General features: G+C 48.1%; 19 protein-coding genes and 2 long non-coding RNA genes across 47 annotated transcripts; 8 read left to right on the forward strand and 13 right to left on the reverse strand.

Annotated features, from left to right (window-relative positions):
• Positions 1-9,229: 9,229 nt before the first annotated feature.
• On the reverse strand, positions 9,230-77,103 carry TEDC1 (tubulin epsilon and delta complex 1). The gene is made up of 8 exons (XM_085068393.1): positions 76,893-77,103; positions 75,940-76,018; positions 70,468-70,670; positions 58,521-58,691; positions 52,832-52,930; positions 33,315-33,401; positions 30,092-30,304; positions 9,230-10,476 (listed from the first exon to the last, which is right to left on the reverse strand). The coding sequence occupies exons 1-8, from the start codon at positions 77,061-77,063 to the stop codon at positions 10,120-10,122; spliced, it is 1,380 nt and encodes a 459-aa protein (XP_084924519.1). The 5' UTR covers positions 77,064-77,103; the 3' UTR covers positions 9,230-10,119.
• Positions 77,104-85,195: 8,092 nt separating this feature from the next.
• On the reverse strand, positions 85,196-89,107 carry CRIP1 (cysteine rich protein 1). Its single transcript, XM_085068395.1, has 5 exons — positions 88,972-89,107; positions 86,237-86,331; positions 86,070-86,127; positions 85,896-85,943; positions 85,196-85,549 (listed from the first exon to the last, which is right to left on the reverse strand). Exons 1-4 carry the CDS (start codon positions 89,009-89,011, stop codon positions 85,903-85,905), a joined length of 234 nt encoding a protein of 77 aa, XP_084924521.1. The 5' UTR covers positions 89,012-89,107; the 3' UTR covers positions 85,196-85,549; positions 85,896-85,902.
• A 7,997-nt stretch (positions 89,108-97,104) lies between these two features.
• On the reverse strand, positions 97,105-111,553 carry CRIP2 (cysteine rich protein 2). Its single transcript, XM_085068394.1, has 8 exons — positions 111,400-111,553; positions 102,000-102,094; positions 100,075-100,132; positions 99,463-99,603; positions 99,215-99,283; positions 98,740-98,834; positions 98,406-98,463; positions 97,105-98,234 (listed from the first exon to the last, which is right to left on the reverse strand). Exons 1-8 carry the CDS (start codon positions 111,440-111,442, stop codon positions 98,167-98,169), a joined length of 627 nt encoding a protein of 208 aa, XP_084924520.1. The 5' UTR covers positions 111,443-111,553; the 3' UTR covers positions 97,105-98,166.
• An 8,177-nt stretch (positions 111,554-119,730) lies between these two features.
• MTA1 (metastasis associated 1) lies at positions 119,731-195,672 on the reverse strand. Of its 4 annotated transcripts, XM_085068396.1 has the most exons (21): positions 195,445-195,671; positions 180,468-180,535; positions 178,031-178,124; positions 170,431-170,557; positions 170,203-170,266; positions 165,175-165,292; positions 163,481-163,583; positions 161,336-161,435; positions 159,727-159,915; positions 158,542-158,616; positions 151,920-151,978; positions 145,418-145,533; positions 144,416-144,567; positions 142,586-142,775; positions 142,112-142,201; positions 140,103-140,255; positions 139,232-139,267; positions 133,476-133,487; positions 128,535-128,566; positions 125,529-125,680; positions 119,731-121,429 (listed from the first exon to the last, which is right to left on the reverse strand). In XM_085068396.1, the coding sequence occupies exons 1-21, from the start codon at positions 195,470-195,472 to the stop codon at positions 121,291-121,293; spliced, it is 2,097 nt and encodes a 698-aa protein (XP_084924522.1). In that variant the 5' UTR covers positions 195,473-195,671; the 3' UTR covers positions 119,731-121,290. The 4 variants fall into 4 exon arrangements, with proteins under 4 accessions (XP_084924522.1, XP_084924523.1, XP_084924524.1 ...); XM_085068397.1 differs by lacking the exon at positions 133,476-133,487; XM_085068398.1 differs by lacking the exons at positions 133,476-133,487; positions 139,232-139,267.
• Positions 195,673-203,219: 7,547 nt separating this feature from the next.
• PACS2 (phosphofurin acidic cluster sorting protein 2) lies at positions 203,220-276,704 on the reverse strand. Of its 8 annotated transcripts, none has more exons than XM_085068403.1 (25): positions 276,524-276,704; positions 249,324-249,411; positions 245,999-246,088; positions 241,945-242,070; positions 239,755-239,917; positions 238,665-238,738; positions 237,845-237,901; positions 235,455-235,514; positions 234,041-234,198; positions 232,243-232,333; positions 231,465-231,542; positions 230,629-230,750; positions 230,004-230,139; positions 229,229-229,333; positions 227,631-227,737; positions 226,767-226,921; positions 223,302-223,412; positions 221,467-221,575; positions 219,540-219,572; positions 214,906-214,948; positions 211,397-211,439; positions 210,120-210,255; positions 206,545-206,771; positions 205,143-205,256; positions 203,220-204,198 (listed from the first exon to the last, which is right to left on the reverse strand). In XM_085068403.1, the coding sequence occupies exons 1-25, from the start codon at positions 276,649-276,651 to the stop codon at positions 204,080-204,082; spliced, it is 2,673 nt and encodes an 890-aa protein (XP_084924529.1). In that variant the 5' UTR covers positions 276,652-276,704; the 3' UTR covers positions 203,220-204,079. The 8 variants fall into 8 exon arrangements, with proteins under 8 accessions (XP_084924529.1, XP_084924534.1, XP_084924528.1 ...); XM_085068408.1 differs by having other exon boundaries at positions 230,004-230,136; positions 231,465-231,539; positions 237,821-237,901; XM_085068402.1 differs by having other exon boundaries at positions 231,465-231,539; positions 237,821-237,901.
• Positions 276,705-277,012: 308 nt separating this feature from the next.
• Positions 277,013-284,996, forward strand: SEC22B (SEC22 homolog B, vesicle trafficking protein). Its single transcript, XM_085068409.1, has 5 exons — positions 277,013-277,187; positions 277,441-277,550; positions 281,982-282,142; positions 282,467-282,613; positions 282,974-284,996. Exons 1-5 carry the CDS (start codon positions 277,113-277,115, stop codon positions 283,126-283,128), a joined length of 648 nt encoding a protein of 215 aa, XP_084924535.1. The 5' UTR covers positions 277,013-277,112; the 3' UTR covers positions 283,129-284,996.
• A 6,356-nt stretch (positions 284,997-291,352) lies between these two features.
• Positions 291,353-293,553, reverse strand: LOC146434089 (uncharacterized). Its single transcript, XR_014853835.1, has 2 exons — positions 292,748-293,553; positions 291,353-291,776 (listed from the first exon to the last, which is right to left on the reverse strand). It is a non-coding gene; the product is annotated as an uncharacterized LOC146434089 (long non-coding RNA).
• NOTCH2 (notch receptor 2) lies at positions 292,198-374,942 on the forward strand. The gene is made up of 33 exons (XM_085068410.1): positions 292,198-292,350; positions 301,793-301,874; positions 311,668-311,927; positions 312,601-312,936; positions 318,789-318,911; positions 332,331-332,564; positions 333,382-333,537; positions 334,606-334,794; positions 335,940-336,053; positions 336,865-336,978; positions 340,265-340,498; positions 340,999-341,109; positions 342,769-342,961; positions 344,449-344,594; positions 345,099-345,218; positions 345,329-345,481; positions 348,248-348,476; positions 350,850-351,051; positions 353,540-353,693; positions 354,645-354,829; positions 355,650-355,782; positions 357,917-358,162; positions 360,137-360,249; positions 360,769-361,298; positions 362,035-362,382; positions 362,618-362,760; positions 363,527-363,737; positions 364,353-364,449; positions 364,944-365,112; positions 369,361-369,662; positions 370,007-370,154; positions 370,415-370,512; positions 371,191-374,942. The coding sequence occupies exons 1-33, from the start codon at positions 292,269-292,271 to the stop codon at positions 372,529-372,531; spliced, it is 7,296 nt and encodes a 2,431-aa protein (XP_084924536.1). The 5' UTR covers positions 292,198-292,268; the 3' UTR covers positions 372,532-374,942.
• A 2,918-nt stretch (positions 374,943-377,860) lies between these two features.
• On the forward strand, positions 377,861-379,664 carry REG4 (regenerating family member 4). Of its 2 annotated transcripts, none has more exons than XM_085068435.1 (6): positions 377,861-377,970; positions 378,665-378,740; positions 378,843-378,940; positions 379,022-379,159; positions 379,239-379,344; positions 379,496-379,664. In XM_085068435.1, exons 2-6 carry the CDS (start codon positions 378,677-378,679, stop codon positions 379,567-379,569), a joined length of 480 nt encoding a protein of 159 aa, XP_084924561.1. In that variant the 5' UTR covers positions 377,861-377,970; positions 378,665-378,676; the 3' UTR covers positions 379,570-379,664. The 2 variants fall into 2 exon arrangements, with proteins under 2 accessions (XP_084924561.1, XP_084924563.1); XM_085068437.1 differs by having other exon boundaries at positions 377,886-377,970; positions 378,572-378,740.
• Positions 379,665-380,593: 929 nt separating this feature from the next.
• On the forward strand, positions 380,594-384,055 carry HMGCS2 (3-hydroxy-3-methylglutaryl-CoA synthase 2). The gene is made up of 9 exons (XM_085068427.1): positions 380,594-380,801; positions 381,050-381,489; positions 381,751-381,876; positions 382,140-382,304; positions 382,375-382,543; positions 382,629-382,799; positions 383,306-383,412; positions 383,516-383,641; positions 383,722-384,055. The coding sequence occupies exons 1-9, from the start codon at positions 380,689-380,691 to the stop codon at positions 383,826-383,828; spliced, it is 1,524 nt and encodes a 507-aa protein (XP_084924553.1). The 5' UTR covers positions 380,594-380,688; the 3' UTR covers positions 383,829-384,055.
• Positions 384,056-384,542: 487 nt separating this feature from the next.
• PHGDH (phosphoglycerate dehydrogenase) lies at positions 384,543-388,182 on the reverse strand. The gene is made up of 12 exons (XM_085068426.1): positions 387,893-388,182; positions 387,501-387,652; positions 387,291-387,356; positions 387,157-387,211; positions 386,980-387,078; positions 386,745-386,877; positions 386,517-386,665; positions 386,144-386,296; positions 385,890-386,022; positions 385,537-385,664; positions 385,115-385,343; positions 384,543-384,839 (listed from the first exon to the last, which is right to left on the reverse strand). Exons 1-12 carry the CDS (start codon positions 388,028-388,030, stop codon positions 384,682-384,684), a joined length of 1,593 nt encoding a protein of 530 aa, XP_084924552.1. The 5' UTR covers positions 388,031-388,182; the 3' UTR covers positions 384,543-384,681.
• A 3,165-nt stretch (positions 388,183-391,347) lies between these two features.
• Positions 391,348-427,854, forward strand: PDE4DIP (phosphodiesterase 4D interacting protein). Of its 10 annotated transcripts, XM_085068414.1 has the most exons (44): positions 391,348-391,631; positions 398,340-398,395; positions 398,597-398,775; positions 399,214-399,324; positions 399,753-399,829; positions 400,481-400,604; positions 400,679-400,833; positions 401,113-401,230; positions 407,323-407,433; positions 409,014-409,133; positions 409,370-409,462; positions 409,576-409,791; positions 410,328-410,486; positions 410,862-410,975; positions 411,200-411,337; positions 411,638-411,817; positions 412,060-412,254; positions 412,564-412,707; positions 413,707-413,785; positions 414,295-414,383; positions 414,566-414,682; positions 415,073-415,210; positions 415,535-415,647; positions 416,366-416,493; positions 420,416-420,507; positions 420,630-420,778; positions 420,879-421,194; positions 421,286-421,454; positions 421,589-421,705; positions 421,785-422,259; positions 422,497-422,732; positions 422,955-423,006; positions 423,296-423,513; positions 423,666-423,860; positions 424,396-424,617; positions 424,781-424,912; positions 425,043-425,162; positions 425,253-425,430; positions 425,512-425,636; positions 425,848-425,949; positions 426,130-426,707; positions 426,781-426,919; positions 427,022-427,068; positions 427,299-427,854. In XM_085068414.1, exons 1-44 carry the CDS (start codon positions 391,372-391,374, stop codon positions 427,329-427,331), a joined length of 6,909 nt encoding a protein of 2,302 aa, XP_084924540.1. In that variant the 5' UTR covers positions 391,348-391,371; the 3' UTR covers positions 427,332-427,854. The 10 variants fall into 10 exon arrangements, with proteins under 10 accessions (XP_084924540.1, XP_084924547.1, XP_084924544.1 ...); XM_085068421.1 differs by lacking the exons at positions 391,348-391,631; positions 398,340-398,395; positions 398,597-398,775 and having other exon boundaries at positions 399,045-399,324; XM_085068415.1 differs by lacking the exons at positions 391,348-391,631; positions 398,340-398,395; positions 398,597-398,775; ... (3 more) ...; positions 400,679-400,833; positions 401,113-401,230 and adding an exon at positions 402,427-403,796 and having other exon boundaries at positions 421,586-421,705; positions 425,740-425,949; positions 426,130-426,317; positions 426,564-426,707.
• Positions 427,855-428,057: 203 nt separating this feature from the next.
• Positions 428,058-435,871, reverse strand: PRKAB2 (protein kinase AMP-activated non-catalytic subunit beta 2). 5 transcript variants are annotated; one of them, XM_085068430.1, is made up of 8 exons: positions 435,812-435,871; positions 433,015-433,192; positions 432,619-432,785; positions 431,689-431,782; positions 430,995-431,115; positions 429,694-429,827; positions 429,325-429,393; positions 428,058-428,973 (listed from the first exon to the last, which is right to left on the reverse strand). In XM_085068430.1, exons 2-8 carry the CDS (start codon positions 433,174-433,176, stop codon positions 428,896-428,898), a joined length of 825 nt encoding a protein of 274 aa, XP_084924556.1. In that variant the 5' UTR covers positions 433,177-433,192; positions 435,812-435,871; the 3' UTR covers positions 428,058-428,895. The 5 variants fall into 5 exon arrangements, with proteins under 5 accessions (XP_084924556.1, XP_084924557.1, XP_084924558.1 ...); XM_085068431.1 differs by having other exon boundaries at positions 433,015-433,194; positions 435,817-435,846; XM_085068432.1 differs by lacking the exon at positions 435,812-435,871 and adding an exon at positions 434,120-435,740.
• A 90-nt stretch (positions 435,872-435,961) lies between these two features.
• Positions 435,962-441,242, reverse strand: LOC146434096 (flavin-containing monooxygenase 5-like). The gene is made up of 8 exons (XM_085068438.1): positions 440,534-441,242; positions 439,192-439,380; positions 438,948-439,110; positions 438,374-438,516; positions 437,942-438,141; positions 437,503-437,852; positions 437,026-437,098; positions 435,962-436,941 (listed from the first exon to the last, which is right to left on the reverse strand). Exons 1-8 carry the CDS (start codon positions 440,666-440,668, stop codon positions 436,572-436,574), a joined length of 1,623 nt encoding a protein of 540 aa, XP_084924564.1. The 5' UTR covers positions 440,669-441,242; the 3' UTR covers positions 435,962-436,571.
• Positions 441,243-441,377: 135 nt separating this feature from the next.
• Positions 441,378-446,608, reverse strand: LOC146434097 (flavin-containing monooxygenase 5-like). Of its 3 annotated transcripts, none has more exons than XM_085068424.1 (9): positions 446,459-446,608; positions 444,915-445,072; positions 444,530-444,718; positions 444,286-444,448; positions 443,915-444,057; positions 443,370-443,569; positions 442,741-443,090; positions 442,346-442,418; positions 441,378-442,116 (listed from the first exon to the last, which is right to left on the reverse strand). In XM_085068424.1, the coding sequence occupies exons 2-9, from the start codon at positions 445,044-445,046 to the stop codon at positions 441,771-441,773; spliced, it is 1,596 nt and encodes a 531-aa protein (XP_084924550.1). In that variant the 5' UTR covers positions 445,047-445,072; positions 446,459-446,608; the 3' UTR covers positions 441,378-441,770. The 3 variants fall into 3 exon arrangements, with proteins under 3 accessions (XP_084924550.1, XP_084924548.1, XP_084924551.1); XM_085068422.1 differs by having other exon boundaries at positions 444,915-445,144; positions 446,459-446,597; XM_085068425.1 differs by lacking the exon at positions 446,459-446,608 and adding an exon at positions 445,505-446,325.
• Positions 446,609-446,774: 166 nt separating this feature from the next.
• Positions 446,775-457,990, forward strand: LOC146434098 (protein FAM78B). Its single transcript, XM_085068439.1, has 3 exons — positions 446,775-451,479; positions 451,688-452,239; positions 453,614-457,990. The coding sequence occupies exons 1-3, from the start codon at positions 451,145-451,147 to the stop codon at positions 454,134-454,136; spliced, it is 1,410 nt and encodes a 469-aa protein (XP_084924565.1). The 5' UTR covers positions 446,775-451,144; the 3' UTR covers positions 454,137-457,990.
• LOC146434099 (polyisoprenoid diphosphate/phosphate phosphohydrolase PLPP6-like) lies at positions 448,914-449,408 on the reverse strand. Its single transcript, XM_085067288.1, has 2 exons — positions 449,393-449,408; positions 448,914-449,284 (listed from the first exon to the last, which is right to left on the reverse strand). The coding sequence occupies exons 1-2, from the start codon at positions 449,406-449,408 to the stop codon at positions 448,914-448,916; spliced, it is 387 nt and encodes a 128-aa protein (XP_084923414.1).
• Positions 457,991-459,361: 1,371 nt separating the features above from the next.
• PRDX6 (peroxiredoxin 6) lies at positions 459,362-466,735 on the reverse strand. Its single transcript, XM_085068434.1, has 5 exons — positions 466,599-466,735; positions 465,062-465,218; positions 461,268-461,414; positions 460,560-460,706; positions 459,362-459,981 (listed from the first exon to the last, which is right to left on the reverse strand). Exons 1-5 carry the CDS (start codon positions 466,688-466,690, stop codon positions 459,850-459,852), a joined length of 675 nt encoding a protein of 224 aa, XP_084924560.1. The 5' UTR covers positions 466,691-466,735; the 3' UTR covers positions 459,362-459,849.
• A 34-nt stretch (positions 466,736-466,769) lies between these two features.
• On the forward strand, positions 466,770-480,572 carry TADA1 (transcriptional adaptor 1). The gene is made up of 8 exons (XM_085068428.1): positions 466,770-466,903; positions 467,181-467,272; positions 467,638-467,703; positions 474,260-474,357; positions 476,533-476,742; positions 477,722-477,873; positions 479,006-479,168; positions 480,127-480,572. The coding sequence occupies exons 1-8, from the start codon at positions 466,830-466,832 to the stop codon at positions 480,277-480,279; spliced, it is 1,008 nt and encodes a 335-aa protein (XP_084924554.1). The 5' UTR covers positions 466,770-466,829; the 3' UTR covers positions 480,280-480,572.
• On the reverse strand, positions 480,511-482,948 carry LOC146434102 (uncharacterized). The gene is made up of 2 exons (XR_014853836.1): positions 482,675-482,948; positions 480,511-482,479 (listed from the first exon to the last, which is right to left on the reverse strand). It is a non-coding gene; the product is annotated as an uncharacterized LOC146434102 (long non-coding RNA).
• Positions 482,949-503,530: 20,582 nt separating this feature from the next.
• Positions 503,531-510,477, forward strand: TNFSF4 (TNF superfamily member 4). Its single transcript, XM_085068440.1, has 3 exons — positions 503,531-503,754; positions 508,213-508,255; positions 509,723-510,477. Exons 1-3 carry the CDS (start codon positions 503,557-503,559, stop codon positions 510,082-510,084), a joined length of 603 nt encoding a protein of 200 aa, XP_084924566.1. The 5' UTR covers positions 503,531-503,556; the 3' UTR covers positions 510,085-510,477.
• The last annotated feature ends 16,541 nt before the right edge of the window (positions 510,478-527,018 follow it).

A 527,018-nucleotide genomic window follows, 5' to 3' on the forward strand; every position in this document is an offset into this window, starting at 1 on the left:
TCCCTTCCTTAAGGATATGTGATAGCTTATTGCATCAGCAATTTATAACTCCTGGCTCCCTGCAGCATCCTAACTGTTTATGGCTCTGCATTATTTACTGCCTGACAGTGAAATAAGAAACATTATGACAATTTGAGAAGGAGTTATTCGGGTGCCTCAGATGCAGCACAGAGGCAGTGGCACAGCTCTGATGCATCCAAGCCTCCGTGCCTCTCTCCCTCCCTCCCTGCAGCCGCATCCTCCTCCGAGCCCTCCGGGATGCCGGAGCAGCCTGAGCATCACCACCTTAATGAGTGCAGACTCAGATTTCACCCGCGCCGCTCCAGGAAGCGTTGATTACATCAGGAGGCAGCGCTAGCTGAGCCATTTGTCCCCGTGCCTGAGCCCCCGGTGACATCGAGCCACGGGGGAGGGTAGGTGGTGCGACAGTGCTTGGGAATCATCCCAGAGCGTTCTCGCAGGACTCCACGGCTGCATTTAGCACAGCAGCCCTGCTCAGAGATCCCCATCCATCACCAAATGTCAGGCCCTCCTACAGTGATAAGTTAAGAACAGACTGGCTTTTTTTTTTTTTCCACCGACAGACAGAAAAAAATAGTATTTTTCCTTTTTTTTTTTTTCCCTTCTAGACACCAAAGTGCGCTTTCCCGTGCTGGACACACACACGGCTTTCCCCGTGGGCTGCCAGGGGCTGTGGCTGAGCCCGGGCGGCCACAGCATCAGCTCTTGCTCATTAATGGCTCATTTAGGCTGCCGTCCCCCGCAGCGCCCATTAACACACATGAGAGAGTGCCCGGAGGTGAGAGCTTCACTAATCAAATGTGCTATTAAGATCCTAATCCATTTCATTAGCCCATTCCATTTGACACTCAGTGAGGCTCAGAGATGCTCTGTGTAACGGGGCTGAAGGCACACGGCCTGTCCTGTGGAAAAATAATCCTTTTTATTAGACCCATAATTCCCTTTTATCTCGTATTAGTTTGTTTCTCAAGCTGAAGGGCGCCAGGGATGTGCAGCTCTGGGAGGCAGAGATGCCAGGGATTTTCCCTTCATGTGTGAACGTGTCATCACACTGGGTGTAAGACTGGGAGGGATCAGGGTAGCAGCAATATCCAAAAATAAAAGAGAGAAAAAAATACCTGAAAACCAGGCTACCTGATTATTTGATTGCACATTACTGGACTGTATTATGGAGATGTTATCTACATGGCCCTCCAGCGAATATTTCGGAGACTGAAATGATTAAAAACTTCAGGTCCATCTGAAATAATTTCTAATTTCTGTCTTCCTTTCAACGCCAGCCACGTGAGGTCTCCAAGTTCAGCAGAGAGGCGGGATGGGGAATGAAATCAGATCGTTCAGGAGGCTGGGAAAGCAGCGAGCTGAACCTGCCGGGGGTGTGTCAGGCAGAGAGGCTGACACTGCCTAATCCTCTGCACAAAATCCTGCACAAAATTCTTCCAAACAAATGAACACGATGCTGCGTGACTCTGCCTGGGAGCTCTACACGACCCTGGGGATTTTGTGTGTGGGGAAAAGTCCCAAGGTATCAGATAAAGCAGGTCTTCATTATCAAATAAGCGTCCCTAAATATATGTACTTCCCACACAGAAACACACTTGGAACTGCGTTAAAACTTCATACAATTAAAGAAATATTTTATGAAATAATAACTTAGTGAATATAATATTCATCTTGAGGAGTAGGCTGTGGCAGTTCTTCAGAAATAGCTGAGGAAAATGCCTACATATCACTGAAATGTTCCCACTGAGCAAAGCTGAGATGTTCCAACTGCAGGATAAGCAAGCTCCTACCTGCATGTAGCCTTCTGCCTGGAGTTCCAAGGGTTCTTTGGGGGCAGCCCCATACACCAGCAAGCCTTCCAGTGGCACCAAAACCTCCCTGAGGTCACCCCAGACTGCTGCTGCTGCTCCCCGCCAGGAGAGAGGAAATGCAGGTGGCATCCAGGCTGGGTGGAAGCTTCCTCCTGGCTGGCCCAGGCTGGTAGGGCATTAAAGCACCCCTGGAGCACCCCAAACCATCCTCCCCAGCAGCACACACCTTGGTTCCCATCCCCAAGCAGCGTGGGAGAGGACAGGAGGTACAGCCTGGTGACATCCTCCTCGCTTTTTCTCGCTGGGGTGGCTGCTTGAGATGGGTAAACAGGGACAGGCCCTGTCCCCACAGCCAGAGGTGGCAATGGAAGGGATGAGTGAGCATCTCTTACAGGAGGACTCTGAAGGGGACTTGGGTCCTTTTGATAATTTATTAGCATACAGAGTCCCTGCAGCCAAAACAGCAAAATCCCTGTTCCTTGCTCTGTTCTAACCCACTTCTTTTAAGACAATTTCTGAGCAATTGATGGGAAAAAATACTTTAAAAAGCATCTTTACTCTTAGAAATTCAATGCCATCTGCTCCCTCAGCATTGCCCAGGGCATTTATCTCCCTGAGCAGCCAGAGGATGGGAGCTGGTTCCCACCTGTGCCCACCCCCGGGCTGCCACAGGCACTGCTGTGCTCTGCAGGGTCCCTGGCAGAAAAACAGAGCTCAAAGCCTGGTGCCACATTCCTGTGCTTGGGAAAATGGTGCTGAGAGAAAGGGAAAATGCACAGCACTGCTGGTGGGCAGGGAGCTGCCAGGGGCTCCAGACCCAGCAGTGCTGCCCTCGGCAGGGCAGCCAGGGCCAAGTGCAGCTCTGGTCAGGGCTGGTGTGTGAGAGCAGCAGCAACACAGGATGGAGGCAGCAACGCTGAGCTGCAGCTGGAATAAGGGGGAATGTCACAACAAGATGCTCAGGGCAGGTTCAGCACAGCCTACATTAAATACTCACAGCTTGACTCTGTTAAGCACCATCAGGGCAGCACCGGGAAACTTCTGCCCCAGGTTCCCTCTTGAAGTAGATGGGAGAGAGATTGTTTTTTAATAAGCACCATCATATCCAAGCAAAATTAAGCACAGGCGAGTGAGAAATCCCCGCTGAGCAGTGAGACCATCAATCACTCACATCCCTATCCCCGCTGGCCACAAAGGCTGCAGTGTGGCCGTGGCTGGTGGGCAGCAGTGTGTTCTTGCAGAAAGTGTGTTCTCCAATCCCCTTGGGGCTGGGATGCTCTCCCTGGGAAGTTTCACAGCCTGGTGAGCCTGTCCCTGTCCCTACTGCAGGTCCTGGGGGAGCAGCAGGGCAGCAATCCCTGGCTGGCTGTCCCCATAGGACCCTCACAGGGGTGGCACCTTGAGGTGCCACTGTCCCTCCCCACTGCAGTCCTGCCCTTCCCATCCTGCAGCGCCCCCTTTCCCCACAGCACTTAGAGTCCAAATCATGGCATTTGACTTTCCATCATGACACAAGTTTGTGTTCATCCCCTGCCATCCCCATGCTCAGCCCTGGGTGTGCAGACCCCAAGCATGTCAATGAAAAGCTCTTCTTGACTTAGCAATATGAATTACAGCATGATATAAAGGCCTATTAGAGGCTGATTTCTAGAACAAATGCTGCCCCTGTGGCTAATCAGCAGAATATTTCCTTCATTGAGAGACAAAATTAATATTGCTGTTTGGCAGATGCAATGATGCCAAGCAAATAACTTGCAATTGAGCTATACTGTTATGACGCCTTTGGTTGCTGGCCTTGGCCTCGAGAGGGTAGCAATGAAAATGGGAGAATACAAATGGAAACCTGTAAGAGCCTGAAATAAATGCATGCCCTGAAACTGCAGGGAGCCAGGGATTAATAGGGGATGTCAGCATGCACCATGCAGGCTGGGCACGCTGCCCTGTCCCCTGTGGTGGCACCCAGCAGCTGAGGGGACAGGCACACAGCCGTGGCCAGGACATCTGCCCCAGCCCCCAGGCAGCCTGGGCCCCTGACTGTGGGCTTTACAGTGTATTTTCATTTTTAAAGGGTATTTGTGAAGAGAGAAGACGCTGTGTCAACATCATGAAAGCTGGCATTAATCAAGGGTGAGAGCATGGTCTCCTTGCCAGTGGTTAGCATTAAAAAATACATATTAGCATTTTTAATATTAATCAGTATAAACAAGAAAGATACTTCTATAAAAATTAATTAGAAACCTGCTTTACATAGAGGATGCTAATGAATTAATATCACATCTCAGGGCTGTGCAGCATCCATACAAAGTGAACCTCCTCAGGCTGGTAAGTCAGCCACACCCCACACCACAAGTCAAGGCTCAGATCAGGGGCTAATCCTGCTCCAGGAGTCACAGCCCACCTTGTGCCAGCCACAGGATGAACGGTGCTTCAGAGCTCACCACCAGTCTCAGGATTCTTCCCACTCCCTGCTGAGCCCATGGCAGGAGTGGACTTTTTATGGCATTAATGGTGCAACCTGGATGAGCTAAGTCATTCCAGGGCCTGATGCTGTCGAGGGCTGGGGCTGAGCCAGGGCTAGAGGCAGTGATTGCTGTGCTTACAGAAAACATACAGGCTTTTACTGCTTTCATCCCTCCATGCTCAGGAGATCACAGCAGCAGGGGATTGGGGTCTGGGGGACACTCCAGCTCCCACACCACACTCCATGGCCAACCTGCTTCAACAAGGAGCCTTCACGTAATAGTAACCCAAGAAAACCTCTGTCCCCTGTCTTTCCCCAGCCAAATCCCTCATGCCTTGTCCTCCTGGGACCTGGCTGTCAGCACAGCCCTGGCACCCACTGACTCACAGCCCAGGAAAGCTGCAAGTCCCATGTGGAAGACAAGAAACTGCTAGGCTTAAGCAAAATCCTCTACTTGCCCCCCACCAAGTGCTGGAGCTTTTGCCAGCTGAGCAGCTGGACTGGCAGAAAATAACAGCTTCTTACCTTGGATTTGTATTTGTAATGTAAAGAGTGTTTGGTGGCTCCTGCAAGACGAGCCCAAAGGCCAGCAGAGTCCTGCTGTGCTTCCTCATCCCCCACATCCCACTCCCTGCCGGCACTCCGGTTGTGCTCCACTGAGCCATGAGCTCTTTCCAGAGGATTCGCAGCTCTCTTCCCTGCAGAGCAGCTGTGGGCTGCTGCGAGGCAAAGGAGGTGCCTTGTGAAACAGCCAGGCTGATTTAATAAGGTCAGATGGGAGAAGAAGAGCATTAGCAGGGGCCGAGAGCCTGCTTTGACTCTACCCCAGTACATCCCTTGGTTGCTTGTCTCTGATGCAGGCAGCCATACTCAAATATTTCTCAGCTGTACTTCATGCTAAATTAAAGCAGGAGCTACCAAGAGAGTTTGGCTTCTTCCTGGCCCCACGGCCCGCCCAGGCTGGCTAGAGGCCTCACCCGTCCCTCTCCTCCTGCTGACCCTCTCAGTGTCCAGGGAACCACAGGGGGTTGCTTTTCCAGCTGCTTGCATTCCCTTTGTTCAGGTTCAGTGTCTAGATGGACCTCCACGAGGAGTATTTCTAGGTGAGTAAAGGGCTCTCCAGCCCTTCAGAAGGAAGCAAACCAGCAGGACTGGATGCTGACCCCAAGACTCAGGCTGGGAAATAAGGTGGCACAGTTGACAGGGAAGGTAGCTGCCAGTGACAGCTCCTTGGGTTAGCAGGACACGGCCACCTCACCACTGGGGATGACAGTGTGGCTGGCAGAGCCCTTTGCAGGCACAAATCCCACTGGAGGCAGAAACTGGGGCTGGGACAGACACCCCCAGCCTGGGCCAGGAGCTTGCACGTGAGACTGGAAGCTCACACAAGGCTGCACACCTTTGTCTTCCCTGCCTCCCATTTCAGAGCAGCAGGGGAACAAAACACTTCAAGGATAGGAATAGGGATCTAGCCATGGCCTGAAGGCCATGGTGGGTCTGGAGGGGCTAGGAGGACAAGAATCCTTCCAGCCTAGAGGTGAGACACCAGCCACGAGGGTTTGGGCTGCAAGTCAAGGAGCAGAAGCCCTGGCAGACTGCTCCATATGAGCTGTTGGCTCCAGGAGGCGAAGCGTGAGGGTGAAAGACCCGAGGCTCTCGCTGCAAGAGGCTGAGGGTCAGAAGAGAGGGAGCTGAACCATCAGGCATGTGTTAACTCCCACTGAGCTGCACCATGCTGCCACGCACACACGCTCACACCAACTGCTAGCAGCTCATCCTCCAGCAGGAGCTGGTGGAGGAATCCCACAGGGAACCCAAAACACTCTAGGCTGGAAATCACTACTCGCAGCAGCTCTTATTTTTAAACATAGGTTGCAGCCCTTATTTACCAGCAGGCGCAATGTTGTCGGGAGTGGGGACTGCGGATGCCACGCTTGCCTTTTGCAAAGTGAACCTCCTGTTTTGACTGCAAGCTAAATGATGCTCAGTTATTTGGGGAGGAATATTTCCAGCTACACAGTGTGAGCCAGAGTTATCAGCCAATTAAGTATTTATGGCCAATTCCATTTTCCTAGCAAGATGCTTGGAAAGCAAGCACCAGTTACATCAGAGCAATGGGTTAAACTGTGCCCTTCCACAAACACCTCCTTGCTGGCCTCCCAGAGCCTGCACACGAGTCCTGTAAAAGCTTCTCTTAAGGCTGTGCTTGGAAACAATCCATCACCAGAGAGTGTGGTTTAAACACTGCAGCAGTAACTCAGCTTGTCTTCAGTGTAGCATCAGCAGAGCATGAAGCAAAAGGCCAGGTGCTCCCAGCCTCACAAGGAGGGGTAGCTGTGATGGGAGCTTCATGTGGTCAGGCTGTGCTGTCAGCTGTCACCAGGTGAACATCTGGGACAGCTCTTCACTGCCTGACCCTCGCCAGGTGTATCTGACAACCACATGCAGCATCTGTGACAGGTGCTGATTTAACCCTGCTTTCCTAACGTGGGCCTCGAATATGCTCCTCCCTTTCTTAACATCACTTAGATCCAAACTCCATCCAAACCCAAACTACACCCTTCAGGATGCACCAACAAGAAGAGCTGCTTCAAAAAAAGCAGAAACCAAACCAAACCCTGCTGCCTACCCCAGATGTTTGGACAGCATCACTGCCAGCCTTCCCCCACCATTTGAGTTTAACAAACAGATGGACACAATGTGAGACTCACTCAGCTTCCCCAGATGATACCCACCCCCTCTTCTCTGGTCAACTCCATCAATAATTTTATGGCAGATTCCTGCTTCCACAAGGAAATGTACAACCAGCGTGGTGGTATGGCAAAGAACAAACCCCTTAACAGCTTCTATCTTTGTTTTCAGCCTGTAGTGGGTTGTTTACAACACTCTCCAATTTCTGTGAAGTAATGCTTAACATTTACAGAGCATGCAGGAGCCCATGGATGGCTTGTACTGCTTGAGTCACCCTCCTCCTGTCACAGCATCTGCCACAGAGCCACCAGTCACTTGGATTCTTGGTCACACATCTCCCAGGGCAGCAGTTGCCCCTTCTGCAGCATCCTGGGCTGATGACACAGGGCCAGGCTCCACTGACCAAGAGGGTCACTGCAGCTTTGAAAACTGCCAGGCTCTGATGGGGGCTGAGAAGTCAGCCTAAACAAGGAAAGGAAAATACTTCAAATGCCATGGTAACAGTGTGAGGTGACAAACATCTATTTGCTCCTAGGTTATATCACATTAAGCGTGACTGTGGTCACTCAGTTCACTTTCCTGCCCTCACTGCAGCTGGTGTTAATCCAGGGATATTTTCTTAGGCTTTTAAGTGGTATTTATCATTCATCATCTCCCAGCAGTGGTGGAGAGACAGCTGATGGCTCACCGAGCTCACGAGGACTAGAAAGCTGTATTCAGATGCATTGATATGCCTCAGAAGTTGTGACCAGTCACCAAAGCATGACCTCAGCTCAGCCCCTGTGTGTCCAGCTCCTGGGGAGGCACTGATTTTTAAAAGGAAAACAACCCTCCAAAATTCAATGTGGCAGAGCACCAAGTCCTTATAGCATCTCCTGATTTGTGCACTCTGTGTGGGTGCTGAGAAGAGAGGCAAAGGAAAGAGGAGGATGCAAGTACTGTTTTTAAAACCACTGCCAGCTCAGAACACAGCACTGACCTTCAGCAGGGAACACAGAGTAGCTACTCAGGTTTGAGCTAATTGGTACCTGAAACAAAAGGCAGTGTAAAATTTGTGCCAGAAAATAAAAATGGTACTTGCCTATGCTCTTAGCACGAGGCGTCTGCAGTGTGTGATGACAAGACCAGCATGACAGATGGGAAGGTGAACTTTTCAGCTGCCTCAGCTGCAGCCCTTCTCGATGGACATTCCAAGACAAGCAGCTCCAGCTCCAACTCACTGTCTCACCTGACAGCTCCAGTGCAGCCACTTCACCACCATGACTTGTGCTGTGCAGCTGCCTGCGAGTCACTACGGGCACTTCTGTACATCACACACACATTATACACACACACTGCCATTCTTGACATTCCACCAGAGAAAAAACCACTTCTCCAGGGTCAAGCAGGGGCAAGGGGCTGCCAGTTGCAGTCTCTACTCAAGGGGCCCTTGGCTGAGCACTGAAGCACAGGGCGCTAAGTGTGTGTGGTGACAAAGGGCTGATCCCAGGAAATTAGTCATCCCCTAAGTGACTCCTGTCAGTTTAAATGCACAGCAGGATAATACATCCTGGCATCCTGCATTAAGCCAGCCCTGAAAAGCCACAGCAAGGCATGAGCTAGACCTGCACTTGAATCTGAGGGCTCTTGCCATGTGCAAGAATATTTGCCCACTCTTCTCTGCTGAATATCCCAGAAGAAGAAAAGATCTTCTGAGGGCAATATTTTAAACCTAAATGTGGTGCAGTATGAAAATTTCCTTGTATAAAAGCTAAAGTAGGATATAAAATGCTCAAAGAGAGAGACTGGTGCTGCCCCTCTTGTTAGTTCTGGGATATAGTGCTTTGCTCCCATTCATGAATAATTTTCTGTGAAACCTGTGTCTGAGTAAGTCCTCTTGCACTTTAAATGTCAGCAGCCCTGGAGCCAACAACTGCCCAAAGTTGTACCAGCCTGAAACAGGTACCCTGCACCTACAAGATAGTTTGAAAGCAGAGTGGTGTGGATTGGCTTTTGAAAGCCATGGAGATTCTTCCAGGAGCAGCAGCCTGGGGCCACCTGCCCCAGACACGGATCTCTCCAGTCCCACAGGGGTTTTCTGCTCCAAGAATGTGTGTCACTCCAGTGCCAGCTGCCAGCAGGCACTCTGGTTGTGACAGACAGCCTTGGACAACACACATAAACAGCCCATTCCCAGGGGCTGCTCCCCAAGATGGAGCAAACCCCACTGCTCACAGCAACTCACAAATGAAAAGCAGACCGGTTTCTTTAAATATTATTTATTCCTGAAAGTGTACAACCAGAATATAAAAATATTCCTTGGTGAAAGCAAACCAGAAAAGGGTAGCAAATGAAGGCCAAAGGAAAAGCATTTCAATGTTCCAAGGGAAGAAGCCTCCAGAGACAGAGCTTGGAGACTCCTCAAAGCTTGGAAGTTAAGGTCATATTTCTGTATCACAGAAAATTCCTATAGCAGGTCCGTAAGTTATCTCTCTCATTGTGACTCATAACCTGATGGAATGGGTTTCTAGTTTGTTCTCTTTGAGAACCCAATTACTTCAAGTGCATCACACCAGTAAATGAAATCAGTGCAGTGCTTTATTTATTATTAGGCATTTGTTTTTCTTTATTGTGACTACATTATAGCTGCCACTAATACCCAAAGCAGCTGAATTAAAACAACACACTTTCTCGAATATTTCCAATCTCTCTAAGCCTTGGTATTTTTCACGCTCTCCAATACTTGGATTTTTCTGACTAATGAACTCTTCCAATTGCTGGGAAATATTGAATGCAATTAGTACTTCAATGCACAGCCTCAACGTACACCGTGCCTAGCAGCTGAGCGCTGTAAAAGAGCCCAGTGCTTGGCAGAAGAACTAGAAATCCAGAAGATAAAAGGGAGATTTATGCACACTCCCACCAAGGCCTAATGCAGAATTTAATTGGCAAGGTTAGCAATAAAGGGGCTGCAGAGAGAGCCACTGAGGTTATGGCCCCAGTACAACTCATACAGCAGTAACAAGTTATGATTCCCAGGCTAAAAAATTAGAAATCACATTTGGTTCCTCACCTTGCACTCCCCCATGCCAGGCTGCACAACATGATCAAGCCATTCTATTCCTTTGCTCCTCTCAGACCAGTTTTATCTCTTCAAGGGGAGATACAAATCACTCCCTCCAACCCTTCTGCAATTTTTTCCAGCCTCTGCCGGCACTCCTCCCGCAGCTGCTCCAGCTCTCTCTGCAGGCTGGCCTCTCTCATCTGCAGCTCTCTGATCACCTCTGTAGCACTGACAGCTGAAACAGGCTCCTTGGATACAGACTGACCAAAGCCCATTTTGGTGGCAGGATGTTTGTTTCTCAGCACCAACCTGTATGAACCGTGCATTTCATTTTTCTTTGGAGCATGAAGGGATGAAAGATCTCGCAGTTTTAGTTTAACGCTTTCCTGTATCTTTCTAGCCGTGGCAGAGAACCCCTCCTTCTGCAGTTCTGCTCTTGCCATCACCTGTAGAGGGAAGAAAAAGAACAGGAGGGGAAGAGTATGGTACATTTCTGTGAGACAAATCCTCCCCCCAGGAAACAACACAAAATGTCATGTTTGGACTAGGATGTACCAAAAAGAAGAGCCAACTGTGAGTGTAAACTAAAGCGTGTGGCAGTGAAAACTGAATTAAGCTAACATGTGCCTTCTGTCAGGCTGCAGCTCAGCAACCAGAAAGCTGCCTGTAGTCATTTGTTTGCAGATTCACAGTCCACCAGCCCCTCCAGTGATGACTTGCACACAAGGCTCTGCATGCTGCCCTCTTACTGGGGAGGGGGTGGTTTGGCTTCAGAGCAAAACACATGGAGACCCAGCAGAGTGACCTTCATCCCTGTTGTGCTTTACGCCACCAGGTTGTCATAGCAGATTAATTGCCTTGTGAATAAGAGCATTATTTCAGTTTGCAAATGCTTTCTGCGCTTGGCAATGCTGAAAAGTAGGGGTGACAAGTGTAAGCTAGCAATTCCTTAATTCTCAATTCTCATTATGGGGTAACAATTAGGGAAAGGAAAATAATGGAGCAGAGACAAAGAAGTAGAGGCCAAGACAAAAATGAGTACCAGGCAGCACACTTTCACTAAAGACAGGCCCCAATAAAATAAAAGCTTTTCTTGTGACAGCATCACTGTCTGGATGATAAAAGCAATTGTATATACTGGGATTTCTCCAAAGCATTTGATTTAATGTTCTCTAACAATTTGATTTGAAGAACTTGCAAGATGGTAATTGCCTTGCCAATTTTACTAGTGGATTAAATATGAATTCAGTGACTCATCTCAAAATGCACTTGTCAGTGGGGAAACATCTGTAAAAGAGGCACCCCACTAAGGCCTTCAGGGAAATGGTTTTTTGGCCCAATGGGATTTTCTGTTTCTGCTATGGCAAAAAGCTGCCAAATCAGTCAAAAAGCAGCTAAGTTTCCAAAAAGCAGTGCTGCCTCTGCAACCTGCACAAATCCCAGAGCTCTCCTGAGACTTGTGCATAGTTCTGGAGGTCATGTCTCAAAAAAACACAGGGAAACAGAGAGCAGAATTCACAGGCAGATCACCCAATGACCCACAGCCCAGAAAACAAACCTTAGAATATGAAACTTAGAGAGTTCAAAATACTCCATTCATGGAAACAGATATATAATTTGTTTTAGTTCCTAAAAGGAAGTGGAAAAGAAGGTGGTAAAGATCAGACTTTGCTGACAAAGCCATAAGAAGATCAAATGGATGAAAATTCAAGTTAAGATATTCAGCTTCAGAGTAAGACATTGTTTCCTACTGTGAGGATAATGAACCATGAAATGCTTCACTGCAGCTCCAGGGATGAATCCTTTGGCCAAAGCTCAGCTCAGGTCAAGCTCAGTGCTAATGATACCCCTTCCAGCCTTGAAATTGCTCTGCAACCCCTCCCTTCCCTGCCCGGGGCTGAAGCCGAACAACTCCTTGGGGTTTTAAATCTGCAGATCTGCATTAAGATATCGGTACCTCACACATCAGGGCTTTGACAAGTTCCCTGTAAAGTCAGGGATATTTTGGCAGCTCTCTGAAGCACCAGAGATCAGGCAGAGCTCAAAGCAGCACCAGCTGCAAGGACAAGAGTCCTAAGGTAGAAAAACACCTGCAGCATTTCCCACTGTCAAGCTACAGCTGCTCAGGGTCAGACCAGCTGCTGTCTGTGAGAGAGGAAAAAAAAAATTTCCCCAGAGCAGTGGGGAAGGTTTTATTACAGAAATAAGTTCAGAAGGTTATGACATACAGGGGATCTGTCTACATTCTCTTACAGTGAAACACTGCAGGTGCGAGGGCTGCAGTCACAGTTAAATTTCCCCACTGACACCAACTTTACCAGGGTGTCACTCACTCATCCCACATCTTCCTTCAGAATATCTTCATGAGTTTTGCAGCCAAGTAATTAATCCTCTCCATAGTCTTCTGATGAGTTATTCTCACCCCTCAGCCTCCGCTTAAAGAAGATTAAGAAAATCAATCAAATCAGAAAAGGAGTAAATTTCTCTGAATTTTTACTAACACATTAAAGGCTTTATCGATGCAGAACCATCTGTTAGAGGAGACCTCTGTTGATTAAGGCATTTGAACAGAGAATTGAAGCTGAGAGAAGTCTATCTTTGTCCTTGTCCAAGAACCAGGGGTCCCTCTTTCTCATAATCCCCAAGCAATCCCAGGGACATCTCTTGCTGTTGGCTGTAAGAATAACTGAGGTGCAATTCTCTAATACCACTTTAGAAGGAACAAAACTGAAAAAATAAATTCAATGTTATCTGGTCTCCCCACAGCCAATGAATAAATGGAAAATGATGTTTGCACAAAATGGATTTAACAGTGGAATCCAGGATGGGAAAAATTTCCTGTTAGTTACAAACAACAACATCACTCAGCAAACAGAGCCCACAAAATGTTATTTATTTTTCACATTAAACTCAAGCAGAAGCATAGTAGGGCTGTAGAAAAGCATTCTTAATGAAACATAGGTTTTCATACTCTCCACCAGTCAAAATTGGAGAATTTTATTATCCATTAAACAAGGCACGTGATGGAGGAGCAGAATGCTCCTCTCAGCACTGAGTGCATTGAGTTCTAACTCACAGCAACAGTGGGGATAGGAATTACTATAGGGAAGCAGGAGCAGTTGTAAGGACAAGAACAACAGCCTCACAGTGAGGCAAACAGAAGAGTAACAAAACCTACACCCAAGTATCAAAAGGGTGTTGCACATGCTATCTTCTGTAAAGAGGACCAGCATTTCCTGGGATAACATTAGATAAACTTAAGAGGGGAAATTTTAAAAATTATCAATATTAAATAAGAGAATGAGTTCAGCAAAGCACTATTTATTTCCTATTAGCACAATCTGGAATTGGAAAGCTAACTCCAGTTCTGTTCTTCTTGGAAGGCTCTGCAAACATATGTATGGCCACAAATAGTCTTGTTGCAGTTTATAGATTTCAATTGCTAAAAATCTCTGAGGGTTACCTTCAAGCAATATCCTTTACTCTTCACATCCTGAATGCTTGTGAAAATACACAATAATCTCCTCCTGTATGGTTAATTGATGCTCTTTAACAGCTTGCTGTCTCCCATTAGTCAGCACACAACGATTATTCTACTCTGCAAAACAATCTCAATAGACCACTTTGTATTAAACAAACATATTGTAAAAGATTAGGAGCCTCAGCATTTTGTGCCTGCCCGTTTCTATCCCACTGCTCTGCCTTTCAGCCTCAATCTACCAGCTGGAATTTGAATTCCCAATTAGGTGCATAGTGCTGTCTGAAAACTGCTGCACATCCTCTCCAAATAAATACAACAACATGATAATCATCTTTTCCACTTGTACAGAACCATCCTCATCCCAACGGGACCCAGTGCACTTTGAGGAAATCCACTCCAAACACAGAGGGAATCAGCTGATGAAGAATCAGCATCTTCAAACTGGCATGTATCCTGCTCTGCAGTGGGTTGGGTTCTCCCTTCCAGCTCTTCATCTCACCACATCACCAACTGCTCTTTGGGACAGGACAGTGGCTAAACTGCCCTGAGTGCACCCAAGTGTTTCCCTTTAGGTAACTTCAGTCTTCGAAAGGTATTAGGAACTAAATAATGGGAAAACTGTAATAACTTTCTTGGTCTAAGAAGAAGCCAACAAACTAGTGGAGTTGCAGGGAGCAGTATTGCATCTTGGATCAGACTAGAAAGGGACCAAAGTGACAGCCAGCCTGTGCTGTCCCAAACCTGGCACAGTGCAGAGGGTTGCAGTGTACACAGGCACAGATACTGCTGGAATATACACAGGCAGGAATAGGCAAAGGAATAGGCACTATAATAAAATAGATCTCTTCAAAATTGGCTGGAGGGTGGGCAGAGACAGGTGGCCTCTAGTCCCTGGCATGGTGGAACCTAGCCAGGCAGGACTTCTGTCCAGTATGGAAAGGATTTACCATCTCCCTGGGAATCACTGGGATGCTGTGTTTACAAAAACATTCAGGCTGGTATCTGATTGAGGAAAATGGCCAAGCCAGAACAGAAAAGAATGGGCCCAGTACAGAGTTGGAAAGGGGAACATCCAAAGGGGAGGCACATCCAAAAGCCAGGCTGAGCAGGCAGCTTGGTTAATCCACCATGGTGGATTAACTTCTGCACCAATGCACAGAAGAGGCTTCAAGCCTGCAAACACTTACACACACTATTAACTTCCCCAGCACCTCCTCAGCCCAACCTTCTCTGAAATGTCTTCTAACCAAAGACAGCTGTCCGAATGAAAAGGCTAGCCAGTGCTATCTCAGCTATTTTCAGTCCTGGCAATCCTCTGTCTTTATAAATCTTGTAACAATGGGTTCAGTGGGCAAATCATGGCAAAGGTAATGTGTTGCATATTTCAAGTAAGCTGCCTTCCAGTTTCTTTGCGTGTTCCACTGGTGTGAGGTCAGAACAGCGTTATCCAGATTCACCTCCCCTGGACGTGTGACAGTTTGCCATGTGGACAGCCCCAGTCTTTCTGCTGCCCATCTTGTGAAGCTCTGCTTCCATCACCTGCTTAGATGCCCTACACATTCAGCTCCCTTGATCCCTCCTCAAAGGGGAGACCTTCCAGCCCCTCAGCTCCCTCACATTTACCTGCATTTTTCCAGTAATGAGCTTCCCAGAGCTCTGTGTTTCATTCCATAGGGCTTGGAAACATATCAGAGAGCCTGACCTCACATTTTTAATAACTCACTAATAAAAAGTGCAGCAAAAATTACACACAGATTGGTTCTTTTTTCTGCTAAAAAGCAAGCTGAATGTGAACTTATTCGGAGAGAATTTTACCAACACGCAAGACATCCCAAAGAGATGCTAAGAGATCTAGATAACCACTTCATGTTACTTAAATCATTTCCAGTAATGGCCTAGCAAAAGTGACAATCTTCCAAATGCTGGAAGTCAACATTTCAGCTTGTTAAAGCTTCACATGAAAGCAAATGAATGCTCTGCCTTGCAGTTGCATCCTCAAAGGAAGCCACTAACTAGAGACGGAGATTTAAAAAGCAGCAGCAAGGAAAAGTCCAAATACCTACATCCAGGAAGAGGAGGGGGAATCACAAGAGCATTTCCATTTTATGATTGTATTGTTGCCAGCTTCAAAGAAGGAATAGCAAATCAAATGGCTGGAGTTTCTTTTGAGTGGATGATGAAGACCAGAATCATGTTATTACTTTTAAATCACAATCTCTTCTAGGATTCTTCACAATCGCTTCACAAACTCTTATTCTAGGAGTTTTGCAGAAACAGCTAGAATGGTATTGTTCAGAAAAACACACTGCCCAAACCTAGAAATGGCACATTTTGTGTCTCCAGTCCTATCTGTCCATTCCTCTGCTCATATTTCTCTTTTGAACAGGCACAAGACCCCATATGCATAGAGGATGAAATACAAATTATCCTTGCCAAGCTGTACAGATACTACAAACTGTGATGACTGCCTTTGCCAGAAAACACAATGAGCCTGGGAGCCTGCTTTGTGCTCCCAGACACAAGGAACAAACAGAAAAATCTCATATCTTTTGGGACTGGGGAGTGAAAGGAAATTAGGAAATATAAACAGATACAATATCCAAGCCACCAAGTCATGCTCCTTTGCCATCAGGGCATAATAACCCAACACATTTCATAAACTCTGAAAGCACCAAACAGCATTTGACTTGCAGAATTTTGTACTCCTACAGGATGCTCATTTCTGAGTTTTATTTTAAAGTTACCATGTCCAAGAAGGCCCCTGTGCCTGAGGAGTCGAAAAGGATGAAGAGAAATATTACATGATTGGCAATGTAAGATTAATGAAGGGTCAGACTGCAGAAATAGAAGAGACCTGCCAGGCCAGTCTGTGCACTCATCACCTTGGCTCCAAACAGCTCCCCAGCACATCACATCTCAAGCATGGGTTCACCAGCCTAGAGGAGCTGCCCAGAGCTCTCAATCTCCATGTAAACTGAACAAACCCTAATTCAACAGACAAGCATCAATATTAGATAAAGATCTATAAGTATACATGAAAGTGGGATAAGCACAGAGATACTGGCATTGCTCAGAGGCTGTGGGCATGGGTGCTGTGCAGAAATCCTGACAGCTGGGCACTGGAAACCAGGAATGGCAAATTAATTCTGGTTTAGGAGTTAGGAGCTTTCAGTTTCCAGAGTGGAATTCAAATCAGTCCAGGGGCTGAACTTTACAAGCACTTGTCTTCGATCAGTACAAACACTTTATAAAAGATCATTATTTATACTTTGTGTTGCCTTACAGTTTAGTGGTTTTTCCACTACCACCCCCAAGAAATGCCTTGCAGAACTGCAATCCCAGCTGACAGTCTTTCTGGGATAGAGAAAAGAGGATAAAGAAGGATTTGCAGACTACTTTTAAGAAACTCCTCCTTGTCAGCCCAGAAAAAACAGCACCAAGTACAAAAGAAAAGAGTAAAAGGAAATAATAAGCAAGAGTATCAATAACATAGTGGGAAGAAGAGCAGAGTTCACTCTAAGCACAGCAGAAGTATCTGTACATATTAAAAGAAAGCAGAATATAACCAATATGGTCACAGGGATCCCACAATTCCCACCCACAACCCCTTTGTGTTCCTGTGCAAGGACTTCCTCACTGTACAACATGCATTCTGTACCTTGCTGCACAGAGTTGCACTGTAAAACAGCACCCAAAAAGATTCCCAAGCAGAGTTTGTCTCAAACACCATCAGAGACAGCAGGAACGGAACATGCCAGCACTGTTTCTCCTTGTACAGAACAGAAATCAATAACCCAAGAGGTCTGTGTGACCCCAAAGACATAAAAATAAAGCTTTTTTCACACATAAGTAGGATGAGGGCTTTACCCTTCTTTAACAATAAACAATAATTTGGCTGGGGCACCACTTTCTTTTAACAGAAATGTTTGCTTTTTTTAAACAATGATGGTTAAGGGTATGACAAATGCTTTCCTTCCTTAGCTGTAGACAGTGATCCATTCAGCCTCAGAGGAGCAGAGAAAGGCACTATTTCAAGGGATGCTGTGAATGCATAATTGACGGAAAATCAAATCCTGCAGCTCCTACTGCTGGGAAAAATTAGAGAGCAGGGGGGACAGGACCTTGCAGAGCCCATGAAGTTCAAACATTTGCTGAGAAGGAAAATCAGACCCCCAACCTTCAGAAAATAATCTAAAGGCATTTGCTGCTTATATACAAGAGCCCACAAGTTAAAGCAAAAGCAGTATCTAAAATCAGCTGTTCTGGAAACACTACAACACTGAGTAAGCAGGTGTTTTACTCTAAAAAATACCTTATCCTAATTTCAAATTCATGTCTTATAGTAACTTGCCCAAATGTAATTTCAAGCCTCTAAGAAAGTTACAGAGTTAGTACTGCAGCTCTATAAACCTTGTCTCATTGAATCAAGCTTCTCTGCTGTCAGCTTTCAAGAGTTTTAATTTTCTGCTGCAATTTCTACACACTCAAGACTAACCAGTTTAAAAAGCTAGAAACCATCACTTTCTATTTCAATAGCTGAAGACTTCCCACACTGTCCTGCCTAAATGAGGTTTCTTTCTTCTCGTGAGATCCTTGATTGTACACAAAGAGACTTTAAATAGCCCATTTAATGCCGATGCTCATGCATTCGTGGATTAAAGTCATAATAAACTGTTTGAATAGTCTAATCTATCACAAAGCACAGGCTACAGTCTCTCACCTGGTAATTTCTGCAATGTTCTGCTACATTTTGGTAAACTACAGGGTCTGTTCCAGAAACATACAGTTTTGGGTTTCTAAACACAGACTCCAGCAGATCAAAATACTACCCTATCACTGCACTACCTCAGCAGCGAAATACAATTATGGTTAAAAACACACCCCTTTTCAGCAAGTTCTACCTCAGCCACTGGGTCTGCTTTTACCAACTTTCATCTAAAGTCTAATACCTTCAAAATTCCACTTCTGCCTATGAATTTGCAGAGCATGGTCCAGCTATGAACTTTGCCTTGGTTAAATTACAATTTTCTCACTTCTCTAAAAGCCAGACCAAATGAATTCCTTTATTACCCTTCCTTTAACCCTTCCCAACCTTTCAACCCTTTCCCACCTGTGATGGTGGTATAAGTGGTGCCAACACATTTCATTAAACTGAGTTGTGATCTCTATCTTATCTGTCATTCAATGGCCAGTGGAAGATAGCAACACTTAGTTGCCAATAACCTAACAACTTTTCCATGAACCATTACCCTCTATTTCCTAAGGCTGTAAAATGGAAAGATTTGCATATATCCAAAATCAAACTGACTTGAGGTACATGAATTGATACTTCTTACTAAACCCACCCCCAGAAACAGTAAGAAATTTAAATAATTTCTTTTGGTTTAACAATAATTATAGCAGCTAAAGCAAAATTTCACCATAATAGAATCCCTTATTTTTAACACTCATTATTAGTTCAGCATGAGTAAGTATCTCAGGCCTTTGGAACCGGTGGTGAATAAATGAAAGGGGTGATCCCAAAGTAATATTAATGGGGGCATCATTTGTACCATAAACTATGAAGATATTTTAGAAGGGCTGTAAAGCTGAGCTACAGCAACTGACAGAAGATGTAATTATACAAGCAGCTGCATTCCAAATTTTGCCAGGATCTGCAATTTCCTGCAATTAGAGAGGAATGTATGCATCTCCAATCTTATGCATTTTAAAGCAAGACATCCACTTTCGGAATGCTGGCTCCTGGTGCACCTATAGTCATTCCAAAACAAACTGACAGGGAAGTAAGTCATGGAGAAGATGGCTACCTATCTTACTTATCTAGGAATAGATCTTATAACTAAAAATACAGTTTTAATACCCAGAACATCCATAGCTACATTGGAGGAGAAGAGCTGCCACAGCCTGGCAGGGCACTGCTGCTCCCTGCTTCAGTTAAACATCAGATACTGCAATGCACTTCCTAAGCCTTCAGATCAACACCCACGGTGTTCTCCAATGGAAAGATGGTGAGGAAGCACAGTAATAATGGAAAGTTAGACACTAATTAAACCATTTGACTCAGATAATTTCATAACAAGGGGTGACCTGATCCTGTTGGAACGGATAACATATTTTCCTTGGGTTTGTTTCGTTTGTTTTGGGAGCTTTTTGCTTTGGTTTCTCTTTAAGATAATCCAATGGGTCTGCATTTAAGGCTCATGTCTCTAAATTCATTGATGGGAGTCAGAAAAGTCAATTTAGCTTAAGATAAAGGAAAAGGATACAGGATTAAGAAAAGAGGAGAGAGAACAACATTAATATTTTTCAGGGTCTTTACCAGAAAAATACAAATACCCCTCCAAATATCAATACAAAAGCACACGACTGATAAAAGCATTGCCTGTGTGCTGAGCCTACAAATAACTATGACAACAGGCAAGGGGAAATTAATCCTCTTAGGCCTGAGAGCAGCTGAACTCTGTGAGAGCAGCACAGTGAGCCCGTGTGATGGAGCTGCTCAGGGGCAGGGCTGCACCCAGCTCTCCTCCTGCCATGGAGCTGCACTGGATTCACCCCTGAAGAGATGCACAGAGGCAGCTCCTCCAAGGACAGCCCTTGGGATGGATCCCTAAAGGACATACCTAAGGCAAACAGCTTTTTCAGCTATGCTGAAAGCCTCATGAGATACCTCACTCTTCTAGAAACCTGTAAATATGTATGCTGGCTCCGGGGAGACCTTATCAATCTGAACAACTCCCCAAAAGGAGGTTGTAGCCAGGTGGGCATCAGCCTCTTCTCCCAGGTAACAAGCAATAGGACAAAAGGAAATGGCCTCGAGCTGTGCCAGGGGAGGTCTAGGTTGGATATTAGGAAAAATTTCTGCATAGAAAGGGTTGTCAGACCCTGGAACAGGCTGCCCAGGAAAGTGGCTGAGTCACCATCCCCAACGGATTTAAAAGACATGTAAATGTGGCACTAAGAGACATAGTTTAATGGTGGATTTGGCAGTGCTGGATTTAACTCCATGATCTTAGCAGGCTTTTTCCAATCTAAATGGTTCTGTGATTTCATAATCGTGTTCAGTAATATTTTATGTACTCTCTGTTTCTGATTTTTTGGCATATGTAATTTTCTTCCCAGTGGCTGATTTCTGAGGAGAACAACTGAACTCAAAGGAAAAAACAAATAGTGGCCAAAAATGCAATTATACTCCAGCAGTAACTCTGCAGATCCAGACAAGGACAGATCTTAAAATAATAAATGGTCTTCAAACAAATTTCTGCATCACCTCTGTTCACCTGAAGAGGATGCCAACACAAAAAGAGCAGACATGAAACTTCAGCAAGAACATCCAAGCTGACCATAATTCCTGTCCTGTGGAGCCAGGAGCTCACCTAAACCTCTTTAGTCCCTTCCCAAGAAGATCTGCAAGCCTGCCACTCAGGACAGTCTCTGCTCTGGGGAAGTGGGACAGCTCCAAGCAGGATCATCAAACATGCAGACTCTTTACCAGCAACTACAAGGAGACACAGTCCAGCCTTGTCAAAGTCCCATATGCCACACAATTCTGAATGCACACCACAGGAAATAAGAGAAAACACCCTGTTCTCCAAATTAGAAATCTTCAGCATTTTACAGTAATTTTAAAAGTTTCATTCTACCATTCTAGCCTTTCATAATGCATTTCTTTTTAACTCCAGTTTTATCTCTAGACTTTCCCAAATCCTTGAATTAAATTAGAAGATCACACAAATGAAAGTAGAAATAGGCACATACTGAAAATATACGATAGGAAAACCAGAATATGTCAGTGTAAGTAATTTAGACACTTGCAAAAAGGCTGCAGTGCTACTCTGAAAAAGACCCTGACAACTACAAATTACAAAGGAAGGCAACAGACAAGTATTGCTTTGGATAATAAATTGCTCACTTACTTTTCAATTTGTTCTACCAAACTTTTATCTTGGGCAGTGGAGACAAACACTGATGATAGATCATCTCAGATCTAAGTGGCCTGCAGAGGCTTGGAGGGTCCCACTTTGTTTTTAGAAGACTTTCATCACTGTGCAACACGAAAGTAGCCACTTCAGAAAGAGTGCTGCTTGTGCCCTGTACTTCTCTATATTACCCTGCTTCGAGAGAACAGGATGTGAAATTTGAAATTCAAGCAACAGGGTCCTTGTACAGACAGCCAACAAAAGGAATGTTGATACAAACCACTCCTAAAATACAGAAATAAGAGGAAGGTATTACCACCTAGTCATCCAAATTTTCAGAAAAGGGTTTTTGTTACCCAAGAATTACAAATAAAAAGAAAACAACAACAAAAGAAATCCCATGACTCCCAGGGAGTTTCTTCAACCCCAAACTGTTTTGGTTTTCAGTTAGAAAATACTCCCTTGTCCCTTCCAGGGGCTTTTGCATGAGCATTGCAGAACCTCCCCCAGCACCCAGCCCTGCTGCTCTTCTCCCTGCTTTTGGGGAAGGCAGGAGCAGTGCATCCACAGCAGTAAAGGTCATTCCAGAAACACAGCCTATCCACAACTATGGCACCAGGAAAATTAACTTTAACTCCCAGGTGGAGATTTTCTACAGAAAACATTTTCAGAGTTTCAGTGCAGACATTTTCTAAAGCCACTATTCTTGAAATGCATTCAGCAGTGTCTATTATCTCACAATCTGAGAGTGAGTAGCAGCTGTAGGTGGATGTGAAGCTGCTTGCATGGCCACTGTGACTCTTACAGCAGTTTAAGGTCAGGCCCCACAGCCAGCCTGCAAAGGGAGACAATCAAACAGCTCTTAGGGCTCAGAGGGAGCCAGTAAAATGAAGAAAAACGGTGACTTCTGAGCTCAGAAGCGTATTCAAGCTTTATTTAGGTGCATTGCTAGCTGGAGAGAAGATATGTGACAACACTAAATTACAGATTTACTTTTATGTCAGCTCTCCTACAAGCACAAGGGACAAAGACAGAAACAAGGTGGGTACTTTTTTCTCTTATGATCAAGTACCCTTGATTTCAGGCAGACAACTGAGAGAACAAGGCCAAGGTACCAAGAAAAAAGGAAACAAAGTTAAGCTTTGAATGCAGGAATGCAAAGTGTTTCTAAAAGCACCTCTGTCAACTCACCCAAAAAAAGCCCCAAGCACTGCTGCAAAGCACTCAACGACCCCAACTCCTGCTGGCAGAAGGGGAACCCATCCCCATAGTCTGCTCAGAGCTGCAAACCAAGCCAGGTACCTCCTGGAAGTTACTGTCCCCAAAACTCACTCTGAAAGGTTCAGTAAAACACACTAATAGTGTTTCAGGTAGAGCTATCTAAAATACGGCCTCTGGCTGTGGTGTTTAGCACAGCCTCTCACAGCCAGAATTAGCTATGACCCCAAGGCGCTGCCCTTGAGGAGGACAGAGGTGTTGTAGTGGCTCACCACTTGCAAAAATCCCACAGCCCCAACATCCAACAGCCTTGTGGTTGCTGGTACCTCAAATCCCACCCATCAGCCTCCAAGCTTTTCAAAAGATAAAGGTGGTGCTGGGACCTGTGCTTCCATATCTTGTGCATCTGAGCCCTGCAGACATTCCTAGTCCTCATCCTTGTTTTATTGTGTGCTTTAACTGTGAGAACCTAAGTGCTACACTTATTTCTTTAAAATGCACTAAAACATTTACAGTGGCTACAAAACACATTCTCTCATTGCAATGGGGGTTTTTTACACTTTATCGTTAAATAAAGCTCATCTAAAATTTATTGGAGTATAATTCTCCAGCTGCATTTATTACATCTTTCATTGCCTTGGTCAGTATCCAACACCTTCGTAAATAATGCAAGTAAAATATTAACACTGGTTATTTATTATACTTCAACTTACCCTGACACCTGAGCAAACATTCTGCATTTTGGCAAAGGAAGGGAAAGCAGCATCTTCTGGGAAGTAAGAAAAACTTTCACCCACGCTTACTTCAAACCCCAGAGTTCTGCACACAAAACAGGAGACAGCACTCAAGTTTTTAATGTTCCTCTCATCCCTAAGGAGCTGAAGTCTTTCAGCATACATAATCCCCATGAAAAATGTCAGGCTAGGTAATTTATTTTCAGTTACAGTTTTTGTGTGTCTGAAATCAGTTTGCTGATTTAGCCACTGGTACACAGAGTGCCTCTGTGTCTCACACAGCTCGGCACTCATTCAGCAATCTGCACAGCAAGTTGCATCTGCAAACGAAGAATAAATACTTATCTTTCCAACTCTTTGTATGCTGCAAGCTTAACACTGACTATTCAAGTCTGGCCAGCCTACACAGAGTTCTCAGAAGCAAGCAAGAGTCTTTCAAAAACTCTCCCAGCTCTGCTTCTGTGCAGTAACTTTCCACATACATACCAGCCCTAAACTACGGTTACTGGGGACTTCAGGTCAAATCCAGATTTTAGATCTTGCTGTCAAAAGGAGAACTAGATGCACAGACATGATTCCCTTTCTCCTTCCATCGCAAGAGAGCACACTGCCTTCCATGAACAATCACTTGGATCTCTAAAGGCACTTACCAGAAACAAGCAGCCTCGGATCTCCTGCTAGGAATATTGATGAGTGACAAATAAACCAATGCAAGAAAATATGAGAGCAAAGAGTGACTATAAAGATCAGGATTTACTTCCTACTGTTTGCAGCAGATTCATGTTTTCTAATAGACTAAATCTGCTAAAGCCATGGCAATTCCATCAGCAGCAAATTTAATCCTGCATTTAACTGAATGAAATACACACAAGAGCCAGTAGACTTGTCCCTCCTTGCCATCCTCCTGTCCATGTCCTCCACTGCTCCCTTTGATGGATGTTTTGGTTGATCTCTGTGGGTTTCCTCCTCCTACCCAGGCATCTGGGCCCAGCCAACCATGCACTTCCAAATGCTGCTCTTGTGGTCTTGCTAGTTCTTCAATTTCTTTTCGCATGAGGAGCTCCGCTGACAGCTGCTCAGTGCTCCAGATGGAGGTTTGCAAATACAAAGTGGAACACAGAAGCGTTCTGGGACCAGGAAAGGGAATGTGCTGACTGAGGAAATACACCAGCACTGAACCATTCCCTACCACTCCTCCACTTCCTCCACCCCAGACAGCATGGATAATTAACTGCTTGCTACACTAACATCTTCATATTAGCAAAAAGCCCAGAAAACTAGAATAAACAGCAGCAACAGCAAAGATGAAATGGGAACAGTGTGCTCACCAAAAAAAAAGAAAAAAAAGGCAAAAAAAGCTGGTTTTGACAAGCCTCAGAGAGTTCTCCAGTGAGAACTCAGCTGTCTCTTTGCCACGAATCCCTGGTTTAAGGCAGCAGAAACACAACCCAGTCCTGCACCAGTGCAGGAAGGAACTCAGCGCACCAGGAGCCAGTCCAGCCCCACCAGTGCTCCTCACCATTCCCACAGGCAGAAAGCAACAAGACTTCCTGTTTCTCTATCAGTGGCTACTAGGGACCCACAGCTCCTCATCCCCTCTCTAATCATTATGAGGCATACAGAAAAACTTTGCAAGTACATTTATCTAAGTAGGTAAAATTCAACTTAATCTTGGTAAGAGAAACAAAATAACCCCAACCACAACAAGAAGGATGTAGAACTATGTCCCAGCATCAGCATCTGGAGCTGCTTCCCTACTCCAAATATTGAAGCCTTAAATCAAAATGAATCAAAACCAGTTTAGTCTTTTATAAATATAAGAACCTTAGAAGAAAGATGGCTTTTTGTTAGACTCTACAAGGTCTCTGTCAGTGTGCTGTGATGATTGGCAGTGGCAAAACGTGTAAGTCAATCACAGAACTCAGGATGGGGCGAAAGTGCCTCTGTGTTTCAGTCCCCATCACCTCCATCTGATTGGATGTCCCAGGCCATTCCTGCCACCCTGCACCCTCCCCTGTCCCCAGAAAGAGAAAATGAAACAACCCTGTCCCATACAGCCCCTTCCCAAGGCACTATTGGGCAGCCCTGCATCTTCCCATCCCTATCCATGACACAGGTGCAAGGGTTTGGGAAGGTTAGGTGCTACTGAATGGAGAGGAGCAGATGGATTAGGAGAAAAATACAGAAACACAGATAAAATGTAGGTTTCAGTGCTCTTCCACAGTGATTAAGGAGGTCTGGTATGGGCCAGGGATTACAGTCTCACCTGGGTACTCAGACACACCACTAGCCAAGCCACCAGTATTTCTGGGGAGAGTTCTAGTGTGGAGAGAGTATGTTCTAGCTCAGATTAATGGATCGGAGTCCTTCTGGTCTGTGCCTCAGAGATGTATGCATGAGCAAGCTCCATCCCATCATATTCCCATCTCAAAGGAGTCTGGCTTGTTTTAAATGCAGGAGAACACAGAGGGTCCCAGGATACAATATCCCAAGTTTCAACAAAAGCTCAGAATGGTACAAGCATTTACATGATGAAAAGTGAAATGATTGCCATTTGGAGTCAAATACTCTGCATGCCAGCTTGTGGATACCAAATGTTTTAGCAGACTGAAATCAAATCCTCCCCTCTAATAGAGGAGCAGGTAACAAAATATTCAGAAAGGAGAAAGCAAACAAACAAGTTCTCTTCTGGGATTAGGAGATTTCATCTTTTACAGTTAAGTTTGTTTCTGAGAGGAGAAATGTTCTTAAAGCTTAACCATTTCCCTCCCCTTTTTGATCATTTACAGATCCCCAAAATGTCACCAAAGAAATGATTATTTGCCCAGTACTGCACAGAAAAGAGCAAAGCTAACAAAAAGAAAGCCCCATATTCAGCTCACACCTCTGTCATATGCCTTCTCTCCTCCAAGATACTGAACACATTGCTGCCTAGAGATGGGTATCAGTTAAAATGTCCTATTAATCAGGGTTTCACAAATCACCCAAATCCCACGGCAATATTCAAATGTCTTCTAGTGAATGTCCCAGAAAGGTGAAATGGTTTCAGGGTCATTCCAAGCACATAACCAAAAAACAGCTGGGGGTAGGCAGAAACAAACAAAAGAAAATAAGGAAATTAAAAATGAAACCAAAGGAAATAAGCAAAATGAGGTTCTTAATTTTAAGAGACTTAAGACTGATCGTTTTAACTACCAGAATCACAGTGTGCAGATGATTAAACTTGCAACAAATAGATTCACTGCCCCTGAAAGCACATCCTGAATCTTAAGTAGGTATGTTTAGTGGTGCAAACCAGGTATCGTGGCACAGCAATGACTTTAACACATCTGAAATACCTCTACACAGTCCAAAATAAATAAATAAAAGAGCTGCAGGCTTTCCTAAATGAAAGACACTTCAACAGGTTTTCAAGCCCAATCTACAGTCTTAGAGCAAGTCCAGTAACTTCCTCTAGGTTCAACCATTGTGAAAAGCAAGGAGCATCAGAAGAACAGTAAAAAATGCTTCCTCCTGCCCCATTGTGATACCCCTCTTCATTCTCTCCTCTTCTCATGCAAGGAGCCCAGTAAGGTCCCTTGGAAAGAAAGCCTTTCACAACTTGGGTCATCACTGCATCCCCTCCCTGTTCCTTTCCAGCTCAAACACCTTTTTTTTTATTTAATTTATGAATGGGACTAGCACCGCACATGGCATTCCAGAAACAGATGGGAATATTTTAAGTTTTGCTTTTCTCTGCTTCCCTAACAGTTTTAGAATCCAGTTTACTATTTCTGACCGCTGACCTTTCCACAGAGCTCATTCATATGCCACGACAATCTGAAGAAACACATGTAAAATGATGATGCTCCCTTCAGATGTGTTATCCTGGATTTATTACCACACAGTTCTAGCTGATGCTTTACCACTTCCCTACTCAGCACAAAGACCCTCAGTAATCCTTTGCTGCTGTCCTTCATGTGCTTTTAGGGGTTCAGTCTCCCCTCTCCACGTGGGCACCTCACCTGGGCAGCTCCCAGGGCTGGGAGGCTCCACCAGTGACCACCTCCACAAACCCATCCCAGCCGCCTCCTCCCAGCTTCCAGCTCTGCTGTTTGCTCAAGGGGAAGAGGGAAGACAGTCATGTGGGCAGTTTATTTTTGCTGAGAATCTTTTCAGAGCCTTCATCAAATACCATTTGCAAATGCGATTAAGCAGCATCAATCCAGCCGCCCCTGCCCACATGCTCACTGGTCCCTTCAGAGAGCTCCAGCAGATTTCAGAGTCATGATTCCTCTCCACAGGAACTGCGCTGTCTCTTCCCCAGCATATCACGTTTCATCATGTGCCCTCAATTCTGCTGTTCAGAACAGTTTCTACCCAGTTGCCTGGCACAGACATCAGGCCTACTGGCAACAACAGACACAAACACTCTGTGGATTATCAGGTTCTTTGTGGAGTACAAGGTAGTGGACATAAGAGCTGTAATAAACTGTGCTGTCCCTCAGCTGGGCATGCCTGTAAGAGCCAAGATAATTTCCAGATGTCTCAGTATTGCAAGATACAAAGTCAGTGATAACGACTTCAGCTACTGCTGTATCTTCTCTTTGTTTGATTAAAAAAATAATATAGGAGGGAAGATTTGATAAGCTTATTTCTCCAGGGAAAAGAAGGGGTCAGGAACATACAATTGATAGAGGAGCCTGCATTCAGCAAGCATCCTGGCTGTGGGAAAAAAAGACAGACCACAGCAAGAAAGCATCCCATAAGCAGCAACAATATGCAAAGCAAGGCTTGATATAAAGAGGATTGATGGAGAGTCATCTGACCCCAAGCATTCCAAAAAATGCTGTCATGTAGCATTACAAAACAATTCTGTTTCAGGGCATATGTAAAAGAGAAGGCATTTGTGGTAAACCAGCCTTTTAACAACACACTTAAGATGCACTCCATTTATCATAGTCACAAACTCATATGATGTACAGAGAATCTCGGAAATATTGTAACATGACCAACCATTATTCAAATCCAATCAGTGCATCTATTTCAAAGAAGAAATGATCATTTAAATCTTTTTGGACTTAATCCCCAAATTTAAGTATTAAAAAAAAAAAAAAAATCAGTGTGATATTACATAATACCTAACATCATATTTAACGGCATCTATATCGTTACCTATAGGAGAAGTCAGAGCATATCTCGCTTTAGAAATCACGCACTGGAAATTTTATTTTTAGAATTCAAGGTCTGAGCTGTCCCACAACAGTCATGTCCATTTTGCCCCAGGAACAACCAAATCTGATGATTCTAGAGATCTGCCAAGTCCAGTACCCCATCAGTGACAGTGATCGACAGTAAGTGCCTACAGAAGACAAATGTAAATACATGGATATACTTCCTCAGAATATTCCCCCAGCCTGCAATGATTTGTTCTCCTACTAACTCATAGGGTTGTAATTTGTGTCTGCATATTTTATAGTCTTTGATGGATTTCAACTCCCAAGAATGTGTACAACAGATTTCAAATCCATGTACACTGCTTATATCCACAGTGCCCTGTGGGAAGAAGTTTTGTACTCTGTGTGAAGCAGCAGCTCCTTGTGCCTTCCCTATCCATCTGATCCTAATTAGCTCCTTATGCTTAAGGTGGAAGAAAGCAATTAGCTCTCCACACATTTTTTCCACACCAGACGCCTTTTGAACTCCTGGGCAAATACTTCTTGGTCTGACAACCTGCCATTTTTCATTTTGTCAGCTGATCTACAGTCCCGCCTAACAGCCCAATCTAAAACCACACACTCCCCTCCATCCAGAAAAGAAAAAGGTCAAACACTCTGGGCAAAAAAACCCTCTCCTCAGTTAACGCAAAGTCATGATACAGCAATTTTGTGACTGCTCTGTCTGTCGCAGCTGTTTCTTTCACTTTTTCTCCATCCACAGGTATGGTAAATTCTCTGATAGCCTTCTCTCCACTTGATGCCTGAAAAGAATCACCGGTTTTTTATGCCTGCATCTTCATTGTTCTCCTTGTGCCAGCACACTGATACTCAGATTCACCTTCTCCATCTACATTAACATCTCCTTTATTTATGGCCCACCACCCGCTCCGGGTACTTCCTAGTGTCTCCCCATCCTTATACAGCAAATACCATGCACACTTCCTTCATATCACCTGCTTTCCTCCACAGCCAGCCTCCCACAGCCAGTCTGTTCTTCCATCAAATCTTGTGCTTAGTCTCCTCACTTCACAGGTTTCAAATCCCTCTTATTCCTTCCCCCATCAGACATTTCAGAGACTCCTAATTCAATGAGAGATGACAAGCTCTGGCCTCTTTCCCTTTAAATACTTCTCTTTATTTTCTCACTATAACCATTACTGCTGCTTTCAGCCTGCTGCATCCATCCCCTCTGGGGGCTGCCATGATTTCCTCTTCTCTTTCTCCTTTCTCCTCTCCTCTGCACTGCCTATCCTTTGAAGCCCTCCCTTCCAAGAGAACACTTGTTTTGTTTCAGCACGCTGCCTCTCCGGGACAGATGCCTACTTTGTGTTTGAAAGAGCACTTGGCATGCTGTGGGCATAAACAGACAAGGAACTGCAGATCTGACACCGTGACTGCAGCAAGGTTGACACACAGCAGCGACAGGGAGGCTGCCCTAGGATGGGCCATAGAGAGAGAGAGATGAAAAATGCACAGTCCTAAAAATCTCTAGTGTGATTTTAACACGTTACCTTCTCCCACCATGCAGCCTTTCGCTGAGTTATGAGCTGCTGCAGCTGGTCTTGGAGAGCCATTAGATCTCTGGATAACCTGTCCATTTGCCCAGTGAGGTTGTCAGCCCAGGGGCAGCAGGAGGTCACCTCTGGCAGCCTTCTTTTCTCTACATGAGTGTCCTGGGACTCGCACAGATTTCCCTCTTCAGCCATATTATCCAACACAGTTTCCTAAACAAAAAAACAATCAAAGTTACTTTTCAGCAGGAGCTAAAATGGTTCCCCCCATCCTCCTGGTAAATCATAGCTAGGAATTCACTGCTGCCATCTCAATATACAGTTGCGCCACAATTTCAGAGTTATTTTAAGAGAGAACCCCCTCAGTTCACTATAACATATTTCCAAGTTAACAGAAAACTTATGTTGCTAACCTAGCTTATTTTAGAAAGCACTGCACAGTCAGCTACTCTCCACTGCACTAAAGCATGAAGTAACACTCATGAGATGGAGGTGATCAGCACTGCAGCAGCTCAAGCTATGTCCCTCCTCTCAAATTCTGAGGCTGGATGCACTTCTGCAGCTTTTTGTAACAAAGTGATGAGCAGGAAGGAGGTACATGCTTACACTGTTCAGGAGAGCCCCACTTGCTCTAGCACCCACAGGATCACTTGTGCTTGTGGAAAACTCCTCGAGTTGAGGAACATAAAGAGATCCCTGCTCCAAGCTGGTCAAGAGCTGGCAGCTCTCCTTGACCATGACCATATAGCTGGTTCGATAATTAATTGTGCAACTGCCATCCGAGATAGCGACTGTTATTTCAAATGCTCAAGAAAAAAAAAAAAAAGCATTTAAACAAAACATTCAGAGTCCATCTATACACTCTGCTGCACAGACTGTGCAGAAATACACAGTTTTCAAGCCAGAGTAGCATAGCATAACTAAAGGACCCAGAGTATTAAATATTTATTTCCATACTGTTATCAAGAAGACATTCAATAGGAGAGGTCATAATGGCTTTTAAGGACATAATTTGCATTCAAAATTATCTTTAGCAATTGAAGAAGTCATTTAAGAACACTGGCAGGAAATTCAGCAGTTGAGCAGCATGGTCTATACACGGGCAAGGAAAAACCAAGTGGATAATTACTGGCACAGCAGCAACACTGCTGGATGAGACGTCAGAGAAGCAGAAGTCACCAATGTCACACTGTTAAAGTCAAGCACCGCACAAAGTATAAACACAAGTCTCAGTGACAGAAGAGTGCTGACTGTAATGCTGACATACAGGTGAGGCACTTGAAGTTAAACACAGACAAATGGGAGGGAAAGTCCCACATGAGAGCAGAAACAAACATCAAAAGCTCAAATGAATGGCCTACAAGGAGACATAAAGACATCAAAACTTTTGCTTAGCCTAGAAACAGGGACGGGGAAGGCACTGACAGGCTAGCAGCCTTCACTTATATAAAAGATTGCTATAAAGAGGATGGGAGATTTTATTTTTTCTCCTCTTTCTTTTCTCAGAAGGTAGGTTAAAAACTCTGGCTTAATTCACAGCAAGAGATTCTTAGGCTCATGCAAGAAAAAGCTTCATGAGACAGCTAAGAATGGCATAAGACACCCTGCAAAACCTCCTTTCTAGGCAATGCATTGGCACTGGGAATTGGCACAGAGCAGCACTGAGGGCAGCAGCTCCTGCTAACCCACAGCCCAGCTTATGAGAATGCAGACATGATGAGGACAGTGACAGGATAAAAAACTGCATGGAAATAAAGCAAAGGGTTTGGGGTTTGTTGAGGTTTGGGGGTTCTTCTGTTTATGCCTTACTTTGAAATTCATTAAGTGACAGAATTGTAAAGAAACATTAACATTTGAACAATGTTCTCAGGCACACAGTGTGATTCTTTGAGCTGTCTTGTGCAGGGCCAGGAGATGGACTCAGTGATACTTGTGGATCCCTTCCAACTCAGGATATTCTGTGATCACTGCAGTCATTCCAGTTCCTGCAGTGATGTCATGGTCTCTCATGTTCCTGCCCACCACCATCAGGAAGAGCTGGCAGCAGCTATGCAAGAACCATCCCATCCATCAGATCAGCAATGCAAAACACAAGTTTGGTAGAAAGAGAAAACTACTGTATTTTCAAAGCACATCTCATTCCCATACATCCTACTGCATCCAGGAACAACCACCATCATCAGCGAAACAAAAGAAAAAGGTAAATTGACCATCCAGCACATTGAACAGATCAAAAAGATGTGCTGGTCAGTTGGGTTTTTTCAAATATTTATTTAGGACTTAACTCCAGAGAGCAGGCTAACACTCCCCACCTCTTCAACATGTCAAAGACAAGTGTTTTGGTGGATACACAGAAATAATTGCAGTTATATTATGCCTGTTGGGAGCCAGGCTAGCATTGATGCTTTCAAATAAACCATAAGATAGTAAACATGTAAAGTAAAAACCATTAGAGAACCGAAGGCAATTGGAAATACCCTTCAAGACAGGTGAGGTAATTTCACACTGCCCTTTGCCTTGCTTTTAATGTAGAAGAAAGCACATAGGCAATTAGCAGTCAGCTCACTGATTCTCAAAATTTTGTAAGCTCATACAGCTAATGTGGTGTGCTAAAGAATTATTTCAGCAACAGTGAATGGGCAAAAGTCGTAGAGAGAAGTGAGATGGATGGCATCGTTTGCACTCACTTGAGAAATCCGAAGATGCACAGAGAAAGGCTTATTGATTTTCTTATGATCATTCAACACAGTTCAAGGGGAAATCAGCAATGTCAACACACTATTTGGCTGGGAAAAAATGAAGTTGTTTTCAATATCAGCTGCCTGCAAATTTAGTTGTTCTCAAGACTGCAATAAAGCTTAGAGGCCCTCTTCTGAAAAGCCATTTAATTTACAAAAATGTGCAACTGCTATGTTTAAAAACTATTAAAAAGATGAAGATCAGACCTTTTCATTTGTGTTAACTATATGAAATTCTGCCATGCTGCCCTGCAATCCCTCAATTTATCTGGGTGAATCCTACTGAAGAAAAGAGGAATGAAAAAGAACTATGAAAACATTCCTCACTTTACCAAAGGTTTGGTTGGGTTTTTTTTTCTTTTTTCTCAAGTGTTGTTGAATAGTTGGTTTGCAACATTTAATTTTGTGGGAGTTAAGGGCCTTTGGGAAGTAGTCAACTATGTCAAAGTCAAGAAAGCTGCACCCTTCAAAATCAGTTTGATTACCATCCACTGCCAGTAAACTGGTTCCAGTTGCTTCCACTCCAGAAAGGCTTCCAGCTGCATTGTTTCAGACTCCAGGAGCTGTAACAGCTGCAGAAAAGGAGACAAAGGAAAGGAAATCAGGAGACACTGGTCACTTGAGAACTAAATTAAATGTGTGGTCTGAAGTACAGAAAGAGTGTGAGTAGTACATGGGACAACATTGGGTGGCTTTACAAGTGAAACACCCAGCACCTCTGATTTATCCCTCACCCCAAATGTACCAACTTCATCAGCTTTTCTACATGTAAATGTGAGCTTCCATATTGTTTTGAGGGATCAAAGAGAATAGCTCTAATATATGCTTAGGTGAATGACTAGCTTCAAATCTTCTATGCTTCTTCACTACTAAAATAAGCTGTTTCTCCAAAAGTGTTTTTCCCCATCTATCCCTTCACTCTGAAACAGCATGGAAGAACTCACTCTAAAATGTTACATATTTTATAAACTCTCTGACCTGCTGCATGAGGAATCCCTCCCTTTGCCTGAGAGCACTCAAAGGAGAGATGTTGCATTATAGCTACACAAATTATAATTTTTTCACAAATATATACATGAAACACATGTATGCACACACATATATGGTGAAGGAGACATTCCATGACTAAATAAAAACTCTTGTAAAGAATAGCAAGATGAACAAATTCAGTGTAAATCAGAGTTCACCAGCTTTAAAAATTTTAGTTCTGACCATATATTTGAAATGAACAATTTTAACACCAATCTGACACCAAAGGCAACTTTTTAAGATGACCACAGAGTCTATGGCCCTGAGAATGATAAAGACCAGACCAGTACCAGCTAAATCCACCTTATACAGACAACTATCTTCTGCTAGTTTTGTTTGCTTTAGTTACTTAGTACACAACATAATTTAAGTAACTGCAAAGCATGAGTTGACTTTGCAATTTTATTATGCAGTTATAACTTGAAGATAAAGAAACCAGAGAAAGGAAGCCACTTTGCAAGAGTAACTGCTGGAAATTATAAGCAGTTTGCTCTAAAACACTGCTGGATCCAAAATACAATTATTACACATTTGCTCGCACAACAGACACTTGGCATTCTGCTTAATGACTCTGCTAGTTTCAAGCTCAGCTGGGATATAAAAGGTGGAAGAATGAGTTTCTGTCTCCTTTCTTCTTTTCTCTTTCATAGGTACATCTACAGCACAAATGGCTTACATTATGGAATCTGAGGCTTGCAATAAAACCCAGCCAAAAAGTTGATTAAATATTCAGGCAACAGCAAAGTTACTTGACTTTAAAGTAGCTTTGTAATGTGGTCATGAGCTGTGTGTGATTGCAGTATGAACATGCCTTATTACAGCTAAGGAGGGCTGAAGGTTGGGATGGGGAATTTTTCATTCTGAGCCTTCAGAAAAGAAGTGATTGTCATAAAAACACAGTCATCATTTTTATTCTCACTAGAATGTTAGAAGCGCCATATGCCACTTGCTTTCACAGCACAACTGAAAGGATATGGTTCTGAAGCTTCACCAAACCTCTAAAGGATCTGCTGGAGTTAACTGACCTTAACAACAATCAAAGCTTCCTGAGCAGTCTCTTTATCTCAAACCCTTTGGGATCTTTTGTATTTGAGGGATTTTGTTGCCTTTATTTTTTTTTTAAACTGCTTCATTACTTACACAAAACTTGAACAGCTTGTGTGAAAGCATTCATCTGACTCACCTACTTACAGCATCCTCCCCTTTCACTAAGGTATTAACATGCTCAGAAATGCCAGGCCAGCAACTGTGTGCTAGATTGCTTCAGCCATCAATCAGTAATGGGACGACTACACTCATCCTAGGAGGACAGTTTCCAGCCTGGCTGGAATACACCATGGCAGCCTCAGGCAAGCCTGCAATAGCCAACATTTGAGTTTCTACCCTGAGGGACTTCAGGCACTGCTGCTGAATGCTAACATCCCCTGCCATCCTTTGTATGGGCCTTGCAAGGCTTTGATGTTATTGTAGCATGGAGAATAAAGCAGAACACAATAAAAAATAATGTACTACAAATACCCTTGAGATATCTTAGCAAAAACCATAAAAACAAATAAACATGGTTGGGAAGGGAGAATGGATTGTATGTCTGCATGCCTCGAATTTGGTCACAAGGACAGTCTCCATGTGACCCAGGAGAGACAGGAATGACCATTTCTGTCAGGCAGCTTCCTTCCCCCAGCCTCATCCTTTGCACAAGCTTCTCGTGAGCATTTCTTGTTCTTTAACAAACTCTGGTTTTTGTGACTTTGAGCTGACAGTAATATATGTTTTCTTAGGTCACTCATCAGAGCCACACCAGAGCTGGTACTTCAGAAACCAAAGCCCAAATTGTACCTCTGCATTTTCCCCCAGCACAGTACCTTTTCTTGTTCATTTAGTACCAACCAGAGTTCACACATATGCCGTGAGCAGCTGCACTTCTGCTGCTACATGAACCTCTCAAAATGTAAAACAAATTCACACGCTGCAACTAAAGTCGCCCATTTTCAGTGAACTAAGGACCCAGATACTGTCACGCCTCCTAATGAAATGCAAAGACTGAAGTCTGCAGGAGTGCATCAATTTTGTCTCATGAACAAAGTGAAGCAGCAAGTCAAAAAGGTGCCCCACGTGGGTATCTAAGAGATACTTAAGGATAATGCCTGGAAATTGTGTTACCCTCTACACAAAATTAAGACAACAAAATTCATTTCCTTCATTCTTCTGGAAGAAGTTATTGCTGTAAAATATTTACACTGAGAGAAAAAGTAATGACAAATTCAAATTGCTAATCTCTGTGGAGAGGCAATTCCATAATGAACGCTGGGAGCAAACGTTTTGCAGTAACAACTTCTTTAAGCCACTGCAAAGAAACCACCCCTGGTGCAAGCAACAGCTTTGCTATAGAGGGTAAACTGTGCCTCACGGAGCTGCCTCAGAGCGGGCTGCCAGGAAACCTCAGTGTGATGCAGAAAAATGCCAGCTCTGTAAAGAGCATGCATCACTTCCTCTGGCACATGGCTGTGAACTCCAAAGGCAAACATCCAGCATCCAACGCACATCACAGACCTCAGGAAACTGTGGGAGCTTCAGCTGCAAAAGTCCGAGGTGACAAGATGACCTAGGTGGTTTTGGATACCTCCCTGGAGATATTCAAAAGCCACCTGGACAGAGCCCTGAGTAACCTGCTCCTGGGGACCCTCCTTGGGCAGAGAAGTTGGACCAGGTGGCCTCCAGTGATCCCTTCCAACCCTACCCATTCTGTGATACTCAACAGGAGGTTAAAGTTGAAACTTCCTCAGTATCCACAAGAATACCTCGCATGTTGTTTAAACATACTTGTAATTACTTCTTCTGTTGAGATATTAATCTTTTTCATATTATTTACCACCATATTACAAAAATCATTAGTGCCTGTAGACTGTTACAGAAATCAATATTTAATAAATTTGCAGCATAATGCACCCTTTTCACAGGCTCAGTTCCAGAGAGCTCCCCGCAACAGGTATTTAATCTCCGATGCCCACAGCTCATAATTCAACTACCATAGCACTGGCAAAAGTATTTTTAATCAAAAATTGCTCTGCCTAAATGTTCAGAAAATCATTTTATTGTTAGGCAGACAAAAAATGATCTTTCAGCAATAAATTCTGTTTCTTGGCTCAGAGACAAAACATTGCTAATTCATCACCATTCATACATGTCTGTGGACAGAAAACTTGCATTGGACTCCTAAGCCCTGCAAACCTCACTCCAAATGCCAACAGCTCTGGAAAATTACTCGAGGCTTGAGACAGGGCTGGCTTCGTAGGAAAGCTGATATGGGGAAACTATTGAGACTATTCAGTAATTGTTTTTGTTTAACAGGAAATGGCTTTATTCAGTGTGCATTTGGGTAATCAGAATTCTGGTTCTGAATATCTAACAACCACAGGAGAGAAGCTAAGTGGAGAAGTTCATTCAAAAAAAATGCAAGGAAAAGGGGTAAATATTCATGAAAGTTACACAATTTATTCTACCAGAAGTAAACCATAACTGGGATTAAGGTTTTAGAGACCTAATCAAGCATCAGATGAAACAAATAAAATTCATCACATCTTCTCCTCTACCAATAAAGAAGTCCCTTAACTGAAAAAACATGCAAACCTTGAAAAATGAGAGCCTCTCAGCAGGCAGGCTGTTAGATGGATGAAATTTGGTTTAAAATGGCACACAAAGCCCAAATTGCACTTTGGCAGGGCTAAATTTTGAGATTCCCTCCACCAAAAAAAGCCAGAGAAAATCTCAGCATCACAAACATCATCTCAGGCTGGGACAAACAAACAACACTGTGGGTGGACACACTCAGCACTCCAAGTTTTGATTCCACATTGTGTTTTTTCCCAGAAGCAAAGCTGGTTTAAGACATTGCCACACATCCCTTGAAGGCTAAAACAAAAATAAATAGGACTGAAAACTAGAAAGTCACGCTGGAGTAATGTGAAATACAAGCAGCTGAAGAGCAAAAACCAACAGGACAATAAGCAGCCTCTAGCAACAAGGCAAATAAAGACCTACCCTAATTTCTCTGCCTGTGAAATATCACTGAGAGCCAAGACAGAGTAGGAGAAGCACTGCAGCCCAACCATCACAAGGAAGATGGATCTGAATGGCTCTTGGAGGACAGAAGTGGATGAGAATTTCTTCCAGCACCTCATAGGGACCTTGACTGACACCCTAGCAGGGATAGGAAAAGACCTGTGGCTCCAGAAACAGGTATTGCTGTGTATGCTGAGCATCACCTCTTCTGGAATTGTTGGGGGCTTTTTGTGCTTTAAGGGAAAGCAGTACTTGGATCTTTTGCAGAAGACACAACACATAAAATACAAACCACAGCAGCTTTGGGTGCAAGAGTATAATGCCAGATGCTTGGATATGTGCAAAATCTCCAACACCTAAACCAAAATATGTGACTTTTCCACCCACCAATGCCACTTTTATACCACCACAGCTCAAACTCCAATTGAGCTTTCTCCGTTTTACACTGCTGAGAGCAGGAAATCAAACCACTAGTTAAAAACTTAAATGACAAAGATCATCATTATAAAACATAATTGCTATTTGTAGAGGGTTCAGAAAACAGCTGTTTAAAATGCAACTGAAAGAAAATTTAATTTAAAACAAACAGAATGAAGCATTTGGCAGATAAAAATTGTATTACAGCTTTCACATTGATAGGCAATGAACTGGGATGTATTAATGACATTCATTTGCAGAGGAATGGGTCAATGAATGGATTGCTTGGCATTTTCCCTATGGAAATGGTATCTATTAAAACACAGAAAAAATATCAGGAAAAAGAGGACTGAAGTTTTATACTTCAACAGCCAAGATCAATATATATAAGAATGAAAGAGGTACACACTGTCTTCCCCTAGGTACCAATGATTTTAGGTGCCTAACCTGGCCTGCCTGAAGAGGCAAATTTTCAGGCAGCACCAAGTGCCTTCAGCTCAGTTCAAGCACATCCAGTAGGTCCTAAAAATCACAATTTACTTTAGAGAAATCTCAGCTAGAGGATTTCAAAGAAAAGCATCAAATTGTATCACAGTACTGCCTGACAGCTGTTATTATTGTACTGCCAACCAAAACCCCTATGCAGCTGATGTCAAAAAAAGACCATTATTCTTCTGCTTTTATTCAGACTGTTTCTGTATACAGAACAAAGCATTATCCATACTCCCTTTCTTCCTTTCCTCCCCCCCATATACTTGCCCATTTTCCTGTATTTTTAACAGGCCACAGAAACACACACAGAATTCAACAAGAACAACCAGTTTCTAATTCATTTAGCTGTTCTGAATTGAGAATTGACTCCACACTTCCGAAGAGCTCCAATATCCTGGATTCTGTGTTTGCACACAGGGTGTTACTACACCAAGAAGAAGTGCTGGTTATAGGAGGAGCATCCCTGTGGTGCATCACCTGCTCTGCCTACAGACCTGGAAGGACTAGGTGGTCCTTAACCCAGGACTGGGTGAGCAGTGACATCCAGACTTCCCCAGCTGTGCTTCAAGGGACAGCACAGAGCTGCACACTTCACCTGCACTATCAGGAAACCTCCAGATGGACATCATGATCAGGACTGGCTTGTACAGCACCCACAGCAACACAAACACAACCTCTAAGCACCAATATCAATGTTAGATAAAACTGAGCTCTCACCCAAAGACAGAAAAAGAAACAAAGAAGAATGGCCTCTGCCATCAGAGACCCAACAACACACAGAATTATCTGACATGCTCATCTTAGTTAAACAATTAATTAAAAAATTTATTCAATATGTGAATTAGTCTAAGCTTGCCAGCTTGATATGAGTACAGTTTCTCCCAGCCTAGCTCTTTGACAAGCTATGATAGACTATTTGTACATGCAGGTATTTTCACACATTTTAAAATGTACTACTGACTAGAGATACTACTAATTTAAAGTCCAATAGTTTCTCATGTCACTTAATTTCTCTTGCTAGTCTCTTTCACACTCCTTTAAATTAAACAACAAACATTTAAAAAGAACCACAAATCCAAAATCTCTTGCAAAACATGAGTAACGGCTGATTTTACAACTCTATTTCCTTGGCTATTTAAAAAAACAAAAATACCTGCCAGTAGAGCTGAGTTAACATTATGGGCCAATTGCACACAAAGTTTAATTTTACAAGGCTATAAAAACATCTCTACCAGTCTCCTCACAATCTGAGTTGCATTCTCACATCCAGGAAAACAGTACAATTCAGTTCAGCTTTCCAGCAACAGTTTAGTTGTGGCCAAAGCTATTGCAATATATTAATTTAACTGCAGTCTGCTGCTTTAACTGGCATGAGGCTGGAGAACGCAGTGGTCCTGTCTTGCTTGACTTTCTGGATGGGTTAAATATATTTTTGATACAGAGGTGAATGCAGAACAACACGAGGTCCCAGTTAGGGATCGCAAGATCATCATAGTTCTGGGACACTTCAGGATCAGCCTTCTTCAATAGCCATATTTTGGCACAAGAGAAGAGTGAAAGAGAAGCCTGGGGTCCCTTTTCTGTCAGAAGCTGATAACTGATTTCTTTTTGCCACGAAAACAACAACAGAGAAGACTCCACAAGCAGCTCTGCCTTTTCTAGTGGCTACTGTTAGCTTCAAGGCACAATTCAAAGATGAGTCAGAAGTTTTAAAGCTCCTCACCCGAACTCTTTTTCCTTTAATCTGTTCCTTCAGGGTCCAAAACCCTAGTTAAGATCCACTAGGCTGCACCAACAAATTCTTTCTGACTCCATCACCAAAACCTATCAGCAAGTAAGCCACTCTCACTCTGAGGTCTTCTCTAACAAAAGTTAAGAGGCAGCATAGCATGACCAGAGGATTTTGATGTGGATAGAAGACACACCTCTCACCCCACCAGCCTCAGCTGGTAAGTGGCAATTCCATCTTCAGCTTAAAGGCACCAGATATGATGCTGGTAAAACCTTTGCTGTAGCAGTGTATGGACCACAGTGCCTGTCTGTCCTCTCTGTGCTGACCCAAAGAATCACTTGAGCTGGACAGCTTGCTCCCCCCACTGGGGTTGCTAGCACTTCCACGAAGAAAAAAGAAAAAAAAGAAAAAAAAAGAAAAAAAAGAAAAAAAGAAAAAAAAAAAGAAGAAAAAAGAAAAAAAAAAAAGAAAAAAAAGAAAAAAAAAGAAAAAAAAAGAAAAGAAAGAAAAGAAAAATCAAATGCCAGCTGATGACAAAATACCTCAGCCTTGTCTCTCCAGCTTATTAATTCCAGCTGCATTGTCTCAGGTGGAATTATATTATAGTATATCACTGTCATTGTCACTGTCACAGCATTCAAATTATGTTAAGTATGGCATAAAACAAGCAAAAGCAGAAAAGCAGCAGTGAAGCTCAGTATCATTCTATCAGATCTGCCACTGGCAATCCCAACCAAGTGTTCATATCAGTGCAGCATGTATATACTGTGTTTCAGAGACACCTTCCTTTCTTATGGTGTAGGAGACTAACATATTGCTGCTACATAGTCCAACAATTTATGGAGTCCATGATAAACCACTGCATCATTTTTCAAGGTCCAAGAACTCTATAAGCTTGGTCAGTAAAATGTACTAAGCAATAACTCATCCCCAAAAAAATGGTGATGGCAACTACAGGACTGCAGCTCTATTAACTCCTTTTCTTTTTTGTATGGATAAGTTTAGCTGAAAGCAATATTAGTGACAAATTGCAGCCTGGGGAAATTTTCAGATCAAGGTAATAATGCTATGAGGTAGAATGATTTGCTTTAGTGTTGCTATATAATGCTGCCAGTTCCCTCCAACTGGACACTAACTGCAGCCAGAGGCCACCTTGCTTAAAAAAATATCTAAAGAAATATTTTAGCACTAAAACTGTCTGGAGTAATAAAAAAAACAGAACATCCTTCCCAAGAAGGGGCACTGGGAAAGTGAAATCAGGTAGAAAGTTCAACAACTAAATGATTCATGGCTCGTGATAAGTTAGTGCCTGTGAGCTGAAGGAGCTGGTCTCATGCTAACACTGCTGAACCATGTAGGTGGGAAGGAACCTCTGGAGGTCTCTGATCCAATCTCCTGCTCAAAGCAAGGTGCCCAGGGCTCTGCCCAGCAAGTCCTGAACACCAACAACACAGGTGTTACCCCTTCTCCAGGAGCTGGTTCCAGAGTTTGATCGATTCATGCCAGTTTTTTCCTGTTTTAGCCAGCCAGAATTTCTCATGTTCCAACTTGTGCCTGCTACCCCTTCTCCTGTTCCAGTGCACCTCTGAGAAGGGCTTGGTCCATGCTCCAGCTCTGACCACTCAGGGGCTTTACTGGGCTTGCTCCTGGTATGCCACTGTCCTGTGCTGGGACAAGGACACCAAGCACTCAGTCTCACGAGCACTGGGCAGAGGGGCAGGATCCTCCCTTTGCTCTCACAGCATTCCAGCTCACAGTACCTGGGATGCAGTCAGCCTTTGTTCCTGGGCACACTGCTAACTCCTGGGCAAATTACTGCCCGCCTGAGTCCCCAGGGATTGTTGAAGACTACTGGACCAAGGGCTGATCCCAGAAGGACAACACTAAAAGCCAATTTGAGCTCAGTGGCCCAAACAATTTTCCACTTGTGCCACTGCTCACTTGTCCCGCCCACCTTTAACCAACTTGGCTATGAGGATGTCAGGATTTTCCTTTAGTCATACACAGGCAGGTAGGCACAGAGAATGTGCCTGTGTTTTTCTCAAAGCTTTTTAATTACATGTCTCTGCCTCCTCCTGGGATGGAATACTCCACACTGCTTTGAAAGAGAACCAGCAGCAGGATCTGAGGAGACTGCGGAGGTGGAAAGTGCCTGTCCCAGAGCAGGTGGAACTGAACCAGCTGGGAACAGCAGGTATCAGAGGAGCAGAAACCATCTGATGCCATAGCCAGTTGCAGGGAAGGAGAATTGTTTTGATCATATCCACCTTTTGAGATTTAAAGCAGTTTAGCTCCTGCAGAGGCTTCTTTCTTTCTACAGCATGAGGAAGAGTCAATCATACATTTCCAACCTCTCTAAATTAACTCTCCTGCGGGTATCCTTTCTCCTGTCATCAAGCCTAAACTTCCACTCTGACCTCTGTCTTCTTCCTAGCTCTGGATAATGCCTGTCCATTTTCCAGACAGGACCTGGCAGCCAAGTCCCACTGCTCCTCGAGGGTAAGTAAAACCTCCAGCAGCAGCACAACAGAGATTAACAGGGAAGTTAGGAGAGGAATTCTTCACCCAAGACAATTGGTCCACTGCCTGCCCCAACTGAGGCAGTCCCCAAGAGGAGACCACAAAAAGTATTCACAAGCAAGTCATTTATATTGAACTTTTTTCAGCCTTCCCTTCTAAAATTGACTTGAATCTGCCTTAGAAAGTCCAATATACATTATCTCGCACAATTTGACTGCTCTTGCTTCCACAGTGCACAGCAGGCCAGAGATTTCCACTTTCTTAAGAAGGATCAGGAACTTGGCTACAAGCAGACACTGTCTAAAAGCTGCTTTGAAGCCATTTGACCTCTGTAATTCTTCCTGATTTTACAGGCATGACAAGGGTTGAATCTGTTCTGCCTCATTTTTGCAAATGAGTACCCAGATCCACTGTTTCCAAGAGGTTTTAATAACTCCTACAGCAAACCATGTTTTATGTGATAAATGTCAGGAAATGAACTGAAAACCATTTGCCTACAGCATTTCGGAAGGAATGTGACATGGCAGCCTACCCTCTCCTCCTGTAAAGTGAATCATTAAAAAGGCAGGAATAACATTCTTTGTTCCTGCCATGTAGCACAGGGTGGGCAGCACATGCTGTCACTGACAGCTCCTTTGCTTTCTTAGCACTTATTCTTGCCTTGTGAGGAAATGTGAGAAAGAAAAATTCTATCTGAATTGCCCAGGGTTTTTCTGATTTCTGTTTTAAATCATTTTCTCAGTAGCCACTCTCATACTCTACAGGAAATACGTAACAACCACCAAATCACCCCCTTTTTAAGACAGCATCCACTGCTGCCCCAGTAGGTGCAAGGAGGGGTTCTCATTTCCACAGTCAGAAGGAACAAAATCTATCTGAGCTTTTTCCAATTCCAACAACCTTCAAAGTACCAAGCTTCAAACCAACAGGGCCTTCTCCCAGAAAAACGATTATAAAAATCAGTATTCTGAATTTTAAAGGTGATCAAAGCAGTCCCAATAAGAAGACCACAACACTTAAATGTATTGTGTTGAGCATCCTCACACACATATAAATGTAAGTTTCCAGCAGAGCTCATCCTCCCTGGATGCTCTGAAACTCTGCCTATCCCAGCATAGCAATTTTGCTGTGCCCAGCACCACAGCTGCCACTCTGCTCCTGACATTACACCACCAGAACACCAAACTAGAGACAGCTAGAGAGAAAGAATAAACCTTTCAACCAACATAATCCACAGAGGTTTAAAGCCAGTTCATGCTCTGTAATTATGCTTAGCAATGCCAGGGCACCACAGAGAAAGCAGCAGTCCAGAAGTCTCTCACAGGGTCACAATGTCAGCTCAGAAAACAATCACCAAAACACTCCTGACCCTACTCATCACAGAGCAGCATCAAGGGTATATTTCATTTTAGCCTGAAGGTGACCTTCATATTAAACCCATCCTTACAACCTCCACTCCTTCTGTGAACAATCACCACCACAATTCGAGTACTTTGGATCATTCAGCTCCCTCAAGCTTTCTTGTGTGAGCCTCCAGGCCTCCTGCATTTAGGTGCTGGAGCCCCATATATAATGCAGTACATCATCAGATCTGCTCTCCCCTGCAATATTAATGCCAGCTCCCATGTTATTTTTCACCAACCTGACTACCATGCATGTAAAATGTCTAAAGTAACTGCGGTTGGAAGAGCAACACAAAACATTAAGTCATTTAACAGGGGGGAAAAAGCATTGCCTTTCCCTGGCAGTGTTGCTCAGAGCACATGGCAGTAAGCGTGTTTTACACCTCTAATGCACAACCCAGCAGGATAAATGCTAAAGATGGAAACTGCAGCATTCAAAGTTTAAAAGTGCCAGAATTCAAGCTGCCTGAACAACACTAATTTGACCCTCCCGTGTGTATAAGGTCTGGAATTATGCAACCAAAATGTTTCCCTTCATAGTCTGTCCCACCAAGGGCACAGATTGGTTTTGGTGTTCACTCTACATGCTATTCCTTCTCCTTTTAAATGGCATATTATTGTGTTTGCTCTTCACAGGGAAGCCATAGCCTTATTTGTCACACGTCATTCAAGTCCCATTCTAAAGGCAGAAGTTTTATTTTGAAGATAAACAAGTTATCTTCCCTAATGACCCATGTGAGATGAGATAATAGCATTGCTGTCGTGCTGCAAATGGGAAATGAAAACAAAGAGATGTAAGTAAAACGCTTCCATTGCTTTTGGATGCCTTAACTGAGACTTCCAAGACGTGATTTTCAGGAAATTTAAAAGTTATTACAAAGCACTTCATGGATACATCTATCAAGCATAGCTCATCAACTTGTAGGGATGGTTTAGGTAGTTGTCACAGAATTCCTGAGCCAGCACAGCCATGGGACAGTGCAAAGCAGCTCCAGTGGGACAAGCCAGGCAGCTGGGCCAGGGTGCAATAGCTCACACCACTCTATACAGACTGCAAGGACCTACTACACAGCTGGGGCTCAAGGCAACATCACTGGGTGATGCTGCCTGCACTGCTGAAAGCCCTGAGGGGCTCTGTGCAGAGCTCTCACCAGGTTCAGCAGCAGCTGGGAACACTCAACGTTCCCAGAAATCAGACCTCTGAGAAGCAAACTGGGCACACAAAAAAAGGGAACACCCCATGCACAGCCCACCGTGGAAAGCTTAGTTTAAGTAACTTACCCTGAGTAACTTGAGAATCCAAAGGCACAGAAGTCTGGCAGCACTCCAGGACAAAGAAAAACTGCCTCAGCTACTAAGCTTTCCTTCTTCTTCCCATGGTTCTCCCACCCTTCTTCACCTTTGTCAACCACTTTCTTCACCACAGCTGTGATCCACAAACAAGACACACTGCTCTCTGAAAGACACACTGGTTCCTAATAAACATACCTTACACTGCAACATTGTGCTGCCCTTTAGGCTATTAGTAACTTTAATGTTTTTAGAAGGATACTTTGAAAATTCCTCCTGCAGCATCAGGAAGTTGTCCACTTAGATCATCACTGGAGGGAGATGACATTTCCTGCAATCCTCAGAATCCCACAAGGAGCTCAAGTGACTCAAGTCTTTTGACAGATTCTTCCCCATTCACAGCTCCCTGTCCTAATTTTCCTCTCCAACCTTGACCTTCCTGTCTGTATCAGCCCCTTGTGCCTCAATCAGTTTCTTTTCACCCATACAATCTGAATTCTTTCACATCAGAGCTACCTTGCTTCCTCAGTACCCTCATTCAGGCCTCTTGTCCACGGGTCTCCCCTAGCTCCTGACTTCACTGAACAAGTGGCAGAACAAAAAGGTTCATCATTATCCATCCTATCCCTTTCCAGAGTCCTGCTTCAGCTCCCAGTCTGCAGCTCCTAACACGGTCCATGTTCCCAGTGTTCTTCAATGAATAATGCTGGAATGGTTTAGTAAAAGCAAGTTAAAATCAGAAAGAGAGGAAAATACATTAAAAGGGCAAAGCATTTGCTATTTTTATTCCAAGTGCTGTGGTGAGCATAATTATGCAAATTCAAAAAACTTGTTATAATTGACCTTTTCAAAACATGTGTGTCCATGAGCCTAACATACAATTCTTTGGTGAACCTTGAAATTTATTAAAGGTCAGGAGCTCTAGAACTTAATTTCATTTCATCATTAAAGAACTTACTTAACATGCAGCCATCACCAATCATCAAGGAAAAACAAACTTGCTTACAAACAGGTAAAAATTTTGATGCATTGGACTAGAAACATCTGTAGATGTAAAAGAAAATTTTAAAAAAACATTCTTCTTACAGAACCTATCGGTTTAGTTGTTCTGAAAATTTAACAATGCCAAAATCCAAAAATTCTAGTCATCTGAAGCCCTGAAAGCAGCTCTGGTAAATGGTCAGGAGTCACTACCGACTCAAACTAAGTTAATTCTGGCAGTGTGTAGAGTTAGTGTAAAATCTCATTGCATTTAGATTCTCCAGGGCTTGGCTGTCTTTTCTGTGCTATTGCTCCAAGAACTGTCAGATCTTTGTGCTCCTTTGGGGAAGATTGTTCTCCACCTTTACAATCTCATTTGCAGAAACACAGTTTCTCCCTACTTTGAAAACTGGTGCTTTCTACGAAGAGCTCACACAGCCCCTGGCACAACTCCTGGTAAAATGAGACTACATGAAGATTTCTGTGACATCAGGGTGGGCCAAGGAGGGATTTTGAACAGAACATGCACAAAAAGAAAACCAAAACAGAAAACCCCCATGTTTTCACAAACACTCACATGCCCCAGTGCAGTAACTCTTATGCTGTATTATTTTTTATGCAGGATCTACTTGAGACATTTCAAGTATTTTTCTTCTTCCAGGAAAGTAAAACACGATGACAAATAGGCAAAGCTGCCCTTAATTAGAACAGTAGGTACAACACAAAATACAGATCCTGTTCCACAGCAGAAATGACAGAACTGTGGCTTTTATACCAAGGGAATGAAACGATAAACATATAAAAAGCAGAGGGCCAGATCAAACAGAATAAGTTGCCAGAGCACCAGGGAACATTATGAAACTATCATCACTTATACCAATGAAGGCAGTTTGTCCTTGAAGCTCAAGGTCATTTTTTCACTAAATAACAAATCTTTTTTCTGGAATTTACATGCAGAACAAGCCTTTGTTTCCCGACTTAAATCTTCTACCCAGCAGCATCACAGACTATAGGATGAATGTCATTTTTTTCCATTGGTATCTACACTCTGAGAAGTGTGTTGCTCCAACTGCTTCTTGTACAACAGATGGAAAGACATCATAAAATATCAAATGGCTCCCTAACAAGCTCTTTGAAATTCAAATAAGGTTACATATCCTTCACCTCACCATAGAAGCCAACAACAGGCTTGATTACAGAAATACTAGCACAGGTCTGTGTCAAATCAATAATGTGACACTGTGTCAAGCTTATCAGAGGGGTTTAACTGTTTATTTTCATTTAGCGCCTGCCTGCAGCATCTGTCACCACCAGGAACATTCCAGGAAGTCCCAAACAACCAACACAAGGACACCAAATATAGCCTGGGACACAGCAGCTGGATATATCCTATCATATATATCCTGTCATAGTTATTCCATTTTCATCCTCAAGAGGGTGAACAACCTGGGATCCATTTCTGGAGATGATGCAGTAGTACAGCAATTATTCAGCAGCCAGACAAATAACTTGTATTAGCTAACAGACCTCACTTTTGCAGCTCTACCCCCTCACACATTCCAGGAGGTGGTGCTGTCCCTTGGATGCACCGAAACCACTAGTTTCTCCTTGCAGGTAAAAACTTCAGCAGATCAGGGGCATTTTATGCAAGTGCATGAGCCCACATGTGCATGCACAGGATGCCAACTGAAGCCTCAAATTTAATGCAAAGTAAGTGGTAAATGCACATTCAACATTTCTGAAAATTCCAAGTCTATCAGCTCTTAATGTTTCCAATTTGAATGCACTTGTTCTGGAAAGAACAGCAGCTCTTTAGTGCTTTGCATGAATTCAAACCATGGGCTATTACTCACAGAGAATAAACCTGTTGTGTCACCCATCTGTAACAGCCATCTGGGACAGATGTTTTAAATGGAAACTGCCACAAGATTTAGGGTTCACTATCAACTTACCTTACAGCTTGATAAGTTATCCTTTGAATGACCCAATAAGAAATTATGGATCCCACCTGACTGAAGGAAGCAATACAGATGCTTTACTTTGGTGTCCTTCCCTGATACATGAACAGTCCAGAAAGCAGATCAGTGCTATGCCTGTACCATCCTATCCCATCCCACCAAATCCCTGCTACTTGGAGAGCTACAGCTCACTTGGATATTTTATGGGCATGGAATTGACCATATATTATGTATGCAAAAGTCAGACAGACTATTTGTTTGCTCCTATTTCCTTGCTACCAAGAACCTCTGTTTCTTAAGCCAAATAAATCACCTTTAAAATGTGTTAATGATCAACAAACATAAACATTCTTCATAAATTTCTGAAATAAAATTATTAGCTATTCACATCCAAGTTCCATAAATTTCATTGCATGTCCATCTGGCAGACAGCTGCATTATTTATTTGCTGTCACACTCAGTAAATTGATTTACTGGCATTTAAAGGTGTCATCTTTACTCATTACAATTTCAATGATCACTCCAGCACTGCACCAATGACCTGAGTTTCAACTTTTAATCTCTACTAAGATTGAATTCCACATACAAAGCAGTGTATGAGGACACAGAAGAAACTGAAGGACTAAGGTGCTTTTAAAGTTCCTTGATCTCTATATGGTAACAATTTGATGAGAAAGTTAATTTAATGACTCAAGTGCAGCATACACTTTTTTGAGCCCAAGGTAAACTTCAGAACTGGCAACACTGCTGTGTAGAATTAACATAAGTGGACCTGATAGACAAGAAAGAGGAATGAGGCTGCATCTTTGGCAAAGATTACTGCCCTGAAAATTTGGGGCAGATGTTGCTTACCCTCAGCCACATCTCTTCTGCATGGTCTCCCAAGTATGCTTCCCAACTATTTTAGCTGCAGTGCCAGGGACCAGAACTCCACTTCTGCCCTGGAGATATTTCAGGGTGGCAAATAGCAGCAGCCCCCACCTCACCCCATTTAAAAATAGAGCAGTGCCCATTAGCTTGGAAAATGCATGAAAACACAAGACACTCAAGATGCTCTAGACTATTTTCTAGGACACTCTAAGTGGTAAGTGTGAGAGATTTTTTTCAGAAAAGACACAAGGACCCCCACCAAGCTCCCTGCAGCTGTCCCCAATTTGTGTGCTTCAGCACAGCCTCAAGAAAACAGCTCTAGAACCATTCCCACTGAGGCACTTCTGTACTTCCACTGGAAACTGAATTCCAGCTGAAATAACACCACCTCCCCTTCACTGACACCCCCAGGCAGCACAGGAACTAAACACAGCAGTTTACAGCAGTAACCTGCAGCTCACAGCCACACACATATATATAACCACAGCCAAACCACAGGAAAAGTTGGAATTTTGATCATGCCTCGCTAGAGAAAAACATAATTAAAACCATTAGGTTTGGAAAACTTCCAGCCCTATGAATCTGACAAAGACATTTATGATGATAGAAGAATAATAATGTCCAGTAAAATCCCTGTACATAAAAGCACTAAAAGTGTTTTATAGTCAAAAATCCAAGGAAAGAACATTTTAAATAAGTTAACATGCATCTTCTATAGAAAAAGAGCAGCGTGACTTTTACATTTCATAAAGTGAAGCTTGACTTCACAGCTATCTGTATCCCATCACACTTTCCCTGTCAGACTAAACATCTCTTGTTTTGCTGCAAGTAGAGCAACTTATCTCGCAGGGTATTTTTGATGAAAATGAACTCGAAGTTTAAACAAGAAGAACCCAAGTCCTTTCTGTGAGAGCTCATTTTCGACGCTTCGATCCACTTTGCATTGCTATGCTTTGAAGGATGCCTGAGACGAGAAGGAATTCATAACACCATCCACTAAGAGGGGTGCATTACAGTAAAGCATATTGACATGCTTGCTCTTTTTATTGATCCACGCGGCAGGCTCTTACTTGAGGTAACATTAAGAGAAATGTCTCATTTACTTGAAAAGAAAAAAATAGTTTCACAGTTTTTGGAGAAAGCATTTGGCAGAGTGCTGCCATCTGCACCAATATTTGAAAACCAAGCTATTCAAATATGCATAATTTACTTAATCTTAGCAAGATATTTGAAAATTAGAGGCCTTTTATTACATTTTCCAAAGCAGCATCACTTTGCATATTGAGTATTATAACCATCTGGAAAAGTGACACTCAAAACAATGCCTTTTCAAGTCCATACCACCTTGTTGTATCAGGCTTGTCATACACACTGAGCATACGACTTCCAGAAGCTGCTTTTGAAAAATACGGGTAAGAGGAGACAAAATCTACAAAGAATATTCAAATGGTAGCCATAAAAATTATAAGGCTATCAAAAAACGTGTATATTCAAGTGCTGTGATGATTTCCTGCAATTTCTCCTGTTGGTTTAGAATCAGGCACAAGAGAGCAGCTTAAAACTCCTTTCTTGAATAGGTTTGAGAGCTTTAAGAGGTTAAGAATTTCACAGCTCATTACAGTGACAAATAATTCCAATTTTGGATCAGTCCAAGCAGTAAGCAACATAAGAAAGGAATTTCCAACACACATATGCACTGGAGCTGGAGCCTGTTTAGGATTGCACCTGTCAGAGCCCCAAAACTGGAGACAGACTGTGGCCACTCATAGTTTATTTAAAGAAAACATCTTCTGTCACCCTGCCTCTCAGTCATCACCCTGGTTTTGTTTCATGTATTTGCCGTTTAAGCCTGGGAAAGGTGGAATGAGGACTTCGTTGATTTTAATTAAACAACACAGCTGCCCACTAAACTTTCTTGACTACAGCACTCTACCTAACCACAATGCTTTACACTACAAAAAGATTCTTTCCATTTTCTCCTGAGCCTCCCCTGAACAGAACACCTGGAGCAGGCATCCAGGAAAGGGAGCAGAATGCAAGAAAAAACTCCTGGAATGATTCATTAACAAAGTAGTCAAAGCCAAATACCAAGAGTATCATTAAGCTGTGTTGTAAGAGATCAGTGATATACTCAGGGTAAGGCTTTGGGAAAAAGGTAGTTACAACATCCTTCTGCACAGCCTGGAAGTTTCTAATTCCAGCCTGCCAGACCTTTACAGACATTTGCTAAGATCTGGAAGACTACACACTTCAGAACAATGTGCTGCTGTGTGTTTTGAGCTGCTGAGCAAACCACAGGAGGAGGACTGCAAAACAGAAGGGAAAAGGAAATCTCAAGCTGACTCGAAGACATTTGTTCCAGATAAACAACAGTTTTCCAAGAAAATGTTCTAAACAGATGAATCTTACCAAGAGGCTGGATATGAACTGCTCATCCAAGAAATGCTCAGCAATGAAAGATTAACGTGCACTTTACTTTAGGGGCTTTGAACATAAAACTATCCTCCCACCTTCAAATCTACTTTCCTGAATTTCTTTGTGTGCAATATTTACAATGCCCACTTTCATTCTTAAGCAAGCAGCAGAAAGAATACCTTCTCAGAACAAACAGGTCTGGACAGACTGCAGAAATTTGGCAAATATTGATTTTGTTAGGGATGAGCTTGAAATTTCCATTTGCTTCAGTTTCACACAGAATGAACTTCTATAAACTGATTTTTTAAAACAAATGTATTATACTGTATTAAAAGAAGTGAATTAAACTACTTCAAGTAATGAACTGAAACATCTATGATAATTGAGTAATTGAGAGCAGCAGGAATTTATCCTTCCAGGTAAAACAGTACACTGGGGAAAATGATGTTGTCCTAAGAGGTTCTGTCTTGCTCAGGCAAGATGACAGGCAGACGTTGTGCCTGGCTGGCCCAGATGTGGTTAATGGATACAACAGCAAGTCAGCCAACTTACCTAGAGTGTTTTATTCTAGAAGCCTTTTCTCCAGCGGCACTTTCAGTCAGATATCTTCCCACTCCTTGTCTATCAGGTTTTATAAAACTCAGCCTAATACCTTTGGGTTTATGTTCTATCAAACCAAATTCGGTGAATACAAATAAGGGAAGAAACTGAAAATTCAATATACAAGTCCTTATTTCTGCTGGAAACTAAGTTAAAAAAATGTTACAAGGAACACAGTCTTCATAATGTTTGTGTAAAGCATACTGAGCATCCCAAAATTATAGGAGAAGCATTACCTGCTTGTAGTTCTCTGGTTGTCTAGCAAGATCTGTTTCTGTGACAGAAAAATGTCCGAGCCTCTGGTCCATGTGGGAGCCACTTGTGAATAAATGGATCTGGAGCAGATTAGTTTAAAATATATTTGTCAGTGCAAGGACCAGATTATTAACAACATCATTAACTACCATCCAACAGCTGTGGGGATTGGAATGGTGATACGAACCAGTGGCTGCAAACTCATTCCCAGTGGATATGTACAAGTGGAACTACTACTACCAGTACAACAGCTCTTTTTAAAACAGCCAGAGTGGAAAGGATGAACCTGCACCACAATCATCTCACAAAATGGTCCCTCTGGTAGTGTTACCAGAACCACATGCAGGAATTGCAAGCACTGCTGCCACAGTAAAACTGAAAGACTTCTCTTTTCATCCTGTCCTAAAGTCTTTTTTCCTCACAATACACGTGCTCTTGTGCATAACATGAAAGGAGAAACCACTTAGACTGCAGAAGTCTTACCAGAGCTAAAGTATACCCTCAGAATAATTTTTGTTTCTTTCTTTAAAGTAGAAAATGCTACCTAGTTACAGTAAGGTTCTCTTTTGCTGCTCTACACTGTTGGCTTTTGCTTACCAAGACCTTGTCCCAGCTGCACTGGTGATAGTATCATCAATTACTTGATGAAGAAGCTTCCCAAGTTAGTCAAGGGAACAATAAAAACCAATTCCTCCTATTCAGAGCTGATCCCTTTGTTACTGTAATAACTGCAGCTGCCAAACAAGATAGCAGTGCACATTTGTCAGACAATCACTCATATTTCATTAATATTTCTGCCAGAAGACAGAGAATGTTTCCTGCTTTTCTTCCTTTATTCTAATATGAGCTTTATCACACACTTGGGTATTGACAACTATTTTAAAGTTGACAGGCACTGGGTAATTATCAACCCTTCCGTGAAACTTCAGAATATTTTAGCGTTCCTTTCCCAAAACTCACTGCTGGTGACAACCATCTGTCACATGTGCAGAGCTATGCGGGTTTAAAAATAAAAGAGCACCTCCCCACACAATGTTCTTCCTTTCCACTTGCCACTCCTCTCCCTGCTGCATTCTTGCGTAACTCTGGTTGCCAAACCTTTGGGCCCCCAGCACCAGCAGTGAATTTCAGCCCCTTTTCCAAAGGATGTGGCAGCAGCATCCCTGGCTGCAGCCCAGAACTAATACACTAAAGCTGTAACAGCAGAGGAATAAGGGGTTCCCCTGAGACCAGACTAGATGGATAGTGGAATAATCCACTATTTGTATTTTTGCTATCTCTTGCTGATAACCAGGACACACTGAAGATAAAACGAGGCTTACATAGGGAAACAGCACAGGGGTAAAAGCAGCAGGTGACAGGGTGAGAGGCAGAACATGCATAGCTGTTGCTTCTTGGCACTGGAATACCCCAAGGTGGAGGCAGCTCTGATTTAACCTTACACCAACCTTTGCAAGAGAGCACAAGCACAGCCCCCCACACTTAGCACAACTTCTGGGGAGCTTGCAGTACCAATTCCCAAACGCCCTTGAGCTCAGACAAGCTGGTCTCCCTGCAGGGTGTCTAATTCACCTACAAGAAGATGAAAAGGGGGCTTGCTCAGAGCTCACACACATTTGCATGAGAGGGAAAAAAATTCTACTGCATTAAAGAATGTGCTTCTGAGATCTAATGGCAAATTCACCTTAGGAAAAAAAAGCAAAGATTTTCAAATCAAATAGACAAAAAATATATAAATAAACAACGTAGCAATTCCCAGAGCAACATGGTAGATTTTTCATGTCAAGATACAAATGCATCTAACAATTGCAGTTTAGCTCACACATAAATTACTGACAATGAGGTAATTACCCAGCACCAGTCCCTGCCCTCTATTATTCAGAGATCAAGACTTTGTCCTTGTCCCTTTATTCTTACCACATCAAATATATGGATACAACCCATCCAATCCACTGCACTACATCTTATTTTACATTGTTTATCTTGGAGGGGGCACAAGAAACCACTCCATTCACAGGTGCTAATTCCCAATGCTGCTCCTCATTCTTACTGACAGAATGCAACTCCTGCTCTTCATTTCCAAGTATATTACAACCATTATTGTTGCTTTACCATCATCTGATAAGTCCAATTATGTTAAACTCTTCTTCTGTCATCAAGAATTCCATTTAATATCATTTTATTCTTTCTAGCCCATATACACAGCCCATAATCAGATATTCATCTGCTTAAAAAGAAGTTCATCTCTGAACCTGATCTAACCCCCCATTACTTCAGGATGGAAGACAGCTGAAAATACCCCCAGGAAATCCATCAGTTTTGCAGAAACTCACCTATTTCACTATTTCTTATAACATATTGACTGTGGCACAGTGCATTTAACGGAGCCCCCAGAAATGCCAGTTTTAACTTCTACAGGTTCCTACCTGTTTTGTTGAATCTATGCAAGGCTTCTCACTCACATTTTTTAAGGCAAAGTGGTAACTCAAAGACTAAATAAAAACAACTGCTGTCTCCTATGAATTCAAGAGGGATCAAAACCAGGGCAGACAGATATTCTTCTGGCACTTGACAGAAAGAGGAAGAAACAGAATAGAAGGAACCAAGAGACGTGCCTTAACACAGTCATTTATCCTCCACGTTTCCATATATTTGAAGGCATATCAGGTAAATATGTACCACTGAGAATTTCGAGGGAATTATAACAGTATTACTACATTACACTTTCAAAGAGAGCCAACCTGTCCATGTTGAGAAGCCATTATAATGTTTTTCAACAGCTCATAGCCTCAGGCTGCAAAATTCTTTAGAAACAGAGAGGTTAAGATTTCCCTCAGGAAGTCTTCCTCCTACAGCAGGACATGTGTGCTTCTGTAAGCTTCAACATGCCTTCTGGGAGCTGAAGTCACTGAAAAGCAGCTCATCAGAACAGCTAGCAAAGAGGAGCAGCCAGGCAGGCCAACCAACAAGCAATTCCCAGCACAGAACCAGCTGTAGCTCCAGGGAGGCTTCCCTCTCTTGGGTACTGCAGAACTTCATCCCATCAACCTTAGGTGGCTGCTGGCAGGACAGAGTAGACAGAGGACACAGCAATATCCATACTAAAAAATACAGAGCGGAAGAGCAGTCATCTCCTGAATAAGAACATATTTTCCAACTATGTTGTGCTTTTCTCAGAAAGGCCCAAATAGAGAAAATGGTATTTCAGAGCCTGTGTGAGTCACAGAATGAAATCTGTAGAAGTTGCCACGAGTTGGCAAAAATTATAGCTCCTGATCAGCAGTAAATAAGATTGTTCCTCAGATGAGACACATAACCTGGTCAGTTATTAAACAGAGCGAGTAAAAGCCGTAATTATAATTTTGTAGAGAAAGCCCTCTGTAAATCTGTCAGCATAATTAAAAAACATAACACTCATTAGCCTTTTGCATACCGTGTTTATGGTTTATTAGAGAAAAGCAGCAGCTCATATAGAGGTCATACTGGGTCAGTTCAGTCTTCTAACAAATAGAATAGTTTAAAAGTTTTGAAAGTAATGCAGTAGTAAAAGCAATTTCTCTAGAAAGAGTCAGGAAATATCAATTATTGTTTATACAGCTGTTAAATTGTGTAAGTATGTTATATTTTGTGTTACCATAAATGCTAACATTAATGTGCACTGTAATGAAGTCCTTCCAAAGTCACATTTACCTTTCTATTCTCCTGCTTTTAATTCAGACTAAAATATAAATCAGAGCACTGCATTTTATTACAGCTCTGAACAGAACTCCCACAGCTGCACACATAATATCAGTGTGGGTTCACATATGGAGGGAGTTGGGCTTGGTTCCGTCCTCCTTTGTGTACCCCCATGGTGGCAGCCCTGACTGTGAGAATCATCACCAGCACCACTGCTGCTTTCAGTTTAGTCCAGTGATGACTGTTGGAGAAGACAGCAATGGCAGCTTTGGGAAACTAGATGAACAGAGAAACATTCTCCCTCCTGCTTATTCGTCCACATTTGGGAAATTGTGATCCAGGGACCTGCAGCATAACTAACCTGTCTCTTACATTTGTCTAACTGTCCTAACTTCTGCAAAGATTGTGCCTTAAACAGCCACAGAGGGGAAAAAAAAGTCCAAGTTTATGTCAAAGTACAACTTCCACAAGAGGGTCATCATCTCTCATCGTCCCTGTCAAGAAACTTAGCATGTTGCCCAATCAGCACATCTCTTCATTACTTCAGTGCCTCATTTGGGCCGTTGAGAATATCTCTGTTTGTACTCCAGCTCCCAGGTTTGACCTGCTCTTAATTCTTCCTTGGCCTCATTAACTGCGAGCTGAGGCACTGGGAGCTGCCTAATGATTTGTTACTGTCAAGTCCCACATAAATCAGAGCACTGATGATGAGTTATGGAGGCATTTGCCTCACCTACTAGAAAAACCAGCATACCTTAATGAGAGGTAGTTTATCAGGGGGAGAAGATGCCAATCATTTCATTTGAGATTCACCCCTCCCAATCCCATCACAATCTGTAATCACAGTGCAAAAAGCCTAGGACTGCACCTGCACTTAGAGGGAATTGCTACCTTTGTTCCCAGATCAGGGAAGCACATCAGCAGTGGTCAATGAGAAGCAAAAGGTTGTTTTAGATGCTGCACACACAGCACCTGATCCTTCTTCCCTTGGGCTGTCAATCAGACACCTTCCCTAGCAATCAATTCATGGAAAGAACAAAATGTAACCTCATTATAGTTTTCAGCACTGCTCTGTCAGACAGAGGATTAAAACCAAGAAGGCATCGTCATTCAAAGGTGAAGATGATTCTGACAACTTTCTGATGTGTACTTTGAGAAGAAATTTCCCCAACCCATTTATAGTCTCAAAAAAGGGTTTTCTGTGAAGGTTTTGAGTACAGTAATAGCTGTGAGTACAGTAATAGCTGGCTCCCTTTAAGTTATTCAGAGTCATATAAATGGAGAAAGGGAACCTAGGGAAAACAATACTTAGTAACTTCTAGGACTATCTCTGAAACTAGTTTTTTTAATTTGTCTCTGCAGTCACCATCACTGTCAGCTTTGGAACTGAAGGCTGGCTCCACCCTAAACAGACATAATGCTCCCAGATATCCGTGACTAGACAGGCATCTAAACATTCATAAATGGGAACAAAACTGGAATCTTAGCAGCGTAGAGACTGTTACTGATTCCTGATTTAAAAGCAGGGAGATTTTGGGTTCTGCTGAGATGTCCCCTAGTACTTTGGAAAGAGATTTTGCATTTTATTTTGCTCTTACTTTCAATATTTATGCTTAACATTTTGAATTCACATTTCCAGTGAACTTATAGTTCTGCATCACTACTTCTTGTCTGGGGAACCAGAATGCTCTGTCTTGTTTCTACCAGGCATTTTCTGAGAAAAACAGGAGCCTATGGTTGCAGAAGTGACAAATGTGCTAACCTGCAAAAGAGACTTTTATACAATTACAACCTTACAAACACTGTACATACTACATTTTCTCACGGTTCTGCAGCACTGGGGAAAGACTGAGGTGCTTATATTCAGAGTAATTCACTCTTATCTACAGAAAATGCAGAACTAGCAAACAAGAATAATTTGTACATTTAGCTCTAGCTGACAAGGCTTTTAAATAATAAACTATGTCATAGTGAGTTAGAAGAATCATTTACCTTGTGCAAAAGTTTGCATTGCTCTTGGTGCTGAGCGTGCAAACTCCTCCACTGGAACCTCAGCCTCCCATTTAACCACTGCAGGTATCGAACATCGACTCTGTCTTCCAGCCCACCTTCAGGTGCTGCTTCAGTTGTAGCTTCCTGGCTGTTGGGTACATTATCTTCACACTGAAAGCAGAAAAGGAATTCCAAATTGGTTTTAATTCGTTTCAACATTTTCAAGTCATTCAGTAGTGAACTTACAAGATATATAGGCCAAAGAGGAAGAAAATTGTCCCAAAAGGAAGTCAATTCCATAAATACAGAGAAATTAGAACACAGGACTGGGAATAGCCTAAACAAGTAGAGAAGTGTGGAATAAATATTAGCTTCTCAGCTGTGATGTGGTGAGCTGTCTCCTCTCTCATCTTTCATTTTCTGTACCCAGGAAGACACAGTGTTCCTGAGACAGCAAGCATGTTCTTTACCCAGATGGAAAAAATCATATTTTGACTAGATTCTAATATGTCAAAGAACATAAAAAACAGATTTAGCTCCTGCAGCATCTTCCTGAGAACCTATTTTGTAAATCAATAACTTATATAGGGACAAAATTGTGGGCCTGTGCTTACCCAGCTATTTTCTTTTCTCCATCCAACATTTCCCATCTGGCAGAACAGAGGAAAAGAAAAAATCATGCAGCTGGCAATGGCCACGACTCCACAGAGGCACTCCCAGCTACAGTTGTATCATCTGTCTTGTTTGTTTTGTCTTTTTCTAGAGTAATTTGGAAGGAAGAAGGGAGAAGCAAAGAGCTTCCATTTGTTCATCTTGTCTCACTTTCCTTCTGCTGCAGATAAAAAAAACCAACAACCAACACCTTCATTTTCTGGATGAAATTTCTGCAGCCCATTTCTGTCATATCCCTTTCCCGCCGAACACGGGGAATTCCACCTCCCCCAGCCCCTTGCACAAAGAGATCATTCACACGTACAGACAGATCTCTCCGTTTTCAGCTAAGACTTCTGCAGATTGCAAATTAAAAGGGGAAGAAGCCATGGGCAGTTTTACTTCTGATGCTAGTCACACAATTTAAAGTAAGGCTTTCTATTTCATGGAACCAATAGAAATTACATACAATAAACACAACCCATCATTCCCAACGTTTTTACTACATGTCATAAGAAGTAGAAATAACATGGAACTGCAAAGACCTGGTTATTCAGAATGAATGTTTGCCATTCTGAAAGGAAGTGTCCCCCAGTTCTTAGACACTCTTAGACTTAGTCTCTCTAAGACATTCCTTTAAAGTGGAAATTTTAAAAACCTACTTGAAACATGACTGTTTTCAAGAAAACACTTAGGCAGATATTTGGACCCATAGACCTTGATGGTATTTAAACATACGTGCTTCCCCGCTTCACAGATTTCCACATTCAATAAAATCTTAAAATGATTCTGTTGGCAGGCAAAGCTTGAATGCAGTTCCAATTTGGATCTTAAACTAACAATGCAAACTGTAAAATTAAGAGAGTTTAATCTTGCCTTAAATGCAGATTTCAACAGAAGTGTGTCTACAACCATGATCAAATAACCCCCTAACACTTGTTTTAACCTAAATATCACCAGTTGACAGGGCCTTTATTACAATGAGTGTTCCTATTATTTATAAGCACAAAAATGCTGTTCTGGTCACACACCAAAATGTATCAGCACTACAGGATTACTCCTTTTGCTCTGTGGCTCAGATAAACATGTGCTATAAATCACAGAGGTGCAGGGCTGGTAAAGGGCTTCTCCTTTTAAAGACACAGATTCATCTTTAACAGGAAAAAAAAAAAAAAGAGACAGTATCTGCTTTGTGCCAACTGCAATGACCCTCTTTTTCCTCTGCTCCTTCATCTCCAGGCTCCTGAACCAAGGCACTGTGTCCTAGGACACTGCAGTTCAAGCTAAGTACCTCCACAGTTCAGACTGTTTTGCCCCAAACAGGGTGGTTTCTGGACCATGAGACCATACAGATATGATTACCAAGCTGCCCATTAGCATAAGCCACACAATTGGAAATCAGTCACTACAGCAGAGAAAACACACGTGTAAAGAACATTAAAACACATATGCAGCCAGAAAGCCACAAGACTGAAGATAGACTTGGGAATCCCAGATTAAAATCTGCATTGTCCATAATTTACACTTCTACTCCAACTTCCCTGGTTAGAGGTTTTGGAACAGCACAAATATTGCTCTCCTGGGGATTTATTTTAGGAAGGAATGGCATTAGACTCGATTGCTTTGGCAGTACAGTGACAAACACCATGCAGAGCTAATTTTATTGTAGCAACCTGCCTTATTAATATTAAAATAAGGAAGCCAGCCAATGCATTTTTAACAGGATCTCTCCATTATTTATTTCACAAACTGCACAAAAAATTTACTTTTGCTATGAAATACTTAGCCCAGCATAAAGTAAACAAGGTAAAAAAAAAAAGGTCTTGCATATTATACTGTGACCTCAATTTCCAGTCCCATCTTTACAATCTAACACTATTTACCGCTCTCCCAGTGGGTGAAAAATCACTAAAACACCAGCCCAAGCTACAGGCTTTGCTTCAAACATCACTGTGAATTTATCTAATCTATGCAGCAATGCAGGTACACACCTACATTCACTCTGAGATACAGAAGTGCGTATTTTTTATTCCAGTTCAGAAAGAGAGCAGCCAAGGCAACTACCCAGAGACCTCAATGGCCTTTCCACACTTGGAATGCTCCATGCCAGCTCTGGAAGAGATCATTCCATAGCCACTTACCAGAAGAGCATTTTGTTTGCAAGCTGTTTGCTGCAATTAATGTTTCTCTTTAATTCCGTTTCAGAGAAGGGATGTGCTTGGATCAGCTACAGGAACGGTGCCACAGGCTTGCAGTACAAAAGCCACACGAACAAATATCAAAACTCATCATCATGTTGAGTTTTCTCCCCATTACTGGTGATACCTGAGCTGGTCTTGTCAAACTGGGTGATGTGGACCTGCCAGAGCACCCATGATCAGTGTAACTTAAGCAGATTAATTAAGTAGGAGATAGAATGGAGCCTCTTATTTCCCCTCTCACCATAACTGACCCCAAATGAGCTTTGCATCCTAAAAGCTCAAGGTACTGCTGTTAGAAAATCTCACTATACACTTATTGGCAAGACTCACAAAAGCAAGCACAAGTCTGATCAAAGTGACAAGCATGTATTTACACGAGCTCTCTCCAAGCCAATTTCTGAATTATCACCCTGCCCACACTTGAGCAGAACCAGCTCTCCTGGGGTAAAAGATCCAGGAAAAATAAACAGCAAAGACTCATAACAAATACACATTCCAGGGCACCACCCATCACCACCCCAACTAAGGTTGCTCACGAACAACAAGACCTTCCCCAGGCTCATATATACACCTCTGGCTTAGTCAGAGCTAAACATGGTTTATGCCCCAAAAGCATGTATTTAATAATTTTTGCAAGGCAGCCTGGAATTCAGCCTTTAACACTTGAGTTTTGCCCTAAACATTCCATCCCAGGCTATTTCAAGTTACACTATAAAAAAAGGTGCCAGATCATTCCCAAAAAGTGTGAGTGGACTTGTGGTTAGACAATGCAGCAAGTGCATAAAAAAACCCAACACTGCCAAAGTCCTCCTGGCAGAATTGTTCTGAGCAGACAAGTCAGAGTCATGAAATACAGTGAACTGAAAAAAGCCATCAGATATAAAAGTACTCAGAGGAAAAGAATAAGGGGTGGGAGAAAGGAGGGTGTGCAAAAAGACATGGTGATATATCAACATTCAGTCACATTCCATACATCTGAGGAAACAACTCGCATGCAATGTGCTTAGAGAGAAATTAAAGATTAAGAAGTTTCAATTTCTACAGCAGAAATGAAGCTCTTCCTTTTGGTTTGAAATACAAAGCAATCCCATGTTATCAGAAATCAGAGAGCAGGTGTACCAACAGCGGATGGAGATAAATTAAACAAGTACTTCATCATATAAATTCTTTATCAAAGAACAACACAGGCATCAGTGTGTTTGCAGACATGTGAGAAGGGAGCATTTTTTGCACTGCTTGCTCCATTTGAGGATTTTAGTGACCTGGTATGGAGTTGATCTTGCTCTGTTCATACACTTTGAATTACACAAACTCCAAAAACTGATTTAATGCAAAATTTCTCACAGATCTGGCAATATGCCATAAGCAGGACTGCAAAGGAAATTTTCTGCTGTGCAACTTCATCTAGACTTTCTGTACTATTCCTACTGATACAGCAATCTTTAACGCTTATAAATTCTCACCTTAATAAATTTACTATGCCCTGTACAGACAATGGAAAAGGCCTGTGCTGCTTGCACTGCTGTAAAACAAGGCAATGGCAGGGCTGGCTCCCCCAGAGATGCTCTTTTCTGACTACAAGCTGCCACCTGTCGGTCCAGGACAGACTCCAACCACCTCCAGCTCATCCCCAGCAAACTGTGGCTTTCCCAGGCATCTTCCAAATCCCTCCAAGCACCAGCTCTCTGCTTCCACATCTGGACAACCAGCAAACAATTTGCTGCTCACACTACCCATGGAGAAACAAGCCTGCTAGAACATGGGTAAGATGTTTAACCCATGGATACAGGCACTAGGTCAACTCCCTGACACTAATCCTTGAGCAGAGCAAAACAAAGCAACTGCCAGCTGAGGTTTCCAATACACATTCCCAGCCCACTCCTCACCTGCACTGGAGTTACTCTGCGGCTAGACAGAAAATATTTACTCAGTTACTACTCCAATCTTAACCAGACTTAAGCACAGAGACTGGTATCACAAAGGTGGGTAGGAGCATATTTAGATCCTCACTGCAGGGCTCAGGAAAGGCAAAGCAATCACATAAATCAAGCCAATAAAGTGCTTCTGTAGCTTTTACCGAGCGCTCGTTCCAAACCGCTCATAATTCAGACAATGGTTTTGATGTGACATAACATATGTTAACTTCTGTAATTACACATCTTTAAACAGAGCATAATTTTTTTTAAAAATTAAACACCATAGCCAGAAATAACAGTATCAGACATGCTTTCTTAATTAATACAGCCATATATCTATCTGTAGGAGGGGAAAATGTGAAAAGGAACAATCTGAACAGACAAATGAGAAAGGGACAGCACTATTTTCATTAATAGCACTATAAACAACACTAATTGGATTTCCTCCTAGACAAGGCAGGATCCAGATTAGATTTATGCAGGGAAAGATAGATGGTGCAAAAACCCACTCCCACATGGTGCACATACCAATTAAATCTCCAGATATTTGCATAGAAGAATAAGTTTTCCACAAACATAAGTGCTCACCACATCGAAGTAATGCTCATATTGCATTCAGCAATTAAAATAAAGAAGTGATGTCCTGTGTTTCCACAAGGCCTTTTAGCTTTTAAATTTCAATGCCTTTTGTAAAAATTACTACTCACAACAGCACTCCCAAGAGCTTACTCTTGGCAAAGAGTGAAAAAGAGAAGGTGCTGAGGGAAGACAGCAAATGTGAACACAGCTCTTACCCATGCCTGCCTTGTTCAAACAAGCCTATCTGGCAGTAGCCAGAGGCCTGAGGCACTAGAGCAAGTGAGTCCTTTATCCCATCCCTCCTCACTCATTTGGGAGGTTATTTAAGAGCTCTGCAATACAGCAAAAGCACTATGCCTTTAAAAGAGCTCAGCAGCGCTGCCTAATCTTTGGAGCTGCAAGGTTTTGAAAGAACATTAAAATCCCAATGCTCACTGCATTATATATTCAGACAAAACATGGAAACTAAATATACTAAGACCAGCACGTGACAGGGTAGCCCTTAACTTGGAGAGCACTGCGTTCTGCAGGGCTCATGAAAGGCAATACACAGATAATGCCTTGCAGTCCTTTTCCTCTGCCTGCAGCTGCAGTTCCCCTTGCCCATATCCATTTGCTCCACTGAGGCAAGCAGGGGCAGCCCCTGAAGAGAGAAAGGTGCAGCTCCCTACAGCCACAGCAGACCTGGAGATAGAGGAAAAGAGGGGAAACAGCACCTGCCCTCCAGGAGAGAGGAGGCAGAGCTCTGCCATGGGTAGGAGCCTGCCATGCCCCTCTTTGTATGCTCCTTAAGGAGAAGTCCTCCTGAGGGAAAAGTGCTTTATTTGAAAGGATTCTCCCTTGTGAGCTAAACCCAAGTCACTTACAGTGGAACACCAAAAGCAGAGGATGTTCACATTTAAATCAAAAGGCTGCAAAGATAATCAGGACACAAAAAAGTACTGGCTGCTCCCTGTCACTGGAGGGCAGAAGAGGCACTCACACATCTTAAAATCCCTGTTTCCCAGCTGCCAAGGAAGCAGCTCCCTATGCTGAATTTCAGCACAGTACCAGTATAACCATACTAAACCTTCCTACTAGCACACCAGTCCTCATCATCTTCTCCTCACACAGCTCAAGTGACTTCCATGCCTGTTGCTGAACCCCATCCAGAACACATCAGCTGTAATGTCAGGTTCAAGAAATTCTGCATTTATGTGAAGTTCAGACATTACCAGAGACACAGCAGATTCAATAAATTATAAGCCTTTCTGATCAGTTCAGACTTGTCTTTTAGAGTGTTTTACTTTGACATGCTGTCTGGGGGAAAAAAAACCCACTTCTTAATTGTGCATTCACTCTGTCAAGCAAAGATAAATGTTGGTAACTACACATCTTCCAGTGCAGCACAGTAAGAAGGCTCCATGACAAGTTCAAAGTATGCTACAACAGACTTGTCAGCCACACTGAGGTGAGGGAAATTCTGCAGGAGAAACTTCAGGGATCCTGCGCCCTCTGTTCAGGTTTCACAGATGGCTTTTAGAAAAAGTGTTCCTTAGCAGCTACTGAATCCAGCAGAAAAAGGGCAAAAACATAAATGGCGAGAGTTACTAGGAAGACAGGAGGACAAAGAGAATAGAAGTGTAAGCTCAGGGAATAAGGGAGGGAAATCAAAAAATGAAAGCTGACAGACTAATAAAGCCCATAAAGATCTGGCAAGTAATTACGCTTCTGAGTCAGAATCAATAAGGTTAATAAAATTCCCTCCTCTGTCCTCACTGGAATAGATGAAGACGTGGAAAAAAATGCAGAAAACTTATTTTCACTGAAACTAGTGCCAAAGGTTTCCTGGTTTCCTGCTGGGGGAGACATCAAGCTCGGCTGCTATGATAATGCTTTCCTCTAATGACGTGGTTTATGGAACAGCAGTGACTGTCAAGTTTGCTGTAAAAGAAAGGCATTTCAACAACAACATCAGACCAAGCATAAGCCTTACACTATACTGGAAATAGCCAGTGAGCCAAACTAGACCATGACAAACAAAAGATTAATCAAATTGCAAACCCAAGAGTCAGAAGGCATGTTTAGCTTCATTTTTGCCCACCAGAAGTAATTAAATTGAGTTCACTTTGGCATGCTGGAGACACATGGCATGAATTCCAAGTACAAGAGACATAATAGCTCTATTTGTTGATTACTATAAATTCACAAAAGGGGAGGGGCATCCAACTTCACTCAGAGGGCCAGAAGCAGACAGAGGGAATTAGTGGAAACAAGAACCAGTGTTTGTACAACATCTCCTGATGATCATGAGGGATATATCATCACTACACCCATTGAAAAAGCTCAACAGCCTCCACACATAATTAAATTACAGGGCACACAGATTAATTTCAGCTGTAGAAATAAAAGTAGTACAGGCAGCATTCTTCCCTGGAAACAGAAAGAACACAAGCTCACAGAGTACTGCTAATACCTGCCCAAACCATCACAGATTTGGAGAAAGTTGGGATGGTATCACCAAAATTTAAAAAGCAAGGTAAATACAAATTGGTCAAATACTGAATGTGCTAAAAAGGCAAGTTTATATCAATTATCTGCTTCTCAGAGAGAATGAGAACTCCCCAGGTGTGCGTGACAAGCTCAGTGAAGGAGAGGGTTTCACCTACAGGTTTTCAGCTGTGTCTTGTAGACTAGGATTTGTTATGTGTGAATAGGAATCAATGAATGGCACTTGAGAATAATCTGCCTGTACATGATCACCAAAGCAACAGAAGACATTGAGACAGACATCACAACAGTGCATATCTGAGACGGAAATCCACAAGAGGTGTCAAAAGCCTTTGAAAACCATGTTCATCAATTACTGGCCCAGTGCTTTAAAGCAATTAACAGGCAAGAATTCCCAAGCAGACACTTCAGTAAATTGATGTGAACCTCCAATTCAGATTGTACTTAAGTCTTTATAGATTTAACAGAGTTAGTGATTACTTCTTCTAAAGAGTTGGCCCATGCAAGGTTTGAACTTTGACTTACTGCCTTTGAGTCACCAACCTGCTGACAGATAAGCACAGTAAATTCAGAGAACGAACTTGCACTACTGCAGCCCAACTCTAGAGTCTGACATGGATCATCAATCCTCTCCTCCTTCTCCTGCTCCTCCTGCACAGCAACACAGTTTGCTCCTTTAACTTGTCTCCCCTGCCTGTTCATAAGCTTCATATGCTGGAAGAGAGCCGTGGGTGGAAGGCTAGAGCAGCATCCTTCAGTCCTGCTCACTGAGGCAACCTGCCACAGGCACCAGGATCCTGGCTCAGGAGAGACTGCAGCACTGCCCTTCCAAAAAATACCAGCTGGAGGCTACCAGATGAGGTGCCCTGAAGGAATCTCTTACCTAACACACAAAAGCAGTCAACCCACAGAACCACCCCAGGCTACTAATTATGCCTGTCCTTACCAACAACTACCTCATGATGAGTTTTTATTACATTAGCCACTCTAAGCACTGCCTCTTACAACCTTTCATCATCTCCAAGTTTATAATTTCAGGAATCATTTAACTTTTGATTCTGAGGTTGTAAGTGCATGTAAAAATAAGCCTGTGGAAGCTTTTCCCAGCTCAGGATCAAAAGATTAAGAATTCCATACAGAGCTTGAGCTCCTTGTCCATCATGTGTCATGAATACCCTTGTACCTCTGAAACTCCTTTAGAGCTGATGGAAGTGTTCAATTTGCAAGGAAAGAAAACCATGTTGCTAAGGAACTGCAAAGGAAAAAAAGGCCAGAGTGTGGTAATCTGAAATGAAATTAATTAATTTAATTGGCCCTTGATATGTTGGGTATTTGGCACATTATCAGCAATTTAGCAAGCTTTAGGCTTTGTTTCAAACTCAGGCTGAAAGAATAGTCAGAACATGATTGCACACTTAATTTAGGGATTAGCTCCATTGTCTCTTCTCACACAACAGACCCAGTTCATTTTTGTGGATTTCAGAAAAAATTTTAAAAGCAAGCCACACGAATATCAGTTTGAACTACAGCAATGCCTACAGTTACTGAGACTCCTTTTCTTTTAAATGAAGACAAAGGGTAAGGATTCTCTCCAAACTTACTCTTATTCGTAGATCAACAGATGTACTTTTCCAGCAAGCACTGGCTTTCATGCTTTGCTCTTTTTGGCAGAGATCTCAGCTGTGCACAGAACCAAATACAAGTTCATGGATTTTTGTTTTGCGACATTTTCACTTCAGGAAATATTTTCAATTGTTTATAATCATTAAAGATTCCATACAGTGGAAGATTTTTCAAGTTCTCAACTGAGAATTTCACTTCAGTTGTTTTAAAGAGCATTTCCTTTTGTTTCTTCCATTTTTGTTGAGACAAATACTTCTCTAGTAAGTTTTTTTTCTCTTCTTTTACCCTTTTGCTTCCATGTACTTAGAAGAGAGTTAAGACTGCAGAGACAATATCTCTGGTGTGTTTACACTAGATTTGTTACACATCTTCCAACACTTAAGATGAAGTATCATAAATGCCTGGTATTTAACATTCCCAGAGTCAAAACTCCAGTACCTCAATTGTTCAAGCTGTACTTTAGCTTACAAGATGCCAAGTAGCAAAGTTACAACCTCACCTTCCCCCTCTCTTACTAACGTTTTGGAGTTATATTGCTGAACACTGGCTGATGAACAGGCTTTGCCACATGGCTGTCTCACAAAGTAACAACAGCCATCAAATAACAATATCTAACAACAACAAAACTGTAACACTTTTATGAAACAAAAAACAGGCTTTATAAGTGGTTTATAAGGAGCTCATTTACTGACTGTAATGAGGTGTGTGACCCACCTACCTCCTCACCCCTATTACCTCCTTGCATCCTTTGCCAGTGCATTCCTAGATCTTCATTTGGTTGGCTCTTAAGGGTTGGATTTATTGGTTTTGCAATGCCTAGTTGATCAAACAAAAGATAGGACCTCTCCCTCAAAATTCCATTTGTTCTAACTTTCTTGTGATGGAGAATCACAAAACCCAATAGTTTTTCTGTAACTACATTCTTTTTTATTCCTTGTAAATATCTATTTTTATTGCTAGAGGAACACCATACAAGAAATGTTTCCATTAATACAATGAGCTTTATATACACAACCTAAAATTCAGCTTCCAGTTTACATAATTTTTGCCTGGTCCATTGAAAAAAAAATTTCAGACTCTTAAGCCTTTCTAAACACTGTTTTGGGCAGTTATTGAATAAAAACATTTAATATGCATTCCATGCTTTTTGAGAAACCTAAGTACAGCAGGTGTGAACTGCAGTGAAAGACACACCAGTACGTGTGGCCATAAGAGATAACATTGTATAACCACAGTTCTTTCATTCCTTTTTGGGAAATGCAAAACTTAAAGCCTTCAGAGAAAACTACATAGGTGCTGCCCCACATCCTGAATTCATATCACATTTCACTCATCACTCTTTTGTAACAGAAATTGGGGACACAAAAAAAACCTGCTACTAAAGATGAAAAACAAGAAAAAGGTAGAAGAGAAGTTTAAAGTAAAAAGTTCTCCAGCAGTATGCTCTTTCTGAAATCTCAAGGCACCCTTCACATAAGTGGATGGCACTGCCACTCACAGCACAGCCTCTTATGCTCCCTCTTCTGTGCAGCAAATAATTGTAGTGTACCAAGAGTAGTCCCTTTCCTCAAAATACTGCTTATAATGTTGTTACAAAGAGGATCCTTTCCTTTGAACTGTTTTCCATTTGTACAAGTGTTTTCCTTCTGAAGATACTGTTTTTATATTGCAGCTTTCCAAACATTCACTCTCCTGCTTTGCTGTCCCCTAAAAAGGCTCCAAAAAACCAGGCAGCCTACAGCCTAGGGGAAAAACATGTATCAGTTCATGAAGGACTACAAGGCCTTAGACATCACAAGATTATCAGCAGGTAGAATTCCCGACCTACAATGTCCTCTGCCAAAAATATTACAAAATTCTGTGAGGCTGTCATTTTGTACCAGACTGACCAGTAATTAGTGTCTGACTAGATGATGGTTACTTCAGAACAGACTTTCTATATACTTTCATTGATGGAAAAAACAGCATCCTCCACTGTGCTCTCAGAGGTTACAAGGTCATTAGTTACCTCAAGAGCAGTAGCTGTCATTTGAGACCTTGCTGCTTGTAAAAAGTATTATTTGCCTTACCCTTCCTTGCTCTACCCAGTGCCAACACAGCAGTATTCACTGCTAACCTGTTTCCCTGCCCTGCAGAACCATTCATGGTACAGTCTGGGAGTTCAAAACCCAGAAGCAGAAAGACTGAAGAAATAAACTTACTTGCACTCCTCCACAGTGGTCTCACCTACACTGGAAATAGAAACCAGGGAATTCAGGCGGGGGGGGGAGTTTGATAAAGAACCCAGATGACCTGCACACAGAAAGCTTAGAGAAGGGAAAGAAAACACATTCCAGATGCTGCCCCCTGTAAGCCTTTTTTAAAGCTGAAGTCATTTATTTGTCAAGGTACCAAGGTAGCACCCATCCCACACTGGTGATAACACAGCTGCTGACACAGACCATTACTCACGGACAGGGTAAGGTGCAAGGACACAACCATGCTCACCGTGCACACAGAGGTTTCATCCCCAGTCTTCACTCTGTTCCGAGCCAGCAGCTGCTCCAAGAGGCCAAGTCTGTGCAGCAGCCAGGAAAATGCCAGCAGCAGCTCCCGACTTCCTGCGGAGCCATCAGCAGGGAGCTGATGGAGCTCTGGCCTGGCATAGCCATGGTACCACAGTGCTGACTTCACAAACCTAACCTGGGTATCTGAAAAGAACAAAACAATTGAGAATAACACACTGCACGCAATGCATTTATCCATTCAGTTCCTGAAACTGCTGCCTCGTCTGAGGGTAATGCTTTTAATCCAGCCTCATGAAGACTGTGGGGACTTAGTCTTTGTCAACAACTGGCGAAGGACAGGAGGTAAAGGGTAAAAGCCTTCTTTATGCTGCCCCATTCTGATTAAAGAACTACTGCTCAGGGAAAATAAGCAATTCAAAGTTGAGATCAAGACCAGTAATGGCCTCTTGGAAGTCAACAAAGGTAACTAGCCATCCCCACTACAACAGGACTCCAATTCACCTATTCATTTTTTATGAGTCACCAAGCATGCTATGAATTAGTAAACACTCTGAATCACTTTACTCCTGAACTAAACTGGAATTTAGAGATAGGAGTTTCACAGCCTGCTGCAAATCTCTGAGCACCAGTGAGCAGAGATAATGCAGCCCAACACATGGGCTATTAAATTCTCAGGAATGCTCTGATCCATATTCCTTCACACCAGCAAATGTTACCTGACAGCTACAAGACAGGCTCTGCAGGACTGTAAAATACTAAGGAAACACACAGAAAGTTATTAAAAGCAGTTCTGCCCAGGAAGCCTTGGCTGTGTACTAAGTCAAAAATAGAATAAAGAACATAATTAGGGGGACAATGAAAACAACACACACTGGCTAAGAACCAACAGTTTTAAAAGGAAGAAAACTGCTCAAAAACTTTCTGGAGTTCTCCAAAGGCAACAAGAAGCAAGTAATTAAGGAAGATTCAACAAATGCAAGACATTTAGATATCCTAGTGGGATTCAGCTAGCACAAAGAAACTAAGGCACTGCAGAGGAGGGAGAGGAAAAGCCCTTGAATCAATGACAAGTGCCCAGCAGACGAGAGCCAGAGTGTAGGAACAAATAGTGGTTTCACATGAGGGCTCTGTGCTAAACAGCTGCTGTTCAAACAACTCAAAATGACATTTAGACAATGTGACAGTGACAGAAAACTTGGTGCTGGTGTGATACTAGTAGTAAAGAATGCAGGCAGATCATGAAGGACTGCAGAACCTTGAGCCCATGCTTTAAAACGACAGATAAAAGTATTTTTAGAAAAAATGAAAAATTACGCACACAAAGAAAGAAATGTTCCTAACTTTACTGACATTAAGAATGGGCCTGGAACTGATCAGTGGTCTCAGGAACCTAATCTTAGACGATAAAGTTTTTAATGACAGTATCACAATTGGCTCTGACAGGCATCCAAAAGCAAACTCAATGTGAGAAACCTAGAAAGGACAATAAACAGAACACAAATACCTACGATGACTCTTCTTTCTTCACTCCCATAAAAGCTGCAGAAGATTTGAAAAGAAATAAAGAGAAAGGATGAGTACAATAAGTACAGAACAGCTGCATTGTAAATACTGGTGAAGTAGGCCAAGATGATCAAGAATGGATATGACAAAACTCTTCAAAATCATGAGTGCTGTGCAATGGGTGAGGAGTGGATAATTTGTTTGCACAACATTCAATACAAGAACTGTGAGCCACCAAAATTAGCAAGCATGTGAGTCAAAACAAGATAAAGGAGATGCTCTTCATACACGTAGCAAAGTTCTGAAATTGCTCACTGTGGGACACTATGGACTCTTAGAGTCACACAGGCTCAAGGAGGAACTGGATTGACAGGAGTTCATGGAAATTTATGAAACACAAATATATCCTCTCTGGATTGGAAAGTCAGATGTAAATTACTAGAGGCTGAAGGAATATTCCCTCACCCTGTGAAAGCATCCCTCTAGATTTGCTCTTTCCTTTCCTCTGGGCATTCACTTTGACATCTGTCACAGCTGAGTGGAGCTACAGCAATCTACAGTTTGATGCAGTTTAGCCATTCTTACAAAGCAAAAGACCTAAATCACTCCATTTGCTCTTTCCACAGAAACTGTTAATCAAACAAGCAGCTTCCCTTCCCCATGTTAGGGTGGCAGAAATGCCAATGGCTTACTAAAAATCTTGCTGTAGATGTGCACTCCAATCCCTAATGCACAAGAGGAGCACAGAGATATTACAGATTTTATTTTGATCACTCCTGAGCATTCTTACATGAGCAGGGTTTTCATGTTGTCCTTTCCCTTTTTGTGTGCATTTGTCAAGAAAGGAACTGCCATAACATGTAAAGGCAGAAATACTCCAAAAGGAAGGATGATCAGTACATGCTTTCCTCCTTTTTCAAAGCAAACAAGCATCACATGCTGCCATCTGCAGTTCAAGGAGCTCCTCAAAAAATCACATATCAAAGTGGAGGAAAGGAGAGCAAGTCAGGTGTTTTTCTTCTTTTATCACCATTTCCCTGCTCTGATATATCACTCAGGCCAGATCCACCAAAACAATTCACCACCTGAATTTCTGTGTTGCTCTGATCCTTTATCTCCCCCTGTTTCATGTCTCCCTCTGCAACACACTGCCCTCACAAGAAAGGGTACAACTAGTGTGTCAGGCAGGAATTGGGAGTGAGCAGTCAAAGCATGGATCTGGATATGGGGCTCTTCCCATGACCTTAGAGAAGTCACTTAGCTTTCCTCATCTCTACAGTGCTCCACTTAAAAGGCAACAGTGATAAATGGCAGTAAAGGTTATTCAAGTACCCAGGACCAAGATGGATTCCTCCATAATGTGCAACCAAGAGAGAAGAAAAAACATCACTCAGTAGCAGATAACACCAGTCACTCAGTCACCTCTTTAAATTTCATTAGGATTAGGCAATTTATAGGCAAAGACTCACACAGGCCTTCCAATTAATCCCCTTCTCCACAGACATTATGAAAGTATATTTAGCAAGTAAGACCACCAAGCTGGGGATGAACCTCAGGGCTCAGCTCACTTAAGACTATACTCCAGCTGTGCTCTTTCACTATGAGTCCTGACAAATATTTCCAGTGATTTACAAGATCATATTCCAATAAGGGCTGTGCACTAGCCTGGCAGGCTAAAATGGAAAGGAACTATAAACTAAGTACAAGAGCAGACACAGATACATTACTTCATGCACTCAGGCAAGAAACACCTGCATAGGTAGTGGTATTATGGAAAAATACTACTTCAGGACAACTTTTTCTGCTACATTTGTCAAACAAACAAAAATATATTGCAGCTCCAGACCTCTCTCCTGTACTATAAAAACTGAACAGCAATTCCAGAAAACAAATGTTTCCTCCAACTATCCAAATGCATATTGCACTGCTACCTGGTGTGGCTGTCAGGTTGTTAACCACGTTCATCAGCCTCTATGAGGAAAGAGCAGCATGAAACCATTAATCACGACTTCATCAGCAAGGTTATGCTTGGGAGTACTATCACACAGCTTACTCTGACTCTCCACTCTCCAGAGACCCACTGTTATAACATGCTTAAGAGGCTGGAGTTTACTGTAAGTAAGTTTACACAAAGTTTACCTTAAGTGCTTTTCACTGTGTGAAGAAAAAATTCTCCCAAAACAAGAACCCAAGAGCCAGTTGCAGAATTTTATAACCACTGACTGGCAGGCTTCAGTGGAATTCCTGAACCAGCCAAAGATCAATGTTTCCTTTGGAAAAATAAAGGATACAAGTCCACTGGAGAATGGCTTCTCTTTTCCAGAAAGCTGTTTCTAAGCAGACAGTAACCCTTATAGCAAAAGACTCTTCACAGCCTTCCTCTGGGATCTGGCAACTGCTGCTCTCCTCATTTTAACCAAGGTAATTAAGAGGTTGTGCAAAAAGAGCAAAGAAAAGGAAAGCTTGATCTGTGAACTAATGCACTAGACTTGGATTAGAGGAATCTGTTTCAATTCTCTATTGTACAACAGGATCCTGTACAAACCTGAAAAAGTTATTTAGTGCCTATGCCCAAGGCTTTGTTCATTTGCATTAAATACACAAGAGACCAGAGCTGGGGCAGAGAAGAAAAGCAGTAAAATATTGATTGTGTTCACAGCAGACAACTCATTCACTTGCCAAGCAAAAGTAATTAGTGTCATTTGAAAAACAGTACAGCTCTCCAGCCTGAATTTCAGCTTTAATCACCAAGTTGTGACTAAAGAGGTTTCTTAAAAATCAGCCAAGCAATTCTGAGCAGAACTACATATTGCAGCCTCACAATATAACAGTGATGGCTGTGCTTGCTCTCTCTAGAGCCAGCAACCTGCCACGTGCACTTGGAAATTCTGACCCCAAATGCTACAGGCAATTAGTATGGGAGCAGCCAGGATCCAATAAGGTTGCACATGTGCAGGGCCACATCCACAGTGCTGCAGGAGACACTCAATAAATAGACTTGCCATGCAGAGCAGATTGTGGATGAGTGGAAAAATAAAAACAGCCAAATGAAAAATAGCAGTCCTGTGAGTAACAGGACTTCCTGCTGAGCTACCAGCAAAACTATGCTGGTTTTGCTCCACGTTCCACAGTGCTTAACCTTTTTTAATTCCATTTACAGAGGCATCAGACTCCCAGCTATTCAGGGGCTTAAACACTGTTGTTTAGGGTGTTTAGCTTTCAAAGGCAGAAGTGAATTTTAAGTGGTTTTGGTCTGAGGAGACCTTGATTCATCATAATACAACTCTCATACAAGGAAAAGGCCCTAGATAGACATATTTCAAGAGAGAGGACAGGGAGTAGTGTTGTACTTGGAATAACATACATTTAAGAAGTAAATAGTCTTCTGTTATTGTGAGAATCTAATCTGCATTCAGCTGCTCTGGAGCAGTGGCCCTAAAGACATTCACAGTCCCCCTAAAATAATCACACACGCTCTAGGTCTTGCTTTGTCTAGAACTTCTATCCAAAACACTGCCTTTATGGCTCACATGTTGTAATTCATGGCTCTAACACAGGACTGGATAGAAAAGTACCAACAGAATCATGCGTGGAATGGGAAAAGAAGGAATCAAAGGAAAACCAAATCTACTTCTGCAACTATGTCTGCAGACAGTGAGAATGCATAACATCACTGCAGAGATGTACCTGCAATAAAATATCAAAGGGATGCAAGAGCCTGTGGAACATCCCAGTTTCCAGGACAAAGCAAATCAAAGAGGAGTAAACCTGCCTCACAGTACATTTACTCATCACTACACCTGACGCTCAGTACATTGGTGGCACAGGTATTGAAAATGGAGCACTCATGACAGGGAGCAAGGAGCCAAAAGTGCTACAAAACCAGTCCCAGGGATTACCCTTCCCTAGGATAAATGGAAATCACAGTCAGCCAGACTGACCAGGTTACCTATGGCATCAGACTCTGTCCACCTGCCTCCATGGATTTGTTTCAGAAGCACATAGAGCAGCCTCCAGAAATCCAGGCTCTGCAAAAGAGAGGGACAGAGGGGGAGATCAGCAGGCAAAGTATCTGCCATATTATTTAGCCTTAATTAGGCAATTAAGCCAGTATCAGAACATTATACATGGAGCAGCACACCTGCATCCAGTCAACACCGCCTGATCAGGCAGGTTCATGTATCACCTGTCTCACAAACACAGACCCTGCAGAGCTGCACTCAGAAACAAAAGGGCTACTGCTGGCTCTACAGCAAGACCCAGCACTCCTACTCTAAGACACACGTGTAAAGAAGCACAGCTCCCAAAATCTGCTCTGACACAACCCCATATGGCACAACTCACCCGCAGTCAAACAAACACTTGAACACACTGGTAAGATCTGACCATGATAGTGTCAGGAGCTCACAAACAAGAGGCAGCACAGAATGAGCTAGAACTGGGAATCATTTCTTGGCCACACAAGGACAGCATGCTGACAAACTCAATGATTCTTACAGCTGGAATTTCAGTCAACACTCATAAAATCCTTAAAATAGCTGAGAAAGGGTGGTACCCTGTGTGCGATCTGGAGGCCTCGGAGGCAAAGCAGCAAGACCCAAGCTGGGGTACAGCTGAGGGCAGCAAACCTCAGGTGACACTGAGAAGGTGCTCCAGACCAGGGTGACATACCAAGCTCTAAGTTCAAACCACAGTAAGGTAAAGCCCTTCCCAGAGCAGCGAGCTCGCTGCGAGTTCCCCAACAGGTGTCAGCTGGGAGCACACGGAAGGTGCCTGTCCCAGGGCTCAATCCCCCTCATCCGGACGCTGTCCCCGGGCCCACCCCGCTCGGGTGTCCCTGTGCCCCGCAGGACGCGGCCGAGCAGCGGGCGGGGGTCTGCGGGCAGCGCTGCCGGCGCTCACCGCCTGCGGCCGGTCGAACCTGGCGCGGCGCAGGGTGTCGGGGGCGGGCCGGGCGCGGGGCGGCAGGGCCCTGCACAGCGCCCCGACGGCGGCGGGCAGCGCCCGGGCCTGCTCCCGGCCCCGCTCCTGACCCCGCTGCTCCCGGTGCGGCTCCCGCTGCCGCCCCGGCATCTTCCCGCCGCTTCCCAACGCTGCCCGCCCTCCGCGGGAGCGCCCTTCCGCCCCGCCCGCCCGCCGCAGCGCCCCCTGGCCGCCGGGAGGAAGCAGGGCGGGCACTGCAGCGCTGTCCCCGTGTGTCCCCCTCGATCCCCATGTGTCCCCCCGGATCCCCCTGGATCCCCCTCGATCCCCATGTGTCCGCCTGGATCCCCATGTGTCCCCCTGGATCCCCGTGTGTCCCCCCGGATCCCCATGTGTCCCCCCGGATCCCCGTGTGTCCCCCCGGATCCCCATGTGTCCCCCCGGATCCCCGTGTGTCCCCCCGGATCCCCGTGTGTCCCCCTGGATCCCCATGTGTCCCCCTGGATCCCCATGTGCCCCCCTGGATCCCCCTGGATCCCCCCGGGTCTCCCGGACCACGGATGGTCCCGTGGTTTATTCGGCCTGCGCGCGTGGCTGCGAGCAGAGAACACTCCTGGCCTCCCCTGGGCAGTGATCCGCAGTTGAGCGGGACGCGCCACACATGTCACCTCCCACTGCTCACACGTGCCCTGAGCCATGGACGCGCCTCCTGCCCCGGCAAAAAATACCCGAGCAAGCCCTGCGAGCTTCCCCCTCTCCTCCTGGTGGAAAAAGCTATTGCAAAGTCCGGCTTCTGCTCTTCCAAAAACACAGCTCCACTGAACAGGGAGTCGCTCCTCGGACGATGGGAGAGCACGGGGTTTGGAAGCAGTAGGTTTGCAGATATTCCTGCCTGCCTTTTGCTCAGGGGGGTGTGATGCGGCCAGCTCAGATCCCCAGGCATACAACCTCTTAAATGAGGCAATCCCAGGGATTAATCCTTGGGGGAATATGGGGGACAGACGGATCTGTTTTCTGGGAGAAGCCTGAGTTCTTGAGAGAAGTCCTCGCATGGCCAGGATTTACAGAACCTGGCGTAGAGATGGATTCATGCTGTGGATTTAGAGGGAGCACAACTGGTCTGTGCCAGCCATACCAGTCTGCTCCGCCAGCACTGCGGGGATTCTGCCTGTGCCTGGACATGAGACCTGCTGGAAACCCCCACTGATGGTTTCTTGGCCAGTTCCCCAGTTCATAGCCGATTTAATGTGCTCACTATGGTTCTAGTGTGATGCCTTTACATTTTTCACCAGTATCTGAACAACATGAAACAACATGTGAAATTCCTTCCCGCTACAGAACAGCCTCTTGCAGCCAAATGGTTGCTTGCAATGAGGAGAGAAATCACAGTGGTCCAAAGAGACCTCCAGCCAACATGAACTGTGTTTGCACTTTTTCCCTCTGGTTGCTCCTCTCCTGCCTCCCAACCCTGTGCTGGGGAGTGCAGACCTTTCCAATGCTGAGCGCTGCTTTAGAGCTCTCCCAGTCCTGTGGCAGCTGCTCCAGCCAGCCCTCAAAGGACCCCTGGGTGTGAGTTATCCAGGCTTAAGGATTTTTAAAATATCTTCTCTAGCAGCTGTTGTCTCACATCCTCCTTTCTTAATGGCCTGGAAAGCATTTTCCTTATTCCGCATCCAGTTCTAACTCAGCAATCTGTATCCACATCTTTGCTCTCCTTCCTAACAGGTTTGGCGTCTCCACATGGTTCCTTGCCTTTGGTTTCCAACAGCCCATAAAGTCGGTTTTAATTGCCCAGAGCCTTATCGAACCTGGACAACCCTCTGCTGTCTTTGGCATCCTTCTTGGCTTTCCATACCTTGCTGCTATCGGGCTCTGTCTGGTCCTTCCATGACACATTGCTTGTCTATTTTCCCATCCCTGCTGCAGTCTCCAGGCAGGAGGACCTTCAGCTGGAGCCAATTTCCTGTGTTTTCTTGACCACTCCATAAACCCTGCTCGAAGCTATCCCTGTCCCCACACACATTCCTCTGTCTAGGCCTTTCCTCCCCAGGGCAGCTGCCGAGACAAGGACTCTCCTGCATCACCCGGTGCACGCACAGTGAGCGGTTCTGCCCATCACCCCTCCTCTGGGCTCCTGTCCCCCAGCCAGCACACCAACCCCCAGGCCAGCCAACATCACCACTCAGCATGGGAGCAGCAGCTGGGATCCACACCATCCCAGCACGCTGAGAGTCCCTGTACCACCTCTCCATCCCGCCAGCCAAACCAGCCCCGTGGCACCCCAGCACAGGGCTGGCTGCCCTCCTGGCCAGTGTCCCCTTGTCCCTCGCCCCATGGCTCCTCCAGCACGCAGCCCCGTGGGCGCAGCTGACACAGGACGCCTGGCGCTGTGGAGGGCTGGCACTCGGCCATGGGCAAGCTGGACGCCAGGCAGATCATTCCAGCCCCTCTGGCTCGGCACAGCACAGCACAGTGGGTTCTCAGTCCTGGTGTGTGAGGCCCCACTTATCTGCTCTGCCGGCTGCCTGGGCGGTTTTCCCAGGGTGGGAGAAGCCGGTGGGAAGGCGATGGTTTCCTGCTGCAGAGATGGACCATGTGCTGTGGACAGACGAAGGAGGTGATGGCATGACAGCGGCCAGTGTGCTGTCCCAGCAGGGATGGTGATGGCACCCCACTGGCCGCAAAGCCCCTGCCCTGCTGCATCCAGGCCACCCTCACCTCCCCCATCCCAAGCACCAGCCCCATGAGGACTGGCAGATGGAAACAAGCAATGGCTGGCTGACATCAGCACACAACCCTGATGTCATCGTGGAGATTGGAAGCCTCCAGGATCCTGTCTATGGAAGGGGAAGCAGGGCAGAGCTGGTTCATCGACTGCTCCCCTGGTATCCCAGGCACTGAGGCAGATTCAGGGCGAGCGTGGCAGTGGGGACCACAATGGGAAGGGAAAGTCCAGACATGTGCTGAGAGGCCAGGGATGCTTTCCCAGGGAGAGGCCACTGGACTTTGCCCTCTCTGGGCTCTCATAGTGCCCCACAGCCACCCATTTTCAGCACAATGTGTCAGCTGCGGTCATTTCCGCACCGGGTGACTCAGTGGGGCCAAGGGTGCCTGTTTGCACCCGTGCCATGGCAACTCGCCACCACACACGGCCCTGCTGTGTGCAGGGCTGCCAGAGATGATGACGGCAGCCCAGTCCCATTGCCTCATGCCGATTGTATGCGATAGCAGCCATCCCTGCCCGCTCCGGCGGCAGCACAGCTTCCTGATGTCACCTCATCCCCGCTCTGCCAAGGGGAAGGTGTGAGCTCTCCTCCTGGAAAAACAGCTCCTTTGGTCTTTTGGGCTTTGTTTTTTTTCTTAATGCTTTTATCCCCGTGAAGGCGCGGGCGGGAGCCAGCCTGTCTCCTGGGCAGGCCCCCAGGCCAGGCATCAGTGCTTCCCACGCTCCCCCGCCAGCTCGGGTGGCCAGAGTTCCTCACTCCTCTCCTTCCCCTCTCCTTCCCGCAGTGCTGAGCAGCCATCAGGGCAGAGCACAGCTTCCCTCCCTGCCTGCTTGAGGGAGGCCTTGGGTGGCCAGAGCATTTCACACCCTGAGCAGGTCAGGCAGGCTGCACAAGTTTGTATTTCAAACATTTCCAGCTCCTTCCCCATGCCCTCCCAGCTCTTTTATACATACTCTCCCTTGCCTGGCTGGGACATCGGGTTAACCAGAGTGGGAAAAGGCATGGCCTGGCAGCATGGCCATGATGCTGGCAGAAAGGAGCCAAGCAAGCACAGGGGCTGTGAACACAGATTGCCTGCATAGATGGGCAGCAGCAATGCTGTAAGGACTCCACGAATGCTCTAGTGCAGGTTTTCCTGGACACAGTCAGTCTGCAACAGGCCTGTGTGTGGGCTGGAGCGCCAAAATTGAAGGTCAGCTCCCAGCAGTTGGATGCTTAAGATAGGCGTTGGTGCTTCAGGCCCTCTGATGCCTGGCCTGATGGCTTTCAGTATGAATTGGGAAGGATTTGAAAAAAGATCTGAGATCTCAGCAACTCTGTTCTCATGAGTTTCACCCTTTTTACTTTAATAGCCAAGCTGACATTCCTCTGCACAGAGGGAAACTCCCTCTGACCTCTACCCCCAGGGCCTTTAATACAAGACTCACCAAAAGAAGACAGAAGCTTCAGTGGGAAGTTCTTGCACCCTTCCCACCTGGAAACTCTCCCTGTTTCGTTGAAAACAAGAAGCATGAAAGTAAAATTCAGCTCTAGGTGTCTGATGTCAACTTTTCTGCTTGCACTCCTCGCTTGGGAAAGCCACCCAGGATGTGGCAAACATCCCCAGGGCTTTCTGCACCCAGCTCCTCTCCAGCACTGGATCACCAGCAACAGGAATGGGGTGAGGGTAGAACAGCCTGTGCCCTCTTCTCCTTGCTCCCTAGCAAGACCTCAGTTCCCAATACCTCAGTTCATGGTCCTGTTCACCTCTCATTACACCCCTGGTTGTCATACCCAGAGTCCCTCTGCCTTCCTTATCTCCAGTGTTTGCTGGAGATGTTGTTCCCCATGGGCAACAAGGTTTGTCCCTCCCTTTTCACCTCTGCAGAGCTGTTTCCGTTGATGAGATGGGGGAATCCCCAGCCCACAGCTTTGCAGAGCTGGCACGGGAAGTCCCATCTCACCACACCATTGCACAGAGCTTCTGCTGCCTGACATCAGCTGCATGCTCCTTCTTACCACACTGTCTGGATAAGCAGGCAGATTTCTGAGGTATTAGGAGATGGGCAAACACTTTTTTGACCTAAAAGATATCAGAGCTCTTTGGGCTTAACACAAATCAGCCTTAAAAATACCCAAAGCAGTGGTGCACTGGATACCAGCCAGGTGCAGATTGGCTTCATCCTCATGAGCCCTGCACAGCAAAGAGTAGGAACCCTATACTGCCACAGCCCCTGTGCCACTCATCCCCAGCCCTGCCTTCACCCCAGCTGTCCCTGAAGGGACACAACTTTATTTAAAAAAACACATTGCAGGGAAACAAACCGGTGCCACCCACAGCAGGTGCCTGACCACATCCATGCTGAGCCAGATCCTGCATGGATGAGGCACAAAACCACCTCAAGGGAAATGCCAGAAGTGTCACATCAATGTCCCCATCAGTACTGGCAGGAGAGGGCGAGTGGCCCTGTTGTTGTCCCAGAAATGTGGCATTGAAGCAGGCACCCAGCGTGTGTGAGTCTGGATGTGACCTGAAGCCTGTGACCACACTGGCAGGACACAGCTCTGTCCAGGGGCCGAGCCTGCTGCCTTCTCTAAGGATGACCCTAAGGAGCACCCTGCTTAGGCTTCCAGCCTAAGCCATCCCCTTTGCCAGCTGCAGGCACAGGGACACATCTGTGCTCTGCTTCAGATTATGGTCTGTCAATCTGTGCTGAGAGAAGGACGCAGGGTCAGATGACCAAACTGGCCCCTCCTGCCTGCACTGTGCCCCCATTGGGGCTGAAGCAACATCCATACCTCTTATAGATCAGCTGAAGGGCCCCCAGCCCCCTTTCTGCTCCCCTCTCCTTTTCTCTTCTCTACAGAAAGCCACAAAGCCAGGATGGGGAGCAGCAGCGGTTAAGTTTCTAGACCAGTCCTGTATTCTGTCTTTGCCAAAACCTCTTCTGCTTCCCTACCCTGGGCGTTGGGGCTCGCCCACACCCAGCTGCCAGAGGAACTGGTGATGTTGTTTGTTTTTTTGTCACAGTGATGAAGTGTTTATAGCAACTATCACTCCACAACCCACGGACTGATCTCAGTTTATGAAACAATGGCAGAGAAAGCACAGCCCCTTCCTCCAGGGTCACCACCGGTGGCGTTTCAGGTCAGCAGAGCCAGGGAGCTTTGTGTTGGCCATAACCAGACTGTAACACCAAACAACTTGCTGTTCCAGACAGGCATCTCAGGGCTGGGGCCATGTCCTGACCCTATTGCAATGGCAGCAATGTCCCTGTGACTGCTGGCTGGTGACCAGGCAGGACAAGGGGGCTACCAGCCACCTCCCCAGTGTCTGCTCTCTGCCTTGAGCAGTGGAAGCAGCTGGTAGGGCACACTGAGGTGTCATCCCTCAGTTGCTCTGCCAGAAAGCTGGGGTTTGCCCTGAGCATCCTGCTCATCCTGCTGCAGGAGCTGCACAGCCAGGGCATCACCACACTGGGAGGGAAGGACCTGTCCCCACTTGTCCCAAGCTCCCGCCAAGGCTCAGAACCAAGAGCATCACAGGTGAGATGCACTGGCAACCACACTGCTGCCTGTCTATGCAGTCACACTCCAGGCCACAGAGATTTACTGCTCCAATGAAGAAAAGATTGTGTCTGCTGACAGCCCACCTCCCTGGCGCGCTGGCCGCTGCTGAGCCTCTCTGAGCATCCAGGCGAGGCCTGGCTCGGGCGTGGATTTCCTATCCAAATGAGATACAGCTGTTTCTGCTTCCTCTCCAGAGACCAAAGCAAGTTTTTAAAAAATCAATTTATCATATATTTTCTTTGACCAAGGCTCCTTGCGGATGTGACCTGTGCCTGAACTGCCCAACCTCACAGCATCGAGGCTGGATCAGGCAGAGTGTGGCTTGTACAAGCTCAGCTCTTGGAGAGTAGTATCCCAACAGCAAATCCTGGGGCTAAAAGCCATCTCAGTGGGAGCTCTTACTGCAGGGCAAGCAGAAAAACAGGACACTAAGAAGGAGATTTGGGAATCAATACCCTAAGGCATGTCTCCAGACCTTGCTTGAGTGACCCCTATTTTTTAGCATACATATACATACCCCTGTGCAGCACAGAGTGGGGCAGCTGCAGGATCAGGCTTAGCTGCAGCTGCACAGACCTGGCAGAGCTCTGTTCCTACATCCTTCCATGCACCCAGGGCAGGGAGAGATGTCCCCAGCCACCACGAGTACACTGCAAATCCATGGTCAGGGACAGAAGCAAATAGCAGTCCTGGGCAGCACACACGGCAAACAGCAGAACATTTCCTCCCATCCCAGCTGCAGCCACTGCCAATGGAAAGGGCTGGCTTTTGAAGGGTGGATCACCCCAACAATCTCCCTGTGCAGCCCTTTCTTTTCCTTACCTCTCACTGGTTCCCTCCTCATGCCTGCTGGCCCGGCTCCTTGCACTTGGAATAAGCTGCTTCTGAAATTTTAGTGCAGGGCCCAGGTGGGAAGGACCCTGAGCCCAATACACAGGTCCTTTTCCCAGCTGGACACACTTATGCAAATCCAGAGGATGACAAGGCTTGTGTTTGCCATTACTTTAAATGCTTGAGGGAAAACACTATCTCACTGGCACGCTGAAGGCTGCTGAGATAATATCACTAGTTTGCTTTGAAGCTTAGTTGGCAGGAGAAAGCCATGTCCCAGTGCCCCAGAGATGGGCTGAGTGCCAGCGGCCGTGCAGAGTAGGACCGGATGTGGATGGCCAGGAGCCACAGGTCCATGGGTGCTGGCACCCTCGGGAGGCTGCTGGCACCCCCGGGAGGCTGCTGGCACCCTCGGGAGGCTGCTGGCAAGGGCAGCAGTGGGAGCAGGAGGGCCCTACAAGCCCTGGCTGGCTGGGAAGTCTGGTGACAGCCGAACAGCAATAGCAGGGGTTTGCCTTTGACACAGACGCCTGTGTTTGTTGTGCTATCGGGGTGGGAGGTGAGGCAGCGCCTTGTAATGTCAGGCAAGTTTTAATTGGAAGTTTTAAGATGCTTATCAGATCAGGCTGCTTCTGACACCAAGGATTTTGACACTGGACATGTATCTCTGACCCCTGAGGGTTTTGGCCAAGTCCCAGGAAGGCTGACATGACAGTAAAATGCAGAGCAGTCTCTAAGGAAATGCATGCATAAACTGTAGACAAAAATATCCCAGTGGGTGATGAGATATCTCTGAATATGTAAATAGGGTGGTTCAGGTTAGGGAAAGACATGGTTAAGAAACCATTTTAGAAAGACCCCTCAAGCTGACATCTTGGACATCTGCCAGTGCTCTTGTGAGCCAGCTCTTGCTTTCTAACATCACACCTCTGCCTCTGCCTCAGCAGTAACCTCCTGCATCACTTGGCCATTTCGTGTGGCTGCTCAGAGCAAAAGCAGCAATTTCCAGGTTATGCTGATATGACAGTCAATCCCCTCCCAGCAAGACACCTCTCTGCCCCAGCTGAGGGCACATGGGGCCATCACACAGTGTGGGGCTCAATCCAAAGGCCACAGGGGCCTGAAGCAAGCGGCAAGCAAGTCCCATAGGAGCCCCGTTACAGAGAGCACAGCTGCTACAGGAAGGAAGCATCTTTTCATTTATTAAAGACTGAAAATACAACTGAGGGCCCGGCCACAAAAGCTGGATGCCCGAAGCAGAGCTAGGTTTTGGCTGGAAGGGTGCGGTCTCCTTTCCAGGCAGCCTTCAGCAATACCAGCCAAATTTCCTACCCAGCAGGGCAACCCAACGTCCCCAGCCTGGCAGCACTCCATCTGGAGCAGAGCCTCTCTCCACACCAGCCCAGCCTTGGTTACTTATTGCTTTGAATGTGCTAGTCTAGTACAGGGTGAATTAAAAACAAAAATGCATGTCTGTTGCGGTGTGTTTGTGCTGTCTTCAGGTTGTGCTGGGAACCCTGGACATCAGACCTGGAGAGGGATGGAAGAGAGGAGTGGATGAAGTCAGGCTGGGCTGAGAGCAGAGATATCCCAGGAACAACAGCACTCCAGGACAGATCCTGTCTTTGCCAACAGGCCACAAAGCAAAAGCTTTTGGCATCCGCTGCCGGAGCTAAGCAGGCACTGACAGTCAGCTGGGGCTGTGGAGAGGAGCAGCTGGCACCCAGCTCCTGAGCCCCGGTGCAAGGGCTGGGAGTCACAGCTAGCCCAGAGAGATGCTGTGGCATGCCTGCCTTCCCCGCTGGCCTGAGGGAGGACAGCCCCAGCCAGCCCACGGAGCCGGAGGCAAGAGGGGAGCTCCGAGGGAAGGACCAACCTGAGGTTTATTTGAACGTGTGGCTCTCAGCTCCTCCCCGGCCAAACCCTGGAAGAGACAGAGCAGGGTCAGCTTTGCCATGGGAGGGTGAGCACACCGAGGGCTTCAACTCACTGAGAGATGGGAGCCCCGAGTCCCCTCACTCCCTCCACAGCCCAGCCACAGCCAGCCTACCTTTGGGCCCGAACAAGGCAGCGTAGCAGGGGTGGTTGCAGTAGGGTTTGCCATCGTGCTGCGGGGAGAGAGAAAAAGCATCAGCCCCGAACACCCTTCAGCTCCACCTCTGCCCACCCCAGCCCTCAGCTGCAGGGGACAGGGACCTCCTGGGCAGCAAACCTCACCTCTGCATGGCCTCCAGACGTCAGGGTCTTGTTACACTTCTCACATCTCAAGCAGGGCCGGTGCCAGTCCTTCCCCAGAGAAGTCACCTTCTCGGCTGCCATGGAAAGGAGGTGGGTTAGTTGAGGCAGTGAACAGGCACAAGTCAATTTTGTCAGATTGCTTTCCTTGTCATCAACCCTATGGAGGACATTTTTGAGCATTTTCTCAGGTCTAGCTGTCCAGAACACAATGCCATACGCATCCAGGAACACGGATCGAAACAGCAGTGCCACGCCCAGGGTGAACATTGCTGCATCCATGACAATGGACTGACTTCTACCCCATCTTCCAAAGATCTGAGCACCTCCCTCCTTCCAACATCAGCCTGCAAGGGAATTAATTTCTCCCCAGTGAGCTGGAGCCCAAGAAATCACTAGAGTTGGCAGGCACAGAGGGGGATGCTGGCAAGGACCGGAGAGGCAAAGCCATCACCACACCCTGCCAACACAAACCAGTCCCCTCCAGCCACAGCTCCAACTCTGCTGGCACCATGGCAAACCAGAGCGGTGTTGGAGCTTGGCTGGGGTTCAGGTGGCCGTGGGAGGGACAACATCCTGGAGCCAGGACATGTTTACGGAGAGAGGGGGGAACACAGGGTGGCTTTTAATTGCGGCACAGCGGGGGAGGAGGGTATTTTCTGCAGACATGTGTGCTCTTCATAATGGCAGCCGAACTCCTGAGAATTTGTTAAGTGATTAAACAGAGTTGTCCAAGGGAATTGTGTTAGAGCCAGCTCTGAGCACTGTCCTCATGCCTGCAAATGGGACCAAGCCAGTGTGGGTAGTGCATGCCCTGGGGAGCCCTTGGCAGTCTGAAGCAGCTCTTCTTTGGAGTCCAAATATGCCCACAACAGGCTGTGCAAGGAGCAAGCTGGTGGCTGCAGAGGTGGGAGCGGGGGCAGTGCCCAAATGTCACAAGGCAGCGCTGCTGCCATTCCCCAGTGGCACAAAGGGCCTCCTGTGCCTGCAGCCTGGCAGGGGCCATAGTGTCCTCCCCCTGGGCACCCTTAGGAGCCCAAGCCTGGCCCATGGCAGGACCCTCCTATCACAGAGTTTCTGGAAGGAGCACAGCCTCCCCACCTCTTGCACGTGCATTTGCACCAACACTTGGGCAGGAGCTCTGCTCAGGCTCACTGTAGCACTCAGCCATGAAGGCAAAACTGCAAACTGCATCCCTAGTCCTCTCAGCATCATCTCCTCCTCACCCTGCTCTCTACAGACACGATTTGGCCCAAAGCAGCCTGAGGCACGCCCAAGCAGGACCGCCAGGCTCCAAAAGCCTCAGAGTGCCCAGTAGAAAGGCTTGCTCTGCCTCTTCTGCCAGCATTTTGGATAATCTCCAGGCACAGAAATCAGGCATCAAGCTTGGTCCTCTGACAGCTTTTGAACCTTCCTCGGCCTCTGCATCAACAGAGGCATTTCGTAATAAGAGCAAGCGTGATAAGTGCAAGGTCAAACCTCTCCTTGGTCAAACGGTCCCATCCCAGCTCCTCCACAGCCACGCCTGCGGGCACGGCTAACCCAGCTCACCCCAACTGGGATTAATAAAGAACCAAAGGAAAGACAGACACTGACACCAGCACGTTGCAGGCTTCTCTTATCAAGCCACACGTGTGAATGAGGCACCCCAGGACCTTGAGTCGCAGGAGGAAGCCACAAATTGTATTGTACCAAACCCCCATCTCAAAGCCTGGCTGCAAGCGGCGAGTTCAAGGCAAAGCGACATTTCCCAACCACAGGAACCACATCCCCAGCAGCTCTCTGGGCAGCGCCCACACCAACCCCAGCCTAGGGTGGCCATTGCTAAAGGACACGGAGCAGCTCCTGTGGTTGAGCCTCCAGCTCCTTGGCAGAGCACAAATAGTTGGGGCACATGCACAAGCAGAGCAGAAATAAAGCAGTGAAAGAAGTCAGTGATGGCACCTGGGCTCCAGGTCCCTCATCTCGAGTAAATCAGAAAGCATGGACCACGTATAAGGTACTCCCAGCAAACCACCTCGAGTTCAGCTACACCAAAGAACTGGGGAGGTCTGGCAGACAAACCTGCCCATTCCAGCAGCTGTTGGCAGAGTGACAAGCTCAAACCCCACAAATGCCCTCAGACAGGATAGCAAGACCATGGCACCAGAAGGAGCAGGAGCTTCGGGGCCCCAGTTTGGAGGGAAGATATCTGCGGCAACAAACAGCAGCCCAACAAGGCTCACACCTAGCCTGCAACAGCAGTTTAAAAATAACACCCCAGAGGTGTCATCCTGCTGCGCTAAACCGCACAGAACAACGTGTGGGCAGCCCTCTGACCCAGGAACTTCCCCAAGGGCAGGGTTTGCCATTGGAAAAGGTGTTTGCTCACTACCCAGGATTTCAGAGCAGCGAGCTGCACCAGCTGGGCCTTTGGGCTCCAAGAGGCTCAGGGCTGCGGGCTGTGCTGAGAAGGAAGTGGGGCTGAGTGCAGCCCGCGCTCTGCAGCCAGGCACCTCCCTGGGTGGTGGATCTATAGGATCACCCACCCGGGGCACCCCACAGCGCAGGGGGGAGCAGTCTTAGGACACCCCAAGAATCTGCAGAGATGGGGTGCGCAATACGGGAGCAATGAGAAGCCGGGGTGCCCGGGGGACCCGCAGCCCGGCGAGGACCAGCATTGACGCCCACAGGTCCCCCGCGGTGGGGGCGGCTGGGGAGGCGCAGGAAGCCCTTACCGAAGTAGACCTCCTTCTGGCAGCGGGGACACTTGGGCATGTTGTCGGCTTGGCTGGGCTCGGGACGCCGCTCGCACCGGCTGTGGGATGCTCCACACCGGCCCGCCGAAGTTACTGCCCGTCCGCCCCGCCCCGCCCCGCCCAGCGCCGCCCAGATGTGCGCTCCGCCCCACCCAGATGTGCACCCCGCCCGCAGCTGGAGCAGCCCGCCCGGGGCGCGGCCCGGAGGGCTCCCGAGACGGGATCCTGCACCCCTTCCAGCCCTACACCCCCTGCACCCCTTGCCCCCTGCAGCCCCTCCACCTGCACCCCTCACACCCTTTGCAGCCCCACATCCCTTGCATCCCAACCTCCACTGCCCCCCACACAGCCCACACCCTGCAGCCCTGCCCCTCTGCACCCCAGCTCCCTGCCCTCGCTTGTGCTGTGTGGGTGGCTCTGAGGTGGGCTAGAGGTGTGATTGGCATCTGTCAATTAACCACACTCCCAGATAAAGATTCACGGGGTGCTGACCACCTGGGCTCACCACCTCTGACACAGACATGTTTTCTCCCAAGGGAATGTAAAAGTCGACCCTCAGGCAGGGTCTCCTGCCCGTGGGGAAGTTTGGGGTGCGAGATGAAGCAGGAAGGAGCTTCAGGACTCTAACCCCCCTCTTGCAGGACATTGGGAATGGCGTGGGTGAGGAACATGGCTCCACTCACTGTGGAGAGCCGGCCCATCTGTGTCACTGACTTTGTCATTTTATTAGGAGGGAGGACTTGTTGTTCCTTTGTGCTTGGCTGTGAAGGAAATGAAAAGCCTATCCAAAGGTCTGTTTTGTATGAAACAATCCTCCCCAGGGCACGTTGCTGTGCTGGAAAAGGTCATGAGGGCTTGTGAAACGCAGCGCCAGGATGCCGAGGGACTGCCTCCTGAAATGCGAGGCATCCCTTGCCGGCACAAACAGGGCCCTGCTGACACCGGATCCCACCCGTGGGTGCAGGAGGAGAGGCGGCAAGCTGTGCCCAGAGGCGAAGTTCATGTTCAGCTGGGACTGCTTTACGACCCTGCCTGGCTCCAGCACCCTCCCTTCTCAGCACAATCCCCCTGCTGCTGCTCCCTGCTGCTGCCAGTGGTCCTGGTCTCACCCCACAGTTGGGAGCACCCCCGGGATCCTGCCCCAAGGGCAGCGCTGGGCTCAGCAGGGTGGGCAGCACCCACACTGGCAGGACATCACCAGGATCTGCTCCCGACTAAGGCGTGAGTCATGCTGAGATGCTGAGACAGTGTCTTACAGTATGGGAGGAGAGACTGTCCTGCAAGGGCCTCCACCCTGCCTCCTCCCCATTCTTCCTGCCCTGAGGCACCAACACATGCAGACACCACATTTCAGCCACATCACATCTCCCTATACTGAGATGCAGCACTTGCTGAGTGCCCAGCTGGGTTACCCAGCCAGGACCCCTTCCCTACACCACGAGGGGTGCAGCTGGCATGTCCACGTGGCATCTGGCACGTCCTCTACCCTCTCTAGTGGCCCAACTGCCCCTCCCACACAGTGCCAGGCTGCTTTGGGGCCACCGACTGGCTCGGACAGACGCCTTCAGCTGCACTCCCTTTTAAGGCAGGTTTTGTGCCAGCCAGCAGCTGAAAACTGCCCTCCTGCAAGTCTCCTCCAGCTGGCCAGCCCTGCGGCCAGTCCCCATGGACCACTCAGCCCAGCTCCTCCTGTGGTAGGAATGCTGCCACCCCAGCTGGGGCAGCAGGTGGCCCTGCATGGCACCGCACACCGAGTGACTCCTCGATTATCCCAGCTGGCCCTGCTGGGCTACCAAAATCCACAGACCTCGGGCTACGCCCAGCCTGCTTCACAAGGAGTGAGCCAAAGCATGCTGTTGGTGTGCCCTGCAAATCTACACGAATTCCAGCGAGCCAGTGTCAAGGGGAAGGCTGCTGTGAGACACAGACCTGTATTCCACACTCCATGGGAGCCTGGGGTCACCATGGCTGTGACCCCACTCCTGTCCCCCTGTCAACAGGCATGCACAGAGCTGGGGCAGTGCAGCAAAGCCATCTGGCAGAGGGCCTCGGCGGAGAGGCAGGAAGGGCTGCAGGCACTCCCAGAGCACGGCAGCATCTCGGGAGCCCACGGGATGCAGCCTCCTGCTCATTTTACAGGCAGTGAGTCCATAAACACTTGGAACTCCGGTGTGCAAAACCCATCAGCACTCTGTGATGGAGAAATACACTGAGGCCCCGCTGGCCTGTGCTGGAGGGAGCTGGCTGGAAACACTGCAGCAGGATAACATTTGGGGCCGCTGCTCCTTCTGCCCCCCAGGACCCAAAACTGAGCTGCAACTCTGTGTGAGCCTTCTTGGAATGGTGGTGAGCAGCAGCCAGCTCATCCCTGATTCACCTTCATTCATTGGGGTGCTGCCCACAGTGCCATGCCCACACACACAGACAAGGTCATCCAGTGGGCAGCTCCAGTGCTGGGCAGAGACAGCGCCAGGGAGCAGCAGGAGAAGGGCAGGGGTGGTATTTTCTGCAAACCCGTGTCCCACCCAAAGCATCATTTCAAATCAAGGTTCACAGCCTGACAGGGAAACAACCCAGCCAGCGCCAAGGGAGAGCAGCCTCTTCAGCAAGCCACAGCTTTATCTTATCTGAAGACCTTGTTCCAGCTAATTTAACCATTAGACTGAGCATGCCTCAGCTGTCAATGCCCTCTGATAGGAATCTGTGGGTGAGGCTCTATCCTGAAGCATCAGGCGCCAGCGCTCCCCGATGGCATGGCAACAGACCTCATCAGACCTCGGAAAACCTGGGCTGTCCCGTTTGTTTGTTTGGGTGGTGTTGTTATGGCCAGGGTTATCCCCTCCCTTGGCAAGAGCCAGCACCAGCTCCCCAGCTCCATCTGTGTCCTATTCTGTGCAAGGTCCTTGCAGCCCCCATGAGTTTTGGGCTCCTGGGGCAGGGTTGCAAGGCAAGAGCTCCTGGGTGTGCCAGAGCTGCCTGCCCAAACATCGCCCTCGAGCATCTTGGCCTCTGGTGACTGCTGCAGTAACGATTGGAAAAGCCACTGGCATTTTTGCAGGCAGGGCGGTGACATAAGCCGATTTGGGTTTGTTTTGCTAACACAGCAAGAAAAAAACAGCTATTTCCATGGAGCAGACCAGCCCATCTGCCCGGGCAGCAGCTCCAGGCTCCCCCTCCTGTCCCCCCTTGCCGGAGTGGGGCAGGGGCTCCCACAGCTCTCACAGCCCCCCAGCGCACTTGTACAAAGGGGAGACGATGCACCAGTGAGGGCATGACCTAGGGGACAGTGGCACTCCTGTCCTGCATTGTCCCAGCACTCTCACAACTGCTAGTCCTGCAAAACCTCCCTCCCTGGCCATATTTCAGCCAGCACTTGTACAAGTCAAAGGCCCTCTCAGCCTAAAACTATTTGTCTTGAAATATGCGCTACACAGCCCAGCACGGAACTCTAATTTGACAAGAAAATTATAGGACGGCTTAAAACAAGCCCAGCAGAAGCTGGGGGGAGCTGCCAGGCGCGTGATCCCATCACAAAGCGCCGTGAAGCTGCTCGGTGTGCCCTGCTCAGGGGCTGGAAGGCTCTCCCCCCACTCGCCTTCCATCACCTCCGGATTTGCACGTGGCTAATCCCATTACCAGACAGACAGGAAAACAACAGCACGAAGGCGGCTGTCAGGGCAAATTACACCCTAAGGAAAACCTCTGGGATACGTCTTCATAAAGCTGACAGGCGACCGCTGGCTGGGGGTAATTGTGAACAGGACAGCAGTGGGAAAGGCTTCCCAGGAGTGTGGGGCGTGGAGAAGGGGCTTGGAAAGGGACACTCTGGGGGTTTCTGGCACACCCACCAGCACACTGTCCCATGTGCTGTAAAGCCCCGAATGGTTTGAGCCTGTAAAACACAGTCACTGCCACGCCAAAATCTGTGCTCAGTGCCCTCGGGGACACAGTGCACAGTCGTCCTGCCGCGGGCACGGGCAATCACATGGCTGCTTCCAGCTGAAACTGTAAAAACGCTTCCCAGCCGGTTCAGGCAGCTGGCTGCCCCCAGAGCCCCTTGTCAGGTCAGCTCTCACCCTCCGAGCCAGGGCGTGCATTATCATCACGAGGTTAATGTTACACTGCACGAGCAATAAACACGGAGCTCAGGCCAGCTCCCGGCTCAGCGGCATGGAGCACGCAGGGCTGCCCACGTGGGGACACAGCGGGGACACGGCTGGGACTTCCATCCGTGGGACAAAAGGGTGTGGCAGCCCTCGTCCACTTTTCCAGCCCCGCCAAGACATGGAAAATCTCCTCCAATTTCAGCCAGGCTCCCCCAGTCTCCCTGAGTGTAGTCTGGCCAAAGCCTCCGCTACCATCTGCTCTTTTCTGCAAGCTTTCCATTAGCGGCAGCCCAAGGAAACCTCCTGGATGAATCCTGCTGGGGGAGGATTTGGTACATTTTCCTGGCATGGCCTGGCTGTTTCTATTGTGGCTATCAAACGGAGCTGGGATTGTCAAGGAAGCAACGCCTGCTGCTCTGGAAAGCTGCCCAGTGCCCGGGAGGCATTGCTTCTGCCTGCCAGGGAGATGCACATGGGTGCTGGAGCCTGGCACAGGGAGTGGACGCTACTCAGGGGCTACTCACAGGGGATCTGTGCCAGGGATCACCTCCCCAGCCACCCTGGCAGCGCTGCTTGCCCTGGGGCTGGGTCCAGGCTGTTGACGCCACACCTTTTATTCCTGGTTAAAAATTCACTGGAGGTGAGGCAAAGGGGTGCAGAAGTGTTTGCTCTCTCTCAGTGCACTGCTCAGCGTGGTCATGCCGTGGCAGCAGAGCAGGAAGGTGAAAAGGATATGACTGCTGTGTTCTGAAATACCCAGGTACAACTGAGAGCCAGGAGAGAGAAGAGGAGGAGGAGGAGTCACAGGTTTACACAGCCATTAGCAACCTGCACACCTCCATCCCATCAGCACAGGTATTCCTCCCCCAGCAATCTGCCCCAGGGCTCGAGGTGCCCCTTGAGCTCCCCAGGATGGTCTCCAATGGCTCACTCCACCTGGAAACACAAAGCTCTGCATGCTTGGGTGTTCCCCTGTGGATGCCCCCAAGAGGAACCAAGCAGGGGAACCAACACCATCCTCACCAGTGTCACAGCCAGAGCAGCTCTCCCTGCATGACAGCCCAGGGCTCTGCATGGCAGGGAGATTTACAGCCCAAATCCTCCTCTGCTTGGTTTTGTGCCATACCTTCTTCTTCATCCCTGCTTCCTCTCCTACACCCTCTCCTGTATTTACACCCGGTTCTTTAGCCTCCTGCTGGGACCAAGCCAAAGCTCAGCCAAGCCAGAAAAAGCCCCAGTGCTGACTTCAGGGAGTATCTGAGCCCGCTCTTGGCCCTTGTGGAAACAAGCTGTGCTTACTGGGTCACTTTTAATATCCCATCCTAAATCACATCTTCCAGCACTTCATCCCTTTTGGCTCCTGTTTATTGACTTCCCAGCAAAGGCTTTAAATCTGTCTAGCTTCACTGCCCAGCTGTGCTGCTCTGGCCTTCATCACAGCCATCCTGTCCTGCCATCTCCCTGCATTTCAGGACCCCTCCACACTATGATGGTTGCATCTCCCTTCCCTGCATGGACTGGTTCAGATGTACCCAGGGCTGCCTTCATGATTCCTACCCTTGCCGTCCTTTCCTGGGGTTTTCCACATGTGCAACCTGCTGTGCTCTCTGGGATCAGCCTTTGTGCACTCACCATCCCTTTTCTTGGTCACAAAGAACAGCACAAGCTGTGCAGCCCCATTTCTGGTGGCACAGGCACCCTCAGCCTTCTGTGGAGAAGCACCACTAGGTGACAATCCTGCTCCTCCTGCAGCCTGGGGACACCCGGGCTGGCACCCATCACCCGGGCTGCCCTCAGAATAGTTTGACCAGCTGGTGAGTTCCCTGCTGAGCTCTGCTGGCTCCCAGGAAACCTGGGAGCCAGCAAGTGAAATGGCCCAGGACATATTCACAGGGCTTGGGGGATTTCCAAGCAAAGCTGCATCCACTTTGTTCTCTATTTTCCTCTGTACCCTGGAGAGCATGTCTGTAATCACCAGAGCCCTCCGACTTTTTTATCCCACTAGCAAGTCCAAGCTGAAAAAAGTAAAATATTTTACATCCCTGAGGGGAAAGATGTTTTCCAAGCCTCAAGTAAAGGAGCACTTTCAGCTCACATAAGCCTCCCAAAAATAAATACAAAAATGTACCAAGGATTAGAGGCCAGATCTGCCTTCTCTGCTCGAGCAAAGTGTCATTTCTGCTGTGTCTGTGCCCTGGTCCCCACATTGGCCCATCAGCACAGGAATGGCCCCAGCCCCTCAGTACTCGCACAGATATTCCCACACAGAGTCCCAAAAAAGTATCCCAAAGACCTGCTACAGCCTTCAGGTTCCTGGTCTTAGCACCCACCTTGGGGGTGCCAGCTGTACTTGGGGGACATCTTTTGTCACAAGGGGTGCCTAGCACCTCCCCTGTGAGGGTGAAGGGACATTGCCCACCCAGAGCCTGAGCAGCCAGATTGTGTCCTTTGGGGTAGCAGGATGCTGTGATATTTGCAGGCTTCCCAGCATTTGTGCAGCAGAGCTGAATTTTGTCTATTTTTAATTTCATTGCATTCCTTCAGTAGAACTCTCACGGGGAAAAGAAAATGTAAGGAAAGAGGAAAAAAAAAAAAGAAAGGGAAAGGAGTTGAGAGGAGAAAGCCAGCCAGGGGTGGAGAATCAACCTATGCAGAGAAGCTCCCTGCTGCAGGGAATTGCCATGGGCTAGCAAAGAGCCTGGCATATTATGCTCGTTAATTAATGATGGGAAATAAGAGTTGCAAGGGGAGATGGATTCATGCCAAGGGCTTTGCTGGCAGCTGTTCTGGGTCCCTCATGAGCCATAGGAACACCCCCACCCCAGCACCACTGCTGCTTCATGGGGCAAACTTGGCAAATTTTGGCTGTGAGGGCCCAGCTCCCTGCATTGGGTCAGGGGAGGAGCCAGCAGAGCGAGACCACTCTGATTTACACCACAGCCTTGTCCCTAAAGCATCCGAGGGGTCAAGTCTCTATAGAAACCCCACCAAAACATGAACACACACAGCCCATTCCCCGACCCAGCAACTGCACTGCCGAGCCCTCTGTGCCTGGGAAAAGGCTCCATGCTGCTGGGATTGCTGCCAGGAGGGAAAAACCACTGCTCTGCTGGATGCCTGAGCCCGGGAATGCCACTGCAGCCACAGGCTCCCTGTTCTGCAGTTGTTGTGCTGCATTTCCCGGCTGTGCCAAGGTGAGGAGCAAGGCCGGGGGCTGGGGCTGGCAACAAACCCCCTTCACCTGCATGGCAATGGAGCAGCTCCAAACCGGGGCTGCTCCAGGAATGCAACACCCTGCAGGGGCCACCAGGTCCCTATTTTCCCCAGCAGACAGGGCCAGTGGGATGCCTAGGTCCCCAGGGGGGCACAGCCAGCAGGCAGCCCAACGGGGCTCTTGCAGGGACGTGACAGAAGGGACAAGCCAGAGCAGCGGTTCCCAGAGCTGGTGTTTGCCTTGGCAGCCCCAGGCTCCCTGCCTCACTCTCCAGACACCCAGCTCCTAGGGGGAATAGCTGGATGTCTAAAACCAGGCCTGGCAGCAGGGCTGGTATCTGGCTGGGGACATGGCAGCTCCCAGGGGTTGAGGGTGAGAGGTGGCCAATGCATTCCTGCCCCACTGCTGCCAGGCTGAGCTTTCTCACTGGTGGCCCCATTTGGGCATAGCACCTGCTCAGCAAGCCCAGGCTGGGGGGAGCAGTGTCACCTGCTCTGTAACTGCTCTCTGTTAGCTTTCCACCCTCCAAAGTAGGGAAGGACCCCATCCCAACCCACCCCATCCCATCTTCAGCGCCAGCACAGCTGCCTACAAGCCTGTTGTACTCACAGCCCTGGGAAGAGCCATGGTTTGTGCTGCACCAGGAGGAGCTTGGGCTGGGGCAGCTCAGGCTCAGCTGGAGTTGCCCAGTCTGGCCCCAGGAGGAGCCAGCTGGGATATGACCACACTGTCCTGGGACTGGAGGGATACAGGAATCCCCTGCCTCCACCCGGAGCTGAGCTGCACAACACATCTCTCAAAACCTTTATTGTCAGCAAATAACAAATATCAGCCCCGTGGCAGCACAGGGAGCCTGGACAGAGAGGGTTGCTGGCACCCAGGGCCCACTGCCCCAGCAGGTCCCCTGCACCAGCCCCCTCCCTGTTCTCCTGGGCAGCAGCAGGGCTGGGCGTGCACAGGGGGATGGGTGAGATGGGGGGCTCGTGTCATTCTCCAAAGCAAGGAGCACATTTACAACTGCTTATAAATAAACAACAACAACAACAACAAAAAACCTCTGGCTCTGGGAAGCAGGGGGAGGTCTGCTGCCCAAGCCGCCAGCCCAATGCGCTCTGCTCTCCAGAGGTGGGGGAAGCCCCCTCCACCGGGGCTGTAGCTGCCAGGTGCCCCCCAGCACAGGCTCTGCCTCCGGGGGGATCAGGCTGGGGAGGGCACTAACCTAAACCAGCCCGCAGAGCAGGTTGGGGCACCTGCCTGGGTGCACCTTCAGGGATTCCAGGAGGGGGATGTTAAGGAGGTGCCAGACCTAACAGGGAACAGCTGTGGGATCCAGGGAGAGGGAGCCAGAGTAAGGAGCCTGGAAAGGGCCAGCAGAAGGGCAGTGCTGCCAGGTGTCACAAAACCCCAGCGGCTGGTGAGGAAAAGGGCTGGGCACCCTGACTCACAGCCACCATCCCCAAGCACTGAGGTACAGCACCCTCCCCTGGTGGGACTCCTGCCACCACCTTCCTCCCATCCTCAGCCCCTTGGGTGCTACCCACCGTCCCCTGCACACAGTGACATCCCCACACCTAGCCTGCTGCCTCCCACACTCGGGGGGCTGGTGGAAGGGCTGGGGAGGGCAGAGCGCATTGGGAACCACCCAAGATACCTTCTACCTTTGCCTTTAAACACTGAAGCTTATATTAGAGACTATGATATATAACCCAGGGGCAGGGCTGTCCTGCCCGGAGTAGAGACAGCAGAGAGGGCACAGCTCCGTGGCCAGCCTGGTGAGGGTCTGCCCCGGCTGGGAGCAGGAGGTTAGTACAGGAGGGGCACAGAGCGTGCGGGCAGGCGGGTGGGGGATGCTGTCTAGGGCTGGTTCTTCGCCTCAGGGTCTTTGTCATAGATGTAGCTTCCCACAGCTCCGGTGTTGACACCTGCATGGGGTGAGAAACAGGAGGGTGAGGAAGGTGGCATGCTCCAGGGAGATGTCCCCTCTGGGTGGTGGCATGAGCACTGAGAGTGACAGCCCACACAGGGCCCCTGGACTGCGTCTCCACCCAGGGGAGATGGATTCATGCCAAGGGCTTTTGCCCCCAGGCACTCACCCTTTGGCCCGAAGAGGATCCCGTAGCAGGGCTTGTGGCAGTACGGCTGTCCATCGTGCTGTGCGGGGCAGAGAGAGAAACCTGTCACCTGGGGTGGGGGCCAGGGAAAATCCACTGCCCAGGACATGTCCACCTGGCTGGACACATCTCTCGCTCTGCTTGTCCCCTGCAGACACCCCAGCACTTCCCCAGGCTGAGGGGCTGCTCCTCCCAGCCTGGCCCTCCTGCAGAGGAGGGTCTGTCTGCCCATCAGGATGGCTTGGAACAACTCAGCCATGCCCCACTGGCATCCCCAGGTGGGCGGGCCAGGGTTCTAATGCTGGGACAGCCTTACCTCGGCATGGCCCCCGGGGGTCAGTGTCTTGCTGCAGCGCTCACAGCGTAGGCAGGGACGGTGCCAGTCCTTCCCCAGCGAAGTCACCTTCTCAGCTGGAGGGGGACAAGGAGGGAAGGTCATACCAGCCCCCTGCAACATGCTGAGGGGAAGCATTCTCCGTGGGGACATCACCCCTGCATGCAAAACCCTGCGAGAACCCTGTGCACCCCAGCCTCCCACATCTGGAGCTAACAGCAGGGGACAGGAATGCCATAAAGCCCTGCACCCAGGAGTATATCCAAGAGGACACATCCCTGAAGGTCCCTCAGGCAGAGGGATCTCTGTACCCACAACCCCCTCTCCAATCCAAACCCCGCTCCCAGCCTCTCTGCATGCCCCAGGGTTTGTGCATGGAGCCCAGCCCTGTGGGACCATGCCACCCCGAGGCCATGCCACCCCGAGGCAAGCACCCACTGCCTGCTCGCCACCTTACCAAAGTAGACTCTCTTGCCACAGCGTGGGCACATGTTGGGCTCCCCAGTGAAGGTGGTGACACTGGAGGCTGGAAGAAAAGAGGACATTAGCATGGGAAGCGGGAGGACATCTCAGCCAGGACACCCCTGGGTGGGGTGGACCTCACACACAAACCCTGCACCCCACACCATCACCAAATGTGGTGGCTCTGGACTGGCTGTCTAGCACAGCAAAGAGCCAGGCTGCCCATCCTGCCCTGCCCCTCACCTTTGCTGGGTCCCTTGGGAGGTGCAGCATTCACCTTCCTCTCCTCCACCTTCACCGGGTGCTCGATGGGTCCTGGAGCAGTCTGGCCCTCGATCTGTGGCTTGTCATAGATGTATGACCCAGCACCACCGATGTTCACCCCTGCACAGGGGCACAGAGAGGCTGTGGTGCCCTGGGAGCACTCGGGGTCTCCATCATTCCCCCAGCCCCATCTCCCACCTCCACCAGCCCGGCTGAGCCAAGGGCCACTGCTGCGCTTCAGCCCTGGCTTGCTCTCTCCTGACTAAGGCTTTCTCCAGCCACATCTGGGATAGGAGAATGACTCCACCTTCTGTCTGAAAGGGAATTTGTTTTCTTCAAATATAAAAAAAAAAAAGGGCAGCTGTCAGAATGGATCCGTTCCTCCCTCGCTCCCTCATTCCCTCCCTCCCTCAAGCAGCTCTTCTCTCCCTCTGCACAAGCAGACAGCAGGGCTGGGACTGCAATTTACTGGCTTGATGCTCAGCCCATGCTAGTCTGGCTTCTGGGATGCTGTTGGGTCCCCCAGTGGGCATGAGGGGACCTGGCCCCTGCTGGGCACAGCTGCACAGGCACAGGGGTGCACAGACATACCTTTGGGGCCAAACAGTGTGGCGTAACAGGGCTTGTGGCAGAAGGGCTTCCCATCGTGCTGGGGAGAGAGAGCAGTGTTAGGATACTGAGCAGTGACCACAGTTCCCTCACTGGTGTTCAGGGACCACCGTGGATGTGCTTATACCCTAAAATGCATGCAGCTGTGGGTCTGCAGTGACAGCCTAACCCAACCTGAGCACTCAGGGGTTTTGCCTGCATCAACCACCCAGGCTGTTCTGCACACGCCGTGCCCTGGGGCTGGAGCAGCAGCACTTGCAGAAGCTCAGCCAAGAGGCTCCTCCATGCTCCAGCCACGTGGCACCGGACCCGGCAAGGCATCACCTCACCCCTCAGCATCCTGTGCACAGCCAGGCCATTCTCGGGTGCTCAGAGCACCGTGGGAGCCCTGAGCTTCGCCTTTCCCTCGCCTTGGCCCGAGATCAGAGGCCCTGCGTGGGCGCTGGTCCCAGCCCAGCTGCTATCGACCCCACTATCGTCTGGGGTGATTATCACAGGAAGGCATGAGGCAGGAGATAAGCCCCGGAACTCCCCACAGCCGTTTCTCATGGGCCAGCTGGAACAGAGTCCAAGAGAAAAGAAAGAGTGTTTGTGGCTGGAGCAGGGGGCCAGCAGGGCTGCCACACACACTGCCCTGCCTAGAAAACGCACTGGGATGCTGTTCTCAGGCAGGATCCCACCCCATCGGCCTCTCGGCTCCACTCAGCATCTCAGCCCTGCTTCTGCTCCGTGCTCCTGCCCTCCATCCCCTCTGCTGCAGGGTGGCAGCACAGCAGAGGTGCTGTGCCAAAGGCGAGGGCCGGCACAGGCAGGGGTAAGGCTGGGGGAGTGAGAAGGCTGTGGGCTGGCCAAAGGCAGCTGCAAAATATTGCAAGGCATAAATATGAGTGTGTTCACAGCGTTACCATGCCAGAGGGGAGGGTAAACATTTAACTGGTCTCCCCGTGACACCTTTCCAACCTAGCCGCCTCAAAAGGAGGGAGAAAAAGCAGGGAAGGGCCAAATCTGCTGTCGGCACAGTCAGTGGGGCTTGGCTGCCATCCCCTATGGGAGCAGAATGCAGCCTTATATGGAGAAGCAGCGAATCTGGGCTTAACCCGGCCTGAAGCACAGATCCACCCGCGCAGCCCCAACCTTCCCAGCAGGACAGGCCCCTCTTCCCCACTTCCCACAGCGGCTGGGGGTGACCAACACAGCTGTCCCTGCTGCTCCTCAGCTGTGCCGCCTGCTAAAGCCAAGCTAAGGAGCTGGTGACACTGTGGAATGACAGGTGCTGCACAAAGCCAGGGCAGCGGGTGTCACACTGGGACATTGCACAGGAAAAATGCAGTTGCTCCCCAGTCTGAGCACCTGCCACCACCGGCATGGCACCTTCACAGTCCCAAGTGCTGGGTAGTGGCAGTGGCATCACACTGCAGCACCAAGCCCCAGGGCACAGAGAGCACCAGCGCCGAGCTCTCATTGCCATGGCAACCTAGGCATTCTGCCATTCTTGATGTTTTTAACCACAGGTCAGTGCAGGCTCTCAGCACCCACACAGTTCGACCAAACAATGTCCAAACAAGTCTGCCAAGTGCACGGAGCTTCAAGTGCTTACCAGGGCACGCCAAGCCCCACCACAGCGTCCTGGGAGCCCAGAGTGACAGTGACAGCACACGTGGTGCCAGCACCACTCTGTGGCTTGCCTAGGGCTGTGCACAAGAGTGCCATGAGTTGCTGCAGCAGCATTGGAAGCCACAGGGTGTTCTCCTGGGCTTGTATGCCACAGGGACAGCACCTCCACATGGCACCAGATATCTGCCCCAGCCCTGTTCCTGGGATTCCCATCCCTGGGGTGATAGAGAACCCCACCAGGCCCCTCTGCATGCCAGCACAGCTCCCATCCTGCTCACCCCGGCAGCTCTTACCTCAGCATGCCCACCCGGGGTCAGGGTCTTGTTGCAGCGCTCGCACTTCAGGCAGAACTTGTGCCAGTCCTTGCCCAGGGAGGAAACCTTCTCAGCTGCAGGGACATGAGAGAGAGGTGAGCCACTGCCCAGCACCTGCTAAAGCCCCTGGGGAAGCCAGGCTGTGGGAACCACGGGGGGATGCACCCAAGGGGGGCTACTCACATTAACCATGCTACAGGGACCAGAGTCCACTCTGTTACAGCCTAGAGGGTCCCTGCAGCCCTGTGGGACATGGAGAAAGACCCCCCAGTCTCTGACCCCTTTTAGCACTGCACCAGCTAACAAGAATATTAACCTCATCCCAGCTGAAAGCAGGACACCACCCAGCTGCATCCCACAGCCGCCTTTTCCCACAAGCCAGTCCAGCAACGGTAGCATTTTCTTTCCTACTCCCCGTGTCTATTTTTACCCGCCACGTTACCCGGAATGACTTCACTCCCATTCAAATATTTGGCGTTTCCATGCCCACCCCACCCGTTCAGTCACACTCCCCCCACGCACACCCAGCCCCTCCCCGAGGAGCCTCAGGCTCAGCTCCAGAGATGCTCCCGGTGCTGTTCCCAGCAGGATGGGATGACAGACAGCCTCCACTGTCACCCAGGATGGACATTTGGCCCTGGAAAACACCTGTCCCTAGGGCGTGTGGGTTGTCCCCCCAGCCCCCAGCCCGGGAACAGGCACGACGTGCAGATGGGTGCACAGCCATGAACCTGAGGAGCAACTCACTGCTGGCAGTGGAAACGGTTTCAAAGCATCAGTGGGCAAATTCAGGGAAGGCAAATGCTTTGAGTCTGGTTGTATGAACACAAATACAATCCCTCCATCTGGCCCTGAGCTGTAGGTCTTCAGGAGCACCCTGGGAGGCAGCACAGGCTGCCAGTGCTCAGCTTCCATCCCCAGCCTTGCACCATCCCTTCTCCCTCCCAGCTCCTGGGTGGCTGAGAGCTGCCTTGTGCCCCCCATGGATTCCTGCTGGCCCTCCCTCTGCCCTGCACATGTGCAGAGACAGCTGGAAAACAGTGTGAGCCCGTTAAAGCCACCGTAAAACTAAATCAGGAGAGCCAAATAAAATATTTAACAAGCAAATAAAAGCGCAACTGGAGCCGGCCCCACTCCACGAGAAGACCTCCTCCGAGTTGTCGGGTTTCCCCCCGAGGACCTCAGCAAATGTCACCTGTTTGCATCCAGGCAATACAGGGGTCAAGAGCTCCCCAAAGGGCAGGTCCTCTGGCTTCCAGAGCCACCCTCCTCCCAAGGCAAACAGCTGTGTCCGGGGCATGCCACAGGGCCAAGATAAACTGAAACAATGCCATCACCACCCAAAAATTCAACCCCAGTGCAAAGCAGGATGGCCGGTGGCTGGAAGGGCAGCGCAAGGGGCAGAGCCAGAGCCATTGCACCAGGGTGCAGAGGAGATTCCTGAGAGTATCCCCAAGCAAGCACGTGGAAGATGGACTTAGGGGACTGGCATCAGGTGGAAGAAACTCCAAATCCACCTCCCGGTGATGCCACACAGGCTGTTGAACAAAACCCAGGCAAGAGCAGACAGCAGGGTGAAGGGATGCCCTACCACAGCCAGGGGTCTCTGCCTGCCTGCCCCAAGCTGCCAGGGCAAATCCCTGCTGGCTTCAAGCCCAGGGGCTCAGGAGCACCCATGTCTCCCTCCCCAGCCCCTCACAGAAGGCAGCACACGAGGAAAGGGCCAGGGCCAGACCCGCCCTTCTTTTCCTCTGCAGCCCTCCTGTGTCTCTGGGAGCAAAGAACCAGCTGCACGGTAAACAGTCCCCAGGCCCCCAGAGCCCAGGGATTCCCCAAAAGCAAAGGGAATACAGAGGTCCCAGCACCCCAGTGCTCTGGGGCATTGCAGGAGCCCTGCATCCTCCCGGCAGGAGCGGTGAGAGGGGTGACCGGGGAGAGAAACGGAGCGTGATGGGCTGCAAGCCGAGCCAGGGGCTCAGGGCCAAAGAAACACTCGGCTTTGTCACAGTGGATGCACAGCCAGGCCAGGCTGTGCTCCGGCTGCGTCACCGCCAGCTCCCCCCGCTGCCCCGACCCAGCGCCGGCATGGCTACAAAGCAAGGAGGAAGCTCCCGGCGGATGTTTTCCAGAGGCCATTGCAATCATAGCTGGCCACAGCCCACACCAGCTCCTTCCTGCTCCCGCGACACAAGATGCTCCCCCATGTCCCCCCCTCCATAGTACTTCAGCCGATGGAAATCCTGGCTCCTCCCTGATCCCCTGCCAGTGCATCCCTGGGCCACGCAGAGCAAGAGGGATCTCGCTGGCACACGCAATCCGTGGCAGGGGATGGCGCAGGAGGGAGGAGGCAGCCCGGTGCACCCGCAGCACAGGGACAGCCCGGGAACCACGGGGGCTGCCCCTCGCCTCCAGATGGAAATGCCGCGCAGAGGCTGGGCAGGCATCCTCTGGCTGCAAACAAGGATTCCCGGGGGATGCATCCGGGACCGACACAGCCGGGATGGCTTTCCTAAAGGCATTGTTTGCACCGAGCAGAGGAAGCAGCTTGGAGCCACCCCAGCCCATTTCCAGGGCAGCAGCCTGCAGCCGCACCATCCCATAAATCACTGCGGAGGGAAAGAACCAGCGCCCAGATTTCCTGTCACTCGGCCACAGCTGCTCCGCTATTGCATCAGCTCCAGAGGAAAAGTCTCTGGCCACATCCTCCTGCTGCTGGGGGAGCCCTGCTCCTCGCCCCCGCAATCCCAGGGGTCACCCCACCATCGGCACGGCAAGAACAGCCTGGGGCACAGCAGTGTCCAGCTCTGTGCAGGGAGCATGGGGTGACACAGGGCTCCAGTGCAGACATGTCACTGCGCCCAGCCTCTGCCACCAAGTGCCATCCTCTCTGCATCACACTGAGCACACGCACATCCTTGCTGAATCCCAATTTAGGCACTCAGCCCTCAAGCCAGCCGAATTTAAACCAGCTGTGCAGCACCTCTGGAAGGGCAGAGTTCAGGGTACTTGACTGCAGCAATTTGGCCTCTTCCACACGCGTGCGACTCGGGGGGGTTTACCAGCACAGCGTTTGCCTGCTCATGGATAATAAACCTCTCCCAGGGGAAACACCTCCAAGGAGAGGTGGAGGCACAGCCAGGTATGTGCCTGGCTGCAGGAATAGCTGCGAGGGGGATTTGCTGTGGGCAGGAGACGCAGCCCGCACTGCCGAGGGACAGCACCAGAGCTGGAGAAAACCAGAGGCCGGGAGCAGGCGAGCAGCCGAGGGGGCAGTCAAGGCAGACCGATCCCATGGCTCCACAGCAGCCCCGCCCCAGAGACGACGCGGCTCAGCCCTTAATTACCCGCCGTGCCCAGACAAAGCAGCTGGCTCGGGCCAGAGGTGCGCGCATCTTCTCAGGATGGGAAGAGAGCATCCCTCCTCCCAGTTTCTGTGCCGCCGGCCGCGCCGAGCCAGCTCCAGGCCCTCGCACAGGTATTTCCACAGCCTGACGTCAGTGCTGCTCCCAGGCGGAGGCTTATTCAGCAAAAGGAACTGTAGCTGCAGCTGCATCTTTGCAAAGCGCTGGGCTGTGCCCCATCTATCCTACCACAGCCCTGGGAGGGCACGGGGAAGGGCTGACAAAGCCCAGTCTGGCAGAAAGGATGCCAAATACCCCCAGGGATCCAGCGACAGGCATCCCTGGCAGAGAGGGATGCTGTCAGACTGACTGTAGATGCACTTCAAAGCAGTTGCAGACACAAAGGAATGAAGAGAGAAAAGTGCAAGGGAAGGAGCTTGGGAAATGGCTGGAAACAGAGCCAAGAGCCATGAGCCAGCAGCCTCATCCCCTACCCAGTTCCTCACAAAGAGGCCGAGAGATGGAAAAGGTGGAAGGACAGCTTGAGGATTTCCTGCCATGCCATGCCAGCCCATATCCCAGCCATGCTGCCCTGCTAAGGGTCTGTGCTGCCTTCCCATGTTCCTCATCCCATCCCCACCCCTGTCCTCCTCAGGCACAGCCAGGCAGCTCCTCTCCCCATGCCACAGCCAGTGCTGACGGTTACACCGCACCCTGATTTGTGGCCAAATATATATATTTAGCTTCTCTGCAGCAAGGCAAGGCAGCCCTCCAGCCCAGCCACTCGCTTGCTGGGCTCCCTCCAAGAGTGCAACAAAGCCAGCTCAGTACGGCCTTGCTGTGGAGGAACAAGGAATATCCCAGGCAGGGTCTCCCACTTCCAGCCAAGGGGAGAGGCAAGGTCTTCCCCGGGATCTGAGCCACTCGGGTGCAAGTGAAGGTTGCTTGATTTCCAGGCACAGCCCTAATGCACAGCATGGCTCCTGCCCACCCTGCTGCTCCCTGCCTCTCCTCTGACAGAGCCTCACCTACTGCAGGCACTTCCCTGTCCACGAGCCTCCAGTCTCCCACTCTGGTTTGCAGGGCCAGGGCAGCCTGCAGCAAGCCCCTTCCCATTTTCCACAGGGCTTCATCGAGCAGCATCTGCAAGGGATGCATTTGAGGTCGGGCAGCTCAGCTGTGTCTGTGCTGGGAGAGGATCAGCAGTGTTTCCAGCCAGGCACTGGGTTCAGCCAGGGCTGAGCCCAAGGAATCAGCTGCTTTTGAGCCTGCATGGCAGGTAGGACCCCGAGGGATGCAGGGGATGCAGCCCTCACTGCCAAGAGGCACCAGAAAATCCCAGTCCAGCCTGCAGCCCTCCCCTCATCCAGCACACAGGCAGGGGCAGAGTGGCCAGTGAGAGCTGGGCACAGGCAGGCACACAAGCAAACCTCTCCCTGGCTAGTTGCTGGTTCAGAGCACAGTGTTCCTTCTGCACTCTGAAATGTCATCTCTGGCAGGCACTGCCAGGAGAATAAGACAGTTTCCTGGCCCATTTCAGCAAGAGCAGGATTCTGGGATATGCTGAACAGCCAAGCCTGTCAAAGTGCCCTCCTGCCCCATGGCTCCTCACCTCCCCACCCTGCTGGCCCCCCACAGCTCCAAGCAGGGTTCAGCCCAGGGCTGTAGGCAACACAGCATGAGCAGAGACAGCAGCGAGAGAGGATGCTCAGGACGTCCCTTGGGGCCACAGCACTGTGCACAGCAGGGTGGAGGGAGAGCTCTCCCCATCCTCATGCCAGGACCTATCCCCCACCATCCCCTCCCTGGTGGAAGCAGGGCCCTTGGCAGGAGCAATGAACACCACCATCCCACCACAAACACAAGTGGCACCATGGCTCATGCTCCAGGCTCCACATTTGATTGCAACACGGCAGTGACAGATTTTCCATTACTTGCTTGGGCGTTCCTACTCCACCTGTCCTTGTCTTTCCTTTCCAGTCCCGTCCCCTCACCTCTCCCCATCCCTGTGCTCCTGCCAGGGACAGGGAGGGAGGATGGGAACACGAGGATCTCTGTCTGCCTAGAAGTTGGGACACGGGTGCAGGACTATAATCCAGACGCCAAACTGAGTCACCCAGGACCAACCCCAGGTTTGCAGAGAGCTGCCTGCAAGCTCCAAGCCCGCAGCACCCCCAGCCCCAGGAGCAGAGCTGCTCCCCACAGCTGGCCATGCCAGCCCAGCACTGGCAGGAGCCCCAGCACAGCCCAGGACACGCGAGCGAGGGGACCCAGCCCTCGCACCGCCCTGTTCCACACTCCCACAGATCATTTTCTGTAGCCCGTGCTGTTTTCCTGAGGGAAAAACTAATGCTAATCAGCCTGTTCTTCAGCTTCCCACAGAGGCATCCTTCCCCCCAGCAGGGCCCTGCTCACGGGGCAGGGAAGTGGAGCATCCTTAGCTACCATTCTGCAAGGTCCGCACACACTGCGAGACCTGGGAGCCGGCAGTTCCCAGGAAGCCCAGCCCAATCCATGCTGGAAAGTCGGCACGGACGTGCCGGCGCTACACCGGCTGCACTAGCAGAGCCGCTTCCTTTGTTAGGGACGGCTGTAATGGAAATCAAGCCCTCCTGCCTCTCCTGCCCCACCGTCTCCCTGCCTGGAGCCAAGGACAGCGGTTACTTATTAATTCCAGAGTGGCTTCTGCAGCTTGAATTTCGCCGGGCTGACCCGCCGGGGCTGTGCTGTGCAGGCAGAGCTTCCCACATCTGGCTGCACCCCCTGTCCTGCTGTGCCCCAGTGTGACCACAGGGTCAGGCATCTGCTGTGGCCCTCCTTGCTCCCCAGCTGGATGTGTCCATGCCCTCAGTGCCCCTCTGGAATTCCACCAGCAAACTAACCCTGGAGAGCAGCTTTAAGCCTGGGAGGGCTACTGAGTGACTCCCACCTGCTTTTAGGATGCCCCTTTGCAAACAAATGGAGCAGCAGCCTCCCGCCAGCCCTCACACTGCCCAGCACATGGAATGAGCTCCCCAAAAGCCATGCGCTGCTGGATCCCACTGCACGTGTGCTTGCTGCATCCCTGGGGCTCGTGGCTGCCTCGTGCTTGGGATGGGAAAACAGGAAACCCCCTGCTGCCACAGTCCCCCACAGCTCTGGGAAGAAAGGATGGGAGGCGGAAAGGCTTGGCCAGAGCTCCCGGTGACCCTGCAAAACTCATTTAAGGCTTAGCAATGCAAAAAGGAGCTGGGGAATTGTGTGGCTGTTTGGCTGCAGGAGACTCTGGTCCGTCCGGAGCTTCCTGCCAGAATTGATAACCCAGCCCCAGCCGCAGCCCCAGCTCGCTGCCACCTGCCAGCGCGGGATGGGAGCTGGCCCCGCACCCACCGGCTGCTCCTCCGGTTAAACATTCACTTCATCCAGCCAACTTCCCAAAGCGGGAAAGTTAGCCCCGACCGTTCCTGGAAACAATGTCACAGACCTCAACCTCTCTTAAAAAAAAAAAATAGAAAAAAAGCCAAAGAACTATTTTTATATTTCCCCGTGCTTTTTAAAGGAAAAAAGCTCATTCTGTAGCTCAGGAAACGCCCACATCCTCCTGACTGCGCAGGGAGGAGCCCACTGGATTTTTCCAGGGAGCATGAAGCAACAGGCATGCTGGAAATGAGTTTTCCATCGGTACCCAGGACCGGGCAGGCAGTGCGCGGGGCCGGGAACAGGACCCGGCGGCATTTCTCACACATGACCCGCGGCTGCAATCCCAGGCATTCGAGCGGCCAGAGCTGCCAGCGTTCATTCAGCACGGGCAGGGAGGCTCCCGAACAAGCGGGGCTTTATGAATCACCTCCCCGCTAAGCTTCGGGCCAGCCGAGGAATTCAGGAGCGACACCAAACCCCGGGCGCGGTGCTCCCATGGCCTTCCCACCAAACCACGCGGCCCATCGGGAGGAAAGCCCGGGATCCTCATCCCGGAAAGACGGCTCAGAGTTTGCATGTAGCTTTTATGCGCTGAATAAACGGACTCAGGTTTATTCTGCCAGAGCCAGGGCGGTTCCTCAAGGAAAGCTCAAGGCATCAAACAGAGACATGCTCCAGCCTATCTCAGCTCTCAGCACAGAGAAGTTTTTGGCTTGCTCCCGTTTCAACTCATCCCCCGACGCCCCCAAGTCTCTCTCAGGGGCAGCAGGGGCGGCAATCCCTGCGGGAAGGTGTGGGATGGGGGCTGGCACTCCCCCGCTGCCAGGCACCTGCCTCCTCCCTCCCTGTAGGGCAGGGTGTCCCCACACGGGGCAGGACCTGGGAGCCACGGAGCAGCAGAGACGGGGACAGGGACCGCTGCACCCACAGAAACCCTCTTGGGGACAGCGCTGGGGCATGGGGTACAGCCCTGTTCCCCCCAAACCCCATCCTCAGGAGACCCACGAGTCCCGCAGCACATGGGGAGAGAAAAAGAGCACAGACACTGCTGGGGGCTGGTGCTTCTCCTCCTGGCACAGCCTGGCCTCCTCCTCCGGCAAGGCAGGGGTCCCTGAGCCCAGCCCAGACCCCCCACGCAGGGCGGGCTCATCCCTGGAGCCAGAGGAGAAACTCTGACCCCGGGTCAGTGCCCAGCTGGCTGGGCAGGCACTATTTTCTGCTTAAAAAGGAAAAGATTCACACAAAGGAGCACATCCAAGGGGCCAAGCCCTTCCCACCCACACACAAATAGGTTTATTTAAAGGAGGAAGACAGCAAATTCCTATTTCCCTGTGTTTACTTGGAGATGGCCGGAAAAGAATGAAAGCACCGATGCCTCCAACGCTCAGACATCATTAGGACCCTTTGGTATTTCTCCGCCAAACAAACACACCGAGGCAACAGGGGCTGGACCCCGGAGCAGCGGGGGGGAGATGGGCAGGGAGGGGTGCAGGGAGGCAGTGCCAGGCCAGCTGGACGCCGTGGTCAGCAGGTCCCCGGAGGCAGCTCGGGCTGAATGCTGGATCCATCCCCAGAGCCAGCCTGAGCGCACAGCGCAGTCCCAAGGGCGCTCACCCAGGGCTCAGGGCACTGCCCCATGGGGGAAGCGGGCCGGGGCAGCTCCTCGGGGAGCGTCAGGCAGGCTCCAAGGCCAAGGATCAGCCCTGCTCCCACCTCCACCAGCCCCGGCTCTCTGCAAGCCGGGCGGCGGCGCTCAGCCCTGCTGCCTGACAGGACACAGGCCAGCCCCGCTTCCCAGAGATCCTGACCCGCCACAACCCCAAGCAGGGCCCTCGGAGACCTGCAGGGACTCGCTGCTGCCCTAACCCAGCCCAGGCGTGCCGAGATGGACCTCCGTGCCCAGCAGCTGCCTTTGAAAAAGTCCCGTAGAAACCCCAAACCCTTCATTAGCCGGGAACAGCCCGCTGAGGGCTGGCTATGAGGCGAGACAGGGAGGGGTGAATGGCACACCTGAGGCAGGTTTGCAGGGAATCAAAGAAACCAGCTGGGAGAAGGTTTTGTTTGCACCTGCCTCTGCCAACTTCCCCGCCCCAAGGGTTCCTCCGAATCCTGGGAGCCCCCTGCCCAGCTCCGGCCACATCGGGTGGGCTGGGTTGCCCTGACCCAAGCCAGCGGGTACCTGGGGACAGAAGCCACCCCGCTCCCAGCACCCCAGGCTGAGGGTACGTATCCCAACCAGGGCTCCTCACCGCTTGCTTCCCCTCCTCAGGCCGGGAAGCCCGGGATCACCCACACCCTGCGTGTCCCCTGCCCAGGGCCAGCCGGCAGCAGCCCCCAGCACGGCCCGGGAGTGCGGGGCAGAACAGAGGGGCCGCGAGCACTACGGGGGACTCGGGGGAGAAGGAGCTGCTGCCGGGAAGCTCTCCGGGTGAGCCCCGCCGGGAGCTGCGGCGGAGCGGGGACAGGGGGGACACATCCCGGCGGGGCAAAGAGAGGAGGAGGCGGGGATGCACCGGGGCTCATGGAAAGGGAGGGCTGGGATGAGCGCTGGCTCTGGGCTGGGGGACAGGTTTGAGGTTCAAGGGATGCGTCTCGGGGCGGGAAAGGGGAAAGGGGCCGGACCCCGGGGATGCGCTCACCGAAGTACACGGTCTTGTCGCACTTGGGGCACTTGGATGCCATGGCGGGAGAGCGGAGCCGAGGCGAGCCGTGCTGTGCCGAGCCGTGCTGTGATGTGCCGCGCCGTGCGCCCCGCTCCGCCCGGCCCCCGCCCACCGCCGCCCGGGGGGAGCCGGGGCGGGGCTGCCCGCCGAGCGTCGGCCCGGCCCGGCACGGCCGGGCTCGGCACGGCCGGGCTCGGTACGGCACGGCACGGCACGGCACGGCACGGTACGGCTCGGCTGAGCCCAGCGCAGCAGGTGCCCGGTCCCGGAGGTGGAGAGAACACCTCCTGCCCTGTCCCCCATCCCCAAAGACCAAAGTCGGGACGCGAGTGCTCCCGCCTTCCCTTGCCTGGGAAAAACCCTCCATAATAAACAGGTTGTAGTTGAGCGACGCGACTTGTGGGTTTTTAGCTGCCCCAAAGGCACCGGCCGGGAGTTCCCTGGCGGAGTGGGGCCAGCAGCCGCCCCCGGGGCATCAGCGGGGGCTGGGGATCCCGGGCCAGCCGCCGCAGAGGGGCTCGGCATCTCCCACCGCCCGCGGGAGCGCGCAGCTCGTCCCCGCGCCAGCCCCGCTCCCTGCCCGGCTCCAGCGCCCGCATCCCCCGGCTCCCGGCGCCATTCCGCTCCGTTGCCATGGAAACTCCCATCTCAAAAACCCCTCCGGCTGCAAGGGGATGCTCAGGGAGCCGTGAACCCGCGGCGAGGATACTCAGGGAGCCGCGGTGCCGTGGCGAGGCAGGCGAGCCCCACGGTGGGGTGCAGACCCCCTGCGCCCGGGGGATCCCCTCGGTGCCCCCCGGCAGGACCCTGCCCCGCGGCGGGACTGTGGTGGGCGCAGGGCAGGGGGTGTGCAGGGGTGGTGACAGCGGGGACAGGGCCCGTGGCTGGGGAGCTGCGCCCTGCACCGCCACCCCGCTGACTGGGGCCGGGTGTTGGTAAACAGGACATCTGCCGCTCCGCAAGCGCAGCCTTGCATTATTCATCAGCCGGCAGCCTGGCTCTGCTCCGCCGCCATTGTCACAGAATTCCTTTCTCTGCCGGCAGCTGGTGCAGCTGCCGAGCGCCCGCCTGGCCCCCGGAGCAAGGGCAGCTTTGGGATGGGAACCCGGGGCTGCGCCGTGGGACAAAGTGACCCGGCCGGCGAGTGCAGTGTGCCGGAGGGGCCGGGGATGCTCGACAGAGGGCTTCTCCATCTCCGTGCACCCTGCTGGGCTAGAAGGCCCAGGCATCCCTGTCACTCCTCGCCCAGCTGCTGTCACAACAATGTGTGGCTTTGTGGCCGGCGGGGTCCCCGCGCAGGGCCAGGTGGCAGTGGTGCCTCCGGGGCGCCTGAGCTCCACACAACCCTGGGGAGGGGAGGCTCAGCTCTGCATGTCCCACCGTGGAGCCAGCGGGTCCCCGCAGCCACCAGGGCAGGGCTGGAGCAGGGGATTTGTGGAGCTATTGATTTCTGGAAGAGCAGCTGCCTGCACCAGCACAGCCCCACGGCACTCGTGTGGGTCCCTCTGTGGTACCCGCTGTGTCTACAGCCCTCAGGCACCCCATGGCAGCAGGCAGGTGCCAGAACAGCACCAGCAGCATCCCTGTGCCTGCAGCAGCTCTTGTCTCACACACTGAGGGACATCCTGAAAAGGCCTTGCTGTCTAAATCCTCCACATCCATAGGAAATCTTGGCTGGTGCCCAGCCCTGGGGGCTGAGGGGTGCACGAGAAGGAGGAAGAAGTCTGCATCCACCCAACAGTGTGTTTGGGGTGGCCACAGGAGAAAGCCTGGGTCCTGCCAAGCTGCAGAACCAACACCCAGACGGGCTCTTGCCAGCCAAGGGCTTTTCACACAGAGAGGCTGGGGGGAATTAAATCACCTAAAGGTGTGAATCCCTGCCTGCAAATGCGCTAAATCCCAAGCGGATATGCTAGTTCAGGAGCAAAGTGGCTTTAGCTGGTCGTGTCTTAAGCTTCCCCGATTTAGGCTGGGCATGCTCCTGTGCTGAGGCTGTCCTGGCACCTCGGGGACAGGTGACTTGGATTGCACAGGCTGAGCAAGCAGGGATGGCCAAGCTTCTGTGGGGACAGCATGCCCAGTGCTAGGCAGGGGTCAGCCTGCTGCCAGGGGGACATAGGATGAGGGCAGGGGGGTGGTGGCACATGAGGGACAACCTGACCTCGCTGTGCCTCTCCCCAGACAGCACATTATTACCCAGGCTGGGGAGTAATTTCCACCAAAGGATGCATTTTCCATCAGAAGTTTGTGGGTGCCATCCCTGCCCAAGGGCTGAGCTGGAGTTTCCCTGGCAGTGGGTGACAAAGCCGCCTTTCAGCAGCCAGGGGAGGTTCCTGGCATGGGCCATACCCCCTGCAGCAGTGCCCGGGGGTGTCCTGACCGAGGGGACCGTGTGCCCAGCCCTCGTGGCCGTGGCGGGAGGTGACCCATTTTACACCAATGGCACCAGCGCTGTGCAGCCTCAGGATTTCCTGCGCTGCTGAGGGCAGCTGCTCCCTGGCCCAGCACGCATCGCCCTGGGAGGCACTGGCACTGGATCTGTGCTGATCTGGCCGTGCCCTCAGTTACCCACTTCGGGGGCACAAGGGGCCTCTCCTCTACAGAGCTCCCTCCACGATAAAGTGGGGGCTTTTAACCCAGCCGCTTCCCTCAGGGATGCTGCAGGGAGCAGAGCAGGAGCCACATCCCTGCAGCATCCTCATTTCCAGCTGGAGCTGAGTCTGGAGCCAGCCCACATCCTAAAGCAGGTGCCTGTAGCCCTTCCCCGGGCAGCAGCAACTGCCCCAGGACCCAGCAGGGGCTGTGAGACACGGGGGGCATCTTGCTGAGTATGCTGGGCTGGGCCTGGCCCTGGAGCAGGGATTGCCTCCACCGGGAGTCTGCAAAAGGTGCGAGGCTGGGACCTCTGCCTAGGGCAGGTCAACCAGAGAGCTTTGCTCAGAGATTAAGGGAAAGCAAGGAATAAATAAGGAATAACTCCCTCCAGGCTGCCTCTCCTTTGGCTCACCTCTCTCCCCCTCCCCGTGCCGACTCCCCTCAGCTCTTTCTTCTTCATTCAGATACAAATACCACAAAAACTCATGGACCCAGACAGAGCTGCTGCTACGGGGAGCTGGGGTTGGAAAGCTTTCCTCTGCTCTCATGTTTTCTGGCACCTAGGATCCCTTGGATATGTTACAGGGCAAGAAGAAGCTAGGGAAAAAGAAAATTTAAAAGGTTACAAGAAAAACCCTTGCTGCTGGCTTGGTGTGCCCAGAGAACAGTGATCCATACATGGTCTGTAGAGCCTTGGCTGGTGCACCATGTGCACCCACATGCCCAGGGCCCTCTGTCCCCCATGACAGGGTCACCCCAGGGTGACAAACTGCAGCTTTCTCTTTTTTTCACCCCTGAAGCTCCTGCAGCCCCAGACACACAGCCAGGAGCTGGTGGCTACAAATGGCTGCTGCCCTTGACAAGGAACAGCCACTGCCCACGGGCCACCCCAGCTATACCCAGTTTTGCCTCAGTTCCTTGCATTAGGCAGGAGTTTCACAGAAAAAGTGGTTGGGCTTCCCTTCAGGGACTGGGAGCAGTTCCCTGTGATGGGATGCAACAGAAAGAGCCTTTCACAAAACCTGGCAAAACACTTTAGTTTTTATTTCATTTATTCTCCCCAGCCCTCCTGGATATGCAGCGCCTGCCAGCCTGGATCTGGCTGTCCTACATGCCAAACTGGGGCTGCACGGGAGGGTGAGCAGGGCAGCACCCTGTCTGGAAAAGGGGAAAACTGTCCCCACCACAAGGAGCCTGAGGCTGGCTGGGGTGGGGAAGCAGCCACGCAGAGAAGGGACAATCCACACATGCAGGGTGCCCAGCCTTGCTGCCGAAGGGTGGCCACAGGATCAGCACACGGCTCTGAAGGGGCGCACAGGGCTTAGGAAGGATTAGCAAGAGACGGGAAGATGGAGGAGCAGAGGACAAGCATGCCGAGGGCTGGCAGGAGCTGGGTCTTGTCAGGCAGCACATGCCACTGACCAGGGCTCGGCACGTCAGCGCCCGGCCCCGGCGCCCAGCATCTGCAGCTCCAGCCACCCACTTGTCGCTCCTCTCCTTTAAAAGGCATCCGAGGCCCTGCCGTTATCAGGCAGAGCTGATAGGGCTGTCACGCCTGCAATAAACAGGTTTACAGATATCCCACTTGTCCTTGCCATCTGGAATGGATGTCCCCATTGTCCCTGCGACCCTTTCCCAAGGGGCTGTGGCTGCCAGCCTGCCCAGGGCCAGTGAGAATCCCAGCAGGATCCAGGCAGATGCGAGGATGCAGACACTTGGTGTGAACCTCCATAGAGCAGGTGTGGTGCCAGCGTGCAGGGGGGTCACAGCGCCTGGAAGGCAGTGCTCTAACCAAAAAAAGGCAGGAAACCAGCTGGAGAGACCTGAGCACAGCACTCAGAGCCATGGTGTGATCGTAGTGGGGAGGCTGTGCAGACAGTGGCCAAGGGTGGGGGTAGCTGGCACCAGTGGCTCTCCCCCAGCTTTTCAGGGAAAGAAAGGGTGTCCCAGGGAACAGGCTGTGCTTAAACAGACTTCAGTGGCAAAGTTCAGCTTAGGGCAGTTTGTCATTAAGCCCTCCCAGTGCCATGGCCCTCCCCGGACATGCTGTGGCCAGAGGTCAGGCTGGCCATGGTGCACCCTGGCTCTGGTTGGCTCTGGCATAGCAGCAAGAAAAGTGAGCCCAGAACTGCCCAGCTTTCATGTGTCTGTGCCCTACGTGCAGAGCACCTCCAGGACATCATCCTCAGTGAGCCCCTGGCATAGGGAAGGGGCTGGACACATAATTCAGCACCTCATGAGTGCTGTAATGTCCCCACGGCACCATCTTCTCCTTCAGCATCACCCACTCCCTAGGATGCATTTGGCCCCAGTTCCCACCAGACATTACGGGCATCTTCCTGGGCTGCAGGGAAACCACACATCCAGCTTGGCTCCTCATCCACACGCTCCCCTCCTTCATGTCCTGCCTGGGGGCAGCCAAGGCGCAGGCAGGGGGAACAAACTCGCTCCTGCTCAGATGGAAAAATCTCTGAACGAGCGTGACTTGGCTGAAACCTTCCGGCCAGGACCTGTAAATCTGCTCCCTGTGACGCTGCCAGCATCCCACAGAGCACTGGATCCAGGTGGAGAGTCCCCTTGCAGGAGGGAAGGGAGGAAGCTGTCTGCAGAAAGATGCTGAATTTATGTTATTCATTCTCGTTCCAGGAATGTGGTGAATGAACTCGCAAAGCCCAGGGCAGGAATCAAATGTGCTTCAACCCTGACCTGGCCTGACTTTCTTCCAAGCTGAAGAAGAGGTGGAGACAAGCCCCAGCCCCACAACACATCTGAATTTACTGTGTGTCTTTTCTTGAGGCAGCTTTCCTCCTCCTGCACGGGTGAAACATGATCATCAGAGACTGAGTCTTCCACCAGGTCTCAAAGCTGGTCAAGCAGGGCAAAACCCTTCTGTCAGTCCCCAGGAAGGGAAGCAAGGGCAGCAGTGACAGGGGAAAAAGGGCCACCCCAGCCTCCTCCCTTGGGAAAGGCAATAAACACCTTCATATTCTGAAGATGGGGATCACTGCAGATCCCATCCCTGCTGGCTCTTGCAGGTTCACCTTGAAAGGCACTGACTAAAAAGTACATTTACAGGAAAAACCCTAAACCCTCTCTCACCAGCTAGAGAGACCTGTCATGCCTGGACTTGCCTTTCTGCAGTGATTGTTCCTCTCTCCCTCTAATGCTGCTGCCAAAGCTTATTTGGGTTAATGGTGTTCTTAGGTCTGTGCCCTCTTGATAGATTAAGAAATATAGAAAAGATTCAAGGTGCAGTTTCTGTAACAAATTCCTTCCCTGTCCTCACAGTCAAAATCTGCCAGATTTTATTTGTGCTCTTCCCAGAAATCCCCCAGGCTGGCACACCTCCCATGCCACTCCTCACCCCATGCCCCCCTGTGAACAGGCAGGTGCCCCCTCCTCCCCTGGCAGTGGGAAGCAGCTCCACCATGATGCAATCCCACCATCCCAAAGAGCCTTTCCAGCTTCCCAAGGTCTGGCTTGTGTAACACTTGCATGGAGAGCCAGAGCCCGCAGCAGAGCTGGCACCAGCTCCAAATTTCCATTTCAAAAGAAAATTTCAGCGTGTATTTTGCTTTACAACTCTCCAGTAGTGTCCCGGTTACAGCCCTCCTCCCACAGCAGGAATGCCAGGTTCAGAATTGTTAGTTTTGGTCATTTTTTCCCACTGTTTCAACGGTGCTGTTACAGTCAGGGCACTGCCTTCATGCTACAGCAGCAAAAGCAGAGATCACAGGGAGCTGCTACTGACAAGCTGGTCAAATGCAAAACGCAACGTAAAAAAACCCAACCCAAAATACCAAAGTTAACTTTAGAACAAAAAAATTTAATCTGTAACAAAAGCATTTTGGCATAAAGCATTGCAGGAATGTTTGGATTTCTGTTTTGTTTTTAAAATACTTTCCTGAGCAGCTTCCTGCTTCTTTTTAAGCCTGCAAAATTGTAGGCATGGCACTGAGTCTGGAGGTCAGCACGCTCCATCCACGTGAGCACAGCCTTCTCCAGGGATGGCAGCTGAGCCTGTGACATGTCTGCTCCCACGTCTGCAAGGCAGAAAGGCAAGGATTGGGATGCCAGGGACACATGGCTGAGGGAAAATACCCAAATGCATGTAGCAAAACTTATTATGTCCTGATAGGCCTGGCCTGCTTTGGGGTGGCGAGCACTTCCCCAACTCCAGGCTCTGCTCCCCCTCTGCAATCTCATGGATTCTTCAGGAGGTGGGAAGCAGGGGGAGGAAGGGACATGGAAAATGGGACATTGCTGCAGCTGTATGGATGTTGTATTTTGCCACGGCTCTAGAGCAGGAGGGTGAATAACCAAAGGCAATTCCTGCAGCAACAGCACAGGAATGTGAACACAGAGGTCAGCACAGGAGAGGCTTAGTGACAGCAGCAGCTTAAGAGAGTGACCCCTCAGGCTTGGAGAGGTCAGTGGTGGGACCTACCACTCCCTGCACTTCCCAAGAGCCAGCATTTTCCTTCGGTTGCTAAAGGGATCTTTCCAGCTCCTCCTCCCAAGCTGCTACAAACATAAGCCAGTGAAACACACGGCAGTGGAGTCTGCTACTGCACGCCAAAAAACAGCATCTCTGTTGAAGGACACGCAAGGGTCCTTCAAAGTTAGGGCAGCACAGGACATGCTCTCTCTCCTCGCCTGGACCCGTTCCCAGAGCAACCTCTGGAGCCGCTCCAAGAAAGCTTTTAAGTTGTTGGAAACCGCAGGGCTGGCACCCCCAAGTGGTTCCTGAGCTCTCGGTGCAGGCGGAGCAGCCTCTCACCAGGCTCATCCATGGCTCATCCATCCACCGGGATATCCACAGCACAGCAGCAGCTCCGGCACTCGGGGCTGTCCGAGCTCCCCCAGGCACAGCAGAGCCCTCTGCTACTGCAGGGCTGCAGCCAACTCAGACATGGAGTTTTCAGAAGTGACATGTTCAGATTTCCTTTTGCTACAGGAAGGAATCCCTATGAGAGCTTTCCCTCGTGGAGAAAAGTGTTACAAAACCCTCCTGCAGCCAGTGTTTTCTATGTACAGAGGGTTAATCCTAAAGCTGGTGACAAACTGCCAATGGTCACTGGTGCTGTCCTGCAGTGCTGCCTGCAGCCTGAGGGCTTTTGTGCCCTTTTTGAGCAGCACATCCTTCAGGAATGGCTGTCCTGTCCCGTTTTTAAGTTATGGACAGGACACCCTGATGTGTAGCACAGGATACACTTAGATCTGCCAGGGTGCACAGCTTCTCACAGCCACGCAGTAAATCCTACCACTCCTGAGCAGCAAACAAGACCAAACACTGAGCCCATACTGCTCATTCCAGAGGACAGAGCAATGCAGAACTAAGAACTGCCCACGGGTTGGGCTGCTCACCCCCAGGGATGTCCCTCTGCCACACACCAGAGGCATGCCCAGAGCAGCAGGACCAGGAGCTGCTGCGGACAAAAGGCTCATTCAGAGGCATGGCCCTGCATCTGCTGCTGCATTTCAGAGGAGGAGGGAGACGCCTCTGAAGTGCTGGAAATGTTCAAACTGCACAGGAGGGGAATCAAACCAGGAGTGACTCTGAGTCTTGCCCTGTACAACAGCAGTGTTGGCACAGGGACACTGCAGAGCAGAGCACAGCCCTGGGGTGGGAAGGAAGATGCAGAGCTGTGTGCCTCAGGCACACGGAACCCGAGCAAGGGCGACTGTTTCAGAAGAGACAAAAAGCAGATGTTTCACAAAAGCTCACTTTCCAGGTTTATTAAGTAAAGTTAACTGAATTGTTTTCATTTTGTGGGGATTCCTTTCCGTCTAACCCGGTGGGTTAGCAGAGTTGCACAGAATCACGGTTGGACTGTGATAACCCAAATACAACTTTGGCTCATCTCACCGCTGACACATATGGAATGACTTGGGGGTTATTACATGCTGTGTCTGCTTGAGGCAGGTACATGTACAGATCAGCACAAGTTGCAAATGATAGTTTACATCCTTTCAAAACCGAGCAGGGCATCCAGCAAATGCACTGCCATGAGAAGACATATGAAAAAGAAATGATACAGACTTGCAAATACGTAAGAAGTTCAAGAGATGCAAGAAACCTCAAACACAAGAAATGTCAAGGGGGGAAAAAAACACTTAAATTCAGACACAATGTGTTCAAATGAAAACCCAGCTGTAATTTAAAGTCCCTTCAAAATGGGAAACATACAGTAACGCAATTAAAGAGAAACCAGGTCTCATCCTGGGAAACATGTGTCCAAAAGCACTGATGCACAAACAGGTTCAGAGTTCTAAGCAAAATGTCCCTGGGCATTGGTGTACTTGACTCTTGGAGCCAGAGCAAAGCAATTCATTACACTTGCTGGGCCTACTGCTGGCTCTTGGTGGCCTAACAGCACGTAGGATCCCAGATGTCACAGAGAAGGCAGCACGCAAACTGCTGGTTACTGGGAGAAATGCCACAGGCCACATCTCCCAGAGAGCAACTAGAGTAAGGACACCTAATTCTGGCAGCCTGGCTCCACTGCACACAACGTTAGTGTAATGTTCTGCAAGGTTCTTCAGTTCTTAGCTCACTCCTTTCTCAGCCTGAGTTGGTCTGTCTTGTGCATGAGCACAACTGGCTGTGCGAAATGATCCAAAAAACAGAAGGGACAGGACCAAAGAAAACTGGCTGAACCTGGGGCTGGCTTTCAGCTCCTATTTTCAAATATCAGTTAAAGATTGGAAATTTATCTACAAAAGAAATAATATAAATGAAATAAAAAAATGGCACCGTCCACAAAATTAAAAAAAAAGAGAAAAGAAAAATCATACAACACAGCCTCATAAAAATGGCTTTGCAACAAGAGCTCAGTCACAAAATGAAGGGTTCTAGCTCTTCGTACATCAGAAGAGGAAACAAAGCTAAAAAGCACTAGTCCACATTCTCTTAATAAGTTAAACTTACTTTCCCTCCCCCTTCTACAAAAGGGGTAGAAGCAAAAGGGAAAAGAGGCTACTAAAAATTAAAAAAAAAAAAGGAAAATAAAACAAAAGGAAAAAATAAAAAGAAAAAAAAGAAAGGAGAGAAGGAGAGAGTGCGAGAGAGAGAGAGAGCAGTCTGTGGTCAGAGGCTCAGAGCAGGGCTGAGTTCCTTTTAAGGGTTTAAAAGATGCAAAACAGTTCCTCAAAAGTTCCCTCTCTTCAACAGTTAGTTCAATGCTGTAGCCATGGAAACTCAAGTAGATACTGGAGGAGAGACTCTTCGGGCAGATCCGCCGCCATGCGGAGAGCGCTGCTCGGCGAGCGTTAATCCTCGATGATTATGGGCTCATCATTCATGGGCTGGCGGAGCTGCACGGCCTGCATGGGCCGCAGGATAATAGGCTTGTAAGGGCGTCTGGCGGCTCGCTTGGCTTCGGAGGAGGAAAGCAGCTTGCGGATTTTCCTGCAGACAGCAAGGAAGAAAGACACGGATTACAGAGGCACCGGAGGTTTCGCCATCGCTCCTAGGGAAACCAGGCCCCAGCTAATGAGGCAGGCTGACAGTTCCTTCTGCAACGTCTGCCCTGGGAAATTTACATTTCCTGATTTATAAACCCCTCTATGAAGAGGACTCTCTGCTCCAGACTCCTTGCCCTGCAGAGCAGAAGGCATTTTGGTGCAGCCTTGTAGGACCAGGGTCTCCTGCTGTGAATAGAACACGTGAAATAGGACAGCCAGTTTCCACACTGCTGATTTATTCTGAATTTATTTGGATCAGTTGGACGTCCTACAGGCAGCTCTGTGGGAATTTACAAAGCCAAGTCAAACCAAACCCCTTCTGACAATGCTGATCACTGCCCACTCTGTCACTCCCAGCCCCAAGCAGGTGCCCACAGCTGCCTCTGCAAGGAGAACCCATCACCCATGGAGCTGCACTCAAGGCTGACTGTGCAGGGGAGCTCTGTGATAGCCACTAACCAATGAAACAATGCTGGAGCCTTTCCCCCATGCTGGGAACACCAACAGGGTGTTTCCCCCTCTTATTTCTCCCAGCTGTGTGTGCCCAACCCAGAAATGGGCAATAGTCACATCTTGTATTTGGTTAAGGATTTCCCTATATGTATAAGGCTGGCAACAAGTCTTATCAGATGCAGGAAGCTGTTTTCCATATGTAGAGACAGCAAGAGAGAGAGAGAGAAGGGAGAGAAAGACACACCAAACTTTTAAAATCACCAAAATAAGTTAGACAGAGACAATACTGAATGACTGCTTGTTTCTTTTTGTCAATACCAGGCTTACAGATAAAGGCAGTATCTTTAAAAAACCCATCCAAACCCAAAAATCCACTAACAATGAGAAATGCACTGTGTAATTAAAATGAGGCAGCATTACCTTCCCTCACGGGCTCCTGACAGAACAAGGTTTACCATGAGAGACAAGAGAGGAAGGGCTTTACAGCCCACATCTCAGCCAATTATCCCCAATTTTGGTTAGGGAACACTGCTGGGGCCAAAACCTCCCTTTGTTGGTTGTGTTGGTTGTTGAGGTTCTTTTGGCTAGTTGGTGTGGTTTATCTGTTACTGGGAGAGAGACCTTCTCACTGGGCTGATGCCTATCACTGTGCTATGACTTCTGTCTTCAAGATGTGATGGTTGCTAAAGAAAGTGGTTAAAATACCTCCCCTCTCCTCAAAAGCTTATTCTTAGCATCGCCAGAACTGACAAACCATCAACTTCAGCTGAAGATTTTGAATCAGCTCTTGTCAGATTTGGTCATCTCTTACTTGCTTTTTTTGCCCACTGAGCAGGGCAAGCTGCAGCATGACACACAGACACATCTTTTGTTTGCCCAGTGTCCCCATTTCTCCAGCACCTTCTAAAGCTGAAAGGCCGCAGAGTGAGGAGAGGTGAAAACAAGATGGCAAAGTGGAGGGGGGGAGAAAAAAAAAATAAAAAATCATGATATAATGACTTTTCCGAGATGTTTGGCTGCAGTTGATCCACTCTTAGCCAGCAGAGCTCCATGCAGCACCCGTGTGTGCTCAATTAGCCACACTGCCATCAGAAACACGTCCTCCAGTATTCTAGATTCTGATCAGGTCACTCGCTGCCTCCGCTTGCATGAGCTATAAATGCCAAGCTCCTTACTGGAAGCCTTCAATTCAAAAACTTATTCCTTTCATTCGACCAACTTTTCAAACTGCTCCCTCAGAGCTGTACAGTTTTCCAGCAGCATTCTCAAGAGAGCTACACAAAAAGGGGGAGGGGGAGCATGTAAAACTTCAGTAAAACCTACTTGCTGTGACTGAAAACACAGCCTGGCCCTCAGCTGGAGGATGATATGCAGATATTGCAGCTAGATTGATTGCTACGGAGCCAACACAAAGCTCAAATTGTTTCAGAGCTCACAAACAAGTCTCACATTCCTGACACTGGAATGCAGCAGATGGTTCAGGGAAAAGTTAGAGGTGAAATGCCCGACAGAAAACCCGTGCCGCTGACAATGCTCTATCACTCAGGCTTCCCTGCTCTTCACAGGCTGCCAAAAATCTCCTTTCACCACTCATCAGTCAGCTAAGCAGCATGGCTGTCAGACAAAGAAGCCTGGGTATTTTTTTTCTTTCCTTTCTTTCTCTATTTTTAAATGGAAGTGATAAGATCTTACAGAGCTGATGTCTATCACTGAACCATGATTTTCATTAGAGATGTGCTGGTTGCTGTGGGACTGATCTTTCCTGCCCCAGTCAGTGGTTCTGTATGAGCAGAAGATTCTTTACAGTAAATTGGTGTCACAACCAGCACCACACTTGATGAATATTGCCACAGTTCTGTAGAGGTCAAAGGGCAGGACCTTGTACTGACACACTGTCACCATGCACCTGCCATTTTTCACGTGGCTTGGATGGTGAAGATGTCAAGAAGAGCTTCCCAGATGCAGGATTATGAAACAAGCCTTGAGCATCTAAGGAGTGAATTAGAGACTGTATTCACCGAGTCCACAATGGTATCTGACTCTGAGAGCTGTAACAGGATCCCAGTACCTCTTTAGCAGAGCAACAGCAGTAATAAGAAAACTGCTTCCCCAGAAAATTTATTCCTTCTCTCACTTTATTTTCAATTATATATGGAATTCCACTACTTTCTTTCACAGCATCTTGAAGACACAGAAAGGAGAAAGGAAAGACATGGCAAAGGTATGAGCAAAGGTGAAATGCACAGGTGCGTTGAAAGTGTCCATAGGAACAAGTCTGACAGGGAAATTGACTTCATGTTTCTAACAAGGTGTTTCCTGCACTGAAATCTGATCATCCAATAGATTAGTGGTTAGTAACTTGAATGTTACTAGTCTCAGCTTTTCTGAGACAAAGCCCATCTTTGATGGGCTAGGACCACAGAATAGTTACTTGACACTTGAAATGCTTTGCAGGCTAAGGAGAAGGTTGGGGATGTCAGGCCTCTTGACTATGAACTTCATGCTCAACAAATGAAGACTCAGAATAGTGCCAAATTTAGTAGTACCAGAAGAGACAAAGCACTAAAACTCTTGACTCAGTCACTTGAGTTCAGTTATCCAGTAATTCCCAGGCCCATCTCTGCAAGTGGAGGGAAAGGTAAGTGCTTCTCTGCTGCTGGGGCACTGAGAGTGCAAGTGTTGATAACTTCAGGCTTCAGACCAAGACAGAAGCCAGACGGCACCTCTGCTGTCAGAGAGGGCTGGAAAGCAGGGCTGCAGCTTTGCTCTGACCTTCCTCAAGGTTACCCAGGAGGGAGGCATCAAGTTCTTGGGAGGAAACCACACAAGCCAATTTCTCTGCCTTCTCACCACACCCAGAAGCAACCCTCCTGTCCTAAGATCTTTGCCTTAGGGATCAGGTCACATAGTTTCTACCACTCTGTCAGCAGTTTGTAAACAGTTTGAAGTGAAACTCACACAAGGAAAGTTTCTTTTACTATTTTTATCCTGTAGGCAGACCAACAAGAAGGATTAGGACTAGCAGAAGCAGTACCAGCAAAGGAGGCAGATGGACACTGCAAGGCTAATCTCACCACTACTGGTGGCAAACATAAACCACTGAAAAAATGAGTCAATTCAGCCCATGGAAACCTTGTCACTTGGAGGTTTCAGCACCCAGACACACATGGAGATGTTCTGAGGGGTAATACAAGAGAGTTCAGTATGCAAGAGGCTGTGCAGAGCTGTGTGTATAGGAGGCTCTGCTACACAGTGAGCCAGGAGGCCCCAGTCCTGTCCCACTCCAATGGGACCTCCAAGGGCAGAGATAGGTCTGAACCAGGTGAACGTCCCACCTCAGTCTTCCTTCCGTTTGTGCCAATCTCTTACAGCAGCTGCTCTGGAAGAAGAAGAATTTGCTTTCTCTGGAATATAAGTGCATGATTAGGTATTTCCCACCTTTTACCCACCTCAGCACTGGTCGTGGTCTCTGCGTTCTGTTTGTAGCAACAGATCTGTAGACAAGATCCCTCTCTAACCACACCACCAGCTGAAGCACCCGCAAACCAAAAGACCTCCCCTTAAATCCTCTGAAAGACCATGGTTCCTACCTGGTTTCTTCAGTGGCCATGTAAAAAACATCATCTGGTGCATCAATCCAGTTCATCCTCCTCCTTTTCACTGGAGGCATGGATCCACCACGAATTAATCGGACTTTTGTTGGGTATGATTTCCCATTGAGCAGCAAGTTTCGGCTTGGTCCCTAACGTGATACATAAAACAGCACAGTTATGGACTGCAACAAACCTGCAGCAAACAAGTGCTAAGCACTCAGAGGAAAAGAGAATTAAAGTTTTCATATGGCTTACTGAGAGTTTATGGTAAATACCTCCCCCTCTAGCCCAGGACTGAACACAGAATTCATATATAAGCAATTGTTCACAAGCAGTACAAAGTCAGGCACCTTCAATATGCAATAGGACAGCCATACTCCAGCGACAGGACAAATAATAAATGGAAGGCATTACCAATAATCTGTTGCTTGTGTCTGAAAGATGACATCAAGTTCAAAAGATTGAGCATCAGGCTTAGATTTCAGCTACTACCATAAATCTAGAGCAACTCTATTGATTTCAGAGAAGGAAATCTAGCTACAGAGCAAATCAAATACAAAAATAAGAATTTACAGTTATTCTGGAGTACCAAACTTACCCGTAACTTTTTTGTTCTAGGGAAGTTAATATTTAATGAGGGTAGTATAGAATCAAATATCTTGTTGAAAACAAATCCAGTACTACAAAGCTTAGCAACTTTCATGATAAAATCCTTTTAGTATTGAACACCACACATTTCCCATAACAACACATTTGCTTTGCGAATCAACACAGGCATCATTTTCCAGACTCACAGTAACCCCCTTACACTCAGCTGGAAAAACATGAGCTGTTATTAAGAGAGGTGCAGATGAAAGGGAGCAATGTGTTAAGCTTCTCAAATGCTGTCCTTGATCACTGAAGTCCAGTTGTGCTGCCCCTCTTCCTGATGATCAGCACATTGAGAAATCCCACTGAAATCAGTAACACTGAACAGCTGGGAAAGATGCAAAATGAAGGCCCAGAAATTTCATATGCATAAATTAAAGCTGGTCAGAAAACACCCTGGTATAAATTCAATTCTGGTATTTCACAGGCCATTGTCCAAGGTCAGACCATCTCTCCAGGTGCACCAAGGCTTCCCCTTTTGCCCATGGAATGGAAAACTGAACATGTACATGAGAGATGTCTGCCCTGGGAGATCCACCTCAAAAGCAATGGTGGGGACATGAGGCCTTCAAATTCTTAAGTGTCAGGTCATTGCAATAGCTCAACCAAATTTTAACACCTTGATTCAGAAAGGGAAGACTTCAGTCTGAAAACCAAGGGGAAAAAACCCCACCAAAACCTTGTGTCTATCTCATTTTGTATCTGAGCAGAAAACAAAAAATGGTAATGACTTTTTTTTTGACCAGCCTTAATCAACTGCTCTAGCAAGATCTGCTTCCTGCAGAACATCAGGGCTTTAGAGCTAAACAAACAAAACCCCACCTTTTAAAATCCTAAGTTCTTTAAAACTGTTGCATACAAGTGCAATAACAATTCCATTTCTTTGTTACCCAGCTCCATGTTATACAAGACAACTTCAGCACAACAGCAGACCACTGAAATACTTCAACAATTGCTTTTAGATTTGACATTTGTTAAGGAAAAGGTTTCAGATAAAAGCTCTTGTGATGGCTTTTTTTTTACGCCCTCCAGGTTTCTCCAAGAAAATACTACCTTCATTAAGGTTGCAAAGGGTATTTTCTCCCTATGTGCAAGATACACAGGAGAACAACTCCAGAAAAAATTCTTGGAAATACCTAGAAAGGGCACCCTGTGCTTCCAGGTTGCCTCTTCTCTACCTGCATGGTGAAATCTATTCCAAATGGTACATCCTGAAATAAGGACCTTTACTTTATCATTCACACTTGATCAGGCAACCCAAAATCAAGGCAGTTCTGGGGGTTTCACCCTAAAACACCTAAAAAGTAGTAAGTCATCACAGATTTCTCCCAGTGCTCTGAGCTGGTTTATTCAGCAGACACAAACAATTAGCCAGTCTCCTCAGTGAGACAAAATGAAGCTGAATTCATGGAGGAATACAATTTACCACTTTGGATCAAGGCACAAACCAGAGGAATGCTTTGTTATTACAAGCAGCCTAGCATGGCCAAGTTCTAGCCTCCCCTCAGGCCACTGCACACTAGCCCAGAACGCTGTCAGGTTTAATAATGCCTGTGATCACTGTTCAGTGACCATCAGTCACACCTGCTGCTGACTGACCTGTGTCACAGGGACCCTGCTGACATTAATGCATTGTGGCACTTCAGCTAATGAGGCAAGCTCCGCTTGATCAACATCACAAGATCATTTCTGGTGGGGGGAAAAATGTATGTTTGAAGTTGTTTCCCATAAGCCACGTGCCAATGAGGGGAAGGGATGCACAGTCTTTGCACTGGCCCTTCACAATTTAGTGAGAAAGCATTTTGCCAGAGACACATAAATCAGACTGGCTATTTGCTTCTGTCCTTTGATTAAACTCAGTACAATAGATGAAAGGCTAGAAATAACTTTTACTCAAAAAAAACCCCAAAAAACCGTAAAATACAAGCATTCTCAGCAGGTAACTTGCACACCAACTTCCTAAAAAATAATAAAAAAGAACTGTTTTCCAAACAAACCCTTCCATCATTTAAACCTTTCTCCTTCAGGGAAACACATTCCACCTAGAAACACATCCCAGAACTTTGCTGTAAGCAGCCACTCAGTTTCTGCATGAACAGAAACAAAATGTTCCATCCAAAACAGGATCTCATTTATAGATACATAGATAGATTTGAGGTTTAAATTGTATTTAACCACTTAGATGATTCATGTGCCCCAAAATAATTTTTTTTAACTTTTTAGTGAATTGGGAAGTATGACCAGCGGCAAACAGCAAAGGTGGAAGTGAAGCACTACGGTTTAATGGGGTGCTCTATCTAGTGTGGGTTAATAATTCTTCTTTTCCCTGTTTTGGTTAAATGAACATTCTCTTACCATTTGTCTGGTTTGTCCGTGGTTAGGCAGACCTAACAAACAGGAAAGAGAATAGAGCTGGTAAGACCATTGCTTTTCCAAGACAGAAAAAAGTACAAAATCAAAACACACGCAACTATGATTGCAACTGTGTTGTTTTGCTAAGCCTGCAGTTGTCTACTGAACTGACTTCTGCTCTCCTAGAAAGGTGACTGAGAAAAGCTTCCTTGACAACATGGTTTGAAGAGCAGAGGCCCCAAGTTACAGACATGTTCCATTCACCCAACCTCTTCTACATTTACTCAAACCTTGCTTCAAACTACCACTAGCAGCACACCTCCCCTTTCAGATCCGAGGTTTTCCGCACATCTGGGGAAAAATCTGACGTTCTCTTTTAGTCTGAAGAATTTACTGACGTCAAGAAGGAGAAAGTGGAAGGCATTATTCACTGTCAACACAGCAACAAACTGAATCTTTCTTATCCTCCTTGGGTCCCCTGGGAACTCCTCAGCTCAGACGTCAGCTACAAGCTGTTAGCAAACAGAATGTATCTGCTGAACCTGCCACAAGTAAACACCTCCTCAGGCACAGAGCACAGCCACTGCAGCTATCACACAGAGCCCTTTCCCAGCCACAAAGACAGCACCAGGCACCACACCTCTGTGTGACCAGGTGCTATCAGCTACCCCTCACACTGCCCTCAACTGTACTGTGCATACACAGGACCCTGCAGGACACAAAGCTCCTGGGATCTGAGGGAAAGTAGCGTTGCTATAAGGCAGCACGGCCTGGCAGAGCCAATAAAGCTTTTTGTTAGCACCGTTTGGTTTTCCAAGATGTTCCCAGAAAACACCATTTCATTAACATCCATGCACCAAACCACCTTCCTCAGCCCCTTCTGGCTGAGAACCAAAATGTCAGTGCATCAAATCCCACAGGTACTACAGGACAGGCATCAGCAAATGCTGCTGCTGGCTGCAGAAGGTGTCAGTATGAATTCTGCTTTCACATTCACTGAGTCTTTGAACCTTCCCATTGCTAGTGAGTTAGCTGTGATGAAGGAGAAAAACTTTTTGAAAAAGAATCCAGCAAAAATGAACTTTCACAGCTCATGGTCTGTATTCCAGCAGGTTCCTGAAGATTCTCATTGGTAAAACAAAACACACTGTACTTGCATCAAGTATGACAGGAAACACAGGGCACAATACAGTATACGGAGTGAGGAAGGCGGAACAGAGGACATTTTCTGAGCATTGATTATCACAATACCACATGAGACTCAACAGCTGATATCAAGTGTATTTTCCATCCTGTGTAGATATTATGCTGTTGGATGTAGATGCTGTTAGCGACTTCAAGTGGGAAGACACGTGGTTTCAGTTTTTGCCACATTTTTGTGCCTAAGTATCCACAGAGATGAAGAAATAGCTGCCATAAAGATTTCCATCAAATCTGTAGCACAGATGTACCAGGCACCAAGTAAGAAGCCCAGTTACAACCTCTGGATGTTGACAAAGGCAGTGCAGGCACCAGATAATCATTTGTTTTTACATGGGAGCAGCTATTGCATCCAAAACACAGCTGTGAGCAGCTGTTTGGGATGGATGGACAAAGGGCTCCACAGATGCTGGGAAACAGCACAGCCAGCAGGATGCAACCAGAATAGGTCAGCTTCAGAGCTATGCTCCAGCACTTATTACTTTCTTCCCTCTTCCATAACTAGAAGATAATGTTTTCTCCATTCACAGAAACTCTGAGAGATGTAAATCAACTGACGCCAGTCCCTGGAATGAAGCCACACACTTTCTCTTAACCACACTCCAGATCAGTTCTTTTCTTGTACTAAGAACACCCCTGATGCCAGAAAAGACTGTCCTGATATGTGGCTGCTGCTGCTGCAATGACTATTGTTGGATGTACGACAGACAGTAAACAGTGCTATTCCCAAGCACCAGAATTAAACCAGAATATTCCACGGTGAGAAGTTGAGAGACGCAAACTGCGCAAAGGCTGAGCAGAACTGCTGCTTGCCCTGAGCCCCAAAGTTTCAGAACCCTCATGCAGTGCTAACAACAGGGACACACCTCACTCCCAAACTGCCATTTCTAGGATTAAGCTGCCCCTGACAACTTTTTGCTCCAGTAAAACAGGACACAAAACAAAGCTACAGTTTCAACACAATTTATACCCTTGCTTCCACAGCAATAAGGTATCAATTAGCATATTAATATTAGTGAATTAATCCATGAATTTTCACTTTAGTCACACTTCAGTAACTGGAGTGTGAAGGAATGAAAACAGGCACTAAAACGACCTTATTCAGTTCGCAATTAAAAAAAATCACAGTAAAAGCATATGCAGCCAAAGCACTGCTATTAAATCAGCAACTTTTATGCACAATTGTCACCAAAGAGAGGCAGAGAGACAGCACAACATCTGTAACCCATTGCAGAACAGCTGGCAAGTCAACAGGAAGCATCTGTACTCGAAACAATGGATTCTCACCCAAAAGTTTTTGGTGGCTTCTGTGTGAGAGGTGAAGCCTGTGAGACAGGCACCTCTAAGAACTAAACCAATCCTGTCTTGGTGAATGGTGGGACAGGCAGGGAAGCCACGTCAGACTCACACTTGCCCCACGTGCCTTGATCCATTCTCACAGATCAAGGTTTGAGAGATGTCTCCCTCCCCATGCATCCACAAGCAGGTTAAAAATAAGACAGCATAAGAATTTAAATAAGGAGCAAAATACAACCGTTCTGGCAGCTCCTCTCCAGAAAAAAAAAAAAAAAAAATCTGACTATATTTTATGGAGGAAGTTCTAGAGAAGACACAGGGTAGAAAGTGTGATTATCCTTTTGATGATATCTAAGGTCCAATTGCTTGAATTTACACAGCTCCATATCAGAAACAACACTGACACAAAAATAAACAATAAAAAGAAGTGTTTTCAGAATTGACCAAACCTTTAAAACCACAAAGTGTAAAGGTCTAGAGTGACAAATCTAAGTAGGTCTTCTATGCTTTTGCAGCCAAAGAACTTGAAATATACTCTGAAAACGCCAGATTAAATGTTAAGGGCTTTTTTTCCATAGCACTGGAAAGAATCCAAATCCAACTCTCTTGCCATCCAATTCCTCCTGCCAGTCTCCTCTATACACTGAAATAAAGAGGAAGCCCCAGAAGATAAAATGAAGACAAAGTCAATTGAAGGTACAGCTGCAGAGAATCATAAATGTCTTTTGCCACAGACAATTGTACACCTTACTGAAATGGCAATGAAACACCTGATGACTGCACAGAGATTAACTGGCACCCTCAGGGCATGTCTCTGCTCCCCACAGCTCAGTGCCAAGGACCTCGGAACTGTTCCTCAAGCTAAACACAATCACAGAGATTTTGGCTGAAAACCAGTCCAGCAGGTTACTATGCCCTAACGATCCCTTCATTCCTGAAGTTTCAAAGCTCCAGGTGAACACACTTTCTCCCAAAGAAGCACAGGTGGGGAAGGACGACCACAAACAGCAACACGAGTCTGTTACTGCTGCTACTTTGTAGCTTTGTTTTATCTTTGGAGGATGGGGAAACCACCTTGCAGTCAACCAACCTGTTCCTTTTCCAACCATCTCATGTCATTTGAATCTCATGCTTTTGGATTTGTTAAAAAAAAAAAAAAAGTGAGAATGCCTAAACTTCCAGCAGCAATACACCACCACCCCAAGAGTATGCTGTGGGAGTAGGGGATAGCTGGCACCCAAAAATACAGAGTGGAAGGGAGAATCTAATTTCCCAATGGAAAGCAAACCAGCCCATCTGGTCCCACTGGAAGCCTGACTCCAGACATGCTCTTAGCTGATCCAGTCCCATCCCCTGCGACTCAGCATCTCTATGGCAGCCTTCCAAAATTACTCCCACTGCTCCAATTCTGTCTGCTGTTTTGCCAACACCACACAACACACAACTGCCATGTGGAGAAGCACGAGAACCTAAACCCTCAGCAACGAGCCCAACACAGGCTGGAGCACAGGAATATTCCATGAAATTACTACAGCAAGCTTCAAGAAGCTGCTGAAGCATGGAGAACTTTCTGCTTGGTTAGAAACCTCCCAGTGCTTTTCCATACCTGAACATACACATTGCTGCTGTGTATTTACAGCACATTCACAGATTGACACAAGTCTGTACAGAACTGACTCTCATACCAAGGAGGAAGAGTAGCTCAGCTTCCAGCCTGGACACAACTCAGAGTGGCTAAACTTATATTTACTCAAAAGTTACTAACTCCAATCTTACAGCATATCCACCACACACACACAAAAAAAGAGTCCTTCATCAAGCAATTAGTCACAGATGCCATTTGGTTTTTACTTTGTTTACCCACAAGAAGTATCACGCAGAACATGTAATATGCAGTAATATTCAGAAGCACATCTTCAGTCACAATAAATGCAGAGAATTTCATGCACTCTTTCACAACCAGTGACTTTACTACTGCTTTCTAAAATGCATATACTCTTCATATGTATTTCTCTTTTCCAAAAGTAATCCTCCTCCTGGGATTCCATCCATCCTTCCCAGCAGTAACAAAAATACCAACAGTACCACATTTGTGAGCAAGCTAGAAAAAAAATATAAAAATTCATGCATGAACGAGGCTTGATGAACAAGGATTTCACTTCCAAGTTACTGATTCACTTGAAGCAGTCTCAGTGTGTTGATATATACACACATACACCTTTTTGCCAGCTTGCAAGAACACTTTAGCACTCCTCCCTCTCTTAAAACTACCAAGAGTGTGTTATCACTGTGAGTGTCCACCTTCTAACACTCAGATGCTACAAACTTTCAGAAATGTAAGTGCAACAAGCAGAACAGAGCATCAACTTTACCAAACACCACCTAGACTAACATTTTCTTAAAATTCTGTTGTACGTAAAAACAATGTTAAAATTGCAATTTACTTACCTAAGTAAGTTCCTACCAAGATTGGCAAAGGAAAAGGAAAGAAAAGATTTAAGGTTAAAAAAGGGAAAGATTCACATAGTTCAGAATACAGTAGCTCAGCCCCATGCAACAAATAGAGAAACACAGACTGGTTTTGTTGTAATGAAACACAGAATTGCCTACAGTTATCTGTTGGACAGATAAAACCAAGACAACATTAAACACACAGTAACTCCAAATGAGAGATTCTGCAAAGAGCAGCTTTAATTTCGGATGTGTAAGTATTGGTCTGTTACCCATCTCCTCCCACCAACCCTTGCACATTAACCTCACTGGATTTGGACAGCACTTCCTAAAATGCTTGGTCTAGCATTACACTCACTGTCACCACAACCCCTCACAGATGATGTGCCTGCAGTGACATCCAACTGCAGAGAGCCAGTAGCTATCCTTGGACAAGTACATTGAAAAGGGAGAGCTGCTCTCTGTCTTGGGGTTGAGTGAATCAATGCTATCCAACCCATATCCCAAAAAGAGCATCATGGTAGATTCTGCCTGGCTGTAACACACTAAGTGGTTAAAAAAACAAGAGGAAACAAAACTGTGCACCTCACTGCTTTAGGATTTGCTGATCCAAGCTATCCAAAGTAGAAAGCATCTAATTATTCACTGTTCTTAACATCAGGAGTATTATACATTATATGCATATATGTGCATGCGTGTGTGCGTATATATATATATGTATATATTATGTATGAATCATATGTGTCACACACGTAGACTCCACTCAATTACAAATTCAGGCTTTGTACTATCCAGGGCATTTGCAATTCTGCTCTGTTATACATTAATTTCCTCTCACATTAATTACACCTGCTCTCTACCATTGCCTTGGGATATGTACTCTCCTCTCAATCAGCATTTGCATCTTACTCCATGCCATCACTCCTATATGAAATGGTTTTCACTAGCTGATCCACAGAGCTTGATACCCATCTGTTGATTTTATTTTCAGATCTTTCTTCATAGCACCAAAAGAATCTAATGACAGTATCAAGGCTAAACTGAAAGCAAGTGAAAATTGTTTCACTTAGCATCTGAATACAAAAGCCCACGTGAACTTCTCAAAAATACTCAGTACTTTTGGCATATAATCTTAAAGCAAGGAAGCTGCACAGGCCCATGGTTCTTGGGCTCTCCTAAAAGCATTTCAAGCAACACAACATTCTTCCCAGCTGTGCTGCAGCTGGCACTGAACATTTCCTCTCTTGTCACTACTCAGCATTACTGGGGTCTAGATTTCAATAGCTAAAGCCAGGACTTTTCCCCAGCACCCCACCATTTATTAAAGGACCAATACACCCTGCTGTTTACAGTAATTCCTGGATGGACAGATTTCCACTGGCTGGTTATCCTTGATTTTGGAAAGACAGCTGGGGTCACTGCTTATAAAGGCAGAATTTTAATGCAACTTATGCATACATGTAAGTCCACATTTTCTGCAAGTCTAGGTCAGCAAGAAAAAGACTTTTTTGTAAATGTATGTACATAATATTGAGATAATTTTGGTCCCCTACATAGCTGATGTTAGAGAACTTCCCTATTGCCCCACCTTGATAGCTAGTTTTGTTCAAGAACAGTATTTCTTTCCACTGTCATGCTCATCTCTTGATAACTGAACTAAGGCAATGCCAGGCTGATGAATGCTTCCACTTCTGGTTCATTCATGTTTCCAAAAAAAGATGTGAGAAACAATGAACCAGAACACATTCAATTAGACTGACATTCCATTTGGGTTTAGAAATCCCCAGTAGCAGAAGCAAAGAAGCAAGGTATTCCAACAGTTAATTAACCTCACTCAAAAATCTGCAGCTTGTTTCCAGCCAAAGTTCTCTACTGTAGCTTCTGGCTACTGCAGCTCATTATTCCACTCCCAGCTAGACTAAAAAACCCTCTATTATTATACTTCTGCTGCTCCTGTCAGCAGAGACAAACATCTACAACTTCCACTTTGATAAAAGCATTTTCCATTATACAGTGTGTTTTCCAGGCCCTTCACTGTTTTCATGGCTCTTCTATAAACCCTCTCCAATTTTCAGCATTCGATCCACTACCATGTTATCAATGCAAGTTTGTTGCTGGGAAAAGCCTTCCCTTTATTGCAGCTACTCATTCCATGTTCTCCCTCTTTCTGCCAATTTTAGAGTGCGTGTGATGACCCTGAAAAACAAATTTCATTAGATGAAAGCTAGCATGGTGTAAAAGAGAGGGGAGAAAAATAAAAATCTAACAATGCTCCCTCCCTTCCCCCAGCAGGAATTTGCACAGACAAGTATCACACAGATCCCACACTGCATGGCTGTAAGGAATCAAGTAAACAGGTTCCTGCACATAAAACATTCCCTCTCTCTCTCCCCCTCTCTCTCTAGAGGAAGTTTCATGGCAAAGATTGTCAGTCAAGCTCCAGAACATTAATAAAAAAGCAATAAACTAATAATTTTTAAACATCTCACTGTATCTGACAGCTTATGAGACTCCATGTACTTTTCGTGCTCCAAAAATAGGATTCTGCAGCAATTTGTCCATGCTAATTTAATGTTGAAAGAGAGCTGGGAAGGGTACTGTATGCCTAATGATGCCTTCAACATGATATAAAGAGGAGGAAAACAAAATAGATGAAAGAACTACAACCTTCTTGTAAATAAAGTGGAGGCAGAGAGGACATGAGATTAAGACTATTTTCCTGTTCTCAGAATTCAGGCACCAGTCAAAACTCAAGATGTCTGGCTAGACAAATCATATTCAGAGCTTGAAAAAGTTCAGGTCTCAAGGGTTAAGCAGAGATGAGTCAGAAAAAGAAAATTTAAAATTACTTAGCTAGAGTTACAGCAGCAAGAGAAAAAAACCCCAACAAATAAACAACAAAGTTCCAAAGGAAAAATCTGAACTATTCCTTGAAGTTCAGCAATTGCCATGTATAAACATGTAACTTAATGCTTTACATATACAAAAATACAAGCTGCTACTTGGCTCTTTCCCTACAAATAAACCTCTTGATCATATATTGCTTTACAACCTGGCCTTGAGGAAAGCCTCACAAACTCAGCACATGTCATCAGCTCAGCCATAATTTCCAGTGCTCAGACTTCCCCCCTGTGTTTGGAAGTAATGGCCCAACACCAAAGGGCTTTTATCACCAGCAAAGAGACTTCAGCTACAGCCCACCATAACAGTATCCACTGTCCTCTGTCACAGACTTTGACAAGGTGACCTGCCCAAACCCTAAGATGTCTTCCAGGTGCCACCAGCACAACACATCAGCAGGAAGCAGAAAAACCCCATGATAATATATACAATCTTGCAGTAGGTTAACATGTCTTTGGAAACTATTTAAACACAGGTGGACAAAATGTCTTGGACAAATGCACACAAATTTGTGTAGAAAGAGTATTTTCAGTGCAGATGTCTTAACACCATCTTTTTTGTGCTGTACACTCCCCTGCAGTGACCTACACCAGTCAGTATGTCCAGAGGAGATAAGAGACATACAAATCACAAAAAACACCCACAATTTCCCCTAATATGTATGTAAATGCAGAATCTGACCAGTTACAACAATTGAGGCTTACTCTCATCAATCTTTTTCTACTATTTTAGGTCAGCTATAATCCAGAAATCAGTTATTCTGGATAGATGGGTTTATTTCAATCCTTTTATACTCTCTCACTGCCATTCAACTCTTCTTCACAGCATTTCAACTTGTGCCCTTCCTGCCAGCAGCCCCCCCAGATACTAACCCTGTATGACTCTATCCAAAGCCAAGGAGAAGCCTCAGCACCACAATCCCAGTTCTGGCAAGGCACAGAAGACCAGTGCTATCCATGCCCACAGCCAGGAAGGTTTACCAGTTCACACTGGAGGCAACTGGGAACCTGTGCTAAGAAGCACTATGACACAAACTGGCACCAGGACAGAAAGAGATCCACCAAACTTCCACCATCTGTTTTCCCTGTGCCCAGCAGATCTTGATCCAAGTTCTTTAAATGTTGTTTCCTTGCAGGTGGTTCCCTTCCCTCCTGGTCCTGGCAAAGCTTCCAGCAAACCAGGGTCAGGAAATACTCTAGATGCAAAATTGCAGCATGGCAAACATTTTCCATTCAACAAATAAATCTCAACCAACAGGTTTAAGCTGAACTGCTCACAAGAATATCCAGTTAACACTCACTACCCCAGCAGGTAAACAGATTCTGGGACTGAGTTGTACTCTGCTACCTAGCAGTTACAGGAACAAGTACTACTGCAAGTACTTCAGTGGCTGGCTGAGAACAGACCAAGCAGGTAAAGCAGCAGGTGCTTGGGAAGATCTGGACCCTGTACAGCTCCACACATCTGCTTCAGAGAAACACATACTCTGATGAGCCTGAACAGGTACTTCTCCAAAATCATCTTTTTGCAAACTGTTCCAGCAACAATTATGACTGAAATGTCAAAGCAAATATGCATCCCAGCAGACAGATCTTAGAACACTGAAACAGGAATTCTCCATTTCCAGAAAATCGTGGTGGGTTACCAAGCCCTGTGCTCTTTGCAGAAAGAGCCTTGAGGAGAGAAGGATCCATTCTTGTACTTCCTCCTTTGGGCCACAACGTCTCTGAGCTTCCCAAGTGTGTCATTTGCTTAGGAGGACATTTAGCAGGGAGCAGCAGGCATGCCAACAAGCAGGTAGTCACTAGGAGCTGTGGAAATTCAGTGAGCTACTCTGCATCCACATCCCTCATTAATGGACAAAGCTTCTGAGGAAGCCAAACTGATAAAGGCAGTGGGATTTTGTAATTCTTCCCAAAAGACAAGTTACAAAGCACATGAAAACTCAGCAACAGAGTATCAAGGAATAAATTCCCAAAGAGAGCAAGACAGTAGAACAACCACTGTCCTAACTCCTGTATTCTCCACATGCACTGGTATTTGCATGCATGTAAATATTGGTAAAAGCCATCCACTGCCTCAGCCATGAAACACAAAGATTAACATCAGGGCATGCAGTGTTGGCCAGTTCATGGCAACATGTAAGCTTTTGTGTTTGCCTGTGTCATAATAACTTTTTGTGGTTTCTTGTCTCCTGACGATTCAAAATTAGTCTGTTCTACTGAATTTGGTGAAGTGACATCATATACACACTTCCTGCATTATCACAAATGAAAACTTCTGAGGTCTATTCAGTACTTAGAACAGATTAATTTTTAACCAGTGGAAATTTTGAACATCATTTTCTACTGCCAGCAGAGTACATGCAGACAGTCTCTCACCAGTGAGACTGTCCACTCACTGGAAAATACAGAGGCTTGAACTTGGGACTTGATGTAAACACTGTCTTCTACTTCTTTTGGTCCAAGTGAATTCAAAGCAGTTCAAGACATGAAACTTTGCTTTCTTAAAAGTCAAACAGTGAAGCAACACCTGTTTTCAAACCAACCATCAAAGCTTCTTGCAGTTTCACAGAACTGCTAGAAGACTGTCCTGTCAACTTGAGGAATTAGGAATCAATCCTGAACACAAGACTTCATGTCTTCAGTATGGTTGTATGACTTGTTGCCTGCATGTGAAAAGTCTGAAAGGTGAGCAGCAAAACCATGGGTGGAAGTGGTTACCCAAGGGACACTTAGACATCAACACAGAAGGTGCACACAGACTCATTAGCCACAAAGCACAGACAAGCCAGCAGATGAAACTAAAAATCACTCTCCTAGCATAAGCTGAGCGCAGCTTCAAGGTCTTACCCCTGCTAGGCATCAACAGGCGCTTCTTCATGTTGCCTGATAGAGCACAAGTGAACAGAAAAGAGAAAAACATCACATCAGCAACCTGAACAGCAGCAGTTTTAAAAGTTCTTAATGTTAAAACACAATCAGATATCAAATGTTTGTAACTGTATTTCACATAAGCTACATATAAAGTTAAAATGAAAGGTAAAAAATGAGAAAGACTCTCTGGATTTCCCTCCCTGCTGAGAGTCACCATTACACCAACTGCTCATTCCCCCTGTTAAGGAGAGCTACCCTCTACGTTCTCACTCCCCTTAAGACCATATCAACAGACCCTCTTCTCCTCATCTGAGATAGAGACTGCACTTTCTCTTCCCTGACACTCTCAGGCAAGTGTGCCAGACATTCTTCAGACAGAGACAGAGTCCACACCAGGAACATCCTGCTTCTATCTCCCACTTCAAACACCTTTTCCTTGCCTTCTGTTCTGGAGAAGGTGAAGCCCAAGCACAGAGGTGGTCAGTAACAGGGCCAGCAAGGGAAACATCACTCAAAAAGTCTATTAGGGTACTCTTCACACTACTAATTTAAAAACTGAAGGGAAGTTTCTCCTTCACTATCCCATTTGTGAGGTTGGCCAAGCCAGGCAGAGTTCCACTAGCACAGTGACTTTATGTGCACCTCCCAGGCAGTGCACATCATGTGTCTCACCCAAGAGGAGAAATGGGACAGGTGACTTTAACAAAAGTTAAAAATAACCTCCCTCAAGAATAAGATACTTGGAATTTATATAAAGGATTATGAGTTTACATAATCTCCTTGTATTCCGAAAGGACAGAAGAAAAAGCCTATAGAGACAATATCAATTTTGTGGAAATATATTTACCATCCATTCCATTGTGTTGTTCATAACTTCTTTTTCCCAGGATAGTTGGAGACCCATTATTAATGACAGGTGTAAACTTAGCAGGAGTCAGATTGTTGAGAGAACTGGACAAGCTCTTTGCAGGATCTGGTTTTGGAGGACATGGATGAGACTCTGTTGGAAAACAGCAAAGTAGTATTTTTTTATTACCAAAGATACTGGAATTATAAATCTGAAAACAACCTGCAAACTTCCAAGGTGACCAAGGACACTTCCTCTTATATACAAACTATCTCAGTCAATACTTTTGACTGCAGATTGCTATTGATATAAGGCATTTCCATATATTTGGGAATTCACTGCTACTGAACACGTTAAAATCATTATCATAGCATTATCCTAAAACAAGATTTGATAATAAAAGCACTTTGTATCTATTTCCATAACACTGTTCTCCAACAATTTGGGGTGATTTTTGCGATGTTGTATACTAAAACCCAACTTTTGCCAGTCATGCAACATCCCTAAACTCTGGGGAAATTACAGTTTTGCCAGTTTGACAGAAATGTTCATAAAAAATACGATTTCTAAAATGGTAAAAAAAGTGAAGATTCAAAGACCCATTATAAAGAACACATCTGAATTCAAGCTTCAGGCCAAGGCAGAGATCTAGCATACACTCTTCAACTAAAATGACTTTGAGAAAGTTACTAGGAACAGCAAATGGGAGCTTCAACTGAGTCTTTCTCTCACAAACCCAACAGCAGAGTAATGTATAAATTCAAGCCCACTAACAACCACCAAAAAACCCTTTTGCCAGTCCATCAGCCTCCCTCCATTCCATCACTCTCTTCTCCCAGCTCAGTAATCCAGACACAGTGCAAGGAAAACTCAAAATCTACTGCTACATTCTGTACAATTATTGAAATAAGGATTTTTTTCAAGAGCAAACTTCTCCCTTTATTTGCTCTCTTTAGTTGCACTCTATGTATCCAAAGGTTTCTCAGTCTGTGTATCCCATTAGTACACAGCAGAAACACAACACTCAACAGAGAAGCAGTAAATATTTAATATACCCTCAGCCTTACAATATTTCATCAACAAAAACGTTCAAAGAAACCTAAAATCAACTCCAGTGTTGCTTATCTAAATAAAAAGGCAATCAACTTCCTTGCTAAGCTGGAAGTCTTCAAAGTGTCCCTGTCCAAGAATTTCCTGAGGCCAGACTCACCTATGGCTACTGGAACAACCCGAGGGATATCTGCAGGGCAACTGGGAACACTGGGAAAGAGGATTTGGCATTTGTCTGGAGTCAGCATTGGGAGGTCACATAGCATCTCTTTGGATGCTTCAAGCACCTAAAATTTACACCAAAGTCCTGGATGGAGCTACTCAGTACTGCCCCACAGATCAGCTCATGAGGCACAAGTTCTCAAGAAAATTGTAATTAAAAAAAAATAATTAAAAAAACCACCAAAAAAGAGAAGAAAGTAAAAACGAATGTATAATCCCCTTGTCTAGCTTCAGCACAGAACACAGCAACTGATTCATAAGATGTGGGACAGAGTGCTGTCCTAAACCCAAGAGGATTCCCAGAGGACCCAACTGTGCAAACTGCATTCAGAAAGCCCAAAAATAGAAAAAGTGAACAATCAGAGGTTTCCAAAACATCATATTAATGTCACCATTAGCAGATGGTAACTTGTCCCCACATACATCAGAAGCCACAGCAAACACATCCCTCCTTTCACTTGAAAAAGTTTCTGATACAGCTTCAGGAGTCCTGAGCGGACTGCAGAGATGCTGGGTCTGTCAGATTAAGTAGAAGTAAAAAGGATGAGTTAATGGGATGGTTTTCATGTTTTGTTTTGTGGGGTGGGGTTTTTTGTGTTTTGTTTGTTTGGTTTTAATCCAAAATGAGCACTTCAATCTAGAACCAAATGGAAAAACCAAATGGTCAGCAGAGTGGCTAGGAGGGTGTTTCCTGTGCTTGGGGGGTTTTGCATTTGGTGATTTGGGGTTTTTAATACCTAAATACCGGAGTACTGCTTCTAAAGGCTTTCGAACCACTTGCTTTAATAGCAATGGGTTTTCTGATGCCTCAGGTAAACGTGCTGTGCCTGTAAAACACAGAAAAATAATTAGAGGGTAAAGACATTTAGCTATTATAGCAAAACCTAGTGAATAACTCCAGTGTCCTGGAAGAGTTTTCCTGTTAAGAGGAATTTTACAGGTGGCAAGCATATCTTGGCAACAGGACACAAACACAGGAGAATGCTCCACGTAATAGCAAATACAAATGTTTTAAAATTAACAACTCCTGAACTTTCAAAGTGATTTGCCCAGCCTGCAATCACTTAGAAGGCTCTGCAAGTACAGCTAGATTTTGTGAAGGCACTAGCTACGTGCAAGAGACCATCTCAACAAGTTGCAATTCAAAACTTTATAGGACAGGAGTCTCAAAGGGCTCCTTGTCAAGGAGATCCCAGCTGCAGCACACTCACATTCTGCTTTGATTGCTGCACTGTTAATGGCCAGATAGGGGTGTCTTGCAGCGTGCCAAGGGCGCAAGATATCTCGACATAAACGTCTGGCAATTCTGGTCAGTTTTGTTGTATGGAGATAGAAAGCTTGTCGTGTCTTCATAGCAAACTTGGGACTCCCACTGTTTCGTACTGGCACACCATGAGGACTCTAAAGGGAAAGAAAAGTGAGAAAGTAATTATTTCTTCTGAAAAAGTAATTATTAGAAAGCATGGTTCTAAAGAAGAGAAGATTACGTAAAATCACTTTCAACTACTGATTCTCAGATGTAAAAACAGAAATGGTATTACAGGTGAATTCCAGCTATTCCCCATTTCCCAAATCTTACTCAAAATACCTCAGGATAAAATAAGCATAAACCTTTTCCCTTCACAGAGATGTATTTATTTCTGTGCTGTCCCAAGTTTTAAGGGATCCAAAAGCCAGACAGGAAGAAGTTAGCTGGTGCTATCACATGATTTAGTGCTTACAGACTCAACAGAAAGACTCTCCAATTTTGGGTGTTTAGGGTTGCTCCAGATGTACAATGCAAACTCTTTATAACAAAGCATGTTTCAAAAGGACAGGAAAATCAGGAAGAGCTGTATGACAAAAATATACACCACAAACTCCCTTTCCAAAGCAAATGTATGGCATGCAGGAATGATTTTGGCTCAAAGCCGCAAGTATTTGTTTTAATTCTTACTCTGAACTCAACAAATGCACTCATAGATGTCAAATATTCATTGTATATAATAACGAATACTACTGGAAGACATTTATCATCTACAGAGAACCAAAGCAGTTATCTTCTTTATGAAAAGCAACTAAGTTAACCAATGAAATAATGCAAGCAGTATCTTGTTATCTCGAACCCACCCAGAGCTGGAAAACAGGAAGAAATGTCAGTTTGGGGAGGACAAGGCTTTCCCTTCTCTGACTATTTACATACTTTTAATTAACAAACAAGAGGTATAAGGCTGATAAAACCTGGCAGTTATCTCAACAATTAGGAGGCTTCAGAGGGCAAACAGAAGCCTGGAAAGGATAAAGGTTAAACAAAAGAAACGGAAAGGGAATTATAGCAAAGAATAAGAGACAGGAAAGAAGTTATAAAAGTTCAGTGTGCACTGTCTTTCTGTCCATGTGATAGAATTACTTTTTCCAACTAGCTTTATGTCTGATGCCTCCAGATTGAACTCTCACCAAATTCAGGAAAAATCTGAGAATTTTGGTTTTCAAATAAAACAGAAGCAGCTCATACAATGCTTACTCAAACCTATCCAAAAAAAAAGGATTATTAAAAAAATATAGGATTAAGTCGAAAAACAAGACAAAAAAAATCTCTAAAAGGCCACTAGCTATTTGGGGTATATCTAATTTTGACTATGCCTTGGGAAAGTAAATAGGTTTCAGGAAATAATTAATTCTTTTGGAGAGAAAAAAACAGTGCTGTTTCCCCTACAGCAAAAAATCATGGAAACCAAATAGCAGAAACACTGGCTGGCATTTTAGTCTCTCCCATCTCCACTAAGTCATTCCATGCACTGGATGGCTGGTTTGCTAAACAAATGATGGGGTTTCTTGGTTTTTTTTTTCCTCAGGGTAGTACTTGGCAACAAATTACTTCTAGCCGAGGTTAACGCACCAAATTCTGGTTGACACGAAATACCAGACCCAAGGACAACAATGGAGGCTGAAGGCATTCTTTTGGTGGTTAAATATTTAAGACCAGTGAGCAGGCAGTTAGGTATCATGACACTCAGCTTTCCAGGCAGAGGCACCAGTCTGCCTTGTGGATGGATACCCACCAAATTATTGCGGTTTGGTCCGGGTCTCTCCCCATCTAACCGTGTTGGCATTTTCAAGCCACCGTATTTCTTCCAGTAGGTCCAACAGGATGCACAGAGGCGACACTGCATGTTAGGGGGACCCCAAGAATACCACTGGTAAGACTGGGTGGCTAGAGATAACAAAGGTGGAAATTATATATATCCTTACACAGGATCACTTTTCAGATCTTATTCTCTTTAGCAGCAGCACAAAAGAAAACACCCCCCACACACACAGAGCAAAGCTCAAACAGACTTTAAAAAACTGATGACGGCTTTACTGTCATCACCACTGTTAAATATACTTGTGATTTCAGCAGACTTAATTACATTAATTAAGCTAAAGCCCTTTTTAAAATGTGAACAGAAAAAAAACAGTTATTAGGATGGGAAAATTTCCTGCCAATGAAACCGAAGGCTCTCTTTTTGCAAGACTGCTAGACAATTTCTGCAAAGCATGGGAGAGAGGGAAGATTGTCTTCAGGAACTTCCCACACATTAGTTTTACAACTAAAGAACGTACAGAGTCTGTGACTTGACTTCTCATGCAGTCCTACATTCCAGCATCTCTAAAGGCTCCCCATAAAGGAGCACAATCATTAGATCTCAGTATATTAATATCAGGAAGCAGATAAAATAAAGTGGTGTGACATATTGCAAAATCTACTAAAAAATGATGAAAAAAACTGTCAAATTCACACCTTGGTAACGTAAATATTCACTCAATAGTTACCTGCAATTATGTAGAACATTTACCAACTCCCCCTTTAGTACTTCATAATTCTATTTACAAATGTAACACCAGTAGTTAAAAAAAAACCCAAAACAAAACACTAAACAAAAACAACCTCAAAACAAACCTTTGCTCAGATGCTGCTCTACCCAATTCTGTCCCCCCACCCCCAGCACAAGACAGCTTTTGCTTTAACATTTCCATCACAGCAGTCACTCTGCACACACAGCTGCCATTCTGGCACTTACTGTAACAGCTCTCACAGGCCCGTCCTGCTCCTGCGTTCTGTGCCTGGACTCCAGTACCATTTACCACTCCTGGTTTGACATTATTTACATTGATCTGGTTGGGGTTTGGCTTGTTACTAAAGAAACAAAGCAGAAAGAATTACAAGTGTTAATTGAGGCATGTAACTTTTTATTTGACTTTTCAAAGTATGGCCCAGAATGCTTGAAGATTCAAATTTCATTCAGCAATGGCTTCTAGAACCAGCTGTAATTACCAGCAATCTGACTTTTACAAACACACTGTCTCCAATAATATTTTAAAAATACTGATAATGAAAATAACTATAATGATAGTTGGATGCCATTTACAAGACTTCAAAACCTTTTAAAAAACAATAAACCAGGCCACATAGGTATCTTATTCACTATCCCAGATATTTGAATCTAGGTAAAAATAGATCTCATCTATAGGTCCTCAGCATGAGAGATATTTTATTTAAATCTCCAAAAAGAACGCTGGGGGCTGGAGCAGGAGCAGTAGGCAGAGAGAGGGCAACCTCTGCTTTATTAATGGAAATATAACCCTAGACTGCAGGCACAAATATTTCCATGTTGTCTCACTGCAACGGTTTGCATCATGCGGCCACATTTCACATAACTACACCCAACATGTAACAACATCCAGGTCACCTCAGCTCATCCCTATGCCCTCTTTAAAATGATGGTTCCGGAATAGACCTAAAAAAAAGCTACTGGCAGGAGCTGAGAATGGAAGGGCAAACAAAACCTTGGCATGGAGAGCAGTATGGAGCAGCAGAAAATCTCTGCAGAGGAAGAAGTGTCTGAGGGGGAAAATGAGGCCTTCAAAAAATCCTTAGCATGGGAGGGAGGGAGGAGGACAGAGTATTGCTATTGCAGGGACAGGACTGGGGACTGCAGCAAAGTAGAAAAAGTCATACATGAAGTTTCACACAATGAAACACGGAGTTTATCAAACATGCAAGGACTCCCGGGTGCTGTTAAGAGTTCACATTATAGAAGCAACAAAGGGCAGGCAGGCTTTGGAGCCAACTGCTGAACATAAACCCAAATTGCAGTGCTGATTACATTCCTATAATATTCTCTTACCTGAAGACTGAAGGCAGTGGGCATATTCCTTTTATTTCCAACTAACAAACTCATTATTTGGAAGCAGAAATATCTTAAAATGGCTTTCTGCAAACACCTTTTCTTACACATCAGTTGCACACTGACACAGGAGTATCAGTGATTTCAGTGACCCAAAATATTTGCCATGTTCCACCCTGGCTAGTGCTGCAAAAACAGCATTGTGGGAATAGAGCCAAATTAACTCCCTTCGAATGGGGCACCAGCATCAGGTTTCATGTTCTCAGCAATGATCCCTGAAAGATCCCTGAAAGCAAAGGAGTTCCAAGTGACAGAATTCTGAAAACAACTGGAAAGCTGATGCTGCCCTGGAAGCCAGAAATCATCCTTCGTATCTGAAAATGTCAAATCAGGTCCTGAGATACAGAGCTCAGTAAAGCTCCATTTTGACAGAGACAAACTAGGTTTTGCTGTAAATGAACTACAGGAACCACAGAGAGGTTGCATAAGGAGGCAAGAGTGTTTGTCCAGTCCAGGAAAAGCTTTTGATAGTTTTCACTGTAAAATTCAGAGCCTTTCTGCAGCAGAGAAAGCTTAGAAGGCCAAGAGGCACAGAAATACTGTAAGTAGTTTGTTCCTACAGTGCACTGAGCAACATTCACAGTCCAAAAGAGATAGGAAAAAAAGACATTTAGAATAATTCACAAGCCTGAATTTGTTTTCATCTCTTTCTGCTTATTAATTTTCCCAGCCCTTATGAAGATTAAAGTGTTTCAGGGTGCTTATCAGAAAGGCACCAAGTTCTGACCCCACAGATGGCAGGAGATCTGCAGGCACATTTAACAAAGGGGCAGTTGAAAGAGGGAACATTCACGCTCCTCTGCTCTGGGACGTCACTATAGTAACCTGCTGCAAAAGAACTTTTGCCAATGATTCACGAGCAAACTCCATGTGCAAACACTACCAAGACGCTGCAAAACAAACAGCCTTCACAGATGCACACTGCTGCAAGCGGCGTTGCTCCACAGAGAAAAAGACAGAAGTAAAGAAAACTAAGGCCTTATGGCTCAACATCAGGCCTGTTGCTTCCCTTCTACACCTTGGGATTTATCCTCCAAAAAGGCAGAAAAGTAGTCCAAAATCCATCAGTAAAGCCCAACAAAGCACATCCAAAGAACCAGGACCAGAAAGAAGGGTGATAGCCTAACTGCATTATCCTCTCTAAAACCATTATCAAGCTTGTATTTAAACACAAGGGGAAAGGATGCACTGGTGAAAGCTGATCACCAAAGTACACTGATCAGCAGGACTAACATGCTGGAGTTGTGGCCAACTCCAGGATTCTGCAGCACTACAATTAATGAAGCTGCAACAAGCACCAAAGAGTGCCCTGCTCCACAGCTAAGGTCAAGTTTCACAGTGGCAGAAACAGAAAAATTCAAGCAGATAATGTTTTCATCATATAAGAAGCAAAAAGCTCTTAATTGTTGATGATATGTTAATTAAACTTGTTTGATATCACCAAAGCCTGCTAGAGCTATTAACGAGAGAATCATATGAGTAACTGGATGAATCATTAGGCAATTAATGAAGCTGAAGCTGAAGATGCAAATAAGGTAGTGAGAATACTGATGGTGAAGCAAACTGTCATTTTCAGTTCTTGTATCAGGAATGGAAGTCTCTTAAAGGCATTTCAGTAGTGAATAAGCAGACAGTTATACTAGAACAAGGACTATGAAGTGCAGATTTCTGGGCTGTATTCTTCAAGAATATCAAGAAGGTATGTCTCAGCTGAAGACAAGGAGGCAATAACGTACATGCAGATAGAAGGCACTGGCAGCCTGTCAACATGGACTGAAAGCCCCTGCACAAAAAATGCCAATCTGAAGATAATCCTGATCCCCACAGAAGACTGATATTCCTTCAGTTGATGAGTAGGTAGCATTTGACCCACAGCATGGTGGTAAAAATTTTGTTATTAGAAATAATTATAAACTTAATATCATCCAGTGAATGTTTCCTGTTATTGAAGAAACCCCATGTGCTGGATGCAACGGAACAATTAAGAAATAAAGCCTCAGAAATAAAACGATTTTACATCCTTTGTAAGGTACACTTATGCCATTTACCTCCAGGCATCTAATGGAAGTGTCTGGATCCAGGCAACAGAGGTGAGCTTTCCTCACAGCTCTCCAGGCTCCTGTAAATACCCACTCCTAAGAACAGGTCTAATGACCATTAAACAATGCTTTTTGAAAAGGAGCAGCTTTCTCCAACAAAATGCTGGAGATTGCCATTTTAACTAGCACAGCTACAGAAGGAAGAGCAGCGTCACACCTTGAAGTTTTCCATGTTGCCATGGACCTCTGCACAATGAAATGGGGAAGAAAAATAGTCTTGCTCCTCAAGCACAGGACAACCAAGAAACACACAAAGGCATTATCTTCAGCTTGTTAAGCAGCTGCCCCTTGCAGTGATTCAAAGCTCTGACCTATTCCTCCTGTTTCCCTATTGGATTCACAAAAGAGGCACAGTAGGGAGAACAGTATTTTCCTGCTTCACATGCTTTGAGAGGCAGCATTTGCAGCTTGTCAAAGTGCTTTGAGAGTCTCAGATAAAATACTGTAAATAGAACGTATTCATTAACACACACAGATGCAGAGTTAAAATTTACATTTTTCACCAATACATTTTGGAGACTGGAAATTGTATGGAGTGGTTCATTCTTCCCTTTCTGTTCTTTCTGGTGATAGTAGTGATACCTTTCTGGTATCACTTAGATCAAAGCAAATGAGACAAAAACCACACAAAACTGGATGTCTCAGCCTTCCTGACTGCAGATGTCCTAATCCCAAAAAGCACAAGCTACACAACTAGACCTTCATTTAACAGAAGCAAATAACTGGCACATATGATGCCTGTAAGATTTGTAAAACCAGAGTATGACTTCCATAACAGCCTGAAGAGTAGGTTTGGGTACACACTAGAAGGAGAAAGAGTCTGAGACTACACCTGCATGAAGAAAGATCTCCAAGCACTGCATTCACATTAGAGGATGGCAGAATGAAGCATGTGAGAATGTGGAGTCTCTTTGTGCATTCAGGCTTCTGTTGCTGCTTCAACACCACTCCCACTGACAGAGACAGTGCTACAGAAAACAACTGAAACATTTGTTTCTCAGTTATTTCCTGAGTTTAACTGATTTTACACTTTTTCCTTTCACCAGGAAAGTACATCAGTGCTTTTCAGCCAAAGGGCTGCATTTCAAAGCCATATTTATAGACATTAGGTTCTGTCAAGTCAACTACAAATGTCTGTCCCAAAACCAGGGTTATTCTTGGAAGAGGTACAGAAATATTTGTTCAGTCTAGGTCAGAAGTATTTTCCCAGGATGTTGTTTTAGAGGACTTGATAACCTCACATCAATTACCTGTATGACTCTCCGTGTTTCAGCTACCTGTGTTAATAAATTTCGGGCACAGTCTCAAGCTAAAAAATATCAGCTCTAAAGCTTCACATAGAGTTGTTATTTTCCACTGTGTAACATGTATGTGACCTTTGAAGACAGCTCCTATTCTTTTTCTTATTATTTTCCTCCTCTCTGCTCGATTTTCCTATTAACATTGGAGAAACAAACAAGAGCCCTATCAATGGAAGACAGCCAGAGACAAAAAAGAGATAAAAATGTTTGAGCCTGATATTCTCCAGGGTCTCTCACTGCCAACAATTTTACACCAGTTACTGTTAAAATGGGTTTCAGTCCATCAGCTGATACGCTTCTGCATAGGTCTTGTGACAGCCTAAATCAAGTAATTTATTTTTGAGGTGACAAGTGGATCATTATGGCTCAAGCCTAGAAACAGGAATGGGCTCAGTAACACGATAAGGACAAATCAATAACATTGATATTTAGATCTCTACACCGTGTATTGCTATTACAAGCCAAGAATATCATCTTCTTCTAGGTCACAAGATAATGTAGATGCCATGCAGTCCCTATATGCCAGACCTTGTACTCAAACCTGAGTAGAGCTAATCCAAAAGGCTTAGAAATATTTAATTGCTGCCACATTTGGAGGTATTAATAGCAAGAAAACAGCAGAAGCATTCATGTGGGATTAAGTAAGTCATGTAATTGCTACTTTTCCTGATACGCACGAAAGGATATTGAAGGAGGAGGAAAATGTATCCTCCATTTTATCAATTAAACAATATGTAAGTTAAGGTGTAACATTCATAAAATGAACTGCGACTGGAAATCAGAGCCAAAGACAAGAAAAGCAGCCACACGGGCAGACAGGTCTTTTCCTGAAGCAGGGAGGGAAGCTGCTTATTTGGTTGTGTGCTCTAGATAGGAACAAGAATTACCTTGCCGAGGGATAAGATGCCACTCCAGGCAGCCATTATCAAATGAGCACTGCAACCTTCCAAACACAAAGCCCTACCTCCACACAATATAATCCAAGAGCAACAGCAGGACTACCAGGCTTTCTCATCCGCAATATCCTTTTGCATCTGCAGTCTAAATTACTCTGCCTTTTGCTTTATGAGCTTATCACATTGTGAATTCATGTTTAATTTGATGTCCAGTGTCCCCCTGCAGAGTAACATCATCCACAAAAAGCAATATTGTTGAAAAATTGTGTGACAAGAAATCTATTTGGCTTCACTCTGAATATTACACCTCATTTTTAGTAAATTCACCTGAGAGGTATTGACATATTTCAAATCAAAAAAGAAATCATGGATCCTCTATTTTCAGAAGAAATAAGGGGCTGACTTGCAAGCTAAATATATAAAAATTAGTTCTAAAATAATAGAACAGATGGTAGAGGTTCATAAATATTTAAAAGGAGACAGCACAAAAGAGCAAAGGAGTTATTGGGGATAATACACAGGGGAACATATCCAGGAGTGAAAGTTGAAAAGTGGAAGGAAAGGGTAGTCTAGAAGTTCTGCATTATAACAGTTATTGACTGGGCTATGCAGAGGAGATGCAGTAGAAGACACATTTTACTAAGAATTTTGTTTTACAATACACGTACACATATAAATACTTACAAATTATTTTTACTATATAATGATATATACCTTTATTAGGAAACAAACATGCACTGGTAATCCACTGCTGAGAAAATTTGAAAAAACAGACACGTTTCTGAGCAGTTAATTAGCTCCCCTTTTGTTCGCAACCATGCTGACCTGCCAGCAAGTCCCCAACTCCCAGTCCATATAAAAATAAAAACCAGAAGATAAGGAACAGTCACTTCAGGATGGGAACATTATACAGGATGAAGGAAATGAGCAACATGACAGCACAACATCCTAACCAGGAAATAATAATATTGGTAGGCTGTGGAAGCTGTTACACCAGTCCCTCTACAATGAGACAGAAAACAAAATAAGACATACTTACTAGTTGGGTATATACACTTGTTTTAGCTTGCTTTCTGCTTCTGCTGCTTTCAATCGTTTCTTTAAATTGAAAAAAGAAAAAACCAAACAGTTAGAATAAAAAGAAAATAAGAGCCATCTTACCTGAGTCAAGTAGTAAACCCGTAAGGACTTCAGCAGTTATTTATTGAGCAGCTACAACTAAATCTTCCAACAAGAAAATATCCGCTGAAGACAATTGTGGGCATCAAATGACTACATACACAGCTTTTCAAAAAAGTCAAAGAAATGCCAAGCTACTAATAATGAGAACAAACTTTCCATTCCCATTGACTTCAATGCAAATTCCTTTCTTCAAAGTTTTTATTTCCCCTGCAGAAGATAATCTGACATACCAGTGTTGATTCTCCTTGATAACATTCACCAATTGGACAGTAACAGGTGTAGCAATGCAACCTCTCCATCACAGTTCCTCAACAGCTACAACAATTCAAAGTTTCAAGTAAGACTTTCGTGTTGATCCCCCTAAATTCTGAAGGCTCAGTGACATGGGAGATTTTTCTTTAGACATTAAAAAGGTCAAGAACTCCTTTTATAACTCAAACCTTCACCACTTAAGAGAGACACTCTGAGATTCAAGTTTTCTCTTTATTACATTTGCAAAATAAATTTAGGGTGAGCCTCTGGAGGTCTCTAGTTCAACCCCCTGCTCAAAGCTGTCTGCACAAAGCCATGACAATGTTTTCCAGACAAACCAGCAGCATGGGGATATTCCAGACAAACAGGTTAGCTTAACATTTTCTATGCAGCAGCCTCAAGGCACAGTCTAGGAAAATAATTGCAAAGCTGAAGTCAGTATCTTCATAGAAGCAGGAACCACCAGAAAACATAATAAAATTGATGAGTGTGTCACTGACGAGCTGGACAAACAAAAATTCTTTTTACAGAGATATCACAGACACACATAGAAGCAACAAAGTAAATGTTCCTGTAAGCATAAAGCTTTTAACATGACAGTTTTAAACAACAATTTTCCCTATGACAGTCTGACAGTTCCTCACCAAAGCTCTCTAGACTCCTAAAGAATTCCCCTCTTCCCTTTTCCTGCAAATAACAGCCAACCTATCTTAGAAACCAAAGAATGAGGTTGTCAGACAACAGAGCAATGAGAAAAGAGAACCTCTGGAAGTTATTCTGGGACTATGGGTGCACCCTCAGAGAGCTGCACTCCTGGCTGACTCCCTTCTGCTGGAGTGGGTCAGTTTCCCAGATTGCTTCTGTTAAATCTCACCTAGGACAAGAACTGCTGCCTGAAAACTGGCCTTAAGAAAACCCAAATGGATTGTGGAGACAATCATTATCAATCCTACAGATCTGCAGGAATCACTAATACACATTTTGCTGGCAATCGGAGATGGAACTGAAGAGGCTCTCCCTCTGAATAGAAACTACATGTTCAAATGGAATGTTTTCAAGCCAGCCTACCAGAGCACCTTTATGTAAGAAACAAAAGCACCCAAAGAGGGGCCTCAAGAAGTGCTGTAATAATGGTTCTCCAAACAGCGTAAGAAATCCTCCTCTATCTTCCAGAGAGACACTACACAAAAAAATCATCCTTTAACAAAATGCATGCTCAGTTGTCCTCCTGTTCAGGAACTGGAGCCTGTTCCACAAACAGCCTCATCTGAAAAAGAAGACTTCATGCTCCAGGCAGAGACTGCCATGGGCATTTACACCAGCAGATGAACAGCCATAGTGCTCATAGTCTTCTGAGGAAATACATGGAAATCCAACACCAGATACACTGCTTGATGACCAGTACAAGAATCCAATTTCCTTGAGACTGGAAATTCAGGAAACTTACACTGGTAGAGACCTGTTGTGTTTGGTTTTTTTTAATTTCTAGATTGTGAGAGAAAAAAGCTGCAGTTTTCTTGAAGAACATCTCCCAAAGGGACTATGTTATGACAGTTCATTATGTTATGACAGTTCTGGAAATCTATGAATGCAAGAGCTTCATCCAAGCACAAAGCATTATGAGCAACTGAAACATTCTACTGTGCACAAGGTAAAGTCATTTGCCTTGGGGACATGGCTAATTTAGAGTATTAAGCAGCATTTTAGTGAACAGGTGATGAATATTTACCTCATCCCACAGATTTCCTTTGTGACTGATGAGCATGGTGTGAGCCCTGAGCTAACAAGTGCCATAAGTCACCTGGACTTCACCACACCCTCCTCTCCCCTACAGCTGCCAGGGAACCAGCACAGCACATCCCTACTACAAACAGCATACCAGGCAAATTGAGGGTTTCCAGAAGGCACCACAATGTCCTGGCTAAGAAGAGGCTTTGCACTAAGTACCTGCGGCTGTGGGCAATCAATAGATCAGACATGATGAGTTTCCTATTTCCTGACAGTGACTGATCCCAGAAAGTACAAAAGAAAGGTGCCTGAAACATAGCCATGCACAATTTCAGAATAATCCCTTCCCTGAGAGAGTGCTTTGCTAGGTCCTTTGCCAGTTATTAATTGATCTGTGCCTGAAGTATATTTATGCTATAAATTCTTAATGCTGTCTGATGTAGTTATGAATGTCCTCACCCCCAAGAAAAACCCAGAACATTTGTAACTTTTTCTAGTAGTCTAGCCTAAAAAAATCTTTCCTCTGAGCTATTTATATGCACAGTTCTTAAGTATATCCTCTTATTTACCTCATCATATTCTCCTCATCTATAAAAGGAAGATCAACTTCTTACCAACTTATTACCAACTTGTTTATCCCACAGGGACCAAGGGATTACAGTACTAAGCACTGAACATTCAAGTTGGTGCAAACATCTGTCTTTTATATATCCTCTCCCAGATCTGACATCCCATCCACTGAGCTTGAAAGAGTCTTATAATAGGTGACATACCAGAGCAAATGTTTGTGGTCATTTTCTAGAGTGTGAACATTTATCAAGGAAATGACAGAAGAAATCCAGAAACATGGTGGATATTTCAACATCCACAACACAAGAGCTGGGTTGGTGGACAGCACAGGGATGCCTCAAACATCCTCAAATAAGGATTTAAGCCTTTATTAGTTTATGATAGGGAATGTAAATTACACCTCCTGGATTCAGAGGAGAACTTACACACTGCTTGTTCTTTTTCAAACCTCTGAACATGCAAGTGTTGAATGTACAGCAGAGGTCAGGAAGGTGGGACAAGAGAGGGAATTAGTCTGTGATGCATTTAGGAGAAATGCTCCCAGGTGCTTGTGCTCCAGCAACACATCTCAGAATGGATGGGTTGTACCTATGGTCTCTGGCAGTTCTGGCAAGAAAGTGACTGAGTTCCATATCACCATAAGTTTAATAAGAGGTGTTTGGGGATAAAACATCCTGCATATGTGGAAAAACCTTTCATTGATGTTATTTCTACACTTCAGCACACAGGACTTTATGAAGGCTGGCACATTAAGACATCACTCACAGCTCTGGACTAGGTACAAAGCAGGCTTGCTTCCCTTAAGAAAGATGTTTTCTATCTGCATCAAGACTGACCCAGAGATCCCTACCTCATGCAGTCAAATATAAGGGCACTTCCACTTTCCCCAGCTTGTTCTCACCATGCAGACCTTAAAAACCAATTTCGCTGTCTATTCCTCCTATACTTTTCTAATGGCACTTCCACATAAGAAATAGAACAGTAAAAATTCATAGCATTTGATCTTCCTCTTTAAGTTACCTGCTCCTCAGACAGAAATAAAACCAGAAAAAGTAAATGAAAGCCTCCAACTCTCAGAAAGAATGTGACTAATTCAAGCAGTCATCTGCTACCGTCATGTCCCGAGCTTGTCTCAACCTTTGGAAAATTTAATGTTTTAAAGTTTTTAGGCCTTCCCATCACAATAAGCACAACAGTAGAAGCACTTAGGCTTTAAAAAAATCACCCTGGAATTCACAACTAAGTAAGAATTCAACCTCTACACCAAATGAAAATGTAGGCATAGCCAAACACATCAACTCAAAGCTCTCAAATCACCAGGGGAAGCCAACAAAAAGCAGTTAATCGGTCAAAGCCATTTCAAAGTTTTCTGAAGCAGAAATATACGATTTTTGTGTACTGACACACGCAATCTGTCCCAAGAAAATAATGTATTCAAAGGACAACCAGGATACTGAATTTCCCTCATTTTCCTTCGTGACAACTCTGAAAGGGTGTCATTGACAGGACAGCTCTTGGGATCACTGTAGACAGGCATTCAGAAGCCTACATGAAGCCACTACATGAAGTCACCTGTGGTGACATTGTAGCAAAACTATTCCTTCCAGCAGTTCTGCTCCGGGAGAGTCAGTCCTTCTCAAGACAGTTGAACTCCTAGTTATGCTGGTAATGTTCAAAAGCATGGTATGGCTAAAGTCACATAAAAATTACTGGATAAGAAATCCAAGTGCATGCTCCAAAAGAAGTCAATTTGCACACATCTCCATCTCAGTGTCCTTGTTCACAAGACAAGGAAGTGCTGCATTACGCCTTTTGATCTTAGGTACACCAAGCACAAGCACAAGTTATTTACTCAGTTCTCAGAATGGACCTTCTGCTGAAGGCAACTCAAAATGTCCCTTCCTCAATGGCAAGAAACAGATTCTGATTCAAGATTATGGCAGTGTTTTCTCATGCCAAGGAAATGTCAAGGGAAATACAGAAGGATGTAAACAGCTCCCAGCTAACGGTTGCTTCTTCATCCAAGCAGGCAATTGGCTGGTGATAAAAATCTTCATATTGTAATTCACAGAAATAGACAATTTAAATGTACTTTTAATGTTCATTCAGCCAAATAATTTAGAAGAATAAACAAGTTAATATTTTTATAAAACACTACAACATACAGACTTGGAATATAATTTAATCATCATGGAATACACACTGTGCATATCCTTACTTGGGATACTTTCAATGTCTTATGTACAAAAATGCTGTCAGCCTCAGAACCATTTTGTGGTATTAGACCAAGGGAAGAGCCTGCATAGAACAAACACTACAAAGAAACAGATGGAAAAAGTGGCAACAGATGTACTTTGCCAAAGACTTTGCACTCATCAAGTAAAACATAAATCTAATACACCATTATTTCAACTACAACTTCCTATGCGTTCTCTTTGTGGTTACACATAGATAGCTCTCTCAAGCTTTTTATAAATGTTTCATGGTATTATTTGCTTGTACAAGCTGGGAATTTGAGATGAGGTCTTCAGCTTAGTTCAGACCTAATTGATGTGGTATCTCTGCACTGCAACTCCTACCTGTTCAGCTTATACTGTCTCCTAAGTGCAGAGTCTCTAATTGGAAGTTTTCCCCAAATCCCACTCCCTGGTAAACTCCTGGGCAGCACATGTAAGGTACAGCATAACCATGAGAGAAAACTCAATGCACAGGAATAGAACAAAACAGTACAAGGAACTGTAGGCTTGCTGTGTTTTTTAATTGCTGCAAGAACAAATAATCAAAGCCTTCACAAAACTATCTCCTCTGCAATTCTACCTATGTGAGAACAAACTTTAGGAAAACGGAGAAAGTAATGGGGAAGGAAAGCCCAAGAGCACTATTCTTCCCCACCATGCCAGCTTCCATCGCCATCCCACATTCCTACCACCCATTTCTGTCCCAGAAATTTCAGTCAAAGAATGAACTTATGGAAAGAATGTAATAAGGATGTCATTAATATTTTTATTAAAACATAACTGAAGCAAAAAAGAGTTTTCATTTCTTCTGGGGGTGCCTCTGTAATTTCAACAGTGTCCTGACCAGAAAGAAAATGGTAAAAATCATTACAGCACATGCCTAACATTGGTCAATGCCTCAGGCACCTAGTCTTTACCCCAGGCTGAATTACCAAGGAAACAAGGCAGGACATTTTCACAATTCCACTTTTTCTAATATTTCAAATAGATACCTCAGCTAAGGACTGATAATGAAAAACCCATTCTAAATTTCTCCCTTCTTTTACTTAGTTTTCCTGTTAAATATTGTAAGTAGTTTTCAGCAACTGATACTCTGCAAGCCTTTGCATGCTGCTTGCATTATGTTTGCTTTATTTCAGGGACCAACCAGCCTTCGTATTTAAACAAGCAGACATAAAAATGATTGTAAACACAATCAACAAAGTTGATTCTCAAGTATAACAAGTCTGGGATTTGAAGCCAGTGACACTTCCCAGGTAAACACTTCACTCACAGAGCTTACATGGGGCAGCCTTGTCCATCTGCCATCCAAGTCATGGGCAGGCAGTGATAGGGAATCAGGCTGGGGCCCCTTGTACAGAAACTGCCCCCCAAAAAGTCACTGAAGTTAATGCTGGCCTTGAACTCCAGTCTGCACTGCCTTCCTTCTTCTGCTGAATTCTAAACCAGACATTAGAAAGCTCTGAGCTAACAGGGTAGCAGCAACCAAGAAAAGAATGCACTCTTGACAATGTTGTTTGTATCTACAGAAGGGCTGATGAGTTTAGTGATGAGAGATTGTTCTGATCATAACAGAACCCACCTATTGGAAAGGCTGAACCCCAAGAGGGGGAATAGAGAAACAAAGCTTGGTTTCACAGGCAAGAAAAACACATTCTGTTAGAATGAAAGAGATGATTCCAACTCTCTTACCTGCTGAACGTATCTGTCTGTAGTTTTCCACATATAGTAATATTCTATAATGCTTGTTAAGGACTTCCATGGGAGCTACGGACAAAGGAAAAGCAGCATTTATTGAAGGGAGCTGGCACACAGCCTCATTGGAATTCACAGGACTATTCTGACTGGCAGTTTGCAGCAATCTTGCAACTACTAACCCTCCCCAAAAATCAGTCAATGTCGGAATCTACAGAGAGAATTTGATGCACATGGGACCCATATTAAATTAAATTCCCTTTCAAAAAGGGAGCTTTCAGTGTAAAAGTGTGACAGGTCACAGGTAAATCTTCATGCTGAATTGGTAAACCATTCAGGAAGGTACAAGGTGGAAGGGAGCCTATAGGCTCAGACGCTCTGCTTAAGCAGCAGACACTCAAGCAAGAGTCCCAGTATCACAGCTCTGATATGCTTGGGTTCAATGGAACTGGCCCATTAAAAAAAAAAAACAACCAAAAACAACCAAACCAAAACAAACTACTACCAGAATTGTGCCCTGACAGCTCTGTTCTCTGCATGAGAAGCATGAGGATTTCAGCAGGACCACAGAGAGTGTTGCTGTTTCCAAGCCCCTCTAAAAGATTAGAGCACAGGACAAACAACACTGAAACTACTTGTTTTGTTCCAGAGAACTTGAACAGCAACACAGTGAAACTTGGCTCTCCTTACAGTGCTCCATTCAATCTGCAGGCTGAGCACCTAGGGTGGAGCTTTGGCCAAACTACAGGACACTTCCCTTAAATGCCCACAATTCCTTTTGAAAACTTTCAGAAGGCCCTTTCTGAAACCACACTGTAAAGGTGACTACATTTTCATGTTTCAGAAAGCCCAATACTTATTCTCCTTCAAACACAAATTAATCTAGAGCAGCTCGGCTGTCACAACACTTTCCTACATCCTCCCTCGGCTGTAGTGGAACAGATGATTCTAAATTAATGTTTCTAAAGGAAAAGCGATCATCTGTGATTTGAAATTCTGACTGTACACCAGGCTGTCACCAGTATGAGGTCTGCCTTTCTCCACTTCACAGCAAGGCACATGCTCCAGTTCAAAGCCCCCTTGTTTGACACAATGAAAAACACAGTTCAGACAAGCTGCAAACCAGCTCTGTCACCGATCGGAGCCATTCGCCATGGGTGTCTGATCATTTTATATACTTACAAAATCTTGCTGAATGTCAGTGAAATCTTTTCCATATTTTTCTAGTGCTTCCTCGAAGAGGTTTGCCTCTGAAGCAGACCACTCCTCCATCTCATCTCTGCACAGGACTGGCCCACCTTGTGGCACAAGTGCGGAGATTGCCTTGGAAATGTCGTAGACATTTTTGTGCAAAGTGTCCATAGCATGGAACTAGGGGGTTGCAAAGGACAGAGAGAAATGTAAGGACAAGTATCTGGGGGGAAAAGTGTTTCACAGTGAAACAGCAGTAACAAATTCTGCACTGAGATTTGAAGGTGCAGTATTCTATATCTAACACAAAATCAGTAAAAACTTGTTCCAACCTCACACGGACTGTAGTTGTTGGCATACAAACCTAACATTCACTAATAGTGAGGTTGGTGATACAAGCCCTTGTGTATCAGTAATTCCTATCAGCTCCTCACCAGCACCACCACTACAGCCCTACTGATAAGGATACGCACAGGACAGATCCACTCCCACCAGGACTGAGCAACCACCCACAGATGGGGTATGGTGATAGAGGTTCAAGGGCGTTTCCTCATAGACTTAACCATGCACTTTGTCAAATAATCCACAAAAATTTCATATACGAAAAACAAGAGCAGCAACACATGCATACAATTTCCCCCCAAAGGGCAGAAACCTCAAAAAAGATTCAAGTTAAGTCACACATCACTGCTGAGTAGGAAAAAAGAATGACTCTCAGGGGCAATTACTCCTCAGAAAGCTGAGCCACGGCTGTCTGCAACTTGTGATTTACAAGGGCTGAGAACACGCTGCGAGGGAGGAATTCCTATTAGTAAATGAAAGCTTGGCTTTATTTCCCCATTTCTGCAGTTTTAATCGGGATGTTATTTGCCTTTCATCATACCAGTTTTGTGCACGTGCATAATTAATCTACACCGTTCTAGACTAGAATTTGTTCTACATATAAGTTTACATTACTCCAGTTACGAGGTGAGGCTTTGATAACAGTTCTCTGGAGACTTCATCAATTCTATTCAAATTTTCATTAAATTTTCTGTAGCATAAAAGTTCAAGTTTTTTCCCTTTCCTCGACCTACTCAGCAACATTTTATGATTATAAAATGTTAACAATATCACTACTCTTCAGGTACTCTAATATGGAGCTCATCAAAGAGACCAACATCAACTGACATTTCTTATCTGACCACAAGCTTTTCCCTCAGGCATCCTTGGTCAATCTTGCTCAAGGATGCCAGCGACAGTCTGATGTTGGGGAAGTGATGAGGAATGGCAAAGCAGACAATAATTTGCATTCTTCTTAAGAGAGCTACTGAGCCCATGCAAGGGATGGGCTGTCAAGCATGTCAACAGAATATTTTAATAAAACTAAGCAAAGAAATTATCTCATAGTATTATCCATGATGGATCATAAGAGGCACAAGGCCAGAAAAAGTTACTTCATCTGTAACTAAAGGATTCCTTTGCAAAGACAGGGTCTGCTTCACAGCGAGCCACAATTACAATCCATCTGCCCCTCTCTCTTTGCCAACTGTTAATGCTGAGGTGCGTATTTTGCATCTCTCACAAACTTAAGGTCCTCCAAAAAAAAAAAAAATCTTACCAGTGTGATGTCCCTGGAGGCTGCTGCAGCACTCATGTGCAAACTTGGCTGTCTGACAGAACTACTGCAATCCAGGGCTCGGGCAAATGTACCAACAGACCTGAAAGAAATTAAACACAGCATTAAGTTTGCATGCAAACCCAGCATAAATATAAACACCCAGCCAACACTCTGAGATGAGCAGACTCCATTTTCCAGTTGCAAGATTACACGATTTGGTGTTCATTCTGAGCCAGAGGCCGTTCTCTTCAAATGTGGTTTGTTATTATGAACATTTTACTCTACTTCAGATGACTGAAGAGGCTTAGGCATGGGGGAGGAAACAGAGAAAGACTCAAGGGTCACCAACATGGAGTTTTGAGCTACTCTCTTATCCCTTATCTCCCAACAGACTTGAGCTGCAACAAGAACAGAGCACAAGCAAGTTTTATGAATCACAATAGTCTCTTCTACAATGGTAAGGGCAGTGCTGCATTGTCAAAAGATACAGAGACAGATGCTAAGACCAGGCAGGAAAAAATGCAGTAAGGCAAGCATTTTTCCAAAAGTTTCAATAGAATAAAAATAAAAATTAAAAACAATATTCATTTTACAACTTAACATTGTATAATATATACCATGAAGCCTGCACAAGAACACAGCAGTTCTCAAATACTTCACAACACCAGTCATTTCTGCATGTGAGAGCACAATCCCCATGCTCTTCATTTTATTCATAAAGAATTCAGTTGGAAAAATCTGCAACAAACACTGGTTCTCAAAATTCCTACTCCCCTGCCTGCTTGCCACACCACATGGGTGAAACACTTGTGCTGCTGCGCAGTGAACTGGAGCCGAACTCCTCTGAGCAACTACAGCAACAAAGACAGGCGGGTTGGGTTTTTCCTCCTCCACTCAGATCACTTCCCCAAACTAGCTGAGAGCACAGAGGAGCACACTACTGCCAAGCAGTGCAGGAGTAGGAAAGGTAAATGTTTAAGCAGTAGTTGTCAAACATCTAATTTTGGCCAAAATCCAAACCAGCCTCCCCCATCCAAGTGTCTGTGGCAATTCACACCTCGCCCTCTTCCCAGCCTCCCAGTCACCATCCCCATTCTGCTTTACAACTCCCCCGTGCCCAGCTTTAGCTGAATTGATACTTTTGTGTGTGTGTGTGTGAACTAATTATAAACTGGAACGCTTTGCTGATTTTGAACAGAAGCAATTCTTGTACTCATCTCTGCAGTGATTCTCATTACAGCCTGCACCTTGCAGCAGCTGTATGGGCAAACCCAGTGGGCAGCACTGAACTGCCAAAAAGCACCACTAAAACCAGCTCTGCCACCAGAAGCCTACACAAGGTGGAAAATCCCATCACAAACAGTTCCACAGACACTACAAACCAACCTACACAAAAACCGAAGAGGGGAAAGGTTAAAAAAAAAAAAAAAGGCAGACAGAACCAAGGTTCATCTATAAAGGCACCACTTAAAACACACAGAATTTTGGAGAGTGTTACCTGTTTATTTTTTCCCCCAAATTATTCAATCACAAATTGCTATGAGAGCCTAAAATTCAATACAGGCTTCTCTTTACAGAAATGCATACCAATGAATTAGCTCAAGAACCTTTTACAAAGGAAAAGCTGATCAACCAAGATTGCTTTGAGCTTAAATAAAAACACCATCAGTACAGATTTCCAGGATTTTACTTTATTGTGCCTACACCTTTTGGAATCTAAGCACTAGAAAGCATCTTCACTGCATCACAAGCATTTACCAGAATTCTTAGCAAGTCATTAATGGATGTTAAAATGTCACTGGTTTTGAAAAAGGCAGTAAATGGACAGAGCAAAGAACTGCCAAGAATTTAATTCACTAAGTCTTCTGCATGCTGACCAAAGTATTTGAAAAACCTCACCAATTACAGGATCACTTTTACATGCAACTTGCTTTGCTTTTACGAAACGAAGTTGTAAATCTGACAAGCTGTTCCTAAAGTCATGCTGTTCCCAGGAAGGCATGTAAAATGTCCCTCATTTCAAAATGGAGCAAGTGAATCAATCAACCAAAACCAGCATTCATGCTAATAAAGCAAAAAGAACATAAAGTGCTTAGAAGAGTTACTAACATTTACATCTTCAAAGGAGAAGTAAAATGTTCTTACCGTGCTACCACCAGGAACTGGTCTATCTGCTTGTCTACTAGTGGGTTAAAGGCTTCCCAAACTTTTGTTTCAAGTTTTGACTGATCTCTTCCATCATCCTCACCTAGTTGAAAAACAAACCAGAAATATTTAATATGGCTCTTTTAAAATAAAAGTACTTTCCAGATTTTCTTTTATCTCACAATATCACTGTTAGCCCATTTCAGTTATTCTACCTGACAGGTCACTGCAAAAATTTCATTCATTTATTTGTATGTGACAATTTTAGCTTGACAGATACAGCAACACAGCTCATCTGAATTGGGCAATCAGATTTTCACAAACTAGTGTCAAAGGATATGTCATGGGAAACAGAGTACATCTTTCTCCAAACTAGACAGTTTCTTTCTCCAGCTCATCACTTTTCATCCTTTATCTTGCAGCAGTTCCAGGAAGACAGACACACTCCCACCTGCTCTGAGCAGGCAAAGAGGAGCTGGTTCAACCCACATCAGCTGCTTTCCAGGGGGCAAGTCATAGCATCAGACACTTTATTTTCCTGAGTCTATACAAACCAGAATGCCCTGGTAAAATACAGGAGCTACTGAGACTTTTTCTTCCTTCTCCTTCCTTTAAAACATCTGGCAATTATCCTTCTCTGAAGCCCTATGTTGGCCCACTGAGGGAACAGGATGCCTTTCAGATTAGTTCATCCTCACTTAGGAGACTTGCCCAGCAGTTGAATAAATACCGGTTTCACAGACAAATCAAACAAGAGTCCTGACCCATTTGTTTGCCTGTCCTAACATGAGACTAACAGTGTCAGCAGAGCTTCTAAGCAAAGACAGAAGCATCTCATTGCTTCCACATCTTGGCCCATCCATCGTGGTTAGGGTCTTTCCAACATAGGTCACAACCCTCACTCTCTTTAGGAGAAGCTTATGGATAGATCTTTCCCTTCGCATTACATAGGGCTCAGCAAAGAAAAGAACTATTAGATGCCAACGCTCCCCCCATTCCTCTCAGTTTTTCCACCCACTTTTGCATCTATAGGGTAGTGCAGAGGCAAATCTGAAGTTAGTTACTATCTGACAACTATTACTGGTTCCTGCTACTTCTCCCTCTTCCTCAGCCCAGTGCCCTCACTGTCCCACTGCTCCATGACACAGTGGGGGCAGGCTGAGGTCTCAACACACACTCCAGCCAGCCAATTCTCCCTCCTGCCTGTTCTGCAGGTGAGAAGTCTAGGCTGGCAGCCAACACTGGGATGGGGAGAGGGCTCCGGGGAAAAGGCACCCGGCAATAATGGGCAAATTGATGAGGGCAGACAGCATTTAATTGGCAGTAATTTGGGAGGGGTTCTTATAGGGAAGTGAGGCTTGATTAAAAACACAAAAGGCTTAACAGACGTGATGGAAATTTGTGTTTCCCATGGAAATTCTGAAATCTCTTAATAAAAAGAGTGCAAGCTCCGAGAGAGCCCATTAATTCAATTTATTTCAACAACTTTTATGATTTGGACAAATGCCCACTTAAAGACCTGTTTGAAAGAGAACTAATTGCCTTCAGCGGGCAACAGCCTCAACAAATCCAGCCATCACTGTACACATGGCCTGGCAGTGGAAACCACCTCCCACACCTAGGCAGGCCTCACACAGAGAAGTGGCCACATTCAATGTGAACTCTTGATGATTTAAATAAATTACAGAAATTACCCTCTTTTAGTAAGTCGGTTATATCTGCCTGGTATCTGTTTCCAACTCGAATCTCTCCTTTATCAGCGAGCAGGGTCTTTTGTTGAGGATCATACACTAGTGAATAAAAGAAGAAATCCTAAAAAATAAAACAAGAGCAAAAAGGTAAAGAGTGTTATTGGCTTTTACTTTCAGCTTTGCAACCATACCACCAAGTTTTTACAGTTTAAGTGTGGCTTTACTACCTACATATAGATTTTAAAATTGGGTGAACAAACAATAAATGAATAACCAGTTTTAAAACCCCATTTAAATGTTTCTCAGTCTGACAATGTCTCTCTCACACTGGAAGACCCAAAGCTGGACACAAAACTGCAAGTGGTCTCACAAGTGATGAAGTGAGGGGATGAATCCCTTCCCTCCATCTGCTGGCTACACTCCTGCCAATATAGACCAGGATATCTTCAGCTTTCCTTGTCACAGGGATGAGCTGCTGACCAACTTCTTGCCTGCCACCATCTAAGCTTAAATCACCATGTTTCTTCCTGCTTTTTATTGGGAGAGGGGCAGCAGATGTGGCAGCAGCATTAATTAGCTGCAGGTGGCAATCCATTAATTTGTTGCTTTTGTTCAAGTAGATGTGGAAAAGGCTAAAATAGCTGCTTGGCTTCCGGTACCTGGGTGTGTAAAATTAAAACAAGAAGGCATTCCAGAATGAGAATGTTCTGCCAGGGAAGGGAAAGAAAACAGCCAAAATTTTAACTACTTAAAACTGCATAGTTTAAGTAATTAAACTTTTCTGCATGGATAAGTACTTAGCTATAGCTATTGAGTGAGACACTGGAGATCAGGTATGCTCCATCAAAGTTTAGTGTGCAGTATTGGGCAGGATTAGACCTCTGGTAGGACTTGGAATAACAGATCTTTTGTAACCTCTATCCACAGCAACATGGTCACCAGGAAAGAGAATTGTGTTTGAACAGAAACAGGATGTGCAGTGTGCCATTTTCCACATCTCAGGTTTCTGGCTCATTTTCCCTCTCCCCTTATTTCTGTGGCACTAGCAGGCACCCTGTTTAAATACATCTCATTTTATGTTCACCTCATTTTTCCCTTTCCCTATATTTGTATGTGTCAACAGCATGCAACAAAAATTAGGACAAAACCAGTATGAGTTTCAAGCCCTGTTCAGCTTTATGAAGAGGTGGCAAAGGAAAAGAGAGTCTCCCAATCTGTCATACAAAGCCCCAGAAAAAGAATTGCTGTGAGTTTCCACAGTAACATGGCAAGAAGTCTGGAAGAGAACTGAACTTCAACTGGAAAGGTTGTCTGTAGTTGGGTTTGGGGTGGGGGGGATTTGATTGCATCCTAAGCAAATGATAGTTTTGAAAAAATTCCTACTCCCACAGGCACCAGGGTCAAGTTACATCAACCTACGGACAGAAGGCAGCTTCAGAGTACGTGAACACTCATTTATTTTACAGCTATGTAAAGAAATCTGAGTCTCCTGCTCCCTGACACACTCAAAGCTGAAGATATTGCAGTATTTTGAGAACGTATCATTGTGGAAATAAGATGTAGGAAAAGCTTTTGTCTCGCATGCTTCCATGTTATAAATACAGTGCTTAATTTGTTCCAGCTCCAAAATACCTGACTGCAGGACAAAGTATATGCAGTGCAACATTAATGCTTTTCAGGCATGTTGCCCAGCAAATACGCAACACATTGTAGTGTAACAACACAGTGGGCCCCAAAGAAGACCAATTCCACAGGCAATTGCTTTCATCTTTCTTAGCCAGGGAAAGTCATACATTGTGGAGGGGTTTTCTCCCATGATATCTGACTGTTAGATGCCCTATTGCTTCTCTTTTATTGGTTATCACTATGAATTTTCTCTACAAAAATCTCTGTTAGTCTCAGGTCATCCTTTTATGTCTTGTCCAATTTTGTCTCAAATCAATCATGTTGAACAAAAGAATGAAAAGCCTCTGCTCTCTTCTCCTCATAGAGAGCCTCCTCAACAGAGAAAAGATGGAAGTCTAGGGGCCTAAAAGTGAATACAACAGAGACTGCAACCCCATAGGTAATTGAATACCACTACCATCTTCCCTCACAGATATGAGATTCATTCTTGGAAACTGAGTGGGATTGCCGAAAACATTAATAAATGTCAGCTTAGTGCAAATGCAAACTAAGAAACAAACCAGATCCTTGTGTACTCTAAAGCATGTGTGAACTCTTGACCACCACTATGTGATGAGAACCATTTTTCACAAGGGTTTCACAAGAGTGATGTTCATAACAAAATAACGTTGCTCTTCAAAATCCTCCATGCTCATTTGTGCTGTCAAAACTGTGTATGCTGGCTTTGCAGCAGTCAAGAAAGAAAAGGCTTTTCTCTTTTAATTTCAGATCCCAGAAAACACCCAACACATTCAGAAAAGATTACCATGACCTGCCAAGAGTTAAAATGGAATCATGACTTTCTGCTTCTCTCAACTGTTAGACAGACACATATGCTCAGAGCTTCCCTACCCAAGCCCCTAAGCTACCCATAACTATAGCCAAGAACCAAAGTCACCAAGAAACTGGAAAAAGAAAACAGGCTCAGAGTGAAAGTACACTACAAAAATAATGGTTACTTCATTGCAGCTTGCAAACTTACTTTCATGTATTTGATATATTTTAACTAGAGAACATTTTATTTTTAGGGGGCTACCAAAAGGAATAGATATGCCAGACATCTGCTCAGCAGGCAAATTCACACAAGCCTCTGGATATATCCAGGCAGAGCAGTAAAATAGATGGTACATATAAAATAGTTTCCTGCAGAATAGGGAAATCTAGTGCTTTTGCCATAATTGGCTATGCCCTTCTCTTGATCTCCATGGGAATTAAGTGTCTATAGAAAATTCAGGTTTTCCAGTTGCTTTTTTCCCCCTCTCTTTCTTCCTATTCCTCACTCCTGCTACAAACCCAATTTTACCAGGAACAGTAAAAAAGTAAGTGCTGGTTCCCTTCAGCCCGCTTTCCAAATGTAACAAGGCAATCTTCCTGAGGAAGATGACAGAGAGAGGGTGGAGGAGGAGAACAAAGATAACAAAAATGTAATTTTGCTATGCTTACTATCTCCCTAAAAATTTCTGTCTGGATGTTTAACCTGCTTCAAGGCAGACAGCCTTGGGCTGAAAGCCTACTTTTACTGATCATAACATTTAAGAAATCAAATACCAGATTCCCTAGAACTTCTTAGGCTTTACTGACAGATGCCATGTTAGAGAAAAAAAAGGAACAACTCTGAAACATTTTGAAGGCAAAGGACGGTTTAAGAATAGGAGGCACGAAAGAAGGAACAGTTCAGAACAATACCATCCAGTGTTAGGAACTCACTGGACAACAACTATCTCCTTTTCTTAATCTCTTTACCCTGCACCCAAGCACATTTGTATTCCTGAGCTTTTAATTTCTTTACCATCTGTCCAAGTTAGTTTGCAACACAGCAAAATGCCACACTAAGTGACAGGACACATTCAGGGAACTCTCTCATTCTGTGAAATCTCTAAGTGCCTGCTCAGTTTTAAAAATAACCCACATCACTCATCTTGCATTTTGAAAGTTCAAAAGGATGAAAAAAAAAATTTCTCTTTCTGTGCCTACATCTGCAACTGAGCATGGCATGATTAGAGGAAGACAGCTCCCTTCAGCACACCTACCTGTAACACCAGTAATAACAGAAATGTGTTGGGAGCAACTGAGAACAAACACTACTCAAAAGATGGGTACTAAACAATCTGAAATAAATTCAGTTTGATTAACTTTTGCTTTCAAACTGGCATATCCTAGGCTGCTAGCTGGTTACAAGCACTGCTGAATACCACGTCCCTTGTTTGATGCTCTGCCATTTGGCAGCCTTCAGCAGACCCGACATTTTTTGGTTTCACATTCCAAAGAGAAACTCAACTATTTAATCCCTTGCTTTGTTTAAAATTCTCTTAAACTAAAGTATCAGATTAAAACTAATCTTATGCTTAAATAAATACTGAAGAAAGCTACAAAAGCATTTAAAGAGAAAAGCCAGCTATGAGAAAGACTACAGCATGCTCCTTACAGAAAATGGCCTGTTTTCCCCTTGTTTCTTAAGAGCCAGTAATGGCCATCATCCTACTGTTTTTAATTACAAGATTTCCTCTCTTGTGTAACATTTTAATGTTTTCAAATGCAAATTATTTGCTTGCAGATGTATTCAAATAATATTATCCTGAAATTCTTTGCTAATCTCCCCAGTAAATCTCTCAGATTGACAGATTCCAAGATTGTCTAACCCAGCCAGCAGCCAGAGGTCCAGCCACAATTAAAGGTATATAAATACAACTTCTAAAAAATACAATAGTAATTTTTCTAAAATCGCAAAATACCTGAAGAAGTATTTGTATTCTGAATGGTGATTAACACTGCAAGACAATTCATTTTCAAGTATTTGTTCTGAGATACTTTTAAAGAGACAGACTGGGTAAATTTCTGTCAGATGTCACCTGACAAGCAGTTTTTTCAAGGATTTAAGTGTCTGTGGTGGCATATGAAGGACTCCAGATAAGCATTTTGAACAGTGAACTCAAAGAACAGGGAACTAAGCTCCTCAAAAATCCGAGGCAAGATTAAGCTTAAAGCATATTAACATAAATCTGTATGATTTCAGGATAAAGTGAACATAGAGAAGCACAGCTTGCTGGCTTGCTCCCTCCTCTACAGTTCCTGCATCTCCCAGGGCATCAGCCTCCAGGTTTGAACTCTCAGCCTTGCCACACTGATGAGCAAGTTAGGTTCTCTTTACAGAAGGAGAGGCAGCTTACTGTCACACAGGGATGTAAACACAATGTCTGGCCCTCGATCCACAAAGTTTTATGCACAATGAAAACTGTATGGAGCCTAAAGCTTCCCACTGTTGATGCCCAGTACACCCTCTTTTTAGAAAACTTGCCAATAGGCACCGAAGGTAAATTGTGCCAGAATAAACTGTTCAAGCTTTACAATGCACAAAATGGTTCCTACCTCCCGTTCCAGGTACGATTTAAGGGATTCTGTCTCATTTAACAGAGTAACGCTGCATTTGCCTCTAAAAAAAGAGAAACACGTCTTATGAAAAAAACATCTTAAATGCTCATGTGATTCACAAGATGGTGTTACTGAAGCTGTATAAAGAACTTGATCTTACATTGAAGAGTACTTGAAAACAATGTTACATGATTTTTGAATAAAATTGAAGAAAACAGTCATTACCTAATGTGTGTGGCTGGCAGAGATTCCAGCTGTCGTGAGAGGAACAACTCACGATGTCGGAGCTGATGCTTCTGTTTCTCTGGTAAATCAACCATTTCTGGATTTTCCATCTCTTCTTCCATTTCTCCTAGTCATAAAGACACAAAGCTGATCAGGAACAGGGCAAGTATTTACTTTGAGCAAGTCAGAATGACCTGCTCCAAAACCTTTGCTAAATAGTAAACATTAATCAGATTAAATGTAACTTCAGCTGAATCCTCACATTTCAGCCAACTGAACAATTACATAATTAGTACACATCCTTGAAATGATGCCTGTGAAGAATTTTATTTATTCACCACTGGGATCATATTGTCTCAGGCACACACAGGTCACACCAAGCTGAAAGTCACACAAATCTGGTACCAACAGAGAAGTTCTGGAGAGAGAGAGCTGATTTTGGAGACCATTAGTGCATCAAATTCATCAGGTAGAAGCTGACATATGATGAGTGAGGAAGTCAAAGTGAAGTCATTCCTCTTTGCCACACATCAGTTATCTTAAACCCTACTCCTCTTTCAGGACATCACACTGTCCCATCCCAGCTTCAACAGTTTCTGCAGGAAATGCCCACTGGAAAGGGCAGTTTATTTAATTAGTGTTCTTCTGTACTCTCCTCACCCCAACCACAGCCAACAGTTCCCAGCCACAAGATGAACTGGAATGTAACCATGTGCCTTAGGCCAGGCTTGCCACCCGCCCTGCCCTACCCTTCCACACCACACACATCCAACTGCAACACTCCTGCATTTCAACAGTCAGGATCCACCATCTCTGCCCTGGAGCTATGCAGTCTCCATCCAACCAGTTCTCAAACATACACCAAAGTAAATATGTGAAATCACACCCACACCAATACACAACTGATCCCAAACACTCCAAGCATCTTTCTTTTCTTTGTTGTGTTCATTAACAAGTATCCTGCCAGTTATGCCAGTTAAAGCTGTAAAAGGCGAAATACTCAGAGAAAAAAACCTCCAAGTACCTTCCATGATGAATGACTAAGAAAGAAGAGATCAGACTTTTCCTTCTCTAAGAAATTAATGCAGTTGCTTGTATTTTGCAAAACCACAGGAAAAGTTTCCCAGACTGTAGTAGAATGAGCTGTAAAGCCTCATGCATGAATTGTAAAACTCTAATTTTACAGCAGCATTACTCTCAAAGAGCAGACTTATGCCTGCAGCTTAATTCAACAGTTGTTGCCAAAAAACATTTCTAGGCAGAAACACATACAGGCACAGTTATGATTTATATACCCTTAAGATTAGTTAACTAAAATCCCCCTACTTACCCCCAAAAAAAAGCAAACAGAAAGGAGAGATCTCCATTTTATAAAACACTAAAATTGCATTTAGTTCTAAATAGGTCACCATTATGTCAAAGGCGGTGACAAAAAATTATGTACACTTCAGGTTCCCCACAATTGATCACCTTTTTACCGCCCTGAAAAAAAGACCTGCAGTTTATTTGCCCGTCAGGTAGGCTGCTCCAGCAAGGAAGGAAAAAAAGAGCAGCATAATTAAACCAGACTGCAACATACAATAGCTGCTACACCACATGAGCTGTTAACCATACAGCAGCATGCACTTAGGCTTTAATATTTTCCCGGGAACTAGAACACCAAATTTACATTTGTTGCACAGTTTCATGGGTCTGCAATTTATTTACTGAAGTGGATTCTGTTTTAGTTGAAAATTAATATTGGGACTGTTATTCTACACTGTAAATACACCAGCAGCAATCCACAAACAAGTCAGCAAGTTCCAAGCTCATGTGCCTGAAAACTGAAGGATGCACAAATGAAAAGGGAATTCATGCCTGCACTTACAGTAGCTTTTGGAAATGACAGCAGTGCACCATGTAATGCTGGGAAAATACTACAAGGAGCAACCTAAAATACTTAGTACCTTCAGTATATTTGATAGCCTTACAGCTTTCAGAAATTACATTTTTCTAAAAAGTATGTCAACCCCTATGTGCCAATCAAATCTACAGACAAAATGAAAGCACACAGCACAACCAAGCTAATTCCAGGGACTGCATCCCTTCAGGTAGGCTTGCCTTCCAAGTACTGTTTTATTTATGTGTCCAGCTTTTGTAATAAAATAAAGAGGGTGGAGAGCACACATGTTCTTATGGCTGCTCTGCTACAAACAGCCTTTCAAAACTAAAAAGCACAATACATTTCTTCTTAAAAACAGACAGACATTTATACAGGTAACAAACAACTCCCCCACGCACAGCGGTAAAACTGTCATAGCTCCCCCAGACAGAGGTAGGAACATTCCAAGAAATAACAAACAAACAAATCTACATGAGCATCATCCCTCCTCTTTCACAGCCATGATTTAGCACTGAAAAAAAATGAACCTGACAAATTCATTTGGAACCAAGGGAAGGAGTGGACTGGATCCAGGACAGGAACCTTTCTGCCTCACTGAGGTCAGGCAAAAGCTGCTTGGACAAAAACTAGCCAGTACCACCTCACACAGAAGCTAAAGTCAGACTATAAACCACAAAAAAGGCTGTCCCAGCCCCAGCTCCAGGACAAGTCTGTCTGACACATCTGCATTTCACCTTCCTACAGCTCACCCACTAACACTCTTGACTGAAGCAGACTCCGCCCTACAGAATGGTGGCCTCTGACAAAAAAAAGAACCATGGTCTTTAAAAAATAGCAACATGTATTTATAAAATATCCAAGAAACCTTTTCGAAAAGATTTGCCTGCATTTTTTACAGTACTGTGGAATAAGTAATGTGGGAACACAGGAGGTGCAGTATATTGGGACTTCAGTGCTCTCATAAAGCCTTACTTCAAAATTAATCTCTCTACTTGATAGATGTGCTTGTGCAGATTTGAAACTAAACATTTAATCTTAATACAAACAGTAATATATCAGCTATGCGGCAGTAGCCAGTGGAATGCTGCAAGAAGTGCATTAGATTAAGTATTATTTGATATTTAATGGCAGAATCATTAATAGCACATTAACAAAGCTTGAAGATGACTTATACTGGGAACAAGAGATAGGCAGATTGGGCACAAACAGCAAGACTCATGTGAAAGCTAACATATATGGGGAAAATAATTAGAAAGAGTAAACTTTGAGTTGGCAGGAGAAACCCAAGAGGTAGTAATTGTAATTTAAAATGACTGGGTGTGTGAGATGTGAAATTAAACATCAATATTTGCTAGACACTAGGAAGAATAGCAATTTGCTGTAGATTAGATTGGGCTCTCTAGAGCATCAAAAGCAGAAAGTACCAGCCCTTTCTCTGCATTATGGGTGTCATACAAGTAGCTACATGACAGAATTCAGAAATGCACGAAGGTAAACAAGACACCGAAATTAGGTTTAGAGAGCACACAAGGTTTACCAGCTTGGTAAACAGTCTGCAGCAACAGAAGAAATAGTTAGCATGGCTATAACTAACAAAAATAATGCAAAGAATAAAGAAAGTAAAGTGGAACCAAATCATTGGGAAACACAGTAAAGCCAGTGTTAGTGACCTGCACAACAGCTCCTGCAGCAGCAAAGGAAGCTGCAACTCTCGCTGCTTTAACAGCTCAACTAAGGACCTTGGAGTCCTTATTCTAGAAACGCTGCATTTGAATAAATTAACAATACAACACCAGGTTCCTTCTTTCAGGTTCAGTTCCAAATTGTTTGTATGAAGCTGCAGCCTTATTATTTTTTCTCTACCAAAAACCAGATTGATTTGTAGCTATAGAAAATATGGTCAAAGTTTAAACAGATAGAAATCCTTATACCTTGACACTTCAGAAGGAGTTTGCCACATTATCAAGACATCGCACTAGGATCTCTGCCACAAATTTCTGGTGGTCATCTTTTGTAGCCATGGCCACCATTACAGGTATCAAACAGACACTATTTTGGACACTTGTATCTTCCCTCAGTGCACCACTCCCAAAGAGAAAAACCACAGTGGCCTCCTCTCAGCAACAACTGAGCCAAAGTGTCATTAGTGGATATATGAAATCAACTCCTCTTAAATCGGCATGTGTGATGTTGGGAGAAAATGGAGAAGGGGCATAAAATGGAAGAAGCAAAAAGAGCTAATGTGTGAAACTATTATCAAATTTCATTTAGATTGGTATTATCTAAAATGTGGAAAAAAAAAAAAAAGAATAAAATTCTCAATAAATTCCCTACCTGTTCAGGCACACAGGTATCATGCAACCATTTATTTTCAGAAGCTCTGGCACTTCCAAAAACAAGCTGCTATGTGTGCCTGGCATCCAGAGAGCACCTGCTGAAAACCAACCATCAATCTGCCAATCCAGCCAGCACTAACTAGTCAGTTCCCCAGCCAGGACCAACTGGTCACTCCTTGCTGGAAATATTTACTTAATTACAAAAAACTGTGTAAGACATTATATAAAACAAATACATAGTGGCAGCATCCAACAGTAAGTTGAGGAGTAAAGTATCTTCCCCATTTCTCTTCCATCAAGTCCTGTCTGCAATCTTGTTTTCAAAGTCTCTGGGCAAGAACTTTAAACAGTTTCCTACTGGTGAAGCAATTTCATTTCAGAAACAGTTGGAGAAATTCCCTAGAATAATTTGTGAGGTGATTAAAGAGGTTTATGAATAAAAAGCACTAACAATGTATGGAAGACATCATAAGGCTGAAAGATTTATAGGACAGCCCAGACAAGCTTTAAATCATATGACAAAAACAGTAAGATCACAGATCAAATCCAAGAATCAGGTTATATACATCAGGTACTAATTTACAATCACCAACTAGAGAATAAGGTGCTTCCAACCCATTTCTCTGTATACAGATCTACGAGAAAAGATAACATTTCAGACTTGCCTGTTTCAGATATCTGATGGATCATCCATACTAAAGTGGCTTCTTATTTAATTTTTAAAACATCAAAACATTAATTTCACAATTACAACTTTTTCCTTCCTTTATTGGAAGAGTAAAAAATATTACAAAATATCCATATCATTTTTCCATTCATATCCTGGCTGTATCTCCCCATTACTGCGCTCTCTCACTGCACTGATCTCAACAGTAGGTCTGAAATAAAGGCATCTTAAACAGAAGACTGTGTGAATCCAGAAATGTCTGCAGTCAGAAAGCTCCATTAATCAGCTGAACAAAGGCAGTTAAAAGATCAGCGATGCAGATACGTACATCTACTGCAAATGCATCAAAATGAGGCAACAGGAGACTTTAGGGAAATGAACTCAAAGTCAGTGACAGTGTGGAATATCTGTACCAAAATCTTAGCATGTACAAAATTTAATTTTATTCTATCATGCAGGATGTTGGGGTTTTTTTTTCAGAGTAAAGAACTAATGGCTATCCAAAAAGCTTAATTTTACTCTGTTCTCCCTTCTTATGAAGAACGGAAACCACAGAGCAGCATATCTATCTAAATAAATGGAAGTCATTCAGTAGCAATTTTATTCTGCACCAGAAAGAAACATACTGGAGAAAATGTTAGTTACTAATGAAATTTACCCTAAGAGGCAGACTCAGTTGTCTCTGGTTGCTCCATTAATAGGATTGCTATAGAAGAATTTTCCCATCTTTCAAACAACACATGAACAATGAATTATTTGTTTGCATTTTTAAAACCCTCTCAGATTTCTTATCACAAAGAGAAATCAGCATTTGCAGGTTCAAGGAGCATTTATGTGGATTCAAATATTTTTCATTTTCAGTCTCAGACATGTTTCTGTGAACCCCTCCTACCTGCTTCCTTTAGTAAACCTAGTGAAGCGAGACACAGAGGAAGGAATCAATAGTCATGTTGTTTATGGTGAAGCTCCTATTAAGCTTCAGGATTCTCAGATAAAATGAATACTGCTGCACTGAAAAGATCTCAAAAAAGCTTGGCCTGCCATCACAATTCTGTAACACAGCCAACTCTCCTCTCAATGCCATATGACCTTTGTTTAAAGTATGGTTGCAATGCAGGGATTATTTGGACAGACTCAAATCTACAGCAGAAAACACTCAAATTTATCAATAAGGGACTGGTTTTGCTGCATCTTTTCCCCAGTGGCACTAGAGCAGTGAGAACACAGCAAGCCATTATATTCACTGCTAAAACTGAGTATCTGATTTAATCAATCCCCAGATCATTCTATTGATACACACACCAAGAAGCACATTAAAAGACAGTGATGCTTGCCAGCTAAATCATAGTTCTGACATGCCCGTATCTGATTGCTTCTCTCTCATTTATGTATGTGCCCTGAATTACAAGGATTCATATGTCTGTCCGTGCTTTTTGCTAAATTTTAAGCAATCCAAACAGCTACATCTCACAAACTCCACTGTTTACATGGGAAAATGGTTCAGTTACTCTACCTGCTTTGTCTCTTTTTCCATTTCAAAGTGTCTGTTTTGGTAACTGTTTTGTTAGTATTGTGTCCATCACCTTGCAAGGATGGGACAAGAGGGATGTTGAACTGGCAGAGGAAGGTGGAATAAACCTAAATCTAATCCTCACTGGCAACTGGAATGGAGTCAAACAGGCTGGAAATACCTCGGATAAAGTGCCCAATGTCATGCAATAGCTTGCTCTATTTTAAAACTGTTTCTGTGGCTGAAATAAGATGGTGACACCAAATTTTTGTTTGGAAATAAGCTTTCACCTCTACTCAGCCAGGTGTCTCTGACTGCCCTGGGAGAGGAGCACACACCAACACAAGCTAACATATTCTGTAAAATAATAGTAATATTTTTTTTTAATCAAGAAATTAGTTATACAATGCATACACACAAGGGAGACTGATATAAGATAGCGTGAGCAACCTGCTGCATTTTAGGACAGTTTAGGTTTATGCTTTTTTTAATCAAAACAAAGACAATACCCAAAACAAAGTCCTAATTTTAAAGTCTCCTCTCAGCATCAACAATTCTTTTCCCAACAAAAGGACTTTAAATATTCAAAATAGTGATAGCAGATTCTCAGATTCTCTGGTTTTAAAGTGTATTTACTGAGCATGTTCAGACAAAAGCTGTGTCACTACAAGAGATATTATTATTAGTATTGAAATTCAAAGAGAAATCCTGTTAGTCAGGTTTCAAGCTGGCTATGTTTCAAGTTGCTTTCCTATGATCAGTCTATTTGATTTACTCAAATAATGTTTGAGGGTTTTTTTAACACACAAACCAAACAATTCATGAGAAGTAATATTAGACATGGAGAACACTTTCTCTCACCCCAAAAATTAAAAAATTCATTTGTGTGGAGCAAATAAGATGTCTTTACTCAGCCCGAACTGAAAACTTCTGTCTTCAGAATCCCCACCATAATCAAACCATACACAGAGGAGATATTAAAAGGTTTAAGGAAAGGGGAAAATTAAAAAAAAAATAAAGTAAAAAGCAGGGGTCAGGTAGAAAGACAGAGGAAAGTCAGCCAAACAAGTAATGCAAATTACTAAAGATGACTATAGAAAAAACACATTTAAGCATAGTAACATTGCTACTTAAAATATCAAAGGTGTACCCAAGTTTGACAATTTAGTGCAGAAGCAATTTCATTTGAACACAAACCAGCTTACTTGCATGTTTGTCTGCCAATACAATAAGTGTGCTTGAGATGTCTCTTCTCCTGTAGAAACACACCACCTTTGCTTCCACATTTCCATTGGCAGTCTGAAACAGGGAACAAAAGAAAAAACTGACCACTAATCAAGAGCAGAACTGTACACTCTGAACTAGGAACTTCATAAATAATTTGGAATTTTGCACAAGAGCTACACAGCGTCTACTTTTAGCACCTCCAGCTGCACACCTTATCTAACACACCAACTCCAGCATCATCCATTCCAGGGTAGGGAAATTCCAGGCAGTTAGGCCCTGCCCTCTTAATTGTTTCTGAGGAATCACCATTTTTAAGTCACAGATGTTTCAAGGGGTGAGAAAAACACACTTACCTGCAATTGCAACATATTAACAAACCACTTTGCTACTTTTGAGGTGGTGCCTATATTAAGTGGAAGTTAAATGCGTCTTTCAAATCCTAATTAAAAAAATGTGAAATATAACAACAGGATTCAGATCTAGGCTGTTCTCCAAACTCTGCAGGACAGTAGGAAGGCAAGAAAGAACCCAGCCATTATTACTTTTGCAAAAGAAATTACAAAGATTCTCTTTCTCTGACAGCACTGGTGAGCTAAATAATGACCAACACACAAAAAAAATCATTACAAAAGGAGAATCAGAGCTGCACAAGGCAATAAACTCTATTCCAGCGACAACATACAAAAGAAGTCTGAATTTTTGAAAGATTATTTACTTAAAACTCTTAGAATGAGATAGGTGATCAATTATTTGTAAGATGGCATCTGTCAGTGCAACTGGCTTTTTACAAACTCTAGGGAAATAAACCTCCTGGTTTTTAACAGCCCCGGCCAATTTACTATCTCCAAAATAAATCAAACAATGCAGAAGTAACTTAAGAGTTGTATCCTATTACTGAAGACTCCTTGAAAACCATAATGATGGCACAGTTTCAGGAAATAGAAGACTAAGATACAAATTCCCTGCTAGCAAGTCTCCAAAAAAGGGTAGTGAACCAGCACTGTGTTCACAAGGAAACAGAAAAAAAAATTATGTACATGCTTGTTTCTAAAATGTCAATGAAGGAAAAGTTCCAAATTTTATCATACCACATTTCCTAACATATTTTTTTTAAAAAATCAGACATCACACACCTGCACAAATATTTCCCTTACAGACCAATTTTTTTGGTACAGTCTCAGAATTTCTACCCTTTTCTGTTAAATAATTCAGAACTTTTAAATTTTGAGGAACTAAAATACAAAGGCAGGAGCCATCTTGTTCAAACATGGACAGCTTAAATGTAAATTTATCTGATTTATTTAATTGCTCAAATTTCATTTATACTTAGTAAAAAAGGAAATGAAAGATCTGGGATTTATTTCAACCTGAAAGACCCATTTTTAAAGTGCAGGTCAGAGAAATCACAGCTCAAGCAAGAGCTGCTCCAAGATGGGAGATCCAGGCTGAAAGTTCATCTTTTTTTAAAGGTGAGGAGAAGCATGATAAGGAAGAATAAGAGGGGAAAACACTTTCCAGGAAAGTGATCAACAAATCTGCACCCTGTAATGGATAGAATACAGACAGTGATACCTCATGGATATGGGTCCACTGGGAACATTTTAAGAACTCTCTCATGTTTCTTTAAGGCAAGAAAGATGAGTTATTTCTGCAAGAGACCTCCACTAAACACATGGGGTTACAAGGATATCCTAGCATTCAGCTTCTTTACTTGTCATGAAATTGGCTAAAGAAAACTACCTGATATTAATCAGTTAATGTACGTACAAATCCAAACCAGCACTGTTACATTCCTTCTGTATGGGCTGCAATAATGTTGGTATTAAACCTGACAACGTGGCATGTTTACAGTACAGCTAATTGCTGCAGAACGGTTTTCTCCCCTCAACTAGGTCAAATTTCAGCGCTGAGAACTTCAGCTGGTTTCCCACATAGAAGCCATCATGGTTCCCTTTTCGATCCATTGAAAGGAAATTTGGCAGATGAAAGAGTACGCTGGCCCAAAGGACAACCAGCAAAGACTTAAGTCTGAGCAAACAGATAATAGCTGCAAACCTTTCTCTTGAGCAAGAGTCTCCCCCAAGAAAGATCAAATTAAAGCTCTGCATGCTCTAGGCAAACTATTATACTTCCTTTATATCCCAAGATCCTGGCATGGAATTGAAGAAATACAAGAAACCTCCTGCCCTAAAGGTGGGCATAATCATCTTGAGAACGACATGCCATTGATACTCAGTCCTTTCACACCAAAGGAGAACAAAAGATCTTAAAGCATTCCAGAAAATTATCAGAGAACAAATGTATTTTAAGCTTCTAATTACCAGAGAACTGCTAAAGAATTGTTTTGATTTTAATCAAATCAAGCAGATCATAAATTCAATTAACTTCAAAGACTTGATGGAAAAAAAGGTTTACCTTATTGAGCTCTTCTATTCTTCGTATCAAATAGGGGTTACTTGAAGAATTTTCGAAGTAGACATAATCTGACAAAAAGAAAAAAGACTTTAAAATATGAACTGCTAAAAATCGAATCAAAACCTTTATCAGCCTGGAAAGCAAAGCATGTGATCTTCCTTCTCTCTCTGATCAGATTATTTCCACTTAGACCACACTGTTGTCTTTACTTGCTTCCTCTTCTTATCAAAATCCAGCCACTTCTCACCAGCAATATGTGATCTTTCCCTTCCCCTCCAGTTTGCAAGTATGGCTCATTTACTTAGAATACAAATGGCTTCATTCTCTCTCTCATCCTTTTCTCTGCTTCCTGATCTTTTACCCTTATGTGATCCTAGAATGCCCTCAACAAAACTTCATATAGCTGTCCGGACTGGTCATTAATACTTGTATTTTCAAGCAGGATAAACATTTAAAGCTATAAGAAAAACCCAAGTTCTTTACCAAAAGTAGTGCCTTCAAAAAAATCACAGAAACACCCATGAGTGCCATGTAAATTATTTGGTATTACTGAGCTCCAAGCTTAAGCACTCCTTAAGAAAACAGATGCTCCGGAGTTCTGAATGGACTGGCCTTTCTCTCCCAGTACTCCAGAAGCCAAGCCCTACGCCTGAACTGAGGCAAAGAGGGGGCTGAATCCACCTCCCCGCTGAGAAGGTGCTGACCTTGCATACAGATCTGACAACAATTCCTTCCAGGACTATCTAAGACAATTTCCCTCCAGATTTCCCAGCTCATTTGTGTTTGGTGCAAAACACCCGTAGCCCCCGGGCACGCCTCCGGTGATCTTTTACAATGCTTACATTAGCCTGATGCGCCAGCATGAATGGGTGTTTAGCAGTGCTTGCCCTCTGTAAACAGGGACAGCTACTGAGGCTGCTAGCCTCCACCTCTCTGAAATCCTTGTTAGAAGGGCTGCCGGAAGCACAGATACTGTTCCCCTCTCCCCAGCCCAGAGGAAGGAAGACATCCCCGCAAATGTCTCTGCTCCTGAAAAACTGTAGCAGGAGAGTTAATGAGTCCCTTTTTTATCTGCGGAGTGACCAGAGAGACGCCAGAGCATTTACTGGTCACAGCTGGCGTAACACTACTCGAGCTCCAGACATGGATTTTTTCAGACTGCTGCTTACAGCCCCTCTTATCCATAGTCTCCCTGGATTTACAGACCCACCTACTTGCTGAATGGAACACAAGAGCACAGCAGTGACCACCGGGCAAAAGACCCAAAGGAAGCTGCTGCTTGCACTAGCTGAGAACAACTGAAGTGTCCTCTGGCCCCTTCAGCGGGGCTGGGCTGCCTTAGGAGAGATTCACTAATCAGGAATCCCAGGGGTTACACTCCCCAGAGCGACGATTCTTAACAAAACTATTTTCCAAGCTCTGGTCTTTTAAAAAAATGTGTTGTCAAGACACCTTGACATTGAAGTCCCAACATGGTCTTGTTGAAGCGACAAGCAAAGAGTTTCAATGCCAATACTCAGCATGAGTCTTGGGTTACCCACTCAGAGAGTGTAACCAGGGCTAAGAAAGTGCTGAAATAGCCCACCCAGTTTTTTGTATTTTTGTGCATTTTGTGCTCCAGACCTCTCAAACTGATCATCAGCCATCTTCACACACACTAACACACATCTGAGTGACTCCAAAGCTTTCTTCCCGACTGCAACAGTCATTGCTCTTGAATATCATATCCCTGCAGGCTTTAAACTTGTGAAAAGATCCCAAGTGAGGAACACAGTTTGGTCATCTGGTTTCTAGAAAACTTTGGGGGTTTGTAACAGAAATGGTTAAAACACCCAATTAACTAGACCCTGAATTTCCATTCCCAAACACCAGCTCTGTGCAGCTCATCAAACAGGAAACAACAGGCTCAACATTACTATGACCAACTCTACCAGAAGTCACAAAACCAAACAGCTATTTGGCAGATTCAGCAATAACAACTGCTGACTGAAATAACAATGGTGGGCATTAAGCAATTCACTGATCAGCAGAGTAAAGAGAAATGATTTCTCCCACAGTAGAACCACCCATGCCCACAAGGGCACTGCAGTGGAGGATGTTGAAGCTTTGAGGTGCCTCCAAGCTCACTGGACACCTCTCACTAGAAGATATCAACGTGTGAAGAAAGGATGACTTCTTTCCCTCCACCCCTCCAAAAACTCCTAGGATGACCAGCTACTCCTCACTACAGGTATTTTGGCAGAGGTAGATGCAAAAAATACTACTCTTGCAAACACCATGCCTGAAAATTAAAAATTAAAACTAAAGGAAATGTCAATCTGTCTTGAAAATACAACCTGGTCTATAATCCCATGGGTTCAGGTGGCTGCTACAAATGTTCAGGGTTCACATAATTTCTAATCAGCTTTTTTGTGTGCATGTACATGCATATATTCTCAGAGACACGTTTTATACCTCAAGTGATCATTAACTCAATTTTTCACGTAACTGCAGTTTATTGATTGTAAAATCTGGCATGGATTTAAAGAAAGCTTATCACAGTTGAATGGTTTACCAAAGAATAACTCACAGTGGTATCCAACAGTACTGAATAATAAAATCCCCCATCACTGTCTCAGTCAGCAGCAGGAGCATCCCCAGACCCACAATGTGTGACCAGCAACTGCAAACCAAGCTCACAGGAACCATCAGGTTCTGCACACTGCTGGCAGAACCAAACCTGTCCCTTGGGATGCGTCAAGAGCTGACACATGACAGTGCAGAGGTGTATTCTTAGGCCAGTGCTTGATGACTTCATCACATCAAATCCACAGCCCAGTACATCTCATCCATGTTTTAGACTAATCCCACAAGTATGTTAAGCATTTCACCAGTAGCTATGCAACTAATGGAGACCTATTTCCCATTGCTCAAATTACCTGGAAAAGGGCTTCTTCCTCTCTGCAAGTAATGCAGAGCACACTGCAAATCACGTAACAGAGTAACGCAGATCAGAGGAAAGTATTTGCATTTTTCATAGAGATTTTAAATACTAGAACTAAAACTAAAATGCTATCCCGTACAGAAAGTTGTTTGGACTCCTGCTCCACATGTACAACATGGAAATTTCAAGTTCAACAAACCACTCTCCAAACTGATGCTTGGACTGGTGAGAACCAGAACTGCTCCATAAGCAACAAAGCCCACGAAGGCTGGTTTCCTGCACAGGAGGCTTAAAGGAGACACACCACTGGGCCCTACACCCCAGAACACTGCCTTTCTCTTTGAGTAGCTCTTCCACTTCTATCTCCAGCTTTCTCCCATGCCATGAAAGTGCACCCTTTCTCATACTGCCTACCCATCTAATAAGAAACCCACCTTGCTTTCAGGGTAGTACCTACAATCGCAGATGCATGTGCACACACAATAACCAACCTTCCACAGACTCCCAACCATCCAGTTGTCAATGGGAAACATTCTGTATGTGCACAACTGCCATGGTCCCAGCACCCTGGGCTGAAAGAATGGATGGGGAAGGAGACAAAATTAGCAAATCTCTAGACAACAGGGAGATACGCATCTCAACTTCTACTAAGAACAGGAAGGAAGAGTTTGCTAAAACAAAAAATAAGGTCTAGGGACAGAAAAGTAGAGCCTGATAGCAAACAAAACAAGTCAGACCCTTCGAACATAACTATCTATCCTTGCTGATTTATTTGCTTTCCTACTTACAAAATCTAAGAAAATGACTAGTCTAAAACTGCTCTGCATCCCACAAGCATGACATGCCCTCTTACCACCACAAAAAGCACATGAAGGCAACCCCTCACCACCCAACTGCCTGAAGAGAGTTTCAATCCCACACCTTCACAACAGCTGGCAGCTTCAGCTCACCATCCCCAAATTAATCAGCCGTGCATCTACACCATGATCACAATTAATGGAATCACTCATGCACATTACAGTTATCTGATCAGGCTACAACAATGACTGAGGAGTGTAGAAATACCAGAAGACAGTAAAGACCATCACACAGATCACCACCTTCTGACAAACTCAAAATGTAGTTCTTCCTCTTGCCTGTGTCGTTACACAGCAGAAGTATATATTAAAATCTATGCCAAAAAAAGCCTTTATATTCCTTTTTCTGAAAAAGCACAACTTGCTAGAAAGCAATGAAGCATTACACAGGTACTGACTGAACTACTAGAACACACAGACAGAAGCACACTTCCAACAGTACAGCAGCTAAAACCAGAATGACAACCTACAGACCACAGAAGATGGAAATTTTCCATAAAGGCAGTAAAATAATTGTTCTCAATTAGCAATTAACATAACAGAATTCCTTTTTGCTCTTGTATGCTTTTAAGACATTACTGCAAAAGAGGTTCCGCTTCTGCCTTCTTCATGTCAGCTGTTGCTTATGTCTACATCAGTCCATGGAAAAGAAAATCAGGAGGGGGTACAGCAAAATAAATAACACACATTGTCTAGAGGTCATATATTTATAAGATTAGACATGTCTGAGCTACCTAATAACCTTATGGGCTTTTAGGTGATCAAGTTGCAAAAATGCCCAAAAGTATTTTTATCCTTCCCAACGCACACTTGCCTTTCAAGTTGCAAGTGCTTTATGAAGGCTGATCTCACTGAATACTCCCTACCTTACCCCCCAAAATCTTACACAGCTAGTACTGTACCAGCCTACAGGTGTACTCAGGAAATGAGGGAGGCTGGAGCCTTCCTCTTGCCATGCCCACAACCACAGCTGGGTAGAATGCGCATTTTCAAGCATGTGATAAAGAAGTAACCTCACAGTTGTAAATATTTCCCCTCCCCAATCCACAAAGCTGCTGCCCTGAATTAAAGATAAGCACCAAGAGAGTGCATAAACTTATGATGACCTGCTTACTGTATGACTTCTTTTACACAGAATATGTGTCTTCTCATACTCTGTGCTCTCCAATTCAACTTTGGGCCAGTTTCCTTCAGTAAGCTCCAATTTTCAAATTATTCACCACCTTTGTCCCTAAACTGTGAATCATTTTACATTTTTGATAACATAGTCCTTCTTGGTGTGAAAGAGGAGACGGGAGAGGCAACACTACTTTCAGCCTACAAGTCCTACAATCTCACCTGGCAGAGCCCAGGTCCTATTGCCTTCAAATAAACAGCAACACTCACAGCAGCAATCACCCAATAAAATGTTTAGTTACAGAGCAGACAGAGTTTCAACAGCAAAAGCCTCACCAGCACAGTATTTTCATTACCAGAAAGGCAAAACTGAAACAGTTCTTTTTATTGCTAAAAGAAGTATGGGGTCTAATACATCTGGCAATATACACAAACCAGGTACTTACAAATTAATGTCTTTCATGGATCAGCAAAGGTATTGAATATATATTGTCAGCACAAGCTCAATTTGTAGTTACAGGACAGCAATTTTTGTGGCTACTGCATGCACTGGATGCAGCAAGCTAAGGATGAGGCAGCACATGCTATGGGCAACATCACCACGACCACTCAACTCCTTAAAAAAGGTGTGGAAATGCCAAGCACACAAGCCTCTGAAATGCTTATAAGCCAACTAGTGAGGGACATGGCAAAAGCAAACATCATCTCCTGCAGAAATCTCCCCTCCATACAGTTAACAGCAAACCATCACTAAACTTAGTGAGGATAAGTTGAAGTACCCCAGTTAAATCAAGCCAGCTTTGCTCTTGTTTCTTGAGTAAGCATTATCTACATACTCACATAATAAACAAAATGTTCATGTTATATTTTCTTCCAAATGCGCAGGACTACAAAGGGACAGCCAATGTTACTTGGCTGATTTGAGATGTAACCTGTGTATCACTTTTTCTGACAGGCCTCCAAAAATCCAGTTTCAGTATTACCCAAACCATAACTCAAAGGAGAAGCAATTCATGGCAAGGTAACAGGACTACAGACTATGCACAGACCTATAAAAAAGTTGATACAGTTGTTTATCCACACCAGCTCTTATAGCAAGAGTTATTACAGCAACAACAACAAAACCCCACCAAAACACCAACATTCTGAAGGACCTGTAATAGTTACAAACAAAAACTCAAGTATCTTCCATACAGAAATCTACTCAAGGTAAGACATAATCTACCTTTCTGAAGTAAAAAGAAAAATAAATTCCAAGTTAATGACATGCAATTTGCTTGGACAAACTGTCAACTGCTTGATCCAGTTTAAACGCTGAAACATTATGGTATTTGCAACTTCCCAGAGGTCTTCTGTTCTTTGTTTTCTATCATGTCAAGGGAGGGGGCAAGAAAAATTCCTGTCCAGTCATCTCATATCATTTTTTGCCTGATTCTTAGTGAAACAAGGTTTATGCAATTCCATTATCCATGCATTAGTTCTTCCCTATTAACTCCTGAACCTTTTGTTCAGACATTTCACAGAGGGACAGAGGTCTCAAAGATAATTAAGTTCTGATCATTGTTCCCTATTTTAAAGACACAGATACAAAAACTACAAGAGAAAGTGAGAAAGGTAAGACATAGATATGAAATGGTTCCTGTTTCAGAAACAATTAATAGACTAGGTTTTAAAGCAAATCACTGGAGATTCCACAGTGTTTGGAGGAATTATCAAAAGCCTTACTTTTTTATGCACCTCTCAACACCTCTGTTGTCAATGCTGCTCAAGGCAGGTCCTGGGCTCAATTAACTTCTCATCTGATTCACGATGGCCAGGTGTGCCCCCAAATATTTACCCTCTCTGCCAGAGAAGAAGGCAGGTATTCTGCCTCACAGCAGTAGCCTGAAGATCTCAGCTCTGCATGAGGCCCAAAGATCATAGAGATGGTACCTTTCCCAGTAAAAGTGTAAAATTCCAAAGTAGGGGGAACAGAAGAAGGGGAAGAACCACTTCATAGAAGAAAACCCACAACTTTTAGATTGTCAATATCCTTATTTCTGTTCCTCACAGCACTGTTGGCTGTTTTCACTTGCAGACATCTCTGGAAAAAAACAAAGGAGAGGAGTCTGCTGGTACTTTTGACAGAGGCTATGTGTGTCAGCTGTACTTCATGGGTCACTCTTAGATAAGAACTGTGCCACAGTGAAGTAACTGCTACTAGGGATGCCACCTTAAAGGAGATAAAAAGTCTGTACAAACAAGACTTGAAAAGAAACTGTGCGAGAATCCTGGAAAGAAAATTAAGCTTCCAAAGCACTAGCCTGAGGACAAAGAAGCAATTCTGCTGTTAGAAATCAATTATATGGCAGTTCAAGAAAACCAATTTCAATTAATCCACTCCCAATATTCCAGCTATAACTAAGGCACATTTGCATGTGGCACTGACACTTTAGGTTCACTGAGTCAACTCCCTCCAGCTTCCTGCAGGACAAACATACACTAAAAATTCCTGGAGAACCACTTTTTTTATTCTGTGTTCTACTGGAGATATCTAACCATGATTTGAAGGGCTCTGGACACAAAGCCTGTTCTGCATTGCCTCTTCTGCCACTTCAGTTCCCAAGAATGTAGCCAAACAAACATTTTCTGCAGCAGCAAAGTTGTGAGCCTATGTAATTTCAGCTGCATCCAGTGCCATTCTTTGTGCGTCAATGCCATGGAAATAGTTCAGGCTTAAAAAAAGCAAAACTTTTCCCCAAAGGTGTGTTGTAAGGGAAGACCAGGATGGTCTAATTTACAGAGGAGTCAGAGAAACACTTGAGCAGACAGAGAAACTAGTAAGAGAGTTCTTGAAATCATGGGGGAGTATTTGGAGAGGGTAGGGGGAATGGAAGAGGAGTATCCTCAAACTACACCCTAACAACAATCGCCATCTGTAGCAGCCAAGAAAACAGCCTGTTCCGTTGTAATTCTCATTGCTAAGAACAGATAAGAAAAACATTCTTTTCCAAAAGATATTTAGGCAGCAAAGATGACAAAAAATTAGCATTGTGTTCCCTACAGGAATCTCAAAAGTTGCAAAACAAGAACCTCTGTAGTACTCAAGACACCAAGTTTGGCATCACCCTCAAGAAACAAACAAACTAAAAAAGGTTGTGTTTGTTGTTTGGCTTTGCTTGTGTTTAAGAGCAAGGCTGAACTTCAATTTGTCAATGTGAATTAACTGCTTAGGCCATAGCATGACAATATATTAAGTCCAGAGGTAGGGGTTTCAGTGCCAGATCAGAAACATGGCTTCACAATGTAAAACACGGACAAAGTGTAAACTCCTGCCAGCGTTTCTGCAGATGTTTCTTCAAACAAGAGTGCCAGTGAAGCTGATTCATCCCCCGCCCTCTCATACCACCCCCTCAAGTTGTGACAGCCTCTCCTCAGATGGCAGGAGGCCTTGCACGTGGTAAACCCAGTTAGGAACTCACACAGGTCAAAAAACTCTCTCCAACCAAACCAATTCCCTGACCTGCTCTGCCGCACAGCCACGCCAAGCTGTGTAAGCCCAGCAAAGGAAGCAAGGGGAGGACTAACAATCGCTTAAATGGACACCCCACCAAAAGAAACATCTTAAATCAACACTATCTAAAGAAACATCCACAGAAACTGTCTCACTTGGCTGGTTCAAATTTGCTCAGATGTTGACAACTTAACTCTGTAAGGACAAGCCCTGTGCTAAATCAGGAATCATCTGTTCACGCCACACTAACTTTATGCTTGGTCAAGTATCATCTGTCCTCCTACATCTTGCATGAAAGCATAAAGTCCCCAAATTAAGCAGAGCACATCATGTGCAATTTAACAGAAACATTACCATGGGCCACATCTGACATGGATCATGATCTGGCAATGCACAGAACCAGAGCCATGAAAGCCCAGGCACCATGAAGACTCAACAGCTTGCAAGTAACACATGTGTAAAAGACTGGAGAAGCCCAAATCTTTCCTCCACTTGCAAACTCACTTTAAAGCTACCAACTAACCTCTTTGCTTTGCTTCACTGATCAATGTCAAGTAAAAACGATCTCAGAAACACTCCTCCTTCCTAAAGGTGGTCTGGAAGAGAAGAACTTGTGCATGGCTTCTTCTGGGCTGGGCTACAGCTCAAAAGTTTGACCAGCATTTTGCAGGTCCTTCCAAACCTAGTTTTACAAGAGGGGACAAGGAACCATTCCAGACCTTCAAAGATATTCTGACTCGTAGCCTCTTTGTATACTGGATTTATGGCGGTGAGCTCCAAAGACCTAGAACCACAATATCATACAAGAGCACCTTTCCCAACAGTTTCCAATTATCCAAACCTCATGGGAAACTGAGACAAAGCAGGTGCAGGGCTTGGTCACTTACCTGCTTGGGGATTTAAAAAAAAATAATGTGCTTAGAAAGCAACAAGACAGAGTGTAAAAAACACCTTACTTGATGCAGAAGTAACACTGACTTCCCAGGTTACTCACTGCCAGCAGATGCCCAGAACTACCAAAAGCCAACTTCCAACAGTTCATGCCTTTGCTATCAAGCAATCCCAAACCGCTCAGGTGTATTTTATAAGTCAAAAACAGTAACAGCAACCACTTTATTCTCTTTTCATCCTACTGGGGAGACACTATGCACTCTATTTACTTAAAGTCAGGATGCTTAACATCAAAAGTTGCTTGAAAAACAGCTAGATGCAAGTGAAAGGAACATCTTTAACGTTCATCAAAATCTCACTAGATAAACAAGTTTTGAGTTTTAAGAGTCCTCTTTTCACAATTTCTTATCAAGCGTCTTTTACTCACCATCACTGAAAGGCAAAACATGCAAGACTGAAAGGCCCTGAGGGCTGTCAAGGAGCAAAATGGGCAGCGCCGAGGAATGACTCGGCCACTCCCCAGACCTACAGCAGTGTCGCCTGACCCAGCCCTCCCAGAAGGCTGCCCTGGCACAGCCTCCCACCCACCAGCCCAGGAACTAACTGAACTCACCAACCCAGCAGCAACCTGTTTCCATTTCTCTGCTGACTTTCCAACAGGCCAGTGACACCAACCTGGCCAAAGGGGCAGCCAAGAAAAATGAGAAGAGGCAGGAGGTGAGCATCACCCTGCTGGGACAAGGTGGGGGAAGCTGGCTTCCCCTCTTTGGCAGAAACAAGCTTAGTCCTTTCACTCCATTGTGCCAGCTGCAAATGGTTTGCAGCTATTATAAATCCACAGAGTTGCCACAGCTCTTGTCCCCAAACACACCTAAGCTGGCTGACAACACTCTCCTCCACGCAGCATTTCCCAATAAAAGGCTAACAAATGCTGAAGCAGACTGATATGGGAGAGAGGGGGAAGGGAAGGGAAGGAAAGGAAGACTGCAAAACATGCAAGATAAACTTGTGTAACTAGAAACAATGAAAGGAAAACACGAAGAAACCCAGTGCCTAGCGGTTGCTGAAAGGTGATAAGCTAGAAGCTGTCCTAAATTTATTAGGGCAAATGACCGCAGAAGCCTATTAGTAATTTGCAAGAATAAACACTCATTTTTATCTTAACAGGTTATTTAACACCTTTCTCCATTAAACCCATTCTCAGCTCAGGTTACCTGCAAAGTTAAAAAACAAAAAGACAGCAAACACAACCAAAACAAGGATATTGCACAGTAAGCCCTCCTGCCACCCAAAACATACACACACTGACAACAAAGCAAGGGGACAGGAGAAGGTTTGCAAGTAATCCTGTAGTTAAATGATCTGAATTTGCTCCAGATTTGGACTCAGCAACATGTTCTATGCAAGCTTCCTTAATAGCTCTCAGTTCTTTACCAGGAAAGCTCAGACAATTATTATTGACATTATTGTGATGTCAAGAGGACTGATGCACCATCCCTGCTCTCTCAGCTCTCCAGCAGCAGTACGGAAGTGAAGAGCTGTAGGCTGCCACAAGAGCCTGGATGCCAAGTGGCAGTATGGAACAGGATGGGAGCAGGTCAAACCAAGTCCCCAGACACGTATTAATAGCACCCTACAGTAACAGAGATGATGTGACATTGTCATTCTTAAAAACTTTGGGAACTATGCTGAAATACGACTGCAGTGCAGGCAGACACACCAACACCAGCTATAAAGTAATGAATAGCACCAAGTAAATTCTGGCGCTTCAGCCTCCAGCACACTGGAACAAAGCTGCTGTGAGCCTCAGGTGCTCACATCAGGCACTGTGGGTCATCATTTCCCTCACTTTAAAGTTGATAGACGCAGCAAGTGCTTCTGTGCCTGACTGACTTGAGATCAGATCTCCCAATGCCAATTAAACACACCTTAAATGTACCATAGACTCAAAAGCAGTGATAATGTTGTAGCCAAGCATTCTCCCAAACAAAAGGGTAACTTGAGAAAGTCAAAAACACATAAAAGACTCCATCTAAAAGCATAAACTGACATTCGTCTCAGGAAAAGTGTTGTCTTTGGTAGTTTTTCCTCCATCCTTTCTATCACTTCTTTCCCCATCCCCTTGTTCCCTGCCCTCCCACTGAGCCCATTCAGCTGTTCACACAGTCCCACAGTGAACCAGATTGGGTAGCTGATGCAAGATTAAAAATAATCCAGGAAAAAACAAAAAGTGAGGAGGAGGGAGGTGGAAAAAATTAAGTTCCTTAAATCAGTGCAAATGGAAACGCAAAAAATCATTGTTTCACTGCACCAAGGGAATGCCATAGGGGCACAAACCTGCAGTGGGGCTCATTCAACTGCCACCACTAAAGGAATACTTGTCGCACTAGAGTTAAGCTCTCCTGGAGAAGGCGGAGACAGAATAGCTGTTGGAAAGTCTCTTGATACCAAGATGACCTGTTCTCTTCCAGGCAGCTGACACAGCACTCTCCTGAAAGCGGAGCCTGGCACCAGCTAGAACAATGAACATCTCTCTCCCACGTGCATTTTTTCATTAGAGGCCCCAAATTCCAGCTCAGAGGTCCCAAGCTTCTCCGATCTGGTGTTTATCCAACATTCCCATACGGTCTGTGATCATGCAGGCTGCCAGTCCTCTCCATGAGGAGGCAAACCAGCCTACCATGACTCCTTCCAAGTGAAAACAGTCCACTTTCTTCATGCTGCCAGTTGTTTCATGGCTGTACAGCAGCTGTTATAAAAATCTTCACTTCTGCTACACTGGAGCCAGGCAATTCCAAGATTTCCTTCTGGCCAACGACTAAGATCCCCCATTTCATTTTGGAATTTGATACCCCAGCATTCTTCCCCACACATTTCCAAAGTTTCACGTTCCCCTGAACTGTGCTAGCTCGTAACAGTCCCATTTGTATTGGAAACCAACTCCCTCCCCACCAGAAACCTACCAGGAGAAACTTGTCAGGATCCAGGAGAACCAGTTGCTTTCTCCAAACAACTGGATGCCACCAGTCAACTTATCCACAGAGCCTGACAATCGTTCAAGGGGCAGCTCCTAAGCACCCCAGCACGGTCACTCTGCTAACCAATACAAAGGGGAAGACTTCAGCCCCCACAGTGCAAGCTCCTCAGCTCCTCTACCAAGGAACACACGAAGAGAACAACACACTTCATGTCCTCTTGTCAACCCACCAGTGGCTTCTGAAAACAAAAATTCATGGTATTTCATGACCAGGCCTAAAGCAGTGACCAAGTGACCATCCTTTCTGAGTGAACATACACTTCCAGGAGCAGTATTGATCTGCAGTGAGCAAGCTGCTTTTGGCAGCTGTTAGGTCTGGAGTTCACCCAGTGCATCCGGTCGTCACAAGTGTAATAAGAGATTATCTGCTGAGTGTTTGTCTTCCAGTGGGAAGTGTATGAAATGACTATGCACAAATCCCATTCCGGATTTAATCCTGCCCTGGAGTTCACACACAACTTCAGTGCACAAAACCATTAGTGGGAGATAGCAGCACCAGAGGTCAGAAACAATTCGATAACACACACTCCTGGGTTCAGGCTGAACAGAGCTCTCACATAGAAACAGCTGCATCCATCCATATGTTGATCTCAGTAATACATCAAATCAAGACTTCATCCATATAGACCATAACGGAGCACTGTAACCTTGGCTATCAGCCAGCTGCCTTGCCCTCTGCCCAGAAAGGCTATGGAGCAAATCCTGGGCACTGTTTCCAAGTGCAGGAAGGACAAAAAGGTAACTGAGAGCAGCCAAGACTGATATTCCAAAGGCAAATCATGCGTGACCAACATGCCTCCCCCATATGGGACAAGAAGACTGGCTCTGTGGCTGAGGGGAGAGCAGAGGGTTGTTGGACACCTTGACTTCATGTCAAAGGCCATGCTAAGTCTCCTACAGCATCCTTCAAACAAAAACGCTTGGAAAACTGGATGATAAAGGCAGGAGGAAAACTGTAACATCACGTTTAAAGGATCACAATCAGCAGTTACAACCATCACTGGGCTACTGGTTACTAAAGGCATCCCTCAAGGACCAGCCAGCCCTGCTTAGTAAACAGGGATAGGATGAGGAATAATGGGAAAAGGGACACCAGCTGGAGCAGGAGAAAAAATCCATCCAGGCACATGAAAACAAGTATTTTCTATAAGCATGGTCAAACACCGGACAGGGCCCAAAGTAAGGGTGGCACCACCATTCTTAGAGCCTGGGATGGACACAGCCCTGAGCACCCTCATCTACCAGGACATCTTCTAGCAGGAGGTCAATCTAGAGACCTCCAGAGGCGCTTTCCCACCTTCTGTGGGATGCACAGTACAGATTTAGCCATACAAAATGCGAAGAAATGAGATTCCCCACAAGACTTGGCCATTCAGTGCTGAACAAAAATTTCCAGGAAACAATTCCCTTCACAAATCATGCCAGGGTGAATTTCCACAACCTCATCTTGCCTATCATCCTACTCTCAGCATCTCCAAACCAGCATAATGCTACATGCACTCTATCAGCTTGGGGCAACCCAAGACACAAAGCTGGGACTGCCAGAAATCACCTCTTATAACTCTACGAAACCAGGTGCAACCAGAGAAAAGGTACGAACATGACAAAGAAGCAGCATTTTCAGGGCAAAAAATAAGGGTAGACCAGAACAGCAGAAAGAACAGAAAGTAGTTATTGATGGAGAGCAGCCAGACAGGATGGCTTGGCCACCTTTGCTATATTTTTTTCTCTTGTTTACTTTACTTCGGTTTTGCAGAACTCCACAAGAAACAGGGCATTTTGAAAAGAAGGGAACTCCACAAAAACACCTTCCTGTAGAGCCCATAGTCCTGAGGAGAAAGAAGCTCCACAGAACAGCTTTTATGAAGGAAAATGGCCGAGCACAAATTCGTGCCAGACCACCCTCAGTTTATATTCCATAAAACACAGTCCCAAACCCCACTGCCTCTCCTTTCTCTTCACGTGAGCCAAAACAAAGGACAATCAGACAGGAGCGCAACCCTGAATAGAAGACTAATGGGAAAGCACACAACAAAACAGCAAGAGTGGAAGGGGAGGCCAAGATCTGCAGGACGTGCCTCACACCAGCCCCCTGGTCTGCCAGCAGCCTGTGCTCATCTTTGTGCGCCTTATCGCGGCAACTCGTCCTGGCTCCCCACCCCGACAACCTCGCATGACCCCCCATCGGAGCAGCCTCTCCACGCCGGGCCCCATCCCGGGGCCTGGCCCCACGGCTGCTCTGCTCCAGCCCCGCTCCCCCATCCCGCCGTGCCCCAGTGCCGGCTCTGCCCCAGCCCCCGAGCCCGCACCGCCCCGAAGCTCGCATGCCCCATCTCCCCGCACCCTCGTGCCCCGCACGGCCCCACGCGGCTGTTCCCCCTCACCACAGCCATCCCGCTGCGCCCACCGCCCCGGCTCACCCAGCCCCGGGCACGGCGCCCCGGCTCGCCCCGCGACGGGCCCCGCAGCCCTTCACCCCGTCTAACCCCACGCCGGGCCTCCCGTCCCCGGGCAGCCCCCAGGCCCCTGCCCCGCGCCCGCGGCCCCCTCCCCGGCTGCCCCGGCCCCCGCCCGCCCCGCCCCGGGCCTGCCCCGCCGGGCCCCGAGCGCCGGCCGCACGCGGGAGGCAGCGCGGGGCGGCGGGCCGGGGCCGCTCTTACCTCCGACCCGGTACATGTTGGCGGCCATGCCCGCGACCGGGCCGGGCGCGGGCCGCTCCCGCCGCCTCCGCCTCCAGGTGCCGGATCCGCTGGAAAATGGAGGCTGGAGCGGGCGGCGGGGGAGGGGAGCGGGGGAATTAAAGGGGCCGCGCCGGCGGACGGGGAGGGAGCGAGGCGGAGGGCGGGGCGGCGGCCCGGCGGAGGGGGCCCGGCGGCGGCGGCGGCGGCGGCGGGAGGGAAGGAGGGGAACGAGCCAGAGCCGCCCGCCCGCGGCGTGTGAGGGCGGCGCTCCGGCCTGCGAGGGGAGGGACGGGACGGCAGCGAGCGGGGCTGGGGCGGCACGGCCTCCTCACACACACACTGAGGGAGAGTGCTGTACACACGCAGACACACGCACAGACTGCCTGCACACACACACACTGTACACAAACACACACAGAGCACTTCTGCTCACACACACAGCGCGCCCACACAGCCTCTCCTCGCACACACGCGAAGCCTCCCCTCACACACTGACCGCCTGTAAACACACACTGACCGCCTGTACACACACACAACACCCCTATCCTCACACAACCCTCCTCACCCAGCCCTCTGCTCCCCACACACCGGCCCTGACCCGGCCTGGGCAGCCCTACACACACACACACCCCAGACTGTCCATGTACAGCCTGACACACACAAACACCAGACTGTCCTCGTGTACAGCCTCACACACACACAAACACCAGACTGTCCTCATGTACAGCCTCACACACACACACAAACACCAGACTGTCCTCATGTACAGCCTCACACACACACACAAACACCAGACTGTCCATGTACAGCCTCACACAACACAAACACCAGACTGTCCTCATGTACAGCCTCACACACACACACAAACACCAGACTGTCCTCATGTACAGCCTCACACACACACACAAACACCAGACTGTCCATGTACAGCCTCACACAACACAAACACCAGACTGTCCTCATGTACAGCCTCACACACACACAAACACCAGACTGTCCTCATGTACAGCCTCACACACACACACAAACACCAGACTGTCCATGTACAGCCTCACACAACACAAACACCAGACTGTCCTCATGTACAGCCTCACACACACACACAAACACCAGACTGTCCTCATGTACAGCCTCACACAACACAAACACCAGACTGTCCTCTTGTACAGCCTCACACACACACATACACACACACAAACACCAGACTGTCCTCACGTACAGCCTCACACAACACAAACACCAGACTGTCCTCATGTACAGCCTCACACACACACACAAACACCACCTGCGCTCACACACATGTGCCTGTGCACAGAGCTTCCCTCACACATGCCTCTGCCTGTACTTGCACAGCCTTCCTCATAGCACCCTGCCTGTAACCACAGCCACACACACACACCTGCCTGTACTCACAACCCTTTTCATGCATGTGCGCCTGCATTCACACACAGCCTCCAGCACGTACAGGCAGCACCTGTGGGTTTGGACAACCTTCACGCTGCCTGTCCTCACACACACACGGAGTGTTGCTCACGCATATATCACAGGCCATCCACACCCTGGGCAGCACAGAGCTAGCAAGTCACCTGCTGTTGCCCAAACCAGGGGACAGCCCAGGACCTCTCTGCACACTCAGACAGGTCAGGATGGTAAAAAAATATCTGTCATTAAACACTTTGCTGGAGCAAGTGGCTGATGGTGCAAACAGTTGTACCTTTACCAGGGCTGGGTAGAGCTGCTGCCTGTACTCTCAACACTGCTTCTCATAAAGTCCCGAAACACACATTAGAATGCCCAAAACATTGACATATGCCAAAATACATATATTTTTCAGAAAGAACAGGACTCTTGTTAAAGTGTGCTTTGTGTGTTAGGGTTTTTTTCCCTATAACACCAAATCTCTGACAGTCCTCAGATCCCAGGAGGGCACAGGGCTCTGCTTTCATGTTTCCAGTGTGCGCGAGGAGCACGGCTGAGTGAGGAAAACACTTCTGGGGGTGAAAATCGGTCAGCCAAAAAAGGTCAGTGCACCGGGGATCACCACCGCGATATTTCCTCCTTCCCGAGCCATCCAGGGAAGCGTGTGCCGGCACAGGCGCCGGGCACACCGCGGGACACGAGGGCTGCCTCTCCCCAGGCTGCTGCTGCAACCGTTCTGCCGAGCTGAAAATAATCCGGTAGGACACAGAAAAATTACCCAGAACAAATATTTACAAATCGCATCACAGCACAGTCGGTAGTTGCACATGAAGGAGCGGATGGTCACATGGCGTTGACTGCTTTTTCCAGATGTTAAATCGTGTTTCAAACGACAGCAACAAAAACGTGTCGGAACTTCCCTGCTGTTCCTCTTCCAGGTTAAGCAACAGCTGTGGTCAGGGCCAGGGCGTTGTGCAGTGGGAGGGAGGTGTGCCAGAGCTGGCAGACACAGCCTGGGTAGGAGTGAGCTCTTGCAATGCCCCATCTCCCACCACTAACCCCATTCCCATGGGTGCCACCATGCAAACCCAGACCTCCCAGAAGGCTTTTGGTGCAGGGCATCACTTGTGTCTGACACCTCTCCCGTGGCAGTGAGGGTGCACATTGTCTGAGCAAGGCCCAGACCTGCAAAAGAAGGATGCCAGTGCTTTAAAAGCGCGGTCCTAGGATGCCTGGCAGAAATTGGTCTGTCCCAGTGCATGTGGCCGAGGGAGGCATTCAACGTGGTGCACCTCAGCCCTGAGCCATTCATGCTTCATGGGGCCCTCATTTCCTCCTCCTCTCTTCCAGGCAACAGGAGAGTGCCCCGAGGGCACTTAGCTTGGTGCACTCCCTGCTGATGTGGGGCTGCCTCTGCTTCCCCCACCAGCACACCAGCCTTCCCACCACCCCAGTCCCCTCCACTTGCAGCCTTCTTCATGCTGAGACAAGTTCCTCCATGAGCTCCAAAAGGTGAGGCTCAGGATGTGCCTCTTTGATGCAGCCAGGCCTTCAGTGCAAGTTTACAGCTCAACCTGTGCAGACAACACACAGCCTTCACATTTGTCTCCCTCAGCTCTCCCATGGTGCCCTCCCATTTCACCCCCAGCCAGACACTCTCCATTCCTTTTGGTGCTGTTTCTGCACTTGAGAGTCCTGAATTTGCCCTCTCCTGAGCTACCCAGCTTCCTCCTGCCTGGAATGATCCAATGCCTGCTCTGTGCCACCATGTATGGGTCTTATGCCCCCTCTTCCAGCAAAGAGCTCAGGCCATAAATGTGCCTGCCTCTGGCCAGGCCACACAGAGGATCTGGGATAGCCACCGAGATCTCTGTGCTTCGAGAGCAGCCTGGCCCACTGTGAGGGGCTCTCTTCACCCCAGCTCTGCTCCACCAGCAGCCATCCCTCTACTCTTCATCCTCGGGTCAGGAGAGCACAAGGATGCAGGCTTGGTATTCCCAATCCTGCCTCCTTCCTGGATCCTAGGGACTACGGCCATAGGCCCATTTCACAAAAGTTCTTCACCTTCCTGCCTCAAAACAACTGCTAAGCTCTCCTTTTTCCTTCATCTCTCCACCTTCCAACTCCCCAGCACCAAGCCCAGGTGCATGGAATCCCACATATCCCTGTTCCACAGTGTTCCCAGGAGCACACAGCTTCAGGCTACCACAGGTTCAGTCTTTCCACCCAAGATGCCCCAGCAGTAGCCCAAAACCACTATGTCCATCCAATGCAGCTCCCAGATCAGAAACAGGCACCAGACTTGGCCCTTTCTTGCTTTGCAGAGGTGAGGACTGAGTGCCAGAGAGGGCTGTTGCATCCAGGAGAGCTGCAGGAGCTGAGTAGGTCCTTCTGAGAAAGGAAGTGGCCGAGGCAGTGGAGAGAACAAAACCTACAGGAGGGCTCGACGCTGGGAAGGACGTGCCAATCCACCAGCTCTGCCCTGGAAGTGGCAGCTGGATAAATAACACAAGAGAACCCCCACGGCAGAAAGCCATGCTGCTGTTTCCTGCTGGAGACAACTGCCCCAGTCATGCCAGAGCAGCCCCTGCTGAGAGACGACTCAGGGGACGGGTGTGTGCTTTCATGTCCAGTTTTATTAGTGTTGCATTAGTACCATAAAATAGTTGACGAGGTCGAGCACGTTGCAGTTTGTTCCAAAAAAAAGGCTATTTACATTTAATCTGTCTTCATAAAAAACAACCCTAGAACCCAAACAATACAACAATGAAACAGATGGACAACTCGGGAATCTACAAAGTGGTAACGTCCCCTCGCACGCTGCGGTCCAGACAAGCCTGGTGGCACGCAGCCCCGGAATTCAGGCGCTTCCCCACGGCTGGGGCACGTCCGCAGCTGGGCAGACGACACTCCAGCCACTGTCCAGCCAAGACTCCAACCAGCAGCTGACTGGATGTGGCCCCAGAACAGTGCTCTTCCTTAAGGAAACCAGTGACCTGCTGCTTTGCAAGTTGGCACGTCCCCTTCTGCCCCAGTCTGCCTCAAAGCACCAGAGTGATCCTTCCTGCAGGAGCCAGCCCTGCCAGGAACATCTCCCACGAGAACACCCCTGAAGAGGCTCCAGGAAAGCTCCAGGAGATGCTGCTGCTCATTTCTGGCCTTCTCCTGCCAGGTTAAGCCCAGAGGGAGTGTCACACTAAAATGCCACTATTCAACTGTCTGCCAAGATCAAGACCTCCCCCGAATGAAGTGGACAGAGACACTGCATCCAACCTAACTTCAAGAAAGCTCCAGGGTCCCCAGCCCTTCACAGCTGCATGGCAGGACTGTCTTAATCCCAGTTTCCCAATCCCTCAAGCACAGCAAGAAGCAGGAAAAGACCACTGGTTCCTACTGCCTATTGCCATGATTTTCTTCTTAACCTTGGAGATGCCAGGTGCAATGTCCTCTGCCCTGGCTCTCCAGTGCTCCTGCCAGCACACACTGCTGGTGAGAAACACAACAGGGCCTTTGTTGCAGTCACAGGTTAAGCACAGGGCAGTGTGGTTCCTGGCTGAGTTTGATGATGGAAAGCAAACAGGCACATCTCCTCAGCCCCAGAAACCTCCCAGCCACCTACCACTGCCCTCTCTGCAGGATACAGCCACAAGCTTTATCTTGTGTTCTAATTAAAGCAGCAAAACACAGCCAAAGAGACCATAGCTCTCCCCAAACTCATGTGTAATTAAGGAGGACTCTGCAGTTACCAGTGCGATGTAAACGGTGACAATTGAACTGGATGGGAACTGCAGCACTGAGCTAAAACAGGCACACGAGATGTCCCTGACGTCACCAGCGCCACAGGAGAGCCAGCTCTGATTGAGCACTGGCAGGGCTGAAGCCCAGCCTTTGTCTCCAGGAAACTCAAGCCAAAGGGCCAGGAAGCACTCAAGGTGCAACACGATGCCACGAAACCCTTCCATCTTTCATTTGCTCTCCAGAGCTGCTAAACTAGGTCAGCGGCACACAGCTCAGCGTGGAGCCAGCCTGCTGCTCCCCAGAGCTCACCTCCGAGCCAGGCAGGGCCCTTGTTCAACAGCAGCTGGAGAAGAAACCAGATGCTCTGAGAAGCCACAGCCAGAGGGGCAGGAGAGACTAGCTCTGTGGGGAGCTCCTGGGGGGAGCTCTGGGACACAGAGAAAGGGATGCACCACCACCTTCAAACCACCTCCTGGATGGAGATCCACTCAGATGCTGCTTGCCCCAGTCCCTGCCTTTGTTGTCAAATCACACAGATCCAAAGCAAGCCTGACTTGGGAGGTAGCTCCACTGTGTTTCTTCATTTGAGATGTACCTTCCCTGCCCAAACTCTCCAGACCTGAACACAGAGTGGTGCTGTGTCTGCTCTAAGCCATCCTTCTGCACACACTGACATGGCCACAACCACCCAACTCCACAGGCTGGCACAGCTCTGCAGGCACGAGAGCACTGCTGCCCCAAAAGCTTTTCCTAATCCCACAGTAAGGATCCCTCAGGTCAGTGGAGCTCACTCCCAGCAAGGTCCCTCCAGAAAATGCTGGGGAAGCTGGGAGCCCTGAGATCACTCATGTCACCAGGTCTAAAGCCCCTTCCCAGAACAGTCTGAGCCATGTGCTTTGGCACTCATTTTCCTTAGAGACAGAAACCTGTTTCTCCTCCAGACAGGGAAACAAATAGCTGCACAAAGTGGCTCCACAGGAGAAACAACAGAGGCACAACAACCTGATCAGAGCTGTGCCACCAAATTTGCATGCCAGCCCTTGCCTCCAGGGCCAGGAAAAAACACAGCCACCCCTTGGGCATACAAGGGGTGCCATGGCTGGACTCCCTCTGGGATAACAAGGCTGAGAAGTCAGGATGTTTTCTTGCACGGAAGACGCGTATCAGAGCAACAACAGCTTTCCACAGGGGAGAAATCAAGCCCTCAGGTGTACAGAGAGCTTCCCAATGAATTTGCTTGTATAAAGTTAGAACAAAACACAAACCAACATGAAATGCAACAAGCAGAAGTGTTTCTCTCACACATACACACACACACACACACAGTACAGCAGGGCAACACACATTTGATAGGCAGGACTCTGCAAACCCTGTCCTAGCTACCAGGTTTTTTCTTTACAGTAGGTTGAAATACAAAGAGGAGCACAGTGATGGTTCTCCCCTCATCCCCCAGTAAACAAAGTTATTGCAGTTGGTCAGTCCACTCTACCTCTGCAGCATCACTGAGAGCTGCCCAGGCTGCACATGGCTCTCAACGCTGGAACCCAGCCCAATCACCCTTGTCGCAGCAGCGCGAGACTCAAGGAAGGACTCACACACTGACTAATTTCCTTCACAAAGCTTTTTTTTCGATGCAACAGCCTCGATAAAGATGTGAAGTGCTTATACACCCTCTCCCTCCCACGCTGCCGCTGCTAGGCAACGCTATACAGTCCCAGAGCATCAGCTCAGGTCACCCAAAAACGCGTCAACTGAGGGGCACAACATCCCAACTATAGCACAGCTTCTGCCACAGCCATGGGCCAACACACAGCAGGCAGGAAGCAACGAGTATTGCAGCTAGGCAGTGTGTCCTGCCCACCAGCATGCCACCAAGCCTGGGACAGTGTCCTCCTCCTCCCCTGTGTGGTTTGAAGGAAATACCCAGTCCCCGACCACACAGGTTGCCCTTGTGCTGGAAAAGGGTTTCACGACATCAGTTGGTGAAGCAGCCCCAGCTGCAACAGGCACTAGATACAGCTCTCACCTCAGAACCTCTCTGCTAGCAGAGCACACCACCACTGCCTACCCAACAGAACCCAGGTGGTCCCTATGCAGAGCAGGACCTGCCACACAGCACAAAGTGGGTTCCCCAAGCCTTTAAAAACCCAAGGGTAAGGGATCAGGTTTAAAAAAAAAAAAAGTTCAAAAGCATCACTGCCCTCAGAAAGTGCCTTCTGGAAATGCTCACAGAGCCTGGCCTGCCCGCAAGGGAGGGACCCAAAAGGACCTATCAGAAATTTTAGTCCCTTACCCTGAAATGCCAGAGATGTCTGCTCTTCCACATGACAACACTCTGCTCCCCCTGCCCCACCTGACAGAGCAGCCCATGCCACCTCAGGTGTGCAGTTTGACAGATAGGCAGGAAGGCAGCTGGACACACAGAGTGCCTGGCTGGCTCCCAGTCCAGCCACTACAGTGATGCATCACTCCACAGACAACGGCTCACCTTCTTGGGTTTGGTTTTTTTTGGCAAATTAATTTTTTTTCCTGGTATTTTTTGTTTTCATCTTTTTTTAGAAAGCATTAAAAAAAATCTGCAGCTGTTAAAAAAAATCCTTTCCCTTTCGAGGCTGGACGAGGTTTTATTGACAGGTAAATAATTGGTGTGAGTATGTAAATAGCAGCGACCCCACTGATGTGGTGCCCCACAGCAGCACAGCCAGCTGGGGGATATGGTGACTGGCTCGGTTTGGTCATTGTCACAGACCTGGGACATGGGAGTTTCCTTACACTTAGTGTTTCCCTAATTCCTGTTCCTGCCCAACCCTCCTCAGGCATCGCTTCAGCACGAACACCTGCCTGTGCCCGTGGCAGGCTCCATGCTCTGAAGGGGATCTCCTCTCCAGATCTCCCTAACTCTGCAAGTGGCTTGTTTTCCAAACTCGACAGCTGAACTCCCTCCAGACCCGCTGATCTCTCATCCTTTGGCAGCAGGAAGAAAAACTGGCCATCCTTTTTTCCTAGAAGTACAGAGGGAGGGGGCCAAATGCACCGTAACACACATGATCTTCTGCAAAATCCATTTGAGCTGATCCATGGCTCCCCCAGCCCACTCACACCAATGAGGTCTCAGGTTAATAAGCAGTGCAGTTACTCAGCTATCTGCTCGTAAGTGGTAGGTGTTCTTGGGCAGGTTGCCTGCTCCTGCCAACTCCCCCACGACTTCACGTTGTCAGCACATCTATATTTAAGACTGGTTTGTTTGGTGGTTTTTTTGCCTTTGTTTAAAGGGGATTCCTTCCCTTGTAGTAAACTTAAGAGTTAATAGAAAAAAGTAATTCAAAAGTAATCCAAGCACATCTGTAATTAATTCTGCAGGAGAGGGCAGAGCGACGCGAGTCAGAGTTGGCACGCAGTTCCTGGCTCCTGGTGTGCAGTCCCCGGGATGGGCGGAAGGTCCCTGCGCCCAGCACAGCTAGAAGTTAGATTTGGAGTGTCCAAATATGCAGATGGGAAAGTGCTTGACATGAGAGGACCACTGTGCTGCCAGCTGAAAGAACTTGACGTCGTTCCACTCCACCCCATCGATCAGGACTGCAGGGGAGGGTAAAAAGAGAGAAGAGTTAGAAAATACTGAGGGGAAGTGGCCAACCTGAGGCAGCTTTGCCAGAAATCTCCCTGCAGTCAGCAGAGGGAGGCCTGGCCATGCTGTGCTCTGCCCAACCACCCCACCCAGCTGCACACACCGGGGAAGAAGGCTCAGGAGCACACCAGGTTTAGGGAGAACAGCTCAGATTGTTGTTCCAGCATTGCTCACTGACACCAGAGCTCCCCAGACTGCTGATTTCAGTGTCACCTGATCTGACTTCTCAGATTTCCTAAGCACACTTCATTTTCTTTTTTGGGCAAATGCACTCTTACAGAGATGGACATCAGTCTCTCCTCACTGGCACTCTAACCAGGAGATCCATGTCTTCTAAAGAGGTGACACATACCCTTTGAGCACCCTCATGCTCACCAGTCTCACAGGGACCAGGCCAGGATTAAGGAGGTGACCCAAACAGAACCCTCTGCTGGGGATTATCAACTGAATAGGCTACAAGGATATTTTTGATACTGGATGCCCAGCTCGGCTGACAGGCACCTGAAGTCTGTCTACAAGGGCATATATGGCTTCTGCTGTGGTATGAGCATGTGCCAGCATCCTGCCCAGGGAGGCAGCCACATTGTCACCACCCAGCACCAACCAACACCTGCAACAACTGTGCAGGAGAATGACAGGGACGGGAATGGAGACCTGTGCAAACCTTGCCCTCATCCAGAGCACAGACTCAGAGCTAACTAAAGGAGGGTTTTCCCGCATCCCAGACCTATTAAAGCATTGCCCCATGCTGGACCAAGCCCATTCCCCAGGAGCATCCCTACCACACTGGTTCCAGGGCACGGGGTAGGACACCAGGTCAGCCCTTTGCCTGGAGGACAATCACAGCATGTGAGCCTTGCCCCAGCACTCCAAGGGATGCAAGCATTGCACTTACCACGCAGCATATTCTGCTGATGTTTTGCTGTGCAAATCAACCTGCTGATACCTTCAATACACTGGCTCTTTGACTCAACCTCCTTGTCCTTTGTTTTCTTGGGCAAAAACATCACTGGAAGAAAATCAAACCAGCACACGGTGAATCTATGCCACTCACAGGAGCTGCACTGACACTTGTTTTGAGTTCTTGCATCCGAACATTCATGTCTGAAAATTCTTATGCCTAAGACCCTCCCTTTTTGGCAGGAGTCTGTCAGTGCTGAGCACCATCACTGATACACATGAGCATCTTAGCCCTAAGTGTATCTATGTGAAGCATTGCCAGCTCAAAACCCTGACCCCAAAGGGCACTTAGGGTACCTTCAGGGTAACGCCTGCTCTGTTGGGACACCATGTAGGGAAAACATCTGCATCTGCAGTGCTAGGTCTGCTGCACTGACTGTGGCCCAGCACAGGCTGGGCTGCACAGACACCTGGACAGCAGGAGGGACTACAAACTGGGGCAGCTGGTAGAGAGGAAAGGCATAAGGAGAGCTAAAAAAGGGTCCAGTTCCCCAAGAACCTTGCCAGTGCATGAGCAAAGATGTACAAACTGGCTCCACAAAAGCTGGTAGTGTTGAACTCATCTGCAGGCTAGGCCAACCCCAGGGAAGAATGTTTGGAGTCTCAGGATTGCTTCTCCCAACAGCATGACACAAAGGGTGTCACCAGGGGTGGCAGCTCCAGTACCAGCAGTGTCACAGCTGTGCTGGCCTGGGAGTGACCTGGCCACAGGTCCTGCAGTACAGAAGGCTCTGTCAGCCTTCTCTCAAATCCCCCAAAACCCTTGCTTCCACCTGGAGTGACTCCCAGAGGATGGCAGAGGATGTTGTGCAGGACAACTACTGGCAGCCAAAGTGCAGAACTGTCTTGCTGCTCCCTTGAAAATACTTTGCTGGAGAGCTGTTTACAATTTCTAAAATGTTTCACATTACCAAGGTCAAATGCCATCTTGTTCATTTGTTTTACGAAAATAAACTCAAAGCCGCAACTTTAGGGGGAGAAGAAGAGAATTTCTCTTCTACTTCCTTTTGATCCACAAAATACTTTGTACAAAAGCATAAAAATTATGAAATTATAGAATTGTTTAGCTGCTAGTCTAATGCTGCCAACTGGACCACTAAACCCTGTCCACAAGTGCCACATCTACATATCTTTTAAGTACCTCCAGGGATGTAGGGATGTGTGACTTCACCACTGCCCCTTTTTACCTCACGAAGAAGACCCTATCACCTTATACAGTCACTCCTCATCTACACAGTCGAATTTTGGGGATAAAAATAGGACTGAGGTGCTGTAATCCAACCCTGACAAGTCAGGCAGCACTGGAGCAGCATGACAGGGACAGCAGGACACCTTACCTTTCTTGTTCTTTTCTTTTGTGACCACAGTCATGGACATGGTTGGTGCGGTGGCAATCTCGCCGCTGGCTGGTAACCTGCTGACCTGGAGGGACCGGAAAGTGCATTTCAGTGTGTTTTTGGTAGTGGAAGGGTCCTTCTTCTCCGGGTCTCTCTTTCTGTCCACGGCTGGAGCTGCAATCCAGTAATCCACCTGCAAGCCCATCAGCTCAGCACCGAGGCCCTGGCTGGAAAACAAGAGAAGGAGGTAATTTCTGCACACCTCTCAGCAGAGTTTTGTCAGAGTGGCTGCCATTCCTGGTCAGAGGATAAACACCTGGCTCTTTGGGAAATCAGGCAGGGACATTTCATAGTGAGACTGAGCAATTACAGAAACCCACAAAGTCAGCCCTGAGAGATGCAGCCCAGTCCCATTGCACAGCTTGGCAGCACACAGCCTCAGTGAGCTGAGACAAGCTGACCTGACCTGCTGCACAGCCACAAGAGCAAGCAGTGGGAAAGGGAGCACACAGGCACTTTCCTAAGAGGATGCAGAGTTCCATGACACAGCAGCAAAGGCAAGGCCTGATGTGGCCCAGATTACTTCATCTTTGAGTGGGGTAGAGAGGCTGTAAGCACCTTGCTGCTGCCTCCTGAGCGCTGATGAGTGACTCTGTCCAGGCACAGCACTGGCAAAACCAACTCTCAACTGGGGTGAGAAAAGACTTGGCACGTCCCTGAACATCAGGCACTCAGTTTCCTGTCTCCCTGACTTGCTTCCATCTCCTGTGCTCATGAGTTCTTCCTGCTACCAGCTGCTTCCCTTCCAGCTCAGATGCTCCACCAGGTCAAAGAGCACCTCTGCTCACCCCAGCTCCCTGTAACAGAGTTGGCATAGGGCAATTGCCTCTCTCCAAGCCTTCCCACTTGCTGGGGAATTCCACTGTTGGAAAAATGTTCTGCCAGCCCTGTGGTATTTGCTAAACAGCAGCAGATTTCAGGATATGATCTCTTGTTGAAAAACCCTGTGCATCATGTGGTAGCAGTTGTGCATCACCAAAACATGCTGCCAGCCTTTCTTGAGCCAGAAAAGGGAAGATGAGCAGCTTGGGAAATCCCAGCCCTTTCCTGCCCCTGCCTCTCACTGCTAACCCCGAGGGGAGCAGGGGTTCATCGTTCAGCAGACCTACAAGTGACAGTCTATACTTCTTCCTACACAGTGACAATCAGTGTTGAATAATACACAAGTACTAGACAAAAACCTAAATTTATCTACCAGTCTCTGTCCCCAGTTTGAGAAATGGCAGTCTTTACGGAAGATAAATCTGTGATCTTCAATGAAATATGCATCCCTCTGCACCACCTGTCTAATAAGAAACTCTCAAGGTAAAACAAGGACATCCCATCATTAGAGTCCTCTCAGCCAATCATTTCCCTTTTTTTGCATTTATTCAGCTAAAAGCCAGACTGCAAAGCAGAGTTCATATTTGATCACCAAAACCAGGTTTTTGGTTCTCAGGGCAATATTCAGAAGTGAGGTTCTTTAAGGATGATGTTTTAGAGATGCTGCTTTGAGTTTTAAGGCTCCTTTGCATCACATTTCTCAAGTCAGTCATAAAGACAAAGCATCCTTATGTTTACTAGGCCCAGGCATGACTTTATGTTCCACTCCCAGTTAAACACACGGCTTAATCATTCAGTCTGGGTCACCCTCCACCAGCTGTGCTGTCACTTACAGATCAGGGGAGATGGAACCATGTTGAACCTACACTTCCTCATTTCTTGATGACTTTACCACACAGTGTGAAACAAAAAAGTACCAGATTCCTAGAGCTGGGTTGTCAACTTCAAATTTACCACATCCATGGCTCACAACTTTAATACCCTATGCTCCTGGGGGCACCAGTTCCCAAACCACTTCCACCTTTGGAAAGCCCATACACAAAGCTCACACACAAGAATTCAGCTCTGCTCCCCAGAGCCTGCACAGCCCTCAGCTCTCTGCACTGCCAGACAGCTGCTGCTGCTGCAACAGCCTGGGGCACACGGGGCTCTCCTGCTATCAAACCACAGGGACACACCAGGAGGGGCCTGGGGAACTGGACCCCCTGGCACAGGTGAATGGCCATTAACAGCTTCCAGTGCTGGGCACCTAAACTGGGACTTCCACATCTTAATTTCCTCTTGTTAAAAGGGAATTCTTAAGCCAGTTTAAGAAGTCAGAGGTTAAATGTCCCTGCAGGGCACTCTGGGGTGGGCACAAAAGGTCCCCATTCTGTCTCCAACAGGGACAGTAGGGGATGCTACTCAGGGAGAGCACATGAGCCCAGCCTCAGAACATGCCTTTAGACTTCCCCAGCCTGATAATCACAGGATTAGGGATGCTAGAGGGACATCCCTGAAACATCCCTTAGTATCCATTACTGAATCTGCTGCCCATGAATTTGTCTGACCCTCTTTGATCTGCTGATGCTGCTGCCACAGAAGCAGCAGAGGCAGACATGGTCCCTTCCTTTCTCCCTCTTAACTGACCTCTTGCAGTGTCACTGTGTGTCCCCAGGTCTTGTGTCACAGGCCTCAGAGAATCCCAGAATTGTTAGGGTTGAAAGAGACCTCTAGAGATGATCCTGTCCAACCCCCCTGGCAAGGCTGGGTCACCTGGGGCAGGTGACACAGGAACACCTCCAGGTGGGTTTGGAATGTCTCCACAGAGGGAGACTCCACAACCTCCCTGGGCACCTGTTCCATTGCTCTGCCACCCTCAAGAAACCCAAAACTCCCTGACTTTGCAAAACTTGAGTGGCTTATCTTTCCTCCCCTCTCCTAAACTGCAGAGTCCAAATGCTTCTAGCTTCCCCTTCTCACAAGACTGCTACTATGTTCCCTTAAAGGTTCAGGGGAGTTAACAAAATCAAGGAGAACTTCACCAACTGCTTCTGAGTGCACCAGAGCTGCACACAAAGCATTAGACAGCTACACCAATGGTTTGTGCAGCAACAAAATGAAGAGTCCTGGCCTGGGGAAGTCTTACTGGCAATTTTCTAAGGGTTTCCTCTCTTCATGCCTAAAATTTTCAGCTAAACCAGGGCTTAATATTACCTACAGGTGCAGTCTTCTTGCTGTTCAGATGTGCTTTCAGGTACACACATGAATGGAAACTGCAGTTCCACCATGTCACCTTGCAACTGCCAGCTTTACCCTCACAGAGAAAGTCATCAGCTCCTTCAAAAGTCACTCTGACCTTACACTCACTTGGCCATTACAAACATAGGAATCAGGAGGGATTAGCCTGGCACCCACATGTATTAGTCAGTGATTTTTTTTTGAATACGTATCTTCCCAAGAGAATCCTGCCCTTGAGACATGCAGTCTTCCTACTATGTGTAAAATCCCCCCTGCCCTCCCCAGCTCCTTGTCAGTCCTAGTAAGGACACACTCACTCCAGAGGCAAAAGAAGTGAAGGGGAGAGGTGACAACTCCAAATGTTTGCTGGGGATGAAGAAAGAACTATGGGTTTTCCTCTGAAGGAGTTCTCTGCCATGTGTATGTCAGATAAGCCAGCCAAGGGAGCTGTAAGGAGACAAAACATGTTTTACCTTGGGGATGAGAAGCTGCCTGTAACAGACGGTGAGGAAGGGGGTGTGGGGGAGGCTTCTTTCACAGCAGGAGACACAGAAGGTGGGGTGGAAGAAAGGACAACGGAGCTTGAGGGAGCTGCATCATCAGAGTCACCTGAAAAAAAGGAAGTCAGACTGTTTGTCTGGGTTTGTCTCACAGCACAGGGCACTGGGATACAGCTCAATCTCCTTGCCCATGCTCCTCCTGCACAGGTTTTGTTCAGATTCAACCCAGAGGTCAGCTGGCCCATCAGTTCTGACTGCCTCCATGCTTCTGAGGGACTTTACATGTCTGGGTACGAGGCAGGTACAAGGGTTTGCTCTCCTAGGGTTTGCTCCCAGTTGATTTTGAGCCTCCTGCACAGTCACAGCCCAGCCTACTGATCTCTGATGGGGAATCTCCCCCTGCAACCACTGCAGGGCAGCACCACTCTTGCAATCCAGCACCTCTGGGCTGATCACAGGGATCTCCCCATTCCATCTGCCTCCACCCTCCATAACCAAGGTTTCATCCCCTTCACGTTGGCCCTTTAGGATGGTGGGAGCACTGTGGCAGCAAGGAGTGACCCACAGAAGGTCTGCCTCCATGCACAAACCTATGAGTAATGCAGGCCACAAGAATCTGGGTTTGACAGTGAAGCAATACAAGAAACTATCCCAACACAAGGAAAGCAATATTCCTGTGCATATGAAGGAGGAAAAAATAAGTTGACATTCACAAAATAGCACTACCCCATGTCTGTGTATGTAAGCAGACAGCATAATGTATATCAGCGTTGTACTCCCCCATTAAAAAATAAATGGGTCTAAAATTTTGCCCATCCTAAAGTTCCCAGGCGCTGAGATCAATTTTATTCAGCACTTGAGCCCAGTGTAGGGAGAAAGGCATGAACTTCTGACCAACTGCCTCCCCAATTTGAAGCAGGAACCTCAAACAACTGTACCAGTGAATCCACCCCACTGACACCACGCATTAGAAAAATGGTGTTTGCACAAATGTTAGACTAGAGCTCCCCCGGATGAAGGTGTGGGAACTTCACCTGGCCTAAAGCTCCTTGCAACAAAAAGTAACAAGAAAAAGGGCCTGTCCCAAGAGAGAGGGCTCTCCTTCTGCAGACAAACCACTGGGAGCTAATGAAATACAATTCCACCTCACAGAACTCCAAGGCATCAGCAATGGACAAGTCTGTTCAGCCTGTGAAGTCAGGCTCCCACCTGCTGTATGACAGAGAAAGCACACACAACACATTCCTTACCTGACGTTGCAGAAGATTGTTCCACTATTCCAACCTTCACCACCTAAAGGGGGCAAAACAAAAGAGCTCTATGAAACAAGAGCCCCCTGAACTTCAGCAACCCAAGCCCCACAATTAAGCTCATCTCTGCAGTCTCCACAGCACTGTCCCTGCAGTCACAGTAGTTAAGGAATCTTCTAAGAGCCAGACAGGTCCTGGCAATGTCCAGCCAAGCTGTGCCAGCTCACAGCCCTTCCCTGTCCTACACAAAGGACAGCAGAGACCCTATGGAGCTGTGACAGACCTGTCCAGCTCTGAACAATCCCTCAGCCCCAAGCTACGGCAACTTCAGGGCCTGTGGCACCTGTGGGAGGAGAAAGGGTCATAAATATCCCTTCAGCAGGCTTTGATACATCTGTTAATTACAGACACATTGCTTCCATGGCTCAAGAGCAGCCACTTCCAGGGTGCAGCATAGCTGGGCTTTGTTAGGAAACCACAGAAGCAACAAAGTATAGTTTCTGATCAGAGTTTTCTATTCTCTAAACAAGGGAAGTGTCCAACAAAGAAGACAGAGCTCCTAGCAAAGCCTCTAGAGGCAGATATGGACAAACCACCACATGGATGGGTCAGAATGATCCAAATCACACTGTAATAAGGGTACAAATGTGGCCAACCAGCAGCTAGTACATTAAGATTAATGATAAATGTCACTGGCAATAATTTGTGGAACAGAACATGCTGCAAACAAACTCCCAAGAACACACTATGCCTAGAAAGATAAACTGGCCCTTGGTGATATAAAAGCAGAGACCTTCTGTGGTGATAATCTGCTATGGTACACAGGGATCATTACTCTTCACACTGCAGAGAAGAGACCCTTTTTAAGGTCCTTAAGAAACTTGTATCCAGGGCTAATGTCTACCCTACACAAATGCTGACAAATGGGAAAGAGCTGCAAAGGGAGCTCAGATCAATAAAACCTGCTTTAGAATGAGAAATGATGTCACACAGACTGTGTAGTTTGAAAATAGAAGGTCATTAAGTTCAGACACAACCATGTCTGGACCACATCTCTAGGGAAGCACATTTCTGTAATACAGGATCCAGAAAAAAAAAAAAAGTTAATTATTGGAAGCAAAACACTGAAGAATTTGGAGGGCAGGGAGAGGTATTCTCAAAAGCAGATCTTGGAGAGTTGTCAGGTTCTCTGGTGGATTCTCACTTAGATCCAGTCTTGGAAAAGCAATCATGAATTCAGCAGTGTGTGCACAGGCCCCCTGAGAGGTCACTGGCTTGGGAGAAGGAGGCTGCAGCTCAGTTTGGCCAGTCTCCATCCAAAGGGCAACAAATCAGGCTCTGGAGTGCAGCAGCCATTTGGGCTGTATGTGCTAAATGCCAAGAGGATGTTTCACAGACTGTCACTGGCTGTGAACAAGAGTTAGGGGAGGGACAAGCAACACAGAGAACTGCCTACAGCCACCTTGATCTGCAAGCCAGACAGGAAATCTCTTCTGGCCTTTTCCTCCTTGTTGGCTGACTGAAGATGCTCAAGTTCAGACACATGGGAGGAACACAAGGTTAAACACTTTCACTTCCCTCCACTCGGGGAGGTGCCTGAGACCACTGCAGTTCCAACAGACATCCATCCAGTAACACTGCAGGAGCCAGGCCCCCCTTCCCTGCAGGAAGAGGCACATCCTGTTAACTCTCCTGGCAACTGGCTGTCAGCACAACACAGCCTGACCCTGGTTTTTGTGCCCGTCTCGCCCCTCATGAAGCTCCACTCCCACCACTTTGAGCCCAGCTGAGCAGCACAGCACTGCCCTGCTCATTTCTGGGTCAAAGATTGCACAATCCAGCTGCAGGATGTCAGGTTTTGCACCCCAAAAAGCACAAGAGCGCAGCCAACATCAAGGGTTACAAACCGAGAAGTTGCTGCCTCCCACTCTTCCTCAGCCAACAGCTCTGAGCAGGCTCCAGCTGAGGGAAAAAGCCTCAATGCACATGTCCAGCCTCAGACTTTGTGAGACACCTGCTACTGGCCTTTCAGCCTCTTCAGATGTGTTTCATGGGGAATTACTGTGTCAGGAATGTTTGGAATCAAGAGCAAGCAGCACTGATTTGACCCTCATAACCAGCTGACATAGGAAGTCAGTCTGTGCTTTGAAAGGAAGTTTTTTGGGGGGTTGGCAATGTTATGTACACAACAAAGCCATTCACTCTTCCACCACTTTCAGACAATCAAATCCAGGCTGGAAAAGCAGTACCAATATCAGGACAACAATAATTTTAGAGCAACTGGATAAATACACTGAGCCCATTAGCTTGCACATAACACAGAACTAATCAGTCCCAAAGAAAAGCTTCGCAGAGCTCAACAACAGTCTGGGATGTTTCAAGTCCTCTGTGCTCTTCATGTTACTGGGAAAGGTGAAACAGCTGTTTTGTAAGAACAGTTCATCATTAGAAATTGCAGTTCATGGGACATACAAGTTCCCAGCAAAGCTCATCAGCAGGGAACAAATTAGGTAGATGTGTCTGTCCACTTTTGCAGAAGGCATCTCTTCTTCAACAAACAAAAGTAGATTGTCATCTCAGGAATACTGCAGAGAGAGACTCTCACTAGGAGGAGACACTAGAGTGAAAGCAGGGTCAGCCTGAGGGCGAGAGACTAAGCTCTTTAAATGCCTTGGGATTTCAGATTAGCTCTGACGAACCCTGGGACACAAAGGGGACATGCACATGTCAGCTTCACACAGAGCAGACACAGCAAGGCCAGCATGCAAGAGAGAAGCTACAAGACAGCAGCACCAACTGGGAAGAGGACATCCAAGAGCTGAAGAGCAGCCAAGGGATTTCTTCTGGCCACAGGTCAATGACTTACACCTAAAATTTAATGAACTGGAGAGCACGATCAAATAAGGGGAGGGAAGCTAGAAAAGGCAAAGAACACAGTGCACAAAAAACACTGACAGAAGAACAAACATGGCCCTGTCCAGATACTCTACACTTGGTACCTCAGATGGAACACTTAAAGACAAGGACAGGAGGAAAAAACAGGAACTACTATCCCAAATACATGTTCATGTAATAAAAATGCACTAAGTAGCTCTGCCCCAGACTCAGCTTTAACAGTGGTATAAATCATATCCCTGCCTGAGTGTACTCTCCATTTCTCACAAATAGATGGGATACTAAGAGGATGGGAGATCATTTGTGACAAGCACACAGCGGACTGACACTGGAACAGCAAACTTGGCCAAAACAATCAACCAGGGCAATGCTGGGCACAGCATCCCAGTGATCAGGTTTCCAGGGACACATCACATCCCTGTAGTTTGTTGAGGTACCTTAGAGGTTTGCTTACAGGCAGCTGCATCCAGCCATCAGATTGTATTGAAATATCCCATGATAACGTGCCTTAGAACACCCAGTGGCTTCTGCTCTGCTCCAGAGACCTGGTAAGTTTGGGTTAACACTTGTGAACATATTCTAGCTTGAGACAGCATAACCACAATAACACTCACCCCGACAAAGGGAATGAACTTCTGCGAAGATTCTTCATCGGGGCTAAAGGCAAAGAGAAGAGAGTTGTTAGCAGCTTGCTTCCACCCCGGGCGCCATACTCACTCCATACGTTGCATTCCAGCATGCAGCAGGGACGGACAGGATGCAAGCGCCAGTCCAATGCTCCTCTCAAGGCCCCCTGCCAGCACTAAGCCTGCCAGGGCAGGGAGGAGCACACAGCCTATGGCACGTCTCTGAGGGGGAGAAAAGGCTCTTCCTCCCTCCCTCACGCTCCACAGAGAAACATGCTTGAATGGCATGGCAGTCATCACAGACACACGGCCTCCTACTGCGAGGAAATGGATCTGGGCCACCACAACACGGAGAACTGGGAGTTACTTACTAGTACCTGAGGCGCTCTGCACGCACGGCCTCCAGGCGTCCCCCCCGTGGAGCCATGTGCCACAGCTTGCACATCCCGGCACCGCTAAAGCAGTGGCCCTGCCGCGGGGTTACAAGCCGTGACACGTGGTTATTGGTAAAGCACCAGCAAGGACGTGCTCTCACACTCACACACACACACTCATATGCAGCTGCTGCGAGCTTGCAGCCCTTCCACGGGCACCAGGGCACACACCAACAGCTAAACCAAGCTGACCGGAAGGCACGTCGTGTCCCAGAAACAGCTGACAGCCCGACACAGGTTTGGAAAGCCCCTCTTGCTCTGGGCCCTGCCCAGGGTGCAGAACGCAAAGGGTGGAGAAGAGCCAGCAATGAAGGCCACAGTCAAACCTAGCAGGAGTCAGGGGGAGACTTGACAAAGACAAGAGGAGGAAGGCAGGCTAGAAGGGCCTCCAGAGCCACTGCTCCCTTCCACGGCAACAGAGATTTGAGATGGACCCACAGGGCGAGGAGAAGACCACAGGAGCACATCCACATGTTTGGAGGAACTACAGTTCAGCACAGGGAAGTGACTGCACAGGCAAGACACACATTTCTCAGTGACTGAGCACAGGAAACAGGTAGGAAGCAGACAAACACTGAGACTTCTCATGTTTCTCTTCCTGTGCATCCCTCAGTGCTCAGAAAAAAAACATCCAGCATTGCCTTTATCCAGAATTTAGCTGGGAGTAGCACAAATACTGCAGGTATTTCTGCGCTGTTTCCAGCACTGATCAGAAATGCACCAAATGCACAAAGGTTGTTAATCACTGTGTGATCAGCACAGGTTGGGACAATTTCCTCTAAGCCCCATGGAAAGAATGACATAAAACTGCAGTGAACATGACTCCACCAGAGCTCCCTCGTGGTCCGAAGTAGAACATGGTTTTGCAAACAGCCTCTCGTTTTGGCTCAGTTCTGCTTATCCATCCTCAAGGCAAAGCCAGGGCCTTTGCTCCCTTCCTACCTCACACCCTCTGGCACTGCACCTTCATTGTTCTCCCAAAGCACAGGACAAAGTGACCAAGTCCTTGATTCCACGTTGGAAGGCAAAAAGGTCACATCTTTGCAAACACAGCTGCAGGTCCCAGCAAACCTGGTTACATCTCCTACAAACATGACATTCCCAGCTCCAGTTTTGCAAAGGGAAATGAGAAAACCACACAGCTGTTGGGAGAGGCACCAAACAGAGGCTCAGCTCTCTTCTCATTCCTTTAGCTCCATGGGCTTGGAAGTCAGCAGAAAGTAAGTCCCACTGACCAAGCGAGGGAAGCACAAAAGTCACCTAGTCATCTCTCAGCTACTGGATGGCTTTGCTCCAAGCTCTGAAAAAACAAACCATGGCCAACTCCAGCAGAAAACTCATTCTCGTTCCCCTGGGAGCTCTGACTCCCTCTGCTGAGAGCTCAGGGGCAATTCTGAAATAAATCATTTGCTTCAGTCACCATTCATTACAGCTCACAACGATGCACAGGCTGTTCCTGAAGCAATCCAGCTGGATTTCAGCTTGGCTAGCCTAGTCCTGTCACATGTCCTCTTGGGAACACTGGTCTTGCACATGTGTCTCTGAAAATGAAGCTTATCAAAACAGCTGTTCTTCATGTGGATGATAGAAAAGATGAGATGACCGTGTTTGTTCTTAATTTCCTCCTTCATGCTCTTCCCAATTTTTGTTCTTCAAGATCCCAAGATCCCAAAACATTAATTTAGAATCCTTTCACCTAGGTAACAGCTGCTTTGATTCCTCCTCCTACCACAGCCCTGCAACTAAAATCTTCCATCTCTGGAAAGGCAGCTTCTCCTTATTACCTCAGCTGAACAGATTCCCAGGCTGCAGAGGGTTAACCCCACATACCCAAGGTTTGATTTTACCCACAGGGCGTCTGAAGGCCCTGGAACCAACCTCAGCTGTAATTTAAAGCCAGATCTGGCCCCAGTTTGTGATTTTTAGCAGTTATTGATGTGTCATGTCTCTAACAAGGAGGGTCATAGGCACTACCTTTATTCCAGGCCAGTCCTGAAAGGGGGCAAGAGAAAAGAGAGGACTTTTATCACCGAAGGACTAGCAGGCCTCTGCGCCATTTCAGGCCAGGCACCACCACCACCAACTCTTTACTCATCTATGATATGAAATCTGTCCTGCTCACTGGGCAACTCCAGCTGTCTACTGGCTAACACTGTCCTGGTTCCACCAGGGTCAAACCAAAAGAGGGATAAAGCAACTCCAGGTCCCCACGATACATCAGATGAATCTCCTCTCAGCCTCCTCAAAATCCTCCTGTCCAGCATTCTTCACATTCCTACAATGGGCTGGACAGAATCAACAGGACATCCATAATTTCTTGAGCCTTGCCTCTCCTCTGCTGCACTCCTGTTGCATTTCCAGCAGCTGTCCAAGGAGATTCCTGCAGAAATCAGCCAGATAACACAGGCTCTGCTGAGCCAGAGGAGGGACCAGGCCCATCTTTGCCAGCCGTGTCCATCTTCAGCAGCTACTGCAGGGTGTGTTTGAGGAGAAGCACTCAGAGCAATGACCTGGACTCTGCTCAGCCCTGCAGGGCCTCTGAGACACACAGCAGGCAGAAAGCAGTGTTATCTCTGCTTCCTACTGCCCAGGAGCCTTCCAATCCAAGGGAACTGGGAGCAAGAGCTGGGAAGCACTCTCAAAAGCTTTTGGTAAACACATAACCAGGCAGTTAGTGATCTAGCCCTTGCCCTAACAAGAGAGCAATGCTTCCATTTCCAACAGCCAGGCTGCTCCCCACATTCATGCAAGGGCTATTCAGAAGCCACGTGGCATGAGCTGTGCTGGGCACTGAATTACAGTGGGTGACACCAGCCCAGAACTGACCAGCAGTCCAGCTGCACTGGGAATGAGTGTCTGCTGAATCTCAGACTTCAAATACCACAGGGTTTCTTTCAAGAAAACAATGCAGAGAGGTATCAATGACATGCCCCTCCTAGTGAGAGGCCCACCCCTGTCCCCATGGTCTCAGCTCCCCAGATGTTGCTTGACTTGCATTGCTCCTTCCCAAGTCAGTAACCAGGACTTCTCCCAGAGCTCACAGATAGTCACCCAGTGTAACTCAGAGGAGCTGCAATGGCACTTAATTTCCTTCTTGAATCCCTCTCCTCATTTCCTGCCCCCCTGCTTTCAGGTAAGGTCAGCAGATGCTCCAGAAGACCAGGACAAAGCTTTGGCACCATTGCAGTCCATCACAGGCAGAACATGCGCCAACCTTTGCCATGACAAACAGAACAAGGGCACAGGGAGAGAGCGGGGTAAGTCAGAATAGGGACAGCTGGCAAGAAAGTTATAAAGCAGCTCATCACATACAGCTACATCCTAGAGACTGGCTTGGCTTTCCTTGGACCACTAGGGCTTGTTTAACAGAGCAAATGCCAGGATTCTGGGAGATTTCTATTGCAATGAATTTGTAGGTGGTGCTGCTTGTTTCTACCTGGACCACTGCCTTGAAAGCTGGCCTTGGAGAAGCCATTCACCTCTGGCCTCAAGGGAGAAGGAGTTGCAGTAACTTTGTGTGCTGAGTGCAAAATAAACAATGCCCAATAATCATATGATTCAAAGCAGGGGACCCTGCAGAGCAAGGTGGGGGTCTTGGAGGCAGCTCAGAGAGCACAGCTCCACTGCTAGCATACATCTGTCTTCTCTTTCTTGAGCTCAGAGAAGTCCCATACCTTTGGGATAGCCTGCCCTGAGCAACTAGTCCTCAAGTTTTTGATTACAGGGAGATTTGCTGGTATGCACTTTGACACTGCACAGCTAAACCCCACCCTGGGCCCCTGAGTGCCACCTAGAGCACACCAGTTCCAACAGACGGAAACTGAAAAGTCTTTTCTCAGTCCTGATCCTTCTGGGGCTGCACTGTATCTTCTGACAGCTAGGGAAAATGGAAGAAAACCTACCACCTTCTCCATGTTGTACTGCTCAAAGCTACTCTCTCAACAACTCCTTCATTCCCATTCAGTCTACATCCTGGGAACCCAGATGTGTGGTCCAAAGGCACAGCAGTCACTTTCAACTATGCATTCTGCCAGCAGATGCCATAGTTTCAAAGCAGCGAGCAGAAGTCAACCTAAAGCACAAACTGTGCATCCCAGACCCGCAGGAACTGTTAAACAAGGCACAGAAGACCAGTTCACTGGGAAAAGAGATAGGAGGTGGGAGAAGGAACCTAAAAGGAACTGATACCTTATGGTAAAATCAAAATGAAAGCTCTTTTTCCTTTTCAGGAAGCAACCAAAGAAAAAGATAAATGTGTTATTATACTTACAACAGAGTGATGCATTCATTTAGATAGTGCTAATGGAGACACAATTTCTGTGTTGTTTTTCACAATACCCTCCCTAAGCTGCTGCCAGTGACAGATACCCCCATTCCTAAAGGAAAGCACACAGGAGACAACCGCCCATGTTCCATTAGAGAGCCTGTTCCTCTGACTTGCTCATGGGGTACTGACTCCTCCCCTTGCTCATGGGGTACTGACTTGAAAGCAGAAGTTATTTTGAGGCAGACACACAAATACTGAGAGATTGTAGGTTATGTCAGAGTCTGACTATGGGTCTCAGCAATCTCCCTTCCCAATAACCTCCTAACTTAAAACTATTGACAGCTGCAGGCATGCCACTAGGGTCCAAAGGGTGTAAAACCCAAATGGATCAGACCAGCTTGGTAAAGTGGTTCTGCACACTGCTGGCAGGGGTAGGGGCAGGGGCTGCTCAACTACATTTCAGATGTTTTCCAAAAAAGTGCTGAATTTACCTTTCTGGACACATCAGAAAGTCAAAATGTTTAAATGTGTGTTAATTGACAAAAATGAAGCTGTAATAGAAGGGGGAGGCAGTGGAAAGCAGTGCAGAACCCAGCACCTGAAGGGTGCAGAGAAAGAACCAGGCAGCCTCAGAAGGAATTCACCCTGCACTGGGGTGTCTAATCTCCCTGCTGGAAACTAAGGTAAGCCTTCATACAAAAAACAAAATGGAAAACTGAAGGCAAGAGCTTCAAGTACTCTGTAGCTCTTTAAACTTCATCCTTATTATCATGTTAACTTTACAGAAGTTCACAAATACATGAAGAGACTAGACCAGCCTCTTTTACTGGACTAGTCAGTCTGGAAATACAGGAAAAACATGTAGAATGGGCAAAATTTCACTGAATCATTTCTGCACAGTAATGTGAGAGCAGACACAGGAACAGAAAAGCAATATACAATGAGAATTTCCAAAAAGTGGGGGAAAAAGTGACTCTATCCACACTTTTAGTTTCTCCCAATTCTTAGGCAAAGGAGATACCAATGAGGGATGTTAACAGACAAAAAATGAAAAATCAAACAGAAGTAATTAACAATTAATAACATCCATGCCTCATAGGGAGTTGTGAGTCCCTAAATGAGAAAACTCACACGAGAAAAGCATTTGTCCTACTGGATATGAGTTGGAATCTATTTTTCTCCTCTATCCCTTATAACAATGCTTCTCTACCCTTCAGTGACAGTTACTCTTCTTCCCAGACGATGGCCACAGGAAGCCTCCACAAACTCCTGAATCTTGTTTTCAGGCCCCAATCCTTCCTCCTACAGGCTGCTTATCTCTTAAGAAAAGTTGAAATAAAACCCGGTGAATGTCAGCCCTCCTCAGCAGGAGTTCTGGTAGCTTGCAACTGCCAATCAACAAGGATTCTGTCTCTCCTCCAAGAAGCTCTGCTATTTACACTCAAAAAAGAAAGGGGTTTAGTTCCTCAACCACCAATGCAAAAAGGTCAGGTCTCATGGAAGATACTTTGTGGGAGAATGCCAAGGTCCAGTCTTACACATCTCAGGTTTCTGCAGCTAGAGATCTCTGAAACTTAAACGCACAGAATCTGTCCATCCCCCATCCTGCTTAGCCCCCACTTCCCCAAACCTCTCATATCTTCAAAAGAAAAATAATCCCTGCACTTCAAGTAACCCTGCTGCTGTAGATTCACTAAGTGGGACTCATCACTGAGTGCAGGCTACTGTGAGGCTCCTGAGGGTTTTGCCATTTGGAGTGGTTTTCAGACTGCTGGCATGACATGAGAAATCCACTTTGCTTTGAACCAGCTGCTCGTCCTGGGAGCCAGCAGGACGTGGGAGACATACCTTTTCTGTTTGTACGTCAGCATGGCTTCAGCAATGGGCAGCTGGTGTGCACAGTTTGCCCCTGCTATGTACTGCGTTATCCGGGACACGACATCAGGTGCTTCCGAAACTGCAGGAGAACAGAGGGAAAAGCATTTAAGTGACTTCTTAGACACTGCCAGCACTCTCCTCCATTTGCTGATGGTGCCCAGACAGCTGCCTTTGAACTGCATCTTGCGCAGGAAGCTCTGCCTACCCCAGAGCACAGTAAAGCTGAATCTGTACACAGCATTTCTGACTGAAGTGTCTTGGGTCTTCTAGATTTGTTAAAAGCCTTTCTTTGTACTTGCTCAGAGTCAGCTTTAGACTTTTTCAAACCTTGACTGCAGGTATCTGCTGAAGAAAGTGCCTGGCCATCTCTCCCAAGTGAGCTGCTCTGCTCACACCAGCACTGAGCTTCTAATGAACTCATGGCCTTACTGAGTTAATGAAAAAGACTGAGAGACACACAAAAATAGGAAGAGCACAAATATCACATGTATTTGTGAGATTGTGGTTGATTACTCTTTGTATTTGAAGAGTGAACTGGTAAGAGCTATGATTCTCTGACAGATCTTGTGCCATTGTGGGGTTTCTGTGCAGTTGCCACCACATAGACAAAAATGCAGAATGTACAAAGTCTGGACTGTACAAAAATGAGGTGGAATTTTCCTCATAGCATACAGCATATAACCAAGGAACAGATATGGCTCTTGGGCTGGATTTCCATAGCTAATGAAGTATTCCTAATTCAGACACAAAAATCAAGTCTGTATTGATATTTTTCTGCATGTTCAAGTGCAACAAGGAATTCAAGGAAACCAGTTCTTCCATGAATCTAGGATTAAGGTAAAGCATAGGTTAGCTGGCAAACTAGGAGATTTCTAGTCCAGCCTCCAGCTTCAAATAGGGCTAACTTCACTTTCAAAACAGGCTGCCCAGGGCCTTGTCCAGCTGGAAAAAGCTCTGAACAATTACCCATGAAGAGGTCTCTCTCCTTCTCTCATGGTTAGAGAACTTCCAGAAGCATCCTAGGAGTTTCAGGAACTCTGCAATTCCAACAGGGAGAACCACACTGCAACCTCCCCACACTCATGGTTCTCCACAAACTCCAGAACTTTCCCCTTCTAGTGAAATTTCTGTATGGGCAATGCTGCCCATGACACATCAAATCTCAGGCCTTCACATAGCCCTAAATGTTGTAAATCCTCCTTTCTCCTGTTTCTTTCCGTTCTTGAAGAAATGGAGGAAAAAACTGCAAGCATTAATATTTTAAACAAATCAGTCCTTCAACATGAAGTAAGGTTTTAACCTGGCCTAGAACAAACCCAGATCAGAACAGGAACTTGTCGGTCTGACCTAGGGCAGCTCCCACTTGTTACCACACCGGTGAAGAACAAAATTCTTCTTTAATGAGAATGTTTTCAAGTCTGCTGGCACAATCCTTCTCAGACACAACTAACAGAAGTTAATCTTCCCAGCACTTCCAGTTTTCCAAAGGTTTCAGGCTGCATAGTTCCTGAAGGAAAGCAATGTACTGAACTTGGTAGCAAAACCTGCACATCAAAGAACAAAGCTGAGAGCTAGGTAAGAACAGCATGACTCAGAGGCAGCTAGTTAGTGCCTCTGGGAGCACTAACTGTTTGCAAACCACCATGTGCGGGACTTAAAAAGGTCAGCATCTGAAATGGGAATGTGGTAGAGCGAGGAGAAAAGAGGAACAAAAACACTTGTCTGCTTCCTCTTGTATTTACTTGACCTTTGCTAAAATTACTCATTCAAGCTTTTCATCCCACACAGGCCAGACAGTGTCTTACCAGTGGTCTGTGCTTCAAGTTTGTTGAACAGATCTCTCCAGGCTAGATCTTGGAAGAAGTTGTTGTACCTATGATCTACAGACCCCAGATACTTGGCCACTGGATGAGAGCCTAAGAAAGAAAGGAAAACATGACAGTTGTGCTTTCCAGCACTGAACACAAGTGGGGTTTTGATGTGCAAGGAATTAAACTCCAAAATCAAAACCACACTAGACACCCCAGAAGTAAACTTCTTCAGCTATAACCAAGTCATTTAGTCCAGCTTATCTCTACAAGAGCATGCAAATAGACTTTCCAGCACAGATTGCTCCAACACAGTGATATCTTTCACTTGACACTTTCCCCCTTACAAATTAAATTTTAAAAGGCCAAAGAAAACAAGACTGGGAAACTGCTGAGGAAATAAATTATTTGGAAGGCACAAAGGCCCCACAGCTCTCCATGTCAGCCTCTCAGTTTTGCAAGCAGCTTTCCCAAACAGCCCTTCCTGCCCACAGGCTGCACCACAGCCAGGCCACCTCTGCAAAGACGGGCCAGACCCTTTCCTCCAAACGCCATTTGCACCCTACAGCTGTTTTGCAATTTGAGAAGTGGCAATTGCCCCCAACCAGGACAAACAACCCAGGGAGGCTTGTTTAGTCTGTGGAGAAGGGCTATAAGCTCAATAAATACGCTGCAATTTGAGACAGAAAACAGAGCCCAAGCACTACAAGTACCCAGTGAGTACTGGCATATGCAGTATTTCACGCTTGCTCTAGCTGAGCCCTGTGGCTCAGCTCCTCTACGAGCATGGAAAAACCTCTTTGCAAAAGCTTTGTATTATCAGGCTCCAGACTGCAGGCCTGGATGGAGATGTGATTTCACACTTACACTGAACAGGATAGGGAAGGTGTTCAAGTGACAAACTCTGCCCTGGGAGGTGGTAAAAATTTGCCTGCTTTAATTTTAGGCCACCTGTGTCCCCCAAACAGACAATCCCCTCTTGCAACTACCTCTCCAGTTTCTGAACACAGGAGAAAAGGTCTGCCAGGATCACTTCCCAGTCAACACCTGTAGAAGACTCGTGCTGAGCATGACTGCCATTTAGAGTCAGCCATGAAGTAGCCTCATAGTTCCTCTTAATCACATTATTTTCATCCTTCCTGCACACCAAATTCTCACATCAAGCCACACTTCCAGAGGCTGCAACAGTTGAGGCACCAGCTGGTAACTGGAAACCAGACAAATTCTTTCAAGAAGACCCCAGTTGCTTAACTGTACTCACCATGGTCTAGGAAAGCTCATGGGGAAAAAAAAAACCCAACAAAACCACTGTCTCAGTCCTCCAAACCCCCAAGCTAATTTCCAGACTTCAAAGAAAGGTTAAAGCAGGAGCTCCTTCTGAGCTCCCCTCAGTGTCATCAGAGACTGGGGCCTAAGCTCTTCCCCTGCCCCTCCTGATCATGGCTACTTTCACAGCCATCATTTCTTCTGCAGTGGAGTTTTAAACAGTGCACACAGCACAGCTCTGCACCATGTCCTGGAGGAGCTTTCCCACATGCTGGGAAAACACATTGCACATGGCAGATACCATTGGAAACAAGTACAAAACAGGAAGTCTCCCAAGAAGTTCTACCCATAGGAGCTATATAAAATGTTAAAATCCCACAAGTAGCCAAAATAACCCCAAATATTGTGTTCTCTCCTTTTCAGTTGTTTATACAAAGTTTTAGATATCAAAAGAGCCTTTCTGAAAAGAGCCATAGAATAGCATGAAGCAGGACTCAATCTCCCAGTACATATGTTAACAGACACTAAGCATCTCTGATTGCTAATAAGCCACTGAAGGTTGACTCTTCTGTCATTGGAATCTGCAGTTGTAGACTCAAAAAGTAAAACCACCTAGGAAAAAATTCCATCATCCCTAGTTGAAAGCTATTTCTACAGGTAGAGAGACTTTTCCTTTAAGACATTTATGGCAGCATGGTCACCATTCTGTCTTTGGTGCTTTTTCAATTGTCAGAAGTGAGAGGTTGCTCCTCAATCACTTTAATGAACTGCCAGAGAGCTGGCCAGAAATAAGCACTTGATCCGATCAGGAAATACAGCAGACTTCTATGGAAAAGGTCCTGTTAGAGAAGTTTCTATATTTAAAGTAGATTTAAAAAGCATTCACAGTTCTGAAACATTTCATAATCAAAGTCCTTTTTAAATTTTTTCTTTAATTTTTCCTTTTTTAATTTTTTTGTTTTTGATTACAAAAGAAAGTTTTAAGATTAAAAAAAAAAAACCAACCCAAACGCACATGAGAAGAATCTTGTGTTTCACTTTCAAAGAAAGAGTATTTTCAGATCATTAAAAACTGCAGGACAGAAAACTCTTCTTCTGAGGCCAGGAGACAGTCAGCAAGTGAGTACTAAAGTCTCAGACACAGACTTTCTCTCATTCAAAGCACACTGAACCTTGAAGAAATTATTTTTTTGTTTTTGCTCCCTAAAGGGCTCTCTCTTCTATTCTTGCCAACCACTTTGAAAACTAAATGCCTTTTCTTATGGAAGGATCCAGCTCTTTTCCTCTGCCTTTTTTATTTGACTTTTGCAAATGCCACCACTGAACGGATAGCCTAACCCCACTCTGCATGGTGCTGACCAGCAGCTTTTGATTCCTACAGGAACTGCCATCAGCTGATCCCAAACCCAGAAAATTGGAAAATACTGGCAAAAAGCGTCATGTTGCTTATATCACTTAAATGCTTTGTCCACATACGCTAAACCCTGGACCACACTAGCACTGCCCAGAGCGTCAGTGACTTCCCAGCTTCCCAGACCTTGGTACTACAACATTCCTCGTGCTTCTGACTACAACAATACCCCTGATGTTGTTATCAGTCTGTTCTACTTCCTTCACCACAAGCAATCCAAGCTGGGTAACTTTCCAGCCAGGCAGGCTTGTTGAACTGCTGAAGGACAGAGATAAGGTCTTGGAAAAGTGAGGGAAAAACCTGAGGAGACCAGCATGTAAGGGAAAGGTCAAAAGATGCATGTAATTTGAATTATTTAAATTCTCAGCAGTTTCAGAGCCTTTAAAATTTTTTCAACCCCTCCTCTATTAGCATTTTCTGAGTCAGGCCTGGTGAGGCCAGAACAGTTATTGCTTTGGGAAACATGGTGCCCACTGAATTTAACATTTCAGACATGGAAAGGGCTTCTAGAACAATATTCTGTGCATAAGAGTCTCTCTGTATGGGAAGGAAGTACTTAACCCCTTGCTTCAAACAAAAGGTTTACAAGCAGACTTTGGCATCAGGAACTTACAGATGAAATTCACTCACACAAGAGCAGTAACACCAGCATTTCACAATAATAGGATTTATCTCATTTAACAGCCATACACCTACAGCCAAATCTCCAGAAAGGCTTCTCCTCAGGGAACACAGCAGATTTCGCCCATTCCCCTTTCTAGGAAGAAACACCATTCCTTATTTACCTAGAGGGATGATCAGAAATCTCATGTAGCCGAGCCAGTCGGGGGTTTTGTGAGACAGCTGCTCTACAAAGAGCCTCAACACAGCACTGAGGTAATTCTGGGCTCCTGCCACTGCAATTTTAATTGGGTTTGGAGGCTGCGAATTGCAGTTACAGCTAGACAGAAAAAGAGGAAACATATTTGTAATTGTGCTTTCAACCACATGTTTCAGAACAAGCAGAAAAAACAAAACCTGGTTAATAATAATTATAGCAGAAGAGTGTTTGTTCAATACACAAGGCAATTTTGCAATGATTCCCAGCAGCTTAAAACATTATTAATAAAATACAACATTCTTCAGTTATTTCTTCATTGGTCTCCTTGCTCCTTCTTTTGCATTCTAAAGGGCTGGGCTCAACTACCTAGGTTAGGATGTACCTGCTAACTGCTGGGTCAGGGAACACACTCAGGTACCCACAGCCCTCAGCAGGGGAGTGCCTTCAGGAACTGAGGAATCACTTGGGGGAGAGCAAGAACCGGGAATTATTTGGAAGGGAGAGCAAGAACTGTTTAAAACCCCCTTATTTGTTCTACATGCTTTACTGGTGTATGCATCTGACCTTGGAGTCAGCCTCCAAAGCACCATCTTTTATAACCACTGGTGCTGGTGACTTTTAGTCCCACGCACATGGCAGAACAGCAGCACCCTGCAGGGCTGGTGAGTGCTGAAGTGCCACACAATTCTGACTTCAGGAGAGTAGACTAGGAGAAGTATTGAAAGGGAGAAGTTTCAGGCAATAGTTGAGAATAAACTCCCTGAGCCCTGGAGCACAGGAGCCGAGAGGTTTTTATAGCTGAGACAACACAAGCAAGGTGAGAACTTACTATCTCTGTATCCTGGAGACAATTGTGCTGAAAGCTGCCTGAATATCAGCAGAGGAACATGTGCAGACCACTGGCAAGGTGTGCTTTTGCAGGACATCTGAAAGGTACTGAGGGGAGAACAGAACATTTTATAGTCCTTTTTCTGGTACAGTTTGTCACAAGAAGAAAATGTGCCTCCCCCAACCTCCTTGGTATTCTGATATCCAAACCTGTGCACACTCCCTGTGTCTGATTTGTACACGATATGGCTATTTCACAAATGCCTCCTCCTTGCACAGCAGCCAAAGGAAAGCTCTCTCTAGAAAAACGGCAACATCTTCCTGACAGACACAACACCATACCCCAAACATGGCAATGACAACTCTAGAACAGCACGGTTTTTACAGCCACAGAGGGCAGGGCAGCAGCAGACCACCATTCATCTATCAGACAGCACAGGGAAAGAGCAGATCCTGCCTACCTGCCTGCTTCTGGAACTGCAGTTGCATCTCTCTGATTTCAAAAGGACTTAAACGCAGTGTTCTGTCCACCCTTGAACACTGAAAAGAGGGAAGGATGCTACCACACGCATGCTCCTCATGAGGGACTGTTTCCCCTCCATGCAGCTAATGGGGAACACCACCCAACTCAGGTACACAAGGACATAATTATGGCACTCAGTAATTATGTCACACTTACAATTTCTGCACTACAATCTATACACTCCAGTCCACATCCTATCACATGCTCTGATACTGCAGGCACAAGCTGCCAGAACCACTGAAAGATGGTTCAACATCTTCTGTCCATATCTAGAAAGCATTTCTCTGTCTTCCAAGTTTAGAAAAAGTGGAACCAGTAGCTCAGCTGGTATTTTTGCTTTCTCACACATTGAGACCCTAGTTCTTCCAGAAGCAGAAAGCCAAACCAGAAAATATAACTCCATGAGCCTGGCACAAGTTCTCCAGGCAACAGCCACCCAGCACATGTTCATTGGTCCTCTTCCATACATATTTTATCGCTTTCTCAAAATAAGGTTCCAAAAGGAAGAAAATTTGTTCCAAACCCGTAACAAGCCACTCCATTCTGCCAGCAAAAGAATGTATTGCTCAGGGCTGTTCTTAACTATCACTCAGGAAGGATGGGGTGATTCCTGCAGTTAGCAATCACAAGCACATGTACATGGCTACAGAGCTGACCTGAAATATTTTCTCCTGTGCTCACCACCCATGGCCAGAAATCTCTGGCTAAAACAGCAAGAGGTCAGACCTCCCTGCTTCCTTTGTCCCAGTCTACCACAGTTTAGAAGGAGGTTTTTGCATGCAAGGGTTTAGCCATTCCCAGTGTGCTGCTAGCCACAAGGAACAGCACTGCTTGGAAAACACCTCTGTGGAAAGACTCAGGTGGCAAAGCTTCACAAGATGCCCAGGTCTCTTGGCCAGATGAAATCCAACCTGTGGCACTGAACACTCAGTATGCTGCCAGCCCCCACGCACCACCGCCACTCTTACAACCAAGCAGCAGAACCTACTTGGTTAGTGCAGAGCTCAAGGCCTGTCCATTCCTGAGGAGGAACAGCACAGGAGAACTGTGCTCCAGGTAACACCTCCTGCCTTTACCTGGCCTTGCCAGTCAGATGTATTGACAAGAATAATGTTTTCTGGCAGCTGGTCATCGGAAACAAGGATGTGATTTAGTTGATCGTACACTGTTTTCCTGGGGATCTGGAAATAAAGACACAGAGAAGAGAACAGTAGGAGATGTCAGCTCTAACCATCAAGCCACCAGCTCCAGTTCTTGCAATTGATGAGGTGGGTGTGCATGCTGGCCAGTCACCCCATCAGCAAAGGTACACTGGGCTGCTGGGACTGACACTCAGCAGTTTCTTCAGTGTTAGCCACCCTGGAGTTGTTTGGTGGCCATTACTCTTTCTGCCATGTACTTACACTTACATCACTTGATACCAACTAACAGTAGCCCAAGAATTTGAGATTAATAAAAGCCAGGAGCAATCTCCTTCAAGGAGGGAAATAAGCGAGCCCCACAGCTCACAAAAGCATGGCACATATGCTGTGCACAAGTTAGTCCCTAGCAATCTGCCTTATTTCAAAGGAGTAATTCCTCAACACATCCCTATTCATTTCTCATTCTAACAATCTGTGCCAGTGTTTTCATTTTATGGCTGACTGACAAAGCTACAAGCTGGCAAACCCCAGTAGACTGAATGGAAGATACAATTTTAGCCAAGACATAAATTCCTTCCTTCCTGAAGCTGCGAGCCCCAGTTTCTTCCCAGCAGCTACAGAGCTTGGACCAGAGGAAAAGGACCACAGGAGACAGTTGGAGAAGAGGAAAAACTCTGAGTGGCTGGAGAGACAGCAATGTTATTCACACCTGTAAGTGGTGCCGGGTGTCTGGAGAACGCTCATTGTCCAGGCTGTTTGCTCTCTCGTTCTGCGGCCTCACCGGCTGCCTCTCCTTCAGGGATGTGCTTCTGCCACGGCGTCCTGTCTGCTTCCCTTCAGACCTGCTGGAGAGATGTGCTTACATTCCCAGAGCTGGCACATATCCGAGTGAGACACAGCCCCCAAATCCCAGATCACCCAGTCTAGCAACCTCAGTAACGTCAGCAAAGCACTGGGGAATTCTGCACGTAGATCTGAGCTAGCTTGTGACCTGCTGATTCTGCTTCTGACAGTGCAGAGCACACGGTTCAGCACATTCCCAGGAGTCCCAGGAAGACTTCCACAGCCCATGCTAACACCCACACTACCTCTGCTATTGCTACACCAGCATAATAAGATCCAACCCTGCAAACTGCAGTCACACCTCTCAAAGCAGCCCAGAAATACCTCTGAGTGTTCATTTATCAAGTGCTCAAGACCCATTGCTTAAGTGGCCAAACACAAGGAAGGTGTCCTTGCAGTTAGCGCCTTAAGGCCACCCTGACCAAATCCTAGCACGCTGTCCATGACTTCCTGAGCAGCCCTGCAGCAGGCACAGCACTGTCCCCCTGTACCTGGTGGATGGGATGATGAGGGACTCTGTCTTCGTGATCTTCCCGCTGGGTGGGAGTTTTTCCACAAACACATCTGGAGTGGGGAGCTCAGCCTCCTGGACCTCAGCTTGCTGGTTAGACTCCTGCAAAAACACAGGAACAGAGTTACCAGGAACAAGCCCTCCCCTTTGTCTCACCCTGGCAGTGTGGCTCTGGCTGGGGCACACTGAGCCTTCTCCTTCCAGACATGCTCCTCACTGCCCAAAGGGAGAAGCCAATAGTGGTTGTCTGGGGCTACCAATTCCCAGCTCTGCCTCACAAGGGAGCTGGAGGTAGAAAGGTGTTCAGATATGCTGTTTGGAACAGGCACTCTCTCAGCTCAAAGCCAGGGATATGCCTCCTCATGCAATGCAGATTAATTTAGCATACTCAAATAAGCTAGCTGAGAGAGAAAGACATAGGAGAAATGTTACCCATGTTCCCAGCAGAGCAACTTGAGCTTTGGGACTTATACCCCAGGACCAGCTTGATTTCTGCCAATTCAGCTTGAAGTAATACTTCTGTCTGATAAAACAGAACAGCCTTGAGCATCCTTTACAAACTTTGGGCCAGCCTTCCTCAGGCTGCTTGAACAGAAGGTCAAATAGAGCATTTCAGTTGCAAAAGGCTGAAAGACAAGAACCTCCAGCTAAGGTCAGGAGGAGAACTCAGTGCTGTCTTTACTGCAGCTGATGTTACCCATGAAGTTGTATTGCATGTGCAGCTATATGGACAGAGAGAGGCATGCCACAGCATGTAGCTCACAGCTGACACCCAAACTGACAGAAGGAAAGTCAACAAGTGCATTTTCAACTTACATAAGGGGCAGTGTCAGAAACACTGTCGCCTGCATGTTTGGTTCCAAGACTCTTTGTCCTTTCAGGCACTTCTACCTGCTTGAGAGAAGAAAAAACCGCAGGAGATTCAGGACCAGCACAGTTTGCAGCCACACTCTGTGTGTCAGGCTGTTCAGAAGACATGCTCCTCCATTTAAACATCACTCAGCTCTGCAGGATGGCCAGCAGTGCTTCCTGGTTACACCAGGACTGTAGACATTAGTGTGGGATGTAGCAAAGCTGGTGCACAACACACAGCAGAGCCAATGAAGTGCCCTGGAATGAGACTGACACTTTATGCCCATCCATGAGGGGATGGAAAAGGGGTTGAGCTGCTCTTGACCATTTGCTCCCAGCCACCAGGAAAAGTATCCCAACAACAATAAAGAAAAGCTTCCTCCTCAGAGTGCTGAGAAGTCCCTAAAAGTCTCAGATAACATCTCCCACCCTGGCAGTAATTGCAGGCACATAGGAATCTGAAGCTATTCATACCATCAGCAAGTATTCAAAAGGTAACCTGAAGATGCACCCTTGAATTAATACAATATTTGCATAAAAAAAGAAAACAAAACAAAAACCCCAAACGAGCCAAAAAACCCCAACCCCCAAAAAATCCAAATGTGTTTTCTTAGCAGAAAACTTGTATCTCTGCATTCAATTGTTTGGAGGAGGTCAGAGAAGGTGCTTTAATTTCCACATGCAAACAGAGCCAGTGCAGGTCTGTTACGCGCAGATAGGCAACACTTGAAATGTCACTTACAGGGCTTGGTGGCTCTCTCTGGCTCCTGATGCTGTGGATGCTACCGATTTCTGTCTGAGAGCTGGAGTGTGACAGTCCTTCAAAATAAGGTCTGAATAAGAAAAGCAAAACCAGTTTCTTATTATCAAAAAACAGTGACAGGGCAAGTCTACCACATTCGCAGCAAAGCAATGTGACAGTTCTCAGAGGATCTTACTAGTCCCAAATGGTTCCAGTAAAACAGACTACTTTTGAAAGGAGAGGAAGGTGCCCAGGACAGTAAAAGAAGCCAGAAAGTCAAGGGATCCCTGGATCTAGCTCTTGAATGAAATACAGCAAGTAGAATTACTACTTCCCCTTACCACCCAACTCTTTGCTCCTGGGTAAGTGATTCTTGTTGCTAATATGCATTTTATTTCTAGCTTGCATCTGTATTCGGCTGCCAGCCCTAGGCTCCAATTACACATTTGCTCAGTAAGATAAGGTAACAGACACACAATCAGATTGTGCTTCCACTCAAAAGGCAGCTCATCACATCAGGCTACAAGACTCAATTACAATGTAAGGAACTGATTCCTTTGTTGTTGCAGGAAAAACCTGCCTACAAGTCATCAGCATTTATCACATCTTCTTCAAGATATGAACACAAGAACTGGACACAGGAAACTACAGTGTCTCCCCAGGACCAGACACATTAAGTTCTTATTCCAGCAATCACATATCCCAGAACAGTTAGCTCCTCAGCTCCAGGGAAGAGGATATGAACTCTCAGCATGTACAGTAAAACATTTTGTCTTGTTTCAAAGCAGCTGCTTACCACAACACATCTATTCTGAAATTCCTTCAAGGTAGGGCCTACCAACTGATGATCTTTTGGGTAAGTGCCAAACACCTTTACAAGCCACCAGCTCCATCATTTACCACTGCTGCCCCAGTCTGTTCTAGACATCTTCTGGCTGACTGATGGGGAACAGGTCACTCCAGACTCAGAATCTATTCTTAGCCCAACGAGGTTATTCAACATTAATGAGGACATTATGACACCTGGCAATCACCCAGCATTTAGCAGATGCTGTGCTGGCCAACTGCTGTGGTCAGTGCCACAACTCTTTGATTCAGAGCCATCACACACTGAGGGCCTGAGCATGCAACCACACACCAGTCAGAAGCACGAGTGCAGCTCAAACAGTCTCACGTATTCAGTCATTACTGAGCAGGGATGTGACACAGCTCTGTTAGCTCAGGGCTCTGCATTTGCTTGAGAGCCTGCAGTGCTGGGACTGACCCACACATCGCTGTCCACATGAGCCTTTTAAGAACAGGCTTGAGCGTCTCTACATGTGCTGTAGTCAATGCCTTTGGGCCATGAGGACATCATTTGTTTCCTGCAGCTCTGCTTCCTTAATCCCTGCAAAGACTCTCTTCCCACATAGGGTATTAGTTCAAGAAAGGTCTTTCCAGAAAGACAGTGTGCCCTGTTCATCCCTGCCTCTACTTCTGCCTCAGCACACATATTCTTCCTGTTTCCACTATCTCTTCAAAACACTGTGTACAGTTCAATTCTCTGCCTGCCACCAATTCCCTCCTCTGTGCTCAGATGGGAGGGCAGCTGAACATCTGCAAAGGGAACAAGGAAGAAGTGAGACTGAAGGGAAACTGGACCCCGCACACACTACCCCTAAATCACAAGCCATCATTCCCATTCTAACACCACTATGTCAAGAGGGGAAAAAGCCAGCATGGAAGGGTGGGAATAAAACCAGCATCTGACACTGTACACAGTATCTCTCTGGCCCAGCATCAGCTGCCTCACACTTACTTTAATTTTGGCTTTGGAGTGCTCAGGACACTGTCATCATCCTCCATTTCCGGCCCACTGTCACTGGGATTGTCTATATCCAGTGTGTCATACAGAAGGTCCAAATCCTCCTCCACCTCTGGAACGTGCTCTGCCGGGTCCTGCTCTGAATCCAGAACCTACACAGGACAAAAACAGGTATCACTGACTCTGCTAGGAGCCAGAGTCATTCCACATTACCTGTGCTCCCCCCAGGACTGCACTACACCACTCCTGGGAGTAAGATTCTATTCCTGGTGCTAGGGTACTATATCCAGCAGGAACATGAAGTATATGAGAAATGCTTGTCTTGGATCAAGCCTGTCAGTGCCTGGTTAAGCAGGTGTTACATTCTGGACTAGGCATCCACGAGCAAGCCATTTAACCATTGGTTATGTCCATTATTCAACCCTAACCTATAAACAAAGCTTTTAAAAAGGCTCCAAAGGCCTCCCAGTTTTCTTATAACCAGTACAAATTCCACTATTCCCAAAAGTGTAACCTGTCTTGAGTTTTACTGAAAAAGCTGCCCTGACACCTCCTGATTTGATACCCAAAAATGTCCACAGGAGGCGCCTGAAACCTGGAGGAGGATTCGCTGCCACCCACAAGGCAAGGAGAACAAATACCTCACACTGAACTTGTGTGGGTTGCTTTGGATATACCCCAGAGCAAGCAGGAGCCGTGCCCAGTCCAGAGCTTGCTTTTGGAGTGGCAACTCCAGAAAAGCAGCAGCTCGGCTGTCTGAGCCCTCAGCTGACTCTGCTGAGCTAACTTGGGAAGAACAGCAAAGCTACCAGGACTGTTTGGAAGAGTAAGGAAGCACAAGGAGTTACTCACTCTTTCCCACAAGCCACAGAATCAGCACACAGCCATGCAGCCAAACGAGATATTAACTGTTTTTGTATTAGATATTTAATGTTACACAGGTTTCTTGGGTTATGGATCTGTTTCATCCTTTTCAGCCCTGACCGAGCAGCTGACTCTTGTGAATCTGAGTTCCCTATCCAAGTTTTTCATGTCTTGCCTGGCTGTTCTAGTAAGATGATCAAACAGGCTGGGATTTAACTTCACAAGAAATATACACCAATGGACTATTTGCCTTTGAAAGGGTCAAAATTTCAAAGCAATCTGCAAAACTAATGGGTATGCACATGGCTGCCAAAATCTGCTTTTGATAAAACTTCATCTAGAAAATGTTTGCTGACATTTAGAAGTTGGCCCTCAAGCCTCCCTGCAAGGCCAGGGTGTAAGGAAAGGTCACATCCACTGTGGACTTGAAAACAAAATGAAGGGAACAAGAGGAAGCAAGAGAGTGTTCATGAAGACTAAAGCAAGATGCACTGAGCAGAGGGCAACACATAAGACAGGAAGATTTACAGAACAAATTACTCACCTCATCAGACACTTTAAACCTCTTCAGCAACGCCACAACCTTCTGCTTGAAGTTTTGTTGCTGCAAGTTAAAGACACTTTTACATAAGTAAAGCATTAAGTGAGCTGTTTTCTCCCAGTCTGCACGAAGCCCAGATACATCTGACACTGGTGCTACACTGCTGTTTCAAATCAAACAACACCTGGCACCACAGACCATATTGCTGCTGTTCTGACACTGAAACCAGCTTTTCCACACCTATGATAATTTCTTTCCTGCATTACTACAAACTGTAAAGTAGATAGGTAGGTCCCAGTCCACTGAGCACTGTAAATCTTTTGAAAGATGGCACACCACTTTTGGTTGGTAAACACACTGGATAAAAAACTTTTTCTGACCAGATCACCTCCTGTACCTTTGCTTTATATTTCTAGAAAACACCTGACAATCAACTTTTCTGATTCTTAACAAGGATGAGCCAACACAAACAACTATCCATGACCCCAAGAACAAATATGGTTTTTACCATCAAAGCCTAGAGGGTTTTTGCAGGAGCTTGCATGGCAGATTCATTTATTTCACTAGCAGCACTGCATAAAAGTTATGGCACTTATCCTCAGCACTTGCCCCATCACACAAGTGTTTCCTAAGTCATACTCCCAGATCCTGGACACAGCAGGAACCAAGTCCAAAACAACACAAGGCAAACTGCTCCACTTCCTGGTGTCTGCTTACCCCCAAGAGCTCCCCTTTTTGCAGGATCGAAGAGCTGAGGTTTGCCAGGAGCTGCCCAGCCCTTCTCTGCCTGTCACTGACAAATCTGATACGCACACTCTCAAGAAGACAAGACGGGCCCACGTTTTAGTGCTGGTACAGAGCCTTTGAGGTGATATCCCTGTGCCAGGAGGAAAGGGAGAAGGAAATGGCTAGCACCAGGCCACTCTTAGATGAAGAAAGTTGCTCATTTGCTGGCTCTCCTGTACCTCATGTGAGCTCTTTCAAGTCAAGCCGCCTGCTCCCAACTCTGGCCTCACACACTTCACATAGACCCCAAACTGCACACTTTATCTCTGAACTCATATCCTGCAGCTGCAGCCACCTTCTAGACAGCTGAAGTTTAGGTGAACTAAATCCATCACACTCTCCCAAGACAGCCCTGTTTTTGTACCCAGTGCATCCCTGAGGCTGAGATGCTCTCACAATAGTGAAAGTTCTCCTCTAGCTCAAGGTGTGAAGCAAAACCATTCATCACAACACCTTGGACCAGCTCAGCAGTCCATGGAGGGGGGACACTCAGCATGCACTAGCTAAGGTGACAAAGCAAGAGCTGTTCGCTGGCCTGAATGGTTTGACAGAGAGGAGATTTGTTTTGGAGCTGGGCTGATGTTTACTTAACTGGCAGCACCAAAACCAGTTTTGCACCAGCTGCACACGCTGGAGATTCAGCATCAGTTCAGAGGTCAGGGTTAGAAGGACATCCCTATTATGAGCTTGTTGCTAAATTATAAAGTAGTGGATTTTGTCCTGGCTGGTCAATGACACTTCAAAACAATACTAAGGACACTAAGGATATGCACTAGCACACTCCTGGTCTGATAGAAAGCATCTTTATAGTGACAGATTCAGGTCAAAACAGGGTTTATTTCAGACCTCTACAAAACACGCGTTTTAGAAACAGCCTTAGAAGCGGTTCAAGGATCTCCAACTTACTCCTAAGACCAAAACAAAACCTAGCCCATCCTAGTGATTCTGAGTTATTGTCATCACAGACATGCATAAACACTTGTGCAAGCAGAAAGCTGCATCACGGTGTGGTTAAGCACAAGTCCCTGCTCCACACAAGTGCAGCTTTGCAGGCACACTCATGCTTGTGTAAGACAGTGGATAGCCACATGCATCTTTCTAAAACTTCTGCATATGTAATATCCAGCTACTTCTTTTGCCTCAGCACCACATGCACCGCCTGAGGTTTATCAAGCTCCCACCCCTGACTAAGCTACTTCATTCTGAAACCTTTCCACTGGCCTCTGCCATGCAGAGCACAAATAGGAGAGCTTTCCTTCACTTGGAGCTACTTTCAGGACTTACATGACCGTGGATCCTGCACTGGCCTCTTCATGGGGGTGGAATTTCATCCACTGGCATGATTTTTGGAGTTCCTTAACCTTGCAGCCAAAGGACACCCAAGACAGCACATGCACGCAGCTGGGATGGTCCCACTGCCTGAACTGGCTGCTTTTGCTAGCTCTTCACATGGGGCATGCTGTGACCATGCCCTCAAGCTCCATGCTGGGCCAGCATGTCTAGTGCTGCTGCTCCCACAAGCCACATGCACTGCACATCCTGGCCAAACCCCATCAGTGTTAGTAAAACTAATTTCCACCGACCCTGGTTATGGACGTCGTTCTTACTATCGATCTCCGCTGCTTCTTGGGCTTCCCCAGCTCGTACTCATCATCATCCAAATCCTGAACAGAAAGAGGATTCCTGTGTTACCTTTGTGATTCTGCGACACATGAGCATTTAAGTGCTAAAAATGTTCTTTCTATGGAGATGAACCTGCTGCTCTGTCTTCCAGGCATCCAGCATTTACCTTAATTGCAGTTATGATGGCAGAGGGAAAAGGAAGTGAAACAGGTCTGCAGGGACAGGAATAACAGCTTGGAAAAGCAAAACAGCCCTAGTTCTACATTCAAGGAACAAGGACAGTCACAGCCCCACATTTTGGTGGGTTCCTCTCTCAGTACCCTCTGTGAGGTAAAAGGCAGGTGATGCCAGAGTCTGAAGGCAAATAAGACCCAAACTCAAAAGCATCTCATATCTAGTCAGGGGACTCTCCATAAGGACCTATTGTGCAAAAGGTATTAAAGACTGAAGACTGCCTCAGACCCCACTGGCTCTTTAATTACAGCTGGGGATCCAGTTGGGCTCTTTGAATCCAATGAGCATGATAGAAGCAATCAAACAATGCCCTGACCATTAAGCAGAGACAGACAAGGATGCCAATGTTTTTTCAGGGAGCTCAAGTCCAAACACGTGAACAGATAAATCACAGCATGGTAGAAGAAATGGGTTACTGTGCAAGCCTCCTCCACTGCAGCTGAACACATGGTAACAGTCTCGCACTGGCGTGATTTAGATACAGAAATAGGCTTTTAGTTTTAAGCACAAGCTGAGAGTGTACATGCTCCACCGAGCCCTCACAGTGAGAAGCCATGCCCTACACAGTACCTGGCCCTGTACAGCATCATCACTGGCTTCCTGTTCAGAAGAGAAGCTCTCGTACTCTTCCTCGGAATAGTTGTCTGAAAGGGAAGGAAAGAGGGGAGAGATCCTGTGAAACTCCTTCAAGGTCACGCGCAATCTCATCTCAGGAGCAGAAAAGGCTAACTAAGTCACAAATCAAGAAAGGAGGCACACAAGGAGAAGATCAACTAGCACACATCTATCTGTGCTAGAACCACTGAGATGGGAACTGTCTGGAGGAAAGGAATGAGGAGAAACACACCCAGTAAGAAGGAAGGACCAGCACACAAGGCTCCTCTGCCTTTCACCTTGCAAAGAACCACCTGGTAGACTGCAGCAAGCGAAGAGGTTTCTCCACAAGGCAAATTACTTTCCCCCCTAACATGGGCATAGCTGACTCAAAGGGGCAAGTAGAAGGTGACAGAGTCTAAATCCCTTATAGTAATGACACTTCAGGACAGCTGCCTGGCACCAGGCAACAAACCACACAAACACCTACATGCACTACGTTCAGCGGGTCACTCTTGCAGCAGTGAGCAGAAGGCTGGTACCACATAAAAACATCATCACAATAAGAACCCAGTGACTTCCCTACACAGTCCACAACATCATGGATTTACCCATTAAGCCAGGCCATCATCCACAGTAAAACATCTTGCAGGTTTTTCAGGTCTCATCTAAAGTTTATGAAACTTATTGCAGAATACTCAAAGGAAAAAGAAGATGGAAAAGTAGCTTAAATGTGGATCTCCTGAATACAACACTGATAGCCAGGTGAGCAGCTACAGGTTCTCAACACACGCACCAGTAATGCTGGGAGAGCACTAGTGAGAACACAGCCAGCCCTCAGTGGATGGCTCAGGTGTGCTGTGGCATGCAGGAGAAGCTTTGGCAACTCAGTCCCCCACTCCTGTCACAGCAACACATTTGCAAAGTGGACTTTCTTTGTGCTGATCAGTTATAGACACAGTAACTTGTGCAAACCAATCCCAGGAAACATCTAAGCTCAGATGGGGTTTAACTCCAGGTTGTTCAGGAAGACACTGGTCCTCAGAGAATGTGGTTTTACTCTTACCTGTAGACTTGCTTTTCTGGCTGGCCTGCATAGTGCTGTCTTCATGGTCAATTGGCTGACTTGACAAGGAGAAGATCAAGATTTCTGCAACCTTCACTGGAGCTTCTTTGATGTTGCTGAAAAGGCTCAGAACCTGGCCATCTTCTGTAGGGTGCTGCATGACCTGGGACAAAAATTAAGCAGTATAAATTTGCATTTAAATGTATTTAAACTCGCATCATTTGCATACTACAAGGGTTATTTATGTTAATAGGATTACTCTACATTTCCAAGACCTTGTAACCACAGGAGCCACTTGCAGGCAATACACAAGGCTAGTTGAGATTTTATCTGACTACTAATGGAAGTGATGGAAGGAAAGAAAACATTCTGAGCTTAACAGTTGATTACCTCATCCTTGAAGTAGAATACTTGACTACCTCATCACTATGTATTTGCTTCCCTGGCACAGCACTGCTTTGAATTATCAAGTTACCCACCTTCTGAACACCCAATGAAGGAACTTAATTTTGTCTTAAAGCCCAGCAAAAGGGCCAGTAAAAGCAAAAATTCTTGGTGAGATACAGATGTAAAGTGCTTCCTAAAGCAACAATCCCTGCTCCAGAGAGCTGACACACGAATCTCAGAGGAACTGCTCACCACCCTGGGATAATGAAGCAGCAGGTCATGAAAAACAAGCCAATAGTGGAGGCAGAAGGACATCTTGGTGAAGACTTCTCCTTCCTTTGCCACTCACTGCTCAGAAGTTTCACCCCAGAATCTTGTGTTCTGCTCACCAGAGAGAGCAAGCACATCCCAACACCTGCACATCAGCTTTCCAACACACACCAGGCTGCTTCGTCAGCTCCTCACACAGATCTCAACAGACCTGAGCTGATGAGGAACACATGTCCCCCTGCTCTGAAACTGCTCAGACTCTCAACTTCAATTCACTGCTTTGTTTCAATAGCTAAGAGAACTTCTTATATTTTTTTTTAAGAAATGAGTCAGTGCAGTTTAGGGGTCATCATCCTATAAACTGCAAAGGGGAGGGGGAGGCTTGTAAAATTTGTTTTCCTGAAGGCTTCAATTTCATAAATATTCCAGATGAGCTGGAGAGCAACTATTTCCTAACATGGTGAACCTTTGAACATTTTTGACCTTCTAACCCCAGTCAGCTGACATTACAAACAGACATAAGAAAAACCACATGGAGCAGCAGCAAATGCCCAACACTTAGAAGTTCACCGATGACTCTAATTAATGGGCCCACATGTTTTCTGCCTTACAGCAGTATTTACTTTCTAGTTCTCCAACAAATCAAACAGTACGGGAAAAATGTTAGCTGCAACACCACACATTTGGCCAATTCAAACAAGGAGTTCACCATTCACTGCAAGACTGAGGGAAGTTGAACTCATACATGAGAAGTAGTCTATAGAGTAAATTATTTAATATAGTAATAACTCACCACAACATAACACTAGCTTACTTTGGATAAAAGTAATTTGTTGATAGAATGCAGTCTGATGAAAACTACTGGTGTTAAGCTGAACTTGCTACTGCTAAGCCCATTTCTAAACACCCAGAAACTGAAACAGCAGAGATTAAACAGGGCATGAAATAACAAAGCATGGAGCTATGCCATTCAGAAAGCCTTAGTGAATAATTTATCCATACTTGACTCCAGCATTAATTTTATCATTTACTTCTCATGAATAGAGCTCCACCTAAATTACTAACAGCCATGAAATAACAATGGCAAAGGGTTTTTTCAAGCACAATGAGAGAAATTACTTAATCCTGAACTCTCATACTGTGGCACTGAGAAGGACAGTAAACATTGTTTTAAATTTAGCAAGGTTTCTCAGGGTTGAAAGCTTTGCCCAAGTGACTCTGTCTTGTTCTGCACTTTTGATCTGGACCACCTAACTGTAGTAAAGCCACAAAACAGTAACAAAACCCTCAAAAGGTCACAAGCTAGCCTCATGAAAGCTTTAGCTCTTTAGATACAAGGCAGAAAACTGTCAATATTATTACTCAGTAATAAAAACTGGTTAAAATATTGCCTGGTGAATATTGATTACAGCTATTAAGACAGCTATTTGAAATCCTGCCAGGTACTTCTCAATGAGGAAAGTGACAACAATGGGTTTGAAGAGAAGGGAAAATGTTCACGTGTGTCAACAGACCATGTGAAGAGCAGCTCACCTCAGCCATGTTGATGCACCCCACAGCCAGGGTCTTGTAGCCTAAAATGGTTCGGTTCTTGTACCGCTTCCGCCGCTGCAGCATGATCTGAAGCTTGTTGCCTTCTCTCTTCAAGAAGTGAGGGTACTGAGGTGGGAAACACAATGGAAAAGTTTGTTTTGTTTCCTGGCAGTATCTCCCAAGCTTCATGGATAACCACCATTCCTAAGGAATAACCCCAGGGCTTTTCTAAGTGCCTACAGCTCACTCACACTCAGTGAGCAATCCTTCATTATCCCACAGAAGACTTCAGCTCTGCCCAAACAGACAAGCACTCCAAAAACACAATCCAGTGACACAGAGGAGCTGTTCAGTTTGGGAAAAGCTAGTTCCAAGGAAATGAGCAGCCTCCAGGAGACACTTTCCCCAACAGCCAAACAGAAGCTGCCCAGAACTGAAGCCTGAGGTGCCACCCGGGGCATGGGCTGACCTGCACAAACAGTGGGCAGGGACAGACACAGACCCCAGACCCCACACTCTTGGCAGGACACTGCCTTCCCTCCAGCACAAGGACACTTCTCAAGTGGCTGTATTTTAAGTAATTAAGTCAAGAAAAAAACCTGTCCTACTCCCAGGTTATGTTGCAAAGACATAAATAAATCCTCCCAAGACATGTTCCCTATAAGAAAATACATTTGTTTATACATCTCCCCCCAAAAAAATCCTCAGGAACACAAGGCTGTGAAGTCAAGCAGAGACTATTAGGGAAAGAGCAGTGCTAACTATAACTGTAATGGAGAGGCCATGAAAAGGAAGAAAAGTCTTCAAGAAAAGATGAAGCAGCCACCTGACAAGTCTCATCCCAACAGGAGAGGAGACTGGGACACATGCTCCAAATATACAACATACATAGTACCAAATAACCTGCAGATAGGAGAACCTGATTGCAAGGATCTCAAAGAGGACATTCCCAATTGAAGAATGCTTCTCTGGCAGGCAAGAACTACTTCGTTTTTTTCCTTGGGACATTATGAAAATTAACTTCCTGCCCATCAAAACACTTGATAAATACAAATTCCAAACACCACCAGAAACCCCTGAGATATTAATTTGCAGTCCAGAGCAAGCCTGACTGCTCTGCAGGGAGCTGGGAGCAGTGGTCACACAAACAAGAATACTAATTAGCTGATTGGTCTGCAAGGGCAAAATCTACTGCTCATTGCCCAAGGAAGAGGTGCTGCAGAGAGGAACAACAATCCACACAACGAAAAGACAACCTCAAAACACAGAGACTGTGACTCTACAGGTGTGCAACATCCCTAAAGAAGGATGGAAGAAAGTTATTAGAGAGAACAGATAGAAGGGGCTCAAAAAGCCAGAGGCACCTTTCACATTCAAATTTACCATTTCCTCGCTTCCAGAGCCGTTCCACATGTTGGAAGGGCAGCAGGGAAGAGGGACTCCTTGCTCTCAGCTCAAAGCATGTGGCCACATCAAGGCTGCTTAAGCACAAACCTAGAACTGAAGTCCCAAGTCACGTTTGGTCCCAGGCCAGCTCAATTTGAATGTGTTCTGTTTTCAAGGACTAAACTGAACAGCTCAAGTCCACACATGTGCAAGTTTCTGTTTTTCTAAGGTGTACTGCCTGGCAACCTCTGATGAGCATTCACAGAGGCGGTAAAAGAAGGCTACAGAGAGACTCAGGACACTCAGCTCCTCTATTAAAAACATGGCCCTTCAAAAGAAAAGATGAGCCACTTGCATAGCACAGTCCCTCTTTTTTAACACCAGCCATGACTTATCAACTCTACAGAATTTCTGCAACCCAAACTTTTCAGTAATCGTCAGCAATGACAGAGATTGGAGAGGAAAACAGTTTGACTCAAAACATTTGAAAACTTTTAGAGGGAGCACCAAACATCTCAAGGCACCTCTGAGAGGTGAGAAAACACCAGAACAGCGAGAGTCAGGGCAAGACTTTTTCTGAAGCCCTAGTGATGTAATCTCTCCCATCTGGAAAGGTTTATTAAAGAGAGGAATTAAGTGCAGAGCTCTTAATTAATGCCAGAGAGCTGCGATGTTGTGCTTGGAATATGTGGGGAATTTCCCTTGATTCTGTGAAACCCACAGAATTGTGACTTAGGAGAAGGAGACATTCCAGCAGTAAAGGTGATGGTAGCTCACCTGCCAGAAAGGCTGCTGCTGGTCCAGCCCTAGCTAGGAGGGGAAGCAGGACAGGACACACCACTAACTCCAGTCTTACTCAGCTGCGTAACAGAGCAGCAGGAAACTCCTCCCTGCAGTTTGAGCAGAGGCCTGCCAGACACGAGGGGCTGCTTGCTGTTATACCAGCCAGTACAGCACCTCTAGCTCAGCTCTGACACAGAAACACTCAGAGGACAAGAATGTCACCTAGGAGAAGGAGCTGAGCAGGTAATGACTGTGAAGACAAAAGGGGCTGCAAACCCAGGCAGTAGCCCAGAGCAAGGCATAGGGTGTCAAGAGCTGGCACTGGAATATGCAGGCACTAACTGCTGCAAGACAACAAAGCCTTCTTCTGTGACACCCACATGCTTTTACTTTGTGGCCCATCACCACTCTCAAATATATCCCAGGCACTAAATTCAGACTGCATCTGAATTTAACTACAGTTGTTAGCTAGAAGGAGCTTTCAGCCATTGTCCAATTAAGTAGCAGTAAAAGTTGCCATAAAAATTCTGCTGTGATGTTACAAGAATGGTTCCTAGGCCTTACTGCATCCAAGACCACCAATCCTCCCCGCAGTCAGAGACCAGCAGCACATCTCTGCTTTAAGCTCACTCACCTCTGCTGAAGGCTCAGTGTCATGCACACTCCTCTCCCCTGCTCTGGCTCAATTCCCAGCTCCGTCAGGGGAAAAGAGTTAAAGGCAGCGCTCTGCACCCTGCTGCAGCATTGCTCTGAGCAATGAAACTTTTGATGCTCAGAGCATCAAATTTTTTCTGAGCCCCAGAAAAAAAAAAATTCCACCATATTCCCAAATAATTTCAAAAAGATCTGCAGATTTGCTCCTTGCTGACACAGGACTGGCAGAGGAGACCTGTCCAGGAAGCTTGGTTACAGCTCTGCTCCCAACCAAGGGAAAGCTGCAGCCGCAGCGTCCAGGTGTACATATTCCTGGCATGCAGCTTGGTTATTTCTGTTCTCAAAAGAGGGGATGCAATGCTGCATTAGGACTGAAGCAAAAGCATCAGCTATCTATTTATCTGCTTGAGTAGCTGCAGGGTTATCATCCATCTGCAATGAAATCTTACCTGCTTCAGCTTCTGCATAGGTCTGAGTAACAAACACTCTCATATCATCACTTAAGCCTTTCTCCTTACCAGATCAAAGTCCTGAAGTCCAGATCTAACCAACAGTCACAAAACAAAGATAATCCAGATATGAAAGCTTCTGAGTGTCTGTCTGGCTCTGCTCTATGCATGCAGGATCCTCTCTCTCACTTTCAGCTGCCCCTATTTACCTTATTTCCCTGCTCAGGAGGTAACACAAGGGCAGCAGGTTTGAAGAAAAGAGGAACCAAAAAAAAAAAAAAAAAGCAGTTGTTCCAATTCACAGCTATTCCCGTGACTCTATAGCCAGGAGTAACTATAAGCACACTGCTCCTGCTTCCCCAAATGGTGCCTCCCTCAGCAACTCCAAATCAGAGGCTCACCTGACTCATTCCTACTACTGCCTTCTGTCAGCCTGACACTCCACACCACCCCCATGGCTGCCATCCTCCACTGCCTATTCAGAAAGAAGGCAACAAAAGGCAAAAAAGAGCCAACTTGCTCTGCGTCTGCTCTTGCCACAGCCATAACTTGACGGGGACAGACTGCAAAGTCTTCATGTTCCAGGATGCACAAGAAGGAACATTGTGAACCAGCACCCTGCTCCAGACCCTCAGTGCTGAGAGGCAATTCAGACAAGTGCAATTTAGACAAGCTGTGTTGTTGCACTCGAGGACAGGCAGAGAACCTTCATCTCAGAGCCACCATGCATCCCTGCTGCCTGCAAAGCAGCAAGTCCAGCAAGCACACACGTCCCAGCCTACCTGCAGCGAGAAGGTCAGCTCCAGCTCCGTCTCCACATGTCCACTCGGGGGCAATACAATCTCGTGAGACCGCAGGATGCGCTTGGAGCCCTGCATTAAAACAAAGTCCAGCGGGTGAATTCCCCAGAAGCCAGCCCTCACATCCCATCGCAGCCCTATTTACTGCAAACCAGGAAACGTTGTCAGGGACTACCACAGAGAAGTGAACGGATGGGTCTGACCTTGTACTTCTGTGAAATATTAATGAGATGAAAGGGAGATATTTGACTAATAAAGATTTGGGCATATTTACTGTCCCTAACTGCAACAATGAAGCTTTTGTTCTGCCAAACCCTAGCATTGAAAAGCTGTGAGTCAACCCCCACCCCTGGAGTTGAAGTCTCGTATTTTCACTTCAGCCAATAGGTACAAGGCTCTTCATCTCCTGGGTCTGGAAGCTGCAGCATCATGCTTAAATCTCTGGCGTTAGCCATGACAGACCGGGCTTTTCTTTTTGTGCACACACCCCTCCCCGGGGAAAACAGAGACTTCAACCTGTTTAAACAATTGCCAGTAGCTGGGGATATTAAAGAAAAAATTCACTAAGCATCTCAGTGGAGTCTGGAGATTTAATGGAGTCTGGAGGGCAACTCCAAATCAACCCTGTGTGTGGGCTGCCTTATGCTAACAGAGTTACCAGGCTATTTACTGTGTGAGCATTTCATTTCAGGGAATGTTTGAAGAAAAATAGCAGGAAAACATGACAGACTGCTGCCTAGAAAACCCTTCTGCATTGTTCAAACACTGTGGCAAGTTTCAGAGGTCTCTGGCTCAATGTTCTGCTGAGGCTGCAGATCGGCTTTGTCCAGACGGGCTGATCTCCCAGAAGCACAGAACTGTAGCTCTCGAAAAAGCAGCATCTGGGAAATCAGAGACAGACTGGGGGGGTAAACACCTCCAAGCAACTTCCAAAGGGAAATGTGGTCTGCTCCTATCAGCCTCAAAGAGCATCATGAGATGAGACAGCAGCAGAGCCTCGTTTACATCCCCTCCTCCCCAAACACATGGCTCAGGCAGCCAGAGCAAATGCTGTGATCTGCAGCAGTGCCTCAGCTCCTGCACAGCACCAGCTCCTCTCTGGAAACACCGAGGTGCCTGAGCTCCAGCAGATCAGACAACAGAGCAGAGCCAGGCACCCAAGGGCTGCCCCCAGGACAAGCAGCACAAGTGCAACTGAAGCACAGCCAGCCTGGCCGCTGGCAACAGCAGCAGCTGCTCCATTTGTGCAAAGCTCCTAATAGCAGCAATCTTGCTTTGCTGGTTATGCAACCAAAATCTAATGAAAGACCAAATATAGTTGCTTTTAAAAGACTGCAGCAGATAAACAGAGCAACGGCTCGGGAAATACAGCTGACAACTCTTTGAACATCGCTGCTCACGAGGCTGCAAGGAGACACGGGAAATGCAGGTAAGATGCTCTCATTAGGTCTGAATTCAGTCATCCCCTCTGGAAGGATTCTGGTGTTTGACACCTCTCGTGCAATTCCCCACACAAAGACAGTCGTTTGACAGAGATCACATATTTGATGATCCAGTACCACCAACCTTAAACAATAGCCATGTCAGAAACCTGAGTTCTGGCAAATGAACCATCCCTGAAAGAGCTTGTCAAGCAAGCTGCATTTATACCTGCAAGCTATAAATGGACTTTTAATAGCAGGGCTTTGAACCCCGCTGTGTCTGACAGCTGCAGTGCTACTGACCCACCGTTAAACAGCACATCCCAAAGAAATATGGGTGCAGAGCCAGCACAAGGGACACCCAAGGTGAGACACTCTGGCATAACAGTTATTCCAGCCACTGTCACCTCTAGGTCAACTGGACAGGACAAAATAAGGATAGCCTGGTGATACAAGCTGCAGCTTGGGACTTGGCAGATGCATGTCCCAAACAAGGCAAGTCCTTCTGCCTTCCAGTTCCTCAGGGATCAGCCCTGGTGTGGAGAGGACTGCTCAGGTTCCAGTGTCTGAATTACTGCAGCAAGGCAGATCACAACACATACCCAAAACGGGACATGAAACTCCACAGGTCAAAACTCCCTTTGGATTTGCACGTCTGGGGCAAGCTTTCACCTATAGAAAGTGTAAGCAGCCAGCAGTAATCTGGACAGGAAAAACGGTTTTGCTCTCATAGAAGCTACTGAATTCTTCAATCCAAGTCTGGTGCTCTCTGGGCATAGATCATTCACTGACAAGCCTCAGGTCCTTGCAGTGATGCATTAATCATCTAGGAATACAAACATATGGAAAGCTTTCAGCCTTGATAAGCAGTATCTGACAGCCTGGAAACCCACAGCAGTGCTTCTTCTGAGGTTCCCATAAATCCAGGTGTGTGAAGCAATTCCCTGCCTTTCTGCTCCCTGCTGTGGGTGCATGAACCCCCTCCAACACAGAGGGACAGATTTTAACCTCAGCTGGATGATTCAAAGATGAGAGATACCAATTAAATCCTCAGCTATGTGGTTTTCTACCACAGACCCTTCCTGATTTCACCTTCCAAACCAGACTTGGTGTGTTTTGACACAGCCAGCTCTCTGCAGGGGTTTGCCTAGTTCTTCATTTGAAAAGCAGCAGCTTTTCAGCACAGTTAATGTTCTACTTATAGGTCTGCTAGGCTTTTACTCGTTGAGCACTTTAGCATTTGCAGTGAAGGGAGCACATGAGCCCAACTGATGCTGTGACGCACTGTGGAACCGAGTCCCCTTCCTTCCCAGCCCGCCTCCAGGCAGTGTGACCTACATGGAGGCACCTAATTAAATGGCACAAACATCTGCTGTAAAGTGGGTTATTTACCTAGGATGACAACGGTATTTTAGGAAAAGCAATTAGTCTGCACAGGCACTCTACAAATTCACGGACAAGTTTGGCTACAGACTCAATAGCAAAGCTGCCCACCAGCAGAGTAAGGCCCAGGCTCCAGATCCCCCCCGAACCAGGACCTAGTTAGCAAGATGTTCAGCCCCAAAGTGTTAAATAGAGAGCCAGGCTTGGATTTAGTGCCAGCTCAGGAAGAAAAGGTGACATATAATCTGTAAAGAGCATTTCTACATGCCGATAAGCTCATGCTGAGCCATCAGTGAACAATATTCTTTGTTTACAACAGTGAAATGAGGTAAGAACATGGGGGAAGGGTCAGAATAGACTCTGCATAGATCCAGAATGCCCTGATGGACTTGGGAAGAAATCTGTGGATGCAACAGACCCTTATGTGGAGGTAAAGCTCAGTTTGGGCACCTGCCAGCATTTTTAGTCAAACAACACAATTCTTAGAACTGAGCAGCAATTACCTGCATTTTGACAGCAATGACCCCAGAAATAAGCTCCTTATCCAATTCCTTTAAGACTACCAGTTTCTTTAATGTCAAGCTGCACAACCTGCAAACAGGAACAGAAGAGAAACAGTTACAATCACGCCTGGAAAAGAAAAAGTTCTGAACAGCTTTTACACACAGCAGTATCCCAGTTTGAGTGTGAACAGGCTCCAGACACAAGCCACATGCTGAAACAGACAAAGACAGCAGAAATATGAGGCTTCTCTGGCTTCTCAGACTGAATTTCTCCAACTTTTCATAAATACAAGGAGGTGGACAGTATCTGTATCGGTCTCTGATACAGACCCATGGCAACATGAGAGCTCCACACAGCAGTGGCCTCCACTGACCACAGCCTGGGAACCATTGCTCCGAGTCAGAAGCTTCAGGGTCAGAGGAATTAAATTCCAGCAATGTGAAAGCATAGGGTCAATCTAATTTTAAACTTGTCTACAAGGCTTTCCCAGATTGTTGGCTTTTTTAGTTTCAGACTCCTGGCTCTCAAAGATCTTGCTCCCACCTCATCTTGTCAACCCACACATTCTTCTCCTCACCCCCAAACAAAAGTGCTAGCAAGTAGCTCAGGCATCTCTAATGGGAAATGGGGGGGAAAAAAGGAAAAAGAAAGAAGGAGAGGACTCAAGTGGTGCCCTCTGGCCCTCGTGTTCACATGCCACACATATGCAAGTAAATCACATTCTTCACCCAGGCAATACTACATTGTTCTGGTTAAAGCTGTTTGCACTTCTGCCTTCCAGCACAGGGAGCTTGGGAGCAGATGAAATTCAGACTCTGTTACTGAGTTAAGGCTCTGAAGTAACGGGACCATGGTATCAGCACTGTCACAGTTTCACAGAAGTTACCACCAGCTGGGGGAATTCAGAAGTCTTACCCATAAACTAACCTCAGGGAAAGATAAACCTGAAGCCAAGACGGTTGAGTTTGAGGATAGCAGAGGCCAGAGAAAGTTGTTGGGCGGGCTCTAGTGACTAGACATCATCTGTCACACTGGCCAGGAGCCAGCATTGCCTTTGTGTCAGGTCCTTACTCCATGGCACGGGCATCTCTGGCCTCTGACACGGAATGTTAGCAGACATCAGCACTGCTCTTCTCAAACCCACTGCTGAGCTCTTTCTCCCAGATCAAGCATAACATCAGGGCTGCTCATGAAGGGGTGAAGTCCAGCAGTAGATGGGAAGGAAAGAGGAGCTGATTCTAGGTTTTGGTGCATGCCCAAGCAGCACTGGCACAAGTGCCACTGATTGAAGCCTGCACATGAACTACAGTACTTCACACTGGTGCCAGCTGCCCAAAAATTCAGCACTGCAAGGGTGACCTGAACCTCCACCACCTTCTCCACCGTGGTGGAAAGCTGAAACACTGCTTTGCTGCAATACCTGAAGGCAGACAGGATCAGCCTGGGTGCAAAACAGCAGGAGAGATGCAGCTAAACACTCTTCCCAACCGGAGTGGTGGTAGATTTTGAAGCAACTACTTCCTGCCTCATCCTGAAACACCAGTGGTTCTGACTGAACTCTGGTCTCTCACACAGGGCCAGCAACAGGGAAGAGGTCAGTCTGAGTTCTTATGGTCTGCACTCCAGCACCTCTCCAAACATGTCCTTGCCAGCCTCTTCCTCACCCCAGCCCATGCCATGTGTTCTCCCTGCTCATTTGCAAAGCACTTGTTCCCGCTAAAACCCCTAAAAATCAAGATAAAGAGAGAACTACAAGCTGTCCCCATTGCAGATCTTTGCATCACGAGACAGCCCAGCCAGAAATGCTGCAGAAATCACAAAGAAAGTGATAAAACCAGGCCTGCATGGGCCTCTGTCCCCCTCTGTCACACCAGCAGCAGCCATGTGCACTGGGAGTCAGGTGAAGCTGCATCCCTCAACCTGGAGCACAGGAGAGGGTGTTGGCTTTTCCTCTGCATCCTGAATTAAACAGCAAGCACAGACACACGTGGCTGCTGCCGTGAAGCAGCCGGGCCAGGATCTGGAGGAAGGAGGCTGTGAAGCAGTTTGTTTTCTTTGTAACGCTGTAGCTGGAGGACAATTGTGCTCAGCTTGCCAAAACCCACAGAGCTCTGGCCAGTCAGGTGCTGAGAGCAGAGGTAGGACAACACACTGGCATTGTCTCAGCTGACAGGCAAGGAACAAAGACCTTTTCTCTCCAGCCCCGAGCTCGAGGATGGAAAAGGTACAGGAAGAAACAATGGTGTTCTCAGCACACACAGTAGAGCACAAGGAGGGCATTCTGTTCTCCGCTGGGCATTCCTTCAATTCATCATTTATGAGCTTTGATCAAACCCTGTGGAGCACTTGCTTCTTGGGGAAAAAAAATTAAAAAAAATTAAAAGCCTCCTTTACAGTGATCAGAAAAACAAAAGCAGTTAAAACAGACATGGGACACATCTGCTTTCTTTATCCCCCATTGCTGGGCTGCTGGTACTAAAAGGCACTTCACACAAAAAAACAATGAAATGTTTATCCTCTCCATCAGTGGGGGGGGTGGAGTGTGTGGGGGATAGATCAAAATCAGCTTAAATCCCATCAAATCACTCTTACCCACAACACACTGTTTCAGTATAAGTTTGCAGCTTACAAATCAAAGCAGTCTTCAGAATATGTGGCAGAAAGGGGCCATACCTAACTCAAATCATCATGAAAAGGAGTATGCCAAGTGTGTCCCTGTCACCAGCATGAGGATCCTGAACTACTCATGCACACAGGTACAGCAAGGATTTGTGTGCCTTAACTGCCTCTGATAACAGCAGCACCTCCTACCCTGCACTTATCTCTTGCCAAGGTTTTACTGGACTTCCATCAAGTCTCAGGGGTCAGAACAGGGACTGGTCTCACAAACCACTTCTATCAACAAGCCTGGTGAGGTTAAACACTGGTAAGTGAAACAGAATAGACATGGGGGGATCTGGATATATATGGAAAAAAAAAAAACCAAGGCTACATTTGGAAGATTCTAATACATACAGATATAGAAGATTCTAATACATATGGATACAACCTCTACGAACACAGAGAAAATAACCTAGCATGCACACATAAGGGGAACAGAGGAAGCCTCAAGTCTGGAGCTGAAAGAGCCTGAAGTATTTTGAAACCCTGGGACTGCAATACAAGAGGTACAGAGAGAAACCCTGTCTTTGAATGCTTGTTTCAGTAGTAACCAACAGTTGCACAAGGGGAATTAAGATAGCAAAAGCACTTAGCTGAAGCAGACTTCTTAAGTAAGGAGAAGGAAAATCTGAGAGCCAATATTTCCACCCTTTACTGAAGGTTCATAGTAGATGTCCCTGCTAGGAGCACAGCTGGGTCCCAAACAGCAGCAGGAGCTTGTATCCCCTCTGGTTACTCATGTGCCCCCACAGCAAGCAGGCACAAGGTACTTTCCTGATCCTGTTGTCAGGTTAACAAATCATGAGGCAGCTTAATGCTACAATAAAACTCCATCTTTTTACATCACTGCTGCAAGAACACGGTTTTAAAGAGGACATCTGGACCTGACCCAACGGTTTGAACTCGCCCTGCTAATGCAAGTTGTGCAGAGTAGCTTCATCACAAGCCCTTTGCTTAAGGAGGCAGCTCTCTGCAAAGAACGTAACATTCTGGTAACTGAGACGCAGCAAACGTGTCCAGAACAACCAAATAAGTGTCGCATTCTTTACTCACTGGATATTTTGCTTTTGCATCCCTCTGAGTAGAAAGATCAGGAAAATAAACGCCCTCCAAGTAACAGTCTGCACTGCTGAATTAAATGTCTGTTTCTCCACAGGGAGCACAGTAATTGCACCGAGACCTCGTTCACACAGAGACAGTCGAATCAACAGGAAGGAAAAATTAAAAATTAAAGACCTGCATTTTAATTAAAGCCCATAGAAGTAGAGAATAATAACAGGATGCGTCCACAGTTATAGGGGACTCCAAGTCCAAGAGGGGAGCTGGGGTGGGAAGACTGTAGTACACAGATACCCTTCGTCCAGGTTAAAAGCTGTGAAGAACTGTTCCTAGAGAAAGTGTTTCATGCCAGGAGCACTCTCCTCCAAGGTCTGAAAACCTCAATCAGCCAATGGCTGTAAGAAAGGAATCAGTTTCCATTTGGCCACTGGACAGCTTCACCTCATCCAAGTTATCTCAGCATTTCAGGACAGCAAGCAGCCTCCTACCTCGGTGCTTTCAGTGTCCACGTTGAGTGCTTTGCTCCGATCTGACACTTTACACCCACATCAGTCCCAAAATAAATCTCAAGCCTCTCGAAGGAGGAGTGGAGGGAGACACCCACCTACACATGCTTGCCCAGACAAACAGAGCCATTCTGCACATAGCTACAGGGGTATCTATGCAGGAGAGGCCGGAGCCAAGAGCCCTGCAAAGCATTTTTGGGAGACAGCTGCTTCAGGAAGGTATGAATGGCTGCAGCGCATCAAGAGCCGACTGCACCAGCAGCTTCTTACAGCTGCTCAGGAAGAAAAGAACAGCACACAGATGAACTTGTGGCTGCACTTCCATGCCCAAGGCAGGGCTCTCTATTGGCCTAGGAGTTAGCCTGGGGAGAAAGCAGGGCAGAAATGCTGTCCTCTGATGCCACTGATACATCAGATATGGGCCTCTGGGCAAGGGCAGCAGCGGTAGGAGCCTCAGGAAGATGCTTCCTCGCTCTCCAAAGCTTAATGAGACAACTCCCTCAAAGCGATCCACCTTGGTTGCATTATCAGAGAAGCTCCAAGACAAGGTGAAATAAAAAAAGGAGGCAGAGGTCAAGCACCCCAGTTTCTGTCATGCCAGAAACACAACCTGAGTAACCTGCAAAGAAACCTAATAGTCCTTCATTCACACTTCCCACTAAGGTAACCTTTCGTCAGCTATTCTGGCTACAGATATATTTGAGTAACGTTTAAGCAGTCAGGATACAATTGTAAAGCTAATATTTTAATTGTTCTTGTTCTCAAGGGTCTTGAAATCCTCCTCCCAGCATTAATACAGAGAATTAAGCTCTTAAGATTCTGGAGACTAAGATCCATAGAAATGCTGGAGCAAGCAGGTCTTGTGCAGCCACGTAAGAGGACAGCAGCTTATTTTTTATACAACAGGCTCTACCTAGGACCTCACAAGGACACACATGTGCAGCCAAACACTGTCCTTTTATAGCTGAAATACTGTCCTGCTCACTTCAGACATATTACAAATATGCCCACTCCAAACAGAGCAAGTAAAAGGGGGTGGGCGTGCTAAAATTTTGCAGATCTGCATAATTTCTACAAGATCCTAGAACTCAGCATGGGCACATTTGCTACTTGAAGTTACTATGACCAAATAGTATAGCACATCTGAGCTTAGATACTCTAATCCAACATATCAATTGGAAATTGCTGAGATGTCTTCCTTCAGTAGGTGAAGAAATTGCTGGCTGGCTCTAGGGGACTCACTAAGGGCACAAAGGGATCAGGATCCCCACAAGACAAATAACCCTGACTCACAGAGCAGAGTTTACACATTCCATTGGCACTTCTCATTTCTTAGTGCTTCGGTAATCTGGGAAGGAAAGGGCACTACTGAGACACAGAGATGCTGGTGAAATGCACAGGTGTTAAAGCTAATCCACAGCTCCACACACTCCTCAGGTAGCCAAGCAAGATTTCTTGTGGCAGTTGTGCCAAACACCATGTTCTGACTACCTGGCCAAGAGGTGATGTATTCCATCACACCTGCAGGATATCAGCCTGTCTGACACCAACTGCTCACCTCCAGGTAACATGCTCTGAACTGTGCTACTCACAGAAAGAACAGCAGCTTTCTCTCCCTTTAAGAAATCATCTCAGCAAGAGCAGGGGTAGCTCTTCACATACCTGTTGGCCTCAGTCATATGTCAGCTCCTGCACACATTGTTATATATTGGTTTCTTACTCTTCAATTTGATGACTTCAAATCCCTTTATAGGGTGGCTTAAAGGAGGAAAAAAACCCAACCACTGACAAAGCAGGGATTACGTCTGTTTCTCAGACAAGCTATGGAGTATAAAGGAGTCAGGCAACTTCACCTCTGTGTTCACACCATGCTGCCTGCAAAGCCAAGCAGAGGCACAAATATAGGTAAATACACCTCTCCTGGCTTGCCTCTTCCAAACCCAGCATCCAGAACAACATGACTGCACAGCATCCTGATACCAAAGTGAGAATCAGTGAAAGTGCTTATGCTACTGGTGAATTAGGTTTGAGCAATGTTTTCAAAGTTTTGAGGCAGTAGGAAGGTGCTTTACTAGTGTTAAAGAATAAAGTCAGAAAATAATGAAAAGCTGATTCATGATTAAGACTCCTTTGACAGACATCAGGATTGCATCTTCTACATCACTGATGACACAAACACATTTGATATTTGTTATATTAATTTAGTAGTAGCTGGAGCAGCCAGAGGCACTACCAAGGAACAAGATGGAGGCAGACCAGGCATAGCCACATCCATCTGACCAAAGCCTGGTGGTAGATGTGGGTCTAACCAGCTTGCGGGACACACCCATGGATTGCAGTAGAGCCCAGAAAGCCTCGCAGCAGCACTGAAATGCCGGTCTCCCATTTGAACACCTAATGGTTGCAGGTAAAACACCACTTTTACATTTCTGTAGCTAGGGCTTCATTTCTCAGCTAGTCAGCAACAAAGCAAAGGCACAACCCACTAAGTTTACGTGAGCCAGCCAGGGTGGAGGGCAGCTCCCACCACACGCCTCACACATTGGCAAAGAAACATACACAAATGAGCAAATGAATCACGCCCTAAACCAAAAGGAGACTGGGAGGAAGAATGCAAAAAAACAAATCAGGGGGCGGGGGATGGAGAGGAGAGACCTTCACAGCTGGAACAAATCCAGCAGCCCTCCACTCCCTGGCTCACCCTTGTATGCCTTCCTTATGCAACCTGCCTTCTGGCTGGCCCCCTGCCCCAGACAGTAGTGCCTGTCACACAGCAGGCTGATCATCAGGATTGGCTATTCCAGGCATGCTTCAGGAATACTCCCTGCCTGCTAGGAGCCTTTCCCATCTGCCCCTGAGTCCTCCAGGACTAGCAGGAGCTGCATGAAGTAGCCAGCAGAGGAGAAGGGCCATCAGAGCTAAAGGCTTCCTGCTATGCCCAATTTGCCTCAAGGCATGGGGCAGCACATCTGCCCTGGTTTGTAGCAGCATCCCCCTTCCAAGCTGACAGTGCTGCAGCTGGCTGCAAGAACAAAGCCAGCGCCCAGCCTTCCAGCACACACCCAAGGAAATGCTCCCTGTGGCAGCCAGCTCTGTTACAGGCACCATCAGCAGGATGAAAGGGTTAAAGAAAGTGCCTCAGGGCACATGTTTTCTCCAGCAAGGCCGTGCCCGGATAACCCTCACTCTCTTCCCTGTCATCTCCTCTACCGCATCCACACCTCAATCCTGAGCACAGCATCCCCAACCACAGCAGCAGCAGCAGGTTGGGAGCTGTAACATCTCCACAGCAACTGGGGCTGTCACAGCCCACACGTCACCAACTTCTCCGCATCCCTGCAACAAATGAGACCTGCTCCTCCGACAGACTGCTTGTTCCTGCTCACTCCCTCCGGAGCAGTCTGATGGCAAATCTTCCTTTACTACTGCATCAAGAATGCTGTTCTACAAACAACCACTGCCCCAGCAGCTCCCCTCCCCAGCCCAGCGAGGGGATGGAGTGCAGGCAGATTCACAGGAAGTCCTGCACCAGTCAGTGTGGTTTAGTATTTAGTATTTTCCTTTCCATAGCAGAAAGCACAGGTCTGCAAGTACTCTCGCACTCAACTACTTTCAAAATGCCTGGTGCTATTCAGCTTTTTGTTCCCATTGTTGAACAGCCTGCAGAAACAGCCCACTGTGCTCTGCACACTCCTGTTCCCCACCTGGTACCCAGCGGAGACAGCACAGTCCCAGCCACAGCACACTGTCCCCAAGGCCAGCAAATCTTTAGAAGATAAGGACTCCGTCTCAAATATTCTGATCTTCCCCTTTGTCTGCAAATCAGCCATCAAGAGGAAAAAACTATGCCAAGAAGAGCCTGGACTTCAGGCCCAAGTCCGAAGAGCTTGTAAGGAAGGCTCAGTTCTGCTCGGGTTACCTGTCACTGTGATCTCTTCAGCATAAGAAATCAGGACTAGGAAGCCTCCAGCTAGGAAAGCAGTCAAGGAAAAACAGATGGCTTCTTGGTGTACCCAAAGCTGAACTTGCTCTCAGGGCATGAACAGAGTGCCATCTCTCTGCCTTATTTCTCTTCACTTCGAATAGCTCCCACGACATCACCTGACACAGAAGCAAGCCGAACAGCCTGTCACCCCAGAGACCAGACTGGCTCACACCATGGGTCACATCAAATTACTTCTCACTCAGCCATCCAAGAACAATTCCTAGTTCACTAGCAAATCAGGCACATGGCCCTCCCACTCAAAGCCAAGATCCTGATGGCATGTAATTCTTAAGACTTGGTGCTTCCTTGGCAGGCAACCCCATTACACCATTCCAAAAAACCAGACTGTTTGAAAGCTGTTGTGGGAGGTTGGGTTTTTTTTAAATTAATTTTGGGGGTGGGTTTTATGGTTTTGAACTTGCTTTTCCCTTGCTGACCCATCTGGACCCAATGCAGCAGCAAAGCCAGGGCAGGTGGCCCATTCCTAACCACTTTCTGTAACCTTGATTTAAACCAGCTGCATCAAGCGATGCAGTGAAGTGATACCAGTGAAGAGGGTTTTGTTTGTGAGGTATGCCTTGTGGCCCAACATACACAAGCTGGGAGAACCACACAGGCATAATTTAGACCCCAAAATGCTGTTTGCTTTATTACTGAGAACTCAGTGTCCTGTAAAAGTAAAGGCAGAGCAGCTAGCAGCAGTGAAAAACATTGTGAACTTTGATGGTACGTTTGGTATTAGACAGCACAGCAATCAAATATGCAAAGCATGTTGCTGGCGGGCTTGCTTTCAGGCTAGGAGAACACTTCACAGATCCCAATACCATTCCCATTGCACCAAGTCTGCCCAAGCCTGCCATTCTGGCCTTTTTCTCGACAGGCATGTGCAGCCAGCCACCCCAACACCTCTCAGAGCTGATGGTCTGCACTGTTCCCTTAAGTGCCCCATGTTTAATGCCAGCTCCTTTCTCCCCTGACTCCAGAGATGAATGGTATGACAATCAAAGAAATATCAAAATTGGTGACCCAAGTTTGAAACGTAATTATTTTGCACAATTCTCACTGTGCCTCAAATACAGAAGAACTATTTAGCACCCCAAAGTGTGGTTTCTCTCCAGCATACAAAAATACAGAACTAACAACTTGAACTACAGGGAAGGAGGCAGAAAAAGGAAAACTGAAACTCTAACCCCCAATGTATTCAACTGCAGGTCAGAAGGAAGGTTAGGAGAAACACCAGCTCCACGAAGAGCAGTTTCTCCAGCTGTACCACTCTGTAACTCACAGCACTTGAGCTGTGTGCTCTGACCTCTGAGCCCCACAGCTCTGGCTCACCTGTGCACAGGTGCTTTCACCATGGGACCCCAATGCTGGCAACCTATTTGCTCTCTGGCCACAGCTCAAAGGATGTTCCCAAATCAAACACATTAAAACAGTTATAAAAGGAAGGTGGTTCTTTCCCAGAAGCGTTTATTTGAACAGTGCTGGTTTTTACAAGGCAACAACACACAGCTGACAAAGCAGCCTCCATCAGCACTAAATATAATTCACAAAGAACTCTGAATCCTGCCACAAAAGCTGGGCAACTCTATTCAGCATTAAACTTGCTGGAAACATTTATGAACAGACTTCAAACTGCAACAAAATACTGAAGGTAAAGCAGCCGAAAGGTACTGTCCCTTGCAGATTTGTCTTCCCAGAAAGGAAGGGGCAAACTGAGGAGCTTTCCAATATTAACAGTGGTCAAAAATGGTTTGAAAATGTCACAGCATCCAGCACTCCTTGCAAGGAGTTGCCTCTGATTGAAGCCGCATAGTGCTTCAGCACATATCGCTTGCATTTCTTCCATCACATATTCTGGGCAGCACTTGCTCATTTGCACACTGTCTGCTGGAGTGCTCAGAAGAGCACAGATAAGCTGGGAAGGAAATCACCAGAGAACAGAAACAAGGGATCTAGTGAGATTCTAAAAGCTAAATAGCTGAACGCATTACCCCAGCTGATGCAAGAATGAGATGGCTGAAGTGAAACTACCAGCACTACTGCCAGAGATGGAACTTCAGCAGTAACCAGAAGCAGTATTTTAACTTCCAAAACCAGCTGAACTGGACTGAAAAGGCTTACAGAGAGTGCAGTGCCCAGCCTGCTGCCAAGCATAACATGAGCTCTCCAACTACAGCCCTGAAAACGGCAGAACCCACCAAAAGTGCACTAATGAGCAGAAACGGGGATCTCTTGTAGTCTTTGAAGCTGACCGGTGGAGGTGACCTGACACTGAAGCAGCAGCAGGTTTTGCATTGGCAAAGACTGCATGAAACATCTTCCCCCAGCCCTGAGGAGATGCCTGAGTGGGAAGGCATCTGCATCACCAGGCCAACCTTATGGCCTGGGGAACAGCCAGGACAGGCACTTCCAAGACCTTACAGAGAGGTCTGCAAACAGTTCGGGTTTTCAGAGCACTTCTGATCCCCTCTCAATAAGAGCAGCTTCATTTAGGGAAAATCCCAGTCTCCAGGTGATCTCAAAATGTCTCTCAACAAAACTTGACAAATGCCTTCCCCCACAGTATGTCTCTTTACATCTAAATATACTCTGTATGCTCTAGTTTAAAGAATCACTGCTGAAAAAGAAAGCACTTGTTTGGAAATAACTCAGTGCAAGGTTTTCTGTTTATTTTCTTCCCTGTAAAAACCCCTTCTGACTGAGATTTCTCTGCATTTCTCATGAAAAAAGGAGAAAATCTAGCAACTCAGACTTTGCTTACCCTTTTTTTCTGAAAGCTACCATCACCTTTAAGTTTATCAAGGAAAAAATCACCACAATTTTTACTAAAGGAGTATGTAAGAATCCCAGTGCCAAACGCAGTGGCAGGTAGAATACAGTGGCTCGCTCCAGAAAAGCATTTGCATTTCCTTAATACTCTAAACCAGCTGTGGGAAGTTGAGCTGGCAAGCAGAGATTCAATATTATTTAGAGATTACAGTTCTTCAGCATCATTGCTGGTGATATTTCATTCGTGAAAGCAATAAGGGAGCAGCAAAGCACACCAAGTGCCTGAACTTGCTAGTTCAATTTGCCAAGAATATTTATTAAAATATCAGTGTGACCTGTGTAAGCCAGCAAAACAGCGAGCTTTGACAGACACAGGGTGCTCCACAGATGCTCAGAACTTGTTCCAGACTCTGGTAGGATTTTTTTTAATGTTGAATACAAGCAATAAAACAAAAAGTAATTTATAACAATCACCATCCATTCAGTCCCCAGAACCTTTCATCAGGCCTACGAGTTCCCACTGAAACTGGATTTATCAAGATAAACTGTAGATGCTCTACAAAATAAGCAGACTGAGGTAAATGAGGCATGAACAAGCGGAGTTTGAATGAGAGGCTGCTCTTCCCCAGCAGGATATTAAGGTGCACTGCTGGGAGGGATTACCCAGCAGCCCATCCAGGAAAAAGAGTGTTACTCCATTTATGAACAAGATCACACCACCAGGTCATTCATGGAGACCAAACTCCACAGCCAGACCAGTCTCAGCTCCCTGAAACATTCTCTTCTAATGCCTTTGCTGATGCAATCAGCTAACACTAACATGACAGTGACGCTAAAAGCAAGGAATAGATATCTGCATCATTCTGTGGTCAGTGCTCCTGCTCACGGATGAGGCATGGCACATTTGAAACGAGGTACACATACTCAGGCTGTCAAAGAGTGTTTCTGTCACAGAAACAGCTGAGGATCATCAGTGGGAATGAGACAAGGCCAAGTACCACAATATAAGGATGAGATTTATCCTTAATTTTTTGCTGTCCTCACTCAGAGGACCAAACTCAACTTCTGATTTTTACCACATGACTACAGCTAATACCAAGCACATCAATCTCTGCATCAGAGCATCATACAATAAACATATTTATGTGCATTATATGTTTCCTACACAATTCTGGTGAGCCCAAGCTCTCCAGAGTGTCACTGTAGACTTTCTACCACTGTCAGGGCATTTACTTTGAGCTTTCATTTCCACCACTGTGAAGCAAAGGTCTGCTCACAGCCAGCACCTTGAAACTGGCTCAAGGGAAACGCTGGAGCCAAGGCAGTAGTACAGCTCTTCACTAAGAGATTGTGTGTTATATGTGTTAAGTAATCATACATAAATGTTCATGTAACTACGAAGTGCTAAGCCGTTCTCAGTTTTCACACCTGAATCAGCAAGAACACTGCAGACACAGATGACCCCCCATGACTGACATTTACTGGGGTCCTCTGTTTGCACATGCAGCACCTCAAACACAGATTAGCTTCTACTCAGAACAGCTCCTCTTGGAGAGCTGGTTCAAATTCACTCACAGGAGAAAAGCCCAAAGCTACTCATGCAATAGCTTGGAAAATGTGGCGATAAATTTGGAACCAAGATAGGCCCAGGAGACTCAGCAGGAGCAGCAGCAGTCTGCTGGCAGAGGACAGAGAACAGAGAAACAAAAGCTAGAGAAGGAACCTCAATTAGCTGTTCAAGAGTCAGGAACTGTGGGAGACAAGATGGAATGTCAAATTTCCAGAGATTAGAGAACTGTATATATTAAACTACACCAAATTCTGCCACTAAACTGATTCAAGCCTTCTGAGATGTCCTTTCAACTTATCAATAAACAGATGCTGGATCTTGGTATGGCTGAGATTCAGGCAGCCCCACACCAAATCCTGGCAGCACTGGGCCATTGTGATTGTAACAGGATACTGCATGCCTGCAGCTTCCACTGGCTGGGCTTTGTCACACACCAGGAAAAGTAAGGAATCACAAAAGCATCTGATGGATCCAAAGAGTTGCAAAAATTCTCTGTTCAGTGGGAAGGCAGAGGAAAGCTGCAGCACACAAGACTGGATATGATGCTTCAAATGGCAACAAAACTTTTTTCTAACTCTATTGTCCTTTATTGTACTCCATTTGTCTTATAATTTCCACAATACAGTGTGGGGAGAGCAAAGGAAAACTCAGCTATGTCTCCTTTTCTCAGGGACATATCCAATATATTCCCCCAGTGAAGATCTCCCCTGCTCCAGATACTTCCTATCTGCACTCAAAAGTAGCAAGTGGTCAACACATTCTCAGATCTTGATAGAAATCAAAGTCAAGCGTTTTCAACAAAATCCTCTTTGTTACTGCACTCTGATGGCTACTGAAACTGCCAACCTGTTCAGAGAGATGCTTTAACGATGAAGCATCATTTAAAAATGCATTTGCAGCTGTGCATATTTCACTTCAATCACACAATTGTGAATTATACCTCAGCAAGCCCTTGAAGAAAAGAGGTGGGCTGTCAGGGGGATGTGAAGGGGGAGAGAAAAGAAAGGAATTTCTACCAAACAAAAGAGCTCCAAGAAACTGATACAACTTTGCTGGAAGCTATTCCCAGCCCACTCAACATTTTTTACTGTATACAGACATACCAGAATCCAAACAAGGGGCATTTTTCCCAGCTAAAATACAAACCATCAGCAAATCCGACCACCACCAGAGAGAAATACAACAACCTAGTGGATTCAAAGCAAAGCAGAGTGAAATAATCTTAGAACTGTGCAAAACCAAGAGCTAGCTTTGAGAGCTCACCGTGGTGGCAACCTCACACAAGCACCAGCACACTGCCTGGCAAAGCAAGAGTCCTGTTTGCTCTACTGACAAGAGTTGTTTAATTAAGATAAAAGTACACAAGATACAAAGCACCTTTCCCTGCCTCGCCTGAAGACCTGTGAAGAACCGAACAACTTTACCAATGATCATCAGGTAGTTTTACTGTCCATTCTGCATTGCTGTTGGGAGTTCAGAGCCACAACAAAGGCCTGTGGCAATGCTGAGAGAGGCCAGGGCAGAAGTGAACCCACACTGAGGCATTCACTTGAGGCAGCATGTGGCTGGGACATTGGTGGGGTCGGGCTAAACCTACCCACAACCCAGGTCAGGACCAAATCCTGTGCTCAGTCACCTGGGTGCAACTGCTTTTTTGATTCAGAGATCCTCTTGATCACAAGTGCTGTGCAAAGGTGGAGACAGCAGGAATGAGGCTACTGGAACCTGGAAAAGCAATGGTGCCAAGCAAACCTAAGCATGCAAACCCAGACAATGCAGGTGCATTGTTCCAAATGCAGCACCATCAGAACGTGTGAGGAGAGCTGAGCACTTTGCACTCCACAAATGAAAAGAAAGGGACCAGCAGCAGAAAGCTGGCCTTGAATGCAGGTGCAGCAGGAACACAAACAGCCGCTGGGACATTTAGGTTATGATCCTGGAACAAGGAAACAATTGAATGAACAATAAAAGCTTATTATAAAGGCTTTTTTAAAGATACCCAGCAAGACCTGCCATTTAGGTGTCAGAAAAACAGGAGCATGCTGACTGAAGGTTGAAATGAGAAAATCCTTCTCTGAAATCCCTCCTCCCTGGAAAAAGCTCCATGTGCTTGCTTGAACTAAGCACTGGCCAGGCTTCTGATCCTCAGGCACATCCCCAGGTGTCAAGGGCAAGAAGCCACCAGTGTTGTCTCAGTGGACAGCTTTACACTTGAGCTGCTGAATGCTATATGTTGGGAGGAAAAATCCTCCGATCTGCTCTAGTATCTGCAAGTGGCTGTCTCAGATCCTCACTGGGACTGAACATGAACAGGCAAAGCTTATCCAAGTACCTGGAGACACTCGAAGTCTATTTGTGAAGCAAGGACAAAGCCTACACAATGGTCTTCAACTCTATTAAGCAAAATAAAGCAGAATCCTGGCAGAAAGAAGATACAGATCCTTCCAGCTTGAAAGAAATCGGAGCACCTTAAGTTCTGGCACACTCTCAGGCACAGCAGAGGGAAGAGGTAGAAGAGCAAATAAAAGGGAGTTCAGCCCCTAGCAAGCCACTAGCAACATGAAATATATATGATCCAGTTCTCGCAGTTCTCAGCTTTCCTTGCAAATCCTTCATTTTGAGGCAGTGGGTGCAACTTGATCAGGAAAGCAGCATATCATCTTTCTACCACTTAGAAAGCATGCAGGTATATTTTCATTAAAGAGGTCGTTTTGGAAGGATCCTTTTGATGCTGAAAACTGCCCATCTGAGAGGAAGAAGTCACAGAGGAAAGGCTGCAGGACAGCCCCAAGAAACTCAGGGCAGACCCTGCAAACTGTAAAGCAGCAGGCAGATGGAAGAGCGGAAATAGGAGGAGAGCAGGATTAGAAGTGCTATAGATTTATGATAAGTGATGCTCTAACAATAGCTTTCTTTTAAGAAGGAAGCTCCTCCTGCTGTAGTTAATCTAGTTAGTCCGCCCATACTTTATGCAATGGGGAAGGACTGCGTACAGGACAGGCAACTCCTCAGTCAAGTAAAACCACCCATTTAAAAACTCATACAATACCTGCCCAGTAACAATCCCTCCCCAAGCCAGAGGGGAAAGAGTTGCTCCCCTCAGCAGCTGTCAGGGGCTGTTCAGTGGACCTGTTCTAGCCTTTACATGTCCTAGGAAGGTCTTTTTCAGCCATGTTTTCCATTTTCATAATTTCTCCCCACCCTGAAAGGTCATGCAGATGAAAACATCAATTTAACTAATGCCAGATGGAAGACAAGTTAAGCCATATGAATCTCTGTTGATTATATAATTACCTTCATTTCTTGCAGAAACATGGAAATGCTTACAGTCTCTGGCAGATTATTTTGTACATAAACAAACATTTCCAGGCTGTTTGTACTTTAAAGAAATTAAGTCCACATGGTTTTGACCAACTTCTCCATTACCACGTGGCACATGCATGAAAAAAAAAAGCCTGAATTTGAAACTACACCAGGAGGTTGCAGACACCCATCTTCCCCCAGAGCCCAAAAATAATACTTTTTAAATGGGTTAATCAACTCACAGTTATAGATTTACTCGATAGAAACTTAAGATGATTTGCACTCAGTGTTAAATACACCAAATTATTTTCTGCAGACCTCAAGGTCATTTAATTTACCTCTAATGAGCCCCAACACATCAGCAAGGAAAAGAGCCCTGAAATGTTCAGGCTCATTTGCTCCTGAGCCAGAGCAGTATGGCAGTGGGCAGCGCCAACAACAAACACATCAAACCATGTGCCAGAACCTCCACAGGTGACTTAGGCAAAATCTACAGGGAAATTTCATGTGTACAGGTAACGGCAGCACTGAGAAACCACAACAGATGCGGCTCTGCAAGTCTCACTCACTATAAAGCCAGAAGCAATTAAAGATCCAGAGCACGGATGCCAATTTCTGAATGGCGCTGGTTGTATTTGTAGGTGTCCCATTAGAAGCCAGGAGAACATGTTTAAATTTGCATAAGAATCGGTGTGAAAGATTCAGTTACATCCCCAGCAATCTCCAGTAGCTTTGGTTACACTGTCAATTACTCGAGTTAGAAAGCGTCTATTTGACAATCTCATTGCAAAGAGCCCAGCTCCCAAAACCTTCTTCCCACCAGAGACTTCGCCCTAGAGCCAAAAAAAAAAAAGGAAAGACCACCTCCACTCCAACCATCTCTTCACCCTGACCTGCTCTTCAGCTCTGACAACAGCAGCCCTGAGCTGGAAAACACACACAAGCCTGTGGACCACCCAGGGTTTACAGCACAGAGCTAAAACACCAGCCTTTAAACAAGAGGCTGGGCTTCTCCTCCCACAGTCATTCAAAGTAATTTCCTTGGCCCAAAGAGAAACTCCACTAAATTAGAAACGTGGTGCAGAACTGATCCAATTGAACACAACTCACTTCCTCATCTCTGACCCTCAATAAACCTCCACCCCGATGACCCACTTTACCATGTGAACTCTAAAATGCTTGCACTGGCACAAGGCAGAAGATGCTGGCAAGCAGCAGTCGAAGTGGGTGGTTTACAAAAAGCCACCGGACACATCAGCCTCAGTGGAGGAGGTAAAAACCACCTCTAACCTTACCTGGAGGGTGTCAGGACAGTACAAAAGCTCTGTATGCATCAGAGAGAGCTCTTCAGTGAGTGAGCTGGTGGAGCCTTTCTGTAACTGGCAGAGCTGGTAAATGCTTGTGTCTTACACCCCAAAATACCCATCCACAGATGCAACAGTAAGAAGACAGCCCTGATGCTGGCTCCCCACAGCTGGGACACAGGCACTACAATTGCTCTGCTGAGAAGGGCAACATCCCTGTCTCTGTTGCAAGTCACCGCGATCGCACGGTTGAGGCAGCACTGAAATCATGACACACACAACCAGGTGAAGACTGCACACATATCTGAGGAGCTGGGGAGTTTTCAGGGCTGTCCTGAGATTAGACCCCATAATACAGACACCCATTTTCAGCACAGCCCCTCCAGAGGCAGTCAAATCGAGCTCCAGCACAGCCTCCAGCTGAAGTGTGCAATCCCTGAAGAAACTCAAGACTGAGTGACCTCAAACGATCCTGCTATATTTGTAAAATTGTGTGTGAGATGTCCTCCAACAACCCTATGACTTTCATGGAAATTATACCACCATACCAGCTCCCTAAAAAAGAAAGGAATCAGTGTCTCCAGTGCATAAAATGGGGTTGCTTTCTGAAGACCTGGGCCCACAATCCCAAAGCCAAACGCATCCAAAGAGAAGCCATGTCTCCAGCTGGTCCAACAGAACCTTACAAGCTGCTCATAAATTGACATTTCAAGCTGGTACAAAGCTCCCCAGACTCTCACTTCTGTGATTTCAGGATGTACTGCAGAACTGCTAAGAGGGCAGCAAACTGCAGTAGAAAAAAGACGGTGCTCCTCCATGGCTGGCACTCAGCAGCTGCCAGGACAGCTACGAAATATGGTGGTGCACCACCAGGAAAGAGTCGTGTACTAAATGGAAAGGAAGGCTGGCTGGGAATGGCCCCAGACATCCTTATGGTGAAACTGCACCCATACATAAATTAATGGGAGGCCACACTGCTGTGTGAAAGGGCAGCCTTGTCCACCTCACTGTGTGTTCCCACTTCTGATCTAAGACACCTGCTCATGGTTTGTTTGTTTGTTTTGGGTTTTTTTGCAGGTGGGCTGAGCACCGCAAATTGTCTCTCATTCCCAAAGCAGCAGAATGTCTGTGCAGGTTCCTCTGACAGAACACCCTGGTAAGCAGCTGCAAGAAAGGGAACTGCACTGGCATGAAAATCCTACATAAGCTCTTTCATGACAAGTCAGTGCCAAGCTACGATCTCATCGCTTTAATGAGAGCACCCAACAGACCAACGTGCTCCGAAGGCACAGGCACCATCAGCTCCGCACGAATGATGCGCGCCAGCCCCCGCAGCTGTTCCCTCGGGCCGACAGCCGCTTCATGCTCCCACAGAGGACAAGCCTAGCTGGCCATACGAGCGTGTCACCAGCCTGCCCCAACAGCACGGTCATAGCATGGGGTAGCACAGCTGGGGGCCTCAGCAGAGAATTCCCCAGTGCCACCCAGAGCAGCAGGAGCCAGGACACGCACGGGATGGCTCACAGGATGCGGCAGACGTGATACTCGTGGATCTTTGCCTGGTTCTCGGAAGCTGGGGTGTATCCACATTAACCACGTTCCCTGGGCAGACTGTCCTCTCAGCAGAAAGGGGATACAGACTCATATGGACTATATATAGATAAGGCTTCCTAGGAATCTCCCGATGGGGGTTATTCTCTGCTCTATATCTAGATCTGGCCTGGTGCCTGTTGGGAAACACGTACCAGACAAGCGCATGTGCAAACTGCGGCTCATTTTGGCCATAAATGAGAGCTCCGCACTAAAAACCCCCGAAACACAGGCCAGAACCACATTATGAGTTCATGGTTTTCCTGTCTCCATTTGCAGCCTTCTATGTGTTTCCCTGCAGAGGTAAAGACCCCTTTAGAAATCTCTCTCCTGCACATATTTACTTACCAGCAGCGAGGAGCACCTCCAAGCCCTTGCACAGCAACGGCTTTGGAAAAATAAAAAGAGCAGGGAAAGATTTTTGAACAATTGAACACATCAGAGCAAAGGGATCTGAAGAAAGCAGACAGTGTCTTTCTTCAGAAGATTTTAAACAGCAAAATAAAGTGCTTTGAGCAGTGAGCATGTTTCACTTCACTCTGCACACACAGGCATACACTTCATGCCCTGTTCCTTTACAGCCTCATGCCTTCAAACCTCCACCTCTCCCCACCAACACACAAATAATAAAAAAGTCACCCTGGATCACCAGGTTTGTTCCTTTTTTTTCTTTTTAGAACAAAACCAACTACCTCCCTGAGGTCTAGAAGGATCTGCAAGCTATGTAGGTTTTGGTTAAACACCAGCATTCCCCCTTGGCTATTCCCTTTCACTTTCTTCCTACAGGCTGCAGGGCAACTAACAGCCAAAAAGGCAAACAAGCAGGAGAGGGAAGTTGGGCTATCATTAGACCAAACTAGAGCTTCGGGAGGGAGGTCTCACATGTTAGAGCACTGGGGGAAAGTGGCTAAACTGCCATTTCCCAACAACAGCAAAGTGATCAAATTTATTTAGTAGTTTGGATGAACCACAGCAAGAAACAGGACAAATTAATCAAAGCCTCACAGGGCCCAGGTGCTGTTCCTTGCCCAAATGACACACGCCATCCTTGGGGGCATTTTCCAGCCCATTCAAACACTGAAGAGACAAACAGTTAACTCTCCAAACCAGTACAAAGGCTATGGATGAGGAGCACACTTCACATAACATCAAAGCCGATATTTTATGCTAATCCATCTGCTTACAGGAGAACAAATGCTATTTTCCTTGACAACTCTTCTGAAATCAGATCTGAGCAACCATGCACATTTCAAAGCCTTTTGAAATATCAGTAAACCAAACACTCTTACTTTCAGGAACAGCAGCTCAGTCAAGTGACTTCCACAAAGCATACAGCCCCCAAGAGCTGCATCCAAAACACAGGTGCTGCCATACATACCCTGAGCCAGGTGAGGCTCTCAGTTTTACTTTTGCTGTCAGTTTTACTTTTGCCGCACACTTTAAAAATTAGATTGCTTCCCCATTTGAGCAGGGGAGGCATTTGAGCTCCTGATCAAAAATAGTTATTGCCCTGCAAGTAAGTGTGCTGGAAGGCAGCCTGGCCTGCAGACTCCCAGCTGCTAGACAAGCAGGAACAAGCAGGCCACCTCAAAAGAAAGGCACAGCTTGTGACAAGCGACACAGCCACAAAAAGCACTGTGGGAAAGGCTGAAGTGGTTCTAGACGAGGAAACGTGTTCCAGACTCTAGCTCGCAACAAGAGAGCCCATGCATCTGTTTTTCCAAACAAAAGGAGCTCGTCTCCTCCCCTGGAGACCCTCCAGTACAGCTGCACCAACCCAAGGACAGAGTCTACATGTGTGGTAGCCCCTCGTTTTTGAGGGATCCCTTCTCCAGGGATGGTGGCTGCAGCAAGCACAGCACGCCCATCAGAGCTCTCCAGGCAATCCATTATTTTAAACAAATGAGTGATTAGCAAGGATCCACTCTCTCCTTGTGAAGCTGGCTGCATGCCCTGCAAGCCTCCACATCACTGTACAGTATCATAATCCAATTAAACCTCACCATGAGAGAAGCTTCACGCTATCACATTCAATTAGCCAGTTAAGCCTCTTATCATCTGCACGTTAGGATCCATTCGCACTGAAACTCCCCCAGCAGTGATTGGGCATCCTTCAGCCAAGCAAGGACACACAGATGTCACATCTGGAGCCACACAAGGACCATGCAGCTTAGGAAATTCATACTGCTGGCTTATAGGGAGGTAGAAACACAGGAAAAATAAAACACAGTGACCAGTTCCTGCCCACTCACTGTTACATGCTGAGGTGACTCGCTCCCCCTTATTCTCCTGCTCCCTGACTTCCCATGGAAATGGGTCAATTCTGAAGAAGCTCGAGGGGCCCAGAAGAATTTCAATGGAAAGGCAAAGGCTAATAGAGGACCTGGCAATATAGAGACATCTGGCAGCCAGCCACCAATTCCATAGGAAATACCCTCCCTAGAAGGTCACCATAACGGTGGCAAAATTTGGCCCAAAAGAATTGGAAAAAGCTGCCAAGATGTGACGCAAATAAAGCCAGTGAGCAGGCCAGCTTCCTGCGTGAGGCCAAAACACGGAGCGCTCTTGGAAAAAAGAAAGATTAAGGGTTGCAAGGAACATAATGGCCTCTTGTAACAGCTGAGTTGTTGCTTTTCTTTTCTTGGCAGAAAAGAGGGATGTTTTGTTGCTGGTTGATTAATCTATTATGCAAATCATTTCATAGCTAATTTGATACAGCCACAAGCTTGCCACAGAAACTGTCCGCCTGCTCAGAGCTGATGAAAGGTGGAGCATCAATGGCTCCATTCGACAAGAGCTTTTATTTCCTGGACAAGCAGCTGCAGGGTCACCTCCTGCCAAGCAGGGCTGCAGGAGCACAGGCCAGACCTGCCAGGGGACATGAGGCAAAGGTCCTTTGGGCACCCTCACTTGGTGGAAGGCAAGGAAAGAGGCCTTTCAAGAGAGTCTATCCTTCCACTCCCAACGTCCTTCTTCACTGGGTGTGCACAAAGCATCCAGGTGAAAACCATGGAAAATCCTATCCAGAAACTTTAGCTAGCAGCTTTGAGATTTTAAGATCTGTTTCAGAGCTGTTCTTGACATGCACAAGCTTCACCTTAAAAGATGACTCAAAAGAGGTCTAACTGGAAGTGTAAATCCAACAAACCACTCAGCCTCTAGACAGAACCCTTCCACAGAATAATACAAGAATTCAAATTACATTCAATAACTGCTGTGATAGGATTTACATGTGGAACACTTAGAGATCACTTGGTTTTGACCTCTTCCCCAAAGAATAAAGAGGAGAAATAGAATCTTGTAGCTCCAAGAAGAAGGGCTGGTTCTGGCCACTGCACTTTACTCCAAGCAATTTATCTCCATTGCTCAGCTATGGATGTTTTTCCTCATGCATCTCACACATTCAGCCATCACCTTAGTGATATTTTTAAAGCCTGTCCTGTGCCCTCATTTGTATTCAATTTCCTTCCGAGGTAAAATGTTAGGCATTTCATGCTATTCAAACAAAGTCAAAACAAAGCCTCCAAATAAGCACTTCTGAAATGTACCTAGTCATCTGAGTAATTAGACATTTTCCTAGTTCCAACAGTACTGAAAATCTATTGTCAGCTCCCAATGAATGCACCGGCAGTTATCCTAACCAACAAGAGTTCTCTCCTTAATGTTAGCATACCCACAGAATAGAAAGTTAAGATACATTTAAATTAACATCTCTCCCTACTTGAATTAATCGGTGTTTTTAATTATGTAGCATCACTTGATCATAATTATTACTGTAGCAAGTAGTTCACCTTTCTTTGACGATATGATGCACAGTTGCCATTGCTCAAGCCAGGTCAGAACATGCTCTCACTGGCCAAGAGAAGTTCCCATTCCCAGTGAAGGGATGCATCCTTCACACCAAGGGACAAAGTGTTTCTCCTCTGAATCGATTTATGGCAAATCCTCATGGAGAAGAGTCAGCTGTGGCCTTCACACAGGTCACAAGCCCCTCGACAGTTTGCTAGTAGAGGGAATTATCATGTAGGGGTGCAAACCTGCAGATTGCTGGAGTGGCTCCATGCCCCAGCAGTCCTCACTGAGTCCCTCCTGGTCACACATCTGTGGTGCTGTCACCTTTACATGCTCACAGAGCCCTCTGCAAACCACTGCAACTCATTAGCCTACAGGAAGCAGACAGACAGATAGGTCAGAGGAAGAAGATGGGAGTTGGCAGACAGAGAAGAGCACACAGCCTGCGGCATGAGCGAACTGTTAGGATCCACTCAGCTGCTGTGAATCTGAAATCTCAGCCCCATCAGTTTCCATTGCCCCTGGGGATGTCCGTACCAGGGCTGGTGTGAATGTGAATGTTCGAGCACTGCACGGCCATGCCACAGCACTGAGCAGTCACATCCCTGCACCACCAACCTCCTGGGAGCCCAGGGGATGTGTGTGGATCCCCTTCGGGTTTCCTCACCCAGCAGGCAAGCTACAGAGGTGACCCAACATACAAAATGCTCAGGCAGTGCCAAGTCAACAACCCCAGATCCCCAGCACTGTCTTTTCACAGGTCTGTTCCACAGGCTTCTTCCTTCATACCCCCAAGGGACACTGGGTCACAACTGCTCCACATCCAGGCTGGTCTCAATCCACCAAACTTCACTTTACATGTAGTTCAAAGCTTAGCAGGAACTTTTACAAGTTTGTGTCAATTAAGGCACTAGCCTGAAACAAAACCTGCTCTGAATGGCAACACTGGCTATTGCCTTCTCTTGCCCCAGCAGACCCTTCCACCAAAACTTTCCCCCCCAAGACCACTCTTCCTCTGGACAACCTCCCCATGGTGCCATCTCATGAGGCTCCTTCAAGGTGGGACAGTAGTGCATCCTGTTGTTCACACCCACAGGCTCACCAGAAGACTGGAAAGTAAAAAAAACCAACACCAAAATCCACAGAACAATTCTTACTTCCACTTTCTCAGTGTGAGGAAAATGAGAGGAAAAGCTGTTGATTCTCTTGCTGTCATGCAGCAAGAAAATCACTCCCAGTGTTTACAGGTGGTAGAGAGAACTTTATGTAACGTAACCTTACTCAAAGGGAGGTCTTTCAGTGCACAGAAGAAAGACACAGCAGGACAAGGTAGGCATCTCTCCCTTCTGGTATGCAATGGATACGCCCTGATAGTGAGACATTTTGAGTCACATTTCTGGGATGACTAAAAGAAAGTAGTTGCATTTCAGAGGCACTATGGTCAAAGCTCCCAGGAGCGACATGTGCTGAAGAATAAATCAGAAAATCATTTCTGCAGATGGCAGAAGAGTAAGGGAGGGCAGAATAAATGCAAAACACCACCTCACCTCGTGTTTCATGCCAAGCACACAACTACAGAACAACACCATGGCTCTTCATCATTATTCCTCCTTAAGTTTAGACACAGCCTTTTCACACAAGGAAACTCCATGGATGCACCAAGGCACCCTTCCAGATTTTGCTGACACCCCACCCAAGCTGAATGGACTTTCAGTAAATCACCCACCAGAGTGTGTTGAAGGGCAGTGCTTCTGAGATCCCCCTCCCACAGTCCACCTCTGAGCCATCATCTGGGAAGCATACACACATCCACACGAGGCCCTCCACCTCAACACCCACCCACACAATTTAGAGCAATGAGGGCACAGACCACTCCAGGCACTGCTTCCACCCAGCCCCTCCTGCTCCAGCTTACTGTAAGAGAAACACCTTAGAAATAGGATAAAATTTATTGAACCAAAAGGGGAAGGAAGCAACATTCCCTCCCCAAGCACACACTCTTCACGAATCTTCTGACTTTGTGCCAAGTTCAAACCTATTCTCTGCAAGGAAAGCCTGTCCTGCCAACAGAAGGGAACTTGTAAGTGGTGGAAATTGCAGAAGAGACCAAGGCAGCTCCAGTGTTTGACCACACACCAAGGCCCACTTTGCTCCACATCCGCCTCACGTCCCAACAGACATCTGCTTGGACAACAAGCTCATTTGGGATATAGTTTCCCACGCAGAAGTTTTCACACCCGTATCTCCCCCTTTAAGATAAAGACTCTTAAATGTCATTGTGCCATAAAATCATTACAGTATGGACTCAAAGCGCAGGGGCAGTGGCATAACTTAAAGATTTTCAAACTCCTGCCTTCTGACACAAAGGTCTGTTGCAAAGCCTGTAATGAAATGCAAAGCATGGTGATAAATGATTCAGAACAGCAGCATTGATTGGGGACTGCTGCAGAATTTGGTGTTGGCCCAGCACACACCTCAAAGATCAACACCTCCACAGAACCTGCAACCTCAGCTGCTCCTGACCTCACTTTGGGTTAACAAAATCCACCTGGCACCCACAGTACAACTGCAGATCTGCCACATGCTGCAGCCTGTACACAGCCCTTGCACATGTGCTCAGCCTATATGGGGGACTCCATGTCCAGCAGAAAACTCCACATCTCTGGAAAGACTGGCTCCCTTGGCTGGCAGCAGCAGATGCAGCAGCTGGATGTCTACTTATTCCCCTGGGCTCTAGGGAAAAAGGGCACCCTGGAACGGCAAGCAAAGGTGATGGCAACAACAGGGCTGAGAGCAGAGGAACCCATCACTACACACAAACTGCCTCAACCAAAAGCTTTGTTCCTAGAAGGTCCCAAATGCCCCAGTTCTTCCATCAATGCCTCAGGGCAGGCAATCTGAACATTTTCATCATCCCTCGCTTTGTGGCTTGCTCAGTACCTCCACTTTTTCCTCTCAAACCCCAGTTCTGCCCCACCTGCCCAGACAACCACATGTGCTTTGCATTCCACAGATTCCTCCAGGCACCTCAACCAGCTGCCTCCAGTCTGCTGCCCACCACAATTTCAGCACCCAGGACCCACCCTAATTGCCATCCTGTGCACCCCACCCCCTACCACATCAAGGCAGGGTCAGTGTTCTTACACTGCATTTTCTGGTCATCTACAGATTTGGAAACAAGCAGGCTATGTTGTGAGCTCGTTTGCAGATCTGCAAGTATCAGCATAAATGATAATGCAGAACGAAAAGTCCTTGACAGCAACGGACATTTGGGCTTTTATTTGTTTAACAGCCACTGTTACAAGGTTGGATGAGATGGAAACCCAACTGCCTTCCTGTAGTAAAGGGTGAATGGAGAGAATTGTTTTCACATCAGTGCTATGAGAGGCCTCTGTGTCCTCTGCACAGCAGGGACAATGCCAATCGCACTGGAACCACAGAATGGTTTGGATTGGAAGGAACCTTAAAGACCATTTAAGTCCAGCCTCCTGCCAGCAGCAGGGACACTTTCTTACCTAGTGCAAAAACTAAAAAGCACCAACTGCTCCTCCAGCTATTCCCATCCAAACAACAACTTCCACAGCAAAGGGACTCCTTGAAGACGGGCACATTCCCCCGGGTGCCAATACCTTTTCAAGATCTCCCGTTGCAGAAAAGAAAGGCTGAACGAGCCACAAGCTGACAAAGTTGCTGCCCGAGGCGCTGCTAGCACAGATAAGCTGTTATAAACCGAGATTACCTGCAATTGCAGGACTCAGGTTTGCTTTTACCCCTCTATCTTCCTGCCCACGATGTCAAACCACTACGACTGTGGGCAGTGTTTATGCCGAGATAGTTACTCGTCCCTGCAATAGAGGGGCATGGCCACCGAGTCCAACCTGCTGTCTGGATGGCGCAGAAGACAGAGGGATTTGGGGGGTTTGTAAAGCTTGCAAAGCTTTACGTTCCTGCCAGGTCAGCCTGATGACTCTGTTCCCGTTATGCTCGCTTAAAACAAAACAAAAAAAAGAGAAAGAGAAGCGCTTCAGAGATTTGTCTCCGGCACGTTTAAATCCTCATAAGCATTCTCTTTTGAGTCAGGCTTGAAAAGCGCAGAATTTATAAAAACTAAGAGGAATGCCTCCCATGCGGGGTAAAAACATCGCAGGCAAGGAGCACGGCCGCGTGTTTACACACACCAGAGGCGGGGAAACAGCCGAGACGGGGAGAGGGCGAGAAACCAGCGCTGGAGACAGCGATGCCCCCCGAGCCCATCCCTGAGCGGCACTTCCCAGGAAAGACAGCGTTCAAAGAACACCCCGGGGATGGCGAGGCTCGGGGGGAGCCCCAAAAGCCTGCCACCAGCACACAGCCCACGCCAGGGGTTTGGGGATGTGTGGGGACACTCGCGGTGAAGGTGACCCCCTCACACAGCTGACACACACGGCAGCAGTCCCCCGCCCTTTGTAGGGTCGGGGTGTCTGCACCTCCACCCATCCCAAAACACACTGAATGGGCAGGAGGAGCGTGCCCGGCACTGCGGTGGCGGTGAGGGGTGGGAAGGGACCCCGAAATTGCGGGAAGCACCGCACAGGTGATGGGGAAGAGGGCTGAGGAAGGCGCCGCGAAGCTCCGGGGAAGAAGGGGGTGGGGTCCGCGCCCTCGCCCACCCCGTTACCTGGGGACGCAGCTGGGGCTGGAACCGTCGATTTCCCAGGTGGCGAAGAGGTTCATAGGCACGGGCCGCCCCAGGGCCCCGGTGCCGCTGGGGAAGCTGAGGCGGCCCCGCTCTGCCGCCGCCGCCATGGCTGTGCCCGCCGGCCTGGCGCGCGCCCACCGGGCCGCCGCCACCGCCCCGCCCCGCCCCGCCCGCGGGGGGCGCGTCACAGGGGGCGGGGCCAAAAGGCCTAGGGGGCGGAGCTCTGCGGTGGGCGGGATGAAAGGCGCGGCTACTGCCGGGGGCGTGGTCTGATAGTGGGCGGTGCCTATGGGGCGTGGCCATACAGGGGTGGGCGGGTTTAGTGGGCGTGATCAACTCTGAAGGGGCGTGTCCACCCCGAGGGGCGTGGCTGTCCTGAGGGAGCGTGCCCGTGCCGGGGGCGTGGTCACCGCGGAGGGGGCGTGGCCTAGCTTTGGCGCAGGCGCGCCCGGTGCAGCCGCGCTTGCCCCGCGCAGGCGGAAGTGGCGGTGGCGCGGCGGCGGCGGACCGGAAGCGGCGGTGGCAGTTTCCGGGCGGCTCCGTGGCAGGGCGGGCGGCGGGCGCGACCATGGTGCTGCTGACGATGATCGCCCGCGTGGCGGACGGGCTCCCCCTGGCCGCCTCCATGCAAGAGGACGAGCAGGTGGGGCCGGCGGGGCGCGGGCGGGGAGGGGCCGGTGTGTCGGTGGGGAGCGGGCGGGGGGCGAACCAGTGGGACCGCGCAGTCCCTTCCCACAGCCGGGCGGCTCTGGCACACGCGTTCCCGTCCCGGTGGCGGAGGGGGGGAGAGGGAGAACCGCCCGGTACCCTTGGGCTGGTCCCGGCAGCCGCGGAGCTCCCGCGGTGTTTCCCCGGTTCGCCCCGATAGCCCGTTCTCTCCCTGCCTGCCTCCTCAGTCAGGCCGCGACCTGCAGCAGTACCAGAGCCAGGCGAAGCAGCTCTTCCGCAAGCTGAACGAGCAGTCCCCGACGAGATGCACCCTGGAGGCAGGAGCCATGGCTTTCCAGTGAGTACTGGGGGCTGTGGGGGATTCGGGCTCCTCTGCCCTGGGAGTCGGTGAGGGCTCTTCTGAGTCACGGTGAGCGCTTGTTAGAGGCTGGGCTGCCTGGAGGAGGTGGCCTGTGAGCCCTGCTGGAAGAGGACAGGGTGTGAGTTGTCACTGCTTGGCACAGGTGTGTGGCATTTGATTTTCAGCCAGGCTCCTAGTTCTGCCTTTGCTGAAGACAATACAGGTGCTGTTCCCTTTCACTGTTCTGTTTCCCTTTCACGTTTTTCTGTTTGTTTGCACTCTCTATGATACTTTCACTGCATCTTCTGGACCTCTCCCGTGTCTTGTTTTTAAAGAGATATGTCCTTGGTAAAGCCAGTCTGTCAGTACCACTGTGAGCTCCTCCTGCACAGGATTGTCCTCCCTGTGTCCCATGAGAGTCCAGATTTTCATGCATTAGAAGCTCACGGAGCATGTCTGAATATTTTTATTATTATTGTCTTAATATCTGACAGACTTCCCTCTCTCATCTTATAGATTCAATCTTATTGTTGCTCGATTAGTTGGTGTGTTTAGTTAATTTCTAAACTGTTTGGGAACTCTTGGCTTAAAAGCACTTCTGGCACTCTCCTGTAGTACACCTGCAAGGGAGCTTGGATATGAAATAAGCAAAGCTTACAGAGGTATTACTGTTTATTATTGATTATTGTTGCTTAATCAGTAGCAGGGGAGGTGGGCAGGCAGGTGAACAGAGGGAGAATTGACAGTCACTGAAAGGCAGGAAAGCTTGTTTGAGAAAGGAAATGCTTCTTTCTGTGACATGTCATTACCTGGCAGAATAATACTTGAGAACTTAGTCAAGATCCTGTCAGGAATCAGAATTGTGCCATGACAGGAATAATTGTTAGAAGTCTCAAAGATCAGGTGCTAGGTGAGGTCTCCAAGCAGGGTTGTGCAGTTTTGGCAGGAATGTGCCCAGATCCCCACACATAGCACCACTTCTGCCATGCCATCAGCAGCAGGATCCCTCTCATTTCCAGGAGATTCTGGATGACTGGGTGTGTGTTTATGGCTGGGTGAGGGGGTGGTGGCCTTTGAATGCAGGGCAAGGTTGGCTTTAGGTCTCTGCTCCAATAACAGGAGCCCTTTAGCAAATCTTCCACCCTATCCCATTCTTTAGAAAATATGGGAATGGGAGTTTTTTGAAAGGGCAATCTTTGGCAAAAGCCATGAGGTTTTGGGGCATACTTTTCTTGTGGTTGTCTTACATATGGTAACTGTGGCAAGATTCGTAAAAATCTCTTGTCTGGGCTTCTGGTTGCCTTTGATAAGGAGTTACAGTTGTCAGAGGACAGCACTGATTGGCCTGGCCATCCCTATCTCCTCCTGGATTTGAATGTCGTTGCCAGAGTTAACTGCTAAGTGCTGCTCTTCATCTTGTTTTTTCTACAGGTTGAAACTTCATAGAATTAAAACACTTTCTCGTTTTTAAGTATTTCCCTGGCACAGCATGGGTGTAGCTCTGACTGGCAGTGAAGACTTGGGAAAGAGCCTGTGTAGCTCCTAGTAAATCCCTTCTTGAGTTACTTCCATGATGCAAGCACAGCGATGTCTGGGAAGGTGAAAACACTTGCCCAGGAAATCAAAGCCTCCTAATGGTGGCTGCAATGTCACCAGTTCTGACAAGGAGGCAGGGCTTGGGCAGGCCCCTGTTTTGACAGCTGTCATAAAGGAACAGCTGGGTTACCTGGTTGGCAGACTGGCAGGAAAACTGGAATGTTTCTCCTTCTGGGTTGAGTTTGTCCCTAGACAGGTTCTGCTGGCCACTGACAGCTGCTGCTGCTGCAGAGTGCTCGCTGCTGCCTCCTTTGAGGCGGGACATCACAGCAGGACCTGTGGGAAAAGAATACTTTCGGGTCAGAAAACTTCCTGTACAGGAAGGAGAGGTATCGGGGGAATTTGAGATTTAGTCTAAAATAACGCTGACCGATGACCACACTGCTCATTAACGCAGCACACCCAGTTTTTCTGCCAAATCAGAGCTCTGACTGCTGAGGGCAGCACAAACCAGGACAGAGCATTTCGTGGTGGGAGTTAGTGTGGCCAAAGGTATTGCTGAACTTGCTGAAGTGATGTTGGACGTCTTTAGCTTCATCAGTTCAGAGCAGAGCCTAGCCTTGCTGAAACATGAAGCTTAAATTATGGCCACTGAGGTGATTTCTCTCAAATGCAATGCCCAGGCTCCAGCTCCAAAAGCTGTGTCACCCCTTCAGCTGCAGCACTGGGGGGAAGCTGTGCAGGTACAGAACACTGATAGCATCTGCTGTGCTGTCAGTAAGCAGGTGACCTTTGCCTGATGAATGGCTGGAGTGGCTCTTACCTGTCATTTAAAAGCAACCCTTGGCCTTTGCCACTGTTACTAGGATAAAGCTTTTCTCTCTCAAAACGTCCAAGATAATTTTAGGAAACCTATTGGCTGTGCTCAGTGTGCAGAGTTAACAGTGGAAAATTGCCATGTCTGCCTCTCATGTGAGGACTTGCAGGCAGGTGCTGTGCTGAAGCTTGGAGGTGCACACAAAGTGTAAAACTGAGAAGTCCAGCTGTGCAGGAGCTCTGGTCTGAAGTTGACAAAATTGTCTGAATCTGGGGCAGAGTGAGGTGAGCTCGCTCTCTGTGGTGCTGACAAACCAACTCAAAATCCAGCAGTGAATATCACATCAGGGAGAAGCAAGTGTGAAATGCAGCTGAAGAGCTCCAGGCAGGACCAGCTGGCCCAGGCAGAAATAAACAGACCTGTGCTGATAGGATGTGTTCCTCAGAGTGCTCTCATCTGCAGACTGCCACTCCAGCTATGCTATCAGAATTCCCTTCTGACATTGATTTTCCTTATTTCAAAAGACTGTTCAAGTCTTGCTGGTGGTAGCAGTGGCTAAATCAAGCTCCAGGTGGTGATCTATAGCAACCACAATGTGTCAAGCAGGTCTCCAGGGGTAAGGGAAGAGCAGAAGCTTGATGTAGTGTGGGATTAGTCTCAGCACTGATGCAGTCCAAGCTGAGAAACATAAAAAAGAACAAAGGCCATGAGCACATGGGGACAAGCTGTGGAATGGATTATGGAGTTTCTTACTTCTGGTTAGGGTAAATCAGTTGTTGATTGAAGGCTGCCAGCGTTTCACACCCAGACTGCCCAGAGGGAGGAGAAATGGATACTCCCTAGCCCAGGAGCAAGTTGAGGATAGCCAATTCAGAGGACATGGCCCCGTTGTGGTATCTGGAAAAAGAGTGGGAAGAAGTTGTTTTGTAAGCCTGGTGTGTCTATTAACAAAATTTTAAGCTGCTTATTTTACTATGGTGCCCTCAGGACTGGATCATTTCTTTAATACACTGCTAATCTTCCTGCTAACTAGACTAATGCTTAATGGCATTATGCAGAAAGTCAAAGGAAGGTAACCTAAAAGCAGCATTCACACTCCACCCTGAAGAATATAGATAAACATTCAAAAGTGTTTACAGGGCTATTTACTGTCTCCACCCCCTTGGTTTTGGTGGGAGTATTGTAGCCATTCTTTTTATATTGGCTAAGTGAGGAGGAGAATTCAGTTGGAAATGTGCAGCAGCAGACAGACCTAGTGAAGCCTAAATATTCTCAAGGTTGGTGGTGGGATGAGAAGAGGACCCCTATGCCCTCAGCTACAGGGCAAACCACACAGCATTACACAGCAGCAGGTGTCACTGTGTGCTTTAGAGCTGCTAAAGGACCGGTGGCACAGTCACACCTACCCATGGCAAGGTCAATAAGGTCACCAGAACCCATCTAGCACCAATACTCCTCCCCAGTTTCCTTTGAGGTGCTGCATGTGCATAGCAGCACCCCACCAACAGGCTGGTGTTGGTGGAGGAAGGGGATACCCAGCCCTCCAAAATGGAAAGGGGCAGCTGGCAGTCACTGGGTGGCTTCCTAAGACCAGATTCCTGTGCATGTCCTCATCTCAGTGCCTCAACTTCCCATTTGTGGGCTTCAGGTACTTGGCTGTGCTGCCAGTTAGAGACATGTTGGCCATCTTCCCCTCTAGTGTGCTGGCAAACTTTCTTATGCCCTCCTTCTCCTGACATAGGGTGTTCTCCCCTTTGTACTCCAAAATTATAATTCTTTTATTGCCGATATTTTGTTAAGCTAGTGGTATTCTCAGGCCAGCTTTTATTCAACTGAAGTCAAAGCCCAGGACTATTGGCATGGGTGTAGGGTCTGAGGCTACAAGGAAATTTATTTTGGCTAAAGAAAAAATAAGCCATTGCTTTGCAGAAAGGTTTACACTTGATCCAGACATAGAAAATGGGAAGTTCTAGTACCCAGTTCTCATTGCCTCATAGGAATAAAGGTATGCAAGGTGGTGTTTGATAGGATAGGTTCAGAACCGGTTGATTAAGCTTTGTCTGATGTTCTTTCAGCTACATCATTGAGAAAGGTGTGTGTTACCTGGTGCTGTGTGAAGCTGGATTCCCCAAGAAACTGGCCTTTGCATACCTGGAAGACTTGCACTCAGAGTTTGATGAGCAGCATGGCAAGAAGGTTCCTACAGTCTCCAGGCCCTATTCCTTCATTGAATTTGGTGAGGTCCCTCTCCCTGTGGCTAGTTAGGAAACTTCTTGCTGGGGGGGGAGCAGCAGCCACAGGATTCTCTGCAGCTTGTCCTATGGAATTGACAGTTCAAACTCTTCTTGGCACCAGAGACATGGGTGTTTTGGAATAGAGAAGTGGTAGGGAAATGGTACATGTCCTTAGATTCAGATTTTCTGCTTTTAGTCGCTTGGCCTCGCTCCAGTGAATATTTGCATGTAGTCTTCTGGCTGTCTCAGCAATGCTCCCACTCCTTCAGCAGCCAGGCTGCTCTGTGTTAGGTGAGACTGCCCCTGATAGCCCTGTCTCTTTCCAGATACCTACATCCAGAAAACCAAGAAGCTCTACATTGACAGCCGGGCGAGGAGGAACCTGGGCTCCATTAACACAGAGCTGCAAGATGTGCAGAGGATTATGGTGGCCAACATTGAGGAGGTCTTACAGCGAGGAGAGGCACTGTCAGGTACTGGGAGTGGCCAATGTTTGGCACACAGTTCTTTGTCTACTCCATCATCTGGGTGGGCAGAGCATCCTGGAGGGAAAGGACTGAGAAAAGCAGTGAACCTGGTGGGTGTTTGAGATGGATCAGTTGCATTTGGAAGCACCTGGCAGGTGCTGGTGCTTCTCTGGGGAGAGACCAGCACTTCACCAGTTTGGGTGGCTCTCATCCCAGCAGGACAAGCACTGGAGCACTGCAGAGAGGCACAGGCCATGCCACTGTGTGAAACCGCTGCACTTCCAGCTGAAACTTGTACACTTAATGTAACATTTGGGGAACATTCAGATAATCCTGCCTAACTGCTCTCCCCTTTCCCTTTAACAGCTCTTGATTCCAAGGCCAACAACTTGTCCAGTTTATCCAAGAAGTACCGCCAGGACGCCAAGTACCTGAACATGCGTTCCACGTACGCCAAGCTGGCGGCCGTAGCTGTGTTTTTCATCATGCTGATTGTCTATGTGAGGTTCTGGTGGCTGTGAGCTGGCTCGGTCATGGAAGAGGGAAAGCCAGTAGCCTGGCAGGTGGATGTGTGCAGGACACTGTTCATGGGGGATGTGCATTAGAATCCACACAGGACCATCACCTTGACAGGAGTGTCCTGAAGTTGTTAGGTGACACCTGGCTACTTCATCTCTTAGTGGAGCCTAACAATAGGTGTGAAGGCTTGTTGACTGCAGGCTTTTCCTCTGAGGCTGTTTGCACTAGGATACTGCAGAGTTTGGCCTCCCAAGGTTCTTCCCCCTCCTGGGGCACTCTGGGAACAGTCAATCAGTGCTGTTTAGCATAATCACATTGTACGTCCTCCTGTTGAGTAGCTCTAGTGGGAACTGGACTCTAATGAACATTCCTTGTGTTGGTAATGTTTGCTTTTTTAGAATCTGGGTCTGCAGTTACTTCTTTCCTTTTCAAGACTCCCCTGTTTGAAGGCAAATATTTCACTGTACATAAACCAGCTTTCACCTCTGTCAGAATACCTGTTGAGTGTTCTGTGTCTGACATCCTGGCTTGTTACACTTTAAATTGCTTTAGGGAGAAATGGATGTTAAACTATGCCTTAAAATACATTCTGTCCAGTACTAGGAGGGGCAGTGGAAGGCTTCTGTATTAACTGGTTCCTGCAAAATTAAACTCCAGGTTTCTAAGTGTCCACTTTCCCTCCCCTGACAGTTGTGTGTGACAGTATGTTTCCACATGAACAGGGTGTGTAATTCAATGCTGTTGGAACGGGCACAGTGCAAACTATGTCAGCACTCTATTTTTCCCTTCTAGCTGCAGATTCACTACATTATTTCCTTCCTTTTTATAGCTGTGCTTTCCTTCGAAATGTGTCAAAACTGCCAGCATTTCATCTCTGGGATCCTTGTTTTCTTTCTCCCTTATTCCCTCACCCAAAACAACCAAAAAACCAAAATTCTGAATGTTGTTGTGAAGAAAAGGCAGTGTTTCTTTAAAGAACACTTTAACTTTACATGAAGGATTAGGATATCTTTAAAACCGTGGAATCCTTTAGAAACACCACCTCTTTTCCCGTGGTCACCTTCTCCCTACCTCACTTGGGAAGCTGAAACTGTAGGTGAAAAAAAACTCATTATGGGGCAATAGCATAGAGCTTCTTCTTTGTTGTGGGCCAATCTATATATCACCAGTGTAATGTGATTTTTTTAAATTTTTTTTTTGGTCCACCTGTGCTAAGAATAACATTTTAGCAGTCAGCTTTTGGTTTTATTTAAAAAAAAAATGAGAGAGAGAAAAAAGAAACCCCACAGCTCAGGCACTCTGCTGCACTCAAGTGTCTGCCATTTGGTAGAGGAAGCAGGTGGTGTCACAGAAGGAAGTTTCAGGACTTCCCAGCACCTTTGACAAGCACATAACCTTGTGTAATTCTGGATGTATAAACTGTGACCTGGAAGTGTTTCCTGCCACTGGGTGGGAAACGCAGCTGTTGTCCTCTCTGGGAATACTCCCCACCTTGGCACCTTGTTGGACTGGCAGAGAAGCAGTCAGCACTCGTCCACTGATAAACCCAGCAAATCTGAGCTGCCATATAGTCTAAAGTAATCAGGTTTCTGCATGATGCCTCCAAATGTTACTTTGTAGATTGCTTTATTATAATTATTATCATTATTTTAAGTCCTTTTAAGTGGTGTCCCTAACAGGTGAATGTCCCAGTGATGTAGGTCTGTGTAATGTAGGTGCTGGAAGGTCTCACCGTTCAGACACCGACCGTCCGTGGATTGTTGTGATTGAGGGGGTGATGTTTCTGCAGCACAGGGTAGCTCGGGGAGCAGCTGCCTCCTGCAGCCCCAGTGTCAGCAGTGAAATAAATGCTTCTGAAAAATCCCCTCTACAGCGTGGAGTGTCCTGTGTCTCGTTCCTGTGGCCTTGGGGGATTTGTTCCTTCCTTCCAGGGACACAAGAGGGTAAGGACCCCGTAGATGAAGCCAGCTGGGATAAGGTCTCCCTTTTGGATGCAAAACTAGTTGAAAGACATGATCTTAACCATTTTCTGGTGGAGAAGCTGTACTTTGCGTACAGCAGGGGTCTTCCTTGCTGGCACATCTCTGCCTGTTGACAGGCAGCCTCCTCAACGTGGGCAGTATTTTATGGGGCAGTGCTGTTCATGGGGGGCAGACGAGAAGCAGGACAAACTGGGAATGAGCTGGGTGTGTATCCACCAAGGGCTGTGTCTGTGAACAGGGCACGGAGCTGCGAACGCCACTTGCCTAGAGGGAATAGGAGTCCTCTCTCCCGCAGGCCAGCGCGGGGCTCCAGGGGACACCTCACAAGCAATTTCCTCGCTGCTTTCAAAACACGGACTCTCCTTTCGTTCTTCCAAGAAGGGAGAGGTGAGGACAGCGGCCCAGAGTCGGTCCTGAGGCTCTGCCTGCAGATGGCAGTGCCTGCGCGGAGCTGCGGCACGGTGCGGGGCTGGGGACACAAAGGGGGCTCCTCCTCAGGGCACCCCCAGCTCCTTGCGATGCCCTTGCTTCCAGAGAGATCCGCAGGCCCCCGTGAAGCCGGGGATGTGCTTGCAAGGGCTCCAGGACTGTGTCACACCAGGCTGTGCTGCCTGGCCTCGTCACATCGCGCAGCGACTGAGCTGGATGGAGACACTTCCCGCAGGGCGTTTGCTTGTTCACCTCCTCACCAGCACTCTTTCCGTTTTCATTTCTGCTTCTGAGCTGTCCCTCTGCTTCCAGAGGCTCTGGAACAGCCTTTTCTTGCTGGGTTCTCCATCTGGGCATCACCCCAGTTCCTGCACCTCACCCTGGCAGAGGCAAGGGGTTTTGTCCCATGCCAGGCGCATGTGGAGCAGAAGGGAAGCGGGACCTGGGAGCAGTGCAAACTCCTGGCACCTCTGTAACACCTGAGCCCCTGCTCTGGGTGCTTTAGAGAGCAGAGCTGAGCTCTCCCTTCTCCACAGTGTGCCCATTGCCACTGGGAAACCTTTGGAACGGGTTACAGGCAGAGCACAAAAGAAAAGATGATGGTGCAGAGTGCCCCAGGAGCTGCTCTGCTCATCATGTGAGCACAGAGGGGAAAAGCTGTCAGTTTTGGCTGTGCTTGCTGCTGACACTGCTCAGCTCAGGTCTGGGCACCCCTGGGTGCTGTTGGGGACAGTGCCTGCTGGAGGGAACAAGGGCTGTGTACATGGCAGTGTACCCCACTGCCCACTGCAGGGCTGTGCAGGGTGCTTTACACTGCTGGGCACGCCAGTGTTGGGTGACAGGGCTTTTCTCCCTGAGTGAAGCAGCAAGAGCAGACAGGCAGAGCTGGTTCTGAGATGCTGCCAGACCTGCATGGGTGGGGCACGGCACTGTGGAGAGGAAGAGTGCAGCAGGATGGCAAAAGCTGGCTGGGTGCTCTAGCCACCATGCCAAATATAAACCAGGTCTCACCTGGCACAGACTGTGACCACTTTCTGCACTGTCACCACTCTGGGAGCAGCAGGGTTTTGGTTTCTGTGTCAACTTGGGCACCAGCTGCTTCCTCTGCTTTGAAGCAGCTCCTCACACTTGCAAACCCCTCTTTTGAGTAGGTTTTGTGAAAAGCCCAGTTTCAGCATCTTTCCCTCTGGGACCCCAGGGCAGTTAGGCCACAGATGGTTTCTGGAAGCTGTTTTGCCGTGGGTGAATGTCCCAGTCGTGTGGAGAGGTGTGCTTGCAGCACCTTCCTGGGGCACTCAACACCAGTGAAGTGCTTGGACAGCAATGGCCAGGATGGCAGGGCTTGAAGTTCAACCTTTGAGCTCCCTAGTCCTGGTTCTCTTCCCCTAGGTGGCCAATGTGAGGCCACAGCAGCTCTGGAGGACTCCGAATTCCACCCGGGCCAGGGAGGGATGTCCCACAGGGCTAGGCTGAGGGAGGGGATCGGGAAGTCCTCTCTGCCCCTCACATTTCACTCTGCTGTGTTGCCTCAATGTGACCTTTTGGAAAGGAGGATGTCGATTTTCTGCCACCCGAAAATGAAGGCTTTTCTGAGGGCAGGGTTCTGGGTTGGCAGCTGGCCAGAGACAGCTGACTGTGGGACCAACCCTCCTCCACGGGCCTGAGTCAGCGCCACATCCTGCCCCAGAGCAGCCCTGAACTGTGCCATCTCCCAGTCTCTGGTGATGAAGCTGTGCTGGTCCTGAGCACTTAGCAAGCCCCAGGGCAGGACTTGAGGCACTTGCCTAGCCCCTGACCCCCTCCTCACTCTGTCCCTGTTGGTCACTCCAGATCTGAGCTCTTTGGGGGTTGCTGAGGATCCTGCACTGGGGAGAGGTGGGGTTTGACTTCTCCACTGCAGATACCCTGGCTGCACTTCCTGGAAAGCTTCTGACCTGTCTGCCTAGATGTATTCCTGGCTCTGCTTTCCCTGAAGCAGCCATGCCACTGCCCCTCCCCAGCCTATGCCCCTTCTCCCCTGTCTTGTGCAACATTTGGGTCCCCCGCAAGGGTGCCCCGGGTTTGCCCACAGCACTGAGCCTCGCACAGCTTCACATGGCTGCTCCCAGCTGGCTGCATTCATGTCTGAGCTCAGAAAGCCACCAGAGGGGATAAAGCAGAAGTTGGGGAGTCCCTGCTGCCCGTTCCTACCCCAGCAGGGCTGTTGGACCCTGCCACAGTGCTTTCTTGGAGCTCACAGCTGAGCCCAGTGTGATTTCAAATGATGCCTCAGAAAACCCCTTGTGGTTGAGCCCCAGCACTCTGCAGAGAGATGATAAACCTATTTCCTCTGTTGTTGCCTTTTTTTTTCCTTTTCATCCCCTCTGCAGCCCCCCAACTCTGCAGGTGCTCCACAGCCACCCCAGCACACTGCTTCCCTGGCATGCTGCCCATGCTCACTGGAAATGGGATTCCACAGCCCCATTGCAGCACAGCACCCAGAACAAAAGTGCACCCTCCCTGTCGGCCGCAACTGGGGTGCCCCCAAATTGGCAGCAGAGACAGGATTTGCATAGAAGAGCAGAACAAAATGTGCTTGCTGGAACCACAGTGGCCCCAAACACTATGCACTGGGACCTGCAGAGGTCCTTCCCTATGGTGATCAAGCCTGGAGAACCTGAGGTGCGTGTCTCCTCAGGATCTTTCCTGGAGTTTCATGTGCTCCCCTTCACAGCCATGAGCCCCTTGCATCTTGCCCCTGGCATCCACCTTGGGAGAGGAGGGGACTCTTGAGGTGAGAAGGGACTGGGTGGCCTCTGGCACAGCTTGGCCACACAGAGCAGCGCAAGGCTCCCGCCTGGTGACAGGAGGGACATAACAGAATGGCTGGGGACTGAGGCTGGGCTTTGGGTCCCACAGGAACAGGAAACCCCGATCCTGTTTTCCTTTGCCCCTACATGCATGGGGACCACAGCTGTTAGAGGCTATGCCTTCATAGCCATGCCACAGCAAGAGGTACCCAGAGGGGTGACTTGCATGGGCCATGTTTGCACTGGGAGAGGAGAAGGATTTGCCTGCTGCAAATCACTGCTGTAGCTACCTAGAGGCTGCTGATCAAGAGGGAGAGTTACAAATCCCTATTTATTCATCAAGTCCTGGGTACAGACACAAAAAAGGAAACCAAATGATCGTGGTGAGCAGCTGCCCCTTCCTTGAGCCACAGCCATACCATTTTGCCAGCTGTCATTACAGCACTGGCTGTGACCTGGAAAGTGACCACAAATCAGTAGATTCTTGTTCCATTGCATGCCCAGAGCCAGGGGCATTTCAGTAGCTTAATGGCCACTCTGTATGTCAGAGCAACTTTGGTGAAAGCTACGCAACTCCATCTGCAATTTAAATACTCCAGGGGCTGCTGAGAGCAGGCAGCTGCGGGTAAGGCAGAGGGTACAAATTCCCCTGGCGATTAAGCAGCAGAGGCGGAACAGGGAGCCCAGTGCATTCCTGCAGGGCTTGATGTAGGAATGCTTTTGCACTTCTCTGTTTCTTTTTAAGATGTGGCTGGCTGGCAGGTAAGGTAATCATGGCATAAGCCAAGTCATGTGGATGTTAAGAGTTTGCAGATGAGCCACAGGACAAGCTATTTGCAGCACAAGCACAAGGCTGCCAGCCCTGAGGATTTTGTTGGAAGCCTCTCTCCCTCCTGCTTTTCTTTAACCTCTTGGCTGCTGACAACTTGTAACTATGAAATACCCTCAGCTCCCATTTTAATGGGCTTCCAGCTTTTTCGTTCACAAAAGAGAAAGCTGGGACGTAAGCATGTCTGTCCTAAGGACCCCCAGATCAAGGTCACATAAAGAGGCAACATTTATCTGGGATAACATGTAAAACACTGGGATGTAAGACAGGCATTGATTGGGGTATGGGCTGAGCTGAGGTCTGAATGCCTCAGAATGCCTGAACCACCATCAATGTCACTGAAAAGTTGCTGCAGGAAATCACCATTTATTCTGAGCGAGCTAATACAAAGCTGTTGAAATCAGCAGTTCCTCCAAGGTGCGGGACAGAGAAGTGCCACGGTCCACACTGACCAGGTACAAACACACAAAAAACAACCCAGAATGTTCAAGTGCATTTTGCCTTCTGTGAGGAGAGCAGGAGAGAGCACTGCAGAGCACTGCAGAGCCCCCAGCACATCTGCCTAGCAGCATTCCCTGGCTGCAAAGATGTGAGGCATCCGGGGTGTGGGGAGATGGTGTCCCTACAGACTCCCTCTCTGACAAATGTGCGAGGAGGCACTGTGGAGCAGAAAACAGAATCATGGCGGGGTGAGACTCTGAGTGGAGCTGCAGAGAAGGCCTGATCTCCCTGCCTTTGTCAGACAAAGTGCCAGGATTTTCCTAATTGCTGGGACCGTTTAACTAGCTCTGCCGTGGATATGGAGCCTGTTCAGCTCTCCTAATCCCTCAGCTGGCATCTCTTCCAGTGCCAGAGCACACCCAGCCCTGTGCCAGGCACCCTGCCCGCCTTTCCTCACCACCCTGGGCAGCTGGGGCTTGGCTCCTGCACCTGTGTGAGACACTCCGTGGGCAAAGAGAGGCAAGGCATGGTCAGAAACCAGATGGCAACTGCAAGAAACCTTACCAGAGCTCTCCAGTTCCAGTGTTGGCCGCTGGTCTTCTCTGGGTGGGAAACTGGGGGTGAGGTTGTGTGTGGTAGGGCTGCGTGTAGACAGAGTAATGCTGAAACATATTTTTAACTCCTCTGTAAAGGATTTATTGCCTAATGACAGGCTCATGAGGTTGATGGGGAGCTAATTGAGGAACTTCGGTGTGGGGACACAGTGGTGCACCTGTCCCTGTCCCCTTTCTGCTCTGCTCTGTGCATTCCCTCCAGGCACAAGCAACTCAGCTTTTGCCAGGACAGCTGTGAGCAGCTTGGCCCTCAACTTCCTAGCAGCAAAATCCACTCTGTCCATCCGGATTCAGTCACTCCCAGCCTCTATCATATAGAGGACCCACTGCAGGCTGCTCTCACCCCTTTTATCTGCCCAGCAGAGCTGCCATGGGATGCTCTCTGCCATGAGTGGCTGAGTCCATGTGCATCCACAAAGGCAGGGTCAGAGTGGAAAGAGCAACCAGCAGGCTCCCCAGACCTGCAGGAGGGAAGTGACACCTTCCCTCTTCCCGGCTGAATTCTGGTGAGCCTCAGCTGCCAGCTGGAGCAACTTGCTCCCAAGAGCTGTGCCAAGGAGGCGGTGGATCTTGTGCTGAGGCTCAGAGCCTTGTGCTCAGGCCAAGTGAAACAAAGTGGAGGATGAGCTGCTTCAAGGTCAGGGGTGATAAGTAACGCTCAACACTGAGGGGAGCTGGAAATGGCAGGTCTTGGTGAAACACCAGAATTCCTCCTGAATTTGCCTTCAGGAGAGCATCCCCAAGCCCTTTTTGTTGTAGTCACATTCCCTGTTTGTCCCTCCTCAAGCTCCAAGCTTGGCTTTGTCATCATTTTAACTGCTGGTCAGTTCCACCAGTTCCATAATTTTATATGCAGGAAGTTTTGGGGGATACTGGGAGTCTGGCCTCCACCTCAGCAGGTGAGGAGCTTCAGGGAGGGCAGTGTGCCAGGAGCAATCCCATGGAATGGCCATCATGGCTGTGAGGCACAACCATCTGCCCATGAGCAGTTGTTGGAGAGGTGATGGGAAGCTCTGGAAGTTGTGCAGGATGGTGAGGGACTTGTCACCAGGATGGCACTGGAATACCTGCAAAAATCATAATGGGGTTAGGGCACTGACTGTCCAGCCCCACGCTTGGGAGGAACTCCGGGATCTGGAGAATTACAGGGGGAAAACAGTGAGGTTTATTCATTGCGCCCCTCTCCCCCAGACCCGGTACAATCCTGCCTTCACGGGCCAGGCTGCCGTGTCAGCACTGCACACAAAGGGCCCTCAGTCCTCGGGAGTCTGAGCCACGGCAGAAGGATTTTTAACGCTTTAAATGATAGCTGAGGACTGGGAGGGATCTCGAGGCTGAATCCAGCTGCTGTCCTCCTGAGACCTCTTCCGTGGGAACTCAGGTCTCCTCCCGGGCTTTTGCAGCAGGAGCAGCTGTGGGGGTGAGCCATGGGGCAGTGAGCTCGTCCGTCTGCTCCAGAAGCTCCCCTGCTCTCGGGTGAGCCTCGGTGGCCGAGGCAGGTTTTGGATTTCCCTTCCCGATGGGAACACACCAGATCCCTGCCCAGCAGCTGCCTGCACCCCACACCTGAGTGAAGGGCAGGGCAGCGTGTGAGGCGGACAGCCCCACTATTCTCCGCCGTGGGTACTTTGCCACCGCCGCCACCACCCCGCAGGGGCACCGCAACATGTCCTGCTGCCCTCACCCTCCGTTCCCCCACCCTTGCTGCCATCCTCTCCCATCCCCACTGCCTCCCATCATCCCTCATCCCCACGGTCCAGCCCACTGTGTCCCCATCCCCACTCCCCCATCGGGCCCCATCCGGCCCCGTTCCCCGTTCCCCGTTCCCCGTTCCCCGTTCCCCGTTCCCCGTTCCCCGTTCCCCGTTCCCCGTTCCCGCCCCATCCCCGCCCCTCAGTCCCCGCGGCGCGGGCGCCCCCTGGCGGCAGCGGCGGCGGGGCGGGGCGCGGCACGGAGCGGCGGAGGAAGCGGGGGCGTTGCGCGCGGCCGTGTCCCTCCGCGCGGGGCGAGCGCCCAGATCCCTCCGCCGAGCCCGTGGCGGCGGGAGCGGCCGTGGCCATGGCCCGCGGAGCGGGGCCCGCGCTCGCCGCGCTCCTCGCCCTGGTGCTGGCCGTGCTCCGCCGCGCCGAGCCCGCCGCCGGTGAGTGCCGGGATGCAGCGGGGGGGCCGCGGCGGGGCGCCGAGTGAGGGGCGGCGCGGGGGTGACCGGCCGCTCTCTCCCGGCGGCCGCGTCGCCCGCCCCGCGCTGCCGCCGGGGAAGGGCACCCTCGGCCGGGTGACATCGCGCGGGGGGCCCGGGGCCGGCGGCGCTTTGTGCGAGCGGCCCCCGAGCCGGGCGGGCGCGGTGCCGGCGGGGGCGGCGGGCTGAGCCCCGTGGGAACGGCGCTCCCTCGGGAGCCGCTGCCCCGGGGGAGCCGCGGAGCCGCCCCTGGCCGGCCGTGCGCGGCGGCGATGGATGCGCTGCTCCCGGGGAGCTGCAGGCTCGGGGCTTCACAACGGGGGAGAAAAGGGTTTGCGGCGCCCGGCGCTTCGCATACCTGCGCAGCCAGCCTTTGTTGGGGACATTCCTGCACACAGAGAGGGAATCTCTGCGTGTCCTCCTCCTTCTAATCAGTGCAGGCGCGATGAAGCCATGTGTGCACATCTGAGGGAAGTGCCGCTTTTTGTCACTGTTCCCCTGGCACGCTGGCGTGTGCGTTATGCTTGAAGCTGGTCTGGAGCACTGGTTCATAGCCATAGCTGGTGGGTTCTGGTGGAAATCTCATGGCACTTCCAGCAGCTCCTGCTCCCGGGAGTGAAGCTTGGGCAGCCTTCCACCACGCTAAAGCTGTCGAGGACCAGCAGTCATTGATTACTTGCGTGCCTTCTCATTCCTTCTTTTTACTCTTGAGAGGCCAGATTGCTCTTCAGATGACTTGAGAACAGTGTAGCGATGGGAGAAAGTGTTAGTGGAACTTATTTAGGGATGAGCGAGCAAGACGCTGATAACTTCATTCGTTTTGTTGATCAGTATGGTTTTGGAGTGCAAATTGTTGTATGCCGAGTTTCAACCACTTCTTGCTGGTTTGGATACAGAGTAGTTGGCTCAAGTCAATCGATCTGTTTTGACTTTGAAATGGTCAGTATTTGTGTCCTGGGAGAAATGTTTTTGGGGTTTTTTTCCCCAGTAATCCCCCGTGCAAGCTGATTTTGTTTTGCTAATATGTTGCAAGAAGATGGTTGGAGTTAAAAAAAGCTATTTCACAAATATGTTTTGGCCAGGTTTGTTCAAAAAGAAAATTAAAGGGTCTTTTGAGTCTAGGTGTCTTAGAAATATGCTTTCTTGTTAGCATAGAGCTGTGGTGCATAGTAGTACTGTTATTTCTGGAAATGGCTTACACAGGCCAGTAAGGCGGCAAAATACTAATTTTGCAAAGACTAAATGTCGTATCCACTTAGCAAAACTGTACTTTCATACCAGCAACTTAGCAGTTTATTGCTGGCCCTTTCCCTGAGGGGCTGAGAGGAGAAGCAGCTGTGGCATCACCTGTTATCAGTTGCTGGGGTATGGACATCTGAGGTGGTTGAGGTCCTCCCATGCTGCCGAAATTTTTTGCCTTTGTGGGTGAAATCTCTTCCTGGTGCTGAACAAAGGCTGGTTGGCAGATACGACAAATCCAGGCTGAAAGTGACTCCTGTTGTTCGTGAGATACTGACCTGCATCTGGTTCCTGGGAGTGGGAGCTGCGGCTTGAATTAATGGGAAAGGGAAAGATGAAGTCACCGAAAGGGTATTTTCAGGTGCATATTCAACTGGCTTGATGCTCTTGTGCAAGAGAGGGCAGGTACCTGATGTCAGCCCTCTTGGTCAATAAAAAGGAGGCTCCTGGATGCACGGAGCGCTATGCTTTGGACTACTCAGCCTTGTCTCATCATGCAAGCCCCATGGTGTAGCAACTGGCTTTTCCAGTTTGGTTTTGCAAAGGGCTGCAGTTGAAGGTGCAGTAAGCTGGGGTGGGGCAGCAACACCTGCGCTTTTGGTGAGGATACTCACCTGATAATTGCTGTGAACCATTCAGTTCTCTTCTGATCAGGCTGAGGGATCCCGGCTGTTAAGCCCACCCTAATTATCCCCTGTCCTTAACTCTGGTGCTCTGCTTCTCACCAGGCTGTTGCTGCATGCCAGACCGTGTTTCCAACAGGTTACAATCCGTTTTTAATCGGTGCTGTGCTGGTGTGGACTGCAGTTTGACGTCTTTAGTATTCACACAGTGAAATTCGGAGGACTTCAGATAACGCTGACTGTGCTGGTCTGCTTGATATGGATTTGCTTATGGGAGAGCAAGTTTGACTTGATTTTCTGAAGGTGTTACAGTCTATCAAATTTGTTCTTATCAAAGATGCTGATTTGGACTTTCAAAAGGGAGCGTTATGAGAATCTGGCTAACTCGCATCACTTCCTGCAGGGCATCACTTAGTCAGATTAGAAATACGTGAAGATCCTCCTGCTCCTGTTCTCAGGACTTGAATCCTTGGGAAAGGACTCACGCCTCTGGTGGCATTTGGCATTCGAATCTCTTTCAGTGGATGGGTTGGGTTTTTGTCAGCTTCCACAGCTACCTCCCTCCCTTTTTTTAATTTGCTGCTGTTGCAATAAGTGGGTGATTCCCTTCAATAGGCTCTGGTCCTGTTCGTGTTCTCCCATTTTCAAAATTGGTATCTGTCCCATGAGAGGGTATGGGTGGTGGGATTTTGAATCCTGGACAAGGAGTAGGTGGAAAAGTGGTGTCAGAACTCTAGCAGCCTGTTTCTTCTGGGCTCAAGAATCTATCTTAGCATCGAAACCAAGCAGTCGCAATTTGTAGCTCCAGATGTAACATAATTTCCTTGAAGTTTTTACTCTTGGCTGATGATGTTTAAGTGGAGCATTGATACAGTTATTATTAATTCTCACCCCTCCTTTGGGACACCTTAGGGAAATGTCACAATGTTGTGGAAAAAGGAGCTTTCCTAAGCATCTGTGTTAAAAAGTCCTTTTGCGGACTTTTTATATTCTCAGTTTCTCCGAATTCGCTTTGAAATCATCTTGCCAACAGAAGTCAAGGGCTTGTCTAGGAGAAACACTGCTTATATCATTCTAAGCAGGGTCATCTGAGATCTGCAGAAATAATCGTTCGTTCTGTTTAGAAAATAGTCTGTTCCTAGGGCACATGTCCTTTTTTTAGACCGCCATGGGGATGAAAAAAGAGCTTTGTATCTCAAAATGGCACGGGCGTCTGCTGTTTGTTCCATGCAGCAAGTCTTCCTCTCGTCTCTCTGACATCACCCGGGACGGCTGCGGAAGCGCTGCTCGGCACAAGCAGTGGGATAACATTTCTGCACGGGCAGACATGCTTAACGTTCAAATTAATAAAGATTTAGTGCTGCAGAATGACGGAAGACTTGGGAGAAGAGGCGAGCATGGCTCCTGCCTGCCAGATTGCCATGGAAACACCAATACCTCTTCAGCTCTTTAATTGCCTTCCCTACATTTTTTTGTTGAAAACTTTTTTTCCCCCCTAAGTGCTTTATGTTGCGGTTCTGGATTTTAGGCATTTTGGCTTTGTTCGGAAAACTGAAAATGGGGGAAGGCAGAGAACAGTAGCTGTGTGGGGAGATGGAGAATATGGCGACTGACAACCTTTCAAACTGTTTTACAAGTTCATCCTGAATTCCGTATCTATCATAATGTGAGCTTTTATCGATAGCTTTTCCGCAGCAGCAGTGTCACATGAACTGTAGCTGCATCTGATATAAATATCAGTGTTCCTGCAGCTTCCTGGGTTTAAGATTCTGACAATGAAAGACTTTGACTCTACCTGTGAATCTGCAGGATGGTTCCCAGTTCTCTTCTTAGGATGGTCAGTAGTTTTTGCTGGCCCTGGATGTAGGAAGAGAAATTTGTACCAGTTGATGGCAGAGCATGGAGTTCTGCATGTAGTCAGATTTGCTGTTGCTATCCTCAAATTAAAAAAAAAATAAAGATGAACTATTAAAGCAGAATTTCTTCATGTTTACAGGCTTGTTCTTCTGAAATCCACTTAAATATTTTCTTTTCAATTTTTTTGCACTTGTCTAGAAACATTAGTGAGGGAAACCACTTTAGATATTAGTGTTTTCTCTCCCAAAAGGTATAGGGTGTTGGTTGAGTGCCTTCACACTGCTCTGAGCTCTGCTTAGCTTCTCAGGTGATGAGTCTTGCATTATCCAATTGATTTCAGGCTTTTGTGTGTAAAAACAGTGGAGATGTCTTAATCTGATTAAAGCAATTCACTTTACAGATTATTTCCATGCCCTGTAGACAAGCTTTGTCCTTAACTACTACGCTCTGTGTATGAAGTACAAACTGGTCAGCTTGTTTAAATTCCCCAAATGTTAATGGTTTCTAAATCTGAGCTGAGTATAAGGCAAGGCTTTCCTGCTTTTTCACAGTAAGGATTTTTACCAGTTTGCTTCCTTCCCCTTCATGTGCCTGCCATAGGATGATCTGTTCTTCAGGAAAAAAAAATAAAAGAAAAAGCTCTTTTCCTATTTTCAGCTAGCTGGTATTTACTAGTGGGTTCTTGCCTGGTATATAATCTCACTGGAACTGTAATCTCTTGAGGTTAGTGAATAGCGTAATTAGTCCTTTGTGGTTTTCCTCCAAAATTTGGTTATCTTTGGGTATTCTCTCCATATGTACAGTGCTGCTTACTCCTGGCTAGCTCTTTCAGCAGTTGTTTGTGTGGTGTGCAGTGCTGCTGTGGAAGCGTTTTGTCCCTTTCTGCACATCGAGGACCTTCCTCCAGAATGTACCTCATGTTTCAGCATTAACTGGTTTTTTTCACGCTCTGTTTTTCCTGAAGGGAATCAGCAGCTGTCTTTCTCTCCCTTGGAATTTGAGACCCCCTTGATTTGTTGTGTAACTGGTGTTTCTGGCCATGCTGTTGGTCGTCCTCCTCAGAGCTGATCCACCTCTGACAAGCAACCCTAAGCATGGGATTTTCCATGCATCTTGTGTTGCTGTTGTTTGAGGGTTCAAATCGTTTTTCCTCCTCTCTCTTAATATGTAGTTGAAATGACAGACTGGTTCTCATCAATCTCAATTGATATGGAAAATTCACTGACTGCATAAAGGTTATTGAAATCTATTTTGTCCTTAAGTTTTCTTTCTAGGCTTAAATGCATTTTTAGCTTGACTTTTCTTCTGTGTTCAAGTTGTTTTCCACCCACTCCCACAAGAGAGCTTTTGAACCTGTGGACAAGCTTTAACCACAGAGGACAAAGGTCTTGCTTCTGATACTGAGTTTCTATGCACTTAACAAAAAACTTATGGACAGAAAGAGGAGAGAGAGACACAGCATCCTCCCAAGGAGAAAGCTGTACCAGAAGCTCAGCTGTGTTCTCTGCCAGGACATATTTACTTATTTAAAGTAAAACTTTTGGTCAGAGCCTGCACTTTCTGTGATGCAGGATAATCGACCACAAAGCTACAGGAAATCAGCTTTATAACATTTCTTTCTCACAGCATTAATTGTTTTGGTATTTTTCTTTTCTATTTCTGCTTGACTTTTTCTGAACTTGTGGGCAAGGAGTTTATTGGCATTACTTTCCTTTTTGTAGTTACAAAAAAGTCCTTTCAGACTTGCTCTGGTTATGGCTCTGTTTCCCTATAACAAAGTTCTCTTAAAAGCTGAACTCTGACACTTATAGCTTCTGATCTTAATCCTACACTGTTTCTTTTAATTTTCTAGCCCGTAGAATATTTGAATTTATAGTGTGCAGATGAAGTGTGGAAACCAAATCACAGCGTCCAGATCATCTTGGCATTGTAAAGAACAATGAGGCAGAAACAAAACTTTTCTTTTCCCCCTAGATTTACTTTAACTGTCTCTTTAGCCATACAGAAAAATTAAATCTGGGCTGAATTGTGCTCCAGTTGTGAGCTTTGGATTTGGTTGTTGAAAATCACAGCATTCCCTATAGTGTATCTTGTGCTTATTTTACAGCAGTGGATATCTGGTTTTCCCTCTGGCCTTGAAAATAGTCTTGGTAGGATGTTAAATGTCGGGTTAGAGTTTGCATCTCAATGCAGGCATGTGCAAGGGTTCGTGTGGACTCCAGGCTGGGAAGTATCACCTATAGTGTTCATCTTGCCTGCACTCAATAGTCCTTTTGTGAGAAGTCCTTCAAACTTGGCTACAGTGACTGCTAGAAATTGGGAACTCCCTTCTAAAGTGGTGGTCTTGCCCACACCATGAGAAGCCAGTCTTTTGAAAACCATGGGGTGTCTTCCCAATGTTCCTGTAATATGCCTATTAATGATGAGTCTAACCCACCTTCTGGTAGTCTCGGTTTTACTAGGCTATGGCAAGCCCAGAAAACCACCCAACAATTCACCATTTCTGTTTGTGTAAAACACAGAAGAAAACTGTCAAAAGCGGCTGTCAAAGCCTTGACAGTGTGCTGATGCTGTCTATATATGGCTTCTAGAAAAGTGGCTTTATCTTTTCAAGGCAAGGCTGCCTTCTCTCATGCTGTACACACCAGAGTATTTCCAGTTAACACAGTGTGTGTAGTAAAACCAACTTTTTATGCTGGTTGAGATAGAAGGTAGTTTTTGGTACTTTTAACTCTTGATCACAACACGGTACAGTAGCAGAGAAGTAGTTTTTGAAGTGAGTTATGTTGAAATGATTTGGTTTTGCATGTGTTGTGAAATTATGAAAGATATAGTGAAATACAGGAAGACAGTGCTTTGTGCACAGAAATGCTAATTTTACTGTGAGAACTGTAGTCTTCTATTTCCCTTGTGATTTCTTTTTTTTTCCAAGAGAAGTCACATGACTCTTTAATACTTATTTTAATATAAATATGGTTACATTTACATTCACTTCAGCTTTAGTTGCATTTCAAAGTATTTTTATTCGGCCTTTATTAGTTTAAAGCTGAAAAAGTACAAAGTATTTTTCTATTTGTTTTCTTAGCTTCTTTCACTTCTGAATTACTATACACAAAATATGTATTTAAAAGTTTATTGTCCCATTGTCTCTGTGAAAGAGCTGTAAAGGCTGGTAGTAGTTTAATGAACTGCTAAACGGCAGTTCAAGGTGGGAATAATTTGTCAAAAACCTGAGGAAAATTAATCATTACTTTGCTAAAGCCTCTGTGTCGTGTCTGTATTTGGCCTAGCAGACAAACTAGAATGCCTGATTGGGATCCTTTCTGTGACCCTGAAAGCTGTCAGCCTCTTGTTCCCCTCCATGTGGTTGTGCTAGAAGGTTTTTTTGGCCAAGTGCTGGTTAAGCTTTTACTATGTGGGTTACAAAATCAACTGGCTGCTCAGCTCTCACTGGGGACGCAGGTACTCGACGAGATTACAAAATTGTGTTTGAAAGCACGAGCACAAAAGAAATAATCCTCTGAGTATTTGCTTCACTGGCTTGATTGGTGTGAAAAGAATGAAAATTCGAGGTAGTGAGACGAAAATACCAAGCCTGCTTCTCCTCCTGGCTCTGAAATGTGGCACGACTCACTTTAACCCTCCTCCATTCCCCTGGAGTAGCCTGGGTGGTGGGAGTCGTAGGAATCCTGACACTTCGCCTTGGACACAGTGCAGTTTCTCTTGGACATGGTGTAACCGAGCCCTGCTAACTAGAGCTAATCTGTGCTGTGAAAACAAGCTGCTGCAGTGTTAGACAGCAGCAGATGAAGTTTGGAGTCAAAGCCATGTGGATGTTGCGGTTAAATGGGATAGAAATTGTCAGACAGGTGCAAGTCAGCCTAAGTGTTTCTGCCCGCTGTGGGGGGAATGCCTGCAAAATCCGTGTTAATATTTCTGTCGCTTAGTAACCCTGACCTCAGGGGTTATCTGAAAGGGGCTCAGAGTGGAATTTTGTTCATTTCCTGAGAGCTCTGCAGAAGCAGCGCCATCCAAGTGCCCCTTTTTCAGAAATCGAGTTAACAGCAACAAGCATACTTGTATTGTGGGAAACACTGATAATTTTCCCGGGAAACTGGGTTTAATTTAACTGTATTCTCTGTAGGGATTGCAAGCGTGAAACGTTCCTATAGTGTCTCATAGTGCGTGTGACCTGTTTATGTGCTCCAGGCTTATTGAGAAATAACACTTCAAGCCCTGGACAGCAGAACTGGAGTCTGTTCCAAGTTGTCCAATTGCTGGTCTGAATTTGGGCTGGTTGCAAGGAGAGCTAAGTGGGACTGCTGTGTTAACTCTTCTGTTCCTGAGTCCTGTTCCTTAGTCACCAGCATATCAATTTTAGTGGCATTTTGGACCAGATGCCCCTTGCTGAGTTTGTATTGAAAATTTAATACCACCTGAGGAAAGGAAAACCATCCTTAAAAAACAACAAGGGGAAGTCAACCCTACAGCAGTTGGCTCACAAGTGGGTTGTTTAGATGATTGGATATTATTGATGCCTCTAAGTGCCTTTAATTAAGATTGGTTATATACTTTCCCAAATGCAGTAAGGTGGTGGAAAGGCGGTCTGTAAAGGCATGGAATTGTGTGAGTTTGGGGCCAGGAGACAGAACTGGAGGCTGGGAAGAGGTTGTGACTTCTTGGTATGTGGATAAGTTTAGGATAGGACCCAGATGGTCTGGTTCTGTGAACTTTATCCCCTAGTCTGGTGCTATTCAAACGGCAGGCTGTGGTCTAGGTGGATGGCTAAATTTTTGTGGTTCCAAAATGCCCTCTGCTCCTGCAGAGGTTTCCATAGTTGCCACCTTTCTGGTCACTGGAAACAGCCACTGGGTGCTGCTTCAGGTCCCTGAGAAGGGAAGAGCACTTGGGAGAGCTGGAGGTTCCATCAGAACAGACCTCACTATAGCTTCCAGTAGTCTTGGATAAAATTGACTGGCCCTGACCTGTATCATACCTATGACTTTTTAAAAACATAGTAGTGAAAATGTCAAGTTTGAATTACAGAACATCTCCTCATCAGAAATACCAAATTCTTTGCTGACAGTTGTGTGCAGCTCTGATGTTTTCCACTTACTTTCAAACATGATCCTGTCTGAAATCAGAGTGCCACAACAGTATGTGTTGCGGCAAATTCTGGATTGCTGGTGACATTCAGCAGGTCAGGTCATGAGGGACAGATACCCCTGTTTCAGTGATGGGTGTCCCTAGAGATAGTTAAAAAGAAAGAAAGAATTTCAGACAAAATATTCTGGAAGAAGGCTTAGAAGTTGCTGCTTTGTATTTCAGAGAATTTCAGTCCAGAATTGTGATCAGGAAGTAGTAACTGAGGACACTTAACCCAAAGTACGCAGGTGCTGACATGAATGTCTTTGGAGCTTGCTGAAATTACTGCACACTTTGCTTTGAAAACCTACCTTAAAGAAATTCTGGAAAGATTTGGTTGCCTGATGAACAAATCTGTATTTGATTCTTCATTCAGTCTGACTCTTTTGATGCTGCCAGAGATGAAATTAAACTATGTGATAGTGTCTTTGTTTTTGTTCCAGTCCTATAAAAATTTCATTCCCCCAAATACGCTAATGAAGCTTTGACTTGACATGTATTGTGGCTACAGGTTTGATGGTTGTTTTCTTTTCTTTCAGCTCTGCAGTGTATGGATGAGTCCAAGCCATGTGTTAATGAGGGAAAGTGCATTCCATATCAAAATGGTACAGGATACTGCAAGTAAGTTGGTTTAATTTCTAATCAATTTAATTACTGATTTTCTTTCATTCAGGACCCTAGCCAGAAAAGAAATGTGAATTTTAAAGATTTTTTTACTGGCTTCTTTTAGTGTAACAGTTTTAGCGCAGTTGGTATTTCATTATAATGCATTAGTTCTTGTGTGCTAGCTTTTTGTAATGTCAGAAATCTGGAATTTTTGTTCAGTATTTGGGTTTGGATCTTGTCAGTTGGATTTCTTTGTACTAGGTTGGGAACTGAGGCCGAACCAATCATAGAGGTAAACTCTATACGTTGTTTCCAGACCCACAAGCTAAGTTGAAACTTGCTCTCCATCTTACAGCTCGCCTTACTTTATAGAGCTCCAGCCTCAATTTGAATATTTTTGAGGTTTTTCAGAACTATTTTGCACTCTGAAGCGTGCCAATTCCCTTCTATTGCTTGAGAGCAAATAATACCTGTGAGTTGCCAAAACACACTAACAACTCCCCCAACCAAACATCCACATTTGTGTTCATCATGTAAATTGATTTTGGTAAATGTTTATACCCATCTTCAATGGTGCCTTCACTTTGTTGCTGCATGGGAAGCTCATCAGCACGAGCTTTGGCAGGGTGTGTATTATCTGGAGAATATCACATCTATTTAAATGCAGTTCACCTTTCAAACTGCAGTACTTATATATATATTTTTTAATGAAGTGATATTTTGCCAAAAGATGTGTCCTCTTGGTTTGGCTGGGTTAATTTACTACGTCTGCAGTAAGCAGATTATTTTCTAAAGGTTATTTACTTCATCAGTTCAAGTTATGTCATATTCTAGCATGCTAAAACATTATCTTAATGCCAGCATTCTTTAAATATTAGTGAACTTTCTCTTGTTTTAGCTTGGCTAACACACAGCTCTGCTCTTCACACTTCTCCACACTTCCATTTTCCCTAACCACAACCTTTAGTTCTCTATTAATGTGGTACATAAAGCTTGATGTGCTTAAATTGCACCTGTGGCACACAAAGGGGAAATCATAATCTAATTTGAGGTTCTTCTCAGGTTCAAATCAATACCTGATGTGCAGAAATGCCACAGAAAAAGCAAATATGTAACTTGTTATTCCCTGTAGGTTTCTTTTAAAATTTCAAACTCTTACTGCTTTCTAATATTTTCCTTTCAATGCCTATGGATGTCAACTTAAATGAGCTGCCCTTCTGAAAAGAGAGCTGGAACTTTCCTGCTTTTCACTTGTATTCTAAGATAGAAACAAGAAATAGGTGTCTTTTGTAGGTCTTTCTGATGGGTACTTAAGCATGTTAGTGTGGAGCCAAAGTATGTAGGTCACAATGAAGGTAATAAACAAGACAGTTATTAATATTGATGCTGCTTCTATCTTCCTAAGGATGTTTTCTCCAGCTTGCATGTTCTTCTTAATCATGTCTTTATGATTGTTTTTTACAGCCTAAGTTGGTTCATCTGATTAACTTTTGTTCACTATTTGTAGTGCAGTCCAGATCTTGACACATTTCCCTTATTACAATGGCAGCTTTGACCACATTTTTTTAGCACACAGTTATTTATAATTCTAATGTTGCCTTCCTCCTTTTTGTGCAAAGTGTTCTTGCAGGTTTTAAGCCAACCCCTCCTTCAAGAAACAGCTCAGTTCCTTTGCAGGTGCCCTAGTAATTGGAAAGGCTAACAGAGAGCTGTATACAGAGATTAGTATGTGTCTGGTTTTTAGTTCTGGCTCAAGAACCCTTTTTTGCAGAAAGGAAGGAAAAAAGTAGCAAAACCCACCTCGATTGTGGAGGTGGCGTTCCTTCTCTACCTTTAGCGAGCTGATTCTTAGCATCCTGTTTTGGTTTTAACTTTTTTTTTTCTTTCCTGCACTATGAGGAACTCTGAATAGGGGAACTTTCTATCCGGTTTAGTAACCTAAATGACTTTCTGAATTTTTGATGGCTATAAGAGTAAAAATGTTTTGCTCAGGGAACTGAATTTATTACTAAAGCAAGTGGCTTGGCTTCTGGGTCTGCAGGATCTCTCAGTGATTAGCAGCATCTCCACCCCTTCCACTTTTTTCAAGTTATCTGCAGTACTTCCTCTGCTGGGCAATAAGTTATTATAGCAGGCTCTCTTCCTCTTTCTGTATCTCCTCTTGGCTGAGTTGTTTGTTGTAGTGTGTGGTCAGGCCATCCAGTCAGTCTTGCTGTCTCCTAAGAATTGAGCGAACTGCTGAGGGAGAACCTGCATCAGCAATAACCAAATGTGATAAGATATGAGTAAGCACTGATAACAAAACACCTAGTCTAGATATTTGTCCCAGCAGTGGATGGCAGCATATTGCTGAAGCAGCTTTCTTTGTCTGAAAATCCTGTAGCATCTACTCCATTAAAAGAGAAAGCCTGTTTTCTGCTAAGAAACCTTTAGGATGGTGTATCTGGCACCTGTTATGGGAACAGGGATTGTGACCCTTGTAAGGAAGCCGGGGTTGGAGCTTTATCAGATTGCTCTTGTGAGCGCCCTTTAAGTAGCTCTGTTCCCCTGGTGACGCTGCTGGCCCACGGCTGTCATTCTGTGGCACTGCTCGATAGAGTTACTGACCTCCTCTGACCTTGATTTTATATTTAGAAAATTACACATTCCTGTGTTTGCATCTTCCAAAGCCAGACTTTTTTTGTGTGAGAGCTCTTTCTACGCTCATTCAGCGACTCTCATGGTGAGGGCGTAGTCCTTATTCTAAAGAATATGTCTGTATCTGCAGCAGCAGCGAGAGGGACCTGTCCTTCCAAGCTTTCTAGGTCCTGCTTTGACAAAAGGCAATTTCATTTTGGAGTTCGGCTTCCCTCTGTACTGTTATGGGTTTTTTGTTGTTGTGATGGGTGGGGTTTTTTCCACAAAACATCTCCAGGCAGCCTTTTACACATACACATTGAAGTGTCAAGCGTGAAGGAGCCTTCTTGCATCCTCTCATATCCAAAGAGAAGCAGGATAACAGTTCCTTGTTGCTTAATGCTGATTGTGAGCATCACAGCAAAGCAATTTCTTGTCTTCCCTGCTGCTGGATGAGTGGGAAGCAGTAGTAGGAAGAGTCTATGGGAGAGTGCTGTGACTTTGCAGCATTTTCTGGAGTTGCAGCAGGCTGGGGAGGAAGGTGTGGGTCCAGGGAGCTGTTTCAAGGACAATCAGAGCAGAGATTTTGGCATCGCTGCCTGCTGTTTTCTGAGCACAAGGACCTGCTCTGCTGCAGGTGGATGTAGGATTGGGCAGTGCCTCTGTGCTTGGAATGGGGCAGGGCCCTGGAGCAGAGAGCCTCTTAACTGATTTCCCCATGTCCCACAGCTGTGGCCTCTCCCAACTTCCCGCCCCGGTGGCAGGGAGCAGAAGCAAGAGTGTGCCAGGGAGAGAAGCAGAAGTGGGTGCTGCAAAGTTTAGGGAGGAAACTGGGCCTTGCTACTTCTTGTGCTTGGCAGGCTTTGACGATTGAATTTTTGACCTCAGGACTGTTGCAATTTGTGTATCCAGAAGGGATAGCTGTAAGTCTGTGAAACCAAGTACTGCTTTAACACTAAGGTCTTTTGTTAGCCCTGATGGTGTAAAAAACCTCAGAGCTGTGCTTAGTCAAATGGGGACACTGGAGTGCCAAAAGGACAGTGTCTTTCAGCTTATCCTTTCATGCCCCAAGCTGTCAGGGTTTGTACAGCTTTGTGTGCCTCTGTCTCTTCAGTGAGAAACGTTTTTCTCACAGTGTGCTGAAGTTTGTGCACCTTTTACATTGTATGATACAGTTTTTGCCTCTTATGTGTAGACTGGCAACAGGAGGACCTCAAAAAAATGCTAAACTCAAAGGAGCAATAGCATGACAGTAAGGGGCTTCTATCCCAGTTCTAGCTGCCAATAACTTCAACTCCCTTGCAAGGTTTTTGACCTACATTTCCTTCCAGATGGACCTTCATAAATGAATTTTAACTTGGATTTAAGAGGACTTCTGGGGCTGAATGCAGGATCTCAGGCTGCAGAACTGCTTCTGAGACTGCAGCTGATATCTGCTTAGGATCTGTCTCAAGAGACTAATCACTCCTAGACCAGTGAATGGGGAATACCCATAGGAGACCTTGTAGCAGGATGAGGTCTGAGAGTTTTCCAGAAGAGGCTAAATGCAGAAGTTGAAAAGTTGTCCCTTTCTGAGAATGGTCTGCCCTTTTCTGTTTCCTTCTGTCTCCTTTCAGAAGTTAAAGGAGACCCTTGAGACCAGGGTAGAGGAAAAAGGGGAGAGTACACATGCTGATAGCTTAGATTCTGGGAACGGAGTCGTTATTTTTCAGTCAGAATTTTCTATTGTGAGTTACTTGTGCAGACCAAAAACTCTTCAGAGCCAAAAAAAGCTGAACTAAACTTTGCCTGTTCACACTCTAGCTGCTGTTGCTCCTTGGAGCACTGTGGAGTGCTTCTCTGTAGAGGCATTTTCTGCAGACTAGGAACAATAGCTTGTGTGCTGCTTTAAAGGCAGGGCAGGGAGGCCGTCCCATCCCATCGTTTGCATTCAAAGTATGACGCATAAATGGGCGCCTTGAGACATGGGAAGGAGCGTTTGTAAAGCTAACCAGAGAATCCTGTTCTCCCTCCTGAGAGGAGGTGTAGGTGTGGGAGTCAGAACCCGGGAGCCAGAGGGAAGTCTGGTTAAAATCTGTAACAAAATAGTTGAGACCCTTCTCACGTTAGTCATCCGACTGCATTTTTTTTCCCTCTCCGTTGAAGCATCTTCCAATCAAAGTGGAGGGAGTGTTGGGTTGAAGGGGGGAGAAGCAGAACGACGAGGAAATTCTTCCCTTCGCTTTTTAAATTAAAACCATCTGCTTTCTTCTGTGCATCTCCAGATGATATCATGGGCCTGAGTAGAAAACTCCCATGAAAATCAAACATCTGGAAGTCTGGTTAAAATTGTCTATAAGGTGCATTTGAAGAGACTGTCTTGTGAATGTGCCCAGGCAAATATAGTGCAGCAGATGAGGAAGTTTTTCCAACAGACCAGACATACTTTCCAGAAGGCTATTGAAAGCAGGAGAGGGCTAAGATTTGGAAGGTAACTTCAATGTAGCTTTGTGGCAGAAGAGCCAAAACCACAGCTTTTGTCAGTCTTCTACTTTGATTTGCAGCATTAGGTTGCTGGACTGAATGCAGCTCTCTGTACTTACGGATACTTCAAATTTGGATAAATACCTTCGTTTTGTTTTTACGTCTCTTGTTTAGCTCCATGAGAGCCTGAGCTAAGGCAAATGCAGACTGGAGCTGAAAAGGAGGAGGGGAAAAAAAAAGAGGCTGAGCTCTAAAGTATTTGTGCTGGAAAGTAGCCCAGAGAGAGTAAAGGAGAAGCTTTAATTAGAAGCAGCTGCATAGCTGATGCAGCCCACAGGACATTTTCCCGTTTCAAACTCTCTAGCTTTCAGAAATCACGATTTGAATTAAGTTGTATGTGAAATTTGTTCTTAAAAGATTAAATTCCTGCTGAAGTAGGTTAAGAGACCTCATGTGCTTCCAGAAAGTGCCAGAACAAACTTCATCTTCCTGTTTCTTTTTCTGAGTGTTAGATGGAAAACTGAGGAGAAACGGTGGCTTTTATTTGGAAAAGATTTGGTTTCCTGTTCTGAGCATGTCATTTGGAGCTGACACAGGCTGCTACAATTTTAAGCTGCTCTGTAGACAAGTGGGTTTTTTTTCTTCTCCTAAAGAGAACTTGAAAGAGTAGGTTGGGATGAGAGCAGAGCAAGGGTGGTGGGAAGCTGGAGTTGCTTTGAGTTTAATCATATCCTTTAAAAAAGTCTGGACTTAGACTGCATGTTTTCAGTGTTTGCCTCTATTTTTAGAGAAACAATGTGGTGCCCAACATGAATTGGGAGCAAATACTTGCAGTTTTGTCTACACCAACATTTAGAACTAAATTACTAGTATTTGTGCCTAGAAATGTTGATGACAGGAGACATGGTTGAAAATCTGGACTGTAGGTTTTTTGTTCTTTAACATTCAAAAAGGATTGCATTGAATTGCTGGAGAGGAAAATTGCCTAACTCTGTGACCAAGCACTTCTCCAGGAGGAGAACAAAATGATGGGTACAAGGGCCATGTATACCTGACCTACCATCTTTCCACAGGCAGGCATGTTCCTTCTTCCAAATACAAAGAGCTGAAGTAAAAAGAGCTTTTGGTGTTCTTTGTTGGAGCGCTCTCTCATGTTTTTCTGATTAGCCTCAGAAGATACCAGAACAAGCCTGGTCTTGGAGCACTCCTCAACTTCGTACCAGAACATTTGTGTACAAAATGCTGGGCCATTTGTGGGTGATGGTTGTCTCAGAGCACACATCTCAGCTTTCCTTTTAATTCATACCAGCAATACTCTTAATCGGTGTTTGGGCTCCCTTCTCCCTCATGTCTAGGGGCAACAGTTAAATGCACTTTCCAGTATCCCTGAGCATTGGGGGGTTGTAGAGAAGACATATTTTGGGGGTTTGTTTACTTGTGTACAAAACATGAAATGTTCTTCTAGACTTTCTGGTTTGCTTTACAGCCTTTCAATGAAAAAGCAATTTAGGATTTAACTTTTAGGTGCGTTTTGGTTTATTTTATAGTTGCTGGTGGAGTGGGTGGTGGTGGAGGAGCTCTTGTTTGCCTGATGAGATGGCCTAGGTGTGGTTCTGTGAAGTTCTGGTTTGTTGCTCTTTCTTTCATGGTAAAGAGAACTACAAGTGCATGTCCTGTGCCTGCAGCTGTTAGTCCGAGGAGCTTGGTTCACTGCTGCCTGGTGGTGATGAAACCAGGAAAATTCCCCAAAACCAACTCTTGTAAGGCTTCTGGGACTGAAGTTCAGGTTGTCTTTACACAACCATCAGCTGCACAGAGATGTCCAGAGACATGATTTAACTGTGGTTGCCCAGACGGTCTCTGAGCAGAGCCAGTGCACCGTGTGCAGGCTTGAATGCCGTGGGAGTTGAGCAGTGCTCCAGCTCCTGGCACAGCTGTCTTTGCTGGGTGCCAGATTTCGATGTGATCCAGCTCCTACAAAGCTGTGCTGTAGCCCGCTGGCGTTTGGACTGATTTCCAACCTGAAGCGAGGAGAGATTTTGGATGTTAAAGGGAACCTATAGCACTGTGGGGTTTAGGCCCAGAATGCCCCAAGACTGCCTCTCATGTGATGTGGCTGCAGCTCATGCTGACCCACAGCCTTCGGCTGTTACACCGAGGATGGCACAGGAGGCAGAGGATATTCTGCATTGGTATTGTCTCAGAACTTGCTTTCTGTAACTTTATTAATTCTGCCTTGCCGTGCAAAATCTCTTCTTTCATGTCTGTTCTTGGGTATGAAGTTAAAAGCATTAAGGTACGGTGAAAGGAGCCTAATTTGGGTGTGGGCAATGGTAAATTACAATTATGCACATATGACTTTCCTGCTTTAGACATATGGCTAAAGCTAGTTAATAAATTTTAACATGAGAAAAAACAGTTGTGGTCATCTAGTAATGACCCCTTGCATAACTTGGATAATAACCTCTCTGAAAGCTTTGTTTGAACTAGCGTGCATACTCTCCCTGAAACAGCCAATCCTGGTGTTCTTTTAAACAAGCATGAGTGATGGAGAAATTCCACTGCAACCTTAAATGCGTTGTCCCAGTCGTTTCTCTCTGCTGCTGAGAGACTGTGTCTGAAAATAAAGATACTATCCTATTTCTAATCTGAATTTGTCTAGCTTAAACGTTTAAATGTTTAGTTCTGTTATCCCTGTGTCCTCTAGATTGGGAATTATTGTTAAATATGCATTTCATAGTGGAAACTTTGAGCTTTTGATTAACTGTCTTATTCCCTTTTCCCTTTGCTAAATAGACTGAGCCACCTGAGCTTTCCGTCGTGGCCAGAGTTTTCTATTAATCATTACTGTTGGCTTCTTTGAATTAATTTCAGCTCTTCTCTCTTAAAGAGCAAGCACCAGAACTGGTGTAATGATTGTACTAAGCATTCATCAGGTGTAGCATAATCTGATTTGTTCCTATTTGATATTTGCTGTTTGTACATGTAATGTATTCCTGGCCAAACTGTCACACTAGGAATTCACATGTATCTGACTGTTAGGAAACCCCCAGAGCAAGTATGTCATTCACAGCTCAGTCTTGTGGTTTTGGGGGATGCTGTATATGTTTTGCTTCTAGAAGTATGAATTTGCAGTGCTAAAGTGCATCTTGTATACTGACTGCATATTGTATTACTGCTCTCTATCAAGAACTTGTCTTCTCTCTTACCTACATGTTTGACAAGCATTGATGTTTTCCGTTGTTAATCATCAATAGATGTGTTGAATAGGATAGGAACAAAGGCAGATTCCTGTAGGATTCTGTTTAAAACACAGCTTCGTGACCATTCTTTGATTTTTAGAGCCTATCTAGTTAGATGTGGGGTTTTGTCGTGGTGGGGATTCTTTTCTGGTGGTGGTTGTTGTTGTTTATATGTTTTCAAGTGTGTTTTTCTGTCCGATCTACATATACTTTTACGTGCATCAAGGAAAATGCACTCTCTACTGTTACATTCCTATTTGAGGACTACAGACTTTGCTATTTCTTGCATTTGGAATATGTTCCCGTAGATTTGAATAACTCATTGATTAAATAATTACAGCTATCCTGATCTGGAGCAAAGCACATCTAATGTTCACCTCTGATTTTTTATTTTTTTACAAAGAAATACATGTTCTCTTGGGCTGTATCTTGGGTTGCTCACCAGTTAAAGCAGGCAGCTGTGCACTACAGAAAGAGCTGTTAGTGGACAGTCCTGTGTGTTAGATGTTATTTTTATCTAGCATGTACCCTTGCAGCTTTCTGCTACCTGATAGAAGCAAATGGAACTGGGGAGGGACACAGAGGTGGGCTTTGCAGGCCTGCTTGCCTGGATCCTCTATCTCTGGAAGTTAAATGGAAAATCCGTAGTACAAAGGCCAGTTAAAAGATGGATTATAGCTGACAAGCATAGTCAGAGTGTATTGACATAAGTTTAGGTTAGAGAGAAGTAACTGCAATTATTCTGCAGTTGGAGATCTTTGTATAAAATATTGCCCTGGTTGTAGATAGTGTGTGTGTACTCTTTTTTCTGTGGGAGACAGAGGAACAATGACCTTGTCGTTAGGGTGCTAGCCAGGGGCGTGGGAGACCTGACTGCAGTGCTTGTGTTGCTATTTGAGTGCAGGCTTCAGCGAGTCCCAGTCCCAGATGCACTTATCAGCATGAGGATAACAGTATATTCCTGTCTCACGGGAGCGTTGTGCAGAAAGATCTGCTACAGATCTTCAGGTCCCCAGACGCTGCATTTGTACAATGTTTATAAATATTTTTGGAAGATGGATAATACCTGGTGTTAATACCTTATTAAACTGCTTGATTTACTTCTAAAAAAGGATGCTCGTTAGAATGGGAGTAGGTGCAAGGAATTGTTACTCAGTAGTTCTTTAATGCTTAGGTTTTTATTGAAGTTTTGAAGGGAAGTGCAAGAACATGCTCCTGCATTTGATGCAACTCTGATTGAGTGTGGTATTTATTTTGTAATGAGAAATTTCACAATTTGAACTTGGGTTTTCAGTGGTCTCATTTGAGACAGTCCCAGAGGAAGTCCCTGTTACATGTGTGACATCAGCCTTTAGGTTTGTTAGTGTTACCATCAATTACAGCAAACTTCAAGACTTTCTGTGGTCATGGGACTTCATTCCTGGAATCTTCCCAGAACAGCAAGGCTTCAGGTGGGACTGCTGCAATTAATTCTTTCTCTGTTGCAGGTGTCGAGAAGGCTTTCTTGGAGACTACTGTCAGTACAGAAACCCCTGTGAAAGCAATACCTGTAAGAACGGGGGAACTTGTGAAGCTGCATCCCTGATAGGAAAACCAACCTGCAAGTGTGCTCCAGGATTCACGGGGGAGGAATGTCAGTATTCAGAATCTCACCTCTGTTACGTGTCCCAGCCCTGCCTGAACGGAGGAACTTGTCACCCCCACGGCCAGGACACGTACGAGTGTGTCTGTCCTCCAGGTTTCACAGGTGGGCTTCTGCTTTTGTACCTCCTCCTTTGGGAATTGCTTCACCCTGGAATGTTCTGGGGCACTTGTAATATGCTCGCAAATTTTCTAGCTCCAGCACAGGAAATGAGAGGAAGTCTAAATGACTTCATGACCAAAAAAAGCAAAGGGGAATAGGGAATCAAACTCCCTACCCTTTACACGTAAGCAGAAAAATATTTGTATCTTGTGGGGTTGTCCACATGGGAAAACTGAATGCAGAAACTACTCTGGAATGGCTGTTACACTTTGAATTCAGAGTCTAGTTTCTAGAAAAAAAAAAAGAAGCAAATTCGGCCAGCAAAATCTTTCTGTGGGAAAACTGTATTTTGATGCCTGAGGAGAAGTATGGAAATTAATTCCTTTCCCTCTTGAAGGGGAGGTAGAGGAAGAGTGACTGGTAGTGTGTGTGGTATGACTTCAGGTCATGGGTTATTTTTATAAATCACAACATTCTATATCTTGCTGCTACCTGGTAAATGACTTCACACCGTAACCACAAATTTATTTTCATTTCAAATACAGTATGGTAAAGTGCAGACATGAGTTTTCCCGTAATAATGTAAAGATTTAATGCACTAATGTTGAGATAGCCTGAAAGGAATACCATTTCCTAAAGAAATAACTTTTTGTTAATCTGTCTTGATTTCCTACAGGAAAGGAATGCCAGTGGATTGATGCCTGCACATCTCAACCATGTGCCAATGGAAGCACATGCACTGTGTCTGGAAATAAGTTCTCCTGCACCTGCCTGTCTGGCTACACCGGCCAGAAGTGTGAGATAGATGTGAATGAATGTGCCACACCAGGCCTGTGCCAGCATGGTGGCACCTGTGTCAATTTGCCCGGTTCCTACCGATGCCAGTGCAAGCCGGGTTACACAGGACACCGCTGCGAGAGCGTCTATGTGCCCTGCTCCCCGTCACCCTGCATGAACGGGGGGACCTGCCACCAAACCAGTGACTTCACTTTCGAGTGCAACTGCCTGCCAGGTAATGCTTCAAAGAGCGTGGCTTTGTAGTCCTGTCACTGCACTCCTGTCAGTGTTCTTCCGAAAGCTTCTGTTGGAGTTTCTGTGGGATATATGGCTGCAATGTCAGGTGGAAGGGAGAAACCTCAGCAAGGTGGGAAGCTCTGTAAGATGTTAATTTCTGAGTGCTGGGATTTCATGATACAGGAGGGAAGAAAATGAAGAAGGTTAGAAATGACAAATTTCTTTGGAATCTAATTAGAGTCAGAGAATCAAATAGGTAAAAACTGTGAAGTAGATTCAGGGAGATTAGGGTGGTATCTCATAATGCCTATTTGGAATGTGAGATTCTATGAACATAAGCATCTACAAATACGTAGTTTTGTGTCAGTAATGGCCTCAGTTAACTGCAGCGTTTGAATGAAGAACAAACATTTGTCTTTCTCCTTCTCCATTTGTACCCCTAAGACACACTAAGTTCTATTCTCCTGTTTTTTCCTTCTCCAGTTCCTCCAAATCTAACAAGATATCAGTTCCAACTTACCACACCCTTTTTGTCTCCAGCTAGATTTTGATTGCTTATTTTCTGATGCTGTCAGCTGCCCTGAGTTCATGCACAGCAGGGGTGACGTACTAGCTCAGGATCAGGGGTTACACTGGTTTTGTGTCAAGCTGTACTCCAGTCACCAAGGCACCCACCTCTTCATGTGACCATGTGTCACCTGGTTGGGGTGGTGGTCTCATCCTATTATCCTCCCCATCCACTTGTCATCCTTGACCACAGGGCAGTACTAGTTGTCTTTGCATATCAGGATATTTTTAGGTTGATTTTTTTTTTTTTTTAATGGTAATTCAACTCCATGGGAAACGGATTGTTTGGAAATGATTTTGACTAGACTTCCTACTTGAGCGTATTGCAGTTTGGCACACACAGACTTGGTGTGTGGTAATCTAGAAAAGCAAACTCGCTTCCCTTAAGCATGTCTCTGTTGTTATTTATGTGAAAGATGTAGCTGCCCTGTACTGCTTAGGATGAATATAGAGCAGCTGTGTTCTCATGAGGATCATCTGGAGTCACCGGTCTGTGTGGAAAGGGCATTTAGAACTTGTGAAAAATGTTCTCTTTTTGGAGACCTTTCTCTTGAGGTGTTTGCTCAAATGACCTTAAATGTACATTGCCAACCTTATTGTCTGCACAACGACTCTCTGGATTGTCTGAGCAAGCATGTGACTTTGAAGAATTTAGCAAAGTCAGGCTTAAAATAGAAGGATGGATCATCTTTATTTTTGAGAGCAATTATTCTAACTATGCTCGAAGGGAGAGTGCTTTGAAAGAGTCTTTGAAAATGCAGTATCTTAACTAACAGTTGCCCTGGAGGAATTTATTGCTTTCCTCCAGTTGCCCTGGAGGAATTTATTTTTAAAATAAAATTATAAACCAAATATCTCTGGATTAACAGTCTTGACCAGAAATTCAAGATTTTCTTAAAAGTCAGATCTGTTTAGCCAGTTCAAGGACCTTAAGCCTCATTCAGGAGCAGTGTGGTGGGGGGAAGAAGAGAGGAAGATGAAGTTGGAAGGACATGATCCTGTAAAGCTGACAAGACAGTTTGCTTTAGTGATTCTCTTACAGGGGCACGAGACTGAGTAGGAGCAGATTTTCCCTTAGACAAGTGTGTGGGCTGGCTGAAACATGGTCAGGAAATGAAAATAAGATTACTATAGTAACAGTTACATACCTACACTCCTCACACGTTTTGGATTATTAGCTGTCTTTTTTGACTTACACAGCATGTATAGTGGGGGTGGGTTAATGTGGCTCTGAGAGCCTTTACTTGTCTATTTCCTGTATTTGTTTAAGTTGGCTATGCTGTGTTGCTAGCTTGATTTTTAAAACTAGTAATTTTAAAAACAGCGAAAAAGGGCGCTATTGGAGAGGCCCAAATGCTTACATGAAACTCTCTGATAAAGACAGGGCACCCAGCCATTTTTTCCCCCTTAGCTCAGAGCATGCAGAACAAAATTTCTGAAGAGTTGGAAAAGGTTCTGTCTGGGAAGGAAAGGTCAACAGAAAGAGAAGAGAAATGCTGGCCTGTCACGCTTAGGGAGGATGTGAACAAGGCCTGCGCCTCTGGAAGAGAGTGCCAAGATTATGGACTAGAAATTCCTCTTTAGACTCTCTCTCTGAATTGGAGCAATGCCGATGATACTGTGACTATAAATGGAATTGCTCTGGCCCTTCTGGACTGCCTTAAGATGCTCCCACCGCTCAGCATTGTGGCCACAGAGGCAGGAGGCAGTTACATCTTGAACTGCTGGAGTGGTTTTGATAGGGTTTTGTACCTTGTGACCTGTAAAACTACTTTGAAGAAACTGTGCCCAAGCAGCAATTTAGGCACAATTAGGCTACTCCTGCACTGGCCCTAAAATGGGTTCTTGTTTCCTGTAGATATTTCCTTCTTAGCTTTTCAACGAGTTTAATCTTTTTGTAAATAAAGATCGGTGAGAATGAGAGCTTAAAAAGGTAGGAAAACCTAGAACCTGGAGCTGTATGTCACAGCAGCTTTTTCTACTGACACATGAGTACTGTTTATATACAGTGTAGTCCAGCTGCTATTTGAAATTCCCAGGTTCCCATGTCACTAGTGGATGTACACAAACAAATCTACATTAGGTAATACATGATGTCATGTATGTTAAGTCAGCATTTGGTGGCAAGCATCAAGTGAAGTTATATATATGCACCGTTGGTATTGCATCTGTCTGGAAGGTAACTTCATTTTTTATCCGTTTAGCGTAATCATTTTTCCTCTGGGCTTTGTTGAGATAGGTAGAAACAGGATTGTAGACAAGTGAGCATGTTAGGTCAATCATAACAGTGTAGTAGTAAAAAAAATATTTCCTTGAAGGAGACATAACCTGAAGCATTAGCAACTCCTTTGAATATAAGAATGAGCTCGTAGTTATAAATATTTGACAAAAAAGGACTTCATTTGGCAACTAACCTTTAATGGAATGTTAAACAAGTCAATAGAGGAAGTTCTTAGCTGGGAAAGTGATTATTCATTGTTATCCATCAAAATAATTACCCATTAACTAAGATAAGGACCCTAGGGAATTCCAAGGGCTTGTTCAGGAAACGATCTGTCAGGCTGGAGCAAGCTGTTTATGAGAGCTGGAACACTTCCTGGGAAGAGGAAGTAACCTCACGCCGGTTCCTGGCGGGGCGTCACGCTGTGCGGTGAGCACCACGAGTGGGGACTAACACACGGAACTTCTGTGATGGGAAGGCTCTGCTTGCTGGCATTTGGAGATGAGCACCTTCCTGTGGGCTCTGAGGTTCTCCGTGGCAGCAGCTTTGGGGTTCCAGGTGGAGTGGGTGCCCCTCTGCACCAGATGAGTAGCCCAGTTGCTATCTGGAGTAGCCCAGCTTAGTTTTAGTCCTCTACATGCTTAATTTCCTGTCAGCAGGTCCCAAGTCTGGAAATAACCTGACATTTTTCAGGCACCGTTTCCTGTCACCGTTACTAATAGGCTCTGTAGAAAGCCTGAGGTAGAATTTATAGGTTGAAATAAGGCTAAAGGACTAAGATTTGGAGGGAATTGGGTCTCATGCTCTGGAATGGGGTGGAGATTTCAGATGACATAGGAATAAAGTTATCTGCTTGTGTCAGTTTGTGTACTAGGAGAGGAACAACATGCTGTTAGCAGTGGGAACACTTTTCCCCTTGAGGTTCTCATTCCTCAGTTTGATGTGCTTGGAGATACGGAGCAAAAGTCAGGATATGCATTGCAAACTGCTCTCGTGCAGGGAGAAAGCACCGGACAACATGTGAGTCCCAGCACAGGGGGGAACAGGAAGCAGTGTCAGGTGTCCAAATACATCAAAACAGTGAGCTCTGTGGCTTTCTGGAAAAGAGTCAGGTTATGTAACTGCAAAATTAGATCCTAGGACCCAGCTAGGGAAAAGCTTATTTATCTCAGAGCAGCTCTTTGGTGGTATAACTAGTTAAAATGTGCAAATAAAGAACGGCTTGGTGAGATTTTAGTATTGGGGTGACTTCCATGCTTTATTCTCAAAATAATTGGGCCACTTTAAAATTGTGTGTAGTACAGTGAGATAGTTTAAATGCCTCCTGTCAGAAATTTGTTTACTAGAAACTAGGGCTGGTCTTCATATTGTCCAAACTGAAGGGATAAGAACTTAAACCTTTTTTCTTTGTGGTTGTGGGTGTATTTCCATGCTGATCACGTGCTGGCCTGAGTGCAACCTGTGGTCAGTGGGATGATTCTTCTCAAGTTGAAACACAAGCTGATAGGACACCCCTGTGTTTTACAGCTGAGCCTTTGCTCACGCTTGGTAGCTTTACAGAGTTTTAAACATAGGGATCTGATGTGAATTGTTTTCCCTGGTAGTTGTTCCTCAGCAGCTTTTGCCAGGAAGGTGCTGCTGTAATGATTAGATTTCTGGCCAAGCATGTTGTATTTCCTCTTTGTTTTAAGCTTCCCTACTGCCATGAAATTTCTAGGATCCTGGGTGGAGGTTGGAAGGGCTTTGAAAGGACAGAGAGTAATATTGAAGGTCTTTTAGTTTTGGTTTGGTTGTTTTTGGGTTTTTCTTAGTGTTGAGTCTGTTGTTCCTTGCTGGTAGATGCTAATGCACTTGATACAGCTTGGCACTTCCCAGCACTTCTGACTCTAACCTGTAGAGCTAGAGAAATTCAAGAGATGGGAATGCACATGAATCACCTCCAGTCTCTTGAGAGCAGCAGTAGTCTGGAGAAGCTGCCTCAGAGCTTTGTAGTCTGTCTCATCTGCCACACAGCATGATCTGCGTTGGACCAGATGTTGCTTAGAGGGTCTGTGTGACTTGACACAGATGTTATGGAAGCGTCTGGAACAGGGCATCAAAAGCAGAGGGGTTAAAGCATAATTTTGGATGAGAGAACTGTGTCATGTTAATGTTGCATTCCAAAGCAGTGAAGAGGCAGAGCTGGTGTTTTAAATTAACATGTGTGTTCTGGAATCATTTACTTCATCCACATTAGCATGCATCCACTTGTGCTTTGATAAATAGCTCTCTCATCCAGCAGAAATAGCAGGTTTATTTAATGAAGCGTGAAATAAATCAGCAGGGGAAATCAAGGGGAAGACACATCATTGACAGCTCCCCTCCCTAATGCCCCACTTCTTCTTTGAAAAGGAGAGGGAGCTCTAGGAAGGATATTTTGTCAGTGTGGCTATGTTCATTAGGAGCCTAAATTTTCATTTGGGAACAGTATCTAATTTCTTCTGCTTTTCAGGCAGGGCTTAGTGTGTAAGCATCACTTGGGTGGTGGCTGATTTGTTGATTGACTGAGGTCTAACACTGAAGAGAGCCAGATCAGGACTTCAGAAGCTCATTTTTAAGGCATGAAGGGTCTTTCTTTGACGTAGCCAAGGCAGACTGCGCTGAGGTATGCACAAAGTGAACGCCAGCACTTTTTTTGTCATGGGAAAAATGTGTCCTGGCTGATGCTTGGTGGGCAGTGACAAGCTTATCTCATGGTAGACTAAATGTCTTGGTCTTCACTTTGTTTGCTTTGAATGACAGTGCTCCTTAGTCACTTAAAGAGAAAATCCTCATGTCTTTTGGGTTGTGAAAACATAGTTGGCCATCTACCCACGGTAGAAGTGTTTTAACTCTGTCACCTGACCCACATGCTATTAGCAAAAGCATTCAACAAAGTCGTGCTACACGGACGTTCATCAGGATTAGGTTAACAGGGCAAATGTATAAGAAAAAGAAAGGAGAGGAAGCTGCATGAGGGGTGAATGCTCTTCAAAAGAGGTTGGAAGCCCATTTCAGTCTGCTCTTGTTTCTGCTTTGTCCAGGTTTCGAGGGAACCGTCTGTGGACACAACGTGGACGACTGCCCGAATCACAAGTGCCTGAACGGGGGTGTTTGTGTGGATGGGGTGAACACCTACAACTGCCGCTGCCCGCCCCAGTGGACAGGTATGTCCTGTGGGGACAAACACAGGGATTGTGGCCCTCACCCCGTGCCCATGGCTGCCATCAGGGGCAGACATCAGTGCAGCACTTAAAACAAAGCTGGTGGCATCTAAACCACTACAACGAAGGGCAATTTCCCCAGGAGTTGCACTTCTCGTGTGGATATACTTTGTAAATGGATATATGTTTTCCAAAAGTACAAAACATGGCTTTACTTTTGCAGCTGTGTGCACATGGCAGGGCTTTGCTGATACCTTTAGGGGTATTTCTAAGATGGGTTAATGATCGTGTTGATTATAGTAATGCTGCTGAGGAACAGGGCAAATCTGAAAGGAGGCATAGGTGGGGGAAAAAGGAGGGAAGAGAAGTGTATGTATGGGAAGCTTATGGTTTTACTGCTGTTATTTTCCTGCTTGACTTATTTTTATCTAGAGTTCTCTAACTAGCAAAGCTACTTTTGCTTCATAAATGACTATGTTTTTATTCTGAGTCTGAAGGGAAAAAAAGTGTGACTTTCTTGAAAGTGTTACGCACAATATAAGGAAGCAGCTTACAGGAAACTCAGTGTCATATTTAGTTGCAAAATGTCTCCATACCTCAAAAATAAACAAATACCTCCGGTTATGGGGTGAATTTTTTTGAGTCATACTAGTCTTTCTTAGCTGGCACACTTTTTCAGTTGAGTATGGTTTTGCCCTTCTTTGAAGATCGTAGATTAAAAAAATTCTTAAAACACCAGCTTTTAAAAAAGGTTTTTTTCCTCAGAGACCATGCGTTTTCATTGTAAACAGTTCGTCATTAACTGCAAAGGAGGCTGGCAGTTAAGAACCCTCATTAACTTAACTTCATTTCGGTATATATCATTTTTTTAAAACCACATAAGAGTGAAATGCACCACAGCTTGCATAGCTCTTTGAAACTAGGTGTAAATAGGAGAAAATGAGTTGTCCCCTCCATGAACAAGTGTCCTTGCTTCTGTATTGCTTCTCCATGTCCTTAAAGCATGCAGAAAGTGAAACCTGTAAAGGAAAGCATGATAGCTTGGGTGTGGAGACAACAAACCCCAAGTGACCCCTAAAGTCTCACTCCATGCTACAGAAATTATAATTGTTTTTCTGATTTCTAGCATCTGTCACTAGCAAATTGATCTCAGGCTTATTCCCAAGCATAGAGCATATAATGATCGTGAGTGTACAATCTCCAAGGGATTATTTTGGCATCATAAATTTAGCTTGTCTTACAGGATTTGGGTGGATGTCTGCTGTCAGCTGAGGATGACTTCTGCAACTCACCTGCAAGAGATCTTGGTGGCCATAGGCTGTGATTCTGTTTAGCTTTGTGGTAGATTGTCTCCCTGATCAACCACTGAAACTCTTTCCAATGCAGTTGTGGTGATTCCCTCTCTGAACCTCTTATGGGCTCTGAATAGCATTGGGAAAAGTTGTCAGACCTGTGCTGTGGCCTTTCTTGTGCCATCTTTCTCCTGTGTGGATGGTCTTTCCAGAAAACCTTGTGTGTGTGAAGGATGCTTCCTTCCAGTGAAACCCTGGGAAGAGAGAGGAACTCTCCAAGCGTTAGGTTCCCATGGCTTTCTAACACAATTTAATGGAAAAGGCTTTCTGAGAATTTCCTTTGTTTATGGTGCAGCTGAGGTTATCAGTGCAGCAGTGGTTTTAGGTGATGGCTTCTCAAGGCCGTTGTCTTTCTAGGCTTAGGTCAGTGTGGAAATAAAAATGATCTCACAGTTTAGGAAACAGCAGCTTGGCTGCTTGAACAATGAAGGTTAGAACCTCTATGGACCTGAACTGTCTTGTCTGAAATGCACAGTGCCAGTTTCTATGACTCTTTTCTGTCACCTCAGCGGCATTTTCATGAAAGAAGCTTCTTTTTCTGAATGGACTTCAATCCCTTTCCTGCATCTTCAATTAGAGACTAAGGAGGTGAAGAAAACAATACACATCTAGCTTGGAGACATGAGGGGTAACCCTGAAGCAGGGCATGAAACAGGGAGAGTGGATAGAGGACTTCTGGAATAGTTTGGAGAGAAAGATGACATTTTTTCAAGGTTACACTGCAGTTGATCCTGACAGGAGTAAACAATAAAACATTAGTTATTCAGCAATAAGGAAATGCATAAGTGCAGGTCATCCTTTACTCAAAAGGGGTTAATTCCATTTTAAATCATCTCTAAGGTAAGTGAAGAGGGGAGAGCTGAGGAGGCAACTCTTTTGGAGTCTGTCCTAATAAATGTTACAGCCCAACAGTCTCAAACCGTGAGAATGAGCACTTAAGGAAAAGAAAAGCTTCCAATGAAACCATGAGGTTAGAGGACATTGTGTACTGCTTAAAAAAAAAAAAAGGGAGGGGGCCCAAATATGCATGTCTGTAAGGAAAAATCAGCCAAAAATGAAAGGATGTTAAACTTTCTAAAAATACCTGACAGCATAGATGTGCAGTCTTCATAACAGTCTCTGCTTTCAAATACTTGTCAACCATTCCTGGGGAAGATTGAGTTTGTCTGCAGTTTTAGTCTCTATTTAATCTTTGTGCTGTGGGTGATGCTCTCTCATGTTTGTTAACATAGCTAGTGCTTCACGGCACAGAGAAACCAGTCCCATTCCTTGCTAGAAAAATCAAGAAGCTGTACTGCATCTGACCAAGAAAAGTTTTGTGTAAAGTAATATTGAAGCAACCTTTACTGAAACAGAATCTGTCCCGGTTCCTTTTGGTAACCATCTGCCTCTAGTAATTCCCTGACAGGTGGTAGGCTGGCCTACATAACTATGCATTTTTTTAAGAAATACTCTTTTTTTCTGTTTGCTCCCACCTTTTGTGACACTGTTTGCTTTCAGTCTTATTTCTTGCTCCTCAAACAGAGCTCACTACTCCTTTTCTATTGAAGTGCCTGCCTTCTCATTCTCATTTTGCTGTTTTTTCCGGAAAGATAAAATCTTGTCTTTTGAAAACAATGACGTGAAATTCCTGCTGTCTCTGGTGTTTTTGTCACCTACAAAGTTCTCATATTTCATATAGTCACAGTGATTATCAATCTCATAAATTTGCAACTGGCAAGACAGTCTTGGGTGTGTTTGGGTGAAACTGCCCCAGATCTTTCCTGTTGCTGAATGTTAACTGATTGTTGGTTTGTTTAAAGATGACTTTATCTTGTCCCAGGATACGGCCTTTGTTAGAACCAGTGTTTGTTGAGTCCTTTCAAAGCACAGTGTTGCCTATGTGTAATGAAACTCCACCTTTCCAAATAGTCCTGGGTGCTTTTGTGAAAGTGTGAAGTCTATTCCTCTGTGCATGACAGGCTAGAGAATTTGGTGTGAGTGTGATTTGAGTCACGGTTAGCCAAAAATCCTGGCTAATGTCAGGCTAAAATGCCGTGTGAAGACTGTTTTATGCTGCTGTTCTGTGGTGCGAGGAGGAGAGTCTTTACCTTCCCTCCCTGCTCCCAGCCCCTCTTCCCTTTCCCTTGAGCTGGTTCTGGGATTTGTTGGAGTGTGTGCCACTTTAACTCACTAATCTAGTAAAAAATCCTGTCCAGCTGCTTTTTTTTCCCCTTTGCTTGCCTTTTTTCTTTTTTTTTTTTTTTTTTTTTTTTCCCCTGCGATCAGGAATTAAAATTCACAGAGCAGTCTCATGGTGTGTGGATGCAGAGGAAGTGATGGCAGTCTAGGGCTGAAAGTCATATGAAAGGTTAGGATGTCCTTCCACACACACAGGGAAGCCATCTGAGAAGTTAAAGGATATTCAGTCATTCCAGCTACAATTCATCTAAAGAAGCAAAGTTTGGTTTAAAATGCACCAGTTGATTCTGTTGATCTAACCTGTGCAGATTTGGGTCAAGAAAGGTGACTTGAGAATTGTGTATCTAAGTGATTACCAATATAAAATGCTGTAAATACTTATGTTTTTCTTGGCTGAGAAGGACTCCTTCTCCCCTGGAAAGTCTGTAGCGTTGCAGCGGCTCACCATGAGTCTGTGTTTGTCCCAAATCCTGTTTCAGGAGCAGCGCACAGCAGAGATTAAGATTTGTATCCTCCATGGAGCTAAGCACAGTTTGCTCCTGAAGTGCTGCATCAGAAGCTGTGGGATGAGTCTCTGGATTTGGGGGACACTGTGCCCACTCTCAAGTGGGTTTTGGAAGACCTACATTATAGCCCTTCAGTTGCAGGCTTGGCCTGCTTGCTCCCTTTCATTATTTCTACCCCTGTGGCTGGGAAGGCGAGACTCCCATGGCAGTTGTATTTATTTAGGCTTTGTTTTCCCCTGAAAAGAGGGCTCCAGTGAACTGTATATTTTAAAATCTAGGCGACCTTTGTCTCTAAGGGAAGCACAGTGTGCTAACAGCAGACTCCACCAAACAGCTCCAGCACTGGGAGCTAGCTTAAGCAGCAAATGTTTGTCTTGAGCAGAAAAGCTCTTCAGGCAGCAGGGCTGTGCTTTTTAATTAAAATAGCTGTTAGCTTGGTCATATGCTCTTAAACACTAGCACAAGGGTTACTTTTTCTGCAGAGCTTTAGGCAGGAATTTTCAAAGTGGGGAGTTAAGGATTCGATTCCTATTTAATTAGAGTAGTATTTGCTCCCTACCTTGGTTTTCTTTGAAAATCCCAGTCTTAAACTCTGGGCAGATGTGACTTTTCTTTGCTAAGAAGGGGGATAAACATCAAAAGGCTAATATTTAACATTTTTATGCAAGATTATATGCTCCATTATTTTGCTTTTTGAAACTTTCTTGGCCAAATATGACTTTCCTCAGCTTCTGTGTCACCAAAGCATACAGTGACAAGTCATGTTAGCTTAGTGTTCAAAAAAATGCTGCCTTCTTGGAGTACCTTGAGGCTCAAAATGTAGAGGAACTAACTCTGACAATACGTGACATAGATCGTAAATATTGAACATGCCAGTCTCATAAATCATTAAAAATACATCCTTACTGTTTTCCAGAGGGTGATGATGGTTGTGACAGGAAGCCCTGTTGGGGCTGTTCTTTTTTGCCGCTCCTGGTTGCGTGATCCCAGATGACGTCCCAAGACCTTTGTGTTAGCTCAGGGAGGCTGGGTCACGCTCCCATGAGAAGTGCAGTCATCTTCCCCAGCAATGTAGCTGTGATCAGCTTTCTGGTGCTTTTCCAGGCTTTATTAAAAAGCATAGTGGCCTCTTTGGTACTGGCTGAGATATGTCTATGCCAAGCTTGACAAGTTGGCTGGTGTCACTGCAGTGGTGTCTCCAAGAGACAGCTCTGAAAGAGGCCAAGAGGGATTATGATTCGTTTTCTTCCGTCATGTTTGAACTGGCAGATACAAAGGGAGCAGGGAGCACGTGGCAGCCTCCAGCACTGGCAGTTCTAAGTTTGAGTGTACAAATGATTTGAAGTGTTGGACACAGACTTTATCCTGTGTGTTGTTTGTTTCTCTTGTGGCACTTGATCTCCGTGTCGTGCAGAGCAGGTGCATTTCAGAGGCATTAAAAGTTACACCCTTAGTCCTTTATCCGGTATGGATTCTGGAACACCTACCACAACCTCCTGTTTGCTTGGTGCTGCTTTTCATTTCCCAACTGCAAGCCTTGGGTGGGAGGTAGCAGTAATAAAACACCTGAGGTGTTAACCGCTGAGCTGATCCGATGACAGAATGACAGCATGCAATTCAGACCACGCTGCCGTCTCTTCCCTCATGCCTTTGGTGTCTTTCCAGGTCGGGAAATACTCTTTGCAGTCCAGTATGCCAAATGATCTCTTATGGAGATGTCCTTAAGTTTTCAGTACATCTTTCATGTGCTTGGCACTAAAACTAGATAGGCCAGACCCCTCTGGTGAGGCTGGGTTGGTGGATATGTACTGTGAGACCAGACTAATAGGTAACAGTTGTTTCTTCTCCAGCTGACTTGTTTCTGGCAGTTTCTGTCCCTTCCCTTGTACTTAAAATGAGGTGATTTGTCTTTGGGTAATTACTGAAGATGGGTTGCTGAGATAGCTTGAGAATATGAAGCTTTCATTGTAAGTTTTGGCTCCAGCTGTTAAATTTTTTTGCCTTGCAGATCTTTTCACTTGTTAGGTATTTCTCTGCTTCACTGGGTTTTCCAGAGGTAAAAAGAAGGACAGAGCAGAGTAGCTTGGTGATGTGTATGTCCTGTGGGTTACTTCTCTGTCCTGCTGCTGTGCCCAGTCATTTCACCTGCCACCACCATATTAAACCAGGCTGTCATTAGTGCGTCAATTTTAATGAATTTTTAATTAGTCGTGTTCTGATCATTTGTATTACTACCTCTGAAGAGCTCAGTCAGGACTGCCCTCTCTACCCAGTAGGCTGTGGGGAGTGATTTAGGGCAGTATTTAATGGATCAGGCTGTGCATAAGTCTCTTAAAGCCCAGAGTTTTGTATTTGGGGGTTGTAAAATCCCTTGTAAAAGCCCATTAGTTCCACTGCATGCTTCCCAGTGTGGTTATGAAATTAAACTCTTTTCTCCACCATATTAGCCTAAAATAAACACAGATGTTTACTCTGCTCATTACAATTGTAGATTCATCACCAATTGTTCAAATTCTATATTAAGCTCTTAAATTTTATGAGATCTTTGATAGTATTTGACATCTATTTGAGATCTAATAAAAACAAAACCAAAAACCCAGCACCTGAGGTTTGGGAATGGCTGCTACTGCTTTGCTGCTCTGGAAGAGAGAGGCTGTGAGATCATGGGGAAGCAGCACATTTTTGAGAACTGTGATCCTTCTTCTTTAGAAGACTCCTGCAAAGGAAAAAATAGTTGGCTTCAGTAATTTTTTTTCTGGGGAAACTACTGTAGTACTTAAGCAGGGAAGACCTTTACTAAACACACACAGCATCTATGGCAGGTGCAAACATTGTAGTCCATGGAATTTTGTGTGTGCCTGAAGCCATCCTTCACTTCACTACTTTCATACTGAGCTGAAAGTATCAGTCTTATTAATTGGATTGTCTGCAGGGAGCTGTAGAGATGGCTTTGTCAAAGGGTCTAGAATTTGGATGCAATCTGGGCATCACACTTGGGATCCCTTTTGGTATTGCATGTTTATTGCTCTGGACATTTTACAAAGGTGTTGTATAAAGGTGTCTGTATAAAGATGTTGCCACTTTCAGGGAAGTTTGAAGTTCTCTGCTTTGAGATACCTAGTGTCAATAAAGTAAATTATATAAACAATCAAATATTTTCTTTTGTGGACTTTGCCATGTGCTGTATCTTCCCTGCAATAACTGATGTATTACACTCCCTTTGTGGATAGCAATTGCTTTATAAGTCTCCTAGGAAATTCTTCTCTGCATTGATCTGTCAGACTACAAACTGTGCCTCTTTTTTATTCAGAGGTGGTGGCTTCAGTACTGCAAAATCATTGCAGTACTGAATGTATTCCTGACTGTATTCCTGACTGAGGCTGCGCCATCGCCATTGCACAACAATAAGTGTTTGGATTAGTTATTGTTCCTTGCAGTCAAATGTCTGCTCAGTGATGTTTATTTTGTTGATTAAAGCTGTGATTGAGCAGAGGTCCCCACTGAGCTCCTCTAGGGAAGCTGATGTTTCCTCAAGGAGTGCCTAACCCAAACCTTCTGCAGCAAGTCTGTTTGCCTTTGTATTTTGCTTGGCGTTTGTGCATTGAGCCTCGCCTGCTGTTGCACTGCCCAGCAACCTCACTTGGTTCAATCTGTCTGAAATCCCTGGCTTCCTCTTGGAAAATATAAATGTTATTTTGTTAAAGCTACCACTGCCTACTGTTTCATTGCCTTCTAGGTCATTAATTAGATGCTCCGGTGCCTGTGCGTGTTAAATGTTGCCAAACTATTTCAAGGAGTATGGATCGTTCTGTGGGTTAAAGATGAAAATGAATGCTTTTACAAATACACAATTCAAAACCATAGGAGCTAAAGTATTTTTCATAGATACCATTTTCCTAGAAGACTCAATGGTTCTGTGCATTTTTCCCTTTCCAGTTTCTGAGGAGACTCACACAGGAGCATGAGGAAACTAACCTTTGAGCTGATGGATGACTATGTGTTGGGTTGCACTGTCAATGCAGACATTTTTCTTGTGTTACAAGACAGAACTGGACAGAGGAATGTCCTTCCCAAGCCAGATGCAGTCTGCCAGCTGGCATCCTGAATATACACAGTGTGGTTATAGGGAAGAAGAAACTGCATGGCCCTTTGCTGTGTGGCACTGGTGACCTTCTGCCATGATTAGATTTGGTCATTTATACAAACAGTGTTCCTTATCTCTTAGCCCCTTCTTGAGTCTTGATAAGATGCTGTTCACTTTCTCGCTTAGTAGTCCTTTGAAACTTGGATTAAAAATGCAAACAGTTCTAATGAGCCATGCTTTCTTGATCTACAGTGGGTTCTTTCTTGATCTACAGTGGGTATTCAAAACCCACACAGTAATCTTTGGAATACTTTGTGAATTAAACTACTCTTTCAGAGAGTTTCTGTCTAGATCTGGTTTCTAGTTCACAGGTAGCCCTTTCATGAGAGCTAATGAGCTCCTCCTGTGTGCTGGAGTGTTAGTCTGAGATAAGTGACAAACTTCTTGAGCTACTGAGTGGATGAGGGCATAAAAGCTTCTTGAAACCTGATGGTCCTCTTCCAGTGAGTCTCTTAAGACCCCGAGGACCGATTTGTGACTCTCACCAAGTTACCTTTCTGTTGTTGTTGAGCAGCTAGCAGAGTAAGGAAGTTAGTTTTTAGTGGTAAGAAGGAAAAAACCTTTATTGTTTTGATTTCATCATATATATAGAGTTTTCAAAAGTCACCCAGATTGGTCAGTTAAAAACCTCCCCCTAGGCCTGATTGGCCAGGTTTGCACCATCCAAGTCTTGGGACACTGTTTTTGATAACATCTAAACTTTATCTTTATTTATAAAACACAAAAGGATTTCTCATGGGAAAGACCTGTGCTAGCCACACCTTTCTAGTATCACTACAGTTGTAAGATATTCTGACTTCCAGTTCAGTCTGAGCCCAGTGCTGGGGTGGTTGTGATTTTGAGAGAAATGCGACATTGCTGTCTCCTCCCAGTTCAGTTTTCAAGGAATTTTTTTTTTTTTTTTTCCCCCCCCAAGACACAGGAAAGTATTTGCACCCTTTGCCCTACCAAATATTTTTAGTGATTAAAGTGTATTAGATCTGCTCTCAGGAGCTTTGTACTCTGGTACTCCAGCTGTGCATCAGCAGATTTTCCTACTGGAGAGCTGCTAAGAGGCCAAGAAAATTTTCTTCTTTATGGAAAGCCTGTTCTGCCAAAGATGAAGACCTCTGATTGAACTGTTCAAAGGTCCTGCATTCAGCTGCAGAATCAATGCAGTTGGAATTGAGGTTTATGCAAGCCCTCTATTGTTTAGTAGGATCAGCTTTTGGAGATGTCTGGCGCTGCTTTCCAGGGTGACTGTTTCAGTGACTTGTTTGTTCAAGCTGATGCTCCTCACTTTCAGTGTAAGATTGTTCTATGTGCTGCCTTACCTGTATAAATCAGGCTTTATTTTCTTTCTGGCATAAAGAAGGAGAAGGGCTGACTGTTTCATCAATGAGATCTGGTACAACTACTTGAGGGAGGACTTGAACCCTGTGCCTGATTAAAGAGAAGCTCCTGGAGTTCCTTGCAGTTTGTGAGGCACTGAATATGGGAGCAATCAAAGCAGCAAACATGTCTGACTTATTCCATATGGCTTTTCTGAGGGGAAATATGCAGGAAGTAACTTAGTTTCATAGTGGGCAAAAAGTACTAAGAGTTGAAGGCTGTTCCCTTTTTCTACTTCTGGTTTTCAATTTTGAAATACCACATGGACTAGCTGTTTACTTAGTACAAGGTCACTTAGAACCTGAGTCGGCATTTTACTGATTTCCTAGGCTCTGCAAATATCAAGGTCAGGCTAGGTTTTTATTACCTTCTTGGAGTAAATTGTTTCCTTTCTTGTTGTCTTTTAAGTATGTTTCTACATTTCCATTAAAATATTGTGCAGTTAGTGTAGTCACATTTGCCTTCACTAATTCAGCCTTCATTTACTATATTTCTTTTAGAAATGTAATTGAAACTAGCAAGAGCATTGCAAAAGACATACCTACAGAAACTTTGCAGCTAGATGAATTAACATTCAGTAGTTGTGGCATTCTGAAGTCACTTGGGTTATGGGGATGTGTGCTACACTGTGCAGTTTGTACAATCCATAATGGACTTTGCTCTTGGAAGTTGAATCTCAGTTCTGTGAATGAAAGACTTGATTCTTCCTAAAACTCTTAACAAGCAGAAAATAAGCTTACCAACTACATGGCAACAAATAATTATTTTTTCTTTTGTTACAATTAAGTGAAAACAGCATCCCATAAGTAAACTGTTTCAGAGAGCTTTTGTCTTATTTGATTTTAAATCTAGCTAACCTTCAATTAAGAACAAGGTCTTTTCATTAAAATACTCAATAGTAAAATGCAATAGCTAATTGTTCCTTTATGCCTCTTAATATATTTAATTTCCTTTGTTTTTGAAACAAACTGCATTAAGCTGGAACTCTGATTCATGTTCATAATTCAAACACAAATACAATTGTGATCTGGTAGCTGCAAAAGGAGGATTAGAAGTCAGAGAAGATGAGTGAGGATCAGATTCAAGAAGCTCAAATGTGCTGTTTTTAAAATACAGCTGAATTGCTTGAAAAAGTTTAAGCTCTGCTTTTTTCTTGTGAAGACATTGATGGACCTTTTAAAAGTGTTTTAATTTAGGGCTGCAGAAATATGGAATAGCCTAGGACATAGGGTTATTGCAGGGGTATCAGTGATGTCATTTTGTGCTGTTCTTTCTAGAAGCTGAAATAAGTACTAGTAAAAAAACCCCAACTAAATAAAGTCCCAAGTGATGATATTAATAGTAACACCTGAAATGAGAAGTCAGAACCAAACCCTGGTAGTTTATATGAGGGAGTAGTTTGCCCATCTTTGCTTAAAAAAAACCTCACAACAACAAAAAACCCCAAAAGTGAAAAAAAGCAAATTAAAAACATGTACCCCCACACTCAAATCGCCCTCCCCAAAAGTCCACAAAATGTTATATTTCAGGAGTTCCGTTCAGCCAGTCAAAAGGCAAATGAGTTTTTTTAAGAGGCATCGCATTGAGGAGTGATGTGGCTGAAAACCTCTTCACGCTTTGGTGGCAGCGGTTCAGACTGGCTGAGCCAAAAGGATGTCCTTTGATCTGGGCTGGGCCCCCTCCAAGAAAAGAAGGAAAATCACTTCTATAATAAGCAAATAACGTCTTGATTATTTTTTCTTGAAGGAAGTAGATTGTGTTGAGCTGCGAGATACGCCTGACTGCTCAGAACCAGCCCCCGCTCACTGACTCTTTTCAGGGTGGCCACTGATAAGCCAACACTGAAAGCTCCTGAACAAACCACTAGTGTGACAAATGCATGGTTTGTTTGTTCACAGTGCACAGAGGTGTTTTACAGATAACAATAGCCAGGGTTCGATTTCACCCCGACTGTTTCACTAAGCAAGTTGGGAATTGAAGATTAATTCTGAAAACTCAACTCTGTTGGAATTATTACTGCTGTCAAAATTTTACTGTGGTTTTTCAAGTGATAAAATTCTTCTTTTGAAGTAGTCCTACCAGAGAATGGAACATATGCACAGAACACAGTTGTGCAACTTATTTCTTTTCCACTAAGTGAAAAAAGAATACAGGTCTCACAGGATCAAAGATTTATCTAAGGACTTTGAAAACAGAAGGAATCATAAGTATGGTAGATGGAGAGGGTTAAATTTGGACATTTTTGGATTCCTGCTCATGATAAATGTTTCAGTTTGGTGTATTGGAGGAGGGTGTGTCTGTACTCTGGCATCATTATTTCTGTGCCATTAATAAACAAGGTGACTTACCAACATCTAATAAGTATTTTTAATTTGGCAGGCCTGAATAAACTGGAGCCCAGGTGCATTGGCAGAGAAGATCTGTTTCTTGCTCTTGATTTTTTATTCTTGGAATAGAAGGGGAATTCCATGCAAATTACGTGTGCAGCAGGCAGAGTAGCCAGAGAAATTAGAGAATCTTGTGGTAGCAGCATATTTACTAAAGAGCCTTGACCCAAATAACTGCTCCTGGAACATAATGAGAGAAGAGATGGTGTCAGCTGGGGAAGAGGGGAAGGTCACATCAAACAATCAAACAATCCCTTTCTGATAAAGGGACATCTTCTGGTGCTGTGTGCGTCCTGTCAGCGTTTTAGAAAGGGTGGCAAAAGCAAGTTAGCAAGCAGTGTAGAAAAATACAAAAAACAAAAGGCAAGTTCTCAGTGCTTAGAGGGTTTTTAATGTAACTGAAAGGGGAGAAATAGTTTATCAAGAAGATGATTGTGGACTGTGACCAGTATTATGTGGTTGCACATGTGTACCCAAATGCCAGCCTGGGAAGAAATGAGCTGGTTGTCATTAAATTCTATCTGTTCAGGAAGCTCAAAATGACTTGAAACTTCAGCTAAGCAATTTTGGTTTAAAAGTAAACTATGTAACTTTAATCACGAAGATGAATAACTGTTGAAGCAAAATATTATTGCAAGCGGTAGGTCCTCCAGATTTTGATGTCACAGCAAGATGGATTTCAGCAAAAAAATGCTTTAGTAAGTGTGAATTGCAGAGCTTTTATAGATGTGACTGTGAAGTTTAGTATCCCTTGAAAATTATTTCATACTTACTGGTCCTTTGGTCCTTTTCCTTGAATCTCCCTGAGAGTGTACATATGTTTTCTTCTAATATTTCTAGTCATAAGAACATTTTTAGAATATTTCTTTTGTTTCTGAAAAAAGAGAAAACCCCTCAACAACCACGAAACCCCCAAGTAGTTATGGTTGTCTACTATACCTGGGGCAAGGAAAATGAGTATTTCAGGTAGAAGATTCCCAAGAATTCTATTCTTCCTCATCAAGTAATCTTCATTGCATAATTATATAGGAAAGAATTAAGTTCTCCTGACAACAGTTTCCTTGCTGCTGGCCTGTTGACGCTACATTGGCCAAGATTTTCTTGTCATGCCATCTTCTCTCTTAGTCACTCTGGCTGCCCTGCAGGCAGCCCTTCATTCTTCTTGCTTCTCACCTCCTTGCAGTTGTATCTTCATACACTGCAGGCTGCCTTGCTGGCTCTTACTCTGTGCCTTTTTAAAGTCATTCTTTTTAAAGTCATTTGCAGTCTAGCTCCTGCTTTGGGGTCATTTAGGGATGGTAGCTGTCTTTGCCTGATTTGATGACAATGTTGTGGAAGTTCTGGCACTTGAGTGTGCTGGAATTAAGAAGTGGCAATCAAGCTGAGCTACAGCATTCCCTTTGGTTATGTTGTCTGTGCAAGAACCTCCTTGAGTCTGAGCGCGTGAAGTGTTATTAAACCTGTTTGTTTCTGTGCACCAGGCCAGTTTTGCACTGAGGATGTGGATGAATGCCAGCTGCAGCCCAATGCCTGCCAGAATGGGGGCACCTGCACCAACCACAACGGGGGCTATGCCTGTGTGTGTGTCAATGGCTGGAGTGGGGATGACTGCAGCAAGAACATTGATGACTGCTTCACTGCCTCCTGTGCCAACGGCTCCACCTGCATCGACAGAGTGGCTTCTTTCTCCTGCATTTGTCCAGAGGGAAAGGCAGGTAAGGGCAGAAAACTTGCATAAGTCTGGCACTGAGTGGAAGGTGTTTCCTGGAGTTTATGCACTTGTTTAAAGTGGGGGGTTTATTTTACACACTTTGCCACCAAACCAGGAAGGAAAAACAGAAAAGTGCTGTCCGTGACCTGTTAAACCCCTGTAGCTTAGGACAAAGAAGAATTTGTATCAGGCTGAAAGACAAACTTATTACAGTTTAGATTGCAAGGAAAGCAGAGCTTTTTCTAGCCCTTAGCAGAATCTGTATTTGCCTGAGAAGTTGCACATGAGTGTGACTTGCTCTGTGCCACTTAAAATAATTGTATGAGTCTAAAAGCAAATTCAGGTATTTGTGTGTGTGTGAGAGAGGATCTGGGTATCCTCAGTGGTATGGTGGAAAATTTTCTGGTTTAGGTTAGGTAAAAGTGTATCTCCTAACTACATGGAAATAAAAGTAATCTGCATATCTGAATTAAAGCAAGCTTCATGTGCACCTTCTCATCTGTCAGAAAAATTATCATGCTGGTTTGAGAGAAGAGTTAGTTAACTGTGACAAGGAAGGATGGAGTAAAATGGTCAGCCATTTTACTGCTTAAGAAGTGCTGAAGACATCTCTAAAGTAACAGAAGTTGTATTCAAATATAACATTCTATAACTGTGTGTGATTAATTTCCCCATGGTGGTTTATAGGCTGAAGCCTGTAAGATACTGCTCAGGTTTCTAGGTGTGGGACTCTCTATTTGAAATATCAGAACATGGCATTAGTGTGAAATACAGTCTGACTGCTACATCTCTCTTTTCTAATAAACTCTTGGATGCTTTAGGTCTCCTGTGCCACTTGGATGATGCCTGTGTTAGCAATCCGTGCCAGAAAGGTGCTCTGTGTGACACCAACCCTGTGAATGGAAACTACATCTGCACCTGCCCTCAAGGCCATAAGGGAGCAGACTGCACTGAGGATGTGGATGAATGTGCAATGGGTGAGTTTCTGTTTGCTCTCTGTGAGTGCAAGAATACACATTTTGTCATAGCTCCACATAAATGAGACTCCTTTCCCGCTCTCCCCCTTCCATTTCAGTGTCTTTAGATGCATTTTAAACCTTGTGTGAGACCTGGGGCAAAGGGCTGAGCCTGAATAGTTGTCCATGTTTGAACTAGGATATGAAAAGCAGTGAGATGCTTAACCATTCTTCCTTGTGTAAGAGAGCTTTAGCATTGTGTGGGGAGTGCATGCAAACAGATGTGATAATTAAGCTGTCCCTTAAAACTGCAGGGTACAATGAAAGCACCGCAGTTCATGTGGGAGCTGTTGCAGCTACGGCCTCGGTAGAAATATATCAAGGCTGTTTGACAGCCAGAATATGGCTGGATCTTTTGAGTGCCTTCCAAGAGTAGTGACCACGTGGGCTTTTAAAGCTGTAGTTCTCTGATAGCATGCTGTTGTGTTGTTTTGGGGATTAACTGGACTCTTACAGACTTACTTACAGTTTTGTGAGTGCTCGTTCATGCTTCTAGAGTGTGATGCGTGAAGGCAATGCCTAACCAGCACTCATGGAAGGGTTGGAAAGAAGCATTTCATTGATTTTTGTTCCTCAGTCTGCCTTGGACAAGAGAGCTGTTCCTTTTTGAAAGTACACAAAGGACAAGTTTGGTTGTTTTGTGGCTGTGGCGGCATCTTGTCAGCCTCAGGAATGAAGTAAATGTAAAATATGATCTGGAAATAAGGCCTTGAAAGCATCATTAGTTCTCTAAGCCTTGCTAGTTGATACCCTTCTCTTAAGAACTGACATTAGTAATACAGAGCAGAATTGCTCCTTTGGTCCCTGGTAGTGACAGCAATCCTCCTTTTTGCCTCTGACAGGCGAGTAACTGCCACATATTCCCTTCAGCAGCCTTTCCCCAGAAGGATGAACAGTTTTTCCCCAATATTACTTGCCAGAAAGGAATGCCCACTGGAAAAGACCATGACTAATAAAGAATGCTGTGGCTTTCCTGCTCTGAGGAGAGGTTTTAACACACACAGACACACGTATATACTTTTCTTGCAGCAAACAGCAATCCGTGTGAGCACGCCGGGAAATGCGTCAACACAGAGGGCTCTTTCCACTGTGAGTGTTTGAAGGGCTACACAGGACCTCGCTGTGAGATGGACATCAATGAGTGCCACTCAAATCCGTGCCAAAACGATGCCACCTGCCTGGATAAAATCGGAGGATTCACGTGTCTCTGTATGCCAGGTGAGGGGAGCTTCTGACAAAAATGGGGCTTCCAGCAAAGGAAGAAAGCAGAAGGCAGAGCTTGGGGAGGGCTGCCAGCTCTGCTGAGGTGGAACACAAAGCCACAAAGGGTGAGGCTAAATGGTGAGAGAGAGCCTGCTGTGGTGGCACCAGCCAGGAGGACTTGGCATTTGCGTGTGGGAGGGAGAAAGCAATTAGAGGATTGAGAAAGAAACCAATCTCTACATCAGCAAAGGAAGTTAGCTTTCTGAGCTGAGTTTGTGTGAACATATTGGTTACTATACCTGGTAAAGTGCATGTGCAGAGTCTTCCCTTTGTGAAAGCAAAGCAGGTGCAACCTTTAAAAGAGTGACTATTTTCAGGTATGCAAATGATGATTTTGAGTAATGGTGTTTGGGGTTCTTCTTTGCTTAAAATACCCCAAACAATGCAAGCTCCCATTGACCTGAGGAAATAACTGTAAAGTCACGTGATTGAAATTGTGCTTGTAAAATTTGTATTGCCAACGTAACCAATGACTAATGTTAGTCTTCTATTTTGCACTCTAATAGAAAGTGGTGAAAAAAGAAAAGGATGCAAGTTGCCAGTTGCACAGACTTATAAAGTACAAATAAAGAATTGTGATGCCTGCAGATAATCATCTGATACCATGACAACTGCAATGAATTTTTATTTATATAGTATTTATTAATCTATAATCTGTTTTGAAAGGTTGTACTCTAGTTCCAAGTATTTCACCCTTCTTAATGTTTTTTTTGTACTCTGCCATTAGCTAAAAGCGCTTGAGCTAAAACCATATGCTGTTTGTATACCTTTTACCTTATATTGATATAAAGAAATATATTATTGATAAATATAGATATATTGGTGTTATTAATATCTTTCAAAGTAATGAACATAACCCCTTCTCAAATGGAAGAAAACATTAGATGTAAATTCAGCATAGACTTCTGCTGTACATTCAACATCCCTTTTTAACCTCTGGTGTGTATTCTTTCCTCGTAGTTTCTGTCCAGACTGCAAACTTGCAATGAAATTCTGTTTAGACTTTCAGCACTGGTTTAAGAGGCAGTTACACTTCCAAGGGCACTGTCTAAGGCCTTCAGTCACTTCTTCATATATATATATATATTTTTTTTTAACAGGTTTTAAAGGTGTTCACTGTGAAGAAGATATTGATGAGTGTCTAAGTAATCCCTGTGTGAACAATGGAGTGTGTCTTGATAAAGTCAACCGCTTCTTGTGTGTCTGTCCTCCCGGTGAGTTTTTATTTCTGGAAGTTTTTCCTGCTTCACCCTACCAAGAATTGCACAGATGTTGTGGGTGATACGTTTCTGTTGTGAGTTTGTTGTTCTTAGGGCAGCACCTATTTGAGTTAGTAAGTTGCAATCACTATTAAATAAGAATACTCCTGTACTGGTTGCAATAATATTGTGCTTGTAGCTGGGTAAGCATTGAGAAACATACAGCTGGACACCTCATCTAAAAGGGTAGTTGGCAACACGAGCTTCTGTTATTGTGGAAATTATACTGAGATTCTCAACATATTTTAAAGATCAGACCCTCTGCATGCTTTTTGTCTTTTTCTGAGGTTTTTAGGTAGAAGCTGCTTTTGCATCAGTATAGTTTATGCTGCTTGCATGAGGAGGGATTGGGCTCCACTTAGAAAAGGAAAAATGCTCTAGTGATGTATTCACTGTTTTATTTTTAGCTACTTGCTTCGATTGTCTCAAAGTTTTTTATTGGTGGGCTCTCAGTTTTACAGGCAGGCATACTGTCCAGTGGTGGACACCACTTGTGCTCCATCTGCTTTATTTTTGTTTGACTTGGCTATCTCAGTTTCCAAGCTGAGTATCCTTTGACCTGGAAGACAGAACCTTTGGCTGGTGGTTTGGATGAGGAACCAGTCCACCCAGGGCGTGGTGTGTGTGCTTAATGATGCCACTGAATGTAGATTTGCTGAGCTTGTATTTGGGTGGGTTTGAGGATTCGCTAATAGACAATTCCTGACAGTGCAGCTGTCCAGATGAACTACTTGAAGTGACTTTTGGATTTCCCTCTGCCTTTCAGGGTTCAGTGGTGCTGTGTGCCAGATTGACATAGACGACTGCTCCAGCACGCCGTGTCTCAATGGAGCCAAATGTATTGACCACCCCAATGGCTACGAGTGCCAGTGTGCCACAGGTCAGTCTTGTGTTCAGAGCCCCTGGATAGAGATAACATGTAACCTAAATACATGAAAGGGTGGTCAAAAAGGTGTCAGTGTTCTTTCTTTCTTTCTCTGAAATGCTGCTTGTTTGTTGCGAAGCTTTGTCCACTCCTTTGTGCACGGCACAGTATTTAAGTAGAGAAAGCCTTTCACTTGTGACAGTGAAGCTCACAACTGATGGGAGTTCTGGCTTCCCCCTTTCAACCTCATCTTCACCTTCCCAGAAGATGACAGCTTCTTCTGTATAAAGTATGGAATCCACGTATGAAAAACATCAGCTTGAAGGCTCTTACCTGTGGCTTACCTTTCTTTCTCCCAAGTCAGATTAAATATTGTGTACATTTGCAGAACATGAACAGAGCAGTGCCACTGTGCATTCTGATTTGTGTTACATCAGGCTATTTTATGTCAAAAGGCTAAGACTGAAATGCAGTAACAGTTGTGGAAGAAATACCACAGTATTTAACAGTAGTTAAAATGATTTGTGAGGTATCACACAAATTTTGATAGAGCTGTGGTTGGAACTCAGGTGGGTTTTTTTAATGCCTGGTGAATTACATGTTTACAAACATCAGGTTTAATTATAGGATTTTCTTCAGACCTCCAGGGGTGATGTAGATATGTTTTTATCTTCATTTTTACATCTGGTCAAATAAGAGGGTTCAGGGCTGTTATATTCTAATTCTCAGTAAGGAGCTACTCTTGGTTGCTTTCAGCTAATGGTGCCTGACACACTACTCATGACATAGATTCCAAGGTTGAAATGCCTTGGCTTTAGCTCTTCCATTAGGGAAGAAGCTGAAGAGTTCCTGGAGCTACCTTTGTCCCAGAAGTGTGCAGTTAGGGTGGTTGGATTTATGTGCAACTTTTCTCATTTTGAATCATTCCAATAATCAAAATTTTAAGACAAATTTGACTTCATTAATCTTTTCTGCACTGCACAGAATGCAGCAGAAATTAGCCTGAAAATAGCCTGTTTTTCACACACATGGTCTCCACCACCATTCCCAAAGTTACTGAAGAGGCATTGAATTTGGAAGAATCCAAACTTGGGAGAAGGAGAATGCAGTAGTTCTGACCAGGAGAGGAATTGCTGTGGTCAGAATTTTCCTTTTGATTACTTCATGTGACAAATTAAGCAGACACTTGCAAAAAGAAGTAAAAGCTCAAATCTTCTCCAAACTTGGAAACTGTCTTAGAAAGTCTTTCTCAAGCTGGTGTGTGTTCTGGTTGCTTTCATTCACTGAGAGTGTAGAGCTTACCAGGCCTAGGAGGGTTTTGGGTTGTGTAGGGGAGAACAATGTGGAGAGCTGTGCCTTGAAAAGCAGGTTCTGAATTTGGCACTAAAACTGCATAAATCACTGCAGTACAGAAATTCTAGGTTTCCCACCTGAGGAGGGAAGACAGCTGCTTCCATGGAGGCAAATGATGTGTGGAGCATTTTCAGGCTGAAAATAACCAAATGCATGTTACTGAAACAGCAGTTCTTGGTAAAATCCTTGGTTAAATCTTTGAAAATGGAAGAGGGACTCTGTATTAGGGCTTTTTTCAACCCTGTCTGAGGGGTTCTCATGTTCTATATTCAGATGTTTTTTTCCTAGTCTAACCCTTATCTGCAAAGAGGGAAATCATGTTTTGGTGACATATGTTCAGTTAAGAGATCCAGAAATATACTTGATCTATAAGTGGCTCAGTTGAGCTACAACAGCAGGCAAGGTAATGACTTTCAAACAAATGTATGCTAAGTATTATATTTGATATTGACAGCCTTCTATAAGACTGAAATGTGGAATTCTTCATGGGGGCAGGTCAGTTACTGGACAACCATGTTTGAGTGTGTTCTTGCTGTATTAATCTCATTTTACGAGCGATGTGTTCCCGGAATGGTAATCGCCGCCTGCCAACGTGATTGAAAACTGCAAAATGTTTGGCCGAATGCTGTACAGATAGCTCTATTTACTGCTTGCTTTTTGTCTTTTCTTTCCCTTCTGGCATTATTCCACTTCTCCTTCCCAGTGGTAGATCATGGCTTTTCTTTTCTTGAGTTGTTTCAGGTCTTTCCTCTTTCATTTGTCTCTGCCCTCTTTTTTTTTTCCCCCCCTGCCACCATTTGTCCCCTTATCGGTTTGGTTTTCCTCTTTCCCTAACACCTTTTTATATCCATCTCTCTAACTAGCTTCCCTTCCCTCTCCCCACCCACTTCCACACCCATTCATCCAAGCATACGTTCGCAGAACTTGGAAATGTTAGCCGTCACCTGGTATGTTTGACCACAGAAATAACCACAAACCTGTATGAAAAATGGGGAGCCTCTTATCCACTTATAATACTCAGGTGAGAACCACTCTTCAGCTGTTGAAATTCCCTGCAGCTTGGTTTGTATCTGTCTCCAGTTGGTGTCTTGAAATTTGAAGTTCTACCTTCCTAATCATCAGCTGCTGGAAGGCAGCGTGAGCTGTTGCTCCAAAACCTGAGCTCTGAAAACCATTTACTTGAAATTGTCCCTGTCTCATATAGCTCTACTCCATCACGGAAGGCAGGGCTCTTGAGGAAGTTGTTTGCTGCTCTTAGCTTCCTGAACTGTTGTTTTAGCCCTTTTTGTGAATAGATTCTGTCCTTCTGTGTTGCTCAGGATGTTTCCCAGCTGAAGCAGAATGAAACAGGCCAATTGCGGTTTGTTTCATTGCTCCTAACCAAGAGGTTGCATGCAGTCTTCGATAAATTTGCAGTTGGTGCTTGATTGCAGTTACTGAAGGGTTTCCCAATGAGAGAGGCAAGAAACTTTCTAATAAGCAGAGCTGCGGAAGCTTTGACATGAGTCAAGGGAGTTCCCTTGGGAAGGTTTCAGCAGCATCTTCACAGTTATTTCTCCTTCTAACAAGGTCAGGCTCCCTCTGTCCTCCTGTTATTGTGTAGAGGAAATAATGGCAGGAGTGTGCCTTTGGATAGTTTATACTGATGCAAGTAAATATTTCTCACAGAAGTTTACATGTTTCCTCTCATGGCTACTGTTCCAAATAAACTGAAAGTGACTACTTCCAGTGCCAGGGTTCTCCATGCATGATGTCCTTCTGTAATGCTGTGAGCAGTGCAGAGTGTTGTTTTCCAGGGCTGGAAGTGCAGTTGAGGTGCCCAGTTACCCTTTGTGCTCTCTGCCACTTTGCTGATTCTTGATACAATTCTTTCTATACCTGCCTTGTATTCACTGCATCATCCTACCAGTGAACTTCTTTTTTACTCCTGCTCATCGTTTTCCCTCAGGTTTTACTGGCCTTCTGTGTGAGGAGAATATCAACAACTGTGATCCTGATCCATGCCACCACGGGGAATGCCAAGATGGGATAGATTCATACACATGCATCTGTAATCCTGGCTACATGGGTGCCATATGCAGCGAGCAGATAGATGAGTGCCACAGCAATCCTTGTCTCCATCAAGGGCGCTGCATCGATTTGGTCAATGGCTACCAGTGCAACTGTTTGCTGGGCACTTCAGGTACAGGAAACATGAGTGCAAGGCTTGGATTCAAGCAGAATTCAAGCATTTAGTTATTTCTAATGTGTGTTAAATTTGAGACATTTTATGGTATGAGAGTGTCATTTTCACATTACTTTTCCTTGCTGAACTTTGGTGTGTTTGTTTGGATTGTCTAACCTTCACTGGTACTGCATCTGATCTTGGGAGAATTTGCTTCCTCTTCACTCCAAAAAAATTCAGGCATGCAGAAAAATTAAGCATAGTGTTGAAAAAGGTTTATTCCTTTGTTTAAACATTAAGTACAAGTTCAGGATGCTATTCAGTCAGCACCTGGTGACTCAGGTGACATTCCTTGGTGTTGCAGTGCTTCTGCATCATCACCTGTTTGAGTTGCCCCCAATGTGACTTCGAGGCAGGTGGGATTCTTAATTTGGCTATACTGGGGAAATAGTTTTGTTGCCTTCTTTGTAAGATTTACCCTCCCCTTATTTCTCTAACTCCTTTTTTTTTTATTCCAGGAGTAAACTGTGAAAATAACTTCGATGACTGTGCCAGTAACCCGTGCATTCACGGGGACTGTATTGATGGCATTAATCGCTACAACTGTGCCTGCAAACCTGGATTTACAGGTAAGGTCAGCTACCCAAGAGCTTTGAATTGTTTTGAAGATAGTTATCCAAGTAGCCAGGGAAGCTGTTCTTTGCATACTGACTGCAAGGGATTCAGTTGGTATCTTGGTAAATCCTTCTAATCTTTGGATCTCAGCATCTTACATTACAGCAAGTTCTACCAAGCAGAAAAATGGCCTAATCTGTGCTGTGAAATGCCATTCCTATTAGGTAATTAAGTCCAATTCATGGTTCTTGGTTTTATAACAAATAAACCCATGTGACTTCAGTTTATTATTTACAGCCTCTTTTCAGGGGCAGAGAGGTTGTGGACAATATAGAGAGGTGTTTGATTAGACACTACCTTGGGCTTTGACCATGAACAGTTTTTTCTATTTCTGTGAAATCAAAGCATTAACTTGGTATTCCCATGAGTTGCTTCCCACTCTGAAGTCTCCAGATGAATGACCTGATTTTTTCAGTACTTCTTTTTCATAGCATGGTCTGTTTTGTTTTCTTTTTAAACTATAAAATTTCTCTGGTACAGTAAGAGTAGGGCTGAAAAAAGAAGTGGTTAGATACTTCTGGATCCATGTCTAGATCTGTAAGTCAACATCGGGACTATTTCTGATGACTAAAGCACATTTCACCACTGTTTATCATGGACTTTGTGTTTTGAGCCATGTAGGGTAATCTAAAATAATTGTTGTGAGGCAGTTGGTACTGTTTATAGCAGTTTTCTCATCACGTTTGTTACTGTTTACTACTGAATGATTTTAATTAAAATAGATCTGAAATGCATTAGAAAGAGCACTAAAAGGTTTCATGTGTCTTGAGCTTTTCTCTTGGTGTCTCTCTAAACTTCTGATGCTCCTTCCTTCCTTCTTATGGCTCTGGCATGGTGATAGTCTTTAATCCCCAGAAGATGATGAGGGATGATTCTGATCACTCATGCCTTCCACTGTTCTTTGTTGTTGCCATACCATATTTGTTATCCTGCTGGATTTCATACTGTTATGCTGTTAAAGTAATTCAGTAATATGATGACTTGGCATATTCCAGTCTTCAAGGAGCTGGCTTGCATGGGGTCTTGTTACTTTGTCATTTCCTTATGTTAAAAGTGCTTTCAACTTACTGCATCATTCGCTCTGTTTAGCTTTCCAGCCTCACAAGACCTTTTGGTCACTACTTCAAGGATGTTGCAGTCGTAATCAGAGGCAGGCAAAACAGGAAACGGTGTTTTTTAGAGCCCCTTTTGCGCAATAAACCACAAGAACTGTATTTACTGCAGACATTTGGGCAGTATTGGTTGTTCAAAGGGTAGGTACTTCAAAGCAGAGGAGCAGGGCTATGACAAGTGGAGCTCAAGAGGTTTGTTGCAAGCATGATACAGCTGAGTGATTTTTGCTTTCCTAATCATTATTAACCGGTGATTTTTTAGTGGAGATTCTTGAATGGTTTGTAAATACTTGTTGAGTGGAAGTGCTGTTTTCCAGGCACAGGAAAGTGCTGCATCTTTCAGAAGTGCTTTTCTTGGCTTGAGTTAAAGCATGGAGGCATGTGAGCTCCATGCTGTTGCATTGGCTTCCCTGAGCTGTGTCTCAGTGTGTGTTCTTGCAGACATGCAAAGCAAACACTCTTAAGGAATGCTACTCAGTAAGCATTGTTTTTTTTCTCTAGGCCCACGTTGTAATGCGGACATCGATGAATGCACATCCAGCCCTTGCCACAATGGTGGGACATGTATAAACGAGGTGAATGGCTTTCGGTGTGTGTGTCCTGAGGGTTTCCACCATCCCCACTGCCAGTCCCAGGCAGATGGCTGCCTCAGTAACCCCTGTGTGCATGGCAACTGCACTCACATTGCTACTGGGTAAGTACTCATTAAACCTACCTGCTGCCTTCTATGTTACTGTTTCTTGCTTTGTCCGGACTTCCAACTTCTGATTTTTCTCTAATTTCTCAGGTTAGGATCCAAGCTTATTGTCACATAATCACAGTTGGGTGTAGACCTTCATTCACCAGCTGCAGCCTGGTGTGGTGTTTCAGCATAGGTGTTTCTGTCGTGCCTTGTGCTGTTTGCTGGTTTTGCATGGGCATGTAGTGCAGGGTGCACTGCCACCATCTAGAGGGAGGGTTTGGTGATTCTAGTGAGTTCAGTGAATGCAATTAAAGGAATGGTTCCAAATTAAAGCTGTGGGAAGCAGCAGCTATCTGTTCCATCAAACCCTAAAGCATTGAGCACGGGGACTATCTTTATTGGCTAGTGCTGTTCATCCTAACCAAACACTGTATCAAGGAACAGGCTGACAACTTTTGCACTAGGGATGGATATTTGACTCAGAACACTTTGTCCAAGACTGAGATTTTATCAGCTTTACTCATATTGTTATGTGTCTGAAAGAAGAAAGGAAAGCTCTCTCTGGCTAGTTTGATGGCAGTAGTTACTTCTGAATCTTCCCATCCAGGAAGACCAAATGCTAGTTTTTGGGAGCTTTAAATCAGACTTCTTTTTGGTAATGGTAAGTCTGGTGATGTTTTGTTTGTGAAAATTCTCAACTATACATGGAATAGCCTCCCAAATATGTGCTGCATCCTGGGATACATTGTCAGCACTTGGGCAAGGAAGTGATTTACTGCTGTGGGTAGCTCTGTAGGGCAGGATGCAGCACTTTCCCTGGATCTGGCAGGAAGGCTGCCTTTATTGCTAATTCAGCCTCTGTGTAAGCTTGGAAAACAGATTTTTATTCAACTTGTCTGTCATCCGCCACCTGCATTCACATTTATACCCACGCACACCTCACACTGTGCCAGGTAAAAGAAGCTGTGTTTGCAGGACAGGGAGAGAGGGCAGCGTGTTCTGTGTGGCCTGAATCCAGGGTGATTCACCAATTCGTTGGTTCTACGTCATATGGGTGGAGTGTGCTCTACTTCAGATTTTGAAACGTGATGGAGAAGATTGCTTCTGCTCCCAGCCAGCTGTTTTCATTTGAAACCACTATTTGGTATTAAATCAGTCTAGTTATCTTTGGACCCTATTGTTCCCCTCCACTTTTTTTAATCTTCCTTTTTTTTTTTTCTGTCTTTGTTTGAATATGTTGAGATGGTCTTATCAAAGCAGAAACATGTTGCTGGTTGACTGAACACTTTGTGAAAACTGTAACAAGAGAAGTGTGGTTTTAAGGGCGGGTTTATTTTCAGTATTTTCAAAACTATACAGCTGGGTAAGCAATGTAAAGTAACTTAGGGCTCTTCTAAAGAGAGTTCTTCTGATTTTCTCTCCAAAACTAACTTGCAGGAGAAACTGGTAGAGGAGTTACTTCAGAATGCTCTAAAATTACTGCTGTTTTGCCTTTCAAGGTACAAGTGTGTCTGTGACCCAGGCTGGGTAGGAGATTACTGTTCAACAGAAGGGAATGAATGTAAATCAAATCCGTGCCAGAATGGAGGAACTTGTGAGGATCTGTTGAATGGATACAGATGTACCTGTAGGAAAGGATTCAAAGGTGAAAATTCAGAGAAAAGTTTGTTATCTTTTTCCTTTTATTTCATTGCATCTTTAGTGTCATTTCTTTTCATTGACCTTCGTGGAAATAGTAATCAAGATAGGAAATGCCATGGTTGTATGAAGTTAAATTACAGTCAGTTCCTGTAGCGATGACACAGTGATAAAATACTTAGTAAGACCTTGTCTAAGCCTTGTTTGGACTCATTAAGAAATGTCCTGCTGGAAGCTTAGCTTAATTTTCTTTGTAAATTATGAAATTTGCATAAATGCACTGGAAATTGGGGGAGCATTAAAGTCAAAATGACCATGGCTGCTTCTACACTGAGCCCATGGGGAGTCCTCTGCTCTCCTTTTCCTTCTGCTGAGATTTTTCAAAATGTGGCAGTGCTGTCCACTGCTATGTGGAATAATTATGTGAGTTACAACCTCTTTGTTTATTCTTCCAAGAAGCCCCAAGCTCTTAATGGCATATTCTTCTGTTTTTTCCCATTCTGCTTTCCAGGTGTGAACTGCCAGGTAGTGGTTTCTCCTTGTTCCCCTAATCCTTGTGAGAACTCGGGAATTTGCCAAGAATCTCCTGACTCTGAAGGCTACACCTGCCAATGTGCCCCTGGCTGGGAAGGTAACGTGGATGAGGAACATGCTGTGCTTTCAGTGCTGAGCAGTGCTGGCACTGAGCCTCTTGGCCACTGCTTTATGAGGGGTCTCACTCCTGGACTCTCCATGTTTCAGGGGAGAGATGTACAGTGGATATTGATGAGTGTCTGTCCAAGCCCTGCAAAAACCATGCTCTGTGCCACAACATCCAGGGCAGTTACCTGTGTGAATGTCGGCCTGGCTTCACTGGAGGGGACTGTGACAGTAACATCGATGACTGCCTTTCAAGTGGGTATCAGCACATTGCTCTGTGTTTTCCAGCTCTATCTAAAAATAATTTTGCTGACTGCTGTTTGACGGATTCTGAAAGGTCTTTTATGATCTCTTGCCAAAAGAGAAGAAAACCCAAACTTTAGCTTTGTAGTGTTTGAGGCAGTCAAAATCCATCATGTTTGGCTGCTGGAAATGGACTGCAGTGTCCTAACTGATTACAGTTGTTGTTCCCAGATCCTTAACTTAAAAAGGTCCTGAGAGTTTACATACGTTATTAAGAAGCACTGTTAAATGCAGAATTATATTTGCCTGAAATTTTAATACATCAAGTTAAAGTGCCACTGCAGGGCTTACCTGTATTTCAACGTTAAGTTTGATTGAGGTGTGGTGGGAATCTGAGGTACATGAAATGTCTCTGTCTGACATTAATATTCTGGGAACAGTGGGTCCTGTTGCAGTTCCAGTTAATCCATATTTGAAAACAAATTAAGCAGCAGGAAGGCCCTGTGCTGGAATGGGTATCAGTTGCAGGAGGGGAGCCCACACACTGATGAGTACTGAAACAGCTCAAATTGCAAGAAAACAAGTATTAATTTCATGTCCTTAACACTGCTGTTTACAAGGGAAACCAAATACATAGTAGCTTCTTTTTCTTACTGGGCATATTCTATATCATCATCAGATAAAATCAGAGTCTCCTGAGAAATGTCACGTGTTCAAAAGTTCATCTGTTACTATTTGAAAAGTGCTTTATCGAACCTTGGAGAAGTTCACAATGTTGTAATTTGTAGATTGGCTGGGTCTTTAAAAAATCCCAACCAAACCAAATGAACAAAAAAAACCCCGAAACAACCACTCCAAAACAAAAAACCCCCAATCCCCTAGTTTTTTTACTATCAGCTTAAAACCAAATGGAGTTTTGAAGACTTTAAGTGTGAGCTTAGCAAGTTGTGTTTTGCATTGGAAAAAAACATGTAAATTCATGATTGCTGTAGAGAAGGATCCAAACAAGTCTATTAGTGAAAGTTGCCGTGGGAGCCCCCAGAGCAGCACTGCTCAAAGAACTTCTGAGATGTCTGGCTCAGCCTGAGCTTTTGATTCCTTCTTTCTGAGCAAACAGGTACAGTACAAAAAGTGTCACGGTGCAGTGACCCAGAGCTTTGCTTACTGAAGCCAACAAAATTATTGCCTGTCCTGTTAGTTTTTATGTGGGTGTCTGAAGATAAAAATGTTTTCCAAGTGTTCATCTTTCTTGAACAGCTGGGACATCTCTCTCTCTCCTCCTAAGTGTTCTGAGAGCTGTGAGATTCACCCCGTGTTGTCTTAGGCAGCACACCCATGAGGCTGAAGAAGCATTTCACATTACTGCTACAGCTGATTTCATTTAGCATAACAAAAACCTTCCATGCCTTGAGCCAAATGTCTTTAATCTATGAAGCAAACAAACCCTCCAACAACAGGAACTTATTGAAAAGTTGATATGCGAGTCTCCTTTTTCTGTCACTAAATGTGTGGCACAGAGAATTAACGCACAGCTTTTGGCTTCACTCATACATGGCTGACTGCCACAGACACAACATTTTATAGCTGCCAGGGGTCTTGCTTTGAATGTGCTTTTTCTCTGCAGTAGTCAAATGACCTTAAATGGATGCAGGTGTGTCTCATAACACAAATTTTTATCATGTGAGCATATTTTTCAGTCAATGAATGAACTTTAACTGCCTTTCACATTTCTTCATTTTCCAGTGAACATAATGATCTTGTACTTAGGATGAACTGCAAATTTTGGTGGAGTCTATTTGCATTTTCAAGTTCATATTTTAGTAGTACTTAAAGATAGACATAAATCTGAAAAAAGGCTTGGTTAACCTATTTTTCAACCCCCTTGCTTTCTCCCTTTTTCCTCCCCCCTCCCAGTTTCCCTCTCTGCCTTCATATATTAGGCTTTTGCTCTGTGGAATGCAGAGTAGAAAAGGAATCTGGCTTCAGGAATGTGGGTCTTAAATACAAAAGTGGAAGGAGCAAAGCAGGAAGAAATTACTGAATGGCAGAAATCTTTCTGGCAGATTGGTGCTTGTGAAAGTAGAAGGAATACAGTAATAGGGGGTGGCTTAGACCAAAAAGCAGTGGTATATGAGTAGCAAGAGCATGGCAGGGATAAAGAAAATACCAAGAAATGCAGTGACTGAGGAGAATCCAAGGTGGTGTATGAGTTTGTGAGCTTTTCTGTCAGCCTTTCTCCAATCAGTCTTTGATACTGGGAAAAATGTCAAGTGCTCAGTAATGCGTAAGTGCTCATATATGTGCTAATATACACATACACATTTGATTTGACTGGACTGCTTTCATGCTGAGAATTAAGCACACAAGTTCTCTCTTGTGTTAAGCAGTGTCTGGAAAAGAGAAAATGTTCTGAGCTCTCTTATGAATAAAACTTGGTGTGGAAGAAAAACAGTTGCTGTGCTGGTTTTATTGTATCAGTAAGTATCTGTCAAAAAAGCAGAGTTGGAATTTTAAACCAAGAGGCTTTGGGTTTTGGTTGAACAAATTCCAGCAGAGAAACCTTTACGCCTTGAAGGTTGGCCTTGATCCAGACTTTGTGAATTCATTATTGATAATGCTTTGCAGTTACCTGTTCTATAAAGTGGCTCAGAAAAACTTGTCAGTAGTCTGTCACACTCTGGGCTGTGAGTTAACTTTTTTTCCCCTAAAAGCAACTCCTGTAGGCCTGGCCCTTCACTATTACCCATTTTAACACTCACTGTGATGCTTCTGTCTTAGATCCCTGCCAGAACGGAGCTTCGTGCGTGGATGGGATAAACTCCTTCTCGTGCATCTGCCTGCCTGGATTCCATGGAGATAAATGTCAAACAGACACCAATGAGTGTCTGAGTGAGCCGTGCAGGAATGGGGGCACTTGCACCCACTATGTCAACAGCTACACCTGCAAGTGCCCGCCGGGCTTTGAGGGAACCAACTGCGAGAACAACATCGACGAGTGCACTGAGAGGTGAGCTGCCTTCATGCACTGAGTGCTCCTCCCTGCAAGCCAGGTCTGCTCAGAAGCAGTTTTTCACCAGGGGGATTCTGTTTCCCTGCCGTTTGTCACAGACATACTTGTGATTCTTGCTAGGAAAGCTTTTCAGACAGTTGCCAGGTCTCCAGTTTCTTCTAACATTCTTCTAACAACTAGTTAGGAACTTAGTTCCGTTATAGGATGAATGTGATGGTGTTTAATAAAAGTTAAAACAGTTAGAGGTGCTAACTTATTAAAATATAAATAATATTTTTATGAATTGGGAAATAACTGGTTATGAATGGTTACTCTGTTGCAAAATACAAAAGCTGCAAAAATGGAAGTGATGGCCAACAGTTAGAAAGGCAGCAAAAATAAATTAGTCCTAAGCTGAGTTATTGACAACAAAGAATATGAAGAAGCAACCAGGAGAAACATTAAATCCACTAAATTCTCTACCAGAAAGATTTAATCATCAGAGACATTTTAATGCTCACAAACTGGATGTCGTTTAGCAGTGTTGAGATAAAACCTGAGGTCATTCTAAAAGGGGAGGTGTAGAACTGAGTTAAAATGCTCAGCAGCTGGTCCTTATATAAATGGTTCATGTGGTAGTTTTAAAAGGTCTTTGAGAGCTAAACATGTGATTCCATCATCTGCCTGCATATTTATTTTAAGCTTCGTTAGGATTAATGTGAGTAACTTCAGATCCTCAAGTGGGAAACAATTTCTAACAATTTCTTTAAAACCTGAAGTGGTTAAAAGGATAATTAAAAAGTAGTCTGTTCTAGTCTAGTTACCAGAGACAAATTATGCAAAACTCCTGGTTTTCTCATGTACTTCTGTACAAATAGAAAAGGTCTTTCCTACCTTTTATAAAATTGCATTTGTGGGGGAGGAGGTATTTTAATATCTTTTTCTTGAGAACAGGATTGTGTCACTGATGAGGGTGTGTTTAATTTGCACAACAGTTGTTTGAATCGCGTAAAGTATGCTGGGTGTTTCAGAAGAACTCCTGGCTCTTCCTTGAGGTTCATCCTGGTTTTGTTTTTGTTATCAGTCAGGATAGAAACCAGTCTTGCAGGTATGAATTAAGGATGTAGCAATTTTCAACGCTCTGCCAAGCTAAACCAGTCACACCTTGTCAACCAAAATTACTGAGCTGTGCTTAAGAGCAGCATGGTGGTTGGCTAATTTGAATTTGGTTCAAATGATTCTTCCGTGTGTTGTGTGAGAAGCTGCCTATGAGAGAGTGCCCTCACCTTTTGGTACCTGGTTTCAGTAAAACACACCAAGTGATTGGCAGTTCCTCTGTCTTCCCTGCATTGCCATGAGTGTAAACAGCAGTTAGTGCTTGCTGTAAAACAGAATTCAGCCCCCAAGACAGAGGAGCTTCTCTGATAAGTAGGTTAATGTTTGATAAGTAGGTTAATGTTGACATCTCTACCGTAATCACAGTCAGAATTTAGATATTTAAAACTTGCTTCCTTGCACTGTGAGTTAAGGGAGGTGAGTCAGTGGCTTCTCTCATGGAAATACCCTTTGACAGTGCACAAAGCAGATAACAGGCACAAATTTGGTTTGTGTACTTTATCAAACTGATTATCTCAAGTCTGATCTAAGGTTGTTCTTAGAGGAGCAGGAATTCTTTTACAAGGAAAACTGAGTCAATTTTGCATGAAGCATCAATTCTAACTTTCCCAGTCACTTCTCCCTAGGACACCTAATCTGGCAGAATTTCTTATGATCAGAAGATTGGGGGGGAAGGGGATAATTCCTTTGATCTGAATTCTGCCAGGGCATGTATGAGTAGTTTTACAAATCAGGACTTAAGATTCTCATGAGAAGAGAAGGAAGGGATTTAGCAATACCAATACTTTCACATAATTTCAGTGAGGAGCATGCTTGTGTTTTGCATGTTGTATGAACTTTTCCTTGGGAAACCGTACCTCTGACTCCTTTGAAGATTTTTAAAAAGGCAAATTTGTTTTGTTTCTCATAATTTGTAATACAATTGTAATTTGTAATAAAATTTATCAGTTTGAGCAGGCCACACGAGGTACTGTTTGCGGTCACATTGAAGCTGGGAAGATTTCATTAAATAAGTTACATCCATCACTAATGACTCATTAAAATCCTGCTTTACTTTCTTGGCCTGCTGAGGTAAAAGACAGTGAGCTGGAGGGTGATCTGGAATGCCCTAGGATTGCTGTTTTCTGATTTATGGTTCTTTAGCAGGAAGTTAGCAGTGGTCAGAAGACGCTGTTATCTGGTTTTCTGCCTTATTTCAGTCATGTTTATGTGCTCTTTTGTCTGTGACCTAATTGCATTTTGTCTCAGCTTACTTTTCTCCCCCCTCTCTTGCAGCTCCTGTTTCAATGGAGGCACTTGTGTGGATGGCATCAATTCCTTCACCTGCCAGTGTCCATTGGGGTTTACAGGATCCTTCTGCCTCACAGAAATCAATGAGTGTGATTCCCATCCTTGCCTGAACAGGGGCACCTGTGTGGACAGCCTGGGCACATACAGGTGTATATGCCCCTTGGGCTACACTGGCAAGAACTGCAAGGTGGGTGACTTTTTGTGACCTGTCCTGCACTGTTGCTTGAGCTGTCCAACAGCAAAAATGACTGGGAGAGATGTGAGGTGCCAAACGTGGCTGAGCTCTTGTTCCCTCAGTCCTGGTGAGAGGTGGTTGGCCCATCAGTGCCTCTGTTCAAAACTGGAAATCATAGAATGGGCTGAAAGAGACCTTAAAGATTATCTAGTTCCAACCCCTGTCTATTAGCAAGGAGGAGAAAAGTGTCTGGTTATTTATGAGAACAGGTGTCACTGGAACTTTCTAGATTAGTTTTCCTGAACGAAAACCAGCTGTTAGCCTTGAAAATGGCTGTATTTCATACAGTGCATAAAATTGTCATGACTGAAGACAGTCCTGTGCTAAAAAATAAACCAAACAGCAAACAAGCACAAAACAAAAAGCGAAGAATCAGTGTGATTAACAGGACTTAGCTTTAACTGGTTCATTTTTTACAGGGAGGTAAATTTTAATCGGGGTTGATTGTAGATTTTTTTTTCATGAGAAGCCAGGAAAATGTTCTGGTGCAGTAAATGACATGCTTGTCCTGTTCACAACCTCAGTAAAAATCTCTAGCCTTACTTGCACACTGAAGTTCAGGCAGTTTACAGTTTTACACAGGAGCTGCAAACCCTGTATACTGTAAATGACTGACTAGTACCTATTAAAAGCTCTAACTTGGCGTAGCACAATGGAAACAGAATGCTGTTTTTCAAATCAGAGTTCTTTCTTATGATTCTGTTCTTATCAAAACAGCAAGAATGATTTGAGACTATTTCTACGTTTGGAGTGGTAAACACTATATTGGCTTCCTTCACCAGCAGTCTTGAGTGCTGCCATTTAAAAAATAGGTGAATTTCTTAAATTGCTGGAAAACACTACAGTTGTTTAGGAATTTTGCAGCTTTCTTTCGTGCCAACATGTCTTTGTAAAGCGGTGGGTGTTGGAAAGAAGCATTTTAGTGGCAGTGGGGGAGGTGCTTTTTCAGAAGTATGTTGCTAGACATTAAATTGTCAGGTCTGCTTCTAGGTATTGCTAATGGAGGAAGTGAATGCAAAGTAATGAAGTGATAGAAAAAAGCAACCCCTCTGCTACCCTAATTATGCATTCTGGGCACACCACTTAAACCTCATTGGGAGAATTAGCATGGAGAGTGATCGTGAAGTACTGTGAAGTTCAGTAGTTCCTCTTCTGTTATGTTTGCTTTGTTTTTACTGGAGAAAAGGATTAATGTTCCTTTCCCCAAACTAAACTTTGTGGATTCTCAGAAAGTCTGCTTTATGTTCAGAGAAGCTTGGTTGTAATGTATTACCCATTTTATAAAGAACCAGAACTTTCTAAATTTATAAGTACTACTCAAAGCTGTATTGGAGAGATTTATAGATTACAGCTACACTGTAGTTCTTGTCTTAGTGGTAAACTGGCTTGACCTAATTAGCAAAGCTAAATAAGCAGCACAAAATCAGACAATGATTCATAAGTTTTAGAATTTGCATGTAAAACAGTCAGCTACTCATTACAAATGCAGAAGCAAGAGGCTCAGTGTTTTTTCTTCTTCACGCTCAACTACATGTGATAAAACTTAATTCCAAGTTTCCTTTTGGTTGCTTGTGAAAGCAGATTTTTTTTTACTTTAATCTTTGTGAGGAGACAGTTTGCATCTGAAAAGCAGAATTTTCTGCAATTGAAATTGCATTTTACAGCCAAAATTCAGTGCTACTCACTTTAAAAACTTTGCCCTTCTCTCAAGTCAGCTTGAAATCAATCAAATAGCTGCATTAATTTGAAGATGAATTGCTTAAAAAGGAAATTATGGTTAGTGGTTGGCTTCTGTTACATCAGACAGAGTTATTTTGGGTCTTCACTTTCATATGATGATTTACTGAGTTTTATACTCTTTGTTTTTATATGAGGAATCAAGAAAAGCAATATACTTTAGCCCATCTTCAGTTCATAAAACTTGTGGGGTTTCAGTTGAATCTCAGAAGACACAGAAACTCAGAGAAGGCATACTAGAGCAAATGGGGCCAAAAGCAGGTATGGTGAGGTAATGATAGAAAGGAAAAGCATGGATCAAAATGTGGAACACATCTGTCATCCTCAAAAAGCAGTGAAGATGGGAGGAGTTAGGGAGAATAGCTGGAAGCCTCCTGCTAATGTGCAAGTAGAAAGCTGGTCTGAGATAAAACCAGATTTTCTGAAACAAAGCCAGCCAAAGATCCACCTCTATGGTAAGGTGTGAGGATATTGAAATAATGCTGCCATCTGGGGTTTGCTCCTCTGTACATTTGCACTTTCCCTAGGCACATGAGACTGTCAGTAAAGTACCTGGCTTAGACTCGGGAAGTACTGTCCTGCTCTTTCCAGTGCCACACAGACCCAGTATTAGAGCTCCCTTTCTCTGCATCTTGAACTTGTTCTCTGATAGTGGTTCCTACTGCATTGGCCATATTTTCATCTGGGTTTTTTTTGTCTGCAGTCACTTATGGATCTGTGCAGCAAGTCTCCATGTAAGAACAAAGGCACATGTGTGCAGACTCTGGCCCAGACCCGCTGTGTCTGTCCCCCTGGCTGGACTGGTGCTTACTGTGATGTGCCCAACGTCTCATGTCAAGTGGCAGCTTCACAAAGAGGTAAATCAGCATCCTCTGGGCTTTAACTGAAAACATTTCCCCATGCATCTCCTTCCCCCCTGCACATGTGGACACAGCATGCATTGGAAATCCCAAAGGGCTTTGCCTCTCGGTGGTTGATCACAGTCACTTCTCAAGTAAAATACTCTCTACAAGGATGCATTTGGGAGTCAAGGCTTTCTTGATTCTCCCTGTCACAAAAATATCACAAGGGAAGAATTAAATATTTTATGAGATCTCGGAGTTCCAGTAATACTGTTTTACATGGACTGCCTTTTTGGAAAATGCATCAGCTCTTTCTGCTAAATCCCAGGCAGGGCATGTTTAAGACATGTTGTCCTTGTGCAAGAAAGGCATCTTATAACTCACGGTAAGTATTTTTGTAGAGAATACTTATTACTTAGTTCATTATTTAGCTTTACAAGTTATACCATGGCCCCTCAAAGTAATACTTTTCTACTTCAGATAATGTATATGTAAAAGATTTGGGTTGTAAGTGAATTTTCTCCAGGAACATGGCATGTAGCCCAGTCAGAGGGACAGTGTCATGCCATTTTTTGTTCAGGAAATCTGAACAAGCGGATTCAAGTGTCAAAGGAGAAAGGTATCAAGCTCCCATACTTTTTGGGGACATTCTATGTACAATCATTGAACCTTTGTACAGCAGCAATAGTACTTCAGATGTGTATTCACCAGCCAGTGATAATGTAATACAGCAGTACACATACTTCATAACAGTGTTGAATCCAATGGTCCAAACAGGACAGAGAAGTGACTTCATTTGGAAGCCAGTTTTTGTTCTGATGCACTCTAATTTAAGGAGCAACTCTTCAATTTTTAGTTTTCAATTTTTCAATTTGTTGGGCCTAGCCATTTTCATTCGTGGCTGAGCTACCAGCACTGGCAGCAAGTGTGTTTCATGTGTTTGCTCACTTGATTTAACTCTTTCAGGAGTCCCAGTGGACCAGCTGTGCCAGCACTCTGGTCACTGCCTCAACGTTGGGAACACCCACCACTGCCAGTGCCAGGTGGGTTACACGGGCAGTTACTGCGAGGTGCAGCTGGATGAGTGTGACTCCAGCCCCTGCCAGAACGGAGCTACCTGCCGGGACCACCTGGGTGGATACCAGTGTGAGGTAATGCTGGGGGCTTGCTGGGAAGAGGCCTGAGTATTTAGGGCATCCTGGTACTAAGGAATCAAATCAGAAACACATGCAAGAGTACCTTCAAAGAGGGCATGAAAGCAACCTGCACCTGGAAGGAATTTTTAGTTTGGCTGTAGTAGAAACAGTGCTCTTGTTAAGACTGAATTAAGAGGTGTGATTGGAAGGAGATGTGGCTGATGGGCATTTGAACTCTGTGTCATTGGAGAGGGGGTTCTTATCTGGAAAGGCTTTTTGCCTGAGGTGTGGTTTATATTAAAATATTTGTAAAATGCATTAAAGGAATATTGTATTTTCCCTGTTGGATGGGCAAAGTATCCCTTGCCTCTCAGGGTGGGAAATGCCTTCCCATTGCTTTCTGTTTCCTACCGCAGATGCAGAGAACAGTGTAGGCCATGAGGTTATGATATTTCAGCCATCTGAAGCTTTTCAGAATAGTAGAACACCTCAGAAACCTGTGCCCAGAGTGAAAGGATGAGTTTTATGTAAAGCTTAAGCCAAAACTACTAAGCCAATCTCAGTGCTAGAAGGTGTAAGGATTTGATCTGCTCTGTTTTTTGCAGCAATCAAATCAGTTGAATTCAAACTTGCAGTGTGCTGTTGAGTATCACACGGTCGAGTTGTGTGCTTAAGCTGCTGGCTGTGCAGCCCTTGAAATCACTTACAGTTGTTCAGCTACAAAGCCAGTCCTAATCTGCCCCATTGAGGGCTCCTCTCCTCTGTGTTAGCTTTTCTCAGATGTCTGCTAATGTATCTGTTAGGAGAGTATTCACACTTACTTCTTTCCTGGCAGTGTGTGGCTGGATACCAGGGTGTCAACTGCGAATATGAAGTGGATGAGTGCCAGTTCCAGCCCTGCCAGAACGGAGGGACATGTATCGACCTCGTCAATCATTTCAAGTGCTCCTGCCCACCAGGAACTCGGGGTATGAAGCTCAGCAATTAAGTGAATGTTACAAGAGGGAATTTTCCTTTCTGACTACTGGTTTCATGAGACACAGTCTAAAGGGAATGCACTGTGTTCTTTGAAGAATGTTCCCAAAGTACACTGAATCCCTTGAGATACATATTTTCTCTTTAAAAATAAATGCTGCTTTTTTCCCCCCTTTTAATTTTTTTCTTTTAAAGGAATAGGTCGTGGCAGTGTCCCTTGGGAATGTGTGAGCTGTCTTTGGCAGTGTGGATGCACAAGATTACTGTTAAGGTCTCTCCCAAACCCATCTGTTTCGATATAGTAAATCCAAGGTTTCTTTTTGGCTAAGGTGCTATGAAACAAGTAGGAAACTTTCTTCATTCTTGCATAATTTCCAATGTCCTTTACTTGCCGAAATTTTTGCCCTTCATTGTTCTCTGTCCTGGAGTCGTTTGTGGAAAAGAAGTTGAGTGACTCTAGGCTACCTTAAACTATTTCAGCAAATTCGAGCTCTTTTATTAAAAGCTCCTTAGGAAAAAAAAAGTGGTCCACAGTTTATATCAGTGGTTTTCAGTAAGTATGATTCCACAGCCTGTTTATTGCCATGCTTCTTGAAACCTAGCCTTCCCTGTTATATCTGACCTATGACCCTGGCTTCTACCTTTGAAAATATTCTGGATTTCATATTTTAACCCATCAGTGAATGCTTTCTCACTTGATGTTCTTTTTTTAAGCTTATTTCTCAAGTCAGTTAAAAATTTCAAATTCCTCTGAACTTTTTCTTTCTGAATTGTCATCTCAATGTAGGCAAAATCTTCAGATATGTGTCAGATACAGCTAAAGTCTTGGTTCATAAAGTAAATTTAAATACAGTTATAAAATATTTTCCTCCTGCCCGTGCATATTACTAGTTCATTTTAGTGTGGCTGTCAGCTCATCTCCCCAGTCTGGATAAGAGTTTATTCCATTGTAAATCATTGCACTAGCAATTCTTCATGTGTTGTTCTTCATATTATTCTTCAATTTTAAAAAATCCCAAAATTAGGACAAAAAAAAAGCAAAAAGAAAGCAACAGAACAAACAAACAAAAAAGCAACCAAACAACAACAACAAAAAAAACTGCTAACCAAAACAAAACTAGAAATAAACTTGCTTTTTAGGTCTCTACATCAAAGAATGTATTTATGTACCAGTGTCTGCATTGCCAGAATTTCTGTGTTGCACTCAATCCCTCCTGTGAGAGGTTCTGAGTGTACTGCTTTTAATCCTTCAGTCTTTCTTTGTTGAAATTAATTACTTTTTGGTTGTGACAGATTTATTTTTTTGGTAAATGAAAGGAACTGGAGGAGATTGATACAATTTTTTAAGATAGTAAAACTTCACTTTTGTCCCTGGCCCAGCTTGAAATTAGTGCTTTACTGATGCCAGTATAAGCATCCTCCTCCTTTAGGTGAATGGTTTTACTTGCTGTGGTTGGAACAGCAGTAATAACTGACAAAAATACTTGCTCAGCTTCCCCTGTCTGTCCCCTTGTGTCTACTACACTGTGCAGTAAGACAGAACCAGTGCCAGTCCTTGTCCCTTGAAATCCCATAGGGAGAGGAAGAAATTGCCCTCCCTGGCTGGTGATGGGGATTTGCTATAGGTCCCCAGAAGCCAGGCTGCAGGAATCAGTGTTTTATCAGAGCTGCTTCTCTGTGGGTTTGCTGTTGCTTGTTTTAATGCTGTTGCTCCAAATGCTCTTTGCCCAGTTCCAGGGTTGCCTGAAGTGCAGGGCCTGGTGGCAGCTCACAGCCTTTCAAGGACAGCACGGGGCTCTGCTCAGTCTCAGGGCTAAATTAAGCGCGTCTTTTTTGGGCTTGGTTTGGTTTTGTGTTTTCAATTATGCCATTAAATTAAGTCAAGTATGAAAGCTGCTAAATACCAGTATGGCCTAGCGTTGAGGACAGTCTGGATGTAAAACACATGTACCCTAAGCCTGCTCTGAAGCTGGCTGTCTGCAGAGGGTATGGAATGTGTTAAGCTGGGATCTCTACCTGCTTATTTCAGGGACTGTGTGTGACATGGCCTTAAAACTTGATGAGCAGTGTAGGAAAGGCAGCCATGATACTGTATCCTCAAGTTGTCACTTTTCTCTGTGTTTGCAGGCCGTTTCTGTGAGGAGAATGTTGATGACTGCATTTCAGACTCAGGAGTTCCCCGCTGCTTCAACGGAGGGCAATGCATTGACCAGATTGGAGGCTACAGCTGCCTCTGCCCTCAAGGCTTTGCAGGAGAGCGATGCGAGGGGGATATCAACGAGTGTCTCTCCAATCCTTGCAACCCTCGTGGGAGCCTGGACTGTGTCCAGCTGACAAATGATTACAGGTGCATCTGCCGCAGTGCTTTTACTGGTAAGTAGTCAAAAACATGCTTCCAATTTCAGGGCAGTATCTTGAGAAATGGTAGTACTTTCCCTTGCTGGCAGTCATGTTATCTAGTCACTTCCCTTTACAATGTCTGATTGCTTCCCTACAACATCTCAATTTTTAATCCACTCTTTCTTTTAAATCTTCTAAGAAATTGGCTTCCAGAGCTGTCTCAGACAAAGGAATCTCCTGAGACACTTGGCTTCCAGGACTTTCCTTCCTTTCCCTGTGGTACTTTTCTCTCCTTCATAATTTCACATTTCTAATATTGGAAGTGCAACAGTTCATGTGTCAGTTTCTCCATGACTTTTCTTTTTGCAAAGCAGCATATGCATTTTCTCTATAAATCAGTGTCATGGGATCACAATTAGCTTTTGGCCTCCTTTTCTACTCCTCGCTGCCTTTCCTCCTTCCATTGGTGATGTGGTCAGGATGGAGTATTCTATTCATAGACAGGCTGTACATTCCTAGCTTGGTGATCCTTCCACAGTCCAACTATGAATCACAACTTTGCAAGAATTTCACACTGTGCAGGCTTATGTCTCACTCTCTCTAGATCTCTTCTTTGTTAATATTGCTGCTATTCTGCTTTCCTGCCTCCCACTGGGCTTAAGTTTGGTCTAATAGTCTCCAGATGTGTCTTAAATTTCAGCTTTCCATTTTCCATGTCAGTTTAACTTCTTATGCATTCAGTTTTCCTCCATTAAAACCTTCACTTTCCCTGCTTACCACTGACCTTTCCTGCATGCTTTACCAATAGATCTTACTCTTATTTTTTCTTAAAATTTTATGATGCTGTGATTTTCCACTAAATTTGTGACTTTCAGATGTAAAGAAATCACGAAGACATACATTTGAAGAATTCATTTAGTAGTTTTTGAATGCATTACTTAGACTGCCAAAAGGAGTTCCTAAAAGAGTGATGTATGAGGGAAGTGGAGCTGATGGGATGCTGGTGCAGGCCATCAGATGGGTTTATTTTAAGCCTGTCTGTTAATGTTGCTTTTATGAATTATATCTCATGTGGCTTCTGACTCTCATGGAAGGGTTGCTGGAACTTACGGTGTGGGGAGTGCAGGCCTGCTGCACCCCAGGAGGAGCAGGAAAAGCTGCTGTGTCTCAGACATCAAATCTGTCTGGAAATGTTAGGCACAGAGGGGGAGCATGCTTCGTCCTCTAGCTGTCTGTCTTCTGCACATTCCACCCTGACCCTTCTGCCTGGGAGGGGACGGGGTGGCTTTGCTGTGGTCTGTGACTGGTAGGATGCCAGGACTCTGTGGGCCATCCTGCCCTGTCTGCTCCTGTCTACAAAGTCTTGGCTGCACATGTCTGGAGACTTCTATTAATGTTTTCCTAGGGGGTCCAAGTCATGCTTAGGTCATCCCCATCTTTTAGAAGTCTGGTGTCAGTTTGACTCTGGGAGCTGCTGCAGAGCTGGTCAGTGCAATAAGACCTCTGTCTGGTTGATAGGTCTGAGGAGACTCTGCTTAGTTCTCCTGTTCACTCGTGGTGGATCTGGTCCTGAGGGCTGTTCATTCATGTTACAGTGTGATTTGCCCTTGGCCTCATTGAGCATCTCCCAAAAAGTAAAGAAGCCTTAAGAACCCCCAAACTGGTGTGGTACATACTTTCAGCCTCTGTGCCTGGCTGACTTGGAGGTCACAGCAGCAAATTCTGTCTTTGTGCTGTGTTGTGTGTGTTCTTGAGGAGGCAGACAGGGTCAGCTGTCTCCAAATACACCTTGTGAGTTCTGGGTTTGTGCCTTCCTCTTTCACTGCTTAGCCAGCTACGTGGAGACCACATGTTATCCAAAGAGATGCTCCCTACTTTTTTGGAGGGGAAAGTCTCACTGGGAGCACTCATCTCGCTGCCTATTCATGGGAGTGTTTAGCTTTGTGGTGGCTTTTTGGAGTGAACGCTCTCATTTCTCTGCTCTCTTCTCCCTGTGCCTCCACCCAGGTCGTCACTGTGAGAGTGTGATAGATGTGTGTCCCCGGAAGCCCTGTCAGAACGGCGGTACCTGTGCTGTCGCCAGCAATATGCCTGATGGCTTCATCTGCCAGTGTCCTCCGGTAAGCACTGTGGTCTCACACTGCATTGCCTGCCTCAGCTCCAGAGTTCTCTGGCTGGACTCTCACTTGTTCGCTGTAGGTGAAGATTGGACACTCTTTACCCACATTCCTTAGTTTATCTACTTAGCAGGGAAACCCAGGGCTTTCAGGTGCCCAAGAAGAGTCATGCTGCCTGTGATTGCCCCAAACAAGTATGTTCTTGAAGTACCATAATTGGCATTTCTGTCCCAAACCTAGTATTAAATTCCAGCATTTTTTTTGCAATCCTGTGTTTTCTATCCTTGCTGCAAGATTCCCCTTGTTTATGGCTCTTCTACGTTTTTTCAAAACGTAGTAGAGCCTTGTAATTTCCTAGTTTATCCATGACGTTAGGTCCAGAAAGTCATGGTTCCTGCAATGAGGCTAGAGGAGTTACAGGAAAGAAAGGATTTGCACATGACACCTTTCCTCCAGCCCTCAGAGTGTTGAAGAATGAGTTTGAGAGACTGATTGTTTTGCCTTTTTTCCCCACACCTGCAGGGTTATTCTGGAGCAAAATGTGAGTTCAGCAGCCACAGTACTTGTGGACAAGTGAAATGCAAGAAGGGGGAGCAGTGCATCCAAACATCTTCTGGTCCACGGTGCTATTGCCCCAAGCTGTCTGTGGGAGAGGAATGCCAGACAAACCCGGGTTGTGCCAGTGCCCCCTGCCAGAATGGAGGCAGCTGCCACCCTCATTCTCAGCCTCCTTACTATTACTGTCAGTGCCCTGTTCACACCCAGGGCAGCCACTGTGAACAGCCCGTGACTTTCAGCCCGGAGCCCCGAGGGTGTTTGGATTCCCAGTGTGCAGAAAAAGCCAGGGATGGCTATTGTGATGAAGACTGTAACACTCATGCGTGCCAGTGGGATGGAGGCGACTGCTCCCTGACAATGGAGGATCCTTGGGCCAACTGCTCCTCCTCACTGCGCTGCTGGATGCTTTTCAATGGACAGTGTGACGAGTTCTGCAACACACCCGAGTGCCTGTTTGACAACTTTGAGTGTCAGCAAAATAGCAGGACATGCAAGTAAGGCTCGATGCTGAGAACATTTCCTCTGTGTGACTAGCATAGCTCCTGCCTGCTGCTCCCTTCTCTTCTATTGTTTCTCTTGCTGTCCTTGCTGAAAGCTTGGCGGCAAGGAGTTTCTGCTGCTTTGTGTACTTTTTGTCTGGTTTTGGAATTTGTGTGCTGTGCACTATGTCGATAACCTGAACAATGGTAATGTGCTAACCTGCTTGATGGATGTGCCCTGCTTTCCCTGGAAATGTAAATAAGAGGCATTTCACCTTGTGCTAGATTTTAACAGTACTGCCTGCTATCCTGAATTTCTCTCCATACCAGCAATACCAGTGTTTCCATCCCAGCTGTGTTTGCTACCTCTGAATGTGTTTTCTAGCTTGTTTGTAGTGGCACTTCTTTCTCTTCAGTTTTTTGTGACAAATGCTACAGCTTTGCAGTGATGATTCTCCCTTGATGAGGCAGGAGGTGTTGGAGATCTCAGTAAACAGAATAAGCAGTTCTCTTACAGTGTTACCAGAATGGGTAACCGTGGGTTCTTGGAGTGTTCTGTGCTTCCTACTTTCATTTTCCCCGGCTGCAAGCTTATCCTGGGGTTGTGTTTCTTCTCCTCATATCCTGATTATGAGTGTCACTTTACCTCAAATGATGATGAGGAGTGCAAGACCTGGGCCCCTAGACTGCAGGTGTGCTGTGCAGAGTGTGTCAGTCCTGTGTGCTGCCTGTAACCCTCTCCCTGCTGCAGGTATGACAAGTACTGTGCAGATCACTACGCAGACGGGCGCTGTGACCAGGGCTGCAACAGCGAGGAGTGTGGCTGGGACGGCCTGGACTGCGCTGGGGACAAAGCTGAGAAGCTGGCAGAAGGCACCCTGATCATCGTGGTCCTGATGCCTCCTGACGAGCTGCTGGAGGATGTCCGCAGCTTCCTGCGCACTCTGGGAACGCTCCTGCACACCAACCTGAGAATTAAGCTGGACTCCCAGGGGAACCCCATGGTATTCCCATATTATGGAGAGAAATCGGCAGCGCGGAGCCGGCGGTCGCTTGTGGTCATTCGCAAGCACAGAGAACTGGAGCAAGAGGTCATTGGGTGAGTGGATCACTTTGTGTCCCTCTGGCTGGTAACTCTTGCTTGTAGATTTGTGGGGCATTCTAGACTTTCTGTGGCTGTAGTCTGTTTTTCAAATGGGGAAATGTAACACTATTGAAACTGCCCAATTCAGTGTTGTGGTAGAAAGATTAATATAAAAGATTTCAGTTCAACCTAGTTCTTTGGCAGAAGTTTCTGTCACTGACTTCTGTGCCCTCTTACTGTGTCTCTGCAGCACCAGAGTGTTCCTGGAGATTGACAACCGCCAGTGTGCAGAGGATTCAGAGCAATGTTTTCACAACACAGAAGCTGCTGCAGCTCTCTTAGCTGCTCAGGCCATCAAGGGCATGTTGCCCTATCCCTTCGTGTCTGTCCAAAGTGAGTAATTGTGGAGGAAAAATTGCTTATGGAGGAAGGTGGTCGTCATATTTGCAAAATACTTGCTCAGATTACTAATCATCATCTTCACTCACTGTTCAGTATGGTTTCTGGGAGTTAACTTGTTTGTCCCCAGTTATAGGAGTGTTTGTGCAATGTACTCTGAGGAGACATCTGGTTAGTAAGGCAGCATTTAATTTAGAGCCCAGTCATTTTAATACTTGTAGAATCAGTAATCTCTCATCCTGCAGCACTGCAGTGGTGATGTCTGCACTGAAATCATTCATGTGCTCTAAGCCACAAATTCAATGAATAAGGAGCCATTTAGAGAGAAAAGCTGGGAGGCATTCATCAGTCTGCCAGATGTTTTCTTCTCTGGTAATATGTAACCCCTTCAATTTCTGCTCCCCTCTCCTGCAGTCTGGGACCTGGCTGCAGCCTCATACTAGGCTGGCATTATTGCTTTTCCTAGTTGGGTCATGCTTGTATCTTTACAAAGATCAGCTATATGCTAGGTGAGGGTAGCTGGAGGAAGGAGCAAGATCTTCAGTTCAGCAGTCATAAACTCTAAAAAATATTTTGAGAAACCAGACCAAGGGAAGTAAAAAGAAGTGATATGTTCTTACAGCAGTCTCAGTAGAGCTTAAACTCTGTGTAGAGACAATATGCTCCCTGTGGGAAAGACTGTGGGGAAAAAAGAGTCTGTAGATTGAAGATTGTTGTCTCTATTTTTTTAATCACACTGTATTTTAACTGGAATTTTTAGGTGAACCTTTGTTGCCACCAAAGACCCAGCTGCTTTACCTGCTTGCTGTGGCAGCTTTGATCATCCTGATAATCCTTCTCTTGGGGGTGATGATGGCAAAGCGTAAGCGCAAACATGGTTCTCTGTGGCTCCCAGAGGGGTTTATCCTGCGCAGGGATCCCAGTAACCATAAACGCAGAGAGCCTGTTGGGGAAGATGCTGTTGGACTCAAGTAAGTTTGCATTTAGGCCACTGACATTCTGTTCATTAGTGGCTTAGAGGATTTTGGGAATGTGGCTGATACATGTTTCATCAAAGGCACTTAACTCCGTAGAGAAAGCTTCTTTTTAAGCTAGAGCTTCTTAAACTGTTCCTCTAAATTCTAATATATCTGTTTTGGACAGAAGAATTTTAATTAACTGCAACACATAAAATGCCAGCAAGGAATCTGATCTCCTTGTTTTGTTTGGTTTTGTGACACTTAGCAGTATAGATCAGCAGCCAGATAATGTTTGCCTGATTTTCTGCTGGAATAGGTGAGACATTTTTGTGTTCATAGGTGACAACAAACTTTTAATACCTCTAGCTCAATGCATCAAAGACATGACTCAGAGATAACGGAAAATTTCAAGAGTTCTGTGCAGGTTTCCACTGAACTAAACAACTTTGCAGTTCTAAGTGCATTTAATGCCACTGTTGGCTGCCTAAGATTTGTAATTTCTCAGTTGCTCTGTTTGCAAGCTACCAAACTTAAAAGCACCCTACTGTTAGTCTCTGCACAGTAGTACAAGTAGCAGTAGTACCATCTGCTCAGCCTGCAAAGTGATGTGTTCTCCCTGTTTGCCAGAAATCTGTCAGTCCAGATACCAGAGGGTAACCTGGCCGATTCTGGGACAACGGAGCACTGGGCAGGTGATGGTGGACCTCAGCCAAAGAGAGCTAAGGTAAGGAGCTCCAAGACTTAAATACCATCTGAAACTGCTGGTGAGTTCAACATCTGCATTAACTTCCCTTGCTTAAAACCTCCCCTGGCCTAGGGATTTGTAATACATAACTAATGGTATCTGAGGAGCAAATCCTCAGGCTAACACTGCCACCACAGGTTGGTGGAGAAAGTAGGTACCTTCTGTTCCAGTGTCCCCTCCCTGCTTCAGCAAAAGGGACAAGAAGGTTAATGTAATGTCTTGCAGTTCAGGCCTGATAATGTATGGTGGGAGTATGAAAGCTGAGAATGCCAAGCAGAGGTATATAGAGACCATCATTAGCTTAAAATGGAAACTGGAACGCAATGGTGAGAAAACAAACAAAAACTAAAATACCATTAAAAAACCCACCCAAAACCCAAGAAACCTCATAAAATCTAAGAAAACCCCAAAAACTTTGTGTCTTTGGCCACTTGATGGGTATTTTGAAGCAACTGCTTGTTTCCTGTGCCCAGGCTGAGGACCAGGCCTTGCTGCCAGAAGGTGATGAGCCGATAGACCAGCGCCAGTGGACACAACAGCACCTGGAGGCAGCAGATGTCTGTGGGAGCACCTCACTTGCCCTCACACCCCCTCAGGCAGATCAGGAAGTGGATGTTCTGGATGTCAATGTCAGAGGGCCAGGTCAGTACTCTGAGTGTCCTTGTGTCCTGCCAGCCACCCACCAACCTCACCTGTCTCCAAGGGCTGGGGCTGCTAACGTTAGAAATTAAATGAAGTATGCAGGACCAGTAGAAATATTATGGTGCTCAAGAAAAGCTCAGTGTGCACTCCAGGAAAGAAAGCTGGAGAGATTAGATCATGGTCTGCACATGGAATGTCATGTAACCAGGAGAAAAAGAATTCACTTAGCGAACACTTGTAAAATCTCATTTATAACAGTGTGTGCCTAAGCAATATTATCAGAAATTTTGAATGCATAATTGTGCTTCTCCAGCTGCATCACTGTAGAGGTTTGCACCAGGCTTTTCTAAGGACCAACTTAGCAGGTTTTATACCTGAGGTGTTGTCAGTTGTGGAAGCAAGGATAGCCTTTTCCTGAATAAGATGACCTTTTGGCACACAGTATACCCTCATTAGCAGTGAGTGAGGTGTCTGTCCTGGAACAGAGCAGCAATGCAGCAAGATTGTTCATGAATGTTTTTATTCTGTGATTTGTATCTTCAGCTTATGATGATCAACTCACTGAATTCGTAACAGAACTGTGAACTTTGAAGGTTTCTTTAACATGCAGACAGGCTTGCTGTGTCTCAGTCCCAAATGACTAGATGCCCTGGGAACCCTCTCCTGCTTTTTATGAGTGAAGCACTAAGGCTGTATAAGCTGGTAAAGACCTGGGTGGGTCATCTGGTAATAACTGATCCCAGGGTTCTGAGAAGACACAGTTGACCAAGAACTTTGTTCTGGTTGGAAGAGCTGCAAGCATGGCTCTTGTTCATACGCAGAGAGGTGATGCTGATCATATTGCTGCAATTCCTTTTTTTAATTTAGTTTTGTGGGAATATTTCCATGCAATTTAAGGATGACTGGACCCATTCTCTCAGTTCCTTTCTATTGTCTTTTCTGCTCATTGACCCATTAGCTCTCCTAAATGCAGAGGGAAGGAGGGATTTTTGTGTAATGAGTGTGAGAACATAAACCATCAGTTTCTGCCAAATTTAAGCTTTTCTTTATTTCCCCCATTGAAACTTCTAGTTGTGTGGCAGGGTAAAAGCTTTCCAAGCGCAGGCAATAATGTTCTTAAGACTCCAGACTGCTTATTTTTATGTTCACCCAAAGCTTTGTCCAACAATAGCAATGAAATAATACTGACCTGTGAGTTGTTTTCCTGTCATCCAGATATAATTGAGAAGCTTGCAGCAAGCTGCTCGACATTATTTCTCTCTGTGGCATCAGAAGCAAGCAGCTGTCAGGGCAGAAATAATTTTAAAAGTCTGAGAGATGTTGGAATAATGGGTTAGTAAGGTGGGGTAGGATTGCTCACAATTAGTGGGGCTCTTTCTCTGCCCTCGCCACCCTCACTTTTGTAGGCAGAGGGAAAAAATGGACCTTTCTAAGAGGTGGTTCCCTTCTGTCCCAGGAAGTCTCCTGAACTGATGGTTCACACCTCAGTAATGCTTTGCTGCCCCTAATTACAAAGGGCGTTCAGGCTGATTGATTTGAGTGCAGGTGTCTGGGCTGGAGCCATCTGAAGCTGGGTGAGTTGGATCCTGACTGCAGGTGCAGGTAGAACAGTAGAGATCTTTCCTAGAGAGAGAAGAGATGCCTTGGTGTACCAAGGGTTTGTTCCTCTTTTAACCTAGCACCTTCTGCAGTCTCTCAGCTCCAGTGTCCTACAGAAGTATTGCCTAGAGATTTTGCCTGTGGGTTCCTTACATCCCAGCTTTCAGTACTTTGTGCCTGTATGAGACCTTCAGGTGTACCTGTCTGGTGAGCTCCTGACTTTACCATCTCACTCTTGAGTTTTACATGTACTCAGAGGCTTGTCTTACTGAAAGACAGCAAACAGAAGAGTTTTTATAAAATGCTGCCACCACCTTTGTCTCCCCATGCTGTTCTTTTTCTGTGTCCCCCAGAGCAGTGAGGACATTCTTTTCACTGGAGTTATTGTGAGTGTGTAACCAGGGTAATGCAATTATAGGCATAACTGGTAACACCACCTATAATTAAAATTGATGAACTGTCCCTATTATATGCCCCTCTTTTTTTTTGAGTTACTAAAACTTCAGTGGTTTAGACTGGAATTTTCCATGCTGGGTGTCTGCCTCCAGCTGGATGCTTTTGGGTTCTTTTCCAGCTCTTTGAGAGAACAAGCTGGAAGGAGGAAAAAAGACATTGTGTCCACAGCTTTTTTTTCTCTAGTAGTCCATCAAGCACTTAATTGTGACTGTCTAGCTGGATGTGCTTTTGCTGGCCTCATAAAACCAGCCGTGTGTGGCCAGCTTGCAAAGCTCTGAAAAGAGCTGCACGTACCTGAGAAACTTTGTGGAGGGTGGCAGCCAATTATTCCAAGGATTTAATGCTGTACTATAGCTGTGTCCCTGTGGAGCAGCTAGGCATGATCATGCAGGACAACTGCAGTGATTGAGCAAGCCAGACCTATCCTGCGAGTGGCTTTTCCCAGAGCTGTGGTGCTGGAGAAAAGGAAAGCTCCTTTCTGTGCTCTGTCTCTCTGCTCTTTGTGTTGTGGCAGTACGGAGGAGACCACAGCCTGACTGGAATATTGAGGAGTGTTCATTTGGGACAAGGGAGCAGAGCCAGCAGTGGGAGGGAGAAGCACAAAGGGAGGTATAGCCTTGGAGAACAGGCGAGAGGGTCTATAGACAGGACTGGGTTTTGGAACTGAACCCAGGCCCATACGTCAACGCTGTGCTGCCGTCCAACAAATCCTGGGAAAGGAGCCGGCTGGAAGGCAGTGTGTCCTGTGGTGGTGAGCCACTAGGAGGAGCGTGCATGCTGCTGGAGCTGAGCAGAGCCTGCTGCTCGCTGTGCCCTGCATGGAACCGTAGATTTGTAGAAAGTTTTGGGACTGTCCTAAAGCAGAGAGCCAGGAAGGCTCAGTGATCAGAAGGTGGGAAATGGGAGCAGGGCATTAGAGCTCTGTGTGGTCCCTTCAGTAGGAGATACCACCTTGTTTATGTGCACAGAACCCCAGTATGGCTTTGTGCAGTGCTCTGTGATTGAGAGCTGTGCAGGCAGAGAAGCTGTTGGCTGTCCCTTGCTTGCCCATGGGATAAATCAGGTACTTGCTGAAAAGATTGTCTTGTATTTCTGCTTGTGAGCTCCAGTGGAGCGATTAGCACAGTGTGGTTCACTTCTGCTGCTGAGTCCCTCTTACTCTCCAGGTGCCTCTGATGGGTGTGGAGTAAAGCAGTAAAATCAGTAAGGAGGCATCAATGTCAACAGCTACAGTCTTTGGGTTTTAGCAAATATCCTAGAATATTCAGAGGCTGCTGAAACTGAAGCACTTGGCATTTTTATGGGTTGCTGAAAATATGGAGAGCTGTTTTCAGTTTTAATTATCCTGCATCAAGGAGGGTATTAACAAGAGTGAAGAATCAGCAGCATGAGGAGGTATTCCTGCACTGCCCTCTCTGATCAGCAGAGAGGAAGATTCATCCAAGGGAGCTAAGTTAAATTAGAGGTTTGGAGGAGCCTTTCTCCTTCCACTGACAGTGCAGGGATCCTGGTTGGACAAATGTGATTTTTAGCCTTTGTTGATATCCCATCAGTGTGAGCCCATCACTGGAGACCTGAGGAGAGTAAGACCAGTATCTCCTAAAGTACTCAAACTGTGTGAGACTATTCATCCTGGGACGTTTGTCAGCTCTGAGTGCTTGACTGTCACAACTTCAGGGTCATGATGACCTTGCTGTGAAACAGATATGAAAGCTTTTGTTTGCATTTCACTTCAGGGTAGTATCTACAAAATGTCACCAATAATCAGCAGCTGATTGTCCGATAATTTTTCTTTCAACTGTTTCTTTTCCCCAGGGATGTGATTAGAACATCTACATGAACAGTTATACTTAGTTGTCCGGTGACTTTGTTCTTTATAGCCCTTGCTTCTCCTTTGGAATTCAGCTAGCCCTTACTTTTTGTGGAAGTTTTCCACTTGAGCAGCAAAGTTTTTTTTGTCTTACAATGATCTTAGTCTTTAGAGGAGTATCTTACATTCTGTTGGGGTTGCAGTAGGTACTCAAGTCCTGCTTGGAAGGAAAAGAACTTGCTGACTCTGTTGGCCTTTAAGAAAAGAGGTCTGGGTTAAAGCAACTGGAGAGACTAGCTGTAGGTGCTCAAGGGAGGATTGTGGGAGGGTTTCCCTGCCTTTGCTGTCACTGCCAGGTTACTATATCACCATCTCCCCTGCAGATGGATGTACTCCACTGATGTTGGCATCTCTGCGTGCGGGTGGCTCTGACATCAGCGAGGATGACGAGGATGGAGAAGACTCCTCAGCAAACATAATCACAGATTTGATCTACCAAGGTGCCAACCTGCAGGCACAGACAGACCGCACTGGGGAGATGGCCCTGCACCTGGCAGCCCGGTACTCCAGAGCTGACGCTGCCAAGCGGCTCCTGGATGCCGGGGCAGATGCCAACGCTCGGGACAACATGGGACGCACCCCGCTGCACGCAGCCGTGGCTGCTGATGCCCAGGGAGTCTTCCAGGTATGGCATTGGAGAAGTCTGTGCCCTGTATTTGTATGAGCCTGCCCAAGCTGTGCTCTGTTCACTCACAGCCCTGCTCTCGTGCCTTCCACAGTGTGGTGGCCAGGCCAGAGCTATTTTACATCTGGTTTCCTTGGGTATTCATAGATTGAAGAACTCAGCATGCATAAATCATCTGGCATGTATTTATTTGGTCTGTTTGTCACTGTCACCTGTTTTCTGGGTCCTTGCATTTCAGTGCACAGGCTGCTTTGTCATTGTAAAATTTTTGTTGAGATTCTGCCAAATCCTCAGTTTTGGTCTGTAGTGGCATTGAAAAAAATCTGTCTTCCCTTGTTGTGCAGATCCTGATCCGTAACAGAGTGACAGACTTGGATGCTCGGATGAATGATGGGACAACCCCATTAATTCTGGCTGCACGTCTGGCTGTGGAAGGGATGGTGGCCGAGCTCATTAATTGCCAGGCTGATGTGAACGCTGTGGATGACCATGGTAATGTGAACATGATGTTCCAGGCTGGGCAAATATTTGCCATGGTGTGAGCAGGGAGGGGGTGGGCTGCTTCTCTCCCAGGGTGGGGGATGCTCATGAATTCCGTAGCTAAATCACATTCTGGGGTCTCCTGTGGAGTCCTCCAATGGAAACAAACTACAGACTGCTGCACAGTGGCTTGGTTAGACAATCCTGGAGGAGAAGCAAAATAGCAAAATTCCTCCTTGGTTTGTTACTGAAGTTGTTGGGTTTCCCTGCAGGTAAATCTGCTCTTCACTGGGCTGCTGCTGTCAACAACGTGGAAGCAACACTAGTACTGCTGAAAAATGGAGCCAACAGAGACATGCAGGATAACAAGGTATGGTGTGGGGGTGCTCAGCAAGCCTGTGCTTCCTAACTCAAAGCATCTCTTTGCTGTTGGTAGTGAACTAAGTTCAGATTTTCTAAACTTGGTGAGAGAAAGATATCTGGCAGCCCAGCAGCAGTCAGGTCCTGACACATTTCCAGGGATCTCAGTGCAGGGTGGTTAATGGCAGACAAGCCCCTGTTTGACAGACTGTCTGCACTGTGCAGATGTTCTGTAGTTTCACTGTTAGCTTTTGCTGTGTCTTAGTCCTCGATTTCTCTCCTCTGCCTAAAGTTTCTTTTTTGGATTGGTATATATTGCTCAGTAGATTCTAGAGCTACCAACAAGCTGCAGTTCCTTACTGGGCTGTTTTAGCCTTTTGTACCTTTCCCTCATAGAGGACAAGGGGAGAAAGGTACTAGGTGCTTTCACTGTTCCTCCAAGGATCCATGGCAGAACGGTGCTCTTCCTGGTGGGATAGTGGAGTCTGTGCTCCACTGCTGTGTATGAAATTATCTGTAATCTTCCTTTTCCAGTGGGCACCTCTCAGGGTGGGCGACTCTTGGTGACTGTTAGTGTGACACTGCATTAAGCAGTGCTTCCCAGGCTGCCACACCATAAGGCATTGTGAGCTGTAAGTCAGTCCCCCCATGCTGAAGCTGCTAAAATATTTACTCTCTGTGTTTCCAGGAGGAGACTCCCCTCTTCCTTGCTGCTCGGGAAGGCAGTTTTGAAGCAGCAAAAATCTTGCTGGACCATTTTGCCAACCGAGACATCACAGACCACATGGACCGGCTGCCCCGGGACGTGGCCCAGGACCGGATGCACCACGACATCGTGCAGCTCCTCAATGAGTACAACGTGGCCCACAGCCCTGCTGGGCATCCTGGGGCCATGCTGAACTCTGCCCTCTCCCCAGTCATCTGTGGCCCCAACAGGTCCTTCCTCAACCTGAAACACGCTTCGTTAAGCAAGAAGTCACGAAAACCGAATGCCAAAGGCATGCCCACCAACCTCACCAAAGATGCAAAGAGGAGAAGGAAGAAGTCCCTCAGCGAGGGCAAAGGGCAGTTTTCAGAGAGCTCAGTGACCCTGTCACCGGTGGATTCCCTGGAATCGCCCCACGCTTTTGCATCTGAACCAACCTCGTCTCCCGTGATGCCATCGCCGGGGGTGCTGCACTCGTCGCCCAGCTCGCTGCTGACCGCTCCATCGGTGCAGGCTGCGCACACCATGTCCTTCTCCAACCTCCATGAGATGCAGCCCTTGGGACGTGGATCCAGCACGGTGCTCCCATCTGTCAGCCAGCTGCTCTCACAGCACAGAACCACCCCTCCCAACAGTGGGCTCGGCAGGCTCCGGCCAGGCAACGTCTCCACCGAGTGGATGAACCGCATGGAGGTGAACGAGTCCCAGTACAACGAGATGTTTGGCATGGTGCCCCAGGTGATGCATTCCCACCCCAGTGTTTCCCAGCAGAGTGGCTTGGTTCAAGCAGACGCCAAGCACTTGGGGGTGTCCAGGGAGTCTTTGCCCCCCATCATGACTTTCCAGCTGGTTCCCAAGGGCAGCATAAACCAGCAAGCACTGCCACAGCAGGCCCAGTCAAACTGTGCTCAGAACATGGCTGGCCCTCTTAGCTCCATGTACCAGATCCCAGATCTAGCCCAGCTACCCAGCGCCTCGTTCTCCATGGCTGCCATCCCTCAGCAGGATGGGCAGGTGGCTCAGACGGTCCTCCCAGCCTACCACCAGTTCCAGACCTCGATGGGCAAGTACCCCACGCCTCCCTCCCAGCACAGCTGCTACTCCTCGGCCACAGAACGGACTCCTAGCCACAACCGGCACTTACAAGGGGAGCACCCGTACCTGACTCCATCGCCCGAATCTCCAGACCAGTGGTCAAGCTCTTCCCCACACTCTGCCTCTGACTGGTCTGATGTGGCAACCAGTCCCAGTAACAACCAGCGTGGGCCAGCAGCCGCTCACATGACGGAGCAGCAGCGGAACAACATGCAGGTGTACGCCTGAAGGCTGCCCGAGGTGCAGCCCGACTAAAGCGGACTCCAGAACTCATGAAGGTCTTCCAGGATGGAAATGAAGAACCATTTTAGTATCCAAGAGTCTTAATGAGCCCAGGATGTTCTTTCGTTGGAGGGACTGTGGTCGCTGTAGACTTGTATGCTTTTATGCTAAACAGAGAACTGTAGAAGCTGGTGATGGAGAAGACCAGCTGGGTCACCTCTAACCAACTCCCACGCACCTTGGATGTGACTGCTGTCTGCACTGGATTCTCCAGTCTGCTTTTAAATATGTTCCACCGTTGCTTTGGGGAGACAGCTCTTCAGCTTAACACATCTTGTGGTCATTTCTCCAGAAATTTAGCCAAAACCAGCTTTGTATCCTTATTTTGTTACTCCTTCTGTTACCCACGTAACCTCTCTCTGAAGCACCTTCTACTAGTTCTCCTCGAGTTCAAGTTGCCTTGTCTTGACACAGCTCAGAGCTGCACCCACATTCCCAGACCCCTCCTTCCCTCGTCCACTCTTGCTCAGCAAGCGAGCCGGACCTCCCAAAATACCTGCAGGTCAAGTGACACCTCCTGTCACGCAGCTTCACCCTCTCCTCTTCAAGAGTCTTTGTCTTATACAGACCCACTAACACCCCTTAGCTTTCTCACTGCCTGCTCCCCGGGTATTATGAGATTATATATACATATAGTCTTTTTAGGTTGTTTGTTTTGTTATTTTCCCTCCCAAAAACGCTGGTCTGACCTGGTCTTCCCACCACGGTGGCCTGTGGGCACATCTCTCCAGTGTTGTGTGTCTCTTCCCTGAGACACCCCTGACCATTTTGACACACTACCTTCCCTGTGCCCCCATCCTGCCAGGAGTATCCATGGCTGCCTTCGTGGGCTCCCATGCCAGAAGAGATGCACTGCAACTGGTACAGGCGTTTTGGGAAGCTCTTGGGATGAGCAGGAGTGTTTCAAAAACTGGTAACACAAGCTCCCAGCGTTCTTGCACAGTAATCCCCTCCCCTCCATCCAAGGGTGGCTGTGTGTCCTGTCCTCCAGATACCATATGCTGCCTTTTTATGGTATTATCAAGAAGTGTCAAACATGTGGTTACATGTTTGCAGTGTGTGTCCTTCTGCGTCAGGAACGATATCCAGCCCTTCGAAAATGAAAAGTGTCCCTTTTGCTCCAGCCCTGGGTCGGAGCTGCCTTGTCTTCCCCTCCCAGTGCATGGAGGCTGCAGCACTGACTGCTAAGCAGGCTTCCAGCAGCAGGAGCGGCGTGCCAGAAGCCAGGAGCCAGGCTCTGGCAGCAGACCAAATAGCTCCGAAACCATTGCCTCCTGCAGTTTGATTCACAGGTTTGGGGTTGTCCTCTGCTCTCAGCTTCAGCCTGTGGAGAGATTTCCCAGCCGAGGTGCCCCACATGCTCTGTGGGAGAGTAGAGCTGTTCGTACTGCTGCCCCCCGATAGTTTTGGAGTTGTGGAAGCCAGCTGTCGCTGACCTTAGACAAACAGCCGCTCTTTCTGCTTTGTCCGCAAGAGTAGCGCCTCTCTGAAGGGCTCCAGACCAGCCAGCAGCCGAAGTGAACATTTGTGGGGATGGTTTGCTCCTACCTCTTCAGGGGAACGCTGCAGACACGTCTTCCAAAGAGCTCGGGGCTGTCGGCTGCTGCCAAAGGACTGAAGGCTGCTCCCCTCCGAGTGGGCCATCCAACACCCTACCATGTACAGTATTGTCTCTGGTGTTTCTTTCCATTCTAATCAAGAGTCCAAGTTGCCTTTTTTTTTTCTTTTTCCTAATTCCACTCAATGGTACATGAAGGCAGGGCCTCAGGAGGAGCTGGTTCCCGGGGCCACCGTTTTGGGCTGAAGTTTTTAATTGTGTGTGAAGTTACTGCTTTTCACGGTGCACACAGCATTCTCCGGCATGCTCACTGCAGCGTGGCCTCTGCAGGTTAGCTGCAGCCGACTCAGACCTCCAGGCAGGGGCCTGCAGCCTCCTGGGGGTCTGTCCAGGTACACCTTTCACTGCAAATAATGAAGTGTTGCTACATCGATGCTAAAGAAACAAAGGGCTGTTGCTCGTTAGCCCCAAATAACCAAGTGCCTTTTTATATATGTGGCTACCTTTTACAAGATGAGTGCTTTCTGTGGAATGAAGCCGGTTCCGTGCCTGGCCTGTTAATATGATGGCCCTCTGCCTTTCTCTATTTTTTTTTAACTACTTGTAAAGATAATATCTCCTTAAGGTGGTATTTTATCTCGTAAGCTGTAGAGTAACCATTCACACAGCAGCATTTTCCTATATTAATAATGGAAAATATTTGCTTATTTTTACATTTTTTATAAAAGTCTTTTATGAAAATAGTTGCTGCCAAATGTATAAGCAATTTTTATCCCCAGAATAAAAAGTATGTGCCCAGTGTCCGTGTGCTGCTGTTTTCATTTGTTTTCCTGGCTACCTTGGCCCACTGGATTATAAAAGAATCAGGAGTGCTCTGTTTCAGCAGCACATGAACCCCACCTCTTAGCTCCACCCAAGGGAGCTGGAAGCAGCCTGGTGTGGGTGTAGCAGATGGATTTTGGGTCTCTTGGTTAGCTGAGAAAGGGCAGTAACCAGCAGCCAAGCAGCTGGGAAGGATGGGGAGGGACTGGGATGGGCTCTTAGCCACTTTGGCTACAAGCTCTTGCTTGCCTGTGGGAGCCAGAGAAGGGCTGGGGCAATTCTGTGGCTTTTAGCACGTGTGGGTTAGGGCAGTGGTCAGTGAAGCTGTGGATTCACTGCATCTCTCAGGTCCTGCTTGCTTCCCTCAGCTGTTTCCTGTCCTTCCAGCAGAGAAGAGGACCCTCATCCCTGGAGCTGCCTCCCTGCCTTTGGCTCAGCTGATGTATAGAATCCTTAAGGTTGCAGCAGCCCCCTAAGAGCAAGTCCAACCTTTAACCCATCACTGCTGTGTTCACCACTAAACCATGTCCCCAAATGCCACATACAGATGTTTTTTGAACATTCCAGGGATGGTAGCTCCACCACTTTCTAGGCAGCTTGAGCCAATGTCTGACTGCCCTTTCACTGACAAAATATTACTTCATATCCAATCTAAACCACCTCCCCATGTGCAACTTGAAGCCATTTGCTCTCATCCTGTTGTTTCTTACCTGGGAAAAGAGACAAACCCCCACCTGTCCACAGCCTCCTTTTGGGTCGTAGAGAGTGATAAAGTCCCCCCTGAGCCTCCCTTTCTCCAGACTAAGAGCATGAAGATGTGTGATTCTCCAGCCTGTGAAACAGAGAATCAGAACTCCTCTGTTTCAGACTTGAAAAGTTTGACTTGAGCAATCAGAGAAGAAACTGCCCATGGCTGCTGTGCTGTATTTGGAGCACAGAGATGCCACTGAAGCCTCAGGCTCCACTGGTGCTCACCTGGCTGTTTCCCAGCTCTCACTGTGGACTCGGATGGAACCAATAGCTGAATTACGATGCTGAGCTGGAGTAAAGCTGCTGGGGGCATTTTAAGGGTTTGATATTCAAACAGTGCAGCTCCTGTGTCTCCTGGTAGAGCCAGCTGGGCAAGTCCAAACCTCCAGCAGGCATTCATCCGTGTTCCCCACACCTTGCACATCTGTGCCAAAGTTTAGCGAGCTCTGCTGAGCCCCTGGCACAGCTGCATCGAGTTTACTGGTGCTCAGGCTGAGACTTGAAGCTGTGTCTCCTCGGGATGGCTCATGCCTCTTCCCCAGCTCGGGATGGCCAGGGGCTTGTGGAAACTTGTTGTTGCATCCAAATGTGCCTAAATGAACCATCCAAGCACGGAGCTGCGGCATCCCTTATCTAATTGAGTAGTGGAGGAGCCTCAGGCTCGTTTGGGGAGCTTTTTCAGAGTTTTTCATTAATCAAGGGTGGAGTCCTGTTTTCTGGGGAATTGCTGTGTTTACAGGGTTCCCCCATTGATCTGGGCAGGTTGTTTCTTTCAGAACTGATAGCAGGCAGCAGCTGTGTTTGAACACGAGGAGGTTTTACCCCTTGGATCCCGGAGGGTGCCTAGCAAGCACCAGCAGCTGCTCTATCCCGGTTGTGTGGGTGAATGAGATGGATCTGATCCTCCTCCCTCCCGGGGGCAGAAGCCAGACCTGCCTCTGCATGCCGGCATGGAGCTGCTCCCTGTGGGTGTAGCAGCCTTCACCGGCTGCATGTTTCAGCAATTACGGCCGCAGTGAAGATCCCATGGGACATCCCTGGGGTGTACATGGCTTGAAACAGACGGCCAGCTCTGCATGTGGGGGAAGCAGGGCTCAGCCCTGGCCCTGGATCCTCTGCAGGTAGCTGCTCCCTGGGTCGCACTGATGCTGGTGAGCACCAAGATATAAATGGCAGCTCCTCTCCTCCCCACTGGCCTCCACCAAGGGTTTTGGGCAAGGAGAGCCTGGCATGGGCCGGAGCTGGCAGCGTTGCAGGAGCCACGGGACAGGCGGCAGGATGAGGTCTCAAAGCCACTTTGGTCCATCAGGAACCAGCAAAGTGACACTCTAGAGCAGCATGGTGGCAGCAGGAGGGTGGAGAACTCCAGCTGCCTCCCGCAGGTGCAGATGGCACCCCGGAGCGAGGAGCAAAGACCATGGCAGAGAAGGCTGTGCCAGACCTTGCAAAGGGCTGCAGGGGCCAGGGGCTCATCTTCGGCTCCCTGCCGGCAGCAGCCTCCCCGGGCCGGGGCTGCAGGGACAGCGGGGGGCTGCTGCTGCCGGGCCTGCCCCTTCCTTCGAAGGGACACGGAGTGACGAAGCCCTGCGTCACTGCCTGAGGGCTGGGCACCCTCCCCGCTATCTGATGGCACCGCCAGCCCCCGGCTGCAGGCTGTTCCCACATCCCGGCGTCCCGCATCCTGCTCGCAAACATCCCCCGGCAGTTCAAACAAGGGCGGTGTGTGGGTGACGCATGGCACAGCCAGGCAGGGCGCGGGGCCCGGCCGGGTGCCATCCCTCAGTTGGGAGCACGGGCAGTGCCAGGGGGTCGGAGCCACGGCCCGGCCGCTGGCCGCAGGGATGCTCTGGCGGGGTCAGGGGGATCACCGCCGGGGCTCATCCCCGCCAGCCCCCGGGCGATCCAGGGCAAGCCCAGCGGGCATCCCTGCCATGTGCCAGGCTGTTCTTCGCTGGAAGATTATATCTGTATCGCGGGAGCAATTAATGATAATTGCAAGGGGTTTATTGACCAACTAGGACAGGTTCTTCCTGTGTGTTTTTGGAGAAATGTCAAATGCAAACAGAGATCTGGGCACTTTTCCAGCAAAGTGGGGGGGCAGAGGGGGGTCAGCAGTAAGATTTTTATGGTGAGAATCACCTGAGTTGGGCAAACACAGATGCTGGTGAGCACCAGGCTATAAAGGGCAGGTCTTCTCCTCTCCTCTCCCCGTGACCCACGCCAAGCCGCTATTCCTCACCGTCTCCGGACAGCAGGTGAGGAAGAGGACCCTCACCAGGCACCTGGGGCCTGGGGATGCTCAGAGCTGGCTGGCGGGCGAGCAGGAGCTGGTCCCTCTCCCTGGCAGCCCCCGGGGGAGCTGAGCTCTGCCCTCGCTGGAGGGGGCAGGCTGCGATGATGCATTTTTCAGCCCTGCGTTGACTTTTGTCGCTGCTTCTTTGAGGGGAAGACGAGCTGAGTCCGCGAATCGGTCCCAGCGCCCAGGGATTAGCCCAGATAAAGGGGAACTGCGCTGATGTGGCCGATTTGCCTCCGCAGCCTGGGCAGCGCTACGAGCTCGGGGCGTGAAAACACCGCCGTGCACGTAGTCCTGGCAGCCCCAGCGGCCCCGGCTCTCCCTGTGCCACTGCCAGGGTCCCCTGACCCCGTCCGTGACAGCACTGTCCCCATGTCCCCAGAGAGCAGCTTGGCTCTCCCAGGTGCCTCCTGCCGAGGCTGGGACTGGTGTGGCCAGGATGACCTGCTGCCGGTGTGGGCTGGGGACCCCGAGCCATGCCTGGGGCGTGGGGTGCAGGCATGGGGCAGTGACCTGTGCCGGGGAGCAGAGAGGGAGGCACAGCCTGTCATCTCCTCCAGGAGGCTCAAAGGGACCAGGATCAGCCCACAGCAGGGCCGGGTGGTATCCCCTGTCCCCAAGGGACCCTGTGTGACCCTGCCGAGCCTTTACAGGGAGCAAGGAGGATGGTGGCAGCGGCCAGACTCGCCGTGCTGCTGCTGGGCTGCGTGGGGCTCCTGCAGCCCGTGGGTGAGTGCCACGCCTCGGGGGCAGCTGCGGGGCCAGCAGCCAGCCATGCTCCTCTGCAGGCAGCCCTGCCGGCTGTCCCTCACCCCTGCTCTCCCTAAACAGCTGGCAGGTACATCAACTACTGTCCCAATGGCTGGTACTACTACAAGCTCAGCTGCTTCAAGTACTTCCAGGGCTCTCTCACCTGGGACGAGGCTGAGGTAAGCCCACCGGGGTACGCAGGTGGACAGAGACCTGCCCATGTCCCTGAGGCGCCCTGGCACTGACAGCTCTCCCCGCAGAGGCAGTGCCAGGCCGTCCACGAAGGAGCCCACCTGGCCTGGGTAGAGGAGGCCCGTGAGGCAGTGACCCTCGGGAGAGCCATCTCCTACTACCAGCGAGTGCAGCCCGTCTGGATTGGACTCCAGCAGAGTAAAGAGGTGAGGTGTGGGCCGCAGGGGTGATGGGGGGCTGGGGAACAGCGGGGCCATGCCTCTGAACGCCCCTCTCCCTGCACAGAGCCAGGCCTGGCAGTGGACAAGTGGGAATGACTACAGTGTCGCCAGTGGGATGCCTGGGAACGGAGCCCGAGGGGGGAGCTGCGCCGTGCTGACCCACCACAGCGGTGAGTGCTCCCTGCGCCCGCCTCCGGTGCCCGGGCTTCGCCGGCATTCCCTCCTCCTCCAGCTCCCATCCCCTCGGAGGGCTGCGGTGGGCACAGCCGGTGCCCATCCTCACCGTGCCCCCTGCCAACGCCCTGCCCGTCTCTCCCGCAGGCTTCTCTCTGTGGTCCAGCGCAGACTGCTCCCAGAAACATCCCTACGTCTGCAAGTTCTACCCCTTGCACTGAGCACAGCCCCCGCCCCGGCGATGTCCCTCCCGTGCCACCTCTGCTCCCCTCCCCACAATTCTTTTAAATACATCTATAAAAAAGGAAGCATGCAAGTGCTGTGTGAGCTTGGTGCTGGTGCAAAGCCCTGGGCTGGTCGGGGAGAGGGAGAGACAGGCTCTGCCACGGCTCCCCGAACTTCCCAGTGCTGGCAGAGCTGCTCGGGGATGAGTTCCCAGGAGCTGCGGGGCAGTGGCTCTCCTGGCTGAGCACTCGTGTTTGCTCATACCAGCCCTCGGGTGCCAAATACAACAGGTGTCCCTGTGGAGCAGGTGGGGGGACAGGAGTGTCCCCAGGGTGCACACATGGAGGCCTAGGGCACCGTGGAGCCACCACCCGAGCTGTGGGTGGGGATGGGAGCTGTCCTGGGCGTGCAGGCACGGGGACGGGTGGTTCCCCCTGTGCAGACAGCCCCACAAGCATCTGGGGGCTGCAACACTGCCCCATGGTCATGCTGACTGCAGCGCTGGGACCAAAGGTCTCGTTTGTGTCACTGTTCTGTTGCCACAGGCATCACGTGGCTGTTCGCTGTGCTGCTTTGAAGATGGCTCTGCCCCCACCCAGCTCTTGGGATTTTTACCCCCCAGAGCCGCGGCACGTGTCAGACGTGGACTGCGTCCCGGGCAGCACGGACGGTGCCGGCACACAGCCTGGCCGCCCTCTGCTCCCTGCCCAGGACCGCGGGGACAGCCGGGGAGGCCACAGCGCCGCGCTCACCGCGCAGTGACCGCAGCCGTGCCGGGGAGCCTGGCACCGGAGCTGCCCCTGCCCCAGGGCACGGGCACTCGGGGCTGCGGGACAGCCCGGCCCGCTGCCCAGCCCCGGCTCCCGCTCCGTGCTCCCAGGCTTTGGGGCGCAAGACAGACATCTCTCAAGCTCCCCCCTCCGAAGCTCTGCTCCCCCTTGTCGTGTTGGCTGGAGCTCGGTGACCTTTGAGCGCCAGGGTCCGGCAGGCTGATAAAGGCTGGGAGGGCTGTGCCGAGCTGCCCACGCAGTTTATAAAAGCAGTACGCAAGGCCCATCCCGCTGTCCCTCTGTCCAGCCGGCCGTCCCTTCGTCCGTGCAGCGGCCGGGGCGAAGATGCTGCGCTTGGTGGGGCGTGCTGCACGCTGCTGGGGGGCGAGGTGGGCACCGCTGGGGCCAGACAGGGCACCCCAGGGTGCCCAGCATCCCACGGCTTGGCAGAGGGCATGGTGAGCATCCACACGGATCACAGGGGGCTGGAGACATAGCCAGGGTAGGGGTGGGGAGCTGCCTGAGCTCTTAGACCTTGCTGGGGAAGGGTAGCCTCTCCCTCCTTCCCGCAGCACTGCCAGGCGCAGGGAACTAACAGGGATTTGGGGTGCTCCCACTTTGGGCTGCTCGTTGGTGGCATCTCCCCAGGGCCACCCTCTGTCCCCAAGGCTGCCACAGGATTGTCGCCACTCCCTCTGTCCCACAGCCTCTCCAGTGCCGCCGGGACAGGTGCCTGGCCCAAGGATGTGGGCATCCTGGCCCTGGAGGTGTATTTCCCTGCCCAGTACGTGGATCAGGAGGAGCTAGAGCAGTTTGATGGCGTGGAGGCCGGCAAGTACACGCGGGGCTTGGGCCAGAAGCAGATGGGCTTCTGTGCTGCCCACGAGGACATCAACTCCCTGTGCCTGACGGTGGTGCAGCGGCTGGTGGAGCGCGGGCGCCTCTCCTGGGACGCCATCGGCCGCCTGGAGGTGGGCACCGAGACCGTCATCGACAAATCCAAGGCTGTCAAGACGGTCCTCATGCAACTTTTCCATGACTCGGGCAACACTGACGTGGAGGGCATCGACACCACCAATGCCTGCTACGGGGGCACAGCCTCGCTCTTCAATGCTGCCGCCTGGGTGGAGTCCAGTGCCTGGGATGGTGAGTGCAGGCAGGGGCCGTACTGTGGGGCTGGACGCTGGGTGGGTGCCATGGGATAGGGGAAGGGGGCAGGAGGTGGCTTGAAACTCGAAGTTGCTCCCACTTCAAAGGGAGCCACTGCCCCTCCAGGATCTCCATCACCCCAGTTACTTGCCCATCTTGGTGTGACACCTGGCAGCACAGAAATGGGAATACACAAGGGCCACAGGATGATGGCTTCCACCCACTGATGGCCCTGCCAGTCCCTCTGTCCTCTCTCAGGTCGCTATGCTGTGGTGGTGTGTGGGGACATTGCCGTCTATGCCACTGGGAACGCACGGCCCACGGGAGGTGCCGGTGCCATCGCCATGCTGGTGGGACCCAACGCCCCGCTGGTGCTGGAGAGAGGTCAGTGTCATGAGACCCTGGCAACGGGGAACTGATGGATGCCATTCCTGGGGGCCACACATCCACATCCCAGCCCTGGGCAGAGCTGCTCAACTCCAGCAGCGCTAGCTCTGCCAGATCCTGCTGGATATGCCGGGATCCAGGCTAGCCACATCCCTGTGGGCACCATGGAGTGACCAGGGATGCTGCTGGATTCAGGGTGTTTGCCATGGGGCTGGGACCTCCTGATACTCCCTGACTGTGGGCTCTCCCCATACCCCCAGGCCTGCGTGGAACCCACATGGAGCACGCCTACGACTTCTACAAACCAAACCTGTCCTCTGAGTACCCGGTGGTGGATGGGCATCTCTCCATCCAGTGCTACCTGCGGGCTCTGGACCGCTGCTACGCCGTGTACCGACGGAAGGCAGAGGCCCAGTGGAAGCAGGGTAAGTGGCAGCACCCCCAAGGTGCCCATCTCATCCCCCTGGATGCTGATGGCCCCATGCTGTCTCCCAGCTGGCATCCAGAGGCCCTTCACCCTTGATGACTTCAAGTACATCATCTTCCACTCACCCTTCTGCAAGCTGGTGCAGAAATCTGTAGGGCGGCTGCTGCTGAACGACTTCTTGGCCTCCCCCAACCCCGACACAGCCTCTGGCCTCTACAAGGGGCTGCAGTCCTTCCGGTGAGTCCCTGTGCCATGTTCCCCATCCCTCAGCCCAGCCAGGGATGTGCTGCTCTGGGGTTCAAGCTGGTCTCTCTCTGGGCAGCGGTGTGAAGCTGGAGGACACCTACACCAGCAAGGAGGTGGAGAAGGCGTTCCAGACAGCCAGCCAGGACATCTTCAACCAGAAGACCAAGCCCTCCTTGCTCCTCTCTTCCCGCAATGGCAACATGTACACACCATCCATGTATGGCTGCCTGGCCTCCCTCCTGTCACAGTGAGTCCCCCAAAATGCTGGCTTGGGAAGAGGGAGGAGGTCATTTTGGGGAAGGCACTCCCTGGCTGGAGAGAGGGGCAGAACTCATCTCCCAGCACTCCTCTCCCCCTGCCTCAACAGGGACCTGGTGCTTTCACTGCACACAACCCCCAGTGTGGATGCATCCTGCTCCACGCCATCTCTCTGCCAGTCTTTTCATCCCAGCTTGCTGGAGCTGGGCCAGTGCATAAAGCCCTTCTGTCATCAGCAGGAGGATGAAAACCCCTGTTGTCATGCCCAGTAGAATGAGTGATCCCATGGGAAAGGAGTCATGGGAACAGACAGGCTCTGGGGGGAACAAAAGCCTTGCCGTGGGCCTCCCTGGCACCACCTCACTCCAGGGCCACATTCCTCTGGAAATGTGGTCCAGAGGCTCAAGGATCTGCCTGCCTGCAAATGAGGCAGCCCCCAACAGCTGCATCCCCATTTCCCCCTCACACCAAATCTCCTGTAACCTCTCACTGCAGGTGCTCTGCACGGGATCTGGCTGGCTCCCGGATCGGTGCCTTCTCCTATGGCTCGGGACTGGCCGCCAGCATGTTCTCCTTCCGTGTCTCGCAGGATGCAGCTCCAGGTGAGCCCCAGGGCAGAGAGGGGCTGGGAAGGGAGGGCAGCGTGGAGCTGTGGGTTCAGGGCTGCCAGCAGTGCCATCTCACACATGGGGTGCCCCTTGCCAGGCTCGCCCCTGGACAAGCTGGTGTCCAGCCTGGCTGACCTGCCCGCTCGGCTGGACTCCCGCAAGCGCGTGGCCCCGAAGGACTTCGCCGAGATCATGAAGAGACGGGAGGAAACCCATCACTTGGGTGAGTGGGGTTGGGGGGATGTGACCCTGCCCTGTTGGGACCCCACAACACCCCTGAGCATCACTGACCTCTCCCTGCAGCTGACCACGCTCCCCACGGCTCCCAGGCGGATCTCTTCCCCGGAACCTGGTACCTGACACGGGTGGATTCCAAGTACCGCCGTGAATATGCCAGGAAGCCCATCTAGAGTGGGATTACCTGAGTGCTGAGCCCTGAGGAGGGGGATGCTCTCTTTTCCACTGTCATCCCTGTTTATCCCCACATATGGGGCTTGCTTCTGTGGGAAATTTTACTTTGGATGGCTGGGGAGTGGCCAGTGGCGACTCGGGCCCCAGAGCTGTTGGAGATGGCGGCATCTTCTGCAAATGCCTGGGCAGTGCAAGGGAATAAAGGTGTGGATGGGAGGGGGCAGCAGCCCGGCTCTGGCTCCTAGTCTTGAATTGTCTCCTCCCGCCCCAGGTTCCTTCCTCTTAACAACTGTCCATCTGGATCGCAGCCGCTCATGGGATTTATTCCATGGCCACCTGCCCAGTTAGACATGTGGCTCAGTACCCCCCATTTCCCCAGGATGGGAGCGTGCCCTGATGGTTTGGGGGAGCCAAGTAAGCCCCAGCCTCCCAGACTCCAGTTTGGGGGTGGTAAGATGGCATTTTCCCCATAATGTCATTGAATTGAAACATCCTCATGGCAAAACCCATGGGCAGGAGGGCACAGGCAATGCAGGGACTCATGGGAGGAGCAGCACTGCTCTCTGGGCCATGTCCCAGCACTGGACTGTGGCCAGACAGGACCTCGGCAGCCACAGAGACCTTTGCACCCTTCAGCAAACAGCAGCAGGGGCAGGAGGGAGGGGGTTTGGGGTGGAGGACAAAGGACCACACAGACAAGACACCACACACTCTCTCCTTCCAGACTCTTTATTGAGTGTAGGGCCACCCCAAACCCAGTGTGGAGGTCAGGGATGGCCATGTGCGATGCTTCCCCAGCTGGGGGAGGGTCCAGGTGCTGCAGCCCTGGGGAGAGTCCTTGGCAGTCAGGATCTACAGCAAGTGGAGCTGGAAGACTTCCGTGACATGTGGCTTCAGCTCGCTGAGGTTGGACAGTGGGGCTGAGAGCCCCACAACACTCCACTGCTCCCCTGCCACCGTGCTGGAGCTGTGGTAGGACAGGAGCTGGCTCCCCACCTTGCTCAGCAGCCCTGGAGAGGAGGACAGGAATTAGGGACCACAGGCTGCCCCACTGCCCCAGCACCCAGCGGGGAGCTGAGCCTCTGCTCAGCCCAATACCCTCAAAGGTCCACAATGCCATTTCTTCCCCCACCACAAGTCCTTTGCTCAACATCACACAACCCCCGGCCCAAACCTCCCATCCCTCTTTCCAGGCGACATCTGCTGCAGCTGAGGCTCTGCTCTAGGTCAGATGCAGAGATTCCCCAGGGTGTCCCTGCAGCTCGGGGCTGGCACAGGGACTCACCGGTCAGTGTGGCTAGAGCACTGGCATCAGAGGCTTTGGCTCTGTAGATGAGGAGTGGGCCAGACAGTGGGGCTGGCTGCCTGAAGGTGGCCCCGTTGATCTCCCGAAGGACCGGAGTGCTGCCCTGCACCGTCCCTGTCACTTGGTGTGGGGTGCCCTGCAGGGACACCTGCACCAGACCAGTGCTGCTGTCGGTCTCGGGAGCCACATCAATGTGGGTGGTTGTGACCTGCCAGAGAGACACGGCCACTCAGTGTCCAGGCACTGAGTGTGGCAGAGGGTGGGGAAGGAATGTCCTTGGAGGCACCCTAGGGAGCACCCAGCCTGAGTGCTGCACCAGCAGCCCTGTAGGGTGTCCCTAGGCTCATGCTGCTTGGGGAAGGTGCACCAGGCTGAGGTGCAGAGCCCAGCTGCCCACATACCTTCAGCCCAGCCTCCTGGGCCAGCAGTGTGGCGTTCACCAGGGTGACCTCCTTCTGTGTCCCTCCAGCCAGCAAGCCCACAGCCACAGCAGGCGTCAGGTAGCTTCCAGCCTCCTTCAGGGGTGTCCCTGGGGTGCAGGGAGGAGGGTGTATGGGCCAGCAGCAGAGAAGTCAGGCCTGCACTGGAGTGGCCAGCCTGGGGCTTGGTCCTTCCACCCACCCAGTCCATCCACCCACCCAATCCATCCACTCATCCATCCCTGCACATCCCTGGGCTCCAATTGCACTGTCAACCACCTTCCTGTTTATCTTTTCTCCTGCCTGCCCGTTGTGGTCCCCACACCCAGGCTCACCTAGGGTGCAGACCTGCATGCTGCCCTGCACTTGCTTGCCCACTGCACACAGCACCGTGCCCAGGGCCCTGGCCAGGGCGATCCAGGGCTTGGTCTGGGGTGCGAAAGCCTTGCTGAGAGCTTGCCCATTGACCTGCATGAGAGAGAGGTGAGAGCGTGCCAGGGATCACACATGGAGCGTTGCTCCCAGTGCACCCATGTGTTACAGCTGGGGGAACTGAGGCCCAGAGGGCAGGTGCTGCAGAGGAACTCACTACGCCAGTCAGCCCCTTCCCCGTGGCCATGTCCACGATCTGCATGGCGATTTCCTTGCCGCAGCGGCTCTGTGCCTCCCGTGTGCTGGCGCCCAGGTGCGGGCAGGAGATGACGTTCGGGTGGTTCACCAGGTCACGGTCCTTTGGGGGCTCCTGCAGACACAGGTCCATCCTGCCATCAGCTCCCAGCACCCCCTGGGAGCTCAGAGCAGGGGGCGTTTACCCCACCTCCTTTGCAAGGAGGGAAGCTGAGAAGGGCTGTCCATGGCCCCAGCCCCATAGGGTTTGCCAGGCTGCCCTGCCTTGGGTTGGGCAAAGTTAAGGTGATGCTGAGACAATGCCAGGCTCGGGGAGTCCCCACAGCCCCACTCACCTGTGTGAAGACATCGAGGGCAGCCCCACCGCACTGCCCCGACTGCAGCGCCCGCAGCAACGCGCCCTCGTCCACAATGCCACCGCGGGCACAGTTCACCACCTGCACGCCCCGGCGGCACTTGGCAAAGGTGCTGTCATTCAGGAGTCCTGCAGAAGAAGGGCTGTGAGCAGCAGGGGTCTGCCCCAGCTCTCCCCAAACCTCTCTGTGCCGCTGCCCACTCCATACCCGTGGTGGAGGGCAGCAGCGGCGTGTGCACTGTGATGAAGTCGCAGCGGGGCCAGATCTGCTCCAGTGGCAACTGCTCCACGCCAAAGGTGGCTGAGACTTCGGGGGTAATGATGGGGTCATAGCCTATGGTCTGAGGCAGAGAGAGCACTCACTCCTGCAGCCTGGCAAGGTGGCTCTGGCCAGGTCAGGGAGTTGCAAGCTCCCCATCACTCCTCCCTCCCTATCTGCTTACCTTCATGCCAAAAGCCTGCATGCGGGTGGCCACCTCCCTGCCGATGCGTCCCAGCCCCAGCACAGCCAGCGTCTTCCCGTTCAGCTCCATGCCCATGTACTGAGGAGCACAGGGAGAGTGAGTGAGCACACCCCACGCAGGCACCCACCACCCAGAGGTGCTTCACCTGTCTCCTACCTTCTTACGGTCCCATTTGCCCTCCTTCATGGAGGCAGCTGCCTGTGGGATCTGCCTAAAAAGGAGGCTGTGGTCAGCGTGGGGCAGGGAGCTGTAGGGCACACGTCTGTGTCCACATCCTGCCTTGTGCTCACCTGGCCAAGCACAGGATCATCCCACAGGTGAGCTCGGCGGCACTGAGGCTGTTCCCAGTGGGTGTGCTGGGGATGGAGAATGGTGTCACTGGTGTGTGTCCCCCGGGCTGACAGGGGTCTGTGCCCCGTGAGGATGGAGATACACAGGGTGGTGCCTCCCCTGCCTCCCCAGGATCACAGACAGAGATGTCCCCACACTCCTGCTCTTACTTCATGACCAGGACGCCCTTTCTGGTGGCTGCCTCTACGTCCACATTGTCCACGCCAGTGCCAGCTCTGCCCACCACCTGCAGCCTCTCTGCTGCCTCCAGCACCTCGGCCGTGACTTTGGTGGCCGAGCGGACGATGAGCCCATCGCAGTCCTAAGAGGTGACACACAGGGTGAGTGGGACCGGGGCCGGGGCCGTGTGGGTCCCGCGATGGGGACAGCCCCTGCTGGGGTCCGGGATCCGCCGTGCGAAACCGGCCGGGCTCTTGCATCAGACGGGAGGCGGGGACCAGTCGAGGGGGTCCGCTGGCACCCGAGAGCGCCAGCCCGCAGCCGCGCCCACCCACCCATTCACTCGCCCACCCACCCAGGCGTGGGTGCAGCCCTGCCTCACCCGGATCTCCCGCAGCAGCTCCTCCTTGCTCAGCCCGGGCTTCTCCAGCACCCGGAGCCCGGCGGCCTGCAGGATCTCCCGGCAGCAGGGGTCCAGGCTGTCGCTGATCAGCACTTTCTGCAGCTTGCCCAGTGCCATGGCGGCAGCGGGCCCGACGGGACGGGGCTGGACGGGACGGGACGGGGCTGCCGGCTCTCTCCGCACGCCGCCGAGAGGCTGCTACTGCCTCTCTGCCGGGCTAAAAAAACTGCGAGCGGTGCACGTTTTTCGGGCTCATTGGGTCCCGTCTCCATAATCCCACCTCCTTCCCTTCCCCTCCCCGCCCCAGCCCGCCCGGTTCCCCCTCATCCCCCCCGCCCCCGGGGGGAGGGAGGGAGGAGGCGGGGGTTGCGGGGCCAGGGCTGTGCCGAGCCCCCCAGCGGCCCCAGAGCAAGGGAGGGGGGTGCCCCGCCGGGACCCCGTGAGTCCGGGAGCCACGAAACCTGAGGGACTGCGGGACAGCGTGTCCCGACCCTGCACACCGCGCCCGTGCCTCAGTTTCCCTGTCCCGCATATCACAGCTCAGGAAGGCAGCAGGGGGACGGCAGTGGCAGCCACCATGGTGCGGGTGGCTCCCCACAAAGCTGGGGGTGCCGCTGGCAGGGAGCAGCCCGGCCCGAGCCCATGATGAGCCCAGTCATGCCCTGCCCAGATCGCCCAGGAATGGGGGTTCCTCAGACCCCACAGCTCAGAAGTGAGGCAGTGCCACGGTCCCTGCCCACCCCCGACTTCATGCCCACTGTTGAGCAATGCCCCTGATAAGGGGCTGGGGACACGGGGCCAGCCCTGGCCACTGGCTCCCAATGACGTGGGGTGCATGGGAGCCACCCCGCAAACGCCCTCCATGGCGCAAGAGCACGTGCCTGCTTCCAGTGACCTCGCATGGGAAGTGCTGGCCCTGAGACACGATGGCGAGGGGTCCGTGAGACAGGGCACGGCCCAGCATGTGGATGGCAAGGGATGCAGGGCATCCATGCGGCCAGCCCTTCACAGGGCACCTGGACCAGACACACCCCAGATGCTGCCCATGGGGAGCAGGGTCTGGCCCTTTCCTCCACCGCTTTCCGTGCACTGGGGGTGGGCAGAACCGACCCAGGGCTCCCAAGCAGAGTCATAATAGGATTGGGCCTTTCCTCAGGCTCTGCGTGCCCCAGGCAGCAGGTCTGGGCCAAACTGCCAGTGTGATACCTGGGTGGCCCTGGATGCTGTTAAACCTAGCAGAGCCCAAGTGATGGCCCTGTGTGTCCCAGCAGGCAGGAGGTGGCTGGAATAGGATGCCTGTCCTCGCCACAGGCAGCACAGCTGAGGTGGGAGAGCCCAGCACTACGTACACCCTGGAGCAATGTACAGCCTGGCACCACCTACAGCCCGTGCTGCTCTGCAGCCACAGCCAGAAAACAACCGTGACGCCAGAGCGGGGAAAGTCCAGGGCGGCCAGCACGGGGTGAGAGATGCGGTCAAGGGCAGCGGCTGGTGAAATCTGCAGCAGTCTCGAAATGGCCCCTCGGCAGAGAACTGTGACCCGGGAACAGGGACAGGACCCCCTGTCCACAGCCTCACGAATGGGCTGGGGGCACCCCCACTGCGGGACTTGCTGTGGGTGGATAAGTCCCGCTGTCCCGCGGCCCTTGGCACAGCAGGGCGCCAGCCCCGGCCTCTGTTTTAGCCATTAGCACCTTGCTCAAGGTGCCCGGAGGACACATCAGGACCTGGCATCCCGGCGCCCTGCTCCCCGTGCCGGCACCGCCCGGGCTTGCCCAGCGCCTCCGTGGCTCCTCTCCCACGCTGTGGCATGTTTGTGCGGAGGACACGCGTGGCCAAGCCATGGCTGCCCGTGGCAGCGCATTTGCCGCTTTCCCCGGCCAGCTGGTGCCCTCTCCTGGGGATTGTGGCCAGAGGCACAGCCCCACGGCACCTCGACCCTCGCCGGGCGCTTTCTGGGACACTGGGGGTGCTGGCAATGCCAGCAGGCATGTCTCCCCACTCCTTGACCTCCAAGGGAGCCAGATGGATGCGACCCAAATGTTGGAGGGGACCCAAAGCTGCCAGGGCCAGCGGGATGCGTGCAGGGGTACTCAGGCTGTGGTGGCTAATGAGTCACAACCGGGATGGAATGTGGGAGTTATGCAGGCACAGCACCTCTCTGCTGACCCTATTTGTAACAGGTGTTGCGTTTAGAGTAAGAAATTTGGCACAGAATAAACCCACCTGTGTTCCAGCTGGTGTTCCCAGATCAGAGGGCTGGGGACAGCTGAGCTTAATTTCTGAGTATAGCCAATTTGGCACTAGAGGTGCGGTCGTGTTCAATAAGAAATTCCACGAGTACAGCTTCACAAATAGTGCAGTTTATTAATTTAACGCTATAGGTTTGGTAATGTTCCATAAGAACCTGCAAGATCACAGATTCATGAATTGTGCAGTTTCTCGAAGAAGCAGAAATACAGATACAGAATTGCTGTTCATAAATGCACCAGTTTCAATAGAGCTCTAACAATAACAATAACGTCGTGTTAACCAGGCTAATGATAATAACAATTGTATGCAGAAACTCACCACGAAGGTGTCCCCACTCAGGAGGAGGGAGAGGGGAGTATCTCATTGACTGTCTCCAAGGTATTTTTGGGTCTTCCCCCTAATCAGGTAAAATTTCTACCCGCCTGATATACAGCCCAAACTTCTCCCCGTGCTCCTATATTATGTAGAGCACGACCTAAGTGGTGAGAATGGAGCTATATGCATGGTACCATGCACTATTAAACTTATTAGCATATGCAGGGTGTATGTTAATTATTAAATGGCTCTTAATCAGAAAAAAGTTACTTTTTTGGCCACTGTGTCCTCCAAATTTCTGGTCATATGACTTTGTTCCATTTGTCAGAGCCAAAGTAGAACCATCCCATCACTGACTGGGAAGTCATGGACAATTAGAGAGCAAGTGAGGGTGCTGTGGGGTTGGAACGGTACCTGGGGACTCATGGGGCTCTGGGATGGCAAAGGAGATTGAGGGTGTCAGGTTGGGATGGAGGCATCGAAGGGGATGACAAGGACAACTCGGCAGGTAATTGGGATGTCAGGATGGATGGTTGGGGTGCCATGGGGGATCTTGGTTAACTGGGTGTCTTTTGGGGAGACTGTGAAGTTGGAGGAAGGATTGAGGGAGAGAAAGGGATCATGGATTGTTTCTGGGGGACTGAAGTGTGAGGAAAGATTGGGGCTGAGTCCAGAGGGACTGGGTGGAGTGGGGGGGTGGCTGTGTCAGCCGGGACAGGATGTCTGCTGGGCGGGGGGGCCTGGGGAGATTAAGGATGGATGGAGAGAGGGATCAGGGAGAGGGCAGATAGAGGGAGCGGGGAAGGAAAGATGCGGGGTCAGAGGGAGGGAGGGAAAGAGGGAAGGATGCGAGATGAGAAGGAGGAAGGGAGGGATTTTGGGAAGCAGGGATGGATGAAGGATGGAGGCAGGGAGAAGGAGGAGGAGGAGGGGAAGCAGAGGCGGGCGGAGCCGGCCGGTGCCGCAGAGCCGCCTCCCCGGCGCACGCTGGGCCGGCTCGGCAGCGCCTGCGGGGACCCGGCGGCCCGGCCCGGTGCCCCCGCTGGCCGGCCCGGTGCTGGCTAGCCCGGTGCCGCCGGTGCGTGGCCCGGTGCCGCCCGGCCCGGCGCGGCGGAGCCCGGCGGGGCAGGATGCGAGCCCCGCGGCGGAGGTGAGGAGCGCGTCCGTGCGCGCGTGTGACATCCGCGGGCGCGCGTGTCCGCGGTGATGCCGGTCGGGATGTCCGCGTGTCCCGGGAACGCGGGGATGCCTGTGCTCGGGACATCGCCGGGGCTGCGTGTGCCCACGCCGGGCTGTGGTGGTGCCGCGGCCGGCTGAGGCCCAGGTAACCCTCGGCATCGGTGCCGCCGGGATGCGGCTGAGATGCGGCCGGGACCGGAGTGTGCTCCCTCGGGGCTGTGCAGGGCCCGACACCCCTGTCCCAAGCCCTATTCCCTTGGGCCGTGGGTGTCCCTTCCTGCTGCTGGGGTCGCATGGGTTTGGGCTGGTGATGGGGCTTTGGGACCCTGCACCAGGCTAGCCCACGAGCACTCGGGAACCACTGGTGTGTGTGAAAGGGACAGGGGTCCCTTGCCCAGCACCAGGGGCACACTGGTGTTTGCTGCCCTGTGCCACGGGGGACTTGTGGGTCTCAGGGCAGTGTGTGTGTGCCAAATGAGAGGGCAGGAGCTGTAGGATCCTGGGCTGGTGCCTGCACTGTCACTAAGCTCTCCTCGGTGCACTGGGCATGTGATATTTGCTGGGAGGTGCTGGGCTAAGCATGGCCCTGAAGGAAGGGGTTCAGGGTGCTGCTGGTGGTGCAGAGAGTTTGGCTTGCCCCATCTCCCCAGCCCCGTTTGCATCCTCCCTGCTCTTGCCCTGGCTCTGCCCATCCCCGATCCCTCCCCGAGCTGCTGGCCAGACCGTTTGCCCCGGCACCTCTCCAGAGCTGCTGGGCCTCGGGAGCCGTGCCGGCTGCCACGCCTGCGGTGCAGCGCCGGGAGCCGCCTCGCCGGCAGCGCGGGTAACGCCAGCCCCCAGCCCCCCCCGTCCTGCTGTGCTCAATGGGGACCTTGTTGCCGTGCCCCGTGTGCAGGTCGGTGGGTGGCCGTGCCGTGCCCTCTGTGCTGTGCTCACACACTCAGGCAGCCTCCGTGTTCGTGGACGGCTGTCCCCGCTCCACCTCCTCCGTGGTGGCACTCCGCCTCCGCTGAGACATTTGTGCCAACGAGTCAGCAGGGAGCTGGGATGTGCCACGCTCGGCATCTGAGCTGCCACACTGTCCCTGGCCTTGCCTGGCCCTTGCCACAACTTTTCTGCCAGCCTGGAGTCCCTGGCACACAGAGTGGCTGTGGCTGAGCACGGCGCTGAGGCCTGCCATCCATCTCGCCATCCATCCCTCTGTCCATCTGTCTCCCCGCGGAAGGTGATCCAGCAGCAGAAGGAGGTGAGTTGCTGTTGCTGGGTTCTGTAGTGCCCGCTGCTTTGGGGATGCTTTCCCCCAGGATGCTTTCCCCATGGGCAGCAGCCACTGTCACGCAGCCCATGCGCCACAGCCCTGGCTGCCACCCCTGCCTTCTCCCCTCTCCCCGACGGCACCCCGGGGTGCCAGTGCCAGCAAGTGGCTGCAGTGGCCCTGGTGTGATGCCATGGAGATGCTGTGAGTCAGTGTGTGCTCTGAGTCAGGGCCGCGTGGTGCCCCTCGTGCTAGGGCTTGGAGGTACGTGGGGGTGGCAGTGCTGCCCGGTGAGTGGGCAGTGCTGCCCGGTGAGTGGGCAGTGCTGCCCGGTGAGTGGGGGGCCCCAGGGCTGTGCCCCCCTCGTTCCATGCTGTGCCAGCAGCTCTGCTCCGTGCTCCAGGGTGGCATAGTCAGCATGAAAAGGCTCTTGTCCTCCTGCAGCCCCAGAAGCACTGCAGTGGCCTCCCCTTCACAGCAAACAAATTCCCAGTGTTGGGCACAGGGATGGGGAGGGGGGAGCCCCCCTCAGCCCAGCCAGCCATGGCTGTGGCAGAGCCCTGGGCTCCTGCTGGCCCAGCATTTCCAAGGCCAGGCATGGGGCTGCCACTCTGGCTGTGTGGGGGTGCTGGCCAGGCAGCTGGACTTTGGGAAAAAGGGTGCTCTGCTCATTCACCCCAGAGCCTGCACGCAGGCACTGCATTGGGCTGGCCCTGCCTCAGGGTGGCCCCGAGCAGTAATATTTTGTTTCCCAGGCCTAAGGTTATTTTTGGGTTGTTAATACCATTGCCACTGTCCCAGTCTGAAGCATTGTAACCAGCACAGCATGGCCTGGTATCAGTCAGTTGGATATTCCCCCGAATATTCTCTCTCTGTCCTTTCCTTTGTTCTTTCCTTATCTGTTCTGCTTGTGTCACCACCCCACCAGGGACAAGCCCATCTCTAGATCGGAATATCTTGTTCCAGTGTCATTGAAAGAGTGGCAGCTTATGTCTAGAGTTCTCTCTGGCTCTTCCAGCCCCTTTTGACACAGATTAGAATGGGAACTGTGTCCACTGAACCTCCATTCCCCATGGAGAGGGTTGTTCAAATATATGGGACCAAGCTCTTGGAACAACCTGAGTTCTCGTATTAATAATTCCAAAGTTCCCAGAGCTTGCTGCCACTCCTTTATGTTAGGTAGATTCTGCCCATGTTCTGTTTTCTTCAGGGTTTGTGGGAGAATAGAAGTGGCTTCTTTAATCCAAGACTCCCAGGAATTTAACCTCTTGCTTCGGCTCCTGATGCTGGGATGTAGGACTGCCCAAAGGCTCCTATTTTTCATTATGGGCACAACCACCAGAGGGTATTCTCCAACCAAATTGATTAGAGGGATGGAGCACCTCTGTGAGGGAATTTGAGAGAATTCTGTCTAGGAGACAATTTGCTATGCTCAGCCTGGCAAAGAGAAGGCTTCAGGGTGACCTAATTGTGGCCCTCCAGTACCTGAAGGGAGCCCACAAGAAAGATGGAGAGAGACTATTTTACAAGAGCATGTAGTGACAGGACCAGGGGAATGGCTTCAAACTGACAGAGGGTAGGTTTGGATTGGATGGTAGGAAAAAATTCTTTACTGTGGGGGTGGTGAGGCACTGCCCAGGTTGCCCAGAGAAGCTGTGGATACCCCATCCCTGGAAGTGTTCAAGGTCAGGCTTGATGGGGTGCTGAGCAATCTGGGATAGTGGAAGGGAGGGAGGTTGCATGGCAGGGAGGTTGGAATGAGATGATCTTTAAGATTCCTTCCAAACCAGGCCATTCTGGGATGATTCTATGATGATTATGATGATGATATTATTGATTACTGATGTATTGTAACCTTTGGTGGGGCACGACTGTGACTAAGACTTTATCAGGACTTTATGAGCAATAGTGAGATGGTGTTATATTAGTTATATATAACTATATATATCGTTAGGTGGGTCAGCCTATTAAAAATATGCTGTACTCCCAGGTGAAGGTGAATCAAGCCTTGTTGTGTTCCTGGAGTGGAATCACAAACCCATATCTTTTACATTCAGGGTTGCCATCCATGAATGGGATAGTCCCTGAAGTTGAGTTACCAGTTCCTCGATATTTGGCACAGCACTGGTTAAAGGCTCAGTATTGGCATTAGTGGCATTTCTCTTTTCTTCAAATCTGTGCCCACCCTGTCTATGTGCCAGTAATCAACAATTAACTGCCACCTTTGTTCCTGTTTTTGGACTAGCCAAACTGGTGAATTATATAAGGTGAAGGTTTGGTGAATTATATGGGGAGTGGGCTTTGATTTGTCTTTTTTCCAAATCAGTTGTAATTTCAGGAGTTCAGTTTTGTGCTGCAGCAGAAATATAGTATCATGGTACATTAGTAGCTTTTGAATGAGGGAGTGTAAGTGCTGTGTGGGGTGAATGCACTGTAGTATCTGGATTTCTTTTAGGGTCAGGGTTGAAGGGGAGGACCAAACACTGCTCTGCATCAGCTGCCATGTTTGGCTGCTCAGAACATTGGAACCCAAAATGTTTTCATTGTGATCTTTTACTGCAAAGTGAGGGGAGGACATTTGCTTATCGCCTGGGAGCCATAAATTAGCCTTGGTGGTTTGGCACATAGCACTTGCTCCATTCACTCCAGTGATTTTAACTCTGTTCAGTTTTTGAGTGTCCTGCTGTGTTAAGACTGGAATTTGTGTTCCCTTATCTATTAGAAATGTTATTAATGTCTGAGGAGGCCCACCTGGAATCAGAATTAGGGGCTGTTATTATGTATGCATTGATAGGATTCCACCTGCTGAATTTCAGTCCAGCCTGGCTTATGGCCACAGCACTTTTCAAACTGAATCAGATTGAATGGGATTGATTTTCAGGTATGATTTCCGTCTCCTTCCCAAGGCTCAGCTGTTTCTTCTGTTTCTATAATGCATCTAGCTTCATGCTCAGGGGGATTTGAAGGAGACAAAGAATCATATTTCCCCAGTTTTCTGTCACTGGGGTTACTCCATATGTTTCTATTCTGTTCCTCAAGGAATATGATTAGTTTTCTAATCTGTATGATGTCAGGGGGATTGGGAGTTTGCATAAGCATCATCTCTGCTTTTTCTTCCAATTTTTATTTTTCTCTCCTTCTCTTCCTCTAAATGCTTCTGCAGTTGCTTTTCCTTATTTTCAGCCATAGCCAAATGCATTTAAAATTACTCCTTTTCTGATTTCAAAGCAGTGTATTCTATGTCTGCCTTTTTATTTTCAGAGAGGGGGCTCTGATTTTCTTTTGCACACAAGATCAGTGAGTCCCCAGTGCTGCAACAGTAATTACTTTATTCTTGTTTTTCCAATATTTTTGGGCCCATTCTGTCCCCTTTCAGGATGGTGCACACTTGTGTTAACCCAAGTAATACTAATACTAATATGCAGAAACTTATCAAGAAGGCGTCCCTGGCTTGGGACAAGGTAGAGGAGAGTAGCCTTTTGATGTCTCCAAGGTATTTTTGGGTCTTCTTCCTAGCTATGTGAAATTTTGGCCCTCCTTATATATAGCCTGATCTTATCCCCCTACTCCTATATTACATATGGAATGATCTAAGTGGAGAGGTGAGTAAGAGAGTCATATGTATGGTAGCATGTATTTCATTAAGCTTATTAGCCTAGTGGTGAGTGTGTTTGACTGTTTAAAAAATCCTTAATCAGGAAAAAGTTGCTTTTTTGGTCATGGTGTGCTTCGAAGTTCCAATCATAGGACTTTGTTTCGTTGTGTGCAGTTTGTCAGAGCCAAAGCAGGACACTCCCACCTCACAGGACGTCCTTCTTTGTCCAACTCATCCTTTCTTGATGTCAACTATGCAAATTTCCATGTGAAAAGTTAACATGGAGGGTACACAGTATATGTAGGCTGTAGATAGTAAGCCTTAGCCTTTGCTTGGCTCCTTGGTCATCACCACAGAGCATCCCCAGGATTTGTAGCTCCTTGGTTATTGTACTGTCTCTATGGTATTCTGCCTCAGGGTATTGTGTCTTCTTGGACATCAGGTGTTTGGCTGTGATCCCTCTTTGTTTGTTGTGTCTCTGGGTATTACACCTCTGGGTGCAATGCCTAGGATGTTATGTCACTGGTTAATGTGCCTTTTTGGGTATTTTGCCTCCAGGGATGTCTTGCCTTAGGATATCACGCCACTGGGTATTGTGCTTCCTTAAGTGTTGTGCATCCTTGTGCATCTTCTGTCTGGGTATCCTGGCTCCTTGGATGTTTTGTCTCTGGGTATCCTCAAAGACTGGGTACTGGTTCTCCTGGGGGAGTCATGCCTCCAGAGGTCATGCCTCCTTGGATATTGTGCCTCTGGAAATTGGATCTCCTCAGGCCTCACACTTCTGGTTATGGAAACTCAGGTGCCTCTGGGTTCCACACCTCTGTGCAAGATGCCCGTGGGCACTGCACCTCTGGGTGCTGTGCCTCCAGGTGTCACACCTCTGGGTGCTTTGTCTCTGGGTATCATGCTGGCTGTGGTGCCTGGCAGAGCACACAGCCATGCCTGACCAGTGCTGGTGTGTTTAAAGCCATCATGCCTCAGTTTACCTCCATGACTGGTTGTTGCTGCAGGGACTGTGGAACCTTGCGTCTGCCTCCCCTGCTCCCTGCCAGGCTGGCAGCGCTGTGTCCCCTGCTGCAAGGTGCTGGTGTGGTGTGCAAGGCTCTGGGGACATGGTCCAGGGCCCCTGCCATGGCTTGTGCCACGGGAACATGCTGTCCCTGCTCAGCTGTTGGGGCTCAGCCTGGTGCATATGGGCAGGGCACTGTGCCCACACTGGTGCCGGGGCGAGTGCCCACCTCCCTGCTCATGGGACCCCACCAAAAAGCTGTCAGGCTGAGATTAGAAAAGAAACATTCTGATGTCTTTAAAAGGAAAAAAAATCCCAACAATCCAGGGGTTTTTTATTTGTTGGGGTTTCTCTTTCTCTCTTTCTTTTGAATCATGAAATGACTCACACTTCTGAGCTGAAAATAAACCCGATTACGGCTGCAGTGGGGAGCTGCTGAGCCATGAGAGCACAGAGGCACAGGGTGCCTCAGAGAGCAGCCAGGGCCAGCCCTGCCTCGTGCCCCAGACCCTCTCCCGGGGGCTGTGAGGGTCTGCTGTGGGGGCTCAGGTGGCCCTGACAGGGCTGCTAATGGAGCTAAAGTGCTGCTGAGGGGACACTGCCATCTGCACAGCCCCCAGGGCCTCGTGTCTTTGCACTCAGAGCCGCTGCCCGGCGGCTGTGGGAACACACACGTGCGTCCCCACGTGTGCACAGACACCCGTGGGCCCCCCCGCCACCCTCCCCGGTCCCTGTGGCACAGCGCAGGGTGGTACAGGGGGGTCCTAGGGGCTGGACCCCCGATGCCATGCGTGACACAGCCGTGTGCTGCTCTCCGCAGGGACCCCTGCAGCAGCGACGTGCCAGACGCGGTCCCCGGAGCCAGACATATGGCGGGTAAGGCACCCCGAGAGCCCCCCGTACCCTGCATGCCCCGTTCCCGTGCCCCACCGAGGGGGATGCACCGGTGCATCGCCCCAGGCATGGCCAGTGGCTTTTTGGGCCCCGAGGCGTCCCCATGCCTCTCCTCGGAAGCAGACAAAGTGTAGAGCAGCCACTGTGCTCGTCTGACTGCTGCTCGCCCTTGCTCCCTGCCAGCTTCCCAGGACGGGCTGTGGGGTGAAGGCGATGAGGACTCTGTGCCAGCCGAGCCCAGGGGGTGCAGTGTCCCTCCGGGCAGCCAGCCCCAGCCTGGCCCCTTGGTGCAAACGTGTCTCCTCCGGGATCTGGAGATGGGTCCCCTCGCCCAGACACAGACCCTGCGGGACTTTGAGCAGGTGAGACCGCGGGGACCCCCAACGGCACGGCCAGGACCCTCGCGGCACTGTAGGGCGCTTGCAGGATTCCTGCCGGGTCCCTCGGGCACAGCGGCGGGGTGTGGAGGCAGGAGGGGCCGCGGGGCAGGTGGTGGCGGCAAAGGGAGAAGGGGCTGAGCCCGGCCGGGCGCCACGCTCCCCTCACCGCCCTCAGGGCTGCGGCGCGTGGGGGCCGCCGGGGCTCGGGTTTCACCACCCGCTGTCCCCGCTCCAGCGATTCCTCAAATAGCTCTGGGAGGCGAAAAAAAAAGAGGAAAGGGAGAGCAGCGGGGCCAGCGACGGGAGCTGCGGGCGGGCAGGGAGCCTAGGCTGTGTCCCGGCGGCGCCATGTGAGGGGTGCCGGGATGCCCGCCCCATGGAGCGCAGGCCATGGCTAACGGGTACCGCACGCTCTCCCAGCACCTCAATGACCTCAAAAAGGAGAATTTCAGCCTCAAGCTCCGCATCTACTTTCTGGAGGAGCGCGTCCAGCAGAAGGGCGAGGACAGCCGGGATGATGTGTACCGGCGGGTGAGTGACTGTGGGGGACAAGGGGGAGGAGGTTTCCTCTCTTTTCTGGGAGGGAATGGGGTCAGGGGAGTGCAGCCGGGGGGGATGCCGGGGAGGGCATCGGGCACGGGGGCTGGGGGAGCTGCTGTGTGGGAGTTTGCCCCTGGTTTCCTTTGACAGGAGCAGGGAGAGGGTTGGGGAGGGCGTCCCCAGGCTGGTGGGGTGCCCGGGGTGCGTGACAGTGCAGGTTTGGGAGCAGACGGAGTGGGTACATTGTATCCCAGCGCCGACAGGTTAAAATACCACCCGTGCCACTGACAGGAGCACCTGAAGCCCTGCTATGGGTTGGGGGTCCCCCATGCCACTTGTGCTTCATTCCCGTGGGCAGTGGGGCTGGGGGGTCCAGGCAAGCAGGAGGACATCCTACCCACCTCCTTCCTGCTCCATAGAACATTGAGCTGAAGGTGGAGGTGGAGAGCCTGAAGCGGGAGCTGCGGGAGAAGCAACAAGCCCTGGACAACACATGGTGAGTGGGGCTGGCCAAGCCCCTCACCCCAGGGCAGACATGGTGCCCACATGCCATCTGCGGTGGCTCTGTGGGTATGGGGACGGGGGGTGTCTGCCTGCACCCTGCCCAGAGCGGGCAGTGGCGGGGCCTGCAGTGGGGCTGGAGGGGTTTGCAATGGGGCTGGGCACCCTCAGGGCTCCTCTTACAGCCCCGGCGCCAGCCAAAAATAAAGGACAGCACCTGTTTGGTGGGGGAGGGCAGCGCCGTGCCCAGGGGCTATGGCATGGGTGTCTCACCGTGGGGCACCGGTGGCAGGGGGGCCAGTGGCACAACAGGTGGGGAGCCCCTGGTTTTGGGAGTGTGTGGGAAGTGCTCTGGTGGGTCAGAGTCTAAATATGACCTGATGCTGCCAGAGGAGCCATGACCCCAGGGCAGCAGTGCTGGGAGCGTGCAGGACATGGGGGGAGCCGGGCTGGGGCCACCTGGGGTGGTACAGATCACCCAGCCCAGTTGGTTTGGGGAGGGGGCTTCCACAAAGGCTGTGCCATGCCGTGCCATTCCATGCTGCACACCGCCAAGCCGCACCATGCCGTGCCAGGCCATGCCATGCCATGCCATGGAAGATGCCATGCCATAGCAGGCTGTGCCATGCCGTGCCGTGCCTGGCAGGGTGGCCGCAGAGAACCAGACGACCCGCAGCCAGGCCGCGCTCCAGCAGCAGTATGAGGAGCGGCAGCGGGAGTCGGAGCACGTCTACGAGCTCCTGGAGAACAAGATCCAGCTCCTGCAGGAAGTGAGTCAAGGGATGGTGGGGGCCAGGGAGGAGCTGGGGGCCAGTGCCTGGGGGCTCACCCTGCTGCCATGCAGGAGGCCAGGCTGGCACGGAGCGAGGCCGAGCAGGCCACGGCGCTGGCCAGAGCTGAGGCGGAGAGATGCCGGGAGCTGACAGAGAAGCTGAAGGAAGCTGGGAGGACAAAGCAAGAAGATACGAGCGACAATGGCTGCAGCGCCACGGCCCAGAGGTAGGTGTCCAGGACCTGTCCCCTCTATGTTGCCAGCCTGTGCCCTGTGGCCATCTTGGGGATTACTAAGGGACTTGTGCTGTGCACAACTGAGGGGCCATGCATATCTAGTGCGGTGCAGGGGTCGCCACGTGGGAGGAGAGCTGGGCTGTGGGGAAGGGGGAGCAGTCCTGAGGCTGCTCTGCTTTGCCCCAGAGACTGACCTCTGCCAGCTGTCCCCAGTGTCATCCCAGGGCCAACCCAGTCCCTAAGCATCCCATGCTCTTTTGTCCCTCTCAGGAGGATCGAAGAGCTGACCCAAGAGCTGGCTGCCAGAAACCAGCTCGTGGAAATGCTGTCAGCAGAGAAGCACGACCTGCAGCAGCGCCTGGAGGGCTCCCTGGTCATGGACGGACAGGTTGGTGGGCAAAGGTGGGGGGACCCCAGCCCAGCCTTCCAGGGAGGAGCATGTCTACCCAAGGCTTGGCTGGTCATTGTCATCCTGTCGTCTTCTGGGGCTGTGGCCAGGGCTGTGCCATGTTCAGCCTGGCAGCATCAGGTGACTGCTGTGGAGCTGGGAGGAACAGGAGGGCCCAGAGGACATGGTGTGAGTTGTCAGGGGACAGGCCACCAGCCTGTGAAGTCCTTCTGTGGGTGTTGGTGCTGCTTGTACCCGTCTACCATTTAAATCCCAAGTCTTAAAATACTCCCGGCAGCCTGGCATGGTGCCAGGCAGGATTTCGGGCTGTGAGAGATCAGAGCGGCATGTTCCTGGCAGCTGCACAGCTCTGGCCGTGCTGCATGTTGGTGGCATGGCGCTGTCCTCAGCAGCCATGGGCCATCAGTGTGTGTGCTGCCTGTGCGGTGGTCCTGCGGGCACCGTGGTGTTTGCCTGTCGGGTAGCATGGGCTGCTGTGCGGGTGCTGGTGGCACTGCGCTGCGGGGACATGCCCACCCACACTGCCTGCCGAGGCTGGGCACTGGGGCAAGCTGGCAGTGGGACTTGGCACTGGGGTAGGGAGCTGGCACGGGGACAGGCATTGCCATTGGGACGGGGATATGGCACTGCGGTGAAGATCCGGCACTAGGACGAGGATCCGGCACTGCGACTGGCACAGGCACTGGGGTGGGGACCTGGCACTGGGACAGGCACTGGCATGGGAGCCAAGCACTCGTGTGTGTGTGTGTGTGTGTGTGTTCGGGCTCTGGCATCGAGACAGGCCCCCTGCGCTGTCGCGTCGCGATCGATCGCTGTCATTATCGCTGTCTCTGTCGCGCCCCGCGGCGCTGCCCGTGTGTCCGGGCGTGGTGCAGCTCGCCTCTGCACATGCGCAATACGGACGTGGCGACTACATATCCCGGCAGGCGCCGCAAGCACTGCGCATGCGCGGGAGGCTGGGCTCCGCCGCCATCTTGAAATCTGAGCCAGAAGCCGGGCGCTGCCGTGGCAGGAGCATCATCGGCTCGGGGCGGTGGGGCCGGGGCGGGAGGGGCAGGGGCAGCCCGCGGTGAGGGGCGCCCCGGGACGTGGGATGTGAGCAGAGAGGGGGAAGCATCGGGGGGTCGAGCCGTGAGGCGAGGAAGCAGCATCGGAGGGGCGGGGGAACCAGCCAGGGGAAGGGGCCAGCCCAGGTGTGGCTGTGAGGATGTGAAGGAGGTGGTGTAGGGTGGGATGTTTTTGTTGCATCAAGAGTTCCGGCGTGTCACCACCCTAAAAAGAGGGGATTGGTGCGGTGAGACGTGCCGGTGAGCTCGGGTTGAGAGAGATGTGCTGACCTCGGGAAGGTCTCCTGAGAGCCCCCGGGAGTAGGTTTGGATGCCGGGAGGGAGGGAGGATGAAGGAAAACTGCCGGATTTGCGGCCGGGAGCTCTGTGGCAACCAGCGGCGATGGATCTTCCACACGGCGGCCAAGCTGAATCTCCAGGTGCTGCTCTCCCACGTCCTGGGCAGGGAGCTGTGCCGGGATGGCAGGTCCGAGTTCGCTTGCAGCAAGTGTGCCTTCATGCTGGACCGCATCTACAGGTTCGACACGGTCATCGCCCGCATCGAAGCCCTCTCCATCGAGCGCCTGCAGAAGCTGCTGCTGGAGAAGGACCGTCTCAAGTTCTGCATTGCAAGCATGTACCGCAGGAACAACGACGACTCCAGCACGGAGGACAGGGCTGGGGATGGGACTGTGGATCTTTCCAACCTGCCTGATGCACGGTACGCTGCCCTCCTTCAGGAGGACTTCACTTACTCTGGGTTTGAATATTGGATGGATCAAGAAGAGCATGGCCTGGAGCCGCACAGCTGCCATGGCTCCGAGGGAGCAGGGAGCCGCCCGCGGCGCTGCCGGGGCTGTGCTGCCCTGCGTGTGGCCGATGCTGACTATGAAGCCATCTGCAAAGTGCCCCGAAAGGTGGCCAGGAGCATCTCCTGCGGGCTTTCCAGCCGCTGGTCAGCCAGCATGGGCAACGAGGAGTCATCTGTGTGTGATGTGGCTGAGTCCACCAGCTCCAGGGTGGCTGTGGATGGGGACAGCATGGAGGAAGGCACGCCGGCATCCTCTGTCGAGTCCCTGGACACCACCGTGGAGACGAGCCCTCTGCAGCAGAAGGATGAAGATGCAGATAAAGGGGTGAAAGGGAATGGGAAATGTGACGATTTCTCGGATGACCGCATGACCCCAAGCTCTTCACTGAGCGGGAACAGGCTGGAGCTGGCCCTCAATTTGATTAAGACTTTGGACTACAAACCCCTTCAGAGCCCCCGAGGCAGCCGACTACCTATTCCTGTGAAGTCCAGCTTGCCCCCTGCCAAGCTCAGCCGTGATTTGGCAGATGGCAGTGCTTCTGCTGGCTTAGCATGTGCTAGCTCTGCCTTCTTGAACACAGACAGAAAATCGTTTTCCAGAGCTCCTTTGGGCCTTCCCCTGGAAATTTCTGAGCTGCAGGAGCTGTGGGATGACCTCTGTGAGGATTATATGCCGCTGCGGGTACAGGTAGAGGTCATGGTGCTGCAATTCCATTGAGCATTGTCCTCGTGGTCCAGTGCTGAGCCCACTGGGGATTCTTCTGTACTGAGATAATGCAGACAGCCACGTGTGGCTGAACCAGGGCTAAGAATAGGCAGCTCGGTCCTTTTTGGGTGTGCTGCCTCTCTCCTCAGTCATTCTCTTGTCTCCCGTTTCCTCCTGGTGTTCTGGGAAATTAACCTGCCCCCCCTCCATCAGCCCTCCCTGACAGTGCAGCCTGCTAGGTGTGTCTAAGCTCTTTGTCATTTTCCTGCTGAGGAAACACCAGTTTTCGCTTAATCTCGATCTTTAAGAAGTCGGTGTGGCTTCTATCCACAACTAAAGGGAGTATTTTAAGCTTCTGGGCATGAGTTTTCCAGCAAATATGTTTTCTTTGTGCCTGAGTAATGGTTGGAGTGTGAGGAGCACCTGCCTCTGCAGGTCAGGCCTCCGATCTGCTGAGCGTGCAGTGCAGAGCCGCCCAGGCATCTGTGGCGTGTGCCCTGAGGAAAAGGTGTTTTCCTTGCAGGTGGATTTGTGCCAGAGGATGACTTTAGGGCTGGTATTCAAGATAATTGGTTTATTTTCTGATCCTTTGAAAAGATCTATCAATTACTGGCAGGTGTTGCTGAGAGGTGATGAAAGCTCCTGCTTTTGGGATGCTGTTCTCTGCCTTGAAAGCAGTCCTAGCTCCAGGTTGCCTCTGTTTTGCTGGCTTTAATGAAATGTTCTTTAGTATACAGTCAAAAAGCTGAACTTGTAACTTCTTTACCACTTTCCGTAATGAATAGAAGGTCTCAGTCAGCTTCAATTCAGGAATATCCATGTCAGCGTAATTGCATTCCCATTAGCAGCCTTAGTGCTGCCTAATGCTGTAGGTAGCCCTGGGGGATTAGAAAAATGCTCTTTTATTACTATGGCAACTGTGGCAGGGCTGAATTGCTCTTCCTCTTTAGCCTGCGCTGCTTGCTGCCCCATCTGCTCGGGCGTTTCCCGGAGCTGTGTGCTTTTTTCCATAAAAGCCTGATCAAGAAACGATGCTAGGGAGGAACGTAGGAAAACTAGTTTTCATCTGGAGCTCAAAGGCGTTGCGCTGGCAGCCAGCAGCTGAGGATGCGAACCAGGGCATCCTGTCATTTGCTGCTGATTTTCACTGCTAGGCATGTATTTGCAGGATTAAAAGAGGCTTTCTCTGAACAACGTGGCACAGTCGGCGTGGCCAGTTTACAGGTTGGCTTTGGGTCACACATGGCCGTCCTCGTCTGGGAGCTGTGTTTTGAGGAGTTTCTCCAGCCTCTGCCATCCAACTGTCCCTGCCAGGAATTTATCCTGCAGGATTTTTTACTGCTGGTTCCTTGCCGTGACAGCAGCAGCTTCAGCGCAGGGTCTGGCTGAAGGGGGAAGGGCTTAATCCTTCGGATGGCTTTAAGAGCATAAAGGGAAGGCAGATGCAGCTGGTAGGCTAAATAGTTCTTGTAGAAATGACTTTTCTTTCTCTGTGTAAAAGAACACTCTTACTAAAAGTCAAGTGCTGCTGCTGTCCAGCAATTCCTGTGAATAAATGTGAAAGGAATATCTAGGATATATAGGACCACAGTTTTCTTACTGCTTTTGGAAAACTACAGTTCTTCAAATTTACAGAGCAGTCTGGTGTTGAGGCATGTGATCTTCTAGGTATTGCCTTCCTGGGCATTTTGTTGAACCAACAATTTCTGCCCTTCCCCAGCACAGCCCCAGGAAAGTGGCACCATGCTTTTGTGAGACACTCCTGCAGCTGCCTGTGGTGCTGTGCTGGCAGCAAGGGAAGTGGTGCACTACTGACAGCCAGGCTCTTACCCCCTGTGCTGGGCAGAGCTGAGCTTGGCAGGCTCAAATAGTGCCTTGATTATTATTTTTTAAAGAAGTGTTCTGTTGGGGTCAGCATGTGCTGGCACTGTTGGGGTCAGCATGTGCTGGCACTGCTGGGGCTGTGCTGAGGAGAGGTTGTCAGTAAAATGCTGGTGTGGGAGAAGCTGCTGTGGAACTCTGCTCCCGACATGGCTGCAGGGAGGCATGAGGGAGGCAGCTTGGACTTTGGACTCTGGAGCTGGCTCTGCCTTTACCCTCCCTGCTTTTAGCTCTTTCCAGATTTTCTGCCTTTTTCTGGTTGTTTGTTTTTTTTTTTTTCCTTTTTTAAATGTGAAGATTGAGGAAATGTGTTTTCCTTTCTTTTCTCTCTGTTTTAATCAACTTTATTTCAAAAGAGCTGCTGTGACAGATTCCAGCAGCTCTCCCTGTCTCATCCAAAGCCTTCTGGCATAGAAAAATTTGTAATCACTACGAATGTAAGTTTTCACTAAAATCCTAACAAAATATCAGGGTAAAGGGAAGTGTTCTGTCTGCTAGAGGCAGTGCACAGACCTGAGGGAGCTTCCCTCCACTGCCTGGCTTTCCTACAGACAGTGTTTCTATGGCTGCTGAAGAGGATTCAGTCTGACAGAGCTAATCAGAGCTGACTGTTCTCGCTGTGCTGCACTGCCTGGAGCTGCTGCTCTAGTGTGTGCTCCAAAAAGCCCTGCCATATTTCCATGGCCTGTGCTGCATCCCTGCAGCCCTTTCCAGGGCTCCCACCTAGAGCAGGCACCAGTGGAGCTGGTCTCATGTTGCTGATGATATTCAGGAATACTGAAGGAGTACTGTGAGGGCTGGGCAGAGTGGCTGGGATGGAGTGCTGCCCTAAGGAGTTAACTCACTGGGCGGGAGAGGGTGAAATTGTAAGGAGGGATGACAAGGGATTAGTGTGTGCTCAGCCAGCCGGGTCTGGCAGGCCACGTGTCACAAAATAGGCTGTTTACATTCCCAATAAATGGGTATGTGTCATGAAAAAAAACAAATCTCAGCTGTGGCACTGAATTCGTTCCTGTGTGAGGAGCTGCAGGGAATTGTACATGGTGTGGATGCTGAAGCACGGGGAGTTGTGAAGGAAAGCCCAGAAAATCACAAGTGGAAGGGTTTAGAGCAGGGCGTGACTGCTAGGTCGTGGCAGGAGGGGAGCTGGTGGGAAGGACTGAAGGTTCTGGGCTTGAAGAACAGAAGCTTGGTAGAACATAGGAACCAGTTCAGTGCTGGTTTTGAAGCTTTTTTAAAATGCCAGCAGGGCACATGGGAAGGAGAGCGAGTTTCAGGGATATGGCTTGGGTATGGGGAGAAGATCCATCATCAGCCCACAGACAGTGGTTAGAATGAAACAAGCTGCTGGGTTTGTGGCACAGGAGTGAGGAGAGTCAGGGAGCTCAATCAGAGCCTTGGGGCACCAAGGGCACTTCTGGCAGATCAGGTAGAGAGCTGCCAGGTCCCATCCTGCCTCCCAGGTGAAGGGAGACATGGGCAGAATAATGTATCAGAGCCAGTTAGAAAAGCTCGTGGGGGTGTTCAAACCCATGCTGCAGGGTCTGTGAGGGCCAACATCTGAATAGAAGAAGCCTGTGCAAGAGTTGAGCCATTCTCTCATTTTTTATTATTTGTCTCCTTTCAGAATTTGCAGGATGAACGTCAGCAGCCGGCTCCAGCAGCAGGGGAGCACGTGTCCGATGTGCGTGCTGCAGAGCTGCAGGGCAAAATCCAGCACTTTGAAGCTGCCAACAAGGTATTTCTTCATGAACAGCACATCCAGTGCCTAGTGAGTCTGATGTAATTAGTGTCAGAGGGTGCCTCCTGGCCTGGCTGGAGGCTGGTACCTGTGCTTCTCTCCCAGCAAGGGTGTGTGCTGGCGTGTGAGTCTCAGTGCTGTTGTCTGCCAGCTTGAATTAAAAGCATTTACATTTTTATTCTGCAGCTGGGCTGTGTAGATTTTCCATATTTATTTTTGCAAATCATTATTTTGAAAGAACTTTCCTCTTGCCTGGTGAGCTTTCCAAGAGCTGGTGAAGGAGAGATGCACAGGGCTGTTTCCCTGTCTTTTGGATTTGCATGGGCTAAGCCTGGTGCAGGAGAGAAGGGATTGAAGACTGCCTTCTTTTTTCAAGCAGCAAGGGAGATCAGTGTAGTGGGAGTCCTGGTTTCATTTCAGTTTAAATATTTGGAAAAGAAGCATGTATCTGAGTTCTCTTGAGGCAGATCAATATTAACACATGTTGAGAGGGGTATATGTTCTTCATTATGCTCTTGAATTCTAAGGTAAATTGTACCCTCTGGAAAAAGGGGTTAAATGTGGGGAAAAAAAATCAGGATGGGCTATTTATTTAAATCTGGGGACAGCCATAAGGTGTTGGACTGCTTGGACTGAAAAGCTTGAAGGAAATAGAGACCCAAGGCCTAGTAAATGCAGTTAGAAGTGTTTAAACAGGTTAGGGGGAGTGTCTCCTGGAGAAGAGATAACAGGACAGGTGTGTAAACTAATGAGCAACGAGGAAGTTACATGGCAGCAGCAGCTCCTTAAGAATTTGAGACTTAAGTAAATTCATAGGAAGAGGTGTATCATCCAACTCCGAGAATGCCAACAGGTAGCATGTTTAAAAATGCTAATAAGCACTTGTTTAACTGCACAACATGTGCTGTGTCATGAACATTATGGTGAAAGCAGCAAAGTGTCTTGGAACTGTTTGAGTGGGTGGTAGTCTCTTTAGGGTGAGAGTGTCAAAGGCAAAAATTTCTCAGGTTGTACACCAGCCACCGAGACCAGTGAGAGGTTTGTTCCCCTTTGCTTTGCAGCTGTTGGTACCCTGGCACTGGCTGGGCTCTGTTGTCCTGAAGCCAGAACTTAATGCTGAATAAGCCACTGATTTGATCAGTGAATGTGTGTCTTCTCCATGCTGATATTTTTCCTACTGATTTTCAGGGATTTTTGGGCTGAAGCAGCCCCTTTCCTTTCAAAGAAACAGAAACAAATAATAGAAACTGGGAGGGAGGGCTGCTGGGCCTTCTGTAGTAGAAGACTCTTCTGTAGTATGTGGGAGGCAGTATGATCTGTGAACCCAAGCCTGAAACTTCTGCCCTGCACCTGAGGGAGCAGAAGCACTGCAATAAGTCTTGTGAAGGACCTTTGTGTTTACTCACCGGTCTCCACCCAGCTCCAACAGTGTTTACAGACTCTAGAGGGAGCCATGCTGATCTTGATGTGGTGAACAGCAGGGCTGTATGGAGTAAGAAGTGGAGCGGAACACCTGAAGGGTGTTCACATAGAGCATTAGGCAGGATTAAACAAACCCAACCTATTTCTGTCTTCAGTTGTTACAGGAAAAGCTGAATGAATTGAATTTTGAATTAAAATCTGTCCAAGAAACATCGCAGAGGCAAGATCGTACAATCCAGAGTCTGAATGAGGCCCTGAAGAGCAAAGAGAGTAAGGTAATAGTCTTGGGTGGGCAGGTGGTGCTCACTGAAACAGGGAACTGTGCTGGCCTTGTGGGCAGTGGCTGAAAAGGAATGCTTGAGCCATTGCTTGGCATCCTGCATCTCAGTAAATTATTTCTTGCAAAGCTCTTTCATGTGGTGTTGAGGTGTCATAATCCAGGCTGGAGGTTTGGGAGGGGAGAGTTTGTGCTTGGTTTGCCACTGACTGGGCTTCTTGTGCTTGGACTCAGGCAGAAGAGCTGTACCACATCATTGAAGGTCAGAATGAGACGATGGCCAAGCTGCGGGACATGTTACACAGAAACCATCTGGGACAGCTACAGGTATGTCCTGTAAAGCCTCGAATACATAGGGTTTCATTCTGCAGGGATCCTGCTTTTTAAATCCCTCATGTGAAGAGAATCTCTGAGTTTCTGTGAACCCTGTTTTTTGGTAGGTGTCAGACAGCCCGCTGTCACCCCAGGAGCAGCAAATGTCACCACTCGATCTCCAGAACTTGCTTTTCTGCACCAAGCTGGAGGTGCAGAAACTGAAGAGAGCTCAGCGCCAGAAAGAGCATCAACTGGCTGAAGCCAAGAGAGCAACCCAGCTTCTGGAGACCACAGTCCATGAAGAAGAGCAGCAGAAAGAGGCAACCTGGAAACACAACCAGGTATGACAAGAACTTAGCCTGGAAGTTTCTGGGTTTACACAACTAAGAAGCACTGATGTAGTCAACACTCTGCTCTCATTCATCATTTTTGCTGGCGGCAGACTGAGCACACCTGCCTAACCACTTGTCACACGTGGCAGGGAAGATTCTCCAGCCTCCTCAGTGTCACAGCTGAGGATTTAGAATCGGCAAAGACCCTTGATAGTGGGTGTGTTGTCACTTGTACATCTTTGGCTGGTGCAAATGTCCCATCTCTTTTTGTGATGTTCATGTCCCCTGCTGCACAGGTTAGCTGTGATTGACTAAAACTCTGCCTCTGGCCAGAGCAAGGGGTTTAGATGGATGGATACCCTGGGAAATGAAATAAATTCAAACTTCAACACCACAGAAGAGTGTTTTGAGATGTGAAAGTTGTAGCATTGCAGAGCGTTTTTAGCTGCTCCCACAGCTTTGCTGGCCTTGGCTTCTTCAGACTGGCCTGCTGTTTATGGGTGTGTTGAGGACTGAATTCCAAGGTATATGCTTTTCCCTTGCAGGAGCTGCGTGCTGTGGTACAACAGCTGCAGGCAGAGCTGCAGGACAAGGCTCAGCAGCTCCAGACTTTGGAGTGGGAGAAAAGCCGTGAGCTGCAGGCCCAGGAGCAGAGAGTTCAGCGTTTGACTCAGCAGCTGGCTCGCAAGGAGCAGCTTCTGCAGGTGAGATGCAGAAAGAACTGAGTTGAGCATAATTAACTGGGTCCCCTACTCCTCCTTTGGTATTTGGCCATGCAAAAGTCTGTCTGTAGCTTTCATGAATGCCCTTTGAAGAAGGGAAAGAAAGAGAGGCTTCTGGGCCCCCAAGATGAGGAATAAGGCCACAGGTATCTGAATGCCTCAGCCCACAGCAATGCCTGGTGAGCCCTGGCAGGTGCTAGTCAGTCAGCCCCAGGTGCTGGGACTACCACCCTTTAATATGAAGGGTAGAGCAAGCATAGGGTGGAGGTATGTATCCCTGATTCTCCTGTGCTGCTCTCAGGGGTGGGGGAGGTTTCTATAATGTCAGTTGTACTAGGGTGTGTGTGTGATCTCTAGGAATCCAGGGAGCTTCTGCAATGTCAGCAAAGCTTGGAGAAGAGCCCTGCAGCCATGAATGCCATGTTGGAGAAACTGCAGCAGCGTGTCAGTGACAGGGATGCTGCTCTAGAGGTGAGCACATATTGTAGGCAATGTTTCAGTTGTCCCTGAGGCTCATTCATTGGGTTACCATCAGCTCCAGGCTGACCCCAGGGATGACCATATCTTCTACATGCTTTTCATGGCTCAGCCTTCCAGAGGAGTCCTCTGGAAGGGAGAGCTGAAGTCGCCCACACAGGGAGTGGTAGCTGCAGAGCCCTATTACCCCATTCTGAACGATCTCCCCTCTCACACAGCGAGCAGTCGATGAGAAGTTCTGTGCCCTGGAGAAGAAGGAGCAAGAGCTGCAACAGCTCCATCTCTCAATCCGGGAGCGTGGCAGTGACCTGGAAAGGCTGCGCAATGTCCTCTCCAGCAACGAGGCCACCATTCACGTGAGTGCTTGAGCCTGGACCTGCAGAGTCCAGCATGGCTGTGGAGACATGGTGTTAGACCTTCCTGTGAATGCTCTGCTGGTTGCTGGACAGAGTGTCTGCAGGTGCTGGGCTTCCTCTGGCCTTGTGTGCAGGGCAAGTTCCTGGGTCACTCTGGTTTCTGGGCTGGGTGTAGAGGACACCTGGAGCAAATGGGTGAATCTGTGTGACTCTGCTAGCAGTAGAGACTGGTATTTCCAGTTTTGCTTAATTCAGGATTGTCTCTGTCTGTGGTTGATCTGCTTCTGTTGTGGTCCTCAGAGCCTGGAGAGCCTCCTGAAAGCCAAAACCTTGGAACTGGAGCAGGTCTCAGCAACCTGCCAAAACCTCCGCTGGCTCAAAGAGGAGATTGAAGCCAAATCTTGCAGCAGGCAGAAGGAGCAGGAGGGCATCATCCAGCAGCTGCAGACCTGCCTGCATGACAGGAACAAGGAAGTGGAGGTAAGGCCTTAGCTTGGCTTCTTGTGCCTTCAGCCAGTTTGTCTGTAGAGAGCGTGGTCCCAAACCAGAGCCTCACCTGATGCTGTGCTCAGTGTTTGGAGGCTGGCTGGTTTTGGCACCTGTACATACCTGTGCCTGCTGACCCTGCTCTCTCAGCTACACCCAAGCTGAAGAACTGTTAGTCCATGAACAATTTCCAGTGTGATGGTAGCAGTCTCTGTCCTTTCCTCCCCCTTGTTCAGGAGCTTACAGCAACTCTGTTGTGCAAGCTGGGCCCCGGGCAGAGTGAGGTAGCAGAGGAGCTGTGTTTGCGCCTCCAGCACAAGGAGAAGATGCTGCAGGATCTCCTCAGTGACCGGAACCATCAAACCATGGAGCATGATGCTGAAATTCGGGAGCTGCTGCAGGCTCTGAGCACCAAGGAGCAGCAGAGCAGAGTGAGTTGTGTGCAGTGCCACAGTGGGAGGCTGAGGTGGGTTGCCCTGTCTTTTGTTAAGCAAAAAGAAGCTCCTGAATGGGCTGAGAGACATGGAGGAGTCTGTTCTTCTGTAGGTGAGAGGCTGGCGAGTAGAGATGGGAGGGCTGCAATGGAGTGGGTATGAGTGGCCAGGCTGGTTTGCAGAGCACTTTGAGTCTCAAGTGACAGATAAATACCAGAGATTGTTTCCCTTAGTCTCTAAGGAAGAAGAGGGACTGGGATCCTAGCTCTGGTCGTGGCCCTATCCCTAATTTTCCCCCTCAATCAGGCGGCTGCAGAGAAGATGGCGCAGGCTTTGGCTGAAAGGAGCTGCGAGCTACAATTCCTGCGCCAGCACACGTTGGGGAAGGAACCTGTTGGGACCCAGTCAGCTGGTGCCAGGCCATTGAAGCAGGACAAACAACCCATGCAAGTAAGAATCATTCACTATGTTTCTCTGCCTGTGGCCTCGGGGCTCCAGAAAGAACTGATTGCCACAGAAGGAAATAGGAGAGAGAAGAGCACCATAGAGAAAATGATAGAAATGAAAGTGGGATTAGGGAAAAGACTTCCTATAGGAGGAGAAGAAATGGAGGAGCAGGAATGCTGCCTGAATGTTCCGATCTTGATTTCACCAGCCTTTGTCACTCAGTGTCTCTTTTTGTTTTGATGGAGCAGTAATTGAATCCCTGGGGCACGTGAGAGTATGAAAGACATCCACCCTTTGACCTTCCAGCATTGACCCACTCCTTCCTTGGGCTGGGCTGCCTTGCTGTATTGTAATCCCCTCCTTGACACTGTCACATTCTAGAGGGGACAAGAGAGCTAAATTTAGGTCCCACTAATTCTTGGCAGAGCCTGCTGGCTGTTTGCTGTCTCTTCCACAATTGGAGTGGGTATTTTTAAAGCAGCTGTGCTAAAACCCCCTTTGAGGCTGAACACAACTCTAAGGCTGCATATGCCATGGCTCCAAGTTGAGCAGCTGTTAATGGTTTATTGGTGATCTGACACGTTGAATGTTTTTAAGCAGCTGTAAACAGATTTCTATTCCCAGGATCAGTGAGCTCTAGAGACTTCCAGGGATATGTTTTCCTTCCTGCATGGTCCCTTTGGGCCACATTTGAGATAAAGATGAGTCTCAGTTGAAGGATTGGCTTGCTGCAGTTGAGTGAAACCTGTTTAATCTTTACTGTGAAGACCCTTGCTGCCAGCAGCTTCCCAATGCCAAATAAAACAAATGCCCTGTTGCCCACACATACAATTTCTGGGTGCAATTCACTTGTTCCTGCTATCTGACTAGATCTCCTTCATTGTTTTTTCACAATTTAGAGGTGTCAATAGAACAGCCAGCAGCTTTGCTGCAGTCCTGGAATTCTGGGGATGCTGCATGTTTCCCATGAAAATGCAAATCTGCAGACTTTTATGTTTTCAGGAAATACTGCAAAGACCTTGTGGAGCTACAGTCGTTGCTGGATCCTCACAGGGGGGCAGCAGCTGCACAACCGAGGGAGGTGAGTATGGGGACAGCTTCTTTTGAGGTCCCCAAACATTACCAGGGCTTTCTGCTATGGGGGAAACATGATTACATAAAACTGGAAGAGTAGAGAGCTTTGAATTAGAGTATTTTGTGCCTCTCTGGGTGATGTCTGAGTAAGGGAGTAAGGAAAAGAGAGGCTGCTGTTGGGATTGAAGTGAGGTGTTTCTACTCAAGATCTGGTGCTGTGCAGTGGAGAGTTTTTGACTTTGTTTCAGGCTGAGCTGTGACAAGTGTAATGGTTTTGGTTTTGCCTTGGGACCAGGACACTTGAACTTTGCCAGGGGTGGGACAGCAGGCCTGTTATGTTGCTGTTGCTTTAGGCTGCTGTTGAAAGATCAAGCAGGGAAGAAGAGTATTTACTAAGAGACAATGTGATGAGGAGCACAAGCATCGGGGCCCTGTCTTGCAAAAGAGAGATTGTGTGTGATCCTGGGGTCTGAACTGGCACATGGTGTTCCTGCAATAACCAAGCTGTCTTTGCAGTTACAATGTCAGCAGCAGAACTGGAGAAGGATCTTGTCAATGCCAAAGAAGAGCTGGAGCTAATGGCGAAGAAAGAAAGGGAAAGCAGGGTGAGCTTGTGATGGAGCCTGTGCTGATCTCCCTTGCCTTCAGGAGACCTTAGGGCTGCCCCTCACTGGAGGCTTTGGACCTCACTGTTGTGAGGGCATCCACAGTGAGAGAAATGGGGCAGCAGCTTGGAGCGGGGTGTTGGCTTTCAGAAGTCTCTGATGGGCTTCTCTTCCCTCTGCAGCGGGAGCTCACTGCTCTCCAGTCTGTCGTGGCCACACAGGAGGAAGAGCTGCAGGTGCAGGCCTCAGATATTGAGTCCTTGACCAGAACCATCCAGATCAAAGAGGACCTCATCAAGGTGAGATACTGTGCTAGGCTGGGTCAGTTCCACCTGGGAAGGCTGCAGAGGAGTCTCTTTTTCCCACACATCCTCAGAGCAGTGTGGCTGGCTGGCAGTGTGACAGAGCCTACAGCTCTCTGTGTTCCTTTGGCCAGAAGGCCCCACTTGTTGTTATTTGGTGTTTTGCTCTTTGTGTACCAGATTGTGTCCCTTCTTAGTTCTTACTGCAGGCTGTGGTCTGTGCCTAACCTGCTCTCAGTGCTTTGGCATTTTTTCTTAGGAGACCTGGATCTTTCCAAACACTGGAAACTTTTGGCAGTTGCATTCCAGGGAGGTTTGCGAAGGTCCAGCTGTCTTTGTTACTGATCCCTTCCTCACTGGGCTCTCCTGCTGTTTGTTGGTTTTCAGGATCTGCAGATGCAGCTGGTGGATCCTGAAGAAATTCCAGCCGTGGAAAGGCTGACACAAGAAGTGCTGGTGCTTCGGGAGAAAGTGGCCGTAGCAGAGTCACGAGGACAGGAGGCTACTGGAAACAGAAGGCAGCAGGTAGTGTGCCAGTGGGGCAAGCTTGGTTGTGTTTGTACCTCTGCTGGAGCTCAGTTATGAGGCCTTCTTTTCAGCCTTTGGATTTGCTGAGATGTGCTTGTTCTTGGAAGCTGGCTGTGTGATTGTGGGAATACGGAGGAGAGGATCAGTTCCCTTTACCACTCGTCCAAAGGGCAGAGTCTTTTGGGAGTCCAGGGGTGACATGGATCACCTTGGACACAAGCAAGAGAGGAAAGGAAACCCCAGTTTCTCAGCGACAACCAGATGCCTCCTTTGATTTGTGTGTTTTTGAAGTGCTGCATCTTGCCTCTTCTCTCCAAACAGTTGTTACTGATGCTGGAAGGGCTGGTGGCTGAGAGGAATCGGTTAAATGAGGCTCTCCAGGCAGAGAGGCAGCTCTATGGCAGCCTGGTGAAGTTTCACACACACCCAGACAGGTAAGTGAGGCTGTCTTGGCTCTGTGCTGCCATGCTCTGCTGCCAGGGCAGGCGTGGGTGATCCAGTGGGGCAATCCCTGAAGCAGGGGTCATTCTGCAAGTCTGAGAGCTTTCAGTGGGGAAAGAGGGAGTCTGGGCAAAGGATCAGCCAAATGCTTCTTTGAGAGTCCAAGTTTTAGGCTGCCTTTTTGCCTTGAAGAGGCTGCAATGACTAGCTTTAAATGGTCCCTAAACTCGCGCCATTGCCATGGGATTTCCATCTCTGTTCCCTGGCTTATCCCTTCCCGGCTCAGTTTCCCACCCACACTTGGCCACCTTTCAGAGACTGCTGTCAAATTCCCAACCAACTGTTGGGTTGATAAGGATCTCTCTAGGTGCTTATCCAGGCAGTTGCCTGTCCCCTACATTAATCCCCTGCCCTTCACAGGGCTGCAGCCTCTGGGATATTTGAGCTACCTGATAGCAAGGGAGCACATAAGTGGAGTGCTTGGGAAAGTACTGAAGAACAGCTGTGACTCCGAGGCCCCTGCCATGGGCTGGGGCCTTTTTTGGGGGTGGCTGTGCTCGGGGGAGGTTCAAGGTGAGGCAGGAGGTAGCTGAGCTGCCTGGGGAGCACAGGGGGCTGTGCCTGGAGTCGGTGTCCCTGATGGGCCGGTTTGGTGTGCGCTGGCTGCAGCCTGTCTAACCTTCTTCCCTTCTGTGCCGCGTGTCTGCTTAGCGCTGCGAGAGACCACGCTCTGCAGGTGCAGCTGGAAGGGGTCCATGAGCTCCGTGGACAGCTGGAAGAAGCTCTTGGAAGAAGCTTGGAGTGTTTGAGCAGGCTGGAGACACAGGGCGCCATAGGAGGTGGGGAACAGGAGCGTGTGAGAGTCCTACCCCAGCATGCCTTCTGAGCACTGGCGCTCGCCCGCCTGCCACGGAAACGGTTCACTAACCTGTCTCACTGACTCTAAGCTTTGGTACTTAGTGATGGTACGATAGAACTGGTGCAGGGCTTTTTTTTTTTTTTTTGTTTTATTTTTGAGCTGCTTTGGAAACGGCGATCAGTGCAATCCACCTGTGTCTCGTGTATGTTCCTGTCTGACCCACCCTGGTGGCCACTGATGTATTTGCACATTCAAACCATTCCATTTTAGTTATTTCCCTCTATCTCCCTTCTCTTCCCACCACCATGGGCCAAATAAAGATTCCCTATTTCTGAAGGAAACACCAGATGTTTTCTGTCATCTCCCAAGTGCATGAGTGTGAGTTTTTGTATTCCCTTACCATTTTTCTTACCCAGTGACATCTGCCTCTGGGGTTGATGGTGGCTGGCCCAAAGGGAGACAGTGTATATGGAAAAGTGTGTTCCAGAGATGGAGAATTCAAGACCTGGTGACACTTGCCTGGGCCTTTTACACAAGACTTGAGTGTAGAACCAGCAATTCAGTTTATGTTTAAACCAAATCCTACTCCAGTGTTGATGGTTTTACTGACTGGCTTTTTTCCCCCTAATTGTGAGTTGTTTCAATCTAGCTTCTGAGTGTCTTCATGGGAGAGCTTCCTCCTCTTTCTGGCAGATAGTTTGGTGGGACTGAGACCTGTCCCTGCTCCCAGAGTCTGGGCTGGGTCTGCTCCCTCACACATACATGCACATATCCCTTACATGCTCCATGTGCCCCTTGGGCCATGGATAGGGAGGACCCTATTTCTGAGATGCTGGGGACTGTCCCTCCTTGGCACCAGGCCCACTTCCACCTCCTCTGGGAGTGTGGGAGCTGCTGCGACAGCTGAGAAACAGTAGCAACAGCCTTCCACTGACCAGGGCTTCCCCAGCACAGGGGGCTGTGGATCTGCTATCTTGTACTCAGTCACTTCCCAAAGTGGCTGGAGCAAATTTTGCACCTCTGAGCATATATTTCTGCTTGCTGGAGAGGCTGAACTAGGAGCAGGCAGAGCAGAAGAGCTCCATCATGCTGGGCTGCGCACCTGGATCTGTGACTGCTCTGCTGCACATCTCCTTGTGACTGCTTCAGATGGCACCGCCTGTCCCATGCCTGGTGCTGCACTGAGGGCTTCTCCTCCCTGTGCCACACAGGGGTGGGAGGCAGCAGAGCTCTCCCTTTGCCTGCAGCAGGTCAGCACTGCCCCTCTGGGTCAGCACTCAGCTGCGTGGTGACCGCAGCAGTTCCCCTGTGGCCTGAAGGGACACAGCTGGGAGCTGCTGGGCAGCTCTGGATTTGGTTAGCTTTTCCTTTCTTGTGTTTCATCTCATTCCCTTCCTCTCACTTCTCTGTGTAGCACCATCTTCTCTTCATCTTTTGCTTCTCACTTTGTAGGAGCCTTTGTCTCCCTGTTCTTACCTTTCCATCTTCACTCTGCCATCCTGGCACTGATGCCTAGCTGGCCCCCCGGTCCCTTGGGTGCCATGGAGCCCAGTACTGAGCTCCGATGCATTGGCATGGCCTCAGTGAAGTCTTGGCTGGTGCTCAGGCAGCTCCCTTCTCCACCTGTGTCAGTGTTTTGCTGTAGCTCTGTCCCTGCCTCTCTTAGTGTCACTGCTGTGAACTGCCGCCTAGGGGCACTGTTATCCTAGGCTCAGATGCCTCACCTTTTCTGGTCTGTTCTTTAAGGCCTCTTCTCATCCTTGATATTCCTGGCTTCTTGTTCCCTCCTGGATGACCAGCCTGAACATTCCCTGCCTGAGTTCACCCTCTGTCAACCTCTGCAGTGCTTTGTGCTGTCTCAGCTCTTTGTGGAAGTCACTCCTTCCTCTCTGAACTTCCCCAAGGGCCTTGCTCCCTTTCCCTTGTTCCTAACAGTGTGAAGGCTCCTGTGCAGCCATTTTACCTGGGTGTCCTGTGTTTGTGGGCCATGCGCAATTTGCAAGCATGTAACTAACTCACTATGCTTTCAGGCTGGGCTGAAAGCCAGAGGAGTCTGTGGGAAAGTAGTGCTGTGGTTGCATCTCTTGTCTCCTGTGCTGGTGGCACGCAGAGCTGAGCAGCCTGGTGTGCTCCTGCTCTGATGAAGGGTCTAAGCACACGGTGACCACCAGCCTGGGCACAGCTGCCCTGCGTGCACACGTCTCTACTCCCCCAGCACTAGCTTCCTGCCCTTGCCCTGTTTTGGGTTTGTTTTTTTTCCCCTGAGAATTGCACTCTCTTTTAGTCCTCAGCCCTGGAGCACTGGGAGCCATGTGGGGCTGTGGGCGCTGGTGAAAAGGAGGATGCTGTGCCCTGGCACTAGAGCTGGTTCTCCCCTGTTCCCAGAGCAGCTGTGCAGGTTCTGTGCCAGCCTGCTGTGATCCCTCAGCCACGGTGACCCACCTTGAGAGCCATGTGACCCTCAGCTCCCCAGCAAAGCCTGTGGCTGACAGTCTGCATCCCCTCACCCTTGGGGGCCCCACAGGCACTGCTGTTACCCTGGCTGCTTCAGCAACCAGCAGGCTGTGTCCCTGGGGGCTCCTAGGGCTCTGCTTTGACTGTGCTGAGTGCCACCTACAGGAGCTGCTGCTTCCCTGGGGTGCTGCTGCCACTTCCAGCTGTCACTGCGTTTTGCCTCCAGAACAGCACTTCTCTGTGATGGCTGTCCTTGCACCCTGGGACACAGCTACTTCAGAGGACAGGCTGCACCATGCAGGGTGATGTCTGCCCAGGTTCAACAGTGAGGAGCCCCGCGTTTTTTCAGCCTCAAGACAGTTGCTTGTCACACGTGGGTCTCCTGAGTGTGTCCCCATCTAAGAGCACAGTGCCCTGTGCAAATGCCTGCCTGCAAGGCATGTTCCTGGCTGGTCCTTAGCTACTCTTCCTGAGAGCCAGGTGCTTCCCTGCTGGCTTGCCCTTCACCAGTGGTGCTTGGCATCTCTCCTGACAGTGTTTCTCTGTGTTCCCCTGCTCTGTGTGCTGCCTTGCCTGGCAGCTCCAGATTTGATGGTGATGGATTTGGCCACAGGCAAAGCTGTTACCTCTGCTCTGGTGCTCAGGCAGCTGTGAAACCTGGCCCTGCACAGCCCCAGGGGATGGTCTCAGGCCCTAAGTGCCTCTTTCCCTCAGGAGAAGGGGGATTGGGGATACACCTATCTCTCAGCTGCCCTGGGTTCAAGCCCTCCCCCAGGGTTTGGCACCGAGGGGTCTGTAGAGCTGTGTGCAAGCAGAAAAGCATGACCCCAGCTCAGCCCAAGCCCCCCGTGCACTGTGGTATGGGACTCAAGTGTCCCTTTACCTCTGCAAAGCCAGCACAGGGCGCTGGCACAGGAGCCCCAGGCCATGCCTGGCAGCAGGGCTTGTGCACTGTGGGCTGGGTGGCTGCTCCTGAGCTGCCCCTGCCTGGGTAGACATTCGTTGGGTGTGCACCCCAATCTTCCTGCCAGCTCAGGGCAGTGCGAGCGACCTGACCAGGCTTGTGCTACTGCTGCTGTCTGTGGCTTGTAAAGTGGCTGCAGGGTGGGTGGTGCATGTGCCTGTGTGTCAGGGCAGCAAGCACAAGTGGTGAGAAGGCAGACGTGGATGGGGTAGGTGCCATTGCTGTGTTCCCATCCCAGGGGCTGTCCCCTCCCACAGGGTGCTGGGCTGGGGCTCCAGTATGCAGGGAACGGGTGGCAGGACCCAGGGACAGCAGGGAAACCTCAGTCCAGCTGGGAGTGTCCCAGCACCAGGTGTGTATGAGAGCAGACACCTGCCCTGGGGCTGTCCCCAGTGACTGTGGGTATCACCAGGGAGGAGGGGACAGAGGCAGTGCTGCCAGTGCCACTGCTCTGAGCGTGTTGTTGTGCTGTGCTGTCCCCTAGGTCAGGCCGCAGGTACAGACACCGATGATGCCAACACCAATTTCACCGACAGCATGAAGGAGGAGGCAGCCCGTGGCTTGGCAACCCAGCAGGTGAGTCAGGGCAGCGCGACGCCGGGAACAGGGGCTGGCAGAGCTGGGCACTGTGCCACCGCCAAACTGCATCCTGGCCCCTTCGGAACCGTCCCTGTCACCTTCTGTCTTTGTCCCCCTAGAGCAACCTCCGAGCCCGCAAGGAAAATGGGGGCACTGAAAGGAGCACTGCGCCCACCGTGCCAGAACGGGAGCTGCGGGCTGAGGAGGAGCTGCGGGAGCTGAAGGCGCAGCTGGAGGAAGCCGGCTTCTCCTCTGTCTCCCACATCAGGCAAGAGCTCTGGGTCCCTGGAGCCAGGCGTGGCAGTGGCTCGGGGGTACACCCTGCATCCCGGCCTCTGCCTGTCCTTTACTGTGCCTTGTGCCCCCAGGAAGGCGATGCTGAGCCTGTGCCTGGAAAACGCGGAGCTGAAGGAGCGGATGGGTGAAGCCACGTCGCTGCTGGAGAGCGGGGAGCAGGAGGAGCCCGGGCTGGGCAGCCCCCTGGCCCCTGAGCCCCGCAGGCTGCAGCGGAAGAGCCGCAGTTCCCTTGGAGACCGCCCTGCCGGAGGCGGCGGGGATGGCATGGGGCTCCCGGCAGAGAGGGGAACAGTGCCTACCAAACGCCCAGCGCTGGAGGCTCGATCCCAGGATGACATGCCCAAGAGACCCTGCCCTGGCAGCCCGGGTGGAGGGGACGGGAGACATGTAAGTGCACAGGGAACCAGGATGGGGGTGGAGATAGTGGTAGGGATGAGGGTGGAAATCGGGAGCTGACAGCCCATCTTCCCTCTGGCAGGTGGAGGGCTCGGTTCCTGGTGAAGGCTGGCCAGGGCTGGGGGCAGAGCTGCGCTCCCAGGTGGCACAGGGCCAAAAGCAGTGCCAGGAGCTGCAGGACAAACTTGCTGCCTCGGAGGCCACAGTGAGGGCACAAGCTGAGCAGCTGGAGAAGTACCACGTCCTGCTCCGTGAGTTAAAACCCAGGGTGGGATGGGGGAGGGGTGTGTTCTGAGCCTTGTCTGCCCTGTGCACTGCACTGTGCACGGGGCAGGAGTGCTGAATGCTGCCCGAGGGGACCTGAGCTGATGGTGCTGCCCAGCAGGTGAACCTCAGACCCAGCAGCTCAGCAAGCAAGTGCAGGTGGACATCCAGGACCTGGGCTATGAGACCTGTGGGCGAAGTGAGACCGAGGCTGACCGTGATGAGACCACCAGCCCTGGTAAGGAGAGTCAGGGTTCCAGGGATCACTGTGCTTTGCCCGCCTGGTATGGAGAAATGACACACTGTTCTCTCTGCAGAGTGCGAGGAGCCAGATGTATTCAGTGAGACCAGCCTGGGTGAGGAATTGGGGTCCCTGTGCCAGCCAGGGATGTCCAGAGCAGGCAAGACTGCCCAGAAAACCATGGCCTTGGAGGATGTGGGAGCCCTCCACCGGCACATTCAGGACCTCAAGGCCCAGCTGCTCAATGCCAACAAGGTGATCCAGAGCCTGCAGCGCCGTGCCCGCTCCATCTCCGTCACCAGCGGCTACACCTCGGGTGCTGAGCGGCCCACACCAGGTCCCAAGGCCTTGGCATCCCCAGCCCACAGCCTCACGGATGAGGATGAGGGCTGGCAGTCGGATGGCCATGGCACGCTCTGCCCGCCTGCCCTGCGGGCACACCGCGACCTGCAGAGCCTGGTGCACCGCGTCGCCCTGCTCGAGGCACAGCTGCCCGCAGCGAAGCATGGAGGCACTCTGCCCAAGGAGCTGCAGTCTGCCACTTGGCCAGGGTATGGCCCTGGGGATTGGGACCAGATGGGGAGCTATGAGGGTCTCCAGGAGTTGCCCAAGGGTGGTGGCTCCTTGTTGCAAGGTTTCCCTGCTGGCAGGTTCCTGGGGTGTTTGCACTGTGGGGTAGGGCCCCAGCAGTGGATGGTGCGGAGACTCCCTCCATGGCACCTTGTCCCTGCTGTGCCCTCACAGAGTCTGGCTGCCCTGTGAGCGCCCTGCTTGCTCATGTCTCCTAGGAAATACAACTCACTGATCCAGGCCCAGGCTCGGGAGCTGTCCCACCTGCGGCAGATGCTGCGGGAGGGCCGTGGGGTGAGCCGCAGCCTGGCCCAGCACCTGCGGGATGCCCTGCGGTCCTTTGAGGACCTCCTTCGTGGCACTGACATTGACTACTACCTGGGCCAGGGCTTTCGGGAGCAGCTGGCCCAGGGCAGGCAGCTGGCCGAGAGGCTCAGTGACAAGCTGGGCACCAGTAAGTACCTTTATGGGGACAGCGGGGCTGGATATTGTGGGTGTGTGATGGGTCGGGAAGGGATGCTTTGATGGGTGAGGAGCAGTAGACACTGAGACATCATGTGCTGTGTGGAATACCTGCTTTGAGCTGGGCTGTCCTGTCCTGCTATGGCTCTGTCTGGGACCAGGCATCCTGGGGCATGGAGACACTGACTGGCTCTTTTCTGGCTTGGATTTTCAGGAGATCGACAACATGTGGAGGATAAAACCAGTCATGAACTCCTGGCACAGAGGTACCTGTTGCCAGGGAGGGTTTGTGGAACCTGCTTGGCATGAGCACCCTGAGGTCTATCAGTGCTCTTGGGGTGGAGGCCCAGGGTGCCCTTGCGGCCTCTGCTTAAGGGGGATGTCCTGGGACTGCCTCTGCTGTGGGGATGGGGAGCCCCATGGGCACTCCATGTCTCTGAGCAGCCTTGCATCACGAGTGGGATGGGATGTGGTATGTGGGATGTTTTGAAGGAAAAGGCTGTGGGATGGAGGTCACCCTGACCTGCCAGCCCTGGTGATGGGCCACCTCCTCAGGCTCAGCCGGGAGCTCCAAGAGAAGGAGAAGGTGATTGAGAGCCTGGAGGTGAAGCTGCAGGAGCGCTCTGAGTCCCCGGGTAGCAGCTGCCCACCCTCGGAGTCATCCCACTCTGCCAGCAGCTCATCCTTCACCTCTGAGGGGCTGGAGCCCTGCTCTGATGGGGATGCAGCCAGCGAGTACAGTCAGTGCCATGAGGAGCCCATTCAACACTCAGGTACTGCACAGTGACAACTGTAGTGCCTCTGGACACAGGGACTTGACTTCTCGGGGTGTGCCAGGGTCCCCAGTGCCCCAGGGAGGAGGGCTCTCTGCCAGGCTGGGCCAGAGCCACTGTAACATCTCTCTCCATCTCTCTCCTGTCTCTAGGCCTTCACTTTGACTCCTTGTCCAAACCTGTTAGTGCCCCCCTGCCTTCCCTGGCCCCCGGGCTGTCCCACTTCCTGCCTGCTGGGGCTCCCCCTCCCGCAGCTCCGCCACTCCTGGGCTGCTGCGGGAATTCCGTCTGCTCCCTGGCTGAGGCACAGCAGGAACTGCAGGTGCTCCGGAGGCAACTGGGAGAAAGTGAGCACGCTGCCTCTTGGCTTGGGTTTGGTCCTGCCTGCCCTGCATGCTGTGCTGTGATGCATCACTCCCCACCCACTCTGACCTGCATGTCCTGCCCTGGATCTTCTCCTTCTTCTCGGGGCTGTGACTTTAAGGTTGGGTCCCACTAGTCTGGCTGAGGGACAAGGGGAACATATGGCTCTCATGTAGAGAGGACCTGGTGGGTTGGATGGACCCATCCAGAGACAGCACTAGTCCTTGGTGTGGACACTGGCATATCCTAGGTCCTCTAGGAAAAGGCTGATTTGTGAAGTTGTTGTGTAGGAGTGGGGCTGAGACCCTCCACCTTGTGTCACATAATCATCAAGTCCTGAGAGAGCCTCTGTTCTTCAGGGAGAATAGGTTTGATAGGGGCAGGAGGTCAGTGATAGGCGACACTGGGCTGCACGGTTGGGCAGAGCAAGAAGGAGACAAAAAGTAGACGAAGGGCATGTGTTGTCTTGTTCTTCCTCCCTGCTCACTGTCCTTCTCCTCCTCCCCACTGTGTGTGCAGGTGTGACACTGCCCATGGCACCAGCAAAGCCCACAGTCCCCCTGGGCCCCTTTGGAGAGGGCAGCAAAGCCCCAGCATCGTTCTGCCGACACAGTGCTCTGCAGGGCTTGGCTGGGCTCCCTGGGGCCACCAACACCCGCGCCCTCTGGGATGTGCCCCCACCTGGCCACCTGCTCTATGGGGCCCTGCCACTGGGATACCCCTCCAGCCAGAAGCTAACAGGTATGCTCTGTGTTGGAGAGCGCAGGGGCATCTCCCACCTGCATGTGGGGGAACTGGGAGATCAGGCACCACAACAACCGTGGGACAGGGCTCGGGTATGGGGATGGCAAGAGGCAGGTGGCACAGCCTTTCCTTTCCTGAGCTGTGTCCCTGGCTGTGTCAGGGGCTGACCTGCTGGAGGAACACTTGGTGGAGATCCGCAATCTGCGCCAGCGCCTGGAGGAGTCCATCTGCACCAACGACCGGCTCCGGGAGCAGCTGGAGCGCCGCCTGGCCTCCACCGGCAAGGCCAGTGGTATGGTGCTGCATGGGGCTAGGGCTGCCAGGGGGTCAGGCCTCTGCATGCCCCACTGTGTGGAGAGGGTGCTCACCCTGTGCACAATGGGGCACTGGGGGGAGAGACTCAGCACTGGTTCCCTCCACAGGATTGCCCAGCGATGTCTATGCCCAGACACCAGAGCTGGGGCTGCAGCTGAGCAGGGAGAACCAGGCTCTGCACGAGGAAAACCGGACCCTGCGGCTCCAACGTGACCACCTCTCCCAAGGTAGGGCTGGGCCACCAGCATCCTGGATCTGAGCTCCAGAGGGCACTGGCTGAGTGGGGTGGTGGTGACACCTTCACACTCTGTCCCCAGAGCTCGCTCGGGTGCAGGAGGCGCTCCTCGCTGCCTGCTCCCGGGCACGGGAGGCTGAAGCAGAGCTGGGCCAGAGGTGTGGGAAGCAGCAGAGGCTGGCGGAGGAGCTCACCGAGTGCCAAGAGAGCGTCCGGCAGCTCCGGGATGAGCGGCGCTCTCTGCAAGAGGACAACAATAGGTAAGGCTTGGAGCATTGTGGCCTCAGAGCCACAGGACTGGGTGGCATGACCGGCACCGGACCCATGTGTCACCTCTGCAGGCTGCAGCACTCAGTGACGCTCCTGCAGCAGCAGAGTGAGGAGCAGCGCCTGCTCCTGCAGACCCTACGCGCTGAGCTGCACGTCTACGAGAGCCTCCCTGGCCCCTCTGCTGAGACACGAGCAGGTATGGGACCCACGCACTGCATCCCTGCCCAGCTCTTGCTCTTGGGGTGCCTGGCCCCTCTGCAAGCCTTGGGTGGCCCCAAACGTTTCTCCTGTGGTAGCAGGTGGCACAAAGTGGCCCTGCTGGCAGGCAGAGAGGGAGGGCAGGACCCCAGCAGCCCCAGGCACAGAGGCACACCTATCTACAGGGGCTCAGATGTTTCTTGTTCCAGGCTGCTTCCCATCTCCTCCAGTGCGGGATGTTGGCACTAACTCAGCAGCTCCCCTCTTCTCCCCACTGCGCTCTGACACGTCGGTGGTCCGACGGATGGACGGTGGGTACCAGAGCCTGCCACCACGCAGGCCTCAGGGGCTGCTGAAACCTGACAAACTCGTGGCAGCACTCTGGCTGAGCAAGACTGGAGAGCTCAGGGCAGTCAAGTGCCTGGGATGGGACAGGGTGGGCCACTAGGGGCGCAGGCGGTGGTCCTCACCTAGCCCTGCTTGTTCCACAGAGCCATGTGGGGCAGACACACTGGTGAGGAGGAGCGAGGGACTGACGGGGGCTCATGTTGTCGGCCGCCTGGACACGTACCAAGCCCTGGAGCACCACATCGTGGAGGGAAAGGCCTTGGCCCGAGAGCTGATGTGTCTCACGCGCCCAGCACTCGGGCTGCCCAACTGCCCGCTCCCAGGAAAGGAGGTAAAGAGTGGGCAGGATGGGGCTGGCAGCAGCTGGGGGTCAGACCCTCTGTGCACCGTGCCTAACGTAGCTCCGGAACCCAGAATGAGCCCTGAGGCCTGCAGGGCTGGCAGGAGGCAGGGAGCCTCCAGCCCAGGGAATGCTGCCGGCACTGCCCTGCTGCGCTGGGCTGAGCACGGCGAGTCCCCGGGTGCAGCGGGATGGGGGTGCCCCAGCAGCACCTGCTCCCGCACCCTTCTCCCGCAGGCCCTGGGATGGACAGGCACAGGGCAGGGGCACCTGTGGGGCAGCGCCAGCACCCTGCACGGCATCCTGGAGGAGTGCGTGTCTCTCCTCACTGCCTTCTGGAGCACTGTGCTGCCTGTGAGCCCTGCCCAGCAGCAGGGCAAGGTGAGCAGGGGCTGGGGGCCGGCAGGGCACAGCGGCCGGGTGCTCACGGCTCATCACACTCCTCTGCTGCCAGGAGCAGGTGCTGCAGGGTGAGATCGCAGCGCTGCGGGCTCGGCTCTCCGAGAGGGAGGATGCTCTGCAGAGCACGGCCAAGCGGCTCCGCAGCACAGCCCAGCTCAAGGACAGCATGGAGCAGTTCATCGTCAGCCAGTGTACGTGGCCCAGGTGGCACAGCCAAGATGGCTTGGCCCCCATGTGCCTGATGTGGTTCCACAGCACAGGGACCTCACTGACCCCAACTCTCTCCCCTGCAGTGACCAGGACCCACAATGTGCTGCGCAAGGCCAGGACAAACCTGGAGGTGAGTTTGCCCTGATGGCCAGTGGGGTGGCTGTCCCTGTCCTGACACCCTGGGGATGGACACAGATGTCACACACCCTGTGGTGGCTGTCGTGGGGTGTTGAGGGCCAGCTGGGTGAAGCGTGTGGGGGACACAGGGACACATTTTCCTTGTCTGTCCTCAGCCTGTATATCCATGTCCCCAGGGCACAGCAGTGCTCTCCCTGATTGCCACGTGTGGTCTCTTGCCAGGTGAAGGCCCAGCAGGCCCTGCCTGTCGCGTGAGCCCCCTGCAGGGCAAGGAGTGACGGCCCTGCATGGAACAGCCTGCTGGCTGCTGAGCCGTGCTGTGCCAGAGGGCTGGAGCAGACCCTGTCCCTGCTACTCTGAGGGCTGGGGTGGACAGGGGTCTGGGTTGTCCAGTGCTACACAGTTAGTAGGTTTGGGCTGCTGTGGTGGTTGCATGCCCTCCAACAGCCTTTGCTTGGCATGGCAGCAGCAGCTGCTGGCTTGGGCTTTGTCTGTCCCATGCTTCAGCACTCGCTCCCTTCCAGCCTCAGTGCCCAGAGCAGGGTGACACAGCCCTCCACGCTGAGCACCCCTGGCCTTGGGACCTGGACCCCTCTGTAACCCTGCTGAGTCCCTGTCCCTGCTTGTGGATGTATGTACATGTATATAGACAGAGGTATTGGAACTGCATTTTGGGGACTCCCGGGCATGTCGGGGCCCCAGCGCAGGAGGAAGATGTAAGAAATGCCATATCATGTTCAGTGGCTGAAGAGCCCCCAATAAAGGTTTTCTTTGGGTTGTGGTGTTTCTGGCATGCCTGTCTCTGCTGCTCCCCCTCCCCAGATTACCTGCAGCACAGGGTTCCAAAGGTACAGGCTGTCCTCAGGAGGGTGGCTCTGTGCCCCACCCCAACAACCCAAGGGCAGCTCTGTGCCGCACTGGGCACTCCCTTTCCTCCTCTCACTGTTCTAGAGCCCTTCTCCAACACCAGGCAAACAGCACTGAGAACAATAAATACTGTAATAAATAGAGAACCCCCCGTCCCATGGCACTGCTGCGGCAGCAGATGGTGCAGCCGTGGTCCTGGAGCGCCTGCCCAGATCTGCTCTTCCCAGGCCTCTCCAGTGTGGGCATGTTCCAGTGCCCCTCAGGCTGTGACAAAATCAGCCCTGTCCCACGGAAACACCTGCTATTGGGGACAGGGCGTTGCAGTCCTTGACAGTGCTCTCCCAGCAGCAGGTAAGAATGGCTGTGTCCAGCTGTACCGTCCATCTTGCTGGCTCAATGCGGAACCTGGCAGAGGGCTGGGGCTGTAGAGTTCTCTTCAGAGCAGGGGGGCAGCTCCACAGCCAGGGCTGCAGGACAGGAGGCAGGTGGCAGGCTGGGGTGTCACAGAGCCCCTAGCAAAAAAGGTGGCCCCAGACACTCATCACCAGGACAGCAGCGCAACCTTCAGAATACAATGTGTTCCTGGAGCCTGGACTGGGTGCAGTGCCAGGACCACCTCGAGGCCCTCCCAGGCTAGAGAAGACAGGCAGGGTGAAGCCCTTTCCGTGTTGGGTGTGAGGAGAGGCTGTTCTGGTGAGCAGCAAAGTGGTCCCAGAGACTCACAGAAGCCAAGGGAAGCTGCAGATGGGCGGAAACCAAGGGCTAAATCAAACCACGCCAGTAGGATGGGACAGTGTCACAGGCCCCAGTGGCCCTGAGCTTGTTCCCGGGGCCTGTGTCCCTGCCAGGTTCGAGGCTGGAGCGAGTGGCCAGTTGTCACACAGTCCTGTGGCCCAGTGTGCAGACAAAGCGGCGTTTCGTGTCCTGTGTGGGGAGTGCGTGAGGCCCTGACTCAGATGGGCTTGTACAGCAGCGTGGTGACATACTTCTTCTTGTAGCGGTGCGTGGCACTGAGCACCATCACGCCGTCCTGTGAGAGGCACAGCGTCAGCATGTGGGGCTGGGGCACCCTGGGGCTCAGGGAGCTGCCCCAGCCTGTTCCTGCTGTCCCCAGTCCCACAGCCAGTCCAATACACGTGATAGGGCAGCAGGGCAAGGGTTGGATTCATGCTCAGCTCCACCACAGTGCAGGGAGGCAGCTGAAGGAATTGTCAGGAAGCTACACCCTCCACCCCTGTAGGTGCCACACTTCACCGGGCAGCCAAGTCCCATCTCCACCCCCTAGCTGTTCAGGTTCTGCTCCCTGCAGGTGCTGCAGGCTCCTGGGAGCCACAGCAGCTCCCACTCCCTCACCGCACAGCCTCGTGGGACCTGCGCTTACCTTGATGGAGAGCGCGTAGAGGTGATTGAGCATGACGTGGTTGGGCTCAGGCAGCAGTGCTGGATCACACTAGGAGGAGAGGAGTGTCACAGGGGAACAGCAGAGCCCTGATCCCCCAGCCCCTGCCAGCACAGGGAGCTGCTGTCTCAGGCAGCTTGAGCTGCCACTGTCTCTGGCTGTTCTGAACAGGAGCAGAGCTCAGCTAAGCACCAGGAGGCCAAATCAGTGTGGTAAATGGGAAAAGTGATGCTTTTCCTAGGAAATGCCAAGGGCCAGACCCCAGCCAAGGGGAGACTGGGCTCCCTGCAGACAGGACTCCCTTTCCGACCCCAGTGTGGCTCTCTCTGTGGGCAGTATGCTGGTACACACCGAGATATTGGTGTCCTTGTTGAGGATGACCTGGAGGAGGTGAGGTGGGAGGATGGGTGGGGATTTGAAGCGCTCCTCAGGCCGGTATACGTACATCTCTTGGCCATAAGGTCCAGGTGGGGAGCTGGATAAATCTAGAGAGAAGACAAAGGAAGAGACATGGAATGACTGAAGCAGGATGGGCAAGCACAGAGCAGCTCCTAAGAAGCTGAGAAGAACTCAGCAAGGTCTTTCAAGCACAAACATCCTTCACAAGCCATGGGCAGGTATACATTCTGTAGCAACTGCTCAGTCTTTTCACAGAAGAAAAGGCAGCCAGGCGAGCCCACGGCAATTCCAAGCAGGGCTGTAAGCTGGTACATGCACCAACACAACACAAGCACCCCGTGTAACCCATGACAAAACCCCTGCACACAGCTCTCGGCACAGCCAGGTGCCTGTCTCTGCAGGAAGCAGCTGGTTTGCTCCAGAGCTGTGCCCTCGGCAGCAGGGGCACAGGGAGCAGGCTGCCCGCATGCAGGTGCTGCCTGATGAGGAGGTCCAGGGAAGGCAAATAAGAGCTCCAGAATGAGCAGCTGTTCACACATGGAAGGGATCTCAGGAGCTTGTGGTGACTTGAAGCCCGACTGGCAGCATCTCCCAGCTACACTGGATCTGAACATTTTGGAACAGCTAGCACCCAGAAGGGCTCCACCTCCTTGAGCTGCTGCTGCTTGCTGGCTTCTCTCCAGCGAAGTGTCTCTTGCCTGGGCTGGGAAAGGACATGGAACTGAGCTGTATCTGAGATGGGGCTGTACCAGGGACGACTGAGCTTCCTGCCAGCATTTCACACTGAGCCAGCACCGCCGGTGCCTGTGTGGTAACCTAACCTGGTGCTGTAACACAAGCAGACAGGGAGGTTTGCAATGTGCTAGCACTGGTACAAATTACCTTGGCGTGAAAACCAGGAGTAGCTGCTGAAAATAAACTGGATCCTAGCTTGTACCCCAGATCAGATGACTTACAGTTGATCAGACAGAAAGGGCTGATGTTCCTGGCATTCCCCAGTCCGAAATGGCTCCTTCAGCCATGCACAGGCAGCAGTTCTGCTCTGGGATGGTGCTAGCACAGAACAAATTACACCAACACAGCCCCTCCAGAGGGACAAGGCCTCAGCTGTGGGCTGCTGAGGATATGCTGCCCAACACTACTCATCCCCACACCTCTGGCCACAGGGGGGTCTGTGCACCCCAGAGCCACGAGTCTCAGAGCAGAGGAGGTGGAAAGCAGCACATGCAAAGCTGTAATGCCACAAAACTCACCCCGACCTGAGGTTTCTGAGCTCTCCAAGGAATCCACCTTCAATGCATCGAACACCTCGAAGTCAGACTTCTTGACATGGATGAGGTTGTTTATCGTCCCCATCTGGCTGGTAACCACAGGCTGGAAAGAACTGGGGTGAGAATCTTCCTATGTTCACCTGCAACTAAGGCACATTCAATGCCTCCTAGATCCTCCCAGGCCAAGCTGTCTTTGCTGCAACACTACCTCAGAGCACAGGTGGCCAGTGTTCCTCTCTGTGCTACACTGGTTGATTTCTGCTGTTGATGCTGGGAGGATTTTCCTTTATCCCAGGCTTCTACATCACCTCCTATTTCCATCCTCCATCCTGCTATATGCCAACGAATAGGTGTGTTCTCCTTGCCCTGCTGCTAATGCATGATTCAGTTTGGAGGAGAACCTGTAGTGTTGACCTCACGGACCATCCTTCCACGTGGCCAATCCTCAAGTGCGACTTAAGGGCCTTCTGGCATTTCCCTGCCCTTTCCCAATACTTCCCCATAAAGCATGACTAAGTCCAGAGGAACCAGGCTCTGAAATGACTCAGGGGATGGAGGTGTGCCTTTTGTTTCAGCAGACAGTCTCCACTCTTCCTGTTACCCCTCTGCTGCAGTTACATCCTGTCTAGCTCCCTGAAGAAGACAAGATCTGCAGGGATAAAGCTTTGAGCATTACCTCAGACGGATCATGGACCCACTGGCCATCCACAAAAAATTTGTACTGGTGCTCTCCTTCTGGGAGGTCCAGGATAGCAACAAAGTCATTGTGGCTGTGCAGAGAGAACAGATATGCAACAGCATCACCCTGTTGACGCTCTGAATGCTGCTGTTTCACAGGGTCCCAGGAACCAGCAGTGCCCAGCCCCTCTACCCCAACACCTTCATGCAGGGTTAGGCTTGCTCATCATCAGCAACCCCAGGCATGGCCACAACAGGCACAAGCATTCCAAGTACCAGCATGACTCAAACCCCTAGCAACCCAACTGCAAGTGGCAGTCCAGCCCTCCACGACCAGAGAAAGTGGACGGACAGACACCCTGTGCAAGACAGGCTGGGAAGAATGCGTGGGCAAAGCTCCTGTCCTGTGCCGGCACAATAGGACAGGAGAAAGTGGGACAGCTCTGTTTGTCAAGCCTGCAATTAAGACAAACTCATTCCAGATGAATTGCGAGGATTATGCCCAGCATCCTACACAAGCTACCATGTAAGTCACACATGTTGCAAAACAGCAAGGACATCATCAGGGCAGGACATATGAGGGACAAACACCCACTGGCAGCAGTACAACTAGGCATAGGGTAATGCTGCAGCCAAGAGAAGAGCTGACAGCTTCCAGAGGACTGCTGAATACCTGGGTAGGGCTCTGCTGCCAGGACTGGCTGTTGCATGACATCCAGCTGGGAAAGCAAAGTGGCTCATTCTATCCTGTCCCTGTTTCACAACTTCCCACTGTCCCTGCAGCACCACTCAGGGAAGGAGCTAGCTGTGTATTTGTGCTCAGACCCACAGCTTGGGTGAATGGAGAACAGCCAAGCGAGCAAAGGGAACAGACCAACATAGAGAAGGGAAAAGTGGACCCTGCACTGGAGCAGAGGAGACTGGCCACCTCTTGATGAGTGGGATCTTGGTGCTCCAGTTGTTGAAGGATCCAGAGATGAAGACCTCTTTGCCTCCATCAGCCCAGCGTATGACAGTTGGACGAGCCTGCTGCGATGGTTTCACTGACTCCTCCAGATCTGGCTGCCACGACACAAACTCCTTGTCCCCAGGAATCTGGGCAAAGAAAACCAGAGCCTGACTGAAACACAGAGACAACTGTGAACACATCCACTTCCCCCTGGCCTCTATCAGCCCACCTGCACATCCCAAACAGGAGCAATACAGAGTTCCTCCAGTCTCCCAGCTCCCCAGAGACCCCTCACGTGGCTGGGAACACAGCCCCACACAGCCAGTGAGCCAAAGCTCCAGAGGGCAGGCAGGGAAGGGAGTGGCCAGCCCCTACCTTGGAGTCATGTGAGCTGAAAACGCTGGGATCATCAGTGCTGCCCACCATGATCTTGTGCGGGTGCTCCTTGGCAGGGTGGGAGGCACCGGAGCCATCCGAGCGGTGGGATTTGGAGCCATGGCGCTCCCCAGACACCCGTTCGCTGGTGGTGTTCCCCATGGCAGCTCAGCAGCCCCTGGGAGGGAGAGAGAGCAACACTCTGCCTCTGCCCATGGGCTCTGGCAGCAAGGAAAGGGGTAAAGGAGCTGGTTTCCCATGTTCTTTGCCAACGGAGATGAACAGCAATCCTAAAAAAGGCCCCAAGTTCATTCCCACTACCAAGTTTGGGAGCTGAATGGGAATTCAACAAACAAGACAGCTTGACCTAATTATAGCCATATTCTTAAGAACCATCACTCTTGTTAAGCTGGTAATTCTTAGACTCCAAAACCATTACCAGTTCACCTGTGTCCCACATCAGCCCTTGGCAGCCAGCAGAGCAGAGCTGATGGGAAAAATAAAGCCAATCTTTATTGGCAAATCAACTGCCTGGTGTTAACAGAGCCTCTTTCACAGTCCCACAGTCAGGCTGTACAGACAAACCCCCTACATCCAGCAAGAAAACAGCCAGGGAGTGAAAATAGCAGCTGTTTTACAGTTTCCAACAAGTCTCCAAGAGCTCCCAGGCAGAAGAGCAGAGCCTTGTGCTTGCAAAGGCGACAGGGAGCATTTAAAGCGTCCGAGTGGAATCGCCCAGCCTGGAGCTTGTCCAAGGAGTAGGGCTAATGCTGTGGTGTCTGCAAAAAGATCAGCTCTCAGCAGCATTCACTTATGATTCACCAGGCAAGTCACCGTGTCAGCTGCAGCACAGCACAGCAAGGAGGTCCATTTGTTGTGATTTAGCCAGCGTCTGCCTGGCTGTCTGGAGGCACTCAGTGAGGGCAGGGCAGCCCCAGCCACCTCAGTGTCCCTCTGCAGCTGGAGATGGGCCACCATCCCCAAACTCACCCAGCTCAGAGAAAGCAAAACAGGAGAACTGACCAAGTCATGAACAACTACACGCCTCTCAGGACAAACAACAAAGCAACTGCAAGCTAGACAGGACCCTTAAGGTCTTACTCACTTTCCAGAAGGCAAGATGGATTGGGGCTCTTGCCCACCTCCAGGCTTATTTTGCGGCTTTCAGCTTACCATGCCTCTTCAGGGCAAGCAAGGGGACAGCCAGCCTTGCTTCATGTGCTCACTTGTGACATTTGGAGGTTTGTTTAAAAGATCAAGTTATATGAAGGGTGCCAAGCAAGGCTGCCAGCCAAAGTCAGGCTTTAGAATATTATGGAGCAATTACCACAGCATTTCTTAAATCCTGAGGGCTAAAGGGCAGCTCAAGTGGGCAGCTAAGCCATACCCCCACCCCCTTCAGTGCAGATCAAGTACACCTGAAGATCCAGGTCAGATGAGTTGCACCTCTTGCTCTGACATCTTCCCCCTCTGCTCTGAGGAGGTTCAGACAGCTCCTCACAAAAACTGCCCCTGTGCCACCAGATCTGCTGTTGACAAGTTTGCTCCCCAGTATCTACACTAAGGCTCCCTTACTTCTTGCCTACAGGGAGGAAGGTAGGAAAGGCTGAATAACCCTTGTGTTAGGAGAAACCTGAGAGATACATGCAGGCATTAACAGATTCCTTCTCTAAAAGGAGTCCAGTCCCTCTGTCCCTTACAAGTTGCCCTCTCCAAACACTTCCTGACGCTTATCCCAAGCAGTGGCTCCTTTCTGGCGTGTGCCATCTACAGCCCCTGCATCACACACAGGGGCACCCTGCCTGTGCCGGGACAGGTCTTTGTGCACAGCCTGCAATACCTGGCTTTGCTGAATTACCTTCTACAGCTCAAACCCTCCCGCATCCAGACCAACCCTTGTAGCACAGGGGACGGTGTGACACAGGTACGTCCAAGTCACGGATGGAAATACTTCCCACACCAGAGCCCCAGCAAAACCCACAACACCTCAGCACATCCACTCCCCGTCTGGCAGCGAGCCCCTGCCAGCCGCAGCCTGCAGCAAGGTGTGTGCCTGCCTGCCTGCCCCAGCCCCAGTGCCCTTCGGTTCCAGCCAGCCCCACCTACCCAGGAAAATGACAAGTGAATTATACCCATTCCCCGCGGGATGTGCCGCGCTTGCTGCTTCTCCCACCCGGCCAGTGACCGCGCTGGGAAGCCCTGGCAGGCAGCCCGAGGGGGTTTATGCAGGAGGGACAGGGTGTCTGTCCAGCAGCACCGGGAAGCACTGGCAGGCACTCTCAGGGGGTTTTTGAGGGAGGGATGGGGTCTAACATCCCGCCAGGCTGACACCGCCTGGGGCTGGTGTGGCCCGGGGAATCCCGATCCGCCCGGGCTCTCCCTCCTTCGGAGACGGGAACCAGAGCTCAGCCCTGAGGCTGCCGTAAGGCTAAGGGGATGAGCTGGGATCCCGGGGGCGGAAAATCTCGCTCCGAGCAGGCAGGGCTGGGGCTCGGGCTCTGCTCGGCGGGGGCGGCGGCGGGGCTGTCACGGCGGGCTCGGCGCACGGCCACCCGCGGGTCTGCCGCGGCCCGGGGGAGGAGCGCGACACACCGGCAGGGGCCGGGCCCTCCCGAGGGGCTGCCACACGGGCTGCACCGCCGCGGCTCCGGGACACCGCTACACCGCGGGGACGCGCGGCCATGCCTCACCCACCGCCTCCCGCGGCGGCGCCAAGGGAGCCGCCACTCTCACACCCACCCGCCCACCCGCGCCACCCGCCCCGCCGCCCGCGGGCCCGGGCCCGGCCCGACCCCACCTGCCGCCGCCGCCGCCGCCGCCCCGCTCTCCGCCTCCGTCCAAGATGGCGCCACCCCCCGCCGGCCGCTGCGGGGCGCTCTGGCCCGCCCCCGCCGCGCTCCGCGGCCGCGCCCCGCCCCCGACCCGCGGCCCCGCCGCCGGGCACCCGCCATGTTTGCTGAGGGCGGCCCGGCCCGCTGCCGCCAATGGCGCGCTCGGGGGCCGTGCCGCTTCACCCGCCGGCGGCCATGTCTGTTCCGGGCAGGGCTGGGCCGGGCGCGGCGGGGTGCCAGAGGCCGGGGTGCTGCCTGGGGGCACGGCAGGCCCTCAGGATGGACCCCACAGACTGCCGCAGCCAGGCACTGAGTTCCCTGGTCCCCGCGGCACGGGGCTGAGCTTTATTGCGCTTTCCTGAGGCGCCCCGGTTGGTCACGGTCCCAGTTTCCCCACCACCTCTGTGACCTAACCCGCAGAGTCTGTGGAGCTGCCAGGCCAGGATTTAGAGAAAGGGAGTGATCCCTGTCCTCAGAGCAGTGCATGACCAGACTTAGTGGTACCACAGCAGGAAGGCGTGTCAGACCAGGCTGCACCGTCAAGGAACGACTCCCTCTGTGCTCTGTCATACCTAGAGAGACAACAGACACAAGCCCGAGGGAAAAGTAGAAGATTGCCGGGAAGAGCCGCTGTCTCGTTCACTTGAGGCTAAAAAGAGAGCAAGACATAGATGAGGGTGGCCACAATCATGCCGATGAGGTTGCTGGGAGGACCCGCTGTTGCCTTCACATGAGGCGAAGAAGAGAGTGAGCCATATAGGCAAGGGTGGCCACAATCATGCTGATGGTGAGGAGCACCGTGAGGATGTGAGACATGGTGCTGGAGCGGGCAGGCTGGCCGCTGGCCCGGCTCTGCAGAGCCCTGATGACACGCTGCCGCTGGGTGAGGATGGCCTTTCTGGCACCGTCCCACACGCCTGGGCCCCGCAGCCGGTACTGGTACGGTGTGCAGGGACCAAAGAGCACCTCCAGCGCCAGCCTGGGGTCCGTGAGGAACAAGGTGAGCAGGTTGGGCTTGACCCCCAGCTGGCAGGCGAGCTCGTCCATGTAGGGAATATAATCCACCTGGATGGTGTGCCGCTGGCTCTTCACGTACCTGTGGGCAGGGAGGGAGGGCAGGCAGGTTTGACACGGGGGCATGGGGTAAGGATGCCAGGGTGGTGCTGTGCAGGGGCCTTACCGCTTAGCCATTCTCTCCTTGGTTTGTGTGATTTCAGCCAGCATGTTGGTGCGTGGTGGCAGGTCTCGCAGCCCTGGGTGAGAGGAGGACGTAGATGGAGGGAGGGCTGTGCTCATGCCACAGTCTGGATGGCTCTGCAGCCCAGCCTGGCCTCTGTTTGCATGTGGGGCTTTTGGGATGTGCCACACCACATCAGGAGCAAAGTGGGGGACATGGGCAAAGAAAGTAATTGCAGGAAAGGAAAGGGAGAAGGTGGTTCTGCAGACAACAGGACCAGTTAGTGGCCCCCCGAAGAGAAGAGCACTGCAAGAGCCATTAAAAAATGCAACACTGGGTTTTGTCCTCATGAAGGAGCAAAAGGAGGAGAAAAAAGTGAGTGTGGGGAGGCAGTGTATGGGGGGATGCCATCAGCCTAACAACTTAGTCTTGGTGTGGCTGGGGGAGCCCAGCTGCATCCCCCAAACTGCCTGACCTTACCCTTGAACACGTGGGTGGCCCAGCGACACTGGAGCTCGGAGATGGGCATGATGGCACCCAGGGGCTGGATGAGGCCAATGAAAGCCAGTGTTGGCTTCTCCAGGTCAGGGGGGAACACAAATTTGTAGAGGGAGATCTGGTTGTTCACCACCTTCACGCAGTCCTCAAGGAATGGGAAGGAGAAGCTGTATCCTGTGGCAAAGACCACAGCATCGATGTCTTCCCTGGTGCCATCCTCAAAGATGGCAGATGTCTCTGTGAACTCCTGGATGTTCGGCTTCATCCGCACCCTGCCTGAAATGATGCGGTTGGGCAGGTCATCGTTCACGGTTGGGTGCTGGTCTAGGACCCTGGAAGGCACAGACAGACCTCATTCAGGCCCTGGCAGGGGGATGGACATTGCAGGAGCAGGTACCTGCGGTGCTGCTGGGGCACTCACCGGTGCTTGGGCTTTAGGCCATAGAGTTTGTGGTCAAAGCGGGTGTTCAGCTTCCTCTCCACGAGAAAACTGAGGACATTGGAAGGCAGCAGGTTCTGAATGAGCTGTCCGAAGCGACTGAGGTAGCTGAAGTCAGCAGGGTACCCGTTGTCCGCCACCCGGAACAGCACCCAGGACCCACGCCTGGTGCTGAGGAAAACCTGGGAGAAAGGAGAAGAGAGGTGGTGGCATGGCAGCATCCTCAGACTAGACTGGCCCCTGCCATGCTACAGGGACAGGGAAGCCAGCACAGCTGCTGGGACCACAATAGCCACCCCTATAGAGAGATGTGGTGCTTGTGGCCAGGTGCTGGAGGGAAGGGAGCCCATGGGGGGTGGTGGGGGATGATTGGTGTCCTCTGGGGTCCCATCCCTGTTGGCTCTTCCAGCAAACCTGCTTGGCTACGTGGCTCAGCTCCACTGCGATATCGATGCCTGAATTCCCGATGCCAACCACGACCACCCGCTTTCCCAAAAAGGACTGTGGAGTCTTGTAGTCCCGGCTGTGCAGGTACCAGCCCCCAAACTTTTCCAGCCCTGGAAGAGAGAAGGAAGCTGTGCTGGGTTGCGATGTGGGGCAGGAGGGCGGCTGCCCCCTGTTCAGACTGGCGGTGTGTTTTGGGAACAGGCTGGGACCAGTGTGACCAACAGGTGCTATGCTCCAGCCTGTTCCCCAGCCAAAGAGATTCTCCACAGCTGAAAGCTTTCCAGGCATTTTCCCATGGCACCCAGACGAGGAGACCACCACCAGTGCCGAGCCCTCCAGCCTTGGTGAGGAGCTGGAGAGCCCAGCAGGTGCTTGACCAGCAACATCAAGAGGGAGCCTGTCCCAGGTAGGAGAGGCACACTGGCAGTGGTGACATCTGCCAGTGGGGTACTTTGGGTACTCATGCAATCCCATCCGGTGTGTTAAACTGCAAAGGCATTTAGGGATGTCAGGGAGCAGGCAAACAGCCCACAGGCAGTACCTGGGAAGGAATTGAGCGGGAGATGTGCGTCGGTGTGGTGCCCACTGCACACCAGCACGGCGTCGAAGACAGCCGTCTCCTTCTTCCCCTCACTCTCTGTCACCACCTCCCACTGCCCACTGCTGGCAAAGTCAGGGCGCTTGGACACACGGCACACACTTGTCTGGGCACAGGGAGAGCAGTGTCAGGCACCCTGTGCCTCCCGTTCCTGCTGCCACCGCCCCCTCGGGACCCCAGCTCTCACCCTGAAGCGGATGTGGCGGAGCAGGTCGAAGTGCTGGGCATACATGCGGAAGTACTCCATGATCTTGGAATTGTGCATATAGTTGGGGAAGTCCTCGGGGATGGGGTAGTCGCTGAAGCACATCATCTCCTTGGAGGTGTTGATGATGACAGAGGGGTAGATGCTGGCACGGCCGTCCTCAGGGTGCTCCTGTGGGAGTAGGGCACAGCTCAGTGCTGCAGGACTGCAGGGGTCAGGAACTGCAGGGCTGCCTGCCTGCCCTGCCTGGCACCTCCCCTGTGGGTACAGGATTAAGCCACAGGTGGTTGTAGCACCCATCCTGCACCTAGCACTCTCCTGTGGCTGAGACCCTTCCACCCCAAAAAATGGAAGAGATAGTGCTGGGTTGACAGGGGTCAAGCATTGGCGACAATGGGTTGTGGTGGTCTTGTGTCTCAGTTTCCCTGCTTCCACTCCTTGTCCCTATGAGTTAGCACATTCCCAAAGCTCCTGTGGTGCTGTTGCCCTGACTCCCACATCAGGAATCCCTGGTTGTGGAGCCAGCTCTGGTACTTCCTGCTGAGTGGCTGCTTCTGCTCATCAGGTCTGTGCCTCAGCAGCCAGATGCTGCTTCTCTGGTTCTGCTCCACCAGCCCTGTTCTTGACCCATCACAGGCAGAACGAGCGGGCTGTGACCGATCCACCCCAAACCCCACTCTGAGGAGTCATGCATGTCCCCCCAGGCTCTACTACCCACAAATCAGAGCTTGGTGGGAACACTGGTCATCTTGTTGGTGGGTCCATGGGAGAAAAGTCAGCCGCCTCATGAGGTGGGGGCAGAAACAAGCTCCAGGATTGACCCAAGGCAGGGAGAGCCAAGGCACGGAAAAGGCACTCGTGTCTCTGCGTGGGTGAGTGGCACAGAAGCAGGGAGAGGAGCAATCATGATTCCAGGAAAGGGCTGGGCAGGACAAAGACTGGGATAAACAGTGGCGTCAGGTAGGACTAGATAGGTAGGAAAGGGCTGGGAGCAACCAAGAGCAAAAGAGCAGAGGAAGGGATGGATGAGACTGGGAAGGGAGGGATGGGAAAGGGGAAGTCTGAGCCGGGGGAGAAAGCCATGAAATGAAGTCCTTGGGGAGGCTTCATCCAGCTGCTGGTGAGCAGGAGATGGGTCCAATGTGCCTGGAACACTAGTTGGCACCATGCTGCCAAAGCAGTTTTACTTTCCTGTGGTTTTCCTTGGAAACCTGCCTGCTGCACGCATGTAAAGCAGGGGAGTGGTGTGTCGTTATCTGCCAAGGACTGATTCCAATCCGATCCGTGCTGCTGCCGTGGGGCAGGCTGGCTGCGTGGGACTTACCTCAAAGCGCCAGAGTCCCCCGATGTCCTTGCTCCTCTCAAAGCAGGTGGGCTCCAACCCCTCATCCAGGCAGCATTTCAGGGCGCACAGGCCAGAGGCACCGGCACCGATGATGGCTACTCTCCGGGCAGGCATGTCCTACGGTGTGGTGGTGGCGGGGATGCTGGAGAAGCCGTGGCCAGGAGCAAAACGCACTGACGGAGGATTGCGGAGCCTGGCGGGTCACACCCGGGAGGATGCCTGGTGCTGCTCAGTTTAGGGGTGACTGTGCCTGTGCTTCCTGTGGGCGGCCGAGGTCAGCTGGGGTGTCACAAGATCTGTTTCTTCTAGACATGATCTACAGGTTTCCCCCACCGCCTTACCACACCTCCTGCCTTCGTCTGCCCTCTGCAAGAGGTGCATTAAGTTCTGTAAGCAGTTAATGATGCTGACATTGCCCCAGGACTTCCTGGGCAGGGCAGAGGCTATGTGGCTATGTGGCTATGCTTCAGAATTCAGCAGGTTGTGGCGTGGAAAACAAACCTAGGGGGATGATCAGGGGGCCTGGCATGACAAGCCCAGGTGTGTGGTGGCCAGGACCCCCATCCTTTACCACAGCTCACCCAGCCACCTTCCAGAGGGGCTGTGTGCAGGTGACAAGGGTGGCACTGAGCCGTCCTGCTGTGACTGCTGGGACTTGCTCCGGTGGCACACACCCTGAGAGAGGCTGTCTTGCTGTGGAGCACGTGTGTGCATCAGCCCGTGCTGTAGTGGGCCGGTGCTACGAGGTCGATCTCAAACGCGTGAGCATGCGCAAAGCACACGAAGGTGTCAGTGATGGTGTCAGTAACAGGACAGACACATGGCTGTTTAATGCATTTATTCAGTTAGAAAGTGTGCTGTGCCTGTGCTGCTTAGCTCTGCTGGGTGTGGCAGCATTGGCATGGCTGGGTTACAGGGCACAGAAAAGCCCGGAGCACTGGCTGAGAGGGACTGGATTTGAGCCTGCAGTGAGCAGGTTTCCTCCTCTGTCCCTGATGGCACTCTCCATGGGGAGGTGCAGAGCAGGAGCCCAAGCACTATTCTGGCAGCTAGGGAGGCTCTGTGCATCCCGAGCTCATGGTGTAGTCACAGTGAGGCTGTGCCAGGCAGGAGGAAGGTTTCTGCCACCACTGGGGTGCACAGGCTGCCAAGGGGCAGAGGTGGCCAGCCAGCCCCAGCACATTGCAAAGCCTCCCTTCCTGTGCTTGCAGGGCACTTACAGGTAAGCAAAAACAGCGGCCAGGATGGCCACAGCCCCAACCAGCTTGAGTATGAGCGGCACGGTGTGGGTTGAGGTGCTCTCTTCCACATGCCGTGTCTGCAGGGGCTTGAGGATGCGCTGATGCTGGGTGAGGATGGCCTCCCTGGCACCATCCCACGCGCCTGGGCCCCGCAGCCGGTACTGGTACGGTGTGCAGGGACCAAAGAGCACCTCCATCGCCAGCTTGGGGTCCGTGAGGAACAAGGTGAGCAGGTTGGGCTTGACCCCCAGCTGGCAGGCGAGCTCGTCCATGTAGGGAATATAATCCACCTGGATGGTGTGCCGCTGGCTCTTCACGTACCTGTGGGCAGGGAGGGAGGGCAGGTCGGTGGCTGGAAGCTGAGCCAGCAAATACCCCGCATACCAGGAAGGTGGTATGGGACAAACTGGATTGTGGGTAGTATGGCAAACAACATCCTTGCCCTCTGCTGGCACAGAAAAATGTGCCAGGATGTATCCAGGGGCCAGGATGGATGCCCATAAGCAGCTGTGCCCAAGGCAGCCCCTCAGTGCTTCCGCAGGGATCTTACCGCTTTGCCATCACTTCTTTCTTCTGCTCGATGTCAGCCTCCATGTCGTGCTGTGAGGGCAGCTTGTTCAGCCCTGGGGAGGATGAGACACAGGCAGCCACTATGGTGCTGCCCTTGCCTGGGTGCTATGCCTCTGCCAGCACCACCACGGCATGTGGTCTGGCACCTGAGGCATGTCTGAGCTCCTTGGGATGGGAAGATGCAGTCTGTGGAGCTCAGGGTATGGGTGTCCCTGTGCCTCTCAGACAAGAGGCCCTCTCAGCATGACAGCTGCAAGGCAGCCATGCCATCACCATGGCCAGGACGGCACAACAAGCTGCCGCCTCCCTGACATGGCTGGGCACCATTTGCCCTCACTCCAGGCTGCATCCACAGGGTAGGTTTGCCTCACTTACCCTTGAAGACACGGGTGGCCCAGCGACACTGGAGCTCGGAGATGGGCATGATGGCACCCAGGGGCTGGATGAGGCCAATGAAAGCCAGTGTCGTTTTCTCCAGGTCAGGGGGGAACACGTATTTGTAGAGGGAGATCTGGTTGTTCACCACCTTCACGCAGTCCTCAAGGAATGGGAAGGAGAAGCTGTATCCTGTGGCAAAGACCACAGCATCGATGTCTTCCCTGGTGCCATCCTCAAAGATGGCAGATGTCTCTGTGAACTCCCGGATGTTTGGCTTCACCTGCACCCTGCCTGAAATGATGCGGTTGGGCAGCTCATCATTGATGGTCGGATGCTGGTGAAGGACCCTGGAAGGTACATGGAGCCATTAGGGCACTCGGAAGGAAGTGTTTCTGCTCCATGTTCTGCTCTACCAGCTGCTCCCTGCTCTGGGAATGCTCATTCACAGGGATGCTCAGCAGGTGCCTCTGCACTGGTGTCTCCAAGAGTCCTTGGAAGGGGCATTGCCTGGGCACAATGAAATTATTAACCCAGCCCAAGCACAAGGAGCATGGATTGGTTGAGCAGGGCTGGACACAGTGGGAGGCAGAAGGTCCCTTCTGGGCAGGGGCAATGTTTGCTGATACCTGTGCTTTGGCTTCAGGCCATAGCGTGCGTGGTCAAACCTAGCATTCAGCTTATTCTCCATGTAGTCACATGCCATGGATGTGGTGAGCAGCTTCTGCAGGAATGTCTTCAGGCGGGTGGTCAAGATGGTGTCGATAGGGTAGCCCTGATCTCCAACCCGGTTGAGGACCCATGCACCCCGCCGTGTGCTGAGGAAGACCTAGACAAGGAAGAAGGATCAATTGCGGAAGGCAGTGATGGTTCTCGGGTGGCTGCTCTGGGGGGGGACATGTCCTTGCCCTGGGATCACTCCACTTTGTGCTGCCCAAGCACTGGGAAAAGACCTGGAGGGCAGAGTGAGCTGATAATTGGCATCTTGCAGGGGAGTGGGACCATGTCTCAGTTGCCTGGCAGCTGGGATTGGCAGGTGCCAGCATTGCCAAACACAGTGAGTGCTGGGATAGAGCAGCAGTTGTGCAAGTGCCTTGGTCCTGGTGTCCTTTTGGAACTGACAGTGACCCACAGGGGCTGGCCTGCCCGCCATGACCCCAGTCTTGCTGCTCACCTGCTGGGCTGTTTGGCTGATTTCCACAGCCAGGTCTGACCCCGAATTCCCGATCCCGATGACAACAACCCTCTTGTTTGTGAAAGCCTGAGCATCCTTGTAGTCTCGGCTGTGGAGGTACCAGCCCTTGAATTTCTCAATTCCTGTGAGGAGGGAGGAGGGATGCTCAGCTTCCTGGTGCCAGGTTGGAGGATCACCCGCCTAAAGACTGGAGATGCTCCCTTGCCCCACCAAACCACTCCTGGGGAGCACAGGAGTGCTCTGGGAATCAAAGCAAGGCAGGGAAATGCTGGGGCCAGGAGGGAAAGCAGCAGGGGGAATGGGGACTGGCATGGACTGGTGTCTCCTCATACCAGTGTGCAGGACAGTACCTGGGAAGGAATTGAGCGGGAGATGTGCGTCGGTGTGGTGCCCACTGCACACCAGCACGGCGTCAAAGACAGCCGTCTCCTTCTTCCCCTCACTCTCCGTCACCACCTCCCACTGCCCACTGCTGGCAAAGTCAGGGCGCTTGGACACACGGCACACGCTGGTCTGGGCACAGGGAGAGCAGTGTCAGGCACCCTGTGCCTCCTGTTTCTGCTGCCACCACCCCCTCGGGACCCCAGCTCTCACCCTGAAGTGGATGTGGCGGAGCAGGTCGAAGTGCTGGGCATACATGCGGAAGTACTCCATGATCTTGGAGTTGTGCATGAAGTTGGGGAAGTCCTCGGGGATGGGGTAGTCGCTGTAGCACATCATCTCCTTGGAGGTGTTGATGATGACAGAGCGGTAGATGCTGGCACGGCCATCTTCAGGTTGCTCCTGTGGGAGTGGGGCACGGCTCAGTGCTAGCCGGGGGAATGATGGGGAAGGATGGCTGGCTCCTTTACATGGAGCCCCTGCCCTCAGTCTTACCCAGAGGATCCCACTGTGGCTGGCTGCCACCCCACCAGCCACCACTGAACCCTGAGGGTCACCGTACTGACCCCCAGCAGGAGACGTGGCCAGCAGGGTTTACCTCAAACCTCCAGAGGCCTCCGATGTCGCCGGTCCTCTCGAAGCAGACGGGCTCCAGCCCCTCCTGCAGGCAGGCTTTGATGGCGCACAGCCCGCTGGGGCCCCCTCCGATGATGGCCACCTTCTTTGCCATGCTGCGCTCCACCACCGGGTCTCTGCCTGGGGACAGCGTCGGACAGGGGGGCTGAGTGGCCAAGGGTGCAGCTGTGCAAAACTTTGACCCTGGTGCACCTAAGAGGTCCCGAAAGAGGCAGCCCTTCAAAAGTTTGTTTGGGGTTACAAAGCAACTGCTGTCCCCTGCCAAGTGGGAACCTGGCCAGTGTTGGGTTTGGCACTGTTGTGGTGTTGCCTCTGGATGCTGTGAAGAGAAGTCCTACCGAGTGTCAGGGAGCCTCAAAATCTCCCTGCCCATGCCAAGTCCCGCGTTGGAAGTGCCCTAGCGTGCCGTGCCCTGCTGTGGGGACCGACGGCTCCCACCCAAGTGCTGACAGCCCCTCTGCCTGCCCTTTGCCCTCTCCCTTCCCCGGGGAGATTCCTGTTGTGCTGTCCCGATGGTCGCTGCCAGCGGCTCGGGGGACACCCTTAACCGACCTGCGGCCGTGGACTGAGCAGCCCAGGGAAGGCTGGTGGCAGGCAGGGAGCCGAACGAAGGTCTCTGCCGCGATGGCCCGACTCGTGACGCCGGACCGTGGCCTGGCTTTATGGTGCGCGGCGTCCGGGAGCGAGGCCTCCCCCTCCGTCACTCCTCCCACGGGGCGAGGGAAAGGAAGGCAGAACTCGTCTGGCTCCCGGCCGCCTGCCTGGCTGTTCCGGCAGCGCTGTCGCCGCAGCCTGGGACGGCGGCGTAAGGAGTCGTTCCAGGCGCTGCGTGGGGACGCGAACACACAGCTGATCCTTGTGGTTGCGTGCTTGGTAAACAAACGCCGCCCTGGACTTTTTACCGTGGGATTATCTGGATCAGCCCAACCTCGGTTATCGTGGTACTCGGGGACACACACGGCTCTGGCTGCTCCAGTGGCAGTCGGCACTGTATTGCCCACATTCCCTGTGCCCCTGGGCTGGGCATGTCAGCACAGCGACCCGATAGCCACGGCACACTCTTGGGTTAGTGGAGTCCTGGGGCCAGTGGAACCCCAGTGTGAGGAGCATCACGACGTTGGGGTGTCACTGGTGCAAGTGTGGTGAGACCAGTAAGGAAAAGGTTGTCTCTGACAACAGGAGGCACAGACCAGGGGGATCCAGACCTCACTGCTGGCTCCTGGCACACTCGCAGCCAGACAGCCCCGAGGACTGCAGGGGAAATTTGTTCTCCCATGTCCAGGGAACTCTGCCATAGAGCTGAGCAAGGCACAGGGCTACAGAGGGGTCACTCTCTGCAGCTGAAATGGTTTTAACCTAAAACTCATAGTATGTTTGCAGTAAGCTTAATAAAGCTCATTCTGTCCCTCACTGTTGGCAAGGGCTGATCTCTGCCTGGGGCAAAGCCTGTGAGCTGCCAACCCACACTCTGCGCCTGCCTGTCGAAAAGCATCATAAGTATCTTACCAGGCAAGGAATCAGCACGGGGACGGTGAGGTGACGGCACTGGCAGTGCTATTCTCCCTGCTCCGCTGTCAGCTGGCTTCTGGCTCTTTTGCAAGCTCTGCGCAGACTGACCAAGGCTGACAGGTACAGGGGATCTCTCTGAACTCTCAACCACTCTGCCGTGCTTTAAAACCTCTGTGCAGGTTGCCTCTGAATTTGCCCTTCTCCCTACAGGAGGCTGCATTGCCCTGGACTTTACCCCCATGAACCTGGACTCATAGCTTGGACAAACTGTGCTGCGCGGAATCAGGATCAGGCCATATTTTCGTCAAGGCCAGCTGGTTGGTATCTGTAGGAAAGTCAGAGTTCCCCATACCTGTCAAGTACCCAGGATGTAGAGTGTGGGCAGCAATGTCTGCTGTACAGTGTCTGCTCTGGGCTTCCACAATGGGCAGAAACGCCATGGGACAAGTGGAGCAGAAAGCTCCTCTGTCCTATGAGGGGATTGGCACCCATGCTTGGAGGAGCAATGACAAGTGACAAGCACAGAAGGAGACCAAAGGTCTCTCTGGTAGATCTGGAGAGAAGCAGAAAAGAGGTGAGAGGGTGGCCAGGCAGCCTGTGACCCAGCAGGGCTGTGCAGTGGTGATGGTGGGTGCCAAGAGCAACTTTTGGCACACACATGTATGTGTGAGCTGCAGATGCACACATTTGCTGCTGTAACCTCCATGATGTAGAGAAGAAGACCACAACAACTCTAAGAACAGACTCTAAGCACAGACAAAAAACACTGTGTTTTGGAAAAGGTAGAGCAAAGATGTTTTGGCACAGCTCAATAAGCCCTGACCACCCCAAACTCTGCCCACAGTGGAGTGTGCCACCTGCCTGTGCTCGTGCAGCCACCACAGGGCTGGCCTCTGCCTTGGGACAGGAGGGCAGGCCGGGGTGTCCGGGTGCTGCCGTGGATATGCCGGACTGGCCCAGACAGCTGCCAGGCACGCAGTGCAACCCAGGGGATTACTCTTTTGGTCACTGAAGTACCAGCCTGGACCTGGCAGCTTCACTGACTCACCCTCTCAGTGGGTCAGGTCTCAGCTCCAGGGGAACCCTGTCACATCAAGCACTTTCATGTCAGCCCCTGTACAAATGACAGTCACTGACAAGGTGCTTGTACCAGCAGCCATTAGGCTACTCCTGCAGATTCCACACGGGATAACAGCACACTTAAACACTGCCTGCTCTTAATACAACTTAATTGGTGCTTTGCAGGGCCTGAGTGTGCTAATAGACCTCAGTGACCACAAAGAGCCTCACCTGGGCCCAATCCCTCCACCCATACGCCAGGAGCACTGTTTAAGCTCATTATTTGAGCTTAGTCCAGAGCCCTCCCTCCCTGCCTGGCTGTGGTCCCTGATGATGTGGGTTCCATGATTTTCTGGCTCAGTCTTGGCCCCAGCTCATTACAGAGGCTCCCTGTGCTCCCCTCCTGCCAAGGACGAGCAGCTCTTTGCGAAAAACAAACTGCCAGTCGTGCCAGGGAATGAGAGCCAGCCTGCCTGGAGCATAGGGAGCTGTGGTGGTAGCTGGCAGAGCCAGGGCCTCTTGCTGCAGGAGATGCAAGGCTCAGACCTGGGGCTGGGTGTATTGCTGGGCTGTGGGAAGGGGCTGGTGCTGCAGGACTCCTTCTGTGGCCTGGAATATGCTATCAGGAGTTGCTGTGAATGCATTGTACCCCCTGAGAGACTGAAAATCCTGTGGAGGGAAAAAGTTACTAGGAAGCTCTGGACAAGAGCTTCAGGAGCAGGCTATTGCTGGGAGCTGCTTCCTGTTACCCACTGGTCCCACTTCAGTCCCACTATCTTTTTCCCGTGGCACTGGGAACCATGTGCCCATGTCCTCATTGCTCAACACCTGATCTTAATGCAGCATGTATACTGAGAGCAATAGGGTAGAGATTGCTTAGGAAGGCAAAGCTCTTTCTAACTCTGAGGAGAGATGCTTGTGGGTCCCCTCCAGGTAGGTGTGGTAGAGCAGGCTGGGCAGGGTATGCTTATGACAGCAGCATAATCAGTGTATTTATGGGATACAGATACAGGGATGATTGTAGAGACACCTCTGCAAGTCACAGCTACCACGTACACCATGGGCTATTGCAAGTGCCCAGCGAGAGCATGCAGATTCACAGTAGTAGCAGTGAGCTGCCGGGTGAATGTGCTGAGCCCTCCCCAGGCTCTGCAGAGACTGGATTTTGTCACCAGAGAACAGTCAGCGCAGACCCTGCCTGACAGCCAACCAGGAGGGCAAGACAGCACCAAACATCTGAGTGCAGGCCCTGGAGCCTACAGCACCGCTCATGTGGAAGTCTTGGCCGGACTGATGGGGTTTAGGATGTGAGTTTAAGTCCCAGAATCCCCTCCGTGTGTGTGCTCAGAACACCAGCACATGGCCCCTGCTTTGTGAGGAAGCCAGCGGTCGGTCAGTGGCTCCAGAGCGCGAAGAGGGCGGGTGCGGTGGCTGGGGACAGCCAGCAGTGCTCCACCACACCATACAGTGCATAGCCCAGCAGCAGCCCGAAGAGCACGTCTGTCATGTTGTGCCTGCCCAGCATGACCCGGGAGATGCTGACTATGAGAGCCCAGAGCACCACGAGCACCCGCAGCGGGACAGCCAGGACCAAGTGACGCAGGACGAAGCGGCAGACGAGAGCAGCCCTGGTGGCGTGGCCTGAGGGGAAGGAGTACTTGTCCACCGAGATGGTGACGAACATGTCCATCTTGTTGTGGGTGGGCCGCGGCCGCTTGACGAGCCCCTTCACCACTGCCACCATCACCAGGTCCAGCAGCAGTGCTAGGAGAGATGGGGACAGGGGTTAGTGAAAGGAGAGCCACCAGTTAAGGAAGCATTTGGCTGCTCATAGCTGCCCGAAGGCAGTGCTATTCCCCATGGCTGCAATACCCAGGCAGGAGAGCATGGCACTCAGCTGCTCTTGGCCTTCTGTATCTTCAACCTCTGCTACTCTCCACACACCCCTCCTAAACCACCAGACCCTTGGCCTGCCACAGCCAACAGGGCCCCACCCAGTCTGCACCCTGGGGGTTTTCTCTCCGTGCAAAATCTGATCTTGCCATGACTTGGGGCTCAATCTGCTCCTTAATCTGAAGGCAGCAGAAGCATTAACGTTCCCAGCTCCCCTCCTGGCAGCACTGACTCAGCATTGCTCTGTCTGCCCTGGTGACTGGGGTTAAACTGACTGGGTGAATGATCAACCCACTCCACCAACCACTCAGGCACAGGTCAGTGGAAAGGCTCCGAGTTGGTGTGGTGCCAGAGTTCTTGGAGTCTGGCTTCTCCCCACTGCTGGGGAAAACATTAACTAAGCTTTGGTTTTCAGTAAATAAACAAAGGATGATTTATATAATGGTGGCTTGCCCCCTGATAGCTAAAGGCTGTTGTGATAGAAGAGACCAAGTACTTGTGAGAAGTGTGCAGCCATATTTGGCAAGAGCAGCTTCTCATGTAGGGCAGAGGGTATTTTCTCCATCTCTGTTAGGTCAGCTTAACACAGCACTCACAGCCAGGGCTACTTCTTCCAGGGAAGTTATGTAAGAGACCAATTTTTGCCTTGTCCTAAGGCTTGTTTCTGGACACCAAGTCTTTTGGTCACTTCAGTTCATTTCCTTTGGTTACTCATTTATGAACAATTTTTTTTCCACACGTAAACCTAGATCAACTGCTTTTTGTCTTCCTACATAGGGTGTGGGAGATTCAAGTTGGACACGAGGGAACCCTTTCCCACATGGGTGCCCATAGGGCTGCAGAACACTGAAGGCTGGACAAGGCCCTGGGGCTGGGACAGATCTCCTCGGAGCAGAATTTAGGCTGGAGGCCTCCAGGTCCCTCTAGGTCCCCAGTAATTTTAACCATGTGCTGCTAGCTGAGAAAGATGCACAAACCTTCTTTCCCACAAAGCAAATTTCAGTTCAAATTACAAGTGTGAGATTCTGATTATTTGCAACTTAATGCAAGAGTAACAACTTTGAACCTAAAAAGTTCTGGGGCTCTGGAGCTACTACAGTCTCTAAAATAAGCAAAAATGAATACTCTCAGGATATCTAGGCTATTCTGTGTGTATGTGAAATATTATACCATGCAAGATTAAAATTCGTGCTTTAAACCAAGCTTCCTCACTGGCTGATACAGAACAATCCACCACAGCCCTGCCTGCAGGGAGCCCAGGGTGAATGTCTGTGTGCCAGAGCAGCTTTTCAGGGAATGGGCTGGTGTGTCAACACGAGGCAGCTCTACCTAGAGTGCGCTGTCCTGACAAGCTTGAAGAGCTAAAAAAGGCTCTAGCACCCTGAGAGCTTTATGTAACTGCAGGAGCACTTTAGCTGTCAGGAGTTTCACAGTGCGTGGTTGCAGCTGTGACAGACGAGTCTCACTGGTGCCATCACCCTCAAGCTGCAGGGTCACTCCCTCTGCTAGCAGACACCCCAGATAAGCCTGCACAGGTTGCTCAAAATCAGCTGGTGCCCTCGGGGCTGAGGTTTACCCAGCTCCGTCCCGTCCCTCGGGTCCCCCCAGCCCCAGCCTGCAGAGCCCCGGGACGAGCCCCCCGCCTCACCGAAGAGCAGGTTGAGCAGCACCTCTCTGGCCGCCGAGCTGTCACTCTGGCAGAGCCCGTAGAAGGTGCCGAGCAGCCAGGGGATGCCATGTCCCGACACCTCGATGACCTTCATGAGCGGCCGGGCGCTGCCCCAGGCCGAGCCCTCTCCAGCGCACACGCCCAGGCGCTTGGAGGCCCAGAGGTCGATGGCGAGCAGGGAGCTGAGGGCGATGCCCACGAAGGACGGGTTCAGCTTCATGCAGTCCTCCTCGGGCAGCGGGGCGGCCGCGGCGCCGCTGGACTCCTTGCGGCGGGACGGGCTGTCGGGGGCGGCGGGGCCGCGCTGGCTCAGCGACAGGAACTCCAGGCGGCCGCCGCTGCCGCCGGCGCGTCGCTCGCGGCTGCTCCGGGGGCTCGGCATGACGACAGGAGGCGGCCTGCGAGAGGCGGGCGCCGGTCACCCGCTGCCGGGCCCAACCGGGATCCAGCATGTCACACTGCCGGGGGCCGCTTCCCTCTCCCCCTCCCCGCGCCCTGCCCAGCACCCCCGCCCCGCGCTACCGCACCGCCGGGGAGCGGTCCCCCCCATCCCGGCGTGTCCCCAAGGGCGCGACGGGTACGGCGCGCCCGCACTTCCCCCGGTACCGGGCGGCCCCGGCGCCGCTTCCGCTTCCTGTTCCGCTTCCGGCCGTGACGCACGTGGTCGCCGCGGAGCCCCGGGCGCGCCCCGCCCACCGGCGAGCACGTGTCCGCCCCGGCCGGCGTACGGCGGCTGGCGAGGGCCGCAAGAGGCGCGGCGGCGGCGGCGGCGGCGCCTTCGCCCTGCCGGCGCCGGTGCGGGCGCCGTGCGGCGGGCGGCGATGCGCGGCGGGCGGGCGGCGGCGGGACCGGCCGCCCCCCCGGGCCCGCGGTGACGGCGGCTCGGCCGCGGCCATGGGGTGCCTGCAGAGCGTGGCCTGCAAGGCGCGGGTGCGCCGGGAGCAGATCGTGGTGTCGGACGTGTCGGCCACCATCGAGCCGGCGGCCACGGCCATCGAGGAGAGCTCGCCGGTGGTGCTGCGGTACCGCACGCCCTACTTCCGCGCCTCCGCCCGCGTCCTCATGCCGCCCATCGCCCGGCGGCACACCTGGGTGGTGGGCTGGATCCAGGCCTGCAACCACATGGAGTTCTACAACACCTACAGCGACCTCGGCGTGTGAGCACCGCGGGCGGGCGCGGGGGGACGGGGCCGGGCAGCGGGGATGGGGCGCGGGGGTCTGGGCGGGCCCCGGGCTGCGTGCGGCGTGGGCTCCCTGCTGCGGGCACCTGCCCTGCTCGCCCGCAGGCACCGGGTGCTGCACCATCCCGGTATTGGGTGCTGCACCATCCCGGCACCGGGTGCTGTACCCCCGGTAGCGAGTGCTGCCTCTCTACCCCACGTCTGCAGCCACAGCCACGCACGGGCAACATCTTCACGGCAGCACTCGCTCCCCGACCCCGCAATTCCTGCTCCTCGCGTCCCACAGCGGCTCCTGCACCATCCCGGTGGTCTGGAGCTCGCCCGTTCGAGGGCTGTGCCGGCGCTGTGTCCCACCAAGCACCGTTTATTCTCTGAGGCTGGGACGGGAGGGCAGTGCAGGGGGAGTTGCCCGCTTGGCTTGTGTGCTTGGCAGAAGTGGCTGCTTGAAATCAGTTTTTCCCAGTGCTGAGTGTGTAGGTGGCTTGTGGAGGTGCTGGGGGGCAAAGCTGTTGGCTCTGTTGCTGCGTCTTCTGCCTTTGGAAAGGGGTCATGCAAGAGGGGAAACGTCCAGAGGGGTCTGTTCTGCAGCTTGCTGGTGGGTTCCTGCTGCTGGTGCCACAGGTGTGTGGGCACTGGGGGAGCAGCAGGTCCTTGTGCTGCCTGCTTGCATCCTTGTATCATGACAGACTAGTGTGCGTGTGGCACGGGAACGCTTGGGGACATTGGAGTGAGTGGAGGCCATCATCTGGGGGGATGGCAGAAGTGTGGCCCCAGCCCCGCTGCTTCAAAGCTCCTCCCTTGTAATTGCCACTCAGCCCTTGCCGTAGCTACATGGTGTTGGTAACATGGTCAGCAGTGAAGATTTGGGCTGGAATTCCCCCCCTCCTAATCCCAGCTGTACTGCAGGGATTTCATTGTGCCAGCGGCAGGCATAATTGTGGGATTTAATTGTTTAATTGTCTCCGTATTTAAGGCATAAAAATTGCAGACTCTTGCAGGAGGGGGCTGCTGACAGGCTGGGCTAGTGCTGTGTTTACAGTGCTGCAGCTGGTGGATGTTCTCCAGTGCAGGAGCTGATGAGGGGGGAGTGACCCCGAAGAGTCTTAGCAGTGGGTTTGACCCAGTCTGTTTGGTTGCAGGTTAATTGAAATGGCATTGTGTTGGCAGAGCAAAGGCTTCAGCTGGACATGTGAGTCTTAGCAAAGGAACTGAAGCTGAATTTATTCTTCAGGTTGGCCCAGAGGGTTTGCTGCAGGCAGGGAAAGGGTCCCCATGCTGTTGGTGTCCCCATTCCTCGCCAGGTGCTGTTGCTGCCATTTCCCTGCTCACCTTTGTCTTCCCGTTCACTAGGTCAAGTTGGGAGCTGCCTGACCTGCGAGAAGGAAGAGTAAAAGCCATCAGCGATTCGGATGGGGTGAGCTATCCCTGGTATGGAAACACCACAGAAACCGTCACCCTGGTCGGGCCCACCAACAAGATTTCCAGGTTCTCAGTGAGCATGAATGACAATTTCTACCCCAGCGTGACGTGGGCCGTCCCTGTGAGCAACAGTAACGTGCCGCTGCTGACCAGGATTAAAAGGGACCAGAGCTTTACCACGTGGCTCGTGGCCATGAACACAACCACCAAGGAGAAGATCATCTTGCAGACTATAAAGTGGAGGATGCGAGTGGACATTGAGGTGGATCCCATGCAGCTGCTGGGGCAGCGGGCTCGGCTGGTGGGCAGGACTCAGCAGGAGCAGCCACGGATCCTCAGCAGGATGGAGCCCATCCCACCAAACGCACTAGTGAAGCCCAACGCCAACGACGCCCAGGTCCTCATGTGGAGACCCAAGCGAGGGCAGCCCATAGTTGTGATACCTCCCAAGTAGGGCAGTGCTGAGCACACATGTGAGGACCTGGGTGCTCCCAGCCCGCTGCAGACGAACAGGGTTTCCGAGCCAAAGCAGACCTCTCGGATTCTCCTGCCTTTGTTGTTGTGGTTGGAAATGTGGCTCCTCCTCGGTCAGAAATAGAGCCTGGCTGGCACAAGGGTGCAGAAGAGGGTTTGCTGAGCTGGAGGATTTCCCAGGAAGCGGAATTGAGTACTTGCAGCTGGCACAGAGGCTGTCTGACCTAAAGGACTTGTTTTTCCTTGTGGGGCAGTGCAAGGAGCATGAGTGTGGTTGAACCGTGCCCGTGGCAAATGCTGCTTTCCACCCAGCTGGAGGGAGAAGCAGAGGCTGTGCCTGCTGGCAGTGGGAGGCTGCTGCAGCGATCCTTCCTGCCAGGCCGCCGTGTCCCTGCCATGTCCATACCTATGCATTTCAGATCGATAATCCACCCCTCGCCTGCCCGCTGGGACCGGGCGGGAGGGCCAGGAGAGCGCTGGGAACAGGCAGTGCTGGGGGGCTGATCAGAGCCCAGCGCTGGGTGGTGCCACTGCCAGGGAGGGGTTTTCCTCAGCCCAGGGGGAGCGGGACACGTTTTGCATGCGTCTGGGTGTGTTTGGAGTAGTTGTGAGTGTAGGAGATGCCATAGCTCTTTTCTGTCTTGGAGTGAGATCTAAGGGCAGGTTAGATGCCCTTTTGTTTTAAGGTGCACTAAATCTTTGCAGTTCCTCAGCCTCCCCTCCCAAGTCCCGCCGACCCTTCTCTTACGGAAGCAAAACCAATTCTCAGCCGAGTGAGAAATCGGGAGTGGTGCCTGTTCTCCCAGCCCAGGTGCTCGCTGGCTCTATGTGTGTGGGGTACCCAGACCAGCTCAGAGGTACCTCTGGACTCACTTGCTTCACTGCAAACCCCACTCCCTTGCTAGAAGTCATGGCTAGAAGCCATGCAAATGCTGGCTTACGTGGAGACCTCCTCTTCCTCAGCCACCCATGGAGCAGGGTGGCTGCTGGCAGGGCCACCAGTGGAGGTGATGGCATACCTTGTATCCCCCCAGGCTCTGCAGGGATAGGCTCTCCTCTCTGTGGGTGGAAGGCAGGGATGTGAACAGAGGTTGTGCAGGGCAGGCCTGGGTTTGCCTGGGAAGGAGGAGGTGAATGTGCTCCTGGGGGCTGCCTCCTGCTACTGCGGTGCTTGGGAGGGATAACAGGGTGATTTATTTGCCTTTCTCCTCACCCCTTGCTGCCTGAATGGCTGGCATGGGCTGGTCCATGGGGCAGCACGGCGCTGTGGGATGCAGCTGGCAATTGCCAGGATCTCACCCTGGAGTTGCAGCAGAGGCATAAACCATGGCTGTGCTGCTGCTGCTCTGGGTGCTCCATCACTCCTGGGCAGGTGGTTACAGCTTTTGCTGCTTTCTCTGCTCTGTCCTCCCTGGCATGAACCCTGCAGCTCCTCCAGCTCGCAGCCCTGCCTTCACATCACAGGAGGTTTGTGCTGCCCTGGGATGCAGGTCATTCCTGCTGGGAGGGTCCCATGTCCCTCACTGCCCTCAGCCTGGCATTGGGATGCCCAGCCCGGTGCTGCCCAGCTCCCAGTGCTAGCACATCCCTGCAGCTCCGCTCCCTCAAAGCTTCCACCACGGCTCCTGCTTTTCCAGGGTGGGGTGTGCACCCCGGGCCCTGCCAGCACAGGGGCTCCTGAAGCATCTTAGACCAAAAATCCCTGTGAAATCCCCATGCTATTTATTGTCTTCAGTACTATTTGCTGCTGATTCAATTCTTTATTTATTTTTGCTCTGGGAGTGTTGCATTTTGACGCCTTGAGGCGACACTTCCCTGTGCCGCGGCTGGCACTCCTGCTCCTCCTGCCTGGCCTCATGCTGGGCTGGGAACCTGCTGCTTTCGGTGCCTATGTCGGGGTTTTGCGAGGGGCTACAGCCTTGCTGTGGGACAGGTTTGGAGGGAGAGAGGGCTCTGAGCTTTGGATTGCTGTATTTTCTGGAGCAGAGCTCCCACAGTGAGCTTGCTGGTGTGGGAAGATGTCCTGCTCTTGTGAAACTCTGTGGTTTTGTCCTGGTGTGGGACTGATGGCAGCTTTTGCAATCACTGATGTTTTGTTTATCACAAAGTGTGTGTGGAGAGGGGTTAGAAACTTGAAATACAATTTTCCATAAGGATTGGGGGAGGAGGGGTAAGTACCTTTTGGTTTGAAGTAAGGCAGGTGTATACTTTTGACCCAGGGGGACAGGAACATCTCTGGCAGCATCAGAGCTAAAACGCCAGAGGAAGGGGTTCCCCAATAAACAGGTAGCTCCAGGTGGGCTTCCTGTTAAGAGAGGATGCTGTGTCCAGAGGCTTTGTGAGCCAGCTCCCCAAAACCCACAGGAAAGGGCTGCATGCCAGCTATCAAGCCCAGGGAGCTGCTGTGGCACTGCTGTGGCTCCAGTTGCCTGGGAGAGTAGGGATGCTGCTGCAGGGATGCTGTTGAATTCATTGCCATCTTTTGGGGTTTGCTGGCCAGTCTGAGCCTTGGCACGTCGTTTGCCGTGACACTGAGACAGCAGTAGCTGAATTTCAGTCCATGAATGTCTACAACATCCTGGTGCCGGTGCCAGGCTCCGTGCCTGGCTGTAGCCGTGTGCCTGAGCCCCCAGGGCTGCCCCAGCCTGCAGGCAGGCGCTGGCAGAGCCCCAGGGCCATGCCTGTGTTCGCCTCTCCAGGCTTCTGCCAGGCTTCTGTTCCTGCTCCTCTGATGGCTGGATATGATGCACTTAACTCGATTTGATGTGTGGGTTGTCTTTGTGGGCATTTCCCCGTTAAAAAAAGAAGGAAGGAAAAAAACGTTTGCAAAAATTGTTTGTAAAGAAACCCCGTGCAAACGATGTTTACAGCAACGTGCAGGCATTTTGCATGTTGGCAAAAGGTGCGTGTTCACACTTGGGTGGAGGTGCGGGGTGAGCCAGGCTGTGGGGCTGGTGGTGCTCCCAGGAAGGGGGGAAGGTGGGGGGTGAGAGCTCCCATGTGTAAGTCTGGGTTTGGCTCATTCCCCGTGGCTGGATGAGCACTCAGACTGCTGGGCTGGGTGTTCACCCACCCCATGGGATGCCTTCTCTATGCCCCCCTTCCTCACCAGCACCCTGTTATCTCAGGGAGGGGCAGCTCATGGACATGCCCACCTTAATGCTCCCCGTGCCCTGAGCCTCGGGGTGCCCCTTCCCCTCCTTCCTTTCCTCGGGTCACTTATTTATTTATTTATTTATTTATTTATTGGTATTTATTGACAACTGGAAGTCGGGGGGGTGGCTATCATTTCTGCTGCACAGTGGGGGCAGCTGGGTCTCCCCCCCTCACCCAGCCCCCTGCATTTTAGGGTGCTGTTGGGAGCACCTCTGGGGAGGGATGCTCGTGGATCCCCACGCTCCCATCCCCTTTTTGTGAGGGACAGGAATCACACCAGTGCCTGCAGGGAGGGCAGCTGGTGCTTGTCCCCTTCCTGCAGAAACTCAGAGCCCTTGCTCTCCCCACCCCGTGCCCATCCCTATTTATTTATTGACCCAGCCTCCTGGCACTTCTCTGTCCAGCTCCCACTGGATTTGCCAGTTCCCGGAGAGGGCGGGAAGAGCCAGGACGTATGAATGTCACTATGGAGAGAAGACCAAACCAGGTATTCTGCTGCCGCGTGGGGAAAATCGGAAAGAGAGGAAAGCTGGTTTTGCAGAGTGCCTTAAACACAAATGACTTTACCGAGTAGGGGGCTTGGACTTCTGTCTCTGGATGTTATTACCAACTCAAAAAATGTTGCATTTCACTTCTCTGGGATTAAAAGAAAACTACTCGAGCTGTACTGGAACCAAACCTTGTGTTTGCTTGAGTCTCTCTGGCTGGTTTGTACCTCTGGGGCCCTGGCAGCTCTGTGGAGCAGGCAGGAATTAATGGAATTTCATTCATCAGCCCCTGCCTGCCTCAGCAGTGGGACCAGTGGCTGTCCCTGCTGGCTTTAAGCCCTTGGGTCTGGTGACAGGATTTGTTCCACTTTGTCCTGACTTGCAGGTGGCTTTTGTGGTGCCCTAGAGAGGTTGTGCTGACCCTGCAGTGCCCTTCCCCAGGGGATGATCAGACCAGGTTGTTTGCACAAAGGTTGCTGTGGGGCTGTGGCCTCAAGCTTCCAGAAAATTGGGCAGTTGGTTGGAAAGCTTGGAGGGGGTAGACATTCCTTTTTTCCTTAGGAAACCAGCTTAAAGTGAGGGAATAGCAAGAACCGTAGGAGTTTGTGCAGCCCAGCTCTGGGGAACTAGGGAAACTGCCCAGCTTGATAAAGCTAAAAAACTATACAGAAAAAATATGCTTCCCTTTTGAAATTGCAGATTTCCCCTCCCCCTTCTTGCAGAGTGGAAGAGTGAGAACAAAACTCAGCCCAGAGACTAACTGTTCCTATCTTCTAGTCAAAATAATTCATGGGAATAATACACTTTCGTAACGAAGGTTCATTTAAAAGCCATTTGGGGAAATACACCAATATTCGCTGCATAGTTCCTGAAGGCAATTAAAAATTAATAAAACCCTTTCTTTTTTGGTGGTGGAGGCGTAATGATAGAGGGTTGTGGGTGCTGCCCCAGGTTTAGTCTGTGGGATCCTGGAAGGGATCTCACTGCATCTGGTGCACTGCTCACCTTGAACCTCAAACCTGCCAGTCCCCACTTGCTGGGGGGGTACATTTGTGCCCCCAGCCAGTTGATTTCTTTAAACAGCTGCTCCTTTTGAGTGTTGCTGGTTGTGCTGGGCACTGAGGGATGCTGGCAGCCACCAGCCTATGAGCTATTCAATGAGCAGGTTTCTTTCCTAGTGTTATATTAAAACATTGCTCATCTCTTGACAAATCCCCGAGATGGCAGTGTGGGAGAGCAGGTTGTTTGCAGGGCTTGTGTGGTGCCTGCTCATGCTCTGGGAGCAGGGCAGGATGCCCTATGAAGCAGCTAAGGGCAGGCCAAGCTGAGATACATCCTTCCCAGCAGGGACAGCACAATTGCCTTGTCTGAGACCGTGTGCCCTGGGACAACCTGTCTTTTCCAAAATGCCTTCCTTGCAGAGCGAGAACAAGGGCAGTCTGTGCTGCTGCCACCTCCCCCGGAGCTTGGGCACACATCCCAGCTGCAAGGCCACAGGGAACAAAGGAGATGGTGCAGGGTGCTGTGGGGGCCAGCAGAGACAGACAAAGGACACTGCAGGTAGTACTGAAGGTCAGTTTATTTGCTTGATTCCCTCTTCCATAAAACCTGAAAACAACCACCTTCTGGCAAGAGATGAGAGAGCAGTAAGAAGTGGGAGATTTGGCTCTGCAGCTCTTCCCCCACTCATGGGACCAAAGGTGTGTTAGACAGCTGCTCTGAAAGGCACACAGCAGTTCGGAGCCCCAAAGCTCCCTGTCCCAGCAGGACACCCCTTCTCACCACACCTCTGGAGAGACACCCCAGCAGGAACCCTGGAGTCCCCACTGGCCTGCTCATCTCGTCCTTGCAGGGCTGGTTCAAGGCAGGAAAACACCCAGGGTTTAGTTCTGAGAGGATGTGGGGGATGAAAGGGCTGCAGAGGGTGGGTTTAGTACTGCGATGCACCACCAGTGTGACAAACGAGGCTGTGGATTGTGCAGTGTCAGAGGGACAAGAGCTGGCACAGGAAGGCTCCTGGCATCCCGGTGGGGTGGAGGGACAGAGCCCTCACTCCGGCTGGGGGGTGTAACGCAGGTACTTCTTGCCCGATGGGAGCTCCTTTGTGAAGACTCCTTTGGGGAAGAGCTTCTTGGCTTCCTCGTCAGGTAAGGTGGGCACGACCATGACGCTGTCACCAGGCTGGGGAGCAAATTGGGACCGTGAGGAGCTGGCAGGGTGCCATGCGGGTGGCACTGCCTCCCTGGGAAGGCTTGGCCCCAGCGCCCCAGGCATGTCCTGTGCCTGGAGCCAGCAGGGAGGGCTGAGTGGGAGCTACACCAGGAGACATGGCTGATGTCCCAAGGGAGAGCTGTGCCATCTGCCAGCCCTGCCAATGGGATCCCACAGCCCAGCTCCTCCCCGTGGCACCCCCATGGGAACAGGGAGGAAGGAGAGGGGAATTTGAGCATCTCTGCAATGCTGGAGTGAGCACAGGTTGCCTGAGTCTGGTCATCCATTCCTATTGCTTAGGCACCCCTGGATAGGTGGTGCTGGCTCCCACTTGGTGTTCCAAGCCCTGGGGAAAGGTCTGCTTTCCTGGGAGGTGGGTGAGCTGGCCCAACCCACTGGGAGCTTATGCTGCAGGGAACAGGAGCCTTCAGAGGCAAGGCTGCCTCCATCTGCTGCTTTCCCCACCCTGTGGGTGCCCCTCCAGAGGAGGCTGGGTGACATTTCAATGCCTGTTTCCAGTGCCTGGCTGTGAGCTTCGCTCTGCTCACCTTCCAGTCCACAGGGGTGGCGACCTTCTTGTATGCTGTCAGCTGCAGGGAGTCCACCACTCTCAGGATCTCATCAAAGTTTCTCCCAGTGGTGGCTGGATACAGGATAGAGAGTTTCAGCTTCTTATCCGGGCCAAAAACGAACACCTGAGCACAGGGAGACAGGGTCAGGGGGTGGGCAGATTTGTCTGTCTGCTCTGTTGGATCTGCTCAGCCCTGATGTTCCTTCCTTTCCTGGGAGGTGGCCTGCTTGATCATAGGTGTTGGGACATGGAAATGCCATGGTGGGGATGTCCTAGAGAACAAGTGATGCCCAGGGAATGTGGTTTTGCTCTGGGAGCTCCTGTGTCCAACGCCAGCTTGTTTTGCTACCTGAAATGCTTCCTCCCCATGACCTGTGCACTTCTAATGTAAGCACACGAGGGAGGAGGGAAAGTCCAGCAGATCAGGCACTGGCAAGAATTAGTTTGGGACAGGCACAACCACGATGAGTGGGTGACAACAGCAAGACAGAGCTGTTGCCAGCAGGCCAGCGCTGCACTGCCTCTCCCTCCAGCACAGCTCATGGTTCTAGCCCAAGGAAATCATCCCAGCTGCTGAGCATGGCCATGTCCATCCAGGTAAGCTGCCCCATGGGCACAGGGAGAACGGCAGGCCATGGTTCTGTACCTGTGGGAAGGCACAGGTGCTGTGGGGCCAGGCACTCACCACACGAGCAGTCAGGGGCATCCCGTCCTTGTCCAGCTCATCCGGGTCCAGCATGCCCAGCTTGACGGCCAGCTCCCGGTTCTTGTCAGCAATGATGGGGAAGGGCAGCTTCTCTGCAGGTTGTTCTCCATTGTAGGCATTGATGTCCTGCAGAAACAAAGCCATTGGATGTTCCTGCTCCTGGCTAGGGCACCAGCACAGAGACAGAGGCAGGCAGTGGGCATGGAACAATAGGGAATTCCTGTTAGTGACACAGAGAGGTTTAACCACCTGTCCCTGAGAACTGTGTCTGTCTTTCAACTCTCTCCCAGTATGTGATCTAGCACTGCTGACACATGTTGGTGTCACACCTGAAGTGGACTGTGCTCTTAAGGAATTGTTTCTCTAGGGGCAGAGCAAAGCAGCAACTCTACAGCTAACAAAGGTCAATTATACAACACTTCACAGGTCTTGTGCTTTCAGCAAGTCACTTGCAGCTTACTCAGCTAAATGCTCTTAAGAGTGGAAGCCTGAGTGCAGGTGCTGGGTCACTGCTAACTCCTTTCTGAACCACATCTGGGTCAGAAAACCATCCCCTTCCACTGCCCTGCAGCCTGTGACCATGGTTTATGAGGTTCCTCCCTGTACTAGTCCAAACCTGACCTGCTTCACAGGGAAACTGTATTTTGAGCATCTCCAAACCTGGTCTGGATTCAACCAGAGCATTTAAATTATCCCTGGAGTTTGCAGTACCACCCTTATAAGTCACACTGAGCCCCAGCAGCACTGGGAGGAGGCTGCTCAAGGCTCAGGCAGAGCAGCTGCCAGGATCAAAGCAAGCATAACTCAAGGTTTCTGCCCCAGAACAGGGCAGCCTGTTCCTTCCACCCTTCTCATGCTACAAGGGAACAAAACTGACTGCAATGCTGATGTGAGCTTCCCTCACACTGCTGTGCTGTATTATCAGCTCAGCCGATAACTTCAGTGTACAAACCTCTCAGCCCTCTCCAGGCTTTGAACGTGGGGGAGCAGGGTGGGCCCTGCTCAGAGGGAACTCAGGAGGGCAGGGTTGGAAAATGCTGCCCCTTGGCCTTGGCACTGCTCAGAGCGTGCCAGTGCTCCCTCCTCAGCTGCTGTGCTGACAAGAGGGGCTCTAGCCCTGACCCAGCTGCTCAGGATGCTGCAAGCAGGTCAAGTGGTGCACACGTGGCCAGATGTTTCCTTTCCAGCTTTTCTCTTTGCTTCTTTTCTCCCCAGGCCTTTCTGAGTCACCACTGCAGTGCAAAAAGGGGACATTTATCTGGGCACAGTTGTGGTCAGGCCTGCCTTGGAAGGAAGCAAGGAATTGGTTCTGTTGTCCTGCAAAACTGTCTTGTCAGAGCAGAGCAGGGAAGGAAAACAAAGCTGGAGAGTTCAGCTGAGGAGAAATGCTGCTGAATGCCTCAGAAAGTCACAGGAGGCTGCAGATGGATGCCAGCAAATGAGACCCACCCACCCCCCTCTTTTCAGAGCAGGGGCTGGAGGAATGAATAGAGCTTCTGAGAAGTAGGATCTGAATCCTATGGATTGTAACTTGCTTCAAAATGCACGTAATTTCATGACCTGGGGAGCTCTACAAAACAGCCTCACAAACCACACCCTGTTTTGCAATAAAACACCACGACTGGCTTCCCCATTAGCTAATTATCTTTCCAGAGTCCAAGCTGAAACCAGACATCACTGGAGTGATTTACTCACCAAGCTGCAGGTTTCAGTGGCCCAAGAGAGCACTGAAACCTCTGAGATGCACAGCATGTGCCAGCCAGGCCTGCTTCAGGGGCTCAGGCATTCATCCAGCCCTTGGAGAAGCACTGACTGGGGAGGTCAGAGAGTGGGATCAACCCCTGGCTGAGCTACAGGTTTATTCTGAGTCCTGCAGCAAGGCTCTGTTTTTTGGCTAGGGATGGCTAAGAATAGCTGTGACATCTTAGCTTGGCAAGCAGAGCTGAACAAAGTGACACAAGGATTATTGGCTACACTCTGGCCCCACCTGCCCACTGAAATCTGCAGCAAAGCAAGCAGAAGTGTCTTTATTGTTTCACACAGGATTTCAGCCACCCTTCCTGTCCACTTGCTGCCTTGCAGGCTGTGCTCCACATAAAAACATCTTCATCCTTTCATTACTGCTTCTCTTCTTCCAAAGAGAAAGCATAGGTGTGTATAGGAATGTTGCACAGAGGGTTCTGCCTAAAGTTTTGCTCACTCCTAGGACTTCTAAGTTTAGATCTAGTGGAAGACAGGCTGCATGGAACACTCCAGCTTGCAATGGATTTGTCCTCACCAATTGGATCTTTTGCTCTGGAGGGCTTCCACCTGTCTGAGAGGTGCTGAGCTGACACTTCAAACCTCTGTCTCCAAGGCTTCTCCCAGCCTGACAGAAAGCTCACCTCAGCTTGGATTGCTGCCCTCTCTGTGGTTGTTCTGGGAGGCTTTCCTATTCCGCCTCCCCTCAGTCAGCACTGAGAGGCTGCTCTGCAACTTCTCCTGGCTTTATGTGAGGTTGTGGTAAATAATTCCATGGCATCAGCAAAGTCAGCTCGTTGTTCATCTCTTTTCCAGATCACCTGAGTCTGCTGAACCCCACACATCCCTGCAGGTCCTGGAGAGAGCTCAGCACTTCCCTCCCTTAACACAACTTACTGCTTTCCTGCAACAAAGAGCCTGCCCTTCAAAAAGCTGATTTCATTGAAAAGCTTCTTGCAAATTCAAAGCCTTTGCAGAAGTCAGCAAAACCATAATTCAAAGGGATTTAGCCAACCAGGAGATGAAACTCCCTTGCAAAAGCACAACCCAAACTTTCTGTTTTGTTTAATGACATGTTATTTGCTAATTTGACTGCTGGTTTCAGCCAGTTTGACCAGCACAGAAATCTCATTTACTGGGATTTGTACATTGCTTTTCCCAGGCCCTTCTGAGGCTTGCTGGGACCTTGGCCATGCACCACTCAGGTACAAAGGTCAATTTAAGCAATAATGCAATTAGTTACTTTCTAAAGCCAGTCAGTCATCAAATAATGTCTGAGTGTAGAAATTTCTCACCTTTAATGCCTCTTATTGCATACATGTCTCACCCCTGGAAAATATGTGAGAACATTCCAAATTTTAAGAGCTAAAAACATGGCAGGTAATTGACCCAAGGATTTTTACACTCTGGCCACTTCTGTCTGAAATTCTCATTTTAGACCCCTATCACCTCTAGCACTGGAACCATTCTCCCTGGCAGCACACACAGTAAAGTTTTTTTTAGTTCCTTTCAAGTTCCTTCACCAAGTTATTCCACTCCCACCTTTTTCTAATACTTCCTTGTGATCGTTTTACATTTAACATTCTCTTATTTGTGGTTTTATGTTTAACAAGTCCCTGTTTGTCCTTTGCTCTCCCTTCCTGAGCAGGAACCACATCCTTTGAAGATTGCCTCCTCACTTCTGATGCCTCTTTTCCTTTCCTCTTTTATTACAGAACTTTCTGAGGCTCTATGGATAAGTTACCTTCCTCTGAGTTTTTGGCATCACCTCCATATGTTTTAACCCTTTCACCTACCGGTGGGACAGCAGTAATATTGTTTTCCTCTTGTATCAAAGTACACAGAGCACACCCTGAACTTCATGGGGTGCTCAGTGTAGATGGAGACCACCTTCCCATTCCTGCTCTGAATTTTAGCACCCCCACACTTTGGGATGTAGATACATAGCTCCAAGCCTGTGTGGGCTTCTCCTGTGGCCTTTGGAGCAAGGCAACAGGGCAAACTGCCCCCCTGCAGCTCCCCCCACCCCGTACCTTGCACCAGGAGAGGTGGTCCTGGACGCTGTCGATGGAGAGCGCGATCATCTTCACGTTGCGCTTGCTGAACTCGTCGGCCAGCTTTGCTGCCCGGCCCAGCTCCGTGGTGCACACGGGAGTGAAGTCCCGCGGGTGGGAGAACAGGATGCCCCACCTGAAGGGAGAGAGCAGGAGCTGCTGTGAAGGTGACATGTCAATCTGGTTTGTGCTGCAGATCTGTACAAAAAGCTGTATAGACTGCATGGCAGGGAGTGTGGGAACAGCTCGTCTCTCTGACAAGGAAATCCTGCCCTGGGAACTCTTCCTTCCCTATCACTAGCAGCCTTCATGTGATAAACCCTGCTCTGAGAAACTTCCTGCACCTCACTCCCCCCTCTGCTCTGAGCTGCTAAATGCCCTTAACAAAAAAGGAAGAATTAATCAACTCACAGGGGAGGCCAGAAGTTAACATCACATTGTGCTTGCTGTTACAAGGACACAGCCACCTTGCTTTTGCTCACTGCTTGCTATCAGTGAGTTTTGAGTCTTCAGAGCAGGCAAATACTCACGCTTCACAAGTAAGGTAAGCAAACGACAGAGAAAGGCAGCCCAGCATGCAGCAGGATGGGCTGGAGCAAAAAGGTTCTCAGGACTTCCCAGGGGCTAAAGCAAAGCCACCCCCAGCACCTCAGGTTCCCTGCCAGGGACTTGTTGCACCATTTCTCAGCTCGGCACTCACAGATCTTCATCTGGCCCCCAGTGCCACAGGAGGGGGGAAAGTCCTGTCTGAGAGATTTGGGAACGCAGTTGGAGAGCTCAAGAGAGGCATCCTGCAGCTCTGCCAGGGGTGACACCGTGTGACTGCCACGGGTCACCAGGAATTTATGGGGCAGTTACCTGGCCACCGGTGCTATGCGTCCCTTTATACAATAAGTATCCTCCTTGAATAAATAGCAACAAAGAGCCAAGGAAAAGATGCCGCGTGCATGATCAGGCTGGAACAGCCAGCTTCAGAAGGCCTGCAGCTAAGAGGGTTCTTTTTTTCCCCATTTGCCCAAGCTCTCAATGCTGACAGAAGGGCACTCAAACGCTGATTCAAGCTTGCCAAGCGTTGCCGGGAGTGCGTCCCAAACACGCTGTGCTTGTGTCAGAAATGGAGCAAGTGGCTGTGCGGGAAATGGTGCCCGAAAGCACGTGGCTCTCCAGGTGGGGCTCAGGGAGGACCAGAGCCCAGTGTCGCTGCTGCCCCGCACATCTCCGCACACTGCCGGCATGTGTGACACCCGGGCTGGCCTCTCCGGGGCTCTGCCGCGGAGCTCACGGGGACGGATGATGGGGACAGGTAGCTCTCGCCACCGCGCTCCCTGGCAAACCCGCCGTGCCCTCCCAGCCCGAGCTCCCCGGCTGCGGCTCCACGAGATAAGCCCCGACACTGAGGAGGAAGCGTGCCCGGCGCGGTGACACGGAGTTCAGCGGCGAGCGCTCCCGCTCCATCCCTGCTCCCCGCGCATCCCACCGCCCCGCCCCCGCTCCCGCCGCGTCCCCAAGCGCTCACGAGTCTCCCAGGAAGTCATGGAAGCGGATGCGGCCCTGCGTGGTGTCCGCCTCGAAGTTGGGCGCCTCGTCTCCCAGCAGCAGTCCCGGCATGGCCGCGGCGATTCCCGGCGCGCTCCTCACCCGCTCCGCTCCCGGCGCCGCCGCCCCTCTGCGCCTGCGCGCGGCCGCCCCGCCTCCCGCGGTCACGTGAGCGGCGGCACGTGACGGCCCTCAGGCGGCGGCGGCCGTGATGGCGACTTACGTGAGCGAGCTGGAGGCGGCCAAGAAGAGCCTCAGCGAGGCGCTGGGCGAGAACGTGAAGCAGTGAGTGCCCTCAGGGAGGGGGGGATGCGGGGCTGGGCCGTCCGGTCCGGCTGGGTCGGGGCTGTGCGCTGCGCGGCCCCTCACGGCCCCTCGCGTTCGTGCCGCCTCTGTGCAACAGCTCCGCGCCGCTGGCTGTGGGAGCAGCGCTTTTCCTCCCGTGTACGCGCTGTTCCTAGCGGTGCGCAAGGATAGACTGGTGTGGGGTTTAGGTCGGACTCGATGAGCCCGGAGGTCTTTTCCAACCCAGTTGATTCTGTGATTCCCTGCTCTTCTCCAGGTACTGGGCCAACCTGAAGCTCTGGTTCAAGCAGAAGATCAGCAAGGAGGAGTTTGACCTGGAAGCGCGCAGGCTTCTCACGCAAGACAATGGTAAAAATCCGCTTTGTGTTCGTTTTGCTGCCTTGCCCTGCCCTGCCTGGGCAGCTCCTCCCGGCTCCGCGGTGCTTCCCGAACGGGGAAAGTCCTGTGGGGGAAGCGGGAGTGGCCAGGGCTCCGGCAGCAATGGAGTTAAAATGGTGGGAAGTCTTTTTTTTTTGGTGTCATAGTAGTAGATTCTGAGCCCAGTAGAAGAAAACTCGTAAAAAAACCTTAAATTGAAAGCTGTGCATATTGTAACTGAGCATGTGGGGAGAGCATATCTATGGGAAAGCTTAGGGTGGTAATTTAGGATGGCTCTGAAGGGGTGCCTCCGGGCACTGATGTGCTACTAATGAGCTGTCTCTCTCTCTCCACAGTCCACTCTCACAATGATTTCCTCCTGGCTATTCTCACCCGATGCCAGATCTTGGTTTCTGCCCCAGGTAAGACCTGAGAAGCACATTAAACACTTGTTATAACACCGTGCCCTGTGTGTGTTTGGGGTGTGTGTACACAGTACCCCAGTTTTCTGAGCCTTAATATTCCTTGGGGTTTTTGCCACACAGGCAAAAAGGTAGCAAAATAGTGATTCAGCTGATTTCAGCAGAGGTACTTCTATGACTAAGTTGTATGTGCTTGGTTAGAGGCTGATGCTGGATTGCTGCCTGTGATAACCTGGTTTGATTTCTGGATTGGGTGTCTGCTGGGACCTTAAGGGTAAGGGCAGATGCAGCTTTCTCTTTGATCTTTGCTTTGATCCTCTATCCTCTGAACTTTGCTTCTCTCCCTGCTGGGGAGGTCATTTGGGAGAGCTGGGTATTCCTGACTAATCTTGATTTCAAGTACATATCTGATAGAAAAGTGCTTACAGCGAGCCTTGGTTGAGCTATGACCAATTAACTTAATCTTCTGCAGATAATTAACATTTTAACTTTGTGACCATCTAGAATAACGTTTTAAGTTTGTGAGTGTCTGGATTGGCTGTCCTCAGGGTTGGAGGGTGTGTTTTGTTTGGTCTTCAAAATAGCTTTTAATCCAGAGATGTGATAGCAAGAAGGGCAGTTGAGCTGCAATTCAAGATATGGAACTGCTCTATAGGAAGGGAGAGAAAATTGTCACATTTTGCATGGACTGACACCTGAGAGATGAGGTTTTTGAGAGGACAGAATATCTGTTACTGAGGTGCTTGTTATAGCTAGAAGAAGTAAAACCTGCAGAATTCATGGATGCCCACAGGTTCTTGTGTTGGAGCTGGTCCTTAGCTGTACCAGCTGTGCTAATTAAATGTTATTTGCCCCCACCTGCAAACTTGCTTTGTTTGCTTGTGATTGAGCTTCAAAAACACCTGTGTGTCTTAAACTTGTTCCCTTTAGGGGTCTGGACTCATGTAAATCAGGTGGTTTACATCTGAATCTGCTACTCCTTGCTTTTGACTTAATTAATTACATCTGTATTTAAAAAAACAAGCACAAAACCAGTGATTCCCCTGATTATTAGTTGGAGCAGCTGAGTCTAAATGAGGAGGGAGAGGCTGTCTGTTCTCTGAGCTCAGCACTGAGCTGCTGTGATTGTTGGGGTAGAGTTCACAGCTCAGAGCTCTTCCTTCTGAGGGGCAGTGGCCAGTTTAGAGCCTATTGCCATGTGACTGAGGTTGGGGTTGTTTGTTCCTGTGTGCAGCTCTGGGCTTAGCTGTACTGAATGTCATTTGTCTCTTTATCCAGTCTCTTTATATCACTTAGTCATGGCAGCTCTTCTGCAGCTGTGTGGTCAGGATTTGTCAGCAAACTCTCCCAGGTGTCCCTTTCTCAAGGCTGTTTAGGAATGTGCTAAAGGTAGGAGCCCTAGCACAGAGCAGGGTGCTGCTCCACAGCTGCCTTCCATATGCTCATTATTCCCTGCCTGACCTTCTTTAATTTCAAGCCCTTGGAGGTAGTTTTCTCTTGTCCCATTGCAGCTGCTCTTCAGAGCCCTTGAAGAACTCTGATTGTAGTGGTTCCTCAGGTCAGTGACAGCGTGGAGTGGTGTGCCAGCTGGCCAGGATCCTTCCCTGGTGCTGGTCACCTCTAGGGCAAGCTTTGACTGGCTCTGTGTCCACAGATTGCATAAGCCAGCTTGAAATAAGTCAGTTTAATCACAGGTGTGTTTTCTTAAAGCCATGGTTTGGTGCTCTGGAGCTGACAGTGCATTTTGATAGTTCCTTCTAGAGTCTCAATTTTGCCGTCCACAGATCGGCGCAGAGTCTCTTAATGATTTGAGAGCTGATTTGTACTGAGATACCTCTTTCTGGGCTATTGACTGGTAGATCTTCTACAGACAAGATCTCACTCTCAGCTGTATGTGGTGTAGCTGCAAGCATGCAAGCCCAGGAAAATGCAGTACGAGTGGAACTCTAGCTGTTAACATCTAGATTTCTTTTTCTTCCCCTAGATGCCAGTCTGATACCTGCTAGTTTTTTTGTTGTGGTTTGTTTTGTTTCCTGTCTTTTTTTTTTCCCCCCTCCGTGTAAGAATGGAAAGCTAACAGGCTTTTCTCTCAACCACTGTCTTTTGGGTAGAAGGTGTTTACTTCATGATTCATGGAAACAAGTAACTTTAAAGAACTGTTTTTGAGGCACTTAGCACGCCATCACAAGGGTTACTGATGCACGTACTTTCCACCTTCGTGTGAGAGAGACAAGGGAAAGAACCATCCTTAAAATGCTGTTTTGTGTTAAAAAAAAATGTGGTCAGTGTTGAAAGTGTGCTTGATATTGTATTGTAGTGGAATAAGAACCCTTGGGGAAGGTGTTTTCCAGGAGTGGTTATAATAGATGTTTAACCATGCAAACAAACCCATCTGATCCTGATTTTGCTGCCTCTTCTTAGTAATAGCTCTACCTGGGATTTAGTGGGGCACTTGGTGAATGTGCCCCTTTTTTGATAATGCTTTGCATTTCACCCTCTCATCTGCTTATGTTGTTGGTTACCCAAATTTCAAATCCCAATTACACAACGTGGGACATTCAGGGCTTGGTGGTGGAGAGGGAGGGAGGTGTGTTGTCTGTTCTGATGTGAAGGATGACCATTTGGGGTCAGCTCTCCTGGCTGTGTCCCCTCCCAAGTCCCTGTGCACTGCCAGGCTCCTTGCTGGTGGGGTGGGGTGAGGAGCAAAAAACTCCTTGACTCTGTAAACACTGCTCAGCAGGAATGAAAACGTCCCTGTGTTACCAACATTATTCTTGACACAAATCCAAAACACGAGCTGCTGTGGAAAAAATTAACCCTCTTCCAGCCCAAAACAGCACACTGGGATTTTTCTTCCCCCAGAAATTCCATTAAGAGAAACTCTGGTTTAAATCCTTTCTTAACCTTGCTTGGACCTGTGTCGCTGTTGAGCCGCTAGCAGAGAAAAGGACCCCAGTTCTCAGTGTAGCAAGAAAGAGCGTTTATTATTTTGATTTCTGTATATATATAGACTTTTCAGAGGTCGCCCAGATTGGTCAGCCAGAAACCTCCCCCTAGGCCTAATTGGCCAGGCCTGAACTGTTCAAGTCTCGAGACACTGTTTGAAAAACATCCAGACTTTATCTTTATTTATAAAACACAGTGGAATGGTCTCACGAGAAAGACCTGTGCTAGCCACAGGACCTGCTCACTAAGCTTGCCTTGTTTGTCAGACCTTGCAAGCACTCAGGTTAGCAAGGTTTCTTCAGTTAATATGTATGTTGTTAGAACTGTTACCTCCTTTCTTGGCTAAATGTTAACAATAAAACTGAGATAATTGCAAACACTTGAGTTAGTGATGTAAGGATTTAATTTATTTAGTAGTAGTCTGGAGCCAACTAAAAGATGGTTCAGTGAATTAGAACTCATGTGGAATAACAGGAGTATTTTATTTTATCATGTTTGTCCACAAGCTGTGCTTAGAGGGCTTCCAGCTGTGTGATGGGCTCAGGTTGCTTGTTTGCTTCTCTCCAGAGTGCTGAGAAGGGATGAAAATAAAGAAAATGGGAGTATGAGTTTTTGGCAGAGGAGGGTCACCAGAATATCAACCAAATAGCAGCAGAATACTTGACCAAAACCCTTGTCCCTGCAAGAAGATTAAAACAAACAAACAATCCCCCCTCCCCAAACTGAAGATCAAGTAAACAAGAGTGGGAAATGTGTTTCCTCTGCCTGTCTGCTTCTCTCTGTGGTGCCTTTCTTGGCACCTTTGTCCTTTCCCTGTGCTGGTGCAGCATGTCAGGAAAACCTGTCAGGCTCTGGACTGTCTGATGCCATCATAATGGTGCCATGCAGAGATGTGGCAGCTCCTAAAATATGTTATCTGTTGCTGATCTTTGAAGGCAGAGCAGCAGCCATTGCTGTGGCTTGTTAAGGTCTGATTCCTTTGCTAGCAAGATTAAATAAAAGCTGCTGACGTCTCTGAAGTTTCACACCCAAGCCAACCCAGCTGTGTCATTTGTGGCCAGGAAGGCAAGTATTGGTTTTCTTAGAATGCTGGAGGGAAATTTTGCTTTCTTCATCTAGTGCAAGTCAGGCTTGGTAATACGAAAACCTGGAAAAGGAACCAAAAATTCTGCTAGAGGCTCATTATAGTGGGGAATAGGAGATTGTATCTCACCTTTTCCTTGTTTTAAACAGAGTCTGGCTAAGTTCTTGTTAAATGTGCATGTTGAAATCCAATTAAGTTGCATCTTTCAGATCTACTGTCAAAGCCTAAAAAATTAATTGCTATTTAGTTTAAAAGCTACTGTATTATTTTTTTTAAAAAAAGGTATTTTAAAAATTCAGACTTGGATGTAACCTACTAAGCTGTAGTACACTGTCAGAGAAAAGCGTGTTTGCAATTTCCATCTCGATCCATTGCATTTTCTCTGGTCACACAGCTGTCACAAGTGAGGCTGCAAAGGAGCTGTGTGAGACTTCTGAAACGGAAGAAGGGCCTGGGGTGGAGTGGCATTGGGACCTAGAAGTTTACTTCTATTGAGGGCTCTGGAATAGGACAGGTAATTTGTGTGTCTGTGCTCAGTGTACCTAATCCTCCCTGACTAGGAGGTGTTTGACCTGCTGTGGAGGAGAGGAGGAGGAGGAGGAACAAGACCTGTAAAGACCAAAACATCCAAGAGAGGTAGCATTATTTTGATGATCCTGAAATACTGATGGAAGGGCAAGTGTGGTCTTTGACATGGTTCTCCACAGTGGTTTCCTATACCTCATCATCAGGGCCTCTCTTGTGATGTAATGATGAATAGTGACACCAGCTTTATGATTTTTGGGGAGGTTTTATTTATTATCTTTTCATTTCTTAAATTGACCAGTGGATTTTGACAGCAGAGTTTGTAGGCTGTGGGTTTCCACCTCTCTGATAGAATGTGGCTAAACTTTGTGGTTAACTTTTACATAGGGAAGAATGTGCTATCTCTGTGTGTGTAGGTTGTTTCTAATCCCTTCTTAGCAGCTGGCCATTCAAAAAATTCACTTGAATCCTCTAGTTTAGCCTGATCCTTAAAGTCATGTGTTAGAAATTTTTTCCCTGTCAGAGAACACCGTACTTGTGCTCCAGTTGTGGTTGTGGGAAGCTCCCCATAGCCAAGGACTTCTAGCCAGCCTCATTCCTTACAAACAGGGCTGTGGTATAACTGTATTTATGAATTCCTGACTACAGCAAATTAAACAGTTAATTTCAAATTAAGCATAGTTGGGAAAGCCAGAGGTAAAGCCACAGGTTGTTGTGAAGCTGGTGAGAACTGTGGGAGCCTGTGGGAGCAGGAGAGAACCACAACTGGGTGTTGGGCAGTGCTCAGTGAGTGTGCCTGAGGCTGGCCAGCTGGTGGGTGGTGTGATGTGGAAAGGCTGCTGTCACTTCTTGTCCCTGTGTAGAGGAAATGGCAAACTGTGGCTGAGGTGTGGCCAGGGAATGTCCAAGACATCGATCGCTGTGCTGTCAGAATTGCCTGACAGCAGAGCTCCAGCCTCTGCTTCAGAAGCAGCTAAAGTTCCTTCAGAGCTGAGTTGTCCAAGCTCCCTGGAGGTGGGCAGGGACCCGGCTCAGGGCATGCTTTGCTCCAGAGGAAAATAAAACAAAGGAGGAAGATACTGGAGGCACAAAGCAAAGGCTGCCTCTGTAGCCACGAGAGGGCTGTCCAGTCTCTGAGTTGCACTTGTTAACAGTCAGCAAGCACACACACATCCAGTGCAATGCTGTCCTAAGCCCCAATGTTCCTGAAGGAATTAATTGCTCACAGACGCTGTAAGCCTGTCAGCAGGAAATCTGCTAGGCTGTCCTTGCCAAGAGCTGTGTGATTATCAGGATGTGGTTTGGCCTGCTGTAGGTGTAGCTGTCAGACAGCGTTCAAGTGGACTTTTGAGCTGACAATGTGACCAAATGTATTTATTTCTTGGTACTAAATAGTAACCTCTTTTTCAGCAGTTTGCTCACTGGTCATGTTAGTGTCATCCTGCTTCTGGGCTCAGTGGTGTCTGCAGTTCTTCCCTCCTCTGCTTCCTCTCAGTGTAACAGAACAATCAGCTGTGATGTTTAATAAGGGTCCACGACAAAGCTTGCTGAAGGAGAAGAACTGGGGAGTCAGACTACTCAATCCAGATGGTTTAGTATCTGACATGATCCAGGAGTTGGTGGGAGGAGAACCCACCTCCAACAAGTTCTTGACAAAAGGCTTGTTCCTTCCTGTCGGCTTTCCTTATCTATGCTTATCTCTCTCCTTCCGCCATGGGTTTTGTGTGGTGTGTGGACAGAAGTTGCTCCATACAGTCATGGGTCATGAGTGAGTCAAACTAGCAAGGGGCTGACAAAGGAAGAGGAGGGGTTCCAAAAGTGTTCACCTCTTGGAAGACCTTCTTCTGTCCTATGGCTGTTGATTTTGGGTTGAGGCTTAGCAGGTGGCCAAATGTTAAGGGTTTTCCTGTGTGCACAGTTTCATCCTGGCCCTAAATCAGCAACACCAATCAAGTGGTTTTTTCTGTTTTGTTTTTTCTTTTTTATCTTTTCAATTTGTAGAAGGTGCTGGATCTCTGCCATGGCCAGGTGGCTCTGCAACTAAACCTGGGAAACCCAAAGGGAAAAAAAAGATTTCTTCAGTTCGCCAAAAATTTGATGTAAGTGTCTGTGGTTCTCTTTACACATCTGCCAAATTTTTAAGCAAGTAATTTCCTATTTATTCAGGCAGTCAGACAGAATTTTGTGACTGACTCTGAAGCCCAAAGTGTTAGAAGCAAGATATTCCTTGGATGTAATGTTTTTTAGGGGGCAGGTTGTTTCAGAGCTGAAAATGCCTTTCACAGGTGATGTCTTCTGGTAGGTGGCACAGAAATGTGCAAGATCCAGTTCACTTTGCAGCATAGGCTCTGTACATCCACCCAGCACTGTCACACCCCTGTTCTGCTGATGTTTCTGTGCTGCCAGACCAGTGTGGAAGAGGCCTGGTGTGACAGATTTGGGATGAGGCACTCTCTTCAACAGGCAGAGTGTGATAAGGTGCACAGTGCCCTTCCAGGGACTGTGATTAGGCACTGTGTGTGTATACTTCAGAGACCAGTGCTCCAGAGGGATGTGAGTCCAGCTGAAAGCTCCTTGTATTTAGAAACTGTCGAAATATTTTGCAGTGCTCACAGCTCAGCTGCAACCTGAACTGTAATGTTCTGAATTCTGTGTTATCCTGTCTTAAAATATCACTGTAACTTTTCAGTTCAGAAACAAATAGATGAGAGTTAGAGAAACAAGTTGTGGCATAGTGGAATTTGATTTACTCGATACCCCTAGGATACACCAGATTTCTAGTGTGTGTTTATGCACGTGTTCAGGAATGCCGAGCAGTAAGCACTGCATGAAGTGCATGTTATGATTAATGGGCTTGTCTGTTACTAGTGGAATTCCTAAGCAGTGTGAACTTGGAAGTGCCTATTTCGTAATGCTTCCCTTAATGGTCAGAATAACTGCTGTGAATGACCACAGGTCCATTCCAGTTGGCTTCTGCTCTCCCAAACCACATTCCTCTTGAGAGTTGCTTACGTTTTGAAGGTCTTTTTTTCCAAGCATGTGGCTTTCCTGTAATGAAAGCACAAGTCTTTAGAATTACAGGGAGGGAAACCTGCTTTCACATCAGTAGTGGGTGGATTGCTTTTTCACTCTGAGTTAAATGCCACTCTGTCCTTTGACTAAAGCAGCCCCCCTTTCTCTCCTGAAACTCAGATGTGAGAAATCCACTTTGCTGCATATTCATTGTTCATAATATTAAAGATGTGTTTGTCCTGGTGACAGGACATAACAGCCTTGCAGCAGTCTCCATTCTAGAGCCACTGGATTTGTGGATTGGAGAGTAAAGGGCTGGAAGTTGTGGGAGAATGAGTCTTGTTCCCTTGTGGGCTAGAGCTGGGCCAAGCCCATGTCTGGCCTCAAGGATAAATAATTTCCATTTGCTTTGTTCCCCCCTTTGGGGACTGAGGAGCCACCACAGGCACTCAGAGCTTGAGACACAATGCAGCAAAGGATTTGTGCTGGAATACATGTGGCCTGAGAAATGCTACCTTCTGGTATGAATTCCTGTTCTGTAATGAGTTTTTTCCCTTAAAAACAGAGTCGGTTCTGAAAAATAGTCATAATCCATCTCAGAATTAGTGGCTGCTCAGTAACACAGCTCTGCTTAGAGTAATGAAAGTGTGCAGGGAGACTGGAGCATGAAATCAGGGCTGGAATTGGGCTAAGTTTAAAGCATTAGAGAGATGTAAGAATCAATCACACAAGTTTAGGATCATGGGTTTTAATCTGGAGGGAAACTGTACAGTTAATAAATAAAAATATACCCTTCTGTACAAGAAATTACTAAATAGATGAGAACTCTTAAACATAGAATGATGAGGTGTCTGAGAGATGTGAAAGTCAGGTCACTGGCCTGGGTAGTGTGAAAGGAGATAAAGTCAGTGATTGACCACATTTGAGACTTACAAGAGAATCAAACAAATCTGGCAGGTGGGGAGCTGCAGAGCAGAGCAGGGGACTTCCTGTGGTGATTAGAATTTCTTGCTGCAGTGTGTTTTGGATAAACCAAAGTTTAGGTAGTTTAGGGGTGCTACTGGACAAACTCAATGAAAGAAAACCAACACTGAATTAGCAGTTTTTTCAATCACAAGTCATTGGGGGTTGGGAGAGTATCCTGGGCAGGATTTTTAATATGTTTTTATGGTGTATGCCTTCTGACTGGAGAAGGGATGTCCCCTTGATGAACCAAATGGTCTGAATGAATATCATCTTGTGCCTTAATGTTTTCATGACAGCACCGGTTCCAGCCTCAGAATCCACTGTCAGGAGCCCAGCAGTTTGTGGCAAAGGATCCTCAGGAGGATGATGATTTGAAGCTGTGCTCTCACACCATGATGCTCCCAACACGTGGCCAGCTGGAAGGAAGGATGATCGTAACTGCATATGAGCATGGGCTGGACAATGTCACCGAGGAGGCAGTGACAGCTGTTGTTTATGCTGTGGAGGTGAGGCTGGGCGGGGTGACAGGAGTGGTGGTCTCATGCCACCAGCAGCAAAAGGCTCTGTGTGCAGTCTGGGGGTTGTCCCTCAGTGTGGGGAGGAAACCTGCTGCTCTGATAATTTCCAGTTGCCTGTTTGCCTCAGATGTGAGAGTCAAAAGGCTTTCATGTTTGTGGTACCTCAGATGTAAAGTCTTGGATTTCTGCCTGCAAGTGTTAATTCTGAAGTACTGGCACAGTACCCCAGGCATGCTTAAGTAGCTGTTGTGGAAAATGCTGTTCCTGTCACTTAAAAGCAGGGATGAAATGGGAATGCCTTTTTGACCAGTTCTGTAAAAGGACCAGTTCCATTACAGGCGCAAGTGTCTGGCCTGGCTGTGAAGCAGACAGGATCAGGTGATATCCACAGGTTTTGGCTGTTGGTGGTGCATCACTTTCCACATCCTAGGAATGACACACTGACTGCTTGGAGCATTGATGTGTGGATGATTTTCTGCACTAGGGATGTGGAGACCAACCCAAATCCCCCATCTGGGAGTGAGGCCAAATTAAGAAGTTGGTTTTTTCAGATGATTCCTTCTCCAGCACTTTTCAGGCAAATAAAGATGAGCGAGTGACTTTGCACTGTCATTTCAGGGCCTGTATTTCAGTTCAAGTGTAACATCTAGTGTCAATTGTGAAATCTTAACCTTAATCAGAGGTTGGGAATTTCCTAGTATTTAAGACACCTCTTTGACATTTGAAGGAGGACATCACATATTAAAATGAAGTTCACAGGTTGATGCTTATGGTACTCACAAAGTGCAATGTTCTCTGTATCCAACTGTTGGATAATGAAAACATTCTGTAGCTTGTCCAGATATTGGTTCCCTTCCATCTTTAGATCCTTGTGGTTATAGCAGCACAGCTTATGTCTTGCCAGTTGGTGAGGAACTTCTAGCCATGAGTGAATAAATCAGCATATGTTATTTGGTTTTTGTTGCAGAACCATCTTAAGGACATTCTGACTTCTGTGATATCCAGGAGGAAAGCCTATCGTCTGAGGGATGGCCATTTCAAGTATGCCTTTGGAAGCAATGTCAACCCTCAGCCATATTTGAAGAACAGTGTTGTTGCTTATAACAACTTAATTGAGTGGTAAGGAGCTCTCAGCACACTGATAATGTAAATGGATTTTGCTAGTCTTGGAATTACTCCATTGTCGCTGTTGAGCAGCTAGCAGAGTAATGAAAGCACCAGTTCTCAGTGGCAAGAAGGAATGACCTTTATTGTTTTGATTTCATCATATATATAGAGTTCTCAAAAGTCACCCAGATTGGTCAGTCAGAAGCCTTCCCCCAGGCCTGATTGGCCAGGCCTGCACTGCCCTAGTTCTGGGAAACTGTTCCAACAACATCCAAACTTTATCTTTATTTATAAAACACAAGAAGAATTCTCGTGGGAAAAACCTGTGCTAGCCACACTCCATGGCTCATTTTCTTCTATGCATTAATGGTGTCTTGCTTTCACATGCTAGGAGGGCATTGGTATGGAGGACTGTACAGCTAAACAGGGAGCGAGAATATGGGGATTTCCCACCACTGGACTTTAGGACAGTGTTACAGCTCTCTTACCTCTGCTTGTCCATGAGTTTATTACTGCTTTTTGAAAACTTTAGTAACACAAGGAATTCTCTGCCTTTGTGGAAGCACAGCTGTTGTGCCACAGGATTGAAGTGTCAGTGAGGGCTTGCAGGACACTGCCATCCTGTCATTTCCTGCATCTAAATATATTTATGGTTCCTTGGCACATCTTTTCAGTTAGCAGGGTTTCGACGTCCTCTTGTTTGGAGTCTCGGTGTCAAAGAGTTTGTGCAGTGTGTCTGACAGCGTGTGTGTATGAGAGGGCAGTTTTGTTTGTGACAGCTTCTAGCAGTTGACAGGAGGTCGTGGGCGTTTTAAGCTTTGATTATAACACCACAAACAACTCTGCATAACGGCCAGTGTTTCAGTTTAGTGTTGTGTGTGCTTTAATTTTTATGCTGGGTAGAAGCTATTGGCTGCAAGTAAAAAAGTTGCACAACAGAGACCATTTAAGGAGGGTTGAGGCATGTTGAGGATCAGTCTGCACTGTTTCTATTAAACTGGAATTTAAAAGAAATTTTTATTGCAGCTGAAATAATTTTATGTACATACAGGCCCCATCAGCTGGTGCAGAAAAGCAAGGCCCCTGCTGTGTGACTGCCACAGCTGGTGCTGGTTTTGTGACTGGAATGTTTTTCTGTCCCCAGCCCCCCGAGCAGCACGATGCCCTCAGCGGGTCAGAGCCTGGGCCCCCCGCCTGCTCCTGACGATGCTGAGCAGCAGGCAGCCCTGCTCCTGGCCTGCTCTGGGGACACCCTGCCAGCATCCCTGCCTCCAGTCAACATGTACGACCTCTTTGAGGCATTGCAGGTAAGCTGGTTGTGTCACACCTTCCTGTCACAGGCAGCGCTGTCCTGGGTGCCAGCTGCCAGTCATAGGTGTGGTTTACATGCAACGGGGATATTTGATTTCTCCTCCTATAGTCTCTTTCCTTCTTTCCCTCTCAGATTCACAATTTTTGGCTTTGATTTGTTCCCACTTCTAACATGCAGTCAGATCATGGATTAATGCCTGTTCTTCTCCCCTTGGTCAGAGAGCTGATGAGAAAATCCCTGTCTCACAGCAGTAAGGGTGAATGCTACCTCTGCAGCGAGACTGCAGTGATTATATCAGAACTGAACTAGACAGATTTTGACAGTGTTGCAGCAAAATAACTTACCTGCCATGTCCCTTCTTACTCCTCATGTTCCACCTGGGTATTTGGAGGAATACTTGGTTCTGGCACACAGGCCACTGCAGTGGCTTAACTATGTTCACCCCAAACCTGGGGAGGCATTTAAGGAATGGTGGGTTAATTTTCATTGGATATGTATGACTGTGATTCCCTCCCTCTCTGACAGCTGTGGGGACATTGACTACTTTAAATGTCTAAACTTTGCTGTGAGAAATCCCCCCTTGATGATCTCTGCTGTTGTGATCAGGCCTTGGGATTTTGTCTCAGAGCTGTGGAGGCAGACCACAGAGCTGTAATCAAGTATTCGTCTTGTGTTTAGTCAGAATTGTTGTTTCTAAGGTTTTGATGACCAATTATTGATTGCCACCCCAAGGGCAAAATGACTCTTCCTTTACCTTTAGAAAGTGGTGTAAGAGGTGGTTGTGCTGGGCTGGCAGTGCAGGCAGGGAGCAGCTCTCCCTGTGACACAGCCTTTATTCCCACCCTGCAGGGCTGGCACCCAGAGCATCCTGTGGCAGAGGGAGCTTATTCCCTGGGCAGCATGGGGAAACGTGTATGGAAGCATACAACTTGTTTTCTAACATGCATTTCCAGGTGCACAAAGAAGTTATCCCTGCACACACAGTCTACGCCCTAAACATTGAGAGGATTGTCATGAAACTGTGGCATCCAAACCACGAGGAGCTACAGCAGGACAAGATCCATCGGCAGCGCCTGGCAACAAAGGAGGGCCTCCTGCTCTGCTAGAGCTGGGCAGCCCTGCCAGCCCTCAGCTGCCTCCAGCCTGTTCCTGGGACTTGTCGTTCGGATGCTCCTTAAAAACCTGTGTCAGCATCTCAAAGATGATGTAATTTATGAGTCAGCTTTTCCTATGGAAATGTGACTGAGTTGTGGGACACTTCCTCTGCTTCCCCAGAGCCATGTGCCGTGGAGTACTTGCAGCAATGCCACTGAATTGGAAAGGAGAAACAAGACACATTTGCAAAGACTGGTTTATTGGAAAAATAAATGTGAGAGTGGGAAGAGTTGGTTTTAATAAAGTGTGCTTTTGTATTCTTTTGTGAGCATGGGGAACCTGCCTTCTTGCTCTCTCCTCCCACATAGCTTCCCTCCTCAGCTCAGACTACAGAGGCATTTGCCAGCTTCTGTTGCAGCTGGTGGGATCCTTTTCATTAACTGGTTACAAGGTGGGGTCTTGTGAAGACAAGCAATTCTGTAAGCTGATGTTCCTCTTCTACCAGGGCAACTCCTGATCAGAAACTCTGACAAAACAAGGCAAAAAGGCAATTGTCTTTGTCCTGGAAACTCCTTGGCTTTGCAGCATGAACAAATCTCTCATATCACGTCCTTGTAAAAATATGGAACCTTGTATTACTTCATTATAAAATTATGCAGCCACACCTCTCCACGTAGGAGATGTGCAGATCACTGTGTTAAAGGAAAACTTCCACCTGGGTTTCAGGTTCTACTGTATTCCTGAGTCAGCTGTGGGAATGCGCTTATTACAACATGAGAATTCCATTAAAGTGTATTCATTACAACATGACCTGTTTTTGACCTCACACATGGAGGTACCTGCTGAAGTATGACTCACTTACTGTGCCTCCAGATTAGTGCAATCAAAACAGCTTCCTGTGGGGGAATATGAAAGGGGAAGCTCATGGTTCCATTCCATTCTGCTTTTCCTAATTGGAATGTATTTGGATAAGAGACTTGTCATATTTCCTGTGACAATTCCTTCTCGCTGTTCCCCAGGACTGAAAAGGGTGCAGATCCCTGCTTTTTCTTCCCAGTTGCTGTTTTTATGACTTCCTTTCCTGACTTCCATGACTGTTCATGTTGGACCAGGGTTGTAACAAGGGGCTGTGCAGCTGTCATTGTGTTCCTGGCTTTCCTGCATCCCCTTGTGGGGATGTGCTGTGGAGTTAAGCATAGGCAGTGTCTGGGCAGCTATTGGTGGCTCTCTTCATAAGGAGATAATTTTAGGATTATGAAGAAAGGCAATGACAGAGAACTGCAGCAGAGCCTGGCATTTGTAGGTAGGTCAGGCAGTGTGTTTTAAGAGGGGAGTGGGAGAGAAAAGATGAAAGATTTCCGTTGGTCCTCTTTTTTTCAGCTGTTTTCTCTTTCTGTATTTAAGCTGTTCATAGTGACCCTAAGCTTAAAAATTGACCCCAGTGGCTTTTACGTGACAGTTTTCAAAAGCACTGTTTAACCTGAGTCTCTGCATGGTGGTGAGATCTTCAAGCCACCCAAAATACAGACTGTGGGGTGTGGGAGGGAGATTTCCCAGACAATTGTGATGCTTCTGGTGTAAAATGAAAGCATTGACTTTGTTTGCTAGAAACTGTGGGGTGGCTCTGAGGATCTCAGATCTGAAGAAAGCACCCAGCCTCTGACAGCATCACAGGCAGGTTCTGAAACAAAATGCTAAGTATGGCACCAGAATCTCACTTCTGTTTGCCTGTGCTGTGTTCTGAAGAGCCAAGTCATCTATTCCACCCTGAAAAAGTGGGGTATTTGATACACCTGCCACACAACAAAGGCTTGAACAATGAAATCACGTCAGCTGCATTTCAGAGATCCGAAAACCGAAAGGTGCAAGTTCTCAAAGCACTGTTGCCTGACGTGTGAGTTTTTGTGAGAAACAATGCTTTACAGGCTTCTTGGGTCATGGAGCTGCAAGGGATCACAGAATATTCTGAGTGGGAAGGGAGCCACAAGGGTCACCGAGTCCAACTCTAAGTGGATGGCCCTGTGTGGGGATCAGACCCATTATTAGCACCATGCTCTAACCAACTGAGCTATCCCCAGTGGCTGGCTGGAGGCTGCTTTGTCCACCCCCTGCTGAAAGAAGGGCCGAGTTCAAAGCCAGAGCAGGTTGTTTATTTCCAGAGATGAAAGCAGAGAAGTGTCATTTCCAGTTCCAGCATGTGACCATGTGTCGCTGTTGAGCAGCTAGCAGAGTAATGAATGCATCGGTTCTCAGTGGCAAGAAGGAATGAGCTTTATTGTTTTGATTTCATCACATTTATAGAGTTCTCAAAAGTCACCCAGATTGGTCGGTCAGAAGCCTTCCCCCAGGCCTGATTGGGGTGTGGTTTGGGTGTTTTTTTTTTTTTGTTTGGGTGTGTGTGTTGACAATGAAGGTTTTACTTTGAGACCTGCCCCAAGAGCAGAGTGATGGTACTGACAGGTATCACTGTGACGTGACTTATGTCTATCCTCACGACAGCAATCTCCCCTCTAAAATGAGTGACACTGCTGAACTTCAAAGCAGCACAGAAATTAGTCTGAAAGGGTCTGTCTTCAGCCCCAAGATCCAACAACAATCTGCCAGGGCTGTGGCAAGCTGAGCTTGAGCAAAACTTTCTGACAGATGTTGGCTGAAAAACTTACAGTGGAACTTCAAGAGTTTTCTTTTTTTTTTAGTGGCTTTCACCACTGGAGGCTTTTTCCACTGCTCTGTGCCTCTGGAATTCCAGGCTGCAGGCCTGTAATTTGTTATAGTTGTCCCAGAATATGGGAAGACAAGTGAAGGAATAAGACATCATCTGTCCTGTTCTCAATAGTGAGAATTGCACCTTGTGCTCTTAATCCAGTAGGAACTGTGTGGTATATTGAAAGCTGCCACTTTGGCAGTTTCTATTGTTTCTGCTTCCACTTCTACATCTGCAGTGAAAAACCACTGGCTACCTCATGAACAGGTGGAAAAGTGCTTGAGAGTTTCACCAGGCTTGCTTCATGGCCTGAGTTGGGGTGGAGTTGTTCATCTCATCCCAGATGTGATCAGTGTGATTTGCATTTTTGGGAGAGTAGGAGGCAGAAAGAAAATATATTACTTTTCAGACAGTTTCAGCTGCCACACCTGGCTTAAGTCTGACCACACCTTTCCAGATGTGTGCCAAGCAGGATCCCAGGGGTGTGAATGCAGCCCTTTTCAACACCCCCAAACAGCCAAACCCTCACTCCCCAGACTGGTGACCAAGAAAGATGGTTTTTGTTGCAGTTTCACAGCCTGTGAGCCACATCTCCAGCCCTTGCCCTATGTGTCAACTGCTGGGAGCTGTGCCCAGGAGCAGGGCTGGGTGTGTGGCTGGGAGGGTCAGCTTGCTCTGCTCCATCCAGATCTGGTGCCCAGGTGAACCCTGGAGGAATCATCCCTGAGGAAGTCTCCCTCAGAAACAGGATCAGCTTCAGCCTTGCCTTGCTGGGGCTGTGTTGGTTATCATTAAAAAGTATTGTTTCCATTTGAATTTCTGAAACCAGTTTCCTAGTGGTGGGAGTTTGCTTGTGTCATTAATTAAAAGCTCCCACAATCAGATATCTGCTTCTTGCAATAACAGCCACTTCTGAAATGCCACTGTAATAAGAACAACGAGCAGGAGCTGGGGCTGCTTTCATCTCACAGGAAGGGCTGCTGGCCTTTCCATGGAGCACCCTGTAAACCTCTTTGAATCCTTTGAAGGCTTTTAAACCGTGTTTCGGAGTGCATCAGCAGGGCTCCTGCCCAGGTACTGGCAGATGTGTGTGTTTCCCTTCTCCTTCCCTTCTCCTCTCTCCATGTGCACAGCTGGCCACCTCTGCATCCCAGGAGGTGATTTGGCTCTGGCTAAGCAGTCTTCCCTGTGCTTCTATTTATATATCACGGAGATGCTCCGGACAGATTTGTCAGAGCCAGCAGCAGGTGCCTGTCTGTGCAGTGTAGCCCTTCAGTGAACTGTAGGCTTGATTTTCAGATATTTATAGTTTGTTGATGGGAACAACAATTCTGTTTTTCTCTAGAGTAACACAAATATTTCAGACTTTTTTTTCCAGTGAAACTTTACTTTCTCACTGTTTTCCCACCACAAAGAAAGCACAAGGTAGCTCAGCCTGCTTTATTTTTGCCTCTGCCTCCAGCCTCTCCAAAATATTCGCCAGAAGTTTGTTCCAAGTTGTCGATTATGTTTTTTAACTTTATAATAAATAAAATAAGGATATTGAATAACTCCATAATAAATGGCATCAGAATAATTCTTACCCACTCTCTGTGCTCCTTAAAGACAGGAAAAGGGGGAGCAAGAGCCTGGCTCTGTGCCTGTGGCCTGGGAGTTCCTGGTGCAGGTGCAGCCCTGCTTTTTTTCTGCTGGCTGATGGCTCACACCAGAGGACTAGTGCTGCAGGGTCATTAGCAGGTTTTCTCCTTCCTTACATGTTAGAGATTCATCTCTAGGAATTCCTTCTGCTCTGCAAAATGTCTCGGTTGGACTCCATAGTTTTCCCTGGAGCTTGTGAGCAGGGGATGTGTGAGACAGCTGGGCTGGACCTCCATCGTAGGCAGTAGATGCCACAGTGTGTGGTGGCCCTTATTCTGCCAGAACATCCATCAGGGGAGGAGGGAGGCAAGACACCGAGGTGTCTCTGTCCCTGAGCCAGGGACACAGAGCAGAGCTTTGCCTTGGTGTCCCTTCTGCATCTGTCACAGGCGGCGCACAGAGCCCTGGTGAGCATCCCGGGGAACAGCAGCAGCTGAAGTTCACAACTCTTCATCTTGGTGGTGCTAAAATATGCAAGGGAAAAGCCCTTGGGGCAGAAAAATCAAATGTTTACGGGGCTGCCTCAAACCAGCTTTTACACACTGATGCAGCAAGTCCTAAATCCTGTTAGCAGAGAGCCAAACCATGTGTCCTTGTCCCTGGGGCAGCAGGACCCTGTGCAGCACACCCCAGTGTGGTGGAGCTTCCCATTTTTTTACTTAGAAATGTTGATAAAGCTAATATGGGAGGCAGACAGGAAGGAAGGATAGAACCTGGTCTCCAAACCCCAGGAAGCATTGAGGGCAGCCTTGGCTGAGCCAGCTGGGTGCAGGGAGCAGTGTGGGGTTGTGCAGCAGCTCCTGTGGTTTTCTGACACTCCGACCTCCCCTGCAGAGGGTGAGGGGATGGCTGGGAAGCCCATCTCCATTGCCAAAATTTCACCCCCATTTCCAAAACAGTCCTCTTGCAACTTCCTGGGGCTTCCCAGCAAAACACAGCATGCAGGGCTTGATTTAGGGTATTCTCTCAGATAAGACCCCTCAAGCCATGGGTGCGGTCTCTGCCACAGGGACATGTCAGTGCCTGTCAGGGCAGCTGCTTCCTCTGACCTCAGGGGTTTGTGGGCTCCAGCTCCTCTCACCCTGCTCAGACAGTGACAGGGGGGATTTGTGTCATTTGAGTCTTCAGGACACCCACGAGCAGAAAATAACAAGAGAGGCAGAGGCAGAGACCCAGTAGCACAAGCCAACTCACTGGAAAACCACCTGAGCACAGCCCAACCGTGGCTGCTCAACAGCTGTGGGTGACAGACATCCCCTGTGCTCGTGCCAGGAGGTGCCACTCTGAAAGTGCTGCCTTTTGCAGGCTGTTGCTCAGCCTGGCTGCTCCCTGCTGCATGGGGGGTTTACAGCTCATGCCACTCTCCCATTTCCAGCTCTCGAGGACTTGGTGTGCACACAGTGGATGTATTTACAACTTTGGCATTGCACAGAACAAATCCATGCTCTGGATCCATCTAAACAGGCCTCCTCCACATCAGTGCTCAAGGGAGGAGCTGACCCTGCACACTGCTGATCTCATTAAAACTTAACTTATGCATCCACAGCCAAAAAAATAAAGGAGTGAAGCAAACAAAGTCTGAAGAGCATCATTAATACAGAGCAGCCACAGCTATTTGGAAATACAGATACCAAGTCCCTAAAGATTTGAACCAACTTTGTGATTTCTTTTTTTTTAGTCATTAATTAGTGGCTATAGCTAGACAGTTATGATTAAGCAACTTCACTGTGAACCTTTCAGCTTGGCTAATCCTTCGTTTTAAGGAAAAGGGAAGACAAACCCAAGAGGAATGGGCTGTCTGAACAAGAGACACCAGGAGTGAGGTCAGCAGGACTGAGCAGTAACTTGGGGACAGGTAATTCCAGCAGTGGGAGCTCATGACCACCAACCCCTGCCCCATCTTGCAGGAACAACACGAAGGTGTGAGCAGAGGAAGGAGCAGCCTCCCCAGGGCCTAAAGAGGCTCAAGTGCCCTTCCAGGCTGTGCCCACAACCCAAACCCTCACTGGCTCCTGGGAAGGTGGTGATGGACAAGTGGGGCCATGTCCCCTGTGTGCCACACCGCTGCTGGCTCAGCTGGCCACGGTGGGGACAGGGAGGGAGCAGGGATGTGCCTGCAGCCAGCCAGGCTGCCTGGATGGCAGTGACCAGCTCACCAGAGAGCGGGCTGGGCATACCTGTGCCCCTACATAATGGGGAGCTCCAAGCACCCCAACACCAGAACTTCACATGGGACATCAAAGCAACTGAGGAAGGCACATGATGCAAATAAGCTGCACCTCAGAGCTGGTGCTTAACCACAGCTCTGCCTCTGCCTGTGCTGTGGGAATAGCCTGATGGGTCTCCTTCTGAAGCTTCTTGCTGGAGCTCAGAGGTGCTCAAGGTCTACACCAGGGCTTTGGTTTCACAGTCGGGGTAGGGGGGTCAGGTGTGGAGCCAGCACTGTGCAAGCACATCCTGCATGGTCCTGAGGTGTTGATGGAGATGGGGAGAGGAGCAGGCAGAGCACAGCCTCCATGAGCACCTTTATTGGCATCGTAGTGAGGACACTGCTTCCCTGAGCACTTCAGGGCTCTTGCTTTTGCTACTACTAAAAGGGAATACGTGACAACTAAAAGCATGGGCCTGACTGCCTAAACACCAGATTGTCCAGGTGCTGGAGGAACATCTTGGCGCTCCCAGCAACTGTTCACTCACTGTCTGCTCTCATTCCTATTCCTGTAATTGTTTTTTTTTACTGATATTAAACTTGGAGGAAACTCAGAGACTGTTAGTCATGGCTTCTGCTTTCTGAGACCTTAATTGTTTATTTGCGAATGTTTTCTGAAAATTGTAACCACAAGGGAAAATGTGGTCCTTGGCCAGGAGTTGGGCTGAACTGGCTGGGTTGACTTTGACCCTCACAGCTTTTTATGCGAACAAGATTTCCAGTTCCTGCAGAAACATGTCCTTGGTCTCATGCTCCCCTTTCTGCTGGGCTGGTGTCAGTGCCCTGGAGCCAGGCTGCCTGTGTGCTGTGCCTGTGATCCCAGTGCCCTCAGGCACGAGAATGCCCTCACCATGGATCTGTGCTCCCTGTTGGTATCACAGGTGAGGAGGAGGAGATGGAGCTGCTTTTCCAACAGACACTGAGGAGAAAGAGAAGCCCTGAGGATTTCTTTCAAAGAGCAGAGCATGGAGGCATGTCTGGAGCATGTCTGAGGCACATTCGCTCCTCTGGGCAGAGTATCAGTGCTGCCGCCTTGTGCTGCTGCAGTGGAGAAGCTGCAGGCTGCCCTGGCGTGTTTAAAGCCTGGAGAAACCCAGAGGCTGAGCCAGCAGGAGGAAGTGCACCTGCTGGCAGCCACGCAGGAAAAGGCTGTGGGCAGTGTCTGTGCCTTTCGGGATGTTCACAGGAGCTGGGGATCTGGGAGGCTGCAGCTGCTCTCCTGTGGCACACAGAGGGTTCCAAAAGCCCCCTTTTGCTGCGGTGCCCAGCTGGGAGGTGGGGCTCAGCCTGTCCCTCTGGAGCAGCTGTGTTCCCGGAGCTGCAGGTATCCTTGCTTGCAGCAGCAGTCCCAGGGCTTGTCACAGCTGGGCAGTGCGTGACAGCTGCATTGACCCAAAAAGCCCTGGGGCGGGTGTGGCAGCCCTACTTGGCATCACTACCAAATCCAGAACTGCCATTCCAGGGACTCCAATCCATTCCAGGGGCCAGGGAATTGGCAGGGAGCCCAGCCCTAGCTGGACACACAGGACAGCTGGGCACAAGGGGAGAGGGAGGGAGTAGCCACCCCATTACCATCACTGAACACCCAGGGAAGTACTGGGCTGCACAGCCTGAGCATGACTGCCAAGAAGCAGCTGTCTGGATGCTGATGCCATGTCACATCTCCTCCCAGCCCCTGTGGATGCCAGGGTATGGCCAATGTGTCCTCTCCACCGTGCACAGCTCACTGAGAAAGCACTGTGGGGCCAGCACTGACTGTGCAAACGAATGCCCACGGTGCTGTGGGAGCAGCGCATGGCGTGCTGCTGCGGGAGGCTCCATGTCTGTGCCTGGGTCTTCTGGAAATCCCCGGGCAGAGGCTGAGGTGGGGGGATAAGGGAGATCAGGGAGGGCTGCGGCTGCCACCACATCTCACTCTGCTGGGGAAATTCCTGGGCAGTTTAACAATATCTTTACATCAGCCTTATCTATGGTTTTCTGCTCACTTCAGGAGTGAGGTTTCTATTTAAAGCACATCATGTAAAGTCTTCAGGATCAACAGGCAGAAGCCCATCACCCTTCAGGCACAAAGGCTGATGTATGTCCTTGGCATGCCTCAGCCCCCACTGTTCCCTAGCTAAGAGCTTGCCTGGGGAGGGTGTTTGGGGTCTCACTTAGCACGAGGATGCTGCTTTTCCCCTTGTTGGGCTAGGCACAGTCAATTGCATGTCCATGGAATAACAATTTGGCGGTGTCTGGGTGAACAAGACCTTGATCTTTATGTGCCTCCTGCTGCAGTGTTTGTCACAGAATTACAGAATCAATTAGGTTGGAAAAGACCTCTGAGATCGTCGAGTTCAACCCAACACCACCCTGTCAACTAGGCCATGGCACTGAGTGCCACATCCAGTCTTTCCTTAAACATCTCCAGAGGTGGTGACTCCACCACCTCCCTGGGCAGTCCATTCCAATGTCTAATCATACTTTCTGTGAAGGAATTCCTTTGAATGTCCACCCTAAACCTCCCCTGGTGCAGCTTAAGACTGTGTCCTCTTGTCCTTTCACAAGTAGCCTGGGAGAAGAGGCTGAGCCCCACCTGGCTCCAACCTCCTTTCAGGTCATTGTACAGAATTATCAGGTCACCCCTGAGACTCCTGCAGGCTAAACAACCCTGACTCCTGGGGACACCACTAGTGACTGGATGCCAGCTGGATGTGACACTGCTCACCACAACTCTCTGGGCCCAGCCATCCAGACAGCTCTTAACCCAGCCAAGAGTGCACCTGTCCAAGCTGTGGGCTGCCAGCTTTTCCAGGAGAATGCTGTGGGAAATGTGTTAAAGGCTTTGCTGAAATCCAGGTAGACAACATCCACAGCTTTCCCCTCATCCACCAGGCAGGTCACCTGGTGATAAAAGATCAGTTTCGTGAGGCAGCCTTTCCCAAGCCTGTGCTGGCTGGGTCTGATCCCCTGCCTGTCCTGCATGTGCTGTATGCTTGCACACAGGATGATCTGCTCCTTAGCCCTGCTGAGCACCGAGGCCAGACTGACAGCACTGTAGTTCCCCACATCCTCCTCAAGGGTGGGCCTCACACTGGACAATCTCCAGTCATCTGGGATCTTCCCAGTGAGCCAGGACTGATGATAAATGATGGAGAACAGCTTAGCAAGCTCTTCCACCAGCTCCCTCATTACTCCAGGATGAAACCATCCAGTCCCACTGAGCATTTTGGGCTCAGACTCAGTGAGTCACAGAACCACAAGAGTACAGGAGGTTCACCACTGCAAACCCCTCGACAGGTGCCCTCACAGCCCCTGTGCAGTCAAAGTGGTGGGAAATGCTCCTCCAAAGCCCGAGGAATCCATGATGCAAATATCAGCAGGGATATCAGGGATAGCAGGGATATGCAAATATCAGGGAATTCCTCCTGGCCCACTCTCACAGCCCATCTCTGGAGTGTAAGGTTACGTGCAGCCCACCAGGACTTTGCTGAATGTGTGTGCAGAGAGCTGGAAGTGACAGCAGGGATGCCTGGAGAAAAATTGGATGAAAAGAGGAGACTGCAGTCAGCTAAAAGCTTCTCTGAGGGCTCTGCACCAATGAATAGGGTCCATAGCAGGTCTCACATGGTGGACTCTTGACAGAACAGTTGCCATCCCAACTGCTGCCTCTCTATGAACTCATTTCCTGCAGTTTATCTCCTCTTGGGTGACTTATGTGCTGTAAGTCATGGAATCATTCAGCTTGGAAAAGGCTTTTAAATCATAAAGTCCAGACATTAACTTGGCACTGTCTCAGAGAAACTTCACATCCTGTAACTTAAATGAGTTAATATTGCCAGGAATGCACAGAAAACCCAAAAAATCTGAAATTATTTCTCCTGGAGTCAACACCAACTGGGCCATGTGATCTGATGCTGACTGACATTCAAGCTCCAGAGAGCAGATGAAATGCTGCTCACACAGGGGCTTAAGTCATTACTCAGTGTAGAGATTTGCTGTCAGTGACCTGGCTCCCCAAATACGGAACCCTAACCCTGACACTGGCTTTCCAGCTGTCCACAGTCTTAAATCTGTTTCATGAACTTTACTCCCTCCATTCCTCCCACATGACCTCTTGGAGAAAATCACACCTCATTGACAAGACTGTCACCAGAAGGCAAGTGAAGCTGATAACAGGATCCCAAGCGTTATGAGATTGTGCTGATTTTGAGCCAGGGGAAGGCGCAGCAAGCCGTCTAGCCCTGCTGCAGCCAAGGTTTCGCAACCCTGAGTGATGTTTTGCAGCACTTAGCAGTGAATAAATTTTTTAAACTGATAGTTTGCTGGATTAGCTCACAGACAGCAGATTGACAAGAGACTTTTTGAGCCCAGGAGGCGTCAGCTTGAAAGCAGGTCTAAAAGAAGTAGGAAAATCCAAACTGGTGTTCGGAACAAGCTTGGCAGTGCCACACTGTCAGCTTGTGGTGAGGTGGACAGAACACAGCTCTCAGGACTCACTCCAGTGGTTCCCCTGCCATGCTCTTTTGCTAGGGGCATCACTGGGTTATGGCTCCAGGGAAATTTCTCCCTGCTCTCCTGCATGGCAAAACTGCATGTTGTGGAAACCAGCTTCAGCTCTCCCTTCAGCTTTTGTGAAACCTGGCATAGAGACAGAGGGACTGGTATTTCCCTCAGAGGCAAGAACTGCTCAAAAGTAAAATCTGCCCAAACAATTTGTGGTTTGAGACACCAGGTGCCTGTGGTGCCGGAGAGCTGCAGCTCAGATGCTCTCAGCTCTCTGATCCTGCAAGGCAGCTCTGGCTGGGCACAGACACACAACTCCCTCAGCTGCTTGACTCCTTTCTGAGGCCTCAGAGCAGTGCTGGGGTTCCTAACAGGCTTTGAAGCTGACCTCAAGCAGCCCTTGCAGCAAGGGCAGGATGGAGGACAGCACCCCAGGGACAAGGCTGTGTCCCTGCTCCACAGGCAGTGCTACTCTCAAGGACCTGGTGTCCAGCACAGAGAAACCCTCTACCCCAGAAGCCTGTCAGCATCTGACAGGTTGGGTTTTGGTTTTTCATCTTTAAAGATTTCAAAAGTCTTGGGGATGCAAGCACTGGACTGCTTTAACTTAGGGAAAATCAGAGCCTTAAGTAGTGCATTTTTACCCCAGATTTGACTACATGCATACTGTGTTATTAAAAGCCTACAAAGGACTCTGTATGGGGAGAAGAAAGGACACCAACCCACAACTCCCAGCATCAACCCCCTGTGCTCAGCTTGAGGGACACTGTGATGGCTGAGATGGCAGGGACCAGTTGGCACCCACTACCTCTGGGGTGTGTCTTAGAATCATATAATGGTTCAGTTTGGGACCTTAAAGACCATTTAATTCCAACCCTCCTGCTACAGGCAGGGACACCTTGCACTAGACCATGTTGCTCCAAGCCCTGTCCAACCTTGTATGGAGCATCCACATCTCTGGGTAACATTTGCCAGTGCCTCTCCACCCCCACAGCAAAGGATTTTTTCCTAATATCTAGTCCAAATCTACTTTCTTTCAGTTAGAAGCCATTCCCCCTTATCCTTGCAAAAGTTTCTCTCCATCTTTCTTGTGGCTCCCTTCAGGTGACCCCAAAGCCTTCTCTTTTCCAGGCTGAACAATCCCACTTCTCTCAGTGTTAGGGGAGCAGTGCTGCTCCAGGCTTGGATGTCAGATGAAGGGGCTCCCAGGCTCCTGTTCTGTGTTTATGCCTCTGTCAATACTTTCAGTGCAAAGGTACAGGAGCTTTGCTCAGGAGTGCACTACCTGCAACCAGAGTTAGCCAGACATTGACAAAGCTCCTGCCCTGCATCTGCCTCTCTGGCAGCCCCACAAACCCCTGGGCTTTCATTTCAGCAGGACACACTGCTGAAGGAGAACTAGCCATCTCCATTTCAGAGGCTGGAATTTTCCATCCACCTCTGCTTTCTCCATCCCAGGGTTGCTTAGATGGGGTTGGGCCCTCTCTGGCTGCTGGGGTGTTTTTGTGCTAGGGTGTGGCTCTCAGGCAGGGATGGTTGTGCAGCTGGGGCTGCCCATCCTGGTGGGCTCCTGGGAGGCAGCAGCACAGACACACACTCCACCTAAAAATTTCCAGCTGACTTGAGCAGTTTCAGTTTTTCCATCCTGTCTTCTGCCCAAGTCATAGCAGAATTGATGATATCGCAGGGTGGGGACACATGACTGCTCATCTAGCAGGCAACTCTGCCACATTATCAGCTGAACTTCTCCGGGATTTTTTCCCTTTTTCTATTTTAAGCTTTGTTCAGCCACCAAATATCAGAAGTCTTTATCCAGAAAAGAAAAAAAAGTTGATTTCTTTGCAGTGAAGCCTAAACCTAACCCTAAACTCATATCGAGCAAATGTCTGAAAGCAAAGGGAAGCTCTTCAGACACTCCAGCTGGCATGATAAGATCCCAGGGAGACAGTGGTTTTAAAAGTCCCTCTTTCATTCCAGTGTCACTGTGGGAGGCAGGATGGGCAATCAGGCAGGGCTAAGTACATCACAACATTGAGAAAAGTGTGAGTGCCATGTAAAGCCACAGGGGCTTTATTTTCCAGCACTAACCAACGTCTCTGCCCAGATCTACACGGATTTTGTAGATGGAAGTGTACAACTACCAATGAATCATAATCACAAACATCTTTACCCATTAGCTGAACTAGCCTGCCAGGATTAATGTAACCACAGAAAAATCAGTGGAAGAAGTAGAAGTAGAAGTAGAAAATTAACTGGGAGAATCTTTGCCTGAAAGATTGGCAAGAAACCTGGCAAAGCACAGCACAAACCATTTGAGATTTGATGGTACCTCACAGCTAGCTGTCCTACCATAAACCACCATCAAAGAGGGATAAGACACCAGTTTGGAGGCAGTGACCTGCTTTCCCCCCTGTCCCAGAGCCACTGGGCTCGCTCCCATGGGACTCACACAGCTGCCAGTGTCCATGGGGAGCTGCCAAGGGTATGTGCAAGAGTGAGCCTAAGCGTGGACAGATTACCCACCCCTTCTGTCTTCACAGCAGGACTGGAAAATGTCACAAATCGGCACAGAGAGCCTGTGGCACTCAGAGCAGAGAAAGCCCTGCTTGCAGCACGGCTGCTTCCCTGCCTCGGTGACCTAGTTGAGTCATGGGGGGATGGCAGTAAGAGACATCCTGCACTGTGGTTGACACTGACGCTCTGGGGACAGCGAGGGGCTTCTCCACAGGGCCACTGCCTGCCCCACGGAGGTGGGGGAGCAGGGAAGAGGGCACCCTGAGGCATGGCCAACTCTTGCTTACACCCATGTCATGCCAGCCTACTCCCCGTGCTGCAGTCCAAAAGAAAAACTGGTTTTTATGGTTTATCTTCCTCTGACCAGAGTGAAGGATGTGGCTGGCAGCTCCCTCCCAGCTGATGTGGGAGAGATGGCACAAGTTGAAGGCACTGGTTGGGTGGTGAGGAAAGGAGCCAGGCTCTGGGTGAGCTTCAGCAGGGCCTGGCTGGGTGTAATCCCCAGTTCAGACCACTAAGTGTATTCAGAGATGTGTTCACTGCTTGCAAGTGCTTTTCTTGCTCAAGTTTCAAAGAAAATATGTCCACATGTTGAGTCATTGCTCAGTGTTTTATCTAATCAATGTCACCCCATGGAACCCACCCCATTCTCACATGGAACACCATCCTCCTGGGGGCAGGACATGTGTTTGACCTCCTCCCAAGGCTGCTTGAACCCGGGGCAGCAGAAGGCAGACGCTGCTGCCACTGGCTGTGGCCCTCTCAGCACACCCCACACATGGAAAGCATTTCCTGGGAAAAAGCACAGATTTATTGTCCTTCTTGGCACTAAAGGTTGCTCAGAATTGCGAAAGAAAGGCTGAGACAGACCCTTTTATTCTTTTGCCCCTGAAATGTGTTTTTGTTAATGTGCACAAACTTTTTTTTTTGCAGGCTGAAGGCATGGAGTGGGGGGCTGGGGCTCTTTCTGCCTGGAGGTTTATCCAAAGCAGAGTCAGGACAGCAAGGCTTCATCTCACCTCTGAGGTGCCCCAGATAGGGTGCAGATGACCCTGCAGCCATGCCCCCATGCTGAGGTGTTCCCATGTGAGCTGGCAGGTCTGGCCACCACAGCCTCCCTGCCAGGGACAGACACCATGAAAGGAGAAGGGATGCTGTGAAAAAGAAGGTAATCTGGAGCTCTTTCTGCCATGCCCAGACCTGAAGGGAACTGAGAACACTGTCAAGGAAAAGTTGTTTTAGGGGAACAAACTGTCTTCCTCAGATCTGAGTTATCTGTTTTGCCTGTACTGAAGATGCAACTGAAAGAATTTGTCTTTCTAGGTTCTGTGAAGCTGCAGACACTAAAGAAGCAAAGAATCTGTAAACACTAGATGAGGAAGAGATGATTTATCAAGATGGAGATGTCAACAAATTCCTGAATTATAATTTCCTGATTTTGTAGCAATGCGGTGAAAATATTTAAGAGCTGTTTGATGTTGGTGTGGGAGTCTGTCTGGAGGACCCATCTGAAGGAAAATGAAAGGCATCAAATGCTCCAAGAATCTGTTTCACACATGTGAGCTCTGAGGGACTGTCAGGGAGAGAACACTGCCTGGGTTACTGCATCTGCCTTGGTGAGGAACTGGGAGACCCTTCCCATCTGCCAAGAAAAGAGGATGATCCGCCAAAGGCACATGGAGCTCATTACAGGATGCTGGGAAGAGCCTTCTGAGATGCCACAGGACTTGCTGTGGGATGTTTGGGAAAAGGGATGAATCAAGGTGGGAAAACAGAGGGAAAGGGGGACAAAAGGGGGCTGCTCGGGTGCCTGGCTGGCCATGCCCTGTGCCTGGTGGTTGCAGTATGTCCTGTCTGCATTCCAAACTCACTTTGGCTGTTTCACTGCTGAGAGTCTCTGCTCGGTGTGCACAGGGCATGTGTGCAAGTTGGAGTGCCAGGGATGGGAGGGACACCATGGGGCAATGCAGCCTGAAAGACTGGGCTGTGGCTGGCTATGTTGGTGTGTGCAATGGCTAGCAAACCTTGAGCCAGGCCAGCTGGGAACTAGGATAAAAGGCTTAGAAATCAGGAGAACAGACTGCAGAGACTGTATATCTAAGACCAGCAGCTGAAGAAATTTATATTGTGTGTATATATGTTTTTCTATGGGCTTTCACCCTGATCAGCCAGAGAGAGGAACACGATGAGGCCGCTGTTGCTTGTGTGAGGGCTGTGATTTTCTGCCTGTGCTGCCAGCGGGACACTGCTACAAACCCATACCTGCTTGCCTGCCTGCAGAGAAGTGTCCCCTCTCATTCTTCCCGGGATGCAGGCAAGAGAGACATATCCCCCGAGCCTTGGAGCTGTCCCGCTGCCGTGAAGGCTGCCGAGCACGAGTGCTGCTGTGTGTAAAACAGAGAAAGCTCTGAAATGCCGGGGTTACTCATCTGGGGCTCTCGGTGCTGCCTGGCCGCTCCCGAGCGGGTGCTGCGAGGGGCTGGGCGCACTCATCTGTGGAGCCCCTGTGTGTGCTCAAACACAGCCCTTTATCCTCTGCTGCCCTGGCCACAGCACCCACGGGCTGCCCCTGCACAGCCCCGGGCAAACAGGGCCTGCTTGCTGCCTTTGGAGCTGCAGGGGAATGATACAGCAGCTGGGAAATGTCCCCTGCCCCTGCTGTGCTGCTATGTCATATATGATGGTTAATGTCATGCAGGCAGTGGGGTTTGAAGATCAAAAGCCTCAAGGACTTATACCCTTGAATGAGGGACTAAGAACTGCCTGATTTTTGGAAAGATGGACTTTTCCTCATCTCACCCAGAAGTTTAAGCCTATGGAAACCCTGTTGTGATAAGAACTTTCCAATCATTCATTAAAGCTGCACCTAGATAATTCAGTGTTTTGCAAATAAAAGGAATAAAAAAAGAGAACTAGCAGTTCTCTCTGTGTGCTGTGTTAAAACAGACATTGGCACCAGATCCCAGCAACCTTCCCCCTGTAGGTTGCAGAGAAGGGAACAGTGATACTGCTGGGAAAATCTCCACCAGAACTCATGTGAGACCAAAGGGAATATCAGGAGAGTTTACAGTGGTTTTGGATTGGTTTTGGAGTGGTTTTCAATTCCTAGTATTGAAACTGTTGTACTGGAACTATTGTACTGGATGCAAGTGCTATATTTGGTGGGTTTTAAGTGCTGAAGTTTTTTAATCGCTGAAGAAGTGGTCAGGGCTTAAGGAGTAGTGACCATGATATAGTAAGTATGAGCAAAAGATGGGCAGCCCCAGCCAGTAATACAGCTACCAGATATTGCAAAAGAGCTAATATAAGTTAGGGGAAATTATGAGCCAAATTGACCAGGTGGAAAGAACAATAGCTAAATGACTGTGAATGGAAAGTTAAAGAACTCTTTAACATGTATTTGAGCGACAGTGAAGGAAACAATTTAGCCAGAAGCTTAACCGGACAGCTGTTAGAAATGAGAAAACAATATTGAGAAACCAGAAAAGGAAAGAGTTCATAGCGTTCATGAGGGAGAGGCTGTGAAGCATTGTTCCAATCAGTGTGGTTTTATTGACAACAGATCCAGATTCAGTCTCTGAAGTTCCACAGCTAATGGATTAACCTTTGCTGATGGAGCTGATGGTGAGAGGCAGGTGAATTGGTATTGCATTCATCCTACCAGCAAGGGATGCTAAAATATCATCCCAATAAAACACTGGTAAAGGAGTGAAGTGGCTGAAGTAGGAAATGGTACTGCACATGGATCTTTCTCGCTGGGCTTGGCTGGGGCAAGAATAACACCTAACCCTTCTCCACCTCTGTAATGCAATAGTTTGAAGTAAATGCAAGGCCATCACCACTGATTAAAAAGCACAAGTCACCCCAAAACAGAGGCTGGGATCGTAGACAGCTTTTGCAATCTCCAACCTGTCTCTGTCCTAGAAGGGTCACCAGCTCTTAACTCCCTTTCTTCTTACTGCAGTTTCTTCTTGCCCACCACCCCCTTTGTTCATGCTTCAGCTATTGAAGGGAATTAATATGGCTAATAAAAGGAAGTACCTCTGCCTGCAAATCTTTCCCCAAAATCTGCTTGCAATTCCTATCAAGTTTAAAAGAAGTGAACAGGTTAAAAACCCACAGGAAGATCCAAGAGGTGCAATAAAAGCTCATTTTCAGAAGGGATGAATTTGGTACCATTTTTCTGGCCAAAAACCTCCCACAGGGGTGATTAGGGGAAGCAGTCAGGTCGATGATGGCAGTGCCAGATAGGAAGAGAAACCACTCCCTTAACCCAGAGCAGAGCTGTATCTGGGGCATCATGGTCTTTATGTCCATCTTGGGGGCTTCTAACACCACAGGAGTGAGTGCAAATAGAGCTGGCTAACTCAGAGAGCTCTGCAAGAGCTCCATTTCTCAATGTCAGCTGTGGAATTCTTTCTTTTTTTTTCCCCCCACAGATTATTTATTCTCTGTACTAGAAAAATGTCAAAAGATGCATTTGAGTTTTCTCTCCTGATATCTTACAGTATGACAGTGCATTATGCTGGGATTTCTGACTGAAGCAGCTGTCAGATAAAGGAAGCAAGATGTGACTAAGTTCACCTCGACCTTTCAAAGGTGCCACAGTGAATGCTTAGCCCCAACCCACTCAGCTGATAGCTGATAAGGGAAGTCCACCCCAAGGAACAGAACAGCACAATCCACTGTGAGACAGAGAGACAATGCTCAGGGCAGAGACCACCATCAGCAATGGAAAATCGCCTCTCTCCTCCAGAAAGGGGCAGCAGCTGACTTGTGGAACCTCACAAGTCCAGTGTGAAACGTGGTGGCTGCCAGCTGAGGAAATGCTGACTTTGGCTTGCTGGGAAAGCTGCACTGCTGCTCAACGGGGCTGTGATGGAAACCACAGTGCTGATGTGGAAAATCACCACTAAACACAGACTCTTCCCCAGACACTGTGTCCACTTACAGAGCCCACCTAGCCAGGCACCAAGAACTGCCAGCACTGCCAGGGAGGCAGCTCCTAATCCTGCCTGGCTTTGCTGTGCCCAATGCAGCTGGTGCTCAGCATTGTGTCCTCCTGGAAAAGAGCCTTCTCTTGGCCCAGGGAGGCACTGTGACAACCAGGAAAAATTACTCTGAACACAGCAGCGAGGCACCAGCAGCTGCTGGAGGTGTGCCCTGGGGAATCCATCCACTGCTTATCTCCCTGCTCCCAAAAAGCAGCTTCCTAGGAAAAATACCAGTGCAGCACTGCAGGATGAGGCACAATGAGATTTACCTCAGTGAAGTGGTCATGCATCTCTCCACAGAATCTTGGCTCTGCCTAAATGTCAATATTTTTCTTTGTGATTTCACAGTATTTTCACCATTTCGGTCTCTAATTTACACTGCCAAAAGTAGCCTGACTAACATGAATTCCTCCTTCCTGGCTCTGTGCCTTTGCTGTCAGGAATCCTTGACACAAACACATCAGCCAAAAAAAGGCTATACACGAGGAGCAAGAAAAAGCCACAGGGAAGTGAAATTAATCACAAAATCATAAAATATCCTATTTTGAAGGATTCCACATGGATCATTTAGTCCAGCTCCTGAATTTTTAGAGGTCCTCTTTACCTGCCACCTCCAAGAATAACCTTTCAGCTCAGATTCATTATCAATGTTGATATTTTAGCAAAAGACTATATAACATGTTTCCAGTTTAGGGTGAACTGAGCAACGAAAATCAGTCAGGAGCCAACAGATTCTTGGTGTGCTGAACGTGAAAGACATTGGTGTCTTTGATGATGGAGACAAATAATTCATGTGGTTCAGAGACACTGGAGCAGGAATCCACAAATCTTTTAGGCAAAAGTCCTTGTCTGTGTTAAATAAATCTGTCTTAGTTATAAAATATGTCTATAAATATAATATATATTTTTATATATTATATATTTTTATATATTGTATAAAAATAAATATAAATCTGTCTACAGTTATAAAATACATTATTTCTGGAGTGGACAGAGACATTGAACTGCAGTAGCTGGGGCACACAACAATCTTGCCTTTGTAACACCTTGCTTGTCTCCCCTCAAAGGCTACCTTTGCTATTCTCTACTCTTTTACTAAATGAAACCATGCAACCAATTATTCCTGGGGCAAGGACAGCCTTGCAGGAAGACAGGCAGCCACACACAACAAGACAACCCAGCATCGCATCGAAGTTCTATTACTTGACTGCAGCAATGAGAGCAACAGCACTGCTCTCCTGGTAATTCATTCCAAGTGCAGGCCAAACCCTTAAACTGTAGGTAAAAGCTACCAGCAAGAGCTGAGAGGCCAGATCTCATCTGTGAGATGCCTGGCTTGCCAGAGGATCCCCAAAGAAAAGGGCAGACTGCAGAAGGGCAGCTCCAGGAGCACAAGGTGGATCTTTCCATTTTGTCACCAAACCATCACCAATCACTCCATCAGCTCCCCACCTGCTGAGCCGCAGTTTCATACAGATCGTGCTTCACAGGTATTATAAAAAAGAGAAATAAGACTATTGCTGAAGATGCAGTGCATATCCACAGCTACTCCTCTGCCCAAGAGTTTTCCTTGCCCCACAGACAACATCTGCTTTTGTTCTTGGAAACCCATACTGCTTGCTACTTGTTTCCTTTTTCCTTCTTTACAAACAGTTTAATTGGTTCTTCCCCTGTTCCTCTGAGAATTAAAGTTAAATTCTCCTGTATAATTCCCCAGTTCCTCCTTTTGAGGAAATGAGAGCACTTTCCCTGGGAAATGGGAGCTAAATGAAGGCGGGTGCCAGTAAGGGCTGCCAGGTCTTGCTTAAAGGCTCCTGCTCTGTGACTCTCACACACACAGTGCTCCCCATGGGCCAGGGGCTGTGGTCTGTGCCCCTTCCCACTGATCTGGGGCACTGGCAGGCTGGGGCTCCAGCTGAGTCCTGGTACAACCAGGACACTGCAGGATTTCACCTTGACTGTAACCAACACGCTTTAGCCAGTTTTAAATCACTCAGCTCCCCAGTCTGGGAAAGCCCAGAAATGACAGATCAATGTAAGAGGCATTGGATTGTTGTCAAAACCGATCAAACCAGCATGCCTTATTACCAACTCATGCTGGTTTCCTTCAGTCCTTGATGGAATAAAGTTTCTGCATGGGTCACTGAGAGGCATTTCTTTGGTAAACGAACAAGATGACCAGAGCACCAGCTGGCAAAGCCATGCCAGCCTGTCTGCTCACTAGAATGACTTGATCACTGCAAAGGGTTGAGGCAAACCCCAAGAGACTCCAGCTTTAGGGTCCCTGTGGAAGAGGGACCCAAATAATTTTGATAAACATAGCAGAATTTGGCAAATGCTGGGTGTGTGCAGTAGGTCTGCAATGTGTCGGAATTCCAAAGGCCTGGAAGGTTTCCTCTCAGAGGGAGAGCAGGGCCCCTGAAAGCCACCAAGCAGCATGTACTTGGGTTTCCATATGCAAGGCAGGAGGAGAAGCTGAAAGCAATCAAAACCACGGAAGAGTCTGTGCATGGGTGTTTGTGATGCCCCTGAATGAGTTGTCCTCTTTCCGGTTTCGGATACAATGCCAGGGACATTACTTGAAATGCAGCTTTCGATCCTCCTTGCTACCAGTGCTGCTAACTCAGGCTGAGAGACACTTGCACTCAGGGACTACAGAAATGACACGACAATTTCAGAAATACATAAGCACAGCCTTCCCCCAAAGGTTTTTTTAGAGTTTTAGAAACAAAACCAGTACCAAATCCAGAATCAGGGAGAGAGGAGAGGGAGACGGGTAAGAGCTGACATCTGGTTCAAAGGCATGTGTGTAAAATATGAGAATTACAGGCTGGCAAGGGTTTGGGATGTCTTAGCTCAGCACCTGGCATTTTTGCAGAAATTAAGCAGTGCACAGCAAGCTCGAGTTTCCTTTTCTTGAGGGAGTGGATTGGGACCACTCAAAGCAGCTTTCCTGGGGACCTTATAAGCCCCAGGCATAACATTACAGATCCACAGAAGCAGACAATCTTCTTCACATCCCTCCAGCCCCAAGAGGCCTCTGCAGCCCTTCAAGATATCACTTCATTCCTCTGCAGGGCATGGCCAACCCTGAGCTCCATCCCAGCCAGTGCTCCCAGGTGCTCTGTGAATGCTAAGTGTCACAAAATACCAAACTCACACTGCCTCCAAACTCATACTCTGCATCCAAGGCAGCTGCTCTGGGGCAGCACAAACCCTCCTTGCTGTGGCTGCAGTCATATTTCCAGTGGAGGAAGAAGGGTTAGGACTGTTCTCAGGGCCACTCGTTGGGCTGGGGCTCAGTCAGGGGCTCCAGCACACCCAGGCCAGTGACCAGTGGTGGGAGTGGAACAAGAATTTCCGTGCACTTAAAAGCCAGTGGAACATGTGAAAGCTGAATCTTCTTCACTAAGATTCCATGGCCTGTGATGTGCTCTCCAGACAAACACCAGAGTGTATTCCTCACTCAATCCACCATCAACCCAAGAGCAAGGGCAGTGAGCATGGAATGTCCTCATCGCAGGACCCAACTGCTGCACTCCCCACTTCCTTTGCTTTATGTTCATAGGAAATATTTTTGCCTAGATGGAAAAACACGTGAAAGAACATTTCTCCTGCTTCCTCTGCACGCAGGTTGCATGTCAGGACATGTGCCTCGTGACAGGTTGAGAGGGCACATTTTGGGGAAGGGAAACTTGCTGACAACTCATCCCTAGAAGGCAGGCAGGTAATAAATAATACTCCCAATGGGCTCCATCCTCACCAGGAGAAGGCATCGCCTGACTTCAGTCACGATATGGTAATTTACAGCAGAAAAAAATCCACAAAAAGAACAAAAAGTGATGCAAAGTATGTCACCCAAAATAAGCACAGGAGACGGTCCCTGCTGCAGTCAACTGACATTTGTCAGCTCTGGGTGTCACAAGCAAAAGTCACAAAGGGACCAACTAAAGGGTTGTCCTGGTATTCCCTCTTATAGGAGGGAAGCCTGGATGGCCTGGGAATGCCCCTCTGGAGGCATTTCCTGGACCACAGGTTTCTGAGTGTGCAAAAAGGGAACTTGTTCTCAAAGGGTTCTCCATTTTCTCCCTCCTATGTTTTGTGCAACATCTCATGGCTTTAAAACCAGAAGAAAAAGGTGAAAAGGGAAGTGCACGTTTTCTCTCCAATTCCTTATGCTATCCACCTGTCCCCCATCCCTTCCTATTCATTGCTTCTTTATAGAAAAGAGATTTCAGGAGCATCAAATGGTGCTAGCAAGGGAGAAAGCCAGCCCTGTAAACCCCCTGACTGAGGCTGAACAGAGAGGTGAGAGCTTCTACTAATAAAAGACTGAGTGAAGACAAGCACTGTCCACCCAACTCTTCGCTATTGTTGGAAAGATCACATATCAAGACATCCACAGCTGAAGCTGTGAAAGACATAAACACCTCTCCTTTCAAAGGTCCTTACTCAAAACTGAACTGGGATACAACAAATCAGCCCCCACATTCACACAGAAAACCAAAATAAAAAAATAAAAAAAAAGAAAGAAAAGAAAGAAAGAAAGGAAGGAAGGGGAAATTTAGATTAGTCACAAAGAAGTTCCCCCGCCTGCTTCTCGGTGCATAAAGCAATCTCCTGAAGGCACTTGTGTTCACTTCATCTCTGCTCCTGGGACGGGAGCTCACCAATCCCCTGCTCCCTCTGGGCTCCTGCTGTGCTCCTGGCCCCTTCCCCAGCAGCTGCTGGCAGTGAGGTTGAGATGGAAGGACAGCCAGATGTAGAGCCAAGAACTGAAGAGCAGATGGAATGTGAAAGGGAACGTGCAGAGGATGAATGGAAGAGCTGGCAAAGAGGACAGGTTAGGAACACGCTGCACCTTGTGTCTGCGGTTGCTCAGTGGATATTACTGCTTGCCTGCGTGATTTACCTTGGGATAGATTTTCTGCAGCCCTCAATGGTAAGAGCTCATGTTCAACCCTTTGTCTGCTGGCCTGTAAAACTTTGTATGGGCATTATTTTCTTTTTTTAAGAAATGAAAAAGGCTTGTAAATTTATCCCTATTCAGATCCCAAGTTTTCAATCCCTTCTGTATGATAGTAATTGTTTTTGGGGTTTTTTTTCATATTGCCTGTCCTCAAAAGAACCTTCAGTATTGCCCAGTGCAGGGTTTGAGGCCAAGTTTCCAGAAGAGTGATTGTGCCAAGAATGCTCTTTTCACTGACCTCTGGGGGAGGGAGGTCTGACTCCCTCCTACTCTTCCCCCTCCTTGCAGTGACTTGTGCATATTTCCATTTAATTGAAGAAGATCATCTGCGTGAATGACAATCCAATTTGCTCATAAACATGTCCTGAACTTTTAAAATGTGTTATATGGTAGGCAGATGTGTGAGAAAGCGAGTTACCTTGTGACAGCTCTGGCAAGACCCCCTGACCTACTAGTGCTCTCAGTGTGCCCATAAAGTGGGATTAGGAGCAGTCATCTGCATTTGTGCGTGCGGGAAAAAAGCTGCTGTGTCCAGAGGGAGTTTCGTGTACCATCACACCACAGCAAACAAAAAAAGAAATGCTCAAAGCTCACAAAGCTTTAGCACAAGTTGCAGCAAATGCATGTGCTTTTCTCATGTGTTTTCAGCAACCTTTCACTGCTACATCAGTGCCGCCTGTGCAGTAGCGACTTCTCCTCCCACTCCTTCTCCAGGTGCTTTGTACCACTTAAAAGCTTGTTGTGCTTTGTTTTACCCAAGTTCATTCTTTCCTCCCACCTAGGCATGGCACAGAAGCAAGTCAGGCATGTAACCATGCAAGAGAGGGATGGCCTCATGCTCTGGGCCCTCTGCTGTTTAATGAAAACCCTTGTGCTCTGCGCAAGTTTCGCTGACCTGAGTCTCACAGTGGTTACTAAGCTGCAGAGCAATGACCCCAATAACACTAAAAGATAACACTTCTCCTTCAGGTCAGTCCTCTTCTCCTTCCACTACTTTGGGAGAGAGAAGTTGCACTGTAAGCCAACAGAGGAGGGCAAGCAATCACGCTGCTCAAGGTGCAGAAACCTCTCCCAGGTCACACTCTGGCTGTGAAGCCACATCTCTCAATATCTGGCTCTTCTGTAAAAATGTTAATGCTAATCCTGCTCTTCCAGAGCAATATGGCAGGGTCTGACATTGCTGCCTGAGAGCCTTACAAACCCAAGAGAGCAGCAACAGGCGAGGGGACACAGTACATGCCTGGAGTTTCCCTCCCTCAACAGAAACAACTGAAACAGGGTGCTCGACGAGCAGCAATGGCAACAGATGAGAAGACCAGGTCCTGGGAATCACCAAAGGACCTTTTCAGTTTTAAACATTGCTAACAACAGGCTTAGGACTGGTTTCTATTAACAGATACCACTTGTGTCCTGTTTGGAGTGCACTGTGTTGTGCAGGAGCGGTCTTGTGGGCTGTAAATGGGTTGTAAATATAATTGCAGTGCAATTACAGGGCTCAGCTGGATAACCATTAACTGATCATATAAATATCTCCTGAACAGGCAGCAATATTAATTTGACCTGAATTTTGGAACAGTTTAGGGAGATGGACTTTACGGAGGTAGGGACACAGCAGCATGAGAGTGGCAGGCTTGGAGTGCTGGTCCATGGCAGGGACCGAGTGGCTCTCCCTATCCTTGGGAAGAGTCTCCTTCTGCCCTTCAAGGTGCAGAGTGCCACACTAACTTTATTCGCAAGGGAATAAATGTGCTTTTTCGTAGAAAGACCGTATTTGATTCCTCTCCATTGTACTCATGGAAACATGGCTCCTAAAAAAAAACCCTCCTGGACAGTTCTGTGAAAACGCAGCATAAATAAGGTCATGGTACATGCTCAGGAAAGTCAGCGTCTTCAACCCAGACTGTGCTTAACAAAAAGGGACAGTGATCTCATTTCTGTCATTATAGCACTTGGAGAACAAGCCTCAGCTGAGATTTCCAAATGAGAAAGTTATAAAAAGGGTGATAGTCTGCTTTTGCATCTGCAATTCCTACCTCTGCTGGAATTACCTTCTCCTGCCACACCTTCCTTCTTGCCTGGGAGGTAAAAACCATAATCCTAATAGCTCCTGGTGTGGAGAAGGTACAACCCACTTCAAGAGAATGATCACCTGCCACCTGTGTGACACCACCACGTGTGACACAGGCAGTCGATCTCAGCAGTCCCCTCAATCAGCCAACTGAGGTTTGTGCTTTGTGCAGTACAAACGTATTCCTGGAACTTCTGCACATGGCATGGGCAGGAAGAAGTCTGCTGTTTGGGGATCCAGAACAGGCAGAAATGAAGAGTCTGTGTGTAAAAGGCACAGGGAAATTTGAAGCAGTCATTAAGAAACACCTCTGTTCCCTCAGCCCTCCTGGCATCCTGTCCCACAGAAAGGCAGAACAGAGACAGAGAGGTGAGTGACTTTGGTACAAGCTCCCAGAGTCCTTCCAGTACTACCAAAACATTGTCTCCTCAGCAGGATTTACCAGTAGGTAACTGCAAAGGGCTTTGAGATCACATAATAACTAGAAGAGACATGTAAAACAGGTAATTTGCATTAGTGACAATGGGGCTGATATTCTTAGAAGTGCAACAAGTTTGTCACCCAGGCTGTCTGTGTTTAGTACACCCTGTCCACCAGCGGTCAGATCGCACAGATAGCGGTAGACTTGTTTGACCTCAGACGCTCAGTGCTTTGCTATCGTCTGGTTGGGAAACTACCTGAAAATCCCAGCTGCCTGAGCCAGGAGAGAAATGCTGGTGCACCCAGGTGCCTTGAATAGGAGCAAGGACGGGATTCGAGCTGAGGGAATGGAGAGGACGTCAATGTCAGGGGAGATAATAGCTCCACCGGAGTCACTGCGCGGTTAAAGCCTCTATTTGTCAGCGGCTCCCAGCCTTGCCCGCGGATCAGGCGCGGAGCATCAGCCGCGGCAGCGCTAGAGGGTGCCAGAGCAGCCCTTTCGAGCACCAGCACCCACCTCACCTCCAGCACAGAGCTCACAGCGCAGCCGGGCCACCGCCGCCTTCCCCTGCCGCTTGCCTTTGCCCCGGACCTGCAGACAGTCTGTGCTCACATACCTCACATTCCCTGCGCTCAGGGCTGCTCTGTCCCTCTAACATCTGAGGCCAAATCCATGAAAGTCAGCCCAAGCCTCATCTCACCAGCTCACCTTCCCCCTCAGGAAGCCTTTGGCAGAGGTAAAGAGAAGAACACAGAGCACTGAGCCTAAGCTTCCACTCTTTAATCAGGCAAAACACTGAAGACTTGTGGTTGTGCAGAGTGCAGATTTGGGTCTCCTGTGGTTATGATGAGGGACAACTTTGAGATGCAAAGTTCAGATTTAAAAATCCAAAAGAGAAGCTTGGTGTTTTGCATATCTGACCAGTAGGATACACACTTCTGTATTTGCATTCACTTTCTCTGCTACATTCATAAAATACAAATCACGGAATCATAAAATGGTTTCAGCTGGAAGAGACCTTGAAGATCCTCTCTTTCCAACCTCCCTGCCATGGGCAGGGACACCCTCCACCAGACCAGGCTGCTGAAAGCCCATCCAACCTGGCCTTGAACACTTCCAGGGATGGGGCAGCCACAGCTTCTCTGGGCAACCTGGGCCAGTGCCTCACCACCCTCACAGAGAAGAAATTCTTCCTAATATCTAATCTAAACCTGCCCTCTGGCAGTTTAAAGCCATTTCCCTCTATCCTATTACTCCGAGCTCTTGTCAAAAGTCCCTCTCTTGTAGCCCCCTTAGGAACTGGAAGGCACTTTGAGTTCTCCCTAAAGCTTTCTCTTCTCCAGACTGAACAACCCCAACTCTCTCAGTCTGCCTTCATAAGAGAGGTGCTCCAATCAATTTTAAACATATCTCAATGCACTTAAAAGCCCCTGAGAGACAAATATGCATTAACAGCCTGCCCCAAAGAGCAAGGAACCATAAAGCCAGACCCACCTCTTGGTGCCCTGCAGGAGGGAGACAGCACGCCTGGGATCCCGCTCTGTGAACGATGTCTGTTTGCCAGGTGCTGTAACCAGACTAAGTCAGGCTGGAGGAGGTCATGCAGAAAAGACTCTGCTGCACCCCAAGGTCCTTCCTTGCTGTTTGGTCTGACTGGATTACACTCACCAGCATGGTTTTCTAAACAAAACCAACACTGCCTGAGGGCTCAGCACTGGGCTGGAAGTCACACTGGCTGGGAGCCACGCTAAAATAGTATTTTATATCAGTGATATAAAAAGTAAGTCCAGAGCATAGCTGGCTGGCAGCAGCCGTGACAGACAAGGCTGCCTGCTGTGCTTTTGGAGACACAGCCCCAGTCCTGGTTGGGAAATGAAAGTGAGAGCAGCAGCAGGGAGGTGCGAGCCCAGCGCCTTAATGAGGATTTATCTTTGTTTTCCAGCCTGAGAGAGAAGAAGTGCCGTGGACCTACATCCAGTACTCAGGTGGGTGTTGGGCTGGGGGCACCCTGGGAGGGTCTCTGGCCCCTCGATGATCGCTGGTTTCCCCAGTGCAGCAGCCACCACTGTGCCACATTCCCCTGGCACACTGGGGACCTCCTGGCTCCCCACTCAACCACAGTCCCCAGGGACCTCCATGGCATCTGGTGGCCCCTAAAATACCTAAATGGCTGTTATGTGCTTCGTGCTGCAGTGATGGCTGTTTCTTCTCATAGAGCTGCCAAGCAAAGGGGAAAAGAATGCCCCAGCGCTGCAAGGGGCCAAAATGAAGCAAATGGGTTTTCCCCGAGGAGAACAAAAAACCTGAAAACCTGTGTGGATTTCTGCAACGCTCACCTATCCCCTAAAACAGGCTTTCACTCTGTGAATGAACAAGAAAGGCGTTTTTGAGAATTTACTAAGTACACAGGGCACGCTCTTGGGGTATTTCTGAAACGAGTCAATGGTTTCCTGATTTATGAAAAATGTAAATGACTTCCTGGGGAAGAGTGGTTGAGTGCACACACCATATCAAATGTATTGCTCTGTGTGCTGGCTGCATTGGATGTTTGTCCACACACCTCAAAGATAAAACCAATTACTAAAATTTTAAATCATACTAAAAATATTGTTCACTGCTTTACTTTCAGTTAAAATTGTGAGGCAGCACTGATTCTAACCTAATAGAAACTCATGTCCTTTAGAGGAAAAGCTTGGGAAATTTGGCCCCAATCCAGAGGGGCTGTGCTGGCTGCCTGGAGACCTTCTGGGTCTTCTGGTCTGAGGGGTTTCAGCTGGTGTGCTGAAAACCCAGGGGCACAGCAGAGAAACACGACCAGCATAGCCCCAGGAACTGTTACTGCTCATTCCAAGAGAAAACCTTTCATGCTAAGTTCCGGTTTACTTTCTCCTTATTCTCTCTGTATTAATTAGTTCCTTCTAGTTTTGTCTCTATGCTGCTCTTTTATCCTGTCTTCTGTTAAAGAAAACCCCAAAACACAACCAAACCCTAAGACAATAGCTTATGTTCTAGCATTCCCACTTCTTGTCTTCCTTCCTGCTCTGAACACTTTTTCCTCATCTTATTTACTTGTCTTCATTTTCCTGTTCTTTTTAGGAACCTGTGCTTACTAAACTCACAGAGATGCTTTACTTACAATATTTTTATGTATTCTAAGTAAGACACAGAGTAAGTAAATAGTGCATATTAAAAATTTGGAGGAATAATTCATGTAAACAAGAGTTGTAGTCCAAAAGACACAGCTTAGCCAAGAGTGGGAACCTGCAAATTTTCACAGTAGATGAGGTCTGTTTAGAGTAAATGATATTCTAGCTCTGGTCTGCCCTGTTCTCTAGTTCACTCTCCCCCTTCTTGTATTTTTCCATCTTTCCTGCAGTCAGTTGGTATAAAACAACCCATTTCCTAGAAGCCATCTGTCATTGTGGGATCATCTTTGCTTTCTTCCATTCCAGGTAAAAGCACCAAAGGAGCAGCCGTGAATCTCACTGCTGAATTAGGCCCAATTCAGATCAGAAACGGCTCCATCATGATCCCCTGCGATGGCCTCTACCTTGTGTCCCTGAAGAGTTCCATCTACATGGAAGAGGAGGAGTTGCTGAAGCTGACCCTGCAGGGGACACACGAGACAAGCAGCAGTGCCCTGTGGGAGCAGAACGTCCAGAGGGACACCACAGTGAATCTCACCACAGCACTCTACTTGTTTCAGCATGACAGCATCACTCTGTGGACCAACTCCAATGCCAACCTCTCGGCTCTGTCATTCAGCCTGGTGCTGCTAAGTACCCCCAGTGCTAGCTGCTGGGATGATGTGTGAAATGCAACATGGAGAGTACAGCCTCCCCTACCAATCTGTAGGTTTTGTACTTGTACAGGCAGACTGCTCTAGAATCCCTCCCTGGGCTTGTGGAAAGCCTCGGTGGGAGTGCAGATAAAGCACAGTGCAGACAGCTTTATATAGCGCATGCAGTGTTCACCTCTTTGGAGCTCTGTGCAGCTGCTTTGCTACCTAGGATGGATCTTTCCAACACTGGGGAAAGGGATGCGTGGAGCTCTTGAGGAGAACAGAAATGAAAAACAAAGAAAGTCACCCAAGCTTAGCTCATATTCAAGGAAACCCTGGGTTTCTCTAGTTACTTGATAGTATCTGTATATAGTAGAAATGTGCTGTATTTTTTCTCAAATAAAAGTCTGGTAAGTCAGGAAGATACCTCAAGTGTCTTGAAGCCTTTTGGAGCAGGAGGAGCACAAATCTGCTCAACAGCCCTTTGCCTGTCAAGATGGAAAACAGGGAAGAGGCAGCAAGGGAATGCCTTTGGAATGATCCAAATGAAGTCTGACAGGTAAAGGCCACTAAAGAAGGTGGTATTTTGAAATGACCTGACAGGACTGCACTGGACAGCAGAAGCACAGGTCTTGCACTGACTGTGGGGTTTTGGGGAGCAGCTTTTGAGAGTAGAGGCCCATTGGCTGTTCCAGCTCTCTGCAGACTACTGAAGCCTAACCCAAAGGAACATCTGGTGGGACATTTACATCTTGAGATGTAAGGTCTCAGAGGAAAACCTCCTTCAAGCCCAAACACACACTCACACACTGGCTTGACCCAAAAGTGATCCAGGCACATAAAAACTTGAGAAAACATGAAGACTTCTAGATTTGGTGAGTTCTCTCTAATGGACCTAGTGAAACCTGCAGGTCTGTGCATCCTTTCCTCAGGGAGGACCCAGATAGTTCTTGTGATTCCCCTTGTCTCTGTCATACAGATGTGCACAAGGGATTCACAGGCACAACCTCAACGATGCACCTGTGCACACCCTGCCCAGCTCCTGCTGAAGTCAGACTGCTCCCAGTGATCCTGGGCTGATCATCCCTGTTCTCACTGCAGCTTGGGGCTGCTGGGGACAAGTCCTGTCCCACCCACACTGCAGACCTCAGCACAGCCAGCAACTGTTGGATTTTCATTTGAAGTGAGGCAGATTTTAAGGGCAAGTTGACTACAAGTCTCCCGATGAACTCCATCAACATTTCAGTATGTCACTGCTGGCTGCACACTCCAAAGTATTTTGTGAGAAGTATTTATGTATTTATATGATAGGCATAAGAATGTTACATCAGATTTCTCAGAAACACTGGGAAGGGTTCAGACCAGGTTGTCAGCACTGAACTCCTCCTTGAAGATGCTCCCAGTGCCCTGGACTGCTCCTGCTTTCCACCCAAACACAGACCTGGACTGACCCACTCGTGGCTGAGCTCTCCTGCTGGCTCAGATGCCACAGGCAACTAAAGAAATCTTCCAGACCTTGGAGAGCTTTCCATGTGCTTTAGACGAATGAACTTCCCTACCTGGGCCAGGCCACAGACTCAGGGGAAACCTCAGTGGCTGAAGCAGTTACTCATTTAGTGCTAAGCAGCAGCTTTTCTCCTCTCAACTGAGAAGCTGTGGCTGACTTGCACCCACAGGGTGCTCATCATTAAGGGATATTATGGGGTTTTAACTCTGGCCATGCTTGCCACCACAGGGATTGAAGGCAGCTGCACCCTGCCCCCAGGCTGGGGATTGTCACACTCCCTAGCTGAAGTGAGAATATGTTTCCCTTCCTAAAAAATAATAAAATTTTCCTTTGTAACATATGGGCTTGTAGTGTTCCTTGGAGATACGGGCTGGAGGAGAGGGAGGTTGGAAATGACTGCTGAATTACACATTCAGTGTTTGAGTAGGCATTTCCACTGGGATAAAACTATACGAAATTTTCATATACTTCATGTACTTTTTACAGTTCAGCTTTTGTTTCAGCGCTCCACAAGGGTATGCAGGGCTGGTGCTTCCCAACATGTGCTAACACAGACAAGGCAGGCCATGTCAGTGGTGTGTGCAGGGGTGCACAGGACAGCAAGAAAGATTAAGCCTAGAGAACACAAATTTCAAAAAGCTGCACACTTTCTCCCTGTTTAGAGCAGGAGAGGGCATTTCACACACTGATTCCACTGCACTTCCAGGTTGAACTAGACTGATATATAGACTAGACTACATATATATATATACACATACATATATACATATACATGCACTTGTCTTGAAAAACAGGTTGAAACAGTTCAATTCCTGACATTAATTACTTGAGGAACTGGCTGTCCTCATCAGTAAGTTGCGATACCATCAGCCTTCATTAGTAACTGGAGACTCCCCTTCTTCTGCAAGGTTAAAAATCTCTTTGATGTGCAAAACATTAATTTTTATTACTGGGGTTGTTAAGGCCTTGTAGGAGCTCATAGATGGTGCTAGAGTCCCATCTTAGAGCTCTGTTCAGCCAGGTCAGTGCACCCGAGGGTTTAGGTCACCCCTGGAAGCCAGAGGTGTGGAAGTGCAAGGCTGCACTAGGCAGTTTCTGGAGAAAAACCCTAACTCCAGAGGGGCAGCACATCCTGCTTCCTGTGCATACTGTCACTGAAAGGGCACCTCGTGGTCTGTCCTCCACAAGGCTTTCCATGAGGGCCATTTCACAGGACACAGCCATCAGGGGGTCATTACTGACTCTTTGATGCCAAAGCATCCTCTCCTGCTGCGTGTCTTGTGTCTAGCACATGGTGCTACACAAGCTACAGAGGCATCCACGTACTCCTTCCCTTCTCTCTCCGCTTCCCTACCTCCTCATTCACATTAAAAAAAGGGCAGGGTGACAAACCATGGCCACCCTGGGAGCTGGCCTGGCTGCTCCCGTCAGAGCTCTCGCTCTCCAGCTGAGGAGCCGCCGAAGCTGACGCAGAGCAGAATGGGATGGACGCTGCTTCTCTTTACCCAGGAAGTGATGGTAAACATTTAAAGTCCATTCACGTCCATGTTAAAGTCACTTCATTTTCTACCACATATGGTTATCAGTAATAATGGATAATGAGCCTGTGGTTTTTAGACACCAATACATTTCATCAGCCAGCGTTGAGTCACAGCTGTTGCCTGTCAGCTTCACTAGTGAGAAACAATGAGAAAGCTGAAGTGTGCTTGGCAAAGTTGACTTTTGCTGCTGTAGAGCTGTCCAGATCAGGCAGCAGAAAGCACAGGAATTTAGTTTTCTCATTCAAGTATCGAAATGGGGAAGTATGACATAGAATAAAGCAGCCTGCTACAGTAACTAGTTGGGAAGGCTTGACTTAGACTTTTCTCAGCAACATCTCTAACTTCAGAGCTGTTCTCTGAGCTGGCAGTTGGTTATTGTTTTTCAAGGGATCCAGACCAGCCCTGGAAAGGCTAGTTTCCAGCTATGAGTTAATTCATCAAATTAAGCAAATTGAGCAACACACACACTAAGAACTGGGAGGATTTGATACCAGGCCAGCAAAAGACAGTGGCAAGAGATTAGCAGAAGGATTTATCATTGTCTGCAGATTTATATGGCCTAAGGTCAGGGAGGATCGGAGAGGTTATTTACTCATTCTCCAAGTGGATGAGGAAGGCTGTTAAGGGATCATTTCTCCAAGTGGATGAGGAAGGCTGCTAAGGGCTCACCTCTCCAAACAGATGAGTAAAGCTATCAAGGGCTAGCAAGCTGAGCAAGCAGACTGGAGACCGGGGGCACATCTCCCCATGGAGATGCCAAGCAGTGAGGCATCCCTGTGGGCACCCCACATGCTGTGCTGGAACAGGCTCTCTGTGCCCACTGCACCTGGAAGCAGGAGCCTGAGGACTAGAAAACCCACAGACCAGGGCAGGAGAGGGCAGTGGGGCTGGCTGACCTGTCCCAGGGGAGCAAGGACACTGAGCACAGAGCCCAGGAAGCACAGGAAGGAGAGTTCAGGAGAGATGTGATGCTGGTAGCAGGTCCATGGATTGATTGTCATTAGGACTTTGGGACTACAAGGTAGGACAGTCAGAAGGTGGGACTAAAGGAGTGTTTCTCCTGTGAGCTCACTCTCATGAGTGAGCCAAACCTCTGCAAACATCTAAACACAGCCAGTGCCTCCTCAAACACCCACTTTCTCCTCTTGCACAATCACCTTTAAAGCATTACTGTTGCTCACCTGTTGTCCCAAGGGGAATACAAGCCCCAGCTGCTCACAAGCCCAGGAACACTCCCATTCCTGGACCTACATCTTCTCCTGCCTCTGCAGTTTGTGGGGGCTGGTAGCCCATGCTGCTCTTTGATGGCCAGCCAAGGCACAGGGTGCAGAGCTGGGCCTCTGGCCAATGTGCCTGGATGGTGTGTCAGTGCTCCGAGGGTAAACAGGACAAGATTTGGGGCAAGATAAAATTTGATGTGGGCACAGATATACTTTCCTAATAATTGTTTTCACTGTTTGCTTTAAGGCAAAATTCATACCTATTTACTGGCAATCCAGAGACCTGTTTCATTTCTCTAGAAAGTAAAGGTAGTACTGAACACACTGCAAAGATAAACATTTAACCCAGCATAGGATCTGATTCACAAAGGATACAGCAGTCCTATCATTTCATCACCAAGTATGTACCTGAGACAAGATATCACTGGTATTATCTCACTGGTGAATTCAAAGGACTCACTTTCCTTTGTCTTGTTTTTAACAAGACAATTGAACAATTTAAGGTTTCAACTACTGCCTGTGCCTTGGGCTTACTGTCACCAGCACAGAAATTTAGCAGAACACAGACTTGGTCTCAGATTTTTTTAGGGGCTATGTGCAGCATTCTGAAACATTGGTCAATCTGTTCTCCCTTTGTCACTTCCCATAGGACCCAGGGACATTAGCACACCTGCCAACAAGAAGCTTCTTTAATGTCTCATATATGCTAGGTGAACAGCTGGACTTGATAAACTTAAAGTCTTTTCCAACCTACACAGTTTTGTGGTTCCATGTGTTCCACCCTTGACAATGTGAAGAACTAACCCTGGTAGCTGTTCACCTGCCTTGAAAAGCCTCAGAGTTTTTTTGCTGTCCCCAGCAGCATCCACACTTTACAAGTAAAGGTTTACTCCAGGTTGTGGGAGAAAAATCTCACTACATTTCCATTGGTTTCAATAACTCAAGGCATCTTCCAGCTCTACCTTGTGATATGCTTGATCCTTCTTCCAAAAAGCTATCTGCAAGGACTTTGCTGCAGGAGGTGTTAGTCTGAGCTGAACACCATAAATACTCCAAGATTTGAGGTCAGCACAACAATGCTGAGTAAAGAAAGGTGTGTTAGAGCAGAGCAGATGTTGAATCAGTGACCAAAACTTAGTGGAAACCACTGGTGCTGCATAATTAACATCTGACATGCTTCACACTGTAAACACAGCTGATCAAAAAAAGCAGAGAGATCAAATCACCATAAGGTGCTGAGCTGGGAAAGCTCTGAGGGGTTTTCCAAGCAGACTGTGAAGATAGCTTTGCTGAGAGACAAGTGGATCCTCTATGTGTGTCAGGGTGCAAGCTCTTGACCTGCAGAGGAGCATTCCTGTCTGTGGCTGGGAGCATCTCTTATTCACAAACTCCTCAGGACAGTGTGTTTCGATCCTGGGAAAACCATACTCACAGACCATATACATTAAGAGCAGTCAGCACTGTAAATTACCCCTGGAGGGTTTTGGGACAGTATCTTGTCTTATCAGCACCCCAAGGCAAAATGCTAAATCATACAGCATCAGGAGTCACTGTAATACAATACATCATATCAAGTGGGCATAAGATCACATAGTTTTAAATAAGAATTATTCTAATTAAAAACAAGTTAGCTTAGTCAGAGAACATAGTCATAAATCACAAGGAAAGAACACAGTTCTCTCAAGTAATGAAAAATGACCTTATCTGTTGAGGATCATCTGCGTAAATCACATTAATTGTTTTGTTCAGCAGTGATGCCTATCAGATGTCTCACTTTTTGTGATTATTTTCCTTGGGCCTAAGGCTAAACTATAATCCTATAATAACTGTAATTATATTGTAATTCTGGAGCATAGCTCTCGGAACGATTGACTTTGTCTACACCAGCTCCATCCTCGAGAGACCAGACTATCTGGTCTCTGTGGCCCCACAGGCATGTGAGAGCAACTTGTTTATTTCTTTGTCCTGTTTTGCACCCTCTGTCCCAAACTGAGCATAGTGAGTCAGACCTGGAGGTCTGAAACTTTTTCTCCTTGTCCTCCTGACCAAGATCATCAAAAGCAATACTATGTTAAAATACTTCAAATGAAAGTACATTTGGTCTCGTTCTTGCAACACGTTTACACTTGCACTTTCTCCAAACCCAGGAAACTGCAACAACAAATTAAAACAGATTCAGCAGGGTCTGTGGTTATGGGTATTGTGTCACAGATATCTGAGGATTGTCCATCTCAGTTTAGCTATTTCTAAGTCTCTTCTGCAGTGCTTGCACACCCTGCAAACATGTGCAAATATGCCAGGTGTACCACGTTTTCCTCACAGCTCCTCTAAGACCAAATTCAGCAAAAGGCAAGGCATATGAATTCAGCAATGTGCTGGGAAAATGAGCCTCAGGCCCAGACTCACAGTTTCGTTTGAAACAGTCCTGAATTGCTGTGGTGGTTTTCCACAGCTTGAAATACCAGACTGGCCACTGGGGGGTTGCAGGGATCACTCTGACGCTGTTCAGACAATGGAGAGTTTTGCCTGCTGCTGCTCTGGTCACAGCCAAGGGATGAATGCAGCAAGAAGTGACACAAAAAGGCGAGGGACAGAAATGTTAAGGCAAGTCCCCATCAACCACAGAGCTCAGGAAGCAACCAGTACTACCATGACTTCACACACATACACACCCACATTGCCTGCAGCCCCTGTGGCCCTAAACCAAGGGCTGCAAGTAAGGAGAGGTTAGCATTGGACTTCTGGTCTCTGTCCCTGCACCTGGTTTTGGTGCTTATCCCAAAAAGGGCCTAAAGCCAAATTCAGAAGGATGTGCCACCCATCACAGCCTTGCAGCTGGAGTTGGGATCCCTCTGGCCTGTTCTCCCTGTCCCATCACCTTTGCATGGTGACACAAGCCCAGCAGGAAGGCTGAGATGGCTGCCATGCAGCAATGAGAGGCCTCATTGTGGGTGCAAGTCTTTTCTCAGGCTGAACAATGCCTGCTGCTTGTCTTTCACACGTGATTTTTTTCCCATGCAAAAGTAGGCCAACAGCAGAATTCAGTCTTTGCCTGATTTTTCAAGTTTCCTTGGGAATGAAAGTTTCGGTTATTTCCCATCTCTATCTACATTGCAACAGAACTTGAGCAGGGTGAGAAGAATCAGGCATTTCTGAGAACAGGCACATTGGGTCTTGTCAGGATGAGAAAATTTGCCACCCAGGGAACTCCAGGCTCAACAGAGATACTTCTAACTACATTACACCACTAAACTTGGGTAGTCTTGGAGGGAGAAAATAATGCCTGAGATGTCCCTACATTTATGAGGTTGGGATAACTCCTGATGTGCTGGCAAGTGGTGTCCACACAGGGAGTGGGAACTCCGATGCATGGGGGAAACATCTGGATTTTCATAAATAAAACAAGCATTGTGTGTGTGAGGAGGTGGAAGCTCCCAAGGGATTGCTTCACAGCAGGAATGCCACAGCCCGGCAAGGCTGCTCTGTCATCACAAGACCCTTCTCGCAGCAATTTCCTGGGATGCCCTGAAGTCAGGACAAATGCAAATATAAAAACACCCCTTCTTTCCGGCTGCACCTTCCCTGCCTGCTCCTCCCCTCCCTGCCCTCACCTCAGGAGAGCCCTGCACCACATGAGATCATCCTGCCAGGTGCTGTGTGGGCAGCTGAGATCTGTCAGCAACCTGTCCAGTTTGTGAGCTCAGAAATGATATATTGCTTAGCAAAGAGATGCAGGAAAGGAATTTTCAGTTCTTTTCTCCAGGAGACACTGATGGGAGAGGTTTCTGAAGGAGGTTGATAATTAAATAGGGATGCAACAGGTGCCAACTGGTAATGCCAGCTCATCGGTTTCTGGGCTGGGCAGAAAACCTCACTATGGCTGCAAAACTGACTGAAATATTGATTTGATTTCTGCCCGAGTTTCAATCAGCTTTTCTGTTCAGTTAGTAAATAGAAAAAGCAGCTGAGTAAACAGAGAGGGCCAGCTTTCACTTTCAAGCCTCCAGGCACCAGCGGAGTGTGAAACATCACGTAAACTGCAGTTCAACTGCTTGGCTGTATTCCACCATGAGCTGTGTTTGGGAATTGCCTCATTTTCCTAGCTCCCTACTAAAATAAACTCACTCATGCCAAGGGCGTGAAGAAGCCAAGCACAGGTTGCTGTGAAACCTTCCGAATAAAGAGATGATCCCAGGGGCAGGGAGAAGGTCAGTGAGCAGGGGTTTGAGTACACAGAACGTGCTGGCTCTTGACACAGTCTCTCAAGCATTGTGCCTTTGAAAGGTCCATTCACAGGTTAGATTTTGGGATAAGGTTAATGGCTGTCCTTAATCAGAGCAGAAATACTTGATTTGGGTGAAAATCCCTTTATTTCTGCCAAAGCCTCCAAGCCCATTTGAATGCAATTCAGTAGCTGGATAAAATCAGTTGAAGGGTTGGACTGAATCACATTAAAATGATTTTGATACAAATGAAGATTCCCACAGGCAGTAACATCCTCTTAATTCCTTTCAAGATTGTTTCCCTATTTTACATCAAAACAAGGCTTCATTTCAAAATTAACAATGTTTTTTTCCAAGCCAAACAAATAAAAGCCTCATGAGCAAATTAAAATGTCATACCCTTATTTCTGAACTTGTAACATTTTTGTCTGCAAGGAAGAGCAGATGTTTTCCTTCTTGATCTTTACAAATCTTCAGCTCATAAACCAGACAGTCACACACTTCCAGGGAAGATTTTCATACAACCCATGGGGTCTGTCTGGGACATCTCCCAAGTGTTGGGAAGTCTATGCAAGAAGCACAAACCCAGGGAACTTCACAGTGATAATGCATGAAGGTGTCTGGAGGGATGGATTTTTTTCCTTGCTTCTGGTCTGGGCTGGGGATGACTTGTGGTTTTTAAACCTTGCTGGAGACAGCAGTAGCAGAAGCTCTGGGAAGAGAAAAGCAAATGTGCAGAGATGGTAGGCAGCAACCCAGCTCGCTGGGGAGGCTGCAGGTGTTGTGTGGCAGAACTGGCTGAGCCTCAGGCCAGTGCTCAGATGTCACTTCCCTGGCTTCTTGGCAAGCACAAAATGAGAAGAGTGCCTTGGGTGACTGATGGGGATCCCCAGCCTGCTTTCCTCATGGCATTTCCACACTGCCCGCCCTCCTCTGGACAGAGCTCAGAAACCATCTGTCGAGTAAGTGTGGGGAGGAAACTCCTGCTGAGGACTTCTGACCCAGAGCCACGAGGTTTCTAACAGCACAGTGTGTTAGCAAGCTGCCAAGCCAAACCAGCTCAGAGCAGGAGAGGCTGCTGTGGTCCCAGCCCACCAGTCAGGTCAGCCAGGGGCTGGTCACAGTGTCTCAGGTGCTGGCCACCTGCATGTGCATCCTGTCACCAGGGAGCAGGGGCAGGGTGAGGGACAAGTGACTGACACGTGCCTGCTCGAGCCTGTGGTGCTTTTGGAGCATGTTTGGGAGGGTATGGGCCACAGCTCAGTGTGGCTGCTCTATTTTGATGTACCTTGCTCACCACAAACTGCACAGAAGGCGCTTTGTTCTCTTCTGGATGGCGCAATGCTACAGATTCCAAAAACCCTGCACTGGGTTATCCCAGCGCTTTGGTAACTCCTTTCTCCAAAACTTTATTTCCACCAGACCCTGCCTCTGTCCCAGGATTGTGGATGGTCAGAGAAGAAAGGAGCACTCCGAGCTGCATCACTCTGTGAAGACCAAAGAGGACCCTGCAGCTGGAGGATCTCCCAAGGACCCTGAGAGCCACAAGCATCAGGAGGGTGACATGGGATCTGTGCTGGGTGCTCCTTACTACGTGAGCTCAGGTAGAAGGGAACATCTCATTAAATGAACAGATAGCAGGATTAAATGAAAAACAAGGACTTCTACAAGTTTTTCATGCCATAGGCAAATAATCTGTTGAAGCTGTCACCTAAATGGGAAGCTAAAAGGTTGGATGGGCTCAGAAAGCAGCAGATTCACACACAAGAAATCCCTCAGAAAACTACTGAAAGAAAAGAAACACCTGGTGTCTAAGGCAGGATACCACACTGGATGGACCTCTGAGCCCACTCAGCTTGACCACTGGTGTACAAAGTCGAATGGAAAGGTAAATACTTCAAAAAATGGGTCCCCAGAGCTGAGTAGCCAAACCACAGCACCGGCAGGCCAGACTGCCTCCCCTTTGTGCCTGTGGGGGCAGCTCAGTGCCATGTGCCAGGGCTGGATTTCCCTGTGGCAGTGCCCGTCACCTGCTGCCCTGCCAGGACAAGAAATCCCCTCTTGCAAAGCTCATGTGATTAAGGGCAAGGAGTTGTGCAAGGCAGCACTGGAGATGCTGACGACATAGCCCAGCTCCAGCGTAAGGCAGCAGTTCTTCAAATGCATGGAGGAAATAAAAACAGCATCTGATGATGCAATGTGAAGAAAGTCAGGAGGGGAAAATTATAAAAACATCCATGCACAAGGATGAGAGAGTACAGGGAGCACAGCCACCCTTGAGCAATGCTGTGGGGAGCAGCCCAGGGCAGGGGCTGAGGCCTTCACCCCACTGCTGGGCTGAGCCCTTTGGGGAGCCCTGGGGAAGGCAGGAGGTGCCTGGCTCACTCTGCACAGCACCCTGACATTGCTGGGTGAACAAATAACTCAGGTTTTCAGCCAATATTTTCAGAGCTGAGTCACTTGGCAGGCTGGCCCAGAATGGACACACCGCTCCAAGCTGCATGACAGCAACAGCAGGGCAGTTTCACTTCACCAAGGAGGGCAGAAACAGAGAGAGGCAGGCTGCCAGATGCTTATACAATGTGAGATACCGAGCTCTAAGGCTTTCTGGAGGATTAGAAGAAAAAATTTAGTGTCCGAGTGGGTGATGCAAGCCTCTCAGCCCCGGGCTGCAGAAGAACCATGCCCAAGTTTCACAGCTTTCAGAGGGGTTTCTTCTTTCCCATCTCAGCAATCTGGGATCTCTGCCAGCAGAGGAGTAGGATGGATGCAAAAACAAACAGTACTTCACTTTACCAAAGCAATTTGTAAGGCAATGCAAAGAGCTGATTGAGGTAACAACTACTCTTTTTTGTCGACTCCTCCCTCTGGGCTCTTTCCACAACATGCCCTGGGCATGCCAGGCTTCCATGCACTCCACAGCATGCCCAAGAGCTCGGTAATACCACACAAAAACCAAATCCCATCCTTCTGTACACTGCCTCCCACACTAGAACAGACATTGATTGCTACATATTTGTGCCATGACAGAACATCACCACCCTCATTGTAAAAATGTTTTTCCATATATCTAGTCTGAACTGAACTTCTTTTGGTTTAAAACCATTATCCCTTGTCCTGTCTGTCTAAATTGTCAGTCCTCCCCTTTCTTATAAGCCCCCAATAAATACTGAAAGGGCTCAGGGAGGTCTGCCTGAACCCTTCTGTTCTTCAGGCTCAACAACCCCAACTCCCTCAGTCTTTCTCTACTGGAGAGATGTTCCATCCACCTGATCATTTTTGTGGCCTTCTTCTGGACTCACTTCAACAAATCCATGTCTTCTCTGAGCTGAGGGCCCCAGAGCTGGATGCAACACTCCAAATGGGGGTCTCCCCACAGCTGGGTAAAGGGGCAGAATCCCTTCCCTTCACATAAAAGGAGATGTGATCCTTGGTCACATCTCCTTTCATGCAGCCCACATTTTCCTACAGTGAGAGCCCACAATCCATGTGGGTTAATGTGCCATGTGCAGAGCTGGGTACAGAAGCACAAATGTAGGGTCTCAAGCCTGGGCACAAGAGGAAAGGGGCCACAGGCTTAATCTGGAAGCCCATGCGGGACTGAGGACAAACTTCATGTTTTTAAGAAGAGTGGAGCCCTAGAACAGAGGGCCTCTTTTGGGTCTTTAGTTAGACAAAATCCTTTCAGGCACCATGCAAGTACCACTTGGTGCTCCTGCCATGGGATGAGGGGACAGAGGACTTCCTGGGCACGAGGCTGGCAGCTGAAGGGGAGAACAAGCACTGGGTTTCTGCAACAGCTTTACTGAGACACGGAAAACCAATTCACCCATCTATCTGCAAATATTAAACATTTTCTGAGACTGATGCAAAACCATTGTGATTTTCAAGATTAACCATGATCACTGGTAGTCTCTGGGTCAGGAGAGCGCAAATATGAGAACAACCACTTCTCTATTTGGTGTCCTCAGAAGACCATAATTAGCATTTTGTCATCCTATCCCATTCACATTGTTTCCACTTACGCTTACAGTCTCACACCACAGCTCCCCCTTTTTGCAGCAAGAGGAAGCAGAGAATGAAGTTGCACTGCTTCGTCCAGCCCAACTGACAACGACTGAGAAATCAGGAAAGACTCTTTAGAGTTTTGGACTAGACAAATCACCATTTTCCTAGAGTGTTTCAGGCAGAGGACTATTTCCCTCTCTGGAGTCCTCTGCTCCTGTTTTGGTTTGAATGCAGGACTTGGCCAGCTGGAATGGGACTCTCAATAAATTTGCATTTGCAACTTGAGACCCAAACTGTTATCCCCACAGCAGTGAGTGCTCAGATGGCCCTGACACCCTTAGCCCAAGCAAGCACTTCCAAGGGCCTGGAGCAAGTCTCCATCCACTTTCATCCCTGGCCCAAAGGGCAACCCTTACCTATCACTGACCCTAGCACATGCTGAGAACACAAAGATGATACTACTCTACAATTTCTCTGGGTTTTACTCTTTTTCATTAGGCTGAAGAAGACACTCAGCCATTGTCACAATACAGTAATATCCAACCCACATGGTGCTGCCACTCACTGCCTTTGTGCTGCTTGCTTTGGAGAGATTTCTTCCTGTCATGTCTCTGACAGCTTTAAATTGTATTTTAGCAGTTAGTGCTTACAGGCTGATACCACTGAAGGACACAGAAATTTAGTTAGAGAACAAGGAAAAGAGAGTGGTTTACTAGAACTGCACCATCAAATTGTGTCCAACACCTCCTTCTTCACAGGAAAGAACCTTTGGAAAACCCAAACTAGGAGCATCTGTTTTGCAATGGAACTTTTCAATCACACAACCACTGTCCACCCAAGTAAGTCCTCTGGAGTTATGAGAGCCTGCTGTGACAACAGCCCCTCTTCCCACCCTCCCAGTCCCACAGCTCTCCCAAGAGAAAGGCACACTGCCCATCACCTCATGGCCTGCAGCTGCCTCCAGACTGTTTCCAGGAACTACTGGCTTTGCTGGATTAAGGCTCCAATCACAACTCACAACATCAAACACCCAGAGAAAGGTAATTTCTAAAATCCCATTTATGAGACCATTGCTTCGCCCATCTCTGATTTCAGTCACTATCCAGATGATCCCCCTCACCAACCTGGCAGCCAGGGGCTGAACAAAATACAAATGGATGGAAAACAAGGGCAGACAAAGCATGAGAAACAAGCCAGGACAGTGTTCCAGTGCACTCCAAACACTTCTTTCATTTTTAACACCCAGGATTCCCACAGGGGAAATCACCACTGTGGTCCCCAATCTGTCCCTGTGCCAACTGCACAGCCCATGGTCCTTGGATATGAGACTCACTAGTGCCCATGGGCTGCCCTGAGAAGGCATCCTGCCATGGTTTCCTACTGGCATTTTCCCCACGGATTCCCAATTTTTTCTCATTTTTGCCCATTGATTTTGTTTTGTTCCCAAAACACTCAGTTTGGGAGTAACAATGACAGCAGAAATGCCTGGACACACGGTGTAACAGATAGATCTGAAATTCAAATGAATCAATCTGTCTTTTTCTCGACTCTTACAGATTAGGGCTGAAACTCCAAGAGGGCTTTCCTATGCTTCTGAAGCCTCTCTCATATCCTTGGAAAGCTGTGACAGCTGAGAACATGCCAGTCTTCCCACAAACACACATAAAGGCAGGCTGCACCACAAAGTAAAGACAGGGCAATCTTTGTTTTGACAGAAAACAAGCTGGTCAGGAGTTGGGAAACCTACTCCAGGGTTAAAGCAAACTTCACGCTTATGCCGGGTGGTGCCTGATTGGATGATGAGAAATACAGCTATTTCTGTCACTGCTGAGGCTTTGGAAAGCAGCTCCCCAGAGCTTCCCAAACTGCAAGGCACAGTTTGGTGGCCTCTGAGTGAGGGGGGCTGGGACAAATGTGCTGACAAAGGTCGTCACAGTGCCACGCAGAGTCATGGAAAGTTCCTGCCTGAAAATGTGTGTGGTAAATTTGCTACTTCCAGTCTGTGCCTGATACATTACCACAAATCCCCAGGGCTAAGCTTAGGCAGAGGAAGTGAGGTCCACAGTGAAGCACATGGATAATCCCATTCAGCTGTAATCATTTTCACAGATATTTTAAATTATGAAATTAGCACAGAGCCAAACACCTGCACCTACGCACTCCAACACAATGGAAATTCAAAGCCAGAAATTAACTTCAAGTATTTTGAGCTGTGACACTGACAATACGAAGCCTGCTAAAGAATTGGGTTCCAAAGACACCAGAGAAAGGAACTAAGGGTGAAAAAGCAGGTAAGAGTCATACCCCTGCTCCTTAGAATCATTTAGGTTGGAAAAGAGCTCTAATATCATGGAGTCCAACCATTAACCTCTCACTGCCAGGTCTACCACTAACCTATGTCTTTAAGCACTGTGGCCCTTCATGCAGAGCACAGCTGCTTCTACACCAAATTTGTTTCCATCCCTTCCTAACAGGCTGTGAGAAGGAAAAAAAAAAAAAGAAAATAAGGATGACAACAACATATAGCAGGTATCCTGTCAATATACACACTGGTTGCAAAATCCTATTCCGAGAGCTGAGGCTGCTTTTGAGAAGTGTGAGGAATGAGGAAGAAAATGAGCCCAAATCTGGTTGTGATTGCAACTTCTGCTCTGATTAGCCTGAGTCCTTTTTTTTTTTTTTAACTAAGAACAACATGGCTAAACACTGGCTAAATAAAAACTGCTGGGGTCTGTAGCGAAAAAAAAGAGTTGAGATGGAACCATAAATCGCCTTGTAAGTAGAGAGAGAGCCTTAATTTAAACAGTGATAACACTGCTCCCAAACCTGGCTGAGGCTGGTGGGACCTGCAGAATGAAATGCAGCTTGCTGACCCCTGCCAGGCTCCTCCAGCCCTGCACAGGGCTTGTGGCATCACTGGGGTGCTGGCACAGGGCTCCAGGGTTGGAGCTCTCTCCCCACCAGGCACTGGCAGGATATTTACAAATAACATGCTGGAAAAGCAGATTTACAGTCCCTGGCCACTGTGCTTCAGTGCTGCCCCTTACCAGTGGGTCACATAGGCTACTGTATCCATGCTTAATAGCACTTGATATAATGAATGTAAAATAAATATAATATTAGCTGAACTCAAGGTAGAGTCCAGCCTGTTCACTATTTGGAAGCATTCAACTCCAGATCATTATTGATCCTGTGAAAACTCCCCTCTTGTGTGATCATTCCCATTTAACCCTGTATTTATCAAAGTAGACATTTTCTGCCCTGAGCTCTATTTGTGATAGCAATAATAATTCTTTGTTTGAACAAAACAAGTGGTGGGTTTGCAAGTTTAAAAAAACGCATTGATAGAACTTCTTCTTGTGATATTTTCTTGGTTTGGTTTGCTTAATGTCCTGGTTTTTTTGGATCCTTTTCTGCCTCTGCGCTCTATGGGACGTCACAGGAAATCTCATTTGCACGCTTCAAAATGAAGATTGCTTAGGTCTCTTTGTGGTCAAAGCCAGGAGTTTAACAAGTGGCAAGTTTGGTGTGTGGGTTTGCGGGGTTGGAGCCGCAGACCAGCACTATTTTGGGGTCAAAACGGGACTTGTGAGTCCTGTGGGAGCACTGAAGGAGCAGCAGGCTCTGCGTGCTGCTGTGAACAATCCCAGCTGGCAGGACGTGCATGTCACACAGTCAGCTGCTGCTTTCCAGGGGGATAGCCGCCTTTGCTTCGTCTCCGAGGAACATCTGGATAATCCCGATCTCTTGCAGGGTTTAAAGGAGAAAATTCTTAAGGGAGAGAGTGGCTGGTGCAGGCAGTTTGCTCGTCCCTGCTGTCGCCCCAGGGCAGGGCGCAGAGGAAGGCGCGTGTCACACAAGTTACGAGGTCTCCCCACATTGTCCTCAAATGCTTTCCTTTGGAAGGAGTTAGTGGAAAGTACCTTGTCTCCCTGACATTAATCGTGTGAAATCACTACCAAGTCAGGCACAAAACCTCCACGGGCTGCTGGGGTGACACAAGAGAGTCACACTGGGGCTCCTCGGGGCTTTCCTTTTCCACGGCTTGCCTTAAACCTGCCCCCAAAGTGTGCCCTGAAGGGCAAACAGCCCTGCCAGGGGGCAGATTGCTGCTGCCTCCAGCACTGCCCTCCCAGGTTTGGCTTCACTCCGAGTAATTCCTTCCCACTTTGCCTCGGAGATTATGCAGATTTGTCCGCAAAAAACCAGGAGAAGGGACGGTGGTTTTGGGCTGGCAATGGGACATCCTCCCGTGCCAGCACCAGCTCAGCTCAGCTCTGAAGGCAGCACAAGCAGCGTTCCCTCTGGCACAGCCCACATTAAATCTGTGCTAAGGACCTGCTGCATCACTCGGTGAGAATTCAAAAGGCTAACCAGGGTATTAACAAAACAATTCAGTTTTTTTAGTTTTGTTTTTGTGACCTTTGCAAATTTCTGTTTCCATTCCACCCCTCTGCACCACACACTG

The sequence above is a fragment of the Lichenostomus cassidix genome, chromosome 8, assembly GCF_008360975.1.
Source record: "Lichenostomus cassidix isolate B80296 chromosome 8, HeHo_3.0, whole genome shotgun sequence".
In the NCBI taxonomy this organism is placed as follows: Eukaryota; Metazoa; Chordata; class Aves; order Passeriformes; family Meliphagidae; genus Lichenostomus; species Lichenostomus cassidix.

Coding starts and splice junctions, on each gene's coding strand:
- TEDC1 (XM_085068393.1), bottom strand. CDS start 77,063: ATGCCGGGGCGGCAGCGGGAGCCGCACCGGGAGCAGCGGGGTCAGGAG. Junction 52,931..58,520: donor AATGCAAACTTTTGCACAAG/GTAAATGATTCT, acceptor AATCTGCTCCAG/ATCCATTTATTCACAAGTGG. Junction 30,305..33,314: donor CAGTTTACTGGCAGTGGATG/GTAATCAAACTG, acceptor TTTTTTGTTTAG/GAAACTGTGTTGGATAATAT.
- CRIP1 (XM_085068395.1), bottom strand. CDS start 89,011: ATGCCCAAGTGTCCCCGCTGCCAGAAGGAGGTCTACTTCG. Junction 86,332..88,971: donor CCAGAAGGAGGTCTACTTCG/GTAAGGGCTTCC, acceptor TTTCCATGGCAG/CCGAGAAGGTGACTTCTCTG. Junction 86,128..86,236: donor CGTCTGGAGGCCATGCAGAG/GTGAGGTTTGCT, acceptor CTCTCCCCGCAG/CACGATGGCAAACCCTACTG.
- CRIP2 (XM_085068394.1), bottom strand. CDS start 111,442: ATGGCATCCAAGTGCCCCAAGTGCGACAAGACCGTGTACTTCG. Junction 100,133..101,999: donor CCCCGGGTGGGCATGCTGAG/GTAAGAGCTGCC, acceptor CTCTCTCCCCAG/CACGATGGGAAGCCCTTCTG. Junction 98,235..98,405: donor GATCCTCTTCGGGCCAAAGG/GTGAGTGCCTGG, acceptor CACCCCATGCAG/GTGTCAACACCGGAGCTGTG.
- MTA1 (XM_085068396.1), bottom strand. CDS start 195,472: ATGGCCGCCAACATGTACCGGGTCGGAG. Junction 159,916..161,335: donor CCTCCAGGGACATCACACTG/GTAAGATTTTTT, acceptor GCAACCCCCTAG/TTCCATGCTATGGACACTTT. Junction 142,776..144,415: donor GACCAAACCGCAATAATTTG/GTGGGTATCCAT, acceptor CTTTCCCTTTAG/AGTCCTCATGGTGTGCCAGT.
- PACS2 (XM_085068400.1), bottom strand. CDS start 276,651: ATGGCGGCGGCGGCAGAGCGGGGCCGCCTCAGCTTCCCCAGCGGCACC. Junction 214,949..219,539: donor CATTTTGATTTTACCATAAG/GTATCAGTTCCT, acceptor CTTTGCCTTTAG/CCCCGATGAAGAATCTTCGC. Junction 206,772..210,119: donor GGCAGCTTCTCATCCCCAAG/GTAAAACATGTT, acceptor CTTGTTTTCCAG/CCAGGGCCTCGGTGCTGAGC.
- SEC22B (XM_085068409.1), top strand. CDS start 277,113: ATGGTGCTGCTGACGATGATCGCCCGCGTGGCGGACGGGCTCCCCCTG. Junction 282,143..282,466: donor CTATTCCTTCATTGAATTTG/GTGAGGTCCCTC, acceptor GTCTCTTTCCAG/ATACCTACATCCAGAAAACC. Junction 282,614..282,973: donor GCGAGGAGAGGCACTGTCAG/GTACTGGGAGTG, acceptor TCCCTTTAACAG/CTCTTGATTCCAAGGCCAAC.
- NOTCH2 (XM_085068410.1), top strand. CDS start 292,269: ATGGCCCGCGGAGCGGGGCCCGCGCTCGCCGCGCTCCTCGCCCTGGTG. Junction 333,538..334,605: donor TGTGGATGAATGTGCAATGG/GTGAGTTTCTGT, acceptor CTTTTCTTGCAG/CAAACAGCAATCCGTGTGAG. Junction 370,513..371,190: donor GAGACATGCAGGATAACAAG/GTATGGTGTGGG, acceptor CTGTGTTTCCAG/GAGGAGACTCCCCTCTTCCT.
- REG4 (XM_085068435.1), top strand. CDS start 378,677: ATGGTGGCAGCGGCCAGACTCGCCGTGCTGCTGCTGGGCTGCGTGGGG. Junction 379,160..379,238: donor GACTCCAGCAGAGTAAAGAG/GTGAGGTGTGGG, acceptor CTCCCTGCACAG/AGCCAGGCCTGGCAGTGGAC. Junction 379,345..379,495: donor CGTGCTGACCCACCACAGCG/GTGAGTGCTCCC, acceptor TCTCTCCCGCAG/GCTTCTCTCTGTGGTCCAGC.
- HMGCS2 (XM_085068427.1), top strand. CDS start 380,689: ATGCTGCGCTTGGTGGGGCGTGCTGCACGCTGCTGGGGGGCGAGGTGG. Junction 382,305..382,374: donor AGAGGCCCAGTGGAAGCAGG/GTAAGTGGCAGC, acceptor GCTGTCTCCCAG/CTGGCATCCAGAGGCCCTTC. Junction 382,544..382,628: donor AAGGGGCTGCAGTCCTTCCG/GTGAGTCCCTGT, acceptor CTCTCTGGGCAG/CGGTGTGAAGCTGGAGGACA.
- PHGDH (XM_085068426.1), bottom strand. CDS start 388,030: ATGGCACTGGGCAAGCTGCAGAAAGTGCTGATCAGCGACAGCCTGGAC. Junction 386,297..386,516: donor CCCTCGATGTCTTCACACAG/GTGAGTGGGGCT, acceptor CTGTGTCTGCAG/GAGCCCCCAAAGGACCGTGA. Junction 385,344..385,536: donor CCCAGGAGGCTGGGCTGAAG/GTATGTGGGCAG, acceptor TCTCTCTGGCAG/GTCACAACCACCCACATTGA.
- PDE4DIP (XM_085068411.1), top strand. CDS start 402,648: ATGAAGGAAAACTGCCGGATTTGCGGCCGGGAGCTCTGTGGCAACCAG. Junction 413,786..414,294: donor CAGCTGCACAACCGAGGGAG/GTGAGTATGGGG, acceptor CTGTCTTTGCAG/TTACAATGTCAGCAGCAGAA. Junction 424,618..424,780: donor CTCCAGCCAGAAGCTAACAG/GTATGCTCTGTG, acceptor TGGCTGTGTCAG/GGGCTGACCTGCTGGAGGAA.
- PRKAB2 (XM_085068430.1), bottom strand. CDS start 433,176: ATGGGGAACACCACCAGCGAACGGGTGTCTGGGGAGCGCCATGGCTCC. Junction 429,394..429,693: donor ACAAGGACACCAATATCTCG/GTGTGTACCAGC, acceptor CTCTCCTCCTAG/TGTGATCCAGCACTGCTGCC. Junction 428,974..429,324: donor TCTACGCGCTCTCCATCAAG/GTAAGCGCAGGT, acceptor TGCCTCTCACAG/GACGGCGTGATGGTGCTCAG.
- LOC146434096 (XM_085068438.1), bottom strand. CDS start 440,668: ATGCCTGCCCGGAGAGTAGCCATCATCGGTGCCGGTGCCTCTGGCCTG. Junction 439,111..439,191: donor TCCGCCACATCCGCTTCAGG/GTGAGAGCTGGG, acceptor CCCTGTGCCCAG/ACAAGTGTGTGCCGTGTGTC. Junction 436,942..437,025: donor AAGGAGAGAATGGCTAAGCG/GTAAGGCCCCTG, acceptor CCCTGCCCACAG/GTACGTGAAGAGCCAGCGGC.
- LOC146434097 (XM_085068424.1), bottom strand. CDS start 445,046: ATGGCAAAGAAGGTGGCCATCATCGGAGGGGGCCCCAGCGGGCTGTGC. Junction 444,449..444,529: donor TCCGCCACATCCACTTCAGG/GTGAGAGCTGGG, acceptor CCCTGTGCCCAG/ACCAGCGTGTGCCGTGTGTC. Junction 442,419..442,740: donor GGCCACCCGTGTCTTCAAGG/GTAAGTGAGGCA, acceptor CATCCTCCCCAG/GGCTGAACAAGCTGCCCTCA.
- LOC146434098 (XM_085068439.1), top strand. CDS start 451,145: ATGCCATGTCCCGACACCTCGATGACCTTCATGAGCGGCCGGGCGCTG. Junction 451,480..451,687: donor GGCATGACGACAGGAGGCGG/CCTGCGAGAGGC, acceptor CTTCCCCCGGTA/CCGGGCGGCCCCGGCGCCGC. Junction 452,240..453,613: donor ACCTACAGCGACCTCGGCGT/GTGAGCACCGCG, acceptor CCCGTTCACTAG/GTCAAGTTGGGAGCTGCCTG.
- PRDX6 (XM_085068434.1), bottom strand. CDS start 466,690: ATGCCGGGACTGCTGCTGGGAGACGAGGCGCCCAACTTCGAGGCGGAC. Junction 465,219..466,598: donor CATGACTTCCTGGGAGACTC/GTGAGCGCTTGG, acceptor CTCTCCCTTCAG/GTGGGGCATCCTGTTCTCCC. Junction 461,415..465,061: donor ACCACCTCTCCTGGTGCAAG/GTACGGGGTGGG, acceptor TTGTTTCTGCAG/GACATCAATGCCTACAATGG.
- TADA1 (XM_085068428.1), top strand. CDS start 466,830: ATGGCGACTTACGTGAGCGAGCTGGAGGCGGCCAAGAAGAGCCTCAGC. Junction 467,273..467,637: donor GCTTCTCACGCAAGACAATG/GTAAAAATCCGC, acceptor CTCTCTCCACAG/TCCACTCTCACAATGATTTC. Junction 479,169..480,126: donor ACCTCTTTGAGGCATTGCAG/GTAAGCTGGTTG, acceptor ATGCATTTCCAG/GTGCACAAAGAAGTTATCCC.
- TNFSF4 (XM_085068440.1), top strand. CDS start 503,557: ATGGAAGGACAGCCAGATGTAGAGCCAAGAACTGAAGAGCAGATGGAA. Junction 503,755..508,212: donor ATTTTCTGCAGCCCTCAATG/GTAAGAGCTCAT, acceptor TTTGTTTTCCAG/CCTGAGAGAGAAGAAGTGCC. Junction 508,256..509,722: donor GACCTACATCCAGTACTCAG/GTGGGTGTTGGG, acceptor CTTCCATTCCAG/GTAAAAGCACCAAAGGAGCA.